The following is a 427794-nucleotide window of genomic DNA, read 5'->3' as shown; positions in this document are numbered from 1 at the left end:
AGACAGGGTTTCTCTGTGTCTCCTTGGCTATCCTGTAGACCAGGCTGGCCTGACACTCAGAACTCTGACTACCTCTGCCTCATGAGTTTTGAAGGTGTGCACCACCACTACCACCACCACCAGTAGCTACACTCGTCTTTCTATTCCTTTGCCAAGGTGTTCACTGTAGGGGGTTTGGGGAAAAGAAGGGAGGAAGGGAGGGGAGGGGGAGGGAGGGAGGGAGGGAGGGGAGGGAGGGAGAGAGGGGGGGAGAAAACTTTTTCATGTAATTTGTAGGTATCAATACTTTCCGTATTTTGTCTACTTTCTTGAAGTACATTATCCGGGTCCCAGATGAATGTTGTAATGTAGGAGATGGTTTGCCTGCAGGATCTAGGGCTGTTCATATACTAGCAGCAGATACCATACAAAGGCACAAGCACACTTGCCTTAAACCCAGGTGATACATAGATTAAACTCGTCATCAGTAGAATTATGGTTATTTCATTATTCGAGTCATAATCCATGAAAGATTGCTCATAAAATGAAACTCTTATAAATGGAAAAAGTTACTTTTATTTTTATGTGTATCTCTCTGTGTGTGGGAATATATGTCAAATGAATGCAGGTGCCCAAGGAAGTCAGAAGGGTCAGAAGAGGGCACCAGATATCCTGGAGCATGAGTCATAGGTTGTTGGGAGCTGGGAACAGAATTCTAGACTCCTGGAAGAGTGGGAATCTCTGAGCCACCTCTCCAGCCTAAAAATGAAAATTTAGTAACATTGAAATAGTCCTTTTGAATAAATCTGTGTAGAAATGCTCTGAAGTCAGTCACCAACTCCTAGCCTATCTGCCTGTAATTAGGTTTTCCTAATGCAAACAGCATAGCCAGGGTAAAGACAGGGACTACAATACTGCTTTCTCTGCCTGGGCGCTAGAACCCTAATAGTTTGGAGCATCACATTAGGAAGTCACATACAAACCTTGAGCGTGCATTTCAGACAGAGAAAGTAGAAGCGCATCCCAGTGCATAATCAAAGGGCTACAGGAGGAACTGATTTTTTTTTTTTTTTTTTTTTTTTTTTTTTTTTTTTTTAGTGCTCAAATCAAATCTAGGCTTTGTGTATGACAAGTGCTCTGCCACTGAATTATCACACCAGCCCAGGAATAAAGTTTTTATTTGAGATAGTAATTTGCTGATGGTGGTGACTGTGAAGGCTGATATTGGTTTAATGAGAAAAGTTGTAAAAGGAGTTATGTGTTCATGTGTACATATGCTTGTCTGTTTGTGTGCTGGTGTGTGTATGTGTGTGTGTGTGAGTGTGTGTGTGAATGTATATGTGCCTCTGTGTGCTAGTGCATGTGTGTGTGTTTGTGTGTGTGTAGGCCCAAGGACAACTTTGACTGTTGTTCATCCTCAGGTGTTGTTCACCTTGATTTTTGAGACTGTCTCTCAGTGGCCTGAGAAGCTCACCTAATTAGGCAAGGCTGGCTGGGCACTGAGCCCCTACAATGCCTGTGTCTCAGCACTACGATTGTAAGAACATGCCAACACACCTGGCTTTTTAATAGGGTCCTGAGGATTGAACTCAGGTCCTCATGTTTTAGAAGTAAGCACTTTAACACTTCACCAGCTGAGTTCATAGAAAAAAGCCATGTGTACTGCCATGTGCCAGAAATCATGGGTGGCCTGCATTGAGGGTGAACTTGAACTTATCATTTTGCCTCCATCTCCAGGTGCTTTGGTTACAGCCATACACACCAGGTCTTGTTTCTGTGATGCTGGGGAAGAAACCAAGGTTTCTAGTGCCAGACAAGCACTCTACCAGCTGAGTTACCTCACCAGTCTAAAAGTAGCTATTCTCCCTCTCTCCCTCCCTCCCTCCCTCCCTCCCTCCCTCTCTTTTCCTTTTTTCTTTTTCTTTTTTGATTTTTTGAAACAGGGCTTCTCTAGCTTTGGAGCCTATCGTAGAACTCATTCTGTAGACCAGGCTGGTCTCGAATTCACAGAGATCCACCTGTCTCTGCCTCCCTAGTGCTGGGATTAAAGGTGTGTGCCACCATTTCCGAGCAAAAGCAAATAAGGAACATGTTTACCCACACAGATGCTGCCTCTCCCTAAGCTCTGCCGCAGTCCCCAGCCCATGTACAGACTCCTCTGTTTACCCCTTCTTCCCACCTTTTGATCTCTTCCTGTCTCTCCAGTTAAGTGCCATTCAGTCTCTAGATGCAGTGGCTTCTAAATGGTGCCTTGCTAGCACACTGGAGAGGATGACAGAGGTGGCTATGACAGGTGAGGAACTGGCAAGCCATTATACTGACCAACAGCAAACCAAAGTTTGAAAGCTACAGTAAGTATACGACCGAAAAGGTAACTTTTTACAGGAAAATGGAATTGGTCACCTGGAAGGAAATAGTGTCAATGGATCATAAAGCATCTTTGTATACAGAACCTTAATGTTTTCTGCCTTTGCTGAAGTTAAAAATAAATTATTATGGGCTGTGAGGGGTTTAAGTTATATAGGGGAACATTTTTTTAAAATTTTTATTTTTAATTTTTGTGGATAGTTTTTTTTCTTTACACATGTCTGTGCATCATCTGTGTAAAGGGCCTGTTGATGCCAGAGAAAGGTGTCCAGATCCCCTGGAACTAAAGTTATAAGTGGCAGTGAGCTACTATGTGGATGCTGGGATTTAACTTGGGTCCTCTAGAACAACAAGTGCTGCAAGTGCTCTTAACCACTGAGCCATCTCTCCAGCCCTGAAAGATTTATTTTATTTTAATGTCTCTCTCTCTCTCTCTCCCTCCCCCCCCACCTCTGTGTGTGTGTGTGTAATTGTGTACATGAGTGCAAGTACCCTCAGAGGCCAGAGTTATCAAAGCTCCTGGAGCTGGAGTTAAAGGTAGTGGTAAGTCACTGGACCTGTATACTTGGAATTGAACTCAGGTCATCTGCAAAACAGTGTGTGCTCTCAACTGTTGTGCCATCTCTTCAGCCCCAGGGGAACAATTCTTCTTCCTTCCTTCCTTCCTTCCTTCCTTCCTTCCTTCCTTCCTTCCTTCTTTCTTTCTTTCTCTCTTTCTTCTTTCTTTCTTTCTTTTTTTTTTTTTTGAGACAGGGTTTCTCTGTATTGTTTTGGAGCCTGTCCTGGAACTAACTTTTGTAGACCAGGCTGGCCTTGAACTCACAGAGATCTGCCTGCCTCTGCCTCCCGAGTGTTAGGATTAAGGCATGTACCACCAATGCCCATCGGGGAACATTTCTTATGGTTAAAGTTTATATGGGATCGTTTGGAGTCATATTTAAAGAATTACCTGTACCTGTAGCTGGCTGTTTGGTTGAGGCAAGTGTGAACCTTCATGTGAAGGGATGATCTCTTCAGCCCTGCTACTCTAGTGTCTGCTGTCTCAGGGTTTCTGTTGCTGCCCCTATGGCAACTCTTACAAAGAAAACACAGTTGTGTGGCTTATAGTTTAGAGGTTTAGTCCATTATCATCATGGTGGGACATGGCAGTGTGGAGACGGACATGGCAGTGTGGAGACGGACATGGCAGTGTGGAGACGGACATGGCAGTGTGGAGACGGACATGGCAGTGTGGAGGAGGACATGGCCGTGTGGAGGAGGACATGGCAGTGTGGAGGAGGACATGGCAGTGTGGAGGAGGACATGGCAGTGTGGAGGAGGACATGGCCGTGTGGAGGAGGACATGGCAGTGTGGAGGAGGACATGGCAGTGTGGAGACGGACATGGCAGTGTGGAGACGGACATGGCAGTGTGGAGGAGGACAGTGTGGAGGAGGACATGGCCGTGTGGAGGAGGACATGGCCGTGTGGAGGAGGACATGGCAGTGTGGAGGAGGCCGTGTGGAGGAGGACATGGCCGTGTGGAGGAGGACATGGCAGTGTGGAGGAGGACATGGCCGTGTGGAGGAGGACATGGCAGTGTGGAGGAGGACATGGCAGTGTGGAGGAGGACATGGCCGTGTGGAGGAGGACATGGCAGTGTGGAGGAGGACATGGCAGTGTGGAGGAGGACATGGCAGTGTGGAGACGGACATGGCAGTGTGGAGACGGACATGGCAGTGTGGAGACGGACATGGCCGTGTGGAGGAGGACATGGCCGTGTGGAGGAGGACATGGCCGTGTGGAGGAGGACATGGCAGTGTGGAGGAGGACATGGCCGTGTGGAGGAGGACATGGCAGTGTGGAGGAGGACATGGCAGTGTGGAGGAGGACATGGCAGTGTGGAGGAGGACATGGCCGTGTGGAGGAGGACATGGCCGTGTGGAGGAGGACATGGCAGTGTGGAGGAGGACATGGCAGTGTGGAGGAGGACATGGCAGTGTGGAGACGGACATGGCAGTGTGGAGACGGACATGGCAGTGTGGAGACGGACATGGCCGTGTGGAGGAGGACATGGCCGTGTGGAGGAGGACATGGCCGTGTGGAGGAGGACATGGCAGTGTGGAGGAGGACATGGCCGTGTGGAGGAGGACATGGCAGTGTGGAGGAGGACATGGCAGTGTGGAGGAGGACATGGCAGTGTGGAGGAGGACATGGCCGTGTGGAGGAGGACATGGCCGTGTGGAGGCGGACATGGCAGTGTGGAGGAGGACATGGCAGTGTGGAGACGGACATGGCAGTGTGGAGACGGACATGGCAGTGTGGAGGAGGACATGGCAGTGTGGAGGCAGACATGGCAGTGTGGAGGCGGACATGGCAGTGTGGAGACGGACATGGCCATGTGGAGACGGACATGGCAGTGTGGAGGAGGACATGGCCGTGTGGAGGAGGACATGGCCGTGTGGAGGAGGACATGGCAGTGTGGAGGAGGACATGGCAGTGTGGAGGCGGACATGGCAGTGTGGAGGCAGAGGTGCTGGAGAAGGAGCTGAGAGGGGAGCAGAAGCTGCATCTTGATCCAGGAGTGACAGAAAGTGAACTGAGACACTGAGCATGATTTGAGCATATATGAGCCCTCAAAGCCCACCCACACAGTGACACACTTCCTCCCACAAGGCCACACCCACTCCAAAAAGCCACTCCTTGAGCATATGGAGGCCAATTATATTCAAACTGCCACATCTGATGACCCCGTGCACACGTGGCAGTGATGTGACACCTAACAGCATTCTCTAAAGAACTTAGGCCGGGCAGTGGTGGCACACACACTTGGGAGACAGAGGCAGGTGGATCTCTGTGAGTTCAAGGCCAGCCTGGTCTACAGGGTGAGTTCCAGGACAGGCTCCAAAGTGACACAGAGAAACCCTGTCTCAAAAAAACAAGATAAAAAAAAAAAAAAAAAAAAAAAAAAAATAGAACTTGGGCCTTGTTCTTTCACAGATGGAAGTTATCTGACCAGGCCTCTTGACCATCAGGGGGACTCTGTACATTTATGTAATACCAGTGTGGAGGTCAGGCTCCTTCAAAAGCCTCTTAGAGATGACTTGGGTACAAGCTGTTCATTAGGGAGTTTTCTTGGTGTCTGTGGAAGAGGAGGAAAGGAAACAGGATCAGACCAGAAAAGTTTAGCTCTGAAGCAGTTCCAACAAAGACTGAGGTTACAGAATGCTGAGCGGCCTCTCTGAGGTGTCTCCAGATGGCCATGGACTGGATCTTTATACTTCTGTGCCAATGGATAGGACTGCTACCAGAAGGCACGGCTTTGGGCAGGAATGCCTATGGCCAGAGTCTTTTGGAGTTTCTCCTCCCAAGTGAGGCAATGCGACCTTTGCTTATGAAAGGGATATTAGGGTAGGTCACAGATCCCACCACCCACTTGTGTTCACCCCTCACTCATCCAAGAATCATTCTACCTTCTCATTCCCATCAGCCTCTTACCACTCCAGGTTGTAGAATACACAGAATTAACTATTTTACTGGCTTCCCTCTTAGGCAGCTAAAAGCTTCATGTTAGCCAGCCTACATGGCAAGCTAAGTGCAAAGCCCATTTCCCTGCCCCTTTGGAGTTTTAACATTAAACATTGTTCTTGCAGGGCTATGTATTCTTCTGAAAATACCTCCTGGATGAGTTCTCAGAGCTATAGTTGCCGCTAGCAGGCTCTATATTGCAAGTCCTTCATCTGCTCTCTAAAACAGGGGAAGGAAAAACAAGAGATATCTATGACCCCCTTCTACCCAGTGCTTAAGAACCTCCTTTCCCAATTGCATGCAAGATTGGGATTAGTTGTGGTCTAATTTGGGGCCTTGGGTGGTGTAGGATCTCTAGGGCATTGGAAGACAGTCAGATCTGAGGTCTGCTCCCTCTTTTTTAGCTGCCCTGAGAACTTGCCTGATAGCTGAAGGCTCTCAAGTGAGGTTAAGCTGAATCCAATGAAGACAGGGCTCACACTGATTGGGAAAGTGTTGAGGGGAGCCTTCTTGTACTGCTGGCTTCATTCTGTCACCCTCCATGTCCCTTTTCTTTTGCAGTGCTGGGACAGAACCAGGGCCTTGGGCATACTAGACAAGAGCTCTGCCACTAAGTGACATCCAGCTCTTCCCTTTCATTGATCTAAAATGGATTTTAGTCAGCACTGCTATGTAGCACAAATAATAAAAACCCATAGACAGAGATTAGTGGGGAAAGCCAAAAGATCAGAGAAGCAAAGCAGCCAAGCCACTGGAGGGTTCTCATGTCTACCAAGGCTCAGACCAAAGCGGTGATCCTATGCTCAGCATGACTGCAGACTGGCTGACTCCTGTTTCCTCCTGTCTTATATTCCTCTCTAGTGCTGGGATTAAAGGTGTACACCACCACCACCTCCAGACCTCTATGGTTAACTAGTGTGGCTGCTGGGATTAAAGGTGTGTACCACCACTCCCTGGCCTCTATGGCTAACTAGTGTGGCTAGCTTTGCACTCTGATCTTCAGGTAAGCTTTATTTGTTAGACCATAAACTAAATGTCACTACACTGCTGATATTTCCTCGGTAGGCTTTTGTTCCCTTCTTCCCCTCTGTCCACCTCTGCTTCCTGGATGAGACTCAGCTCCCTTTGCCCTTGAAGGGTACTCACAGTCAGGGAGGTCAGGTCTTTTGTGTTCTGGGCTGCTGGTTTCATTCAGTAAGGGCGGGACAGAGGAAGAAGCTGCAGAAAGGTGGCTAGTGGGAAAGTGACCTTGTGCATTCAGAGAGCAGAGCTGTGTGCTTGTCTGTGTGTTCACTTCTCTAGGAAGCACACATCCTCCAAGGTGTGGCAAGTAGTCTAGGTGTGAGCCTGCTCCTGGCCCCAGCAGGCTCCTAGTCAGGAGCTTAGGGATCACCATCAGAGACCACCTCCCCACCCCACCCCATCCCTCCTCCACAGCTCCTCAGGGAACCTGAATCCCAAAGGTCTGTTTATTTGTGGAGGTCCTGAAGAGGAGACAGTGTTGCTTCCCCTGGTTTGTGCCAGGTCTTCAGTAAATAAGTATGGGATGAGGCCACGAAAGCCACTGCTGAGTGGTGTGCCAGAGAAGGCTGCAGTGGCCAGGAAATTGGAGGGTGAAAATGAAAGAGCGGGAGGGTCCCAGAGCTCCCATACTAGAGTCATTTCTTTAACACCAAAAGCTGAGGGCAGGAGCATCGTTTTGAGGAAGGGTCAACTAGAGATTACTGCTTGCAAAAATTCCTAACAGTCTTGTCATTCTTCCAAGGTAGTGAGTTTGGCTGGTCCCAAGCAAAACAAAACACACACACACACACACACACACAACTCTCCCCCCCCCCCCACTCCAAGACACTCAGTGGTGCCCTAGTTACACAGCCAAAAGAACAAAGAAGTGATTTAAGAGCCTTGAAATTGGAATAGCCACTGCCAAATGCAAGGGATCAGCAGAATCGTTACATTCCAGAAAATGCGGAGTCTCAGAGGCTTCTCTGTGCTCTTCCATCCTGATGTCAGATCTCTGGCAGCCCACGTTGAGTTGCTTTGTAAGAATGTGCTGCTGGGCCTCTGCCTCCAGAAGGATGGAAGGGGAGGAAGGGCAAGCTCCTTTTGCCTAGAATTTGAAAGCGTTGTACACTCTGGTCTCAGCTCCTAGTAACGACTGAGGGCGGGGCTGATCTTCTCAGCCAATTGGATGCAAACATATTTCCATTACCAAGAAAGGAAAGGACAGCCGAATGATGAGGAGCTGGAGGTCCTGAGGCATGTGAACTTGTCAGTTAGAGGCCAGACAGGAAACCAGAATTTGTCTCAAATGGTTAAAGAGTTAATAAAGGGATCATTATGAATGTATGTAGATGGTGTTAAAGGGGCGAATAAGGAATGCTGAGATGCCCAGAGACTTTCATCCATGGGAAGTCACTACCTTTTTGGGTTGAAAGGACAAAAGAGGGAAAGAGAACCTGACCCTGAGCTATTGAATGCTGTAGCCTATAGAAAGAGGAGACTGTGGAAGCTGTCATCACTCACGGACACGTGGCTGTGGGCTACTGTCAGAAACAGGCCACCAAAGCAGGGAGGGATTGGGAAGAAGTGCTCACCCCACTTTCCCTGCTGGGTACTTCGCCTTGGCAAAGTGACAGCTAGCAGGAAGCTCTGGGTGATACATTTCTCAAGGATCAGCTTGTGGGAGCTGAACCTGTGTAGACATGGGTTGAATGAAGAGTAACCAGTACTGGGTGCTAAGGAAATGGTACAGTGGTTAGGAGCTGCTCTTGCTACTCTTCCAGAGGACCCTAATTAGATTCTCAGCACCCATGTCAAGTGTCTCACAATGAACTGTCACTCTAGCACTGTAGAGTCCAGTGTCCTCTTCTGACCTTTGCAAGCATCTGCACACACACACACTCACTCATACATGCATGCACACTCACATATATACACACATATGCACACACATGTAAATAAACCTAACCAGTAGTATACTGACGAATTACATAATTATGTATTATTTACAGCAAACATTTCATAAGGCAGACCTGGTGGTAAAGGCTGAGAGAGGAAGATTAGAAATTCCAGACCATTCTGAGCTACAAAGCAAATTCAAGGTTATCCTGGTTAACTTACTGAAATCCTGTCTCAAAATTAAAAAGTGGTTTTAAAAGAATGGATGATTTAGCTCAGTAATGAGTACTTGCCTAGCACTCACAAGGTCCACAGTTCAAGCCTTAGTGCCAACAACAAACATCTTTTTGATAGGTTATCACATTCACTCTTCAGTAAAGCATTCTGTAAAGCAACAGATCCAGGGTTCCCTGGAATGCAAGAGGCTGGTGCACTCATATGATAACATGTCTGTAGTTTGAATTTTCTTTGAGCTGGCAACCAGCTCCCAACTAAAGACATGGAGACTTATTATTAATTGTGAATGCTCAGTTTTAGTTTACGCTTGTCCCACTAGCTCTTTTAACTTAATTTAGCCTGTTTCTCTTCATCTACATTTTGTCTCGGTGCTTTTTACCTTTCTTTCATTCTGTATGCCCTACTTTCTTACTTCTTCTGTGTCTGGCTGGCTGCCCCTAGCATCTCCCTGGAGTCTTTTTTTCTTCCCCTGAGCCTAAATTCCTCCTACTTATTCTTCCTGCCCGGAAGTCCCTTTCCTCCCTCATTATTGGCCAGTCAGCTTTTTATTAGACCAATCAGGTGCCTTAGTCAGGCAAGAAAAATAAAAAAGAGTAACACATCTTTACATAATTAAACAAATGCAACACATCTTTACATAGTTAAACAAATACTCCACAATACATGTCAAGCTGATGAGCTGAAAAAGAAAACTATGGAGAACTCATCAGTAGCTAACGGAGGCCAACCCTAATCCCTGAACACAGTAGAGCAGAAGCCCTTGGGACAGTCATGTGAACACTTCTCCTCTGGCCATCTTCTGGGAATTCCCCACATTTGCATTTTCTATCTTGTACACTGGAAATTGGCTTCTGCCCACAAAGTGATCTCATGAGAAGTCCTGTGGGACTATGTTGGTTAGTTTTTGTCACCTGGGAAAAGTGACCTATGGGGACATTTTCTTGATTAATGATTGACGTGAGAAGGCCCAGACACGTTGTGAGGTGCTACCCCTGGGCAGGTGGTCCCAGGTCTATAAGAAACAGGCTGAGAAAACTGCAGGAACAAGTCATTAAGTAGTATGTCTCCATGGTCTCTCCTTCAGTTCCTCTCTCCAGGTTCCTGCCTTGGCTTTCCTCCACAATGGACTGTAACCTGTAAACTAAAACCAACCAAACAAAACCCTTTTCTTCTCTAAGTTGCTTTTGGTTTTATCATAGCAACATAAATGTAACTAGGCCAGGGACCCTCAGAAGAGCATTGGAGCTATGTGGCTGAGTGCTATGTCTGCAACTCCTTGGAGCTATCAGTCTCCATTGGTTGTTTTCCTGACTCAGTGGTAGAGTAGCTCATATGCAAGCTGGAGTGAGTGACCCTGCAACTAGGTAGCAGGCAAGCAACACTGACATTAGTCTACTTTACTCTGAGGTAACCTAGGGAGTAGACACTTGATCCGAAATGCAAGGCCTGCCACCATATAAATACTTCATCACCCGAGTCCTCACTGAGCTGAGGCAGGGACAGGACTTTGGTATAGACTGAATCCTGTCTCCTCTCAGAAGTCCCATAACTCCATTCAGGGAAGAGGGGGAAAGAGACTGGTGGCTGAGTCCTCAGAGGAAGTGGGAGAGTGGTTAGGAGCCAGTCAGAGTCTCTCCTCATGACCACAATCTGCCTTCTAAGTGACTCAACTAAGTCACTTTTGTTTATTTTAATTTTGTCAACTGCAAAATAGAAATGACTTCCCAGCCCAACTCTAATGCCATTTTCTTGTTGCAGAGATCAAATAGGATGGGTGATATGTGAAGACAGAAAATGACACAGCAAGTGGAAGGCAGAAAGTGATGCTGACAGTGTACCAGTTAATGAGTAGTACTGTCTTTTTAGAAAATTCCCCCGAAGGGACCAGAGCCATATCTTCATCTGCTTTTATCTAATTATTTAGAAGGTGTTTCACGAGTACCTGCTATACAAGAAACTCATTTTATGCCTTATGGATTGGCAGGACTCTGTAATACTCCACTTACCAGGTTTGATCTTTGGAGGTTTTGTTTTAACTCCTGCTTTCTAAGGACAACAGAGGCTATAGAAGAATTTGATGCTTGTCAAAAAGTGATAGGCAATGCATTGACTGAAATGGGAGTCCCCCATTCATTACCTCAAGTTTTATTGGCATTTTGCCTTTTTTGCCTAAGGTGATGCAGACTGGGTCTGCTAGGGAGTAGGGACATTGCACGGCTCTGTAGGGTGTCATGGCAACCAAATGAGGCACACATGAACCAGGGAGTTCATGTCACGTTGCATTTTAAAGTTCATCAGCTGTGGCCTGGGTGGGAAAGAAATCTTTTCCCTTTCTGTGAGGAGGAGACAGGGGAAGCTGGTAGGCACCAGGCTATCAGCAGGGATTCATTCATCAGTGGGGACATTGTACTTCACTAAGTGGCACCTTTGCAGCCAGTTTGTTCAGAAGCCATGGTTTGGTTCGGGAGGAAAACAGCCACACATGCATGACACATTTATTAGATGCTGGGACTCCTCTTAGATATTAGACTCTGATGTAAATGGGTGTTTACGTCGGGACCATCAGCTCCCCAATAATGACACAGAAACTTCTTAGTAATTAAGGCTAATAGCTTAGACTTGTTCCTAACTAGTTCTTATAACTTAAATTAACCCATATCTTTTAATGTATGTTCTTTTATGTGGCTTGGTTATCTTTACTCTGTACTCCCCATACTTCTTCCAAGTGTCCTGTGCGTCTGAAAATCCTGCCTCACTATTGGCTATTCGGCTTCTTATTAAGTCAATCAGAGTGAGGCATCTTCACAGTGTACAAAAGAGGAAGACTCAAAGGAGCCAAGGGCTCTCCCTCCGTAGGGCAGTTCACGAAGGAGCTCTGTCCTGAGCCCATTGCCTCTTTGCAGGTAGCACGTCTTTGTTTCCTTTTTTAGGAATTCTTGTTGCAAGGTACCCACCAGGTACTTGTTTTATCTGATAAAAAGCAGCCTGATTCAGAAGAAAATTGCTTGTACACTTTTACCAAGTAAATATAAACTAGTGTTCTCTCTCACTGTAGTGGAGAAGGAAGAGATATGTGAGGCAGAGCCTTAGGAAGTCCGATGTCTCTTGGCTCTTTCAAAATGTGACCAAGGATCCAGGAAGAGGTGCTGGTGAAGAAACTCCACAGGGCTACCCTCCCACCATGTTCTTCCCTTTAGAAAGTCAAGGACTCGATGGCAATGCAAACACTTGGTAATCGTCCTTAATAATAAGTACCTGTGCTTCTCTCCACACTTGCCCTGCTTCCTGATTGTCCCCTCACAGCCTCCTTATCTGCTTCCCACACTGTGGACTAAGGGGCTGAGCAGATGTGTCTCAAGTCTGAGAGGGCAGTCATTGGATGATTCGGGATTACAAGAACTGGCTCCTCCTCCCTATCATTAGTTAATAGAGCCAAAATGAGGGCGATGCTGATTGACAGGCCTTCATGGGATTTGTCTTAATTTAGCTTCTTTTTGCAGAGGTACTTCAAGACTTTGTAGAGATGCTTATGTTTCTGCCAGTTTGTCTCTTATTGTTTCTCAGCCCCTGGACACTGTTTTGGTTCAGAGAGCTCTCTTACTAGTGCTGCAGAGGGTAGTGGCTGCCAGATTCTTGAAGAAGACCCATTGGTTGGCTATTTTCATAGGTGCTGTACCAGCTGCCCTATTAATATTGATCTGTAGATTGTCCTCTAATCATACTGCATTATGCTGCAGTGGCCCAGGGCCTTTGTGGAGATTTCAACTTAAAATGTTTGGTTTTGGAAACTGCTGATTCTGGCCCTCTTTCCTTTGGCTGCTCCCACTAAGTTGACTGGGGCACCTAACTTGTCATTGTTACTGTCTAAGCTGAAAGAGTCTGAGAAGGACATTCACATTTATAATTTGCTAGCACAGCAGTTGGCTTTGACTCTTAACATTGCTTCAGTCTTGGCGTGTGTGGTGTGAGGAGCTAACCGGAGGACACTTCTAATAGGAAGATAATATATTTGCATCAGAGACCAGAGTTGAAATACCTCCTTGAGAGGTGACCTACTGTATTCGGAAGTAGAAATACAGGTTAGCAGGCATGTTTTCCTTTGTGAAATTAGCACCATGTAGAAACGATTGGAAGCATTTGATGATTATGAAAGAAGTCAGGATCTTGAGAGACAGATCGTAAAAGTCTTAAGCATGAGCTGCATGTTTAGTAAATGCTATGTGAGTGCTTGATATATACTGCAGGATTGAGTATGCATGCCCATGACCGCAGCATGCAAGAGGCTATGCAGGAGGGTCATGATTTGAGGATAGACAGGGCTATATAGTGAGATCCTGTCTCAAAACACAAAAGTAAACAGATAGCAACATACACATTTCTCAGAACTGAGGGCCAGAAATGAGACCATAGGAAATAATGGGTAGAAATACATAATTGACATTGAGAAAGCTATATTTAGAATTTAGGGAAAGCTGGCACTGATGGTACAAAAAATATACAAGGGGTCTCAGACACATGAAAATCCATGAATTACTGCTGGGAAGAAGGGACAGTCCCTCTTACTTAAGTGCTCTTTTAGATGTGTTAAGTATTTCACTATGATGACGTGCAGTAGGTGCTGCTTTCATAATTTTGTAGAGGAGGGAAGTGTTGAGGGCTCACAGCTATTTAAGGGGCCGCTTCCTTCCTCAGGAAAGAGTAGTAGAGGAGGAATTGGAACCTATCTCCTTGGACACTTTGTTAGGGGAAGGGGTGCACCCCCATACATATACATCTGCCTTCCTCAGTGACCTCAGAGTCACACTGTAGGAACAGTCCCTGCCCAGTGTGGGTAGGAAGGGAGTCAGCATGGCGGCATTGGTTATGTACTAACCCAGAGCTGAGACTACCCCTTCCCTGTGCCCTAGAGCCTCTGAGGAGGAAGTCTGAAAGCAGTCCCTGAACCCCTCCCTCTTTTTCTACAGCGATGCACTGTTTGCATGTCCAGGTTCTGCAGATAGAAAACTGCCTTGTTCCCTGACATAGGGAGCCTTGTCACCTGCCTGTCTCTCCCTCACCAGTACATACCTCTCTTGACTAGACATAGTGCAGACATAGACTTAGCCAGTCTGGGACATTGCTGGCTGAGGATACCTTGGGAGCTCTGGAACTTGTTTTTTGTTTTGTTTTAATTTAACGATTTCTTTGTTGAGTCTTTGGGAATCACACATCATGCACCCCAATTCCACTCACCTCCAAGTCCCTCCATACCCTCCCCTCACCCCTGCAGTGCCCCCCACTCCCTCCTCCCTACCCCTGCAAGAAAATTTTAAGAAATCAAACCAAAGTAAAGCAAAACAAAACAAAATGAAACAAGCAAGCAAACAAACAAACAAAAACAAAACAAATGCAAAACCTCTTTGGGCCTCCATCTTTCCTGCCTCTCCAACACCTCTTCATTCGTCCTGGTGCTGCTGGAGCCTTGGTGCATTGTATGGTATACCCCTTTGTTCAATCAACTTTTCTTGCAAATGTTCATTATAATGAGTCACTGGTCTGGTTCAAGGCCTCTGGTTTCCGGTACACCATCATCACTGGCTCCTCAACGAAACTCCTCTTGGATATCCCACGCTGCCCTGAGTCATGGAGATTCTTTGGGTATCACAGGACCAGTCCCTTCCTGAGCTCCAGCAGGTCCTAGATGGGGTAGATGTTAGGGTGGGCGGACCACATGGCTTGGGTGGTTGTGGTGATAAATTATTTATGATTTATTAAAGCTTGCCTGAGGATTCAGAAAGCAAAGTCAGCCACAAGCTATAGAAGCCAGGCACACACCTTTAATCCCAGGATGCCAGGAGACAGGGGTAGATGGATCTGTGTTATTTCAAGGCCACACTGAGCTACACAAAATTGATCCAGTCCTAAAGAGAAACAGCTCACACAAAGATGATCTCAGCACCTGGGACCACATGCCTTTAATCCCAGTATTAGGGAGGTATATAAGACAGGAACAGGGTCTCAGAGCTGGCCTTCATTCTCCAGCCACACTGAGAATAGGAAGTCTTAGGATTCTTCAGCCATGCTGAGGAGAGCATAACAGTCTGGGATTTCAGTCTAAAGTTTGGTGGAGCCAGAATCCCCTTTTAGCCTGAGGTAGAGCTAAGAGCTAATACCCAGTTGCTTTGTTTTTCTGATCTTCAGCTTGAAGCTTGAGCCACAATATCAGTCTCTGGGTCTTTTATTTGTCGTGTTACAGGTGATAGCTGAGCTGGTCAGTCCAGGTCATGGGGGCTGCCCCCCTCAGGTGAGGGATGGAGTTAGTTCCCCTATACCCATGCCATCATGGTCAGCTCTTCCTGATGCATGGTAAGAGGTGAGGCCCTTTCTTCTGCCTGCAGGGGAGGGGGAGCAACTCTCTTGCTGCAGCAGCCAACAAAGGGCAGGCCTAGGGTCAGTGAAGGGCAGGGCTGGCTCACCATAGCCCTCTGATTTCGTCATGCTTGGTTCCCATGGTCCCCTGAGGAAACACAGGACACAGACATCACCACAAACCCCAGCTGCAACAGGACCACAGACCCAGAGGCGGCTCTCAGCAGCATTGTGGGCCTCTGACAACACCATGGCCCTGGGTTTGAAGCACAGGCCACCCAGATCAGGGTTGCTGCAGCAGCAGCATGGCTCTTGGACACCTAAATAGCCACCAATGGCATTTCAGACACTTGGCATTCTTATGGCCTTTGGTGGCAACATGGGCCATGGATGTCCACACAGACCCTGGCTGTGGTAGGACCACAGACCCAAACATGGCCCTTGGCAGTAGCCTGGGCCTGGACATCACCATGACCCCAGGTGGCAAGCAGGCCTTCTGCTTCAGCCTGTCCCTCACTGCCTCCACTTCTTCTGCTCTGTCTCTTTCCACAGCACATGAACCACTCTGCTTCTCTTTCTCTCCCGTTTCTCCACCATATATTTGCTCATCACAATGGAACATTAGATATGTCCAATCACCAGAAGACCCTGGGCAGGCCCTTGGATTTCTTCCCACTGGCCTGGGCTTCGAGGACCCCAGCTGGCCTGTGGGTGGCTTGCACCGACCTCAGCCCTGGATTTGTGACCAATGAACCTGGGGTAAAGTTGAATAATATGGTTGAGTTGGGGGTTGTATGGGAATCGTCTCTCAAATCCCAATGAGGCTCACTAATTACTCAGATAGGTTCCTTCCCTTTCTGTTGCTCCAGGAACCAGTTCAAGGCCAGGTTTGCCATTTTTCAGATCAGAAGGGCCCCTGGGCAAATCTTTCAAGACTGACTTCTCTCGTCCACTCAACAGTTGTGGTACTATGTTTCCAGCCTCCTCACTGAGCCATTTACCACGGAAGCCTCTCTGATCAGATGCAGGGTAAAACCTGTCCTATTTCTCAAGCTGGTATGAGATAGGTATCTCTCTGTCCTGAGATTATGCATATAGCATCAGGCTTGGAGCAGAAAGGCAAGCTTCAGCCAGCCTGCCTACCTAGCTAGCTGCTTCCGCAGCGAGGTCTAGGTTGACATTTCTCCTCTTAGCGCCTGTTTCCCTTCTTGCTGTCTTTATGAGCAGCCAGTGTGCTTCCTGCTTTTTACAGCTGCTGTTTGGGTTTTATGTGGCTGCTTTAATTCACTGTCCTAGCACATGGGTTTGCTTCTTGATTCCTACAGCCAGATGATCCGAAATTGGACTGCAACTAATGGAGCAGAATCTCTTGCCCTTTTATTTGGAGGTGTCTGGGTGTTGTTTTATTTCTTTTTCTTTTGTGTACCAGGCATCTAACTTAGGGACTCATGCATGCTAGGCACTGAGTTAGCTCCCTCCCTGGTTTATTTCATTTCTTAACCTTGCTTTATTTTCACTGTTCAGCACTCACTTGAAAAGAATAAAAATAAAACAGAACTCACCCAACAAGTTTAGTTTTCCATCTTTGCATGTGATAAGAGGGGCTGGCCTTAATGAGAACCGTGGTGACTTGGTAACTTGCCTTTCTCTTCTGTAATTTTGTCTTGAAAAGCAGTAAGGAGGAGCCAGTCGTGGTAGTTCAAATTTGTAATACCAGCACTTGGGAGTTGAGGCAGAAAGAGTGCCATAAATTCTAGGCCAGCCTGGGTTACAAAGTAAGAGCTGGTCTCAATAAATAAATAAATAAATAAATAAATAAATAAATAAATAAATAGGGCCAGTGAAATGGTTTAGTGAGTAAAGCCACTTGTCACTAATCCTGATAACCCGAATGCAGTCCCTGTGCTCCACAAGGTAGAAGGAAAGAACCTCCACAAGCTGTCTTCTGAATTGCTTCATTGCCACCTCTGTCCACAAGTATTTTTTTCTTAATAGAAATAAAATAGCAAGGAGGATAAGGGCTTGAACCATTTTCATAGGTAGGCTGGGCTTCTTCCATGTCTCTGTCTGAACTCTACAGTGCTGAGTTGGCAGGGTTTGCACAGGGTCATAAATACAGGCCCAGACCTTCTGCTACTGCTACTGGGAATCCTCTCTGGGCACAGTTGCCACCATCCCCTGCCCCCTCATTAGAATAGGCAGGGGCCCTGAAAGGCTTATGGGAGGAGACTGTTTCCTTCTTGGCATGACTGTCTTTGGAAAGTTTCATATTTTTACTGAGTGTAGAAAAGAAATTCAGCAAGAAACAAAAGACAAAGACAGAATGACTATGCCAACAGGCTCAACATGCATGCCTTATGCAAGGGCGTCACTCTTAGCTAAGCATCTCTATTGCAGCTTTTGTATATGGCCCCTTTTCTCTTGTGTTTGGTAGCAAGTCACGTAGATTACATGTCTCTCATTGATGAGTGTCAGACCTGGAAAGACCCTGCCCTCCCCTTAGTGGCCAGGTTTTGGTACCAGACCTCCTTTCTCACCACTTCCAACCTTCTGCTGTTGAGTTCCCCAAAACTGTTTTGACCTAGGTGAAGCCTCACAGAACTTTGGCATGGTAAAGGAGATAGATCTATACTTACACTAGTATGTTTTTATAGTATGTTAATTGTCAGGCAGCTTGGTTTGGGTCCTGAGGGTTTTGAATAAATGAAAAGGAGTAAATGCATTGTTTACAGGAAGCAAAGTTTCAGCAAGAGTCATGGACAAGAATGTGTCTAATGAATTCTTGGACAACGGGTAGCCAGTTTGCTAAAAATACTTACCAAGCACCTTCCATGTATAAGACACATGGCAGACACACTATCTGGTGCTCTTGTTCTCAGTACTGCTGTAGACCCAGACTGAAATGTCCCCAACACAACCAAAGGCCTGAACAGTCTAAGGCATGAAGCTGCAGGAAGGACAGGCTACAGGGGCTGTCAGCTTTCCCAGCACAGAACTCAGATGACATGATCTTAGTGAAGTTTCGGATTATGCTGAAAGCAAACATTTATATAGAGGATTGGCATGAGGAATGTGCAGAGAGTGAGCCCTTCCATGCTGCGGAGCTTCCAAATCGCTGCTGTAAGTTTAGCTAGCAAAATGGAAAGAGAAGAGCTCAGAGTCAAGCACAAACGTATTTTAATTAGCTTCCAGCCCTGGCTAATGCTGACGATGCTGGTGTGTTCCCATTGTCTTCATTGTCTTGCAAGCCCAAGGAATCTTCCAGGTTGGTAGATTCTTTGGCTTTTTGAACCTGTCCCAAAAATGTTGCTTTGGTTTTCTTCTCCCTGATTACAGAGGAATGGCTGTGGTCCCTCAAGTGAGGTAACAATGAACAGACTCTGTGTTTTATTTTTACATGAAGAAATTATTGATGAGACAGATATTTTGGTTCTGTGTTTCTTTACTGAGCATCGCTAGATTCTAGTGGCTTCCCTAAGGGAACTTAATTATATTTATAGAAAAGCTGGCAAATAATCACTTAGGATGGAAGGTGAAGGCTGACCAGAGATGATAGGTGGCACACAGCTTTCATCCCAGTACTTGGGAAGCAAAGGCAGAGTCAGGCAGAGGTCAGCCTGGTCTCCATAGAGATGTCCAGGCCAGCCCAAGCAACACAGTTATATATAAAAAAAAAGGTATAAGAACATAAAGTTCCAACAAGGAACATTCATTCCAATAACTTTGTCCTGTGCACAAATCCTTCTCTGCTAGCTGTGATTCATAAGCACTGCTCATGAGAGTCCTATCATGCATCAGTGCTCACCACAGGGACACTGCAGTTGAATTAGCCCAACATGACTGTTCTAATAGGAATGTGCTATGTCCTTGTGATGGACAGTCAGAGATGGGGGACTAATTCTTCAGCAGCTTCTGGCTGTCATTTGGCCATAGGCTTCAGCCTCACTCTCCCGAGAACTTCATGAGGATATCATGTGTGAATCCCAGGAGGCAGTAGACCAAGAGAAGTAGAATGATCTCTAGGGTGGGGGGATGAAATCCAATATTTTCCTGCAAGGGAATTAGATTGGCTTACCTCTGATAAAACTGCTCTTCTCTACAACCAAGAGGGGAACTCAGTCTGGTTTGACCCAGGCTCCAGTGACTTCATCTGATTAGCTGATTGGGTAGGAAGTATGTTCTCTAGAACTGGCATGGGTGATACAGGAAATAGGATTTGAGGGCTGGACGCCTGGAGTGGATACAGTCCTGTGAGGTTCAGGAGGCCCCACGGAAGGACATAGTCTGTGGGGTTTGGGTTTGTTGTGCTTCTTGTCCTGTGATAACCAGGTGCAGCCAGCAGAGGAGGGGCAGACACAGGGATTCCCAAGACTAGATCCAACTACAGCAAGTGTACTTCCAGATTACCAAAAACATAGGGTTGGCCACTGCAAGTGCCCAGACTCCCCTTCACACTGGGATTTCTACCAACGTGAATCCTTTGTTACAACAGTTCCAGGCCAGCAAGAGCAGACAGCATGTTGCCTCTCGATTTACTCTGGGAGGTGCCTCTGACTCACAGAAAGAGGCAGTTGGTCTTTTTTACCTCAGTTTCTCCTGCTCATGAAAACAAGAGGACACTTGCCTGTTGCAGATCACAAGCTGTGGGAACGTAACTTAATAAGAATAAAGACTATTTACTCACACTCTGAGCACAACAGTATTTGGGCCTGATCATTTACTATGGGAGAGTCCATGTGGCCTGACAAATCTTGCCAAGTGAAACCCAACTATTTTTCAGTCAATATCTTGTTTATTTCTGTTTCTAAATCATTTTGCTTAACAATTGCTTTTATAGGATGAGTTATTAGTGTAACACTATTTATTGAGCAACTTTTATGAGTAAGTCACTCTGTTAGATATTATTCTCTTGAATTCTGTTTTTTAGATTTATTTATTTTATTTTATTTTATTGACATGAATGTTTTGCCTGAATGTATGTATGTGTACCACATGCAATCCTGGTGCCTACAGAGGTCAGAAGAGGGTATTGGATCCCTTGGAACTGGAGTTATAGATGAAGTAAACCAGTAAACCACAATGTGGGAGCTTGGAACTAAACCTGTGCTCTCTAAGAGTAACAAAACTCTAACAGTGGAGCCATCTTTCCAGCCCCTGTCTTGAATTCTTAACTATCTAAGGTTGGTTTTCTTTTACACTCGTGGAAACCCAGGGTTGGGGTGTAGTCAACCTAATGAATGAGAGAGATGGGATTTATAAATTGGGTCTACCTGGCTCAAAACTTATCCCTTTTTACGTTGTCCTGTGGGCTCCTGGCTTCACTTCTGAAATCTCTGAGGGCAAATGAATGCATTTGACAGGACAGTCCTAGCAGAAAAGGCTCCAATAGAGTTCAGTGCTGAGCAGAGGTGAGTCTGGACTAACTCGTGAGTGAAGCCAGGTGTCACCTTTCTCTGCCTTTGGCTGAGGCATCTTCTGAAACTGACCCCCTTGTCTGTGTAGAAGACGACATGTTTCTAGTTTCCAGCCCTGAGGACAACAACAGAGCTCAGGAAATAAAAAGGTTTGTGTGAGACACGCTTGCCCCAACATGGATCCTTCTCCCTCTTACACTCCAGGGATGTGGTGAGTCCCTCCTACAATCCCATCTGACCACAATTCGAAGGGAAGGGGGAGTTTTTGGTTTCAGAGCGTGTGGGTTGCATTCCCACCCCCACTGGGTCCAGGAGGCTCAGTTTTCTGGTAATGTAACTTACCTAGAAGCTGTTAACTTTGCCCCTGTTCACCTTGTCACATGCATTCTCACCCTTTTTGTGATGTTTTCAGACAGTGGGTGTGGTGGCTGATGAGTTGGAACCTGTCTTAGCTATGCACTGAAGCTGGCTTTAGAATTGTTATTACTTGTTTAATGTAGCAGCTTGCAAAACAGTTTCCATGGCTCTCAGTATAGCCAGGCCTGAATTGCCCTACATCTGCTCCTGCTAAGGTTTGCCATTCAGAAATGCAAACATTTGGCTTTGGCAAATGCTGCCCCAACAGAATAACCTGATGCTCCCTAACTATCACGGGCAGGGTGATCCTAGATTCTGTCAAGTTGGTAATCCAGGCTAACTATCACACTTGCTAACTGGACTGAAATCATGGATTAAAGCTCCAGGAAAAGTCTCCAATCACTTAGGCAAAGGCATTACCAGGATCAGTATTGATCTGGGTGCTTCTTTAGTTGCTGAGCTTCTGGAAATCCCTTTAGTGATCATAGCCTCTGATAACTGGGGAGTAACTGCTGGTTTTATTGATGCCCGCTGGGACCAGAATGTCCCAGTGCCTATCATTAACTCTTTAGAAACATTTATCTATGCATCGAAATAGTTGTGAAATTCTGTGTCATGTGGTCACCAATAATACTGCATATGTAAGGACAGCCCCCATCCACTTGTTTCTGGCAATCACCACACTCATGGTTATATACTATAAACTTGTTCTTGGTGAGAGCAGTGTCTCGTGGTGCATCTTTAGCCACCACAGTGTCACAGGTTGTCTACTGGCTACCTTAGTTTCTCTGATAAAATACTCTGACAAGAGCAACGTAAAAGGAAGGGGTTTACTTTATCTCACAGGTCAAGGTGCTGTTGTCCCTCGTGATGGGAAGTCAAAGCTGCAGGAGTTTGGAGCAGCTGTTCAATGCGCCTACAGTTAAGACACAGACAGGAATGAATGCATGCAAGTCAATGCTCTGCTTGTTTTCTCCACTTCATACAGTTCATGATCCCCTGGCCAAGGAATGGTTTTACCACAATTAGGACTGGCCTTCCACATTATTAACAGTCAAGGAAATCCACCCCCAGGCATGGCCAGAGTGATTCTCCATCTGCCAGGCATGTCTAGATTCTGTCGAGTTGATAATTCACACTAACCCTCACACTTGTTCATTGTATTGAAATCATAAAGATTCTCCCATCAGTCTTGTGATGAACAATGCAGATTTCACCACACTGAAACCTTTATTCAGGTGCAAACATCTGTTTGAAGTCCGTCTCTACCCAGTGCATTCTCTTGCAGGGTGCTCTGACAAACCTTACATGAAGAGCCTTTCAAACTGAATTTGATAACTGTCCTCTAGTGCCATAGGTGAAAGGCCCTTTGAGACACTAAGTCTTAGTGAGAAGACACATGGTCCCCAGTTTCCTGAAGCTCACAATTGTTTGTGGAAGATGGGCATTGAATGAGGGGCTGCCGAACGATTCTGTGTCTAGCAGTCTGAGACTTAACTCCGAGGGATTCAACCTTTACAGTAGTATTGTCTCAGCATCTCTTTCCCACTCAAGATTCAGCAGGCTACCCCCTAGGTGGGGAGGCAGCAGAGACCCCAGAGGGAGTCTTGTAAGACTCAGGGAGGATGGAGTCAATCACACTGCATGAAGAACCAGGAATCAAAGACTTTCAGCTTTGCCCTTGTTTCCCCAAATGGATGTGTAGAAACAAGATCAGGTGGAGGACACACTATGGTCTTTGGGGATAGAATCACAGTGCAAGGGGTGGTGGCTAGGGAGCCCACACCGACACACAGGATATACAGACACACAGGTTACACAGGATGACAGCAAGGGGAGTAAACAGAGTTGTAGTGTTGAGTAAAGAGAGAATGTCATGTGTGAGCTGAGTATGACATTGACAAATCCCAGTGATTCAAATGGGGAAAGTCATCTTTCTTCTCTTTATGTGATTAATAGTGTCCCCCTCCCCCCAAACTGACTTATTTCTAGTTATATATCCATGACTTTGTATACCACATGCACGAGGGTGCCCAAGGAATCCAGAGGAGGACATTGGATACACAGGAACTAGAATTACAAGTGGTTGTAAGTTGCTTCCCAAGTGCCGATTAGATGAAAACCAGCTGTCCAAGGTAGGTGGTGTCATGACCTCTGCTCAGGACACACTTTCTTTTTTTTTTTATATTATGCTGCATCGTTTATTGAAACAGATAAAAACTTGTCTCATCTTTGCAAACTACATTATATCTGGGCTGTGATTAGGTAGGTGGTAATGGAAAGAAGAAACTCTAAAGTCAGTGTGCAAAAGGTTATTAGCAAAACCTTACCTATGGTATATTTAAATCTTAATTTTGCTCTTCTCAGGAAACGCTAAAAGCCTCAATTAGTTTAAGAACTTGTGAGCTGATTCTTAGTACATTCTTTGGAAAGAATGTTGCTGACAATCATTAGTTATAGTTAATAGGCAAGAGGAGGTTATTACCATTTGTCTCTGATGATACTAAAGATGATAAGATATAAAGTATACATTTTCTATTAAAACTGAACAAGCTATTAAAATTGCTTAAAGTGCCACACTCAACCTTTCCAGAACTCTTAAACAGGAATGCACTAAAAGCAGTTAGGTAGCAAAATTCTATCAGTAGGAGGGTAAGTAGCAGGACACTCTTTCAAGTAAAGCTTGATTTTTTATAGTTGTGTGGGATCACTGAGCATCATCTATGACGGAGGGCATATTAATAAGTGTGTACAACTTACCACCTCACCCATGTGATATTTCATCCTAGTGGCCAAATTCAGGACAAGAACTCAGGGCCTCCTACAAAGGCATCAACTATACAGTGCAGCCTAGAGATGATATTTTCCATCTAGACTAAGTTAAGGCTCTAGAAATTTTGCTGAGAGATACACACCACAGAGAGAAACAGACAGGGCCAGGAGAGATGGCTCAGTGGTTAAGAACACTTGCTGCTTTTCCGGAGGACCTGAGTTCAGTTCCTAGTTTCTTTTGTCTGAAATAATTTCCTCTTCCCGACCGACCCTGTACCTTTTTGCTCTCTTATTTGACAGAAGCCTTTGACTGCTTTAAATACTGGCATGCATGCTTCTGATGAAGGGTATTTTCAGGGTTAGATGCCTCTAGTTATTCACAAGCCCACAAATCACCCTAATAGAACCCTAGCAGCACTGCAGGGTTTCTTCAGGTGATAGTTTGCAAGCAGCCTACAATCAGCAATGGGTTAACTACCATTTGCACAATGTTTCCCTTTGGGGAGCCTCCGAAGGCAAGTGTTGTGATAGAAGGTTCAGTCCAGACCTGGTGGGAATACAGGATATAAAATCCAATACTACTGATGTGAGCAACAAACAGTAATGACAACCTATGTTTAAGTGTCATGAGCCCTCATAATTATCTCTTGTAGATCTTGCCCCCCAGGCTCAGTGCCACCCTGAGGATGAAAAGCACATTCTAATATTTTAAGTTCTGGAAATGTTCGTAGGCTCATAAACAGTGTATACAATGAATATACTGTTCTTCTTAAAAGTAATTTTAATTGTTTGATAACTTCATACAGATATATAGTATATTTTTGATAACACCCTCGATTCTCTTTTATTTCCTTCCTGTTCTGAAATGTCTCCTTTACTACTCTCATGACTTTAAAAAACAAAAACAAAAACAAAAACAAAAACAACCCTACTCTGTTTAACTATGGTTGTTAGCACATGTGTAGTAGGTGCTGGTGTTTAGTGGATCCCAGGCAGCTTACCAGGGGCTACACTCCTGAAGACAAATGCCTCCCAACAGTTTCTCAGCTAGGGGTGGGGAGTCCTTTGTTTCTCCCCCACCTAGCTCTGTCTTAATTATTAACCCAATTCTATTAATCTATGTATTTCCACATGATCTTGGCTTACCAGAGAACACCTGATGCTTCCTCTCTTCCTGGGCGCTAAATAACAACTCTGTCTGCCTACATTTCCCAGAATTCTCATCTCCTAGCCCTGCCTATACTTCCTGCCTGGCCAATCAGCCAATCAGTGTTTTACTCATCAACCAATAAGAGAAACATATACGGAAGCACATCCCCCATCATAAGATGCCACTGCTGCTAATGTAGAGTCCATGAAGTTAAGCTTGTCTGTGATAATGTCATAAGCAGGGGGAGATGGTTTCTGCCAGCAGCCAGTCCAGTAGCCCAAGTTCCAGGCCAGAAGTACCAATTCACATCCCAGGTTCCAGTGAGAATCTCCTGCTGCCTCGTTCCCCTAGAAACAAGGAAAGACTGTGCTGAATAAACCTCTTTTCTCAAATGACCCTGCCTGTACTATCGATTTACAGCAACAGAAAACAAACTAGCGCTGTCACTCTCCCGCAGATGCTACAGCTCCTGCTTGTTTATATTTGTGCTACCTGGAGCTCACATTCTCTGGTAAGGCTGCCCAGGCCTGTGTTCAGTTTGCATAGCCTAGCTAACCTGCCTAACGGGAAGCTCAGGCCTCACTTCTGTCTTGTTCAGAAAGCAGTATCACCTAGGTAGACCTTGGAGTTGTGGTCAGATTCTAATTGTAAAAAAACCGTGTTTGTCCCCTGGCAGGTTTGCTTCAGCCCCGCCACCAGCAAGCAGGCAGATCTCCTCCTCTGAGCTTGTCCATCAGAATTTATACAATTCCCAGATGGGCTCACTATTGTGTCAGGTATCACAGCAGCTTGGGAGTTCATGAGTTAATGGCCATATTGTGTTCTGAAGCGGGCATTTTACAGCTCCTCCTAGGTGTCTGAGCTTACATCATTTCTGTCTCCTCTGCCTCAGGGTGAGGGGTGATGCAGATGTCCTGTTTAGGGCTGAGCACTGGACACTGGTAAGTGCACAATGTTCTGTTCCCTCCTTCCAAATTCCATATGACAACATGACCACCTTCATTGTGAGGAATTGAAAGAGATTTGAAGTGAAAATCCTAACCTCACTTGGTCTCTACAATGGAATGATCAAAAAGGAGTCAATCAGTAAACTGCAGTATCTTCAAGGTGTTCCTCAAATCTGTCTGGAGCTCTTTGGAGTCAGAAGCCTATGTTTGCAGTTGTGTTGAACCCTGTACTATACAAATAAGTGATAATGAATGTCATCCTTGCTTCTTTGAAAAAGCTGTTATGAGGGTCAGTCCTCTTGTAAATGGCAAAGATAACATAAATGCCAATATATTAATATTAATTAATGGGACTAGAGATTGAACCAGGGTCTTGCCTGTACTAGGGAAACACTGTACCACTGAACTATATTCCCAGACCACTTTTCTTTTATTTGGAGCCAAGTCTCACTACATTGATCAGGTTGGTCTTGAAGTTGCAATTCTCTTCCCTCAGACACCTTCCCCAAGTAACCAGGATTATGGGCAGGCACAACCATATGAGACTCATGTTATGTCAGTCATCCCTTTCTTGCTGTCTACCCCAAGCCCAGAAACCACACTGTTTCATTTGAAAACCTGAAGGATGTTTCTCATAGCTATATTAAGATCTCCCAATTAATACTACATTGTGACCCTAGGTGTCTGGAGTCTGGTTTAAAATGGCAATCACTCTAGTTTTGGTGTTACTGCATTTGTTGAGCTAGGACAAAGAAGAGCTTGAGAAGAACACATGTGATTCAGGACACTGACCTTCCCAGTGTGGTCACTGGGCTGTTTTCGTGTTTCTAGAATCACAGGTTCTTTGAATTGGAGGAGACTACAGAGTTGAGCTAGTCTTCATTTTCAGGCTTTTTAGAAACCCAGCCCATAACATATCTGACAAATACCATATTCTTTGGACACATCTAGAGTTGCATGAGCTCATCATCTCAGTAGCTCATTCCATTGTTTTATATTTCTGATTGTTGCAACAGTCTATCAACTTTTGAGCCCAAACTGTCAATCTACTCTTCACTCTCAACTCTGCTTACTTGTTTTTTAATTCAAAATACTAATTTTTATTTAGGTGTATGTGTCTGCATGTGGCTATATGCACATGAATGCAGGTGCCCTTGGAGAACAGAGGTGTTGGATCCCCCTAGAGCTAGTTATAGGTGGTCATAAGTCACCCAACATGGGTTCGAGGAACTGAACTCAGGTCCTCTCCAAGAACAGTATTAGTAAGTGGTCTCTCTACCCAAAGGGAAGCTGTAGAAATAGGCACTCTTGATATGAATGCAGGGACCAAGCTTGTATCATTTAGAAGAGGCCAGAACCCTCCCTTGTTTTTACATTTAATAAATGTATGGGGAGAAAACAACATTCATTTTCTTTTGTCTTTCCCTCTTTTAGGCACCAACTCTTCCAATGACAACTGAGTATGACTGAAAGTATAAAGAAGGGGAAAGAAAGGAAGGCCTCCAGGCATGTGCAAGTGAGACACTTTGGGGAACCACCAAGAGCCAAGGTAGAGCATGGCTTGATTTGGATCTTTTGGTTTCCATAATTTATTAAGTGGCAGAAGACCACATTGGTGTTTATATGCAAGCATCTCAATTTGTTCTATTGATCAAAACATTGACTCACTTAGCAATAAAGAGGGGAAGTTTATTTATTTTTACATCCCAACTAAAGTTTACCCTGCCTCCTCTCTTCCCATTCCCTCATCTACCTCCCTCCACCAAGAGGAGAAGTTTTAATGGCCACCAAATGTCCCATTGCTGTAGTCTCAGTGAAGACCTCTCTGCCAATACATATATGTAACTATATATGCTATAGTTACTTTCATGTACCTGGTTTCATGTGCATCTCCCTAGAGCTATTGAGGAGACAAGGCTTACAGTGGAGGTGCAGAGCACATGGCTGGGTAGGCAAGAAAGAGCAGGAAATCCAGACACAGAGAGGAGTAAAGGATGGAAGACAAGTGTGAGGAGTATGGACAGGTGCCAGGATCTTCATGACGAGGAAGCAGGTGTGGGGTGCAGGGAGGCAGCTAGAGGAGAAAGGGTTTTTCACTTCAAGAGCTCCTTCAGAGGCAGGCAACGTATCTTCCCAGCAAAATGGTAAAAACAACCAGACCTGTGGATTGTGAAGAAAGGTTCCCACATGGAACCTGAACATTCAGCAAGAGGTAGGTTGTTATACTGGGTGTACTGCTCAGTACAATGGGGCTTTGTAGTAACGCACCAGATGGACAGTCATCTTCAGTACATCATGGAGGCTGCTTCTCTCATGTCCTCTGTGCCATTGCACTGCAGGTCTGCTGAGCCATTGGAGCCCCCTGATGCACAACAGCATTTGGGGAGTTGGTTCTCAGGCACTGGGCAACCTGGGCTTGTGGATGTGACCGTTGGCTTGTTAGCATCAAGAGGACCTGGTGCTTCTGCAGGGAGCCCGTTCTCAACAGATCTGACACACCACATTTGCTTTTTGATTTGCACACAGAAAATGAATCTCCTTCACTCTCCTTTCCCTCAGAGCCTCATCAATTAGAACTGCTTTGTTCTCTGCATCCTTTTGTTGAGCAGTTTGAGAATTAGTTAGCAGGGGAAAGAAAGAGAAGTTGTCTTTGTGGGCAGTGGCACTGGAGGGCTGGCTGCTAATGAAGGCTTCCTGAATGATGTGATTGTGCTGCTGTTTATATAGTTTTGATTTTAATTTGCATCTGTACCAGGCTCAGATCCCAAGAGTCATTCAGCCATATTTGGAGACAAATCTGCCAGCTCACTGGCCTGTAGGAAATGGAGGCAGGTCTCCCCTCCCTCCACTTTTATCATGTGCTGTTAATTGTTTATAGATCGAGGGAAGGAAGGAAGACTCCCAGAACCGGAGAAGGCTCTCCCCTCACGTGGCTGGATCACTTGATGGCTGGATCACGTGAGATGCAGCTTTCTGTTGAATAGTTTTCCAGAGAAAAGGGTCTGTGACTGAGGCTGTGGAGGGAGAAAGCCTCAAAGAGCCCAGATGAGTCTCCTGGAGGCAGAAGATAACCCTGCTATTTTACTTTCTCCTCTTAGGGATGCATATTCCCAAAACATGCCTGCAGACTTGGACTCATAACCAATCCTAGTCTACTGTTCTCTCTAGAAATTAATCTCATCTAGCACCTGAGGCCCCATAGAATGCCGATATTTGGTTCTTGCTGACTGTGGAGGCATTCTCAGTTTCCTGCCTAGTGTTTCCCAGCACTGTGAGCTGTTCCAGGATTCTTGCTCAGTCTAGGACTCCACCTGGAATGATCCCTCCTGCCTGTCCAGTGCCCATCTTCACATTTCTTCCTCTTGAATGCTCCAGCTCACATTGTCCTTAATATGTGCTCCTTAAAGTGGGATTCCACAAACAATCAGACACAGATTAATGAGCTAGTGCAATTTGTTTTGTTTTTCAAGACTGGGTCTCTCTGTGTAACAGCTTTGGATGTCCTGGAACTTGCTTTATAGACCAACCTGGCCTCGATTGAACACTTAGATCAACCTGCCTCTTCCTCCTGAGTGCTGGTGTGTGCTATCACCGACTGGTACAGCTAGTGCAATTCAATTCATGACGTATGCCACCATAGCCAAAGAAAGAAGCAAGATAACCAAGGAACAAAAACAAAGCTTTATTTTTTTTAAGCAAGGTCTAGAGGAAGAAAGTGATGGTGTCTGCTGCAAATGAGTTCAATACTGAAGGCTTGAACCTGAATTGCAGCTTGCAAAAGAACTGGTGCAAGAAGTATTGTCAGGCATGACACACATGGACTTTGCATCACACTGGCTGCTTAGATCCTCTGGTAAAGTCTCCTAAACAGACTGTGGCTGGTCATGGCAGAAGTGGGATTCTCCATCTAAGGAAGAAGCAAATGCAGCTTAATGGAGGACTAAAACAAAAAACAAACCCAAAACTCCAGGAGAGCAGGGAACAGAAAAATCTGAAGAAATAAGGGATTTTCTCTAGTGTGTTTTAAAGTTTGCAGCTTATGTGGTGGGAGATTAGATTCCTAATGTGTAATATAACTTACATAAGTATCTCAATGACATGAGTCCCAGGCCAGAAGCCACATTCAGGAACATAGGAAAATTGTAGAACTTGTATACTACTCTGGAACTACTGAGTCAAAGTGTGCATTTGAATAAAATTCCTGGTGAGTACAGTGAAGTTTGGGAAGCTATGTTCCAGATGATTGTCCCATTTGTCATCTGATCGCCTCCATCCACACACATCCCAGTGTGTGCCCTCACCTGGCTCTAGCTTCCCAGGTAAGTGTTAGCACTGCAGACAAGACACAGCCGCTGCGTCTCTCCTAGCTGACTAGACAGTTCACTGTGAGGACACAGTAAATACTTCGTTAATTTCATGCACATTTGCCCTTTACATTGCCTTCTTTGTTATTCCTTGCAAATATTTTGAAGCCTCTATGCTTGCTTACTCTGTCTTCATCTGAATTATTGATACAATAAGGGCAGAAATCTCCTGCTGTGTTCTTGCTTCCATGTGGCTTTCCCCCCTGTGACATAGTGTTCCTCGGGACTTTTAGAGTCTATCGAGAAAACTCATTTGACCTTCTCTCACCATGTGGCCAGAAGTCTTGGAGTGCCTAGGCCTTTGCCTGCAGGGCTGCTCATTCATCTACCAGTTTTGTGCTGTCACATTACTCAGATCCTTGCCTCTACCTCCTCCTGGAGTCATGGTTTCCTTGGCAGAAGGGATCTGGAAAGGGTGACTGGTGATGCTTGGTGTGTGCTGCATCTCAGGGGAAGGAGCCTGTGGGCTCAAGGCCTCCAAGAGAGCTCCCAGAGAAGAACCTCCCAGCCTGCTCTAGAAGAGAAGAGGTTTTGTGTTTAGATCTAGTTGGAGGAGCAGGATACGACACACAGGCTGAGGACATGGAGGTAGAGGGCGCATGTGCTGCTGCATGGCCTGTGTGTGTGCTAGAGGGGGGATCAACAGAGTTGCTGAAGTGTGCTGGGCTGGCAGGTCCTGGCTGCCAAGGCCTGCCGTGGGCCCCATTTACCAAGCTTCTGTGACCCTGTAAGGGAGGTAACATCTCATTGCACAGTGGGTGGAGACCCATCTGGGAAACTGAGTCTTCCTGTGCCAACAGTAGAGAGGGTAGTCTGACCTATTGGGGGCGGGCACTGTAGACAAGCAAGAAAGGAAAGAAAGGAAAGAATCTACCTAGAAGAAACAGCATCCCTGAGAGCCCCGGGGCTTCACTTCCACACCTCCCATCCATGAGTTATCTTTTTCTGCTCAGGCTGCTTTTGAACCCCGAGTCTGCAGCCCCTGTGTCCAATCCATTGTGTGGGGCATCCTCATTGCTCTTGTACTATGCTAGAGTACTGTTGTGATCTCCCTCTGTCCTGGTTCTGCAGGGTCACTATCTAGAGGATAATGTCCCCTCCTTTAGCATTGGATGTTTGATATTGCTAGTTTGATGTCAACTTGACATAAGCTAGAGTCATCAGAGAGAAAGGATCCTCAATTAAGAAAATGCCTCCATGGGATCCAGCTGTAGAGCGTTTTCTTGATTGTGGGTGGGGATATTCTTGGGTCCTGAGTTCTGTAAGAAAGCAGGCTGAGCAAGCCATGAGGAGCAAGCCTGTAAGCAGCACCCTCCATGGCCTCTGCATCAGCTCTTGCATCCAGGGCCCTGCCCTGTATTAGTTCCTACCCTTAGAGCTTTTGGTGATGAACTGTGTCTTAGTTCGGGTTTCTATTGCTGTGAAGAGACACCATGACCACAGAAACTCTTATAAAGAAAAAAAAAACATTTAATTGGGCCTGGCTTACAGTTTTAGAGGTTTAGTCCATTGTCATCATGGTAGACATGGTGGCGTGTAGGCAGATGTGGTGCTGCAGAAGTAGTAGAGTGTCCTACATCTTGGCTTGCAGGCAACAGGAAGTGGTCTGAGGCACTGGATGATATCTTGAGGATAGGAGACCTCAAAGCCTACCCTCACAGTGAAACACTTCCTCCAACAAAGCCACACCTACTCCAATAAACCCACACCTTCTAATAGTGCCATTCCCTTTGGGAGCCATTTTCTTTCAAATCACCACAAACTGTTATATGGAACTGTGAGTAAACCCTTTTCTCCCCACATTGCTTTTTGTCATGGTGTTTCATCACACCAATAATCCCAGCTAGGACAGTATGTCATGCCCTTTATTTTGTGAGGCTTTAGTCAACCCCTCTGCAGCCTGTACTACCACCATTCCATCTCATACCTGCCCCCCTGCAGTTCTAGACTGGAACTTGCTTGCTGCAGGTACCTCCAGCTCTTAGAAAGCCCTTCCTCCACTGGCTCAGTAATTCTCACCCTCCAGTCCAGCACAAGTTATATCTCTGGGGAGTGTTTTCCAGCTCCCCAGACACTAAGTGCCTCTTCCTCTGCATCTCCAGAGCCCTTTGCCATTCTCTGACTTCTCTTGGGTTTCAGGGACTGTTTACACAGTGGCCCCTACTGCCAGTTGTTATGGCTGTGCCTAGCAAAGGCTGGACTCTTGGGACAGCAATGAAGGCCATATTCAGTGTTTTCCCTCTCTGGGTCCTTCACCTTTGTAGCCACAGTCCCTAGCTATGTACTAGGTCCAGGGTCCCAGTTGAGTGAATAAAATCATGTTGGCAAGCAGCTGGACACAGAAAAGTGGCGACATAGTATGTGCTGGGTATGATAGCTCATACCTATAACCCTGCACTTGGAAGGTTAAGGCAGGAGGATTACTCCAAATTCAAGGTGAGACTCAGTTTCCAGAAAATAGGAACTATTAATACAACATAAGCCACATTTTAGATTTTCAAGTAGCCACTTTTAAAGAGGTAAATACATGTTCATGTGGATTTATAGTGGTCTCAAATTGGAGAAAAAAATCACCATTGTTTCCTGGGCAGTCAGTATTCACAGAACCTTCAGGGCACAAGAATAGAAGGGAACTAGCTTCCCAGATCTCTGCTGCCGAGGCCTCACTGGGCAGTGGCTCCGGAAATCAGGGAGGATGAAAGGGAGCCACCAGTGACCACACTCCCTTCTCTGCTGCCCTTTGTTCAGTGAGAAGGACTGAGCCTTCTGCAGTCAAGTCTTAGAATTACAAATCTGGGTCCTTTATACCCACAGCAACTAGGGATGCCCCAAAGGACTAGCAAGGGCCCCAGGGACAGGTGACACCTGTTCTTGTGCAAGTTTGTTCTGAGCCTGAGGTGAAGGCTAGGTAAGAACAAAAAGGAAACAGATCAAACAACTGAAGGATGAGGAAACAGGAAAGACACCTTAGCTTGCCTTCTAGGCTAGCCTGGCTAGCCAGTGAGCCCATGGGATCCTCCCGTTCCACCCCCCAGTTCTTGGGTTGCACTTGCACACTGTACCTGGCTTGTAAGAGCTGGGTCCTGGGGACGTTAACTCAGGACCTTGCGTTTCTGTGTCATGTACTTTACCCACTGAGCCATTCATCACCCCAGCCTGGATTGTGAGGTCTAAAGGGGGCAAAGCATGTAAGGGTCTTGGCATTAGGACCTGCCAGACAGCAAGCATTTGATAAAGGAATGACTTTTGGAGTACTATGTGATAGGGGATATCCTTCTGTATTCTGTGAATATATGTTTCTCTTATTGGTTGTTGAATAAAGCTGTTTCAGCCAATGGACAGGCAGGATGTAGCCAGGCAGGAAGTATAGATGGGGCTATCAGACTAGGAGAAGGCTGGGAGGAGGAGTTCAGAGAGTGAGTCTCAGGGGCATTCTCTGGTAAGCCAAGACCATGTGGAGATACATAGATCAATAGAAATGGGTTAATAATTAAGAGAGTGCTAGCTAATAAGAAGCTTGAGCCATCAGCCAAACAGTTTATAATTAATATAAGCCTTAGTGTGTTCATTTGGGACTAAACAGCTATAGAACTGGGTGGGACACAAACTTCCATCAACAACTATGCCCTTGGAATTCCTCCTTAATTTTGAAACCTTAAAGCTACTAGATTCACTCAGTCTTTTCTCTCAACCACTAAAATTTAGGATTGTCAGATAGAAATATTAGGTCTAAACAAGATTTGTATTAGTAAGAATTCTTCAGAAGCCTAGTGACCAGTTGAATCTAGATAGACTGACAGAGTGATCAAGCAACCATAGACAGATAAATACAGTGATAGAGTGCATGATAAGTGAGTGAACCTTGCTGTGGGAATTGGTTTATACCATCATGGGAACTCTGAAGTCTAGTGATCAGCTGTCCAGGTGACCCAGGAAAGTTAGTGTTGTAATTAAGTCTAAGGCCTTAGGACCAGGAGTTCATGTGTAAACCCCACCACCAATATTTTCCCATAAGTTTGAAGGTAGGCATGAAGCAAAAAGGTAAATTCTGGCTTCTTCTGCCTCTTTTATTCAGCGTGGGATCAGATAATGTTTGCTGGCACTGGGAAGGCTCTGCTTTACCTGCATTGGTTCAAATGCTAATTTCATCCAAAACACACTCACAAACATACCCGTATATGATGCTTAATCTAAGATTCCACCCTTAAGATAGAGTCTCTCTAGACTGACCCTGAGCTTATGGTCCACCTGCCTCAAGTGGGAGACAGGCATGCCCCACCATCACATGCAGGTTTTCTCAGAGTTCATGGGAGAAAAGTAGTTTCTCTCCTTCCTTTCTTCCTTCCTTCCTTCCTTCCTTTTTTCCTTCCTTCCTTCCTTTCTTTTGAAAAGTAGTTTCTTTGTGAAGAGAAATAACATAAAAATAAACATTTCCATTCTTGTAACCACTGGATCATTCTGGGCTCAGTATTCAGGATGATGAGACCCACTAGCCCTCTATGGAATGTGGGCCTAATGCAGGAGGCTAAATCAAACAGAATGACAGGACAAGAATGGAAAGCGCTCTTAGGCTTCCTTACACCACTGAGATGTTATCCCTGGCATAGAATTGGTGTTCTCCTCATTTCTACTTTTCAAGCAATGGACCTGGTTTACTGTAAACAGGTTCTTTATGGATAGGTAACTTAAAGCAGGACAGTTACCAATAAGAAGATTAACATACACAGAAGGACCTCCCCCATGAACAGAGTCTTACTACCTTGGTTTAGTAATCGCCAAGAGCATAAGAGAAATGGCCATAACCTGTGCTTTTGTTGCTGCTGTTGATGATGCTGTGGGAGGAAGGGTCTGGAGCCTTACTGACTGATTATCCTAAAGGCTAGAATCTGCTTGACCTTTGAACTTAGGAAAAAAGGTTGAGTCTGGTGACTCAATGTTCTGGGGGGCTTAGAATTCTATATTCTCTGAATTGCAGAAGGCAGAAACCCTCTGCAAAAGGAGACTCTGGTGTGAAGCCTGCCATTTCAGAGTTGGTGCCCTAATTGGGGGTGAGTAGAATGGACTCACAGTTTCCTTGTTGGGTTCTAACTCTGCCCTTTAGCAGCTGTGGAACTGTCAATGAGCTTTCCAAGCCTTCAGTCGCCTCTGTAAAATGGGAATTATCATGGCTTGATGGGCTACTGTGAGGACAGATGACATAATGGATGGAAATGTGGTTGTACATGCTCAGGTACCACCATTGTTCTTGCTGTTGGAAGGATACAGGAAGAAGAGGATGCGGTTTGTGTTCAAGGAGCTCTCAATAAACACACAGAAACAGAGAATGGCACAGGAAGCGATCCAGTCATCAAACTGTATGGTAGGACAATTGGAGAAGGATTTAGTGTAGGTGATGTGAATACAATTCTATATGCATTTTTATGAAAGTTGCTGGATGTATGTAATGAAGCTATCTAGTCTTGTTGCCCTGGCACTGTTTGCTTTGCTTTGTTTTGAAATCAGAGGATCATTACGTGGGGCAGCCTTGGTCCCCTAGTTCCCAGCTCTGACACTGTCTTCCCTTTGATTCATCCTCACATACATACAGGGTTTTTATTCATTGCTGAGATACTAACAACTTCGACACATTAGCCCTGGGCATCAGATCAGAAATTACCACACAGGATTCAGGCAGAGAAATGGCTGTTTGAGTCTCAACATGTCCTGTCCTGGGTCCATTCCTTGAGAGTTCAGTCTTTGTCAATGGTATGTTTCCAAAGGAATGCAGATATGGACAAAGGGCAGGGTCTAGAGTGATCTTCTCCACCAAGACTTCCTGCAGAGCCATCTTAGAAGGCAGGCAGCACCACTGAGGCCCGGGGTAGAAACTTCGAGGCTGGTTTCTATGGTGGTTTTGCCTTTGCTCAGCTGTGGATGGGTACAGTGAGTATGCCAAGTCCATTCCTGAATGGGCAATTTTACTAAGACCAGCTGCCTTGTGGATGCCTGGTCTTCTTTGCAAAGGGAAGGTGACAGCTGGGCCACCTCTGGAAAACAGTAGAGAGTGAGGGTGGCTACATAATTTTCAGGGCCCAGTGCAAAATGAAAATGGGCCATTGTTCAAAAATTAGGGAAGAAAACTTCAGTTAAAGGTATCATCTCCTCAAAAAATCTTATTTTAAAATGCAATAGGAATAATGTTATATGAGTAAAATATACTTAGAAAAGGGAAAACTCAGCCACATACTTGTAAGAATATGATGTCTTGATCATCATATTTTTCTGGCTTGATTTTTTTTTTTTGCAAATTCACTTATGTCATAATTTTTATTTTAACAGCTTCCTTTTCAATTGATGCAATTAAAAGTGATATTAGTAACTCCTGGCAGATACAAGATCTCAAATGACTTTTTGGCAGTTTTTTAGAAGGAGCTGACTATGGGTGCAGTCACAGTCATGGCTGGAGTTGTCAAGCATGTGTTATAGGCTAGGAGGTTGTTTGACTGAATTTCTGATAAATTATTTTAAAATAAAAATTTTAGTGCAAGCCAGGTGGTGGTGATGCACACCTTTAATCCCAGCACTCAGGATGCAGAGGCAGACAGATATCTGTGAGTTCGAAGCCAGCCTGGTCTACAAAGTGAGTTCCAGGACAGCTCAACAAAGAAACCCTGTCTCGAAAAACCAAAGGAAAAACAAATTAATTCACTTAGAGCTAATGATTAGGTACATGGAATTCTGAGTTTAATTTTAATTATAAATGTATGCTATGATGGTTTTTCTGGTATTTCTTTTAAGAAACACAGGAAAGTGGCTATCTGTGGTAGCTCCCACCTTTAAATTGTGAATGCAAATCCAGTGTGGGCTAGCTATAGAGTGAAACCATTGCATACTGAATTCATGTATGATGTTTTCAAAACAAGGCTTCATGATTTGTATCTAGCTAAAGAAGCCTTCTTGTGCATTATTGCTTTATCTTTCTATAACATAAAGTTAATCTTAGCTTTACTTTTAGGTAGGGAACCTTGAGCTCATGGTTCTCTTCCTGAGGCTGCCACTGCCCTGGCTTTTAGATTGTACTTCTTGTTAAATTTGTTCATGCTAGGATTCATATGGCAATAATGTTCTTTAACTTAACTTCTCTTTCTAAGCCTATGGATGTTATTATTATGGTGTTGTACCAGTATCCCAAGCCATAAAGTCGAAAGTCTCTGGAGGACTCTAGTAACCCATAGATTTATTACAATGTCTGTGCATGTTTTTATTTTGTAGTAATTAACCAATGGGAACTTACTGCCTCCCCCACAACACTGGCAGTTTCTATCCTGTGCCCACATCTCAGGAACCCTGTGAGTCATTATTTGTGTAAATGAGGCTAGGCTAGGCTCCCAAGAGGCATGCTGCTTCCTCTGCTGCCTGGAAACTTCCACATAAACTTTTCCCTTTCCTGGGGGTGGGGGAAGGAGATAGGGGAGGCGACTCTGGTTTGGTCCTAGCTCCATGTCACCATATTGTCCACTGTGCCCATGGACTGAGACCATGCCATCACACTGTCCCACTGTGCCCATGGACTGAGCCCAGGTTAGCACACTAGCTTGTCTCTAGTTCACACACTTGTCCCACCACTCATCAGACTTATAAAACACAAGTTCAAAGATAAAACTCCTAAGAATATAAAATAATGGCCATAGATCATTTGACCAAAGGTGGGTTTGTTCAGAGAGTTGAGTCTTGTTTGGCTATCAAGCTTGTAGGCCTGTGGAGCTAACTCTGACCCAGGACATGTTTTGCATGCCTTAGTGCAGCCTCTTTGAATTGTAACCTGGCGAACAGCCTCAGTCAGGTGACCCATAGAACTCTGGAGCATGTTCTAAAAACAGAAACTCTGCACATCCAATGTAGAAGGCAAGCACCATTCCGATAGACAGTTTGGAGGGCATATTCTTGAATTTGTTAAGAAACTTCTTTTCTCCATCTTCATTCCAAGATCTGGTGACTGTGGCCTAGTGAGAGGTCAACTGAGCGAGTGGAGTGACCACTGTCAGGCACACCAGGCTGGCTGGTCTCTCACTGATCATGATGTTCTAGTGTTCATACTGCCAGCCATGGATGGGGGCAGCGGCACTGTCTTCAGCACACCCAGCAGAGGAGATGAATGGATAATGGACAAAATGCAGATGTGTCTTTATGTCTCTGCGAGAAGATTGACATTTGTTTTGACTCTAAATATAGGCTTTCTTCAGACTTACGTTCAAGATCCCTGAAGATATAAGTGTGATTTGTCTCTTTCCAGGGTCTCAGAGACATGTTCAGCTGCTAGCCTGCAACCCGGGAAGATGCTATAATTTTGATCTATTTGCACCCTAACTATTAAATGAACAGCTTTCCTCTGTGTCCCACCATGATGCTCTTCCTCTCCACAGAGTTCCAAGACTGAGCCAAAATGAACCTCCCCTTTTATAAATTGATTCTCTTCTTACTTTGCTGTAGAAACAGAGACTAATGCACCTTACAGATGATACACCTACCAAACAAAAACAATCCTATCCTCTGGGTGTGCTTTACGGACAAGTGCACAGCAATGACGCGCAGAGCATAGCAACCACCCTGGGAGGGCCTATGGGTCATAACAACCAGTTGGCCAATCAACACAGGGCAAGCCCTCCAAGCCTGGAGACACATCAATCCTGAGCCTTTGCGTACCCCTAGACACTCCCCTTACACTGCCCTACAAAATCTGCAGCCGTTTCAAGCTGTCTTTGCTAGCCATCCGCCATGGCGGGTGGGTGAAAGACCAGAGCTAACATGGGGTTAGCTCGTTAAACAACAATAACGCCTCATGCAGTTTGCAGAAGAAAAAAAAAATCCTACCAACAGACAAGCCTCCCTGATAATCATATTAACATTGGCATGTGTTTCAGACCTTTTTTAAAGTTTTCTGTTTGTATCTTAGAAAACAAATAAGCACTCAAATACCCAATATCCTTTAATGATTAAATAATTCAACTTTATCCTATTTGCTTCAGATTATTTTGTATAAAAGAAGTAAAATATTACTGATAAAGTTCATGTTTTCTTGGTACCTTACCCAAATCCAGTTTCCTTCTTTCCAAAGAATAAATTCTATTTTCAAACTCAACGTCTCTCTTTTTCTCCTTCTCTCCCTCCCTCCCGCCCTCTCTGCCTTCCTGTCTCCCTCCCTCCCTCCGTTTCTCCCTCTCTTCCTCCCCTTCCCCTTTCTTGATTCCTCTCTCCAAAGTCATACAATATAGCCTTGGCTGGCCTGGAATTTACTATGTAGAACAGGCTGACCTCTAATTCACAAATATCCCCCTTTCTCTGCCTCCAGAGTGCTGGGATTAAAGACACCACCAACAGGGAGGAGAGGAGGGAGGGGAAACTGTGGTCCGTATGTAAAATAAATGAAAAAATGTTATGTAAATAAAATAAAAAATAAAGACATCAACATGCCTATCAAAAGTGCTGAGGACATAATAGTCACTGAGAAGACAAGGATTTTCTCTGCCCCCATCTCCCAAACATCATCTACTGTGTTTCATATGCTTATTTGATTTTGTTTGTTCTGAGACAGGTCTTACTCTGTAGTCAATGCTGACCTCAAATCTATGATCCTACGCTGGGATTTTGGTCATGTGTGACCACTCCCAGCTATCTGCACTTAATTTGGCCAGGTCTCCTGTGAGGTTAGGTGGCTTCTCCTAAGCTTACAGTAGAATGTACTTCTTCCCTACTGCTATTTATGTTTTATTATTGTGGGAAGCCTTTTGAAGGTGCATGGCAAGTGTATATTGTGTTGGATGTAGACACTTAGGAAGATGAGTACAGCCCAGGGAAGGAAAGGGTTCTGTATGGAGCATTGCTGTTGGGGATGTAACTGCTGCCACGGTGCATTGAGAGAGTGAGGGTGTGGGTGGATGGAGACAGAATGGGATCCTATGAGCACTCTGAGGAGGGAGAAGTCCCAGTGCACTGTAGGAGCTACAGTAAGCCAGGAGAGCCTAGAAGCAGAAGAAGTTAGAGAATTAGGAGCTGGCCCTTAGCCTCGTGTTAGCAGCTGTCCTTGTGAGAAGCTGTTTGGCTTCAGGTGGGAACATTGTGATCAGAATAAAAGTCATTGGACCTGCAGTCACTGTGATTGCCACACTGACCGAAAAGCTGGAAGAACACTTCAACATTCTATTAATTAAAAAAAAATGCATTTATCTGCTGGCATGGTGTGCACAACTTTAGTTCCAGTAGGCAGAACTCTGTGAGTTCAAGGCCAACCTGAATTGAAGGGCAGTCAAGGCTACATAGTGAGACCCTGTTTCAAAAACAATTACATTTATTTAGTGCATCTGTGTGCATGTACCATGGTGTGCATGTGGAGGTCAGATGACAACTTGCTGGAACCAGGTGTCTTCTACTATGTGGGCCCTGGGGATAAAACTCAGATTACCAGGCTAGGCAGCAAGCGCCTTTACTGCTGACCAGACTCATTTCAGTTTCTTCCTTCATTTCCTTCCTTCCTTCTTTCTCTTCTTTATCCTTTTCATTTATTTATTTTTGATGGCACAGTGCATTGAGTTGAGGGCAGGACAAGGTCTTACTAACGTTCTAGAACTTGCAATCTTCCTGCCTCAGCTTCCCAAGTATCTGGAATTGCAATCAGGCTTGTGCCACCAGGCCTAGCCCATCACTTATTCTACCCAGATGTTGTAGAATGATACCCACTAGGCATAACAGCCTGTGACTACTCACAGGAAACTGTCATTGGGTCTTGTCTGGGCATCCAGCCATTCCTACCTACACATCCTACAGGCTGAATGCAATTCTGCCCCCTCCACACATATTTTTGGAAGGAGCTACCTGAAGATCCCATCTATGTAGCTCTGGAGAAGTAGCCATCTATGCTGCGGGACTTTTCAGTAGTGTGGCTGCTCTGGGGATGGGGGTGTGGGGGTGAGAACCCCTTACCTGTGCTCTGTGAGTAAGCCAAATAAACTCACTGGCTTCCTGAGTTGAGCTTTGGAGAAACTGTACTTTGGCCCATACATCATTGGTGCCTTTTCTGACAGGGAAAGACATGCTTGAGTGTACTCAGGAAAAAGTTTATGAGACAGTAGGGGCTGAGAGTACCTAACCGAAACCTTGTTGATGTAACTGTCATAGAGGGCTGGACATAGAGGAGAGACTCCTGGTGAATGCCATTGTCAAGGGAAGAGTCAAATTAATGGTAGATAGCCAAAGTATAATTACAATGGCCTCAGGAAATGAAGGGGTCTACCACACTTCCCAAAGTATTCTGGGTATTTTGAAGGGTACTCTCTGATTATATTATTTTTTTTCTCAGACTTTTATGTTCCAGTGACTGAAAATGAAATAAAACATGAGCCAGAAAAGGCAGATGTTAACTAAAGATTTAATATGACCTTCACAGTATCTCTCAGTGGTAGTTCACTGTCAGGCAGCAAATTCCATCATTCTGTTTTTTTTTTGTTTTTTTTTTTGTTTTTTTTTTTGTCGTTGTTGTTGTTTGTTTTGTGTGTGTGTGTGTGTGTGGCTCCTGGAACTTTCCTAACAGTTGAGACATTGCAGTTAACTTTTCTGTAAACTCCATGAGAGCTGGGGTCAGGACTATTTTGGTGACTGCCTCATTTCTAGCCCCACACTAGGGGTTTTCAGGATATGTTTGGGAATGATTAAAGTGTTGAGCATGACGAGCACTTGTGTGGTATTCGCAGCTGGTCCTTGGTGCTTGGCTTCATCTGTTGGAGTGGACATTCTATGCTGTACTTTTATATTGGGAGTGTGTGATTGTCTGGCCCCCTGGGAAGTTGCCCAGCTGTCTGGAGGCCTCCTGTGTTTCCTTGTTGCTTACGTTATCCCTAAGTAAAGACTCTGCAGTTGGATGCAGTGTCTGGGCAGCAACCAGTCTGTAGCTAGCAGGGTGTGATCTGGAGGCCCTAGTCTGTCTTAATCTCCATCCCGGCTGCTGACAATAAACAAGCAGCTCTCCTGGCAGCTGTTGGCAGTTGCCTCCCACACGGCCCACCCGAGCCCTGCCCAGAGATGGCACGACTCCCTCTCTGTTGCTCTAATAATAACAGCACTATATTCTTAGCTGTGTTTGACTGTTTCATGCAGACACTTCCCCCTTGCCTTTGGAATGAGATTCAGAAAGCAGGACTGCACAAAATTTATTTGGACATTTATCTAGCCATGTCCACATCAGTCTGGTCAGGTTCAAGTTTCCCCAAATCCCTGCTGATTTTCTAGAGGACAAGGAGGAGAATGGGTGCCACTCAAGGCTGAGAAGGCTCCTTGGGAACCCCAGGCAGGAGGAGGCTAGCACAGTCAGAGTCCGGGCTCTCGTTTCTCTGGTGTCCAGCAAGGCTATCCCTACTCCAATTAGGTCACATCTCCAATAATGCCACTCCCTGAGTCTATGAGGCCATTTTTATTCAGACTTCGAAACCTAGCATGTTCAAAGTCCTGAATTCAATCCAGGACAGCTCCAGCACCACCAGAAAGAAGGTGTCAACTAGTCAGGGCCTGCACATCTTTAAATTATGGTTTGGCCACACAGTCAATTTGACTTTCTCAATAACTCTATGACTGGAGGAAGGGAGGAAGCAGCTGTTAAAACCACATGCTCTTGACCTTAGTGGTGCTCCACCTGTTTACCAACAAGACCACCCTGGAGACCCCTGGGCAGCTATTTACTTCTCTCACTAGTTTTTCAATGTTGGCCATCATTGTCTGTAATACTTGCTCAGTCATAATGAAACATAGGCACAGTTCCAACTTGGCCTGTTTACTCCACCCAGAGAGAACACAAGTTCTGTGAGGAAAAGTACCCTATAAATCCCAGGCATTATATATCCACTCCTTCTGTAAGGGTTTACACTCACATCCAGTAAACCTGAGGGATGGGGCCAGTCGGCTATCATGTGAGCTCCTTGAGCTCAAATAGGTTCAACATTTCTCAAAGATTTTCAGATGTGTTCATTTACAACTGCAGCTTGCCTTCCATTTGACTGTCACCATCAGCCAAGGGCTGTGTACAGGGACCAGGACTCGCTCTCTTGATGCTGAAAACCAAACTCTACCCTGGATAATTGTTAAGAAACATGTCTGCTTTTCACAAAGACTGTGTTGTGATGAATAAGGGTCAGGGAGCTTTTAAGGAACAAAAACCTCACATGATTCTCTCAAAGTATAAAACTGGCTACTCTACAGCTTGCCCCCATGGCCCCCTCCTCTTCACACACTGCGGGGACAGCTCTGAGCCGTTCCTTCCCCACCGAACTGTCTACCTTCTCCACACAAAGGAGCCTTGCCAGCACCATGGTTTCTAATTTTAGCTGTTGTTTTGCATTTTGTGTAGCATCTTGGGAAATACAAATGTAAAGTTTAGACTGCAGAGGAGCTAGGCTGTTTGCTTCTAGATAAGTTGTTGGGATAAATATCACCCACCAAATACATCAGGATCCCTGAGCTGGAACCTCTTCGTCCACTTCCCTCTGTGATGATGGCTGGTCACAAGGCTTCAGAAGCCACTAAACTTGACTTGGCAGAAATTCAACTTGATACAGATCAGTGGTTTCCAGCCTTCCTTACGCTTCAACCCTTTAGTACAGTTCCTCATGTTATAGTGACCTCCAACCATAAATTATTTTTGTTGCTACTTCATAACTTGGCTACTGTTATGAATCGGCATGTAAATATTTTTGGAGATAGAGGTTTGCCAAAGGGGTCACAACCCATAGACTGAGAACCACTGGTATGGATACTTGATAATGGTGTGTGTGTGTGTGTGTGTGTGTGTGTGTGTGTGTGTGTGTGTTGAGGGGTGGGGAGGACTCCATGTATAATCTTGAACTATATTCAATTATCTGCCCAAACTAGAAGTGGGGCAGAAGCCCATAGCCTAAATCACATGGAATGTCTTTTCAGGTGTCTCATAAGGCCAGAACAACATTGTGGGAACTGATTAGATCTGTGCTAGTCCAGGCATGGAAGCTTGTGAGAAATTTACTGAAACAAAACAAAATGATAGTAGCAGTACCTTTGTTCTTATGAACTAGAGCACACAGAAAAGTGCATAGATTACGTAAGAGGAATCTTCTAGAACCGAATGAGCTACAGTGAAAGGGACTGTCTTAGGGTTTCTGTTGCTGGGAAGAGACACCAGGACCACAGCAACTACTATAAAGGAAAACATTTCATTGGGGCTGGCTTACAGTTCAGAGGTTTAGTCCATTACTATCATGTTGAAGCATGGTAGCATGCAGCCAGACATGGTATTGGAGAAGGAGCCACATCTGGGTCCCCAAGCAGTGAGAGAGGGGGAGGGGAGGGGAGAAAGGAGAGAGTAAGTTAATAGTGGGCCTGGCTTGAGCTTCTGAAACCTCAAGCCCACCCCCAGTGACACACTCCTCCAACAAGGCCACACCTCCTAATAGTACTATTCTCTGTGAGTCTATGGGGACCATTTTCATTCAAACCACCATAGGAACCCTGTGCCATTTCCACCTAGGTCAAGGGATTGGAATATTGCCAACTCCCCAACCCCCAGGAAATCCCTTCCCAGTAGAATTTAACCCCTGTCTTCACCACAGAAGTAACTGACTTCTGCAGTAATCATTTTTTTTCTTTCAGTATTATCTAAAAATGCATTCCTACATAGATAGCATGTAGTTTTGCCGATTCTATTTAGGCAAATAGGTAATAGTCCTGGCTGTCCTGGAACTCACTGTGTAGACCAGGCTGGCCTCAAACTCATACAGATCCGCTTGCCTCTGCCTCCCTAGTGCTGGGATTGAAGGAGTGCTCCACCACCACCAGACAAGTTTTTGTCAGTATTTTGTCTGTGAGGTTTCATTAAGTTTCAACACAGCAACTCTTGCCTTTTGTAGACTTGTCTCATCTCCTCACTCTCTAGATATGCAGCCATACTTCAGAGAAGCATACTTTCCTCCTTTAAATTACAGCAAATGCAAGTGAACTTGGTTAGTGAAGATTTTGCAATGTTCCTTAAACCAGGATTCTCCCCACCCCACCCGGAAGTTTTTGTGTCAGGCCTGGGAACTGGGGTTACTGTTCTTGGCTCCAGCTGTGTTTTCTCTGCCCTCCTGTGAGGCCATGGGCCAGGGGGACCCTTCATAGATGTGTGTATGGTACTTGGTTGGAGGAAATGCTCAGAGCTATGAGCTCCCAGAGTCACAAAACTAATGGTCTTGGATGAGGCCTGGTAAAAGCCAGGACTCTTCCAACATGTGGTGGTTTGAAAGAAAATGGCCCCTATATAGGAGTTGTGGCTTTGTTGGAGTAGGTGTGGCCTTGTTGGAGGAAATGTGTCACTGTGGGGGTGAAATTTGAGGTTTTATATGCTCAAGTTATGCCCAGTGTGGCAGAGTTGCTTCTGCTGCCTGCGATCAAGATGCAGAACTCTCAGCTCCTTCTCCATCACCACGTCTGCTTGCGTGCCACAGTGAAGATAATGGACTAAATCTCTGAAACTGTAAGCCAGACCCAATTAAATGTTTCCTTTATAAGAATTGCCTGGTATGGTATCTCTTCACAGCAACAGAACTCCTAAGATAGAAGGTAATGTATATGTCTTGTGTTCATCTCATTGGGGTTTTCTGGTCCCTATTGTAGTGTAGGATGTTCGGTTTCATGCCAGTCTGTGGAAGAAACAGGGTCCCTCTTAGGATGAACTTTAATCTTTTCAGCCTTAAAGGAGTCAGCTCTAGTGAACTATAGCTTCAGGAGAGGCTTTTTTTGTTGTTATACAATGTATACCTCAGCAAGTCAGTTTCTGGATACAAAAGCTCTTATCTGAAGCTCCCCAAGAGACAAGCACCAAAGCAGTTCCCAGTCACAGGACATCCCAGTTTCCTGAATCCTCCCACAAACAAGTTTGCATAGGCTTTGAACCTTTAGGAAACTCTAGATAAGATTTATTTGCTTCAAACAAAAGGTAGCAAACCCAAAAGATAACACTACACCGAAGGCCAGGTGCTAACACTCCAGAATCAAGGCAGCCTCAATGTGCTGCAAGATCTCCCGTTACACTTTATACAAGCAAAAGCTATGCAAAGGCAGAGACTAGAAAGTGTAGATAAGACAGGACATTTATAAGCAATTATGATTGGTCTTTTACCAAGCTGCTTATTTCCCAGTATCCTAGCCAGAGTTTCTATTGCTTCAGTGAAACACCATGACCAAAGCAACTTGAGGAGGGAAGGGTTTATTTGGCTTACACTTCTGTATTTCTGTTCATCATTGAAGGAAGACAGGGCAGGAACACAAACAGGGCAGAAACCTGGAGGCAGGAGCTGATGCGGGGGCCATGGAGGGTGCTGCTTACTGGCTTGCTTCACATGGCTTATATAGCCTGCTTTCTTTTTTTTTAAATAAAATTTTATCTAAATTAAAAACAATCTTATTTTACATACCAATCCCAGTTCTCTCCCATCCTCTAATGCCCCCCACCAACCTCCCATCCCAACCCACATCCACTTCCCAGAAAGGGTGAGGCCTCCCATGAGGGATCATCAAAGTCTGACATTATTTGGGGCAGGGTATAGGCCCTCCCTGTGTATCTAGACTGAGAGAGTATCCCTCCATAGGGAATGGGCTCCCAAAGCTTATTCATGCATTAGAGATAAATACTGGTTCCACTGCCAGAGGCCCCATGGATTGCCCAGCCTCCCAACTGACACCTACATTCAGGGGGCCTGGTTTAGTCCTGTGTTGGTTCCCCAACTGTCAGACTGGGGTCTGTGAGCTTCCACTTGCTCAGATCAGCTGTTTCTGTGGGTTTCCCCAGCCTGGTCTTGACCCCTTTGTTCATCACTCCTCCCTCTCTACAACTGAATTCCAGGAGTTCAGCTCAGTGCTTGGCTGTGAATCTCTGCTTCTGCTTCCATGAGCTACTGGATGATGACATTTAAGTTAGTTATCAATCTCATTATAGGGGAAGAGCATTTAAGGTATCCTCTCCACTATTTTTTAGATTCTTAGTTGAGTCATCCTTGTGGATCCCTGGACATTTCCCTAGTGCCAGATTTCTCTTTAAACCTATAATGGCTCCCCCTATCTCTTTTCTTGTTCTCCTTCTCTATTCTTCCCCAACTCTATCTTCCTGATCCCTCATGTTCTCCTGTCCCTTCTCCCCTCCTCTTTCATCTACCTCCCTCCCCATTCCCCCATGCTCCCAATTTGCTCAGAAGATCTTGTCCCTTTCTCCTTCTCCGGGGGACCATGTATGTCTCTCTTAGGGTCCTACTTGTTTCCTAGCTTCTCTGGGGTTGTGGCTTGTAGGCTGGTTATCCTTTGCTCTATGTCTAATACCAACTTATGAATGAGTACATACCATGTTTGTCTTTCTGTGTCTGGGTTGCCTCACTCCGGATGGTTTCTTCTAGTTCTACCCATTTGCTTATGAATTGCAAGATTTCATTGTTTTTCCCCCATGGAGTAGTACTCCATTGTGTAAAAGTACCAGATTTTCTTTATCCATTCTTTGGTTGAGGGATATCTAGGTTGCTTTCAGGTTCTGGCTATTACAAAAAATGCTGCTATGAACATAGTTGAACAGATGTCCTTGTGGTATGAATGTGCATCCTTTGGGTATATGCCCAAGAGTGAAATTGCTGGATCTTGTGGTAGACTGATTCCCACTTTCCTGAGAAACGACCATACTGATTTCCAAAGTGGCTGTACGAGTATTTTTGCTTCAATGTTCATGAGGGAGATTGGTCTATAGTTCTTTTTCTTAGTATTTTTGTGTGGTTTGGGTACCAAGGTAATTGCAGCCTCATAAAAAGAGTTTGTCAGTGATCTTTCTGCTTTTGCTGTGTGGGACAATTTGAGGAGTGTTGCTATCAGGTCTTCTTTGACTTTTTAGTAGACTTCTGCACTGAAACCATCTGACCCTGGACTTATTTTGGTTGGGAGACTTTTGATGACTGCTTGTATCTCATTAGGGGTTATAGGTCCATTTAAATTGCTTATCTGTTCTTGATTTAATTTTGGTAATTGATATCTATCCAGAAAATTGTCAATTTCTTTTAAATTTTCCAATTTTGTGGAGTACAGGTTTTCAAAGTATGACCTGATGATTCTCTGGATTTCCTCAGTGTCCATTGTTATGTTCCCCTTTTCATTTCTGATTTTGTTAACTTGCATGTTCTCTCTCTGCCTTTTAGTTCATTTGGATAAAGGTTTGTCTATCTTGTTGATTTTCTCAAAGAACCAATTCTTTGTTTCATTGATTTTTTTGTATTATTTTCTTTGTTTCTACCTTATTGATTTTAGCTCTTAATTTGATTATTTCCTGGCATCTACTCCACCAGGGTGAGTTTGCTTCTTTTTGTTCTAGAGCTTTCAGGTGTGCTGTTAATTCTCTAGTGTGACTATTCTCTAGTTTCTTCATGTGGGCACTTAGTGCTATGAACTTTCCTCTTAGCACTGCTTTCAAAGTGTCCCATAAGTTTGAGTATGTTGTATCTTCATTTTCATTGAATTCTAGAAAGTCTTGAATTTCTTTTTTTTGTTTCTTCCTTGATCCAGGAATGGTGCAATTGCACATTGTTCGATTTCCATGAGCTTGTAGGGTTTCTGTAATTTGTGTTGTTATTGAATTCTAACTTTAAACTTTGGCAATCTGATAAGATACAGGGGGTTATTCCCATTTTTTGTATCTGTTGAGGTTTGCTTTATTGCCAAGTATGTGGTTGATTTTAGAGAAGGTTCCATGTGGTGCTGAGAAGAAGGTATATTCTTTTGTGTTTGAATGGAATGTTCTATAGGTGTCTGTTAATCCCAATTGGGTCATAACTTCTGTTAGATCTTTTGTTTCTTTGTTAAGTTTCTTCCTGGTGGTCCTGTCTAGTGGTAAGAGCAGGGTGTTGAAGTCTCCTACTATAAGTGTGTGAGGTTTTATGTATGATTTGAACTTCAGTAATGTTTCTTTTACAAATGTGGGTGCCTTTGTATTTGGGGCATAGATGTTCAGAATTGAGACCGCATCATGATGGATTCTTTTCCTGTGATGAAAATGAAATTACCTTCTTCATCTCTTTTGATTGGCTTTAGTTTGAAGTCTAATTTGTTAGATATTAGGATAGCTACAACAACTTGTTTCTTAGGTCCATTTGATTGGGAAATCTTTTCCCAACCCTTTACTCTGAGGGAACGTCTTGTCTTGGAAGTTGAGATGTGTGTCTTGTATGCAGCAGAAGGATGGATTCTATTTTCGTATCCATTCTGTTATCCTGTGTCTTTTTATAGGCGAGTTAAGACCATTGATATTGAGGGATATTAATGACCATTAATTGTTGATTCTTCTTTGGTTTGGATTTCTTTTTGGTGGTGGTATTATGTGTGGATTTCTCTCTGTCTCTCTCTCTGTCTCTCTGTCTCTATCTCTCTCTGTCTCTCTCTGTCTCTCTCTATCTCTCTCTGTCTCTCTCTCTCTCTTGGCTTTTGGTAATGTAGGATTATCTATTGCCTATGTTTTTGTGAGTGTAGTTAACTTCCTTGGGTTGGAGTTTTCCTTCCAGTACTTTCTTTAGGGCTGGATTTGTGGATATGTATTGTTTAAATCTGGTTTTGTCATGGGCTATCTTGTTTTCTCCATCTATAGTGACTGAAAGTTTTGCTGGGTATAGTAAGTAATCTTGTCTGGCATCTGTGGTCTCATAGTATTTGTAGAACATCTATCCAGGACATTCTGGCTTTCAGAGTTTCCACTGAGAAGTCAGGTATAATTCTGATAGGTCTGCCTTTATAGGTTCCTTGTCCTTTTTCCTTTGCTGCTCTTAATATTTTCTCTTTATTCTGTAGATTTGGTGTTTTGATTATTATGTGTGTGTGGGGGCTTCTTTTTGTGGTCCAGTCTATTTGATGTTCTGTGAGCTTCTTGTACTTTCATATGCATGTCCTTCTTTATGTTGGGAAAGTTTTCTTCTACGATTTTGTTGAATATGTTTTCTCCACCTTTGACCAGGCTTCTTTGCCTTCCTCTATACCTATTATTCTTAGGTTTGGTCTTTTCACAATGTCTCATATTTCCTGGATATTTTGTGTTAAGAATTTGTTGGACTTAAGATTTTCTTTGGTCTATGAATCTGTTTCCTCTAGTGTATCTTCAACACCTGAGATTCTCTCTTCTATCTCTTGTATTCTGTGGCTATGCTTGCATCTGTAGTTCCTAATTGTTTACCCAGATTTTCTATTTCCAGCATTCCCTCAGTTTGTTTTCTTTGTTGTCTCTATTTCATTTTTGAAGTCTTGAACTGTTTGAATTGTTTCCTTCACCTATCTGATTGGTTTTTTTTTTTTTTGGCTTTCCTTGCTTTCTTTAAAAGATTTGTTTATTTCTTGCATTTTTGTTTGTCTTTTCCTCCATTTTTTCCATTTTTTAATTTGTTTTTTTCCCCTCTATTTCTTTAAGGGATTTTCTCATTTCCTCTTTGAGGGCTTCTATCATCTTCATAAAGTTGTTTTTAAGGTCATTCTCTTCTGCTTCATGTGTGTTGGGATGTTCAGGTCTTGCTGGTGTAGAGTCCCTAGACTCTGGTGTTGTCATATTAGTCTTTCTGTTGTTGAATGTGTTCTTTTACTGTTGTCTTTCCCATCTCTTCTTCCAGTGAGTGCAGTGGGGCCTCTTCCTCTCCTGGTGATGCCAGTCCAAGGCTCGCTCCTGTCCTCTCCCGGTGGGTGTGGGTCCAAGACTCCAATGGCTGCAGATGCTGGATGGTTTGGTCTGCCCCCAGGTCTCTGGGGGATTCAGTGGGTGGGATAGGACTGTGGGCCTTGGATCAGGGGACTCCAATGGGGGTGGAGCAGGAGAAAGCCTGGCACTCCGCTCTCCCAATGGGTGTGGGTCCAAGACTCCAATATCGGCAGACCCTGGATGCAGCCTGCTTTCTCATAGAACCCAGGACCACCAGCCCAGGGTGGCACCACCCACAATGGGCTGAGCCTTCCCCTGTCAATTACTAATTAAGAAAATGCTCTATAGGCCTACAGCCCAATATTATGGAGGCATTTTCTCAATTGAGGCTCCCTCCCCTCTAATGACTCTAGCTTGTGTTAGGTTGACATAAACCCAGCCAGGACACCCACAGAGGTTAGAGTATGGCCTTCGAGTCAGAGCAGCCAGATTTCTAGGCTGCTTCTGTGACTTAATGTTAGATGACTATAAGTTCACTCCCATCTTAGAAACGGGAATCTCTATTCCATCCTACAGTTATCTGAATGGCTAAGATAAAAGTCACACGTGATAGCTCATGCTGGTGAGAATGTGGAGCAAGGGGAACACTCCTCCATTGCTGCAGGGGATGCAAACTTGTACAGACATGTTGGGGAATATTATTTTCAGGTGTGTGACTTTTGTTTATGTGGCATTTGTTTAACTCTGTGAAGCTGTGATTCTTTGCCTGTCAAAACATCTGATGGTCTAATAAAGAGCTGAAGGGCCAACAGTGAGGGATCTTCTTATTTTCTCTCCCATCCTTGATGTCTATATTCCAAGTACACAGAAGTCCATGTGTACATGCTACTGTGGGATAAAGAGTAGGGACGTTGTTAAGCATCCCTCTCTTTAGCCATCCTTTTTGCTAGCTGTCGGATGTCACCCTCTCCTGTCACTGGTCACTGGGATTGACAGGAGGAGGTGAGTGGGGACTGCTACTCTTCACACTCAGCCTTTGCCCCTATTCAGAGGAGACACACAGCATGGCTGATTTTAGGTTTGTTCGTAGGTAGCATACATGGGGGTGCTGCCTTCCTGTGGTTCCTTGATTGCCTCTGTCATGGACACCAATCTTTACCTGGACGTCAAAGCCTCCTGGTCTTCCTCCAGCTCTAGCTCTGCCTAGAAGAGTGGGTTTTCTCCACATACTGACTCACCCCCAAGTTTCAAGGTGAAGAAGCTGCATACTAATTTGTGGCACAGGCAATGTTCTTTCTGTCACCCCTGAATTATGCTTCCCTCACACCAACCCTGGTGCTTCACCAGCTTCCTTGGGTCACCGTGTGGCCGTGGCTTCCCACATGTTCAGTCACCAATTTCCTCTTTGTAAACACCAGACACCACAGCTTCTGCTTCTCCTTCTTGCTTAGAGCTATTTTATAACTTCAGTGAGGGTTAGCAGAAGAAATAAAACAGAGAAGCCAGAACCATGGTGAATTCTCTTGCAGAGAACTTTGCTTCTGTTATCAAATGAGAGTTGAGGATTGTGTTATTTTCATTATCTTTGCCATTCAACCACTAATTATTTGGTTATACGGGTGCAGACCTGAACCTTCAGGGTTTATCCATTTGAAAACTTGTTTTCATCAAGTTAACTCAAGTTGCAAGACTGGGCTAGGAACATGTGGCAGCCTGGCTGCAAGAATTATAGGGTCAGGCTTCAGAAGAGCTACTGAGAGTTGCTGTGGATGCAGATGAGGCAACCTGGCTCTGAGTTTGCAGGATGTGCAGTGTCTAGGAGAGCTGTTTTATATCAAGTGCAGAGGTCAGTCAGAGCTGTGCACCCCTTAGATTTGGAACAACACTAGCACAGGAAGTACAGCTTTCTGTAAAGTTAGGGCCCCTCACCCACAGCCTGGACTCACATCTTTGTTTGTTTGTTTGTTTTTTTAAGTCAACACAATTCTTTTATTGCTTCTTTGGTAATTTCACATCATGCACCCAATCCCACTAATTTCCCGGTCCTTCCATGCCTACCCTTGTAGCACTGCCCCCATCTTAGTTAGGGTTCTGTTGCTATGAAGAGACACCATGGCCACAGCAACTCTTATAAAGGAAAACATTTAGTTGGGTGTCGCTTGCAGTTCAGAGGTTCAGTCCATTGCCATCATAGTGGAACATGGCAGTGTGTAGGCAGACATGGTGCTGGAGATATAGTTGAGAGTCCTACATCTTTGATCCGAAGGCAACAGGACACTGGGTGTGGCTTGAGCAAATATGAGACTTCAGAGCCCCTAATAAGCTCCCTATGAGCTAGCTTATGGGGGGGATTACATTCAAACTACCATACCTCCCAAAAGAAAATAGAAAAATAGAAATAATTCAAAACAAAACATTCACTCCTCCATCTTTCCCATATCTCCACCACATATTCATTTATCATAGCAGCCTTGGGCCCTGCAGTGTGTCAAATAGTCTACCCTCTTGCCCAAACGGCTTTATTTGTAAATGCTCATTCTGGTTCAAGGCCTCTGGCCTCGGACACACCATCATCACTAGACCCTCACCCAAACTTCTCTAGTATATCCTGCTGTTGCCTGGAGTCATGGAGATCCTGTGGCTATAGTTCTACAGGACCAGTCCCTTCAGGAACTCCAGCAGGTCATAGATGGGGTACATGTTGGGGTCGGTCAACTCAAAGCCCTAGATGTGGGCCTGGGTGGTATCTGAGCTGGTCAGTCCAGGACCCCCTCAGGGGAGTGATGGGGCCACATGGGTGGTAACATGGGCCACCGAGGTACTGCTGTAAGGGACAGAAGAGTAGCACATACCAAGGGCTCAGCACCTAAGTCTTGAATCCATAACATCTTTTTTGGTAGTATTATTTGCTGTTATTGCTTTCATTGCCACAGTCCCATATTCACAGGCTGGAAAGTGGGCCTGAAACTAATTTTAAGCAAACTTACCCACAAAGGAGAGCCTCTGGGGCTGGGTATAGAGGACACACCTGTAGTTCCAGGACTTGGAAGGATGTGTCAGGAGGACTGTGAGTTCAAGGCCAGCCTGAAGCTCATTGTGAGAACACATCTTCAAAAACAAACTAAAAAGTGACACTGAGCTCTTTACGAGGCTATGGCATGCTCTGGGTGGGCTCCAGTAGCAGAAGGTTTTGACCTCCTGGTCACTCCTTTTGAATGTCAGTACTGCAGCAGACCCCCTAGAGACTCACTGCAATCAGCTGACTGTAGCAATCACAGCAGCTCTGCCAGCCTGCATGCCCACAAAGCTAGAGTCAAGCTGCAGAGTCATGCTGCAGCATCTGATGGCAAAGCCCATCACCGTGGCAGAAGGCAGGCAGCAGACAGCAGAACCCACAGCCTTAATGTGCAGAATATTTGCTGAAGGCATCTTGGTGAATACTGGCTCACTGTGTCAGGATTAAGGGGAGGAGGGTGGTGCTAATGTTTCCTAAGCACCAGTCATTGGCTTTGATTTTGTTAGATCCCTCTCAGACTTCTCAGGGGTGACTTCTTCCCTCACACTACAGACATCACAGCCCAAACTAAGTCTTTGAGATAGTTTTCTGGCTCTCAGTGGAAGGAGACAGGCATCTATGAGAAAACCTCCTATGTGGTTCTGGTTAGGAGAATGCTCTTCCCCCATCGTATCCCAAAACATTGTGAAATTATGGGACTATTTGTTTCCTCCAAGGTTGAGTGAGGTGTCATAAAAAGGAGCATAAGATAAGATCTGTTTTTCATATAGACTATGGACATCGCAGTGTTTCTGCTAATTCTTCTATTTGGGCATGGGACTGAGGGTCACTATATCCTGTGGATCTGAGGGTGCCCACACTCTGTGAGATCTGAGGGTGCCCATACCCCAAAGGCTTTATCATTGTCCCTGGAGAGTGCTGTAAGATCTTTGAAGAGTGAGTTAAAGTGGAGAAGTTCTTTATCATGAAAGTATTCTAAAATTCTCTCATAACTTAACTGGAAAAGAAGGTTTTAGAAAACAGAAAGTGAATTTGGAAAGTCCCCAAAATTAGGAGGCAAGTGGATTAAAAGAAGGAAGGTACATGATCTTAAGACCTGAGTCTTTACTGATCCAAGCTGCTTTTTGCATTTTTATTTCTGGAGTGAATGGCTTTGGCATCTATTTAAAGAATGCTAAGCGCATTTCAAAGGATCCAGTTAGATGAATAGCTTGCTGAGATAGGTTGACATCCTTCTGCATTATTGATAAGGAGTCAGGAAATGCTGCCCGGGAACACTGTTCTCATTGGAGAGGCTTTTTTGAGCTTTATTGACTAGTATTTCACAAGGGGGTCACTGATGGCTCTGGTTTGAACTTACTGTGACCCTGATTGAATGCCCACCATCATAAGAACACAGGAAGTGAGAAGGGACACAAGTCACCTGGAAAAGTCTATTTCTTGCACAAAACAGTTGTTTTTTGTATTGATGAGATGTTTGAGATGGAGACCTCAGGAATTTTTCTCTTGCCCCACTGTTTAGCATCTTTAACTGAGAACAGTTGCTCCTGAGGAAACCAACAATAACCCTCTACCAGCCCAAGACTTCCCACCTCCTCATTTCAGAGCTGTGGGCTCTGTGGACTCCCATGTACTTCATGGAAGTGGAAGGTGGGAAGTGACTTTGTCACTTTTATTGTGGGCTGCTTTTTCTTTTTTTCTGAATGATCCCTATAGGTCTGGCACAGTAATATGTTTTTGTTCCAAAGCACAAGCTTCAAAATAACCATCCTGTCCAAATGCTTCCTTGTCTAGATGTTTAAGTAGAGTGGTTGAGAAATAGCAGTGAATATTTTTAGTATTTTCAGAGGACAGAAATTCCATCAATGAACATTCTCATCACAACTGAGTTATACTTTTCCCACTGGAGACCCATCTAGCCCCTGACACTGAACTTGTCTGTTTCTCTGTAGAGTGTGAGGAATGGGAGACATTTGCTTTTGTAAGCACAGTTAATACCAGAGGTGACCAGTGCAATAAAACTGTGCTTGAGTCCCCTTCATAGTTTATTATGGTATTGAGATTTCCTTAACTTTTCGAAAGTTATTACCCTGCTTGAGCTGGGGCGGGGGACTTCGTGCTCTGCAGGCTTCCACTTGTTAAGGTTTTCATTATGGCTAGGATTTTGGATAACTAGAGTATTTAAAAAGGAATTAAGAATGCTTTTAATATATACCTTTTTAACTTTTTCATGGTTTCAGGACCTTGTAGTTTATCAATCTTTAAAGATTGTGGTTGGAACATTTGACAAGGGAGTTCAGTCCATAGATTTACCACAGACTTCCTCTAACTCAGAAATTTAAGTTGGCGCAATCGCTAGCTGAACTGGTGGTCACTGTCTGTCTGTGGTCCCTGTCCCTGAGGAAGTCCCAGCTGACCTTTTTGCCTTAGGGCTTTTGTTGGGAACAGGTGGTCAGAGTCTGCAGACCGTCAACTTGTACTATTTCTTGGGGCTTTAGTCGTTGGCATTGGTCTGCTGCTTCTTTGTGGTGGTTAGGGAGAGAAGGAGAAGTGCAAGACAAGTGTGGCCTGATTATTTCTAACTTCAGTTCCATCAGCTTTCATTAGCTCTTTCCCTGCCTTTCCCCCTGGAGCTGCTCATAGGCTTAACCCCTCAAAACGCTGTTAAAAGCTAAACTAAACTCAAAACTCTACTATGGCTAGCAAGGGATGTAACATCGGGCCAGTTGGTTCTCAATATATTGTTTACCTTTGGAAGAATTCTGGGCATGCTTCCATGATGGAGTCCCTTCCACTCTGTCCCTCACCTACCTGAAAGGAGACAGGCATCCAGGTTACTAAGTAAGGGCTCTCTAACTTAGGAGTTGAGGAAGTCACTGAAATGGACCAGTTGATAAACAAGCACTCTTCACATCTCCTGCAGTTGTATCTCTAGCAAACTAAATCTAACATTCTAGGAGAAGTGTACTTTCCATCTAAAGCTGGAAGTCACCAGCACAGTGGGGTCTCTCAGAATCCAATGTGCCTTTACCTCCAGCCACGCAGCCTTTCCTGGTCCTGCAGTATTTTAAAACATCTGGCTTTGTCATTGTAATTGACCAAAGGTGGGAAAATCTGTTGTCCTAAGAGTGGTGCTAACATTCCCAATGTTCACAGATGTGAAGGCTCTGGATGTCCAGGGGGGCCTTTATCTGCTCAGAGCCTAGTTGGCATCACTCTCACTTTTGTACCTGCTTAGCCTGAAGTGTATGATCTTGCTCTATAAGCACCAGCTTGTTCAAATACGAATCTTCTTGCGTTCCCTGTCATAAAGCCCCCAGATGTCCAAGGCAGACAGTCCCATCCACCAATGAAGTTTCATCTGATACTTCTTTGTGAGGTAAAGCCTGAAGCTGCAATCTCTTCCCTTTCTTTCCACAAGTGTGTGAAGCCTTGGATGAGAGCTTTGGACAAAAATAAAGAATAAGACCCAGTCACAGTTCCCAATGGAGAAGTCAGAAAGACAGCAAGAAACAAAACACAGGACAGACATGCCCCAGTGTGTATGATTAGTGCTGAGGTATTTAGAGAATCTTTACTTTTGATGTCTAGTTTACTACTACTTAAAAATAAAAATACACCCACAATAGAAAATATTAGTGGGTGTTTATGTGACCTTGAGATAGGGAGATAGGTTTTAACCCTGAATCCAGGTCTTACTGTATAATTTAGCTGGTCTGGAATTGGAGATATATCCTGTCTCAGAATCCTGAGTACTAGGATGACCTCTGCTCTAACGATGAATTACCAATAAGTAGCCAGGTGAAGATTAGGGTATATTTATTAGGGATATGCCTTACTTACAGAGCCTCCTAGCCAGCCAGCAGGAAATGTAGTAAGCAGTGCAAGCCGATGAAGCAGGGGAAAGGAAAAGGGCTCCGAGTGCCTACCCCTCATTCTTAAACCTCTCTCACGTCACCCTGCCCAGGCCCTAAGGGGCATGCATGGCCAGGTACACCTGTAGCCAGCCCCTGGAGGCGTGGTTAAGGTGTCCCCTACACTCTGCCCTCACTGTGAAGTTCATTTAAGTGTAAGAGAAAAGAAATAAAAAGAAAAGATTGCTTTTCACTACAATGAATACACAAGATAAAAAGAACAAGGTAAATGTTTGTGACTTAACAATGGACAAGGGATAGCATCAGTTAACACACAGAACTTGCATAAAACAAATTAGAAAATAAACATAATAGGAAGACAAAAGGCAATGAGCAATTCACCAAAAAATTATAAAAGTCTATGAAGATGAAAAGCATTTTCATCCAAAATATTGCTGAAAACAAAGGGGACATGGCAGTTTTGCTTTTTTCTTTTTATTTCCTTAAAAAAAAATGATCATTCCCCAATAGCCATCAAGAAAATATAAGGAGGAGGGACGGGCATCTCTTTTGCTTAGAGTTACCCTTTAAAACTATTTTTTTTTAAAAAAAAAAATATCTTGTAGACTTCTTTTTAAAATGTTCTTTACTGGGTGTGGTAGCACATACCTATAACCCCCCACATTCAGGAGGTGGAAAAGGAAGGGAATCCAGATTTCAAGGCTTTGAAGTCAGTTTCAGACCAGCCTGGGAGACACAGTGCAAACCTGTCTCAATAAAACAAAGCAACAAAAAAATGTTCTTTGTAATAGTAAGTTGGGGGGGGGGGCGGTAGGGGAGCACTGTGGGAGAAGGGAACTGGGATTGTCATGTAAAACAATCCTGTTTCTAATTCAAATAAAAAAAGTTGGAAAAAAATAGCAAGTTTTGACTTAATAAAGGATTATTTTCTTCTTTGTGGAAAACAATAGTATGATGTTTTGTTTTATAATTTCTTGGATCTCCTCCCCTACTCCTCTTCCCCCTAACCCCAGCACCTGCTGAATGGAAATGGCAGATTCTAAGCATAAAACATAGAAATGACCCAGCCACTGGCCTTGGGTCAAATTCAACCTGCCATCATATTGTTGTAAGGTTGGCCAGCCAATAATAAATTTGACGTTGTTCAATAATGGAAAAATTCAAAAGAAAAATATTTTGTAACATGGAAACTGCATAATTACCATTTTCAGTATGAACATAATTCAAATTTTATTGAAGTATAGTTATGTTCATTTGTTTTTGTATAGTCTATGGCTGCTTTTGCCCTATAACAACAGTGCTGAGTCATTTTGGCAGATTTTACAACCCACAAAGCCAAAAACAGTTTTAGCATCAGGCCCTTCCCAGCAAAAGACAAAGGTCTGCTGACTTGAAGCCTGGAGAACAGTGGATGGGACATGCTTGAGAATACCAGTCAGGCTGCGTTTCACTCAGGACTGATATCGATCTTCCCTGCCTTTCCCCCACATTGTCATGCTTCATGAAAGCACACATGTGATTTGGACTGAGGATTATGGAATAGAAAATTTTACCTTCAAAGAGGTTGCTGCTAATTATTTCAAAATGCTCACTTGTTAGCTTTGTAAGTCAGAGTAAGAATAGAGGGTTTGTAGGGCTTTACAACTCAGGCATCACCTCTACACTGGAATGCCAGCAGGAAACAAGGTTTCATTTGTATTCATTTTTACTTTAGAGATATCAAGACATAGGAACAAAATTCCTTCAGTGGTTTTGTTTAATTTGAATATGAGGATGAAATATATAATCTTTTCAAACATTTATCTCTTATCAATTGAAAAAAGCCAGAGGCAGGTGAATCTCTGTGAGTTCGAGATCAGCTTGGTCTGCAGAGTGAGTTCTAGGACAGCCAGGGCTACACAGTGAAACCCAGTCTCTACCACCACCAAAACAACAACAACAACAAAATTACCTTAGCAAGCTGGGTAGTGGTGGTGCACGCCTTTAATCCCAGCACTTGGGAGGCTGAGGCAGGTGGATCTCTGTGAGTTCGAGATCAGTCTGATCTACAGAATGAGTTCTAGGACAGACTCCAAAGCTACAGAGAAACCCTGTCTTGAAAACTCCCCTCACCTCCCCCCAAAAAATTAACTTAGCAATAAAAATTTTAATAGAAGAATAATTAATTTGCATATGACTTATTCTTGTAACATAATTCAGTAGTAAATTGTTAATGTTTTCCAGAACATTCTCAGTGCTAGTTTATAACATGAGAACAAAAACTGAGTTTATTCTTTTCATTGTTATTAAGCTAGTACTGCCATACTTAGCACATTGCTTGGTACATACAGTATAGCAAGGCGTATAATTAGGAAATGAAAGTGGTCTGCTGGTTGTTCTGCGATATCAGTTTTAAATTCCACTTGAATATATATATATATATATATATATATATATATATTATATGTATACTAAACTATTTTGGAGTCAACAAATACTAGGTATACAGTTTTCAAATACTTTATATTTTAATAATAACTCCTATTTTTCAATAGGAGCAATACAAATTGCTCAAGAAGGTACCATAAAAATCTTATTAAAATTGTCATTACAATATATAATCTGTGTTCAGAACAAGTTATAACAGTAATGATTTTCCAAAAACACTTTTGACTGAAAGTAATACATATTTAGAAATAATGTAGAGACTCTAGAAATACATGGGAAAGTAGTTTATGGCCATTTCATCTTCGGAGATGAAACGTCACAACTCTTCATATAGTCTAGCATGTATGGCAATTATTTTACTAAAATACAATCTTACTCTCCATAATGTTTTGAGTTTCTTCAGTAAAAAAAAAAAAAAAGGTTTTTTTTGTCAATGTACAAACTCTATTAGTTTTAGTAACTGAACAGTATCCATTATATGAATATACCCTCATTTGGATTACAATTACATTTTAAAGTGCTTTATATGCCAAGCAATCTTACTGACAACTACTTTATAAAGCACTGAGTGACGTCAAAAGTCAAAAAGTGAGAAAAGAGAAGTAGAAAGACTGAAGCAACCCAGTATATTCTGTTTAGGGAATGAGAGACCTCTGTGCTCCTGGGAGTTTCTAGGCAGCAAACTGCAGACAACTTGGCGCAGCTGATGCAATGACAGCACAATTACATGTCAGTGAGGCAAGAATGTGCAATTGCCAACAAATGCCTTTGTTACAAAGGCTCCGGGCACAGTCCCAGGGTTAGAGAACTACCTTGGGGCTTTCTTGAGACCTGATGGACCACATAAGCAAACACCCACAGGGCTGCTGCCTTCCTCTCACTGTCATTACCCTGGGGCACTCTGGGACAGCCACTTGGACATCTTTTAAGTCCTTAAACTTACAGAAATAATTGGTGGCAAAGGCTCCAGATTTCATAACATCAAAGGCTTCCAAACAGGGCTGGTGGTGGGGTTTGTGTGGAGATGTCTGCAGCTCTGCCTGTCTGATTTGAGAGAGAGACAGAGGGCTTGGAGCAGGTGACTCTTGTAGCTCTTGGTGTATATATAGCCAGAGAAGAACAGATAGATGTAGCTTGGCAAAGACTCCAGCTCAATATGAACCCTAACTGCTCCGTTAGTTCACTCCCTGCCCAGTTCTTGCCAATTTACCCCTTTGCAGACAAGTATAAAAAGCAGGAAATATCCTAGTGCTTGAGACATTCTAAATACTTGCAGTTTTTTAAAGCTTGGATCCCGTCACAGGAAATGTTCTAATATGGGTGTGTGTGTTGAGTCATTGTAGAGCAACATGTTATTAGGATAAATGCCATAGATAGAACTCTAGAATAGCTTTATTAAAATAAACCACTGTGTCACTGGGTATGAATAAAATGCAAGTCTTTGTTGTGTGTCAGATGACCCACAGTATGAGCAAGCACAGTGACAAGGCTGGAAAGAGACTAGTAATGAGAATAGTTCAGTCTGTATTATAGGGATAAGTGACAGGCCCTATTCTAAGTTCTTTGTGTTACCTTATTTAATCCTCACCAGAATCCTATAAGTTCAGTCACAAGTATCCACATCCATCTCACACAGAATAAAACTGTAGTACAGCTAAGTCAATAAACTGACACCATGTCATGTACATAACAGGTGGTAAGAGAAGTGTTTCAGACACTGTTGTCTTTTCCAGGAGCTCTGATATTAGCCACAAATGAGAAACCCCAGCTTCAAAGGCAATATCCAGCCAACACAGAAGCAGTGAGTACCCTTGGACTCTAGGTCAAAGTTTTCAGAAAAAAAATCTCCATCAAAAGGAGCCACACTACTTGATGAAATGTCAATTCACAGTCTGAAGCACAAGTGGACAAAAGGAACCAAGCATGGTGAGGAAGCCATCAGAGATGCTAGGGTTGTTGTTTCAAAGGACTCCAGAACCACCTCACAGAGGTCAAAGATGTGGTGATTTGAATATTAGTACAATGATAGAATGTAACATATCAAAGACATTTAAATCTGTGAGCTCACAATTCATGTTCAGAGGATGGTGGGTAAGCAATTCATTACTCCGTTGGAATGGGTAAATAAATGCTACCATTTTCTGCTGCCTGCCTTGTGTGGACTGTGTCCGTAAGTTACTATCAGTACATGAGATACGATAGAGTTGGAGTGTAGGCAGAGTATCTCTTGCTGAAATACTCTGAGATGTTATATGAGTCAAGTGTGGAATTTTCCATTTATATCATGTTGGTACTTGGAAAATTTAAGACGTTAAAGCATCCTGGATTTCTGATTAGGATGTTGAACCTGGACCATCTTTCTACAGGAACTGAAGGACTAGTGTCTCTAGGCTTTGAGAACTGATTGCTAACACAAGAAAACCACAGATGACCAAGCAATCCGTGCCTCCCAATGGCCATAAAAGAACATACCTTCAGTTATGAAGAATTGCCCAAAATAAGCAAATAACTTGAATAGCACAAAGCTTTTCACCCCAACTTCCAATTTCAGAAAATTTACAGGAATGAGGAACATCTCATCTAACACTGGTGGCATACAAACAGCAGACAACCAGACAGAGAAACACAGCAAGTGACCTGACTTTTTTAGTAAAGAATTCCCAACAAGGGAGATGTACAGATCAAACAAGATTTTAAAGACATACTAACCAACTGTAACAATAGAACATTTTAAAATCTTTTGTTTTGTTTTTTGAGACAGGGTTTCTCTGTGTAGCTTTGGAGCCTGTTCTGGAACTCAGTCTGCAGTCCAGGCTGGCCTCAAACTCACAGAGTTCCACCTGCCTCTGCTTCCTGAGTCCTGGGATCAAAGGTGTGTACCACCAACCAGCCAGCCCATTTCTGAATCTTAACTTTCTAGAACCATGAATGAAATTATAAAGAAAACTGCACTGCTTCGGGCCTCATAACGTGGTTATTGTTTTAAAAAATTACTTTTAAAAAATGTGTGTGTGTGTGTGTGTGTGTGTGTGTGTGTGTGTGTGTGTGTGTGTGTGTACACATATGCAGAGGCCAGAGGTTTCAGATTCCTTGGAGCTTTTGTTTCAAGTGGCTGTAAGCTAACTGACATGGGTGCTAGGAATCAAACTTGGGTCCTCTGCAAGAGTAGTGTGTACTCTTAGAAGCTGAGCCATGTCTCCAGACCAAACTGTGGTTGTTTTCAACAGCTTTTCCTTTACTGATGAAATTATTTTTGGAGGAGGCTATGTGGTAGGAGGCAGGCATGGGATTGATTGTCCCTGAGTTGATCATGACTGATGCTGGGTGATTAATGGTGCATGGAGATTGTCACTTTTCTTTCCACTATTGTGTTAGGTTGATGATTATCATGATACATTTTTAAATTAAATGCTGACATTTATTGTGTAAGAATACACTGATTCTGACCTAAGAATTCATGGGTAATTTGGTCCAAAATATTTAGAAAATGATTGATTATACAGTATCATGTTTCCTTCTTTCTGTTCTTATTTTTGCATTTTCCAGCAGGGTCTTACTCTGTAGCACTGGATGGTCTGGAACTTACTATCTAGAATAGGCTGACTTCAAACTGATAGCAGTATCTCTGCCTCTGCCTCCCAAGTACTAAGATCACAGACACCGCCACACCCAGCCTGTCACCCACTGTTGCTGGCGGGTTTTCTTTCCTGCCAAGTCCCACCGCCCTTCTCAGCCCCAAATAAATAAGCACACAGATGCTATATTAATTATTAAATTGTTGGCTGATGACTAGGACTTCTTACTTGGTAGATCTCTTAATTATTAACTCTTAACTATTAATCTATGTATTTCCACGTGGTCTTGGCTTACCGGAGAATGCCGGGATCTGTTACTCCTTCGCTGGCTACATGCATCTCTTTTACAGTGCCTCTCTCCCAGCCTTCTCCTAGCTCCGCCTATCTTTCTCCTTCTACTGGTTGTTGGCCAAACTGCTTTATTCATCAACCAATAAGAGAAACATATATACAGAAGGAAATCTCCCATTAACCTACAACATCATATTCTTTACAGTGACATGGAAAAGATAGCAGTAAGCAGCTATAAACTATTACACTCAATAAAAAAAATAAGAAAACAAAGTCAGATGGTACTATGTCATCTATGTCCTGAAATATCAGCAATAATTTATAATGGGTCATTAGATATTGTCTGTATAGATTCATTTGCACTTTAAACATTAGTAAGTACAATTTGGCAAATTCTTCTTAAATTTTTCGCTGGTGTCACAAGCAAGCATCTACTGGATGCCTATTCTGTGCTAAGTGTTAGGAGCCATGGCAGGAGACGCAATACAGGAAAAGACGAAGAGGGGCTAGGGCTCCATGCTAAGATTAATATGTCTAGGATGGTGAAGCTGAGGGTTGTCCTTTGACAAGATGTTGGGGGAAAAGATTAGAGGCAGGACCTCTCACAGAAGAAAAGAATGAAGCATAGGTGAGTGAGTGGAGGCACCAGTCAGATGTGGCCCATGTTGCTGGGAACTCCCATTTTCATGGTTGAACCTCCTGACAAGGGTTCAGAAATTACCCCTCTGGTCACTGTGTTCCAGAGTGAACCCAGATGTCCTTCTGCATTATGGATTGTGTTTCAAATTGAGCATGTCAAAACAAAACAAAACAAAACAAAACAAACAACAACAACAAAATCTCACTTGCCTTCCTCAAAGCCTATTCCATCTCTCCCATTCCCAACGGCCACAGAAATGTCCAAGGGCCAAATCCTCAAGGCCTGACTGCTGCTGTCTTGGCTCAAGCCTTGTCTAGAGAGAGCAGCAGTAACATTCTCTGTTCTTCCCACCTGTGACTTCTCATTCCTTATTTTCTCTCTTGCTGTCAGAGAACTAGGGCTCCTAAGCTCCCCCTAGACATGCTCTCAGTGTTCATCACAAATGCAAGTGACCAGGTATCCCTGGGAAATTCTGATTGTGTGAATTTTGGATGGGTGGGACCAGAGAATTTGTGCTTTAAAAAGGACCATGCTTTACTATCTATGGACAGTGTGAAAAGCACCGTTTTGAAATAAATGCCTGCTGCATGATCTTGCAGCACCAACTTGTAGCAGTGTGTTGTACAAGTTGTGGAAAGGTGATAAGTGATGAAAAGTATAATTTACAATGCAAATTCAGGCACACACACTTACATTGCAGTAAAAGAAACACAATGTCCACAAAAATTATATTTCTGAGCTGGGCAGTGGTGGTGCACATTTCTAATTCCAGCATTCGGGAGGCAGAGGCAGGTGGATCTCTCAGTTCAAGGCCAGCCTGGTCTACAGAGTGAATTCTGGACAGCCAGAGCTATGCAGAGAAGCTCTGTAAGGATAACTCTTACCGCCAGCTGCCAGAGGCCCACCGACACGCTACAGCCCCCAAACAACACACAGAGTCTTGTTATTTACAATGCTGCTGGCCAATGACTAGGATTTCTCATTTGCTAGCTCTGTTCTAAGTATCAACCATAACCATTAATCTATATATTTTATAAAGACTTATCTTACCAAGGATGCCGGCGGCATGCGTCCCTCTTGCCAGGATCACATGGGGACTGTTCTCTTTACTACATTTCCCAGAATCCTCCTTGACTTCTAGCCCCACCTATCTTGCTTCCCTATTGGCTAACAGTGCTTTATTTATCAACTAATAAGATAAACATATACATAGAAGGACTTCCTCCATCAAAGCTCTGTCTCAAAAAACTAAAATAAATAAATAATTTGTTTTATTTAAAATAATCACAGTTGGATTTCACTACTTTGAGTTCAAGTGCTGCAGATTGAAAACAGCTGTTCTTTGGGTCAAAATGCAAGCTTTCTTCCTGTTTTGCCTCAGTGTGGCTCTTAATCATCTTTGGAAAATCTTGCACACTGGCTGGGTTGTAGCTCAATAGTATTTCCTAGTATGTGGAAGGTTCTAGGTTTAATTTCCATAAATGTAAATGAAACAAAAAATTCCATGAGCTGGAAAGATGGCTCAACAGTGAAGAGACCCTGAGTTCAGTCCCCAGGCCTCACAGATACCCGTGACTCTTGATCCAGGAGATGCAATCCTCCTCCTGGACTTCTTATGTGCATGTACCACACACAGCCATACACACAAATAATAAAATCTTTCTAAATTCTACATAATGACTTGATTAGTAACTGCCTGATTCTTTGTGTGCTATGTCCTCTGCTGCTTAATGTCCTATTTAATATTTCTCTGGGTTTGTCCCCTAAGTACTGAGACCACAGTGGGTGTCTTGAGTTTAACTTCTCTGTCTGCAATGTGTATATGCCTGAGCTAATGCTTCATGCCTACCTCATAATCCTACACTTATCTATTTTCTATGCTTATCACTCCAACTACACATACTTGTTGAGAGTATGAAGGAAGCTCTTTCTTATTCTTTGCATTCTGTTACCTAGGAAGACAATGAAGGAAAGCTTGATAAAAATAACCACTACGTGATGATGGAATGAATGAGGGATATGAATAGGGAGTGCTACAACATACTCAGAGTTTAGGGCAGGGGAAGAAATGAGAAAATAGCTTATCTTCAGATTGAGAAAAAGAGCCAACAGCAACACAATAGAGCTCTGCCCTTACCTTCCAACTAAGACAATGCTTCTTTTCCCAAGTGGGGCTATTTGGCTAGATAGAGGATATGGCTATAGCTTTATTCTCAAAAGACAGCTTTTATACTGTGATGCGGACAGGACACTGAAGGGGGATACTGTGAATAGGAATGGAACTGGAGACAGTAGGTGAGACTTGATGTAGAATGCCATGGACAAGAGAAATTGATAAATGAGATGACCTTGGACCCTCTAACAAGAATGATTGGTTATGCTATTAGCATATATGGTGAGAGTCATATGGTAGACTCCCACATCTGAAGTCCAGTTATGATTCCAAAAGCATAGAAATTCCAATCAAAGGATGTACTGCAAAAGTCCTGACCCCACTGATTCAATAACCTCAAAACTGCAAAGGTTAGCAAAACAGGTGAGTTTTATGAACTCATACAGCCATGAGAAACTGAGGAAATATGACTGCAGGCAGTGTGGCTTTCTGGATGGAATCCTTAAAGAAAGGCGCATGAGTAAGCTGAATCAAATGTGAGTTTGTATTAATGCTCTGTCAGCACTGGCACATTAATTGTAATAAAATTACACTAATGTAAGATGTTAATTTTAAAAATGAACACAGTAAATTGCTGATGGGCTTCACTTAGTGATGTCACACAGATGTTGCATGGGTAGTGGATGCAGTACAAGGGGAGCCTTGCACGAAGGGTGGTCCTTCTGGAGCCATCATCATCTCATTGTTATTCGAAGCTGACTCCCTGAGTTGTCTTGCTCTCCAGCCCTTACATCCATATCTAGATGCTGATACTCAATCTATCTTGTACTTGCTTCATTCTTTACTGACATAACTCCGAGGTAGCTGTCTCACATCTTGCCTAGGTGATGGGAGATGTCCTTCTCTATGCTGTGAATATATGTTTCTCTTATTGGTTTAATAAAACACTGATTGGCCAGTAGTCAGGCAGGAAATATAGGTGGGCCTATCAGACTAGGAAAATTCTGGGAAAAGAAAGGCAGAGAGTGAGTTGCGGGCCAGACACCATATAGTTGCCTTAGAAGCAAGAGGCTTGGGCATCACTGCTAAGTCCACATGGAGATTCACTGGTTAATAGAAGCGGGTTTATAATTACAAAAGAGCTAGCCAATAAGAAGCCTGAGCCACTGGCCAAAGAGTTTATAATTAATAGAAGCTTCTGTGTGTTTATTTGAGACTGAAGGGTGTTGGGACCAGGCAGAACAGAAACTTCCACCAACACATAGGCACAATATTGATAGCCTACTTCCTAGTGCTTGAGTTGTTTTTCCAGTAGACTGTCTTCTTGCTTCTCCTTGCTGCTCGTCTCAAATGTTCCCTCTTCAGAGAGCATCCTTTGCTAGTGTTCGCTTGATCATTTGCTTGCTTACTTATGGTCTGTGGCAGATGTCCCCCAAGAGAATAAAAATCACATGTAAATCAAACTTCATCTGATTTATTGATGCTTTAACTACAACCCCAGAGAAGCATTTAGAGAGTGGCATGTGCCCAGGAAAACCTGGGTGGCTGGTCTGCAGCGCTCTCTCAGCTGTGCTGTTGGGATGGGCTGCTATAGCTTGGGTGGCTTCAGTAGACATTTATTCTGCAGTGTTCTGGAGGCTGAAAAGTTGAAGAACAAGATGCTGGAAGATTCTGTTCCTGGGGAGAGTTCTGCTCTTAGTTGGCAGACAGGCATCCTGCAACAATCTCACATGGTACAGGGAGGGGCTGTCTCTTGTTTTTCCTTATAGGGCACTAATCCCATCACGTGACCTCATCTAAACCTAATCATCTTCTAGAGGCTCCACCCCCTCTTAAGACGTTAGGGTGAATTTTCACCATATGAATTATGGGGGACACATAATTTAGTCGCAAATAAATACCACCATGGTCCTGCTCTACTGTCACCTGGACACATTAGTCTAGGGTGTTAGTGACAGGGAGCAAAAAGAATGATTTTTATATATCTACCTCCCTCCCATATTCTTTATAAAAAGAACAACAATAAGATGTTTTTTCAGCCGGGAGGTGGTGGCACACACCTTTAATCCCAGTACTTGGGAGGCAAAGGCAGGCGGATCTCTGTGAGTTCGAGACAAGCCTGGTCTACAAGAGCTAGTTCCAGGACAGCCTCCAAAGCCACAGAGAAACCCTGTCTTGGAAAAACCAAAACCAACCAAACAAACAAACAAAGATGTTTTTTCATTCCTTGGGTTTTTTTTTTTTTTTTCCTCCTAACAAGACTGAGGCATTCAGGAGCAGAAATGCAAGAGCATCAAAATATCAAAATGCACCACGCTGTTCTTGATAGATGCTGACAGGAGTTCATTAAATGGCTCTGAGACTACTTACTGTCCATTGTTACACAGACAGGAAAGGGAAGAATTGACACCATTTACCACCTTTTCTTCCCCTTTCTTCACCTCTCACTGTCCTTTAATTTGCCTGGCCTGATTAGGGGGAGATCAGTGAGATTGTTTACACTCCAAATTCTCAGGAGAACTGCAGGCAACTAATGGCTTTGGGCTTATTCCTAGAGAACTCTTTCCTATAAGCTGTGCTGGGAAGTCACTTAGAGGTTATCACAAGGAACCTCTTCAATACAGCAAACATCTTTCTGTACCATGAGGAATGTGGGGTACAGAGTCATTGTTGCTTACTTACTCAAGATTTGTGCTTAGAAGAGAGTGTACCTCAAGAGCTTCTGAATTTCTCAGATTTAGGAAATATTTAGCATCAGAAATGGCTAAGGCACTAGACAGTTGACAATGTTTGCTTAGCAGAATGTTTCTGTTCTTTCAACACTGCATTTTAAGTAGACAGAGAAACAGCTTTTTCTGCAGTTGACACAAGCATTTATGCAACTAATACAAGAAAGTGACAACACTGGCCAATGTAATGTGAGCAGAAAGCCATAGCAGTGAACAGGGAAAATTTGCATCTTTTTCTACGTTTCTCTAGTCTTGTGCTTTCAGGAATTTCTGCTTTTCACCAGACCCAAAAAGTTATTTTGCTTCTTCAATCCTCTTGCAAACAAATCTGAGTCCTCATCTGTGAAAAATGTATGTATAGGCCTGTGCATTGCTAGTGCTGATAAATTTGTGGGTGCCAGAGACAAGGCTCTGAAAGAAGGAGATGGCTATGAACACTAGGCTGCAGTTAGAACCTATCGATCTAGTTGCTAAAGCAGTGATCTTGTTGGGAGATGTGGCCCCACCCTCACCAGGGGAACCTGGCCAACTCTGCTTTTGTCTTTGTCACGTGTGAACACGACCAAGATTCCCATTTTCTTTTCTGAAAAATGAGGTATTTGGGTTAGATGATTTCTAAGTTACCTTTGATATCAGTTTCATGTTTGTCCATACCCTTAGTATGTGCTTGAAGGTTTTCGGTGAGTTTTCCTCTTTATAGAAAATGCTATAAAAGAGTGGGTACTGGCATGCCATTAGTCCAAGTTGAAAACTGAAGACATATTATCAAATCACCTAACAGTTAATCCAAAAGAACATATGTGTGGTTTGCATTTCAATAAATAAGCCTTACTTATGTTTCTAGATACATAAATGCTTGAATAGAAGAAGTGTGTGTGTTAATTCTTTCCTTTTCTTCCCTACATCCTTGAATACTTATTGAGTCCATGATGGCCTGGGCTCCAGAAATATAAAACTATTCATAGACACTGTCTCTTTCAATCCAGAAACCCATGTTCTAGCTGGGGAGAAGGTAACATAGGTAAGTACACATGAGCTAACTTCCCTACCAGTTATCACAACTACATACAAAGTACTCTGGGCACCTTCCCCTGCAGAGAGGCTCTAGACATTCCTGAGCATGGCCATTCAGGTTCTTGGGTCCTACTTAGATGAAGAACATCAAGATTACAGGAACACAGTCCTATGGAAACAGAGGTGAAACTGTTTTCCTGTTCATAAATTTAAGTATTTGGAAAACATTCATAATAGTTATTAAGAGTATTATATACTTTCCAGGTGATGGTGGCATACACATTTAACCCCAGCACTCGGGAGGCAGAGGCAGGCAAATCCCTATGAGTTTGAGGTCAGCCTCGTCTACAGAGTGAGTTCCAAGACAGCCAGGGCTACACAGAGAAACCCTGTCTCAAAAACAAACAAACAAACAATCAAAAACAAAACAAAAAACAGCATTACATATTCATCTGATTAACAGTAGGAAAACATAACTATACCAGTTGTTGGCAAGGCTCAGGAGTAACAGACATCCTCAGGGCCCATCTGTAGTAAAGGAAGTCAGTGCAGTCATGTCAGAAAGCAATTTTTGAGCAGTGTTTTTTGACACACACTATAATCCCACATATTCTGGAGGCTGAGGGGAAGGATCACAAATTTGAGGCAAGCCAGGGCAATATATAAAGACTCTTTTCCAACTCCACCCCAAAAGAAAACAATTTGAAGTTCTCTAATATAACTGAAGGTATACTATTTATATTACTGAGAAATTCTCACACATGGGCCAAAGAGTAGTTATAGTCATTGTCTATAATAGAGAAAAAATAGATGTCACCTCAATGATTATCAATAGGATTCAGATTTCAGACATTGGAATGTTGTATAGTGGTGAAAGACAAATTAAAACTATATATCTGAACAGTTATAAATCTCAAAAAATCTTCAGCATGGCAAAATTCCTATGAAGTTTTGAAAGCAGACTTTATAGTGTTGTAGATTGACTTATGTAAAGTATAACATTGCACAGAGACATTAACTAGAACAAAAGATCTCACCAATGACTGAGGTTGTGCAAATTGGTACAGTCATGTTTGGAAGCTATTTGGCAGTTTCCAGTAAAGCTGAATGTGTGCACATGTATGACCCAGTAGTTCATGTCTGGGCACTGAACAGGACACATGCATAGGAAAACCATAATATGTATGGGAGGTTGTTGGAAGCAACTCTCAGAACTCCCCAACTGGAAAACATTCAAATTGCTGACTGGATAATCAAATAAATAAACAGTGTTTAATTTATACTGTTGGCTGCTATACAACATAACAGAACTGAACAAACAAATAAATTAATCTCATAAATATAATCTGCCACTCAGGATGCCACATCCAAAAACCTACATGCAGGAGAATTTCATTTTTACAGAGTTGGGAAGATCTGAGTAGACTTCAGTTCACTTTATATGAAAGATGGTGACTAGGGTGTGGGCATTGGTGCAGGGGCTTCTGAGGTGACCATCATGTCCCTGTAGATGAAAGTTTCTGTTCTGCCTGGTCCCGCAGCCGATTAGCCCCAAATAAACTCACAAAGACTTGTATTAATTTATAAACTGTTTGGCTGATGCCTAGGGCTTCTTACTGGCTAGCTGTCTCTTATTTATTAACCCATTTCTATTAATCTGATTAATTTAATTTATTAATCTAATTAATTTCCATGTGCTCTTGACTTACCCAGTAATACCCTGGCATGTTACTCTTCTGTGTCTACATGGCGTCTCTCTGGTGGCTCCCATCTGCCTTCCTCTCCCTAGCCTTCTTCTGGTCTGGTAGCCCTGCCTATGCTTCCTGTCTGGCTACTGGCCAATCAGTGTTTTAGTCATCAACCAATAAGAGAAACATACATACAGAAGGACAACCCCCATCATGTCCCATATCTTCATGTTGGTAACAATTTTATGAAATTTTATGAAAATTCTCTGAGGTGTAAACTTAGTATTGAGTAAACAGTTTTGAAAAGCCCTAAACACTACTTGTGGACAGTGATTAATTCTGAACTTGCATGCAGGTGTAGATTGATTTAGAAATGACAAGACCTCTGCTGTCTTTGAGTACCTGGTACTTCTTGTCCTAGCCCTTGATGAGCAATGGCACTGAGGCAGGGGATCTGATCCTTCTTGATTATTACCTGTTAATGTGACAGTCTTAGCCTTGTTTCTGCTCAAATTTGTGCTACTAAAGTGACTTGTGAAGATTATACAAGATATACTCATGAACCATATTTTGCAGACCAGAAGGAACTACAAATCCAATTTCTTATGATCCAACAAATGTTGAGTGAGATGATATTCATGTCTTATGAAATCTAGTGTTAAGTGGGAGTTGAAGCCTTTAACAACATGTGTCAAAGCATGGAATGAGCCCAAATGAAAATCTGACATATAAATTCTTTGTTTTTCTGTGTGGATTGAGGAAGGGTTAATGATAGCTAATTTTGTGTCTGGTAGGCCATGTGCCTATTTATTTGGTCAAGCACACATAGATAGGGCTGTGAGGTATTTTTTAAAGGTGTGACTAGCATTGAAATCAGTAGATTTGGGGGAGATCAGGTTGCCCTTTGCTACGTGAGTGGGCACAAGCACTCGGAGGCATCTCAATAGAAAGTATGAGATGCTTTGAAGAGGAAGATGTCTTCCGGCTCGAGATGGCAGTATCTGCTCTTCCTCGTGTCTACAGATTGCCAGACTACCCTGAAGAGTTCATAATAAACATGATCCTGTGATGTGAGTGGTGCCCTGGAGTGCATCTCACAGGCTTAGCTCAGGCCCTGATGTTGCCACTTACTAGTGATGTAAAGAGCTTTACTGGTCTCTTTGCCTTTGTGTGAAAAAAAATTGTGTGCTATCTCTAAAGGTTTGTTTGTTTGTTTTTCAGTTCTTAACATCTCATAATTTTCAGGAGACAGAATCACTGAATGTCTTTAGAAATCCATCATTGTAAGCAGATATGTGAGATTCCCTCAAAATTGTATTTAAGTGATCCATACTGGATCCCTGAACCACCTGATACAGCATTGCAGCTTCATATAAATATAGTGTTGATGGGGGACGTCTTTCTGCATATGTCTCTTTTATTGGTTAATAAATAAAGTACTACTTGGCCTTTATTTGAGGAAGCAAGATAGGTGGGACTAGAAGTCAAGGAGGATTCTGGGAAATGTAGTAAAAGATCCAGGCAGGAAGTGACTCATAGCAGGGAGACTCATATATAAGCAAGGGCAAGAAAGAAGTCGTCCCTTCTCTCTTCCTTCTGGTCTCTGCTCTGGAGTCACAATATGATCCACTGGCAAGAGAGGGTGCCAGTGGAAGGCATCCTTTATAAGATAAGTCTTATAAAATCTATAGATTTGATAATTAAGACTGAGCTAGCAAATGAGAAATCCTAGTCATTGGCCAAGCAGCATTTGTACCTAATATGTGTGTTACTTGGGACCTTAATGTGGCGGTGGGCAGAACTCGGGCAGCCTGGCAGAAAGCACCCACGTGGTGACAGAGCTTGGTCGGATGAAATAAAGACTTATTGTTACGTAGTATATTAGCATCTCTGTCATAATTCCCCAAATTATTTCCAAATGACACTGGGCTGATCATTAGCCAGTCCCATGTGAAACCAACTTGCTGTCAAATTCCCCTTGATCTCTCTAATCTGAGCCCAACACATATCAGGTTGAACTGCTGCCGTTGCTGCATACAGTCGCCAGGCAGGGCTGTGCTGCTGCACACTCAGGGTTCTAACAGGCTATTTGTAGACTCTGTTGTAAATAGTAAGGTATGATGGGATGCACACTGAATAATGGAATTAATACTTCTAGTTGGTTGATATATTTGGGAAGAAATGAATAATGGGATTGAATTAAAGCTTATGTCTCACATAACAAAAAGGTCATTTGAGTTTATTCATTTAAGAAAAGTTTTAGTTATTTGTGTGTGTGTGTGTGTGTGTAAGAGAGAGAGGGGGCAGGAGAGAGAGAAAGGCCAGAGCAGCATGGGCATATGTAGGTCAGAAGACAACTTGCAGGAGTTGGTTTTCTTTTTCCACTATGTGGGTCCCAAGGATTGAACTCAGGTCCTCAGACTTGGCAGCAAGTGCTTTTACTTGCTTAGCCATCTTTGCAGCCAGAGTTTGTTAATAAAATTGTTTTTAATGGGAAACATAGATTCTGTATTATTGCTTTAAAGTATGTACAATAGTTTTAGGGTTGTTTGTTTCTTTTCTTTCTTTTTTTCTTCCTTTTCTTTCTTTCTTTCTTTTTTTTTTTTGAGACAGGGTTTCTCTGTGTAACCACTATGACTGTCCTGGATCTCACTCTGTAGACCAGACTATCCTCAAACTCACAGAGATCCGCCTGCCTCTGCCTCCCAAGTACTGGGATTAAAGGCATGTGCCACCACCACCTTGTTGCCACCACCACCTGGTTTTTCTTTTTTTGTTTCTTTTTACAATGCAGTTTTTACCTATAATTTACTTTAAAATATTTAAAACCCAGGACTGATGAGATGGTTCAGTGAATGAAAACACTTGCCACTGAGCCTGATAGCCTGAGTTGGATCTCCCAGACTCATATGTGGAAAGAGAGAACCTAGTTATCCTTCAGGCTGTCCTCTGACCTCCACACACACACCCAGACACACAACTAAATTGATAAGTCAAATTACAAACATAAAACCAAACCTACCTTTGTCACTAGCAAAGATGCAGAATATTTAATTTGGGGGGATGGCAACTAGAAGAGGCCTTTGAGTAAGGGGGAGTAGAGTAACTGGAAAAGCTTGTTCTGGGGAAGTTACAGAAAGAGCATTTTAACAACTGCTTTTGGGATTTCCAAGTACACTCAGTACATTTGAAGACAGATAGAGCACAAATGGCAATCCTGAGAGAGAAGACACAGAACCACTGTAATTATGACCCTTCTATTTAGAGATTCCACAAATTTAAGAGCATACAAACATTTCTTTGGAAATTTCAAAATTAGGATGTGTATCAGTTTCCATTAGGCATATGCTCAAGTGTTAAGTGGTAGCACACAGAATGTGCTTTGTAACTAAAGAGAAGCAGTTTCCAAAACGATGTTAAAAAAGCTTTAAAACACGTAAAGTTCTTAATCAGATGTCACAATCCAGATTATATTGGAATGAAATATTTACTTGTTTCATTTATTACTTTTATTTTTAACATATATTTATGGTGTGTGTGTGTGTGTGTGTGTGTGTGTGTGTGTGTGTGTGTGTGTGTGTGTGTGTGATATGAGTCCTGGTGTGCTCATTTGGAATGTATCCGAAGGTCAAAGGACAGCTTCTGGAAGTCTGTCTTCTTTGTCAACTGTGGGTTACAGGGATCAAACTCACAACAAGTGCTTTTATTTGCTGAGCCATCTTTCCAGCTACTACTTAAGAAAGAAAGAAAATCTAGAAATTAATCTTTATTTCTACCAATAAAATTATTCATAGAACCTGTGGCTCACTTGACTTTGATGATCTTAATAAACTGAGTTTTGATGTAAGTCATTTAGTACAGGAAGTAGGAAGAGAAAAATTAGCAACATTTTGACTTTCTCATGCCCTGGAAGATTTTCAAGTGACTGACATTTTATCTTGGCAATCTTGCAGTTTCCCTTTTCACTCTTCTCTCGTGTCTTGGCCTCTCATTCCATGGGGTCCTAAAATCCTAAAGCTAATTCAATTATTATAGCATCCACACTCACAGATAGTTTGGATTCATCTGTCCTAGGCTTTTCATCCATGGAGCCTCTGACAAGGCTCTCATTTGTTTCTGTTGACACCACCAAAGTCACTGCAGCCACATGGGCTAAGAAGCACATCAGAATGTCTGAAGCCTGTGGCTACAGGAAGCATCCTAGATGTCAGATCACATTTGTTCTCTGTTCAGCATTAGCAATTTGCTGGTGTTTTTTAGTGGGAAATAATCCCACTCCTACACTAGTAAGACAATCATCTGCAGTTAAAAATAAGAAAGCACATGGAGCACTTCAAAGTTGTCATTAATTTTATGATGTGATGCGCATGTGCAGTGGTAGGACAGTTTTGAGAAGTCCCTCCTTCCATGGTGATGGACAGGTGTCCATCTCAAGTCATCAGGCTTGGCAGCAAGCACCTTTCCCCACTGAATCATCCTGACACCTCTGTTAATGTGCTATGGGTGTTTTTGTTTTGTTGTTTTTCTGTTTATTTTTTTCCCCAGACAGTGGAGACTTGTTAGTGTTTTGTTTGGTGTCTATTAGAAGACTATCCTAGCTTTGTTCATCCTGTCCTCACAGGCAAATGTTTACAATGTGGGTGAGGTACAATTGCTCTCACTTGAAAAACAGTGAAACTGAGACATAAGGAGTTAATTGTAGGGTAGTAATAGAACCCAAGATGATGGCTCTGAATTCTGTCTTTCAGATCACAAGCAGGATCCCTCACCCCATGTAGCTAGTAAATTATTATTACTATAGCAGCCAGGCAGACTTTGAAATCATTCCAAGAACTCACTCAGCCTGGGGTTTTGAAGTTCAACTTAAAAGAAATCAGAGCAGCTGTTTGTCCTTGAAAGGAGCAGAGAATTTTATATGCAAAGATTAATACATCCAGACAGTAGTGTTTAACTGGGGCAGTTTCACTCCCCAACCTGACAATCTCAACTCTTGCTCCATAGAAATTTGGTAATATGTCGAGCCAGTTGTGGTTGCTAGGAAAGGTAGCAAATATTGCTGGCATTTGGTAGGCAGTAACCATTGGTCCTGGTAAGACTCTGACTCACAAACATAGAACTGATGTTAAAAAGCCAACCTCAGCCCCGTGTAGTAGTGTAGTCAGGAGGCAGAGGCAGGTGGATCGCTGAATTTGAGATCAGTACAACCAGGTCTACACAGAGAGACTCTGTCTTGAAAAAAAAAAAAAAACACCCAAACAAACAATCCCCTGTTATGATAAATCTTCCCGCCAAAAGCTGCCTGAACCCCACCGCCACATGTGAGCTTTACGCCAGCAGCCCGCCCGAGTTAGGCCCAAATGAATACACAGAAACTTGTATTAGGTTCAAAGCTGCTTGGCCAATGACTAGGATTCTCATCTGTTAGCTCAGTCTTAACTATCATAAACTATATATTTTATAAGACTTATCTTATTGGACGCCTTATTGGCTTTCCTCCATGCTGGTGGATCACATTGTGCTGCTGGAGCAGGAGCAGAAAAGAGGGCCCTTCCTGTTTCTCCTTCGCTTAACTATGAATCTCCTTGCTATGTCACTTCCTGTCTGCATCATCACTTCTCTACTACATTTCCCAGAATCCTCTTTGACTCCTAGTCCTGCCTAACTTGCTGTTTCATTGGCCAAACAGTATTTTATTTAACAATCAATAAGATAAACATACACAGTAGTACATTCCCCATCAATCCCCCTCCCCAAACCAAAACCAACTAACTAACCAAACAAGAGTCAACCTCAGACCTCTGTCTGCCTTGGGTAATGGTGACTGTCCTACTCCCCACTTGTCACGTGTGTATTTCTGCCTTACCCTGGGCCAGAGCCACAGTGAGAGAGAGAGGGCTTTGGTCTGACTCTAGGTTTCCCAATTCAATCATATCTTTATAATACTATTTTTACAGTAGGTCCAGAAGCCATTAGAAATTAACTAGTTTGTGGATAGTGCAAATATAAGCACATTTTGAGAATTGATTAAATTACTTTTGGATAAAGGCATTAAATTCAAATATACATCATCACATTGGGTTTGAGTTATGCAGTATATGGTGAACATATAGGTTATTTCAAATGTTGAATTAGTAATGAGTAAATTTTTATCTCAATTTCAACTATCAATATTATCTCAAATATTACAAATTGACAATTTCATATGACCAACCTAATACAGTGCTAAAATACAGAAAATATCAACAAAGCCTTATAAAATTAGATTAAGGGGCTGGAGAGATTGCTCAGGGGTTAAGAGCACTGGCTGCTCTTCCAGAGGACTCGGGTTCAATTCCCAGCACCCACACAGCAGCTCACAACTGTCTGTAATTCCAGTTCCACAGGACCTGACATCCAAGGCAATAACACCAAATCACATAAAATAAAGTTAAGTAAAAACATTTAAAAAGTAAATTAGGTTAAAAATTAGAGTATTAAAATATTATAAACTAAAAGTAAGATCCCTATATAAACCCTACACTCTAGTATATCCTTCCAAAAATTATCTAAGCATATATAACCATCTATATTATATATGTATGTGTGCATCATATGCATATATATTTTATGTATTGAATCCCAGCTTCTTAAATTCTGGGCTGCTCCTCACATTAAGTCATGTAACTGAATGTCAAAGTTGACCAAAAATTTGGCAACCGTGAAAGGCTTCTGAAGGCACAACCAAAAATTAACCCAAGATAAAAGGCATGACAGACCTGAGATGTCTCTGGTAGTAATTGTGATTTTGCATCTCACAACCTCACGGCATTCTTGGTTCTGAACATACGACATGTGCACTTTGCAGTGTGCAGACTGTCATGGCATGCAACACCATTGAGCACTGCCTGCTGAAACAGCGGCTGAGCAGTGAGACTTAGTAACGAGCCACAGTGTTCTTAGTGCCTGTGCTCAACTTTCTGTGCTTGTAGAGTCACACAGCTTAACTGTGGGAAAGAAAAAGTCTTCATATTCTCCTATTACCATCTCTCAGCAAGTAAGCATCCAATTAGTCTAGCTTTCTATTGTATTGTGTTAGAATGTTTGATTTTGAAAGTGGCTTCTTTTGAGTTTCTTAAAAAAAAAAAGTTCAATGAATTTTATCTTGAGATTAGGATGGGATTTCCAGTTCTTGAATGGTTCTAAACAACACACTTTTGTGTATTCATATGAAATGGCCTTTCTCAGCCTTAATGATTATAAAAACGAAATACTGGACAACACTGATAAAGTTGAAGATGCTCTATGTTTCTGCAGTAGCAAAAACTCAGCTAAAATTTAAATCTTCATGTAAAAATAAACAAGTATGCTCACCTCATTAGTATGTACAATTTAATTTCATCTTTAATAAATAAGATATGAAATATGAAAATAAATTGATGATTTAGTATCAATAAATGCTCAGTTTGTATACCTACTTGATATGTCTGTATACGTACAATGACAGAAAAGTTTCTTGGACGAAAAGAATTATGAGTGGAAACAGTATAAGGAACCCTGTATGAAAAGTGAGAGCATGCTCCCACACATACACACACACACACACACACACACACACACGATCACATTAACACAACTCTACAGATTTCCATTTTCACATAATTTTTTTTAGATATATTCCATCTTTTACATGAGGAGTCATAAAGAAATATCTTTCACTGTAGATAGACAGGGTTCTGCCACCAAAGAAAGAAATTCATTCACACCCAGCTTGGTGAACCACTTAATTTTATTTATTTATTTATTTATTTATTTATTTATTTATTTTCGAGACAGGGTTTCTCTGTTTAGCTTTGGAGCCTATCCTGGCACTCGCTCTGTAGACCAGGCTGGCCTCGAACTCACAGAGATCCGCCTGCCTCTGCCTCCTGAGTGCTGGGATTAAAGGCATGTGCCACCAATGCCTGGCTCTGAACCACTTAATTTACTGGATTATTTACAAGAGCCTGGATGACCCAAAGGTAGCTACATCACTGAGAGGTTCCCAGATGCTCTTTTGAACTAGAGTCCCACCTACTGTACGGACAATTCATGAAAAGTCACCCCACCGAAGAGTCCCCTGTTATACTGCCCTATTCGGTTGTTTGCCTCTGGTAAGAATCCTGTGAAGGCTGGTGAGCCCCCTTTCTCTCCATGAGGAAATGTGCATAGGCACATATGTATCTCCAGGGGCTGTGGCAGAGGATCTCTGCTGCTCCAATTCAAGGCCACAGTGGTCATGTGTAGCCTAGAGGAAATAGCTGCGCAGCAATACACAGAAGTAATTACCCTATATGCAACTGTTTTGTGTTCTGACTATTGAATTCCTGTAGAACACATTTTTAACAGGACATCTGACACTCACATTTGTAACCAAATATGGCTTTGTTTATTTGTTACTCAAAACCATCTTTATCAGTATACTAATAACAGTGTTAAGTTATTAAATGTACAGCTAAAAAGAAATAGGCATTCATAAAAAACCAAAATAATTACACATAGATTGCTTTTTCCTTAAGTAGAACAAAATGGCTTTGCCATGGAAGAGTCAGGTTGTCTTTATTTTACCCATTGCTGAAATATTCTGTCTCTTGATGCAACAGCAAATGAAGTTCAGAATACTAATGGTTCAATCCAGCCATAAACCTTTAATTTGAGTCTAAAACAAGGCCCTTCTCGATTTGATAGACTCAGATGATACCCTATGGAAGGCCTCACCATCCAGGGGGAGCAGAAAGCATATGTGATAGGAAGGGATTTAGTTAGAGAGGGAAGGAGGGGAGGAGGGGAGGAGGGGAGGGAGAAGGGAACTGGGATTGTCATGTAAAACAATCTTGTTTCTAATTCAAATTAAAAAAATCTGAAACAAACAAACAACAAACAGGCCCTTCTCAGTTTCCAACTTAATGTTAACATTATACAAAGGAAATATAAGCCGGGCGTTGGTGGTGCACGCCTTTAATTCCAGCACACAGGAGGCAGAGGCAGGTGGATCTCTGTGAGTTCTAGGCCAGTCTGGTCTACAGATCGAGTGCCAGCATAGGCTCCAAAGTTACACAGAGAAACCTTGTCTTGAAAAACCAAATAAATAAATAAATAATAAAATAAATAAAAATTTCTAGTGTAACATAGGATGTACTTCTGAAGATAGCTCATTCGGGGGCCCACAAGAAGTGTTCAGCTCACTGCATGCTGGGCTCGAAGCATGAGAACGATCACTGTGAACACTCTGCTCCCACCCTGGAGCTACTACAGAGCCTCCTACGGACTTCGTGTACATTTGTTAAAGTAATGAATAAATGAGGATAGGAAAGGAATGCAGGAATTACCCATGATTTCTACTGACATTAAAAGCCCAGCTAGTGTCAACTCATGAGACCTAAAAGCAAGTATACCTGGCACAGGATTAGAAAGCTAGGAAAGCTCTTAGAGGTGGTGTGTGGATTAAGTGCTTCTCTAGCTAGAGGCAACTGCAAAGACTGAAGTTGAAACCAATGTAAATGCTGGGTGGGCATGGTGCAGACTTGTAATTCTAGCTCTCTAGAGCAAGCTGGCCAGGTAGACTAGCCATGGTGGTAAGCTCTGGGTTCCTTTAGGAGACCCTGCCTTAATGAATAAAGTACAGAGAATCAAGGAAGACACCAATGTCAAATTTGTGGCTCTACACACAAGTGCACACATGTGTACCTACACACACATTCAAAGCACACACGTATGAAAAGGAAAAACTATGAAATTGCAAAAAGTAATATGGAAAAGAGAAATAATTGAAATTCTAAAATGATTCACAGAATAATGTTATATAATTGCTCCATAGTAATTCAAAATCCAGGGTGTTAAAACAGCTTTCTGTGGTAAAAGAAAAATAACTGAATATTAAAAAACTAAATTCTGGGTGTTCTTCCAGAGGTTTTTTTTAGTAGTATTAGATAACTCTGTTTTCTCCCTCTCCACCTTCTGTCTTTCTCCTTTGATTCTTTTAGTAAGATAGTAAGACATGTTTGCTGACTTGCTGGCCAGTGTGTTAGCCAAATAAATACAAAGTAGAGATTTTCTCTTGCACCTTTAATCAAAAGAATTAGTTAAATTTCTCCTATATATAATTAGTACATTAAAAAAACCCTGGATTGAATTTAAATTATAAATCTTGCCCTTGAAAAGACAACATCAACACAGAGAAAAGGAAAATAGTGCCGAAGGTGTGGCTCAGTTGGTACAGTGCTTGCCTAGCACTCAGGGAGCCCTGGTTCAAGTCCCAGCTCTGAATAAACCTGTGTTGCCTACATGTCTGCAATCCCAGCCTTCACTAAGTAGAGGCAACCAGATCAGAAGTTCAAGGCCATCCTTAGCTACATGGCAAGTTGGAGTTACAGCTTAGGCTACATGAGACTCTTTCACACACACACACACACACACACACACACACACACACACACACACACAATTTATTTTTAATTTAGAATAACCTCTACATCACCTTATTTTTTCTTATATTTAAACTCACAAAAGGGCTTTGGGAACAAAATTTTATTTACTCTTGAAATGAGATGTTACTGTAGGATGGGTTTAAGAAATTGAAAAGCCCAGGGATACAGATTAGGGGTAGAGCATTTTCCTAGCATTCTTAGGGACCAGAGTTTTATCTCAGCATTGAGAAGATAGACTTTTAAAACTTAAAAAACAAATACACACATATGAATGTCATAGGGCAACCTACAGGCATTAGTTCCCGCCATCTACCATGTGGGTCCCTGGGGGTTGAACTCTGGGTGTCAGCCTTGATAGCAAGTGCCTTTACCCACAATGCCACCCTGCCAGCCCTGTCACCACCCATTTTTAAACAGTGAGCTGGTACATGCTTATAATCTCAGAACTCAGGAAGGTCTGTGGAGTGCTAGCATCCATGTGATCACTGAGACAGAAAGAGCCTTCTATCAACCGCAAATCATGCTGAACATAGCATATTTGGGAAATGCTGCCAAACTTCCACTGGAATTCAACAGTTCAGAAACTGTGAATCGATAACCAGGTAAGTGACCCTCTGCTCTTGCCCAACTCCTGTCCAAAGCCCCATTCACCCCATCTCTCTGGGCCTGCGCCTGCTTGAGTAGACCCGCCCAGGCAGGGAGGAGCTCCCTGAGTCGAGAAACACCCCACTCTTCCTTCCCGTTCCACTGACCTGACCCCTACCGAGGCCTAACTCCTTCAGAGTGAGGAGACTACCAGGAGAGGCAAGACCATCCAGAGCTTCGGACATTGAATCCCTGGCCCACACATACCACTGGGTCACAAGAGGAGATAGAGAGACCCCACCTGTACCCACTGGAAGAAGATATGGGAAGAAGACAGAATAAGAACTCACTCAATAACAGAAAGACCAATATGACAACATCAGAATCTGGGGACTCCACACCAGCAAGATCTGAAAAGCTCGACACAGAAGATGAAGAACAGATGAACCTCAAAAATTATCTCGGCAAGATGATAGAGACCTTTAAAGAGGAAACAAGAAAATCCCTTAAAGAAATAGAAGAAAAAGCAAGCAAAAAATTATACGAAATGGAGGAAAAGACAAACCAAAAAATTCAAGAAATAAACAAATCTCTTAAAGAATCTAAAAAAAAAAAACAAGAAAAAACAACTAAACAAGTGAAGGAAGCACTCAAAACAGTTCAAGGCATGAAAGCTGAAATAGACAAAACAAAGAAATCACAGAATGAGGCGATGCTGGAAATGGAAATGCTGGATTCAATGATCAGGAACTAAAGATGTGAGTATAACTAATAGAATTCAAGAGATGGAAGAGAAAATCTCAGTTATTGAAGACTTGCTAGAGCATATACATTCATCGACCAAAGAAAATCTCAAGTCCAACAAATCCCTAACACAAAATATGGGACACCGTGAAAAGACCAAACCTAAGAATAATAGGTATAGAAGAAGGTGAAGAAACACTGCTCAAAGGTACAGAAAACATATTCAACAAAATCATAGAAGAAAACTTCCCCAACCTACAGAAGGATATGCCTATGAAAGTTCAAGAAGCTTACAGAACACCAAACAGACTGGACCACAAAAAGAAGTGCCCCCCACCACACACATAATAATCAAAACAACAAATCTACAGAATAAAGAGAAAATACTAAGAGCAGCAAAGGAAAAATGCCAAGTAACATATAAAGGCAAACCAATCAGAATTACACCTGACTTCTCAATGGAAACTCTGAAAGCCAGAAAGATATCCTACAAGCACTAAGGGAGCATGGATGTCAACCCAGACTACTGTACTTTCAATCACTATAGATGGAGAAAACAAGATATTCCATGACAAAACCAGATTTAAACAATACATATCCACAAATCCAGCACTACAGAAGGTTCTGGAAGGAAAACTCCAACCCAACGAACATAACTACACTCACAAAAACATAGGCAATAGATAATCCAATTCTACCAAACACAAAAAGAAACAGGAGGGCGAAATCCACACACAATGACACCAGCAACAATAAATCCAAAACAAACAAGAACCAACAATCAATGGACATTAATATGCCTCAATGTCAATGGTCTTAACCTGCCCATAAAAAGACACAGGCTACCCAAATGGATACGAAGACAGAATCCATCCTTCTGCTGTTTACAAGAAACACACCTCAACTTCAAAGACAGGCGTTACCTCAGAGTAAAAGAATGGGAAAAGATTTTTCAATCAAATGGGCCCAAGAAACAAGCTAGTGTAGCAATCCTAATATCTAACAAATTAGACTTCAAACTAAAATCAATCAAAAGAGATAAAGAAGGGCATTTCACACTCATCACAGAAAAAGTCCATCAAGATGAAGTCTCAATCCTGAACATCTATGTCCCAAATACGAAGGCAGCCACATTTGTAAAAGAAACATTGCTAAAGCACAAACCACACATAAAACCACAACACTTATAGTAAGAGACTTCAACACCCCCTTACACCACTAGACAGTACCGCCAGACAGAAACTTAACAAAGAAAGGTTCTGACAGAAGTTATGACCCAACTGGGTTTAACAGATATCTATAGAACATTCCATCCAAACACAAACGAATATACTTTCTTCTCAGCACCACATGGAACCTTCTCTAAAATTGACCACATAGTTGGCAGCAAAGCAAACCTCCAAAGTTACAAAAGAATTGAAATAACCCCTGTATCTTTTCAGGTCACCATGCTTTAAAGCTAGAATACAAATTGCAACAGCAATACAAATTGCAGAGAACCTACATATTCGTGGAAATTGAATAACACCCAATTGCACCATTCCTGGGTTGAGGAAGAAATAAAAAAAGAAATTAGAGACTTCCTGGAATTTAATGAGAATGTAGACACAACATACCCAAACTTATGGGACACTCTGAAAGCAGTGCTAAGAGGAAAGTTCATAGCACTAAGTGCCCACATAAAGAAACTGGAGAATAGTCACACTAGAGAATTGACAGAACAACTGAAATCTTTAGAGCAAAAAGAAGCAAACTTACCACGGAGGAGTAGACGCCAGCAAATAATCTAACCGAGGGCTGAAATCAATAAAGTAGAAACTAGGAAAACATTACAAAGAATCAATGAAAAAAAAGAGTTGGTTCTTTGAGAAGATCAACAAGATAGACAAACCTCTATCCAAACTAACCAAAAGGCAGAGAGAGATCATGCAAATTAATAAAATCAGAAATGAAAAGGGGGACATAACAATGGACACTGAGGAAATCCAGAGAATCTTCAGGTCATACTTTGAAAAACTGTACTCCACAAAATTCGAAAATCTAAAGTAAATGGACAGTTTTCTGGATAGATATCACTTACCAAAATTAAACCAAGAACAGATAAGCAGTTTAAATTGATCTATAACCCCCAATGAAATAGAAGCAGTCATCAAAAGCCTCCCAACCAAAAAAAGCCCAGGGCCAGATGGCTTCACTGCAGAATTCTACCAGAAATTCAAACAAGAGCTAATACCAGTACTCCTCAAACTGTTCTGCACAATAGAAGCAGATGAGACATTGCCAAGCTCTTTTTACGAGGCTACAATCACTTTGATACCCAAGCCACACAAAGATACGTCTAAGAAACAGAACTACAGACCAATATCCCCCATGAACATCGATGCTAAAATACTCAATAAAATATTGGTAAATCGAATCCAAGAGCACGTAAGAAAAATCATTCACCATGATCAAGTAGGCTTCATCCTAGGGATGTAAGGATGGTTCAACATGCGAAAATCCATCAATGTAATCCACCATATAAACAAACTGAAAAAGAAAAACCACATGATCATCTCACTAGATGCTGAAAAAGCCTTTGACAAAATCCAACATCCCTTCATGATAAAGATCTTGGAGAGAACAGGAATAACAGGAACATATCTAAACATGATAAACGCAATATACACCAAACCAATAGCCAACATCAAACTAAATGGAGAGAAACTCAAAGTGTTTCCTCTAAAATCAGGAACAAGACAAGGCTGTCCACTCTCTCCATATCTCTTCAATATTGTACTTGAAGTTCTGCTAGAGCAATAAGACAACAAAAGGAGATCAAAGGGATACAAACTGGAAAGGAAGAAGTCAAACTTTCACTATTTGCAGATAATATGATAGTCTACATTAGTGACCAGAAAAACTCTACCAGGGAACTCCTACAGCTGATAAACACCTTCAGCAAAGTAGCAGGATACAAAATTATCTAAAAAAAAATCAGTAGCCCTACTATATACAGATGATAAATCCAATGAGAAAGAAATCAGGGAAACATCACCTTTCACAATATCCACAAGCAACATAAAATATCTTGGCGTAACACAAACCAAAAAAGTGAAAGACCTGTACAGTAAGAATTTTGAGACTGTAAAGAAAGAAATTAAAGAAGATACCTGAAAATGGAAAGATCTCCCATGCTCTTGGATAGGTAGAATCAACATAATAAAATCGGCATTCTTGCCAAAAGCAATCTACAGATTCAATGCAATCCCCATCAAAATCCCAACACAGTTCTTCACAGACATTGAAAGAACAATACTCAACTTTATATGGAAAAATAAAAAACCCAGGATAACCAAAACAATTATTTACAATAAAGGATCTTCTGGAGGCATCGCCATCCCTGACTTCAAGCTCTATTATAGAGCCATAGTTCTGAAAACAGCTTGGTATTGGCACAAAAATAGACAGATAAACCAATGGAATCGAATTGAAAACCCTGATATTAACCCACACACCTACAAACACCTTATTTTTGACAAAGGTACTAAATCTATACAATGGAAAAAAGATAGCATCTTCAACAAATGGTGCTGGCACAATTGGATTCAGACGTGCAGAAGATTGCAGATAGATCCATACCTGTCACCATACACAAAACTTAAGTGCAAATGGATCAAAAATCTCACCATAAATCCAGCCACACTGAATCTTCTAGAAGAGAAAGTGGGAGTTTCCCTTGAACAAATTGCCACAGGAGACTGCTTCCTGAACATTATACCAGTAGCACAGACATTGAGGTCTGCAATTAATAAATGGGACCTCCTGAAACTGAGAAGCTTCTGCAAGGCAAAGGACACAGTCAGTAAGGCAAAACGACCACCCACAGAATGGGAAAAGATCTTCACCGACCCCACATCTGACAGAAGGCTGATTTCCAAAATATACAAGGATCTCAAGAAGCTAGCCACCAAAACACCAAACAATGAAATTAAAAAGTGGGGTGCAGAACTAAATAGAGAATTCTCAACAGAGGACTCTGAAATGGCTGAAAGATACTTAAGAAAGTGCTCAAAATCCTTGGCCATCAGAGAAATGCAACTCAAAACAACTCTGAGATACCACTTCACACCTGTCAGAATGGCTAAAATCAAAAATACCAATGACAATCTTTGCTGGAGAGGATTGGAGAAAAAGGAACACTACTCCATTGCTTGTGGGAGTGTGAACTTGTAAGACCACTCTGGAAATCAGTATGGTGGTTGCTCAGAAAAATGGGAATCAGTCTACCTCAAGATCCAGCAATTCCTCTCGGGTATAAACCCAAATAATGCTCGTCCATACAACAAGGACATATGTTCAATCATGTTCATAGCAGCATTGTTTGTAATAGCCAGAACCTGGAAACAACCTAGAAGCCCCTCAACTGAAGAATGGATAGAGAAAATGTGGTACATTTATAAAATGGAGTACCACTCAGCAGAAAAAGCAATGGAATCTTGAAATTCGCAGGCAAATGGATGGAACTAGAAGAAACCATCCTATCCTGAGTGAGGTAACCCAGTCACAAAAAGACAAACATGGTATGTACTCACTCATATATGAATTTTAGACATAGAGCAAAGGATTACCAGCCTATAATCCTCTTCACCAAAGAAACTAGGAAACATGAAGGACTCTAAGGGATAAATGAATGGACCCCAGGAATGGGAAGTGTCATGAACTCCTGAGCTAATTGGGAGCATGAGGGTAGGGTAGAGGGGGCTGCCACAATGAGAGCAGGAGAAGAGGAGTGGAGGAGAGGAAATGGAGGAGCAGAAATATTGAGTTGGGGGAAGAATAGAGGAGAGAGAGCAGGATGAGAGATACCATATCAGAGGGAGCCACTATAGGTCCAAGGAGAGATCTGGCACTAGGGTGATTTCCAGAGACCTACAAGGATGACACTATCTGACAATCCAGGCAATGGTGGAGAGGATAACCTAAACGCCCTTCCCCTAAAATGAGATTGATGACTACTTTTTATGCCATCCTAGAGCCCTCATCCAGTGGCTGATGGAAGCAGAGACAGACATCCACAGATATACACTGAGCTGAAATCTGGAATTTAGTTGAAGAGAGGGAGGAATGAAGATCGAAAGGGTTGGTACCAGGTTGGAGAAACCCACAGAAACAGCTGGCCTGAACAAGGGGGAGCACATCGACCCCAGATGCTGTCTGGGAGGCCAGTTCAGGACTGATCCAGACCCCTGAACATGGATGTCAATGAGGAGGCCTCTGCACTCCAGGGAGCCCCTGGTAGTGGATTAGCATTTTTCCCTGGTGTAAGAAGGGACTTTAAGAGCCCATCCCACGTAAAGGGATGCACTCTTGCCCTGGACACATGGGGAAGGGCCCAGGCCCAGCCCAGGAAGATTTGCTGGACTTTGCAGAGCCCCGTTGAGGGCCCTACCCTGCCTGGGGAGTGGAGGGTGGATGGGTTGGGGGGTAGTTTGGGGTAGGGAAGGAGGGATGGGGTGAAGGGAGGGAAAGGGAGAAGGGACTGACATGTGAAACAAGCTTGTTCCTAACTTGAACTAATAAAAAAAGAAAGAAAGAAAGAAACTGAAGCATAGGCCAGGCCATAAGTGGCTAGTGGCTGGCATGTATATCATGGAATTCTGTATGGGTAAAAAAACGGATCTGTGATTTTGTGTGGCACATTTATTGCCACCTACACGTTCAGTGTAAAGCTGTTCATGGCTGAAGAGAAACCCCCTTTTCCCGCCTACATCACATCTCAGCTTAGCTTTGGTGTGATCCGTAGGTGGTTTCCTCTCTTCCCAAAACAGATATGCTGACAGTGTGGTGATCACAGAATCCATACTAGAAAGAGTGGCTTAGTAGTATTTAATAAATAATAATAGATTTAACAGTACTTAATAGATAATAATAGATAATTTAATAGATAATAATGTGATGTACTCAACAATATTTATGATGCCTTCTTGATTCTTTGCCATCTGTACATCACCACTTCAACTCCTGTGTGTGTGTGTGTGTGTGTGTGTGTGTTGAACACATATGTGTGAAGTCAGAGGACAACTTGCTAGAGTTTGTTCTCTTCTTGCACCATGTGGCTCTTGGGGATTGATCGCAGGTTATAAGCTTGATAAATGATACCACTGAGCCTTTTACTAGCAATTTTTAAAGTAAGATTTTGTATGGCAATATGTAATTTAAGATTAAAATTGTATGAAAAGATGAAACAGAGGTGTATCACTCTCACCTGAGTTTATAGGCAATTATCAACTAAAAATATTTGAGCAAGATGTAGTAGCACATGCCTGCAGAACTTGAGAGGTCCAAGTGGGAAGACCACAAGCTCAATACCAACCTCAGATATAGAGTGAGACTGTCACTCAAAACACAAACAAAAAGAACAGTTGAACAACCTAGATATTATATGACAGCTGTTGCTTCATTAGTCAAGGTTCTTTTGGGTCAGGTAAGAGAAATTTATTTTAAAACAGCATAAAAAAAGAAACTTGTTTTTAAAATAATGTTCTAAGGAAAACAGAAAGTATTTGTTTTCATGAAAGATATGAACTAGGACTTGGGAAAGAACCCATTAAGAACACGAATACAGCCGGGCCTTAGTGGCGCATGCCTTTAATACCAGCACTCGGGAGGCAGAGCCAGGTGGATCTCTGTGAGTTCGAGGCCAGTCTGGTCTCCAGAGCGAGTGCCAGGATAGGCTCCAAAGCTACACAGAGAAACTCTGTCTCAAAAAACTAAAAAAAAAAAAAAAATGAACATGAATACAGATACCTGTTTTTGTCTTCTCTGCTCATCTGCCCACCACCCATTTTGCAGCTTAGATATGCACAGGAAAATACGTGGCTTTGTCCTTGCTGCTGAATCTACACAAACTCAGCTCAAATCCCTAGTAGACTCTTAAAGAAAAAGAGACTGCCCTGACCTGAGTTATGTATACATCCTTGCTTAATCAGCTCTGGACTATGTGCAAGGAATACTGGGTACCCAGGCTTTGGTCCTATGTAGAGAAGTTTTTGGATGAAAGCACTGTGGACCAACCCAATATCTTTCAAGATGACTACCTGAGTTGTGCTAACCATATCAATTGGCTGTTTATTTTATGGGTTATCTTCAGCCCAGATGGTTAGTTACTATTGATCCTGTGGACAGGACAAGGTTAGCAGAAGGGCAGCTGTTGTTGAATAGCCTACAGGACTCTGCATCCCGAAACTTTTTTTATTTTTAAAACTCTGTGTGTGTGTGTGTGTGTGTGTGTGTTTGTGTGTGTGTGTGTGTGTGTGTGTGTGTGTGTGTGTGTGTGTGTGTGTGTGATGTGAGTGGGGGTTTCCTGGGAGGCCAGAAGAGGACAGCAGATCTTTTGGAGCAGATGTTACAGGTGGTTGTGAGCCATCCAGTGTGGGTTCTTAGAACTGTATCCTCGTCCTCTAGAAAAGCAGTAAATGCTCTTAACCACTAAGGCATTTCTCGAGCCCCCAATTTTTAATAGTAGAATTTCTCGTTTGAATGTTTCTATCTTCCTAGGTTGTTAGTGGTGGATTGCAGCAGATTTCTGAAAGTAGAATTGATAAATAAGTTTGGATGAGACCTGACACTGAGGCAGAATATAATGGGATTCTGACTTTGGAGAGGTTTTTATCTGAATTGTGGCAATGATCACAGTATTTCTGTAAAGCTCGGAAGAGTTAGTGTAACATGATAAAGTTGACAGCAGGAGGGATGGCTCCAGGAATGCCATGCCAAAACCAAATTATAACCCTGCAGTGCCTGTGGTTCCCCCGAAAGGCTCCTAATATATACACAGCATGATTGACAGCCAGCACTAAGGATGCCCTTGAAATTACTAACTACCAGAAGAAAGGCAGAGTAGTTAAGTGTGTTTGCAAAGTTTCTATTACACTCTGTGCAATGCCTTCACGTATGTGGTCTTTACTGCAGAATTCTGGAATAGATTACTCCTATTAGGCTTATATTTTGGAGACTCAAACAGCTTTATACTGACAAGTGCTGTGGCCTGGCTACTTAGAAACAATTCTTAGGCAGGTATCCACTGAGTCCTTCCCCTCTAAGTTAGCTGTTTGCATTTCAAAGATGCCTTGTTTTTCCTTTGGGAAAAATCTTTTCTAGGAAACTATAGAGGATCAGGTGCTGGGGGAGGAAAAGGGAAAATAGAGGGAAAATAAAGTAATATACTATTAAAATATGTATGATGATGGAGTTTTTTCAAGTCACTTAGGCTTTTGTGGAATTTCTTCATTTTTTTTACATTGATTAAAGTTCTGCAGGAAATATTACTTATATTTTGATTAATATCTATGACCAAGTCACTGGTATTTTTCATGAAAATATTTGCAAATTTTCTCAGCTTTTCACACTTTGTCTGTTGCTTTGCTGCTTTGAGATGTGTAAAAGGGAATGTTTGCTTCTCAGAAGCCTCAGGAGGCTCACACAGAAGGGCTTCTGAGTCTGTGATAACCCTGCCAATACTGGGCTCTAGTTGGGAAAAGTGCTGAAGTTGCTCCAGGGTGAAGTACATTGCTAAGCTGTTTGTCTCTCTATCTGGTATTATTAGTACAAAGAGAAATTGGAGGTTAAAAATTGACTGGCTAAAATAATCTTGAAGATAAATCAGACCTAGGGCATTTAACTCCCTGGTCTCACAGGAGAAATACAGAACCCCAGAGGTACCAAGGTACAGCATAGCTGTAGCTACTTTTCCTCCGGCAACACACATCATCAGTGCTTCCATATCTCACTAAAAATCTGTTCAAATGATAAACACTGGTATTGGATCTCATACTTTAAATACATGGATTGTGTTGTATGTAAATTATATTGCAATAAAGTTGTTTTAAAAGAAGTGTTTCAGGGTTTCAGAAATATAGTAATAAAAGCACAACAGGCTTAGGACACACTCTAAATAATAGTTTCTGTATATTTTCATGATCAGGTTATATTTTTATTATACAGAGTATAGTCCCCTGTAAATAGAAACTTACTCCAGTTTCTAAAGTCTAGATAATGCTTAGGATAGACTTACATTTCATTACAGCACTATCAATTACAAAGAGACAGTGGCTGCTGTAGAGAAGAAAACTGGTCTAAGAAAGTCTTTAAACACTTTTAGACACAACATCCGTATGTGTTTATAGGGCTAAGTTATAATGTAAGCTCTAAGCTAGTGAATGTGCTGCCACGGAACGGAGCAACCTGATCAGATGGAAGCAGAATTCCTGGTGCTTTCATTGAATCTATTTGTTCTGAGGCTTCCTGCCCACAGATCTGGAGTATACCTCTCAGTGCTGCTGCTGTTGCTGCTGTTTTTAGATTGAGCTTATTATAGGAAATTAAAATGAGTTAAGTGCACAGTTCCATGAGTTTGACTGAGTATATAACCATGTAGCCATCACCACAATTAGATACAAACTGCTCTCATTTCTACAAGTTCCCTTCTTCCTTGCCAACACCTTCTGCAGGTTTGAGAATATCACATAAGCAGAACCATACAACAGCAGTCCCATGTGTCTGGCTGCTTTTACATAGTATATGCTAAAGTTTCTTCATGCTTTTGTGTGCATTGGTCACTCATTCCTTTTTGTTGCTGGTGAGGATCCCAGTGCTCCAGTATGTTTATTCATTTACCAGTTGATGGACACTGGGATTGTCTCCTGTTCTCATTTCTCTTGGATAAATATTTCTGTAGAAAATTTCTGGGTCGAATTTATGTATATGGGTGTTTTGGCTGCATGTATGTCTGTGCACCATGTGCATATAGTGGCCAAGGAGGCCAGAAAAAGACATTGGGTTTTCCTGGAACTGGTATTCAGACAGTTGTGAACCGCCATGTGGATGCTGGGAATCAAACCCAGGTCCCTGCAAGGGCAGCTAATGTTCCTAACTGATGAGCCATCTCTTCAGCCTATTGCTTAAATTTTAAGTAAAATGTGTGTGTGTGTGTGTGTGTGTGTGTGTGTGTGTGTGTGTGTGTGTGTGCATATATATTATAATATGTATTGTGTACATGTTTTAAAATATGTATACATTGTGGAATGGCTAAATTAAACAATATATGTCTCAGCTCATTTATGTTTTGTACGTGCGGAGAGCACTTACAGTCTGTTGTTTTCAGGAATGTAGCACATTATTACTATATGTGGCCACCATATCTCCTGACTTCTGTCTGGAATTTTGTCTTTCATCAAAATTGATTTTTTAAAGATTTATTTTCTTACCTATTTTATGTACATGAGTGCTCTGTCTTCATGCACACCAGAAGAGGGCATCAGATCTCATTATAGATGGTTGTTAGCCACCATGTGGTTGCTAGGAATTGAACTCAGGACCTCTGGAAGAGCAGCTACTGCACTTCACCACTGAACCATTTTTCCAGCCACCTCAAAATTGGTTTCTGAAAAACTTCTTCCCATTGTAAATGTTATAGCTCTAAAAGTAAAGGTATCCTGGTAGTCAGAAGCCGGGGGATACCTACAGCTCTGTAGGGAAAGGTAGCCCAACAGAAGTGTTATGGCTCTGTTCTGGTGGGAGACAGTTTCCCCAGCAAAATATTATAGTCCTTGCTCCAGAAAAGGTTTCCCTAATGCAAATGTAACAACTCTGCTTCAGTAGGGGAGGGTTTCCCTAGCAAGGTTGTTACAGCTCTGCTGCACTCTGTTCCAGAGAAATGTTACAGCTCTGCTCACCTTCCCCTGAGTGTAACAATTCTGCTTCAGCAAGGGAAACAGTTTCCTCAGCCAAAGTGTTACAGCTCTGCTCTGCTCACCCATTATATCTCTACTCTGCTGGGGTGAGGATTGTTACATCTCTACTCTGCTCCGCCAAAAGAAAGTCATTACAACAAACCTTCCTCAAGAGATTTATTGGGAGGGAGGAATCCAGGAGAGTGGCTACCTCTCCCAGGGTAGAAAAGGAGAGCCCCAAACTGAACAGGCACAGGCTTTATGAAGATGGCGGTTTCTGACCTGCCTGGTCCCACAGCCATTTAGCCCATAAACACATAGAGACATATTAATTATTAAACTGATTGGCTTAGGGCTTAGACTTCTTATTGGCTAGCTCTGTCTTAAATATTTAATCCATTTCTATTAATCTATGTATTTCCACAAGGCTGTGGCTTACCTGTAATCTGGCATGTTACTCCTTCGGCAGTATGGTGTCTCTCTCCGCCTTCCTCTCCCCAGCCTTCTCCTGGTCTGGTAGCCCTGCATGTGCTTCCTGCCTGGCTTACTGACCAATCAGTGTTTTATTCATCAACCAATAAGAGAAACATCTACAGAAGGACTTATATAGTGTTTCTTAGAGGCAGACCTTGCCAAGATGGAGATGTTCAGGGTGGGGATTGGTAAAATCTTAATTCCTGAGCTTGGGACAAGCTCAGAGATTGGTTGGATTTTGTGCTCAGGGATTGGTTGGTTTTCATGCTCTGGGGTTGGCTGGTTTGTGTGTGTGTGTGTGTGTGTGTGTGTGTGTGTGTGTGTGTGTGCGCGCGCGCGCGCTCAGGGATTGGTTGGTTTTCATGCTCTGGGGTTGGCTGTTTTTTTGTGCTCAGGGATTGGTTGGATTTCAATTCCTGAGTTGGTTAGGGTGAGGGTGTGTTTCCTTGGCTCTGGTTTACAACCAGGGTGTTCTTTCACTGGCCCTTTTTACCCTACATTCATTTTCACTTATTTGTTATGATATAACTTTTTGTTCTTTTAAAGAAAAATCCCTCTTGTGGGCAGTGGTGGCAGATGCCTTTAATCCCAGAACTTGGGAGGCAGAAGCAGGTAGATCTCTGTGAATTCAAGGCCAGCCTGGCCTACCTACAAAGCGAGTTCTAGGTCAGCCAGAACTTTTACACAGAGAAACCCTGAAAAAAAAAAAAAAAGAAGAAAGAAAAATACCCTTGGAGATTCTTCAACTTTATCTTCTAATCTTTTAATGTTTCTATTAATTAAACATATTGCAATTAAAAATTTAGTGTGGTATACTTACATGATATAAAATTTATCATTTTAGTACTTTTTTTCTCAGTGCTGGGGATCAAAACCAGGGCAAGGCTATGCAATACTCCACCACTGAGCTGCATTTCTGGTCCCTGTTTTCAACCATTCTTAAGAATACAGTGCAGGGGCTCTGGGTATATTCATAGTGTCATATATCCATTCCTTGTACAGCCACAGAATTTTTTCATCACCCATATTGAAACTAAACTCATTAAGACTCTCAATTTTGCCGGGCGTTGGTGGCGCACACCTTTAATCCCAGCACTCAGGAGGCAGAGGCAGGCAGATCTCTGTGAGTTTGAGACCAGCCTGGTCTACAAGAGCTAGTTCCAGGACAGCCTCCAAAGCCACAGAGAAACCCTGTCTAGAAAAACCAAAAAAAAAAAAAAAAAAAGACTCTCAATTTCTCCCTTCCACTAGCCTCTAGTGCTCATTATTCTTTCTGTCTCTATAAATTAAACTATCTTAAGTAGCTATATAGGTAGAATGTATAATTCCTGTCCTCTTGTGGCTTCTTTTGCTTAGCATAGTGTCTCTGAGGTTCATCTGTGTTGTAACATGTATGAACATTTCATTCTTTTTAAAGGCTGGTTACTAGAATATTGTACTTATATTCCATATTCTATTTTCCTAGCTATGTACTGATGAATATTTGGTGGTATGAGTCTTTTGTCTATTGAGAATGGTGTTGCTATGAACATACAATTGATTTTATTTTCTGAACTTGTCTCTGATTTTTAACTTTGTATTTGTTGCTTTTTTGTTTCATGCAAATGATATCTCAAATATTAATTGTAGGTTTTCCCCCCTTCTTTTGTCCATAAATTTCTTTGACAATTTATTTTAATTTCTAGCTTTCATTGAAAGCTTTTGTTAGATGTCTTGTGACATTTTTCATTTATTTCTTGTGTCAGAGTACAAACCTGAAAAAACAAAAAACAAAACAAAAACCACCAGACTGGACTCTGTGGAGAAGGGAGTAGAATGTTAGACGGAGCTGCAGCACTAGGCAGCCTTGACCTTCAAGCACCACAGATGCTACTCAACTGAAAACTTTCTCTGGAGCCAATTTTCTCCACATAGGAGTCATGTGGTCTCCCAGCTGGGAAGAATGGTGCTGTAGAGCAGAGATGTGTGACAGCCTCCCTTCAAGCTCCTGGGGGAGGGGGGGCCCGCGCTGGAGCGGGGAGGACAAAGACTGTTTTTCCCTTCTCTGTTGTTTTCTGCCCTGTCACTGCCAGAGCTGTGTTGTTTCTAGTTGCCATTGTCTCTTCAGAGATCATTTGAGCTGTGATTTCATCCACTCTGCCAAGTCAGTAATTCTCTTCCATCCACAGACTCACTGAACTATTTATTCATGGGAGTGATTTCCCCTTATTCTCTTTGTCTTTAGCCTACCATCTGTATTGCTTTAATGACATTGTGACAGTTTGGGTTGCAAAGAACGGAAATGCATGCTGCGCCATATTCAATTCATTAGAGTGATGAACATTTGCAATTCATAAGTGATTTACATTTTTCTTTTTTTTCACCCCATCTTTGGTTTTTTGAGACAGGATTTTTCTGTGTTACCTTGGTTGTCTTGGAACTTGCTCTGTAGACCAGACTGGCCTTGAACTCACATAGATCCACGTGCCTCTGCCTCTGGAGGGCTGGGATTAAAGACATGAACCACCATTGCTCAGTTTAAAAATATTTTTATTTAAATATAATTACATTGCTTTCCCTCTTCTTCTTTCCTAAGCCCTCCCAAGTCCCCTCACTCTTTCCATGCCTCCCCTCAAACTGAGACTCCTCTTCCTGATTATTGTTGTTACATATACATAATGTATGTATATCTATGCACACATACACACATGCAACCTGAGTCCATTTTTTTATTTTTTAATTTCATTTTACATTGCTGAGTTCATTTTTGTTCTTTATGTGTATATGATTTCAGGGCTCATCACTTTGTTGACAACGAGGCTCGTTTCTGGGAAAGGCTAACTCTCCGTCTCTCAGGAGTCATCAGTTGTCTGTAGTTTCTTGTCCAGGTGTGGGAAGGAGCCCATGAGACTTCCCCCATTTTGTGTTAGCATATCTATTGCTATTATACAAGTCTTGTTTGCAGGTGTTTCTAGGAGAGACTGTTTCGAAGCAGACTTCCTGGCATTCTGGCTCTACAATCTTTAAGCTCCCTCTTCCCTGATCCACAGATGCAGGAGCTGCCATATAGATTTATCCATTGGGGTTGGGCTCCCCATGATGCACTGATCTCTACATTGTGTGCTGTTGTGGTTTTCTATGGTGCCTCCATTTGCTGTAAAGAGAAGCTTCTTTGATGAGGGGTGGTAGTGTTAGACCCCCGAAAACTCAAGTATCCGGGGTCTCAGGCCAGGTTCGAGGTCACCCAAATCACCAGGCGGATTCGAGAGCTTGCTGCAAACTGCACGAGGTTTTATTGTAATTTAACGAGCTAACCCCATGTTAGCTCGGGTCTTTCACCCACCCGCCATGGCGGACGGCTAGAAAAGACGGCTCCTTGGGTCTCCCAAAAGATCTTATAGGGCAGCGTAAGGGGAGTGTCTAGGGGTACGCACAGGCTTACGATTGGTGTGCTTCCAGGCTTGGAGGGCTTGCCCTGTGTTGATTGGTCAACTGGTTGTTATGGCCCATAGGCCCTCCCAGGGTGGTTGCTATGCTCTCTACGTCATTGTCGTGCGCTTGTCCGTAAAGCACACCCAGGGTCGTAAAGCATAGCACCACCAGCTAACTTCTGATTGGTTCCTTGTCACAAGACAGGCATCTGACCTCTAAGTGACTAAGGTTCCTTGTCACGAGACAGGCATCTGACCTCTACGTGACCAAGGCAGGTTTATGGCAAGCACGTGTTCGGCTGTTATGGCTGCCAAAAGGAAGCTGGTTCCTTCAGTAGCTGCACATATCTGTGAGTGTGAGGATACAGTTTAGAATGTAGAATTGTGTGGGTCTAAGAAAGTGGCTGTAAGTGATTCTTCTCCAAGATCCATGACCTCACAAGCCTAGGGAAGTTGGCTAAATTTCCAGTATCAGGCATGTTTTTCCTCCTGTTGATTAATCCCAATGGTCAGAATAAGACTTGTTAAGAATAAAGCATATGGGGGACGTTGGCGGATTCCATGGCAGGCTAGGGACAAACACACCAGGCAGACACAGCTTAAGTGAAAAGTTTTATTAGAAAGGGAAGTGAGGGGGGAAGGAAAGAGAAAAGAGGTAAAGAGACACAGAGACACCGAGGACAGAAGAGGGAGAGAGCACTGTCTCCCCTTCAGGGGAACATTGGGAAAGAGAACAGAAGTGGGCTGGGGGGGGGTGTTCTTTTAAAGGGTCCTTTTCATCTGCGTTCAGACTACATAGCCATGGAATCCTGGGCTGACCAGGGTACTGCCTGAGTGCATTCTGTCAGTGGATAGGCCAGCATAATGCCTGAATCCTCAAATTGAACCAAATTTGAAGCAAGCTTGATTTGTACTGGGGTGCACCCAAAAGCTGACCAGCAACTGCCTCCTAAATCAGGTTAAAGAGAGCAGCCTCAAATCCATTTCTTGAACCCCCTTTAAGGAGTAAACTCACAGTAGCTTTTACAGAAGGGGCAATGATAATTTTTCAGAATGAGGCAATAAGGAAATACAAAAACCCTTTTTAAAAATCATGTGGTTGCCCATCATGTGAGTAGGGAGGGGTCAGGGAAAGTCAGGGAAGGTAAGGGTATTCTCAGAAACCAAGGTCATAGGTTGGGGAAGGTCAGGTTCCAGGAAACAGAGAGCACCTGAGCTCTTAGAGTAAGAGAACATATGTATAACAATACAGCACGCCTTTAATCCCAGCACTTGGGAGGCAGAGGCAGGCGGAGCTCTGTGAGTTTGAGAGTAGCCTGGTCTACCAGAGCTAGCTACAGGACAACCTCCAAAGCCACAGAGAAACCCTGTCTCGAAAAGCCAAAACAAAAAACAATAGAGCATAATGGCTCCTGCCTTCAAAATGGAGTCGGGCAGGTTTCTCACTGTTGAGTGGGCCTTAAATTCAATTAGATCTGTTAGTTGCTACCAACATGTGCATGCCTCTTTGAAAAATTATATAAAATTATAATGTATCATTTGTTTAGTTTTTAAATTTAATGGAGCTTTTCTATAAGATTCCTTTTTGTGGGTTATACTGCTGGGATGTGAATGCAGGGCTTCTGTATTCGATACTTCTCTGTTGCTGTGATAATACGCCATAGCCAAAGGAAGAAAAAGGTTATTATGGTTCTAGAGGGTGAGCCCATAAAGGCAGAGGAGGTCTAGCAACAGACCGCTGGAGAGGCAGCAGGGACGGCACATCTTTAACCCCAAATATGTAGCAGAGTCAGCAAACTAGAAGTCGGTGAGGTTCAGTGACCTGCTTCAGTAAAGTGCTTCCTCCACAAGGATGTACCTCCTATAACCTCCCCAAACAGTGCCACCAACTGTGGACCAAGTGTTCACAAGCCTGAGCCTAGGAGGACATCTCATTAAAGCCACCACATTCTACTCCATGCCCCCCATAGGCTCATGGACATATATCATCATGAAAACTCCAAATTTAAAAGTCCTGTCTTTCACAGTCTCAACACTGTTTAAAAGCCTAAAGTCTCTCTTGAGACTCAGTCTGCTAACTTTAATCCCCTGTAAAATAAAAAATCAAATTATGTATTTCCAACATACAGTGGCACACAGTAAACATCTTCATCTCCAAAGAGAGGAACCACAGAATAGTGAAGAAATATTTAGCTTTATAAAGCATGACTGAAACCCAGCAGGGCAAACTCCAAACCCTGCGTGCAGCTCCATCCCAGATCAAAGGGCTTAGATAGCCCCCTCCCCTTCAGAAATGCTGCCTGCAATTTTTATCTCTCCTATGGGCTGGTTCTACTCTCTGTTTGCAGCTCTCCTTGGCAAATGTCTTATGGTCTGGCATCTCTAACATCTTGTGGTCTTTACCACAACAGAGGCTTCATTTCACCGATTCATAAATGCCCTCTCAGGGCCCTCTTTTCACACTGACTCCAGTGGTGCCTGGAATCAATAGCTCTATGAATCTATGGAGGAAGAATCTAGGAACCCCCAAGTCTTGCATCTTTTCATGAGTCCAGTGCAGTATCACATGGATGACACTGCCCAGTTCAGCTGAGAGATAGAGAAGGGCTCTTGTCCCCTTGGATCTCACAGACAGCAGCTTTTGCTTTTTTTGTTTGTTTGTTTGTTTGTTTGTTTGTTTGTAATTGATTTCTAGGAGTTCTCCTTGGGTTCTCTTACCTGGGTAGGGTATTGCTTACCCTTGGACACCTTTCCCTTGTTCTAGTTCAGAGTAGAAGGCCTCTCCTGAACAACTTAACACTTATCTCCATAACAACTATAGCCTCTCTTTCAGTACATACTTTGGCTGTAACATTAACTTCCTGGTGCTCCTTTTTCTCCAACTGTATCTTTTGTATTTCTTTCTATCCCACTTGCTCTTTTTCATTGTAAATCTGCATAGGGGTTATTAATAACATACATACCCCAGACTTAATATTATCTTGAAATTTCCTCTGCCAAAAAATCCATTACTTTTTTATTTAGCGTTGGGCAAGTTCTTAAGACACAAGGAGAGGACAGGCAGATTCTTTGTCAAATTATGACAGGGATGGCCTCTAGCCCGGTTATTCTTAAAGCCTTTACTTCCCTCTGAAACCTTTGGACTGGGCCCCTATGGTCTGCATTGCTATCAGCACTACTGTCTTCCAGGCTCCTACTAGGATGGCCTGTGAAGCTCTGCTCATAGCATCCAACGATTTTTTTCTTGTCCAAATTCCAAAGTTGTCCATAGTCCTCCAATACACAATGTGGTCAGATTCTTCATCATTATAGCCCACTATTCTAGTTTGTTTTCTGTTGCTGTGATAAACACTGGCCACAACCAACTTTAGGAAAAAGATTTTTGATTTACATATTCCAAACAGTCTATCATTGGGGGAAGACAGAGCAGAATCTCAAACAGGCAGGAACTCAGAAGCAGGAAATAAAACAGAGATACTGGAAAATGCTACTTACTGGCTTATACTACCTTGAATCACCTGCCCAGGGGTAGCATGGCCACAGTGGGATAGACCCTCCACATAACTTAGCAATGGGACAGTGTGGTGAAAGTAATTCCTGAACTGAGGTTCACTTTTCCCAGTTGACTCTATCTTTGTCAAGTTAGCAAAAACTAACCAGTACAGCTAGACCAGCACTCTACTACTGAGATATATACCCCTAGTCCTTTCATCCATTTCTTTAGTGTTTCTAAGTGGATGCTTACAGAAAGAAGCAAAAATCCAGTAGGTTAACTCTACTTGTTGACCAAGATGTTGGAGCTTACTGTGGGTTTTTTGTTATTGGTGCCATCCCTATGCAGTAGAGTGTATTTGCTTCCCCCCCCCCTTTTTGGGGGGTCTGCCATCAGGCTCCAAAATAAATACATGGAGACTTATTCTTATGAATGGGCACCCAGCCTTAGCTTGGCTTGTTTCTAGCCGGTTTTTCTAACTTAAATTATCCTGTTTCTCTTTAACTCTGTTTTGCCTCTGGGCTTTTTCCTTTCTTTATTATATGTATCTTTCTTTCCTTCTTACTCCATGGCTGGTTGTGAAGCTGGGTGGCTAGCCCCTGGTGTCCTCCTCTCTTCTTCTCCCTCCTTACTCCTCTCTCCTAGATTTCTCTTCCAATTTATTCTCTCTGCCTGGCAGTCCCACCTATACCTTTCCTGCCTAGCTATTGGCTGTTCAGCTCTTTATTAGACCAAGCAGGTGTTTTAGGCAGGCAAAGTAACACAGCTTCACAGAGTTAAACAAATGCAATATAAAAGAATGCAACACATCTTTGCACCATTAAACAAATGTTCCACAGCATAAACAAACGTAACACATCTTAAATAATATTCTAAAACAGTAGAATACTTAGTGTTAAATACACTGAGTTTTGAGTTTTATATTTAAGGTAGAGAAACTATTTTTTACTGAACCTGGGGGAGGCTTTTTTTGTTTATTTTGCTCAGAAAAGTAAAGATTGAAGCAACATTATAAGAATACATCCTGAGGTAGTGCATGCTGATGTTTTTGGCTTGTTTTTTTGTTTTTGTTTTTTGTTTGTTTGTTTTTTTTGGTTTTTGGTTTTTGGTTTTTCGAGACAGGGTTTCTCTGTGTAGCTTTGGAGCCTATCCTGGCACCCGCTTTGTAGACCAGGCTGGCCTCGAACTCACAGAGATCCACCTGCTTCTGCCTCCTGAGTGCTGGGATTAAAGGCATGTGCCACCAACGCCCGGCGCATGTTGATGTTTTTGATGGCTCCATTCTTGTTTGTTTTCTCCTATGGGTAGCAGAAAGTATCTATTGACCTACTTTGGCATTCCTTCCCTAATCCAATATTTGCTTCCAAACTTTGATTCATGAAACCTAATCAACAAATTTAGGTACCTGCTTTCCAGAATAAACCCCTATACTAAATCTGCTCTACTTTTTTTCTGATCTATTTTTAAATTGCTTTCTGGCCCATCCTTTCTCCCTTTCCCCTACCCTGCCCCTTCCTTCTTTCTCTTCCGGTGTGTATACATGGTGTGTGCAGTGTATGCTTGTGTGCACATGTGCAGAGCCCTATGGAGCCTGTCAGGTGTCTTCCTCTATCACTTTCTCCTTATTCCCTTGAGATAGAACTGTTTTGGACTAGGCTAGAGGTCAGCAAGCCCCAGCAATCCTGTCTTCAACACTCCATTCCCATGCATTGCTGGGGATACAGGTATAAATGTGGCCATAACTATCTTTGTTCTTGAATGCTGGGGTTCTAACTCAGGTCTTCATCCATGAAGTTAGAAAGCAGAAAACATTCTCCCACTGAGCCACTGTTCTGTAGTGAATTCAAGTTGAATATATCTAAAGCTTAGATCATTGTATTCTCTTCAGCATGACTCATCTAAGCTGTACCACCTCGCCTGACTTGGGTAAAGGCAGCAGCAATGTATCTGGTTACCCAATCAGGATTTTTCTCTCAGACTCCATTCTATTAGTCACAAAATTCTGTGGATTCATCTTAATTGTTTTCCAAATTTATCTCCTCCCATTTTCTGTGTTATTAGGCTAGACTCTCATCAGCTTTTGCCTGAAGTATAGATGGTGATTATCTTCTATTTAAGCCACAGCATCCAATTTAAGTTATGGAACACTTATTCAAAATATTACAACTGAATCTTTAATATTCCCTTCTTTACTGGAGCACCCATAAGTCATCCTTTATCAGTATTATTTCTGTAAATTACCAATCAGGTTATTTTACCATTTTTTAAAAAGACCTTTGGTAGTTCTTTAAAAATAATTCACTCTTTGTTACGGCATCCGAGTCCATTCTTTGCCATCTAAATGATTTCCTAGTTTATCCTCAGCCACATCTGCCTCTCTCAGCTATGCTAGCTAGACATCTTCCTATGCCTTGAAGTTTGCTGTAGTTCTAGGCCTTCCTGCCACTGTAGTTAGTATTCCTTCCTCCTTATGTCTGTTTCCTTCTTTACCTTAAAGGTAGAATACCTTTTATGTGCCTCTCTTGAAATTCTGTTGTGTACACACACACACACACACACACACACACACACACACACACACACACACTGTAAACTATGTATTCCTTAACCTTAAGAAAGGTCTCATCAATTCATCATAAAACAGAGACTAGATGATAATTTTTGATGGGGGAAGTGTTCAGATAGATGTCTATGTAGCCCAGGCTGGCCTCGAACTCACTGTGTTGTCAAGCATCCTTGACTCCTAATCCTTCTGCCTCTATCTTCTAACTGCTGGTCTCACAAGTGTTCAACACCACACCTGGGTACCTAAGACATAAATAAATAAATGAATGTTTATCCTAAAGATGGTGAGAATTTGGCTCTATCTCTGCTGAGGAGGATAAAACAACTTCAGATGTCAGGTATCAGGTGGCCAGGTTATATTATTGAGTGGGTTAGTTATTTTTGTGGATTTGTTCTTCTCTTCCTCCCCCACTTATTCTTTTTTGCTTTGTTTTCTGAGACTACTTCTCCACTTTTTTTATCCTCCTGCCTCAGCCTCTCCTGTGCTAAGGCTAAGGTTATGGTAAGGTTACCATACACTGTTTCTTATGAAGACATTTTTATTTGTCTAAAGTGACAAATAGTTTGAATTTGTGTAGTTAGATGAAAATTAATTTTTTTGCAGGCTCAAACATAACTTTTTGCTAGATGAAAATACATTTCACAAGAGAAGTAATGCATATATTAACTGCCCAAGGAAATGCAATGATAATGCTGAGGAAGTCCCACGAAAATGAAAGGAAAAAGATTAAGTCCTCTCTTCTTTCTCCCTTCCATTCCCTTCCCTTCTTTTTCTTTGGTACAGGGTCTCTTGCCATCCGGGCTGGCCCTGAACTCCCATGTAGCAGAGAAGGACATTGAATTTGTGATTCTCCTGTCTTCATTTCCCCACTGCTGGGATTATAGGTGTGTACCACCACCCTTAGTTTGTGTAGTGCTAAGGCTAAGAACCCAGAGCTCTATGCAGATTGTTCCCCTCACCTCCTGTCAAATCCCAAGGTGGCTATCTATCTTGTCTATTTCACTCCCCTTCTCTATTCATATTATGTGTATTCTATTGTCATCACTTTCCCCACCTCCTTTAAGATCTCTTCCTCCCCTCATAATCACTTGCACTTTTATGACCAACAAATATGCCCCCAACATGCATATAACTTTGGACTTAGGTTCCACATTTGAAAGAGAACAGGCAATGTTTGTCTTCTGAGTCTGGTTTATTCCACTTAATAGAACTATGTCCAGTTCCATCCATTTCCCTGTAAATGTCATAATTTCATTTTCTTCTTAGCTACATAAATTCCTTTGTTTATATATATATCACATTTCCTTCCTTCCTTCTTTCCTTCCTTCCTTCCTTCCTTCCTTCCTTCCTTCCTTCCTTTCTTTCTTACACTAAACAAAGAAATACATTATGAAGAAATACATTTCCCAGGAAGGACAGAAAGCTTTAATTTTTTATATGCATTAGTGTTTTGCCATGGGTTTTGGGTCCCCTGGAACTGGAGTTACAGACAGTTGTGTGCTGCCATGAGGGTGTTTCGAGTTGAACTTGGGTCCTCTGGAAGAGCAATCAGTGCTCTTAACCATTGAGCCCTTGCTCCAGCCCCAGAAAGCTATTTAAATGACTTCCTGCACAGCTAGTTCCTGTGTGTATGAAGAGGATGCAGGAGAAGTGTGGAGAAGAGGAAAGGAGCCCTTAGGGTAAAAGAGAAAGAGGGGCTGGAGAAAGGAGAAAAGAAAGGAGTGAAAAAGGAAGTTTGGGGAGAAGGACGAATGAAAATCCAAGGGGGAGCAAAGCTGGCATCAGACCTGCACAGGGAGGGACCATTCCACATATCTGAGGGCCTCAACTGGTTCAGTTGAGTCTGCTTCAGGAGAAGCAGCTGGGTCTGGAGGCGGCAGGGGGGGGGGGGATGTCCCTGGGAGGAGGGTCACTGAGCCAGCAGTCTGACATGTAGAATCTTGGTGGTCAAGGGTGGGTACTGTGCTTGGCACAGCACGCATCACGCATGGTTCCCTGTGGCCTCCACAGGGGCATGGGAGAGACCCCACCTAGCAGTCTTCCAGAACATGGTCTGTGCCTCCTTCTCATCTTTAGCCTCTGAAAGCCTAACCCTATTCATATACTAGTGTGGCCACTGCATCCTCTTCTGGAATCTTTGGAGTAATGGCATTAGGAGAAGTTTGGAGAAGGTCTTTCTGACTGATTCTGGAGACCACCTAACTTTCCCCAGCCTGGTTGAACCCAAACAGGCTTTGTTTTGCTGCTTCTATACCTGGGTTTGATTAACTATAGGATTGGCTGTTCCATCACAAGTTCTTGTTCAAGAAGAAGGAAACAAGCTCAGGGTTAAAATGGGTGCCACCAGGGAGTAGTCAGAGCCCATTACTTCAGGAAGGTGATGAGGGCCTAGAAGGTGTCCATGCCCAAGCACACAGTCAAGCCAGTAGTTGTAGTTGGGATGCCTTTTACCACTGAGCAACAAACATCAGTGAAAGGTCCTTTTCTACTTTGATAGTAGCAGTGGTAACTATAGATAAAGGGCCCTGTGTGGGAATCAGACCCATACCCTGGGTTGCTTACCTCATAGTAGTCATTGGGATGGTGGGCTGTATTCAGGGTCCCCAGAATGACTACATGACCAGGAAGGCTTCTGCTCAGATCTACACATAGAAACATGCCTAGATCAGTTGCTTTGGCTTCCCAGATGCACACGGGGCAGTACATATGGATTAGGTTTGAGGTTGCCCTCCCTCACCGTTTGTGGATCCTGTACTGTCCAGAGCTGGGAGACCCTCTTTGCTGAACTCATCTGTGTTTCATAGCAACTGCCATCTATATTCTGGGTGGCAAGCAGACCACTCAGGCCTTCAGCAGCCACTGGAATTGTATTGTCTTTACAGCTGCTTGTGACACTGAAATAGGAGTTCCAGCCCTCAACAATAGCCAGGGTCACAGTCAGTACATCACTGGGCATTTTGGTCTGCTGTAGAAGACAACATCAGCATCCAGTTTGTTGAAAATGTGTCTCAGGGCCATGGAACAGTAGCTGTGTTCCTGGTTATCACACACAACACTGAGCACAGGGAAATAGCCATAGGGAAGTTTGCAAAGTGCCCACTTCCTTGTGTATCACAGCAGGCATTCTTCCATGTTTCCATTCATCTGTTGACAGACGTGAACTGATAGATCAGTTCAATTTTCTGGCTACTGTGAACAGTGGGATTCCTTTTCACGACTTAAAATTTTATTTTAGGTCCAACACTAATTTGCCAATGGGTTACTAACATGACTGAATAAATTGATCTCATCATTCTGTTTTTACTCTTATTAGTGAATGCAGTTTGAATCTACATTAGCCAGGATTACAAAACTGCATTTCATAAAATCCTGTATTACGTGGAACCTAAAACCAGTGAGATAGTAGGGCAAACCATGAAGCAAGTTAAAACTGTTAAAACTCCAACTTATGCCAAAATCATGCGTCAGTGGTTTATTTATTTATTTTTTTCAGTAGAGAGACTGGCTGTAACTCAGCAGTCACTTAAAAACAGCCAAGGCTTTTTCAGTGAAAAGGCAGACTTCTCTTGAAACAGTTTTGTATGGAATCCATCTCTCATATTTCTTCTAGTATGGGCAAACCCACTCTGAAGTTCAGATCTTCCAGTATGTCTGTTATTCTTATGCTTAAATTAGAAATTTGAGAGAGATGGACATGTACTATAGTGAGCACATTAACCAGTTTATTATTGGGTGGAAGAGTGAGAGGGGGAGAGAGAGAAATGGAAGAACAGAGCAGGGCACAGAGAGAGAGAGAGAGAGAGAGAGGGAGGGAGGGAGGGAGGGAGAGAGAGACAGAGAGAGAGAGAGAGAGAGAGGAGAGAGAGAGAGAGAGAGAGAGAGGAGAGAGAGAGAGAGAGACAGAGAGAGAGAGAAAGAGAGAGACAGAGAGAGAGAGAGAGAGAGAGAGAGAGAGAGAGAGAGAGAGAGAGGTCAACCACCGGGGAGAGAGAGGAGAATAATTCTGCGGGTTTATAAAGGGAAGGTCGCATGTGCACTGAGTCCCTACATAGCCCAGTAATGAGTGACATAGCCATGATGTGGCCACGAAACACAGGCCCTTTAAGCTGCCTAGATATCTGCCTGAACCTTTCAATGTCGACAGGAATACATCCATCCATCAAGGGGCATACAAGATACAAGGCAAATAGCCTTTCCACAAGGGGCATACAAGCTACAAGGCAAATAGCTTTTCCACAAAAGTTTAGGTATCAAACATCTTGCAACAGTATTTAATATTATAGAACTGGAATGGCCTATTTTCTGAGTAGTGACCTTTTAACTGGAATTACATCTGCTTTGTTTGGTGCTGATACAGAGTACACACCCAATGCATATTTTTGTAGGAATCAACAAAACAAAATAGAAACATAAAATGCATGTTTCAATTAATTTCTGTTGTGTAATGAATCACCTAAAAAAGGCAGTGGTTTAAAAAAAACAGTGATTCATTATTTTTTATTTATATTGGCTGTACATTCTGGGATGAACTCACATTTTTGAGAGAACAGCACCATGGCTGGAATAGTTAGGTGTCTTTTTCATGTGTCTCTCTTATTTTCCAGAATAAATACTGCCAGATGGTTTTAAAAGAACATTTCTTTAAAGATCTGTTTTATGTGTATGAGTGTTATGCTGTGTGCATGTATGTGTACCATGCAGGTGCCTTGCTCCTGAGGTCATAAGAGGGCTTTGGATAAGCTGGAACTGGAGTTATGGACAGTTGGGAATTACCATGTGTGTGTTGAAACTTGAACTCGGGCCCTCTGCAACAGCAATAAATGCTCTTAACTAGTCGTCTTTCTAGCTCCATTAAATTTTTATTATTGTTATTTTTTAAAGAGAGAGAGTGTGCGTGTCACGTGTACAGTTTCTGGAGAAGGCTATTAGAGGGTGAAGGAGCCCCTATAACTGAAGTTACAGTGATTATGAGCGGCTTGGGTGCTGGGAACAGAACTCAGATCCTGTGAAAAAGTTGAAGGTATTGCTGGGCCATTTCTCAAGTTCCTTCCTCCATCAATTATGTTTCAGTACTTAAATCTAGGGTAACCTTAATTTGTTGGGATTAAGAATTTGCTTAAAAAACCAACAATTTCTCCATGACAAACACATGTCTTAATCACTAGAATATGCATCTAAAGGTTCTACAAGCTGCTTCAAAAAGAATACAAGTGAATTTGATAATGGATTGCAGTATATTCAAGATATTATGAATGCCAACATAAAACCAATGTGAAGCAGAGATTACAACACTTCTTGTTATGAATTCTGGAGATGCAGTGTGTATTTTATTCACACAGCACACCTCATTTCGGTGCTCAGTACCTAAAGCAGCCAGTCATTAAAGTACACAGTGCACATGTAGATGGAACAATTGGAATACCGGCAATCCTCTCTCCAGGCCTCCAGAGTAGACATGCAGCCACTATTTTTGAAAGGTGTATCAGAAAGATAAAAGGACTCTCTGAACCTCTGGGTACTATTTCTTCTATGTTCTTCAACCATTTTCTCACTTGGGGTCGGGGGAAGTACATGGCGGGGGCGGGGATGGAGGAGGGGAATGGACAAGCTTTTCCAGCATGTCAAGCCACTGAGTGTAGTAGGGCTTCCTGACTCCCCGAAGCCTGACTCATCTGAGATGTTGACTCATCAGCCTAAGGTGACTGAAGAGCAGTCAACCAATTTTGCCTTCCATGGCATCTATTTCTACGTTCCTCCCGGTACCCCTTCTGGGTGACTCATTCTCCTAGCACTTTAAGAGTCCAGCAGAAAGCAAGCCCAAAAGCCCTCTTTGGAAGAGCATTCTAGCAGTGAGCCCCAGAGTCCCAGATAATCTTCCACAGCTGTTTTGCCTAGCTCATTCCAGGCCTGCAGTTTAGAAGGGGAGTGAACTTGAACTGTCAAAACAGTGTTTTTATATTTTTCCTTTCGAGGTGGTGGTAGTTATGATTTGGGAGCTTGTTTGAAAATAAACCTTTTATTTTAAAAATCTGTAGGGCCTACTTCAGTCTTATTAGTACCTTTCTCCACTGTCGTTTTCCTTTTCGGGGGCGGGGAGGACTTTCCACTCCTAGGTCCCCAGGATAACGCCCTTCAGCTGGTTTATTGGAAAACTCTCCAAATCCTGGGGCCGCGCCCATCCCCTTTCGCAGTACCCATAGACTAAAATCCAGCTGTAGGCAAGGCCAGGACCCCACCCCACTCCGCATCTACTAGAGGTAGGGGTGGAGCCTAGCTCCAAAACCCGCCCTCCGAACGTCGCCCGCAGGAGAGGAAGTGCGGCAGGCCCCGCCCGCTCCTTCTATTTCTATTGGACAGGCCTTCTGTCCATCTTCTCTATCCCGCAGCCCATTGGCTCTCTGTCTCCCGCGCCAGCCAGCCACCCCTCCCCGCCGGGAAGGTGAGTCACGCCAAACTGGGCGGGGAGTCTGCTGGCCTCTCTTCTTCGCTCGTCTGGGCGGCGGCGACTGCTGTAACTGGGGACGGGGCGGGTGGCGCATCTCGGGCGTGGAGGCAGGAGACGTCTCATTGTTCGGGGAGCCGTCGCCTCTGCAGGTTCCTCGCTCGTCCTGCCCGGCCCCTGTCAGTCCTGCCCAACCCCCACAACCGCCCGCGGCTGTGAGGAGAAGCGGCCCGGCAGCGGCAGTAGCTGCAGCATCATCTCGGACCGGCCCAGCCATGGAAGACCTAGACCAGTCGCCTCTGGTCTCCTCGACCGCGGACAGCCCGTCCCGGCCTCCTCCTCCTCCCGCCTTCAAGTACCAGTTCGTGACGGAGCCCGAGGACGAAGAGGACGAGGAGGAGGAGGAGGACGAGGAGGACGAGGACGAGGACCTGGAGGAGCTGGAGGTGCTGGAGAGGAAGCCGGCCGCCGGGCTGTCCGCCGCTCCGGTGCCACCCGCCGCCGCCGCGCCGTTGCTGGACTTGGGGAGCGACTCTGTGCCCCCGGCGCCCCGTGGGCCGCTGCTGGCCGCGCCCCCTGCTGCCCCTGAGCGGCAGCCGTCCTGGGAGCGGAGCCCCGCGGCTCCCGCGCAGTCCCTGCCTGCCGCTGCCGCAGTCCTGCCCTCCAAGCTCCCCGAGGACGACGAGCCTCCGGCGCGGCCTCCGCCTCCGCCCCCAGCCGGCGTGAGCCCCCTGGCTGAGCCCGCCGCGCCCCCTTCCACGCCGGCCGCGCCCAAGCGCAGGGGCTCGGGCTCAGTGGGTGAGTGTCGCGGCGCGCCAGCCCCCACGCCCCTCCCTCTTGGTATGTTGAGCCGGGGAGGGAAGGGGGGCGCGGGCAGGGCTGCCTCGGGACCCGAGGGGCTTTGTCTGCGAGCGGCAGGGCGATGGCGCCCCCGCAGGCGGGAGGAAGGCAGAAGGGTGGGGCGGCCGCGGAAGCCCGGGCGCCTTCATTGTCTGTCCGGGTTTCGGGGAGCACGTGCACCCCGCCAAGCCCCTAGTTCTTCCTTCTGGTCCCCATTCCATCGCTCTCCCGAAGGAGGCACAGCCACTATCGGCAGCTAGGTGTGTATCGAGGAACTAGGGTTGTGGATTCCTTGGGCTGGGCTGGCCTTGGATGTGGGAATGGGAAGGCTACGTACGGCGTCTAACCCTTTTATTTAAAGCAGGGGCCTTTGCCGACCGCCCTACAGTCTCTCCGAGGCTTGCCTTCCTGCCTGGCGTCGGGAGACCCTTGACACTGATCCCCTCCCCCTCTTACTGGTGGGGAATTGGTTGAGCTACTAACGTCTATACTGCGATCCAACTGCAGTGAAGGGAGAGCGCCTCCAGTGGCGTGGTTCCAGGAGAATTGGATAGCAGAGACTTTGGGTGAAGTTCTGCCCCCGCCCAGCTCATTTGGGTGTAATGTGGCAACTCCTCCATTGAGCCAGGGAAACGAGATCTGGGCATTGTGTTCCGATGGGGCGCAGTTCTCCAGGGCCTCTGTTGCACGGTAGAACAAATCTCCAAATGTTAATGTGCATCTCTCAGCCTTTAAATGTATCGCAATTGACTCTTAGAGAAAAGGCAAAATGGTTGACCATAAATAGGGGAAGCCTGTGGATTCCTGGTCAGGAATTGGTTTATTGAACTTGTGGTAGATTTTTCCTGACACATAATGAGATGTTTTGAAACAGTGTTTCAAATATTGGTTAGAAGTGCTAGTTTTTGGAAATACATGATTTAGATTGACAAAATACAGGTTTGTAGTTTTCCAGATATTGTATATTATGTTTTTAAATTTTTAAAAGGAACATTGTTTTAAAAATCTTACTGTTTTGGGACGTAGTGTTTTGCTAGCAGTAAGATCTTTCTTTGTAAGTTAATGTCAAAAATTAAGTGGTGTAACTGGGAAAATTTCACAACATTGCAAAATTTGGGAAGTGGTTCATTTCCTAGAAAAATACCATCCTGAGTGAGCTCACATTATTTTTTTTTCTTTCTTTTAATTGCAATTAACTCTCACAATGGGAAGAATGAACCAATAGGGATGTTTCTGGGTAATAATTCATTATGGGCATACTCCAAGGCACTATTCAAAAACAATATTTAGAAGGTAAAGACTACCATAGCTTGCCCATCTTTAACCTTTTTTTTTTTTTTTGAGGGAAACTAAAGTAGAAAAAATAAAGTACTGGAAGCATAATGATTGCCAAAACCACAAACCACAATTATCATCTTCTCTACCTGTATGGGAGCAAGAGAATAGCGCTATCCTGTGAACACTGAGGGAACTCAGGAAACGACAACATTTTTTTGAAATCTTGACTGCTAAAATATTAAGTTTAGAAGACAAAGGAGAGAATATTGCCTACTCAGGGATTTTGTACTAATTGTATTTATTTGGAAACTTCCATTTCTTTTATTGAACAGTGGATGTGGTCATTGATGGTTAATCATTTCAGTGCATCTAGATTTCTTACTGCACTGAAGAGATTGTTCATTGCCTGGTGCCATTACTGATCCCTACCATTGGTTACCAGGGACACTTTCTTAACCTTACTAAGCACTATTCTAGGCTGCTAAGATGTGGCAGTAAGCAAGACCCATGATTCCCTCATGGGAGGAATACACATAATAAACATAAAAAGGAGCTAAAAATGATAGTGTTATGATAACACTTTTAAGGAATGAGAATAACTGAAGCAGGGCTGTGGTGGTGCATGCCTTTAGTCCCAGCACTCAGGAGGCAGAGGCAGGCGGATCTCTGAGTTCGAGACTGGCCTGGTCTACAAGAGCTAGTTCCAGGATAGCCTCCAAAGCCACAGAAAAACCAAAGAGAGAGAGAGAGGGAGAGAGAGAAAGAGAGAGAGACACACACAGAGAGAGACAGACAGAGAGAGAGAATAACTGAAATATGTGAGGGCCTTTTAAAGTATGCTTGATGATAGGAAAAAGAACTGGAGGTTTGAGCAGCAGAGACAAATTGTGAATGAATTCTCAGGGCAAAGATTCCCCTAGGCAGGACTGAGCTTGTTTATCAAGTCCATTAGTGAGGAAACTGGTGGAGTGCAGAGGTGGTAACTGCACTCAGGTAATTCAGAGCCTCCCAGGCCGTGCTAAAATGTGTGGCTTTAAAAAATTGTTATTTTAGGAGTGCATTATGTTGTGATTTTGGAGCAAAAAAATGTTGTTTTGAAGGTTCAGAGGGAGAAAGTTAGTGAGAAAAAAGACAAGGATGTAAGAAATGTTGGCTACATGGTTAGAAATAAACTGGAAGAGGGGCTATAGATCTCTAGCACCTATGGGTTTAAGTTCGATGTTTACATTCATTTTTAGTTAATTCCGATTTCCTTTAGTTAAAATTTTTCTGATTGCTGTTGTGCAGAGTTATCTCTATTGTAACGTAGTGACTGATACTGAGACCTGCACCTTTCACTTGATGACCATTTGTCTTGGAGAAATATGAGACTTCCTGTTGGAAGAATGGTTCCTTTGTTCTAAGGAACCTTAGAGACTGATTTGAGAGAACAGCAAACATCAGTTAAGATGACTAAGCTGATCTCTAGACACATTGGTAATGGGAGTGACTGAAAGTGTGTGATAAATTGATTTGAATTCTGAAGGGTATTGAATGCAAAATAAAAGAATCTGGATTTTATTATCCTGCTTTAATATTCTGCCATTCAAAGCTGCTGCTATATCATGACACTAAAATTGTTCTTCAAAAAAAAGAATAGGGTGTGTCTGTGTACAGGTGTCAGGAATGAGGAGAGGGCATTTGTATTGAGTATAGTCTTTTGATGTTGGTACTCTGTGTTGTTTAGTTTCAAAAGAAAAGAGATTTGTTAAGCTTCTAGTTAAGGAGGTTTCAAGGCATGGCATTGCCATCAGCCTGGCTGTGGTAAAAACCTTATGGTAGGTGTTACCACGGTGGTGAGAGCCCATACTAGAGGCCCACAACTCCATGGTGGGACAGGAAATGTGGGAGGAGGCAGAAACCAGTCTAGGTCTTTTATGACCATCATTTTGTGAGAACTCAAGGTTACACTAGAACGACTTCCTTCATTCTTCCTGAATAGTCCTCCAAATCACAACCACTTCCTAGTAGGCTGGTCTCTTTTTTGACTCTGTGGCCCCATGTTCAATAGTGAAGCCAATACTGAGCCATCTCCAGCTTCCGCCACTTTTAATATTAATGTAAATTAATTTATTTTGTGACTTGGGATCCTTCTACCTCATCCTGGAATTACAGGGTTGGGCAGAAAGGCTTCTAGCTGTGATCCCCACTTCTTAAAAGTCCCATTATCTACTGACATAGCCACATGGGAGCCAAGCTTTCTACAGTATTTTTCTTTCAAAGAGCTGCTTTTATATGAATGAAATATGTATTTATGTGTACACATACAAAAAATTGTGAATAATGACAGAAAAATATCTTTTCCCCAGCCTTTCTTTGTTACTATTTTTTCCTTTGTTTTTCCCTTTGGAGTTGAGGGCTGAACCCAGGGTCCCTTCATCAGCTTTTCTAAGTTGGACTCTTGCAGATTGCACATATGTTAGAAGTTTCTTGGGTACCTGTCTAGAAGAATAGAGTTCTTCTGAGGAAAAGCATTCATACATGTGTATCTTTTTCACTTTGTACTAAAGCATCTACAGAGGTTTTGGTACACAGCTTAGTTGTAGAGCATTGCCTCAAGGATTCCAGGGCAGGGGGTTGATTTCCAGTATTGCAAAAAACAACAACAAAAAAATCAAACACACTACCACCCACACATCTCAAGTAATCAAACAAGACAATTAGCTGCAGAGGATTCCGTAAATATATGGCACAGTAATTCTCTCTGTCATCTCTCTGAATTCACTTTTCATGAGTTTAATGACTTGATGTCAAAAATAGTAAATGGAAAGATCTGATTAGGATGATAAAATCTTGTGCCATCCCCCAGGAATATAAATTATCTCTTTGCCCAGTGTACCCATGCTGTCTCCCAGTTTCTTTCTTAGATCCCTCCTTGGTTATGCTCATATGAGTTTTAAATACTGAGATTGGTAAAGTTATAAAATTGCTTCCCTTGAGGAAAATTTACCATAAGTGTACGTAGGAAAAATCAGTTTAGTTTATTACTGTCCTTTCAAGAGTCCACTGGTGATCTGGGCATATACCTCATGGTTGTTGGAGAATTTATAATATGTATATATTTTCCCCCCAAGCTAGGTGTAATGGTGCAGGCTTTTAATCCTAGCACTCAGGAGGCAGAGGCAGGCAGATCTCTGTAAGTTCAAGACTAGCCTCTGCTACATACTTAGTTCCAGGACAGGTAGAACTACATAGTGAGACCCTGTCTCAATTGTTTTTTTTTTTTTTCTCCATTTTTATCCCTAGAATGTGGAAATGAAGTTTGAGTTTTGTGTTATCTTTGTATCTGTCTTGCACCCTTGATAAGCTCACCATCTTTCTAGAATGTGTGCCCATTCTGAGTTGAGTTGTATATTTTGATTATTTTTGTGCCAGATTTTCTAGCATTATCTGACTTCGGATCTGTGGTCACCTGTCCCTTGTTGAGTTTTGTGTATGTGCAGTGTAGTCATCACAATAGTTTTTAAAAGGAACCCTGGGGCCTTTGCTGTGAAGTTTTCCTTTGTATGCTGGCCTGCCCTTTTATGTCCAGAGAACCTTCGTAGCCTCCCTAAGGTAGCAAGGATCTGATGTTCTTGTGTTCCTCTTCATGGTGAGCCAGGGAGTGTGTTTTAAGTGTCCCAAGATGGCCCTGTTGTCCAGTGTCTCAAAACAGTTGCCTCATATATTTTGCCATTATTAACTTTTGTTGTTGCAGTTACTCTCATAATTAGAGGTTGAAGCTATTTTATGATTTAAAATTACATAATTAGTCTTATAATTAGATAGAATGTAAAAAAATATATACCAGTTAGATTTTCAGTAGACAAATCTTTAAAATGAGCTTGTCAAAGAACACTCAGTATTTGAGTTGTGTGGACATTGGTGAGATTGTAGTAAAACATTTTTAAATTAGATAACAAATCATGGTAATACATTAAGCACCGACATTTTGTTTTTACTTTTTAAAGTAATGGACTTAGAAAGAGTAAATCTTATTAGTACACTTCCATCATGAAACTGATCTTGTGGATGTACATAGCATTCAGAATAAGTCATATGACTGGTGTTTATCTTCTACAATTCTGCCCATTTCACTGGGGGTAGAGGGAAATGATCGATGATTATAGTGACAAGGTAATTAGGATATTTGACCATATGACTTGAGGATCATGGATGCTGACATTCAGATACACTAGGGAGAGTTCAGTTCAACCAGCACAGATGATACTGGGTAAACTGGGATAAATTGGGACCATTGATTTTTTTTGGGGGGGGGGGCGGGTTTATTACAGAGGATCTTATTTGTCTTATCCAAGGGTTTGATAACAAACTGGACAATTGGGAGCTTTTAAATGTTTTTGAACAAGAGAATATATAACTTTTTTTTTTAGGAGTATTAATTTGATGGCAGTAGAATAGAAGGATTTACTGGAAAAGTTGTGGTTTTCTCTTTAGCATATTTTAAGATAACATTTTCATATAAATATAACTCTTTATGTATAATCAGATATTGATATGTACGTTGTGTTCACAGTAACACAAATGAAGTTCATGATATAAAATTTTATTTATTTATTTATTTATTTATTTATTTATTTATTTATTTGGATTTTTGAGACAGGGTTTCTCTGTGGCTTTGGAGGCTGTCCTGGAACTAGCTCTTGTAGACCAGGCTGGTCTCGAACTCACAGAGATCCGCCTGCCTCTGCCTCCCGAGTGCTATTTTTTTATATTTTTGAGATTAGAGCTTGCTCCTGTTCTCCTGGGAGTACAGATTTACACACCAATGGTTAGCTTTTGTTTCATTCAGTAAAGTTTGGCATTCTGAGTAGTTTTCTGAAAAGGAGTTTGTGTGCTCTTTTATAAGCTTAATTAGTGTACATGTAAACTTCCTCAGATATTCAGTGTTACATTTTTTTTAATTAATATACTTTCCCTAATTATAGTCATTCATTTGCAAAAATGAGGCTCTTTTACAGAAAATGACTAAGCTAACGCCAACAGCTGTTTTTCAAAAACAAGAAATACTCAGGTATTTTTAGATTAGAATTTCTTTCCCCTTCTACAGGGATTTGAGATAGAAACTAATATGTTGTTTTACAAGTGAGGGACTGATGAGGAAAGCTAGGAAATAATTTCCCAGGGCTATGCATGTTCATAGTAGACCTGAGATTCAAATACATTTCTATCCATGGTCCACCAATGCTCTAGTCAGAAACTGGCAGCCTGTTCTTGAAGGCCCAAATGACATCCCTTCCCACAGCATGTTTAAAAACACAAAACTTACTTTGTGATTAATCCTGGATGAATTCCCAGTTTGGACAATGAGGATTTTGTTTTCTTTTTTAAATTAATTATTTGAAATACCAACTTAAAAACCTTGGTTACTTGGCCAAATGCCAAGTTTTTCTTTGTTAAAGATTCTGGTACTAGATAAAAATAAGATGCATTTTAAGAAACCCTTGAAAAATTTGGCACCATTTTAAATTATTTGTTTTGTCTATAGTTTTATAGTAGTATATATTATCTCACTTTCTAACTAGAGTAGCTTCTGAGTCAGTGACATTCAACTGTATTGTGTAGAAGGCACCATTTAGTTAAAAAATTCTTTTTTGAAATTGTTCTGTCTAAATGAATTCTTTGGTCCTGCCCTTTGATCCCAAGTATGTTTTTTTTTAAACAGATATACTCATTTTATAAATACTTACCTATTATCATAATTTATCTATTATCACTGTGATGATATCTTTGTCACCTTGACATAACCCAGAGTCACCCAGGAAAAGAGCCTTAATGCAAGGCTGTCTATATTAGGTTGGTTTGTGGGTATGTCTGTACAGGACTGTCTTAGTTAATGGATGTGGGGAGACTTAATGTAGGTTGCACTGTTCCTAGGCAGGGGTCCCTGAAATACCTAAGAGTGAAGAAATGGAGCTGATTGCAAGCAAACATGTATACATTCATTTCTTTCTTGTTCTTGATTGGGTATGATGTGACTAGCAGTTTGAAGTTCCTGCTGTAACTTCCCTAGAGCTAAGGACTATAACTTGGAATTGTAAGATAAAATAAATTCCTTCTCTCCTAAGTTGCTTTCTTTCTTTCTTTCTTTTTTTTTTTTTCTTTCTGGTTTTTTTCGAGACAGGGTTTCTCTGTGTAGCTTTGGAGCCTATCCTGGCACTCACTCTGGAGACCAGGCTGGCCTCGAACTCACAGAGATCCGCCTGCTTCTGCCTCCCGAGTGCTGGGATTAAAGGCGTGCACCACCAACACCTGGCCTAAGTTGCTTTCTTTCAAGAATTTTTATCATATCTACAGAAATGAAACTAGGAGAGTCACATAGCAAGTCAGCTTTGTAAAATGTGTACCTGTTGTACACTGTAGACAATTGCTGTCTTTTTGGTTTGGGCTAGTGTTCTTTTCTTCTTTTTCATTGTTTTAGGTTATGGGAGACACTTACTTTTTACTGTTTTTCATGTTGTGACTATACTTTTTGTTTGTGACCTGTGTCTAGCTATGCTGTTGAAACTGGTCTTGAACTTGTGAACTCAAATGATTCCCCCATGTCAGGGTACCTGAATAAGTTGGGATTTCAGGCAGGCGTACATTGCCATGCCTGGCTTATGGAGACCTCTTAAGCCATATTTCATTTTTTTCCCCCCTCACCATCTATTTCATATAAGAATACTTTAAGTATGATATTGTGCCCTGTGGAGACTCAGTCACAGTTTATTTGACATTACAAAGTTAGCTATCAACTAGTCCCCGCTTATCAAGGGGACTTGGAAGACAAGTCCATATTCATGTTAGCTGTATGCATCTCTTTTACTTGTATTTGTTTTAATCAGCCTTGTCTCTTCTATTTCCTGGTAGAAGTGTCTTTCCAAATTCATTGGGTTCTCTTTGCAGAAGAAAAGCTTTCCCATTATGCCTTGAGTTGTTTCAAGTAGTCCTGTGCTAGAGTCCTTCCTAGTATAAAACCACAGGTACAAACTGATATCATATATACAAGGTTATCATTCTAATATATAGTGTATTGTCTGCGTGGTACAAAATGAAAATTAAGTAGCTTACACAACAGACATTTGTCACAATGTGTGACACTGAGAAGAATCAATTCAGTAGATTTTATTTTGAGGCAGCCTTTTTTTACTTAGTGGCTTCCACCTCCCCATGTGAATGCTCTCTGGTATCTCTTTGTAAAGGCAATAATCACATGGGACCAGAGCCTTACTTTTGAAAGGACCTCATTTAACTCTGGTAACCTCCCCAAAGCTCTGTGTGAACAATCTAATTTAGGAGTTAAAGATTCAACATAGGAATATGGGCAGGGCACAAACATTGCTATATTTCATGTGGGAAAGACTGGAGCTAAGCTATATATGGGTCTCATGCTAATTGTGCATACTTTAGTAAGTTTCTTTTTTGTTTAATTTTTATTTAAAAGGAACCTATTAACCACCATTATGACAATAGGGTGGAAAGTAGAGTGAATTCTAGGGTATAAAGTACTTAAAACAAATGAAAAGGTAACTAATGATAATAGGGGGTTGATGATTTCATTCCTGAGTGACAGTTGGACAATGGCTCATGCCTGATTTTAGCATTGTACAGTGACTGTACCATTGCTTTTATGAATGTAAGAGAAAACACATAATTCTCAGAAAGTGTTCTTTAAATGGAACATATGCTGGAAATAAATGATTAAATGAAATAGTTATTAATTTTATCATACATACCTTTTAAAGTTTTGATTGGAGTAGAACAAGACAATTTACCTAACTGCAAATGTAAATAAAAGCCTGGGATGCAGTATATTAAGTGATGTTACTGTGTGAAAAATAGGTTTGGTTAAAATTCAGTGTAAAAATGTTATATTGCCTCTTAAAAAATGACTAACATTTAGTCATATGTGAGAGTTAGCTTCTATTTCTAACTTCTTTTCTACTTTCCTTAGCCTTTTCTCTACAGATGTGGTTAACTCATTATGAACTGCCCCTTGCTTAGTTTCTTGCCTTCCCTCCTCCAGCCTGCTTGTATTTCTGCTGAGGTCGTCTTCTGTTTGTTTTTCAGATGAGACCCTTTTTGCTCTTCCTGCTGCATCTGAGCCTGTGATACCCTCTTCTGCAGGCAAGTTCTTTCTGCTAGCCTTTGTCTCTGTGTATTCTGTCACTCTAGTGTTAACTCAACAGAATACTTTGGATTTACTGAAAATTAACATTGGTCCAAGAATGTTGTTTTTACTGAAAAGAAAAAAAGAAACAAAACCTAAATTTGCATTTTATATGCTACATCTAAGGGAGGCATGAGTAGAGTTTGATTTATAATTGGAATGATGCAAGGGATTCTTGGATCCTTGATTTATATTTACATTATGATTCATTTTCTTCAAATAGTTTGCCTTTGTATAGCCACAGGCCTTTCTATAAAGGAATGCCTGTCTCTGGCCTTTGATAATCCAGTACCCAGTCTATACAGTTGGTTACTCATCAAACCTTATTTTTTCTTTAAACTACTTAAAAATGGCTTTTTCCAGTTAGTAACACCCAAGGTTTTTTTCAGATTTATGTCTCTGCATAGTAGGTAACTGCTTCTGAAACTGCATGTTATTTTTTTCTTTGGGTACTTTAATAACTATAGGGTACAGTGTGATAATTCAGTACATTCATTGTTGCATGGTCAGGTCAAGCTGATTAGTATATCCATCATCTTAGATGTTTTTAATTTCTTCGTAATGAGAGTATTTTGGAGTCCTCACTTGGCTATTGTGGTAGACAACGTATTTATTAAGTGTTGTTCAATAGCCATGTACTTTTTAAAATTGACTATAGTTTCATATTTTCAGTAATGATCCAAATCTGTGTATTTATTAACTAATTGCTATTAATACTTCACTTTAATAGTTTTTACTAACACTTTTATGAGTCTGTCATAAAACTTGCTTTTGCTCCGAGAACACAAGCATTCTCTAATTTCCCTTTCTGTCCATGGCCACAGAAAAAAGCATGGATTTGAAGGAGCAGCCAGGTGACACTGTTCCATCTGCTCAAGAGGATTTCCCATCTGTCCCGCTTGAGACTGCTGCCTCTCTTCCTTCTCTGTCTCCTCTTTCAACTGTTTCTTTTAAAGAACACGAATACCTTGGTAATTTATCAGCAGTGTCATCCACAGAAGGAACAATTGAAGAAACTTTAAATGAAGCTTCTAAAGAGTTGTCAGAGAGGGCAACAAATCCATTTGTAGATAGAGCTTTAACAGAGTTTTCAGAATTAGAATATTCAGAAATGGGATCGTCATTCACTGGCTCTCCAAAAGTAGAGTCAGCCATACTAGTAGAAAACCCCAAGGATGAAGGAACTGTAAGGAGTAGAGACAAAGAGGATTTAGTTAGCAGTGCAGCCCTTCATAATCCACTGGAGTCACCTATGACCCTTCCTAAAGTGGTTAAAGAAGACAGAGTTGTGTCTCCAGAAAAGACAAAGGACATTCTTAATGAAATGCAAGTGTCAGTGGTAGCACCTATGAGGGAAGAGTATGCAGACTTTAAGCCATTTGAGCAAGCATGGGAAGTGAAAGATACTTATGAGGGAACTAGGGATGTGCTGGCTGCTAGAGGTAATTTGGAAAATAGAATGGATAAGAAATCCTTTGAAGATAACCTGGAGCAAAAAAGTCATGGGAAAGACAGTGAAAGTAGTAATGATGACACTTCTTTCCCCAGTACACCAGAGCCTGTGAAGGATGGCTCCAGAGCATACATCACATGTGCTTCCTTTACCTCAGCATCTGATAGCACTGCAGCAAGCATTTTTCCATTGCTAGAAGATCATGCTTCAGAAAATAAAACGGATGAAAAAAAAATAGAAGAAAGGAAGGCACAAATTACAACAGATAAAACTAGCCCCCAAACATCAAACCCGTTTCTTGTAGGAACACAGGACTCTGAGGCAGATTATGTCACAACAGATAATTTATCAAAGGTGACCAAGGAAGAAGTGGCAAGTATGCCTGAAGGTCTAACCCCAGACTTAGTACAAGAAGCATGTGAAAGTGAACTGAACGAAGCTACAGGTACAAAAATGGCTTATGAAACGAAAATGGACTTGGTCCAAACATCAGAAGCTTTACAAGAATCACTTTATCCCACAGCACAGCTTTGCCCATCATTTGAAGAATCTGAAGCAACTCCTTCACCAGTTTTGCCTGATATCGTTATGGAAGCACCATTAAATTCTCTCCTTCCAAATGCTGGTGCTTCTGCAGCACAGCACAGCGTGTCCCCACTAGGAGCACCTGCATCAGCTAGTTACGACAGCTCAAAGCTTGAGCCTGAAAACCCCCCACCTTATGAAGAAGCCATGAATGTAGCACCAAAAGCTTTGGGAATAAAGGAAGAAATTAAAGAGCCTGAAAGTATTAATGCAGCTGTTCAGGAAACAGAGGCTCCTTATATATCCATTGCATGTGATTTAATTAAAGAAACAAAGCTCTCCACTGAACCAAGTCCAGATTTCTCTAATTATTCAGAAATAGCAAAATTTGAGAAATTGGTGCCTGATCACGTTGAGCTAGTGGAGGATTCCTCCCCCGATTCTGAACCAGTTGACTTATTTAGTGATGATTCAATTCCTGAAGTCCCACAAACACAAGAGGAGGCTGTGATGCTCATGAAGGAGAGTCTCGCTGAAGTGTCTGAGATGGTAACACAACACAAACACGAGGAGAGACTTAGTGCTTCACCCCAGGAGGTAGGAAAGCCATATTTAGAGGCTTTTCAGCCCAGTTTACATATTACAAAAGATGCTGCACCTAATGAAATTCCAGCATTGACCAAAAAGGAGAAAATTCCTCTGCAGATGGAAGAGCTTAATACTTCGATTTATTCAAATGATGGCTTGCTTACTTCTAAGGAAGACAAAATAAAAGAAAGTGAAACATTTTCAGATTCATCTCCAATTGAGATAATAGATGAATTTCCTGCTTTTATCAGTTCTAAAACCGATTCTTCTCCTAAATTAGCCAAGGAATACACTGACCTAGAAATATCCAACAAAAGTGAAATTGCTAATGTTCAGAGTAAGGCTGGGTCATTGCCGTGTTCAGAATTGCCTCATGACCTTTCTTTCAAGAATATACATCCTAAAGATGAAGTCCACGTTTCAGATGAATTCTCCAAAGATAGGTCCAGTGTATCTAAGGTGTCCTTATTGCCTTCAAGTATTTCTGCTTTGGAACCGCGAACAGAAATGGGCAGCTTAGTTAAACCCCAAGTGCTTATGAAAGAAGCAGAGAAAAAACTTCCTTCTGATACAGAGAGAGAGGACAGATCACTGTCAGCCTTATTTTCATCAGAGCTGAGTAAAATTTCAGGTAATCAATCTATGCACTATCTCACCATTTTTGGCTAACCATGGAACACAGATAACATTTTGTGACATGTTTATAGTGTCTGATATATCATGTTGATTAGAATCTTTCACTAGTTTAAAGTTTTAGTTTGTGGGGCTGGGAAGATGGCTCAGTAGTTAAGAGCACTTGCTGTTCTTTTGTACAAGATCAAGTTCACTTCCCCGCACCCACATGGTTGCTCACAACCTGCTGTACCTCCAGTTCTAGGGGATCTGATGCCTTCATTTGACCTCTGTGGACACCAGACATGTGATATACACAGGCATACATGCAGGTGGAACACTCAAAACACATTGAAAAATTAATAAAATTAAGAGAAGGAAATTATTAAGAAAAGCTTTAATTCTAGAAAAGTATGATGTTACAATACCCATAATCTAAACTGTACTCTGGAGGCTAAAGCAGGAGGATTATTGTGAATTTGTCTCAAAAAACAAGAATACAAAATAAGTTTTGAGTGTTATTTTTACCTACTTCCCTTCTGCTCAACACTTACCCTTGTTGTTATCTTTTCCATACTTAACATTATATCATGGATCCAGGAAAAAAATTAGTAAATTATCTTATGTGATGTATTTTTTTTTCTTCAGTGTTTTCCTGATAACATGACAAGGGAAATTGAAACAGTCTTTTCCAATGTGTTTATTATTAATCTTAGAAATTATTTCATATCAAATTTGTGAAGCATGACCATTTCTGTAGCATGTTTTAAATATTTTAATATGCATTATTTTTCTAGTGAGAGGTATGAGGCTAGACATATTAAGTATAGATTTTTTTTCAGGAAAATAATTATCGAAGCATGCTCTCTTAATTTATGAAAAGCTCAGATTATCCATTTATACGTTTGACTCAACATTTACCATGCTTGTTTTGCACACATTTTTTCTTTTTATTTATTCTCATATATTATATCCCTATCACAGTTTCCACTCCCTCTCTTCCCAGTTTCCTAGATCTATCCCTCCTCCTTTCCCTTCTAGAAAGGGCAGGCCTCCCAGGGATATTAACAAAATATGGCATATCATGTTTTACAATGAGACTAAACACACATCATATTAAGGCTAGATGAGGCAACCTGGCCTGAGGAATAGCGTCCCCAAAGCAGGCAAAAGAGTCAGAGACAGCCCTCGTTCCCATTCTTAGAAATCCCACAAGAACACTAAGCTATGCAACCATAATATATATGCAGTGGACCTAGGTCAGACCCCTACAGGCTCCTTTATTGTTAGTTCAGTCTTTGTGAGCCTCTATGAGTCCTGGTTAGTTGATTATGTGGGTTTTATTGTGGTGTCCTTGACCCCTCTGGCTCCTACAATCCTTCCTCTCCCTCTTCCACAGGATTCCCAGAGCTGCTCCTAATTTTTGGCTGTGGGTCTCTGCATCTGCTCCCATCAGTTGCTAGATAAAGCCTCTCTGATGACCATTATGTTAGGCTTTGGTCTATGAATATAGAAGAATATCATTAGAAGATGAGCTATGAGCATGAAATGACATGGATGAATCCCAGCAACATTTTCTTACTTAGCTTACACAGCTGTTAGTTATGTTTTCTATTTAAATATGTAGCACTTATGTTGTATTTACATATTAATTCTTGGTTACAAGAGGAGATTCTGAATATTCAGATAAGAAATTGAGCATGTAGATTTCCTGTAGCATTTATCTATTCTCTTTATCAATAAACACTTAGGAGTCAGATATGGGGCTAAGAATCTGAATGATCATAGAAGCAGAGGAGACACAACCAGTGACCTCCCCTCACTCTCCTTCCTCTGTCCAAAAAGGCCAAGACTCTAAACATTGCCCTACTACTTTCTGTGTTTGTCTGTCATCAGTCCTCCAAAAACCTCTTATTTTGGTCGGCTAGTAGCTAGCTCTCCCCTCTGATTCAGAGCAAACTATTGGCAGTCAAACTTTATTGGGAGCATCAGAATGTGATCAAAATATCCCACAATAATTTCTTGTTTGATGGATATAACATGAAAGATGGAGAGAAGTCAAAGACAGTGGTAGGATTCTGGGTTCGTGCCATGTGTGTATGAGTTAACAACATGAAAAATGGAGGTTGGGGACATGAGAAAATAAAATGGGCTTGGGAGATGATAAATTGAGGCAAAGAAATTACTGATACCATACTTAAAAAGATCTTTGAAAGAACTTGGCTGGCTATTGTATTATGTATATTTGCCGTGAATTCGAGCTAAAAACTAAAGCTACAGAGAGGAGCAAGGGAAAACCAAAAGGCAACAATAGATGGTTGACACATAAGAGTTAAGGACTGAAAAAGGTGGGAAGGTGCCTGATATATACGTGGGTGGACCAGAGCCCATACAGACTAAACGTGGATAATAGTTTGGGAACAAGAAGGAAAATGTTAGCTAGCAGGGGAATGGAGTATGGAATTGTCCCCATTCCCCTTTTAGGGTTGGAACAGTTGATCATAGATGCTGGGATGAACTCCAGAGTTTAGGTGAAGGGATTGGCTTTGTAGAAGAAAGAATACTGTTGTAGTGAGTAGGAAGGAATGTGTGGATGGTATTGATACTGCTAGGATTTTTTGTGTCTGAAACTGAAGGACTTGTTTGGTATTTGCTGAGGATGAGCTGAAACATACTTGACAAAGTAAGTACGAAATAATTCCAACTAGAGGCTGCAAGGGCAGTGTGTTAAGAACTTAATCATTGATTGGTATTCAGGGTCTTGTGCATGCTAGGCAAGTGCTTTATTATTGAGTTATACTCTCTGCCCAGTGACATTTAATGTACTCAGTAGCCTGGATATGGGATCAGAGAAGGCAAGTAGTTTTTTTTTTTTTTTTTTTTGAGATAGTGCTGTTTTGCCACATGGGCCAGTGGAAGGACAGTGAGCCAAGAGAGTTGAGAATAATAGGGATAAAAGTAGTTTGCAGTAGTTGAAATGATGGGCTGCCATCCAGGTTGGATAACTAGGAAGTTGACAGAAAGAGAGTAGTAGATCAAGTGAGTTCTAGGTGTAAATTAGGTCTAAGAACCAAAAGTGATAGGAATAAAAATGTGACTCTTAGAATGTTATAGGGAAAATATTAAGAAGTATGTGTTGGATATTGAGTTTAGAATTTTAGAGCAAAAGCAGTTCAGGTTGATTATAAGTGACCAAGGTTTAGCTATGAAGAAAGTTGCTGAGGCCAAGAGGTTGAAATGTATAGCATATGCAGTAAAGTTACTTAGGATAGTGACAGGACTTAGATAGAGATATGGTAAGGGACAGGGAATGGGGAGATGGCTCAGTGGATAAAGTACTTGATATAGGCATGTAGCCAGAGTTCAGATCCCTAGCATCCACATAAAAGCTTGCAGGCACACAGTGGCCCACCTGTTATCCCAGCACACTGGGGGCAGGAATCAGAATCCGAAGACAGGCAGGCTAGCTAGACTACCTGAGTGAGCAAGTTCAAGGTTCAGCAAGAGACCCTGTCTCAAGGAACAATCTGTGGTCTCTATGTAATGTACTTAAACAAATGAGCATGCATGTACCACCCCCTCCCCCCAAAAAAAACAGCAGCCCCCACCCCCCAAGAGTTTTTGGTAAAAGGCACTTGGGGTAACTGATAGGGAAACGTGACAGGAGCAGTAAGAAAAGATGAGCATGACCTAGCCAGGCTTCTGAAATGAGTCTGGATCTGGAAGCAGCATTAGTTAGCAGAAAGAGTACATGGCACTCCGTGTCTCCAATTGTGCAAAGTACAGGAGAGTAAGCAGCCTTGATTTAGAAGCACCACAGGGAAGTCAGATTTTAGTGAAAGAAGGAATGCTTAGTAAAGAAAGGGGGATTAGAAAAGATGGCTATGGTGCAATAGGAGGTTTCAAGCAGCACATTAAAATGGCTTTAGAGGGAACAATAGACCTGACAGTGAAGCACAGAGCAGCGTGATATACTATGGGCTAAAGGCAAGGAGGAGAAGGCATGTGAACAGTATTGAAGTATGTACCTATGAAATCACCTTCATGCTTCCTTCTAAAACTTAAGCTAGTTTTCATATGTTTCTGAGATTGGTTTCAGTAAACCTAGGGATCTGTAGCCCTAGTTTGGAATTAAAAGAATAAAGAGCACAGGGTTGTGGTGGCACATGGCTCTGGCTGTCCTGAAACTTGATCTGTATATCAGGCTGGCCTTGAACTCACAGAGATCTGCCTGCCTCTGCCTTCCAAGTGCTGGGATTAAAGGCTTACACATTTGTTACATATAAATTATGTTCTTTTCCCCAGTGAGTGAATATGATTGTTTAAAAACTACTGAACAAAATTTAATGTTTAAGGACAAGGAAATGCTAATTACCTTGATCATTGCACATTTATCAAACTACCACATTGTACCCTAAATATATCTATAATTTTGTCAGTTAAAAATGATTTCTTTTTAGAATCATCTAGTTTAAATTAAGAGTTTCTAAAAATGGGGCTGGAAAGATTGCTCAGAAGATTAAAGCACCTGCTACACAGGCTACATAGAGAAACCATGTCTGGAAAACAAACACAACAAAAAACCTAATTATGTATATTCCATAAAAGTCACAGGAAGTAAATAGAGTGTATAAACAATTTGGATGGTATGAATTCTTTTTCACAATCTCTAAATGTTGGCTTTTTTCTACAAAAAGAATGAGAATTAGATTTTTCAGCTTGATGATTTCTTTGATTATAGTATCTTATCTATTAAAAGTAGATACTTATAATTGCTTTGGCTTGGTGGTTTGAAGTACCATATTTCTTTGAGAGTGGGGAGCCAAAAATTCCTTTGTTCTCATTTAACTTAACTGGACCTTTTGTGGGTACGCACACGCACATACACAGAGACACACACACAGACACAGAGAGAGGGGCTGTGGTCCAAGTGGTCCAACAATGGTTATCTCTTGACAGAAAGTCCAAGGATATGTTCAGTCTACAAGACTAAGTCTCAGCCCTCCATATAATTCACTTGAGAGCTGCTGGTCTTCATTCTATGTTGGAACCTCATAGAAGTAGGTAGATTGCAACACCAGCTAAAGAATGCCTTAGTAACAGGACAGATGAACTTACCAGGAAGAGCGAGGTAAGTAGGCAAAAAATAAAAGCTTCCTTCTTGTCCTTGGATGGGGGCTGGTCCCGATTTTAAGGTGGGTCTTATACCCTGTAATGATCCAGATTTAAGGTGGTTAATGATTAAGATTTAAGATGATTTGATTATCTCAAATGATCAAATCAAACTCCCCCAAAGGTGTGCCCAGCTGCTTTGGATTTAGTTGATTCCAGGTGAGGTCAAGTTGACTACTATTAATTGCATAGGTCCGACCCTTGTCAACTTGACATAAAGTCACATCTTATGTCATGCTTAATTTCCAAATCACCAAGGTCATAATTCTGCCTTCCAGGTACTCTAAGTAGAGCTGCAATGAGTGATTTTCAGATTTCCTTTTGACAGATATTACAGTCAGAATATAAACCCTATCCTTTAATCCCAACACGAAGGAATGGGGGCAGGAGGATCACAATTTCAGGGTATTTTGACTACCATTCCTGTTTGAGATCGCCTCAAAAAGTTGTCTTTTTTTTGGGGGGGGTGGGTCTAGGCTGGCAGTCGTCCTCTTGTCACTACCCTTCACAGTTCTGAGGCTAAAAGGCACACACAAGACCATATCCAGATTCTCAGATGTGTGCTGGGATTTGAACCAAAGTCCTTGTAGTTGCTTTGCAAGTGCTCCTAACCACTTAGACATCTCTCCAGCCCAGTCTTAGAATGCTTTCTTTATATCACCGTAATCAGGTTGGCTTATGTAGCCAAGAGTGACCATTATGTGACTAGAGAGATGGCCTAGTGGTTAAGAGCACTTCAGAAAACTGAGATTTGGTTCCTAACACCATGTGGTAGCTCACAACCATTGTTAACTCCAGTTCAGAGGATTTGACAACCTCCGCACACAAGTAGTACACAAAATATATACACAGGCAAAACATTCATACAATAAAATAATACTTAAAGAGAAAAACCACCTACTTCTCGGTTTCCACCCTCCAAATACTCAGATTGCAGGCACTACTACTTTATGCGGTGCTAGTATTCAAGCCACGGTTTCATTCATGCTAAATAAGCACTAGTAACTGAGCTATTGTACATGATATAGTGTGTTAAGTAAGTACTTTAAATTGTCTTTTGTATGAGTATTTTGCCTATGTGTATGTGTATGTGGTATCTGTGGAGTTAAGGAGAGCTTCTGACCCTGGAAATGGAGTTACAGAAGGTTGGGAACTGCCATGTGGATGCTGGGAACTGAAACCTGATCCTCTGCAAGAGCAGCAAATGCTCTTAATGGCAGAGCCCCAAGCAAATACATTTCATACAAATGACCACATTCCCACCTCATTCCTTTACTTTTCCCTTTCTCCCTCCCCTCCTTTAGGACGTTTTAACATCTACTTTCATATCACATCCACATACACAATTATATGTGTGTAACTCTAGGAATCATGTACAACAGTCACAGTCTTTCTGGGGCTAACTTAATTCACTTAGTACAATTAACTTTAGTTGCACCCATATTTCTGCAAATAACATAGCTTTATTTATTTTTTTTTTTCCTTTTTTCTTTTTCTTGGTTTTTCGAGACAGGGTTTCTCTGTGTAGCTTTAGAGCCTATCCTGGCACTTGCTCTGGAGACCAGGCTGGCCTCGAACTCACAGAGATCTGCCTGCCTCTGCCTCTGCCTCCCGAGTGCTGGGATTAAAGGCGTGTGCCACCAACACCCGGCCATAGCTTCATTCTTTATGGCTGAAAAAATAGGTCATTGTGTGTATGCATCACATTTTCTTTCCATTCTTGGTTGTTGAACATCTAGGTGGGTTCCATGATAGCTACTGTGAATGGTGCTGCATTATACATTGATGTGCAAATCTTTGCAATACATTCACTAGCATTGAGTCCTCTGGGTAAATATATGCTCAGGAGTGCTACATCTGGCTCATGTGCTTACTGTTACTTTTAGTTTAGTTTTTTTTTTTTTTTTTAAAGATTTGTTTAGTTTTATCATATTTGTGTGAGTGTTTGCGTGCATTTATGTATGTGCTCTGTGTGCATGCCTGGTGCCTTTGGAAGCCAAAAGAGGGTGGCTGGAGATTGAGATGATTTTAAGTCATGTGGGTGCTCGGACCTGAACCTGGGTCCTCTGCAAGAATACCAAGTGCTTTTGACCACTGAGCCAGATCTCTGGCCCCTATCATTTTTAGTTTTTTTTTTTTTTTTTTTTTTTTTTTAGGAACTTTCATATTGAATTCCATCAGGATGGATTCATTTACATTTCTACCAGCAATGTAGTTAAGTCTAAAACCTTGCTAGCATTTGCTGTTAACTAATTAAAAAAAAAAAACCTTTATTACATGTATTTATTATTTTCTGTGTGTGCATGCTCATGCTTGTTCCTGCCATGGCTTCTGTGTGGAGATCACAGGACAACTGTGAGGAATCAGTTCTCTCTCTACCATGTTGGACTCTCTATCTCTGATGGCTAGTGAGGTTGAGCAGGTTTTTTTTTTTTTTTTTTTAATTTACCTTTATTTTACGTGCATTGGTATGAAGGTGTCATATCCCCTGGAACTGGAGTTATGGACAGCTGTGAGCTGCCTGTGGTTGCTGGGAATTGAACCTGGGACCTCTGGAAGAGCAGCTGGTGCTCTTAACCGCTGAGCCATCTTTCCAGCCCTGAGGTTGAACGGTTTTGCATATTTTTATTGGACATTGTATTTCATCTCTTGAGAATTTTCATCAGTCTATTTTTGAGTTCTTTGTTGACATTAATCTTGTCAGGTATAGATTTTTTTCTTCCATTCTGTAGTCTGTCTACTTTGCTATACTAAGCTTTTTAATATCTTGAGGTTTCTTTTATTATTCATTGGCTTTATTTCTTGAGCAATTGAAATCCTATTCAGAAAGTTGCCTATGCCTGTTTTGAAGTGTTTCCTAACAGTTTGAGAGTTTGGGGTATTACATTAAGATCTTTGATCCATTTGTAGTTGATTTTTGAATAGGTAAAGAGATAATCCAGATGTGGACATCCAGTTTTCTTAGTACCATTTGTTGAAGAGGTTGCCTTTTCTCCAGCATTTAATCAAGTGGCTGTAGTTGTATAGGTGTGTGTGTGTGTGTGTGTGTGTGTGTGTGTGTGTGTGTGTGTGTGTGTGTGTGTGTGTGTGTCCCAGACAGGGTTTCTCTGTTCCTTTGGAGGCTGTCCTGGAACTAGCTCTTGTAGTCCAGGCTGGTCTTGAACTCACAGAGATCCGCCTGCCTCTGCCTCCCGAGTGCTGGGAGTTGTATAGATTTTTATCTGGGCCTTTTGGATGTGCACTTGGTTTTGTGCCAGTACCATGTTACTTAGTTCTTGATCTGAAGTGTGACTTAATCTAATACAGTAATCTCTCCAGCGTTATTTCATTTTGCTCAGGATTGCTTTGGCTGTCTGACGTGGTTCTGGGTTTCTTTTTGAAAGTTAAGGTTGTTTTTTTCTTTTTCTGTGAAGAAGTCAGTACAATTTTGATGGAAATTGCATTAAATCTGTTGATAGTTATTTTTATAATATTAATTCTGCCTAGTCATGATCATGGGATTCCTTCTCTCCTTTAATTTTTTTTTCAGATTTATTTTATGTGTATGAGTATTTTGCCTGCATGTATGTATGTGCATCACATGAATATGCCTGGTGCCCAGGGAGGTCAGAGAGGGTGTTGAATCTTCTGGAACTGGAGCTGTCACAGATGGTTGTGAGTTACCATGTTCATTCTGGGAACATTACCGTGATCCAACAAGCCTTACCCATCCAGCCATCTCTCCAGCCACAGCCACATCTTCTTCAATTTTATTCTTTAATGTCTTAAATGGTTTTCATGGTAGAAGTCTTTAACTTCTTTGTTAGGTTAATTCCAAGTTTTTTTGTTTTGCTTTTTTTTTTTTTTTTTTTTTTTAATTTGGAACAGATTTCTCTATGCAGCTCTGGCTGGCCTAGAACCTGAAACTCCCTGTGTAGATCAGACTGACCTTGAGTTTAATTCAGCTCCTGCCTCTGCCTCCTGAGTGCTGGCATTAAATGCACTCCACCTCTCCTCACTCCACATTTGGGTTTTTTTGTTTTGTTTTGTTTTAGCTGTGAAAAGGATTGCTTCCCTGCTTTTTCAGTGTGCCCTTTGTTGTTACTGGTGTCTTTTTAAATGTTAACTTTGAATCCTAACCATTTTGTACAGAGTGTTTATCAGATTATGAGCCTTCTTGTGGAGTCTTTAGAGTCTCTGACGTATAGAATTGTAACATCTGAAAATGGGATTTTTGAAATTTTCCTGCTTTCTTATTTGTATCTCTGTTATTAACTAGCCTCTTGTATTTCACTGCCAAAACTAGGCCATTCCTGCTTTACTTTTTATGAATTGTTTGTCCAACCTTTGGTCACTTTAAATAAATAAAATAAAGTTCTATTTATGATTTTATATTCCTTATATGCAGGCTGCAAACTCTTCAGTTACAATTTTGACTCCATTTTCTAGAGATTTTTGTTCTACCTCACATTTCAGTGGACGGCTTGATGTTTCACAAAGGAAAACTTTTTTTAAATCACTTGTCATTTCATTCTTAATAGTTCTACTTATGATTGTCTGGATTTTAGCAGAGTAGTTTTCCCCATCATATTCTGATCTAGCTTCCTTGTGCCAGCCAACCATCCTACTGAAGTGCTGGAGGAGTGGCCTTTGCTAGCTTGCCAGTGATCAATTAGGCAGTCAAATGCAGACTGGGATGTTGGTGCCACCTAGCGTTCCTAATGGAAAACCAGTCCTGTGGAATTTTCAATAATTAACCATACTAAGTGGTCACACAAAATTTTATCGAGCAGTAAATTATCTGTTTCACACTTGCTAATGATTTTAAAAAATGAATTTATAAACAATTTTGAATTTTAACATTTTATACAGAATTAAATGTTTGAGTCATGCTATTACAAGCATTTTGAAATGACCTTGAAGATTCCCCAAACCTATTTCCTTAAAATGCTTACATTAAAGTAAAAGATATAATGACTTAACTTTTGAATTGTAAATTTAGAAATACTTTGGGCCTTTAGAAATAACTGTGTTTTCTCATGGAACAACATCATTTTCAGTTTCTTTGGATTTTAATATTTGCTTGTTGAAATTCCCGTTTTTTGCATTTTAAGTGTTCTTCATTTTCTAGATCACAAGCTTTTCTCCATTTGTGAAATTGAGTTCAGCAGTGTTGAAGTGCTGACTTTTAGTCCATAGAGGGCGTTAGATTACAGGATATGGTAGGGCTTGTAGTTGCCAATGCCTTTCCATAATAAAACATCAAGTTTTGTACCTTTGTGTAGCTCAGAATTCTGAAATTAATTTCAAGACTACTGTGTATCTTTCACTGTTTCATACTAGGAAAAGATCTGGTTTTCCATAGTTAGTAGAAATAAAAAGTATAGCTTCCCCAAACAGTATACAAGTGATGGCTTAATCGCATTTTCAAACAAATGGTTGGGTTTTTTTTCCTTATTTCCTTGTGCCTCTAAATATTGTATCTTAAAACAGACACGCAGAAAGTTTCAAAAGTAGAAGAAAGAAATGGGGAATGGAGTTTGAGAGCTGGTTTAATTGAGATGAGGTGGACAGCAGTGTGGTCTAACTGCTGTCTGTTCTTTTGTTTCTTTTGCTCTAGAGTCCTGGCTGTCCTTGAACTCAGAAAGCCACAGGGCTGATCTTTCACATGTGCTCTGAGGCAGTTTTATTTTTTATGAACAGGTCCAGAGGGTTTTTTTTTTTTTAATTAGGAACTTATTTAATAATATTTTTCCTAAGTGTGCAGAGTAACAGACTTAGTGCTCTGACTGAGCTATGGGGAGAGAGGCATTTTAGATTTAGATTTTAGAGCAGAGCTCTTCAGAAGTGAGGGTCTTTCGGGTTATTTTCAGCATTAAACAGTAGAGTGCTACCCCAAATCAAAGTTTCATTTGCAAGGCGGGTTGTGTGTGTATTATTTGAGAATCATACTTGAAATTCATTTTTTAAAAAAAGTTGGTATTTAAACTCCCTAAGATGAGGTTTGCTGTGAAAATATGACCCATAGATTGTGTATTCATAAATTTTGCCTTGATGGCTTTTCAGATTAAAGTATTATTATATACTTAGCTAACTTAAACAGCTGAAGTTTTAAAATTTTGAGAAAGAAGTGGGCAAAAATGTCAGTACCTATGAGCTAGCTAGTTTTCTCTGTACTCCTACATAGAATGTGGTTGAAATTAAAGAATTGAGTGTCATTCTGCAAGGTTGAATGCTTACTGAACTTAAGGCTTCCAGTTTGCCTTCTTAATATAAGCTTGTAGTTCTAAAAGTGCATTTAATAGTCATGAGTGTATTATTACACACATTCTTGACACTTAAAAATGAGTAAACAAGTGAAGTCCTACAAATGGATGAGTTGTATAGATAGATGGTGACTACCTTTACCTTAGTAACTATGTAACTCGAAGATACTGGGTGAGTGCTTCACTCTCCTAACTATTTATTGGTCTTCCGGTTCGTTGGAGCTCATGTTAGCACCCCAAGCCATGAGCCTGCTAGGCATACACTTTACCAGTTAGCTACATTCCTTTCCTTGTCTGTCAGCTTTATGTTTTGTTTTGTTTCTTGAGACAGAGTTTCTCTGTGTAATAGCCCTGGTTGTCCTGGAACTAACTCATTTTGTAGACGAGGTTGGCCTTGAACTCAGAGATCTGCCTGCTTCTGCCTCCTGAGTGTCGGGACTAAAGGTGTGTGCCACCACAGCCTGTTAAGGAAAACTGAGTTTTAAAGAGCTCACTTAAAATACCATCCTGGGAGTATTTTTGTATTTGTTGAATGGTTTTGTATGCTAGACTTTGGTGAAGAGGCCACACATTTTCATCCTTGATATGGTCTGGTGACAGTGTTCTCAAATAATTGCATTATGTAAGGGCTTAGCAAGTAGTGTAAATACTAGTTCTTGAGCTGAAAAACTTTTAAAATTTGTTTCAAATTTCTTTCTTTTATTTGTAATTGAGCAAGAGAGACAGATAAAGAAAAAATGAATCTTGGCATTCTGACCACTTAAGGATTTTGCAGTCCACACACTCAGAGCAAGTTTCAGAAAAATGCCCCCATTTCAGTTTAGTTATAGTCCCGAGATACATGTACATCTATGCATAGATTATATGCATTATATTTTGGCATGCCATATGTATTTAAAAATATTGTAGCTGGTTGAATTGCCACTCTTCATTTCCTTTTCTGCTTAGGTTAGCATCAGGTAAACTTTGAAAAATTAGAAATGCTGCAACTATTTTTTATGTCTATTAAATCATGCCATTTTCATAGGGTAAATGATATAATTAGCACATGACTATTTCTCCTCCAACCTAGGATTTATTAATATTGTCTGCAGTGGTAGGTAGTATTTATTAAAAGGTTGAATTGAAGTAGGTGATAATTCAATATATCTGGAAGAGTCTAGATTTCCAGAAATACAAAGTAAGAAAAAAAAAAAAAAAACCAAAAACCTTAGGTCACTGGAATTGAAAATTTCTCCACTGAAGTAATTTATTTAATAAATATAAATAACTAAATTGTTTTTCTGATCATACCTTCGAGGATGAGTGCTTTTTTAAGCCCCTGTAAACCCAGAAGAAAGGACAGTTCCCAGCCTTGAAATTGAAGTTAGTAGCCCATTTGGATTAGTCTATTTCTATCTCATGGGTTAACTGTTGATTTTAAAGTTTTAAGTGAAACAGACAAAAAAAAGCAGCACAATTGAGCTACCCCTCAAAAAGAAAAGAAGTCTGTGTGGGTGCAGACTCGGGTCTGTATCTGTGTCAGGTGTGTTTAGTGATTGTCTATGTTGGAAGAGTCTTTCCCCTTTCTTTGGCAGCTGCCCCTTCCCCTGCAAAGGCAGCTGCATTTGGTATGAGCAGCAAGCAAATGGCTTGGACACCAAACAGAAGGGAAGCATTAATGTCTGAGTATTAGTAGCCTAGTTACAGATTGTACTGCGTCAGCCTTCTCCACACCCCAAAGAAGTCAGGTGACTCCAGTCCTGCTGCAGCCGTGCAGCAGGGGAGACTGCAGGCTTAGGTTGAGGAAACGGGACTTCATGTCTCAGGGAGAATTCTGCAGTTCACAGCTTTTCTGTTGGTATGCATAATTTGTAATTGCTGCTCGAGGGCAGGTTGTGACAAGAAATGGACGGTCAGAAGAAACACTGGAAGGACAAGGGTATATCTTTTAATCATTCATTCTTTTTTTTTTTTTTTTATGTAACCAGTAAGATTTCCGTGGGTAAGCTTTGCAGTTTAGATATGCTTAGAATTGAAACTGAAGCCTGTGAGCGTGTAATGCTAAAGATTAAACAGCTGCCTTCTGTGTTTTCACAGTTGACCATGGACAGGAAAGATGTCATATTCTGTTTAGTGGTGTTTGATGTAGTCTTTTCAGTCTTGTTTGTCTGGTTTCTTTTCAAATCTTGCATGTTGAAATTGGTATGGGATTAACGTGTCATTTTTTGGTCACTTTGATGTTGAAAATGTATAAACATCTCTGTAGTCCATGATGATATTTCTGTGATGACTTTAAATAAATGCCATTTGGTGTGCCTGGAATCTATCCATAGGTTTGTAGATAGAAGAATTGCATTGCAAAAGACTTTTCTTTGAAGATCGAATGTGAACCTTTGAAGCTCTTATTTGAATGCTTTTTAATTCTCATGTATCTTGAAATTATTCAGATATATGCATACTTTTAAATGCATATCTAAATTTAAAGTGCTAACCTTTGTCCTTTTAATAACCAATCAGTAATCCTGATCCCCCTCCTCCCTCCTGAAAGCTCAGATCCTTTCAAATCTCAGTGGATCATTGTGTAAGAATTTAAGCCTACAAAGCAGTAAAAATGTTGACTTGAATATTTTAATAGCATTTTATTATGTAGATTGTCAGCTGCTGTTTAATGAGAAAGAGAAAGGGCTGTGTGTCTGAACACTTGGAATAAGTTGTCTTAAGTGGCTAAAATTAACATTTCACTCGAAGGTTTTTTGTTCTGTTTTTCTGGCTACTTTAAAGTTTTATAATTCTTTTAAAATGTTACTTGCTTCTAGAACAAAGTTATTAAGATAGGAACATGTTAAGCATTTTTTTACAGTCTAGTAACTACAATGCCCTGCTTAAAACAAAAACTGCTCAGTAAAAAAATGTAGAGGAAAGGTATGTTTAACATTGAAGTCACATGAGACTTTAAGGGTCTTTTACTTAAAGAGGGGGAAACAGCTGCAAGCTTTTCATGTATGTGCTTAAATAAAAAGGGTTTTCTTAATCTTAGCTATAAGTATTGAATATGAAAAGTAAATCAATATGCTAGTTTTTTGATAAACTAAAAATTATATCAATGATACTATAATAGGTGAAAAGCCACATTAGGGCCCATTTTGCTACTTTCAAGTATGAACAATTTAAATTGTGGACTATTTAATAAAATGTTAAGCTTTTACTTGTTAAGGTAATGTATGGATATAAAGACAAGTTAAGATGTAGTTGAATCCATCTTGCCAGAGATTTGTTATTTGTAAACTCAGATTCACTCTTGTTTGAGTACCTCTGCAGAGAGAGCCTTGTCGTATTTGTTATATGTAAGCCTGGTGCACTGGCACTTTTTTTGTGCCCCCCCCCCCCCCCCCCGCCTTTTGTTAGTGCTTGTTTGCGTCAGTCAGAGCAACTTAACTATGTTTTTTCCTTATCCAGGGGTTATCAACTAATGTTTTAGTGTTTTCTCTATCAGCTGCTAGTGTCACAGAATGTGGTGTAAAATTTAAATTGGAAATCACTGAGATGCAAGAGGTAAATGAGTTTTGCTCACAAGTGGGGAACCTAGAGCCAGGAACCTAGTCTGAGGAGTCTAGGGAGACTTAAATACAAATGCTGATGTCTGCTCCCTATTTTTGCACTCTTGTACTCCCAGATCCCCAAATCTGACAGCAGTAACTTACACATGCTCTGATTTCAGGGTGGGTTTTTTGTTTGTTTGTTTGTTTGGTTGGTTTTTTCTGTTTTTAGATTTTTTTGGTTAAGTTTTAAATGTGTTTGCTGTTTGGGTGATTTTGTTTTTTCTTATTAGATATTTAATCTTTTAGGCTAAGACCAGCATTATAATTGGTGTTGTTACTATAATTGGTATAGTTTTAACTATTTTCTGTTCATTAGCAGAATATATTAATAAATGAAGTCTATGTAATATTTGATTATTAGGATGCATGGAAAGCTTAGATTAAGATAAAGGAAGACTTGGGTGTCTAGTCAGTGGGATACAAGAATGACATAATAGCCAGCAGCAGAGAGCTCCATTGTAGCCCACCAACACCTGTGAGTTCTTTTTCTGATATCTCTAGTCAGGTAAAATTGGGCCCTTGACAACACCACAGGAAAGAATTTTAGGACAGTAGTAAGAAGAGTTGGTGCTTTATTAAGAGAAATTCTAACACAAAGACAAAAGTTAAGAGAAAGAGGTGCCCCAGAAGAAAATGAATTACCATGAGCACAAGTGTGGGCTTCTCAAAGAATTGGAATTAGCAGTAGACATATATGCATTTTGGTGGTGTTTAATGTACATCTGAAAGGATTCTAAGAAACTGTAGAATGTCTGATGGTTCCTTGGGTGGGATCAAAATCTGATAATATAAATAAAATCAGGAGCCACTAGGGTTGCACAAGGGAGTTAGGATATGTATTAGCAACCCCCCCTCCCCCCATGGGGGTGGGTAAGTGAGGCTTCTGATGAGATTCCTAGAAAACTGAAACGTTAATTATATTGAAATTCTTGATTCTTAGTAAAAGGCTTCACCAGAGTAAGGGGCCCCTTTGTCTTCCTATCCCCATATGTTTTTCCTGTCTCCCTAACCATACTGGCTTCATAATCACTAAAATGATATAATTGGGACAGTGACTAGAATTTTCTGCATAGAGTAGACTGTATAGGACAATAGCTGAAAGAGGTTGGTGGGATCAAAGGAGATACAAGGTTAGAAGATAAGGGGTCAGATTTCCCCAGACTTCTCTGTGGTTCATAAAAAAGATTTCCAGTGTTTCTAACCTATCAAAGCAGGTTCTACAGGGCCTGGAAATCTGGTATCATTCATTTTATAATTGGGCAGATTTGGAAAAACTGCAATCTAGGATTTCAAGCCTTGGTTCTAGTACATTTTGATTTTGTCCATGTGAGAAACTTCCTCTAAGATTTTAATTTATTATATTGTGTTATTTATAGGGTTCTGGTTTCAAAGTTCTTTGGTTTTATGACTAGATGTCCTAGAAGATATTTGGTTTGTAAGGAAATAAATAAATTTTTGATGTTTTAAAGTAGAGAGTAATAAGTGATAGCAAGTTCAGAAGGTTGGTTTGTGGTGTTGTGTAGGCTGGAGAAGAACCTAAAGGCCTGTTTTCCGTCCGTATAAAAGGCCAACTTCATCTGAAATGGGAATGAAAAGGAAGTAACAGATTTGAGGAAACTTAGTGAAGAAATACTTGACATTTGTCATAGATGTAGGACTGCATGAAGTCGCAATCAGAATGAGACAACTAAAAAAAAAAAAAAAAAAAAAAAAAGCCAAATTGAGTCCCAGACACTTTGAATTTGAAGTGATGGAAATGCCATGTTTGCAAGAGTAGTCAATGCTAAACTGAGTATAAGTGAATAAATTCAGTACTTATTCATGGTTATCCTTAAGTTGATATTTGTGCTTTAGATGCATGTTTGCAGCATTGCTTTTCCGGAAGATTGTATGAATTATTGGTTTGAGCAATGAGTGTGTATCTTGGAGCCATGGCTAAAATTAATTAGTATGTACATTTCTGATGGTTTTAACCTTAAGATATATATTTTGTCAGTTTTAAGTAAATTACAGAATCATGCTTGCATTTTTTCAAAAGAAAATGGATACATGTTTTCAGTGGTTATAGAAAAGTAGAATTTGAATTTTCAAGGTATATGTATTGGGACCAGTGGTGCAAATGTGTTCTCTTCCTGTCCTTACTTACCCAAATTTGAGGTGTTCCTCATTTTTTTTTTTAAACCAGGACTCCTCACTGATCTACTAAATTCCATATGGTGGCTGAGTTAAAATGAAGCTTCTTATTTATTTTTGTTTGTTTGTTTGCTTATTTATTTATTTATTTATTTATTTATTTATTTATTGGTTTTTCGAGACAGGGTTTCTCTGTGTAGCTTTGGAGCCTGTCCTGGCACTTGCTCTGGAAACCAGGCTGGCCTCGAACTCACAGAGATCCACCTGCCTCTGCCTCCCGAGTGCTGGGGTTAAAGGCGTGCACCACCAACACCTGGCTAAAATGAATCTTCTTAAAGAACAATGTCACTTAAAGGTTCCCACCCCCCTCTTTTCAAGTTAAACTAGTACTAACTATCCTGGATTAACTATAAGAGGCACTCTAGGCTTAGTCCCAGACTTCCTAACCTCACCACCAAAGCAGGCCACCCAAGGACTGTTCCCTCAACATGCCTGCTATTATATTATGCGTTTTCTTCAAATTTTTATTTTGAGCATGTATTTAAGATCCATTTTTCCCAGGTAGATGTGATTTCAGCCTTCTTTAAACTCATCTTTTGATTTGCATTTTGTGTCTTCTGTTACTATTATAAATGGGGTCTTTTCCATAAATTCCTTAAAAGCAAAAACATTGGTTTCTTCCGTAGACTTTATTGGCACTGAGCAACTTTCACAAGAGCTTTAACAGTTTACTCCTAGCCTTGAGAAAAATACTAAATTATCTTTGGGAGTTCAGGATTTCCCTTTTCCCTTTTCTTAAAGGAGTGATGAAACAACTAATAAATTAAGAATTTTAGGGGACCAGCAGTTACGAGAACTGGCTTCTCTTCTAGAGGACCCAGGTTCCATTCCCAGTATTCACACGACAGCTCACAACCATTTGTAACTCCAGTTCCAGGGGACCCGACATCTTCTTTTGCCCTCCAAAGGGTGCCAGGGACACATATGGTTCACAGAAATAAAAATTTATAGTATACCCACGGATAAGAAGCTCCCCTTTCCCCCCAAGATAGTGTTTCTCTGTTTAATAACCAACTCAAAGATGAAAAGCCACAAAGTGTTAACAGTCACACCTTGCATACCTATAGGTGAGAGGTGAACTTTGAAATGAATTTGGGGATGTCTCCCTTCTTCTGACTACAGACTTTGCAAAACTGTGATTTTTTTTTTTGTAAGAATGAACAATCAAAGCTATTGCCTATACTCTTTTTCTATGTATGCAATCTTTTATAACTAAAAATTATCAAGTTTTAGGCAAGTAAGGAGAATTTGGGTAGGATTAAATAGATACTACATATTAAAGAGAATATATTTAGCTTTAACTTAAAATGATATTAAATCTATGGATTTTCATATGGATGGGATTTTATAACATGGTTTGGAAAATCTAGAAATGTGAAGTTAGATGTATTTTCCACCATTTTGGTGTTAATTTAAAATATTGCTTATTTTGTGTGTATAAGTGTGTGGGCTCATCTGGACAGTGGTGGCGCATGCCTTTAATCCCAGCACTCGGGAGGCAGAGGCAGGCCTCTGATCTCACCGAGTTCAAGACCAGATAGGTCTACAAGAGCTAGTTCCAGGGCAGTCTCCAAAGCCACAATGAAACCCTGTCTCAAAAGAAAAAAGAAAAAGTGTATGGACTCCTTGTGCAGCAAAACTCCCTTGAGTTAGTTCTCTTCCTCTGTGAGTCCCAGGTGTCAGACTCATTGGCTTCATGGCAGGTGCCTTTACCCACCAAGTCATCTTGCCAGTCCTTTTTATATGGAAAGCTATACAAAGTAAATAAATAAGTAAATAAATAAATAGATTTAATTATTAGTGAGTCTAGTGAAACAGGGCTTTAAAATAGAAACCTGACTTCAGTCTAACTTCAATGTGAACTTCATTTAAGGCAAAATGTAATAGGATGACTTGTGCATGTAAGGCAGTTGGTCTAGCACTATTTTTAGTGATAGCAGATGACAGCCTGTGATTATCAAATGTATGGCAGCTCTTCTTACTTTGCCTTGAGCCAGTGAAAGTAAGACTAAGTTCCTTTAAATTTAAATTTTATTTGAAGTGCACAAATGCAAAATAATAAAGTTTTCTATTTTTTAATTTCTTTTAAAAATTTGAAAACAAAAATAAGACTGAAGGAAGTAAATCCTTTTTTCTAATTAAAGTGATTGGCATATGTGTTTTTCACTATTATGAGGGTGAAATGGCTGTTCAATTCATCTTGGATCGTTAAAGAGTTCCATGAACATGTAGGAATTTAAAAGTTTCCTTGTTTATTTTAAAGTCCTTTGTCTGGTACTTAATTTTTTCTGATACTTAGTTTTTATACTAATTTTATTCATGAGTGTATTGTCTGATGTATGTCTGTGCATCACACATGTACCTGGTGCCATAGAGGCCAGGAGAGGGGTTGGATTCCCTGGAACTTTAGTACAAACAATTGTGAATCTTGATGTTGGTGACAGGAATCAAACCTGGGTTCTCTGCTCTCCAGCATGCCCTTAGTCAGATATTTAGTTTGTATTTTTTCCTGTTTTGTGTATAGTCTTCTTCATTATGTCCTTTGAAACATAAAAGCTTTTATGTTTATTTACTTTTTTGTGTTAAACTTTTTAATATCATACCATAAAAAGTACTGCCTAATACAAAATCTTGAAGATTTGCACCTGCTTTATTCTTTTAAGAGAATTGTTTTTTGTTTGTTTGTTTTTTGTTTTTTGTTTGTTTTTGGTAATTCGAGACAGGGTTTCTCTGTGGCTTTGGAGGCTGTCCTGGAACTAGCTCTTGTAGACCATGCTGGTCTCGAACTCACAGAGATCCGCCTGCCTCTGCCGCCCGAGTGCTGGGATTAAAGGCGTGCGCCACCAACGCCCGGCTTGAGAATTGTTATTTTAAAGCTTCTTCCTCTCCATACTTGTAAGCATGTGTAGAAGTATGGGTGTCGGTGTGTGTGTGTGGGCGTGTGCGCTACAGAACATGTGTAGAGGTCAGAAGACATCTTGTAGAAGTTAGTTCTTGCCTTTTACCATGTGGGTCCAGGAGATTAAAAAAAAAAGCATCAAGCTTGGTACAGGTGCCTTTACCCTCTGAGCCATCTTGCCAGCCACCTAAAAAAATTTTATGGTTTAAAGTCCCATCTCCAGATTTTTATTTTTTTAGTTAATTTTTGGTTTTTTTGAGACAGGGTTTCTCTGTATAGCCTTGGCTATCCTGGAACTCGCTCTGTAGACCAGGCTGGCCCCGAATTTACAGAGATTCTTCTGCCTCTGCCTCCTGAGTACTGAGATTAAAGGCATGCACCACTACTGCCCGGCTACAGTTAATTTTTAAAATTTTTTTAAATTATTTTTAATGGTATGTGTATGCACACATGCTCACTAAAGATAGTTTAGACATCTTTCTTCCCTATAAATTGATATTTTATGTATATAAAGTAGGGAAATACTTGTCAAAGACACCTGAGCAGAAATATACATACGTGTTTGAGTTTTATTTCACTTATGTTCCTGTGTAGCCATCTACATGACTGTAGGGCCTGCACTGTTTTGTTTTATGACTTCCAGATTGCTATCCTTTTATTAAAAGCTTTGTAGGGAATATTGTAGTGGAGAAATATGAGCTTTCTAGCTGCATTGTTTTCCAAGATTGTTTTGGCTCTGCCTGTCTCTGCCCCCCCCCCCCCCCCCCCCCCGCACTAGGATTACCAGTGCATACCACCATGCCTGGCCTTCTTGTGTGTTTGCGATTGGACTCAGGTCCATGTGATCCCCAGCAATCACTATACCAGCTGAGTTGTTTCCCCAGTCCACAGTGTTCTCCTTACAGTAGGAAATCCTACTGGGAAAATACCATTCATGTTACTGTTTTGTTTTTTGTAATAATCCCAATAATAAAACAGTAAAAATGCTATTTAAATTTTTTTCAGACTTCATGGTTAGACAAGTATGTTTGTTTGTTTGTTTGTTTGTTTGTTTGTTTTGAGACAGGGTCTTGCTATATATGTCACCCAAACTGGTCTCAAATTCCAGGCTGGCCTTGTGCTCATGCTTCTTTTAATACTCTATTTTCAAGTACCATTACAGACTTTTCACTTTCTTTACAGTCTAGTGTTTCTTTAGATGTTCCCTAGTTTTAATCAAATTCAGACTGCTTTTAAAAGGCATTTTCAAAAACTTGGTAGGTCAGTGAGATGGCTCAGTGGATAAAAGTGCTTGGCTTCCTGAATTCCATCATGAAACCCATATGAAAGAACTGACTGCCATAGGCCATCCCCTGATTGCCACACATGCTGTGGTATGTGCATGCTTAGTTCATTCATAAGCACACAGAAAGTGAATGTTTAAAAATGTAATTATACTTTGCTGCTCTGAGAAGAACTTGACAATTGTATTTCAGTCAATTCTTAGCTGCCCCATTGGTAGTAAGTAGGTGTGTCTGCTGGCTGCTTTTATGACAGCTTGATACAAGTCAGAGTTATTTGAAAGGAAGCAACCTCATAAGATCATCTGTAGGGCATTTTGTTAGTGATTCATGAGGGAGCGAGCCCACTGTGGGTGGGCCATCCCTGGGCTGGTGGTCCTGGGTTCTATAAGAAAGCAGGCTGAGCAAGCTGTGAGAAGCAACACAGTAAACAGCAACTTCCATGGCCTCTGTATCAGCTTCAAACTCCAGATTCCTGCCCTACTTGAGTTCCTGTCCTTCTTCCCCAATTTGCTTTTGGTCATGGTGTTTTGCCATAGCAATAGAAACCCTAACTAGGACAGTCTCCCTTACCTTTTTAATTTCATGTGAGTGTTCTTTTGGGCCTTTGTGATTCATTTTACATGCAACAATTCTTTGCCTCTCTCCTGCTCACTCATCAAGCATGCAGATGTGCAACATTTTGAAAAACTTGAATATGTCGACCTTTCAGTTTGGTGCCATGCATAGAGTGCTCTAACAATAGGATGTCTCATTATATCCATGACCAGCCACTTCTAAAGTATTAAAAACTCTTTAAGTTTTTAGTTTTCTCATAATTACAATTGTGTAGTGTATAATTGCTTGAAAAGTAATAGGATTATGTACTTAATAGTCCATACAGCTGTTTGGCACATAATAAAATGTTTCTGGGAAGGTTCAAATAAAAATGTTTAAGCCTCCTACCCACAGAAGAGGGAGTATTTTAAAATTGCATAGGCACAGGCTAGAACCAATAGTAAAAATTAATTGATAAGGGTCCACTAATCGGAATTTGAGTGTAGGACTGATGTATTACTTTGTGCTAAATGTAAGTCATGTTAGCTTCTGAAGGGAAAAGAGGCTGGAGTCTAATCCAAAGTATACAGTTGCAAACCTAGTACTAGGAGGTGGGTCTCTGGAGCCCTGGCCTTGGCCTTTTCTTTCTACTATATTCATTAATATAGAAGACAGATTAATTATAAATCTTAACTAATCATTAAAACTCTTTGGGTATTCTTTGCTTGTTTCTCTGTCTCTCTGTCTCTCTGTCTCTCTGTCTCTCTCTCTCTCTCTCTCTCACACACACACACACACACACACCACACACACACACACACACGTCAGATGGATGTTCTTAGTAATAAAGCATAGTGAGTACACCTGCCAAAGATTAATAAATAAATGCCTTTGAGTGCTTTGAGAACCAGACATTTTTACAAAAGTTTTTATATGACTATAAAATGATTTGACATCAAATGAAAGAAAAATCTGATTGCTCTGTTCTCAGAGCAGAGAATTGGTTGGAATTATGCTTAATACTTTTTTTGTGTGTGTATGTATTTGGACATGTGGAGGAGGGTCAGTGGTCAACTTTGTGAAGTGTGCTCTACTTTTACTTGGTTTCTGGGGAATTATCAGCAAATACCTTATCCTTTTTTTTCCTGTGTGGTTTACAGTGTAGCATTGTAGTTCAGGTTAATAACTTAATCATAATGTTGAAAATTTCTTTTTCTCTTTATGTCTTTTACTATTTAAATACCTGGATAATGAAGGTAACGATTTTGTGGTAATATTAGTAACATAACAAATAACAATCCTGAGTTTGCTAGCATTATGCTTAGCCCTATATAAAGTGTTTTATATTAATCATCTTATTGGTGCAAAATCTTGATTCATTTTCTTCATTCAGTGAATCACATCTCAGTGAGACAATTCCTATTTTTATATACAGTCTAATGGTGAAACTTGTGTAGAGGGTTTAGTGACTTGCCTGAGGTAACATCGCTAGTAATTTAGTTCTGCTGTTGGAGTCTAGGTCACCCAGCTCTAGAGCTTTGAGTCTGTTCTTACATAAGACACTGTTATAGGACACAGGGGAGCCTCACAGGAATTGTACTGCCACTGCTGTCTGTGTAATGTCACTACCTTCCTTGCACTCTCATGGGGAGAAAATGACATTATTAGAGCTTTTGGAAGATGTTAAGTCCTGCACCTTTAAGTTTCCTGGCTTCTTAATGACAACTGGGTTCCTCTGTTTCAGAGTGTTTTTAAATTTCAGCTTCTTTGTCCCATTTTTGAGTTCCATTACAGTGTAATATTTACTTTAAAACTTTATTGAGTTGTTTCCAGTCAGGGTAGTCATAGGAAAGATATGCTTTAGCATTTTAGAACTGAAAAGAGCCTTAAAAATACATTCCTTATTTTCAAGCTTCCTATTCATGCACTAGGTTAGCTTTCTGGTTTTGAGTTATGATCTTGTATTCCTGGCTTGCCTGGCACTTGCTGTTTTTAGTCTGGTTAGCTTCAAACTTGCAACAAGCGTTTCTCTGCCTCCCAGGTGCTAGGATACCATCAACCAAGCCTAGATTGGATTTCAGTGTTTGCTCAATGGCAGAAAACTATTGACATTGCTGTGATCTCTTTATTGACTGTGACATTATTCATAGTGTCGTTTTGACCACACAGATTGGATGTTTCAAGGTCTGGTCAGTCTTTGCATACGTCAGAACTGACATAGGTATTATATGTGGAAGGCTTAAAATCATAGTCTGAAAATAAGCAACAAAAGGGGTGTGAGTATATATGGAATGGAGATCTGGCTCAGGACTGTGTACATGCTAGGCATACTCTCCTGGTAAGCTACACTTCAAGCCCCACTTACTCAATGCTTAAGATATATACGAAGGGATTAAGGGCTTTGTAATGATAATTAGCGTCTTATAGCTCACATACATATTTTCCCTTCTGAAGTACCTTTGATGATAAATAGCAGCCTTGCATATTTAGGAGTCCTGGGGATCAAAACCAAAGCAGCCCCTTAAAGTGTGACTTTTAAAAATGTAACATCCTCTATATACTTTATATACTCAGGTATATACATATTTGTTTTACTATATATGCTTAATTTCAGTAGCCCTTTTCGTGAGTATTATTTTCCTTGTAATTTAAATATGAATAGTATGAAGAAGAAATGCCTCAAGATGTCAAGTGACCTCCCAGGCCTGAGATGTTTAAGAGTAATATGTAGCCAGAATGATTTTGTCATGTTGGTAGGAGGTTGGCACGAAAGAAGGTATGTGATAAAAAGTACAAATGTAGCATTATACTGACAGGCAACTTAGGGGTTTAATGACTATTTAGGCTTGTGTCCTTTGTAGAGCAAATGTATATGTACTAGATCCAAATGGTTAAAACAGTGTTCTAATTTCAGACTGATTTGAATTTGTAGTTGTTGACCTTCTCTACTGGAGAGATATTAAGAAGACTGGAGTGGTGTTTGGTGCCAGCTTATTCCTGCTGCTGTCTCTGACGGTGTTCAGCATTGTGAGTGTAACGGCCTACATTGCCTTGGCCCTGCTCTCTGTGACTATCAGCTTTAGGATATATAAAGGTGTGATCCAAGCTATCCAGAAATCAGATGAAGGCCACCCATTCAGGTGAGATGTCTAAAAAAAACAACAATAGTGTGAATAGGCTTGGTAGAGACTTCAGTCTCCTGTCTATAGCATTATAGGCATGTGCTTTCTCTGTTGCTTAGAGATAATTAAATAAATAGCTCTATCAAGAGCATCAGCCTTTGAGATTTCTTATCATAAAAAAGATTGGAGTCCTCATTAATATTTATTAGTAGACACTGGTTTTCATAATGGATTTTAGGACTGGTGCAGTTCTGTTGTCTTTACTATTTACATTTTTTGTGCTCCCCCGATACCTTAAATACTATCTGATACTATACAACTTTTACCATTTCCCTCCACAGTATATGTTCTTACCTGCACTTTTCCTCAGTTTCTCAGGGTGTTATACGAAGAGGGGAAACATGGTTTTTAGTTAATTTCAAATTGGAGCTTCAAAATGACAAAGTCATATTCCACAAGCCATTAATAAGTATGCTTTTAAAGCAGTTTTAATGGAATGTGTGAAAATGTTATAAAGATATAACTTCTAAATTATCCACAGTATTAGTTTTATATATCATTTAGTTTAAAGATTTCTTTTTAAGGACTACACTTTCTTTTTTATGAAAAAGTTTCTCTTAAACATATCTTTTGCATAAACACATTTTATAGTCTTTTACAAATTCAGCTGACATGCCAGTTTAAGCTTGTTGAACAGTTTTCCAATTGCCTAGTAGCACTGGTGAAATTTTACAGTTCATTCACCCATGATAAGTGGAGACAGTGGTGAGCAGTGTATTACTGTCATACAAATGCCTGCCAGTGGCACAGATGCAGAATGCTCTTTGCAGTGGAGCCAGCAGCAGGACAAAGAACATTTCCTCAGCCCAGTCTTTATATTTCTAAGAATTATATAGACAGAGTTTGAGAGATGGATTTGTGGATAAGACTGCTTGTTGTGAAAACAGGTGGGCCCAAGTTCTGATCCCTAGCACCTACATAAAAACTGGTCACTGCTGTCGATACTAATAAGCCAAGTACAAGAAACAAGTGGATCCTGGGAGCTTGCTGACCAGCTCAGACAAATCGGAACTTCAGGTTCTGCCTCAAAATTTGATGAAGACACCAGATACCTGCTGACTGCCACATGTGCCCACATGAACACGTGCACATATACTGCACACACTTATATGGTATACCAGTATCTTATACTGTTGGACTAGTAAAGAAATATTCTTGATTCCAGATAGTCTCTGTTTAAATAAAAATATGGAAAAATATGATGTCTGTATTCAGAGCTGGATATAGTTGATAATAGTAGAAGAAAACATTGTTTTCAGATATAAAAGAGTGGTAAGTTACATTGGGGTCTTAGGGACTCATTTCTGGTAAGGCTTCCTGCCTGAGTGGAATCTGAGGTGAAGCTAGTCCATGGTACAAGTTGTTACCAGAGGCAAGAAGTGAACTTTGCTTTAGGAAAATAGTATGCTGACCAAGGCATATGGCTTTAAAAAGGTTTTTAAATGACTCATTTCTGGTTTTAACATGGGGAGCAGTGTGGGAAGGTTAGCAGAATCAGGTGGGCTCGCTGGAGGAAAAGTAGGAACTCTAGAGTATTATAATGCTTGAATTGGAAGTGTTTTGAAAACATCTCTTTATTTATATAGAGTTGGAAACTTGACCCAGAGAATTTAAATGCTTTCTTGCAAGAAAGTAGCCAGTCTTCTAATGCCCACCTGAGTTCAATACAGGGAGCTTAGATAAAGACTAACTAATATGTCATTGAATAATAGAATAGACTAAGCTAGAAAAAGATCAGAAACAGCTCTGCATACTGATAGAATATTTCAGTGTGCAAATAACAGATACTTAATAAGAGCCGACATATTTGGGGCATATTGTAAAGGTAGGAGGCAGGGTTGTCTCAGAGGACACACAAATAGGGAAATAGGATTAGTTTAGGTGTTGTACTTCAGATAGGAGAATAGTTTAGCTAAAATGTCATCTTTGAAATAATGACTACTCCCAAATTATTATCTTCATAAATTTAACACTTCTACCTGCTATAGCATACGTGTGAATATGAAAATAGAGAGTAAATATTATGTTTTATTGACGTTGCCACTGTACTTTTAGCAGCTACTTTACAGTCTAGTAATTTTAACACTTTTGACAGTAAATGAGTAGGATCTTTGATAGTAGAACCTAATGAGATAGTGTAATTTTCTGATGATTTGGAGGCCCAGCTGTGTTAAATACTTTTTAAATCCTCATGATAACCTCCATTTTAAATGAGGAAGCAGGTTTTAGAAGATTAAGTTTGCAATGTTAGATGACTAAGAAAGTGATAGCTTTAAGATTTAAACTCAGATCAGTCTGTCTTTAAAACAGGCTTCTATTTCTATTTCAGTTGATAGTGCGTACCATTAAAACTTCCCCTGACTTGAGAATTTGAATTTTGTTTATTTTGTTTGAGATAGGGTTTCATTCTGTAGCTTTGGTTGATCTTGAACTAGCAGTAATCCTCCTGTCTTCTTAGCATCTCAAGTGCTGGGGTTATAAGCATGAGCCCCCACAGCTAGCTTACTTGGGTTTTTTTTTTTTTTTTTTTTTTTTTTTTCTTCAGTAGGCCTTTATAGTAGATTGTTGTAGACTGTTAATCTCTTTTAAGAGATCTGTGTTTGGTGATTGACATTTGAGGATTGGTGGCAGTTATCGTCTTTTTTCTTTTGTAGGGCATATTTGGAATCTGAAGTTACTGTATCAGAGGAATTGGTTCAGAAATACAGTAATTCTGCTCTTGGCCATGTGAACAGCACAATAAAAGAACTCAGACGCCTCTTCTTAGTTGATGATTTAGTTGATTCCCTGAAGGTAAGTTTATTTACTTTTCACCTTAATATATATAGAATTTAATATCAGAAAGGCTACTAATGTAAAATTCTATTTTTCTGTACTCAAATTACGAAGATGTAATAAAATCAAATGAATGTAAATTTAGATTTTAAAATTCAGTGTCATATGTTTAGACTTGTATTAGAACTATAGTTTGCCACTTTTCTTCTTAAGGAAAAATTCTTTTAAAAAGAGAAATTGAGAATAAAATTTATTTGATTGTGGGCTTTACAAACCCAAAGCTCAAGAAAAGTGGGTTGGTGACTTCTTCAGATGGAAGTTCATTTAGGGTTCCATAAAATGATGAATGCTTCATCATTGTTAGAACACAAAGTGAACCTGGGTAGGTCTTAGAATCTGCTTAGGCACAAAAGAAAGACATGAAGTCTTTCATTTAGTTACACACTCTACAGGGAAGGGTCTTCTTGGGTGAACTGTGTGGTTCCACTTGAGAATTTGCTTTTTTGCATGTTACTGTATATGGGTAGCTCTGATATCCATCTGTTTATTTCCACTATGTAAGTAAGTATACTTTATTAGTTCAGGATATTTTCTTAAAATTTTTCTTACTTAAAAAAGAACTTGATTTAAAAAACAAAAACTTAAGACTCAAGTGGTTATGGGCCAGGCATGGTGACACATGACTTTGATCTCACTATGCAGAAGGCAGAGGCAGGGGACTCTCTGTGAGGTCAAAGGCTAACCTGATTATACATAAGAGAGTTCTAGGCTACCCAGGGCTACATAGTAAGTCTCTGCCATTGTCTTTTATTTTCAATTGAAGAGTCTGAGGTAGGATTAAGTTTTAGAGACAGTATTGCCTTTCTAAACAGAGTTCCTGTGTGTTAGCTTTATGTGTATGGTCCTGTTTGTTCATCATAGTTTGTCCATGGAAAAGCAAATGATTTTCTCCTGGAGTCCAACTCCAGGGGGGTTCAGGTCCCAAAGAGGAGGTGTGGAGTTGGTGAAGGGAAGGAGGAGACTGATAGGATCTGAGGGTGAATCAGGATGGCTGCCACTTTATTATATACTCTGAAATTACACAGTAGTTTAGCCACAAGCAAGATTGAGAGCAGACAATAATTCAGGGAGGAAAGCAGCCATCAACTTTGTCACATTTTTCCTGAGGCAACTATCTAGATGTCTGTTGTTCTTTAAGGTTTAGTAACTCCCCTGATTCCCTTTTCTTTCCCTCCTGAGCAGTCTCAGCCTTTGTGGTCAGGAGGTGTCAACCAGAATAGCAGTTCAGAGGGTGAGAAGTTTATTCCAGACTACCATGGCTGTCTCTGGGGAAAGCTAGGAGGACCTCTGGTGGGACCTGTGAGCAGAGATGGAGGGAGCCTGGAGGCTAACATTGACCATGACACTACAGTCATAGTCAGTGGAAGAGCCAGAAGTTCTCAGGGCAGAGATAAGGAGAATGGCTGCCTTTTCTAGCAAACAGGAACTTTCCTCAAGCCCCTGAGGAGATGGGGCTTGACTTTGGGGGAAAGGACCAGACACTCCACTATAATTTAATAGAAATTTTCTTTTCTCAAGAGGCTTGATGCAGCATTTGCACCATGTGACATAATAAACTGAGCTATTTACTAATTGCATTCTTTTGTGTGTTAGTCTTACTATATTGGCCTGTTCCCCTCATGCACTCCCAAAAGAGAAGGTCTTAATGTCATACTCTCTTTCCATTATACCTTACCATTCTGATTCCTCTACACTTTATTACTGAACTCTTGCCCTTAATGGCCTTAGGCTTTGGATCTGGGTCCATTGTTTCTCTCAACTGTCAGGTGTGCCCAGTTATTACATCTTTAACTTCTCTGTTCTTGGTATAATCAGGGAGGCATGATGGCAAAGACATATTTTGTTAGAGAGACTGCCATTGTATATATTTTCATTCTTCATCAAACCCACACAAAATTTCCTAAAGGAAGAGGCATAAGGGAACTCCCATAACACACAGTGAGAATTGTTAAAAATGAAAGTAGAAAGACGATGGAGAGCTGTGATTGAAAAGTCGAAATGCTGGAACTTGGTCAAGCAGCAGTGATCATGTGGAACATTTCCCTCTGGGAATGGACTCCTCATTTGAAATTTTTTTTTAAAGGGTGGTAGCTATCAGTTTTTGATTGGAATTTTTTAAAATTTATTTATTAGTTCTAGTTAGGGAACAAGCTTGTTTCACATGTGAGTCCCTTCTCCCTCTCCCTCCCCTCACCCTCATCCCTCCTTCCCCACCCCCAACCTACTCCCTACCCCATCTACCCACCACTCCCCAGGCAGGGTAGGGCCCTCAATGGGGCTCTGCAAAGTCCACCAAATTTTCCTGTGCTGGTCCTGGGCCATTGATTGGAATTATTTGATTTCTAGTTATTACAATGGAAACAATTTAATTTCAAGAAAGCAAATTGTCATTTTATAATAGACAAGCTATGTAGCTTTGAGAGAACAGCTTTTAAAGAAACATTTTAAAACAGTTTGTCTAATTCATTGTCTTCATAAAAGCAGGCTCTGTTTGATATCCTCAGTTTATAGAATATACATTTTTAGATTCTAGGTTACAATTAATTGCTTGTATTTGAAACCTTCTTCCAAAATTGAAAAATTTAGAGTTATTCTTGCAAACACATGACAGTACCCTACTCCATTTTCCTCTACCTTTCCTCCAGTATAAGGGAAGAGTTTATTTTAGCTGAAATAACATTTTAAGCTTTTTAATCCTAGATAATATTTCAGGTATCCACAAAATGATCAATAATCCATTTTCTGGTCAAAGAGGGTGGACCAAATCATTGTTAAAATACTTCTTAATCCATTCTAAATGTTGGTCAGACATACTGTAAACATTTTAAGCCATATTCATTTTTAAACATTTTCCCACACTGCAGCAGCAGTGCCCATGCTAGGCTAGCCCTGAGCTTCTGTTTCTGCTGCTAGAATCAGAGATGGGGCATACAGATGTGTATCCCGGTGGTGTTTCCTACCTAGTTAAGGTTTAGCTCAGTTTTTGTGATTAATCTGTGCAGAAATCTTTGGGGAGAGCTCTTGTTTTAAAAGGAGTTTTCAGTCATAGACACACTCTGGAGTCATGTGACAAGTATATTTTATATGTTTCACTCCAGAAGTTGTGGTTTAATTTCTCTGGGCACACTGAATGGAGGATAGCTATTTTAGAAAGTTATGCCACTAGCTATAAAACTCAGTCCCTACCTCTAGTTTTAAAAGAAGCATATCATACCTGCAGGTGTCATCTTTGGCATCCCTAGAGGGAAGCTTGAAGCTTTAATAGAAAGTTCCTATCTTGCATGTGTATCACTGTGAACATGTGCTTGTGGTCAAAGGACAGTCTCTGGTGTCAGTCCTTACCGTCTACTGTTAATCCCACCAGTTGAGAATAAGACCACTACCGTAGTTTAAAGCCAAATTTTAAGCAAGATTTAATTAAATTCTGGTTAGTTCCAGGCCCAGGTTCCCAGGAAATGACCCCAAGTCATGTTTTTGCAGGATCTTAAAAAGAAAGAACCCATAATTGATCACATTTCCCATGAGGTCCAATCAGGGACAAGGGTACATCCTGACATATTTCCTGTCCACGTACCTCCCATCCACACATGACCAAGCACATGCAATGCAGATGGGTTAAACAAACTTGTTAAGGGAGTGAAAACCTGTGGCTTGTTATCTCCCATAAACCCCAGCGTTTCCGGAATTCCTTTTTGTTTCATGGATCTCTTAGGCATAGTAATTAAAACTTAAAATGTAATTTTGGGTCTCACACTGCCTCATTTTATTTTATTGCTATTTGCTATATTTGTACTGAGTAGCTAGCTTCGAAGTTTCCAGGACTCTTGGGTAGTGAGAAGGATGAAGCCAGAGAACCACCTGACCAGACTGCACCACCATCTCCAAAATAAGGGAATCCTGCCCTTTGAAACAGCAAATCCAAGAAATTGTTATTTAATAGGGACTAAGAGCTGGCATTGTCAATGGGTTCTTACATGTTTCTGTAGCATGGCTTTGGGTAGTAAAGACTAGACTTTGTATGATAGTGGATCTGTGACTTTCAGTGGGAAAAATGGTTCTAGCTGCAGTTGCCTGGTGTATGTTTAAGGATATGATCTTAACTTTCCCAGTGCAGGGGTCCTGCACTCCAAGAGTAACTGATCCTAAAGAACATTAAAAAGCTCTTACGTGGCTGTGTCAACACATACATCTCAACAGTTTCCTCATATGTTTCTTTGCCTTGCAGAAAAAATTAGAAGGAAAATGTAGAAATAATCAAGGTCATTCAAGAAAATGGGTTAAATTGTTTTTAGAAAGGATAAATAATTTTCAGTGTTTTAAAAGATTTTTTTGTAACCGGGTGGTGGTGGCGCACGCCTGGAACTGCATCTCTACAGGGTTCATCCTTTTAGCCTCTGTGGGCACCTGCACACACGTGGCACACACTCACGGTACACAGACAAACATGGTTCACACATGAGTACACATCTACACAAATAAATTTTTAAATCTTAAAAAAAGAAAAATAGAAACGTTCTCAAGGAAAAAATAAAGCATGCCAAAGAACATATGCTGGCTTCTCAAGGGACAGTTACATCTCTAAAGGCTGCCAGCACAACACTCCCCAACCTTGTGTTTTTGTTATTCAGTCGTGTAGTGTGTGTGTGTGCACACGTGCACATGACCTTCCAAGGCTGACATGTGCTCTATTAGCTTTTGAACCACTGGGTTATCTCCCCATCCTCTCCCTCTTAAACATTGTGCTTCACAACAGTTAAAAGTCACAGAATTTTCTCTTGTAAACCAGGTGGCTTTGTGAGTAGGTTTGTTTAGGGAGTGCTAGAAATTGAAAGGTATATCGTTTTGGCTTCAGGTAAGCAGTAAGTGTATTTACCATCTTTGACATCTTTTGAAAAGAAAATGTACAGCCTCAGTGATGTCTGAAGTCTTCTGGATAGACAAATCAGACCTGGGATGAAGGGCCTTTATTTCCCATGTTTTCTTCCTTACTCAGTGCTCATTCTTACAGCATCTTTTTTTTGTTTTGTTTTGTTTTATTTTTTGAGACAAGGTTTCTCTGCAGCTTTGGAGGCTGTCCTGGAACTAGCTCTTGTAGACCAGTCTAGTCTCAAACTCACAGAGATCCATCCACCTGCCTCTGCCTCCTAAGTGCTGGGATTAAAGGTATGAGCCACCAACGCCTGTCTTTCTTTCTTTCTTTCTTTTTCTTTCATCTTTGTTTCCTTCCTCCCTGTTTCCTATTTATTATTTATTCATTCATTCATACATAAGTGTATTGATGTTTTTTTCTGTATTTGTGTCTGTATGAGAGTGTTGGATCCTGAAGTTATGGACTGTTGTGAGCTGCCATGTGGGTGCTGGGAATTGAACACAGGTCCTTTGAAATAGCTGCTTTTAACCCCTGAGCCATTTCTCCAGCCTGGCGTCTGACTCTTGATCATGTATTTTCTGGAAACGTCAGTGTTTTTGTTTGGTGATAATAACATTTAAAACTTCTATGATAGTACAAAACATATAAATTTGTTTTCCTCCTTAGAATAAGAAGATATGGTTGTATTGGCCTAGAATACATGAATGGCTGCAGTATGGGGGGCTGGGTTTTGAAGACTACCTCCCACCCACCCCCATAAGAAGGAGATGCTTGTGTCTGATTACCTCAGTCATTACTTGCCTTGTGTATGTTACTTTCCTGGCGTCAAAGATATTTGATGTTAATAAGCTTCTGTCTGTCAGAATAGTCTGTCTTTTAAGAATGTCCTTTGAGGCAAGTACCATTTGAACTTTTTGGACAGTGTGGAATCTTGAACTGCTCTCCTTTGTGCTTAGAGTACAGTCTTGTGAAGTGACTATAGGGCAGCTTAACGTGGGCAGCTGTGTGCATTCTGCCATGGTTAAGGGCATCTGTCACCAAAGCAGTGTTTTCTAAATGTGGAATGTTGACTCTTTCCCCGTAGACTTTTATTCAGTGATGACTGAAAATAGCTCTGTGGCTCTCCTATAACTTTTGCACATATTTAGTTTCTGGAAGCTATGAAACTCTGAAAGGGGAAAGATGTGCTAAGAGAGTCATCCTTCAAACCTTTGTACAGAGGTTCTGCAACAGTGGCTGAAAGTGGGAAGAATTTCAAGCTTGAATTTCAGTTATGAGTGGCCTGGCATTTTTTGACTTGGATATTAGAGTGTTGCTCTTTGTAGAATTAATGGTGGTTGTAGTCATTCAAAGATCTTTTAATCTGTAGTAAGTGTGCTTGTGAGAGTTTGGATGCCACTCATAGTTAGCATTCAGACATTTTGTTGAGTACATGGAAAAAGATAGTCTTTAGATCAAGAGTAGGGAACAAGTAGTGAAAGAGGCACAATGTGGTTTTCAGTTTGCCATGCCTACTAACATGTCTGACCCATGGAGGCTCAACAACGTGTTGAGGGGTAACCTGATGCTGTGCTGGCATCTGCTCTGCATGAAGCATGCTCTTAAGCACTGCGGCCTCCTGTGTAAGCAGAATTGTGCTTGGGATGTTGTCCACTGCCCCTTCCTTCATCAGCTCTGCCAACTTCTAGAGCTTGGAGGACACTTCTCTACAGTGAAGATGTCCCATTTACAGAGTTCTTGGCCCATTGATTCCCCCGTAGTGATGTCACCTAGAAGGGTTGGTTCTTGGACTCCTGACCACCTTCTCTGTGGCCTAGCCCTAGGCTGCTTCCACCCTGCCCTCAGCTGCTGTCCTAAATTTGCCTGAATGTGGTCTCTGGGCTCTCAGCCGAATGGAGGGAGGCCGGCTGTCTCATTGGGGTTCTGCTTCTGTTTCGACAAAGGGGAACTGCAGACTTCTTCCCTTTCACTCTCTCTCTCTGGCCACTGTTATGGAGACTGTTCTTGTTTCTAAGTGCATTTACTGGTTTTCTGTTGAAACCAGTTGCTAGAAAAATTTTCACAGCCTGGGATCCACGAGTAGTGGTGTCCATTTTTTAAAAGTTGCACACTAGCAAAAAACAAGATGGAGACCCTATGGGGCCCATAAACCCTAAAATGTTTATTGTGTGGAAAGTTGCTGATCCAGCTTTAGTTGATGGAGGGGCTTACTAGCTACTCTTCTCATCAGTACTGTTGTTACATATCTAAATAATCACCATAGGACTGGAGAGATGGCTCAGTGGTTAAGAACCCTGGCAGAGGACCCAAGTTCAAGTTCCAGCACCCCTGTGGCAGCTCACAACTGTCTATAACTCCAGTTACAGGGGATCCGACACCTGCCATGAGCAAAACACTCATACACATAAAATAAAAAATTTTAAAGTCACCATAGATCGTAGTATCATGGCAATATGTTTTTCATATCTTCAATCAGTCACAACAAGTTGCTGGGCACAGAAAAAAGTTTTGCATTAGGGCATTGTAGGGGTTTTCCTCTTTATGACTTAAACAAGTAGAGAGGGATTTATTACCTGCAGGAGTGGAGTCAAGGAAAGCAGGGAGTTACCTGGTTGGGAATGTCTCTGAGCATGTTCAGTTTGCACCATGAAGTGGAAGCTAAAGACAGAGGAAAGGATACATTCTTTCTTGTATCCTGTGTTATCATCAATGTATTAAAACAGAAATGTGCTCTTTAGAGAACCCACCTTTCTTTGTGGTTACCTAAGTGCTGATCATGAGTGTTGAATTTAGTTTTGTGCTTGTCTTGAACAACTGCTTTGAACATGTCAGTGAGCTGTTATATCACAAGTTTTAGAAATGAAAGAAAACATAATCTTTTTGAGCCATTCATAAGTGTGTGTGTGGTCTCAAAATGAAATTGTGTTTTAGAAGCAAAGACTTTACAGACTACTTCATTTGCTATTTTATTTTTTAAATCTCAAATGAGCCAGATTATTAAAGTATAGTTTATTATACTCTCTGGCCCCTGAAGGAAACAGTGAAACCTGTATTGCTGTAGTTGGACACAAAGCAACTTACTAACTTTTCTATGCTTCAGTGTCTGTGTTCTGAGGTGATAAAGTTAAGAAGGATAAATGAGTTTGTTGTGTCCAGCACTTTGTTTGGTAAGTAAAGGCAGTTAAAGAAATAGTGGTCAATAATATTAACTAATATGCACATTAATTACATTAGACAGTAGTGTAAAAGTTTGGGACCCCCCATTTTAATTTTGATCTTTAAACACCTGAAACTTAGCACACCATGCTCCATTACTTATCACATCTCTGCTATTTTTGCTACCTGAATTACTCAATTTGTGTATTTTCTCAAGCATCTTCAGCATGTCAGTAGTTAATTTTCATAGTGTTTTCTTGTTCCTCACTTTGAAAAGCTAGTCAGTGACTAGAGCTGCGGGGGTGGGGGTGGGAGTGGGGATGGGGTGTCCCTTTCCCGTGTTTTCTGGTCTTGAAAACAGTTTTACTCTATCAGGTATTCCAAGGAAAATGAATCAAATCCAAATTATGGTCTAATTAGGATTCTGAATTAAGACCGATAACAGTCTAAATGAATATTTATATGACTTTAAGGTCTATTCCCCGTCAGATTGGCATTTAGATAGATAATTTGGGGGGGGGGCTTACTTGAATTTTGCTTATCATGGGCTCTTGTTTGCTTACAGTTTGCAGTATTGATGTGGGTGTTTACTTATGTTGGTGCCTTGTTCAATGGTCTGACACTGCTGATTTTAGGTAAGTCTACAAAAAGATTGAAAAGCACTTAAGAGACATTTTGGTAGAGAATATCTTTATTGTAGGAAAAAAAGAAATCTTTAAGTAGCTGATACTGGTTTATTGAAATGCTATATTAGTTCCTGAGGACTGTTCCAGCTAACACTGACAGGCCCACCTCACCCAATGGTGCACTCCTGAGTTTAAGTGGGGCACATGTACTCTGTAAAATTTGTGTTATCTGATTTGAGTGCTCATAGCTCCTCAGCTGCTCCTGTCCTCCACATCTGCAGTGTAGTGTGAGCATTTACGCAGACCCTAGGGGCACTGCCTAGTTATCTTGATTACTGTTGGCTTGATAGTTTAATATTTACTCCCTGAATGAAGCGGGTCCTTTTTTTAAAAAGTTGTGTTATTTGCTTTTTCAGCTCTGATTTCACTCTTCAGTATTCCTGTTATTTATGAACGACACCAGGTAATTTCTTAACTGTCAACTGCAGAACATAAAGCTCACTGTTACTACTCTAAAGGACTCACAAAAGATCCAGTTTCCAGACCTGGTCTTAAGCCTTTAATTTGTTGGTATGGAGTAATAGTCTTTGTCAATGGTAACTTTGTAATGCTTTTATCCTCTTTCTTAGGTGCAGATAGATCATTATCTAGGACTTGCAAATAAGAGTGTTAAAGAGGCCATGGCTAAGTAAGTACACCCTGAAACTTCTTTACCAAGGGTAAGGGTGGCATTTTTTGCACACCCAAGTCACTTCGGCATTGGCAGAATGCTCCTAAGTGCCAGCATTACTTCTGTGTGTGCTCTCTCTCTCTCTCTCTCTCTCTCTCTCTCTCTCTCTCTCTCTCTCTCTCTCTCTCTCTCTCCCCCCCCTCCCTCCCTCCCTCCCTCCCTTTCTTTTTCTAAAGACAATGTTGACACCTATAATGTGAGACAAAGGTGGAAAAATTATAGTTGCATTTTGGTAGCTTTAGAATTCTCTCAATAATATACAGTGTAGCATGTTTTAAAGAAGCAGGGAACAAACAAAAATTGACATTTTTCTTTATTTGTAGAATCCAAGCAAAAATCCCTGGATTGAAGCGCAAAGCAGAATGAAAAAGCCCCAAACAGTAGGAGTTCATCTTTAAAGGGGACACTCATTTGATAACGGGGGTGGGAGGGTCAGGGGTGAGCCCTTGGCGGCGGTGCAGCTTCAGCTCTTCATTTTTAGCAGTGCACTATTTGAGGAAAAATTACCTGTCTTGACTTCCTGTGTTTATCATCTTAAGTATTGTAAGCTGCTGTGTATGGATTTAAATTGTAATCATACTTGTTTTTCCTGTATGAGGCACTGGTGAATTAAGTGAGCCGAGAAAGCAGTATATTTAATTGCAGGTAGTTTTGCTGTATTTGGGAAATTGCAAAAAGGTGAAGCTGAAAAAAAAAAAAAAAAAAAACTTTTCACAGTGTACTGTGTTTGGTTGGTGTAAATTGATGCAGACTTTTCTGAATGAAATGTTTAGACGAGATCATACTACTAAAGCAGGAATGAAAACGCTGTCTTTATGGTATGTTCTAGGTGTATTGTGAACTTACTGTTATATTGCCAATATAAGTAAATATAGACATAATCTATATATAGTGTTTCACAAAGCTTAGATCTTTACCTTCCAGCTTCCCCACAGTACTTGACCTCTGAGTCATTGATTATACAGTATAGTCTCTCAAGCACATAAGCTAGGAAGAGAATATATTTCTAGGAGCACTACCATCTGTCTTTAAGGAAACAACACAGAACTCCAGCATAAACATCATTGCAAAGACTTACTGTATAGTTAATTGTGTTACAGACTCTGATTCTATGGACTGAATTTAATACTTCCATATGTTTGCAGTTATCAAACATAGTTATGCAAGAAATCATAAAATGAAGACTTATGCCATTGTGGTTTAAGCTGTAATGAATTATCTGTGGAATGCATTGTGAACTGTAAAAGCAAAAGTTTCAATAAAGCTTATAGACTTAATGTATTTAATGTATGTGTTTAGTGTTTTTGTTTCATGAATGTACAGCAAAACAGTGATAGGCTGTCTAGAATGAATGAATGGTGATATGCTTTTAGAAAGGTTCATGAAACAGCTAAAGAACAAAGAACATATTTACATAGTGAAATTTATTTGACCCATAACAAAAGATTTTAAATTTTTATACTTTGACTGAAAATAAACTCATGCACCAATATTTTAACAGAATATAGTGCAAGATTTATGAATATACATAAAATACCACATAAACTTTACAAATGAGACTTTCAAAAGTCTTTATAACACACACTATTGCTCGTCAAATATACATGTACTTGTACATATACCACTGATTAATCAGGTGTCCATCCACATGGTTATTTAAATGCAAGATCTGGTCAGAATGAAAACACAGTAGTGCAAGATAGGCAGACATGGTCATCACTCAGCATCACCAGTTACAGGAAACAGAATTAGGACTGCATAGGGACTCTACTGGGGGTCCAACAACCTACTAGTGGATTAATGTAAGGCATTAATAAATTGGCATGTAAAGTAGCTTAATGAGTAGTCTAATCCTTTTAGAATGCTGAAGCACTTCTGTGGTAAATGTTAGAAATCTATTCTTCAACTGAAAATACTTCATTTTATCCTTTCTATAAATTGACAACTGCAGATAGCTAGGAACTCAAGGTACAGAATTTTAGTGCACAGACCGGAAGGACTCTGGCATGTGTACTCAGTGGCCTCATCCCTGCCAGCCTTCTTCCAGTGAGTGTCCTCTGTATAAGGGAACTGAGGAACTTTAAGGTAATATTGTCCAAGTCACATTCTGTCCTACAACTGACTGAAGAAATTCAAGTACATCTTTGAGAGATTTTTTTTAAATTTAGATTTAGCCTGCATTGATTATCTGAAACCAGTGGAGCCAAGCCAGCCCTACCCAAGGGTATAAACCAAACACAGCCTTTTAAGCAAGACAAATCAGCTCACTCATTTAGACATACTGTAGATTCCCCCCCTTTTACATCTTGTAGAAGTTGTTTTGTCTGAAGGATTTAGGTTAGGTTGTGGATTTGGCACTAACATAAAATCCATTGCTACTTCTCACAGAATTGGAGTTCCTCTGTTGCTCACCTTCCTCATAACCACTTTGTCTAAGCAGGTAACTGATGCCTTTAGAAACCCTAGACATACACACAGAACAAGTGATGGAGCCTGCTAATCCCATAGCCCTCCTCAGTTTTGAAGTTTTAGCACCATGTGTAGAAAGGAGACATTGTGGGAGGTGAGGCAACAGCCCACACAGCTGGGAACTTTCAAGGCACTTAATGGATATAAAACTGCAAATGAAACTTTAAAAAATTAAGTTTTTAAACTTGTTTATACATGGCTCATTTGGTTTTGAAAGCTAAATGTGGCAAACAGGCTGTCTATTTCTGTACTTCAGTGCTTCCAACTTACACTGTCATGTCCAGTGAACATTCTTGAAATATATAGAAAAAGAATAGCAAAACACCTTTGTAAAAGTCTTAATGCAAATTAAAAGCTACATATTGGTTAGAGTAACTGAGGCTGTAACTTTTGTCAGTGGGCTACATCATCAGGATTTTGTTGTTAGTGTTACTAATAAGTATAGGTTTTAGTCTCCAGAGGCAAACAGTCTTAATATTGTAGTACTTTATCTTCTTTCTTGGCATCACCGTCTTGCAAAGTTCATATTGTGGGACAGTCCTACAACCTCAATGGCATTCAGAGCTTGTGTGTCCCACAGTTAGTGTTGAGCAGGCACCTTTGCATTGCCTGGAAGTAGCTGGGGGAAAGCAGTGTAGTGCACGAGGTTCTGGTGTTTACAGACATCGCCACACAAATACACTGAAAAGCAGACCAGACCAGACATTTTTGTGTGGCCAGTTTCTAAAATTTTGCCAGGTATCCAAACACAGTCTTACCAAATGATCAAGATTTCAAAATGTAGTCTCCCTTCCTGGTTATCATTCTCTCTCTCTCTCTCTCTCTCTCTCTCTCTCTCTCTCTCTCTCTCTCTCTCTCTCTCTCTCTCTGGTTTAAGATTTGGTTTGGGTTTCACTATGTAGTCTGAGAATTACAGGTATGAGCCACCATGTCCAGCTTATGGCTCTTTTTTAGAGTTCTTTGTGTTTGCTTTCACTTCTTTTTGCTGCCTTGAGCATTTGTGCAGAATAAAGTCTCTGGGGACTTTTGGCAGCCTGACTTCACACTATCTGTCCTGTTAGTATTGAAGAGGTTTTGTCGGTGCCATTTAAATGAAGCCCTTTTTATTTGGTATACACCTGTATCTGAAAACCTACGTTTTTAGGTTACTGTAAGTCTTGTTTAGTAAACAAGTCACCTTGTATTTCCTGCACTGGGGTGCCTGGTTCAGTTAGGTCTCATAGTCCCAGCTTGTTCTATTTGGCTGGTATTGTTTTGAATGAGTGTTAATATTCCAAAAGAACTGGTGTCAGTCTATCCCAAGCATCGTACCTACAATAGATGTCATGGTGGCTAGACTCTGCAGGCAGGCCATCACAATGCACTGTGTTCTTTATAAGTGCCTCTCCTACAACTTAGACCACTAAAGGTGGCAACATTTATTTTCAGTGTTTTAAAATTAATTTAGTGCATGTGCAAGCACTATAGCATGTGTGTGGAAGTCAGGACAGTTTTCAGGGGTAGATTCTCTCCATTTGGATCACTTGGGATTGAACTCACTTCATCAGGCTTGGCAGCAAACACCTTTATCTTACCAGCCATGTTTTTCTTTGTCTCCTCCCCCTGAGTTTTTATTAAACAGAAACCATGTTTGTAATAAAGCCTTTCAATATATCAAAATTGAGTTATGATACAGTGACCTGGTCCTGTCCAGGAAATCCATGCCAGGAGACCCTATTCTACCTCAGAAATGAGAGGCTACAGACCTGTGGGTCAGATTGGAAGGGTTTCTTCCAAAACAGTGGCTTCTCAGCCATGCTTCATGCAGAATAACCTGCTCACTTCACCATGAGGTCAAAAGCTGCTTTGGCTGTCCCTGCAAACATCTAGTAAAGATGTGTTACTGACTAGCCCTAGACCCAACCATCTGCCGTTCCTCCTGTCAGCTTAGGGGGCAGCACCTGCCTCAGCTGTTTTTAGTTTCACAAGGCTTAGTATTAATATCTTTATGTCTCTTGGCTATTATGATACATCTAAAAGACACTAGCACAGACTAGTAATTCTAAAGGACACATGGATGGAGGTTGATTTTAAACTGATTATCCTCAGTGATTGTTTCTACTGTAGTTAGCCATTCTAGATTTCTTGCCATTTTGTCCCTCCCAGCAGTGTTCAGAATAGCTATCACATGACATGAGCTCAATAATCCCAGATCAACATTAATAGGGACACAGGTCTGTCAAAATTTGTTGAGAACCCCAACAACAGAATATAATGAGATCTTATTTTTCCCTAAGAACTCACGTGATTTCCTTTTTACTGTCTCACACCAGACCCTTCCTGGGCCCCAGCAAAGCCTGACCCACAGGATACCTGAACTAGACAGAGACAATCAGGCTTGAGCCAGCCAAAGTAATCGGGGTACCTGCAGTCGTCTCCTCCAGTGCTGACCACATACTTGTCATCATAAGAAAAGCGGATATTTGTCACATGAGCTGAGTGGCCAAAGTAACGTTTATGCTTGGCCTGTGAGGAAAAGCAAATGGAAGCAGCTGAGTGCCTGTTGTTTCCAGTAACTAGTCAAGTTATAGATCCACTAGCTGCCCTGCTCCCAGAAACTCCTGAGCTCTGTCTAGACAAGGAGTTGATGGGAAGGGTGCCTGCTGTGCCTTGCAGTCTCCCTCTTAGGGCTACAGACTGCTCTTCTGTCAACTGTAACCACACCACTTCTAGGGTACATCTGCCAACCAGCCTTTTGTGATTTCCCTGTCTCATTCTTGCCCTTGTGGCCATTTTGTCCACCCACCATCTATCTAGTTTCTAGGACTGTATCTCCAGAGGGACATGACACTACCCAAATCTCCAGGGCTGGTTCCATGACAACTCTGATGGTCGTATATATGTGCAGGTGTTTCAGACTACACAGGAAGGAGCAGGGCCTGGAGGCAGATCAGGGGCTACTTGGGAAGACTCACAAATTTTTCTGTGCATGGAAAATCAAAGAGCTTCACTAGCCCAAAATCATCTCCTGTGACAATGTTCAAGCCAGCATGGGTCACACATGCACAGTTGACATCAGCCTTGTCTGCATTTCGTGGCCAGATTCCAATGACTTCATCTCCTAGAACACTGTTTCAAGAGGGAAAGGTGTTAGGAAGATGTGACAGAATTTTCTAGAGTCATTGTCCCTTCTTGGGGTAAGAAGTAGCCAGGAATTCTACATGATTTGGTCATGTGGCAGCCATGACTGTCCCCTGCCCTGGGCACTTTCACCACCTTGCACTGTTCCTTCTGAAACCCCATTCCTTAGACTTCAGAAATAAAAGTTCATTTCCGTCTTTGCTTTTATTTTCTTTCCTGTATTCCTACTGATGTATGTTGGTAAGGGAGGGGTTTCCTGACTCTAATTGTCCCTTGCCTTGAATAAAGCAGGCATTGTTTCTTAGCCTGCTCAACAATAATTACTGGAAGCTTTGTTGTCAATGGGCTTGGTCAAAACATCGGAACTTGCTGAATGGGGGGCTTGGAGTTGGTATGAATGATTAGACAAAAAGGACTTGGTGCTTACAAAGCACCGATCAGATAAAGCCTAAGTCAGTGTCAAGCAGCCTTCCATGCTCATTCCTCCCCGCCCCCCCCCCTCCACTCCAAGAAAAGCCAGTTTCATCTCAGCTCTTTGTATTGTGTTATCACAAACCCAGAGGCAGAGAGGTGGGACCTCTTCCTCAAGTAGAGTTTGCTTCAGTCACCTTGTCCAGGAAGCCCAGGTGATCTTCTCAATGACCATGGCTTCAGTTACCTGCTTCCCCAGGGGAACCTCATGCACCTGGCGCTTATAGGCTCCTGTTGACACCTGCAAGCGGAGAGGAACCACGTTCATCTGCTTCCCCAGTCTCACAGACCCCCTTGGCTGTCTTCCCCAATATGTTCAGCCCCAACATCGAAACACAAACTCAGCTCTGGGCTACAAAGCCTGGACACGGCCCCTGCTAAATTCACAGAATGGGGTGTCTCCTAACCCCCAAAGCCTGGAGCCCATGCTGAAGTTGATAGGCTGGGGTCTCTTCTACCACTCTTCACTTCTGTTTCCTAAAGTTCTAACACATTGGCTCTCAAAATGTGACTGCACATCAGTAACTGGAAACTTGTTAGAAACATGAATTTTTGACTCAGCTTGTCAAATCAAACCCTCTCAGGGTTTAACAGCCTCCAGGTGATTCCAATACACATAAAAATCCCTGTTCTCAGAAAACAAAGACATGAAAGGCAAGTTTTATTGTAGGCAGTGTCTGATGGACCTGCTTCTCTAAAAGTCCCACAGAGGAAATTGGCCACTGTTTTCACATTAAAGGACATTTGCCAGCATCTTAATTTTAGGCCCCCTCTCTCCTCTCGAGCTTATGACGATGCCTCTACATAAGCTACCTAGGCTTTTCTTCTGTTCGTGGCATGAGCCTAAGTCTTACTCCAGGGTTTCAATGCAGATGGCTTGGAACAGAAATTCCATCCCCTTTGTAAGCTAACTCCTGCAAAACATACAGACTTGGTCTAAACAGCACTTGCTTAGAAGGGAGGCAGGTCTAAACTGACACCTCTAAAAGGGCAGCCGGCACCCTTTACTTGCCTCTTAAGCACACAAGTATGACATTGGTGATCTAATATTTGCCTTCTCCATGGAAGACATAATAAACATTGTATCCATCTAAAAGTTCACCTAGTCTAATGCTTTGTTTGAAAAGGGAGTATGTGCATTCCTCTCCTTTTGTATCCAACTCTATGCCTCCAAATGCTGGATACTGAAGGCACTTTTGTTTTTTAGTCATCAGTTCCAAAGGTAGGACTCCCTGATCTCGTCTTACTGGTCAGCTGTGCTGGACCCAGTGATGAGCTCTTCAGCTCAGCCTAGCGTGCCACAGCATAAACAATAACAAGTTCAGTGGAGCCCTAGAGAACTAGAAATTAGGTCCTTTTTAAAAAATATGTTTATGAGTCCATGTGTGCATGTGTGTACATATACACAAGTGCCTGCTATGGAGACCAGAGGACAAATTGTGGGAATCGGGTCTCTCCTTCTATCATGGGGGACGTGGGAGGGTTTGAACTTGGTTGTTGGGCTTAGCTGTAGGCACTGTTACATGCTGAGCCGTCTCCCCAGCCCCAGAAATTAGGAAATTCTGATGAAGGGCTAGTGAAAGTAGGTTGAAGATGACTAGAGATCTGTTCCCTGCTATGCAATTTTTTTTTGTTTTTGTTTCTTCCTAAAGAATGGCTACATATATGTAAGATATATGTAAATTATCCAAGCCTCTGCTCCACATTTATAAAATAGGGGGAAAGGAACAGCACTTGGAAGTTGCCTGTGATGGATAAATTAGTATGTCGCCCAGCACACAGTCAGCACTCTACTAATAGCACTGTTTTTGTTGCTCTTCTTGGTTGCCCCTGAGACAAGTTAACCACAAGCATACCTGAATGTATTTGCTATCTGCAGAAAAGTCCAGCTGAATGACAAAGCTTGGGATATCTTTGCAGTAGCCAATGCGGTTCAGACTTGTGCCCTGAGTGAGGTCATAGAAGTCAACTGTGTGCTCAGAAGAGCCCACAGCTAAGAATCTGTTGTCTGGGCTGACTCTAGGGAAAAACAAAGTCAAGAGCATGGTCCACGAGGAGGCACAAGGCAGATCTGGACACACAAAGATGGGCAGCTCTGTCCCAAGCCCAGAGATAGTCAGATGAGCCTCCCAACTCACATGTGGCTGGCTTCTCCCAGGTTCTGTGAAATTAAACACATTTTCTAAATCTAATCCCCAAGGTAGGGGAATGTTGGTATGCAGCCTTTTTGTAAAATTACAGGTACTTTTACCATCCATCTTATGTAAAAATGACTGTGTGAGGGATAGGTACCCTTGTATAGCAACCCTTTCAACTTCCTTCAATTCAGCTGTTGTTCCCCCCACCCCCCACCTTTTCTGGCTCAGACCTTATGTACCTGATGTCTTGGATGGCAGATTTGCGGTCTCTTTTTTTCCCCCAAACTTTCAGGCTGTTCACCAGCAAGATGACAAACTCTCCGTTCTTCATGCCAATGGCCACCATCTCCCCATCAGGGCTATAGGCTGCACACCTGGCCGCATGGCCTAGGTTCACCTTGTTCAGCAGTTTCTAAATGGATAGATACAGAGAGTCATCTGAACCCTCAAACGTGGGCTAGTCAGGACAGGGAAGGCAGGCTACTTCAGCTGCCACTGAAAACCACCGGTGTCTTCTCATAGACCACCTCCATGGGCATCATGATTAGAGCTGCTTGGGGGACATCTTTTAAGACAGGGTTTGGCAAACATGGCCTGTTATGTCGTCATAACTTTGCATTGACACTGTAGGACCTGTGTTCTAATTACTCGGCTTTGTCATGCCAATTGTGGACAGCAGATGATGAATGTGGCTTCACCTGTCGAAACGGGCCTTGGGCTTTGCCAGCCTCTTGCTCTTGAAATGGGCTCTCACTTTCTAGTTGGGTGCTTTTGTGCATTGCTGCCCATACAGAAGTGACACTGACAGCAGTCTGGGAAGACTTTTATAAGCGTTAACAATAGCATCCAGGAAGCATCCAGTATACAGTATACAGAATAGGGGTTTTCAGTATGTGAAAGCTGTTTTTAGTCACCTTAGTAGCTTAAAAACTAAAAGTATTATACATGCATGTGTTTGCATTTCTGTTCTTTGACCATTACACTGAAAATGTGACCAAACATTTCTTAGCCATTTTGAAACAGACTTTGGGTGTTTGTTCTGGACTGGATAAGGCTAAGTAACCTTTTTCTTGATATTTTACATTTTTTTTCACCCCATTTCCCAACCTTCCTGGGACCTGATGGGAACATTTGACATTCTCAAACATGTCTCTCCCTCTACCTCTCCCCTTGTCCTTTCATAAAAAGGTAGTAATTCTCAATTCAATTATTCCAGAATTATGAACATGTAGGGCTCAGCAGAGTGCTTTTCTAATATCCATGAAGCCTTGGCTTGTGCATAATAGTGCACACCTGCACTCCCAGCACTGGGGAAGTGGAGGAGGAGAATAGGGGGGTGAATGTCTTTCTTTAATACATTTTGAGTTCAAGGCCAGCCTAGGCTGTGAGACCCCATCTCAATACACGTATATCTCGACAGATGAACTGCTGAAGGGCAGATGGATGTGTGAGGGACTTTTATTAGTAGACTTCCTAACAGAGTTGATCCAGTGTACCCCCATCTCTGGCTTGACACAAGCCCTCTCCTCTCCAACTGCTATAGGCACATGGAGCCAGACAGAGTTGTGGAACACTGTGAAGATGTGTCTTTGCCAAGGCTCCTTCTTACTGGTTTAATAAAAAGCTAAACATTAGCTAGGCAGGAAGATATAGGTGGGACACCCAGACACATCGGACACTGGGAAGAAGAAAGGTGGGGTTGCCAGGAGACACAGAGGGGAAAGACACACTGGAAGACAGGTAAAGCCATGAGCCACTTGGCAATATGTAGAGAAATAGAAATAGGTTAAATTGTAAGAACTAGTTAGTAACAAGCCTAAGCTATGGCTGAGCTTTTATAATTAATAATAAATCAGTGTCATTCATTATTGGGGAGCCAGGAGTCCCAAGGAAGAACACTGACTATACAGAGTAGGCCCCCTTACCTTGTCAGCCAAGTCCCAGATCCTTGCTGTGCCATCATTGCTGGCTGAGATGAAGATGTCCTTAGAGGGATGTGTGGCTAGGCCCCAGATCTCCCCCTCCATATGTCCATCAATCAAGATGTTTGAAGCAGCATTTTTTTCACCGACTTCAATTATTTCACCATCTTTGGTTCCTACTAAAATTTTCCCCTGTTATAATAGAATACTATTAGAAAAAGAACTGTACCTCACTTATCTGAGGTACCCAAAGTGGTCAAATTCCTGGGACACAGAGGGGAGATGGTGTTTAATAGAAACTCAGTTTTAATAAGAAAATGTTTGAAGGCAACAGTATGTGTTTAATGTCTATGAGTTGTACAGAAATTGTTAAAATGGTTAAGTTTTTTGTGTTTTGCCACAGCTTAAAAATATAAGTTAAAGCCAGGTGGTGTGGCACACATCTTTAATCCCAGCACTTAGGAGGCAGAGGCAGGCAGATGAGTTCGAGGCCAGCCTGATCTACAGAGGGAGTTCCAGGACAGCCAGGACTGTTTCACAGAGAAACCCAGTCTTGAAAAACCACACACAAAACACTACTACTAATAATAGCAATAACTCACTCAAAAGCACTGTCAGTGGAACTCCACTATGTTGGTTTTAAAACTGCTCAACATAATGAGCAGTAACTAGTTAAGGACTAACCACCTGTTAGCTGCCTCCTCTCCCTTCTCACTTTGCCCCTTCCTTCCTTCCTTCCTTCCTTCCTTCCTTCCTTCCTTCCTTCCTTCCTTCCTTCCTTCCTTCCTTCCTTTCCCTCCCTCCCTCTCTTCTTCTTCTTCTTCTTCTTCTTCTTCTTCTTCTTCTTCTTCTTCTTCTTCTTCTTCTTCTTCTTCTTTTTTTTTTTTGAGACAGGGTTTCTCTGTGGTAGTCCTGGCTGTCCTGGAACTCACTCTCTAGACCAGGCTGGCTTTGAAACCATAGAGATCTGCCTGCCTCTGCCTCCAGAGTGCTGGGACTAAAGGTGGGCACCACCACCACCTGGCTATCACTTTGCCTTTTCTAGCAGCTACTTTGAGCAGTGTCCTTGTCAACCTCTGCTAGAACATCCCAGTGAGGCAACTAATACCAGTTCTTAGACAAACCCAACTTTTTTATTAATTAAATTTTTTTCATACAATATATTTTGGTCATATTCTTTCCTCTTCCTCTAACTCCTTCCAGATTCTCCAACTCCCTATCTACACAACTTTATTTCTCTCTCTTTAAAAAAAAAAAAAAAACTAAACCAAAACAAAAAAATACACACAAAAAAAACCAAAATACCAAAACCACAAAGCCTGTTTTGTGTTGGCCAATTCCTCCTGAGCATGCATCTATCGTCCTGCCCTGGGTGTAGATGACATGCCCAGTGTGTCTCCACTGAAGAAAGCCATTTTTCCCTCTCCCAGCAACTACCAAGGACACGTTCTTTTTTTCACTGGACAAACGTCCTGCCCACACCACACATAATCATGCTTCCAAATGATGGACACTCAACTTTTAAGAACATGTGGGATGCAGTCAGGGTTGCCTGCAGGGTTCATCTCTGGGAAGCAGCTTAGAGGTGAACATGGGAAATTAAGCAGTGAGAGAATCCTTTTCAAACATCCTCTCCAGGTGCAATTGTAAATCTATTAGAAAGGGAAAACTGGGTGTGGCATGCCTCCTGAGAGTCTCACTGTGTAGCTCCATCAGACGGTTTAGTGGCCCTGACTCCCTTCTGGTCTCAGAACCCTTATGTGGGTGATTTGGTGTCACTCAGCTTATGAGAACAGTGTTTGCAGTGACAGTGGATGACTTCCTGTCAGGCGGAGACAGAAAGGCATTCTCATCTACGAAATATGAAGCCCTCTTGACCAACCTGGGTGCTGGACACAGGTTCAGAGACACCCCTAGCCTTCCTGGACGAGTAGGTTCACCTGGCTCTGACTGCTGAACAGACTGTAATTTACACCTTGGGGTTTAAGGCTTGAACAAACATGGGAAGAAAGAAAATCTGCTGGGAGCCCATCTCCTATCTCAGCTCAGCCTGGAGGAGTGGCTCTCACAGGGCCAGCCATACTCACTTTGCCTCGGCACACAGAGCGCACACACTCCACCAGCTGCCCTGTCTCCAACTGGAAAGCCCGACAGCGCTTCATCTCCTGGTCCCACAATTTTACAGCCCCTCCTTCTTTAGTCCTAAAAAAGTCAAAAGAGGAATTCACCCATTCCTTCAAGACTTCTAATAGCCTGCTCTCTCACTATCATTCCTCTTCTTCCTCCCCTCCTCCAAGAGATGCTAGGGCAACATTTGCAGGAGCAAAGTCACAACAGCTTTTTAAGAGTTTTTAGCTGCTAATGGTCTCCTCTACTATCCTCTCAGGAAGATCTTGGGCCCTCTCTCAGGAAGACCTTGGTCTCTCGGGAAGACCTTAGGCTCTCTTGTAGAGATGGCAATCTAACACAGAAAAGATAGGAGCACCACAAAATGACAGATCCTTCTGTCATTTTGCCCCAAGATAATAGCAAACAAGTCCCCAAAAGGGACCTTTGCTTACGGCCGTTCTTTTCCACCAGTCACAATAAGCCCATCCCGGAGGGTGGTGTACATTGTGAAAACAGGGCCTGTGTGAGCCTTGGCCACCAGCCGGATGAGAAAGTGCTCCTTCCACACGTAGACATCTCCATTGATGGCACCGGTGAAAGTGAGGTTGTTCTGTAAACAAAGGGACACCTTGGAAACCAGGACCATGCTTTAGGGGTCCCTTCTCAGCATATTTTTAATTATGCATGTGTGTAGTGTCCATGCATATGAGCATAGGTCCTCACAGAGGCCAGAGGCATTGGATGCCGTGGAGCCAGAGTTACAGGCAGTCATAAGATACCTAAGTGGGGTGCTGGGAACTGAATTCAGGTCCTCTGGAAGAGCAGTGAATGCTCTTAGCACTGAACTATTTCCTCAGCCAGACTGGCTCCTTTGCTGAGATGACCAGCTGTGCATTGCCAGTCTGGTCTCCATTAAAGCCAAGCAGATTTGCAGAGAACCGGAAGAACATGAGAGGTCACCTGGCATTACAATTTACTTGCTAATTGGCTTGGCATTTTTGCACTCCTACTTCGTGTACCTCTGCAGCATCAGCACCAGACAGGCCATAGTAGGGGAAGGGTCATCCCAACCAGGGAGGAGACTTGCCTGGGGTTCACCCAGGAAGTGGACACATCACACTTGGAACACCTGGAGCTGCCTTACATGTACCAGAAGGAGTTTGCACTGGCTTGGGGATTTATGGAGCAAGAGGGCCAGGGAAAAAAGACCATTCTCTGAGAGTAGAAGTTATTCCCAACATTCTCAGGGGTTGCCCAAGCAGAGTGTCTGTATTCCTAGAAAGGACAACTGTGACACGAATAGTTGGATGTGGGTGGCACTACCCCATTTTCCGGGGTCTCAGACCGAATAAGAAGGAGAAAGCAAGCTGAGCAGCAGTGTCATCTGCCTCCCAACTGTGGCCACCGTGTAACTAGCTGCCTCAGCTCTGCCATCGTGTCTCTGCTGTCGCAATGATCTGATCTTAATCCACCAGCCAAAAGAAATGCTTCTTTGCTTAACTTGCTCTCCTCAGCTATTTTGTCGTAGCAATGAGAAAGTACTAATACGTTTTGATTCAACATTTGAGAACAAAGAATGAGTAAAAAAACTGTAGCCAGTTGGGGGATAAAGGAGATAGCTCAATCAGTAAGTACTTGCCTTGCAAGAATGAGGACCTGAGTTCAAGCCCCAGAACCTACATTTTAAAAAGCTTGGTGTGCTAGTATGTGCTTGTAATCTTGGTGCTGGGAAACTGGAGACAGGCAGACCCCTGAGGGGCACTGGCCAGCCAACCTAGCCTAATTAGCAAGCCTTAGGCTTAGTGACAGACTCAAAGGAGGTATCCACACATCTATAGCACACTGACACACATACACGCACACAGTGCAGTTAGTCCCCTATTGATGCCAAGGATGGGGGGCACTGATTACTAAGGAACCACTTAGTAAGGGACAGTGTAGAAGTGGCTTTGTTGTTGACTTTGGCTTCTTGGCCAAACCCTCCCCCAATGCCTCTCCTGAGGATTCAGGACGCTCTCTGAGAAAGCATCTGCTGGAACTTACAGCACCAAAAGCCACAGACAGCATCGTCTGCATCTTGGCAGCTTCCATGGACCCGATGACCCCTTTCTTGTACAGCAGAGCACTTCCAGCCAGGGTCCAGAACTTCATGTGTTTGACCCCAACAGATACAAATTGTGTGTCTGAGTCAGGGCGAAATTCTACCACAAATATACGCTCCAGGTGACCCCCTCGGCTGGCAACCTTGGTACCTGTATGGGCGACAGAGTCCAATGAGGCTAGTCCTTCTGCCATGTGTGAGCCAGAGCAGGAAGTAACAGCCCAGACTAGCTTTCCATCCACTCAGAACTCAGGTCAGAGTTCCTTTATTAACTGCATTCCTTTCAGAGGGCGCCATCCCAAGGAAGGCATATACCTGTGTCTGGGAATTTTCTAGAGAAGTGGGTACTATTAACAGAACCCTCCCATCCACCAACAAATCCATGACTAGAGCAGGAAATGACTGTGGCCAATGATGTGGAAGCTTCTGGATTCCAGAAAAGGGTAGAATTGATCTACCTTGCTACCACATCTTCCTACTCCCAAATCAGCATTCTTCACCCCAGGATGCCCCGCCCTTCCAGGGTCACTGGGAGATCAGATTCTTCAGACACCTTTTATTTTCTCATTTCTATACAAGATTCCTGCATACACTTTCTTTTACCCTAGTGCTCCTTTTCAGTTTGTGCATTTTATGTTTATTTTTCACTGTTTATACTTAGTTGCTAGTTTTTCTTACATCATATTCTGAATGTCTCATTAGCCTTCATCTTGAGTCTCAACTCCATTTGTAGAATCTGCTCCGCCCCTAGGTTCCTCGCTGTAATTGGTAAAACAATCGTTCTAGCTGCTAAGGTACTATGAGAAGGTGAAAACCTGATGCAGGTGGGAAGTGCTTGGCCAGAATGAGCATGCCATGCTGGGAACTAGTTTTGCCGTTCCTTTGGATCCTTTTAAAACCTCTGGGTTTCTATCCCTTTAGCCTGCATTTTAAGACTCTCTCTCTCTCTCTCTCTCTCTCTCTCTCTCTCTCTCTCTCTCTCTCTCTCTCTCTCTCTCTCCTCCTCCTTTTAAAGCCTTAAAGTTTAAATTTTCATTTTAAACTCGCTGCTTTTTCTTTAAGGCTCTTTCCACACCCTCTCGATGTTTTAGTTCCAATTTCTTCTCCCCCTTCCTTTATTATTTATCCTGATGTTTTTCTTCTCATATCTGTACATTTGCCCATTTGTTTTTCACTATGGTTCTACAGGAGAGGGGTGGTCAGTTGTTTTGGTGGTAAGTTTTTAATGAAGCTGGCCTTGTAGCTCCAGATACTCATCAAAGGAAGCCTTTTCCAGAGGAGGCTGTATCAGGAGAGCCTTTTACTCCACACACTGGCTAAACACTGTGTACCCGAAACCCTCACAGTAGTAACGGATCTCACTGCCTGGAGCTTTAAAGCCATGGACTCCAAGACCATAAACTATATCTGACAGCAGAGAACAGGTGGGAAGAAAAGTATCCTCAATTCTTGAAAGAGTCAGGGTGAAAAATGATCCATAAAGACCAACACTTCAGTTCGACAGGTGGATTATAAAAGCTGTAGTGTAAATGACCAATAAGAGATGCAAAAATCAACCTCACCAGCTTTGGAGGAAATACAAATATATAATGAGAGTCCTATTTAAGCCTTCTTAAGGCTTCTCCTCTTGTTTTAATCTCATGGGTATTTTTTACTGTGGAGACATTGAGTTGGCTTCTGGTCTGTTGATAACAAATTAGAAAGACATATTTAGGATCTGAAACATATATTGTATGCAATATGTTCACTCGAAATCCATCTTATTCATACACATGTGCTCCAAAATGTCTCACTAACAAGACAGGAATGCACAATATGCTCTTTAGTGATAACACAGGTGCATACAAACCAATTTGTGTTATTTATATGAAGGTAGGACTTGAAAAAAAAAAAAACAACACACTAGAGAAAGGAAGAGAAGCTGTGTCCAGTCAACCATGAAGAGGGCATCTTCTCAGAACCCTCTGGCAAACTGATTCCAACTAACAAAGGAGAGGACCCCTGCCCCCATGCTTCTCTCCTCCAGGGAGCTAGTTTAAAGAGGAGACTTGGGAGTTAGTGGAAAGGAGCGACTGTTCTAGTCCTTGCTGCCTTGGCAGGTCAGAAGAGCCCCAAATTAACAGGCTCTGCCTGGAGAGACAGGTGGGAGAGGTGAGGAGGGAGCATGCACTTGAAGACAGGAGACTGGGCAGGGGCCATGGGTTCACTCTTCTCTTGGGACTTGGGACTAGAGTCAACAGCCCGAGGAAAAAGTGTCTCTGGAACACAACTCTGCCCCATAAAGAGGAGACTTTATGAAGAAAGCTAACGTAGGTTGGGCTTCTCGGGAAGTGACGGGGCTGTGTCCCGGGAGATATCCATGCAGATGGAAGGAAGCCTGCCAGGAAAGCACAGGAGGAATCTGTGGGATAGACCTGGATGCCTGGAAGGTGTCCCTAGCCCTTCCAACTCTGGGATGCCTTGAGGCTGCAAGGTATAATGCTCCATTTCTCATCTGTACCATCTAGTTGATCCACTGACCACCTGGTATCATAAGCAACTGATTGCATCACAGAGAGATGGATTATGGGGACACTTGGACACAATGAACTGCAAACAAGATGACAGTGTGGTTTCCTAGAAATACCGTGGGTCTATCCGGCTCCCAGTGCAGTGTAAGGAGACTTATTCTTAACATTTGTTAGTCACTGGCCTCTCTTAACTGGGGCTCAGGAAAGACAGAAGCTTTTTTCAGAATGTACATTCCTCTTTAAAGCCCTTCTTCACACCCTTTCCATGAGAAGAGGAGGAGATAATGGGACTCCAGAGTCCTAGATTGGAGAAGTGCCATTTCTCTACTTGCCTGCTCAGTGTGTCCCAGATACCAGCTGCAGACAGATCTCATTAGTGCCCTTACTAATTGGATCTACTTTTGCCAAAGCTGACCTGAGCATATACTCAGAAAATTTCATATTTTAATTGTAATACAATTACAAATTTAGTAGCAGCTGGTGTGCATGCATGCGTGTGTGAGTGTGTGCATGCGTGTGTTAGGGACAGATAAGAAAGAAACTCATTAACTATAGTATAAACCAGTGATTCTCAACTTTTCTAATGCTGTAACCCTTTAGTGCAGTTTCTCATGTTGGGGTGACCCCCCTCCCCCAGCATACTCTAGTTGTTACTCCATAACTGTAATTTTGCTACTGTTATGAGTCACAATGTGAATATCTGTGCTCCCTGTGATAGCTTGAGAACTGCTGCTATAAACAGTGATTAATGTGAACCCTCATTTCAGAAGTGTTAAAGCATAAAAATACTGTGAACAACTGAAATTTGCTTTCAGTGGCCATGCTCACTCGAATTCTGATAACAAGGCGGTCAAGGTAAAACAGTTGGAGTAGAATCCAGAGGCCACCAAAAGGAGCACTGAGGACAGGGAGTTTGGGGAAGAAGGTGGTGATGATAGAGAGGGGATCAGCACTTTGCCAGCATACCCACAGGTCTGTCACTCGCCACCATGGTTCCTGAGCAGCCTCCAGCTGGCCATGGCACAGGGAATAGCCTGAGATCTGAGAGTGGCTTGCCTGGAAGCAATCTGGGGTTCCATCCCAGCATGCTTTATAGGGGAGCCCTGTAGAAGGAACATGAAGCCCAGCTTGTTACCTTCTTGCCATCGCCAGACAGTGATGGTGTGCTCTGGATCCACGCCCACAGAGACCAGGAGCTTCCCAGTTGCACTGAAGTTGACGTAGTTCACCCCCTTGGAGTGGAAGCACCGCAGCATGGAAAGCGTGTGTTTGGTCATGGCATCCCAGATATGAATTGAAGGTGTTGTCCCTGAGTATGGGAGAAACGACAGAGGTGGCAGTGCCTCAGGGCTTGTGATCCATTTAAGGCCCTTCCTTACACAAGTGTTTAGGGGTGTCACAGTCACTGGGCATAAGAGACATCTAGTCTGACGTGACCCAAGAAAGACATTAAGAAACTTGCTACAACAGACAGAGCATATGGATATTTATGCCTAGCACACTTGCAGAGGGTTTTATTCACAGGAACTGGTGAGGATGGATTTGTGTCTATAGCACAGCTGGATACAACCACCAAATGATACATTGACATGATCTTGCTGTGTAGATTTGAACTATTCACTGCCGGAAGAGCATTGCCTGTGTTTTGCATGGTGTTACCTGCAATGGTAGGCAATGGCAATGAGGAAGCCTCAGGAGAAACAATAGCAGTGAGTCATATTCCTAACCCCAGTAAAGCACACTCCAAAGGAAGCTTTAAAGTGGACATGGCTTCGATGGAGACAAGAAAGAGACTTTCAAAAAAGACAAATAAATATGCAGATGACTTTTCACAAACGTTCAGTTCACATCTGTTGCTGGTGGTTTCTTAGGGAACAGAAGAGCCAGGCACACATGCTACACAGCACTCTTGCCAAGCTCTCGTCAGGCTTTAAGATACAGGGCTTACTTACCCATGGGGGTCCAGTCCACAAGGAAGAGGACCATCTATTTATTTAACTATCAGGTCTTGCTCTGATTTTATGGTTCCTCAGAATCACTAGTCACTACATCACTACTAGTTACATAGACATAGCTTGAGACTCAAAAAAAAAAAAAAAAAAAAAAAGCCAACTGAGACATCAGCAAGAAAGGGTCTGGGTCACACCACTCTCCAGAGAGTGCCGGTACTGATAGGCCAGTGCCCTTGTACAGCCGCAAGAGCCAGTGGGGAGCCAGTAAATAGCCCTACCTATCTGGCTGGTAGCCACCACGTTTCTGTATTTTGGGTGCTGGTTCACTGTGAGGCAGAGGATGTCATCTGTATGTTCCAGGTAGAAGCTCTGACTGCCTAGGAGAGAGGAATCATGGAAGGTGAGTAGTGAGATCTCACAGATTCCACAGCTATCACAAAGCAGAATGGGGAATCTGGAAATGCCTTATAAAAGAGTTTGCTTTTAGAAAACCCAAATTATCATTTTTGGAATTGTCCTTGGGGATGTGGGGGACCTTTAAGAAAAGTTCCATGTTCTGATGTAGGTCTGAAAGGACAAAAACTGGTACCATTCCTAATATAACCACAGTCTACCAGAGCCTTTCCCACTGCCTGTGTGGGTCCAACATGTAGACCAAATACAAATGCTTTCAGAGACTAAAAAATGATAAAGTTCAAGTTTCCTTCTCCCCTTGGCACAAGATCAATGTTTCCTCAGTGTCCACCTATGACCTGAAAGAGAGGGTAGGGATACTGGAAATGAAGACTCTGAAGGTAATGCTGCAGTGGGCAAAGTGGCACTAGGGGGACTGCCCGGGGAGGCCCTTGAATAGGAACCTATCCACCTGGGTGCCTGGATGGCACAGGCCAAAGCTTTATCCCCAAGTCAGTGTATTTCATAGGAAGTGGAAGGAGGGGTAGGACATACTTTAGCACCCATTGCAGTAAATGGGCTTCCTGACTTTCCAAAGGGCCTTTTAAAACCCACTCAGATGCTCAAGAACAGACTGGGGAGTGGTAGCATTGATAAATATGGTTCTATAACATAGTGCTCTTAAAATGATGGCATGTACCTAAAAAAAAAAAAAAAAAAATTGAGAAAAGGTAAAAAATCTCAAAGCTGTCCTTCCTAAAAGGGAGAAAAATCAAAATAACCCAGTGGCTGTCCTCTTCAAATCTATACATGAACTGCAGGGGCCCAGCAGGGAGCATGCTATAGGAAGTGCTGATATATCTGATCTGGTAGTGAAGATATGGATGTCGGTCTGTCACACAGCTTTTGCTTGAAATGTTTCCTTTTAAAGCTTTATTTCCTGATGGAACTTGTGGCTAGAGAGCACTGAGTATCTCAGTTCACAACACACTCTTTGTAAATACTGCTCAAGTCAAAACAAGCTGGGCCCTGTGCTGCACACCTCAAATTCTAACAGTCAGGATACTGAAGCCGGAGGATCGCCATGTGCTTGAGAGCTGGAAACTGGTTCCCTTTGCTCTGCTCTTAATTTTGGTCTCTGCCTCGTTCCTCGTTTCCTTGCTGCCCTCCCTCTCTTCTCCCCAGCCTCTCTTCTCTCTCACCACGGAGGAGCTGACAGGAGCACAGGCAGCTCCCCTCCAGTGCCTACACTATGGCCAAACCAGGCTGAGGCCAGAGGGGCAGGAGGCCTGGACCCAAGAGCTGCGTGAGTACTTTGAGGACCGAGTGACTCTAGCCTGGAAGAGAGTAGACTGACTCCAAGGGAAGACACTGCGGGACATGGAGAGAGTGGGAGAACATGCAGACAGCTGTGCACTGTGGCTCCTCCCAAAGCTACCTGTGGAGAGGTTCTGCACAACGCCGGCAGCCGCAGTGTGGAAAATGATGTCGGCACCATCATTAAGGTAATGCAGGTTGTTTCGGCAGTCAAATCCCCTGTAGCCAAACACATGGTCCAGAGCCAGCTCCTGCACGCACACAAACAGATGAAGTCCACCCTTAGTGGCTACCAGCAGAGGGACAATGCCGCACTTGCACATGGCACGAATAGCCAAGCATGTCAGGGGAACATTGTGCAAGGCAGGTACCACTCACTGAAGCCTCTGGACTAGCTGAGGATGGAACACAGCCCTGTATTTAGTTCCCTGAAATGTTACGTGACAGTGACTTCTTCCCTAAGTAAGCCAAAGCGACTTCTTGGTTCTTTAGGTGAGTCACGATGTCACGGTGTCCAGACTGGATGGCCTCTAATGGTCACCTACAAGTGTCAAATCTATGCACTGGCAGATATTCACTCCCTAGTTCAGCTGAACAGTAGTAGCTCAGAGGCTGCCATGAAAAGGTCCCATAGGCAGCTGTGACTGGCTGAGGCTTCTGGGTGAGCCAAGGCCATGCTAATGTGTTGCCCCATGAAGTTCCTGTGCATTTGCATATCCCCAAGCAACTAGACACTACTCTGGATTCATGGTTTTATCCTTTGTCTTGTCCTCTATGAAAAAGAGCAGTGGTTGATTCAGATCAATTTGTGATTCCATTGAACACATTTGTACTGGGCAGAGTTAGCTCATGGAATATAAGGTTAATAGCTTGTGGGTCCCACTTCTCCACTTTCCCCAGTCCTGGCCCTTAACTGTTTCTGAAGCTTTCCAATTGCAAACATTAGATTAACTCTCCCAAATGGCACAATTTCTTAATGGAAAAGCATCTCTTGCCTTTACTGCCTCTAGGATAAAGCCCAAACTCCTTGAGATGGCACACAAGCCCAACCACCTTCTGAGCATCCTGGGTAAGCTGACTGACACTTAGCCCACCTACTGTAAGCTTTCCTAGTGTTATAACTTTGTTTTCTAATGTACCTCTCACCTGGAAAGCCTTTCAACTAAATGAATCTCTACTCATCCCTGATTCCCCCAAAGCGTTCCCCAGGGATGTATTTAATATGGGGCTGTTGTTTTAACTTTGGAACAGTGTCTGCACCTCAATCTACTGTTTCAGCCAGCAATTGCGACTCTGCAGTTGAGGACCTGCTTCTCTGGCAGTGGCCCTGCCACTCAGGCCGTACTCTGGAGGAAATTCTGTTCCCACAGTCATTGGCTCTGCCACTAAAAGGAGCTTTAACTAAATCTCTATCATTCTATTTATAAATAAAACTGGAGCCTGAAGGCTGGGGCTAAAACCTGCTCGCTCAGAGAAACTGACTAGCACCTAGCTATCCTTCTTCTCTCCTTGCTGGCAACCCCTCCAAAGCCTATCCGTCTCTCTACCAAAAAAACGAAAAGCCGTGCCACTCACAACCCCTCTCCACTACTTCCTGCATCTTTCTGTCTCTTCCAGCTGCCCTCTGATGCTCCATGACTACTTTCTGTCAACCAGTTGCTAACTCAGACTGTTGACCCAAGGTTGATTATATTTAATTAATGCAAATGCAAACTCGGGGTTTACAGTGTGATCAAATATCCCCCCTCATGGGACTTTGCCCTGAGTGGTCAGTTGACCCAAGTGTGGTCAATCAGACAGTCTTCTGGAAATTTAGGATAGACATTGATAGGCTCAGTAGTTTAACCACCTGAGGTGCTGTAAACTCGGGGGGAGGGGGCGCGCTAAGAAGCATTGATATTTTACTGTATTTAAGACAGTCGTTCAAGAAGTTTTTAGAGAAAAACAGGCCCCTGTGAGCCCCTGCTTGACAGAAGGTTGGCATGGCACCATCTGGCTTATGATGGCCCTTCTACTGTTGGATCCTGTCTTCCCTGAAACTAAGCTACATTTCATGACCTGAGCTATCCTCCAAAATAAATATCTCAAAAAAAGTTCCTTTTCTGAAAAAAAACAAAACAAAACAAAACTCTGACACCAGTGTGGGTTTAGGGTCTCACAGACAGGAGTGTGTGCTCCAAGGTCTGTGGAATATGGGTGTGGATGGAGGGGTCGTGATGAGGGCTATTATAAATGATGGTCCTATACAGATATCTGATTCTAGAGAAAGGCCTGAAGAACTACAGTGTGGGGAGCTAAGAGATACAGTCCAAGCTGAGGAATTGAAACACAGGACCTCAGCATCCAAGACCAGTTGAGAACATTAGGTGGTGAGTTTGGCATGGAGATTTGAGTTGCCAGGGAATCATAGGTCATGAGGTAGGAAGGTCTCTCTGGGTGAGGGTTTTCAAACTCTAAACATGACCCTTACAGGCAATGTGGGAATATTTTGGGTACTAAAGACAGCATAAGGCATGAAAAGTTTGAACTGTGCTGAGAGAACTCTGGAGTGGTGGGTCTGCAGTCTCCCTGGAGCTGATCCTCAAGTCTCAACTGTAAGCCAGCTCTTCCTCCCTCACTGGACTGGAGACCCTGGGAATGGGTCCTTATCATCCCTGAACCATAAAGCCCTCGTTTGCAAATGAAAGTAACAGTCTCCTTCCAGAAGAAGAAAAGTGAGGTGAGAGATTGTAATGACTTATATGTCACCCGTTTCCTTCTTGTTCATAAAAAAAAAAAAGTGCTGAAGTCCCAAATGGTAGAATGTACAGGGCCACAGGGCCACGTTTAAGGTACACAATGCATTTTGGAGTTAGTGATGATTGATAAGGCTTGATGACATGGCTGAGAGAGAAGGAATGTGACCTAGTAGATGTAATGCTAGTCCCAGAGATGGGGCCGGGGCAACAATGCCATACAGAATGGAGAGGGGGGTACAAGGGAGCCAACAGTCCCTTTTGGATTCGTTTGATGGGGTGTCTAGTTTGGGCAAATGAAGATGTCTACCTGACAGTGTCAGAGCATCAGTAATGAGGTAAAAGCTTGATCATGTGACCTCCTCACCTCAACCAGCTTCTTCTTTTTGGTGATGTTGTTCTTCTGGAGTTTCTCAGGCTGGGGAGCTGCCCGACTCACGGGTGGTCTGAAACAGAAGTCAGAGGAAACACAGAGTTGAATAAAAAGCTGCTTGTCTAGCAGCTAGCTAAAGCCAGAGCCAAGGAAGGTCCTCACTCCTCTCCCCTTCAGAAGACATGCCACCTGGGGCTGTTCTGGCTCTGGCTCTCCTCTCTCACCACATAGGAACAGTAAGTTGGAATCTGACCAGTCACAGTGCAGGTGTGGGATAGGCTCATGAGGCAGAGCTGGGTTTCTCTGTATTACAGCACCTTTGTAGCATCAGTTCCACTTCCCCAATACCCAACAACATCCTGGAATCCAAGAAGAACCCCTGACTAGAGGGACTCACATTACAACTAAGGATGAGCAAATGTATGAGAAAGGAAAGGCCGTGTTCTCTGACTTCACTGGCCATTTCTCAAACAGGGTTTGAGGAATGTGACAGGGTTACTCAGAATCATGTGGTCATGAGCCTGGCCTCTGTGCCTGGGGACTCAGAAACCAAGCTTGAGACAAGACCTGAGACTGTGTGAAAAGTACCAAGCTGCTCTGGTTGTAGACAAGGGCAAGAAGGGAGAAAGGACTAAGGAATTCATGCCTCCTACTCTTCCCCACACTCAGGGTTAGGGTCCACCTTAAGCTGCCATCATCACTACACCAAAGTTTGCTTCTCCACTCTCAGTGTTGGGGAGTGATACTCCCAAATTTAGCTAAGAAATTTTACTTGGAGGAAACCCTAAATGTTGGTGGCATTGGGGTCCTTTTAGTCAGACTGTTGCGATCTTAGGGAAAGTGGGGGGGGGGGTCCTGCCCCAAGTCCCACACTACCAGTCAGTGTTCTCAGGAAATGCAAAGAGAAAAAATTACCTTGATCCCCTTGGAAGCAGAAAACAAAGTAAAGTAAGAACTCAGTACAGGTTAGAGCAGTGTCATGAAGCACCTTACTCATGCACAAGCATTTCCCAAATGAACATTCCTGTGTGGCACAGACCATGCTTCCCCAGCATGCCAACCAAGAACTAAAACAGAAAGGAAAGAGTGCACCAGGCTACACGCTTAGAAAGTCCTACCCTGCGTCTCTGGCAGAGTACACTAAGCACCTCCAGGGTGGGGAGAGAAAAAGAAGTCTTGTCAATGCTGCCTGCATGCTCATGGCTTCATGCCCGGGGACTCTGCTTATTTTAGAGTGTGCTGGGGAAGATGCATTGTCAGAAAAACAACAGCATCATCTTGAATGTCTTGGGGAGTTGTGCACAATGGATTGCTTTGTTCCCAAATTAATTTGACTCATAATTTAGCCTAATAATTCTCAGGTTTTTGCAGTAGGTCAGCTTGCTGGCTGGAATAGCTAATGGATTTTTGTGCAGGGGAAACAAGGTAGCTTTATCTTCTCAGAAATTCTTCAATCAAAACATGTTATGTAACCATAAGTGATAATTGGACCAAATGGTATTAAAATGGGGAGAGGACATCTCTGTAAATGACACCCGCAGCTGACATTATTTCCATCAAACTGAGCAAAATCTGGGGAGGGGCATACCAGTTCCCACAATAGACACTTGCTGCACATTCATTATCATTTCCCAGGACATCTGCTCTTTCTTCTGTTTTAGTGGGACTTTCAGATAAAATCCATGGATTTCTTCTTTTACCTGAGAATGTTTAAGTGTATGACAAAAGCAAGCCAGGGGGCTGCAATGGGAGCAAGAATGTGCAAGAACTACTGCATGGCTTACAACGTCCGATTTAACACAGGGCTCAGTTCCAGGGTACACACAGGTTGTATAATATACAACATATTATACAGTATAGAGTATGCATACAAGCACAAACACTGTGTTTATATATACATGAGATTGTATATATACTCAGAAAGGCAATCTGATGCTTTTTGTCATCCTTATTTTCAGCTAAGAAATAAAAGACCCTAAAAACTTCAGTGGTAAAGCATTGTCAGAGCGTGTCTTTTTTAGTTCACAAACACAGTCTACAGCTGCTTCATTTCAAAACGGAAGGCAAGAGGAGCAATGGGGAGAAGCCCCAGTGGGCAGATGCAGCTGCCTTCAGCACCAACCCTTCGGGCCTGGGGCTCTAATGACACTGAGCACTAGGCGTTCACTGAACACCCGAGCTTTGTTCAGAGTGCTGTGGATACTTACTTGACAATTCCCTGCCTCCAAAGGAAAGCAAGTTAAAACACAATACAAGCATTAAAAGCTTCTTTCCAAGCATCTATAAACAGTGTTCAAAATATCAGGTGTGGGAGGAGCTGCTAAAACTTAAAGCACAGCTGAACGCTGGTGGGTTAGAATTTTTTCAGCACTTCTAAATCCTTCCAGATTTAGTTCCCACTCTAAGAAACTCTGCTAAGGTGGAAATGAACAGAGGACATGAGAACATTCACTGACTTTTTGGTCCAATATACTTTTTATAGTTGGTTGGTTGTTTTGGCCCAGGCTGGGAAAGCCAGGACATTGAGTGCTCCTGGGGCTTGGTAAGGGACCCAACAGATTTAAGAAAACTGCAGAAGTTATGAGGATGGCCAGAATGTGGGGGTAATGGGGGTAGGAGGAACCAAGACACAAAAGAAAGGACCTTGAAATGACTCTGAAAGGGAACTTCCATCACAGGAAAGCACTGAGGGAAGGAGTCCAGCAAGAAAGCCGGGCATTGGTGGTGCACGCCATTAATCCCAACAGGCAGAGGCAGGCGGATCTCTGTAGGTTTCAGGTCAGCCTGGTCTACAGAGTGAGTGCCAGGATAGGCTCCAAAGCTACACAGAGAAACCTGTCTTGAAAAAAAAAAAAAAAAAAAACAACAGAAAGTGGGGCAATACTGAGGATAGCTAACAGGAGAGCTGAGGAGAGGCTGTGTGTGACCTGTTGAGTTAATGCAGCAGCCTTATTCTTGGGCCCAGTAGTGGGGGTTGGGGTAGGCTGCTGAAGATCTATCTTACATTGTGGCACAATCTGTGGACAGGGAAGGACCACAGGAAGGTCAGCACAGTGCCAACTCTACTTTCCAGCAGTGTGGATGCTGAAGAAAAAGCTTAGACCCACTCAGTGTGTGGAGAGTTATCCTGACACACATGGTTACCCCACCAAGGATCCCAAAGGAGGCCAACAGGGTTTAGTGTTCTTTTCTATTTCCTTGCTCCCCACCCCCCCAAAATAGGTGGTCAGCTGAGAGATGGGGAAGGAGCAGAGCACACAATGACCTGGAGGGAAGCTCCTGTAGCCCTAAATGAGCCACTGTAAGATCTGAATGGAAAAGAAGGCTCTAAGAAACAAGAGGGCCATGGGGTAGGAAGTTCAGCTTCCCTTTGCTACAGAATGCAAGTTTGAAATTGTTTTCAGTTTTATTTATTTATTTATTAGTTCTTTTGAGACAGGGTTTCTCTGTGTGGTCCTGGCTGTCCAGGAACTGACCCTGTAGACCAGGCTGGCCCAGCGAGATCTGCCCACATCTGCTGGGACTAAAGGTGTGTGCAAGTACTGCCCATTGTGTTTTTAGTTTTTAGCTTGACAATGTTCAATGTTGAAAGTGTTCTTAGAGGAAATGTAAATTGGTTCAGAGTCGAAATTAGGTGATAAAATGCTCCAATAGTTTTCAAAACATCTTGGAAAATCCAGCTACTTTCATTGATTGTACCTGAAGCCCATTTTATTACTGATTTTTCACAAGATTACTCCATGAATAGGATTCTGGGATTTAGTGAACTCTAGGCACAAGACAGTGTTTATAAATGTGTGTGAAAGGAGACACATTGCAGAGAAGTGGGAGGGGGAGGGGGAAGAAGGGAGATATAGATAGATAGATAGATAGATAGATAGATAGATAGATAGATAATATATCTCTGCCATAGTCTCAGTGTTTCAAGGTTAACTCAGGTTTAGTGAAAGTCTCCAAAGCTGTGGGAACTATATGTTATTAAAATATTCCATTAGGTCTGTTCTTATGACTTCCAGAAGCATCTAGAACAGTGGTTCTCAACCTTCCTAATGCTGTGACCCTTTAATACAGGTCTACATGTAGTGGTAACTGCAACCCTAAAATTATTTTTGTTGCTACTTCATGACTACAATTTTGCTACTGTTATGAATCATAATGTAAATATCTTATATGTGGAATAGCCAGTATGTGACCCCTGTGAAAGGGTTATAACCCACACATTGAGAGCTGCTGATGTACAAGGTTGATCAGTGGTGAAGTGACAAAGTGATAAAGGGCAAATAATTAGGTAGAGAACCATGGGGTGTTCTGAAAAAGCCTGCCATCTTAAAAGGACTCTCACCTGAAGCCTGGGACAATGCACCTGCTCCCCAGAGTGTCATGTATTCAGATAAATGGCTGAAGGCCAAAAGGAGAGTGAAGAGGCCCAAATACTGACTAAGTACTAACTATGTACTAAGTAACACTGGGCAGATTACTAATGTAATCTGTACATTCGCCCCTGTACTAATGCAAGGGGCGAATGATGAAGACCTTGACTGGAGCAGTAACTGAGAAGGAAAAAAAATCAAAGTTGAAATAATGTGCCCAGGCTTCACTGAGCTCTGTAGATGAACAGCTTTCTGGAATGGGGATGAGATGTAACTACAGCAGGATTCTGAGCAGGAGTCAGCCTGTGGGGGATGACGTACCACCAGTGGAGGAAAGGATTTAAGTATTGGCAAGTTGAGCATTAAACAACTGCAGTTTTCCCCTAGCAATGGGAGTCAGAGCTGTGACTCTGGGAATCCCGGGCCATTGATGGGATGAGACCCACAAGATTAACCAGGGAGACAAGGCAGCCAAAGGTGATTGAGAACAAACAGTAGCTGAGGGAATGAGAAGGGAGGGCAAAGAAGGAAAGTTGTTTAAAATAAAAAAGAAAGCAAGTGGGAGGACTATGTCTAAAATTGTACTGCCTGTTATGGTGACTACTGCTCCAGGTGGTTACTGGGTACTTGAGCTGAGGCTACTCCTAATTAAGATGTGCTATAAGTGTAAAACACATCTCATGACTTCAAGACCCAGTAGAACAGGGTCTTTTTCTTCTGTTTGCATAGCCAAGGCTACTTTTGTATTCTAAATCTGTCTGCCTCTGTAGCCCAAATTCAGGGATTACAGGTGCACATTACCAAACTCAGATGTAAAATAATTTACAAAAGAATGTAAACTTACTGACACTGATTATAGTTTGAGGTGTTTTTCATATTAAATACTATTCATATGTGGTTTAAATAATATCTATTAATATATATATATATACATGTATATATATGTATATATATAAAATCTCAGAACCTTTTTAATATGGATTCTAGAGAAATCACATGTATGAAAATCAGTTGCATGTGGATCACACATTTCTGTCACCCAAGGCTACTCTGGAAGAAACGAGCCCTTCTTTTAAACAAAACAGATAGACATGGAGTTTTGGGGACCTAGAAAGGATGTCCTCATGTCAGAACAGCCAGGATAAAAGACAGATGAGAAAGGACACAGTAAAAGAATGAGTATGGGAAACCTGAATAGAAAGGAGAAAGGAAAGGGAGGTAGTAAAAGCTGTAAGACCAAAGGATCTGCTTTCCTCAGAGGGAGTTATATGTGGGCAGAAAAGGCTGGGATATCCTTGGTGACTGAAAATATGGCTCCAGCTATGGGGGAGCAGTGGAGAAGACAAAGGGAGAAGAAATAAGGAACACAGGTGGACAGGAATCCGGAGCCTAAGCTCCAAATGAAGGTCCAGCCTGAACAAGAAGAGGGACTCGCCTCCTCCGAGAAGAGAAGGAAGGTGGTGAGTGTTTCAGGCATGGAGGAAGGGAAGCATTATAGGGGAGAGAGAGAGGACAGTCAAGACAGAGCTGTACAAATGGCTTTTGTGCTGTCAGTGACAGAGCAGGGCAAAGCCACCTGCCAAGAAGACTGTGGGGCAGCAGGCTGACAGGCGGAGGACTGCAGAGTCCACCAGAGATACGATGAAAACATTCGAGCTGGCGATGTGATGTCTCAGGGCGAGCCAGTGCATTGACAGATTCTCAAGCCAGGGATGGCTAGTGGCCCAGAGCAGGAGTATTTGAGTAGAAAAGTCGGCTGGGAGAAGGACGGTAAGATGAGAGAGAGAGAGAGAGAGAGAGAGAGAGAGAGAGAGAGAGAGAGAGATGTCTAAGCACTGGACATGATCAGCTGTACTGTGATGAAGTATCTAGAGAACAGAGCTGGTGAAGCTGCGAAGGAAAAAGTTGCAGGTGATGATGTCACCATGGCATGACAGCAGTGCAGTTAGCCAGGTGACCATTGGCCGAACTCCTTAGACAGAGGTAGATGTCAGGACCAGGGGTGGGGAGGTGGGCTGGAGTGGGAACAGGTATGTTGGTACAAACTTCAAAGGAGTTGATGGGACAGAGAAGACCTTCATGCTGTAAACCCATTCACAGGAACACCCTGCCCCACACTGCACAGCCCATTCACGTTAGCAAAGATCTCCTCAGTCACCACATTTTGACCACACAGCAGAAGAGAGAGAAACTGTCCCTGATGTCACCCAATCCCTTCAAATGGGGTCTCGGGGATATTTTGAAAAAACCCAAACCAAATCCCACCACAGCCTTTGAAAGCTGCCCCCTTTGACAGAGGAGTGCTTGCTTAGTTTTAATGCTTTTATTTTTTCAATCTCCAGGAGTAAGTTTCTTTCAAGTAATTACATGGGAGGGTTTCCTGGGTACACTAATCATTAAAAACACACACCAGCACCTTACCTCTGGGTTTTTACAAATTATCAGTTATATATAGAAATCACTGCTTTACTTCAAACCAACATAAAAAAACACCAAGGGGTTTGCAGAAAGAAAACCATTTATGAAAATAGCATTAAATTCACTTAAAAGTCAACTGTTCGGTTTTTGGTTATCATCTACCTAAACTTAGGCTTTGGAAATGATGGATTCTAGCATATTTTAGTTTTAGTTTATTCCATCCACCTTTATAAAAAACAAGAATCTGGCTGCATTCTTCTTGCTCAGAATAGTTATGAGAGCAGATTTTTCAGATAATCTGGGGTAGATGGAGGAAGAACTGAGCCCACAGACAAAGTCCCTAGGAGTCAGGGGCCTGCTTGTGCACAGTCACTCTCCTAATAGGAGGGCTGGATTAGCTTTTATGCAAAACATAAGCAACTACAGGCCTCCATACTGCCTGCTCTTGCATACTCCCTCTTCACTGATGGAATGGGAATGCTGGATTAAAGAATCCTCCCTCCCAGTGGGGGCACAGCCAGAACTCAGTGCTCCCTGCTTACTGGACTCAGCCTCCAGCGATGATTTAGCAGTATTCAGGGGTCTTGCACAGCCCATTCTGTAGCACTTGTTTAGAAAGATTGTCAGTTCTTAGCAACAATACAAGCTTTCAGAGCAGCGCTGACCAAATGGGACAAAGGGCCTTTGTGAGGCCAGGGGAGCAGGAGGCTGTTCACTCACAGTTGACAGGATCATGGAAGAGAACCTTGTCCTGCTTCATCCCACCTCTGGCAAGCTTGAAATTCCCACACAGCTACTGATTAAAAGTAAAGCATTTTTTCAAAATTGGGGGCAGGTTTTCTCAGGAGATTTTCTTCTCCAAACATAGCATAAAAGGTTAGGGAAAAAAAAAAAAAAACCCTGAGATTGCCTATATATGGTAATTTATTTTAACTCAGGCAAATGTGTCAACTTTCCCATATTTTTAACACTGCCAATCATGAACATGTTCTAGCATGTTCTTTGTTCCATCAAAAACTGGCTGCCAGGGCACCTTTGTGTGTAAAACAGGTTGATGGCTATGGTAGCACACGTACGTTTATTTTCAGTTCCTTTTGCCTTTTGTGACACAGATTTAAACCAAACAAGCATTTAAATTTCTAATACGTAGATGATATGGATAAAAAATATCATTTAACCAAGCTATCCTCATGGTCAGTTGGAGCTTCCTCGATTCCACACAGGTCACCTATTTCCCACAACTACAGGTCAGGTCACAGGTGCTATTAAAAGTAGAAGTAGTCACTGACAAAGAGTGGATCTGTAGAGGCTTTAGAGGACAAACTCATTCACTTACTCAGTCAAGAAGCTTACTGACCATATGCAAGGCCCTATACCAGTTACTGCCTATGTGCAAGGCACTGTGCCAAATACCTACATGGTGGTTGTATGATCACTGACCTTCAGGAAGCCAAGAGTCCCACAGAAAAGTCTGTATCCAATATAACTGAAAAGGTCTCAATGTGGCAGGCGGATCTCTGTGAGTTCGAGGCCAGCCTGGTCTACAAAGCTACACAGAGAAACCCTGTCTCATAAAAACCATATCAAAGCACACCAAAACAAAATGTCTCAATATTACAGACCAACATTCTAAGGAATTACAGAGGCAATCAATTTGAGGCTGAAACAAGAAAACAAAACCAGGGCTTGAGAGAGACAGCTCGGTGGTTACTTGTGAGTTCTGCTGTTACAGAGTACTGGCTTGATTTCCAGCACCCATATCTGACAGCTCACACTGCCTGTAACTATAACTCCAGAGGGTCCAACACCTCTAGTCTTCAGGGGCAGCTGCACTCATATGTCATACTCATACACAGATGTGCATGATCCGAAATAAAAAAAATTTAACAAAATCCCCGTAACATTTCTTTACAGTGTACATAGTAGACAATTCCTTGAATAGATTTTTTCCCCCTTAGGTCCATAAGCATACTCAAAATTAAAAATAAAATATTAGATCATATCCATTTAACCATAAGCATTGTGGTGGTTTAAAAGAAAATGGCCTCCCAAAGGAGGTGGCATTATTAGGAGTTTGGCTTTGTTGGAATAGGAATGGCCTTGGAGGAAGTGTGTTATTGTAGGGGTGGGCTTTGAGGTCTCCTATGCTCAAGGCATGGTCAGTGTGGTAGACAGTTCACTTCCTGTTGCCTGCAGATCAAGATGTAGAACTCTCAGCTCCCTCTCTAGCACCATGTCTGCCTGCACACTGCCATATACCACCATGATGATAATGAACTGAACCTCTGAAACTGTAAGTGAGTCACCACAACTGGATGTTCTCCTTTATAAGAGTTGCTGTGGTCATGGTGTCTTTTCACAGCAATAGAAACCCTCTCTACAATAGGCATATTTTAAAAAGTTTGGAAAATAGTAATGCTACAGTGGAATTCTGAGGTTGTTTGCAGGTAGCAGCTGCAAGCAGCAAGTCATTATAAAAGCTCACAGCCAGGGCTGGTGAGATGACTCTGTGGGTGAAAGCACTTGCTGCTGAACCTGACAGCCTGTGTTTAACCTCCATACTCACACTGTGGAAGAGAACCAGCATATGTCCCATGATGAGCATGCCCAAATACATATAAATACACATAAACAAATGCAGAAAAAGTTTTCTGAGCTCAAAATCTGCTCTTTGTTTAGGGTTGGTAAAGGTTCTTTGGTTTCCTCAGGAATATATGCCTTAGGCTTAAGAGTGATTATGCATCTAAAATATTAATATAAGAGAATACTTACAATTCATATTTCATAATCCCCGATAAGGTCAATTCTTGCCCTGCTACCTCAGTGCTGTGGAAACCATTTTTAGATAAAGGCAGGCTAGGCTTAGAATAAGAATGATGTTGTCCCTCAGGGGGGACCAAAAGAACTACCCTTAAGCCCTATGTGAAGTCTGTTTTAGGCTGGCATGACACTGCTCCAGGAAATTCATACTTGGTGATCAGGCTCATCCCATGAGGAACTTGACTCCTAGACACTTGGTTTTTTCTAGGACAACAACTAACACTGTGAAACTTATTCCTCAAAAAGTAATGCTACGTCCACCTTACCACCCAGATATGAGCCCCACAGAGGCATTCCACCCAGTAAGACCTCAACAGTCAGGACACAGTAACACTTAAACACTGTCTGTCCACACAGAAACTGACCGCATAACAGCAGAGACCCTCTCTACTGTCTTACCCATTTCAGCTGTAACACATGCAGCCAGTAAACTACAAACATCTGCCCTTTTCTCTCTTGGAAATTCTTTTACTGCTCGTGTGTCACTGGCCTGTCACTTCTGCTCTGTTAGCAAGGATTTCCTCCTGGTGGCAGATGAGACTGATGAAGAGTGATCTGCTGCCATAGGGGCAGTTTGTGAAGTGACAACTTTTCCTCAGTCCCCACAGAGGAGAAGGGGAAAGAGCTCACTTGGAATATCCCCAAGTCTAGGGGTACCTAAACCACATGAAAACAAGGTTACTATGAACTGTTAGCCCCTCTTGTTGCTAGGGAAGGGTAAGGGAGAAATGGTGGAGCCCAGAGAGGGGCACTTTGGGGTGGGGAGAACAAGGATGATTGTTTAGGACCCTGACATGTCAGCAGGTCCACAGCTGGGACAAGGATGACTGTTTAGGACCCTGACTTGTCAACTTGTCGGTAGGTCCACAGCTGGGATTACTGAAAGATGAGAAACTGACATCTGAGAGCAACTCTATATGAGGATTGCAAGGGACTGGGCACTACTGTAGGCAATACCCATGATGCACAGGGAAAAGAGCTTGACAGAGAACAAGGAGTTGTCTGGTTCCCACTGTCCTCCCAAAAACCCACTGTCACACATTCCTCAACAACGGGAACAAAGGCAGTGCTCCTGAGATGCAGTCTGGAGGTGAGGGGCTTTTCACGTCAAGGATTATCTGCATCCGGACCTCAAAGAAGGAGCCTTTTCTTGTTCTTTACTCTATTGACTTTTGCTCTAACTGGAAAGTTCCTTCTGGCCACTGCTGATCCCTTTGCTGATAAGAATCTGCTTCAGTGAGTCTCCAACGGGTACTGAAGTTCAGTGACTCTCCAGTTAACCACCCAGGCCTTCAGCACCACCTTGCAAGTGCTGAGGCCCAGCCTCAGAGACAGTGTGAGGCAGCCATTGTTGGACTACTCTGACCGGATTGTGTAAACCAATCTAATAAGCTTCTTTTAAAATCCATTCTTCCAGTTCTGTTCCTCTATGGAACCCTCACTAATTCAGCTGCCTTTGTCAGGTGTTTGTCACACCAATGAGAAAAGTAATTAATATAAAAATCGTTTAAAAGTCATTTTAAGGTATTTTTAGGGATTTAGGTAGAGATTGATTCTCTCTCTCTCTCTCTCTACACACACACACACACACACACACACACACACACACACACACACACACACCAGCTGAGTAACTAGACCAAATATATCTGCTCAGAGCCAGTGAGATGGCTCAGCAGGGAAGCTGCCAAACCTGAAGACCTGAGCTCAACTTCCAGGACCCACATGACAGAAGGAAAGAATTGGCTCTTACAGGTTGTCCTTTGGCCTGCATGGTGGCACAAGTGCACCCTCCCCCTCCATGAAAATAAATGAAAAAATGTAAAAAACTAAATCTATCTGATACATTAGTGACTAAAATAAGTGCCATAATTTTAGTTCTTCACAATTACTAAGTAAAAGATCATTAAACTGGTGCTAATACAAGGAAGTTTGAGAATTAAAACACTTTGCTATGTCATTTATTTTTACAAGGAGAAATGCCTTTTTTTAGGGCAAAACAAAGTAAGAGAGGCTGGCAGCAACCCAAGACCTTTCTGAGCAAAGAACAACTGTGCCTCAGGTCAAGCGAGATTCTGATTTGTGGCCACAGCTTATGTAGCTTCTGGGATAAGATCGCAAAGGAAGTTGGGTTGAGCTCGTTTTAGTCACAGGGGAAAATGGAAGCACCAGATCCTTTCACTCACTAACAGCTGCAAGCCTCAGTGCTTAATGATCAAGGGCCTCCCAAACACTGCAGGCTTCCGATACACGTGCACAGAGAAAACTCCAACTTGTGTGAATGAATATCTGTGTGTCAATTTCCAAAAAAATAGCCCAGTTTGTGTTCATGCTGTGTCTTTTACCTTGAAGGTAGGTTTCTATCTGAATGCAGTTTCCAAGTGAATATACTAAATAAAAATCTCTATTAATACGATCCTTCACAATAGACTAGTTTAAAATTTTTAATATTATTTTTCAGTGTGTACAAGCATTTTGCCTGCATGTATATAAGTGCACTGCATGCGTGCCTGGTGCCTTCAGAGACTGGAAGAGGGTGTCAGAGCCCTTGGAACTTGAGTCACAGATGGTTGTGAGCTGCCATTTGGGTGCTGGAAATCAACGCTACGTCCTCTGCAAGAGCAGCACATGTTCTTAGTCACTGAACATCTCTCTAGTCTCCGTGCAGATGGTAAAGCATTAAACAGTAGGCACTTGAAAATAAATGGCTGGCTAAGGAGACGGCTCAGTGGGTAAAAGAGCTTGGTATGCAAGTATGAGGACCCAGGTGTGAATCTCCAGAACCCGAGTTAAAGCTGTCAACCTTCCGTCAGCAATTAAGGGGAATGTAGTCAGTATATTATGTGCCCCTTCCCTGTATCTCCAGCCCTTCTCCTCCTGCTAGCCTTATAGACAGCATCCACAGGTTTGTCCAGTCTGAGGCCTCAGCAAACTGGAGGAACCAGCAGAGCAGACTGTGGGAGGAGAAGCAACTGGGCAACTTCTAGCCATTCACCCCACATGGTTGTTGGGCAGCAGCTTTAACCAAGATTGGGGCTTGCTGAAGGTACCCAAGTGAAGCCATGTGGTAAGCTGGGGCAAAGCCAAAATGCGATGGGCACATTTCAAGTGTGCCAAGTATAGCTCAGGATTCTCTTCGGAGCAATAATTATTTTTCTCTCAATTTTCTCACTTCCCAAAATATTGGATCTGAAGGTCATATGACTTGTGAAGAATAAAAGTCACAATATGTCAGAAGTTGCACAAGAAGGCATGATATAGTCTCACAGCTATTTTAAATTCAATTATCTGAATCTATTTAGAAACAACCCATGGCTGTCTTCGGAATAAAAAACTCAGTTGCTTCCAAATGATTGACGCAAAACTGTGCAGTTGTCACCAGGCATTTCCTTCTCAGAGTGACAGCTGCTGCACTCTTCTCAGGGAGGGAGGTGGGAAGGGGTTTGGTTAGATGCAGAGGTGCCTGGAACACTGATAGACAAAGTGAAGGTCCTTGCGTGGAGCAGCTGCCCCAAGAGCACAGCTTGCCTCATCACTTTCTCGGGCATATGTCCTGGTCCAGGTATCTCCAGGCATTACCCACCATGGGGACAGGGAGAGATCAGCAGGGCTTAAAGGAGCCACAGGGAGGCACTGGCCTGAGCACACCCTGAGAGAAGCTGGGCACTGCCTGTGTCGTGTTCCTGATACAGGAGGCTCCACGTCATTATTCCTGTCTTCCCCAGGAGGCTAGCATCCACAAAGTCTGCTTCCTCTTCCATCTCAAGACCAAGCTGCAATGCATGATTTATTGCCAAGGGTCCTTATCCTTGCTCCCAGGGCTCAGTGCTATCCCACATTCTATCACTCGTTCTGGTTTCTCATTCTGTCTGCTCCTTCTCTCTTCTATGCTTAGAACTACCTAGTCTTAATTTTGAAGTCCAGAGTCCCCTAAAATCACTGACCAGGATGGGGGAGGCTGCTTGTCCTGGGCTCAGGTTCAGATTTTCTCTCTACATGCTAACTGGTTACCCTGGCTAGTGTGGGCACACTCTGCTCCCAGAATGCTATGCAGCTGCTATTGTCTCTGTGGTTAAAAGCCCTCTACAAACTGGGGCTGTCAAGGTCGTTTAAGTTACCAAGGAAATCTCTGTCTATAGAAAAGGCTTGATCCTTTCTCTGGACCCTGTACTTATTATCTTAAAATGGTTTTCTTTATTACATGCTTTCTTCACTGCATTCAAGGGTGAATTATTTTTTAAAGTGACGGTAGACAAATACTTGCTTATAATTCTACAAAGTAATTTTTCCTGTTTTTAAAAAATAAAGATTCAATTCAGTGTGCCCTAATTTATAACAACAACTCTTCAATCTGGAAAAATAAAGAAAATAATATGTGTTCACAAATTTTAATCTTAAAATGGAAAACTGTTAACCTCCTTATGTCCCATCTCATACTAAACTGGGTGCCTTTTTATAGAGCTGTACAAAGAGGTAATAAGACAAGGAGTGGTTGTATGATATGTGGGTCACACCTGAAATCCAACGTGGAACCAGAGAGTTGGGATGGTGGTGATGTGGCTGTATTTTTGTGATGGGTCTAAATTTCAATGTGATATACAACTGAGTTTTATATAAACCAACTTGAACACCCTTGGAATAATGGGTAAGCCAATTCCATTCATGATGGAATGTGAAATTGGAGAGGCTGAATACTTTATTTTTTAAAAAGATTTAACTCAGACCGAATGCCTCTCTTGGATAGATCAGTTAAGTGGCAGGCCTATTCATGCATTCCTATGTGTACGTTTCTTTGTTCAGCTCTTAGAATTAAGTCCTCTAACATTATTTTCTCTTTGTAGTTACTTTAAGAAAAAGAAACTATATTTTAAAAATAGTTTATTTTTATTTTATATGCATTGGTGTTTGTCTTCATGTATGTCTGTGTGAAGCTGTCAGATCCCCTGGAACTGGAATTACAGATAGTTGTGAGCTGCCATGTGGGTGCTGGGAATTGAACCCAGGTCCTGTAGAAGAGCAGCCAGTGCTCTTAACCACTGAGCCATCTCTCTAGTTCAAGAAACTGTATTTTTCAAATCATTACAGAAAAATCCATTTTTTAAGCAAAAGAAAACTTTCCCTTTGCACTATAACATGCAATAAGGACTCAAAGGGGGAGAATTAACATGTAACTTGTAATAAAGATTTAAGGGGAGGATTAGGGCTTTTCTGCTTCAGCATCCATTTCACCAATAACATGCCCACCCACCACTCAGCAAGCTAACCCAAAATCTCTCACTGAACCAAAGTGAGAAGTCGGACCTAACCCTGTGCCTAAGAGTCAGCAGGGAACATGTTTGTCACACAGTTTCATTAGGCAGAAGGCTCTATCAAAAGCAAAACCTTGAATCTCAGTATCAGTGTGGTGTCGAGGTAGCCTTGACCATCCAGCCTCCCTCAGGGAAAAGAGATCCCGAGAACTTTCTAAATATTCATCAGTCTGGGTCAGATCCTGGAGACTGTCTACAGAGTCTAGTTTTTATTCAATATTTATGCTTCCCAATTAGGGACATAGTCAATTATGAAATTATGAGCTTGCATTTTAAAATTATACAATGTTTGGCAATTTCTCTTGTCAGTACTTAAAACTGAAGGTCAGAAAGGTACAAAATAGCATTAGAAGTCTACTATATAAGTATAGCATTCCCAGGAACAAAATCAAATGGGTCAGGTCTACAAACGCTAGTCCCCTGCACAGAGCAGGGCAAGTGAGGTCACCGTAGGAGAAGGCGCATCAAGTGACAGAGTACCACAGAAAGACTGGTCGAATGGAAGGTGATTTCCACCACTCCACCAGTGTCCCTCAATCCACTTCAAAAGCCTGACCTCCAGCCCTGCTGATCAGCAAGCTGTCTTGTTAGTCACAAATTCAGGCGGCCTTGAGGCTCTCCTGCTCCCTCCCCTAGGTGAGGGAAACCCAGTTCAGCCAAATTTCTTTTTTTTTAAATTTGATTTTATTAACTTTTTTTCATTTATTGTACATACTGACCACAGTTTCTCTTCTCTCCTCTCTTCCTCTTTCCTCTGCTGAACTCCCATCTACCCTCTCCCTATCCACTCCTCCTCTAGTCTCCATTCAGAGAGGGGCAGGCCTCCCATGGGCTTGCACAAAGCATGCCACATCAAGTTGAGGCAGGACAGAGCTCCTCCCCGTGCATCAAGGCTGGGCAAGGTAATCTAGCATGGGGAACAGGTTTCCAAAAGCCACCAGCCAAATTTCTTACCTATCCAAGTCATATACCATAGCTAATCTGCACAACTGTGAATAGCCCGAGGCTTGTGCTAAGGGCATTGGGCAATTTCCTGAACCTAAGTCTGTGCATAGGTTAAAACTCCAGGCAGATAATTAAAGTCTCACTTTGGTATAAATTCAAGGGCAGAGAAATGTTCTCTGGTTCAAATAGGTTTGTTGTCAGGTACAACAAATGCAAACAGACCTTGCCAACGCCATACCTTTCTTCCATGGACACCTCTTTTAGCTGCTGGTGTGGTTTGGTACCCTCCATTTCCCTGATGCTCACAGCATAGATCTTGGTGGTATAGTCGATGGCCTTCTCTCTAGCGACGTCACTGTCATAGCCTCAAGCAACAGAAAGAGATTGGGGCATGAGCTGGTTTTCAGGTGTTGGGGGTGGGGAGGGACCAGAGAGAAAGGTGCCATCATCACGGAAGGGACGCAGCTGATTGGGGCTCACCTCCATCTTCCTCTGCATCTGTATCTGACTCCTCACTATCAACCAGCTTGCTTTCCTGGGTTCCCACAAATTCCCTGGTCCAGATCATCAAGGCTGTGTCGGCACCTCCTACCGTGAGCAACACAGAGTCATTGTGCAGCCACCTCACGTTGGTGACGTGTGCGCTGTGCCCCACATACTTCTTGAATCTTGCATGCTGTCCCTGAAAATAAAGCCAGAAGCTGGCAGTTACCAGTCAGCGGCCTACTACTCCTGTTACTTTTCCTGTTATCTAGGATGTACTAGAACAGCTCAAAGCAGCAATTTTTGCTAGTATCATGATAATGCATGCTCCATGCAGGCAGGGCTGGTATCCCTGAAAGACAGCTCTTGGCTTACAATAGGTCTTCAACACGTATTTTTGAGGTGAATTTGGGAATTAAGGACAGAAAGGAGCGAGGAACCTCAAGTGATGTCTAAAATGAATGTCACAGCAGTTCTCCCATGGACACTGGAAAGCAGAAACCACTTGAAGAACTCTTGTAAAGGCAAAGCAAACTCCTTTCCACTAGACAAATCTAAATAAAATAAAATCCAGTTTTCAGGTCATTACTGGAAGCTTTTTGGAGTGGGGTGCCCAGGCTGCACCACTATATCAGCAGGTGTTGTGGGATGGAGGGTGGGGTATGCCTGTGGCTGTCCCCAGGGTTGTCCTGACAAGTGCTGGGAAGCCAGCATTGGCACCAGGAAGAGCTTCCATTCTGGGGTCATGAAACACAGAAAGAGCTCCCATGGAAGCCACTTAAACAGTCAGTTTTTCCATCCTCTCAGAGGTTCCCAGGGATTCCCTTATGCAATGTGGTAAGCCACATGAACTCCTGGGTCAGGAGCCAGCCACTGATGTGCCAGAGAAAACGTTAGTACAAAACAAGGGCTCTGACTGATGTACTGGGAAGCCTGAAAAGGTAGACACATGGCAGGAAACAGGGACAGGTGCTTGGGACTTCAGTCCTACAGCTCTCTGGATCTGCTGCTCTCTCTGACCCTGTCCTGTCACTTGGAAACCACCTAGTTCTCAACAAAGCTCAAAGAGTAGTAATATCAGGGAAAGCCAATAGGGAGGCAGTATTTCTGAGCACTCCAGATCTCTGTGCGCCAAGATCTAATGCCCCTTTCTGGCCTCTGAAGGCACCTGCACTCCTGTACACATACCCACCCACTCACATCCATAATATACATCTTTTAAAAAATTAGTAAAAATAATTCTTGAAAAAAAGGAAGAGAAAGAAATTAAAGTTAAACAAAAGATCTGAACAGACATGTCTTCAAAGAAGGCTTGTAACTATAAAAGTGAATACAATAGGGGTATGTTTGCCAAGTGAAGAATAATGCCTGGAAAATGTGCTTAGTAACTAGGGAAAAAACAATGGGTAAAATGACCAAGAAGATAATTGAAGATATAGTAGCTAACAAATGAAGCTCGAATTTTAGACACAGGAAGAGTGTTGTGTGTGAGGAATAAAAGCTCTGTGCATCTCCTCTCTGAAACGGGGTTTCATTATATAGCCCAGGCTGACCTCACACTTAGGACATTTCATGCCAGCCTGTCAACTACTGGTACCACAGACATGTACCACTGCATATAAATTTGGTGTCTCATTTTATTTATTTATTTATTTATTTATTTATTTATTTATTTATTTATTGAGATAGGGTTTCTCTGTAACAGTCTTGGCTGTCCTGGAACTTGCAATGTAGACCAGGCTGGCCTTGAACTAAGAGATCCACCTGCCTCTGCCTCCTGAGTGTTTAAGGCGTGCACCACTAGGTGTGGTTCTGTTGTCTCTTTTTATAACTCACTAAGTCTGTCAGACCATTGCTGCACACTTATAAACTCATTCAGACTTACTTCTGTACAGCTCCTCTCTCCACACACACTCACAGGGGAGTTAGGGCTCTGCTGTGTTTGCAGGGAGGACACATTCAGTTAACAGTGCATTTGCTCAAGAGTATAGTTGGAGGAGCAACTACACTCATCTTCATAGTGTACACCAACTGGACAAGGGAAGTGAGCTAGAAAAGCTAGGTAAAAAAAAAAATTGGGGGAACTAGGTATGGTGGTAGAGACCTGCAATACCAAGACTTGGAAGGCAGAAGCAGGAGGAACACAGTAAATTCAAGGCCAGCCTGACATATGTGAGCAGTGGGAGTGAGGTTAAGAGAAGGCTTAAGAGTTAAAAGTGCCTCCTGCTCTTCCAGTGGACTGGAGTTTGATTCCTAGCACCCATGCTAGGCACTCAAACCACCTTTACTCCAGTTGCAGGGTATCTAAGGCCCCTTGTATTCCTATACACACATAAGTTTTAAAATAATAAAAACAAACACACAGACAAACACAGACAGACACACACACACACACACAACACACACACCACACACACACACACACACACACACACACACACACACACACACACACACACACACACACACACACGAGGACGACAAAGGAGCTGAACAGACATTTCTGTAAAAACAAAAATAAAACAAACAAAATACCGACATAGAAATGGGAAATGGGGGTATGAAAAGTCATCCAACCTCACTTACCAGGGGAATGCAAATTGAAACCATAACATGATATCACCACATATGTTAGGACAACTGGTACCCAGAAGACAAAAGAACAAGTGTTTGGGAGGGTGTGGAGGAAAAGGGACACTGATGTAAATGCTAAGATGCTGTTGGTGAGAATGCAAATTGGTACGGCATTATGGAAAACAGCATGAAGGTTCCTCAAAATTTTACAAATGTAAAAACCATTGGGTTCTGTTTGCTATTTCTCCGGCTCCAGTCTTTTAAGGTTGTGGAGACTGAATGCAGTACGTTAGAGGGTCAGGCAAGCACTGTACCACTGACTCACTACCTTAGATCCATGTCTGTTGAGCTGAGTTCCTGTGTGTTTTAGTTACTAACCCTTTAGCAGACACTGTGAATGTTCTTTCTCTTTGGTGGCTGATTTTTCGTTTTATTGATCATTTCCATTGTTGTACATAGTGGTTTTAGTTTAGTGTAGTCTCATTTGTTTATTTCTGCCCCCCCCTTTTGTTTTGTTTTGTTTTTGGTGTAATATCTAAGATCCTGCTCTGGAACTCTGTAAGCCTGAAGGGCATAGTTTCAAATGACTATCCAGGCATCCCACCTGGTCAGTTTGGAGAAATGGAACTTCCTAGAACAAGAGTAAAAACCAATAGTACTACAGGGTTTCAGCTAAGTATTTCCTAAGCCCCCCCTTTTTTTTCTAAAAAAAAAAGTCCTAAAAGCAATTTCATTTTAAAATGAATAAGAGTGGAGGGCCAAGGAGACGGCTTAGTTAATACAGTACCTTCCACTCAAGAGCGAGGACTTGAGTTTGGATCCCCAATGCCCATGTGAAAAACCTGGGCATGGTTATCTAGTCTGTAACCTTATTCCTGGAGTTTCCAAGTTAGGGAGCTAGACTGCCAGTAAGCTCTAGGCTTTCTGGAAAACTAAAGTGGAGGGCTAGAGAGATGACTCAGCAGTTAAGAACACTGGCTGCTCTTCCAGAGGACCCAGGTTTGATTCTCAGCTCCCACATGGTGGCTCACAATGTATATAACTCTAATTCCAGGGGACTGGGTACCCCTCTGGCTTCCAAGGACACTTATGGTACATAGACATATATGCAGTCAAAACACCCATGCACATAGGTTTTTTTTATTATTACATGTATATATGCACTCACATGTGTGACACATCCATTAAGAATTAAAAAGTAGAGGAATCAAGGAGAATGGCTACTGAGAACTGAACTCTGATCAAATAGGAGAGGCTGGCAGGTGACGGGGTAATGAATGGGCCACTGGGTGAAGACTAATGAATGTGGGGTGAACAGTGTCTACACTGCACATGTCATTAGAAAAGGCTCCTATCAGTGATGATGTGACCAGGTCTAACAAGAGAGAAGAAAAACAAAACAAAAATCCAAAAGAGCCGGAGTAGATACTGAGGGAGATGTGTGCTTGGTTTTTAAATGTGTTAGCTTTGCATGAACTGGAAAACTGAGAGAAAAACAAGAAAAGTAGAGGGAACTTAAAAAGACCTCTTAGGATAGATGGTATAATAACCCAGATGAAATTTACTTATTTCCTTTAGCAAAGAGAATGTCCCTCAAACCAGCCCATTTGCATGATTATATGAACCATCAAATGTGACCACAAAGAATGCTAGCAATTAGAAAGGTAGACACAGGAAGGCTGCTCCACCCAACAGGGCAAACAAGTAGACACTGGGAAATGTTGATGCATGAGCTGATGCAATCTCAACAGATGAGATGTTAGACAGGAGTTCAACAAGGGATTTGGAGTGGCAGGACCCATGAGTGTGAATCGATTTCTCCTCTTCTGTTGGGTGGGTCATTAGGAGAAACTGGGGATGACAGAGACACAGCAAACATGACTTTCAGCTATATATTAAAAATGTTTTTTATTGTATGTTTGCTTTGAGACATATAGTCCTGGCTGGTCTCAAACTTGCTATCTAACCAATGCTGGCTGTAAGCACCTCATCCTGTGCCTGCCTTCCAAGGGCAGAGTTACAACATGTGGTTCAGGCTGTCTGATTTCACCAAGTATTTTCATGATGTCTTGGAGAAGGCTGCAGTACGGTATAGCTAGAGAGTTTTAAATATCTGTTATCAGTTACAGAATTGGAACTAAACATAGATAGACATGTGGAATGAACACTGATGGGGCATCTGGCACTGGTGTTCAACTGTTATCTCTTTCCATGATTTAGAAATAAGGATGTAAGACCAAGATGGCATGGTGCTAGAATGGACTAAGCAGTCTTGAAGGCATTTGGAAGATGTGGCTGGGATAGAAAAGCTTAGCAAAATAAAAGTTATCTTGGTGTAGACATGAAACACTAAAACTAGAGTTCAGAAACTAGATTCTGCAAGTACAGGGTGGGAACATGAACACTTCTGAGAATGACAGCTACATGTATAGTTCAGCTATACATGATTACAACTCAACTGGTGACATTTTAATTTTAATCAATGAAACTGTAAAATCAAAACCAAGAAGCTAACAGTCTGGCTGTCCTGTGAGCTAGTCAGGTTCTATCTGAAACACTGGATCAGCTCTAGGAAGCTGGAGAAGGGACTGATAATGTTAGCATAGAGGGAGAGGCAGCTACAAATCATGGCACATGGGAAAAGGCTGAAGGAGCTGGGTACACCCAGATGGAGAGATGAGCTTACAGGGTACAACGTTCCTACATACAAGGGCTGTTAGAGAACTGGGAAGATGTCTCAATGATCAAGAGGCAGAGTGCAGGCTACAAACAGGAGCTCAGCCCAGGGTCAAGTAATGCCTGTTAACAACAGAAGCTGCTTAAAGACAATTGTCTGCTTTCAGAGACAGTGAGTTCCTGGTATCTGGACCTATGTCAGAACAAGTCAGAGAGGCGGAGTGAGGTATAAAGATGATGCCTGATTCGCAGTTCATACGAGTAGGGTTTGGGGGACCTCTGGGTCATGAGAATTTCACTTAAGTCATTTGCTTACAAACAGTACCAGGGAGGTTTCTACACAGCATTACAAAAGTAATAAATATCACTCCTGACTGCCCATGCATTCAAATAAAAAAAAAATACCCACTCAGGTGTAACTGATAGATTTAGGGTAATTAATGAAACAGATCAAATCTATAGCAAACATGCAATATTACCTTGACTGGATATGAAAAAAGCTTAACAAAACCAAAATCATCCCCAGTGGCTAAGAGGGAGCCGTCTTTAGTAAGACTGGCAGCATTGACATCTGTCACGTCGCTGTGTGCTGGCCAGATTCCTTCACAGGTGGGTCCCAGGACGCAAGTCCATGTGTCCCACTCTATCTTCTCAATCTGCAGGAGTACAAAAGAGTGTGACCATTTTGTATAGCCTTATTTTTTTTTGTTTTATTTAAGGGAAATGATTTTTCAAATGAGCAGTTGTAGATGGCAAGCTTTCCAATGGCAGACATTTGTGTTGGGTGCTGAGCTCCAATTTTTAGCTGCCATTATTGTTGTTCTTTTTTGTGAGACAGGGTTTCGGTCTGTAGGCCAAGCTGGCCTTGAACTCTCAGCCTCCCAAGTGCTAAGATTACTGGGCACAAGCATTGCATCCAGCAACTGAGTGGCATATTTATAGTAGTATTGCCATTGCTCAATAAGCCAATACTACAGTCAAATATACTCAAATATTTTTTCTAGACCAAAAGCATACTTTGGAATTTTGGAACCCTGACCACAATAAAGGTTTGTAAGATTCTAATTAGATTTTTAATCACTGTATAATCTATGAACTAGATCAGCTATTTTCAGCCCGGCACTGACACTGTATGCTGGATTGTTCTTTGTTGCGGATAACAGTCTGTGCAAGTAGCCCTATGTTATCAGCAATACTGGCCTTTACCCCTTGGATGCCAGTATTGCCCTTCTCCACAGACATGAATAAATAAATGTTCCTGGGGGCAAACTACTTCTGGCTAAGAATTACTGGGTTAGTAGATTTTTTAAAAAGGTGTTTTTTTTTTTTTTTTTTTTTTCATATATATATATATATATATATATGAGTTGGGGGTGGGGAGTCGGTACTCTCCTTCCACTCTGTGGTTACTGAGGCTTGAACTTGGATTGCCAGCCTTAGCAGCAGGTACCAGGTTCTAAGTTTTTCATAGGTTTGATCTCAATTATTAAAAAATTACATGTGGGGCAAAAGGCATGGGGAAAACATGGGGAAAAGAAAACAGTTTGACACTGGACTGGTTGGCCTTCTGTTTCAGAAAGTATCTTCCATTATCATTACTACAAATGAACACTGAGAAAATATATAAAATTACATTCATAAAAGACATTGCACAAAATGGCATGATGAATGGAAAAGGTGGCGTGTGCCATCCATCCAGTTTGTTAGCATATTCAGTATCCTCAGGAAACAAAACTGAGCACAGTGCCATCACAATGTCAGTGACACAGTTAGCCTTTGTCCTCAGAAATTAGGAAAACTGATTAATGATTTACAGTTAAGAAATTAAAAACCTAAAGGTAGACAGTGACCTGGGTTCATAATTCAGATTAATAGGCTAGATTAGAATGCATGTCTTCCAACCAATGCAAAATATCTTTAAAAAATATATAATTTATTTTTGTTTTATGCTCATTGGTGTTTTGCCTGCATGCATGTCTGTGTGAGGGTGTCAGAAACCCTGGAACTGGAGTTACAGACAGGTGTGAACTAACATGTGGGTGCTGGGAATTGAACCCAGGTCCTTTGTAAGAACAGTCAGTGCTCTTAATGGCTGATCCATCTCCCCAGACCTCAAATATCTTTAAAAAATCTTTATGTAGGACTGTTACCTCTGAGGGCCTTATTATATGTCTTCTGCCTCTTGGAGCTTCAAAGAAAAGTTGTTCTTTGGCACCTGAATTAACTTGCAACAATTTCCCTGTTGTGGTAGAAATAAGAGAGTGAATTAAACTATGCATTCATTATTTTGTTATAAAATGCTAAGCATGGTTGCCACAATTTTACTCATTTTCATTAGTCTCATAAGTTGCATTAAATGTATGTTACATTATTCCAAAAAAGCACATAAATATCAACGCACTACATGGGTTAATGCCCAAAGCTCTAATTTAAAAATATGGACCTCATAAAATTTGACTTTAAGTATCTGTCAAGTAACTCAAGGATTGAGGCTGGTCTTTTATTCAGCAGCACTAAAATGAGCTATGATTCCCCAAGCCCTGACAAAATAAAAATTTTTACTCCTTTTCCCCACTGCTGTCTACTGTGTTGATGAGGTAAAGGCAAAGTGTTCTGGCATTGAAAGTGAGATTCTTGTGAGAGTTGCATTTGCTTAGTTCTAATTCTAAATATGCCTTTAACGCTAGAGATAAGAAAGCAAACTACAAATACTGATCCTCCCAAACTTGTCTTAGCTGAAGACTTCAAAAGGAGAAAGAGTCGATCCTCAAACAAAATGTCAAGCGATTGGCTTTTTAGCCATCAGGATATACAACTATGGTCTCATTCACTATGACTGATGTTGAAAAAGATTCAACTTCTAAAACCTTCTCCTCCAAAAGCAGCAATCCTTCATGAATGGAAAGTTCATGTGTTGGAGTATGGTGTCTACTATTTTTTTGCAAAGGTTTAATTCTGGGAAATTTCAGTTGAGGTTGGACATGAGAAAACAGGTCCAGCTCCCACAGCCAGGAACTCAATTGACTCAGGGCCCTTTGTTGACTGCTTGGCATGCAGCAGGCATTTGATCTGTAAACAATTTACATAAATAGCTATTTCCCCTTTCCCCCACAACTGTGTTTCTAGGAGCTTTGAGGAAAAAACAATACCCAGTGATTTCTTTGTGCGCCACATGCTACTGTGACATTTATTACTTGGTCTGAAACCTAAAGAAGGTCTGGGTAGGTGTTTCCAAGTGATGCATTAAGAAACGAGGTTCTCCAGGCTCTTAATTGCTCATCTAATAGTTTCTAATTTGGTAAGGTATCACATGACTTGGGTGGGGCTGCCTAGGCACTGAGGACTGAAGGGATCTGAAAGAGGGATCTCTGAGATAGACATACTTTGCAGATTTTAGGGCTAAACATGTATAAATGGACAAAAGCAAAGAAAGAAATGAGGGTGATTTAGGTGATTGCTGGATGTTCCGAAGCAGGAAGTGAGCAATCATTACTTCTGTAATGAACTAAATATATCTGCAAAGAACGTATGTTATTAGGACTTTCAAAAGTGATTGTAAAATATGTGGGAAACAGTTGGAAAGTTTCAGGCAAGACATTTTCTGAATGCAGTTGTTCCTTGACAACTCTTGAATTATAAAGTACTAAAAACCTCAGAATTGTAAGTCTCACATCCTCACAACAACTCTCTTTACTAACTACAGTTTTAGAGATCACATTTTACAATTAAATATTGAGCTATCTAGGTGAGAAATGGACTGCAGGGGTGTTAGAGACTCAAGGGAGACAAACATAAGAAGTGCCACACAATACCAGACACTCATCTGACCTGTTCTTCCTGGAGAACCACCTCAACTGAAACAAGTTTAAATGTCGACAGAAGCTGACCCAAGAGGGCCCAGGCCCACACTGGGCTAGGTGACCAAACATTGTCTCTCCCAGAAAGCAGGCATTGAGTGGGTAGGTGCCCAGCTGAGATGAAATGAGGACTTTGGAGCTGAGAGTGACATTTGAGGGTAACTGAGACTGGATGGTGTACAATTGAGTTAGGAAAGGTTTGTGTTTACCAGGGTCGGGGTGGGTGGGGAGGTGGGGTGGGTGGGGGGGTGGGGCAAGTTACACACAAGACCCAGCAGGAAAGGAGAGAGTAACTGCTTGGTTCATTTCTCAGAAGTTCCCAGTTCATCATCCTCCCCTCCCTCCCTTCCTCCCTCCCTCCTCCTCCCCTCCCCCCTCTCCTCCCTCCCTCTCTCTCTCTCTCTCTCTCTCTCTCTCTCTCTCTCTCTGTCCCTCTGTCTGTCTGTCTTCCCCTCTCTCTTCGAGACAGGACCAAAAAAATTCCTGTGTAGCCTGGTTGTCCTGGAACTTACCCTGAGACCAGGCTGTCCTTGAACTCACAGAGATCTGCCTGCCTCTGCTTCTTGAGTGCTGGGATTAAAGGTGTGTGTCACAACACCTGGCTTACAGTACATTCTTTTTTTTTTAATTTTTTTTTTTACAGTACATTCTTAAAGCCAGGTCTTTAGGTATTGCTTCCTGCTGTTGGAGACTATGAAATATTCTAGACCTTTCCTAAGAAATCATCTTTCATCATTATTTTGAAATCTCAGCTAGTTTGAGTGGGTTTCTGTTCCTTGAAAGATAGACTGTGAACTAAAAACAACTATTTTTGTGTTTAAATAAGCCATAATTATGGGCATATGTTTTCTCCCTTTTAATTATTACATGGTAGAAATAGTTAGATCACCATCTTTTCTCTCCCTCTGTCCACTGTGCATTCTCTTTCTTTGCTTTCTCTTCCTATCCCTGCTCCCAAGTACATGCACACACACACACACATACACACACACACACACACACACACACACACACACACACACACTGAAATCTGAGGATATGGAGCAGAAACAAAAACAAAAACGTCTGTACCATCTATATATTATTGTCCCCAAATAATAGAAGGTGATTTCTTTCAGAATTCACATTCTTAATACTAAAAAGGCCTGCTCACACAGAAAAAGGACAAAAAACATAACCCCAAACAAACAACAACAACAACAACAACAACAAACAAAACAAAACAAAACAAAACAAAAAAAAAACCACAAAAAAAAAAAAGCCTGTCCTCACAACTAAGGAGAGATAGCTAATCATACACAGCAAAAGCCACCTGTGTTGGCCCAGTTGCCACACATCTTACAAGTCAGGGTGATTCCAGAATTGTACTACACGCATCAAACTTGTTAGGCCATTTGATGTAAAAATAGAAATGAAATGTCTTGTGAAGGCTCCAACTGTTGATTGGCTAAAGATCATATATATAGTCCTACTATTTTCAGAGATGAACTTTTACTGTCTACCACAAATAATGTGTTTTCCTGCTCCCTGTATATCCTTTTCTCTAGTATTCCATGCATAAACCTTCATTTGGGGAACTGAGTTCCTGCAAAAGCAAATGAGCCTGCCGTTGCCATGGTCACAAAGGCTGCTGAGGCTGAGGCACACCTGCCCCTACACCATCCCCACCCCTGCTGAGCCAGCTGGCTCTAGCAGATGCTTCCACTGTTTCTGACAAACAAACCCCTGCATCTAAATTTCTCTCTTTACCCCTTCCATGCTCTTAAGGCCTCTGCAGGGAAAAGCTACACTGGTCTTGAGGGAGCCTAGCACATTCCTGAGATGTAGCACTTTGGGACCCGGGGTATATGGATGACAGATAGTTGACAGCTAATGGGACTGTAGTTAAACTAAGCAAAAGGCATGGGTGCACCTGTTCCCATTCTCAAGCTGGTTTAGACTTTAAAAACACAAGCTTTTTCTTTTCTTTCTTTCTTTCTTTCTTTCTTTCTTTCTTTCTTTCTTTCTTTCTTTCTTTCTTTCTTTCTTTTTTGTTTGTTTTCTGTGCTCTCAAGCATAGGGACCACTGGGTCTGGCGCCTTCTCATGACTGAAGGTCCTTTTAGAAAGCACAGTCAGTTGGTTCTTCAAAAACCCTGGCCTCTACCTCCTCTTATTCCGAGTGCCTCCCCAGTCCTGGAGGCTGGCCTTGGGTAGAATAGAGGACAGTAAAGTATTGCCCCTCTCCTCACCAGGTGATGTCTCCACTCTGAGTCACTTTACACAGACTGAGCCCTCCCCTACTCCCTAGTAACAACCCTATCCTGGCTACAAAGATCTTGGGTTTTCTGCCCTGCCTTTTTCTTTTTCAGTCTCCAGCATTTGATGTAAGGCTTACACACTTGCAAAAACAAAATGAACCTAACTCTCCAAATGTGAATGCACATCACAGTGTGACATCACCTTGTGTCTGTTGAGACAGTTACTAGCCAAACAGAGAAAATTCAAGTATTAAGAAGGGTGTGAACGACGGGAGCCCTTGTACTGCTGCTGTTAAGAAGGCAAAGTGGTGCAGCTTCTATGAAGAATACTGCAAAGGTTTCTCAAAAATTGCCAACAGACCTAACTACCTCTACCCCTAGGCATATATACCCAGGCATTGATGACAGGGGCTTGGAAGGACACAGATTCACAACAGCCTTGTTCACAATAGCTAGTATGTGTACACCAAGCAACCAGGTGTGTATCAACAGGCAAGCAAAATGTGAGATAGACACATAGTCAGCTGTGTGTCTATCACCTGCCTTAGGAAGGGGATTCAGACGTAGGCCACAGCATGGGTAATCCCTGAGGGCAACATGTGGAGGGAAATGAGCTAGTAACAAAAACACAGCACTGGGATTTTACTAAATGAGGAGCATAGAGAAGCCAATTTCAAAAGGCAGAAACTTACAGGAGAGCTATCATTTGTTGGATAGTCCTGTTTTTTTTTTTCTTTTTTCTTTTTCAGGACAGGAGTTCTAAGTCCTACAAGATGAAGTGAATTCTGGAGGTGGATAATGATAATGGCCACACAACAATGAGAATATACTCTATACTTGACCTGGCATATTTAATAATGGTAAAATGTTTATATATTTTCCATTTAAAATCTCTTCAAAATCTTACAAATCAAAACTTCCTATATCGCATTTTTCTGTAGGCTCTTCACTTCCAAAATAAACCTATTGGTGGGTTTTATCCCCCTAACAGTAATGGCAGAGGCGAGATTTCACACCTTATGCCAAGTGCTGAGGCTGTGTGTGCGGTGGGCTCCAAATGCTCATCTAACCCTATCATACTTAGGGAAGAGGGACAATCATTGCCTTCTTGGGTTCTTAAAAGAGTAGAGCAGAGAACAAAAATAGTAGGTAGTGAGAGGCAGCTGTTCCCACTCACCCCTTGGCCTCACCAACTCCAGGTGACTAAAGTGGCAATGCTTGGGCCTGGCCACAAATTCCATCCCACGCCTTTGCCTCTCTGCCTGTCTGGCATGGCCCTGACCTGAACACCAGTGATTTATCTGATTTCCCTCTGCCCTCATTGGGACTGTACCTCTTACAATAAGTCACATGTTTTCCTTTCCATCTACTGTACAAAAACCTCTGAAGGCCACAAAGCTTAAATAAAGTTCAGATTACAGTATAGTAAATCCAGACACAGCTAAACAGCTGCCAGGCCCAGTCTACCACAATCTCAAAAAATACTTGAAACAAGGTATCCCAGATTCTCTGCAGGAACCTCTTCCAGGCTCAGATCTTGCCAGCTTTCTCCAACTCTTATTAGTTGCTTTGGGGAATGCCCCACTCAAAATTACCTAGAGCTCCCTGATGCCTCCAGAACAGAATTCTGTGTAAGCTAGCATGATGGAAGGTCCTGTTGGACTCTCCAGACTCCCTTCCTCCACTGCTCAGCCAAGCAGTACTCACCACTTCTTAGCCATCTCCCTGGCCCTTCCACCTTCTCTGCTCTGCACACTGTGTTCCTTTGGCTCAGGACACCCTCTCTTGCTTGCTGGTGACCCATGCCTATGATGGCGTCTTGGATGTCCCTTGGAGCTCTCTCAGACCACACACTGCACTTTTCTACCACAGCAGACTATAATTTCTTTGCAAATGAGGATCCTGCCCACTCCTAAATGCTTTCCAGGCTCTCATGAACCAAGTCTCCAGGATCAGTCTGTCCCAATACTGACATGGCCCGTCCTGAGCCTTCTCACTACTTCCTCTGGGACTCACAGCTTCTCACCCCACGTCTGCATCATCACGTATTCTTCCAGAACAAGTCCATCTTCCTCCCTAAACTATAACTTTCATGGAGAATAGGAGCCAGGCCTTACTTCTAGATCCACATTTTCTGTCTTAAGACTTTACAAATGGTAGATGCTAGGTGTATTAAATAGACAAATCTTCACGGTTTTATGGAAGTGACTTGGAGGAGGCAAGGGGGGGTAGGCACTTTGAGAGCAAAGACAAATTCAGGAGAGCTGAACATAGATTTCTGTGTCCACTGATGGATGAATATTGCTTGAGACTTTATGGGTCAAACTCTTAGAGATAGAGTCTTGGTCAGGAAGGCTGAATAGAAGAGGCAAGAACAGATTATACTAAACCCAACTCAGGGCGTCAAATGTTTCCTTCATCTTAAGCCCCAATGGCTTCAATTAATAACGACCTTGACAGAATAGGAAAACACTCAGAGCGTTAACAGCAGCTGCTCCTAGGTTGTTGGGTTAGCCTTATATGCTGCCATAGGCCCTCCTCTTCCTGCTCAAGTTCAGATTTATCTTAAAACCACAGCCTAATTTACCTCTAGAGTCCCAGTCAATGTGTGTGATGTAGCTGGAAGCTCCTTTACAGATGCCAACCCTCTTGCTTGTAAGTACGTTGTAAATATCCACGAAGTTATCATGGGATGCCACCGCAAGGTATTTTCCTGTGTCTATAGAGACAAGTTTACAGTAAATAGCAACACATTTGATGTAGGAATTCACCTCCAGGAACTTAAGATTTTGAAGTGGGAGAAAGGTCAAGGAAACTTTTAGAACAGTCCATTCTTACAAAAAAAAAAAAATGTTGTCTTGACATTGCTGTTTTTAAAGGTATCTATTACCATCTTCACCTTTTGAATTTTTTTTTTTCAAGACAGGGTTTCTCTGTGTAACATTACTGGTTGTCCTGGAGCTCACTCTGTAGAGCAGGCTGGCCTTGAACTCACAGAGATCTACCCGCCTCTCCCTCATGAGTGCTGGAATTAAATGCATGCACTATCACTGCCCGGCTCACCTTTTGAAAATTTAATGTCAGAGATCATTTCTTTTCTGTGATGGAAGGAGACCATGTCTTCCACAGTATCAGCATTTACCACCAAGAAACTTCCATCATTCAAGCCAACTGCTAAGGCTTTCCCGTCAGGGGAGAAGGCACAACATCTTCCTCCTACAAAAGGATCCAAGAAAATCTTAGTTGAGCACTTTGCTGTGGAACAAAGCAGATGGAAACATGGGAGAAACGTGGATGTGTGTGTCACATGTTTATGTGTGACTGGGCCTTTAGCACTACCCAGATGGGAATTCAAATTTCATCATTTGGGGATTAGTGAGATAGTTCTGTGGGTAAAAGCATTTTTATACATAAAAGCCTGATGACCTGAGTTTGAACCTGAGAACCCATGAGAGGAGAGCACAAACTCCCAAGAATTATCTCAAGTCTTCATGTGTATGTGTGTATATGTAACATAGTAAATGCATATTTTTAGATCTGTGAAAAATACCAAAATTTAAATCCCACATACTATCAAAATCATACTTTTAGAGCTGGAGAAATGACTCAGAGGTTGGGAGCACTCATTGCTCTTGCAGAGAACCTCAGTTTGGTTCCCAACCCCCACATCAGTTGGCTTCAGGGAGTCAGACACCTTCTTATGTGGGCACCTGCATGCAGATGGACATGCCCGCACACAGACACACAGATACACATAATTAAAAAGCTGATCTTAAAAATAAAATTTTAATTCCCATAGGGTTTATTTATTCATTTTTTTTTATCTTGGAGTATCTGGGCCTTTTAAGGTCGGTAGAGTGTATACAAGAGAAGGCTAGTGGATACCATTATCGTCTGAGAAAAGACAAAACATTCAAGAACACAAGTTCTCCAACACAATGTCTAGAAATCATTTTTGGGAAATCATGACTGAAATACACATTTGTTTTAGTTAGAAAACCCCTCATAATTTTAATTTCTCTGCTTTGTGGATCATACTGCACAATCAGGAGGTGGGAACTGCAGGTTGTTACAGCCCCATCCATGCTGCCTTGTGCTGAGGCAGCTCAGTCTAGCTTCTGTAGGGACCCATGCCTCTGCTGACCGATGTTAAAAGCTGTGTTCATGCTAGTAACTTTGGTTTTTATTTATTTATTTATTTAAAAATTCGAAACAAGCTTCTTTTACATGCCAATCCCAGTTCCTTCTGCCTCCCCTCTTCCCCTGCCCCCCACTGACCCCCTTATCCCATCCCCTTTCTGCTCCCCAGGGAGGGTGAGGCCTTCCATGGGGGGAATCTTTAAAGTCTGTCATATCATTTGGAGCAGGGCCTAGACCCTCCCCTGTGTGTCTAGGCTGGGAGAGTATCTCTCTATGTGGATTGCACTCCCAAAGTCCATTTCTGTACTAGGGATAAATACTGATCCACCACCAGAGGCCCCATAGATTAACCAGACCTCCAAACTGACGCCCACGATCAGGGTGTCTGGATCAGTCCTATGCTGGTTACCCAGTTATCAGTCTGGGGTCTATGAGCTCCCCCTTGTTCAGGTCAGCTGTTTCTGTGGGTTTCTCCAGCCTGGTCTTGACCCCTTTGCTCCTCCCTCTCTGCAACTGGATTCCAGAGTTCAGCTCAGTGTTTAGCTGTGGGTGTCTGCTTCTGCTTCCATCAGCTACTGGATGAAGGCTCTAAGATGGCATATAAGATAGTCATCAATCTCATTATGGGAGAAGGTCTTTTAAGGTAGCCTTTGGACTATTGCTTAGATTGTTAGTTGGGGTCAACCTTGTAGATCTCTGGACATTTCCCTAGTGCCAGATTTCTCTTTAAACCTATAATGGCTCCCTCTATTAGTACAAAGACTAGCTAGCCCTAGGGAACATCATCAGGGTGGGGTGAACCACAAATACTGTACAAACTGGGTGAAAGGAGAGATGTTAATAATTACACCAGGATAGCAAGGGAAACTGGGTTGAACTGTCATCTAAGGGCCATAGTTGCTCTTTTGAACTAATTTTTAACCTAGGGATTAAAGTCCATTGACTAGCTTCCACAATAATGTCCTAGTTTCATTTCACCAACGCAAGTTAGTGGGCAAGATGATTCAATTGTTCAAGAGCATGGCTTTGGACTTGGTTGAAATCCTTGCTCCACCATCTACCAACTTGTAGGTATCCAGGGAAAAGTGAGGCAATGGAGAGACAGTGACAACCAGGGCACGGGTTGTTCTGTGAGGCCATCATGCTGCAATGTGCATCCAGTTTCACTATTTATTAGTTAGATGACCTTCCTAACCTGGAAGTGATGAGAATGATAGATAGCCTGTTCACTGGGTCTCTGCTGAGTAAAAGAGATGAGCAGCATGGTCTCTGGCTCACAACTGTTACTACCAGCTCTATGCTTTCATTTTGCATGATTCCTTTAGACTTTTCTGCCTGCAGAATGACTCAGCACAAATGCTGAAGGGCCAGGGCCCAAGCTCAGACTTTCCTAACTCAAGAATTTTTGTGACTATGAGGTTCAGTTCCCTTGTTTTCTCCTATGAAGGCAGTCCAGGTGGTGGGTCTAAGCTGAGCTCCATGGTCCCCTGTTCCTGTGGGATAGCCATTCTACACTCCACCCATTTCCACATGTCTTCCTGAAGCTTCTCTGAGTGCATTGTGTCAGGAGCTCTCAGTCTCTTGGTGTCTGGGTGGGTTTGGCCAAGATGGAGCATGGCAAGACTAGAAGGTGGAAGACTAGGAGACTGGAGTTTTGCTCCTCCAGCCCCCTCTGCAAAGCCCATCTCACACGTTTCTCACTCCCCATTCCACCAACCACTTTGTCCTTTTGTCTTTTCAAGTCCAGGCCTGGCAATGGCACCTGCAGTTGCTAGTGGCATAGCACTGTACTATTCCTGGTCATTTTGACTCTACCCACCCCTTTATAAAGAGTCCTATTTTTAGATTCCTCTCAAATTACTCAAGTAAGCAGGCCAGCTGCTGCTGGGACTCCTTTCAAATCTTGTGTTCTCTGTGGGATCCTTAGGGCCTGACATATAGAGCCACTCAAGAAGCCTTTGCTGAACTGATCCCTCCTGCTGTTTACTGCGTGCATATGTCCAACGCACATTTACGATGTCAACTATTTTTGTCTATCAAACTGTTAGTCGAGATAAAAAGCAGTTTTCTTCATTTGTTTTATTTTATAAGTTGACGAATTTCAGCCAGTGCCTATGCTGTATAAGTGAATGGTGCTGGAGCAATCTGAGTTCCAAACAGCTTCTGGAAAATCTCTATGTGTTCTTAGTTTTAACTGAATGGTCAACTCTGAATTTCCTTGCCTAGGATATTTTTAGGGTGTGTAATAGGTGCCCTTATTCCACAGTAGTTGATGAATGAGTGAGTCCAACATAGTCTGTTGTCTGTAAACAGATGCCTTTGTATGTAACGAGATGTGTGTACCTTTTTTAAGTTTCCGTACTGCCAGCATCCGGTGCTGGGAGGATAGTTCCCAGATCCGAAGGGTTTTGTCATCGCTTACTGTTGCACAGATTGGCAGGAGAGGATGTGCTGCCAGCCCCCACACTTCTCCTTCTGTGTGTCCCTGTGGGAGAGGAAATAGGGCAAAGTAAACTCATGCTTTCTGGCAAGCCCTTCCTCAATTCATGCATCTTCAGGCTGAGTGTGCTTCAGACTGGGGAAGACATGAACTAATAATTTCCTCGAGCCAAGAGGACTGCACTAAGCCATCTCTTATGGGTGTTTATGATACAAATCACTCTTTCAGAAAGGAAAAAAATAGGTTTGTTTACAGTATGGAAGACATTTTTCTGTGTGGCAACACATATCTAGGTAAGTTGTAAAATTCCTACCCCTCCCCTTGTTTTGGGTGCATGTGCGTATTGCGTGATTATCTATCTACACAGTGTGTCTATAGTTTGGCCAGAGGTTAACGTTGGGTGTGTTCTTAATTGTTCTCCACTTTCACTTAAAAAAAAATAGGGTCCCTGTTAGATTTTTGAAGAAAAAGAGAAAAAGAGGCAGATGAGGCATATTCAGTTTATTATAAGGCCCGGCAGAGTAGGGAGACTAAGAGAGAAGAGGAACAGGGGTAATGGCTGACCGCCATGGCCGGTCGCCATGGAGAGAGAGAGAGGCAGAAGCAAACAGAGAGCAAAGAAGCAGCAGAGAGAGTAGAGAGTGAGTGCAGAGAGAGCAGCAGGGAAGTTGGAACTTTTAAAGGGAAGATTGCGCATGCACACTGAGGTTCCACGAATGCCCAGAGTCCTCACACATGCGTGGTGGGTGATGTGGTGATGACATAGCACGTTTTCCTGTGCATGCCCTGACTGTTGTCAGGGGATGGAGTCTGTCTCTTAAAGAGGTAGAGCCGATCAGCATTAAAGCCTGAACCTTTCAGTCCCTCAGTGATTTAGTCAGGCTACCTGACCTATGAGCACAGGTCTCGGCTCAGCCCTAGCCTTGGAGTTTTAGATACATGCCACTGCACTTTTTAAGCTTTATAAGTGGGCTCTGCAGATCCCAATTTAGGGCCTCATGCTTGCCTAGCAGACATTTACCCGCTGAGCATCTCCCTTGGTCTGTATCCTGCTTTAACAGCAGAAACACACTTGGTGAAACAACTTGCTCACAGCAACACCAACAATTGCCTTTGGTGAAAGCATACTCTAAGGTGTAGACATCTTCCATCTTTGTCATGGAACTAGACAGCAGCATGCTTGCTCATACAACTCTAGTCCTTCAAGTGCACTGGATCCCCCCTCCCCCCATTCTACCACTGAGCTGCAGGGTGAGTTTAGTCTGGATGAAAAGAAAAAAAGCTAAATTTTGACTCAGAGAGTCATAGGTGCAGCTCAGATTCAATATTTGTTCATAAACTGGTTTGCTTATGTGTCAACAGCACTCAACAGCAAGCTGAAAGGTACGTGACAACACACACAGAAGCAATTCCATAACCTGTATCTTATCACAAACAAACACGCTGACTGGCTTAGAAACCTTTGTTTGGGTGGTGGTGGTGGTGGCACATGCCTTTAATCACAAAACTCTGGAGGCAGAGGCAGGTGAATCTCTATGAGTTCAAGGCCAGCCTTGTCTACAGACTGAGTTCCAGGAACTATACAGAGAAACCCTGTCTCAAAACAAAACAAAACAACAAAAATAAAACAAAATCCCAGTATTTTAAATATCAACACTTAACATGAGGAAAAAAATAATTTATCTCTCAATAAAGCAGCATAAAGAAGAGATTGCCACCCAGTAATAAACAGACGGAGTTAACTAAGCTGATTCCAGATGGTCTGTTTAGAGCAGTAGTAAGCAGGCAGGCCACACAGCCCTGGGGGGCTTGTAGTTGGAATGTCTTGAGGGATCAGCACCTTTCCAAGGAGAAATTGGATGACAGTTTATCTGGGAAGCTGTCTGAGAAAGACAGTGATTTGGCAGCAGTTCCTGGATAGTCATGTATCTGGGGGAAATGTGGGGTTGAGTGGCACATGCTCTGTTCTTCATCTCTTGGGGCCATGATGCAAGGCACCCTCGTGCTGGGCTCTTTCAAAGTCTTTCACCTCAGAGTCACAAAAGATGGGTGGTAGGCCATCTCTGACCTCTCTTTGACTGGCTCTGCTGAGAGCTTACATGGCCGAGTCTCTTTGCACATGGGCTCTGTGATCCTTTTAAATCACTGTCTCAAACTGATTTCAAAACTATTATTTTTCTCAAGCTGATCATTTTAAATCCCGCATGGCACAGGGACAATGAGGCAGACCAGAAGGACCCTAGATGTCATAAGACACGGACCAAGAGCTGCCTTTACTCATTGCTCAGGAAACTGAGCACAGCAGTGTAATGGACAGCTGGCTATATTCCAGGTGTGCACAGTCGGGTTTTCAAAACCTGCTGCATGCTGCTGGCTGCTCCAGTTCCCAAACCAGTGCCTTTTCTTAAACAACACCCCTCATCCCAAGTGCATCAGAACTGCAGAAAGAGTTCTGGAACCTGCCCACAGTAGGATAGATGATGGTGTCTCATCACCTTTGGGGTTCCTGAACATTCTCCCAGCCTCAGCTTTCCCTCAACACGTGGCTATGGGTCCTAAGGGAGCAGTCAGCCCTTATTCCATGATACCTACCACAAAGCATAGGGAAGACCTTCTCAGGAACCTCAAGGGTTAACTGAACCCACACTGAGTTTACCAGGGAGGAACAACAAGTGAGAGGGGAACAGGAGGTGCCCAGAAGGAAAGGTCTGGAGGGTGTGAGGTCCTCAGGCTCACAGATGAGCACTGGAGAGAGCAGGAATGTTCAGCTCATGGGCTTGTCCTTCAACAAAAGGGATTTACACCCGTTTTCCACCCAGAAGGCTGGGAGAGGATGTAGCTAATAACCTCCTATTCTATAGAGCCAGGATTCACCCAAATCCCCCGGACTCCTGAGCACTGTTTCTTAATCGAGAGAACCCATTCTTTTGAAAGAGATCCCATGTACTATGCAAAAGAATCCACTATTATGCTTATCATAAATCCTTTCTCCCAACCCATTCCTACAGAAGAAACCACAGGTACTTAGCAAAGGAGTTTTGCCTTTGTTATGATAACTGTCACAAGGAAGCTTTTTTCCAAAGTGGTACTGTGCTTAAATATGTCAAAAATAAACCGCTTATGGTCAGACTCTAGAAGTTTGAACCAGCCCAGCTTACCAAGGGTCAAAATAGACTTCCTTGTTGCCTCTCACAGATCGTTTTTCTGTGGGCCGTAGCACTTGCAGGGACCCCCCACCCCCACCCCAGAAAGGGACAGATTGGCTTACGTGTTTCACAGGTCACTGCCAGTGTCCATGGGTGACACACACACACACACACACACACACACACACACGCATATGCTGGGATCTGTACGTGACAGAGAATATACAATCTTTGTTTTTCTGAGTCCAGTTTACCTCATTCATTATCCTTTCCAGTTTTATTCATTTTCCTGCAAATTTCATTTGTTAGATTTTTTTTACAGTTGAATAAAATTTTGAGTAAGTAACATTTTCTTTAACCACTCATCCACTAGTCTCAGGGGCTTCCATTTCTTTGCTCTTGTGAAAAAGAGCAGGATGAAACAGGATTGTGCAGGTGTCTCTATGGGAGGGTACCGTTCTTGGGAGTATAGCTGGGTTTATAGCTGGGTTATACGGAAGTTCTACTTGTCAGTTTTTGAGAACCCTTCATACTTCTGTCCTAAATGACTAAACTGGTTTACACTCCCAGAAGCAGTAAATAAGGGTTCCTCCTTTTTGTTTTTTAATGGTGGCATTTGAGATGGAATCTCAAAGTCATTTAATTTATATTTCTCTGATGGCTAAGGGTGTTCAACATTTTTAAGAATACTTATTGTCTATTTGTGTTTCTTCTATTGAAAACCATCTGTTTATTAGCCCATTTGTTGACTGGCAGGGTTTTCTTTTCATGTTTAACTTGTAATTAATAGCAATAGAAACCACAATGAGCACGTTTCTTCATTTTAGCTTCTCATGGCTCACTATGCCTCTTCACCTGCAAAGTCAGTGTGATGATAGAACAGGCAAGACTCCTGCCCACAGACATTTCCATGCTGTTTAAATCTGATTCTACATAAGTATGTATCCTGAGGAAAAGGGGGTCTAGGAGAACGTAATATATGTGTGAAGCAGGGCCTAAAGAAGTATGTGGAGAACAGCAAAATTATCAGGTTTTTAAAAATTTTGTTATCATCAGCTTTATGGACCGACAGATCAGAAGGAACTATATCTAAGGTTCATCATCCACCCTTGGGTCTGATTTGGATGATAAGATTCTGAACCTTGAACATGTATTATCAAGGGACTAGGCTCTTGAGACTATAGAAAAGGGTTTCATATGTGGCTGGGATATCTGTAACTGGTGGCCAGAGGAGAAGTACAACAGACAAACAAGCTCCTGGGGCAATACCTGCAAAGCCCGCTCATCTTCAAAGCCTATAATCATCTCCTCTTGAGTGGGGCATGATCTGAGGCTTGATTCTAACCAGTGGAATGTGGCAAAGGTGATGGAAAGTTCCAGGGAACGTGTGACATAATTAAGTTGCATAAGATTGTGGTGTCTTTTTTTTTTTTTTTTCCTTGCTTGCTCTGGAAAAAGCAAGTGGATGTATCCCAATGAACTCTGGGCTGATAGGTGACTTGACTGAGGGTTGCCTCTGGGCAACAGTTAGCAAGAAAATAAACACCAGTCCTACAGCCACAGGAAGTAAATTCTGCGATTAGCATAAGAGCCCAAAGAAGCTCCCCACTCTGCTAAGCCTCAGCCTTTAGCAACACATGTGGAAGAACCAGTTCAGCTGTACTCAGACTCCTAGCCCACACAGGTGGTGAGGTTAGAATGAGTGTTGTTGCTGGTCTGTGGCTGGAGCACCCCAGAAAGTTCTTTGTGACGCATGTACCCTTTGCCTCTCTTGTCCCACACCATTCTCAGCCTTGACATGAACATGGTTTGCAACATGTACAGATGAGGTACCTGAACAAGCAGTGTCATTGGGCCACTCTTATCAATTTCCAGAATCTCTCCATTTTTTGTCCCCACAAGAATGTGTCCATGGCCCAGAGTGATGGCACGAATTGAAGGGTTATCCTCCAAAAGCAGGCCTGAGAGGGGAAAACGGTCGAATTTAGTAAGCACCACGAAGGTGGGTTAGCACAGTGTTTTCTATTTCCAAAGTGCTAGCTCTAGCTAGTTATTAGGCAATCATCTTTGATATGCTTGCCAGGGACTGAGATTCTGATGGGATAAAAGAAATCTGATTGGCTAAGAACCACTCCTACAAGAAGTTGGCACCACTGCCCAATTCCCGTGAACAGAATGTTTCCAGTTGGGTATTCAGGGCGGTACCTTTAGAGCTAGTTGACAGTGCAGCCCTTTTGATGGCATAGGTCTTCAGGCATCTTTCAAACATGTCATCCCAGAGTTCCACAATCCCATCTTTTCCACCTGTTACAAAGCCCTGTGAATGTAAAAGGTTATGGGTACGCATCAACATGACCAATCACTTTCCTGGTCCCACCAGGAGTCCCCCTTAGGTGAGGCAGCTCCAGGTGTATCTTCTAAGTTAAAAAAAAAAATCCAGTGATAACAGTTTTTTAAATTGTTTCATTATTTTATGTGTGTGAGCATTTTGCCTGCATGTATATCTGTGCACCATGAGCATGAAGTGTCTGTGGAGTCTAGAAAAGGATCCCCAAGAACTAAAATTATAGATGACTGTGAGCTACCATATGAGTGCTAGGAGTCAAACCTGGGGCCTCTTAACCACTGAGCCAGTTCTCCAACCCATCACTTTTTTTTTTTTTAATTTAACACATTTCAATTAAGCTCACAGGAAACCATATTTTGAAGTTCATTATAATAAATACCCTTTTTTATTATAGATGATCTCTGCATCTTTGGATTCTGCGTTCACAGATTGAGACTATTAGGGAAGCAAAACATTGCATCTATATTGAACATGCACAGGCATTTTTCTTGTCCTTATTTTCCTAACACAGAACTACAATGGCTTGCATAGCATTAGCTGGTATAAGTAATCTAGATAGGATTCTAGGATTCAAAGTACACAGTGGGGTGTTCATAATTCTAAGTATTACACACACACACATACACACACACACACACACACACACACACACACACACTCACACAATACACCCCTAAGATACAGTCAAATACCATTCCATTTTTTATATGAGGAACCTGAGGACCTTTGGCTCTTGGTAGTCCCCTAGGGTTCTAGAGACAATTTCAGTGGATACTGAGAACAGCTGGCTAGAACAGGAGCAAGGAGAGTCACTCCTCAAATTAAATATAAACACAGTATATTGTATTGAACCATTCTTGTTTTTCAGCTTAATTTACTAAATAATAAAAAGCATTTGACTAGATTATACCACACTGACTTCTAGGACTCCACAAATTTTGCATTATGCTTTAATTTTTTCTAACATTTATAATATAGCCCAAATCAAATTTTCCAGCAAAAGAACAGCTCAACTACAAAAACTATCATTACAACTGCACTTCCAGCAAAGACATACTTTTGTTGTGGGCTCAACATATTTATTGATACATTTTAAAACTTGATATATTTTTAAAACTGTGTTGAGTAGCTTAAATTGAAGTGAACTAGTACTGCTGTAGAACCGAATAAAAAAGGTTGTCATTTTCAGGCATATTAATTGAGAGAAAAAGCTTTAAACACATTATTAAATAGTGTCTTTGTAAAGAACACTGTGAGGCAGAGGCAGATGGGTAGCTGGACAGACTAGGACAATGATTTGAAGTGGAAATACAGCCCATTGCATACTTCACTTGAACACTCCTGGCAACTGAACCTGTCTGTTCAGGAGCAAACCTTTTTTTTTTTTTTTTTTTTTTTTTTTTAAGATTTATATATTATGTGTACAGTGTTCTGTCTGCATGTATGCCTGCAGGCCAGAAGAGGGCACCAGATCTCACTACAGATCGTCATGAGCCACCATGTGGTTGCTGGAAATTGAACTCATGACCTCTGGAAGAACAAGCAGTGCTCTTAATCCCTGAGCCATCTCCCACACAGGAGCAAACCTTTTATGAACATAACCTTTGGTCATAACAAACCAACGTGTGAGACAATAAGGTAACCACTTGGTACTTCCAAGTCTTTGCATACTGTGTCACTGTAAAGGAAGACATCACTGAAATACACATGTGGTCTCTTCTGCTGTTGTGTGACAGCCAGCAAGTTCAGATATGAGAAAATAGAGAAACAGTACATGTTATATGAACAAAAGAAATGATAAAAACTATGTGTTCTCTACCTTATTGCCCTTTGGTTAGTCCTCTCGGACAACCACCTCCTAATTCAGATAGAATTAGTTTTTGATTCAAGCATCTTAGTGGTTCTTCCGAAGCCAAGGAAAAGGAGCCAGACAAACATACCATACCTTGTCCAGGGCATACATGGCAAACACGGGGCCATCATGAGCTTTCACTGTCTTCAGTAGTAGAACATCCTTCCAGATAAAAATGTCTCCAGTGGCTGCCCCTGAGAACACTAGATCTTCCATTCGCCCATAAGAAACACACATCATGGTTTCCAATTTTCCAGCACTTCCAAAGATTCCTCTTTTGGAGGTGAAGCCCCCACCTGGAGCAGAACAAGGCTATATATTACCCTAGAAAGTTGGAGCTTCCTCAGAGCACATAGAAGGATCATCTTGAGTGAAAAAAAAAAAAAAAACTGTCTACAGTATGTGTCAAAGTAACAAAACAACAAGGGTATTGTGAGGATGCTTAGCCACACTGTCAGGATCTACAGGATTCCCGTCTGTCAGATGTAGTGCTCAAAGCCAGCATATAATACAAGGACAGAGTTCCTGTTTTAAGGAACCCAGATCTGGTTAGATGGAGGATTTAATATGCCTTCTAATCCGACAAACACATAACCTAAGTGTAAGTTCTCCTTCCTGTGCCTGCTGAAGGACACAGTGACTCAGGGCTCAGGGAGCAAGGGAAGCCTCAATGAAACTGAATTAAAGAATGAAGCCAGACCGGTAGTATGTGTAAAATGTAATTGTGTATGTTCGGCCTCAATTTTTTTTTTCATGGTGATTCTGGGGTAAGAAGGAACTATTTGTTGTATAGTAGAGATAATATACAGGAACAAATCATTAGATTTGTGCCCTAGGTTTTCCCATTTCCTATACTCTCTGACTGCCACTGATAACCCAGCTCCATTGAAGACATTCACATCTAGCTGGCTTGTACCACTGTCCTTCCTTTAAAAGAGGAAAGCATCAGAGTAGCAGCCCCACACCCCCTCATTGTACTATTGGGCTCAGTACTAACAATTCAGATACAATTGTAACAGTGCCTACAAGTGAGGAGTCGGCTGTTTCCATGTTTATCCATGTTTATTCCTCGCTCTTGTCAACATATATTTTAACAAATACTTATTTTGACCACCTTCTATGTACAGAGTTATATGCCAAAATTGGCAATGTATTAATAAAAGAATCCTCAAAATATTGAAAACATTATTCACTCAACCAAAGTAATTGCTTCCTACTCAGCACTACAACATAATTACTGCTTTCAGTTCAGATGACTAAATATAAAAATCATTATTTTCACAGCAGAGTATTTTCAAAAGCTTTCTAGACACTGATGAATATGCATAGCATCATATAGGGTTTTAAGTTTCACATTTTATGCAATAATTAATCCAATGCAAAATTAGGAGAGAGTATTTATCAAGCAAATTTTAATTTCAGTTTGCAGAGAGACTGGCCACATAATGGCAATAGAACCCCTCATCCCAAGACAAGGGTACAGCTCTCAGCTACATAAAAGAGAAACCCAAATAACAATACCTGCTTGTTGCCAGAATTTGATATGCTTAATCCCAACTGTAACCAGCTTGTCAACATGGTGTGGATTACACTTTACCACAAATATTTTATCTTTATGTCCTCTGTAAGAGACAAACAAGGAAAAATAACCTCTAGTTTAGATGAAAGCACTGATTTTAAAAACATATTTGGCTTAGTTTTCACTAAGTGTATCTAACAGGATAAACAAACAACCAAGAAAATATTTAAAACACACAGGAGTCTACTATAAAATAATAGCATGGGGGTGAGTACATGTTTGGGCCTCCTCTCTTTCCTTACCCTAATATCCCCACCTTTGTCTACTTAAATGTATCCGAAAATCTCTATAAGATAAAATTAATGACACCACCATAGGGTTGCATGTAATTCTGAGATAGTGAGATCTTGGGCAGGAGAAACAGAAGGAATGACATTAATGAAAAGCTTCAAATGGACATTTTGGCTGGAAATATATTCACTATAAATTGAGTGCCCTGGATCACCAGCCATTGAGAGAGAAAGGATGTTATCTACTGATTCAGAACACTTAAGTTTATTTCCCGGCAAGATGTGTCCACTGGTGTAATAGTAGCATGGCTGTTATGGAGGTAACCAACCACTATATATGTAAGAATGACTCCACAGGAGGGAATGCATGCATGTTTTGTGCTGTAAACCTGGTCAAAAGCCTGTGGCTGGGGAGGCCTCAGGCCATAATGGGGAAGCTCCTGATGTTTTGCTAAATGGGCATGATGTATCCTGTCAAAATGTTTTTTGAATATTTTGTTTATGCTTATATTTTAGTGCTACTCTCAGCTTGGGTCAGAGAATTTTTGTAGTTGGTGGACGTGATTGCAGAGGTTCATAACTGGTCAAAATGCTGAGAAAAAGTGACTGTTGAATACAAGCCCTATCCGGAACATCTATATCACCCTCCCAAGGCTCAGGAAACACTGAAAGAGAAGGGTGGGAAACAGTGTATAAGAGCTGCAAGAAGGGGTGCTGTGCAACACTGTCTTTCAGGCGCTCCTGAATTCTCAGCATCTGTGACTACCTGCATGAGGCCTACAGAGGAAAGGGCCCATCGACATTCCATCATGGAGGTGGGGGTAGGTAAGAGGCCCTGGCCCTTTGTGCATTTATAGGCAGCTAATGATTGCTGGGAGAGAGAGAGACATCTTCAGTCTTGTAAATAATCCCTCATGTATGCTGCTGTGAGTTACCCTAATACACACACACACACACCATGAAATCAGAAGTTGACTAGTTGAGAGGAGAACAAGAGAGGATAACGGGGAATAAATAGAATCAAAACACATTATCTGCATGTATGGAAAGTTATATAAACCCATTATTATGTAAATTAATGTGCTACTACAATGCTTAAAAATAAAGTAGGTATACCAGTAATTTATTCTTTCTTTCTTTCTTTCTTTCTTTCTTTCTTTCTTTCTTTCTTTTTTTGGTTTTTCGAGACAGGGTTTCTCTGTGTAGCTTTGGAGCCTATCCTAGCACTCGCTCTGTAGACCTGGCTGGCCTCGAACTCACAGAGATCAGCCTGCCTCTGCCTCCAGAGTGCTAGGATTAAAGGCATGCACCACCATCGCCTGGCCCAGTAATTTATTTTTAAAATTAAAAGAAATTTAGTTTTGTAACCAGACAGACTAACATCCTCTAAAAATTCCATTTGTAAACAGGTGGCTGAAAGCATTCATGAAATTAGCAATGGTACAAATACATCCAAACAGAGAGGCTCAGATCTCAGTGGAGATCTTATGAAACCCCATTTGGTATTTTGAATGCCTCTATTTCCCTGGGCTGATAATGAGCAGATTCACATAAACACCTTAATAAATGAAGGACGATCCCAAGAGTGCAGTTTGGTGCCTGTGTTACATGTGGACGCTGGCTATCTCACCAATCCATTATACCCCATCCCCAAGGGGTCGTTCTCAAGCCAGTTAACCACAGTGCTGTAGGCTACTGTGCTGCCAGACAGGTTGCCACAAGCAGGATCATGGTTAGGCTCTGTTCAGAGCGAGGCTGGCAATGGCTGAGATTCCAGAGGGCAGAGTTAGGGGCACGGAGCCCCTCTGCAGGGATTCCGCAGAAGCTAAGAGGAGTATGGAAGTCAGGATGGGGCCACTTCATACATACAGCATGACTTCTGTCACCTGGCTTTAGATACTTATCTACCACAGCATCTCATTTTAAGGCCACACTACAGTTTTTCAAACTTAACTGGTTGGTTATTTACATATTTGTGCAAATAGCATTAATACTATGTAAATATTTACATTTATTCATTATTTTAAAAATATAGTATTCTCCCATAGAGTTTTACTGAAATCTGCCCTACTTGGGAAAAAGTATTGACTAATGCCATCATTACAAAAAAAATGCTATTAGAGGGCAATCCTTTCTACAGGTTTCCCATATTTAGAATGGGACATTGTATTGGGGAAAAATTATGAACAAAAAATGTGTTACTAATATGATGACATTAACTTGCTTTGTGATAATTAAACAGAAGTGATCCTACTCACAAGCCTGATATATATATATATATATATATATATATATATATATATATAACTAAGATGTACTCCTTCTATTTCTCATAGTGTCTCTGACACACAATTGTGAGTCCCCCACAGCTTCAGAGGGGATCCTTAAGTTTCAATGCTAACATAGACTTTTCTGGAGATAATGTGTAAATGCACAGAATACCTTATCAGGAATACTATATCAAAATTCGGTTTTTAGTCTGGGAGGAAAACAGCCTAGAGGGGAGTGGGGCTAGAGTGAGGGGCACCAGAAAGAAAGAGGAGAAAAGAAAGCATGCGTGCAGGTGGAGCTATGGGTGTCACTGCTGCCAAGAATTCCATTTTGACAGCCCCTGCAAAGCAACGTCTCTTCTTCTACGGTCAGCTGCAGCCCTCAAGGCTCCAGCTGCCGCAATCTGTAGCTCTTCATTTGTTACTATCAACTGCCAAAAGCTTTTGTTTCCATGTAACGCTGGAGTAGACAGTATTAATTTAAAAAGCAAATATTACAGTTCAAGGTCATTAACTTTGCTGTTGTGGCACAGACAGGATGTAATGTAGGTCATAACTAACGGAGAGGGTATGAAACTGTGCCTGGACAACAAGCTGCCTTCCTGGACTATGGCTGCCAAGTGTTGACCTCTAACCAGGCCATGCACATGGCTGGGTGGATGAGAGTAGACTGTCGTGTTCAGACTTAGTGCTGAGGAGGCAGAAAGAGAAGCTGGGGTGAGGGAGGACAGGTGGGCTATAAACAGCAGTTGGTCTTGAGAGTCTATTTATAGGGTGTGGAGATTAGGGAAACAATTTGCCTGCTTTGAAAGCAAGTGGCAGATGCACCCAATAGTGCCCCCTTTCCAACAGGCCATCACCTAGTGACAAATGGTGCTTCTGACTCCAATGACATTGACAATCTTTCCCAGCCACTAAGACAGAAAAACAAGACTCGAGGCACACACTTTTCTGCTGCTGGAAAAAGCTTTCTTAGAGATAATGGAAGTATTACAGAAAGGTTGTGGATGAAACGCTGTCTGGGGAGCATTCTAGAGTTTTCTTATTTCCCATCAGGCATTAATGCTGAACATCAGGCTTGGCACCATGAAAAGAATTGATATGTGTTCACTTAGGTATTAAGTTTCCATGGGAATTTCATCTGAGTTTGAAGATTGAGTGCCAAACAAAAACTGGAAATTGTTGAGCTTCACTGACGTGAGCTACCAGCCATGTGCCCTGTGATTCCTTACCTGGTCGTAGCTATCTTTTCTCCCTTTTTCCAGTCCCAAAACACAACACTGTGAAAATCATCTAAACCAACGGACACCAGGCATTTTCCATCAGCTGTATGAAAACAAAACAAATGTCAAACAAGCCATTTTTTTGTGAGAAACCGAAACAGTTCCTATACTGCAAAGAGGAGCAGGAAATTCAACAGTACTCTTTATGCTCAAATACATTTGAAACAGAGTAAAACGCATGACCAACAATAGTCCAGTTTCAAACAACAGGGCCTCTCAAGGAAGCAACATGAGCCTTGTTCATCCTGTGACAGACAACTCCTATGAAGGGCATCGTTTGGTTTTGTGATTCTGGGGCTATTTTCAACTCAAAAACATCAAGAAAGCCTAACCTTGGTCTAGCTGTCAAGTTAAAAACATTATAGCAATAAAATGTAGCTTCAAACATTCTTATAGAAGATGACCTTCCAATTAAAAGTTCTTGATTGCTTATTTTCCCAGTTCAAATGAAATGTGCTCATTATAAACATTTAGAAAATATGTGTGGAGAAAAGTTTAAGCTGGGGAAGTGGCTTGCCTGACAAGAGTGGCCCTGAGTTTGAGCCCAAGAATTATACACATACAAATTACTAACTGTACACACATATGCAAGCATACATACGCACATACACACCCCATTCTTTCAAATTTCATGTAGTCCTACCCCTGATGTAAGCCTACTTGTCTTTTTCAAAACATACATCTGTACTTGGAACTTTCTTTGGGCCGCCAACCAGCTCCCAAGTGAAAACATGGAGGAGGCAGGAAAGCAGGAGGGACAGTACGTAGATGAGGTAAAAGAGGCTCAGGGTAGCACACAGATTCATAGAAATGGGTTCATTTGCCAGGAGGTGGTGGCACACGCCTTTAATCCCAGCACTCAGGAGGCAGAGCAGCTGGGTCTCTGTGAATTTGAGGCCAGCCTGGTCTACAGATCGAGTTCCAGGACAGTCAGGGCTACATAGAGAAAGAAACCCTGTCTCGAAAAACAAAGACAAACAAACAAAAGAAATGGTTTCATTTAAGAAAAAAAAAAAAAAAAAGCTAGCTAGAAATGAGCCTAAGCGAAGGCTAAGCATTCATAATTAGTAAGTTTTCATGTCATGATTTGGGAGCTGTTGGTTCAAGAAAGCCTGCTACATGAATCTCTTTTGAAACAAAAGCAAGGTCACACTGACCAAGCCATCAGCTAATATTTTCTCACCTATTGTAATACACTATTTTTTATTAATAATACTATTGTAATAACTTTATTATAAAATATTTATACTATTATCAACTATTGCTACAATTTTGACAGTTAGGCTATTTTTTTAAAGTTCTAGTGAAGGTACAATTAAATTTGAAATGAATATAGTTAATGTGCATTTTCCCTTCAAGATGGAAGAGGAGGCATGATCAATAAGCACTTCCTTTAGTCTCCTGGCAAGGCTGGGTTCTAAGGAGCAGTGAGGCAGGGCCAGTGCCCCTTCCTCCCAGGATCTCCTGTCCTTCCACAAAGGGCCATCATTAAGGTAAAGAACCAGGATGTGAGAAACAGCTTCCTTGGGTTGACTCATCCATCCAAGCTGTCAACTCTTTACTTTCAAAGGCAGGCCAGGGATAGACCCCAAACTAGGGTAAAGTATAGGAAGCCTTATCAAACTGGAATTTCACAGAAGTAATGAAAAATTTTTTATTTGTCTCATGTAGTCTCTGAATGGGCACTGCATATTTATATTGATGTTACACAGAACTTATGTCAAATAAGTTCTTATTAGAAATTCAAATCTACTTGAACATCCTGCATTTTTACAGGCTAAATCTTTGGCTACCCAACTTCAAGTGCCAACCCATGTCCAAACTTTGAGTGGCCTCACTTGTGCGGAGACCCCCTAGCTAAAAGGAAATGATGGTCTCTGCCACTGTCCAGCGGAAGAAGAGGAAGGGAAACAGACTCTGGCTTAACAAAGCAGATCTTCCCAGTCCTCATCCACCAGGCCCTTGGGAGGCTATGATTTAAAGATTACCCGAACCTTCTCAAATTGGAAGTTGAGTTCATCACATGAAGGCATTAACAATGAGTTAAAAGAGTCAGTTGCCATTAAGTGAGCACAGTGAGTTTATGATTGGTGTCCTTATTCCTAAAGGACACCGAGTTAGATGGCCTCTCAGCATTGTGGAGTGGGAGCTCCATTACTTCTTCCTACTTAAATTTTGGTATGACCTGTCTGTATCTACACTGCTTAACTTCACTTGTTTGGTGATTTTTGGTGTTTTTTTTTCTCTTCCTTTAAGATCATACATTCTTTCAAGGCTTGTAATAAGCAGATTACATTTTAAAACCCTATACTGAGCTGTTTTGGGTACATGCTGGTAGTGCTGGTGATGAGGATGGGGATGACAAGGATGAGATGAGCCTATGGGTAGTACAAATGGCAAGGAACTGTGGTGTTATATGACTATTTTAAACAACATCATTCCTTTTGAAAACACTGCACAAGTAAGTATCTTCTTTCTGCATTAGCTCGTTCTAAGGCGCATGCTGTCTCCCGAATGCTGTCTTAACATGTCAATATGACCTTGGTGTGTGCGTGTCTGTCCATCTAAAATGTCAATTTTAAATTTTTCTGACTTCTGAAGCATCATATGTAAGCAGATTGATTTTTGTGGGGAAGTTCTGGGGTTTCTTTTTAGAATTTCTGTGAGGTTATCTACCATCTACCCCAACAAAAGCTTACTTTTCTGGGGTAGGGAGTTTTCTTGGGTTCTACAGGTATTAGCAATTTCTATGAAATGCACTATCTAGAAATAAAATTGGAGCCTTCTTATTATTTCCTAGCTTCCATTTTTCCCTGCAGAGTCTTGGCTTTACCTTTGAAAGTCTATTGTTTCCAACCATTGTGGATTTTCTTTTGTTGTTGTTGTTTTTATTTTTATAGTCTAGGTGATATTCTTTTCAGTCTTTCTAGGCACAGCATGTATTAGTTATGGATGGTTGTGACAGTCTAGAAATAGTTCCAAGGCAGTTAATGTCAACAGTGAAGGGCAAATTAGAAAAAGAAAAAATATTCAGACAATTACAAGTTGGTCATCCTATTCAGGTCTCCTCAGTGGGCAGGGATATCCAGCCAGCTTTATGTGCTCTAGAGTCAACATCATTGTATAGCGGCCTTTAAACACCATGCAGCTGACATTTAAGATAGAAAATATTTATGAAGCTGAACTTTTCCTAATTGGCTTTTTTTTTGGGGGGGGGGATTTTTCTCCCTGTAGCTTTGGAGCCTATCCTGGCACTCGCTCTGGAGACCAGGCTGGGCTCGAACTCACAGAGATCCGCCTGCCTCTGCCTCCCGAGTGCTGGGATTAAAGGCGTGTGCCACCAACGCCTGGCCCTAACTAGCTTTTCTATGCCATGTGGAAGTACTTTCATGACACTGCCACAAAACAAAAATGGTCCTCCATGCTCCCTAGAAGTGATAAGTAGCAGCTAAAGGGTTGGTGACAGGGCTCAGTCAGTAAAGGTGCTTGCCACCAAACCTGGCAACCCAAGTTTGATTCTGGGACCCCTACAGTGGAAGGAGAGAACTAACTCTTCAAGATTGTCCTTTGACTTCCACATATATGCCATGGCATAAACACACAGACACATATAAATAAATCTAATTTTAAAACTGCTGCCCAGTTGAATGAGAAAGTATAAATTCACTCATTGCCCATGTCTAAAGAATTATCTTTGTTTCCCTTTGAACAGTGGCGAGAACAGATTAATTCATTCCCCATTGTGTAACTGTATGAGCTGCCTTGTTTTCACACTGGCCTGCTTTATATGCCCAAGTGTGGTAGACTATATTAATTTTTTAAGGTGTGTTACTTTTGCTTATGCTGCATTTGTTTAATTATGTCAAGCTGTGTTACTGTGCCTGCCACGACACTTAAAGGTCTAATAAAGAGCCAATAGCAAGGAAGGAACAAGGATAGGCGGGACTGGCAGGCAGAGAGTACAAATAGAAACAAGGAGAAACAAGAAAGGGAAGAGCAAGAGAACAAGGAGAGGAGGACATCAGGGTCCAGCTACCCAGCCAGCCATGCAGTAAGACTGAAAGTAAGATATACAGAAATAGAGAAAGATAAAAGCCCAGAGGCAAAAGGTAGCTGGGATAATTTAAGATAAGAAAAGCTGGCAAGAAACAAGCCAAGCTAAGGCTGGGCATTCATAACTAAGAACACGCCTCTGTGTGTGATTTACTTGGGAGCTGCATAGCAGACACCTCAAAAAAGCCAAAAGAGAAAAAAAAAAATGTAAAAGAGTAAAAGAGTAAAAAAAAAAAAAAATCCACAAGGAGCTGAACCAGGTGACTGTTGGGGGTTCTGAGGCATATAGCTGGGGCCACAGCAAACACACAGGAAGCCACAGGGGGGCCCACCAGAGTCGCTGCACCAGCGAAAAGCAGGGCCAGGACTAAAGACAGAGAAGGGGCGAATTTCCAGATCTCTTGCCGGTTGGCACACTCAGACTGAGAACCGGGAGACCTGGGTTTTCGTGGACCTGCAACTACTGACCTCAACATTGCCTCAACAAAGTATCTCAGTTCTCCACCAAGGAAGTGGAACAGAGGGGTAGTCAACAGTTACATTGTTAAACCCTGTTGGATCCACAGAATTAAACCAAAAAGTACTCCCTATTTGGACCACAGGGGGCAATCAACTTCGATGAATCACTCATAATAGATCCAGGGAAGAAGGTTCCTGAACAGTCTTTAGGCGCTTTCTAAAACCATCAACTCCATTCCTTTCTAGCCACTTAAATACCAACACTATATTTTAATCTCACAGACAAAACACAATTTCCCAGGGTTCTTCCTTAGTGATTGTTATCTGGGAAATGGGGACTGTATTGTTAAACTAAAACTGCTCTTCACAAGCAGAACTACCTCACCCCAAGAACTCATAAAACAAGTTGTCTTGGAAACACAAAGCAGGCTAATGTGAAGACAAGAAAACATATGTGCAGTTATCCAAAAGGGGCTAAATTCATCTATTCTTGCCACTGTTCTAAAGGAAACAAAGACATCTCTTTAAACATGGGTAGGGGATGAAGATCATGGGTAGGAGACAGAATCATGCTCCCTACCCACTCCTAGGGTGGCTGATTTCCTCACCACATGATGGGACTTGGATGATTATTAAATTCCAGTTGTAATACTGTTTCCTTTCATATGCCAATACACATTACATACACTCGTAGAAATTGGTGATAGACATTATCTTTATTTTTATGTTCAATTTGCAGGATTAATAGTTCACATGGTTGATATTTTAAAGTATAGTTTTTTGAGCACTTCAAGATTTCTTGCTACAATTATTGAATCAATTTTCAATGTCACCAAAACCACAGATATATTGAATTCTCGTCATCCCACACACTTGTAGATTTTATTATTTTTATTTCACTATTTTAACAAGTGTCTTGCTAGTCCTCTAGAGCATAGTTATTTGTGTTTCCTCCTTGGCAATCAGTGTGGATGTTTCTCAAAAAGAAAAGCTAGAAGTAGATCTACCAGCTAGGCCCCTTCTTTGTACCCAAAGGGCTCTAAGTCATTCCATCGCAGAGATGCCTGCACATCGTGTTCCTGCAGCAATATGCACAGCAGCTCTGGGACCAGTCTAGGTGTCCACATGGGTAAGAAAACTGTAGTTTATAAATGCCTTGGGATTGTTTGCAGGAATAATGAAGAATGAAGTCATGTCTTCAGGAAAATGGATGCAACTGGAGATGATAATATTTAGCAAATTAAACCAGCCTCAAAAAGGTCCTCACCTGGTCCTCTCCTTTGAGGTTCTTAGGTTTTATAGACATATTCACGTATTTGCATATTGTTATATATAATATATACATACCCATGTATGTATGTATATATTAAATGGAAGCTGAAGTGAAATTTAGGGGAACAAAGAGGATAATGAGAGAGGGACCTAAAAGGGGAGGATGGGGAATGGGACTGGGAGTATATGTTCAACATATTATATATATAATACACACACACACACATACATATATATAGTATATGTATGTGTATATATGTATGTATATATATATGTGTGTGTGTATGTGAGAAAAATTTAAAATAGTGTCTTAAAATTATTACAAAGCAATATCAATATATGCTTATGTAGCTGTAGATAAAATAAATTTTAAGACAAAGGTGGTTCATCTTTTTAGTGGGCTATGGGTTAAAAACTAAAAATGAGATTCACTGGAGCCTTTGGGATAGTCATATAGGAACTAATGTTTTACTTTCTTTTAGATCTTGCTACTTAGTCAAGAACATAGGGTACACAATTTAAAACTGCATACAGCAAACTTCCTGAAGCCTAAGGCTTTGCATGTGCTGTGTATTGCGATGTAATCTTAGCAGACAGCTCGCAGGTACACTGTTGAGAACTCTCTCCCTCAGTATGCATGCCTCCTCCTGCCACTCAGGCCTACCAGCTTAAAAGAAAACTGTTGGCCCTTGTTCTCCTAACTCAGCAGCCACGGGAGCTAATGGAAAACTTTTAGTAATGTCATAGCAACTCACATTTGTATAGGTTGTGAGGATCTGAAAGTTTAATAAAAGAAAATACTACCTTATCTTACAATTGCTAAGAAAATAGACAATTATCTCCCAAACATGATTTGCAATGTTAAGTTGTAACAGTAACACTGAGAAGCAGGATAAAGACCATTAAGCAAAACTTCATGTGTTCATTCATCCATAATATTCTTTAAAGTAAATTCTCTGTCCACAGCACAATATGTATTATGGGAGCAGAGAGATGGGTGCTCCTGAACACCCTAGTTTACTGTTTGTGCAGGATACAGAGACGCAACAACACATGGCCCCTGACTGGTTCCGAAAAAGCTCTCAACAGTGAGCTGCAGGAAGCAGAAGAGGCTGTTTTTTTTTTTTTTTTTTTGCTTTATGGGATGGAGGAAAACACTCAGTCTTGCTCCTTAAGACTTGGGAACCCTGAACAGAGCACATGAACAGAAAGAAAAAGAAGCACACTGTAGCTAGAGGTGCAGAAAGCATGAAGGTACTAGTGGGTGAGATGCTGCCAAGAAAAGCTAATGTCATTAACTTCCATCCAAAGACACAGCCCTAAGTCAGTCCACCAAGAGGGATCCACAGTGAAGATGGTAACTATCTTCCAGAAGACTCTAGAAGTGAGTAAGATGGAATGAGGTCAGCATTAATGCATTTCCCCTTTACAAAAAAGCCCAGCAACCACTAACTGTCTAATCCAAGTCCACTCACTCTCATTCTTTCCCTTGCCCTCTTTCCTCCTTTATCTTCCACTTGATTTTTCTCTGTTTGTTGTGGTACTGATGCTGGCTCTGCTCTATCAGTGAGGTATAGCCCCAGCCGCATTAAAGTAGCATGCCCAGGTGAAAGGGAAAGGGAGGGGGAGAGACCACAGGAAGAGACTGTGGAGTCTTAGAATTTAGTTACCAATATTGCATATTTGAAATACCTGAATGCTATTTAGACAATTATACAATCAAATTTATTTCTAAAGGTTAGGATTTGTTTTTATATTGACCCAATTTCTACAATGAAATGTTTAAAAGTTTCTAGGTAGCAACATCTGTAATAGACTTTCTTTTAAAAATTATTTCTTTATTGTATATGTGTGCATGCTTGGCACCTGTGAAGGCCAAAAATGGGTGTTGGATCCTCTGGAACTGGAGTTTTAGACACTTGTGAGCTGCCATCCAGGTGCTGGGAATTGAACCTGGGTCCTCCTAAATAACAGCTAGTGTTCTTAACCACTGAGCCATCTCTCCAGCCCCTGTAACAGAATTCCACTATATAATTCTAGCTTCAAGTGAACTTACTCTAAAGACTGCAGCATCTACCAATAGGACTTTTATGGTGCTGAGTTCGTACTTTAATTTGGAAATTCTTCTTTCCAAATATAAAATTTTATAAAGTGGTCCCCTGTAGGTCTGTAGCTCTCTCTAGCTACTTAACTTAGAAGTAATATGGTACTATTTATTTGGAGATAAACCTGTGGAACTGATCTTTTGTTGTCTGAGACATGGTCCCATGCTGTATCCCAGGCTGGCCTGGAACTCGAGGTGTAGTGCACACTTGCCTCCAACTTCTGGCAAGCCTTTCCTGCCTCAGCCTCACAGTGGTTGTGATTACAAGAGTCACCCATATTGGATATTCTTCATCATCACTGGACAGGTGCAGCTAAGACTTTCCACAGCAGCAGCTGCTCTTGATTGCACTCACTCAAGCAGACTTAGAACAATGTGAACTCCAGGTGCTGGCCTGGAGAGAACTGAAAGCTACATGGAAGGATTCGTAATCTGTCTCTCAGTGAGGTACTCACATATGGTCTCCAGTCTCAGGATGGGAGGTGACTGCAAAGAACTTATCTTGTTACAATCAGAACTCAATCAAGTAAGAGGATTTTTTAAAAATTAGCCACAGACCCATATTCTGTGACACTAGTGAGAGCTTACCTGAAAAATCCAGTGCACACACTCCTCTCTGATGGTGCCCTTTCAATAGTGACAAACATTTTAGAGTTTGTGCATCCCACACATGGATAGCAGCATCTCTTCCAACCTGCATTGACAGGATAATGCTGTTAACTAGGCATTCATGGTAATAAGGACAGCCTGGCCTCTTAGGGTCAAGCACAGCTCAGAAATAAGGCAACATACATAATTTGTAAGTTAGGAAGACAACTGGAAACAATCTGGTCCAGTCCAGTCTTTTCCTGATGAAGAGACAGGCTTGAAGCTTCAAAGAAGCACACTGTGAGTTGGGTTTTGGCAGATTCTTGCCCAGCACATGGCTCCCTGTTAAGGGATTTTTGAGGCCAGCACTTTAAATGTGCACTTTGCTGTCTTTCTGTCATAACCTTTACCTCTGTGTCCCACCCCTGCCTCCTCAATGTTTTCAGACCCTTCAGTTTCATGCCTTATGTTTATTCCTACCAAATACATTGTTTCTAGTCTAGGTAAATTGGATTAGAAGTTAACTGCCCTTTCTCTTTTGCTAAGCTCTGGTCACACACACCTGTCCCGTGGCCACATAGTCCTTCACGGGATGGACGGTCAGGCTGAGGATGTCATCGTCGTGCCCCAGGTATAGCCTCTGAGAGTGCTGTTGCCTGTTGTACACCACCGCAACTGCAGCAATGTGGTACACCACTTCTCCTGCCTGTGTGTAGAACAGGTTGTTCCTACAGTCGTAGCCCCTGTAACTGAAGCGCAGTGGGTCGAAGAACAGCACACAAATGAAGCACGGGTTGTTGAGGCAAAGCAATTGTGTTGATGTGAACTGTGTATGAGGCACATGGAGACTGATTATTTTCACAGATCTGCTTCCAGACCTTCAACCAGTGTCTATGTTCTTTGCTAAAAGCAATTCTGTGTAGGGAGTAACAGTGCACAATTTCAGTTGGGAGGTAGATGTAGAAAAATCAGAAGGTTATCCCCATCTACATATAATAGGTTAAAGGCTAGCCTGGGCTACAAGAGACTCTGTTTCAAAACAGACCAACAAAGCAATCCAAGTCTTCTTCTGACAGGTCTAGACTAAGGCTCAGGCTTCCTTTCCCATCTTCCATCTAGTCCTTTGGGGGTACAATACCTTTTGGGGTGCCAAAGCAAGACAATTCCAAACACAACTGAATAATTTTAATTTCTTGATACAGAGTCTCACTGTGTAGTTCTGTTTGTCCTAACTCACTATATAGACCAGGCTGGCCTCAAATTTACAGAGATCTACCTGCCTCTGCCTCCTGAGTAAGTGCTGGGATGAAAGGTGTGCCCTACCACATCTGGTGAATAATTCTTAATTATTGGCTAATGCATAATTTTGTAAATCAAGTACTGATTTTTTGTTTAACAAAATTAAATAGACACCTTATTGAATAATAATAGACAAATTAGCACTTTTGTGATAACAAAATCAAAATGTTATTTTTAGCCTGACATACAGGAAGAGTTTAGAGAATTGAAAAATACTAATATTGTTGTCTTTCCTATTTATTTGTGAGAATTAACTCAATGCTTTCATCTTTTTAAAAAAAGCTGAAAAGTGGGCTTTGACTCATCCTAAACTCTGCCACATTCTATCCATAAATAACATATAGACAGCTGTCTGAAATGACAGCTGGGGGACTCGGTTCAGCCAATGTTTGCTGTCTAAGCATGTGTCCCTCAGTTTGGATTCCCAGCAGCCATGGAAGAATCAATGTTCCTTGGTCAGGGCTCACTGTTTGAACCCTAGCCCTGCACTACAGACAAGCAGATTCCTGGAAGCTATCGCCAGACAGAGTAGCCAGGAGGTAACCTTCAGGTTCAGGAAAAGACTGCCTCAAAAAATAACGTGGAGCAGCATTCTTAACCTGTGGATTTTCACCATTTTGGTAAACCTCTATCTCCAAAAATATTTACCTTACAATTCATAATTAGCAAAATTACAGTCATGAAATAGCAATGAAGTCATTTTATGGCTGGGGGTCACCATGACATGAGGAACTGTATAAAGGTTCCCAGCCTTAGGAAGGCTGAGAACTGCTGACATGGAGGGTGGCTGGAGAACACAACTGATGTTGATCTCTAATGCCCCATACACACACACACACACACACACACACACACACACACACACACACACACACACGAGCATGCACACACGCATTCATGAATGCTTGAGAGCATATGCACACACACATGAATGGATTCATGACAGCACACACAAACACACACATGCACACACTCACGCACACACACAAGTACACACATGCACATGAACATGTACACAAACATGCACACACACCTTGCACACACATGAACACACATGCATGAATGCATGAGAGCATGTGAACACACATGCATGGATTCATGAAAGCACACACACACACACACACATGCACGGGTGTACACACACAAATGCATGGGAGCACACAAACACACACACACACACACATACCACCAACTTATGAAAACAGTGTTCAAATAAAGTTTTCTGTGATAAACAATTAAATACATTAATATGTAGTATTAATATTGATTTGGTCAGTTTTTCCAGTAACTGAATTTTCAAAATGAACAGTACTATTATCTAACAGAAATATGTGAGCCAAATAGGTAACAACATTTTCTTGTTGCACAGTGTTCAGCTGGAATCCCTGCTTGACCCTGAACAAGCTGACAAGCCCTGTCTGACCTACTTCTACCAACCCCACATACACTGAGAAAATTCTGAACAAAGGAATGGTGCCAAAAGACCAGTTCCACATTTCTGGCAACTAGTGTAACCGCCTTTCTGTCGTGACCAGCTCACCCAGGTGCCTACCCAGAGGCTTAGCTTTTGACTATCCTTGGGCACAGTCCCAGCTCCTGGCTGGGCCATCATCACCCCTTGCCTAAGGTCTATAAAACCTCCCTGCCTTAACCTGGGTAGGGGACTTCTCTAGCCCCATTCTTTGGGACTGGTGAACCCACCCAAGAACAAAACCCAATAATCCTGCATTTATCTGTTTTTAATCAGGTCTGGCCTGGCCTTTTGTGTCCCCAGATGCATTTCACACAGCTAAGACAGGAGGATTCTACAAGTATGAGGCTAGCCTGGGCTACAGAGTAAAACTTTGTCTCTAAAAAAATCAACCTATTTTTAAGAACTTTTAACTCAACACATTTAAATCAGCATATCAACATATAAAAATATTTTAATAAGATAGTCTAAGCTTTTTTTCTGCTACTTCTTTAAAATTGAAGTTTATTTTACAGACTCAAAACATCTCATTTCAGATGCTGTCTTAGAATTTTCATTTTATAGCTTACTTAGTATTTGCACTCACAGGTGTGTGCACACATTTACATGAGTGTACTGTTAGCATGTATGTGTTCTACTGTGCACTAGTTTCCATGCTTAGACATCATTGCCTTATAGCTGTTACAATGCAGTGTCTGCAGACTCTCAAACATATACTAAGGTAAATTTTTCCCTCTACGGTACAATTTTATGATAGAATTATAATGGTTATAAAAGTTTACATAAAATGTGAATGGGGGAAAATTCATGATAGAAATAGTTGTTCTTGTATTTTAAAAGTTGACAATACAGGAATCAAGCTTGGCATTTGGGTTCTATTGGCTACATTTAAATGTCTGACACATTTATAATATACTAGATATGTTTATATTTTTCTCAACAGTTTAAGCTGACAATGCAAATAACTAGATGTCAATTTGATATATATATATATATATATATATATATATGTACATATATATGTATATATACATTATATGTATGTATACACACATATATAATTTTACAATGGGCATATGCACACAAATCTGAAGAAATCACTATCCTGGAGTGGATCTAGGAAAACAGAGCTGAGGATTGGAGGACTAGAGAATGCAGACAACAGTGGTGACACAGACACTGCTGCTATAGCGTGGACACACAGGAAGCATGCCAGGTCCAGAACTGTGAGGGCCACAGCACCAACCAGGAAAGCTGGACAGAATCAGCTGAGATGTCACTGCAGGGGGAGCACCCTGGAGAGGGGAGCATTTAAAACAGGGATCTCTCTGTCCTGGTAGTGAGAGTGACCGATGACAAGTTTGTCAGAGGCAGAGGAAGGCCACTACCATGTATGAACAACTCAGGGTCCCCAGGGCAGGCCACCTACCCATGTATAAACTGGAGTTTGAGGCTGTCCTCTGGTGCCTTCTCCCGCTTGAGGAAGAACACAGCATGGTTTTTCTCTTTGCTTTGTTGCTTTAGCTGAGGTAGATCTTCTTTGTAAACCTTTAAGCACAATAGGAAAGTTTAGCCAACATCCCCTCCTCAGGCTGCTAAACAGTGTCTTGGCATTGCAGAGAGACCACATATCACTTCAATGAAATGTGGGTTTCATGTAGCATAGGTTCAATATTCCTTTCCCTAATGGAACCAAATTACCAAAAAAAAAAAAAAAAAAATCTTTCAAATACTGAGATTTAAAAAATTTCCTCTCCTCCCTTGAATTGCTTTCTTAGGTAATTATATCCAGAAGATAAGTGAAGTTGATGTTCCAGTAAATAAGAAAGAAAAGGAATTATTAACTAAATATACTTTTCTTCCAGAAGGTAAGAAATCTCTGATGTTTGTAAGATTGGGGCTTCCTGAGCCGTTCTCCTGGAATTGTTCTTTGGGCCTCCGTCCTTCCTGGCCTCATGAATTTGGATGATCTGAGTCTGATATTCTATTGGTCCAATCCAAAACTCAAAGTCTGCTGCCGAAGAAATACTTGATACAGTTTAAATGTGCATAAAATTAATCTGTTATTTACCGTTTACATTTTATTCTCAAAAACCACTTCAACACATTTGGAAAAAAAAAACCACAATCTATTAGTAATTTCTCATATTCAGGAAAGAAAATTTTCATTTTGAAGTAGAATAAGATAAAAAAGACCAATTATTAGATACCCACTTATTTATTGACTGCCTATTTGTCAAGCAGGACTTTACTTGCTACCTAGAACAGAATGGCCTGGACGAATAGCTGAAGCCATTGGCCAATGCCTTTAACAGCCTGCTGACTACCACTCAAGTTTCTGTAAATTCTCACTGGCTTGCCCACCCTGGCGTGTGCTTTTAGGGTATAAATAAGAATACAAACTAGGCCCAATATCCGAGCCCATCAGGAGTTGTCCTGGTTCCCCTCCACTGGTGACATCTCCATTACTCCACTCTCACTAGTGTTGGTGTGCTTATTCCAGAAAGATTCCCATAACATTTTGATAAACTATATTACTAAAAGATCAGGAAATAAAGCTATAATGAAGTTTCTTTTTAGGACCTGGCCAAAGGCATCAGAAAAGAAGTCAGAAGGTTTTTTTGTTTGTTTGTTTGTTTTCTGTTTTAGATATATATAACACTTCTCAGTCTAGAGATAATTATTCATCTGAAACCACGATTCTTTTCTGGGGCATTTCGACTGCTTTGATGAACATATATTATAGCATCATGGGCCTCAATCTGTAGAACAGAATAAAAATCTCTACTCAGGAATAACTTGGGAATATTGTAAACCTATATATTTAGAGGCACTGAAAAATAAGTCACAGATAATAAGAAAGCTCAAGGCCTGGCTGTCAATGGTCATGCCTTGCCACTGCTTCCTAGCACCACAAAATAAAAGTTCCCCAACTAAACAAAATGACAGACTCTCCCAGATCTTTTTTGCTTAAGTTTCATTATCCCTGGGTGTATTGCTTAGTGTTATAGTTTCCTTCCAAATCCCTTTTAGTGCTTGTACTGCATAACACATTTGTCAGTACACAGTGAAAGTAATCTAATTATGAGGTTGATCTGAACTCTTGGCTGCACTGTCTTTGTAGTAAATTAAGAAGAAATGACTACAGGAAGAAGAGCAGTAAATCCAGTGCTTATATGGAGTTACATCAGAAGTCCATGGACAGAAGTCCAGGTCAGCATTATCTTAAAACAGTAGGTACATGGGAAGGGACAAGTCACTTAACCTGCCACATGAAGACAGCTGGTGTGTGGGAGCTGCCATAGGCTTGTCTGTTATGTTTCCCTGGATGACACTGACAGTTATGTATCTGGGATCTCATGTCTTATTCACTCCACATTCATATGCAGAATTTGCTTCACACACATATAAACATGTTACTTATACAAAGACAGGGGAGAAAATTGAACCTCTGAAGCTATCACTGTGACATGCTACTGAGTCAAGATTCCTTGTAAGCACTGCTTTAACTGTCCCTGCTCTCTACTAAAAAGCTGTTAACTTTTGTGGGGGAAAACTGGATGTGATTTGCCAACTTTTGTGCTAGAAGTATGTTCTTATTGGATAGAGAATACACATTGGAATTAGGTTTACTCTAAATAAACAGGTAATATCTATCAAATTGAGCAAGAAATGAGGATAACCACTCACACACAGGCTACCATTCTTGGAGGGTACCCATCCTAAAAATGTACAGTTTTATGATTTGCTAAGGAAATAAGAAAAACTTGTACTTTACATGTATTTTTCTTTGCAAAATAATCATGTAAGTTGTAGAATATTACTTTAAGATGTGTTTATGCTACTAAATATTTGTTTAATGATGCAACGATGTGTTGAATTCTTTTATGTTGCATTTGCTTAACTTTGGGAAGCTGTGTTACTTTGCCTGTCTAAAATACCTGATTGGTCTAAGAAAGAGCTGAACAGCCAATAGCTAGGTGGGAGAAAGGATAGGCAAGGTTGCTAGGCAGAGAGAATAAATAGGAGGAAAAAGCAGGGAGGAGAAAGACTGGAAGAGAGCCAGCCACCCAGCCACCCAGCCAGACATGGAATAAGAAGGAAAGAAAAGATATACAGAAATAAAGAAAGGTAAAAGCCTGGGGGCAAAAGGTAGACAGGACAATTTAAGTTAAGAAAATCTGGCAAAAAAACAAGCCAAGCTAAGGCTGGGCATTCATAAGAAAGAATAAGCCTCCATGTGATTTATTTGGGAGTTGGGTAGTGGGCCCCCCAAGAGCTTAAAAGTAAAAAAACAACCAACTACATGGAAATATGTATATAGTAAAGCTTTATATGATGGAAAAATCAAAAAGCTCAAATGCTCAGAATTGAGCTTGAAAACTTAGCAACTCCCTTCCATTTAATTAAAAAATTAATATGTAAAAGTGTTTTGCCAGCATGCGTCTGCACCACTTGCATGCCTGGTACCTGAAGAGGCTGGCAAAGGACACTGGATCACCTGGAACTGAAGTTACAGATGGCTGTGAGTCACTGTGTAAGTGCTGGGAATTGAACCTAGGTCCTGTGGAAGAGTAGCCAGTGCTCTAAGTACTGAGCATCTCTCTAGCCTCTCACTTAATATTTAATGGTATAAGTGCTTTATTTTTAACCTACATTTAAGGGCAAGATATGGACATTTTTCTTCTGCCTAAGCTCCATCAATTTTTCAGGGCAATGCTAAAATCAAAGTAGTTTCAGGCTTTTGTGCTCTGTATACTTACCTGACGATCATAATTGATCTGAGCTTCCTGCTCGATATCAGAGTCCAATTCTGGTACATCAGACAAATCCGAATCAGATTCTTCACTGTAGGAATCAGTGCCACCTTCTGTAGAGACAGAACCCATCAGAGGCAAGGAAAATGATGAGGTGCTAATGATGGGAAGGACATTTCAAGTAGCTTCCATCCCAGCAAAGTAAAGTAATGGCTCTGCCATAGATTTGACTTTAACACAGGCCTGGAGACCACTAAGCAGTCAGGGATGACCTTGAACTCCAGAGCCTAGCCCCACTGTTTAAGAGCTGGCATTGTAGGCATGTGTCATCATACCTGGTTCCCTTTTTTTCTTTTTAATTAGATAGTAGGAGTTCTAGATTTTTAAATCATACTTTGTAAAATAAAAAAGTGTAGGATTTACTAAAGAGAAAGGTGGGGCTAAAAAACTTTAAGCACTTACTACCATTCAGTTCTTCTTTAAGTTTTAAACATATCCACCAGGCATTAGAAACAGCCATGGTCATGTCCCTACAGAATCATACTATTAAACACATCGGCTTGCTTCACTATTTATTCTATTGCCTGCTTATCCATATGGATACCTCAAACAGATGTAAATAAAAGCCTATACACCCATTGGTGTAGATCATCTGGGCCCACATTGTAGAACATTGTCTCAATCCCTTCTTTGCACCCTAAAGTTGTCTATCCCCTCACACACACACTGAGCAGGCCCATTGCTTCAGGCTCCCCAAGATCTGACAAGCATGCTTTCATCTTGTCGTCAAAAGTCACTTTTTTAGTGTGAACCTCCAGGCACAGTTGAGCTTTGTATAAGCAAAACCCTTCAAAGAAGATCACTTACCAACCTATATTAATCTCCAAGGCTTTTCCTTTTTCTTTACATTTGTTTTATGTGATTGAGTGTTTTGCCTGTGTGTATGTATGTGAGCCACCATGTGGGTGCTGGGACCTGAATCCTGGTCCTCTGCAAGAACAAGTGCTTATACCCACTGAGCCAACTCTCTGTCCCCTCAGAAGGTTTTCTTTATATTAAAAACATGATTATATAAATTGATTTTTGAAAACCACCTTAGCTGTTCAGCTCCAGAATAGATATTAGGAATATTCCTTAAAATGATTACTGAAAAATAAAGACACTGGGAAGTTAGGACTGTTATTTACCCTGGGGTGTGGTTTCCAGCATGCCATTGCTGACAGTGTCTGGAATAAACCTCCACTGGAAGACCGAGTGATCTGCTCCTCCTGTGCTTAACACCCACTGGAAATCATGGGACCAGCGGACGTTCGTGACATGGGCAGAGTGTCCCACATACTTTCTAAACTTGGCTCCTGAAATAGAATTTTCAGATTATGTTTTTTAAAGAGTATTAATTAAAAAGTAATTACATTCCTATCCACATCAAGTAAAGTTTTTCAATATATCAGAAACATATTTTCAGTCTTACATATTACAACAATCAAATGCCACAAGTGAACTCAAATTATTCCATTATGCATTAATCTGAAGATGTGTCTTTCAAATTCAAGCTCTACAGCTAAAGGCTTAGTTAAGCCTGCTCTAACTAATGCTTACTACTTCAGGGCTTCTAAAAACAAATGCAAGTATTAACATCTTACCCATTCTTAACTTAAATGCAAGATAAAGCAGACAGCCTCTATAAATTAAATAAAATATCCCTCCTACATCTCTGTAGATCCTAAAATGGGGGGCTATCCTTTTCCATCCACAGAGGCCACTTAACCCATCTCTTCAGTACGTTATGAAGATGGCCAAGAATAAATAAAACAAATAAAAATTAATAGAACTCACCAGGCAGTGGTGGCACACACCTTGAGTCCTAGCACTTGGGAGGCAGAAACAAGTGGATCTCTGTGAGTTTGAGGCCAGCCTGGTCTACAAAGTGAGTTCCAGATGACCAGTACTGTTACATAGAGAAAACCTGTCTCAAAATTGGAACAAAACAAAACAACAACAAAAATCAAACAAACATTAGTAGATTCAAATACAAGTAGCAAAGTGAAAGTGTGCGACATCAGAGAAGAGGAAGAGGCCTTGGTGTCTTTCTTGAGCCATGCCATATCCTAAGGACACTCAAGCAGTCTTTGGAGGGTCTCCAGCTGACAGTCCCATCTGCAAGTCTCATCCTAGCCTCCAGATGACTGTAACTTACAAGGGAACTTGAATTAGAATCACTCAGTAGGGTGCTTATTAATTCCCTGCACTTGTATCTACCTGAACCTCATCCTCTGCCTCCACAAAAGCCTGTGAGATCATTTCCCATATAAGCTTCTAAATATGGAGGTGGAGCTACCCTGCAGGATTAGCAGTTTATACACCCTTAGGCTGGAACCGTCATCACTGACAATTAAGCCCCTCTCCTTACTGCTTTAACCCCATTTTCCACCCTCTGTCCCTTGCTTACTCTGCTTCAGACACACTGGACCCATTGCAGTTCTTTAAGCATGCCAAAGTGTTCTCTGCCTCCAACTCTTGTATTTGCTGTTGTTTCTTTGAATACTCTTTCTGGGATATCCGCATGCCTGGTCCTCTTTTCCTGCAGGTGTCTAGTCATGAAACCACAACAGGGGGCCCTCCTTTGCTCACATTAATAGAAACAATAACACTCTGATGCTATGCCCAACGTCTTCTCCCAAAGCTTTCCTCAGGATAGGCAGTGACTAGACGATATTTCCCTTTGGATATTTGTCCACAGGGTTTGGGCGATTAGCCCTCATCTCTTCTCTACTGACCTCTTCTCTAGCTTAAAAAATCTTTCCATGTGCCTGTGGGTACCATTGCTAACCTTGAGCACTCTCTGGAGGGACAATGTCATGTCTGTTTGGATGTCTAATGGGCACCTCAAAACTTGGATGAGTTACTGAAAGGCTCCCCTGCCACCCCCAAACCTTCCTCTGGACAACAAGCGCTTTTCCTTCTCTCATTTCCCATCTCTCAGAACACTGCCTCATTCTACCTCATTATTCAAGCCTGAAACCCAGGAGACATTCTCAATAGCTCTGTTTTTTTTTTTTGCTCCCCCTATTCCCATATCCAATTTAGCAACAAAACTTTCAGCTTTATCTAAATCAATTGTCTCTTTAGGGCCCTATTCTAGCCACAGCATCTTGCAGATGGATGCTTAAAATCCATCTTGATGGTATCAAAGTAATCTTTCAGAGACTTAAAGTGGTCATGTCACTTCCCAATTTATAATACTATGCCACTGCATATAACATGAAGCCCAAGTGTGGGGCAGTCACACACAGAATGCGATCTATATGGCACCAGAAGAAAAAATTGTCATTAGTGATTCCAAAGGATTTAAAAACTATCAAAATGAGAAACAAATTACTCAGGCTATGCAAAAATATCGATTCAGCACTTGTCTTTAACTGTAGGGTACTTCCATCTAATTTTTCCACAAAAGAATGTGTGTGTGTGTGTGTGTGTGTGTGTGTGTGTGTGTGTGTGCAATTCCAAGTGTGTCACATTAGCTTCATTGTGAGCTGTTTGCTCACAATAGAAAACTATAAAGCTTTCTCAGTCTCCCTCGCTATTTGCTTATAGTCATCAGTCTCCTCGTGCTTGTATTTCTTAGGCTCAACACTTAGAATCATTTGAAAATAGTTTCCTGGTTTATAAAAAGTAAAGTTTTATTAATTTTTATTCCTACCAAGATTCCCACATAGTTTCATTAACTTTTTTCTCCGAAGTAGCTTTGGCACAAAAACCTAAAGGTCATGGGCAAAATTGCAAGCTTTATAGACTGCATGTTGTGCAAGGTAGAATTGGGTTTGCTCTGGAGACTTTGACACTTCAGCAAATGGCTGAGGAGGAGGTCACTACTCCCATCATATGTCACTCTGCTGTCTACCTGTCCTCATTCATTCAGTTGCCCTCCTGTGCCTACCCACAGGGTTATTTTTCATACATGGGCATCTAATTTTAACAGCACTATTCATAACACCACCCTGGTTCTGATAATGGATCCTCACACCCATCTCTATTCTGAAGACCTGAGACCACTCATAAGGTCTGGAGATACATAGAGGACACCAACTTTCATGAAGTTCATGTTATTTGGATCCTGACACGAGGCCAATAAGTTTCCTCTGAGGTCATGTGTTATGATAAATCTTTCCGTCTAAGCCGCCGAGCTCCACCACCACGTGTACGCTTTATGCCAGCCGCCCACCCGAGTTAGGGCCCAAATTAATGCACAGAGAGACTTGTATTAGGTACAATGCTGCTTGGCCAATGACTAGGATTCTTGTCTGTTAGCTCAGTCTTAATTATCATAAATCTATATATTTTATAAGACTTATCTTATCGGACACCTTATTGACATCCCTCCTTGCCGGTGGATCACATTGCGCTGCTGGAGTGGGGAAAAGGGACCACTTCGTGTTTCTCCTTGCTAAATATGAGTCTCCTTGCTATGTCACTTCCGGCCTGGATCACCACTTCTCTACTACATTTTCCAGAATCCTCTTTGACTCCTAGTCCTGTCTAACTTGCTGTCTCATTGGCCAAACAGAACTTTATTAAATAATCAATAAGATAAACATACACAGAAGTACTTTCCCCATCATCTCCTCTTTTCTGTGTAAATAAAAAGAAAGATAACTTATCTTTTATAATAACTGAAGAAAACTATAACCATAACTATCTGTCTTCAACTCCATCAAAGACCAGAATGGTGTCAGTGAGTGGGATGACCCTATGCCCCAAGGTTCCCAGAGGAAGAGGGAAACCTGCCACTACAGCCTGCCCTTTTGGGCCACTGAGAGGCATGGGAGCAGCTTCCATATGCTCGCGCCATCCCAGCGCTCTTGGGGTTTCTCTCGGCACTCCTGAGATGATAAAGACAGACCTAGATAAAGAAAAACCTCTAAAGGTTTACACTACATTAAAAAATATATGTAGGCTTGTGAGAGAAAAAAATAACAGGAGGAAATAGAGTAGCTGGTTGTGGTGGCGCATGCCAGTAGGATTTGCTGAAGGAAACAGAGGCAGGCAGATTTCCACAGAGAAACCCTGTCTCGGGAAAAAAGAAACAAAAGAAAGTAAAAATAAAGTAATAAAAAAGCCACATAAAAATGGAAAATACACAAGGAATCTGGATACTATATGCCATATTGTTGTCTTTAAATTGTTTGATTGCCGAGGAAAGACTTACTGCTGCTAAAATACATTTGATTATAAATGCTGCTAAATTAATCCAACTTATACATTTTAAAAATGCTCTGACTTCAAAATTTAAGTCTAAGGACAGGCTACTTAGAAGTAAAGGTTTTGCTTGTATTTCCAAAGAAAATGAAAAGCTGTGGATTCCTTCCAGACTAATATGGTTTGATCAAGCAAGACTCCCTGAAGCTGAAACGATAGAGCCTTACAGACTACAAAAACAAGGACTTGGTCAGATTTCTATGTTTTATCATGATTCCAATGGTATGAACATTGTCCCCAATCGTCAGGAAGCAATTTAGAAAGAACGACGCCCAGATCCCCAAATATTGTTTATAAATGTTTGTTTTCATTTAAATGGGGTTGGTTATAAATGGTAATGAGTATAGTCAATCTCTTTTTAAGGAAAAAAAGGGGGAATAGGATATAGGAATGAATACTTTGCATTGCTATGGATTTTCATTTATTGATACAACTTTAAGGTCAATTTTGTGATATGTGTATGTCTCCTCTCGTTTAGGTATTGTGTTTATACAGATCTTTTAAAATGATATGCATAATTAAATACAGGTTATATAGTTACCTATAATAGTCAGAACTTATAATTAGGTTAGTTAGGTTTTCTAGATATACAGAGATGTATTTGAGATGGATAGGTATTCTTCAAACCTTTCGAAGACCTATAGAAATAATAGCATTTAAATGGTTTAGGATTTTTCTTGCCAGTGAGACACAACTGCTCCTGGCACACCAATTACATCAGAAAGGAGGATGGGCATCAAAGAAACTCGTTATGGAGTTTGCTTTCAACATGGCAAGATTAGCCATTTGGGCAAGAAACTGCTCTTGCCTGGACTGTTTGTTGCTGTATAAACTGGACATGCAGGACCCAAAAGAAAATGATTGCTGAACTTATAAAACAAGACAGTACTGAAGGGTTTCTGTTGAAATGGAGAAGTGTGCCAGACACACTATGGCCTATAGGCTAAAGATGGATGCTCCAACATTACAGAGAACTTTGGGTGACTGTCCAGGTAGCAAGATGTCCTGTCAATTCTAGAGTTTATATATTTTCTTTCTGTGGTCTTTGATAGAGTTGAAGACAGATAGTTATGGTTATAGTTTTCTTCAGTTATTATAAAAGATAAGTTATCTTTCTTTTTATTTACACAGAAAAGAGGAGATGATGGGGAAAGTACTTCTGTGTATGTTTATCTTATTGATTATTTAATAAAGTTCTGTTTGGCCAATGAGACAGCAAGTTAGACAGGACTAGGAGTCAAAGAGGATTCTGGGAAATGTAGTAAAGAAGTGGTGATTCAGGCCAGAAGTGACGTAGCAAGGAGACTTGTATTTGAGCAAGGAGAAACAGGAAGTGTCCCTTTTCCCCTTCCTCCTCCAGTGGCGCCATGTGAGCCACTGGCAAGAGAGGGTGCCAGCAAAAGGTATCCTCTATAAGATAAGTCTTATAAAATATATAGATTTATGATAATTAAGACTGAGCTAGCAGACGAGAATCCTAGTCATTGGCCAAGCAGCATTTGAACCTAATACAAGATTCTGTGTATTAATTTGGGCCATAACTCGGGCGGGCAGCTGGCGTAAAGCGCACATGTGGTGGTGGGGCTCGGTGGCTTAGGTGGAAAGATTTATCGTAACAGTCATGGGTGAATTTCCTGAATTCTGCATCCCTAGATACTTTCTAACGTAATCAACTTACTCTCAAATGAACATTAGTTTAAACAAATTGTGCCCTGTTACCCATGAAATTCATTAGGCAGGGTGGAGTGGATTTGAATTTGGCACATTGCAGTCTTTTTGTGCTTCAAGCACTTTGAGCTGACGACCATTGTGTTCTGTGCAAATCATGGTGGTTCTCTATGCATGCTATGTTCTACTCTGTCCTGTAATTGTCACTGTTTCAAATCTGCTGATACTGAAAATGACTTTGTGATTGCATGTTTCATTCTCTTCCCTATTTTATTTGAAAAATCATTCAAGTGAATGTTTGCAGGCAGCAATGCATCCCTGTGATTGCTCTCCTAAAATCCAGCTTTCGGGGCATAGTGGAGGAGTGAGAAGAGCCTGGAGAGGAGCTTTCTCTAAGTTTGCAAAGCAAGCACAGGATCATTACATGGTGACTCCAATCAGTCTTCTAAGTTTAAAATGGTCCCATAGAAGTGCAAAACCTGAGTATAAGGAAAGTTGTTTTCAGTCCTATTTCTCTCTAAAAAAAGTCTTGCAAAACTAGTTCTATGAAAAGGGGTCCATAGTTGTAGAACTGTCATCATTTTTATTTAATCATGTTTAAGAAGAATTGCTTTTCATGTATAAGTTCAAGTATGTGCTCACATGAAGAGTTAAAATATAGCCAGGTGATGGTGCATGCCTTTAATCCCAGAAACTCAGGAGGCAGCAGCTGGTGCATCTCTGTAATCTCAAGGCCAGCCTGGTCTACAGAGTAAATTCAAGGAAGCCCAGAGCTACACAGAGAACCCTGTCTTGAAAAACAAACAAACAAAGCAACAACAAATAAAAAGTTAAAATATAGTATTTTAAAGGAATAAAAAAAACAATATAAATGAGGAATATTTGTTCTCATAAACGTAAGTAACATAGGACTGTTCAGATATGTGGAACACAGGCTTAGAAGTCATATGATATTAACTCTTAACAAATTCTGACTTAAGTTTGCAAACTCACATAGGACAGCAAAAGTAGAAGAGTTCAACAGCACATTCAATGTAAAATGGGCGAAGAATAAATGTAGAGGAGAGGAAATGGAGTGTCTGGTGAGGAGGTAAGAAACCCGCCTAACTACACAGGATATAGAATCCAGAGAAAGTCTACCCAGAGAAGCATCTCTTCAGCCTTACCTTTTTTCAGACAAGGAAATTTGAACAATTTGACCAGTCCAAAGTCATCTCCAGACACCAACACTGAACTGTTGTAATTGGCGTCCACTGAGTTGATGTCGATAACCTCGGTGTATTTGGGCCAGATCCCAGTCACTTCAGGGCCCTTCACACACGTCCAGGAGGCCCAGGGAATGCCTTTGATTTCTTCCTTACTTGTTAAAGGCTTCCCCGCTGAAACAGTCAATATGATGTTATATTTGCATGTCAAGCATATTCTAAAGTAGTTTAAACATTTTTCTTTCCTTGCAGTGTCTAAAACTATCATTAAACATATAAATCGGAAGAACTGTAAGTTATAATTTCTTCACCCAGTTAGTTACTGTTTTGGTGGGGGAGGGAAGGATTTAAAGAAAACATCAGCTCAGAGTTCAGAAGTAAAGAGAATAGTAAATGACTAATATGTTAAATGTAATGTTTAAAACTATTCTTACTTCCTTGATCTTAATTACCAAGACACCTGCTATGACAGTGGATTTATATTCATATGATATATTTGAATTACAAACAAGATTGAATTACATGACGATCCCAGTTCCCTTCTCCCTCTCATATGACGTCTTTAAGTTATATGTTGTCAACACTGAGTCACCAACATTTTGCTTTTAAAACCTTGACTAAGTTTGTCTTGAACTTTATTTTTCATAGTTTTAGCATCATTACACATGCTCTTTTAATCAATTTATTTGAGATCTCAGCAGCCAGGGCCACCTCACCAGCCTACAAATGATGTTTGAATTTTTTTTTTCATTTTTTTAGATTTAAATTCTATGTACAATATATGTCTGTATGTGAGTATTTGCATGGAAATGCAGGCGTCGAAAGGAGCCAGAGGTATCAGATCTGGCCAAGCTGCATAAGGCTGTAAATTGCCTGACTATACTAGGAGCCAAGCCTTCTACCAGAGCAGCAAGCACACTTAACCACTGACCCACCTCTCCAGCCACACAGGGATTTCCATTTTAAACAAAAATTCAGGCTCTACAAATTTTAAAATGGATTTTATTATTTAATTTCTAGTCACTGAAGCCATAGAATTAAGGTGAACTGGGTATAATTGTTTGTGGGAAGTGGTCAGGACAGCTGCTGTGGGTCTGCTCCCAGACACAGGACTCAGTTTCCATGCCCACCAGCAGATTTTTGAGCTTCACATTTGCAAGCCACAAAAGCAAACACATGGGGAATATTCAACAGACACCATTTTAACATCCAAAATCAATAAAATTAAGCATATATCCTGATGCTTGCTCTATTAAAAGATGCATATATTTTCAAATAAAGAACTGAAGAGTAGACACCTTTTCAAAGTGGCACTCCAAAATTCTGGACTGTAACACTATTCTAAAAGAATGCATTTAAGTGACCACAGACTCAGAGAGGGTATACTTGGAGCATTGTCTGTGACCTGCTCCAGCTTGAGGGATTGCATCCCCAAAGTGACTCAGAAGAGGAAGCAAACAATCTCACAGTGGCAGTGGCATTTGGAGCTGCACCACCTGGACTAGTGCGCACACTGGAAATAAGATGAGAGCTTATAACAGAAGGACTTCGAGGCCTCAGCCCTTGTCTAAAGGCTCCTAACTGACCTAAGAGACTGTCTCTAATTGTCTGTGGCTGTTCTTCCTAAGGGTTCAACAGACCAACTCTTCCTTTGGATCTTGGCAGAAGTTGTTTGCCTAATGGTCACATACCTAAAGTATAGGATAGAAAGAGAGAAACTCTGTAGGAATGAAAAGTTTTAACTTTTGAAGAGGAATATAAAATACTTAAGATTTATAGCCAGTTTGCAGACATTAAAATAAACATGAGATACTTTGGGCTTTCAAAGGTTGCTGGGAGCCATGTGGCCTAGTTTCAGATCAGCATATGAGTGCTTGTCCAACAGGTCTCCATGAGGCAAGACCCATGGCCTCTCACTCAGCAAGGACCAGTGGATTTTGTGACAGCACAGAATACTGCCTTTTGAGAAATGTGTCAACCAACAATGCAAGTGGCAAAGCAGGAACGGGGAAGCAGGAGAGGCTCATGAAGCACAAGGCCTGACATGGAACTAAGCAGCCGAGGACGCCACACCCTTGGAAGCTCATGGTTATCTGTTTCATAAAGTGATGAAATATTTCAGTTATAGGGAACAAGTTCTTGTAGCACCAAGTTTCAATGAGTATTACTGGCCTTTATCGCAGAATTACAAAATCATTTGTTACTATTATTGTGGGGTCTGTGTGTATGTAGATCAGAGGACAATTGATGGACTCAATTCTCTCCTTCCACTCTCTGTGGGTCACCAGGCTTGCATAGCAAGAGCTTCTACCTGCTGAAAATAGAAAAGTGGGCTAAATGATCAGATGCAAACATAACCAACAGAATACAAGAGAGGGAAGAGAGAATCTCAGGCACTGGAGATATACTAGGAGAAATAGATTCATCAACCAAAGAAAATCTTAAGTCTAACAAATCCCTAAGACAAAATATCCAGGAAATATGGGACATCGTGAAAAGACCAAACCTAAGAATAATAGGAATAGAAGAAGGTGAAGAAACCCAACTCAAAGGCACAGAAAACATATTCAACAAAATCATAGAAGAAAACTTTCCCAATCTAAAGAAAGACATGCCAATAAAAGTACAAGAAACTTACAGAACATCAAATAGAGTATACCACAAAAAAGTCCCCTTGCCACATAATAATCAAAACCCCAAACATACAGAATAAAGAAAGAATATTAAGAGGAGCAAAGGAAAAAGGCCAAATAATATATAAAGGCAGACCTATCAGAATTACACCTGACTTCTCCATAGAAACTCTGAAAGCCAGTAGGTCCTGGATATATAGATATTCTACCTACACTAAGAGGCCACGGATGCCAGCCCAGACTACTATACCCAGAAAAGCTTTCAATCACTATAGATGGAGAAAACAAGATATTCCATGACAAAACAGATTTAAACAATACATATCTACTAGTCCAGCCCTACAGAAAGTTCTGGAAGGAAAACTCCAACCCGAGAAAGTTAATTACAACCAGAAAAACATAGGCAATAGATAATCTCAGTTTACCAACAGCTAAAAGAAAAAAATGGGGGGAGGGTGTGAAAATCCACACACAATACCACCACCACCAAGAAATCCAAAACAAACAAGAATGAACAATCTATGGTCATTAATATCCCTCAATATTAATGGTCTTAACCCACCTATAAAAAGACACAGTCTAACAGAATGGATACGAAGACAGAATCCATCCTTCTGCTGCATAGATTCTCTTCACAGCCATGACCACTTAGGAATTCTGCCACAGTTTTGTTTCCTACAGCAAACATTTCCATGCATGTTCTTAACAGCACTGTGCATCGTTTGTTCTCCTCTTTCACCATGTAATATTGGCAGGCTTTGCCAGACTAGATAATTAAAATGGACCTTGAGTGCTGCTCTCTGTATACTGTGCCCACAGTTATTTATGCCCACTGTAAGCTTCATCTTTAAAGCTTACTCATATTTTCCAAATGTTTTAACATTTTTAGTGTGACCCAACTTGTTGACCTTTTCTCTGAGGGACCATGACTTCGGGATCTTGTCTCAGGAAGCATTCTTTACCCTGAGGTCATAGGACATTCTCTTATATTTTTCCATGAGGTTCCAAGTTTGCTTCTCACAAGCATCTACATAAGCATAATCATCTACCTAGGACTCACATGGCATTTTGTAGAACAGTCTCTCCCCAGCGCCATCATTGGTTTGCAAGTATTTACTATCCAGAGACCAGTCGATGTGGGTGATGAAACTAAGGGACTTGTTGCATTCTCCTATTTTCTTATACCGCTGGGCAACAGCATAGACATCCACAGGGCCATCATTGGATCCTACCGCGAGGTAAGAACCATCTGGGGAAAATTTCATTTCATGAATGACTTCTTTTCTATCTTTGATATGGACCACTTCTGTCATATCTCTATAGGAATAAAACACAAAGGGACAATCAGAAAATCAAGAAACATAAAAACCCAAATCTCATTTAAAAGATGTGTGTCATAAAACAGAATGATCCCATATGGATTAAAAGATTTATTTTCATTGAAAAATATGATATATTTATAATTTATACCCTGCTTATAAAAATTAAAACAAACATTTAAAATAATATTTTGTGCCCTCGGGGTAAAAATAAAAACCTTTAACACAAAGAATATTTGCTTAAAGTTAAAAGTAACTTTAAAATATGCAACAGAGAAAGGCAAAACATGTTAAAATTAGTGTAAAAATAAGCCACCTGTTTATGTTTGAAATATAAATGAGAGCAGATGTGGTGGTACACGCCTTTAATCCCAGCCTTGGAAGACAAAGGCAGGTAGATCTCCAAGAGCTGAAGGCAATTTCATCTACAGACCAAGTTTCAGGCCAGACAGGGCTATTGAGTGAGATCCTGTCTCAAAAGAAGAAAAAAGAAAAGATAAACCAACTATTATGCTTATTGCTATTTAAAAGGAAGGAGTCTAAAAGAAGAAAATTACCACCTTTTAAATGTCAAAATGTTATACAATCACTTCATTCTCAGCATGAAAGGTCATAATGAACATGCTGAATCACTAGACATTTTGGACCTTTTTTGGTCAAATTCTTTTTTAAATTTAATTCTTTGAGAATTTCGTGCAATGTGTTTTGATCATATTCACCTTCTTCTCCCAAATCCAGACCCACCTCCTGACTTTGTCTCATCTTTTTTTTAAAACCCATCAAGTGCAATTTGTGCGACCATACATTCTTGGATGTTTGATTATCCACTTGAGCATGGAATTGCCAAGTTCTGTTAAGATTAATTTCTGTTTGCATCTGAGAGCTCACTGGGGTTGCTTTTCCCTTCTAACGAGGAGACAGGATTGTGACTCAGGAGCCCTGAGTGAGTGAAGATGGCTTCATCAACTCTAAAACAAACTGAATGAATCCAACAGCAGCATGCACTGGCTTGCACGTAACTCCCCTACACCTGCTATCATTTACCACAGCACTATGCTGTACTCTAACAACATAAAATAACTGTATATTTTTTCTTTTGTTTGCACTTGAGAATTCTATCAAAAAGGAAATTTGGTAATTACCTACCTTATTGTCAGTCAGTCAGCAGTGAATGGAAACATTGCCCACTAATTTGGTAATGAGTTATGTGTGGGTGATAATGCGAATTCAGAGTTACAAATTGTGCTAAGAGCATCCGACACTGTACAGTATTTTCTCCACATAAAACATGCATCATTCATTGACATCTATACTTCTTTGCTGTGATTATGAAATCATAGCAAATTCCACAGGAGAGTGGCAGTTCTTGTCCAATATAAACAGTACAGGATGTCAGCAAGCAGGCAGTGAATACTTCAATTCTGTACCAATTCTATGAATGAAATCTCTGATTCAAGTTTACTTATAAGAGTTTAGTGTTGTTGGGTGCTGCTTTATTATTTCTTCTTCTTTTCCTGGCTTATCTACAGAGCTCAAAGCTGACTGCCTCAAGCCCCTGGGATCAGAGATCCTCTGGTTCTCACTTGGATCTTACAAAGTTCTATAGCAACATGTTGAGGAACTCCTAAATGTACTGGCTGGGGAAGCACCCTCCACGAAAAACAGCAAATTATACAGCATGTTATTTCTATGAAGAGACTGAAGACTATAAGCAAACTCATATCAGGTCACTGGGTTAGGTTCTACATCTAAATAGTTAAACAAAGACATCTGAATTTTCAAAGTTTAGGATTTGAGAATCACAGGTAAAGAGTTTCCTAACAGTGTGACATATTTTATGACCAGGATACTCTTTAGTTTTTAACAAAGGAACATCTCAGAGTACCATTTTCAGTATTGAGTGTACCTGACTCGGAGAACAATGAAAGAGCCATCCTTCATGCCCAGGGCCAACTGAGATCCATCAGGACTGAAGGAGACACTACGGACTGCTTCCTCCATGTTGCACCGAGCAATCAAGGCATGGTCAGCCAGACTCCACAGCCTAAGGACCAAGAACGGGATAAAATAGAGACCAAACCAACCTCTCAGTCATCTGCCAGCCTAGGGTAGGAACCTGCTCTTCACACCGACAACAATAAAGAGCATAGTAACTTCACACCCACATACTTTACCATGGCTCCTCAGAAAATCTGCCAAAGTGTTTTGTCTGCCTTTGGGCCACTTGCATCATTAAAAAAAACCCAGCAAGTAATACGAGGTGAAATTATGTTTGCAGAGATTTTTAGATTCACAAACTGGAAAATATAGACACTATTTTGCCAGTTGTCTTTGGAAATTAGAAGTTGACCTTTATTTATGCCAATTGCTGTTAACCATGCTCCAATGGTAGGAATTGCTAGTGCTGTGTCTTAATTAGGGTTGGTATTGCTGTGATGACATACCATGACCAAACAAAATTGGGGAGGAAAGGGTTTATTTATTTCACTTCCACTTCTACAGAACTGTTCATTACTAAAGGTAGTCAGGACAAGAACTTGAACAGGGCAAGATCTTGGATGCAGAAGCTGATGCAGAGGACACGGAGAGATTCCTCTTACCAGCTTGCTTCTATGGCTTTGCTCAGCCTGCTTTCTTACAGAACCCAGGACCACCAACCAGCCCAGGGATAGTACCACATACCATGGGCTAGGCCCCCTCCATCAATCACTAATTAAGAAAATACCTTACAGATGGATCTTATAGAGGCATTTTCTCAATTGAGGTTCCTTTCTTTTTCAGATGACTCTAGCTTATGTCAAGTTGACAATAAAACTAGGACATGCTGTTACTGTTAGTTTCACTAAAAGCATTCATGAGCACTTTTCAAGTAGTTGGTACTTAAGCATTTGTAGATGGAAACACACATCTACAAATGTGTGTGTGTGTGTGTGTGTGTGTGTGTGTGTGTGTGTGTGTGTGTCGGGTGGGGGGTACCTTAGATAAGAGAATAAATGATATAGGATAAAGAGAATAAATTCTGTAGGGTAGCTCCAGAATTTACTCATGGTTATCACTGTTTCAGGCCTTTGCTGATGGGCCTTTGCCCACTATTGGCAGGGCAATGTTTTATGGTGCTAGTAACCAAAAAGCACAGCTTCTGGTGGAGAAATATGGACCAGGAGGCAAGCACAACTCACAGAGTTTTGGGCAAAACTAACTATAGGGTTCCTAGCTCCAGAATACTTAATCCAGAGTACCCCAAACTAAGTGAAACCAGAGAAAATAAGAGCTTCTGTGTTGTTTTGTGGTAGTTGACCTCTGTAAGGGATTTTCCTATGATGATGAGGATGAGGATGATGATGATGATGATGCTTGAGTGCATCTGTGGGAGTTGGTTCTTGTCTTCCACCATGTGAGTCCAAGGACTGAGCATGGGTGACAAGGACTGGCAGCAGACGCCTCTATCCGCTGAGTTGCTGAGCTAGCCCTATGAAGGCTTCTTCATACACAACAAATGTCTGCAAGAAGGACCAAGAACTTGCAGTTTTGAAGTAAGTGTAAGTCCCACGTGGCAGTTTTCTTTCTTTTTTCTTTTGTAATTTATTTATCATTATTTTATGTGCATTGGTGTCCTGCCTGTGTAGTGGTATCAGATCTTGGAATTACAGACAGTTGTTAGCTGCCTTGTGGGTGCTGGGAATTGAACCTGGGTCCTCTCAAACAACAGTCAGTGCTGTTAATCTCTGAACCATCTCTCCAGCCCATGTTTTCTTAAGTGCATCCAGCCATCAGGAGGGATGAGGAGCTGCACAGTGAACGCCTGACTGTTCCCTCAGGAAGTCCAAAGTCTTCAGCTGAAAGCTCAGAGTAGCTTCTCAATACCTCATCTATTTCTTGTGCCCCTTAGTCTGTTTTTAGCTGTGTACCATTTCTTTCTTTCTTTCTTTCTTTCTTTCTTTCTTTCTTTCTTTCTTCCTTTCTTTCTTTTTTAAAGCAATGTGAGTTTTCCTTTTTCAGAATGAAGACACCACCACTCCTTGGTCAGTTGTGCTATCCCCTAGGGCCACTAATCTCAAGAAAGCATAGCTTCTCACCTTCTTACTTCAAAGTTCTGCAAAAATACATTCAAATGTCTAGCCAAATGAATTTTTGAGGAAGGAACACAATAGGTTCTGCCAGCCAGAGCTCCTCAGCCATGTTTACACCTGTGAGACTCAACTCTAAAAATATAAAAATCAAGGACTTATTGAGCTCTTTCCTTTGGATGGACAGAAACCAGATCACAGGTATTTGGTTAAGTTTTGGGGGTCACAGGTATGTGGTTAACTTTTAGGGTCACAGGTATTTGGTTAACCTTTGGACAGTGTTTTGGGTGCTTTGACTGCTCTGCGAAGGGTAAAGAAAAAACATAAAAACAAAGTTGAGAGATACATATGGCAAATAAACAATTATGTTGCCTATGAAGACACTATAACTGTTTCCACAAAGTCTGAAATTAATGAGGTTTACACATTTTATAGAAACTAAAAAAGAAAATTGATCAGACTAAGCTTTGAGAGCTATATAAACCCACACAGTGGGTAGAAAAAATGAAGTGACCTTTAGCATAGTTTACAAGGTTCTATTTCAGCTTCTAAGGCTCAGAAGCAATAATCAGTCAATAGATGAACTCTTCCCATGGCCTCCCTTTGCTGAGCACTTTAAGCTCCTCAGACACAGTACAGTCTGAAGTGTGTGCAACAGTTGCCAGAATTCTGGTGGCAAGCACATTTTGATCACTTTATCCAGTTTTGTGCTCAAAACGAACAATAGATGAAGCCAGGCATGGTGGTACACGCCTTTAATCCCAGCACTCAGGAGGTGGAGGCAGGTGGTTTCTGAGTTTGAGGCTAGCCTGGTCTACATAGACAGTTCTAGGACAGCCAGGGCTCCACAGAGAAACCCTATCTCAAAAAACCAACCAACCAACCAAACAAACAAATAATGCAAGCCCTGACAAAATTACACATTGTCTCAGATTTTAGCATTCTTCTTTGTTTGATGACATCTAAATTTGCATTTCAGAATTTACAATAACAATAATAATAATAATTTTCTCATGTCCTGAAGATAACTTTAAAATCAGAGCTGAAGGACTCACGAGGAATGGGCGCCTCTAATTGAATCCTAAAATTGCTGTGCAATCTTCCTGCAGAGGAGCAAGCACATGGATGGGAAATCTTGTCTCACCAAAGAGAAGTGTGTTTGGCTCTTCTCTAGAACTAAAAAGACAGCTGGAAGACAGCCTAAGTCTTAGTCACACATTTTCACTTCTGAAAAGATTTTCATGATTTATGATGGATCCAAAAAAGACACAACAACACACCAAGAGGCCAGCTAGCAGAGCACTAAACATCCTCGCTTCCATTCAGAAAGTGTTCCTATGCGGTGGTTTGTCCTTAAACCAGAAACATATTTGGACAAAATAAATCTGTTATCCCAAGGAAGGTATGGAGTATGGTGCCTGCTGGAACCTCACCTGACAGAGCGGTCGTCACTGCCTGTCACAGCCAAAGGCTTCTTGGGGTGCAAAGCCAGAGCCCAGAGCTCGCCCTCGCAGTGGCCTTGAAGGATGAGCACTGGCTTATCCCGCTCGCGCACAATCACTTCAAATATCTCGCTGTCTTGGGTTCCAGCTAGAAGGCGGTCGGCTTTCCAGCACACGCTCCGGATAGAGAGGCCTGGCAAGAGAAAAAGCAGCGAGTGCTCCTTTACACTGTCCACACAAAACCAACACCTGAAATGACGACTGTTTCACCAGGCGAGCATCTGATGCACCCATTTCTAGGAGTTGGAGAATCAATCCATTCCGCTAGCACAATGGACTTGCTTCCCCCATACCTTGCTTAATAGAGTGGCCTGACTCAGGAAACCTATGTGCTTTTACAGAAGACATATTTTAAGTACTACATTTAAAAGAAATCAGACTTTATGAAAACCCAACCCTTCATGATCGCTAGCTTCTTTGGTCCATTCAGTTCCTTATGGAGTTTGTTATCTTACGCAGGGGGTTGTCTCACAGCAGAGTTAGTAATACACAAACGATTTCATTTTCCTAACTCTCCTGCAGCAGGGCTGCAGTATACTCTGGAGCCTGAGCTGCCTTGGCGTCTGTGCTGTACAGAGAGAGCCCCAGCAACTGCAGACACAGGGCCCACTCTCGCTTTATTCCTGGTTAGTCACACGCGCAGGAGAAATGTTTGGTCTCTGGGGATCAGAGGTATAGGCTATAATTATGAAGACTTTGTAATTTATCATCCAAATTTGAACCTCTTTGAAAGTAAAAATAAAAATGCAAAACAATCAAGTTTTCATATTTTAAAAATATGTATTGGTCAAAAGAATAATTTTTTTGTTGTTTTTTTTCGAGACAGGGTTTCTCTGTGGCTTTGGAGGCTGTTGTGGCACTCGCTCAGGAGATCAGGCTGGCCTCGAACTCACAGAGATCCCCTGCCTCTGCCTCCCGAGTGCTGGGTATAATTTTAATATCAAAAGTTTCACAAAAATTTATTGCAAAATTCTACTAACAGTATTATGAAATGGAAATTTTAGGATGAGGAATAAATGGATCATTAAATTGTTTCATATATGGCACTATGCATTTTTCAAAAACTATGGACTACACATTTCCAAGAGAGATCCCTCACATGAACCATCACTGTAGGTGGGGTGCTGTGTGAAGAGGGGGTGCACAGGAACTTTGTGCTTTCCTAAGCTGTCTAAAGCCAGCCCCTCACTGATAAGCATACCTTCAGCAGCACCTGCTCTTTACTTGCAACCGTATGTATGCTTATGATCCTTGGCAATCTTGTGACTTAATTGATAGATAAAAAATTAAAGGCTTTTTTTCCACTATGAATAAATACTATGCCAGGAACATTTTTTGTAGAGAATAAAATAAATTTCTTGATGTTCAATAATTTTTTTAAAACTATTTTTAAAAATCTGTAAGTAATGCCACATCAGATGGGATACTAGCAAAACAGATCGATGATTTAGGATTTCTTAAAAACCTAGCTGTAGTCTTGTTCTACAGTCTTCAAAAGGTGCAGGAGATATTTTGTTTATCTGTTTTCTGGTCTCCCTCCCTCCTTCTCTCTCTCCATCCCTCCCTCTCTCCATCCCTCCCTCTCTCCATCCCTCCCTCCCTCCCCCCTCACTCCATCCCTCTCTCCATCCCTCCCTCCTCCCTCCATCCCTTCCTCCCTCTCTCCTCCCTCCCTCCCTCCCTCCTTCCCTCCCTCTCTCCCTCCCTCCCTCCTTCCTTCCTTTGGCACAAAGCTATTTGTACATGAAATAACTCTCCTTGCCTGACTTTTGGCATTTTATCTGGTACAGTACGCAAACATTTGTTCTTCCTCCACTTCTATAACCTTGTCGGGGAGCGAAAGAGTTCAGAAAAGTACTGAGAAACCCATAGCCTTTGTCTTCTTTTTAAAGCAGCTCCAGAGGAGCTGAGAAATTATCAGCTGGCAATGCAGCTGCTGTGCAAGCATAAGGACCTGAGTTTGATTCCCAGCACCCTCGTAAAAAGCTGCACACAATGTCACATGTCTAGAGTCTCAACTCTGGGGAGCTGTAAAGGGTCCTGGGGCTTACTGATCAGCCTAGCAAAATCAGTGAGCACTGGGTTTAGTGAGAAACCCTGTATCAAAAATAAGCAGAGAGAAGACACCCAGCATCAACACTAGCACACACACAAATACACATATGTACATACACTTACACATACACACATGCACACGTAAATGTACCAGCATATGCACACACCAGCCCAGGGCTGTACACATGCACATGTACATACATGAACACACACACACACACACACACACACACACACACACACACACACACGTGCACGCACACGAAACCAAGATGAATTTTCCAACTCTGTCAAGACTGATGAGCCTGCCAAGTTACGTGGCACCCAGTCTTTTCAGACTGCATCCAGGGAATTCCTAGGAGGGGTTCCAGGGATCTGGCTGGGAGAGGACTTCAGAATGTACATTAAGACACAGGGAGCAGAGGCTCCTGCCTGCTTTCCAGTCTGTGTCTCACAATCTGTGTTTTTATGGATTCCCTGGGGAGCCTTCAGTGAAGAAACCAGTTTATCCAGGAAATTTAACACTTAGCAAAAGCAAGGCGGCTGCACTGACAAGGCGGTGTGTAGGTGAACCTGGTGGGAGAAGTGGAGAGGACATAGGAAAAAAGGAGGGGGAGGAGGAGAGATGTAAGTCGGGGGCAAGAGAGAAAAGGTGACAGTACACTTTTGTCACTTGTAACAAACATAGTGGGCATTTCCTCTCAGAGACCAACTCAGGCTCTCCACACACACATTTCTGTCCTTCAAACAGATAGGTCATCTTTGGTCATATCAGACTAGCCTACTCTAATGACACTGGGTCACTTTTCTGAGATAACCGTTTTAAACAGAAATTACTTCCCAAGGACACATCAGTGGGAGAGCCAGATTCCAGTTCTTAGTCATGTCCACTCGCTTCTTCTAAACCCACTGCAGTAATTGCCCCTGTGCCCAGTGGTCTGCAGAGCCTTGCTGCCTCCCTTGGGCCATTCTGAGAGGACATGCAGAGTTGACACACCCCTGACAAGATCGAGGGACTTCATTCTGCTGTCCACCCAGGCTTGGCTTCTCACTTCCCTGACACCAGCACAGAGAACAGGACTGTAATGACATCCTAGCTGGCAGGCCAAGGCAGACATCGCATCCAGGACTAATCAAGCTGTCTGTGCTTCTTGATCTTCTGCCTGGGAGTCAGGAAACAAGCTACTATTTAGAACAAGGTTAGAAACCCACTGGTAGCGAAATGAAAAGCAGGAAAACTGCTCTCCTATTCAAAGCCACAGAAACGGTCTTCTGCTTTGAGGTGCACACTGTGTTATTGACAGTGTGGTGAGATGGCCTTGCACTACACGGAGAAAGATTGAACTCTGGCCTGAACTTGGTACATGTGGACAGCAGATGGCACTAGAGAGCAGACTACCCATCCAAGCCTGAAAAATCTCCTAAAGGCAGAAACCAAATTCTTAATCACCCTTTGCCCTCATTTCATATCCCTTTAGAAACAGAGAACAAACATCCTTCCAGTGCTCTCTGCTATAGTCTCCAGGCTGGCTTGAGAGGTGCTGGCCTGTCAACAACGACACAGCCTCATGGTTAAAGGGCAATGCTTACTGTTCACTAGTTAATTGAATAGAAAGACTTACACTCCGGCCCTCTTAGCTAGGGACACCACGAGCTATTTTTCCTTTCAAATCTTCAGTTACCACAGCTCTAAGTGACGGGGACATATGCACTCGCACTTCACAGCACTGTGAGGCTTCAATACTAATCCTGGACCTAGTTGGAGCTTAACAGCTGAGAAATTAATTGATCATTGTATGTTATCATTCTAACAGCAGGTCTGTGTGCATTGTGGGGTCTTTTGTAAAGTTCATGTCTCAATCTAGAACAATTTTCTGTGTGTGGGTCAGGCTCTAGCCCCATGAGGAGTCATCCAGGGGCTCTGAGGATGCTGCCACCTGTCTGCCACCCCCAGGGGCAGCTCCTCCTCGCCTTTCAGAATTTTTTTTTTTTTTAATCATTCTTATGTACTAGCATTGCAAACCATCAGAAGGCAGAGTGGTGGTCTAACACAGAGGAAATTATCACTCCACTAAAATGGCCTTCCAGTTATTTGGCTGGAGGAAAGCAAGCTGGCAGCAGGAAGAACCGTGGTTTAAAGCCACAGTCTGAGGCCTGAAGGCATGCACAGAGCACAGGCAACCTTCCCAGATCTTCCCATGCATCAGAATCTTCATGAAGTATGTAAAACATACAGATACCTGGATCCCTCCCCTGCAATCCTCAGGTGGTGTGGAGTGGAGTGACATGGGTGGGGTGGGTGGGTCTGTCGTAGTTAAGTGTAGCTAAACCAAGGCTGGAAAACATTTCCTCCCATGCCTAGCTAGAGTGCTATCCATAGTGGTTCTTCAGCTGAGGTTGAAAACTCCACCATGGAACAGTAGAAAAGCCAAGGCCTCTTGAGTCAGGGCGAAATGCCCACACAACTTTTTGAAAAACCCAGCAAACAAGCACGGCAGGTGGGAAGTCAGGGTCTCCATAGACAACCGTGAGCCCAGGGACAATGGCGATTTAGGAGGAGATGTTATCAACTCTGGACCATGAAGGCTTCCAGAAAATCATCTGTGGACCCTGAGAGCACCACATAGAAACTTCACTGGCTCAGTGGACCAAAGGGCAAGGGCACCAAGTTCAGATTCCCAGAACCTACATGGGCATGGAGGCACACACACCTATAGTCCCAACATGGGAGAGGAGGATCCCAGGTCTCACTGACAAGCCAGGCTAGCTAATAGGTGACCTTCAGGTTCAGTGAGAAACCCTGTCTCAAAAAATGTGGGGGAAGAGTCATTGAACATGAAGAAATTGAATGTTCAACTAGAAGCGTCACCCCTGTTGACTAGCACTCATGGTGCTGGAGGAGCAAAGTAGCCATCAATATCAGCCAGCTACTCACCCGGTGGTCTGCCTGTAAGATTCACTGAGGTATCAGCCACATTTTGATTTTACTTAAGGCTCACTTCATGAGAGGGAACCCATATCTGATACTGATAAAGCAGCTAAGAACCTGAGACTAGGCAGGAATCTATGTGGAAGGACGGAGCAGACAGATTATAAGAAGCAGAGGTGGTGCTTGGCTCCAAGGAAACAGATCTAGACATAAGAGGACTGATGTGCATATATGATAGCGTCCCAGAGATTGTGACAGCATACACAAGCCCTGCACAGGCACAGATGAGACAAAATCAAAATCTCAGCACTGAGAGTGGGGAGTGAACACCAGGTACTACCCCTAACTAGAAAGCTGTTTGTAAATGATACCTGCTGGGAAAGGTCATTGGGTACAGCAAGCACACTTCAGTGCAGGCCCAATGCCCAGGAACAGTTGGCTAACACTAAACAGACTTCATGGGGGGGGGTGTTGTCTTATTTTGTTTGTTCAATTTTCATTTTGCTTTGATTTTGGGGGAGAGAAAGTGGGAGAATGAACATGAAGTTGGGTGGGTAGGGAGGTGGGTAGGATCTGAGAAGAGCTGGGGAGATGAAAATATTATCAAATGTACAAGTACCCAGAACAGGGAAGCAAGGAATGTATAAGATAGGGTGACTGCTGCCTCCTGGAAACCTGGCCTTGCTAAGGATACAATTCCAAGGCTTTCTGGGAGTGAAAGAGGTAAAAGGATTTCACTCATTATAGGAAGGGTTATCAGGACTTTGCATCTTATTTAAAAGAAACAGATTGGATCGTTTAGGGAATCCAGAGCTAGGCCCTGGATGCTCCTGACAAGACAGGTTTCCTGACGCCTTAAAGGCAACCCTGAGGACAAAGCTGAGAACCTTGATGAAACACAGGAAGGAAGATCAGCCTTCTCCATGGACTGTTGAGCACAGACAACCCAGGGACAAGACTGGCCTCATGAATTTTGGGATCCAATATAAAATGGGAGTGTAGGGTTCCTCAAATGATTAAGAAATACTAAGTAGCCAGGCTGTTGGGAGCCATGTGGCCTAGTTTTAGATCAGCATGAACCCTTGTCCAATGGGTCTCCACCAGGCAACACCCGTGGGGATGGCCTCTCACTCAGCAAGGACCAGTGGACCTTTGGAACTTATGAGTCCTTGAAGGCTTGTGCCACACTGAGAGAAGTAACCCGCACTCTGCATAGCCATTCTGCTTTGGGAAAGAACCCAGAGAATTTCCAGTGCTACAGTCAGAGGCTATCTTTAAAAAGAAGCTAACAGGTTAAAATTGGGACGCTATAGATATTCTATTACATTGGCTTGGGGGGTAGCTGCCTTACTAACCCAACTTAACCCAGCATGACAACTGTAGGACACAGGTGTCCCATCACAGAGAAAATTAAAGGATAGAACCCTTCAGAACCAGGTGCTTAGGGACATGCCTTCTGAGACCAAAGGCACACCCAGTTGCATGTGGACTTTTGCCAGTGCCAGGATGGAAAGCATGGGTGCAGTTTCTACCACATTTTAACCCTGCATGGAGATGCAGCGCCCTGTGGCTCACAGGTAACCAGGGATGATGGTAGTGCCCACTGCTGCCTCAGGCTTACGGAGACTTGAGCTCCAACTGCTACGAGTCTCTCTGAGCCAGAACTCAGAGATGGCAATGGGGAATATTGAGGCTCCTGCTAACACCAGCCCACATGGTTCCTGCCATTGCTTTACACCTGCATGTTATTGTCAAGACCAAATATATATATATATATATATATATATATATATATATATATATATACACACACCATGGAGAACATGCTACACCTTCTGTCACCGACTCTTCAAGTGTGCCACTGACTGGTCAGAGGGCAAAGACTTCAGATTCCTATCTGGTGCTGGGTCCACCAGTACCAGAAGCTTTTGCTTTTAGCAGAACTAGCATGGTAGTAAGAGAGGAAACCTCTAATGCCTGATTAGGGCCACCACTCCCATTGCAAGAGGAGTTACACAATGAGCTATGTATTCTAATTGCTGTGTACACCACGCCAACCTGAGCTGCTAATGTCCCCACACCTGTATGGCCTGCAGAAATGGTAGGTCACTGACTTGATTGTGAATACACCATGGGTAATAAAGCCAACCATTTATGGCAAACCAGCCTCCAAGACACAACTTCAGGGAAAGCTGTTTAATAAGATCATGACCTCCACAAGAGCAGTAAAATCAACTGGTAAAGACAGGAAAATCTCAATACAGAAGCATGAGAAATAGGAAAATAAGGCAATAAGTCTACAAAAGAACCCAGTCATCATTGCCTAGCATTCGGCAGACCCTAGGTTCAATGTCCAGACACAAAACAACTGTAAGGGAGTATTAGGGAGCAAGGAGAGGGAGAAAGAGATGACAGTGATGGCATTGGAGGAAGAGAAAAATGAGAAAAAAAATGGTGTCCCTGGTGACATTGTTAAACTGATCTCTGCATTTGTGAATATTCCAAGGGAGTGGGGGAAGCCCTCAGAAATGAAGCCCTGAGTGAATATGTATGGTTGATAAGGGCACAGCCATATTGAAGACTCCAAGGCCTTAGACCATGGGACAGCAGGTAAACCATTACCATATGACCCAGGCTCAAAAGAAATAACAGGGCTTTCCCAGAGTGCGAGTGTTTGAGTGCGAGTGTTTATGGAGGATTTACCAATGTGTGCAGCTGTTCCTCCCAGATGTTTCCAGCTGGAGACCACTGCTCATGGTGACGGGCTAGTCCCTTACCCTGTGCTGTACTGAATAAACATGCTGAGCTTCCCTGTTGCGATGGTGGCAGTAGCAAACCCCATGGGATCCTGGCTTTACTGTTTGTTTTTCATTCCCTTGTCAGGGTTCCAGGACCCAAGGCTAGCTAGATGCAGCAATAAGCAAGAGAGAAGAACTAAGTAAATAAAACCATAAATGATAAACTAGACATTGTAACTTATACTGTTATTAGATAATTCGGGGTCCCTTTGCGGGGTTCTTAGACTCTTTAATAAAAGGTTTAGAAACAGACTCATAAGGAAACTTGAGCATAATTTTATTAGAGGGGAGAGTAACAGAGCAGGCCAGCTAACCCTCACTGGCTTCTGGGAGGGAGGAGATGAAAAGAGAAACAGAGTCAGGCCTTTTGGATGAGGGTCCAAGAAAGGAAGAAGGTCCAGCAATGGAGGTTTGCTGAGCAGCTGCACGGCTGAAAGTGATGGGTCACTTCATGCAATGAGGGAGAAATCCCGGCATTTCTTGGGAAACACACTTAGGATTTTGGTCGGCATCCTTTAGAAAAAGTTAGGTTTTTCTGAGTGAGAATTCAGAAGTACATGGGCAAGCCACACACTGGAGGTCTTGTATGTGATTACATGGAAGAAGGCTTTCCGGGAAGAATAAATATATTATCTCATTAAGGGGATACTTATTCCCCCCCATCTCTTTAGCATGGCTTTGGTGATTCAGATTTCCCATGAGGTAGACTCCTATAGTTAATTGATAGGTCCAGTTGGCTTAACTCTTAAGAAAAAAGACAGCGGTGTGTAATGTTCTAATCTTTGGAGCAACGAGAATATCATGTTTCCAGCCAGGCCAGAGGCAGTCCATTCTTTTGAAAAGGAACAAAGAGAACAAAGCATAAAGCATCACACTATCTGATTTCAAGTCATACCAGAGAGCTACCGTGGCAATGCATTTGCATGAAAACTAGCAGACAAACGAAACCAAAAGGAGACCCCGGAAACAAACTAGCATAGTCAACTGATTCTCAAAGTAGGTACCAATCTCTGCAATAATGGTCTTGGAGAACTGAATATTCATTGTCAAGTACTGTGACTTGATTACTGTCTCTCATCTTAAAACAAAAATTGACTCAAAATGGGTCAAAATCTAAATATAAGATCTGAAACTACAAAAGAAAAGAAAACTCACAACCAGGGATGCACAAAATGAAATACCCTGTACAGCTAAGGGAAAAAAAAAACAAAAATTAAACAAACAAACAAAAAAAAACAACTCAGCAAAGAGACAAACAACGGAAACACAAGAAAGTCTTTGTCAACTATTTATCTGACAGAAGGTTAATATCCAGAATACGCAAGGAACTAAAAGACCAAAAAACTCAAGTAATCTAGTTTTAAAATGGGCAAATGATCTGAACAGACACTTTTAAAAAAAAATATAATAGCCAACGATGTATAAAAATGTTCAATATTATTAGGTACTAGGAAAATGCATTTTGAAATTACAATGATAAGCCTGCCTAGAACAGCTGTTACAGAAAATAAATAACAAATGTTCATGAGAAAAGGGAGCTGTTATTCATTATTGCCAGCAATGCAGCCGTTATGAGAAACATTGAAGAGTTTCTTTAAAAAACTAAAAGTAGATCTATCATATGATCTAGCTATCTTACTTCCAGAATATTCAAAGGGTATGAAATCAACAGACCACAGAAATATTGCATACCTATGTTTAATGCAGCATGATTTATATTTTCTATCACATGGAACTGGCGAGAGAATGACAAAAACCAAGGGGAGGGGAGGAGCCTGGGAGCCTGGGATGTGCTGGTTACATTTCTTCTGTAAACAGAGGTTCTCAGACTTGAGAGCTGGTCTTTGAATATCTAACTTGGACTTTTCCACTGCAATGTTTGGCTCCAGTTCTTTGCAGGCACTGTCCTGGCCAGTATAGTCATTTGGTAACATCCCTGACCTTTACCTACAACCGCCCTAAAACTTGTGAAGTTTTATAATCAGAAATGTCTCCAGACGATGCCAAATACCTTCTAGAAAATGCTGTACTATATGATTTTTGAGGCATTTTGAGGAATACACTAGTCAAAACTGAACAGCAGTGAAGAAGAGCCAGCCCCCACCTCCTCCTGTTCCACCCAACCCACTCTCTGCCTTGGGTAGGCAAAGTACTCCAAGTGGGTGTATTCTTTTGGATCAGATGTTCCCCATAGTCTTGGGCATTTGAACACTTTGTCTGAAGTTGGTGGCACTGTTCAGGGAGGCTTAGGAGGTGTGATTTTACTGGAGGAAGTATGGCACTGGGGGCAGGCTTTGAAAGTTCATCACGGTTCACACTATTTCCAGTTCGCACTTTGTTCCATGATTCAAGATATGAGTACTCAGCTTCCTGCTTCTGCCTCCAAGCCTTTGTTCCACTATCTTGTACTCTAACCCTTAGGAACTGTAAGCCTAAATAAACCCTTTCTTCTATAAGCTGCTTTGGCCACAGTGTTTTATCACAGCAATAGAAACGTAACTGATATAGTGGACAACTGAGGGAGATGGATAAGGAAGACCCACAATAGATAGGTCTTAAACACTCTTAAAATCTTCTAGTCACTGTTAGCGTTAGTGGTCAGTTCTTCAAATTCTCACTGCAATCAGTCTTGTTGTTCACTTTCCTGTAAATAAGAAAAGACACTAGGGAAAATTTCACTCACTAAGTGACAGCTATTGGAATCTCCCATTGCCCTGCCTGTCTTTCCCCCCCCTCCCCCCGCCTGTCTTAAACAAAACGACCATACTAATCAAAGGACAGCTGGCCTACCCATCCTCATACAGCATCAGCCACCTTAGACATAGTACAGATGCCCTGAGAAACTACACAGCCATCAGATGGTTGCCCAGGCTTCTAAAGATGCAGCTCTAGCCAATGGTGTCTGAAAAAGTATATCAGACTTGCAAGGTTATGACTGGTCGAAACATAAATCTCTGTGTCTATAAATAGTGCTGAAGAGGCAAAGCTGTGATTGGTCCAGACAATCCTACTTTCGTGAGAAAAGCCAACTGCTCAGGCTCATCAGCTGGGTGACATTCTCCTGTGCTTTCAACTCTGGTGCTGAAGCATTAGAGTCAACAAAGGTTCCTGCCAAGTAGTCTTTTCTTACTCTCAGTGTTTGAGCTGAACTGTGACACACGAAAGGAGCAGCGAAGACAGCAGAAGGGTGACAACAGCAGAGGCTTCAGAGCAGCAGCGGGAACAGCTCTGAGCTTTCTGAAGGCTGAGCTGCAGAAGTGTCAAGCAGTGAGCTGAAGACAAGTGAACAGCTCCAGAGCTGCCAGGAAAAGATGGGGAGGGATGGTGGGAGCAGAGAGACAGTAAGAGAGAGACTGAAATAAACAAAAAGGCTACAAAGATCCAGAGAAGATGAAGTGCGGGCTCTGGTCCTGGGAGATTTCAGGGAGCTGTCAAGTTTGTAGGGCCAAGGATCTCAAACCCCATGTTAAGTCCTTCATTGTTTCACCCAGGTCACCAATTTACTTTAAAAAATCAGATGCAACATGAGCTGTTACACTTTTTTGTTTTGTTTTGTTTTTTAGATTTATTTATTTATTATGTATACAGTGTTCTGTCTGTATGTATTCCTGCATGCCAGAAGAGGGCACCAGATTTCAGATGGTTGTGAGCCATGATGTGGTTGCTGGGAATTGAACTCAGGACCTCTGAAAGACCAGCCAGTGCGCTTAACCTCTGAGCCGTCTCTCCAGCTCGAGCTGTTACACTTAGAATGAGATGAGTTAGGGCCCTGTCTGTGATCGTCTTGCTGTTTGTTTTCAATCCTGTGCTTCTGTCTCCTTGTTCATTAAGATGTCAGAGTTGCTCTCACTAACATCTAATCTCTCTCCCATCTTGAAAACTCCAGAATTTATATTCCCTGAAACACATACCTCTGAAAGGTTTAGGATTTTGGATTCATGTGTCCAAAGGAATCTGAAGCAGCAATACCTTGAATAATATATTTCATTTTACCCCTTTCTCTTAAGACAAGGTCTTGACAAAGAACCCTGTCTGGCTTCAAAATCACAAGCTCCTCTCTCCACCTCCCAAGTGATGGGGTTTCAGATGTATAAAACCACGACCAGCTGAATAGAACATTTCTGTGTATTATTATTTACATTATGAGGACCATAAACAACTTTAAGCCAGTTTGTATCAGGTTTTGTTGCCAAACTAGTCATAAAAGCAACCTTTCAGTTCTAGTATGTTTGGTTTTCAAAACTGCAAATTAAAGATTTTGTGTGAATTCAGTTGCAGATTTATATAATCATGTTGCTAAAGAAAAGTTATTGAACTCCCAGTCAGCAGAAAAATCTGTTCATTCGTGTGGTGAGGGCACACACCTTTAATTACAGCACTCAGAGGATAGAGGCAGGAGGATCTCTGTGAGTTCAAGGTAGCCTTGTCTATAAAGCTAATTCCAGGACAGCCAGGGCTACACAAAGAAATCCTGTCTCGAAAAACAAAAAACAAAAACAATGACAACAACCAACCAACCAAACAAACAAACAAACAAAAAACCTGTTCACTAACAAAAATCATCGGAATTATTAGTATAACTAAAGGACTACAGTTCCTTTGACTGTGGATGGTGTCCCTCAGGGTGTGAGGTACCTCTTCTTGCACTAACCTGTGGGGAGGGCAGAGCCCTAAGAATTGGTCCTGGCCTTGGTGTTTCTCATTGATGTGAGTGTGACCCATCTGACAAGCTGGTCCATACTCAGGTTAAAGCAGAGTCACTTCTATTACTAGAAGTCAAACTCTTTAATTAGCTCAAAGCTTACTGTATCATTTTCCTAAATGTAGTTTTTATCTTAGTTTAAGAGTCTTTCTTCATGTCTGACAACTGAGTTATTAGAAGAGGCAAGTGTATGAAAATTTTGCATTAAAAATTTAGAAATCGCTGGATTCATTTAGTAGACCTAGAGGTCTATGGGGAGGGGTGTAACAATAAGGCTTTACTCCAAGCTGCCAGGCCGCCCGAGTTCGGCCCACCACCATGTTAAGGTCCCAATAACACACAGAGACTTATATTAGGTTACAAATGCTGCTTGGCCAAAGACTAGGATTTCTCATATGCTAGCTCAGTCTTAATTATCACAAACACAGAAGCACTTCCCCCATCAGAGGGGGAAATAGAAATCTACACAGGTTGCACACTAAGTAGGATCTTGGGATAAGGGTTTACAAATGCAAGTAAGTGGCAGTTCCTTAATTTTAACCAATTTTTAAATTACATTTATTGATTTGCTTATTTAGTTGTGTGTGTGCACACATGTGCATGCGTCACAGCATACATGTGAAAGGTCAGAAGACAGTTTACAGGAGTCTGTTTTTTCTTTCTATTATATGAGTTCCAGAGATGGAACTAAGGTCACCAGGGTTGGCATCAAGTGTCTGCCCCTAATTAATTATTTTAAAACTTAAGTAGCAAGTATGGTGTCATGGGATTAGAACATGACTATGAACATGCTTTTGCTGAATGTTTAGAAAGTCATCTTAGTAAAATGAAAAAAAAAAGCGCCACCCTCCACAAAGTTTCTATAGAAATGAAATCAACAGCCATTGTTACCCAACAGCAAAATGGTGGTGGAAAAATTCATTCATATCAAAAGTCCTGCAGAAGGTAATCCCCCATGTAGTTTTACATCCACTCCAAGAGCAAGAAGGTACCAATGCTGTTTTGCCTAAATCTGCTCCGCTCAAATGTACTTTACTTCTGTTTTGGAGGCAAGGAATAGGCAGAGCAGAAAGTTAAGATTTCTTTTTTTTTTTTTTTTTTTTTTTTTTTTTGGTTTTTCGAGACAGGGTTTCTCTGTAGCTTTGGAGCCTATCCTGGAACTAGCTCTTGTAGACCAGGCTGGTCTCGAACTCACAGAGATCCGCCTGCCTCTGCCTCCCGAGTGCTGGGATTAAAGGCGTGCGCCACCAACGCCCGGCCAGAAAGTTAAGATTTCTATGAGGGTGGGACAAGTGTAAGGATTGGTTGTCTTTGGCCTCCTTCTGACTGGTCTGCTCCTTTCCCACCTCCTTTCCATCCTTGCTTAACCCCGTACTCTGTGTTAGTTAGGGTTTCTATTGCTGTGAAGAGACACCATGACCATGGCAATTCCTTATAAAGGGAAACCTCTAGTTGTGGTAGCTTACAGTTCAGAGGTTTAGTTCATTATTGTCATGGCGGGGAGCATGGCACCATGAAGGCAGACATGGTGCTGGAGAAAGAGCTGAGAGCTCTTACAACTTGACGCATGGGCAATAGGAAGTGGTCTTGAGACACTGGGTGTGGCTTGAACATATATGAGACCTCAAGGTCTGCCTCCACAGTGACACACTTCTTCCAACGAAGCCACACCTCTAATGGTGATACTCCCTTTGGGGGCTCACAGGCTAGAGGCTGAAGATTTTTGCTTTTTTTATGTGGCTTTTGGAAAACTAACTTGCTTCTATATATCTGGTTTTTTTGTTTGTTTGTTTGTTTGTTTGGTTCAAGTTGATCCAAACCACATTCTGTTGCAGAGAATTTAAGGACCTTGACCCTGTCCAAATGATGGACTGAAGTGGAAACCAAATTCTACAGCTTCCCTTGAGGTCTGGTATTAGAAAGGCATCCACAGCTCCTACAAGAGGGTGCCAGTGCAATCTCCAGAAGGGCTGGGCTACACTTTTATAGTGAATGGCAAAAGAAAGAAGGTGGCCATGATACCACATGAGTCACAACATGTGGCTCACTTCTCAGTTGCTAAGTTTAAAAGTAAAGTTTGATAGAAAATAACACTGCTTGAGGAAGACAGCATGGACACACAGTCCCTGTTTTCTTCTCTCTGTTTTCTGATATCTACCAAACCAGAAAAGTGCTACCTGTGGCCACTGATATGTTTTCAGAGGCTGGAAATCTTTACATCTGGGGAAACACTCAGCAGCTTCACTGCAGGACTCTCTGCCTTTGCTACAGGACCACTGAATCTTTGTGCCAAGCAGAAGAAGAGATATCTACTCATTTTCAGCATTGGAGCTTGTATACATATATTTATGCAAACCCTTAAAGTCTTCATAGAATAAGGCAAATACAAACAAGTATAATATACAATTCACATTATATTTAATTCTTTTTAAAAACTTTTACTTATATGGGTGATATGCCTACATGCATACATCTACACCGTGTGTATGCCTATTACACACAGAGGCCGGAAGAAGGTGTGAGATCCCTAAAACTGGAGTTACAGACAGTTGTAAGCCCCCATGTGAGTGGTGTGAACTGTACCCAGGTTTTCTGCAAGAGCAGTAAATGCTCTTAACATCTGAACCACTCCTCCAACCCTTACATTTAATTCTCTTAAAAAGACACAAAACTTGACATTGTATGCAACACTCAAGTATGTGGTAAGTATTAACTCTTATGTTACCTTTATATCCTTGTTCTGTCTCCCTGAGGTCAATTTTGGTTATTGGTTTGAAATCAGTGTCCCATAATCGTATACAGCCGTCTCGCCCACCAGTAGCAAAGCCCTCTTCACAAGCATACATGCTAAAGATTCCAGCCTGTCAATTAGAAGAGGCAACACTCATTCCTGCAATTGCTATAAATGCCACCATTGCTGAATTTTGATTAAAAACAACAGAGCAAAACACAATAAAAGCAGATTCTGTATTTTTCTGTTGAAATCTGACAGCAGATCAACACACTTTACCTCAGCTAGATCACCGTAATTATAGCCACCGCCAGGAGGCAAAGTAATTCCATTAACACATCTAATTTGATAAGATTATTACCCCCGCTTCATAAAATGTTATTTATGAATACCTTGGTTAAAGCAGATTCAGAATCAGATTCCTATATATGACAACCAAGCCTTCCAAAACAAAGACATTACAAAGTTGCCGCACTTAAGTTCTAAACGAATCTAGTAAAGACCCAGATAGGGGCATGGGTGCCACACCTTTTACAAGCTTAGTGGTGCCTGAGATGCTACCTCAACTGCTCAGGAGGGTGCTTATGACAGACAGAAAACATGAATAGCACTGTGTCAGTGTATTGTGTGTACTATGGAATGACTTGCTTTTCATGTCTAAAATACTTTGATTCTTTAAGTTTGGAAACTATTATACTTGATTTATTCAAAACTGTTACTATTACATTATATCCAGTGTAAAGAGAAGTTGATTACTGAGGCAGCTCATTTAATGAATGAAAACAAATTCTGGTCTCTTCATTGTTTTAAGAGTTGTTTGGCAATGAACCAAGAAAAATGGTTTTCACCTTAGAAGAGAAGGAAGGCTCTAAGTATCCAAACTATTTTGCGGAGTTCTCTAAAGTTTCCTTCATAAAAGTCATGAGGTCTGAGCATTCAGATTAATGATAGAGGATTTGCCTAGTGTGTAAGGCTCTGGGCTCAGTCCACAGCACTAAAAAAAATGAAGTCATGGGGAATCAATTTGGAGGCACTGAGATAAAGTATTCTTTATTTTATTTCTATGATGCCAGGTGGGTGCTGGAAACTGCACCCGGGTTTGTGAGAGTAGTAGGTTCTCACAACCACTGAGTCATCTCTCTGGTCCTTATATTTAATTATCTTAAACAAAAATACAAAATGTGGCTTTGTATGAAATGCTTGCAGAGTACATGGTAAATATTGCTATCAGCATTTCCCTCTGACATCTGTTTTATATTTCCATTGTGTCATCTGTATACATCATTTTCCTTTGTGTCAAAAGATAGCAAAGAGCTAAGAAGCAACTTCTGCCATGTATTCACAGAGCATGGAGAAAAAGGTCACTAGTGGCATCTGTTTCTCTGAGGACTACAATACTGATAGAGTTGATGCTCCAACACTCCAACAGGGTGAGGACACTCTCCCTCACCACCTATCACAAAAACAGCAGCTGCTCACACCCCATCTATTCCAGCTACTGGTCACAAAGTGGAGGCAACGATGAGAATCAGTCTGGACCCAGTGAAGAAGGCTGTGAGGTTAACAAGATCCCAGGACACTTGCAGGCAGGCTGTAATTTAAGAAGTGATGACATGTTCGAGTCTTGTATCAACTATTACTGAAGAACAGTACTCATCAGCCAATTAATAGTTACGGAGAAGCCTGATTTCCTATGTTTTTCTTCAGGTAACAAAAGTAACTTGAGAAATCTTCATGAGTGTTTTCAACTGTTTGGTGATGTCTTCTAACTGTAAAGCAAAAGGCGGAAACATGGAGAAGTGTGGCCTTAACGTATTCAAAACGTCATCCCAACACCTCACATGGTAATACTCACACTATGTGCTCCTTGAACAGTTCGGATTAAGGTGAGCCCTTTCCAGACGTAGATGTCACCGTTTAAAGCACCAGAGTATGTGATGTCTTCTTTGGCACATGCAAGGCAAAGGATAGTCTGCAGATCTCCTGTTTTGCCAAATATCCCTCTTTTTGCTGTCAGGGCATTTCCACATAGTGTCCAAAACTAGGAAGTAATAGAAAAAATATATGCCAAAATAGAGTACACTATCCCATCATCTGTATTTTTCAGTAATTTCATAGAATATACTTGATCTGAACTAAGCATAAACGAATTGTTTCTCAGTGACAGTGGCCAACCACAAAACACGTCTGCATACCTCTAGAAGCATGAGAAACCCACAACTATATCTTTAAACTCTAAAAGCTCAAAAATGTCAAAACTTTAATGTTTAGTGACATGGTGGAAGATGACTCCAGTGTCCTCAGAATGGAATTAGGGGAGTCACACTTTTGTTTAATCTTTTGTCAAATGAGTACAGATTCAATGTAGAAATACAGGTAAGTATAAGAAGGAAGCCAAGTATGGCAGCACACGCCTGTAATCCCAGCACTTGGGAGGCAGAGGCAGGAGGACCATTGCATGCTGGAGGCTAGCCCAGTCTACGTAGCAACTTCTAGGCTAGACAGAGCTACATAACAAGACTCTGCCTCAAAAATGTAATGTATGTGTACATACATTAATACATTACATAAAGAAAAATTGAAATTAGGAATAACTTCATGTTAGCATAAAATATCATCTAGCCAATTTTCATTTGTTTGTTGAGACAGAGTTTCTCTGGGTAGCCCTGGCTATCCTGCAACTCACTCTGTAGACCAGGCTGGCCTCGAACTCACAGAGATCCAATCCAACTGCCACTGCCTCCCGATTAAAGGCTGGTAATACCACCGCCCAGCATCCATCCAGCCATTTTAATATATGTATGCATATTTTAAAAACTGCTTTGTAGGCTGCTTGATGGAGTTGGTTAGAACATGGTGGCAATAAAAATAATTGTTTTCTAACCAAAGTTTTCTAACCAATTTTTTTTTTTACTGTAGAATTGTTCATAAATACTTCTCAATACACGTGATATTTCCAAAAGTCAAATAATAACCCAGGCTTCTCCATTTTATTTGCACAGATGATGTGGAAGATGGCAAACATAACACTTGAATGATTTGGGTAATGCCCATGGCTACACAGAAATCCAGTATTTTTCTTTGATGCAGTTTCTAATGTATGAACCAGTATAACTTTGGTGCCACTACATAGCCCTCACAGTCTCCAAATGCTTTCCACGTTTGTTGTTTAATGTCATAACACACTTGAGCATAGGTTAGGACAGACTCATTACTGTTTCCATGTGGAAGTGAGGGAAGGCAGGCAGAAGTACTTTGCTAAAGACATGGATTCTGTCAAGTTTATACACGAGAAGCCACTGAAACCTTGACTGCTGTTTTGAGAACTCCACACTAAGAAAGAGGGCATGTGAAACAACAGGCAAGGATTTTGTGACAGCGTATTCAGATTATACTCAAGAGGCAGGGTCAATGTGAAGCTACAGGAACCAAATTGCATTACATGGATTGACCAAGAATAGGATTTGGATTCATGGAAGGCAAGAAATTGCATCTCACCCAGGAGAGCAAGATTAGATGACTCTAAGGGCTAGGAACCCATGAAGGAAAAATTCAGTGTCTACTCTATGATTTGGGGCCTGCAGGAGAGGAAAATTGGTGGTCCTCTCAGAGTACAGTAGCTAGGTACCGGTGGATACAAGTCTGGGTTGACTGAACTAATATGATGGTGGTGGGAATGGACTTGGGCAGAAAGACCATGGCAAAGATGAGAAAATGTGCTCAGCTATTTGAAATGCTCTCAGCTGAGCCAAGTGCGGTGTTTCTTTGGACAGTATTTTTGTAAAAAGGTATTGAAATAAGTACAAAAGGAATGAAGAAATTTTTGTGAAAAAAAGCTAATTAGATACAAGATTTGGAAAACACCAATGTCTTAAATGTGACCTCAGACGTGCCATTAGACACAAATGATCAACAGATGAAGAAGCATGCCAAAGAATTTCCATCTGTGGTGGCACTCAGGCAGATATTCACCTTCTTGTTGTAGTTTCTCATATGTGAAGATTGACTGGAAAGTAACTATTCTGTCTTTTGACTTGAGATATATACCACTGGCCTGAGTTAAATATTTTTACATGACAACTACCAAAAATATAGATCATTATCCTGAGACTGTGGTAACAAATGCTTTTCTGACAAAAAAATCACCCAATCATTTCAAGTCATCAAATGATTCTCTTAAAAGGCATATATAAATGCCAAAGAAAGTGGGAAATTTTTGTGGGGAAAGAAAGAGAATACTTAATATATTTTCCTTTCTTGAGAACCATTTCATCTAGCAAACAGCAGTATTTTGGACTAACCATGCACCATTAAATGACAAGACATTGCTTATCTTCTCCAGTTTCCATTGGCAGATTGTAATACAAACGTGGTTAGAACAAGCAAGTACTTTAGAGTTTACCTGGCCCTAGAGTGTCTCTCAGGTCTTTTCCTTCTATTATGAGAGACTGCAGGAGGTTGAACATTATTATCCACAGGTTTGTATGCTTATTGACTGTGTAACCAGTGGAGAAGACATCACTTAACTGTTGTTTGTGAGCACTCATTTCAGATGACTGTATTTGTCAACATGTCCAACAGTGAAACTTACAAAACCTGGCATGATTTGACCCTGGCCACAGAATTTTCACATCAAGGGTTTTCTTGAAATGCAGCCTTTTGCTCTCAACTTCTTTTTTTTTTCAGTTTTTAATTTTTTAGTTAAATAATTCAGTTTTTCCCAGAATAATCACACTTTCCCCTCCCTCCCTCTTCTCTTCCCTATCCTTATCCCCAACCACCCCTCACTACCCCCCTTCCACTCCTCTTCCTTTCTCTTCAGAAAAGGGCAGACCTCCCATGGATACCAACCAAATCAACCATAGATATCCTCCCATGGATATCAAGTTTCAGTAAGACTAGGCACCCCCTCTCCTATTAAGGCTGGGCAAGGCAACCCAGTAAGAGGAAAGGATCCCAAAAGCAGGCAACAGAGTCAGAGACAGCCCCTGCTCTCACTGTTTGGAGTACCACAAAAGACCAAGCTACACAACTGTAACATATGTGCAGAGGGCCTAGGTCAGTCCCATCCAAGCTCTCTGGCTGGAGGTTCAGTCTCTGTGAACCCATGTTAGTTGATTCTGTGAGTCTTGGCCCATCTGGCCCCCATAATCCTTCCTCCCTGTCTTCCACAGGACTCCATAAGGTCTGCCTAATGTTTGACTGTAGGTCTCTGTTTTAATTAGCTGCTGGATGAAGCTTCTCTGATGACAGTTGAGTAAGAACTCAAGAAACTAGACATCAACCAACCAAACAACCCAATTAGAAATAGGGTACAAATCTAAACAGAGAATTCTCAATATAGGAATCTCAAATGGCTAAGAGTCACTTAAGGAAATGTTCAACATCCTTAGCCATCAGGGAAATGCAAATCATTTTAAGAGATACCATCTTACTCCTGTCAGAATGGCTAAAATCAAAACCACCAATGACAGTTTATGCTGGAGAGGATGTGGAATAAGGGAAACACTCCTCCATTGCTAGTAGGAGTGCAAACTTGTACAACCACTTTGGAAATCAGTATGGTGGTTTCTCAGGAAAATGGGAATTGATCTACCTCAAGACCCAGCAATTCCACTCTTGGGCATATACCCAAAGGATGCACATTCATAACACAAGGACATCCATTCAACTATGTTCATAGCAACATATTATTTGTAATAGGCAGAACCTAGAAGCAACCTAGATGCCCCTCAACCGAAGAATAGATAAAGAAAATCTGGTACACTTACTGAAAAACTACTCAGTGGTAACAAAACAAAATAAAACAAAACACAATGACATCTTAAAATTTGCAGACAAATTGAAGGAACTAGAAGAAACCATGCTGAGTGAGGTAACCCAGACACAGAAATACAAACATGGTATATACTCATAAGTGGATATTAGACATAAAGCAAAGGATAACCAGCCTACATCCACAACTCCAGAGAAGCTAGGGAACAAAGAAGACTCCAAGAGAGACATGCGTGGACCCATCCTTCACCCCAGAAGGGGAATGGAACAAGATCTCCTGAGTAAATTGGGAACTCTGGGGGGAATGGGGAGGGAGGTAGAAGAAAGACAGGGGGAGAAAGGGATGGGGAAGATAACATGAGGGATCAGGAAGGTCCAGTTGGGGGAAGGACAGAGAAGGAGATCAAGGAAAGAGATAACTTGATAGAGGGAGCCATTATGGGGTTAACAAAAAACCTGGCACTAGAGAAATGTCCTAGGATCCACAAAGATGACCCCTACTAAGAATTTAAGTAATAGTGGAGAGGGTACCTGGAAGCAGAAGCAGAGATTCATAGCTAAGCACTGAGCAGAACTCCTGGAATTCAGTTGTAGAGAAGGAGGAGTGATGAGCAAAGGGGTCAAGACCATGTTGTAGAAACCCATAGAAACAGCTGACCTGAGCAAGCTCATGGACTCCAGACTGACATAAAACTGAACTATGCCACCCAAACGTGGGTGTCAGTTGAGGGGCTTGGGCAATCTATGGGGCCTTCTGGCAGTGTAAGCAGTATTTATCCCTAGTGCATGAACTGACTTTTTTGGAGCCCATTCCCTGTGGAGAGATATTTTCTCAGCCTAGACCCAGGCCCTCCCCCAAATGATGTGACAGACTTTGATGATCCCCCATGGGAGACCTCACTCTCTCTGAGGAGTGGATGGGGGGGGTGGGATGGAGAGATGATGGGAGTAGTGGGAAGACTGGAGGGAGAGGGAACTGGAATTGGTATGTAAAATAAGATTGTTTTTAATTTCAATAAAAAAATTAAAAAAAAACACACACACACAAGTGACAGCTCATTCTGGAGAGGATGTGGAGCAAGGGGAACACTCCTCCACCGCTGGTGGGAGTGCAAACTTGTACAGCTACTTTGGAAATCAATATGGTGGTTTCTCAGAAAAGTGGGAATCAATCTACCTCAAGACCAGCTATACCACTCTTGGGTATACACCCAAGGATGCTCTACTATACTACAAGGACACTTGCTCAACTATGTTCGTAGCAGCATCATTTGTAGTAGCCAGAAACCGGAAATGACCTACGTATCCCTCAACTGAAGAATGGATAAAGAAAATGTGGTACATTTACACAATGGATTATTACTCAATTGTTAAAAACAATGTTAAAAATTGTTAAAAACAATGACATCATGAAATTTGGCAGCTAGTAAATGCAACTAGAAAAAAAAATCATCCTGAGTGAGGTACCCCAGACCAGAAGACCAGAAAGACAAACATAGTATTTACTCACTTATAGGTGGCTATTAGCCATAAAGTAAAGTATAATCATGCTATAATCCACAGACCCAATGAAGCTAAGTAACAAGGAAGGTTCAAGGGGGACACACATAAATCTCACTATGAAGGGTAGCAGAATAGACATCACAGAGGGATGGGTGAGGGGGTCTGTATTGGGGGTGAGTGGGCATTGGAACATGGGGGATCAGGTAGGGGGAAGATGGAAGGAGAGAGTACTGGGAAAAACAACTGGAATCAGGGGCATCTCTGGGATGAGTTAGAAGCCTAGTCCAATGGAAACTCTCAGGAACCTATGAGGGTACCCCAGCTAAGACCCCTAGCAATGGGAGATATGGAGCCTGAACCAACCATCTTCTGTAACCAGGCAAGACTTCCAGTGGTGGGACTGAAACCTCAACCCAGCCACATAACCTTTGACCTACAATTGGTTCTACCTACAAGATGTGCTGGGGTAAAGGTGGTGCAGAAATTATGGGAGTGGCCAACCAATGACGTCGATTTTGCTTAGGGAGAAAATGCCTAAACCTACTAAACAAGTTTAACAGGGTAAGGAGAAACTTAGTGTTTCTCAACACACCTCTAGATTTTATTTGTGTCTTTGTGGAGCTGATTAAAAGTTAAACAAGCACAGAAGGAGACAGAGGGGACTCTGGAAAACATTTCCATTAAGCAGCTTGTCCAGTTAGAATCCCGGAAATGTGGGTTTTTGAGAAAAGTTAAGCCATAAGATAGACTCCTCAAGAGGTGGTCTACATAGAGAGCCGGAGGCTGTGTTAGAATCTTATGTCTGCCAGCATTTTGGCCATTTTAGCAAATGGAGCAAGAAGTAAACGTTATGATGACCTTACTGGTTCCATATACCCACCATTCAGTGTAACTCCATGAATTTTGGAAGAAGAAGCCTACATTGTTTGGGGGCAAGAGGAAGAAAGTTAGCCTGGAAGAGATTATACACCCACACACTAGATCATGTACACATACAAAAAAGAAAAAAAAAAAAGGAAGCAATACTTGTTATCTCAGAATAACTTATAGGTAAACTATAAAAGTTTAAAGTCATCCATTAACTCTACCCAGAGACAACAATTTAACATTTGGTGATATTTCCAAAACAAAAACAGAACTAAGGAATGCAGGGCAAAGGTGGGAGCACCACTACACCTTTTCAGAGTTGGTGACAGATAGGCTGTGATGGTCGTGATCTAGTATGCAGACATGAGTGATTAGCAAAAGGCAGCAAAGCTCATGAGTCTAAGGACACAAGAGTGGCCCCAGGTTTCTGCATGCTTCACTGCAGGACTCATGTTTAAACTGGAGGACAAGCAGGACTAGATGATACCATGAAGAGAGGCTCACAAGCTCTCTACTGCTACTGCTAAAGGTAAGGGTGCCTTTTAAATAACATCTGTCTTTGTGGGGGGGTAGGGATGGCAGGCAGCTCACTCATCTTAAGAGCTGTGGTGGAAGGTGCATTCCAATCTCAGAAAGACAAAGTCCATATTTTCTCTCATATGTGGAACCTAGATTTAAAATTTTGTATTTGTATATATGTGTACTGATGGGTTATGGAACTAGATAGGGGGTCACGAGAAGAGGAAATGGTCAGGGAGGGTGAGTAAATGAGTGTAATGGAACACGTGTGACATGAAGGCAGGAAAGGGAGTTTGGGGAGAAAGAAAGCTGGCAGGAGGCATGGCGGAGAAGGCATTGAGGGAGGGGAAGAGTTAAAACAAAGCATGTTTTATTTAACCACCAGGACAGTCTCAGGGTTTCTTCACCTTGGATTTGCTATTGGGAAGTTACTCAGCAATAAGTCAGTTCTTGATTCAAATTCCTCACAATTCACTTGGCAGCAACCCCAAGTTATGAAACTACTGGACAGAGAGGATCAACATCTTTAGAGCTATCAATAAATACTGCTAAACTTCTGGTCAGAAAGACTAAACTTATCCCTCCATAGTCAGGCTTAGGAGTAGCCCTTCAATGAATCCTTATATTTCATGAATGCACTAATATCAACTACGTTTGTCTTTTACACTTGCTAGTATATGGTTTTCCTCGGGAGAGAGGACATACAGAGTATATTTAAATATTTATATATCTCTACCATTTTATCAGTCTAGTTTCTTTCTTCACTTACACATAGAAGAGGACCTTTGCACAGAGAGCATTTCTTATAGGGAATGAGTCGTAGCTAAAGTAACACTATTTTATAGAAGATGACCATTTAGGTGTTCTGTGCAGTGAGGCTGGGTGCCACACTGCAGCAATCCAAAGGCATCTTTCCCACCATCATTGTCTTGCTTATATCTTTAAATTTTGTACTAAGGACAAAGATGGAATGTACCCAGTATGTAGCTGTTCTTTTGGCCTGGTTTTCTTCTGCCCCCTGGTGGGCTCTGCATGAAGTGTAACTCTATAAACTAAGAACTAGATGGTGTTTGTGTCTGCGTGGAGAGGAGACTTTGAAAGCCTGCAGCTGCTCTAGTCCATCAGCATACCCTGTCATAAGCTCCTCATCATCAAACTACACTTGTTTCAGCTGTTCTCTGGTCTGTGCCTCCCTGATTTGAAAACAGTCATTTCTTTTGCATCACCCGGGAAAATACCATGCTCCTCCAGTGGCTGTATAGTCCTCTTAAATACGTCACACTTCATTTGCTTAAAATTTACTTTGTGTGTAGTATGAAGTAATATTAAACTCCTCATTCAAATGGTTAGAGACACTACTATATTCAAAACTGCCATACAATTATTTCACTACTTTAATTTTCTAAATGCATATCATTGTAATTATAACTTCTAATATGCCTTATTAAATAGTGCATATTATTCCTCATTATTAGTTTTTAATTAGTTCATTTACTCTGAAGTTATTAGCTATTTTCAACGTCTTATTTATCCAGGTTAATTTAGACAAGACTGTGCTTCTGAATCTCAAAACAATGGTAGTCAAGTAAAGTGCCCAGCAGGCAGCGGGACAGGAAGCTGGGTTCATTCACGACTAATCTGAAGTTGCCTATTCTAAAATTCCATGTTTTAAAATACCTGTATTTCTGGATATGGTGGTGCACACCTTGAATCCCAGCACTCAGGAGGAAGAAGCAGGCTGATCTCTGAGTTCAAGACCAGATTGGTCTAGAGAGTTCCAGGTCAGCCAGGGCTACACAGAGAAACCCTGTCTCAAACACGAGTGCGTGCACGCATGCACACACACACACACACACACACACACACACACACACACACACACACACACATCCACACACACACAGACACACAGAGAGGGGCTGGAGAGATGGCTCAGCAGTTAAGAGTACTGGCTGGCTGCTCTTCCAGAGATCCTGAGTTCAGTTCCCAGCAACCACATGGCAACTTATGACTGCCTTTTCCAGGGAATCCAATATCCTTTCACAGACATATATGCAGGCAAAATTTCAATGCACATGAAATACAAACAAACAAAAATCACCTATATCAACACCTAAAATCTTTTTCATGCAAGATACCCAACTTAAACACACAAATAGAAAACTTACAGTACCTTTATATGCTTTACTCCACAGCTGACCATTCTGTTTGGCTGATATGGATCCCAGGAAATATCAAAAATCTGTCAAGAAATTAAATGCTCTTCAGAGATCAGTGCAATCACAAAGACTGTAATCTGCTGCTCATCTGGGCTGTGCAGATGAAAGTGGAGGCCCTAGCTCTGAGAAGCAGGGCTGGTGCTCCATCCCCTTATGGGTACTTACCTCCAGCCCAAGTAGACAAGTTATTAACCTTAGTCACTGAGTGCAACATTAGATTTTTTCCATTTGTGGAAAATAACTTTTGACAGGGCAATTTTTAAGATAAAATATTCTGGAATTCTTCATAATACTGACAAAAATCTTGGGTGATAGCTTTTCAATAAAAACTAGAAGAATCATAAAGCAGTACATTTTACTTCATGAAGTGTTTCATGGCTAGCTATAATCCAATAAGGGCGGCTGCCGAGTTATAACAGAAGGTGAGAAAGAAGTCATTTTCCTGGTGGCACTAGCTTATCCCAGTCCTTGAAACCATTCAGTGTACTCACAAGGACTCTTATATTTTCAATTCTCAAAAAAAACTAAAAATATACCAGCTAGCACCATTTTCCATTTTCTATGAAGAACTTTGAGACAGTTTGCATGGAGTTCTATTTCCATTTAGAAGACAGAAAATACCCACCCTCTGCCAACCTTAAAGGCTACTCACTACCTATTATGAGTGTTGAAAATAGGCACATGCAAGGCCCGTACAAGGTATGGGCATAGAATTTAAAAAGATTGCAGGATGCTCTGATGCAGGTGGCCTATGGGTCGCATTCTGTAAAGTGCTGATAGAAAGGAACAGGAAGCAAGTGCACTGTATTAAATTCCCAAATAATTAATAAAAACATTATGTTGGGGAGGGAAGATATCACTCACATAAAGCAATAGAATAAACATACACACAAGGAAAAGTGAAAGAAAGAAGGGAGGGGAGGGAGGGAAGGAAGGAAGGAAGGAAGGAAGGAAGGAAGGAAGGAAGGAAGGAAGGAAGGAAGGAAGGAAGAGCCAAAAGCTTGACCAGAGCACAGGCCGTCAGCTCCCTATCATTCAGGAGGAAGACAACACAGACTCCAGAGAGAGGTCTGAAGGGAAAGGATTCGATCTGTTATGTCCATTTAAGCATCTGAATTCAGTCGGGTTTCAGTATCTTTAGCCTTTATCTCATCTTCTCTAAAACTGGCAACACAGGCTTAGTTTCGTTATGAAGTCAATTAAAATAATGTGGATAAAATAATTTTGAAGATTATAAAGTATAGTAAACACATGTTAATAAGCCAATAAAATAATCTCTTGATGTTAACCAAAAGCAACCAATTATTCCTGCTGGTACCAAGGCATCAGTAATGAAGAATAAAACTATGTAATACAGATTAAGGGGTCTGGGTGAACAGTATATTCTGTCAGAACATTCTAGATTCATATTGAAATTGAGTCCTAAGAATTAGGATATGTTTTTGAAGATTGTCTTTTTTCATCTCCAGCTCCCTACAGAAATATCATGTTGGAGTCATGAGAGACAGTCATCCCCAAGGCCTGGCCCCTGCCATACACAAAGACTTATCTCCCTGCCCAGTGATACACAGAACTCCAGGCTTCTGGTCTGAGTTCTCTATAGTTGTAAGGTGGTCATCAGTCTCATTATAGGGGAAGGGCATTTAAGGTATCATCACCACTATTGCTTGGATTCTTAGTTGGGGACCACCTTGCAGATCTCTGGACATTTCCCTAGTGCCAGATTTCTCTTTAAACCTATAATGGCTCCCTCTATTATTACATCTCTTGTTTTGCTCTCCTCTGTTCTTCCCCTGACTCCATCTTCCTGCTCTCTCATGTCCTCCTTTCCCCTCCTCTTCTCCCCTTCTCTTTCTCCTAACTTCCTCTCCCCTCCCCACCTGCTCCCAATTTGCTCAGGAGATCTTGTCCCTTTCCCTTTCTCCAGGGGACCATGTGTGTCTCTCTTAGGGTCCTCCTTGTTTCCTAGCTTCTCTGGTGGTGTGAATTTCAGGCTGCTACTTCTTTGCTCTATGTCTAAAATCTATGTATGAGTGAGTACATACCATTTTTGTCTTTTTGTGATTGGGTTACCTCACTCAGCATGGTTTCTTCTAGTTCTATTCATTTGCCTGCGAATTTCAAGATTTCATTGTTTTTTTTTTTCTTTTTTTTTTCAGCTGAGTAGTACTCCATTGTGTAAATGTACCACATTTTCTCCATCCATTCTTCAGTTGAGGGACATCTAGGTTGCTTCCAGGTTCTGACTATTACAAATAGTGCTGCTATGAACATAGTTGAACATGTGTCCTTATTGTCTGAGTGTGCATTCTTTGGGTATATGCCCAAGAGGATTGCTGGATCTTGAGGTAGACTGATTCCCATTTTCCTGAGAAACCACAATACTGATTTCCAAAGTGCTTGTACAAGTTTGCACTCCCACCAGCAATTGAGGAGTGTTCCTCTTTCTCCACATCCTCTCCAGCATAGATTGTCATTGGTGTTATTGATTTTAGCCATTCTGACAGGAGTAAGATGGTATCTCTGAGTGGTTTTGAGTTGCATTTCTCTGATGGCTAAGTAAGGATGTTGAGCACCTTCTCAAGTGTCTTTCAGCCATTTTGTATTCCTCTGTTGAGAATTCTCTAGTTCTGCACTCCATCTTTAATTGCATTGTTTGGTGTTTTGGTGGCTAGCTTCTTCAGTTCATTGTATATTTTGGTGATCAGCCCTCTGTCAGATGTGGGGTTGGTGAATATCTTTTCCCATTCTTTGGGCTGGCGTTTTTTGTCTTGCTGACTGTGTCCTTTGCTTTACAGAAGCTTCTCAGTTTCAGGAGGTCCCATTTATTAATTGTCGATCTCAATGTTTGAGCTACTGGTGTAATGTTTAGAAAGTGGTGTCCTGTACCAATTTGTTCAAGGGTGCCACCTACCTTCTCTTCTAGGAGGTTCAATGTGGCTGAATTTATGTCTTTGATCCATTTGGATTTAAGTTTAGTGCATGGAGTTAGATATGGATCAATCTGCAATCTTCTACATGTCCCAATCCAGTTATGCCAGCACCATTTGTTGAAGATGCTTTCTTTTTTCCATTGTATAAATTTAGCTTCTTTGTCAAAAATCAGGTGTTCATAGGTGTGTGGGTTAATATCAGGGTTTTCAATTCGATTCCATTGGTCAACCTGTCTATTTTTGTGCAATAGCAAGCTGTTTTCAGGACTATGGCTCTATAATAGAGTTTGAAGTCAGGGATGGTGGTGCCTCCGGAAGTTTCTCTATTGTACAGGGTTGTTTTGGCGATCCTGGGTTTTTTGTTTTTCCATATGAAGTTGAGTACTGTTCTTTCAAGGTCTGTGAAGAATTGTGTTGGGATTTTGATGGGAATTGCATTGAATCTGTAGATTGCTTTTGGCAAGATTGCCATTTTTACTCCGTTGATTCTGCCTATCCAAGAGCATGAGAGATCTTTCCATTTTCTGGTATATTCTTTAATTTCTTTCTTTAATAACTCAAAGTTCTTACTATACAGGTCTTTCACTTTTTTGGTTAGTGTTACCCCAAGATATTTTATTTTGTTAGTTGCTATTGTAAAGGGTGATGTTTCTCTGATTTCTTTCTCAGCACATTTATCTTCTGTATATAGTAGGGCTATTGATTTTTTTTTTTTAGTTAATCTTGTGTTTAATTGAGCAGAAAAAAATTTTGCAAAGTGGGAAGCAGTCAGAAGCAGCAATTCTCTACTGCTTGTACAGGCAGGAACTAAAGTCCAAACTCAGTGCTAGTGCTTGGTGTGTGCCTTCTGTAGGTTTGGGTCTCTGCCTGTGATTGGCTATTGGTTACAAAAGTATGCTCTAAATTTAAGCTTTTGGTTTGTTTACCTTCCAAAGTACAATTACTTCTATATTCAGGGACTCAGGGTCTATAGTCTATATTCAGGAACTGAAGGCAGACTTAGGCAAATTTATTTTAATAGGAATTCCACAACCTCACAAAATACTTTACACAGAAGCCAGGGTAGTGTTATTTCTAACTAGATACCACCCATGAAGAATATTTTCAACTTTAATCTTCTATTTTCCCCCAAGGTAACAAGTCAACAAGCCTGACATACAACATATTAACTTAGGTTAGACCAGAAACAGAAATAATTACAGAATATCTTGGATGAAATACTGCCCTTTCAACAGAACCAAATGTGGCATCACAATTTCGTCTCAGGTTCACATCACTGGGAACTCATGTACCAATCTAACTCACCCTGCTTTCCAGGATACAGGTGATGGGACTACAGCGTGAGAAATAGATAGCAACCTAGAACTTGTAACCTAAGCATTGCACTAAGTACAATTACAGCTTGGGCACAGAGTGCCCTCCAAAGGCTCACATGTTGAGGCACCTGACCCCCATCAGGTACCACTACTGAAAGATAGCTGGCTCACAGGTGCTAACCTCATCTACTGATGATGTCACTGGAGCAGAGTTCACCAGGGGATAGAGCCTGGTTGGAGGAAGTGGGCCAGTGTGGGGAGGGTGCCTTTGAAGAGCATGTGTCTTCTAGTCTTTTTGTCCTGTCTGTTGCTATGAGATAAGAAGCTTTTCTCTGTCAAGCCCTTCTGTCAAAAATGTGCTGCCTCACGACAGCCCCCGAAGGCTGCAGCTGAGCAAGGCGGTACTGACATCACTGAGAGTATGAGGCAAAATAATTCCTTCCCTTTGATTTTCTTAGGTAGTTTGTCTCAGCAACAGAAAAACTGACTGACGCAAGTAGTATGCCTACTTAATCCCTTATCTTGCTACCTACTATTTCTGATCACACTAAATTCAGTATGAAGACAATCAGAGTAGCATTAAGGAATCCCAAATAAAATACAAACTCTTATAATAATATTTTTGTGAACATTTTCTAACAACCATTTCCATGAGTCAATGGATATATCTAAACAGAATTTCAAATTCTTTTCTATTTTGAGTTTATAAGAAGCCAAATTCCAGCACTGAAAATCTGCTTTGCTTGTGAAAAGCAATAACAACCATTAGCCACTAATCATAAGTAGATCATGTTTGTATGTTGAACATGTAGGAGAAAAAAATCTATATATGGCAGATTTACTTTTAAAGACATAAAATGACAATTATTTCACAGTTCTGAAATTTGCATTGTTTAATACCACCAAGGTCTTACCCGGTCAGAGTGGCCGGTAGCTGAGGCCAGAAGTTTTCCCTTTCTCCAGTCCCAAATGCAGACTGTGTTTTTGGCATCCAATCCCACAGAGGCTAAACGCTTAAGAAAAAAAGAAAGAATAATTTAATGCCTGAAAAAAAAACGTGAAAATGCCCTACTATTAATACCTACTTTCAACAAATAGTTACTGATTATCTATGAGGAACTACACATTGAACCAAAACTCACGCTAATCCCAAACTAAAGGTATCACTATCGATGGCTTCCAATAGATTACATAGACATTTCACCCCTACAAGATTACACCCGTTTGTTCATTTCACCACAGCATCCTAATGTGCAGTGTGTGAAGTTGCTGACAAGTCTGTTGAAGTCTTAAGAACACAGCTTGAAAGCAGGGATTAATAATCATGAACAATTTTACTGTAAAAGATTGGAATGATGACTCACACCTGTAATCTCTGCTCCAGTGAGGCAGGAGATATATTAATTCCACCACCAGCCTGGGATACTTAGTGAGTTGCAGGCCAGGATAGACTACAATGTGAAATCTTGTCTTAAAAAAAATTGACACAGGATCTCACTGTAGCTCAGGCTGACTCAGAACTCACTCTACAGACCAGGCTGGCTTCAGATGCATGGTGATCCTCCTGCCTTAGCCTTGTGAATGCTGAGATTACAGACATTCCTAAATTTTTTTTTTTTTTTTTTTTACTGTCAGATTTAGGGAGCTATGAATTACACAGTCTAAGTAGCTATATCACACTCTACAATTTGTAGAGTCTGACAAAGACACTGTGTTAGTTTCAATGTAATTGCCCCTATAAGCTTATAGGGAGTGGCACTATTAGGAGGGTGGCCTTGTTGAAGTAGCGATGACCTTGTTGGAGCAAGTGTGTCACTATGGGAGTAGACTTCGAGGTCTTCTACACTCAAGCTATGCCTAGTTCAGTTCACTTCCTGTTGCCTGTGGAAAAAGATGTAGAACTCTCAGCTACCTCTCCAGCACCATGTCTTCTTGCACACGGCCATGTCCTGCCATGATGATAATGGACTAAACCTCTGAACTGTAAGCCACCACCACAATTAAATGTTTTTCTTTATAGGAGTTGCCATGGTAATAGTGTACCTTCACAGCAACAGAAACCCTAACTAAGACACACAGAAAAAAAATCAAATAAATGAGCCTGATTTTGTTCTTCATTTTTATAATTGTACTAACATTTAAAGTGACTAAAGAGATACAATCTTAACAAAAGGAGTATGCTATATGCTACTGCACTCCTCTAAATCCTTTGAGTTCAAATCAGTTTCTTGTCCTCAAAGTCAACTTTTAATTATGAGCCAAATTAAAACTATTATATATAGCTATTTATAACACCAAAACCAGGGGTTCCTGCAGGATACCTCTTAGGAGACAGAATCGTATGTTACAGGCTTATTTGTTTTCTAATTAGCCGGATAGAAGACACTAGAAACTTAAAATAATTTTTATTAGTCTTTGAGAATTTTGTACATGTATTTTGATTATATCCACTTTTCCCTTCTCCATCCTCCCAAATCTGTGTCCTTTGAATTTTTCCACCAATCAAGACTAATCTGTGCTGCCTCAGAGTCTTGGAGGTGTGGTTATCTGCCAGAGTGTGGTTGACTTACCAGGGGCTACACTCTCAAAATGGATTCTTTTTCCCAGTAGCTAACAACCTCCAGCCACGTAGAAAGGGGTAGAATTTCATGCTCCATTCCCCTCTCCACATTAGGGTTTTTGCCTGGCTTAGGCTGGCCCATGTCTTGTATATGCTGGCATAACTGCTGTGAGCTCGTATGTGTAGCTGTCCTGCGGTGTCCGGAGGATACAATTCCCTTGTAGCCTTCCACAGTGTCTGACTCTTACGATCTTTCTGTCCCCCTTCCACAATGATGCTTAAGCCTGGGCTGTATTTAATATGTTCCATTTAGGGATGAGCAGGTTAGAGATGTATTAATGTGTGGGTATGATAATAAAATACCTTGGAAAAATTAATTAGCCTTCATAAATCTTAGTTTTCTCATTTGTGAAGTTAGTACAAAACTACTTTCTACTTTGTCAAACTTTATGAATTAAGTGAAGTAACAAATCGAATGATTTTGAATATGGCAATATGGAAGTATATGGGCTCACACATTCAGAGTACCCATGTTACTTGTCTTGTTGTTGTGATGCGATACCTGATTAAAGCAACTTCAGGAAGAGAGGGTTTGCTTGGGCTCACAGTTGCTGGGGACACAGCTCATCATGGCTGGGGAGGAAGAAGCAGGACAGGTGGCAGAGGGTCACAGTGCATCCAAAGTCAGGATGGTGCAGGATGTTTCTGCTGAACATCCATCAGCAGAAAGCATGGATGTTCGATCATAGCTCTCTCTCCTTTCTATTCAGACCACGGCACCGGCCCATGGGATGGTGCCACCCTGCAGTTAAGGAGAGCTAACCTGATCTAGTCTCTCCAAGGCACACCCAGAGGCCCATCTCCCAGCTGATTCACGCAAACAAACCATTTTTAAGTCATCATCACCTTCTCCCCACAGGCTAGTGGCTTTCTACACAAAACATATTCAATTTAACATCAAAAGTACCCACCAGTCTTTTACAGTCCCAACACTTTTAAAAGGTATAAAGGCCAAGTTTCCCAGAGAGTGGAGTAATCTTTTAACAGGGAACCCTTGCACATTTTTTTTTTCTTGCATACTTCTCACATCCAAAGGGAAGGAACAAAGCACAGCAAGGAAAGACTGAAATAAAGAAAACTAAAACCCAGCAGGGAAAAGACCATATTCAGAACCTCCACGTCTGACATCAGGGGGTTGTGTTGGGATTATTCTAAAAGGCCTGGGTGTCTCTACTCTCCAGCTTTGTGACCTGAAGCACACAAATTTGCCCTTTTGGGCTGGCTCTATTCTGTGCTTAAAGTTGTCTTCAATAGGTGTCCCAAAGTTGTGACTTCTTCAATATCCTGGGATATCCATAGTAACTGATGCCTCCACTTTATACAGTAGGCCTTTTCAGGACCTTCTTGCAGGAATGCATGACATAATCCTGAACTCAATGTTTCTCTTGAGGAAGACTTCATGACTGGCTGAAACTTACATTTTTCATGCTTGATAAAACAATGCCACACACAGGACATGGCTAAATCCTGTGCTGACTTGAGAGGGGTCCTGGCTTTGTTGGACCACAGTTACAGCAGTCTCTGTATTCTGACTTTGGAAAAACACTTGCCTAGGCATTTTCTTTCAAGGAACAGGAAACCCCTTCAGATGCCTTCAAGGTGAAGGCTCTACTGTTTCAAATGAATTTGCTTTTTCACAGTTGGAGTCTTCAATGGGTGGAGCCTTGTCCACAGATAGGGGCACATTCTCATTGTGCCCGTGCAGAGCAGGGGTCCTTGCTAACAGTTTCAGACTCTTTCTCAGCACACATCTTGGCAGCAGCTTTAAATTTGATTAAGGTCTTTTTCTCATCAAACTTCACATTTTTTATTCTTTCTATTCATTTGTTCCTCTTTTTTACTGAACCAGATAAAGGTAGTGAGCAATAATCATACCACAGCTTAGATGCAATCCTGCCTTGGAATCAGCTCCATCAGAGCAGTTGCTCATTACCCCAACATTCAGTTTCACTCAAGGTCAGGACACAGGTAGGTGCAGCCAGATTCACTGTTAGAGTGTCATACAAATAGTCCAGTTCCCAATAGAATGTTTCCCCTTCCTTCCTTCCTTCCTTCCTTCCTTCCTTCCTTCCTTCCTTCCTTCCTTCCTCTTTCTTTCTTTCTTTCTTTCTTTCTTTCTTTCTTTCTTTCTTTCTTTCTTTCTTCCTTCCCTCCCTCCCTCCCTCCTTTCTTGCTTCCTTCCTTTCTTTTTTTGTTTTGTTTTTCAAAGCATGGTTTCTCTGTGTAGCTTTAGAGCCTATCCTGGCACTGGCTCTGGAGACCAGGCAGGCCTCAAACTCACAGAGATCCACCTGCCTCTGCCTCCCAAGTGCTGGGATTAAAGGCGTGCACCATCAATGCCTGGCTCCCAATAGAATTTTTGTTCCTGGCCAGGTGGTAGTGCACGTCTTTAATTCCAGCAATCAGGAGGCAGAGGCAGGCGGATCTCTGAGTTTAAGGCCAGGCTGGTCTACAAAGCAAGTTCCAGGGCAGCCAGAGTCACACAGAGAAACCCTGTCTTGAAAAACCTAAAACAAAACAAAAACAAAAAAGAACTCTTGCTCCTGTCTGAAGCCATGTGAGCCAAAGCTCCACTGTCCATGCTTCTTTTAGCAGTTTTGTATCCCAAGCACAAACCATAAGGGTACACTAAGCTCTGCTTACAATACTCAGTGGTTTTTCCAGTACCAAGTTCCAAACTCTTCTATATTCCTTCCACAAACTAGTTCCAAAGACCTCCAAACCACTTGGTCAGGGCCATCACAGCAATCGCCTGACTTCTCAGCACTGGTTTTCAGTCTTGGTTGCTTGTCTCTTTCTCTTGACAAAGCACTTGACAAAAGCAACTTAGAGAAGGAAGCATCTGTCCTTTGGCAGGGAAGGATTCATCTCACCTTCTTCTTTCTTGTTCAGTCCAGGACTCCAGTCTATGGAATGGTGCCACCCATCGGTAAGGTAGGTCTTCCCATTCCAGTTAACCGGATCAACATAATCCCTCACAGGCATGCCCCAAGACTTGTCTCCTGGCTTCTTTTAGATCCTGCCAAGATGGCAATACTAACCACTTTAGACAGCATGTGCCTGCCTAAGTATGTACTCATATGGTGTGTATGGAAGAACAGAGAGCCTCATATGGCTAAATGTACATGTGTTGTTATAACAGGTTTTCTTCAGGTGTCTTTACTAAAGATGTTTCCATAGGAATATTCTATATAAAAGAATGGTTGGAGGTTTTAGAATCTTCCTTACTAAAGATCTTTGCCATAATTTTCATTGAGAGTTGTAGCAACAGAAATTATAAGACAGGGCTAGAGAGATGGTTAAAAGCACTAGCTACTCTGCCAGACAATCCAGGTTCAATTCCCAGCTGCTCACAACTGTCAGTAACTCCAGTTCCAGGGGAGCCAACATCCTCACACAGACACATATGCAGGCAAAATACCAATGTGCATAAAATAAAAATGAGTTAATTTTAAAAAATTATAAAACATAATTTGAGAAATTAAAAAACCATTTTATCAATATAAGAAAATTAGAATGGGTAAATTTTATTCAGTTTATTCAGTTTATTTTTTAATGGAAAATTAGTTAACAAACACTAGCAGTGAAACTCCTGAGTTTTTCCTGAGTTTAAAAAAAGCCAAAAGAAGTCTATTTTCTTCATTTACAGTAACATGCCCACAGCTACCTAAAAAGAATTTCTATTGCCTTTGTCAATTATAGGTAATGAGGAATTTGTCATTTTCTTATTATTATTGGATTTCAGTGAACTCTGCCCAGAGAATTCATCAGACATGAAGGAAAAAGCATCAGCAAGCTATGAAACCCATTAGGGCAGATAGGTTACTTTTCTCAATTGACCGTTAAAAAACACACAGTCCATCCAGCCCCCACCTGTCAAAACAGAACCTCAAGAAAAATAGCCAGGACTCCAAAAGGAAATGGATGAATAAAATGAAAAAAGGGTAAGTAAAATGGGTAAGGAACTCACAGTTAAAGCTGGGTTTCTCTATTGCATAGCATTTTTGTGGTGATTTGGTGTAGATATTTGCTTAGATATAGAAAAAACGAGAGAATATCCATATGAGAGTACACATCAGCCTACATCTATGTTTATACAGCCATATGCATTCTAACCCCTTTATTTAGCCATTCATATCAATTTTAGTTCTAGGAAGAAAAATGACTAATGACCAATGCTCTCATAACAGTGGAAGATACCACAACATTAATTACTATAAAATGATTCAAAGCAGTTCGACTCATCTTCTCTTAGTTTGGTTGAATGTCTATGAGTGATTTCACTGGTTTTCCTATGACATTAACTTACAAAATTAACACTGAAATCAGCCAAACACTTATTGAACAAATTAATGGATATACAAAGAGATGGCAGAAGGGACACCTTGTAGAGACATGGTGAAGGCTGGAGAGAAAAGCTGCAACTTTAGCAAAAAGTGAATGCAGCTGGAGCCCTGAACAAGCCATATGTACTTCCAGTCACTTTTTAAAGCTATAGTAATCTTTTTCTGTCATGTGTTGGTGCATGTTCAAGGAAGGAGAGCTAACTTGTGGGTACTGGCTTCATACCCTTATGATGTCTCTCTATAAGGAGGCAAACAAGCAGTGAACTTCAGGTGAGGTGCAGAGCATGACACAGGGCATTTCAAAGGCACAGTATCAGGTAGACAAATTATGCCACCCTGTCTATCCTGACTACATGGGCGGGGTGGGGGGTGGGGTGGATAGAAGACTTTGTTAACGGAAAATGCCCACCTACAATGTTTGGACTTTCAATGCTACTTTAAACTTCAGCTGCTGAAATGAATTACTAAGAAACTGTAAAGATGAAGTTGGAGAGATATCTCGGTAGCTCAGGGTACTTATTGCTCTTGCAGAGAATCTAGGTTTGTTTTCCAGCACCCATGTCATGTAATGGTTCACAACTATCTGTAACTCTAGTTCCAGGGGATCTGATGCTCTCTTCTGAATCTCAGACATGAATGTGATATACAAACACACATGCAGACAAAACAGCAATATACATTCAATAAACATGAATTATGAATATATTAGTTAAGACAATGTTTAAATTATATTACATATGGTTATGACTTGGAATTTAAAGGGATGTGCCTGTAAATGGAGGAGGGGTGGGACTGGTGTTGGTGTTATTATAAAGAAAAGAAGCAACACACAGGAATTGGTGACTGCTTGAATTAGAAGGGAGCTGGGGGGGGGGGGCGGAAGAAGGATGAATAAGAAGTGATGTCAAGATAGAATCAAAAAGAATCTTTCAAAAGGATCATTAGGAGGTAAAGTGAAGACCTGAAAGCAAAAGGCACAGTATTTGTGTAAGGTTTGAGCTCTGTGCAAATGGCTTGGTGTAGTCCTTATCCCAAATAGGATGCTAATAATGGGACAAAATAGGGTTACTGAGCCCCAGTGGACCTAATCTTATGAGTTCCCTTACAGAGCCTTTTCACCAATAGTAGAGTGGGAATAGGAAAACAAAAACTGGAGCCTATTGAGAGGGTGTACCAATACCACTAGAAGGGGCCAAGCGGTGAGGAATCCTACGATGCTGCCAAGGGGAAACAGCAAAGGCTAGTAGCTATTTATATTATAATTTTAGGTAAATTTAAGGACTCATTAAAGAAAACATAAATGGAGAAAGGTACGCACCTGCCCATCCGAGTCGAAAGCCAGGCATGCAACTCCATGTGTATGGACATCTTTGAGAATAGACACAGTCTGGACACTATAGGAATCCCAGATGCATATATATGGCTCCTTCCCAACTTGGCCAGTTGCAATCAGAGTTTTATCTGGGTGTAAGGCAAGGCTGAAAAAGAAAAAGGCCTCTTTTCATATTTTTTAACTGAACAAAAGTTAATATATACTGATCATCCTTTACCCCAATTTGTTTCTTATTTTAAATCGTTAAACCAGATGATCTCAGAAGAAAGAGTCTGTCAGTTCCCAAAGGAAACAGTTGCCTGAATTATTATAAATTGAAATGCTCAGTTTTGGCAAAGAGTAGTAAAACTTGATGGGAATTTTATCTACTTCGTTACCCTGAAACTCAACATTATGGCCATAACTCTATAATAACACATTTTATATGGTCCTATCACTGGGTTAAGTAACATTTACTTACTGATTTTCAAAATATTATTAGGAATTCAACCTAGATTTTGACTTTAATTTAAAAATGTTGTTGCTAAGAGAAAGTTCACTTTTCCATTGATTAGCAGGTTTGCAGATGTACAAGACAGATCCCACCCTCGTTAGGATTCCAAAGCACAGAAAAGTCCCAAGGTCAATGCGGTCTATGCGTCTGTTGTCATAGAGTGTACATTTGAAGTGAAACCTATTTTACATAAGGTGTGGTGACTCCAAGGGAACTGCGGATCATTAACCCTGTGACATGTAGAACACTTTTCCTCTGTAGATCTAGCAAAATAAGATTTCATCAAATACCAAGTTGCATTTCAAGGAATCTGCAACAGTCAAGAGAAGAAGCCAAAAGAGTCAAGATGGAAAAGTAACCATGTTCAACACAATGTGTAAAGATGTATACCTTCCCAAACATGTTCAACACAATGTGTAAAGATGTATACCTTCCCAAAGACAGGTGTTGGGAATCTAAAAAAATGACAAAACCAAAACATGGCACTTTGCCAATCTGGAAAAGTAGCTTGTTCAGCCAGCACTGGGTAGAGTCAGGCAGATCCCTGGGGACAAGATGGAGGAGGGCTTGAGGAAGACATTCTTCCACAGGTGCTCCCGCCAAGCCCTGAGGAGTGGAAACACACAGATTCTCACATACACAAAAGTAAAGCTGACTTAAAAGTGAGTTTGACATGTAGCAAGTACTTTCTTTAAAACATATCTTCAGGGGCTGCTAAGATGGCTCTGAGGGTAAAGGTGCGTGCCTCCAACACTGAAAACCTGCGTTCAATTTTAGAAGCCATCACACAGTGAAAGGAAATAAATGATTCCCACAGGGTCTCCTCTGACCTCCACACATGCACCATGGCATGTGTGTACCCACATATATACATTAACAAGTGAATGAATGAATGGATGAATGAATAATAAATATGGATATAAATATAAAATAATGCTATTTAAAAATATATATCCACAAGACTCTTTATAATGAGGCAATGAAAAGACAACTTATGTGAAAGGGAATCTCCTAATGTGAGTGTTCAGGCCTTGAAACCCTTCTAAGGTTGCAGAACACTTTAGCTTTCCAAGTTAGTTGAGAGATGATTTTGATCAGTATAAAGGGAACCTTCCAACGACAGTTTTGTTAGAATGAATCTGTATCTGATATTTAATAGTATGTACATATGTTCATTGGCTTTCTGTTACCACAGATAACTAAGATCATCAAATTATAAAAAGAAATGATGCACTTGGCCTCAGCTTTATTACTTATTGTTTTTGAGCAGTTGGCCTTGCATCATGGTGGAAGCAAAACAGCTCATGTTACAGCTGGGAAGGGGAAGTAAAGGAAGGAGTTAGGGTCACCTTAGTTCCATCAAGGCCTTTGCTCCAGTAGCCTCAAGACTTCCCTCCAGATTCCACTCCTTAAAAAGCTCCAGCACCACACAAATTGGAGAATAGGCCTTTACCTACAGACCGTTGGAGACACTGAAGACTGAAGCTGTAGTGATAGATACCCTAGAAAACTGCCAAAAGATTATGCAGTTTCATATTTGTTCCATAAATGAAGTGAATGGAAGCAGTCTGTGAAACTTCCACCTATGACTCAGTGATATATATATATACACACATATATATGTATGTATGCACACACACATGGAGAGATATATAGATATATATCAAGTAATTCATTCACTGAAACTTTAGGGATTTGATATGTCCAGTACAGAGCAACAGACACATGAGAGAAAGGAAGAAAAAAAGAAAGAGAGAAAGAAAGGAGAAAGGGAGGGAGGGAGAAGGAGGAGGAGAAGATGACAGCTAAAAAAGTGTTGTGTTTCAAGGAGCCGCTAAAGAGGAGTGACAGCCAGTATACACAGTGACTACCTGACTTCATATAAGAGGTAAGGTGTAAATGGACTTTTGTTGTGAAAAGACAGTTTTCAAAGTCTGATTGACAGGACAGGAAATGATACAGGTCCAGAAGGCAGGGGCAGCTCAGAAAAGGTTGTGATGAGGCCAGGAAGTTCGGTTACAGCAGGACATAACATGAATGCTTTCACCGTGATGGAGCGCAAGTGGCAGCTGAGAAGTTTTTATGAAGAGAGAAATGTTTTAACTCTTCCTAGGTTTTAGTGGCAAACTTCACAGGATAGCACCCTGGTGGAGACTGACCAGTTATGAAGAAACTAATTTGGCCAGATGGTTCATGACGAGGGTTTCTTCATGGTTCTCAACTGTTTCTTGGCTATCATCTAGCAGAGCAAACATTACAGAGTACTTGCTCAACAGGCTGATTGATGATGCCAACAATCCTGCTGCCACAATGTCTCTCCTCTCTCCCAGGGTCACCGTGTTCTACTTAGAGACTACAAAAGAGAGAGGAAGGGCATTCTTCTCCTGGATGTACAGAGACACCCCAAGAGACATGACTTACTTTCTGTGGCCATGGCCTCTTTTAAATGACAGAGATAGCTGCAGATACCTGGGATGGGGTAGGATCCTTGAGTTTCTCAGAGGGCTGGGTGAATGAGGAAGGTTGTTGGAAGAAAAGGATATGAACAAACCTTTAAAGAGGCTATTAGGGTTAGATGTGAATATTCCCATGTGTGTTGAATGGCTGGTTCCCAATACCGCAGGATCTTGGAAGGTGCGTTGTAAGACTTTGACTTAATGGGTGAAACCACTGATGAGTTCAGAGTTAGAGAGCACTATTGGGAAGTGGCTCCAGGAACCAGGGAGTGTGGGCAACTGGAGGAAGTAGATTACTGAGGCGTGTCTTCTCTCTGGCCTTTCCCTCTGTTCCTGGCCACCACAAAACGTACAGTTTTACTCCACAATACCCTTTTGTTCTAACAGCCTCCTTCACCATAAGCCCAGACTGATGGGACCTAATAAGCTTGGACTGAAATCTTTGAAACTGTAAGTCAAAATAAATCCTTCCCTTTTGTTTCTTCAGCTCATTTGTTTCAGTGACAAAATTAAATAGAGACTTTTTTGTAAGAATATCCATCTAAATTATTCAGTGTCACTACCAAACACCCCCCATTTGACTGTATTGTATCTTTACTCCAGGGTTCACTATCTTGGATGATTCTGTTATACCCACACATTTACTACATTGATTCAAAAGCTCTCATTGGAGTTACTTTTCTTATCAAAGCTCTTTTATGCTTTTCATGAAACTAACTTCGAAGCCCATGATAATCATTTCTTCAGTTTCCTTCTTTACCACTTGACTACAGCAACAAAGTTAGCTATTTCTTCTTTTCTAAGCTCTGGTCTCTGGCCTCCTTCACCAGCTTGCATGCGACATGCTCCTCTTAGACTTAGAATGGGGGCTGGGGCTGTACCTCAATGGTAGAGTGATTGCCTAGCATGCACAAGTCCCAGGGTTCAATCCCCAGCACTAAAAACAAACAAAGAAACAAACAGAAGAGAGAGAAGATGCATCTCCATGGTAGAGCACTTGCCTAACATGCTATGAGATCCTAGATCCAATCCCTCAGTACCAAAAAGAAAAGTAGGGGCAACCTACATTTACTCCATTATTTGGTACTTCCTCACTGGCCCCAAAGCTTTACTTCTCTTACCTGAGTAACAAATTGACAACATCCATGTATCCCCTAGGGAATGGGCAAGTTGTATTTACATTTATCTCAAATTTGTCAATATTCATTCAATAATACTTGGAAATCTCCATAAGGTTAACAAACCCTCATGACTGGTTTGCCAAGGACATCACCTGCTACAGCAGTGTGCTGCTTAGGTTTAAGCTTACACAGGTGTCTAGTCCCCCTTTCCTCACACCTCTGCATTTATGAATTCAAGAACTCCAAGAAGTATCATTTCCAAGGACTGTGGGAAACCCAGACCCAATGAGTACATCTACGACACAATTCTTGCACCTAAGGCTCAGAGAACATCTCAGGAGAGGGGGCAGAAAGGTTGTAAGAACCAGAGGACCAGGAAGTCTGCTCTGAGACTGTGTGTGTCTCCTAGAAACGGCTGCTGAAACAAGACGTGAACAGTAGCAATATCAGCAGATATACTAAGGCAGAAGGGGGAATGGGGTCCAACCCCTTAACAAAGAACAGCAGGTAACTAATGACTGCTGAGGGAGGATCAGCTTTCTCAAGTATGAGCTCACTAATTGCTTATCCAACACAAAAAGTCAACCATAAAACCATACACATAAATTACAAAAATGCGTTCAGCAGGTTATATTTATATGTATTTGTGTGTGTGTGTGTGTGTGTGTGTGTGTGTGTGTGTGTGTGTATAAAACAATAATAAAATTTAAAAAGTCCACAAATTAAGAGGAATTTGGATGCAGAACGTGAGAGGGACTGGCTGGAGGGAGAGGAAATAGGAGGGATTAGATGTAGGAAAGGAAACAGGGAAAGTGATGTAATACAATTTAATTAAAATATTATTTAAAAATATACTATAGAACTATATTTTAAAATAAACAATAAACATAGTTTTAAAGCCATTATCAACAGGATCTTCCTTCCGAATCCCAAAGTATCTTGATGTCAGTCCAGAAGCAATTTGAACAATGGGTGTTTATTTCTGAGTGGATTTTCTCATATAAAATCAAGCCTCGCCCTTTAAACATCATCATGGCTCTTTGTTTCTTCTATAGTACACTCCATGCCTTAGCAGCCACCCCACAGTAATGCCTCACAACCAAGCAGCAGAAAAGAAGACACAGATCTCAGCATCCAGTGTAATGACTGACTGGTGGAAGGTACTGCCTCCTGCACTTCCCCATGTGGGATAAGACTTCATGTGGTAAAGCCAAGGTCTGTGTCTTCCCATGAGAAAGGGTCCCAGCAGAAAATGTTTCAAGCAGGGTTTTCTTCTCACTTGCCAAGGCACTGCTGGGATTCACCCTGTATTTCAAGCACTTTCCTGTTCTGAACTACATTTCCAGTCTCTCTGACAGCTCAGTGTCCATAAATCTAACTCTTTGCTGTCCTAAGAAAACTTAGACTTCTTCACCAATCTTGAAAAATGTAACAATGGCCATGTCATAATATTGGAATATTTTAAATGGACTCCTGTCACCAGAAGTGTTCATCAAATACAAGTGTCATTCCACACCCACACAAAACAGTTTGGTGTCATTGCATTTTTCCTTTCCAGCTTGGTTTATTGTTTCTTGCAACAAGAAATGAATCAAGCTTTGAGAGACTGGTTTTCTCCATGTGTATATAAATTGAGTTCCCCTGGGAAATCCCATCTTCTGTTACCATAGCAACAGAAAGCACTGCAGAGCAGGACTTCCACAAACCTAACCAGGAGGAGAAATTGATTTTCTGTAGCAGGCCAAGAGGGCAGAAGCCTGTCTTCGTGATGTCAGGTAGCCACTAACAATTTCCAAATATGTTGAGGAGGGAAATGAGAATTAACAGGATCATGGAAAGAGAAGTCTTGCTTATGAGGTTGGACAAAGCCCCCTCACTAGTGCTAACCATTCTTGATCCGTTGGTGTAAAAAAAAGTGACAATTATTTAAAAATAAATAGTTTGAGTACTTGTTCTAAATGCAGCAATTAAAAATGTTCTTGATTCTAATGTACTTCTAAAACCTCATTTCACTGTTTACCCAGGTTGCTTGGTGCTTTTGTTTCCTAATGGTCTCACCAGGAAAGCAGGACAGGCATCGCCCTCCATCCCTGAACATAAGCCTGAGCAAGGCTTTCCAATGGGCTGTCAGGCAGATCAAGGTCACTGGGCTGGAACAAGGACAGAGGTGAGACTGCTGCTGTGTGGGCTCAATGGTGAGTCACCCAGACCCAGTGGAGGTGTACACTATGACCCCAAATTAGTGGAGCCTCACACAGGAGAGGGTGTGCTTTAATTTCAGTTCCCAGGTATGTGTATGACATTAGGGTACAATGCCACCACCAGGACAGTGATCTCTTATACCATGGAGAGGGTCTAGATGGGCAACTGGGAGTGGCAATCACTCTGACAGATTATGAGAATCCATTCCATTTTCCTGACCTAATCCACATGTCTGAGAAGCGCTACATCTAATGAGAACATATTAAAAAGAAATATAACACACACTGAGCATTGCCATCCCTGTATGCATACCCATATTGGCACGGAGATTATTATATACTACAATAAGGAGCAATTAAGACTATGGTGTCTTGGTGCCCTGGAGTCAGAGCATCCAGATTGGACAGGCTAGCACAGTGATTCTCAACTTGTGCGTTGCAACCCTGTGGAGGGTCAAACAACCCTTTCACAGTGGTTGCCCAAGACCATCAGAAAACACAGATATTTATATTATGATTCATAACAGAGACAAAATTACAGTTATGAAGTAGCATAATTTTATGGTTTGTGGGGGTCACTACAACATGAGGCACTGTATTAAAGGGTCACAGAAAAGGAAGACTGAGAACCACTGAGCTAGCAGAAACTGGCAGTTAAGTTTTAACAACTTTGATAAACTAGTTGTTGAACAGCAACTGTTAAAATGCTCCTGTAAACATAATTAAATAAACAATATTAAAACAAAGGTAATATGCTAAAAACTTTCAAATGTCTGAGGTCACTAGTTGCCGTCCTGACTGAATGGCAGAAATACCATGAGCACATCTCTTCCCAGGTCCACTCTACTATCACATTGGTGGCTTACCCTCAGAAACAGCAGGAGGGTTTGCATTACAGAAATAAATAAACACTGTAGCCCATGCCTCTGTGTATTGGTAATTGTTTCTACCAAAGAAGTTAAAGTGATGCTGGGTATCGGTGGTGCACGCCTTTAATTCAACCATTCAGGAGGCAGAGTAGGTGGATCTCTATGACTTTAAGGCCATCCTTGTCTACAAAGCTAGTGTCAGGACAGCCAGGGCTGATACACAGAGAAACCCTTCTAAAAGGATAAGGACTGTGGAAGCACCGCTATAGTTCATCAAAAAGATAGCTTATATCATTAGCAAATGACTAATGTTCTCAGATACATCTTGTTTCATCAATAATTCATGAACTAGAAACTAACATTCATATTAGAACTACATTTGTCAACAATGTGTGTGTGAGAGTTGTGAGTGTGAATGTGTGTGTGTGTGAGAGAGAGAGAGAGGGGTGAGGGGGAGAGAGAGAGGGAAGGAGTGAGAGAGAGAGAGAGAAAGAGGGAGAGAGAGGGGGTGAGGGGGAGAGAGAGGGAAGGAGTGAGAGAGAGAGGGAGTGAGAGAGAGAGAGGGAGGGAGAGAGAGAGAGGGTGAGGGGGAGAGAGAGAGGGGAGGGAGAGAGAGAGAGGGGGTGAGGGGGAGAGAGAGAGAGGGAGTGAGAGAGAGAGAGAGTAACCATGATAGAACCAGGACTTTGTATATGCTGAGCAAGCATAGGGCCACTGAACTACAAGTCCAGTCCAAGACTTTTCTGAATCTACAATAATAAAGTATCGATTCCTTATCTGATTTTGATAAATCATGGTTCAATGGCAATCCCAGGTTGTCCACAATGACACAAGTTCAGCAGCAGTCAATTAAGAGCTTTCTATGAGGACTGATTTGCTATACTGAATTTATAATAGACTGTTACATATTTTAATATGTATAATGTGAATGCCATATATCAAAAATACATACATCAGTAGTGCTTATGTGAACTCATAAATAGTGTAAGCAGACTTGCTTAATCGGAGAGCTGGCTTCCAACAGTAGCCACTGTGCACAGCACATTCCTACACACTTAGGTAATTACTTTTCCATGCATGTCCCTGGCCTTTTCTTCAAGAGGATTTCCTGAATATGGGGGTGCACAGAAATTTGATTTGTAGTTAAACTGACAGAGATAAAGCTCTAAAGTGGGGTATAAAGTCAAAGTCCTTTATCTTCTTTACAAAATCAGCATAGCTTTCATCTTGCAGCTTTTGAACAACAGTAACTTTTGTAAATATGATACTCATGCAGAACTCAGTAGGCTCTGCTGCAAGGTCTCTGTTGTTTTGTTTGCTTATTTTTTAAATTAAATATTTCAAGCTCTGGATATGCCAAGCTTCAGAGAGAGAATCTTATCTTCAATTATATCAGTATTTTTATATAACCCAAGTTATGAAAGATTTAAAGAGAAAGACAGTAAGCAGTGCATTGCTGAAGCATGAACTGATCCCTGTACTTACTGGAGGAAAGGTTCTTCATAAACCATCTATGAATTACTCAATCTCCACTCTGTGCCTCGATTCCCTTTCTATAACATGGGAATAACAGTATCTACTTTGAAGAATGAATTACAAATCCTAAAGCAATAAAAAAAAAACCCAGTGCCTAAATCAACACAACAGATTTGGTATTATTGACTGGCCACCATGCAGTAGACATACTTGCAACCTACCAATCACCCCACCTCCCCGATTTGACATTCTAAGCCAGGGTAACTTGTGTACATGGGAAGCTTCAGTGAACCAGCCTCACAAATCTAGTAACAATACCATCTTCTCGGAATTAAACTGGTAAAAAATTGGAAAAAGGAACATTCAGGATGCAACTATGTCACACTAAGGAGAAAGCATAAAAACCAAAAGACAGGGAAAGATGGAGCTTAGCAATATCATGCAAAAAAAAGTGTCCCAACTACTGAAATCAATAAAGCTACTAATGAGCAATAAAGTATCAATAAAATATTGATCAACATAAAAGTTAGGCCGAAAGCCTTTACAGAAAGCGTCAGAATTAGCAGAGGATTGGTATAAGGAGAGATGATGATTTAATCTGGTGCCACACTCAGTGGTCAAGGGGCAGTTTGCAACCAACAGTACTGAAACTAAATAGCACACAGTGTATTTACACATTAGACATGTGGTAAAACAAGCACGAGGCCCTGGGTCCATCCTTGGGGAGGAAAGAAGGCTCTAAGTGTGGTGGAACGTGACTGTAGTTCCAGCACTCTAGAGGCTACGCTAGGACAGCTGTCTTTAAAAAGTCCTATTAGGGCCAACCAGGGGGCTCTGCAAGTAAAGGCACCTGCTACCAAGCCTGATGACCTGAATTTTATCCCCAGAAGCCATGTGATGGAAGGAGAAAACTGACTCCCCAGATTATTCTCTGACCTCAGAATGTACCCAATGGTTCATGCACACACACACACAAATAATTAATAATAATAATAAATGTAATAAGAATGTAACTACATGTTATCCCTATTAATATGCACATTTATGCTTTGTGTACTTGCTAATAATTAAAAGATAAATGAATTGTGTTTTAACAAACGAATATTCATAAAAGAGCCCAGCATAGGAACAGCTGACCTGAACAAGGGGGAGCTCATGGACCCCAGACTGATGGCTGAGAGGCCAGCATGGGACTGATCCAGACCCCCTGAACGTTTGTCAGTGAGGAGGCCTCGGCACTCTATGGGGCCTCGGGTAGTAAGTAGATCAGTATTTATCCCTGGCTTACAAATGGATTTGGGGAGCCCACACTCATGGAGGGATACTCTCTCAGCCTGGGCACATTGGGGAGGACCTAGGCCCTGCCCTGGATGATATGACAGAATTTGGATAGTCCCCCACAGAGGGCCTCACCCTCCCTTGGGAGCAGAGGATGGGGGTTTGGGGGATGGTGAGGGCGGGGGAGGAGGGTAGGGAGAGGGAGCTGGGATTGACATGTGACGCAAGCTTGTTTCTAATTTAAATAAAATATGTAAAAAAACAGCCCAGCAACCTCAACTCTCAACTCAGCTCTCCCATACACAATAGTAAGAAGTATAGTATTCATATTAAAACAAAAAGAAAAGACCTAGGAGAAACACTTTGCAACCTTTGAAAGATAACTGGCTTCTAACAAGAAATAATCATGAACCATAAGGAAAAAATGGAAAACTGTGCTTCAAAATAAAAACTTCTCATTGACATGCACTATTATAACAGAGGACACCAACTGGGAGAAAAAATCATGAAGGACTCATTCCCACAACATATAAAGAATATCTAAAAATCAATAGTATGAAAGCAATCCAATTTAAAATATGGGCATGTGATCAGTGTCCAGAACAATAAAATTAAGAAGACTATGTGTGAAAACGAGAGACAACTGGAATGTGTCTGTATTGTTAATGGGAAGATTTATTACAGATCATTTTGGAAGCAGTTTGGCATTTTGTTATAAACATACTCTCACTTATGTAAGATCATTTCACTCCCACATATTTAGACAAAAGAAATAAAAGGGAATGACTAAACAAATACTTGTCTAAATAATTTTTGTTTTATTCATAATATCTAGAAATTGGAAATGAATACCTATCAACAGCAAATAAATAACTAAATTATTATATATTCACACAATGGACTTGTTTGCAATAGAAGGAAATGACATACACAACAAGGATTAATCTCAAAGAAGCTATACTGATCAAAAGACCACCAAAGCATTCCAGAGCATTCTCAAGTCACTGCTGTATAAACTGGGAAGCTAATATTGTCTCTAGTTAATTAATCTCAAAATAAAGGTTAAAAGGGTAAGAGACTTTTAGATAAAATTGCCTACAAGAAGTTGCCTCTGTGTGCTCTGCATGACCCAATAAAGAAGGGACAGGAAAAGAAATATATGGGTTCTATCTATTCCAATGAGAGGAGAGAAAGCTTCAGAAATTCACAAACGGAGTGACAGAATGGCTAAAGGCATGGAAAAACAGGTGACAAGCCATAAAGAAGCAAACCCTGTGGAGCACAGGTGCAGGGCTCCCTGGGTGCGGAAGGAAAAGCAAAGCCTCATTCCAAAGCATTCTCTCTCCTCCTCTCTGAGTTGTACTGGGGAGGCACTCTCAACAGTAGGCTGCTCGTTTTAAGCAGTTCAAGGGCTATCTAAACTGTGAGAACGAATTTCCACTGTCAACTTGTGTAGTTGGATTTTTCTTTGGGCCACAAGCTGACAAAAAACAACATGGAGACTTACTATTTATTATGAAAGGTTTGTCTCACTAGCTCTTATAACTTAACTCATTTACATCAATCTACATTTTGCTTTCCAGCTCTTTACCTCTCTTCCATCTTGTACCTTCTGTTTCTTCTCCATGTCCCCTGACATCACTCCCTACAGCACCTAAACTCATCTCCTCTCTCTTTGCCTGACATCCCCCCTCATCTCTTCCTGCCTGCCATTGGCCATTCAGCTCTTTAGTAAACCAATCAGAAGGTGCCTTGGCAAAGATGGTACACATCTTCACACTGTACAGAAAGATTATTCCATAAAAAACTTGACTAGATTTGAGGTCACCATGAGATACTCCTTGGAGCACATCTGTGATTTAATTGAGGAGGGAAATATTAAGTGGCACCACTCTGTGAAGTACAGCTCTAGGTTGAATGAAAGAGGGAGAATTGGAGATCAGTCAATGCTTGCCCACAGCACGACAGCCTAAGTTTAATTCCCAGAATCCACAGTTAAAGGTAGGAACAGTAGTGTTGCTTGCAACCCCAGAGCTGAGAAAGCAGAGACAGGGTCCTTTGGGCTCATTGGCCACCAGCCTGCTCATAAATCATGGTGAGCTCCAGGCTAACATTTATTTATCTAAGCAAATAAATAAATAAAAATAAGGTAGGAATCTAGAGAGATGTCTCAGTGGTTAAGAGTGCTTACTGCATAACCATGAGGATTGGAGTTCAGATCCCATCACTCACATTACACTCTAGGAATTGTACACACAGGCATGCACGTCTATGTGTGCACACATAGATGCAATTAATAAATAAGTAAATGTGATATGAAAAAGGGGAGAAGGAAGACAAGGATAAATCAAAGTAGAACGCCCTTAAGGAACAATACCGGAAGTTGACCTCACACACATGCACACATGTGAGCACCTGTGCTCATCTCTCTGCTTCCTAATCATAGACAGAGTGTATCCAATCACCCATGCTCCACCACTGTGTCTCCTGTGCCTTCATGGACTGTATCCCCTCAAACCATAAGCCTTCTCCTCTTTAGGTCACTTTCTGTTAGGTATTTACTATGGTAATAAGAAAAGTAATGACTACACAAAGTAACAGAGGCACAGATTATAGCCAATACAGGAAACTTGAAAACATAAGCAACATGGCTCTTCCAAAAGACTCTCACTCCTCAACCAGCAAATTAAAAAAAATACTGAAATGAGTAAAACTTTAGATAAAGAGCCAAAAAATTTTATAGTATAGGTAACGAATGATGTCAAAGAGAATATAAACAAGGAGATGAATGAAGTAAGGAAATCAATCCACTGCCTGGACAGGAGATGGTGTCAGCCAAATGGATTAGAAAGTCAACAATATGGGTAAAAAGCCAACAATATAGAAGAAAAATTCAACAAGAAAATTGAGATTCTTCAGGAGGAGAAGCCACAAGCATAAATAATGCTGAGGACTATATCTATGTTGGGTAGCCCACACAACCACCTGTAACTCCATTTCCAGGAAATCTGACATGTGGTCTCTGTGGGCACTGTACTTATGTTAACAACCCCAGTGGCATTATATCTGTATATATATATAATATATATATATATATATATATATATATATATAGAGAGAGAGAGAGAGAGAGAGAGAGAGAGAGAACGATAAAGGGATAGATATAGATAGATAAAATAAAAATATTTTTAAAATAAATGTTGGAAATTTAAAAACTCAATAAATCAAAACCATAGAAACCAACACCAACAGGTTCAAAAAACCAGGAGAAGGAAAAATTAGGATAGACAACAGGGAAATATCATCATCCAAAACATGTGAGCTTGACCAAAGTTTGCAAAACTGGGCTATGATCAAGAGACAAAACCTAAGAATCCATGAATTAGAAAAGGAATCTGAGATAAGAACTTCAGGCAAGAGATTTATCCAATGAAATGATACCAGAAACTTCCCCAAATCTAGAGAAATAAATCTCCAACATTCAAATACAAGCACCATTTAGAATTCCAAATAGACATGACAACAGAAGAACTTCTCCATGATCTATTATGGTCAATATGTCAAAAATACAAAGTAGGGCTGGTGAGAGGCTCAGCAAGTAAAGGCACTGACCACCAACCCTAAGTCTGATTGCTAGGACCTATTATAGTGGAGGGTGAGAACTGCAAATTTTCCTCCGACTTCCACTTATGTACACACACACACACACACACACACACACACACACACTTTTTAAAAATACAAAGCAAAGCAAATAGGAAAAGCTGGACACAGGCATATCTAACTGTCATCTACAAAGCTTACTTTTGAGAACCTTATAACTGTGTTACAAAAAATTGCAAAAATATATCATAATGCTTTAAGTACTTTTAAGTCTTTGTGTTGAATTGCATTCATAGCTAATCCCTGACTGCAAGTGGCCCTTGAGTCACAGGTTGGGCAGACCTGTTCCTGGGGAAAAAAAAAACCAAAACTTACCTAAAGGACATCAGAATAATGTCAAATCTCTCATCAGCATCCCAGAGCCAGGAAAGTGTGGAGTGATATATCTGAATCCTTAAAAGTAAGTGTATTGGTTACTTTTCAATTGCTATTATAAAACACCATGACCAAAGCAACTAATACATATTTTTAAAAAACATATTTAATTGGCTTATATTTTTAAGGGTTAGAGTCCATCATCGTAGAGTAAAGGCATGGTGGCAAGAACCCGTATAAGCTCACATCTCAAACAACAAGCAGAAAGCAGAGAGCACCAATGGGCATGGCATGTGGCTTTTGAAACTTCAAAGCCTACCCCTTGCCCAGTGATTCTTTCAAAAAGGTCACAAGTTCTAATCCTTCCCAAATAGTTTCACCACCTGGGACCAAGTAGTCAAACATATGAGTATACAGGACCATTCTCATTCAAACTACAACAATAAGGAACTGCAAACATGATTGCTGTATCTAGCAACACTCAATTTTATGGAGAAATAGGAACATTTCAAGCCAGGCACAAAGCAAGACTTCATGACTACTAAGCCAGCACTGCAGAACATTCTTAAAGGGATATTCACAAAGACGGAAGGAATGTCTCAATCAGAACACAGCAAAAGAATAGATTCCATGAATGGAACAGATGAACAAAGAAGATATTGAAAGGAAGCTGTCATTTATAATGCAGAAAACCAACAAACTCTTAATACTAGCAGGGAAGAAAGAAAAGAATAAGCAATCAATCTAACCAACCAGAAAAACAACTTACAAAATAATAAGAATTCACTAACTTCTCTCAACAATAAATCTTAAATGCAAATATCCTCAACTCATCAATGAAAATATGCAAGCTAGCATTTAAAAAATATAAAACTACATTTTCTCTCTAGGACATAATTATTACTTATAAAGATGTCTGCAGACTAAGAATCAAAGAATGCTTCCAACTCCAACTAATGCTATAAAAGATGAAAGATCTGTCATGTTCCTATACAGTAATGGTAATAGTGGGTGACTTTAATATCTCATTCTTGTTTTTAAATATTTTGGTAAATTTTATTATTATTACATGTATATATGATGTGTGAATACAGGCGTACATATGTATGCTATGTATAAATGCAGAGTTGGTTCTCCCCTTCTACCTTAATGTGGGTTCTAGGTCATCAGGCTTGCATGGCAAATACTCTCACTCACTGGATCATCTCCTCAGTCCTATTCTTATCTGCACATAGGACATTAAAACTAAAAACCAATAAAGAAACTGCAGAATTAAACTACACCATAGATCAGGTGGACATATTGGTATCTACAGAATCCTCAATCAAACACAGAATACAAATTCTTGTCACCAGACACATTCTAGGCTACCAAACAATATAAAATAATTGAAACAATCTCATGTATCTTATCAGAACACAATGGAACAAAGCTAGAAATAAATAACAAGAGAAAACATAAAAACTATTCAAATACACAGAGCCTGAACACCATGCTCTTGAGGCCATTAGGGGAAAAAAAACTTTAATTTCTAGTATCAAGTGAAAATGTAAGCCCAGCTTATCAAAACCCTTGGGTAGGAGCAAAAGGCAGTTCGAAGAGGAAAGCTTGGAGTTATGAGTGCTTACATATAGAAAAGGTCAAAGGGCCCAGCACTTGTCACCAAGTCTAATGACCTGAGTTCCACCTCTGTTGGAAGGAGAGAATTCAGTTATCCTCTGACCTCCACATGCATACTGGGGCACATGTGTGCACATAACCGAAATAAAAATCCAGATCTTACACAGCTCAAATAAATGACATAATGATGCATCTCAAGATCTTAGAAAAACAGAAACAGGACAAACCCAAACCAGAAGATGACAAGAAGAAATAAAAGAGGGGCTGGAGAAACGGCTCAGCAGTTACGAGCTGTAGAGGATCCACGTTTAGTTCCCAGCATCCAAATCATGTGGCTTACAGCAGTCTCTAAACACACACACACACACACACACACACACACACACACACACACACACACACACACACACTCTCTCTCTCTCTCTCTCTCTCTCTCTCTCTCTCTCTCTTTCTCTCTCTCTCTCCAGCACACACCTATATGGGTAATTAAAAATAAAATATTTTTAAATTTAAATTAGAAACAAGATTGTTTTAAATGTCAATCCCCATTCCCTCTCCCTCCCTCCTCCCCTGCCCCCCACTAACACCCTACCTATCCAATATCATTTTTGCTCCCCAGGGAGAGTGAAGCCTTCCATGGGGGTGGTCTTCAGAGGCTGTCATATCCTTTGGGATAGGGCCTAGGCCCTCCCCCTTGTGTCTAGGCTGAGGGAGTATCCCTCTATGTGAAATGGGCTCCCAAAGTCCATTCCTATGCTAGGGATAAGTTCTGATCTACTACAAGAGGCCCCATAGATTTCTGAGGCCTCCTCACTGACACCCGCATTCATGGGGTTTGGATCAGTTCCATACTGGTTTCCCAGTGATCAGTCTGGGGGCCAAGAGCTCCCACTTGTTCAGGTCAGCTGTTTCTGTGGGTTTCTCCAGAGTGGTCTTGACCCCTTTGCTCATCACTCCTCTTTCTCTGCAACTGGATTCCAGTTCTGTTCAGTTTTTTTGCTGTGGGTATCTGCTTCTACTTCCATCAGCTGCTAGATGAAAGGTCTAGGATGGTATATAAGTTACTCATCAATCTCATTGTCAGGGGAGGGAATTTAAGTTAGCCTCTCCACTGTCACTTAGATAGTTAGTTGGTGTCATCCTTGTAGATCTCTGGACATTTCCCTAGTGCCTGATTTCTCTTTAAACCTATATGGATCCCTCTTTGATGGTATCTCTTATTTTTCTCTCCTCTATTCTTCCCCTTACACAACCTTCCTGCTCCCTTATGTCTTCCTCACCCCCCCTTCTCCCCTTCTCATTCTCCTAGCTCCCTCTCCCCTCCCTCTATGCTCCCAATTTTCTCAGGAGATCTTGTCCCTTTCCCTTCTCTGGGGGACCATGTATGTCTCTCTTAGAGTCCTCCTTGTTTCCTAGCTTCTCTGGTGGTGTGGATTATAGGCTGGTAATCCTGTGTTCTATGTGTAAAAACCGTATATGAGTGAGTGCATACCATGTTTGTCTTTCTGTGACTGGGTTACCTCGCTCAGAATGGTTTCTTCTAGTTCCATCCATTTGCCGGTGAATTTCAATATTCCATTGTTTTTTCCCCACCAAGTAGCACTCCACTGTGTAAATGAACCACATTTTCTCTATCCATTCTTCAGTTGAGGGGCATCTAGGTTGCTTCCAGGTTCTGGCTATTACAAATAATGCTGCTATGAACATAGTTGAACAGATGTCCTTGTAAAAATAAGATATTTTGAAAAATGGAAAGGGAAGGAACATTATCAAATTCATTCTACCAAGGCAGAATTACTCAAAGAAGAGAAAGGAGGGAGGGAGAGATAGACAAATTTCCTTGAAAGCATAGGTGTAAAAATTCTTAATAAGCCTTGCAAATTGAATTCAAGAACTCAGTAAGAAGATCTTCTATCATGACCTAGTTTGTTTTATTCCAGAGACACAAAGATAGCTTGATATAACATGTGATACAGCATATAAACTTAAAGACAGAAGCCACATGGTCACATCAATCAATATAGAAAAGGCCTTTAACAAGAAAGTGAGAGGCCAGAATCCCAGCCTGGAACCAGCATCAGAGAAAAGCCAGAGGTTCAGGCCCAGAGCAGCGTCAAAGGAGCCACCATATAAACAAACTGCAAAAGAAAAATCACATAATCATTTCATTAGATGCTGAAAAAGCCTTTGACAAAATCCAGCACCCCTTCATGATAAAGGTCTTGGAGAGAATAGAGATACAAGGAACACACCTAAACATAATAAAGGCAATATACAGTAACCCAACAGCCAACATCAAACTAAATGGAGAGAAACTCAAAGCAATCCCACTGAAATCAGGAACAAGACAAGGCTCTCCACTCTCTCCATATCTATTCAACATAGTACTTCAAGTTCTAGCTATAGCAATAAGACAACAAAAGGAGATCAAAAGGATAAAAATTGGAAAAGAAGGACTCTTGCTATTTGCTGATGATATGATTGTTTATATAAGTGACCCCAAAAATTCTACCAGAGAACTCCTACAACTGATAAACAACTTCAGTAAAGTAGCAGGATACAAGATTAACTCAAGAAAAAAAAATCAGTAGCTCTCCTGTATACAGATGACAAACTCTCTGAGAAGAAAATCAGAGATACATCATCCTTTACAATAGCCACAAATAACATAAAATATCTTGAGGTAACTCTAACCAAACAAGTGAAAGACCTGTATGACAAGAACTTCATGTCTTTAATGAAAGAAATAAAAGAAGATATCAGAAAATGGAAAGATCTCCCATGCCCTTGGATAGGTAGGATCTACATAGTAAAAATGGCAATCCTACCAAATGTAATCTACAGATTCAGTGCAATCCCCATCAAAATCCCAGCACAATTCTTCACTGACCTTGAAAGAACAATACTCAACTTCATATGGAAAAACAAAAAACCCAGGATAGTCAAAACTATCTGGTACAATAAAGAATCATCTGGAGGCATCACCATCCCTGACTTCAAGCTCTACTATAGAGCTATAGTTCTGAAAACAGCTTGGTATTGGCATAAAACAGACAGGTGAACCAATGGGATTGAATCAAAGACTCCTATATCAGTCCACACACCTATGAACACCTAATTTTTGACAAAAAAGCTAAAAATATAAAATAGAAAAAAAGAAAACATATTCAACAAATGGTGCTGGTGTAAATGGCTATCAACATGTAGAAGAATGCAAATAGATCCACATCTATTACCATGCACAAAACTCAAATCCAAATGGATCAAAGACCTCAATATAAATCCATCCTCGCTGAACCTCATAGAAACTAGGAAATACATTTGAATGCATAGGCACAGGAGACCACTTCCTAAATAAAACACCAGTAGCACAAACACTGTAAGCAACAGTTAATAAATGGGACCTCCTGAAACTGAGAAGCTTCTGTAAAGCAAAGAACATGGTCAACAAGACAAAACGGCTCTCTACAGAATACAAAAAGATCTTCACCAACCCAACATATGACAAAGGTCTTTTCTCCAAAGTATACAAAGTACTCAAGAAACTAGACATCAAACTACTAAGTAATCAAATTTAAAAATGGAGTACAGAGCTAAACAGAGAATTCTCAACAGAACAATCTCAAATGGTGGAAAGACACTTAAGGAAATGCTCAACATCCTTAGTCATCAGGGAAATGCAGATCAAAACCATTCTAAGATTCCATCTTACACCAATCAGAATGGCTAAGATCAAAAACACTGATGACAGCTTATGCTGAAGAGGATGTGGAAAAAGGGGAACACTTGTCCATTGCTGGTGGGAATGCTGTGGAAATCAGTGTGGTGATTTCTCAGAAAAGCAGGGATCAACCTACCTCAAGACCCTGCAATACTACTTTTGGGCCTATACCCAAAGGAGGTATATTCATACAACAAGGACATTTGTTCAACTATGTTCATAGCAACATTATTTGTAATAGCCAGATCTTGGAAACAGCCTAGATGCCCCTCAACTGAAGAATGAATAAAGAAAATGTGGTATATTTACACAATGGAGTACTACTCAGAGGTAAGAAACAATGACATCCTAAAATTTATAGGCAAATGGGCAGAACTAGAAAAAAAAAAGACATCCTGAGTGAGGTAACCCAAAACCAGAAAGACAAATATAGTATGTACTCACTCATAAATGGATACCAGAAATAAAGCAAAAGATACCCAGCCTACAATCCATAACCCCAGAGAAGCTTGAACCCTTTTCCAGAAACAGATGGGAACAGATGCAGAAATCCACAACTAACCAATGGCTTTTAGCACAATCTTACTATGGATACAAAGCAATCCCCATCTGTGTTCCAGCAGCATTCTTCTCAGAAGTAGGAAAAGCCATCCAAACTTACATGGAAGGACAGGATTCCAAATAGCCAAACCAGTCCTCAGCAGAAGGCCTGGATCTCAAGCTTTGCTACAGAGTCTCAGGACAAAAGACAGTATGCTACTGTCACCAAGGAAGCCATGAAGACCAATCAAACAGAATAGAGAGATAAGCCCACACAGCCACACCACGGCCACCTACCTTTGATACAAGTGTCAAAAATGTATGCTAGAAGGAAGCCTCTTCAACCAACGGTGCAGGGATGCGTTGATACCCACATTTAAAGAGTGGAAGTAAGTCAGCATCTCTTATTCTGCACACAGAAAAATCAATTCAAAATGGAACAAAAACCTTGAAACTCTGAAACTAACAGACAACTAGAAGCACTTCGAGATATAGGCACAGGCAAGGACTTAGGAGACAGAATCCAGCTGCTCAGGAAATAATCTCAAGCTCCGCAAGTGGGGTTGCATGAAATTAAAAGGGAAGCCATTAGCACAGTGAAGAAATAGCCCACAGAAGGGGAAACTCTCAGCCAGCTACACATCCTACAGAGGATTACTATCTAGCATTTATAAAGAAAAAATTAAATAGCACACAAAAAAAAACCTCCAAACCCAAATTATTCAGTCAGCAAACAGGCTAAATATTTGAAAAGACAGCTCTCATATAAAGGAAATACAAATGGCCAACAAATATCTGAAAACCATTCAACATCCTTAGGGACATGCAAATTAAAACAATTTTGAGATTGTCTCACACAACTCAGAATGGGTAGCATTGAGGAAACAGCAGCAAACGCTGGCAGGGATGAGGGAAGAGCAACCTGTGTGCCGTGCTGGTGGGGACATGAGCTGTACAGTCACTATAGAAGTCAGCTTGGAGGTTCCTCAGAAACTGGAGAACAGGAATCCGGGCATGTTTAAGTGGTGAGAAGCTACACTAAGTGGGTGGTTTGGAGGTAAGCACTACAGAGAACATCAATAACGAGTCTCTTAAGAATAGTGGATTGGTGGTGGGAAAGGAGGCGTGGGGTTTCTCTAACATTTTAATTATGCACCTATACTATTTGATACAAATAAGCATTAAATAACTAGAAATGAGGAACAAGACCCAACATACATATGTCAAAGGAAGGCCATCTGTTGGTTTAGAAATCATCCACAAAGGCAGTAATCAGGAAAGAGTGCTGATGACCAAGCTCCAGATGTTCATTGGGATAACTGTTATTGATAAAATGGATGTGATTGATGGGGGAAGTACTTCTATGTATGTTTATCTTATTGATTGTTGAGGAAAGTTCTGTTTGGCCAATGAGGCAGCAAGTTAGATGGGACTAGGAGTCAAAGAGGATTCTGGGAAATGTAGTAGAGAAGTGGTGATCCAGGCAGGAAGTGACATAACAAGGAGACTCATATTTAAGCAAGGAGAAACAGGAAGTGTCCCTTGTTCCCCTCCACTCTTCCTCCAGCAGCAGAATGTAATCCACCAGCAAGGAGGGACACCAATGGAAGGTTCCGATAAGATGTCTTATAAAATATATAGATTTATGATAATTAAGACTGAGCTAGCAGACGAGAATCCTAGTCATTGGCCAAGCAGCATTTGAACCTAATACAAGTTTCTGTGTATTAATTTGGGCCCTAACTCGGGTGGGTGGCTGGCATAAAGCACATATGTGGCAGTGGACTCGGTGGCTTTTGGAGGAAAGATTTATCGAAGGCCATCTGTTTGTTTAGAAGTCATCCGCAAAGGCAGGAAGCAGGAAAGAGTGCTGATGACCAAGCTCCAGATGTTCATCAGGATAATTGTTATTGATAAAATGAATGTGATCAACACGGCGAGTCTTACAGTGCACTCTTCGAGAAAGGAAGAATACTGTCAAAGACTGCAACACACAATTTACTAATGAGAAGTTTCCCTAATGAGGGGTCTATGCAAACCCCAGCTTCCTGGCGCTATTCATCTTTCTCCCCTCTTTAAGCGCAAGCGTGACTCAAGCACTGAGGGCATATCTGGCAGAGTTCCTGTTAACTTAGGATAATTAAATATGCCAGTCGTGTTTTTCAGTAAGGTCTGATTAAATACTTTAGAGAAGTCATTAATGAATCCATCTGGGCCAGCAGCTTTGCCAGATGGCAGAACGTTATACCTCTCTCTGTTCTGTTCTATTCTGTTCTGTTCTGGAATAATCTACCTCACTGGTAGTATGACACACTGTTATTTTCAGGCTTATCTGCTTGTTTACAGCGTGTAAGGGTAGGCAAAGTAGAAGGCAAGCTGAACAACTGCATTCTACACACCCACGGAGCCACTAGATCACGAATGGCCTGTCAGTCCAGCAATCCAAAGGGATCTCATCAATTCTGTCTCTGAGAAACCTTCTGCCACATGTCACTATCGCAGAGATAGTTGACCACTGATACCTGCATATGAGAGTGTAAGACTCCTAGATGAGGAGAGGCCTGGAAGAATTTTCCTCCTTGTAGGTAGTCACTTAAATGCAACAGTGGCAGGTTTTTTTTTTTTTTTTTCTTTTTCTTTTTTTCTGTAATCACATAGTAGCATAGCCTGTGGAGGCTCATAAAAATGACAAAAACATTTGTTTCAGTTAACTTTTGACTTATCAGTTCCCTAATTAGCTAGTGAATACGCAGGATACTCTCCAAAGTGAGCACACTGGTGACTTTAGTGTGATTGGTTGGCACATCAAGGGGTACCTAAGTTAAATGCTGATGGGCAGGAGATAACTGTGAAGATTCTGGAGTCCAGGGTGGCTTTGCCATGGTATGTGACAAAAATTATGCTTTGGCAGGACTCAGCAGTGTATTGCTCCATCCCTTGAACTACCTTGAATTTTCCAGCTAAGAATAAGGTTAAATTGCAGCCCTGCTCTTTTCTAGTCAGACTTGGGTTAACTAGCGAACTGGCTGGTTCACTTGACTGTGATCAGACAATTCCCGGGTAGGGAGCTCGCTTCCTGACCCAGGAACTAAGAACACCATGTCGAGGCCACCTGCACCTCAGCTTTGTGGGTTTTGATGGGTTTTGTGCAGCCTTTGTTGTTTTTGTTTTGTTTGTCTCTGTGTTTTGTTTTTTCTTTTGTTACCAGCAGACCAGGATCTCCCTCTCTCTCCTGGTTTCCTTCTTCATGATTCTTTTCATTTGTGCCCAGAAGTCCCATGGATCTGGAGAGTAAAGAAGGTGTAAAGATGTGCTATGTCACACTGCTCCTAGGTTTCCAACTGCAAGTCTATGCTTGACCCAGCCACCGCCCAGATTTTCAAAGGACTAAGTTCAGCCACAGTTGATCTCACACTGTGACCTTGACAATCCTGGTGTGTGAGACAGAATGTGTCCCACTGCAGAGAGACGCAGTTGCAGTGTTCTACGATACAGGGTCTGATGCAGAGGGTAAGCATACAGTGAATATTAGCTACATAAGATCTTTCATCAAAACAACTGAAATCATTGATAGACAGGTGAAAAGAACTCAAAAGTTTAGAAGTACAAATGAGGTGCCTATTATTTCTAGACATGGAAAATGGAATCTGCAACATCTTCTACCCACCTTTACCCTAATGGAGGCATTCTTTCTAACCCTGCCAATATCAGTAGGTCTTTAAATGCTGGATGGTTAGAATTTTAGTCTCTTCCGTGACACCTGGAGCATTATAGTGAGTGACATCAAATAAAACTCCTAAAATACATGTTGAAAGAGTAAACAAGCAAACACACAGCTCTGGATACTGAGTGAGAAAAACATGTGAAATCATAATGAATAATACAAACCTCATCGTGCACAGAATTCTTGTCAGGAATTCCACAGGCAAACAAGATTTTTGAAAATATCATTTGTGCTTGGTATTAATAATTCCCTGACATTTTTGAAATTATCCATAAGATCAAAATCCAATTTTTAAAGGGCTGTTCAGAGAAGTAAAAGTGTAACACTTTAATTCATGGGGTCTCATACTTCTCTAACTAATTTAGATCCAAAACAAGGAATAACTAGGTTTGAAACATTAGATTTGGAAACTTGAATATTAGATTCCTTATAATGATTTGTTTGAAAAAAAAATGTTACATGTAAATGAACTCTTTGAAAGCCGAACACACTACAAACAAGAGTAATTCAAGGTCACTGATTTTGTTTTGAATTTGGTTCAGCACAAGTGGTTTCTTGAGGAAACAGAAAGCCACTGATATTTAAAGATAAGCATGCCCTCTTCAGAGCTGGGGCACACTGTGCCTCTACAGTCCCTGATACACAAAAAGGCAAGGGCCTCAAGAGGTGTCTAAAAGATGTTTGGTTTGTCTATATCAAACTTGAAGGCCAACCCTTATAAAGCACAGTTGTGATTATGAATATGAATAAACTGAGGCCCAGATCACAGTACAGGAGAGTAGGTGGCTTCAGTTGAAATCATACACTATTTTCACTTAAGCATATTACCAATGCATGATTCAATATGTGTATACTTTTGATTAGTTGTTTTTTGAGGCAGAATCTCACTAGCTCAACTTGTCTTCAAATTCCCTATATGGCCATGAACTCCTGTAGCTCCTGCCTCCACCTCCCCACTGTCAGATTTCCTAGGGCACTGGGCTCTCAGCCCACACTTGCTCACATGGAGGCACTAGGCTCTACAGCATGTCCCTCCTTAATCTAGGAAGGTGAAGCTGTTATCAAACAACATTTTTTTTTTTTTACTCCAACAATTTGCATGCATGGATTGACCAAGCCTCACCAATTAATTCAGTATTACCTGAATATTACAAGTTTGTGCTTGCTGAAATGGTGGCTTTGAAAACACTAGCACATTAAGTGTTAACACTTGGACTACATATATTTTTCCTCTATTTTTTTACATTCCAATCCCAGTTCCCCCTCCCTTCTCTCTTCCAGCTCTCCCCACTTCCCTCCTCCCATCTGCTCCCTGGAGAGAAGAGTAAGGCCTCCCCTAGGAAGTTTACTAAGTCTGTCCCATCATCTTGTTGAGGCAGGACCAAGGCACCTCTCCACCCCCACATCCCAGTGTCTAGGCTGAGTAAGGTATCTCTCCATATAGAATGGGCTCCACTAAGTCAGTTTGTGCATTAGTGTTAGAACATGGACCCACTGCTGGTGGCCTCATATATTGTCCCAGCTGCACCATGGTTAGTTGTGGATTTCTGCATCTGCTCCCATCTGTTTCTGGAAGTGAGTTCAAGCTTCTCTGGGGATGTGGATTGTAGGCTGGGTATCTTTTGCTTTATTTCTGGTATCCATTTATGAGTGAGTACATACTATATTTGTCTTTCTGGTTTTGGGATACCTCACTCAGGATGTTTTTTTTTTTTTTTTTTTTTTCTAGTTCTGTCCATTTGTCTGTGAATTTTAGGATGTTGTTGTTTCTTGCCACTGAGTAGTACTCCATTGTGTAAATGTACCACGTTTCTTTATTCATTCTTCAGTTGGGGGGGGGGATCTAGGTTGTTTCCAAGATCTGGCTCTTACAAATAATGTTGCTAAGAACATAGCTGAGCAAATAACTTGGACTATATTTTAACAAAAACTCTATAAAATAACTTATTAAAAAGCATTTACCTAGTACAAATCCTTGAGAGAGTTCTATCTGCCTTATTAAAAAACTAGAATAAACTAAATTTATTCAGTTTCTCTGCGAGGTACAGATATCAGGTACTTATATCCATAAATATATTCAGATTTAATTCAAACATGCATGGTAAGATTACACAGAATCAGTATAATACTTTTAAATATTGACATATTTTAATTCCAAGAGTACTGTTAAATTTCAAAATCCTAAAGTTAAACCAACAGTTTGCAATAATCATTTCTAAGGATGCGGCTAAGCACTGGCATTTTCCTAAAGTGAAGAAAAGCTGCAGGTAAGTGCCGGGCAGCCAGGAGCTGGACAGACACTGCAGGGGCTCACAGTGGGCACCAGACAAGCAGGCAAGAGAAGGCTTGGGTTCTCTGTGAACTGCCATCTGGCAGGTGGGGAAGCCGATGCACAATGGTCAGGAATGCTGCCCAGCATCAAGGCACATAGACAGGGCTGAAGACAAGAAAGACACTCCCCTTTTCAAGACCCCAGACACCTAATGACCCCAGGAGCAAAGCCCTGTGAGATACAGTGGCCAAACAGAGCATGGGGAGCTCCAGTTATCCAGAAACCTTAAGAGAACTTCCAAATCAACCACACTAAGTCACATGCCTACAGGAGCGGACAAAGGCAAGAGCCTACAAGTGCAGGGCTGAGGTCTGGAGAAAGAGCTAGATCCCAGAAAATCTAGCATGACCTGTGAGGTAGCTAGATAGTAGACTTGAAGATCACCACCACAGGAGTGAACCTCATAATTACTAGCCTGTAAAGCCAAGAACAGTCCAAAGAATGAAATCGGAATTCTATCTCTAGCTTGGGTAGACACATGACTACTGTTCCCTTCCTAAGAGTGGAAATGGGCCTGACTGTCAATCACTCAGACAGGAAAACATTCTTCAGGTAAACTGTATGTTTCAGAGACTTGTGAAAATAGTACAAGTCAACCTTCACACTTGGGTTAGCACAATGATTCACATGCCACTGTCCACTCTTACTCCTTGAGATTATGCCCTACACAATGCTCTCCCTGGCCGTGGTCCACTGTCACCCCTTGAAGTATTTTCTTCTACAATGTTCCCTATGGTCACTTGCTACTCTTCTCTTTGGAAATGTCTAGTGTTATGCTGTAACATACTGGTATGCTATGCTGGTTTGTCTCACTTGAATTTACTGGATGGGGATAATAAGGACCAGGTAGCCAAGGAGAGGTGAGAGTAAGATGTCACTAACATCTTTACCCGAGTGGCCTGGGGACCTGAACCAGAACACAGTCTGCAAGTAGAAGATACAAAAGACTTAAAAACTAGGTCTGTGATGTGTATCACAGAGGCTAGGAAAAGAAAGGCTGCCATGAACTCACAGAAAACCATCATTCTGTAATCCCAGCACTTATGAGATTGAGTTCAAGGCCAACCTTGGCTGTACAGAATACCACATTCCAGGCCAGTCTGGGCTTCAGAGTAAGGTCCTATGTCAACAAAACAAAATAAAACAAACAAGGAAAAATAATCAAGTGTATGAGTGCATAATATGTCCAATTTTTATTATTATACAAACCTTTTAAAATAATGAATTCTCCAAGTATATTTAGCATGCATTAAATTTACCATAAGCACCCAGCAAAACAAAACAAAACCCCTACATTCACTCAGTGTTCTTCAAAAAGACAAAAATCACATAAATATGAAGTGAGAATATTCCATTTTTCTTTGAGAAATAGGTCTTCAAAGAATTAGGTCATTTGCTCCATTATGCCCCTGTTGTGTTATTTTGGGTGTGATGGGTAAAGAATGAATAGAAAAAGGAAACACAGGAGAACACTTTCTCATCAGTCAGTTTTAGAAACTATTAACTAGACTGATTCCCTTAGTGATTTCTTCTGGTTAAAATTAGAAATGTAGACAGGAAGCTGTCATATATGGATATGGTAGCCCCAGGTTTTGTTTATATAGTAGAAAGGGTTAAATCTTCCTTACCTTTCATTTCCTTTTGAAATCCTTTGAAATCGTTGTCTCAAATATTTTCATATAGAAAGATTATAGGTTCATTCACTTGCATAGTTTTATCTAGTACTCAGTATTTTTAATAAATGTGGGTTTACTGTAACCCTGGCAAGTATGCTCATGAGCTCAAGCATGGTTTACAGAAACAGCTTCTTCTAGAGACAGATGAGAATCAGTCACCTTAGTTCTCAAGGCACACCTGCCCAAGATACATCTCTATATACATCTCTACATATATCACTACACCAAGTTCAGATACTCACATGCACCCAACTATCAAGTGTTAAATGTCAGGGAGCAGCATAGCATACCAGGGACAAGAGTCTAAATTCATGTATAGCCAGGTCCTCAGCTTACCCTCAGGCACAGCATGGTACATATGGTTTGTACATGAATATGGATAGAACTAAGACCCATTGAGGAAATCAGACATTCTTCTGGAATGTGTTTGCAGGAATGGAAGAATGCACAACCATGTTTTTTTTTAACTGGTCATGCTCTGTCTCTCTCTTAGATTCATGAAGTAGAGGTGTGTTTAATGACACTATATATACTTCTTTTGTACCTCAAGAAATTTATGCTCTGTTCAAGAAAGAAAACCAGTCTGGGGGAAAAAACTGACAATACTACTTCCTAGTAGAACCTGTTGTGATAGACAATGAGAGAGCAGCTACCTGTGAGGAAGAGAGGGGGCCAACGCCAGCTAGTACAGTTGAAGGAGAACTTGCCATTGACTTCTGCCAAAATCAACATCCTGAGAATATTTAGTTGTTATGCTACAGAAGAAGCTCAATCTTGGCTCCCCAGTACACTGAAGCTGCCAGTCTCCCTCCCCTCTTCAGCGCCTTCCGCATTTACAAAACATGATTATACCTGCATAAGAAGCTTAGCATTACTCTTTTTCTTTCTTTCTTTCTTTCTTTCTTTCTTTCTTTCTTTCTTTCTTTCTTTCTTTCTTTCTTTCTTTCTTTTTTCGAGACAGGGTTTCTCTGTGTAGCTTTGGAGCCTATCCTGGCACTTGCTCTGGAGACCAGGCTGGCCTCGAACTCACAAAGATCCGCCTGTCTCTGCCTCCCGAGTGCTGGGATTAAAGGCATGTGCCACCAACACCCGGCTAGCTTTACTTTTCTATTAGAAGCAATCACTGAGTTCAGTTCAAATTTACAAGTTACCTAGAGGAAAGGGGCATTTTCCAGGAGCTTCTAGACAAGATCCTAGAAGAAGTGTCAGAGCCAGGCAGTTCCAGGCTGTATATAGTGGGTATATACACAGGGGTATATAGTGGGAGGAGTCTGAGTCATGGGGACTAGGATCAGTCTTGCCCTCCTCCTACCCACCCAAATATTCAACAGACTTCAGTATTTGTGTGTTCCACATCCGTGGAATTAGTGCAGCACAGAAAAAAAATATGGTGTCTATACTGAGCATTATTCCCTAAACAAAATGTTGTAGTTACACAGCATGCACATTGTATCGGGCATGACAAATGATGTACAAATAGTTTAAGGCACTTAGAAAGATATAAAAAGTGCCAAGTATTGTCACTGTATGTAAGGAGCTTGAACATCAGCAGATCCTGGTAACCTTGGGGGGATAAAACCAATCCTCTGTTGCATACTGAGGATGACTGAACATACTCTAGATGTTTCTGTCCAAGAAGGACTAAAACTGATATTTCAACAATGAAATTGCATGGTTAACTAGTCAAATTAAGCTACGTGCTATGAAAAATGTGTGGTAATGGAAAGTAATATTCAAGAATAGATAGAAGGATGATGGCTAGGAGTCCATGATGTGGAATTTGTAGTAACAAGGTTTTGGATAAGAATGAATGGGCAGCACAATGCAAAGTACAATCCAAACCAAAGGCTTCACTTAGCTTCTTTGTGTGACCTAGCACCATGGTCTATCCTAGCCTGGTCATGCCTTTATCTGTTACGTGCAGGTAGAGAGCACTTCATGGAGACAAGAGGTGTCTATGAGGGCATGGGGAGGACTTAGTGAGGTGTCTATGATTAAGTGCACAGATATGCTTGCATAATGGCATGCTTTTTGAGATGGGGATTGTCAAAAATAGCTACATACTGGGACCAAAAATCAAATCTAAATATTTACCTGTGTCTCCTCAGGAAAACAAGATTGTTTTATCACTTAACTTTCCTCCCTTCTTCTGCCCCAAATGTTGGAAGATTTTCTGTATATATATGTAGCAGACTGTGTGTGGATCAAACTTGGAACCTCATACACAACAGGCAAGCACCCTACCCCTGAGAAACATACCCAGCCCCAAACCAGTATTTTATTTCCAAACCAGTGTCTTAGGGGTTACTGTTGCTGTGATGAAACACCATGACCAAAAGCAATCTGAGGAGAATGGGTTTATTTTACTCACTGTTCCATATAACAATTCATCATCCAAAGCAGTAAGGACAGGAATTCAAACCCGGCAGGAACCGGGAAGCAGGAGCTGATGCAGAGACCATGGAGGGGTGCTGCTTACTGGCTTGCTCAGCCTGCTTTCTTATAGAACCCAGGACCACCAGCCCGGGGATGGTCCCACCCACAAGGGACTGGACCCTCTTCATATTAATCACTAATGAAGAAAATGTCCTATAGGCTTGCCTGCAGCCCTATCTTATGGAGGCATTTTCTCAACTGAGGCTTCCTCCTCTCAGATGACTATAGTTTGTGTCAACTTGACATAAAAATTGCCAGCTCACCCAAATACTATAACAAATTGTTTGCACGGTTTTTCCTTTTTATCACTTTTATATTTACTTCAATTTTCTAATATAAGATATGGTTGCCTCTGAGGATCTGTATGTTCTAGTAACATATCTTTTTATTTGGCATTTGTTTGAGGGTTTTGTTCATTTGTTTTGCTTTTGAGGTAGGAACCTGCCTCACTATGTAGCTCTGACTGGTCTAAAACTTGCTATGTAGACCAGGCTGGCCTCAAACTCACTGAGAGATCTGCCTGCCTCTGACTCCCAAGTGCTGGAATTAAAGACATGTACCACCAAGCCCAGCTATTGTGTCCTTTTAAAAATCTTAAATGTCATGATTGACATAGAATAATACTCTTGCAGAGGACATATATTTGGTTCCTAGCACTCATATGGGATCCTAACAGCTACCAGTGAATTCTGGTACAGGGAATTCAATGACCTTTCCTGGCCTCTGTGGGCACTGCCCTCATGTGCACAAACCCACACTCAGATACAACATATATAAATAATTGGAAAGTTAAGAGGAAAAGTTTATTTGCCTGGGAGTTTTAGAGGTCTTAGCCTATAACCATTTAGACCTGAGCTTGTATTGAGGCAGAAAATCATGGTAGGAGCTCATGGTGAACTCGCCTTGTGGTTAGGACCTCAAAGAGAGAAGAAGGGACTGGGGCTCCACTGTCCCCTTAAGGACTGAAAGCTGTCCCTGTAGGCTCTCTATCCTAAATTTCTATCACTTTCAACAGCGTCACGTTAAGGGCAATGGAGCTTTTGTCATATGGACCTTTCACTGATGCTAAAGATGCAAACCATAGCATAACAATTTTTTAGAAGTAATGTCATTTACATACTGGAAAACAGACTCTCCGGAGTGTCCAGTCTTCTGAATTTTGACAAACTTCTATAATCATGTGACCACAACTATAATCCTCCTCAAAAAGTTCCTCCATACCCTTTGTAGTTATTAATTACAAACATAGCTGCTATAAGATTTGTGTACAAGTGTCTGTATAAATATAAGTGTTTCTAATTCACCAGGGTAAATATCTGAGAGTATGACTGCTAGGTCCCCGGGTGCATATTCACAGTTCCAATCAAGAGTTAGCTTCACTATCTCAGTTTTATTAAGATCTTAGCAATCATCCCCAGAGATCTTCATGATGACCTACTAAAAAGAGAAACCAGCACCAATACTACAGGGGCGCTACAAGGGGCACTAACAAAGTAGGCTAAAACTGAAGATGAAATCCATCAAGATCCATTCTTCATCCTGCCTAACATGACAGAAAAAGGAAACAGGTATTCAAAAGGGATAAAGAGGGACAGAGGGATGGGGAGAGTAAATAGAAACAAGTGATTTATTTACACAGGAACGCCATTGTGAAATCTGTTAATTTTATATGCTAAAAAAATAAAATACATAAGGGACAAGGAAATATAACTTCCAGATGAATGTTTGCTACTTCCTGCCATAACTTACACTCACTTCTGAATTTTTGAAGATTACTCTGGGGGACAGTGGTGGCTTTAGATGTTCTTTACATTCCAGTGTCTGGATATATAAAAGTTTCAAAGGAAAATGGCTGTAACTGAAGGAACCAGCTCCCCATTTCAGCAGTCATAATAGCCTAGCACATGCTTGTCTGACCTTGCCTTGGTCACTAGGAGGTCAGATGCCTGCCTCCTGGCAAGGAACCAATCAGAAGTTAGATGGTGGTGCTATGATTTACGGCTCTGGGTGTGCTTTAAGGACAAGTACACAGCAATGATGTGCAGAGCATAGCAATCACCCTGGGAGGGCCTATGGGCCATAACAACCAGTTGACCAATCAACACAGGGCAGGCCCTTCAAGCCTGGTGGCACACCAATCCTGAGCCTGTGCATACCCCTAGACACTCCCCTTACGCTGCCTTATAAGATCTCTATGCAGTGGCTTCTTGCCATCTTTCCTAGCCATCTGCCATGGTGGATGGATGAAAGGCCCGAGCTAACATGGGGTTAGCTCGTAAAAAACTGCAATAAAGCCTCATGCTGTTTGCTTCAAGCTTTCGATTCTGCCTGGTGATTGGGGTCGTCGTGGTCCTGGATTGAGATCCTGGGGGCCTGAGCCTCTGGGGGTCTTTCATAACGAATGCTACAAGAAAGCTTAAGATATCTGGTGGGATGTTTTGAGTCAAATAAGACATGTTACTCCTTCACTGAAATCAACAAAAAACAATCTTTAATGTAATTTCATCTTACACTCTCAGCTAACCGATTTAAAGAAAACCAAAACCAGAGCCAAAAACTGCTCTAAGACATGTTCAGGGCAAGACCCTGATGTCAGGACCCAACAAAAGGAGTCCATTCCATCTTGCCACAAGCTCAAATCTGACTTATTATCCATAAGACATTAATTTGGTGGCTACAGGAAGTTTCAGCTCAGGCAGTAGATGCTACTTATCTAAATAACAATAGGTTTGGGCCCAGGTGTGTTGACTCTTGGCCCTGAAGGCTGGATGGCAGGTGTGGCTACCAAATACCTGGAGGATTAAGGGAAGTAAATCTCTTTGCCCCTTATACATGATAATAGAAGTTTTCTTCCATTTTGTCCTCACTGTTGGTTGAACACATAAGATGGGGTAGGAATAAACTAAGGGCACATTCAGTATGGATTGAATCTGCCCGCCTGTATCCTGTGTCTTTGCTTTTAATCCCTTTTTAGCTAGCCTTTCCCTCATCCACACTCCCCCACTCAGGTACGAACCTGGGGTTGCTCAGCTGGCTCCGATTGTAGCCCTACAAAGACAGCTTCTGACAGCCTGAGTGGACATTACTGAATTTTCAGTGTAGGGCTCCTGTGTAAAACTTCAGCTCTCAATGGCCACAGCACACTATTAGCCAGAGATGTGGAGGGAAAAACAGGAACTCTTCATCATTTTGCTTAATGCCAAGAAGCTGTTTGGTTTTTTGTTGTTGTTGTTGTTTTTGTTTTTGTTTTGTTTTTAAATCTCAGTACCTCATAAGTTCTTCCTTCTAATCATGGAATATGCTCACTGAGATCTGCACGGTTTGTACTGGTGAGCTCCCATCAAGCATAACATATCTATCACAAGTATGGGGGGGGGCAGCACTACTAGATGCATTTTCTTTGAGAAGGTTATAAAGTTGCAGTAGAAATTAGGATTCATTCCCATCATTCATGGTCATCACCTCTTCAGTACATTACCTCAAAGGGGGAATAAAACAATGACCAACTTGCATTGAGCATACCGAGTGGACTTCTCTTTGTTGTTATCCTGATATGTATTAATTCTTATACCAGCTGTGCTCCCAGGCACAACGCAGGGGTAGCAGGAATCACCTGCTATTCTCAATTCACCTCTATACCTATGTTGTTTTTGTAATTTTCCCCTTTTATTGAAAATAGTTTTTTTTCCTCACATAATATGTCCTGATTATGGTTTCTCCTTCTTCTACTCTGTCAGAAGCCAGCCTTTCTTGGGCAAATGATGCCGTTGATCAAGCTACCCAGATAATTACCTTGGCTCAAATGGGCCCCCCTCTTTCTGACCCCATATCCTTAGCCCAACAAGCCCATGCCACCCATCATCTCAATGCCCATACCCTACGCCTTCAGTTTGGCATTACCAGAGAACAAGCTGGAGAGATAGTCCGCTCTTGCAAAGGCTGTTTTTCCCTCCTGCCGGAGCCCCACCTTGGGGTTAATCCCCGAGGTCTACTCCCCGGACAACTTTGGCAAATGGATGTCACCTACTTCTCCCAGTTTGGGAAATTAAAATATATACATGTGACTATTGACACTTACAGCGGTATCATTTATGCCACGCTCCAGGCGGGCGAGGCCACCAAAAATGTCATAAGTCATGTTCTTTCCTGCCTAACGGCCCTACCCCAACCCAAGACTATTAAAACAGATAACGGCCCTGGATATACCAGTTTAGCCTTCAAGCAATTTTGTTCTCATTTAAATATCAGTCACATTACTGGTATTCCCTACAACCCCCAGGGCCAGGGGATTGTTGAAAGAGCTCACCAAACACTTAAAAACATGCTATTTAAACTATATTCGGGAGGAGGAATTCTATACCCCACTAAAGGCAATCATAAGAACCTACTCAATCATGCATTGTTTGTGCTAAATTTTCTCACATATGATGCTACAGGAAAATCAGCCGCGGATCGCCTCTGGCATCCATCAACGGCTCAAAATTATGCTCAAGCCTTATGGAAAGATCCCCTAACTCACAGATGGCATGGACCAGATCCGGTCCTCATTTGGGGAAAAGGACATGCATGTATTTTTGATACTCAGGCCAATAATGCTAGGTGGTTGCCTGAACGCCTTTTAAAATTATATAATCCACCCAGGGAAGCCCCTGAGAAGTCTTCTAATTCTGTTTAATTTTAGATAAAAAATGCTGTTCTTCTGGCTACTTGTGTGTTTCCCACCTTCGATTGCCGCCGCAGCAAGCCCTTATCAGATCTACAACTACACCTGGGTGATCATCAATCAAGCCGGTGACGTTGCCAATGCCTCTACATACATTGGACCCCAGCCCTCTTATTCCCCCCTGATAGTAGATCTTTGTGCCTTGGCTATGGGAGCCGATCCTCTCTGGGGAACTCCCTCCCATTTCATGCCACAACCTAGACCTGTTAATACCTCCCCGAGGTACGCAACCACCCCTAATTGCTATAATCTGTTCACTAGAACTTATCTTTCAAAGGCACCTATATACGTCTGCCCTGGGTCTCACAGAGATCGCTCTCTAGAGGCTCGCTGTGGATTTGAGAATGATTACTTCTGTGCCTCTTGGGGGTGTGAGACCACCGGGGATACATACTGGAAACCCTCTTCCAGCTGGGACCTTATTACAGTTAAGAAACTAGACCCCCCATTCCAACAACTTAATTCAGGGCCAGCCCACTTTAACTCCCGCTGTGGATTTCGTTGGTGTAACCCCATTCAAATTACTTTTACTGATAAGGGGAAAGCATCCTCCCTTTGGCAAGGGAGAGGTGCCCAATGGGGACTTCGCCTCTATATTTCAGGCCGTGACATTGGCCTTACTTTTAAGATCCAATTGCTAAAAAACCCTCCTTTCACCGAGAAGGTAGCCATTGGACCCAACCCAGAGTTACATCCCAATAAGGGCACTAAGGGCAAACTTCCTCCACAGATACCTCCTGCCACTAGCTCCGTAGCCCATTCCCCTATTATGTTTCAGTCGACCATCCCCCCCCGGGCCCTCCCTCCTCTGCTGACCTTATACTCTCACTAGTTAATTCTACGGTTCAGGCCATCCACCAGGCCAACCAGTCCCTCATAGAGGACTGTTGGGTCTGCTACTCTTCCTCCCCTCCCTTTTATGAGGGCATTGCAGGTTTTTGGGATCTACACCCCACTAACGATACCTCTTCCCTACGCTGGAATCCAACTGACGGCCAAGGACTAACACTTGGGCAGGTGTCAGGTTTGGGTCTATGCCTTCTTGGGCCAGATATGCTTCCCCCAACCCCACTTTCTCAAACTTGCAATCAAACCCTTATAGTTAATTCCTCTTTTCTTTACATCTCAACTTTTAATAATTCTTATCTCGCCTGCTCCTCAGGATTAACCACCTACATTGTTACCTCGGTATTTTTGTCTAAAAGAGATTATTGTGTCCTGGTTCAACTATTGCCCCGCCTGACCATCCATGATCCAGACACCTTTTTGAATTTCTGGGATCGAGGTGCTGCCCTCCAGTCCAGACCCAAAAGGGAGCCCATTACTGCTATCACCTTGGCGGTTATCTTAGGTCTGGGAGCCACAGGAGCAGGAACAGGCATAGCCTCATTAGTCACCTCCAATAAACAATATGCACAATTAAGCACAGCTATAAATAAAGACATACAGGAACTACAGAGAGGATTAAAAAATCTCAAAGATTCTGTTGTCTCCCTCTCTGAAGTTGTATTACAAAACAGGAGAGGCCTCGACCTCCTTTTCCTACAGCAGGGGGGCCAATGCGCTGCTCTTAAGGAAGAATGCTGCTTCTACTCAGATAAGACAGGCCTAGTCAAAGATAGCCTAAAAAAAGTTCAGGATAGCATAGAAGAACGTAAGAGACTAAGAGAACAAGCTGAATCTTGGTACCAAAATTGGTTCTCCACCTCTCCATGGCTTTCCACCCTGCTACCTTCTATCCTTGGGCCTATGATTGGGTTTTTCATTCTAATCTCCTTTGGGCCCTGGGCTTTTCAGAAACTAACCAGATTCATTAAGCACCAGATTGACACCATCCTCGAAAAACCGGTTTTGGTTCACTACCATCGCCTAGCGGCATTAGATTCTGAGCTGCCTGACGATAATAACCCTCCCCCCAGTCCTAAAGGACTGGATTTTTCAGGCCTTGAACATCGAACCTCCCGATTTCATTGGCCTTGGAGCCGTCCATGACGGGAAATATCGTGGTGCCGCAAGCCAGATGCCGACCCTTCCCAATGGCTGTAGCGTCCTCCATGACGGGTTTAGCGTGAGACTGACCCCCAGATGCCCACTCCAAAGCACTCCCGAGCTGCTAGCCTTATGAAGGGTCATCGGAGTGCTAGGGACAGGTACATCTCACGTAGCCTAAGACAGAGGCACTACCCCTCACTGTCATATAAATGACAATATCATAAAACATAGGGTCCTGGATGCGGGTGCCCATCACGTAGCCTAAGCCAGACGCTCCATTTTATTATACTTAGTAGGGGGAGATGTCAGAAGCCAGCCTTGGCGACCCCATACCTAGTTAGACGCCTAGAAAGTCTAGCTTACCACAGGAGATTCCGGATATCTCCCTGAGAAGCAACTAACACCTACCCCCTCCCCCATTTCCTTAGTTAGTGCCTGAGATAAACACAGGAGATTCAGAATACCTGCCTGAGAACAATTAACTCATCCCTCCCCCCACTTCCTTTTTCTCTGCTTCCTCCTTTCTCTATAAAAATCCCTTGGATAAATCAATAAACGGGCCTTGACAATGGAATCTGCTTGGTCCGGCTCTTTCTTTCCCGCCCATTATTTACAGGCGTGATCCATCTCGGACCCACGAATTACCGGAGCCATGCGGGCCGGGGCACTACTCCTCCAAGTTCTCCTTCCCCCGAGTACGGATCCACTTCATTTCTATCTCTCATAAGAAAACAGACTTATAATAAAATATAGTAAGATAAAACAAAAATTAACACACTGGAATTGGATAAAACAAACAAAAAAAAAAAAAAAAAAAAAAAAGGAGCCCAAGAGAAGGCAGAAGAACCAGAGATCCATTAATTACACACACAGGAATCTCACAAAAAAACGCTAAAAACTGGAAGACATAATTGTTAGATTTCTGCTTAAATTAGAAAAAAGGAGGGATGAGATATGAGACCATAGAGACACATTAACAATAGTTTATTATATCACTGGAGATTGAGCGAGAGAGAAATAGAAGAACAGAGCAGGACAGAGAATAAGAGAGAAGAGAGACAGAGTTAATGGTCGGTTGCTAGAGAGAGAGAGAGTGCGTAAGAGAGACAGGTATGAACTTTAAAGGGAAAGTCGAGCATGCGCACTGAGGCTTCACGCATGCACAGTGTCCCCACTTATTGTAATAAAAAAAAAATAAAGAATACTCTGGGCAGGTAGTCTTTCCAGGAGCTGATTTGTCTTGAGGAAGTGAGGAAGCATCTTCGTTGTGAACATACTCTGAAATGCAGGATAAATGAGGAAACACAGGGAGTATCGTGTGGTGTATGTTCTTGTAACAGGCTTTCTCTTTGGCCACTAACGAGCTCCCAAATCACGTCATGGAGACTTATTAGTTAGGAATATTCAACCTTAACTTATGCTTTTTTTTATTACAATGCTGCTGGCCAATGACTAGGATTTCTTATCTGCTATCTCTGTCTTAATTATCAACCATAATTATTAATCTATATATTTTATAAAGACTTATCTTAAAGGAAACCGGCGGCAAGCAACCTGTCTTCCCAGGCTCACATTGCAACTCCACAGAGAAGAGAGGAAGAGGAAGAGCAGAGCCAGAATATTCTTAATGAGCTCAGTAATACGCCACTGAAGCAAGTACAAGATTAAATATGAAAAGCAGATAAATTGCCATTGTGCCCACAGAAAATCACTCAGTTTGTTTTCATAGCTCAGAGTTAACTATCCATTATTTAATCTTCATAAGTAGTTAATGTTATTTAAGGTATATCAATTAAATCATCTATAAATTAATATGTAAATTAGTATCTATTAAATATCTAGAATCTATAAATATTGTCATTTTTATATCTTTAGAAGACACACATTTGTTGAATATTATTCAGATCCTTTTCAAATCAGGCATTATAATATACAAGTTGCTTTTACATTTTTCAACATTTAAAAATTCAAATGTAGGCCAATGAGATAGAGGTGCTTGCTGTGAAAGCTTGATGGCCTGAGTTCAGTCTCTAGAACCATCATGCCCTCCTCTCTGTTTCTTTCTCTCCTAGCCCCACTCAGAAGAGGGGCTATCACCCCCCTCCCCCATAAAACTCTTGCATGAGGCCTGTTGCATGGTGTGTTCTCTATGGCATTCTTTGGCCTGATTCACCAAGGTACTCTTCCACCTCAAAACCCTAACAAGTATGCTATGCTGAAAGAGTAGAAATTAGCCAAATAACTGGTTTCTTTGATGAAAATTATAGTTCCCATTATTTTACTAAGCATTCATGCTGTTGTGTTTTCTATTGCACTCTCTCTGGGCAGTTGCTGTCAAGTCTAGCCCTTCCCTGCCTCAAGAGGTAGACACACAGATATTCACCTGTGCCTTTCACAGGATACTTCTTCATCCTGTGACACCCTAGTGGACACCCTGACATGTGGTCAGGTGACCCTCCAGGAACACAGGTAAACACCTGCTAACTCCTAGGCCATGTACCCCAAGCCATTAGCAGGGAATGAGAAAGAGCTAGGATCCTGAGTCTTTGCTAAGGCCTTGGATGAAGAGTCTCTGGGCTTTCCTGTGACATTGTGGGCTGGCTAGTTTGAGCACATCACATTCACGGAAGAGTCTTACTTTACTTGACTCTGGTGTTGACCATTGAGTCATCATGGCCAACAGATAGATATGCTGTGTGTTGAATTTGGTGGGGATAAGAATGAGTGTGTAGGACGCCATTACATGAACCAAACTCAAACCAAACAACATTTTAATACATACATTTACACTCAGGCTACCTTGAGTAAAGCAAATCTTCTATAAAATCTGATTTGAGAGAACTTAAGAAAACTCCAGGCCCAGAAAGTATCTTTATACCGTGACTTTCCATTAGTAAGCCACTCGCTTTATTATTAACTTCCATAAACATTCATTAATGCTTGGATGACTGCCAGCTTCTACTTACAGATGCATTGCTATGTGCTACTTTACACGTAATCTCAACTCTTAAGGGCAATCCATTGGGATAAGCACATTTCTCATGACAGGAAAGGCACAGAGGCTCAGAGAGACTAAGTGCTGTGGAAGCCACAAAGCCAGGATTCAGGTACAGGTGTATGACTCCATAGTCTTAGCACAATTCTTCCTTCCTCTGGATACTTTTCAAATACACTTTTAAACAAAGTTTCCTTGTTTATCCCATCCCCGGTGACTCCTACTCTCAGTGCAGAAGAGTGATGGGGATGTCCTTCCCTATGCTGTGAATGTATGTTTCTCTTATTGGTTGATGAATAAAGCTGTTTTGGCCAATGGGCAGGCAGGGTGTAGCCAGGCAGGAAGTATAGGCAGGGCTACCAGACTAGGAGAAGTCTGGGAAGAGGAAGGCTGAGAAGAAGTCAAGAGGAGATGCCATGTAGTTACCGAGGGAGTAAGATCCGGGCATTCTCCAGTAAGCCAAGACTACGTGGAGATACACAGACTAATAGAAATGAGTTAATAATTAAGAGATAGCTTGCCAGTAAGAAGCCTGAGCCATTGGACAGTTTATAATTAACATAAGCCTCAATGTATTTATTTGGGACTGAACAGATGTGGGACACGGCAGGACAGAAACTTTAGTCTGCAGAAGAGAGTCAAGTTTTTACATGAAAATTAAGATACATACTAGAAAGTGAAAGCATTTGGTCATCTGAGGGTAGGTCATCATTCAGCCTTAAGTGACCAACTCCTGCCTCTCGATGCAATGCACATGGTTTCGCTCCTTGGAACCCAGCATGTGGAGTCTACCTCTTTGGAGGTGTGGCAGGCTCACCTGGGGCTCATCTTTAAAGGGTAAGCTAAGACTCCTCCTGCCAACCTCTACCTCCTTTCTTTCCAGATCCAAAATCAGAGTCAGATCGCTGCTGAACTAGGACTCAAATAAGTGGGGTCAGAGAAAAAAAAAAAAAGAATGGGACTATTTTGCAAATTTATAGAGTCAATTTTAGCAAGTTTCACTCAGTCAGTGTAAATTTGGAAGAAGTTGTATGGGGAGGGATCCCAAGGGAGGGAAAGGTGGGATGTTAACCTGGGCTTTAGAGAACATATCTTAAGGAGCTTAGGTTCAGTGCAGAAACTCAAGAACTGGGAAGAATTCCAATTATTTCTTCACTGGAATCTGAATCCAATGGCATCCTACAGAAATTGTACAAAACTCCTTAGTGTAATGGAGAGGGGTGTGTGTGTGTGTGTGTGTGTGTGTGTGTGTGTGTGTGTGTGTTCTATCATGTGTGAACCATTCACCTACCTTCTGACCATGCTTCCTAAGAAAGGTCCAACTACTTTCTTCACCACAGCACACTGGGAAGAGGTAAGAAGGGAACACACATGGCAACACCTGAGGATGGTCTAGAGTCTAGTGTGGCTACACACTGTTTCTGGCTCTCCTACAGATCTGCATCTTTGAAAAGTTTCTTTTGTGTTTATGCTGCCCAAAACAAACTGGTCAAGAACTATGAGACATCACTCCAAGACATCCCCAGCTACCCTAGGGTGCTAGACACAAGGGTAGCTATGACAGGCTAGAACCAGAGTCTAAAGGGAGGGACGGTTTTCCCTGGTGATGGAGCAGAGAGAAATCCAAGGAATGGAGTCTATCCAGAGGTAAACAAAGATTACCAAATCCAGCCATTTTGTCATTCTCTTCATTGTCATATTTCGACCCCAAACCAGTTAAAGCCAGGAAGTTAGAAATCTCCTAACAAATCTCAGTGAACTCCTTAAACACGACACTCCAGATGGTCATTCCACCTCCTCCTTGTCATAACCATACCCTAAACAGCAGGAAAATAACTAATAGTAACTCGCAGGGGCTGAGATGGCTAACTGGGTAAAGCCCTTGTCACACAAGCCTAACAACTTCAGTTGGATCACCATGGAAATGTGAGAAAAATAATCAAATCCACAAAGTTGTCCTCTGCCCTCCACACACATGCCATTTTACTATTGGTACAACAGTAAAATATTCCAACACTTGGAAAATATGGCAGTACACAGAAAGAGCTGTATTAGTAGTTATGCTGTTTTTTAAAACCTGATAATTATACTCACATACGTATCCAAATTCAGTGAAAGAGTTAAGTGCAATAAAGTTCAAGTTTGGTAACTTATTTTAAGATTCACAGCTGCATAAAGATCTCACTTTATAGAAACATTTGATAGATTGTGGACTATGAACATGATACCATTGTTTCGAATATTTTAAATAAATGTTCTGTTATGTGGCTTTACTTTACTAATATTATATACAATAGCAACCAAAATAGCATGTGTAATTTCAACACAGCTATATTGTAGCACATCCCTCTACATACTGTATTGGTCAAGAGGAAGGTCAACTTTTAGGTTTATAAAACATGAGTTATTTTAATCCCATTCCTAAAAGTCTTTTATTTTTTAAATCAAGCCCCACCAAGTGGATAGGTTTTGTCTATTTTAGTTGATTTGTTTGAGACAGAGTCTCATTATATAGCCTAGTGTCTTAGAGTTTCTATGGCTATGAAGAGATCATGACCATGGCCACTTTTATAAAGAAAAAACATTTAATTGTGGTAGTTTACAATTTCAGAGGTTTAGTCCATTATCATCATGGCAGGACATGGCAGCATGCAGGCAGACATGGTGCTGGAAGAGGAGCTTAGACTTCTACATCTTAATCCACAGGCAATAGGAAGTGAACTGAGTCAATCTGTATATAGCTTGAGCATAGGAGATCTTAAATCCTACCCCCACAGTGACACACTTCTTTCAACAAGGCCACACCTACTCTAACAAAGCCAATAGTGCTACTCCCTTTGGGAGTCATTTTTTTTCAAACTACCATACCTAGGATGGCTCTTAATGTGTTAAGACCCCCTTCCCCACAGCTCATAAGCATAGAGATTACAGGCTTTGAGCTATGGCTGACCTCAACGTTTTTCAGTGGACACAGATGTCATAGCTAAGTCAAACTAGCCTTCAATTATGTATAAACTGGGGATGCCTATATATGTGGAGATGTTTCTTTCTGTGCAACACATCTATCCACTCTTGACTACTATATTTTAAAAGTTGAAAAAACCTATAGCCTCTTTTTAGCTCCTTATCCAGTAAGATGAGCTCCTAAAACTAAATATGATTTTGTTCTAATATGCAAAAGGCTTTAAAGGCAATCTACAAATTAATTATATAGTAGTACTATTAGTAATGCTATTAGGATTATTTGAAACATTAACTAAAGGGGAGATTTGGAAACAGAAATTAAAATTCTACACTTATACATAAGACAAAGGATAACTAGTCTACAGTCCACAACTCCAGAGAAGCTAGGTAGCAAGAGAGACATACATGGATCCCCCTGGATCCATGGAAGGGGAAATAGACAAGGTCTCCTGAGTAAATTAGGAGCATGGGGGTGAGGAGGCAAGGAATGGGGAGGAGAATATGAGGGAACAGAATGGTTGAGTTGGGGCAAGGACAGAGAGGGAGAGCAAGGAAAGAGATATCTTGATAGAGGGAGCCATTATGGGGTTATCAAGAAACCCGGCACTAGGGAAATTCCCAGGAATCCACAAGGATGAGCCCAGCTAAGAATCTAAGCAATACTAGAAAGGGTGCCTGAACTGGCCTTCCCCTGTAATCAGATTGATGACTACTTTAAATAAAGGTCATCATAGAACCTTTATCCAGCAACTGATGGAAACAGATGTAGAAATCCACAGCTAAGCAATGGGTCGACCTCCCAGAGTCCAGTGGAAGTGAGGGAGGAGTGATAATATGAGCAAAAGAGTCAAGACTATGTTGGGGGGTACCCACAGAAACATCTGATCCAAGCTAGTGGGAGCTCTTTGACTCCAGACTGACAGCCGGGGAACCTGCATAGGACCGAACTAGCCACTCTGAATATGTGGCATAGGCCGTTTATGGGGCCTCTGGCAGCGGGACTAGAATTTATCCCTAGTGCATGATCTAGTTTTTTGGAGCCCATTCTCTGTGGAGGGACACCTTGCTCAGCCTAGATATAGCGGGGAGGACCTTGATCCTGCCTCAAGTGGTGTGACAGACTTTGTTGACTCCCCATGGGAGGCCTCACCCTCTCTGAGAAGTAGATGGGGGTGGGGAGAGGTGAGGGAGTGGGAGGGGGGACTGGGATTGGTATGTAAAATTAAAAAAAGATTGTTTTTTTTTTTTGTTTTTTTTTTAAATCTACACTTAGGCCAGGTGGTGGTGGCACAAACCTTTAATCCCAGCAGAGGTAGAGGCAGGCAGATCTCTGTGAGTTTGAGGCCAGAAAGCTACACAGAGAAACCCCGTCTGGAAAAACAAACAAACAAAATCTACACTTAAGCACAGTTTTTGCTTACAATAACACAGGATTTTATTACATATGTATATAGCATCTGTAACAATAGAACAGAAATAAACATGTACCTTAATTGCCATGGCATATGTCTCATTTATAAGATGAGTATCAATGAGGGGCATCTCCAAGATATTGTAATAAAGCTTTTTCCAAGTGACATAGTATGTTATGACTTTTATTCATTATTATTTACTAATTGACATGGTGCATGCATACATATATTAACCTTCATACCACTCAGTAATTACAGTGACAAAGCTAATGGTCACTGACAGCAATAAAAAACTCTAATTTACTCTGTTCTTGCTATGCTCTGGGCAGGACACTGAGCCCTTTACACAGATTGTTTCATTAAATTTAGTCATCCCAACAGGCCTAATTGAGATGTCAGACCCATCATGTGTTTACTAATTTGACACCTGGGGCGCCCCATAAGTTATGTGATGACAGGCTGTGATGTAGGTCTAAAACCCAATATTCTTATTAGTGGGAGTAATAGTCTTTAGTCAAGAATCAAGAGAGCTACAAGTGGACAAGCAGTTGATGATGGGTAGGGATACTGAAGCATCTTGTGGAACAAGGAAGTTAGAACTCTACAAAAAAGAAAAACTCCAGTTGATCCTGGAGAGCTCCTTACAACCCCTAAGATTCCCTAGATAATGTATCCACACTGCCTGAGCACCAATCACATTTATAATGTATCCACACTGCCTGAGTGCCAATCATATTTATAATGTATCCATACTGTCTGGGTACCAATTGCATTTATAAGGTATCCACACTGGGTACCAATCACATTTATAACGTATCCACACTGTTTGGGCACCAACTGTACTTATAATGTATCCATACTGTCTGGGCACCAATCATATTTATAATGTATCTTCACTGTCTGGGTACCAATATTTTTTATAATGTATCCATACTGTCTGGGTACCCATCATATTTTAAAGTTCTCAGTCATGAAAAGGGGTTGCTGTAGCATGATAAATAAAAAACCCAGAGACAGATATTGGGGTTCAAGTTTCAAGCTGAAGATCAGAGAAGCAAAGCAACTAAGCCAGTAGATCTTAACTCTACCCAGCTGAAAAAGCAATCCTGTCCCCACAAATCCTCAGAGGCAAAAGGCTCTGAATTCCTGTCTCCTCCTCCTTATATTCCTTACTTTGCACAACCATATCCTCCTGTCTCCACCTCCCTAGTGCTAGGATTAAAGGTGTGATCCCACGTACTGAGATCACCTTTGTGTGAGCTGTTTCTTTTAGGACTGGATCAATTTCATGTAGACAGTGTGGCCTTGAACTAACAGATCATCTACCTCTGAATCCTGAGTCCTGGGTTTAAGGGTGTGTACTACCACCACCTAGCTCGATGGCTGCTGGGATTAAAGGTGTATATCACCACTGCCTTATCTTTATAGCTTGAGGCTGGCTTTACTTTCTGAATCCTCAGGCAAGTTTTAATAAATCATAAGTATTATATCACTGAGACTGCCATAATTTGGGCACAGAAATAAAGATACATTTTCTTACCTAAACTATTTTTTTTTCAAAATATGCTATTCCTGGGCCACAAAAGAGTTTAAATGACAATGAGAATGACTGACTGGCCCAGTGGAAATCTGTCACCATTGCTGAAGAAATCTCACTACACCTGTACCAGGTTTGATACTCATTAGCTACACTCATTGTAGGACCCTTTCTTTTCTTTGTGCATAAAGTGTGTGGTTGGGTGTGGTTTGAGCATGTTTCTATAAGATTTATGTGTTGAAAATTAGTCATCGTTTTGAGTTTTAAGAGAATAGACAAGGATAGAAAAATGATTTAGCTATGGTATTTAGAGGTAATCAGGTTCTTAGAGACGCCAAGATTGAATTAATAGTGGCCTTATTTTTTTTGGCGGTTAATTTCTTTATTTTTTACATTCCAATCCCAGTTTCCCCTACCTCCTCCCCTCCCACTCCTTCTACTCCCCCCTCCTCCCATCTGCTCCACGGAGAGGGTAAGGCCTCCCATAAGGAATCTACTAAGTCTGTCCAATCATCTAGTTGAGGAAGGACAAAAGGCACCTCTCTAACCCCACACCCCTATGTCTATGCTGGGCAAGGTATCTCTCCATATAGAATGGGCTCCACCAAGTCAGTTTGTACATTAATGTTAGGTCTTGGACCCACTGCCAGTGGCCTCATATATTGTCCCCAGCCACAGCATTGTCATCTATATTAAGGGAATCTAGTTCCGTCATATGCATATTCACCATTTATCAGACCTGAGTCAGTGATCTCTCACTAGCTCAGGTGAGCTGTTTCTGTGGGTTTCCCCATCATGGTCTTGACTCCTTTGTTCATATTATCGCTCCTCCCTCACTTTGATTGTACTCCAGAAGCTTGGTCCATTGGATAGTTGTGATTTCGGAACCTGCTTCCATCTGTTTCTGGAAAAGGGTTCAAGCTTCTCTGGGGTTGTGGATTGTAGGCTGGGTATCTTTTGTTTTATTTCTAGTAACCATTTATGAGTGTGTACATACTATATTTGTCTTTCTGGTTTTCGGTTCCTCATTCAGGATGGTTTTTCCTAGTTCTGTCCATTTGCCTGCAAATTTTAGGATGTCTTTGTTTCTTACCACTGAGTAGTACTCCATTGTGTAAATGTACCACATTTTCTTTATCCATTCTTCAGTTGAGGGACATCTAGGCTGTTTCCAAGATCTGGCTATTACAAATAATGTTGCTATGAACATAGTTGAGCAAATGTCCCTGTGGTGTGAATGTGCCTCCTTTGGCTTTATGCCCAACAGTGGTATTGCAGGGTCTTGATCCCTAATTTTCTGAGAAATTGCCATACTGATTTCCACAGTGGCTGTACAAGTTTGCACTCCCACCAGCAGTGGAGGAGTGTTCCCCTTTCTCCACACCCTCTCCAGCATAAGCTGTCATTGGTGTTTTTGATCTTAGCCATTCTGATTGGTGAATGATGGAATCTCAGTGTGATTTTGATTTGCATTTCCCTGATGACTAAAGATGTTGAGCATTTTCTTAAGTATCTTTCTGCCATTTGAGATTGTTCTTTTGAGAATTCTCTATTTAGATCTGTACCCAATTTTTTACTGGATTTGGTAGTTTGATTTCTAGTTTCTTGAGCTCTTTGTATATTTTGGAGATCAGCCCTCTGTCAGATGTGGGGTTGATGAAGATCTTTTCCCATTCTGTAGGGAGCTATTCTGGCTTGTTGACCATGTTTTTTTTTTTCTTTATAGAAGCTTCTTAGTTTCAGAGGGTCCCATTTATTAACTGTTGCTCACAGTATCTGTGCTACTAATGTTCTGTTTAGGAAGTGTTTCCTGTGCCTATGTGTTCAAGTCTATTACCCACTTTCCCTTCTATGAGATTCAGTGTGGATGGATTTATATTGAGGTCTTTGATCCATTTGGACTTGAGTTTTGTGCATGGCAATAGATAAGGATCTATTTACATTCTTCTACATGTTGAGAGCCAAGTCATACCAGCACCATTTGTTGAATATATTTTCTTTTTCCATTTTATATTTTTAGCTTCTTCATCCAAAATTAGGTGTTCATAGGTGTATGGGTTGATATTGGGGTCTTCGATTCAATTCCATTGGTTCACCTCTCTGTTTTTATGCTAATATCAAGCTGTTTTTATTACTATACCTCTATAGTCGAGCTTGAAGTCTGGGATGGTGATGCCTACAGATGATCCTTTATTGTACAGGGATGTTTTGACTATCCTGAGTTTTTTATTTTTCCATATGAAGTTGAGAATTGTTCTTTCAAGGTCTGTGAAGAATTGTTCTAGTATTTTGATGGGGATTGCATTGAATCTGTAGATTGCTTTTGGCAAGATTGCCATTTTTATTATGTGGATCTTACCTATCCAAGAGCATGGGAGATCTTTCCATTTTCTGATATCGTCTTTAATTTCTTTCATTAAGTACTTGAAGTTCTTGTAATACAGGTGTTTTGTTTGTTTGGTTAGAGTTATAATAGTGGCTTTATAAGAAGAGGGAGAGAGTACAAGGTACACACAGGCACACATTGGGTGGTTCCTGCCTCTTGCAATATTGTGCCTTATGCCATACCAGCATTTTTTTTCCAGCAAGAGAGTCATCAGATGTGTCCCTTGTACCATAGACCTACAGAACACACATCAAAGTAAAAACCTTTTCCTTTTAAAGTAGTCTGTCTCCGGTATCTCATTATAATATCACAAAGTGGATTAATGCCATGGGAACAATAATAGATCCCTACATGGTTGGGATGTAGGGTTGTCTGTGTTGAGAATTTAGAGCAGTACAGGCACAGTAGGCATGGAGAAAGGCAAATGTTCTATAGTTTAGTGGTGCACTTTTATGTATGGACTAGAATCACCCTTTTAAACCTTACATACACTCCCATACTGTAGAGTTAACAACCCTTTCCTACTGTCCACATCTCAGAAGTAATTGATGTCTGCCCAGTGTGATGATATTTGAATGACGTAATCACTGTGTACTCACTTTTTAACCTTGACTGCCCTTTCTTAATTACTGGGGGAAATAGAGAATAGAGGAAGAAATAGAAATGTTATAACCAGTCACCTAGCATTCCTCTTTAGAAAGCACAAGACAGAAGATCTCCCCACAGAAGGCCAGTTATTTTCCTGGATGGTCAATCATCTATCCATGCAAGTCTCAAGTGACAGATGTTCTTTTACCAGTGCATTCTAAAACCGAGGCATAGGAGGCCGCTCTGGTTTTCAACTTCAATTTTGTTCTGTTATTTACTATGTAACTTCAGCCTAAAACTTGGTATTATAGACCAGGCTAGCCATAAGCTTATAGTCATCCACCTGCCTTTGCTCTCTGGGTGCTGTCCCTCTACCTTTTTTTTTTTTTTAATTTTAACCACCCAAACCAACAAATTCTTCAGGCTTATGTATGAGTACTGACAATAATTTTAACCATATTTAATTATTCATTTTAAATTATATTTAAAAATAGTTAAATCATATCATAACATATTACACTATTTGTGTAAAGAGGCATTTAGTTGTATCATTATTTTTAACAATGAAATATTACAAAATACTAAATTAAATGCTTACATGTTAGCATCAATGCAGATTAGTGTTTGTAAAGATAACACCAAACTGTGAATAGTAGTGACCTCTGGAAAGTAGAACTAATTCAATCAGGGGGTCTCATCCCACATTGCACATTCCTGTATTAGTTAAAGTTTTAAACCACCTTGCTCTGCTTTTTAAGCTTTTGTAAAGATTCACTTTCTCTTCCCCATCCCACACAAAGAAAAAACTAGTATCATGCCATACAAGGTAAAAAATTAAGATGTCAAAAATATTATATTTTTTCTCTACTACTCACAAATACTTTCTTGGAGTTCATTAATACATATTTGGAGAAATTAAATTCCCATACACACAAGTAAATACATGAATATAATTTTGGGGTTCACTGGTTAAGAGCACTGACGTTCTTCTAGAACACCCAAGTCCAGTTCCAGCACTCATATCAGATGGCTCACACTGCTGTAATCCAGCCCCTCTTTTGATCTCCATAAACACCCTCTCTCTTACACATAGCATAGACACAGACACAGAGACAGCCCCCCCCCCCTCTCTCTCTCTCTCTCTCTCTCTCTCTCTCTCTCTCACACACACACACACACACACACACACACACCAAATCTTTTAAAATTAAAAGTGGTGAGAATCCACCAAGTTGTTTCAGTGGGTCAGTGCCACTAAGTTTGACAACTTGGACTTAGTCACCAAGACCCACATGGTGGAAAGAGAAAGCCAACTCTCAAAAGTTGTCCTCTGTGATGTGGTAGACTTTGGGGAGCCCCTTTTGAGGGCCTTACCCTGCCTGGGGAGTGGAGGGGGGATGGCTAGGGGCAGGTGGGATGTTGGGGGGTGGGGAGGGAGAGGGAGAAGGGATTGACATCTGAAGCAAGCTTGTTCCTAATTTGAACTAATAAAAGAATAAAATAAAAAATAAATAAAGATGGGATACAAAAAATAAATTTGAAAGTTGAAAAAGGCCAAAAAAAAAAAAAGTTGTCTTCTGACCACAAATACATGCACATACCCACAAAGAAATAAATACAAAGTAAACCATTCAAATTTAGAACCTCTGTCATTTCTTAAATAAAAATACATAGCATTAATTTTTACTCTCATAATTTATATATTTAAAATACAATGTTTATTTTTTCTAGAAATACTCATAGAATTATACTTTAGATCTTTTTCTTCCACAATAAAAAAGAAGTATGTGAGACTAGACCTAAGTGCATTTTCAGCATCTCTCATGGAGAATAGCAGATTATGACCACATTCACCATTTAGAAGTGTAGCCAACTTTAAAACAGAATTGTACTTCAGCCCCAAAGCACAAAGAAGCATTGAAAGACCTTTCTTACCTCAGAGGGGAATTCAATTCTCAGACAGATAGACAGATAGACAGATAGATATTTTTAAAGCTTTCCTTAGTAATAAATTTTGAAACATTAATAAGATTTGCTACAATCTTATATGACTCCTTAATCTGTCGTCTCAAGCTGGTTTGCATACTCTTGACATAATCCCAAGAAACCTGAACACTGTCCCATTCACAGATGATATATATGGGAAAGAACACCTCTCCCCAACAGCTATGCCAAGGCTTTGTTTTATGATAATACTGGGACTTGAACCATTAGACAATCCTTGTCCATTGACCAGTTAGTCCTAAATCTTTTTTTTTTTACTAGGTTTCCCAGGGTAGCCTTGAACTCACTGTAGTCCGGGCAAACCTTAAGTTTTACCCTCCTCTCTGACCTCCCAAATAGCTGGAATTATAGGTCTGTGCCATTGGGCCTGGCAAGCCAATGAATTAACATCATTACTGCAGGGTTGGTTAGTTATCATCAGAAAGCCCATGTTATGAACATACATTTGTCTCCCACTTGCTCTCTTGGCTTTATCCTCTCTTGCTTTCTGCTGTCCTCTAGGAAGGGATGCAGCAGAAATGTCCTCACAGAGGTTCACAACTGATAACAACTTGCCAGCCTCTCTCCAGAGCTGTAAAATAAAATAACAAAGACATAAATTTTACCTAATTACTTGGGCTCAGCGATCCTGTTTAGAACAGCAGAAAATACACTAAAAAAAAAAAAAAAAAAAAAGAAGAAAGAAGGAGGAGGAGGAGGAAGAGAAAGAGGAAGAGAAGTGGGTTGAAGGGAAGGAGAAGGGAGAAGGAGGAAGAAGAGGTGGAGGAGGGGAAGAAAGAGGAAGCAAAGGAGGAGAAGAAAGGGGTGGAAGGAGGAGGAGGAGGGGGAGGAGAGGGAGGAAGAGAAGGAAGAAGAAAAGGAGGAGAAGGAAGTCTATCAAGCTGATGTTTCCACCCTTTGAATGTTTAGGAGCTGTGAAGCTTTGGATGTGGAATGTCCTCCGAAGGCTTGTCTGTTGAAGGTTTACTCTCCAGCTGGTGGCTCTATAGGGAGGTGGTGAAACTCCAGGAGGAAGCATGTTGCTAGAGGAAGTAGGTCCCGGGTGGCATGGCTTTCCTGGGACCCCAGCCCCTCCCTCTGTGTCTTCTGTTATCTGGCCATTAGGAGGCAAATGGTTTCCACAGCCCATGCTCCTGGTTCCCTGAGGTGCTGCCTCATCAAAGTCATAAGAACAATGGAGCCTGCCACAGATCTAAATCTCCAAAGAGCCAGAATAAACATTCCCTCCCATTGAATTCATCAGTATTTTGTCATGATTACAAATTGAACTCATACAGCTGATGAGCACCTGGGTTGCGTTATAAGTTAAACATTCTTGTTTATCTTTTTTTTTCTTGAGATGGTTTAGATCTGAAGATGGAACTACTGGAATTTGTTCACATGTTATTATTTCCCAGTGTCATTAAATTCATTTTGGAAAGTCTATTTGGAAGCAACAGAAATATGCTTTAAATAAATCATATTTTAAAATAGTTTACTTCATCAATTTTAGGATAGGGTATTTACCAAAGAAATGTGTACTTTCAAGTAACCTCTCATAAATGTAGTAATCAATGCCAATTTGAACTACCCAGACATGAAAAAGGCTCTTCCTATTCAGTGATCTTGAAGATGAAGGCAGATGGTCACTCTGGATTAGGAAAATGTTCCAGTCTGGACAGAACACACATCTCCCAAATGGCCCATTACAACTGAGGCCCTACAAGGACATACAGAGGTAATAATGAGCCTTCTGGTTTCTGAACTTTTCCCAACACTATCAATATACTAGGTCTTTCTTTACTAAAAAAAAAAATCAATACTCAGGAATGGTGTTAAGAGCAGATCCCAAATTTAAAAGTTATCTCCAAGACAGAAAGCAAAGCTTTTAAATTTATCTGAGACCCAAAGCAAAAATCCTGCAAGAAAACAGGAACCCCACAATGGGCTGGGAAGAGGGCTCAGTGGATAACATGTTAGCTTCAGGCCTAAGGATTTGAGTTTGAGTCCAAGCACTAACATAAAAGCAGGTTCAGTGATACAAGCCTATCACCCAGCACTGGTTCGGAGGCAGAGATGGATAGATCCTGGGGCTCACTGACCAGCCAATCTAGCCAAAATAATGAGTTCCAGATTCAATGAGAGACCCAGGCTCACACAATTAGGGAGAGAGCAGCTGAGGACAGCATCTGGCCTCTGTTGTATGTCATGATTGAGTCCACCATACACACACATGTGCATGCATATCCATACATCCCAATATATACATACATAAATATTTAAATGAGCCCAGAATCCCAGCTCAGAAGTGAGAATGAGAAGCAGAAATCTGGGAATAGTGATCCATGCCAATATTCCTTGCAGGTGAGAGGATAGCAAGCGGGTTACACAGGGAGGCCCAAATGGGGTGGGGCAGGAGTTAAAGCATCAGGATCCCTGATGTGGCTCCCTGGAGAAGAGCTGGGCCACTATTAGTACCTCTCCATCACCCCACTGTCCTTCCATACCCATCCCACAGAAAACCGCACACGAGCCTGTAAAGAAACCTTAAAATCTGCACCAAATGAGGAATCCAGAGCTGGGAAACGCCCCATCTCTAGGCATGAACTTTTCTGAAGTGCTGGGATTGAACATGTTGAGTTACTCCCTTAACTCCTGAGGGATTTTCTACGACAGAATATTCAAAGAGAAACTTCTGCAACCTTCACCAGCTGTACTGCTAGAATGGTGCATCTTGAGAGGAGGGCTTCAGGCAGTGGGGAGAACACACACACACACACACACACACACACACACACACACACACACACGCACATGCCCTCACTAGACACTCCCTGGTTGGCCTGAGAAACTGCAGAGGCCAGGGCGGCTAGAGCAGAATGACTGGGGCAGAAATGAGGTCACAGGAGTGGCGAAGGGCCAGAGCACGCAGGGCCTGGCAAGGAATGCCAGGACTTATTCTGTCCTCCTTGGAGTTTCCTGGACTAGGGACTGCACACAGGTGAACCTTCCCCCGTCCCCCCACCGACCCAGCAGGCTAAATAATCCAGAGCCTACCCACATTGCAGTGCTAGTCCTGCTTCTACCCACCGGGAGAGGGAGTGTCTCAGACCCCCCTGCTCCCACCAGGAGAAGACCTGCCAGCACCCAACTGAAGAGAACCTTGGACCCCTTTCCACCAGGAGAGGAAGAGACCCTATCTCCACCTACTGAAAGAAGGGATGGGAAGACAACAGTATAAGAACACATTCAACAACAGAAAGGCCTATATGATGCCACCAGGGTCTAGGGACTCTACACTAGCAAGACCTGAGCATCACAACACAGATGAAGCAGAAGAGAATGACCTTAAAAACAACTTTATGAAGATGACAGAGACCCTCAAAGAGGAAATTAGGAAATTCCTTAAAGAAATGGAAGAAAAAACAAACAAAAAATGCAAGAAATGGAGGAAAAGACAAACCAAAAAATGCAAGAAATAAACAAATCGCTTAAAGAAAGCAAGGAAAGTCAAGAAAAACAAACCAAACAAGTGAAGGAAACAATTCAAACAGTTCAAGCCTTGAAAGATGAAATAGAGACAATAAAACAAAACAAACAACAACAACAACAAAAACAGTCTGGGGGAAATTCTGGAAATAGAAAAGCTGGGCAAATGATCAGGAGCTACAGATGCATCAAGAAGCTAGTCACCAAAACACCAAATAATCCAGTTAAAAAGTGGGGTACAGAACTAAATAGACAATTCTCAATAGAGGGATCTAAAATTGCTGAAAGACACTTAAGAAAGTGCTCAACATCCTTAGCCATCAGGGAAATGCAAACCAAAACAACTCTGAGATACCATCTTATTCCTGTCAGAATGGCTAAAACTAAAAACACCAATGACAGTTCATGCTGGAGAGGATGTGGATAAAGGGGATCACCCCTCCACTGCTGATGGGAGTGCCAACTCTTACAGCCACTTTGGAAATCAGTATGGCGAGTCCTCAGGAAAATGAGAATCAATCTACAAAAAGATCCAGCAATTCCACTATTAGGCATATACCCCAAAGATGCACCTTCATACAACAAGGACATCTGTTCAATCATGTTCACAGCAGCATTATTTGTAATAACTACAACCTGGAAGTAACCTAGATGCCCCTCAACTGAAGAATGGATGGAAAAAATTTACACAGTTTTTACACAATGGAGCACTACTCAGCAGAAAAAAAAAATCTTGAAATTTGCAGGCAAATGGATAGAACTAAAAGAAACTATCCTGAATGAGGTAATCCAGTCACAAAAAAGACAAACATGGTATATACTCACTTATATATGGATTTTAGACATAGAGCAAAGAAGTAGCAGCCTACAATCCACACCACCAGAGAACCTAGGGAACAAGGAGAACCCTAAAAGAGACATACATGGTAAAGGGGAAAGGGACAAGATCTCCTAAGCTAATGAGGAGCATGGGGCGAGGGGAGAAGGAATTAGAAGAAAGAGAAGGGGAGAAGAGGAGGGGAGAGGAGGACATGAGGGAATAGGAAGAATAGAGGAGAGCAAGAAAAGAGGCACCATCATAGAGGGAGCCATTATAGGTTTAAAGAAAATTCTGGCACTAGGGAAATATCCAGAGATCTACACGGTTGACCCCAACTAACAATCTAAACAATAGTCAAGAGGCTACCTTAAATGTCCTTCCCCAATAATGAGATTGATGACTACTTTATATGCCATCCTAGAGTCTTCATCAAGTAGCTGATGGAAGCAGAAGCAGAGACCTACAGCTAGGCACTGAGCCATACTCCTGGAATCCAGATGCAGAGAGGGAGGAGTGATGAGCAAAGGGGTCAAGACCAGGCTGGAGAAACCCACAGAAACATCTGAACTGAACAAGGAGGAGCTCATGGACCTCAGACTGATAGCTGGGAAACCAGCATAGGACCAAAGCAGGCACCCTGAATGTGGGTGTCAGTTAGGAGACCTGGGCAGTCTATGGGGCCTCTGGTAGTGCAACAGTATTTATCCCTAGTGTACGAAGGGACTTTGGGAGCCCATTACCCATAGAGGGATACTCTCTCAGCCTAGACACGTAGCAGAGGGCCTAGACCCTGCACCAAATGATGTGACAGACTTTGATGATCCTCCATGGAAGTCCTCACCCTCCCTAGAGAGCAGAAGAGGGATGGGATGGGGGGGGGGCAGTGAGGGATATGGGAGGATAGGAGGGAGAGGGAACTTGGATTGATATGTAAAATAAAATTGTTTCTAATTTAGATAAAAAGAAAAAACCACACTGAGCAGCTGTTGGAAGCTGAGAGGAGAAGAAACAACACTGAGTTAAATATTTCAATGGCTCATTCCTGCTGCACAGTGCTCAGAAGTGAAACCCAGAGAACCTATAAGGGATTGCACAGGCCACAAAGGCTGACTTTCATTGGACAGGAGAGAAATGCCTGCAGAGGGTGCTCATTAACCATTTGTTTAATGACTGCACTTTTCATTTCACTGTTATTTTCGGGAAATTTCTATGTGACACATAGAAGTACTGAATATCATACAAATTCTATGTGTAGAAGGCTCTTTCATATTTCTACCTCATAGAAAGGCTAAAGCATTATCAACTCTCTTTTCTAATATAAATTATTAGCGGTTTAAATTATGTTTACTCATATACATAAAATTTAAAATTTTGTAGTACCATATTTCCTAAATTTGGTCATTAGACCAGAGTGGCTAATTCTTCTAGTTCCTGTTCTGGTAGAGAAATATCCTTCCAAAGCTAAATTTGCAATAGATTGGCTGTGTACTTGTCATATGCCGGGTCCTCTTACAAAGCCCTCCATGTTTGAGTCTCATGACCACCCTCTGCAGTGAGGCAGTGATGCTAGCTTGCTCGTTCTGCCTATAATATCTGCTAAGATGCTCCACCCAGAACCACTTCCATCAAGTGTCTGTCTGCTGACCCACCTGCCCATAGTGTGAGGGTACACAACCCTAGCTGTCAGGATCTACACATTTCAAGAGATGTCCTATTCCAGGCCATGTTCCTTCTCTGTCCAATGATGGACTGACTTAGGGGGGGGGTGAAGCCTAGTCGTCTTAGCAACCCTGGTGTGGGGCATTGAGGCTATTGTGGGGCCTGCATCATAGCTCAACTGCTCTTCTATCACAAATTCAATATTCTCCACACTAAGTTCTGTGTCAGATGCTGTCTCTGGGGACCAAAACTATAATAAATATTCTCCTTCTTTCTCTTAACTGGAACATCCCAGTGGTACATGAATAAATGTCAAGAATTAGGACTATGTTTGCTTTTCCTGGAGATCATTGGATGTGGCATTCAAACGCTGGTCCATGGAATGAAAATGGAAATCATGTATACAACTTCCACATAGAGGAAAAGTGCTCCTCTCTGTCCTATTTCTTCTTCCTGCAGCTGAAATGCAGACAACAATACTAGTGTGGAAGCAGCCATCCTACCCACTACTGACAAGCAACAAGAGAAGAGAGGCACTTTGTTCTTGGGCCAATGGACTAGGTCAAATTGACTCGAAGTTGGTGTGTTTGTTCACCGATGGGTGAGGACAGAACTAGATCCAGACTTGACTCCCAAGCCCATGCTCTTATAACACTCAGAGAGCCCTGGGAGGAAAATTCAGCAGTACCTCAGAAAGAGAGCCACAGCCTCTAGGCAGCCAGCTCACATGAGTCATCACTCAGGTGGTGATTAACCACTGCTGGGGTAGCTCATTAGGAAATCAAGACCCGTTGCTCTCTGGATCATCCGTTAACTCTAACACTGGAGAGCAGCAAATGCCAGTGTTACCCTGTCTCAGGCCTAACCAAAACTAAGTTCTCAAATCACAGAGCCAGGGGGAAAATATCTAGCTCCAAGACTTGTCCAAACATCATCTGGTTTGATTAATATAGAACAGAATAGCATACATGGACTCCACCCAATGTCATCACCTTTGTAGCGTAGCAGTCTCCATCAAAGCAGCCTTGGATGAAAGTGGTTGCATTCTGGGTGGGGAAATGCATGGCCTCTGAAGTCCAAAAGACTTTGGATGCAAAGCCCAGCTCTGCTATTTGCTAGTCACACAGGCATGTGCGGGTCTTGACCTGGATCACCGAAGTCCTATAGGTATTAATCATGCCAGGGTACTGCTTTTGAAAGTAGGAAAAGGCACTCAAGACAGGCATCCAGCACACAGGAGCTGTTACATAAATGTTTGCCATTCTTACAGACAGAAAGCTAGACTCGGCTTGATAGAAACTTTATCTTGGAACGAAATTATCAAATCTCCTCAAAAGCAAACCATAGTAAAAAAGGGAATTAGTTCTGGAGTATTTAACTTTATATGAAATGTTTTCTAATTACTATGGCCCTGGATAAGTGCCCCAGAAAATCTTACCAAAGTCCACTGCTCATGGTTCCTGCATCCTACTCACACACACCAGCCAGATGGAATGGTGCCCTCCAAATCCATACTTCCATAGCCAGGAGGATACTGTTGTTTCGTTGGTTTTGTTTGAGACAGAGTCTTGTGTAGCTTACACTGGCCTCAAATTTGCTAGTAACCAAGCCTGACCTTGACTTTTTGATTCTCCAGCCTCCACTTTCCAAGGGCTGTAATTTCAGGCCTACACCACCGTACTCAGTTTCCATGGTGTTAAGATCAAACCCAGGGCTTCATGAATGGTCAACAGGCATTCTACCAAGTAAAATTCTTAGCTCTCCCACAGATCTTTCCTCAGGTCCCCAGCCAAGTCATTGAGCTACTTGGATAGCTACTTCCCTCCTCAGGTCAAAAGCTGCTGGATGACAATATTCATGTTACTCTTGCCTCATCCTAAACACCTAGTATACATCTGGCATACAGTAGATGCTCTGGAGGTATTTGGTAAAACTGAACCAGTTTAATAAACACTATGACGCTGTAACTCCTGCCATGAGTTTCATGAAAACTGCTCTCAGTTCCTTGATTGTGGTGGCACAGTGACTCATAGGGCATAAAGAATTCCAGAGACATTTAATATCAGTACATCTCAACAGAGAGACTGTCAATCTAGTCTGTATAGTCCTAGTCAATATTGAGTTAGAGTGATCTCATTGTTATTACAAATCTGAAATTCATTCCATTTTAGGCTTTGCATCAGAGAAGACTAAACTGTAGTTTTGATAATAGTTAATGAATGTCCCAAAGATACTCTATCAACTCTATGTTAACCAGCAGACACTTGAACAACTGTCAAACAACTATACATACACTCTCACAAGTACACACATGAGAGAGAGCTACCACTCTGGTGAAGGCATTTGAAGACTACATCCTGAAAATGACACCAGCAGAACTAAATCTTTGCAGATGGCATCCCACAACCAGAATTTCCTACCTCTGCCTAGTTTATGCAATTATTGACAGAAACGCAGCTGGCAACAGTGGATAAAAATCAGTTGTGACAGAAAAGCCATATATTTTAACTCTGGGTTTTGAATAACTTCAAACATGGTACATGATACATATATAAATCTATCTTGGTATGAGTGAGGGCCAGTTGCCTGGGGCATTCAGGTGACATGGTGACTCAGTGAATGAACACAATGAGAAAGTGTTGTCACTTGGAATACCAAGTGACACAATCTATCTAGTATGGTTAAAGGTTTTAGTATTAAAACTAAACTAAACATCACAGCAAAAGTCTGTATCATGCATCGAAATTAACTACACATAACTTACATGGGTTGGATGACAGGACTTCTCAGTCCTAATTCTTCCTTGGAGCCCAGACATGAACATCTAAGTGCTCACTTGACATCTTCATCTGGGAACATAACACACATCTTAAACCCAAACAGAGCCTTTACTATTCCCCATCTGCAAATCACCTTTTAGAAAATTATGATATTTATTTGTGATAGGGGCATACGTGCCATGGTGCACCTGTGAAGGTCAGAAGGCAATTAATTCTGCAGGAGCCAGTTCTTTCCTTCCACCTCGGGAGTCTGAGGGATCGAACTTACATCATCAAGCTTGGTATCGAGCACCTTTACCTACTGAACTATCTAGTCAGCCCTGCATTCTGCATTAAACCTGATTCCTTTCCAGGCTTTCCATATCAGTACAGAGTGCCACTACTTGCCAACTAAGGAAAGGTAGGGTAAAATTCAACACTGAGGGTCTGACAGAGAAGTATCCAGTGAAGGCCATTAAGAGGGCAACACTGGAAGGGGTTGGGAGTCACAGAAATAAGAGAAAGAGCATGTTTTAAAAGAGGTGAAATTAACAATTGTATCCAGCAAGAACAGTGATGCTATTAATTCTAGATTTGTATACATGGAGTTCGTTAATGGTATTAGAAAGAGGAGTTCTGGTAGAGTGGTGTCAAGAGGAGCCCAGCTGAAGATGGCTAAATAGAGAATAGGGGAAGTGAGCACAGAGGGAGACATGGTAGACAACTGCAGAGTTGAGGGACTGAGTACCAAGTTCCCCTAAGAATCATACGTAAAACCTACTAGAGAAACCAAAGGGTGAGGAAAGCCACTAACCATGGATTAACGGAGGTCCAGTGTCCAGATCATAACAAGGAACCAGGAGCCGTGGAGCAGAACAGGAGAACAAGTGGTCCTAAGTGGACTGATGTCAAGCTTTTGAGGGGCCATTGATCTAAACAAGCCCAAGCTTATGCCAAAACATTTACTAAGGCTCTCAATGTGTCACACTGGATGGTGATCATATTATTTTATGATTACCCTCTTTATGGTTCACCAGCTCCTATTCAACACTAGATAAGCACTGTATCATTTTGAAGAACCCAAGACAGCTATTTAAACTAGAAAACTGCCAAGACCAGTCCAAGGCAGATAAGTATTGGGAGCCCTTTGTTTTACATAGAAAATATCCTGTATAGTTTCACAGAACACAAAACTGTCTCTATTCTGCCAAATACTGAATGCCAAATTACAAGTAACATAAAACTATGGTACATCAAACACTGTCTTCTATGGCCAATAAAATGAAGTCAATGACATTTTTGGAGGTTTCTTGTCTCCTTATGATTTGTCTGGGCATTATTTTCCTTTCTCTCTTTCCTTTCTTACAGGTGTTTTGCATATATATTATGGTTTCTAGGGTTGTGGTTTGGGGGGATTTCTGGGTTTGTGTTGTGTTTGTGTTAGTCCATCATCTGCTGCTATAACACAATACCACATAGTAAAGGAAGAGAACTAAGTTGTCCCCTGACCAAAGACAGCATGGCATGTGGCATGTGTGTGCCCTACACACATAGCAACAATAGATGGTCTGGTTCACAAGGAGGCTGGGAGGTCCAAGAGCACACATCAGGCTTCTATTAGGCCCATCTTGCTGTGACATAGCATGGCAAGAGGACAGGTTTTATTGTTTTAGTCAGGAACTTACCCAATTACTAACTCAAGCCATAAATAATGGCCTTAGTCCACTTATAAAATTAGCACCTAATCACCTTTTCAAAGTTCTACTGTCAATACCGTTACAACAGAAACTAAATATTCACATATCCACTTGTACTTTGGAGGGGACATTCAGACTACAGCAGTGTTATCATAGCAATACATTTAGAAAGCAAGAAGAGACTTTGGAGGTGGCATGTGTTTGTGACACTCACTTGGTGATAAGTATGTTTGTGAAGCCTATCTATAAATTCATTGAGTTATCTATTTTAAATATGTACAGGTTTTGTGTGCCAGCCATATTTCAACAAAGTGTTATGCTTAGAGCCTGTGAGAAAAAATGGGAAAAAGTACTTGGTGCCTGAGTTCCAACCCTAGGAGAGAATCAACTCTTATGAGTTATCTTCTGATCTCTACATGGGCATTGCAGTGCTCTCTCTCTCTCTCTCTCTCTCTCTCTCTCTCTCTCTCTCTCTCTCTCTCTCTCCCTCTCTCTCTCTCTCTCTCTCAATCAATCAAAATGTGTTTGCAGTATCTCCCCTTGGAGAGTGAGAGTTTGGGTGAATGGGGTAGGTGTTAGTTTCTACACTGAATATACTTTTTCAATGAATTTAGAGTGGTCATGTAATAATTTTGTACTATAATTTTAAAATATGTTAAATATTTTATTCACTTTTAAAAAGCAAGAATTCATTGTAGATTAGATGTATGGCATTAAAATCCTTTCTCCAGTAGAAGAAACACTGTAGTGTCCTATGTTTTGGGATCTGACAGATAGTGAAGCCAGCTGTTCTTTGCAGTGATCCTCTCCCACTGTTCAAGCCCAGAATTACGGTGAAGGCTTCTGATGTCACTACTAACTCATCAAAGCGCCCCCCCAACAACCCAGAAGGTGAAAGCTGCTATCATATGCTCACATGACTCTTGGCTGCTTTAATGAAAAGTCCATTAGACTCCTGTATCTGACCTAGGTTACCTGTGCATTGTATTTTAATTAATTAAAGTAAGACATTTTCCAGCTTCTTACATAGCATTGTTCCTTATTGCCCTGTTTTCAGTTAAAAGCTGAAACCCATAGTCAAAATCTTTTATTTTAAGATGAATTTCCTTTTTATTCAAATGATTTATTTTTATTTTATGTACATTGGTGTTTTGTCTGTATGTATTTCTGTGTGAGAGTGTCAGATCTCCTGAAACTGGGGTTACAGACAGTTGTGAGCTGCCATGTGGGTTCTGGGAATTGAACCATGTTCCTATGGAAGAGCAGTCAGTGCTCTTATCTGCTTAGTCATCTCTCTAACCCCCATTGTCAAAATCATACACAAATCTTTAATATCCACAATTACCATTACATACATAGGTATGAGCATGAGTGAAACTAATAAACCACATTTTTCTATATTTTTAAAAGTTCCATTTATTTTCCAACAAAGATAATTATATGGAGAACCTCTCTCTCTTGCTCTCCCCTCTCACTCCTCCTTCCTCCCCTCCTCTCTCTCTCTCTCTCTCTCTCTCTCTCTCTCTCTCTCTCTCTCTCTGTGTGTGTGTGTGTTTTCAGGTTGTAAGGATCCTTAGTGGGGTGTAATCTATTAATTTCACAAATGAGGATGAGCAGTGGAAATAGTGGCTTGCCCAAGGTCATGCTGAAGTTGCTCGTACATCTTGTACTAGTATCTGGCCCTTGGCTGTCAGCATCTCCACCATGCTGCTCCACAGCACAATAAGTTACCCTGTACATTCTAAACAAGGAGATGTGTAAATTAGGTACTCAATGATAAACAATAGTGTGGAGTACAAACAGCTGTTTATAGCTGTTTTGGTTGCTGTGTCACTAGCAACCCTGAAAAATGCCCCAAGAGTCCATTCAAAACCTCACTCTGTATAGGGAATGGGCTCTCAAAGTCCATTTGTGCTCTAGGGATAAAGACTGGCTCCACTGTTAGAGATCCCATAGACGACTCAGGCCTCCCGGCTGGCACCCACATTCAGAGGGCTTGGTTTGGTCCAATGCTGGTCTTCCCCCAGTGGATGGCCTCACTATCCTTGGGGAGTGGGTGGGGAGTGGGTTGGGGGGTCAGTGGGAAGCATGGAAGGATGGGAGAGAGAGGGAATGGGAGGATTGGTATGTAAAATAAGATAGTTTCTGAAGTCAGACGTGCTATCGTTGCGCCACGAGGCCTCCGTATAAGATAGTTTCTAAAATAAAAAATTATATATAAAAAAACCTCACTTCTGACTCTGGGAACTGAAATAGTGAGGACAATCTAGGGAAAGGCCTTGCACACAATGCAACTCTTGAGATGTTTCATCTGCCTGTAGGTTCTAGCACAAAGGCACCGGAGCACTGCTGAGTCTGTTCAATCCCTAGCAGTTGCCGAACCCCCTTAATTAAGAAATAGATGCATAAATGAGCAGCACTTCTGAGGTCAGCTAAGGCTGAAACAAATGTTTTCCATGTTCTTAAAGGTCAATAAATCATAAAAATGGAGAGGGATCTCTAATGTGATGAGAACTAAAACAAAATTACCAGTTACACAGTGACCTTGGAGTATGTCCTCACCCAAATGCCGCATTTCTGAGTGCACACTGAGCCCAGTACAAACACTTTCACCTAGGTAGCAATGGTGCAGCCTCTACAGAGCCTAAGGTCTATTACTTGGAATTCAATTTCCCGCAGTCATTGGTAAATAAAATTTCACATTAAATTAAAGGTATTTCCAATAGCATTTTCCAAAGTTAAAGCTACTGTAGTCACATTTCAAATATATAACATGTACATATAGACACAATAGTTTATGCATTACCTAATTACTATACAAGCCCTGGCTGCCTATACAGAACTGAATTGAAATGGACACAGCAGATAAAGACCTGTGTAAAAGGAGTGTTTAAATGTTTTAATGAAGCAAAGATGGAAAGTGGATACTCTACAAAACCTACCTTGATCACCTCAGTCAGTGGGAATAACTTTGATAAAAAGTACTTTTATAACAGATGTTATGGGATTTCCCCTAAGATGATGTTTAAGTGGGCTATTCTACCAGTGGTAATTAATATATTTAGTGCTATTTTTAGTTTCAATAGCAAATAAATAGCAGCAAATGATCCTACTGTCATAAAAGCATTGATAAAGTTATTTGTGAGAAATAAATGCTGTTTGTTGCACAAATTGAATAAAGCATGATTTGATTCATGGAGAGAATTCTAAAGCCCTATAAAAAGCATTCAAATTTTTAAAAATCTAGGCATTATCACAGTGACAGTCTAGTAGTAAGTCATGAGACATCAGCTGATGCTAACACTCACTAGGAATATACACGCACATTCTCAAACCATCTTTCTACTGATACTCAACAAGTTACTAAGTTAAAAACAGTAACTTTACAATACTGAAAAGTGGCATGCACCTAAACAGGACAACTTTACATTGGGTGTCTCCTAATATATTCTGAGAAGAAAACATCACATCTATGACATGCCTGACAAAACTCTGTAATACAAAGCATGAGGAAACATTAATGAAATTGAGAATTATTCTACCAAATAACTGGCCTCTTTAGAACTGTCAAGGCCATGAAAGGCATGCAGATGGTTACATGGATATATAGAAATGAGGGTTGGTAAGTGAATAGCTAGATAGATAGAAGGGCAGACAGGAAGATGAAGAAAGGACAAAGAAAAGGAAGGAGAAAAAGACAAACAGGGAAAAGTAGGAAAGGGGTAAAGAGAAGAAAACATTAGTGCAAATATGAAAATACAAATATCCATATGAAAATATGAATTTGAAAGTGTGTATGAACAAATTTAAATACGCAAATTGTTGACATCTGGACAAAGCTGGATGGAAGGCATATGGGAATTCTTTGCTTTCTTTGAACTTTTTCATAAAACTAAAGTTATTTCAAAGTAAGAAAATTAAGAAGCAAAATGTGTAGACATAAAGAATAGTTAAAACATTTGTTAAATTTTTTTTAAAATAACCAAGAATGGTAGCATATAGCTTTAAACACAGCATGCACATGGCTGGAGCAAAAGAATCACAAGTTCAAGGCTAACTGGGTTACATAGCAAGTTTGAGGACAGCCTGGGATTTATAGTGAGCATAGTCTCATTACAAAGTAATAATCAACTTAGTGTTTCTGTGATGCTGGTGATGCTAGACACCCTAAGAACTAAACTGTGATGGATGTTTGAAAAGTTCTTTACTCAAATTTGTAGGGAAAGAATTAACATAGTAAAACAATCAGAACCAATTTGAAAGAGAAGATATGGAATTAGATACTAAAATAGTAAGTACACAGCACATAGCAACTTTGAGCTGCTCTCTAGAAAGTTAAAATAATGAAAACCATACCAGAAGTATAAGCTGTTCCGGCATTTCTATTCTCCTAAAGCAGAATTTTTAAATAATAAATAATTTCTGAAAATGTTTATGAGTTCACATAATTATGCTAAGAATGAAGAGATAGAATATAGAAATATTTGCTGCTTCTAAAAATCACAAAAATCACTTGGATTTAAAATGTGATCATTGTTTCCATACCAAGTAAGATATACAGAAAATATGTTTTGATAAGAAAAGTAAGTAGGGCACTGGAGAGATGGCTCGGCAGTTAAGAGCACTGACCGCTCTTCCAGAGGACCTGAGTTCAATTCCCAGCACCACATGGTGGCTCACAACCAGCTATAGTGGGATCTGATGCTCTCTCTGACATGCTGGCTTATATGCAGGTGGAGTACTCATACATATAAGTAATTTTTTTAAAAGGGTGGTTAGAAAAAAATTTAATAAAGGCAAGATATTAAAAAATGAAAAAAACACCTAAAGCAAAAATCATTAGCCATTGATATGTGTGTCTAATCCAACGTAAACAACCCAGACACAGGAAAACTGCTAACCGCTGTTATGAAAGCACTCAAGTCTCAAGTTTAGCAGAATTTGTGAATGTGGAAGGTCACTCTTATTCTGAGCAGAAAGGAAGCTGACAAAACCGTCTTGGCTTTTGGTACACCGCCTCTCCAAATGGGCTTGCTTTTGCTCGGGTGAGATATCATTGAATTGGTCACTGAACTATTAAGATAGATAATATCCTTGAAGCACAAATATATAACCCACCCATCCTTGCATGCTCACTGAGGAAGGCACAATTTAATTTCTCCACTCAAAAGTTAACACTGGAGGACTAAACTGTAGCCACTGAATAAAAAATGTGAACAAGCCAGCAAGAGCAGACTGGTGTGATTTCAAGTTAATTTACCTCAAATTCTTTACACAGTGGAATGCCCTCAAGGATTAGTGAGCAACAGGGATAATGAATTTATTTATGACTACTTGGGAATCCGATGCTAATTATCACTTCAGCTTTTTCCCGTGGCCTCAGCACATTAATTTCATATTTACTTTAAATGGCTCTCATTTGGGGTTCTCTGATTCCATAATGTGTGGCTAACCATATTCCCACCCTCTACTTGAGGCTCATTTGTTTTGTATTCAGAAATTATTTGCATTTTATCTTCTCCTACAAGCATACCCATGTTTGTTTATTATCATTTTAAAGCAGAATATGAAAACAATTATACAGAGTGGATTAAGGGCATCACAACCTTGGACAGGTTACTTAACTGAACCATTCTTGACAACCTAAACAAAAAAGAGGAAGAGGAAGAAGAAGAAGAAGAAGAAGAAGAAGAAGAAGAAGAAGAAGAAGAAGAAGAAGAAGAAGAAGAAGAAGAAGAAGAAGAAAGAAGACAGGAAAATCAAATGGAGAGAACACCATGGCATCTCTCAATGTCTACACCACTCCTGGCTGGAAACCCTCCATGATGGGACAGAGCACCAAAATAATTTCCGGGAGTCCTTTGAGACTGGGGATCATGAACTTCACTTCCTAACCTCAGCCTGGCAGAAACAGGATGACACGCCATCTGAGCCAGTGCACCCCCAGTGTCACACAGAGAAAATGCCATGGCTTTTCCAAGAACATGGCTCTTGAGCCTGCTGAAGCCTTTTCTAATTAAATTAAGGCTATACTCAGTCTACACCTTTAACATTTGGATTGCGTTCACCCTTAGGCCCCTGGTGGAGGAGTAAAGATTATTTAATTTTTCATTTCTATATTGTATTTTCTATATATTGGTTAGAAGATAATATTCTCTAACCACCCACTCACACAACGAAGAGGTGCCCAGCCAGCCATGTGCTGTTTGATTTTAAATTTTTGAAAGCATACTACCTCACACTGTGACAGCATGTGCCTGCAATCCCCTTGTCAAGCTGAAGAAGAACTCTGAGTTCAAAACTAGCCAAGGATACAAAATGAAACCATCTCAACAAAAACAGATCATTAAGTTTTAAAAACAATACTTTCCTACCTTAAATATATGTCATTTCTCCTTTCATAGTCTTGAATATCTGAACTATGTCACTATTCTGCACACAATCAAAATGCACAAGCCTGAAAGATGTCTGAGTAGGTAAAAGCACTTGCCACCAAGCATGCTGGCCTGAGTTCAATCCCCTGAACACTTGGAATGAGATCCAACACCTGCAAGACACTCTCTGACCTCCACGTGCTCACTATGGTGTTCACACACACTAAATAATAGATAAACCTAACCAGGATGAGGAGGACTCTAAAGCTGAATTCAAACCAAAATAGGTCAAACAAAACCACCATACTTGATTTAAAAAAACAAAAAAAAAACAGTGGTTCCAAATGAATTTGTTGTTTGTTGTTGCTGCTAGAACAGAGTCTGGCTATCTAGCCCAGGCTAGATTTGAACCCTTAATTCTCTATCTCATCACATCCAACTTCCCAACAAATTAGTGTGTGTGTGTGTGTGTGTGTGTGTGTGTGTGTGTGTGTGTGTGTTCATGGGGAGTGTACAAGTGTGTGCTTGTGTGTGTGGACAACAGAGGCCAACCTTAGGTGTCATCTTCAGGGGGTGCCATCTTACCTCCTTTGAGACAGGGTCTCTCAATGGCCTACCGTGCATCAATTAGGTTAGACTGGATGACTTCTGATCCCCAGAATCCTCTTGTCTCTGCCTCACCAGTGCTGGGATTACAAATCCATGCCAGCATTCCTGGCATTGTCACATGGCTTCTAAGGATTGAACTCAGGTCCTCATGCTTACGAGGTAAGTGCTGCCCTTTACTGAAAGAGCTATCCCCCACAAAACAACTGCCCTTTAGGCTTTGAATGCCTTAAAAGATCGAGTCAGAGCCATTTTTTTAGATGGAAGAAGCTGATCCTACCTTGTGTATTTCAAGATTACCAAATCAGAACATGTATTGATTTGTTTCTGAAACTCAGGTTTCTCATTATAGAAAAGCAGAAATACCAACAGGAAAGAAGGAAAAACAAGGAACAATCTGGAGTTGGGAGTTGGCTGGAATGACAACAAAGTACATTATGTGCTCTAGGCAAAGCCTACACAGAAAACAAGCATCTACAGGTGACTCTTGGTACTGTGACTTAATTAGAGCACAGACTAGAAGACAGTATTATGTCAAGACTAAACTTCCAATTCAGCACACTGTAATTAATGGGGAGAATATTCTTCTTGTGCTTTAGAATTAAGGGCTTACAGGGAATGTTTGCAACCCACTTTGGAATGATTTTGGACAAAGTAATAGTAAATGTTATCTGTAAAGAATAAGGCAAACGTATCCAAGTACTAAAATGATTGAAATCTGTGAGCTACTTTTCTTTGTTTAAGGTTATTTTAAGGCCAGGTGGTGGTACATACATTTAATCCCAGTGCTCGGGAAGCAGAGGCAGTTGGATCTCTGTGAGTTCCAGGCAAGCCTGGTCTACAGAGTGAGTTCCAGGACAAGCTCCAAAGCTACAGAGAAACCCTGTCTCAAAAACAAACAAACAAACAAACAAACAAAAATACCCAACAACAAAAAAGAAGTTATTCTAAAAATGAAAGCAACTCCAATTAAAATTTTAATTTAAAAGTCAAGTACTAAGAACTAGACTGTGTTTACTTTCTTTTTAAAATTCTTATAGAAGTTCATACAATGTATTTTGATTATATTGACACTCCCAATCAAGTGACAATCTTTCCCAGAGACAGCCCATACCCTCCACCACTCAAGTCTGTAATCACATTTTCTTTAAATCCATGGAGTCCAATTTGTACTGCCCTTATAGTCTTGAGTGGGTGGCCATCCTTGCCCTAATGGTAAGTGGCCCTTATAGAAAACAGACTCTCCTCTCCTAGCAGCTATCAGTAGATAATGACTCCTCTGCTAGGGATAGGACTTAGTGCTCACCTCTTCTCTCTATACTATGACTTCTCTGGCCTGAGCTTGTGCAGGTGTAATGCATGCTATCATTACCACTATACCACTGTGCAACTGTGTAGAGGGAGACTTTCTCCATCTTTTCCAGTCCCACTGGACCTGTTTTTCTCTGCCTACTGAGTCCCCTCAGACAATTATGAAGTAACTGTTCTGAGGCTTAATATCAGTTTGGTCAATGGCTTAGGCTTATCACTGGCTAGCTCTCTCTCTCTCATAAAGTAAGCCATTTCTATTAATCTGTGCATTACCACGGGGTTGTGGCTTACCAGTGATGCCCTTACTTTTTGCTTCCCGGGTGACTACATGGCATTTCCTCAACCCACCTTCCTTCTCTCTGTGTCTTTGTTTGGAATTCCTGCCTAGGTATATTCTGCCTGGCCATTTGATTAAAACAGCTGTATTCATCAGCCAATCAGAGGAGCACATAGTCACAGCATGCAGAAGGACATGATGGGATTTGTCTGGCTTGAGCTTGTGCAGGTGTAATGCATGCTGCCATTACCACTGTACCACTGTGCAACTCTCCTGCTGTGTTCAGAAAAGAGTTTCCTTGCAGTCATCTACTGTCTGGTTCTTACAATATTTCCATCAGTCTTCTACAATTTTGTTATTGGGCAGGTTTTTTCTTTGCTTTTTTTTAATCATTTTAAAAGTTTTTATATTATAATCTAGGCAAAATCAGTCAGCCTAACATCCACAAAGTTAATGATTTGTGTTAGTGAATGAAGTACTTTCAATCAGATTCATTGGGATTTATAAATGCCTAATTTTCTACCTTTATGATTAAAAAAATGGTATTTGGTACTTTTAGTCAATACATTCATTTATTAAAGCATACTTTGGATTAAACTAGTAATTACTTTGAAGATGAGTAGCTTAACTTTTTAATTTTCTTGTTAGTAATTATATATATGAAAACAGCAAGACTTGTTTAATCCCTGATATATCTCCATGATTATTAAAAACAGGTATTTATCTTCATTTATATATTTTTCAATCAAGCAGTCATAAAAAATAAAGTATATGGAAGCTAGGAAGATGTCTCAATGGTAGCAAAGATGTCACCCCGCATGACAGCCTGGGTTTGACCACTGCCAGGGCCCAATGGTCGAAGAGGACTGACTCCCACAAGTTGTCCTATGGCTTCCACACATGTACCTTGGCGCTTGAGTGCCTAAGTCTGTACACACAAATAACAATAGATGTAAAAAAAATTAACAAAAAACCTACAAGATATACCATGCACTATTGAGTTTTTCAGTTTGCAAAATCTATGTTTATAATATTGAACAGGTCTATTGTGCAAACTTGGGAGAACTGTCACATTCAGAATCCATTTAAATGCATATTCTGAGATAAAGTGACCATATGAGCAGTAATTTCTCATCAGTGCTCAGTCTGGGCATTCAGCCGAAATCCTACTAAGACTAATGCAGGAATTAAATCATAAAGCTCAGGATTTAAAACCTCCTTTCTAAAATGCCTCAGGATTAACTTCACTGGCATGAACCTTGAATCCACTGACTACCAAACTCAGCATTTCTGGTTGCTATCCACTTCAGCCTCTGTATTCAGGAAGTTTGTATTTCCAGATGCAGAGGGTTACCTCCATGCATTTCATTTGTCCCAGATTCTTTTTCTCATAAAACTATACTCCAGTCATTTCTCAGCAGAGGGGAGAGAATGGATCTCACAAATAACCCCACCACCTTGGAAATCTTCTAAGTCGAAGGGCAACAGCAGCACTTACCTACCAAAGTGTTGCTGATGTAGGGAAAGGACAGAACACTCATAGACTTACTTTCCTGTGTAAGGAAGGAAACTCACAGAGAACTGCATTTGGCAAAAATGGTGAAGACCAGAGTGGTAGACTGTCAGGGGTGTGGTGAAATGAGTGATCTTCAAGCCTCTTGGTAGTGCAGTTTCTACCATACCCATTAAAGTAGACCTGGGAATGACCCTTCAAGCATCCACCAGAAAACCAAGGATCCTTGCCACAACATCCCCAAAGCAATGGGGATTATGTCCAAGAGTATCACCACAGGTAAACATGTTAATGTAAAGGTCTCAAGGAATATTCACCAAGCATGTATAGCAGCAGTGGTAACCAGGGAGTTGAGGGAGGGGAGAACACAAAAATTTATGTGGGACTCTTTCAAGCTTTAACCCATTTTCTTTACAAGTCTCTAAAATAATTTTATATTAATTTTCAAAGATTAAAAAAGAACTGGGTCAAAATAAACACTAGGTAAAATAGCCACATGATGGGGGCCTAGCACACAAGAGTCCTAGGTTCAATCCCCAGCATTGCATAGAATGGTACATTTCTGTCATCCCAACACCAGGAGGTAGAGGCAAGGGGATCAGAAGTTCAAGGTCACCTTTGACTACCTAGCAAATATGAGGCTAGCCCAGGCTGCTTGACACTTCCCCTTCCAAAAAAAAAAGCTATGAAAGGTCAATTTTACTGTAAATAAGTGGGAAGTGAATATCAGTAGATAATTAGGCCAAACTTGAATTATTAATGTTTTTTATACATCAGATTAAAGGCTGAGAGTCAGAGTGTAAGGCTTGACCCTGTAATAAATAAGGAGCCTTACTAATATCTGCAGAGAAAACACTGCTTTTATCAAAAATGTTTTAAGGAAGGGGTGACTTAGTGAGATAGCTCCTCAGGTAAGACATTGCTTTTCACCTCAGACAACCTCAATTGATCCCCAGAGCCCACATAAAAGTGGAAGGAGAGAACCTGGCTCCACAAAGTTGTCCTTTGACCTCCATATGCACGCCATGGCACAGACACCCACATAGACATCATACGCACACAAATAATAATGATGATAATACATAATTTAATCAAAGAGTAAGTTTCCCTGGGTCTTATGGCTGGTTTTGTTTGTCTGACTTCCATGTGGGTGTGTTGTATTCTGTGATTTGTTCTCGCTGCCACCACTAAACCATAAACAAGATTATGGACCAATTTTTAGAGATGGTGAGAAAAGTACCCATAGGAAAATCTTGGATTTCTGACAACACAAAACAGAAAAAGGAGAAAGAGACACACTCTCCTGAGCACACCAGACTTTAGACATGGAAACAAGTCTTTCTCACAGGGTATGGAAACAATTCGAATGTAGTAGAATACACTTAGGACATGTAGAAAGTTAGCAAGATGGAATGCATTTCTTTTTAATGGTATGTGCTAACAGAAAACAAATATATTAATTTTCCTCTTGCTCAGAGCCTAACTAGTAAAGCTTATGGCAGCATTCCCTCACGATGGATGCATCAACTCCTTAAATGCGACAGTAGTGCTAAGCATGCACAAGAGAGTTAGCTCCATTGACAGTTTCTGTCTTCTACAAAGAATGAGAGGCTTATTATTGCATTTATCTTATAAATTGGCATGTAAATTCTTGGTCCAGTCATTCAACATACATCCTTGACCTTGTAGTAGCTTATGATGACACACATTTTTATCCTCTTACATTTTACCTCATTTGGTCCCTAAGCCCTTTGAATTAGAATGCTATTATCATTGTCACAGATTTTAAATTGCACCTTTAAGCTTACCAAGATGTAACTGTTGATTAAGACAGTCGATGCTCATTGATCCATGTGTTTAGCACTCGACACCTTACGCTTTGACGTCCTTCTGCTGCAGGGGGACCCTAAGCACACTGGCAGGAAATCCTCTGAGGTCTTTCACTGTGGTAGCATCTTCATTTCTCCCTCTGCCCTTCCACTGTTCCCATGGAGAAGTCAGTTACGGAGCTGCCCCTCTGTGAAGGTAATGAATCTTCTAACAGTTTTCGATGACAGATTTTTCTTATCTTCTCTATCTCTGATTATCTGCAGGTGTACTGTTATATGTCTAGATGTGAATTTCCTGGTATGTATCCTGGTTGGAATTCTTTGATTTTCTCAACTGTGAGGGTCGATGTTTTCCATCAATTCAGAAAAGTTTTCAGACATTGTATCTTCAAACTTGTTGAACTCCATTTCTCTCATTCTTCCTCTTCTGGATCATTGAAAGATACTTGCTACACATCTCTGTTGATTTTCACCCTTTTGTTTTGTCTGTTCACACACCTACTCATCTCTGGTCATAACTGGACATCACATTTGAAAAGGTTTTGTAGAAATACTTGAAATGTGAATGCTATTATTATTCTCTACAAAGGATTTTTGTTTGGTTCTCCCAGGGTCCTGAGATCCTAAACACCCTATCCAAGTTCCATACCTATGGTTCCCTGGACCTAATTTTACAATTTCACTGGGCCATTGGAAACCCAGATAACAAGGTATTATGCCTGGAGTACCTAAAGGTATTTGCAAAAGGAATTAGCATTTGAATTGGTCAACTGAGTAAAGCAGGTGTCTTCCCCAGTATGGGTGGACGTCATTCAATCCACTGAGGGCCTGATTAGAATGAAAAGTGGAGAAGTTCAAGCTGGACCCAGACCTCCTATACTCCATTCTCTTCATTCTCTGGCCTTGAATAAAGGACTGTAATTGATGCCATGAGCTCTCCAGGTTTCATTACTTCTAACTATATCACTGGCTTCTCTGGTTCTCTAGATTATAGAATATAAGGTTTCCCATCTCACATAACCACACAGGTCAACAATACCTTTTAATAAACCTCTAGCTAGATATATAGAATAGAGGCATAGATACATAATTCAGATATTAATACATAGATAAGCAGAAGTATTTTTGAAGCTTTTTCAATTTACATTTAATTCAGCCTTTTTGTTTTTTCTTAACTGGAAGAACTGCCTTGAATTTCCTAATCTGTCTTTAATAGGTATTGCCAGAAACTAAAGAGTAAATTTGCTCAAAAACAAAGAACTATGACAACAGTTAGCCTTGCAACATGTTATATGTATGAATTTTAATCATATTCCATTTGAACAGACTCTTAACTCTCCTGAGCTCCATGTAATAGCTTACTTATGACAATTTAACTAATATTAAGTCAAAATTTCTTTAACAATCTAAGCAATCGTTGAGAGGCTACCTTAAATGCCCTTCTCTGATAATGAGATTGATGACTACCTTATATGCAATCCTAGAGCCTTCATCCAGTAGCTGCTGGAAGCAGAAACAGACACCCACAGCTAAACACTGAGCTGAATTCTGGAAACCAGTCACTGAAGATATTATTTGACAGGTAATCATTACACTCTCAATATAATTTGTTATTTTTTATCACCTGTATGAAGAGTGGATTGCCACACAGCTCTTTCACTGTCACAACACTTCACCAGTGACAAACAAAACAGAGGCAATCCCATAATGGAAGCTGTCTTACTCAAACAAGACAAGCCCCAGCAAGAAAGCACCATGTGTGGGATGCCAGTCCCATCATGATGCTACAGCTGAATGTGAGTGATCCATTTACCAATCTTATAAGGAAAGGAGGAAAAGGGGGAATCCAAGTCAGGTTCCACTGGATAGTTTCCTGAAGGACAGGTCACTGCATAGATGGCTTCAGCACAGGACTCCAGGAGACAGAATTAATGGCTAGGTCTTGACCACTTACATAGGTCTTTAGTAAATTTTCAAAAAACTTTAAATTTTATTTTATTTTATACTATTCATTTTCTGTGTATGAGTATTTTGCCTACATGTATATCTGTGCACCATATGAATGTCTAGTGCCCAGAGGCAAGAAAATGGTGTTGGATCTCCTGGAACTGGAGTTACAGACAGTTGTGAGCTGCCCAAGTGGGGCACTAGAGCCAAACCTGGGTCCTTTGTAATAGCAGCCAGTATTCTTAACTGTCATCTACAGTGATTACCTTTTGAGAGTCCAGCTCTTAAAGGAAAAAAAAAAGACAGCAAAGTCTACCAAACATTGGATAAAAGTTATGAACCTAAAAACCAAAGATCAATACAAATATTTAGAAACAATCAGGAACTACAGACATAAGTATAACCAACAGAATACAAGAGATGGAAGAGAGAATCTTAGGAGTTGAAGACACACTTGAAGAAATAGATTCATCAACCAAAGAAAATCTTAAGTCCAACAAATCCCTAACACGAAATATCCAGGAAATATGGGATACCATGGAAAGACCAAACCTAAGAATAATAGGTATAGAAGAAGGTGAAGAAATCCAACTCAAAGGCGCAGAAAACATATTCAACAAAATCATAGAAGAAAACTTTCCCAACCTAAAGAAAGACATGCCAATGAAAATACAAGAAGCCTACAGAACACCAAATAGATTGAACCCCCCCCAAAAAAAATCAAAACGCCAAACATACAGAATAAAGAGAAAATATTAAGAGCAGCAAAAGAAAAAGGTCAAGTAACATATAAAGGCAAACCTAACACAATTACACCTGACTTTTCCATGGAAACTCTGAAAGCCAGAAGGTCCCGGATAGATATTCTACGTATACTAAGAGACCAAGGATGCCAGCCCAGACTACTATACCCAGCAAAGCTTTCAATCAATATAGATGGAGAAAACAAAATATTCTATGGCAAAACCAGATTCAAATAATACATATCCACCAATCCAGCCCTACAGAAAGTTCTGGAAGGAAAACAGATAACTGCAACCCAAGGAAGTTAACTACAACCAGAAAAATATAGGCAATAGATAATCCCACTTTACCAACAGCCAAAAGAAAAAAGGGATAGAATCCCACACATAATTTTGCCACCATCACCAAATCAAAAACAAACAAGGATGAACAATCAATGGTCATTAATATCCCTCAGCATTAATGGTCTTAACTCGACTATAAAGAGACACAGATTAGCAGAATGGATAAGACAGAATCCATCCTTCTGCTGTATACAAGAAACACACCTCAACTTCAAAGACAGACAGTACCTAAAGGGAAAAGATTTTCCAATCAAATGGATCCAAGAAACAAGAGGGGGTAGCAATCCTAATATCCAACAAATTGGACTTTAAACTAAAATCAATCAAAAGAGATGAAGGAGATCACTTCCTACTCATCACAGGAGAAATCCATCAGGATGAAGTCTCAATTCTGAACATTTATGCCCCAAATACAAAGACATCCACGTTTGTAAAAAGAAACATTACTAAAACTCAAATCACACATAAAACTGCACACACTTATAGTGGGAAACTTCAACACTCCACTCTCACAACTGGACAGGAACACCAGACAGAAACTTAGCAAGGAAACAAAAGAACTAATAGAAGTTACGGAGCAAGATATCTATAGAACATTCCATCCAACTACAAAACAATTACCTTGTTCTCAGCGCCACATGGAACCTTCTCTAAAATCGACCACATACTTGGCAACATAGCAAACCTCAACAGGTACAAAAAAAATTGAAATAACCCACTGTATCTTATCAGACCACCATGCTTTAAAGTTAAAATTCAACAACAACACGAATTACAGAAAACCTACAAATTCATGGAAATTAAGTAACACCCAATTGCACAATTCATGGGTCCAGGAAGAAATAAAAAATAGAAATTAAAGATTTCCTAGAATTCAATGAGAATGTGGACACAACATACCCAAACCTATGAGACACTTTGAAAGCAGTACTAAGGGGAAAGTTCATAGTGCTAAGTGCCCACATGAAGAAACAGGAGAATAATCACACTAGAGAATTAACAGCACAACTGAAAGCTTTAGAATACAAAGAAGCCAATACACCCCCGGAGGAGCAGATGCTAGGAAATTGAGGGCTGAGATCAATAATATGGAAACTAGGAGAACAATACAAAGAACCAATATAATGAAGAGTTGGTTCTTAGAGAAAATCAACAAGATAGACAAACCTTTATCCAAACTTACCAAACAGCAGAGAGTGAATATGCAAATTAATAAAATCAGGAATGAAAAGGGGGACATAACAACAGACACAGAGGAAATCCAGACAATCATCAGGTCATACTTCAAAAACCTATATTCCTGAAAATTCAAAAATCTAAAGGAAATGGACAATTTTCTGGACAGATTTCACTTACCAAAATTAAAACAAGAACAGATAAGCAACTTAAATAGACCTATAACCCCTAATGAAATAGAAGCAGTCATCAGAAGTTTCAGTGCAGGCTTCAGTGCAGAATTCTACCAGAAATTCAAGGAACAGCTAATACCAATTCTCCTCAAAGTATTCCACACAGTAGAAGCACAAGGGTCATTGCCAAACTCTTTTTATGAGGCTTCAATAACCTTGATACCCAAGCCACACAAAGACACAACTAAGAAAGAGAACTACTACTATCCCTCATGAACATTGATGCAAAAATTCTCAATAAAATACTGGCAAATCGAATCCAAGAACACATCAGAAAAATCATCCATCATTATCAAGTAGGCTTCATCTCAGGGATGCAAGGATGGTTCAACAACATACAAAAATCCATCAATGTAATCCACCACATAAACAGACTGATGAAAATAAACCACATGATCATCTCACTAGATGCAGAAAAAGCCTTTGACAAAATCCAACACCCCTTCATGATAAAGGTCTTGGAGAAATCAGGGATAACAGGAACATAACTCAACATAAGAAAAGTAATGTACAGCAAGCCGACAGCCAATATCAAATTAAATGGAGAGAAACACAATGCAATTCCTCTAACATTGGGAGCAAGACAAGGCTGTCCACTCTCTCCATACCTCTCCAATACTGTCATTGAAGTTCTAGCTAGAGCAATAAGACAACCAAAGGAGATCAAGGGAATACATATCGGAAAGGAAGAAGTCAAAGTCTCACTATTTGCAGATGATATGATGGTCTACATAAGTGACCCGAAAAACTCTACAAGGGAACTCCTACAGCTGATAAACACCTTCAGCAAAGTGACAGGATATAAGATTAACTCAGAAAAATCTGTAGCCCTACTATATACCAATGACACATTAGTGGAGAAAGAAATCAGAGAAACATCACCCTCTACAATTGCCACAAACAACATAAAATACCTTGGGGTAACACTAACCAAAAAAGTGAAATATCTGTACTATAAGAATTTTGAGTCTCTAAAGAAAGAAATTGAAGACACCAGAAAATGGAAAGATCTCCCATGCTCTTGGATAGGTAGGATCAACATAGCAAAAATGGCAATCTTGCCAAAAGCAATCTACAGATTCAACACAATCCACATCAAAATCTCAACACAATTCTTCAGAGACCTTGAAAGAACAATTCTCAACTTTATATGGAGAAACAAAAGACCCAGGATAGCCAAAACAACCCTGTACAAAAAAGGAACTTCTGGAGGCATCACCATCCTTGACTTCAAGCTCTATTACAGAGCTATAGTCCTGAAAACAGTTTGGTATTGGCACAAAAATAGACAGGTAGACCAATGGAATCAATTGAAAACTCTGATATTACTCCACACACCTATGAACACCTGATTTTTGACAAACAATCCAAATTTATATGATGGAACAAAGAGAACATCTTCAACAAATGGTGCTGGCATAACTGGATGCGGACATGTAGAAGACTGCAGTTAGACCCAAGCCTATTGCCATGCACAAAACTTAAGTCAAAATGGATCAAAGACCTCAACATAAATCCAGCCACAGTGAACCTATTAGAAGATAAAGTGGGAAATACCCTTGAATTAATTGGTACAGAAGATGCTTCCTGAACATTACACCAGTAGCACAGACACTGAGGTCAACAATTGATAAATGGGACCTCCTGAAACTGAGAGCTTCTGTAAGGCAAAGGACACAGTCAGCAAGACAAAATGGCAGCCCACAGACTGGGATAAGATATTCACCAACCCCACATCTGACAGAGGGCTGATCTCCAAAATATACAAAGAACTCAAGAAGCTAGTCTCCAAAACACCAAACAATCCAATTAAAAAGTGGGGTACAGAACTAAATAGACAGTTCTCAATAGAGGAATCTAAAATGGCTGAAAGACACATAAGAAAGTGTTCAACATCCTTAGTCATCAGGGAAATGCAAATCAAAACAACTCTTGAGATATCATCATACTCTTGTCAGGCCAAATGAATGGCCAAAATCAAAAACACCAATGACAGTTTATGCTGGAGAGGATGTGGAGAAAGGGAAACACTTCTCCACGGCTGGTGGGAATGCCAACTTGTACAGCCACTTTGGAAATCAGTATGGCAACTCCTCAAGAAAATGGGAATCAGCCTACCACAAGATCCAGCAATTCCACTCTTAGGCATATACCCAAAAGAAGCACATTCATACAACAAGGACATCTGTTCAATGATGTTCATAGCAGCACTATTTGTAATAGCCAGAAACTGGAAGCAGCCTAGATGCCCCTCAACTGAAGAATGGATAGAGAAAATGTGGTACATTTACACAGTGGAGTACTACTCAGCAGAAAAAAACAATGGAATCTTGAAATTTGCAGGCAAATGGATGGAACTAGAAGAAACCATTCTGAGCGAGGTAACCCAATCACAAAAAGACAAACATGGTATGTACTCACTCATATGTGGATTTTAGACATAGAGTAAAGGATTACCAGCCTACAATCCACACTGCCAGAGAAGCTAGTAAACAAGGAGGACACTAAGAGAGATATACATGGTCCCCTAGAGAAGAGGAAAGGGTCAAGATCCCCTGAACAAATTGGGAGCATGGGAAGAGGGGGGGAGGGAGCTAGGAGAATGAGAAGGGGAGAAGAGGAGGAATGCAGAGGACATGAGGGAGTAGAAAGTTAGAGTCAGGCAAAGAATAGAAGAATGGAGATACCATAATAGAGGGAGACATTTTAGGTTTACAGAGAGATAAGGCACTAGGTAAATGTCTGGAGATCTACAAAGATGACACCAGCTAACAATCTATGCAACAGAGGAGAGGCTACCTTAAATGCCCTCCCCTGATAATGAGATTGATGATTGACTTATATGCCACCCCATAGCCCTCATCCAGCAGCTGGTGGAAGTAGAAGCAGACAGGCACAACTAATCACTGAACTGAACTGGAATCCAGATGCAGAGAAGGATGATTGAAGAGCAAAGAGGTCCAGACCAGGCTGGTGAAACCCACAGAAACAGCTGACCTGAACATCGGGGAACTCTTGCTCCCCATACTGATAGCTGGGATACCAGCATGGGACTGATCCAGACCCCAGGAGCATAGGTATCAGTGAGGAAACCTCTGAAATCCACGGGACCTCTTGTAGTAGTTCAGTACTTATCCCTAGCATAGGTGTGGACTTTGGGAGCACATTCCACATAGAGGGGGTGGGCCTAGGCCTTATCCCAAAGGATACAATAGACTCTGATGACACCCTATGGAAAGCCTCACCATCCAGGGGGAGCAGAAAGGATATGTGATAGGGTTTTATAGTTGGGGAGGTGGTAGGGGAAGACCGGAGGGAGAAGGGAACTGGGATTGTCATGTAAAACAATCTTGTTTCTAATTCAAATAAAAATTCTGCAAAAATACAAATATTTAGGAGAAGAAAGGAATGCAAAGAAAATAGAATTAGGAAGAAAACCAATGGGAAAAAATAATAAATAACTTCAGATGAATTAGAGCTAATACAGACATGGCTACAGAGAGAGAGAGAGAGAGAGAGAGAGAGAGAGAGAGAGAGAGAGAGAGAGAGATTCTATGTATTTTAAAGAACTTTTTCAAAATACAAAATTTGTTAGTAGAAACAAAAATTCAATAGGTTTGGATGATAAAAATGAAAAATATATAAGAAAATAGATAATGATGATACATGAAGCAGGATTTTAATTACTGACCCAGGAAGTCCCAAAAAAGACTTTCAAACAGAGAGAATAGAAAGGAAGACCTCACTACCACAGCAGTGCAAGAGAATCTTCCAGAAATGAGACTCATGGTTTATAGGCTGAAATATCTAAAACTTTGATAGGAAAAGACCCAAAGATATATTGTGGTTACATTTCAGCATGTAAAGAATAAAGAGAAATTCCTAAAAATTTACAGAAAGCAACAACAAAAACAAATTAGACATTCTGCTTTTTAATAACCTCAAATCCAGAAATGGCTTTCATTAAAAATTTCTTTTGAGGGCTAGAGAGATAACTCTGGGTTTGAAATGTTTCTGTGTGTCTTTGATAGAGTTTCTATTCCTGTGAAGAGACGCCATGACCATAACACTGATAAAGGAAAACATTTCATTGGGGTGGCTTATAATTTCAAAGGTTTAGTCCACTATCATCACGGTGAGACATGGCAGTGTACAGGAAGACATGGTGCTAGAGAAGGAGCTAATAATTCTACATTTTGATCCACAAGGAACAGGAACTCTGTCACTGGGCATAGCTTGAGCATAGGGGACCTCAAAGCCTACTCTCACAGTGACACACTTGTTCCAACAAAGCCACACATCATAACAGTGTTATCCCTGATAGGAGCCATTTTCTTTCAAGCCACCACATTCTACTCTCTGACTTTCATAGAATTAAAGCTGTATCAAAATGCAAAAATGCATTCAGTCCAACTTCAAAAGTCTCCACAGTATATAACAGTCTCAAACTTATTTAAAAGTCTAAAGTTCAAAGTCTCTTCTGAGATTTATGCAATCTCTTAACTGTAATCCCCTATAAAATCAAAATCAAAAAGCAGATCAAATACTTCCAACACACAATGGCACATATTATACATTACCATTCCAAAATTGAGGAAAGGGAAGATAGTGAGAAATACTGAACCAAAGCAAGACCAAAAACCAGCTATGCAAACTCCAAACTCTGTATCTCCATGTCTGATGTCAAAACATGTGATGAGAATGGAGCTTGCCAGACCCCTATGGTTAGCTAGTGGCAAGCTCCATTCTCTGACCTTCAGACAGGCTTTATTTGTACAAGTAAGATATCACCACAAAATACTCTTCAGATCTCTAAGTCTGTTCAGCTTTGTTGAATGCAAGTTACTTCTTTCTCTTGGGCTGGTTCCACTTCCTGTTAGCAGCTCTCCTCAGCGGCTATCCCATGGCTATAGCATCTCTAACATCTTGGGGGTCTCCAAGGCAATCCAGACTTCAGCCTCACAGCTTCATAAAATGACCTCTCTAGGCCTCCATTCAAGGACAACCCTGACACATGCCTGGCTTCAGTGGCTTTCCTTAGGTGTGGAGGCAAATTCCATAATCTGTTTCTCCTATCCCTTTAACTCTAAAGCCAGAACCACATGGCTGAAGTTGCCAAGTTCTGCTGCTTGATGGGGTTAAACATGGCCCCTTGTTCAATTACATCTTCACCAGCTTTCTGTTTTTGATCTTCATTACCTAAGCTTGGCTGTCCTGAAACTAGACCTGTAGACCAGGCTGACCTCAGACTGCATTAAAGACAAGCACCACCATATTTGGCTTTAAGCTGTTCTTTAATTCCTTCTCACAAGGTGAAAACTTAGCTGGGTGGGATCTTGCCCTGAAGTCACTGCTCCTTTTATTCCATTTCTTAATGTGTTTCTCCTTGAACATAGGATTTAGCTTCATTCTACCTCCTTGTGCTCCTTTTCTCTCCAAATTGTACATTCTGTATTTTTCCTTGTTCAGCTTTTTCCTTTTCATTATATATTTTCATTAGAGTTAACTAACACTAGTAACCAAAGACAAAGTCTATACTAGGCTGTTTTGAGATTTCTTCTGTCAATGGAATTAATCCAAATCTCTTTACTTTAGTCTCAGGCAGAGTCTTTAGACAAGGGCAAAAAGCAGCCACATTCTTTACCAAAATATCACAAGAATAATCTCTAGGCAACATACTAAAATTCTTCTCCTCTGAAAACTCTTAGCCCCCACAGTTCAAATCTTCTAAGTTCCTACTTATATGGCCCAAATAAGCAGAGCTTAAAGCATTCCACTGCTTTCCTAACCAAAGTCCAGATTTCTCCAAACAAAAACATGGTCAGGCTTATCACCATAATACCCCAGTCTCTGGTTCCAACTTCTGTCTTAGTTAGGGTTTCTGTTGCTGTGAAGAGACATCATGGCTACAGAAACTCTTATAAAGGAAAACATTTAACTCGGGTAGCTTATAATTTCAGATGTTTAGTTCATTATCATCATGGTGGGACATGATGGCATGTAGGTAGACATGGTGCTAGAGAAGGAGCTCAGAGTTGTACATCTTGATCCACAGGCAACAGGAACTGTGTCACTGGATGTATCTTGAGCATAGGAGACTTCAAAGCCCACCCCCACAATGATAACACTTCCTCCTACAAGACCACACCTACTCTAACAATTCCATACCTCCTAACAGGGCCATTCTCTATGTAGGCCATTTTCTTTCAAACCACCACACTGTGCACATGGAAGACCTGAGTTCAGATCCACTGCACCCATGTACCTGATTTCATGCACTGCAGCACTGGAAAGAAGGGGCAGAGGCAGGCAGAATCTTCAATATTGCTGGCCAGCTAGCCTAACCCAAATGCCAAGCTCTGGATTCAGTGAAACTGTCTCAAAAGTTTAGGTGGAGAATCACAGAAGACGACACCTCTGATCTCTGGACCCCACCAACTTTACGATACACATTACCATAAGAAAAGGACAGACAACATAGTATTGCCGGGGTCAGAGGATATCTAGGATGGACCTCATGATTTATTTTGGATTCCAGGTCACATTTTCCTGCTAAGATGGGAAAGACAAAAATCACAATTTTCCCTTCCTTAAGATTTAAAACACCATGAAAATATGTAGTTATTGGGGCTGTGCTGAGGTCCATTAGGAAAAAAGCCCAACACACTCCCATCTCCCATCAAAAAGAATAAAATCTGAGCTCTAGTGCTGGGCCTGGGTGGAGACAAGGCATTCTGATCTGCTTCAAAGATTAGGACATTACTTCCAGCTGGGCCTGTCAATCACCTAGCCAGAGACCAACCCTCCAGAAAGTTGGTTCACATGAAGACATGCTGAGCAGATGGAGGAATTGGAGTAGCGAAGCCCCCTAAGTCCTTACAGAGCTTCTCTCACAACAGCACTGCAAGCCTGCCTGCTTTTCTAGCTCAAAAAGCTCAACGTTTTCCTTTTCATTCTCTTTTTTGAAATCCTGGCCCAAAGCTTAAGTGTGTTTTCCTGATACATTGAGGCTTTCTACCCGTTCTCCGAATCCCTCCCACCCTGCCGAGTCTCCATTGCTGAACATGCCAGCTTTTTCTCTTCTCCAGCCCTTCCTCCAGGAAGCTGCCAGGATTTCCACCTTTCCTACCCTGTTGTTTTCTCAAAACTCTCTTCAATTATCTTCAATTTTTCCATCTACGTCTGTTTCTAAATTCAACTAAGAATCCATAACAGGGACCTCTACTTTCCATGGTAAAGTTTAATCAGGGTTCCCCTCCAACAAAAATAGCATATACTGTGTGATTAAATAAAGTCCAACAATAGGCAAAACTTAGAAGGAGCCAGAAGAGTGGTGATTGACAAGGGGAATTAATGACAAAGGAGGACAGAGGCTCTGAGACACAGCAATGCTGTGCTTCTTGCTGGAGAAGGCAATATATGGATATATTTACTTTGCTAAATCTCATCAAGGTGAACACTGACAATTTGTGTGCTTCTTATGCATATGTTATACTTATTATTAAGTTGTTATACAATTTGAAAGTCTACAAATTTTTAAACAGATATTTGGGTATCAGTTATGTATATATTTTTCTTTCAAGTCTTGTTTTCAAATTTTGGTTTAATGAAAAAGCATAGGTATGATAATGGAAGGGGAAAAGCCATCTAAAAAAAGACTGTGAGTTTCCCAACAAACCTGAGCACAGTGTGTAATTTAGGCATAGTGTAATGAAAAACACTGGGTTGCTAGACACACTGAAAACAATGACCTGGAGTGAACTCGTCTTTAAGGCTAAGAAAGAAGACCATTCTGGAAGTTACAAATAGAGGATGATAAAGTATACCTTCAGAATGGTTACAAATGCAAGCCTTTTTTATATATGGAAAATAATTTTTATTATGCTTGGGGAAAATCAACAGGATTTCAAGTACAGTTGCTAACAGGAAAAAGAGTAGTGTAAGTTTATAGTTACAGATAAATTATTAAAGCACCTTTGGTATCTACAGATTACCCTCATCATTCAACATCTGTCTTTAAAGTTATTGTTTCACATTAAGCTTAAGTATCATGTTACTATGTAATCCAGAGTTACCTCTTAATGTTTGGAAATGTCCCATTACAGTTTCAATCTTTGTGAATTGAAACATTTCCTTCTTCATCCATGGATTTGTGGATTCATTCCCTTGTCATGACAATGATTTCTTCCATCTTCAAGTGTCTTCAAGTGCAGGTGTCTTCATTCATAATAGAGTGTGTTGATAGATTTTCTACCACCAGTGTCCACAAATCATGTCATTGCTGAAAGGTTGAGTGCTTTTGACATAATGCAGAACTTTACATTGTCTCCAGTAGGAATGAGGATGGCTGTTCCTGTTCTTTAGACCCATCACATCCCTGGATAACTTGGTTCCTAATTACGTGCCAAGATTTAAGAATTTGCCCCCTGGAGATCATCTGGAAAAGTGACTTTATTCTGAGCAGTGCTGTTGATACCTCTCCTGTAGTAGAGATGTCAATGGCATCCTTGGTGCACAGTCTTGGAGGTAAACATGATTTCAATCATCACACTGCATATCTTTGCAGATTTTTAGGTTTCTGATGCAGGACCCAATTATTATCAACTGGAGTGACTCTTGTTCACAATTCTACACGCTATTCATCTCTGTTCTGAATGGCAGGACAGCACTATTCTTTAGGCCTTTAGCTTATGATACATGTGCATGAGGCTTCCCTTTCATAGAGATGCCTTATCTCATCTTGAAGTATTGTTCACTCCCGTTGAAATGTCTCATTTAGTAGTTGAGCCTGTGCCTGAAGTTTGTGTTCATTTTAGGAATTATCACATAGCCCGAAGGCCCACTGCCTTCATTTGTTGAGGCTGGACTCCCAAATCTCATCCTGTTCCTACTTTTTTTTTTCAGAAACTCCACTGTTTGGTTGTGGGATATTCACCAGAGAAGACTACTTGGACATGAGTTTAAGCCAATAGAAAACCTTTATTAGGCAGCCTACAGCTACACTGAATGTTTGGGATCCCAGTATAGCCCCAGGATTTTCTCAGGGTGAGCTTTTAAGCACAAAAATCATGACCTGGGTTGACATACTTCAGTTAACAAGAACTGTTGTTTAGAAGCAGAGCTACAGAAGCCAAAAAGGAAGGTTAGTATAGTGACTTTCCCAGAACTATGGACTTTGATAAATTAGGTCTCTGTTTTTGTCTTGGCAGGTGGTGTCATGACTAGGTTCGGAGTTTTATGGCCTAAATGGTACTTTCACCATGGAGTCAGTTGTGATAAGGTCTGAGGGCCTACTAAGGTTGTGTTTTGTGTAAAAGAATTGTAACTTGTAACCATTCTTCATGGAAGTCAAGAAACTCTCCTGCTCTGAATCTTGCATTGATCCGTGCTGTCATTAGAGACTTTAGGGTAAGACTAAGCATGGAACTAAGCTTCAAAACAGCAACCTTCATGTCATACATGGAACACATACATGCTGTACTATTCTGCCTTTTGCTCAAGTAAATCATTTTTGTCAGTGTAATGTAGCTCAGGGAGCACTCTTGCCATTAAGGAATAATAATTGTTAAGAGATAACCTATTTAATCCATTTGAATATTTAATCTGACTTAAATGTTATATGACATATATATATATATATATATATATATATATCAAAACATTGTACTTCAAAAAAAGTAGGTGTACACTTTTATACATCAGTTTAATATAACTTTTTAGAAAGCCATTGGCAAGGGCTAGGGAGATGGCTCAGCTGGTAAGAGCTTGATGCACAAGCATGAGAACTGAGTTCCAACCCCAAAAACCAATGTAAAAATCCAGGTATGGCTGCTGTAACCCAGCACAGTCAGACAGACAGACAGGAAGACAGGCAGATATGGGGCTTTCTGGCCAGCTAGTCTGGGCAAAACAGCAAGCTCTGGGTTCAGTGAGACATCCTTTGTCAAAAAAAAAAAAAAAATGAGGTAGAGAAGATGACATCCAGGGTCACCCTGACATCACAGATGCCAGAAATGAGTCAGAACACCACATACTGCCCCACACAAATAAATTAGTTAATTGATTAACAAAGAGTGTCAGAGAAAGTGATCATTCCTGTCATAGGAGTAATAAACTCAGATCTGTTGCCCCTGAAGTTTTCCATTCTCTAAATGATACTTCAAACTCCTAATGTCATTTCCTGGGCTTCCTGGCAACAACCACTTTGAAATAAATACAGGTTGCTTTAAAACAGACATCACTTCCCCCTACTGGTAATACCTCTTCTCCCTCTTTTAGAAACAAACAATTCCCCAACACATGGCTTGATAGAACCATCTACCATAGTTCCCTGAAGGATGGTCACATAGTCACACAGTGCTAATCAGAGCTTTCTTTCTATAAATTGGTGCCAGGGAAAACAAACAAAAAACTCTCAGTTCTCATGAGTCCTCCAGTTGAGAGGACAGGAACCAAAAGCTATCCATGCATGGCCACCCCCCGCAGTCTGAAAGGAATCTGCCAGAAGAAAGAAGCCAGAGGAAAGCAGACTCAAGAGATGGAAAAGACAACCTAAGTACTACTGACACTGTACTCTCAAGACAATGGTGTGAGCACTAATCTGGACTTTTCCAGTGACATAAACCACTCAATTCCTTTCCTTTCTTGGGGTTCTGTAACTGTCCTAGTTTGATATCTGTTGTTGTGATTAAACACCATGACCAAAAGCAACTTGGGGAGGATAGGGTTTGTTTGGATTACAGTCCATCAAGGGAAGTCAAGGCTTGAATTTGGAGCCAGGAACTGAAGCAGATACTATGCAGGAACACTGCTTACTGGCTTGTTTCCAAACTTAAGCTCAGCCTTCTGAATATAGCCCAGGATGCTTGTCTAGGGATGGTACTGCCCACAGTAAGCTGAGCCCTCCTACATCATTTAGAAATCGAGAAAATGCCCACAGATGTACCAATAGCACCAATAACCCCCTGCCTCCCTCAACTCCTTAGCCCTGTCTTCTCAGAGGGCAGCAGGTGGGTAGATATCTAAGAAGCCATAGTGCTGTCCAAATGGCAGATATCCAGGTCAGACATTTTGAGTATAAAAATTGAGCCCAGTTCTAGATTTAAAGATTATCAATCTATATCTTCACCTGAGCTCTTCGTGGGACACATCCAAAAGCCAGACATGGTCTCGGGCTGGTCCATCAGGCGGATCTTATGCTCCTATAGCAAGATTCTGTTCAGCACTGAAGCACACAATATTTCTGCCATAACTTACATCTTTTCCATGTAAAGTAACTCATCTTCTTGCTCAAGAAATAGTAGATAGGTGAGGCTAGGGATTTGGCTCAGGGGTAGAGTGCTAGGTTAGCATGGACCAAGACTTGGGTTGATCCTCAGAACTGGGAGGGGAAAGAAAAAAATAACAATGTGCTGGGAACTGTTGTCTTTGTTTTCAGCAAATACACCACAGAAAAACTTTGACTGGTACTTAACACCAGGTAGAATGTTTTAGAACATATCTAGCTTCTTTTTTTCCCATTGGGAGAGCCACATACGTTAGACTAGCATATTTTTTCTTTGTGGAGTACCCCTTATTCTCACCATCAGATGACAATAACTGTGTGATAAAAACAGACCAGACAATCAAGTAAACTAGACAAAGGTGGGGTCTAGGGTAAAACATAGCCAGTTTGAAATCACAGCTTGGCAGTTTTTAGCCACTTATCTTGGACAAGGACATTCCTTAGACTTTGGTTTCTACCTTACTAAAAGGGGATCTATGATAAAGCCATTTTGTGAAAACTAAACTAGATAACACACAAAATGCTCAGCAAACTGCTTAGCACATGATAATATTAATAAAATAGACTTATAAAATGTTGATTTATCTTCTCTGTGTATCAACATTATATATTAGTGGAACCAACACATAGAACATTTCATAAAACAAATCCTTGTTGATATTGTGATAACAATTACATCATCATGTGTGTAGTCATCAAATCAATGAGCTTCCAATTTAATACTTGAACAGAACTATTTCTGTGAGTCTTCACTTGTACAACGAATAAAGCAGAAGAAACTCTCTTCACCTTCCTGATGGAGGACCATCACTCTCATCTACATACATATCTCTTCCAGAAGGCTAGCTGTCAGTGCCTATACACAGAGTGCTCAAAATACACACATGATCTGGTCCTGGCTATTCTATTTCCAGAAATATCTGCTACCGAAACATACAAATATCCTAAAGAGCATGCAAGGAGATATAGTATGGTATTGTCTTTAACAGCCAATAATTCAAATGTCCATCAACAGCAACACTTAGACACAGAACAGATATTGAACTGACATGCTGCAAGTCCAGGCAACATACATGAATGATGACCTCTGACCTAGTGCAAGACAATAAAAATGTGCTGCATGTCTTCCCTATACCAAACTTCTAGTGATGGCAGTGCCCAAGAGAGCCTCAGGCCTTTAGCCAGAAGAAAAACCAAAACTACTTTCCTATTCTCTCAATCCAGGTGAGTTCTTGAAAGATTCCCTCCAATACTTATAGCTTATGACTTCAGCTAAGACTCTTACAGAATCCATGCCCACCATAAGCACTGAGCATGTGCAAATGGAATAAGGCTTCATTGAATCTTTCTGAAACCATGTAATCATAGTTTTGTTAATTCTCTCTGCTAGCTTACTGCTTATTTCTTCTGAGTTTTCTGTCAGGTAGCTATAATTTCTTTTTTATGGAATGCTAAAAAGTCAATGAGTGATTTTAACCTTTGTAATTTTTGCAATAAGCTACATTGAAATGAACCCATTTTCTTCAAAATACTAGAACACCTTGTACATATGAAGATTAAAAACTTAACAAACCTGTAAGTTATTTTAAAATTTTAACAAGGTAAAAAAAATGAACAAGAAATAGGGTTAAGTGATAACTCAATTCTGTGACCTAGGTATTAATACAAATCGGTAACTCTAGCTAAATCTCTATATGAAAGTGAAACGGTTTACTCGCATCCATCTCATGGTTTTGTTTTTCATAACTCCCATATCCTAAAGGATAAATAACATGTCATAAAGTCAACTATGTTAATTAATAGTAATTTTTGCTTAGGATTCAATCATGACATGACAAAGCCCTGAAATAAGTTGACTTGTTTAATGTCCTAATTCCCCTTACTCCATTACTATTTCTATTGTAGTGGTGAGACTGAAGGTCAGGCATGGGTAGGCTTCAAACACAAGCACTATTATCTTGAGCCTACTCAGAGGTGACGCTTGCAGCAGAACTTGAAGACCTGGTTATCTGACTGGTTTAGTTCCTGAATCGGGGGTTTTGGAGTCCTCAGACATCACAAACAAAAAAAGCCTCCAAATTAGGTCCAGGACCTCATTATTGGCTTCTGTCACTCAGGATTTCTTAGATCTTGTTTGTTCTATCTATCCAGTGTATCTGGCTCCTGTTGTCATCATGGGAACATTTGTGTCACAGATTAGTTACCTTATTATCCAGCAATCACAGAGGGCATGAAGAGGAAGATCTGCTTTTTTGCGTGGCTGAAAAGACCAAGGTCCTGCTCTGAAACCACCAAGACTTCGGACTAAAACCCACAGTCAAGGCTATCCTTACAAAAGCAACTGAAGCATTCTGCCCACCAGCCCACAATGGCCACATTGAAATCCTGTGTTTAGCTATTATATTTTATATATACTTGCCAAAATACTATGCATCCCCCTGATATTTAATAAAAATCACTTTTTTTGAGCCCTTAGTTAAAATTCTATGAAGTCTGAAGAGAAAAGGTCAAATGAAGACCTGTGCTCACTTCTAATTAATCTAGGCACAGAAAATTATAGCACCTAGTCTCTTGGAGTGTATTGTATGCATCTGGGGAGGGCAGCCTGGATGTCCCATAACCGAAAGCTAGTAACACCTCATGATGTTACCAAGTGACTGCTTCCTTAATGTGACACCTCCAGATGACCACTTGTGTCATGGTGATTGATAACCAATATTTTCATTGCTATATAGAAAGTTGATTTCCTCTGTTTTATGGAACATACACACACACACACACACACACACACACACACACACACACACACTGACTCAGTTAGCAGATGAAACTAGGACGTGGATGAAATTAAATATTCCTATAAACAGATCAATCATTTTCTATTTAGAAAACAAAAAAAGCATCACAAAGAAAGCAGCTGCTCATACTCAGAGAGAAAAAAATGAAGCCATGAATTCTGTGAAATTTGAACCAAAAACTCAGTCTTTGTAGTGTGAGAAAATATAGTAATTTTTTAAAAAATTGTTTTCTTCTTCACTTTGTTTTGCTAAAGCATTTAAATAGAGTGTGTTGAACTATGATTATAAAGCCAGACATAATCACAAGCCTGTGCCCTAAGGAAACAATAAACAGACATGTAAATCTCTGCTTAGTGATACATTCAAGCAAATTTCCCCTTTGGTGAAGATCATTTAGGGAAGGGGACAAACACTTTGATGGCCAACCTGCATGCACCTCACTAAGGACTCACTAGCAAAACACATGGCTTCTCGGGGTTGCTGAATTCCCCAGAATAGGGAGTTATGAGCAAGAAGATTCTTAGAGCTTCCAGACACCAAGAAACACCTTGCCGTACATGGGAACGCAGCTCTAATAAGGCTTCTCATTGCTCTTGCCTCCACATTTCCCTTACTCATTGTTCTAGAAGTCGGCATTCTGGGCTACACGGCCAGGATGAAATCACTCGTCCCTTGACCTTGTTCCAGTCCAGAGCCTGATTTATCTTTTTTCAGAGCTCCACAGTGGACCCTCTGTCACCAGCACCTCCAAAGCACAGCATACACCTGTTCCTTCCTTGGCTTCCAAGCCCTGAACAGCCCTAACTCCTCCTTTTTCCACTCCTCGAGCCCCCTGGAGCTCCTTTTCCTCTCCGTGGTCTTTACAATAAGGGTATTTCCCAGTGTTCTAGCTTAAGCCCTCATTCCTTTTCACCTCGAGTGCTCTCTTTTTAACTGACATATTTGGGGCCAACAGGAAGTTGTGTCTCTGGGCAGGCATTCAACTCATGTTTGTGAGATGACTCCCTTCATCTGATCACTGCTACTACAGCAACTGTTCTGCCCTGACTGTCACCACTATCTTCTAGAGAAGGTGAGACTGGACAGAGAACAATACATAAGTACTTCTAGGGCACAGAGGTCAGTGGTCTGATGGGTGGAGAGAGGAGACACAGAGTGAAACTGTAGAATAATATGAGATGTATTCTAAGAGAAAGTCAGAGAAAAGGCTGTGGGCATAAAGGAAACAGACATTTACTCTGCTTCAAGAAATCCGATGGGACTTCATAGAGATGGTGGAACTGGATTTAGGTTCCATGAATCTGCCCCACGGAGAACATTCGAAGCAGCAGGGATGTAGCTGTAACATGGGGAATGGGGCTCATGGATTAAAAGCTGAGGAGGACACAGGAAAAGTCCTGTGGAGACAGCGACAAACAGTAGGGTGGGGCCCAGTCTGGCAACCCTGGAGCCAGCCAGGAGGAGTCTTCCACCAAGGCAAGGACAGGTTAGGGCTAGCAGAGAACAGGGACTCCAGAACCTAAAGTCATTTGGGGAAACTTTCTTAAAGAATTGATTTTCCCCCCACTATTGTGAATTAAATTTAGTTAAGATAGCACAGACTTTTCTTCAATGGATTATAAACTCCGCTTCAATTATCCAGATGTGGCCAGTGGACATCCATTCAAGCAGATTATTGTGGCATTTTAATGTCCTTCTTTTCCTTGAATACGCTTTCTAGCACATGAAGGTGCTCTGAAGCCATCTTGTATTTTCCTTGCCCCGGGTTCTGAATCAGTTTCAATCTTCTTATGGGGAATGGTATTTAGAAAGTTATGCATGTTAGGTGTGTCACTGCTACCAACACATCTTTGTTTCCTGATCCTCTCAATTAAGTACCTGTGATTATGTATGTGTATACATTCACATACATCTTGATATTTCTGTGGGGATTTCTTCCAAAGTACACATTTCTGAGTCTTACAGCTCTCTTTAATCACAATCTTTATGAGGGGGGTAATAAATTTTGTTTTTTGTTTTTATTTTCATTTATCTAGGTTTTGAGCAGGGACTAAGGGTGGAAGGAAGGACAGCATCAGGAGGCTACCGAGACTGCACAGACAAAAGCTAATGGTATTTGAACTAGGACCGTAGGACAGGACAAGATCGTCTACACTGAGGGCTAGTAGGACAATGGAAGCCAAAGAGGGGGTGGGGAAGCAAGCACCCACACGTTTCCCACTGGGAGTGCCACTGCTGTAGCTCACACATGGCCGTTCACACCATAAGCACTAAACAATGTTTAAGAGAATTACCTTCTCACTTGTCTCCTATAAACCATATAATTTATAGAAAATTATTGTAAGGTCTGGAGAGAAGGCTCAACAGCACTTGCTGTTCTCCCAGAGGACCCAAGTTCATTTCCTAATACCCACATTGTAACTACACTTGTAACTTCCCGTAAAAGGGAACCAACACTCTTCTGGCTTCTGTACGTACCACACACATGTGGCATGCTCACATAAATCCACATATACACATAAATAAAAATAGAAAACTAAAGTAATTATAGGAAAACATTCTAGAATGTATATGTCCTTCGTGCTATTTTTATTATATATGGTCTACAGACAGACTTTCAGTATAAGCAAGGAAGACTTAGGAATTCATTGTGAGCAGGTCAAGTTCTTACATAAACATAGCGCACATTGAGGGGCTGAATTCTACCACCCAGCAGAACAGGCTCGCAAGGCTTTTCACCAAGAAGCGCTACCTGCCACAGAATCTCTTATTTCCAGAAGAGCATTGCTGGGGAAAGAAGCCATTAAGCTGGATCCTGCTCATCACTGCTCATCACCACTGTGGCATGAAATCCACTGGAGCATGAGAAGCATGTATTAAGAAAATGCAAAATGAAATGTAAAGTTAAAAGGAAATACCCTTTGGACATTCTAGCTGCGATAATGGAATGTTTAAAAGTCAGATGCAAGGGGAGGGAGAGGGAGAAGGGACTTACATGTGAAACAAGCTTGTTCCCTAACTAGAACTAATAAATAAATTTAAAAAAAAGTCAGATGCAGATACAACCCAGAGGGAAAATTTCCCCACTGGTATAGTAAAAGCAAGTCTCTACTCACCTCTCCATCATTAACTCCCTGGGCAGTGTTCCAGGCTTCCACCATCCTACTCCACTCAAACAGTGGAGCATCTCCTTGATATCCTCACTCTTGGTTTCCAGGACATGCCACACCCCTCATTTTTCCCCTACCCTGTGACTATCTTTTATCTCCCACTCTTGGTTTCCAGAACATACCACACCCCTCATTTATCTCCTAGCCTGTGACCATCTTTTATAAGCACTTCTTTTCCTGATGGTCTCTTAAGTTGATCTTTCTTGAACACCTGACTCTGACCTCCTCTGTTTTCTCCCTACACTCTGAGTTATCTCATCCATTCCTATACACTGCAACTGCTCTCTCCCTCATCTAAATGTATCTGTAGGATATATCAGAGACATCTCAACATAAACGTAGTCATGCTTCACTCTAGGACACATTCTGAGAGCTACATTGTCATGCAATTTCATCAATAGGTGGCTGCCAGAGTGTACAGACTAGGAGGGTATAAGTCAATGCCTCAACAAGGTCTCTTAATGCAATCGGGATGGCATGCTGCTTCATGGTAAGCATTTTAAAATATAAGTATATTCTAAAACAACAAATGTGCGAAATACATATGTAAGTCAATAACAGCCTCTTATTTATCAAGTAGCTATATGCTGTACATAGGTGTATGTGCTATACACAACCGGATGCATAGTAGCTTTGTTTGTGGCATCACCACAAACATGAGCGGTATGCTACACTACAATGTCAAGAGTTCCATTGCAGAGACAGCTATGACATCAGTAGGTAAGAGGTATTTTTCAAATCCTACATAATCTTATTGGGATCACCAATCCATATAATCCATCACCAAACATCACTATCCACAGCATGACCATATGTGCATAGCTGAACTCCTCTTTCCCTGACCTTGAATCTCCCCTTGTTCTGTTTTAATGATAACTACATCCAACCAAGGCTATATCAGAATCTTTCTTCATTCTGTCCTTCCCATCTACTCACCAGAGATTGGGATATACTCATTGTTATCTTTGCAGAGCACCTTGATTATTTTATTTTATACCAGCACAGCACTTTTTTTTTCAAACCAGAGTTTCCCTGTGTATCCTTGGCTGTCCTAGAACTCACTATGTAGACCAGGCTGGCCTTGAACTCACAGAGATCTGCCTGCCTCTGCCTCCCAAGTGCTGAGACTAAAGGTCTGTGCCACCAATGCATAGAACCAGCACTAAATAGTCTCTGGACCATCTCATCCAGATACTTCAGCCAGAGAAACTACCTTGGAACCTAAATCAAATGATGCTTTCTCCAAAGAGTCTTCTCTGGCAACTTCCCTCAGTCTTTAATGGGTTAGATACACACTCTGAGGCTCCCAAAGGCTTTTGGCCACAGTGTAGACACCCAGCTGTTCATGTATGCTGAAAATTTCCTTATGATTTTTTGAGAGGAGGCAGATATTATTCAGTTTTGGATCCTCAGCACATCGTGGAGTATACAGAACATGGTAAACACTCAGGAAAACTTTATTGTAAGGCTTTTTCATTCCACTAAAACAAGGGTTCTTTTTAAATTTTTTTAAATGCTATTTATTGAGGGTTGGATTGCACATGCATGGCATGGAAGTGGATGTCAAAGACAGTTTGCAGAAGATGGTCTTCTCCTTCCACCGCATGGGCTCCAGGGATCAAATTCAGGTCATGAGGTTTGGTGGCACATGCCTTTAAGCACCGAGCAATCTGGATGCCCTCCTTTTTAAGCAACAACCACTCTCCACCCCAACCCAAGACCATACATTGCAGTCAATAGAGTATCTTTTCATCCTTTGCAAATCTGAACACTGGACTTGTTTTTGTCTTTTAGGAAAACGAAATTCTTTTTCCAAGAACAGATCAGATGTGTTGTAAAATGTTCCTTAATTTCCCTTGGTCTATTTTCTCATGGTTAGCTTGAGGCCATGAAGTTTTAGCAGGAGAATCTGATAAATGATATTGGGGAGTCACTGTATGGAAGAATGGACCAATGGATGACAGTCAGAGACAGCCAGGGGTTCTTAAATAACTGGGAAAAAGAAGCAATGTGCTTGGTAGAAGTGATGGTCACTCCACCAAACACTACAGAGTTAAACAGGATCCAATTCTACTCAGCACCAGACGGCCTTGGAGCAATTCCAGAGTAATTCCTGTGGCTGATAGAACTAGAAACCCATTCAGTATGTTGAAGAATACATAAAAATAAGGAAATGGAGTTGTAAATGATGACAACCAAGAATCTCAGCATCTTCATCAAAAGGGATTTTAGAAGTCATAGACCCAGAAAAGTCACAGGCTTGATGACAGATGGAACTAGTGCAGAAGTCAGTGTTGTATGCACCAATCCCCATTAACAATGCCATGCTACCTCTCTCTATATATCTATCTATATCTATATCTATATCTATATCTATATCTATATCTATATATATTGCTCTGTCTCCCTCTCTCGGGAAGTTTAATATTAGATGAATAAATAATCATAAGAAATCCTGAAGAAAAGGCCAACAAAGTCAAAATTCTTCAATGATCATCCTAAAATGTAAACTGGCAAACTGGCCTTGTCTACCCTGATAAGTCTCACTGATCATCAACATTTATGGAATGAGCTGTGAATCCTTTGGTGATTCCTCCAGTCCTCCTCCCTAACTTCATCTTCCACTTGCTCTCATCCTGCACCACAGCAATACTGACCTACCTTCTCCAAGGCCCTTCTCTTGTAAGTCCCAGTCCTCTGCACAAGCTGTTTCTTCCCTGTTGTCCCTCCTTCCCTCCTATCTTTATCCTGCCTGTGAAACAGCCCATTATCCTTCAAAGGTCACACTCTTCAACCACTTAAACCAGTGGTTCTCAAACTTCCTAATGCTGTGACATTTTAGTGTAGTTCTCATGTTCTGCTAACCTCTGTCCATAAAATTATTATTATTTTTTTTTTTGGTTTTTCAAAACAGGGTTTCTTTGTGTAGCTTTGGAGCCTATCCTGGCACTCGCTCTGGAGACCACCAGGCTGGCCTCCAACTCACAGAGATCTGCCTGCCTCTGCCTCCCGAGTGCTGGGATTAAAGACATGCGCCACCAATGCCCGGCTCCATAAAATTATTTTTGTTGCTACTTCATAACTGTAATTTTGGTACTATTATGGATCACAATGAAAATGTCTTGTTTTCAGGTGGTCTTAGGCAACCACTGCGAAAGTGTCATCTGACTCCCAGTGGTTGAGATCCACTGCCTCACACAGAACTTCCAACTTTGAGTCACCACTTCTGGATCTTTGGATCAAACTCTCCTGTGCCAGGAAAAGCAACTTCAGTTAGAGGTGGCAGGTACTACCTTACAATCTATGCACACATCTGGACTTCATTTCCCTCTTGTAAACATTTGATTGTATTCTCAAAAGTTATTTAAAGACTATGTATTTCCTAAGTCAGAGAAGTATGTAAGCCAAAATTTTCCTTATAATGCAGTCAAGAAGAAAGAAAAAAAGGAGGAAGGAATGAAGGAACAAAGGATAGAGGAAAGAGAAAGAGAAAGGAAGGAAGGAAGGAAGGAAGGAAGGAAGGAAGGAAGGAAGACTTAAACACAAATCATCAGAAAGAATGATTCATTCATTATGCATTGGTAGCTTTTTTCGTTGCTATGACTAAACACTTGACAAGAAGTATCACAAGAGAAAAAAAGATTTGTTTTAGCTGATAGACAAGCTCCTGTCCACGTGGTGGAAAGCAAAGATCCTGGAATCCAGTGACATTCTTCCTTTCCCTTTTACTCACTCCAGGATACCAGCTTATGGGACAGTGCCAGCTGCTCTCAGGGCAGCTCATTGCCCCAGTTAACCCTCTCCTGGAACATGCTCACAGGCACACCAAGGTGCTCCAGTGGCACTCACTAACCCAGCTAGTTCCTCTGTGTTACTTAATTCAATCAAGTTTCAAAAACCAGTCAGTGTACATTGTAAGGTTCCAGCCTATATCTCAGTAGAGAGCATGGTGTTCTTAATGGCCACATTCTCTCTCCAGACCAACAGAGCAGTAGAAGAAGAAAACAAAGGAAATTCTGTGTCAGATTTTAAAGCATTACAATAACGATCGTTGTCATTATTAAAATTTTTCTTTCCTTTTCTCTTTTAAGTCAGAGTCTCCCTATATGGCACAGGTTGACCTCTAACTGATGATCCTCCTGCTTCTGCTTCTCATAAATATTAAAAGTATAGATGAACGCTTCCACACTCAGCACCCCCCCAAAAAATTAAAACTCTGAATTCTTCCTATCAATCCCAGCTGAGAATATTTTCGAGATTTTTCTCCTCACAAAGTACATATAAAACAATTTTGATGGAAATCATCATCCATCATTAATGCCAACTAATTGGAAAGGAAATCAAAGAGCAAATAAAATATATCAGACATTTACTGTGTCCCAGTGAAGCTGCTAGGCATAGGGACACACATGGAACTGAAGCCAGGTGGAGAGAGAGGGCAATAAAAGCAACATGATAATGTACCGTGACACAATGGTCCTACAAGGAAAGCATGTGTACCGTGGTCTGAGCTTGTGGCGAAAAGGAGGCTTAAAATAGCTGGAGCCGTCGGCAGGGCTTCAAGGAAAAAGTGGCACTTTCTTTAAGACTGAAGGAAGGGAAAGGCTGTATTAGCAGAGAAGACAGAGGTCATATCAAGCAGCTGGGAGACATGTTTAGGGATGGGCCAGCACTCGAGGCACTGTGGCCTGCCCTCTTACGGGAACTGAAAATCCCAAGAACTATCCCTTGTATTCTGAATTTAGATTCTGTTTAACGTTCCTTCTGGTCCTTGTCTTGGTATTTCTCATCACTCAGTTCTTCTTCTTCCCTGCCTGTTTTCTCTGGTGAAGCTAGTGTACATTCTTCTTCAGTGCAGGGCCCTTTATTAGAGGACCTTCCTGTAGCAAAAGCCCTTTGAAAGGTAGTTTCACCCTCTAGAATACACCTTGTTGGACTAGGTCAATCTCAACCCATACTAAGTCAATTAGATTCTCTTTCCTGGGAATTTGGAATTAAGACTCAAAAGAAAAAGTTTCAGTTGCTTTTTTAGGACCAGGGACTGAGAAAGACTAGGCAACAGCCATGTTCAAAACAAATCATTAAGTTAAACAGTCATTCTAGAGCCAGGAAAATTAAAAAAGCAAAGATGTCAATCTCTGTGGTGGACAGGAAGACCTGCAAGGAAATGAAATAGTAGAAGTCTAGCTGTCTGGCATCTGTGCAGTGCCTGAGAGGCAACGGCATGCCCTGAACAAGGTCCAAAAGACTTCCTTGTCATGTGATAAGGCCCCCCTTGACGGTTCTCACAGGTGTTGTTTTAGTCTTACCTATAAAATTAACTAACACTGAGCATAGTGTAATGTTTTAATGGCATTATTCAATAGCAATTAAGCCCCCCACTCCAAAGAGAAAGCTCTTGTCTTAAAATAAATAATTTTATGATAGAGCACTTGCCTGGCATGTAAAGCCCAGGGTGGCATCCAGATTCAAACAAAACAGAACAAGTCTATGTGTGTACAGTGAGAGAGAGCGCCTTTCACCTCCAGAAGTAGATCACGTGCTCCCAGGGGATGAGAAAGGGAGTGGCAGAGAACCAAAGGCAAATCCCAGAATCCTTGAGTTTCTGGGTTGAGATCATCACCCTGCCTCCCTTTGAGTGAAGACAGGAAAGATCCAAAAAAGAGATAGATATCAGCGGAACTGGGTGTGATAGCACATGTTTGCAATCCCAGTACTTGGGGGACAAAGGCAGGAAAATCAGGAGTTTTGGGTCCTCCTCAACTACATGGTGAGGGGAGGCTAGTCTAAACTACACGAGACAGTGTCTCAAAAAAAAAAAGCTTTGGAAGAAGAGGTAAAACCTAAAGTCACCTTCTATAACTGCCTTTACATTCTCAATAGACTCACCTCCCACAGCAAGGCTGGAATCTGCAAATTCATTTTTTTAAAAAAACTACTTTGTGAGTAAACAAATCTATTGTCTTGACTGCAGCTTGCTCTAAACCAGTTTCTCCAAATGTAAATGGCTCCATTCTACAAATGAATAAAATCTTCAGATTCTTTAGAATATGATGTCTTTGACCAATATCGAACAGCATCCAAAGCCGCTGACTTCTATCACTTCTAGGTTAATCTTTTTAAAGATTTATTTCTTTTTAAGTATGTGTATGTGTGTCTTTGTGTAGGTATGTGCATGGGTGTGCAGGTGTCTGTAGAAGCCAGAGATCTTGGATCCCATCAGAACCAGAGTGGTTGTGAGCCACCTGGTGTGGATGCTTGGCATAGGAATCAGGTCTTCCGGGGGAGCAGTGTGTGCTCCTAACTATAGAGCCATTTCTCCAGCTTGTAGGCTAAACTTTTTAATGGTTATTACTGTGCCCCACTTCAGTATCTTCTATGGAAGGAATGGGCCCCCAGAAAAATTCAGTGATGTGGGAATCCAGTGTAATTTCACAGGGAAAATTTAATCTCAACATATAGAAGGAGCACAACTGGATACCTGCATGCAGAACCCTGGATCTGGACTCCTACCTTACACTATGTTGTAACCTGAAATGAGCCATCAAACTAATCTAAGAGTTGGATACTAAAACCACAAAACTATTAGAATAAAACAGGAAGAAATTTTTAATGATCTTCGATTGGATGAAGGTTTATTAAATAGAATATCAAAAGAACAAGAAAACAAAAAATAAACTGATATCACCAAATTTTAAAGCCTTCACACATCAAGGGACACCATCAAAAAAGTGAAGACAACTCAATGAAAGGGAATATTTGTAAGTTATACACTGAAGGCCTACATTCAGAATATAGAAATAACTCTTACAACTCATTAATAAAAAGATAAATGTGATTGGGAAAGGATTTGAATAGATGTTTTCCCCAAAGACAATACCTGTTGTATAATAGGTAACAATCAGTATATGAAAATGTGAATGATATTAGTTATTAGGGAAATACAAATAAGACACCATTTCATACTGAGTATGATGGCTAAAATCAAGAGTTTAGCAAGCCTGTGGTCCTACAGACCTGAAAAATAGAGTGATATATTGGAAAACAGCTTGGCAGTACTTCAAATAGTTAAGCAAAGGAGCTAGGTATGGTGGCCACCCCTTTAGTCCCAGCACTCCTGGAGAGAGAGGCAGGTAGATTCCTGTGAATTTGAGGCCAGCCTGGTCTACCTAGTGAACCCCCATCCCCCCAAGCCCCCATTCCCGGCAAAAAAAAAAAACCTGTAAGAAATGAAGTTAAACATAGACTTACCATATGACCCAGCTATTCTACTCCTAGTTATCCAAAAGACTAGCAAGCATGTCCACACAAAGACTGTGGAGTGAGTCTTAACGTCACCAACAAGGGGAAATCTTCTGATATCTCTTTAACTTGTTTTAATCAGTAACTACTTGGTTCTTTTGGGGAGTGGACAAATGCTGAACTCAATATAAATGCAACTGGAAAGGGGGACTATTGATATAAAATTGTGGTAAATATTCATTTCATATATAGATATATAGTTGATTAAAATTCTGATAGCTTGCAATATCTTTCCAGCTGAAAAACACTTGTGTGCTGAGTTCTGAAGCATACCAGTAATTCCTTTAAAGCTGACTTCTGAGGTGTCCTCTGTGGGCAAACAGCACCAGCATCAGCTAGGAGCTGGGAAGATCTCAGCACGTGGCCCTCACAGACCTGCTGGCACAATCTTGATCTCACCAAGTAACCCCCATGCACAATATCTGGAAGCTGTTTGTTCTCAAAACTTTAGTTAGACTTAAAACCAATCCATATTTGACAAACTCAAATACACCTACAAGCCTGACTGCTGAAAGTATATAATCCATGGACTAAAGAGTAGCTTCTCAAATAGCATCATTGGGGAACCAAGTCAGCAAGTCAGCTTTCCTGTAGCTTCCCTTCCATTGTGACCAAGTCACTACCATTACAGGGAGGTTCAGATCCTTGGGGAAAGGAGAATCCTCCAGCACAGCCCACTTACAGAACCTACCATGTTCAAGTTTTGCTTTGCCATAGTGAACTCTGCCTGTATGACCACCGGCATTGCTTGGTTGATTTCACTCTGCATATGACAGGAAAGTTCAGTGCGAAGTTTGCAAGGAGTTATAAGATTGTAATCACATTTTCAAGTAAAAAAAAGTGTTCATATTTCTGAATTTAAAATTGACACTGATAGCTAATAAGAAAAACTGTATTCATGACAATAATGGAATGACTGTCCTGGGAAATCTAGGACATATGGTACCAAAACCCATGAGGCATTAGTGACCTGGTTGAGAACTGAGATGTCCTTGGTCTTTCTCTGGGTCTCTAACACCAGATTTCTGGGTACCAAGTTCTTTCCCACTCTGATGTATTTGCACATCCCTTCCTCTGCCACCACATTTGCAGTATTTGGTCCCTTCAGACCCCAACTTTAAATGCCATCTCCCTGGATAGATATGCTAGAAACATTCTCTGAAGTCACTCCCATTTAGCATGAATAATAAAAGACCCAAAGACTGATATCGGGGTTCAAGCTTCAAGCTGAAGATCAGAAAAGCAAAGGAGCCAGCCACTAGCTCTTACCTCTACCTCAGGCTGAAATAACTGTCCTCTCCTCAGTGTGGCTGGAGAATAAATCTCTCATGTGACCCTTTGGCTCTTCCTTTTATACCTCCCTAGTGCTGGGATTAAAGGAATGTGATCCAAAGTGCTGAGCTCACCATTGTGTAAGCTGTTTCTCTTTAAGACTGGATCAATTTCATGTAGCTCAGTGTGGCCTTGAACTAACAGAGATCCATCTGCATGTCTCTTGAGTCCTGGGATTAAAGGTGTGTATCACCATTGCCTGGCTCTATGGCTTGTGGCTAGCTTTGCTTTCTGTACCCTAAGACAAGCTTAAATAAATCATAAATAATATATGACCACACTCCCATATACCCACTCAACCCAGCTCCTCTTTGTCTGCCCCTTAGCACTTACAACCATCCACATCCACCATGTTGTCTGCACTCTCTGTCTGCCCCTTAGCACTTACAACCATCCATATCCACCATGTTATCTGCACTCACTGACAGCCTCCACACCAGAAGTACCCAGGGATTCTCTGGCACACTCTTGCACCAGGAACATTTAGACACAATATGAGTTTCTGATGAATAAAAAATGAAAAAAATTAAAATTAGAGAATAAATAAATCCTAGTAAAAATCATCAAATAGTCTGTAGTTCATTAATAACAACAATAGGACACTTATCAACAGCACATTAAGTGTAGGAGCACACACCTGTAATCACAGCATCCAGAAGACCATGGCAGGAGGGTCTCAAAGTGAAGGCAGTTTGAGCTAGATAGCAAGTTTCAGGTCAGACTACACTATAAAGAAAGACAATGTCTAAAATAAACAAATAAACCTTTTGTTTCATGATCTTGCTAATACACAAAAGAGTGGGATCCAAGCTAAATGTTTTAAATCTATATCCTTCCTGGAGACAACCTGCAAACTGAAGTTACCACCAAGAAAGTGATGCCATACACATAATTGCCTCATACAGTGGCAAGGAGCACTGACTTCAATCAGATAAAGGTTTAATTCATATTCTCTCCACTGCTACCCTCCTTCTCTGCACCTCTTTCTTCTCCTATTCCTATCTCCTTTTTGTGGTCCAAGGATTTAAACCAGAGCCTTGTACACACTAGAGCTGTATCACTGAGCTTCATTCCCAACCCACGATTTAGTTCTTTATAGGTATCTCTAGGTTTCCCTTACTCAAAATACAAAGTTACATACCCGGACCTACATGGGAACCCACTTACCAGACAGTTGAGGCTCAGCCATGGCCATTAAACTGCTCACTTCAAACTCAACAACTTCAGTTATTGTTGCAACATTAGATTACTTTAGCCTGGCACAGTTTAGACTTCTAAACTTTTTTTAATTAAGCATTTTCACCAGATGATCATTGTTTCAAGGCTGGTGCTGCTGCTAAAGTGAACTTGAACATTCTCTGGCTAGACTGAGATCTCAAGGGCTCTTAAACATAAGCCCAGAATTTATAGGCCAACTGATGATGACTGGAGCTACAAAGAGAACAAGTTTATTGGGCCCCTATAAGCAACCAGCACAATGATAGGAACCACAGCGACCAAGAACAACAGCCTAGAATAACAGCTTTGGGTTTTGGAATCAGACCACCTTGACTCCAATTCCCAATCTAGAGCCAGCTTGCTGCTCACCATGTACAAAACCTTTAACACCTCTGTACTTTATCTATCTTGTCAGTAAGTGGGGGTCAGCAACCCTCTGGGAATGTTAACTCTCAGCATCGAGGAGCTATTTCCTCTACAGGTTTGGAATAACACAGTGGTACCAGATATCCCTGCAAAGCCTGAAGAGTACATGGTATTCTCTGTCTGAGTAAGGTGAAAGGTCTCATGGTTAAAGGTTATACTGAAGCAGATGGGACTGCCCAGAGTATGGATACAAGCATAGTCCCTGTGATGACTCATATACTGTGGGGACCTTCTATGCACCCTCAACAACACTACAAATAACTCTAAATCCCATTTTATAAATTAAAAGCTGTTTTACTGATGACACTGATGCCTACTAAGGGTGACCTCCCCAATAATTCACATACATTATTTCTAATCATCCCAACAATGCTGAAATTTGGGTGTAGACAGCTCCATTCACAAAGAAGGCCAAGAGAGGTCACAAACTCCTTGGATGCTTCTAGTAGACTGTAGTGGGGTTCTTCCCACTTGTTTCTGATGTAAAAAAGTCAGTGTCCTTTTCCCTAAGATAGCACTGCAGCTGAACCTCCCCTGCAACAGGAAGTCAAATGAATAAATAAGAATATAAAATGGAGGATAGGAATTATCTAGAAGAAATATAAGAATGCAGAGGGTGGAGACAAATGTCACTGTGAACAGGAAAAGGAAGGTTATGAATGTACAGATAACTTTTCTTCTATCTATTCACTCTCTGTCTCAAGTTTCTCTGCCAGATCAGGAAAGCAAAGCAGTAATTATCCCAGTCAGCATCACTCACCACCTCCTTGCCTTCAAATCCAAATTGAGTCTCATCAGCCCAACAGAAAATACCAGTTTAGGTATTTACTTGTCTCATCACAGTGTTATCAAGACTAAAAGATGGCATCATTCTCTCATCTATTATCTGCACTGAAAGGCATTCAAGAGAATGAAACTAAGCCTCCTTATCCAGCAAATCACATTATGCCTCGCATAGCAACACTTCTAAAAATCTGCCTTAAAATATGCATCCTGTCAAAGCAAAAGGACACATGCTGAGCCCTAATGAGCTCTGCCAAACCCTACATATACAGTATTATAAAATGGAGTATGTTGTCAATATATGATAGGCTGCTTTGTAGCTAATATTCCAGGCAAAGCTGCATTTTTTAAAAAAAGTATCAAATTTATGAGTATGTACATTCCCTTCAGCTCGGGGACCAAGTGGACAGTAATTGCACTACCTTATTTGCTGACATCAAGAGTTTTAATATTCGAGTAATGATTTAAAAAGACAAAGTATTTTTTTGCACCCAAACCTTGGCTACTACAGCCAACCCCATTCAATGACAAACTTCAATATTTTAAGTGGAAAAACAGGGGTATACTATGGTATACAGAGATGAATTGAAATGCATGAAGATAAAAGATTGTACATTGTGGTTTGTGCACCACCTTTCCCAGAAACAGAGATGTTTACATGTGTAAGATAAAATGACAGCATACACATTCCAATTTACAGCCCTAATTACATAAAGATCTGTGGGTTTTGTTTTTAATCCACTAGACTTAGTTTTATTTCAAATGCAAAGATATATGTCAATGCTCTCTGCTCACCTGCACAAACACAGAACCAGCCAATTTAAAGGCCTTTCTATGAAGTCATACCAGGCTTCAGCCTAAGAGATAACTACCTCAAGAAATGGAGCAGAAAATAAACCATCCCTTTTGCCTCCTCATCAATTAAGTCTACCTGTAAGGCAGCTGTAATTTCATTGCCTTTTCTTCAAACCTGAATGTTTCTTTAACCATCCAGCCAGATGTCCTCACAGCCCTTGTAGGCCAGCTGCTCATCATCACAATGGTTTACTGAAACTACACCCTTTTTCCACCTTCAATTTCAATGGTGTATTTACATTTTTTCCTTTAAGAACCCCCCCCCCAAGTAGTTCAATGAACTGTCGTGTTAATATCATTTAACCCCAGGGAATCTTCTGTTTAATTGCTACTCTTTCCCAACCCCCAGAGGACCATTTCTTATTTGATGTTGCAATGGAAAGCACTGCATGAAGACTGACAGAGCAAATACACAATGGGTTTAAATTTTTAAACATCCAACCTTTTCATGAGTCACCGTTAATCATTTGCACCTGTGCCTTTAATAATCAGTCACGAAATTAGTGAAGCAAAATCTGTGGGATGGAACTCAGTAAGGATTCCCTAATCACAACCTGTCCCAAACCAGGGAGGAAAGGAAAGGGGGCTTTTGTCTTATGTGACCTGAAGAAAGTTTTACATGCCAGTTCCACCAAATCTAGAGGACATTCAGAGCTCCCAGTACTCAAAATCTAACGGTAGAGATCAAGCTGGGTGTGGTGGCTCACCCTTGTAATTTCAGCACTCTGAGATAGAAGGATTGCCATTCATTTGTGACCAGCCTGGACTCCATATTGAGTTGCAGGCCAACCTGGGCTCAAGCATGAGGTCCTGTCTTAAAAAATAAGGGGGGAGGGCAGATCTCAAGTGTGTGTGTGTGTGTGTGTGTGTGTGTGTGTGTGTGTGTGTCCTCCTATACTTCCAAGGATTAAGTTTTTTGCCTTCAGTAACCATATTCAATTAAAAACATCATATTGGATATAAGTACAACACAAATTGAGAGAGCAAATCTTTTAAGTTCACACTGAGAAGGTAGAACATTGACATTACATTACTTCATCAATTATCCCATGTGTAAGGCACATTTAGAGCAACAGGAACAATACCCCGAAAAAGCAGATGCTGCTCTGCACCAATGAAACACACCCATCTGGAAAGTACAAATACTGTCTCTGTTCCTTATCATCAATCTTCAGCAATCACTGTCTCTGTGAGTGGAGGTGCCCATACCATGCAAAGTCCTCAACTGCCTTAGGCAGAAAGGGATTCCCTATGAGCAGCATCTGAACCACACCTTATTGACCATAGGAGATGTTGACAAAAGCTGCAGAGAACTATGTCTAGTCCAGAGGAGGGAATAGCACAAAGAATCAAATATGCCCCCCTTTAATTAGACAAGAGGGCCCTAAAAATAATGTTTTGTGCAATGGAGTACTCCTAGACCATCCACTACCAAATGGTACCCATTCTGTTGGATAGATAGTGAGATTTATATTGTCCAGTAGCCGTTGCCTTTCTTTTAAACTCTAAAGGTATTGTAGAAAGCATCCATTTAGTGTGTAAGCATGTTTTTTGGCACTAAAACACTGCTGTAATACCAGAAAACAGTCCCCACCCACTACAGAAATGCCCCCAGTCCAACGCTTAGGGGATGAAGATTCCAAACTGCCTGTACCAATCTTTCTTTCTTTCTTTTTTTTTTTTTTTTTTTTTTTGGATCCACTTGCTTGCTGGGGAACCTACTGAGGAGCCCTCCAAAAATGCTACCCATAGTTCATCTATTGGTCCTATTCCTATTTACCTAGCTAGAGAAGATTGATGAGTGTTAGGTAGGTATCCAGTCTTTCCACTTGTAGCAGGAATGAACAAAACAGCAACACACACTTAGCAGAGCTTTAAAGCCTTCTGAAGGGACAGAGATATCTCCCTCCCATCTACACCTTCCTCCCTTTTTCTTCCCTAGCTCTAGCATCTGCAGCCCTTCTCTAGCGGCCCCTAGGGCAATCATTTTTTCTATAGGGCTCTCAGACATGACCCCAGTTATTCCCACCGCCTCAGTCCACCCCCTTACCTGATAATGTCGTCGTTGTGTCCCAGGAAGAATTTTTGGCTGTGCTCTCGGGTGTTGTACACCACCCCTACCCCAGCTACAAAGTAAACCACCTCTTTGCCAGCGGTGTAGTACAGGTTGTTGCGGCACTGGTGACCCCGGTACCCGTACACCCACTCCAGGCGGAGCTGGCAACTGGGAGCTGTCCGATCCGCCATGATAAGCCGACCCCGCGCGACCCCCGGTGCCCCGCGCGTCGGCTCTGTCCTCTTCAAGGCTCGGGCTGCGGCGGACCTGCAAGGGTTCAGGGTACAGCGCGGGGCGCAGATTTCCGCGGCGACGCACAGGCACAGCCCAGCACGCCGGCCACCATCATCCGCTGCTGCGGGAGAAGAGCCGCCGCCGGTGCGCAGCAGCAAGACCCCCCCGCCCGCTGGACGCCCCGACTCCTTCTCCCGGGGCTCGGCAGCTTCGGGGGCGCCAGCACCCGCGCGCACGCCTCACTGCACCTGCGGGCTTCGGCCCGCGGGAGAGGTTCTCCCCGGGGTCACCCCGCCTTTAAAATCAGAGATCTGCATATCCAGACACGGATTACCCAGTTCGCCAAGTTTGAAGCGCGCAGGGGCTTCGCAGCAGGCGGCGGGATTTATTCTGTGACAGGTCTGATCTGATAGGCAGCGGGAGTAAGCTTTGCCATCACCGTCCTTGGATCCGAAATTGACAGTCTATATCTAGGATACGAGAGCGAGGGAGAGAGAGAATTTTTGGCATGTCACCTACTACAAGAAAATGATCACCAAACTAAAACCAAGTTGTGGGTTGTGTTTTGGAGTTTTTTTTTTTTTTAATTGTCTACCTTTTCTCCTTCCGTATCATCTCCTTAATTATAGGAAATACGCCCTAAATGTTACTGGCAGGCTGTTGCTGATCTAATTGAAATAATACTTGCTTTTTCCTCTATAAAGCCAGGGCGAATATGAAATGGTCATTTTTTTAGATGCTCCAATTAGCTGTCATGCATATGTTTAAAACCCATACCCTCTATGAGCCTTCTCTTCACAAAGAAACCAATAAAGAACTTAGCGGCTCTCCCTAATCAGCAACTCCAATTGCAAGCGTCTTTTTAAAAAAAAAAAAAAAAATCTGAATCAGAGGAAATGGGCACCAGGGCAACTAAAGAAGAGTGCTACCTAAAACGCTCCCGGTCCGGGGGGACGGGGACGGGAGGGCGGGGGGGGGGGAAGAAAAGAAAAGAAAAAGAAAAAATTAACAAGTGGCATAATAATAATAATAATAATAATAATAATAATAATAATAATAATTACAATATAATGATGATGATGATAGTACCCTGTCCCCAAGAAGATCTGAGGTAGCTAAGAGACCCTGCAGGCTCCCGGGTTCCTGCCTATAGCTTGTCGGGGGGCAAGGGGGGCGAGGTCTCCCGTGGGGCCCCCAGGACAGCGACACCCCATGCTCAGCCAGGAGCCTTCCGCGGCGGTTCCGAGGGATGCCAGTCGCAGGGATGATTCCCTGGCTCGCACTCCGCCGTCCCAGCGGGGTCCTACACTCCCACCCGGGCCAGCCTCTCTCGGAGCATCCCTGCTTTCTGCGCCTCTAACCTCTGCTGCCCGCCATGCGTCCGGGATCCCGAACCAGCCAGCAAAATCCTCTGCCTGCCCTCCCTCCCCGCCCCGAGCACCGGGGGATAGGCTTCGTCACTGGGGCGCCCGGGGACCAGCTCTTCCTGCAGCTAGGGCTCCGGAGGCGGGGCCAGCGCGGGGACGGGTTACTAGGCGAAATCGCGGCGCTAGGAAACGCAGACGCCCGCGAGGGCTGAAACCGCCCCTCTCTCTGCCAGCTTCTTCTGTGTGCATCCTGGGAATCGTAGTCCTCTGTAACCAACTTGTGCGAAGAGCGGGTGGAGTGTACTACAAGTCCCAGGATTCCATGTGACCATAGGGCCTTGGATGCCACGGGAGCCCGCGTTTCTCTCATAGGAGCTAGCCGCTCACCCATACTGCAGTTGGTGCTCTGTAGTGACCTAGCCCAGAGGACTGCGCGTGTGTACTGAGAGCAGAGAAGATGCAGGGGAGAAAATTCACTTTCTCCTGTGTCAGTCCCTAAGGATTGCTGTAGCTCACGTCTGCCCGAATTGCAGCACTTGACTCACGCTGTTTCCTACTTCAATTTTTTCTGTTATTCCAAAGGATTCTAATTTATTCAAGTGCATTGTTAACGGAGTTTAAGAAAAATGCAAGGCATGTGGTCACTCTGTCATGTATAGGGGAATGAGCGCCTTCCTATGACCTGCCTTGTGCCCATGCAATGAACAACTAATTTTGGCCTTCAAATATAGAAGCCAGTGGCCATCCTAAAACTACCTGGGGTAAACTAATCTGTTAGTTCTGATTTTCAGGTTATGGCCACAGTCAACATTTGGGGAATGATTTTTAAATCCACTTGGCTAAGGTTGTGAAGGGTCCAGGTCCTCACCCTGGCTTTGGCAGCCATGGCAGACTGCAGAAAAGATCCAGCAAGATGTAGGCCCCTGACTCAGCAGGATGTGCTGAGCCCCACCCCCACCCCATTTTGCCCTAGTCACTAGGAAGCCAGATACTTTCCATGTGGTAAGGAACCAATCAGAAGTTAGTTGGTGGGCTCTGGGTGTACTTTACTGATAACAGTGGAATGCTGAGTGCTTTGGAAGGGCCTCTAGGCATAGCAACCTTCCTGAAGCTGCAGTTGACCAAGGACAGGCTGCCTAAGCCCTGAGGTGCACCAATCCTGAGACTTGTTGCTGTGCAATTAGCGGACCCCAGACACTCCCCTTGCTTTACCCCAATATATGCCCTGCCCCACTGCTGCTTGAGGTCCTTCCTGCCCCATCCGCTGTGTCAGACGGATGGAAGACCCGAGTTAACCCCAGTTAACTTGCTAATTATTAGGATTCTTTGCTTTTGCATTGGATCTGGTCTCATGGTGGTTTTGAGGCTTCAGAATCTGGGCACAACAGTTGATCGTTTTGATTCTTTTATAGATCTGTTTCTTTATCTACGTGGAGCTTTAACAGAATGCTCTGCCCTGGTAGGAAAGGGAATGCTGTAGGTTTGAAGTGCCAAAGTTTGGATGAGCCTGCAACGATGAAGAGAATGTAAATTCACTTCATATTTTCTAAGAAAACAGAATCTACAAATAAGAGACATCTTTTTTAAGGTAGTGAGGACACTACCAAAAATTAAAACATGGCTTATAGGGATTTGAAATTGTCTTAACTTGCTTCCTATTCCTATAATCATGTATGCAAGACATTGATTGATTGGATTGGATTGGATTGGATTGGATTGGATTGGATTGGATTGGATTAGTTCTTGATTTTTGTGGCAGGGAAGACCAAGAACATGTAGCTCAATATCTGGTGTTGAAACTTATTACATCCTATCCTGGCAAAGGGCATCACATGGCAAGACAGAGTAAGAATGCTAACTCATGTCTCTTTTTATAAAGCCCACTAATTTCTTGGTGAACCCAACCTCATTAATTTATCTAATGCTGGATAACTCCTGGAAGCCTTACCTCCAAATACCAGTAACATATGAATCATAAAATTGAATTTTTAATTCATGAACTTTGTGGCATATTATCAAACCATAAGAGAGACATCAACAAAAATCTAGATCATGAATAGCATCTTGTCATTGAATGAATTTCATAGATAAATAAATTACATATAAGAAGAGGAAAACATCTTCCAGACATAATAAAGAAAACCTTCATGGAAGAAACATGAAATATAGATACAATTGTGATAAGTAAAGAAAATTGAAAGCGCATTCTACCTGTTCCTATGGAATAAAAAAAGGCTTACAAAAATATATCTAAATCTATTTAAAGAATAGATTGAAAATGGAGCTGAACAGAGAGAGGTTTGTACTACTTAAAATAATGAAGAATCTTTCATTCACTTGTGAGAAGAAGAATAACAATAAAAATAATAGTAATTGGTGGGATGCAATGGTACATGCCTCTAATCCCAACACTTGGAAGGCAGAGGCAGGGGATCTCTGTGAATTCAATGCCAACCTGATCCTACATAGAGATTTTTCAGGGCCACATAGACAGACACTGTCTCAAAAAGAAGTAATCAAAACATGCATTATCTAGAGGTCTGAGACAGAGCTTGAAATGCTTCTTTAGAGACAGTGGCAATCGCCCAGAAAAGAGTGGACATAGTCCATAGAAAAGTTGGGAGTGATGGTGGTCTCTATTGTAGACCAGTCTGGCCTGGAACTCAGAGATCCACATCCTCTGCCTCACCAAATACTGAAATTAAAGTCATGTGCCATCAGGACCAGCTGGTCATGGTGTTTTATAATCACAATAGAAGCCCTAAGACAGCAATTGGTACCAGGACATGGGATAATGCTATGACAGACCTGACCACATGTTTGAAGGAGAATCATGGAAGGACATTGGAACTTTGGCCTTGAAAAGCCATTGAATGTTTAAAGCTTAATGAGCTGTTATGGGACCCTTGAAGATAAGGCAGAAGCAGTGCAGATGATGGCGGCCTGGCTCGTGAAATTCCCTCCTAGACTTATTCTCATCAGTGTGATATTTTGAATTAAAAACCACCAAAGAACATTTGATTTGCTGTGATTAACAAGAGATCAGCAAGAGGCAAAATCTACTGAGAAATGTTTCCTCAAGTTCAGCACACAGAAGCTGTGATCCACAGGGGTGATAGGCTAAACCTTGTGCCAGTAGTCAATATTAGTAAAGTGTAAAACTCTGCAAGGTTTTGGTTTTGACAGCATGAAGTGGCCATGGAGAGCAGATGAGGCTTGGTACTGTGAAAGTCCATGACAGGCTATTGTGTTTTGCTAAATTGTTCTATTACCAATAAAAGCTCAAGAGTCAGATATTGGGGTGAAAATCATACAGATCAAGGAAGCAGAGGAAGAGCACCCAGATGGCCTTTCCTTTTTCTACTAGAGACCCACACAGTGCCTCTTGTACCCACAAGTCCCAGATCAAAGAGAGCACACGAATTCCAAGTCCCTCCCATTTTCCTGTCCATATTTCTGGCTTCTCTATGGCTAATCCTGGTCAGCTAGTCTCTGGCTCCACTCCATGATTCAAGGGTAACTTTATTAACACTGTCTAGAAGTGTCACAGTGCAATCAAATATACCACAGCATTCCCACTTTTTGTCTAAATAAAAATAAAGGTTTTAACTCTAACATAGTAAAACTATATATAATAAGAACCATTATCTGGCATTGTCTAAATAGAAAGGAAAGGTTTCAATTCTAGCGTAGTAAAACTACAAACAATAAGAACAATTATCCGGTAAGAATTGTACTCACAATATTCAGTCCATTTGTACTGGCAAACTTGGAGAAAATAATCTATCCTATCTTGGTGAGTCCAAAGTTTTATACCTAAACCATTTTCTATCTTGTATTACCAACCTAAAAATATCTTTTTAGACCTAAAAACATTTTCTTATATAAATTAAGATTTTTGTGTCTCTAGACCTTTATAAACTTTACATCTCTTTTATAAATTTCATTTCTGAATTTGGTAACAAAGAAGATGATGTAACTATCTCATCTTCAACCCCATCAGAGACATAAGAAGGATAAAATATTACCTGAGGAAACATGAAGGGCAAAGCAAACAACTTGCAAAACTAAATGACAGAAACAGCTGGCTGTAGGGGACACCCTCTACAGGCATTTCTGACCTCACCAATGAAAGTCAGCCTTTGTGGCCTGTGCAATCCTTTATGGGTTCTCTGGGTTTTACTTCTGAGCACTGTGCAGCCAGAATGAGCCATTGAAATGTTTAACTCAGTGTTGTTTCTTCTCCTCTCAGGCTTCCAACAACTTCTCAGTGTTTTTTTTTCTTTTTATCTAAATTAGAAACAATTTTATTTTACATATCAATCCCAGTTCCCTCTCCCTCCTATCCTCCCATGTCCCCCACTGACCCCCCCATCCCATCCCTCTTCTGCTCCCCAGGGAGGGTGAGGACTTTCATGGGGGATCACCAAAGTTTATCACATCATTTGGGGCAGGGTCTAGGCCCTCCCCTGTGTGTCTAGGCTGAGAGAGTATCCCTCTATTGATAATGGGCTCCCAAAGTCCATTCCTACACTAGGGATAAATACTGTTCCACTACCAGAGGTCCCATTGACTTCCGAGGCCTCCTAACTGACACCTACATTCAGGGGGTCTGCTTTGGTCCTATGCTGGTTCCCCAGCTGTCAGTCTGGGGTCCATGAGCTCCTCCTTGTTCAGGTCAGCTGTTTCTGTGGGTTTCTACAGCCTGGTCTTGACCCCTTTGCTCATCACTCCTCCCTCTGCAACTGGATTCCAGGAGTTTGCCTCAGTGCTTAGCTGTGGGTGTCTGCTTCTGCTTCCATCAGCTACTGGATGAATGCTCTAGGGTGGCATATAATGTAGTCATCAATCTCATTATCAGAGAAGGGCATTTAAGGTAGCCTCTCAACTATTGCTTAGGTTGTTGGTTGGGGTCAACCTTGTAGATCTCTGGTCATTGTAATAATTTTTAAGGATTAGAACTTTACATTACATTGTTAAATGAGCTACATAGGTACATTAAACAAGAGTAGAAATATATATATGCAGAATTTTATAACAAAAATAACCTTAAATTTGTATCAATATAGGAAAACTGGTGCAAATGTAAAATATCTGAGACCAGTAGTTGCTTTTTAGCTGAAAGGTAGATTCAATAATCTACCCTTATATCCTATCATTTCTATACCATGTGTTGTAACAAACATAACCTCAAATTTTATCAATATGCAAAAATCCATACCAATGTAAATATTTGAAACTAGTAGTTGCTTTGTTAGTTTAAAAGCAGATTCAATAATCTACTCTTTTATCCTATCATTCCTATATTACCCCTTTTTCTTTTCAGAAAGAGATCCCTGAGTTGAACATCCTTTGCTTAGTTTCTTCCCTTACCATAACCAGTAACAGTTTACAGCCAACCCCCCCCCAAATGATAGCAAACATCCATAAACCATCAAGCAAACAAAAACCGTTCACCATTCTTGGGAATGTGTTCTTGGCATTGTGTTCTTAAAATTACTTCTTATTGCCTGGGGTTTATGGCATCTTTAGGAAACCCTGTGAAAATTTGAGATAATAGTCAAGTTCTGGGAAAGCTAACTGTATCATTTGTTGTCCAGTCTCTGTGTGAAGGGAAAGTGCAGGGATTATCTGAAGTCCTAGTTGGAGTCTATGTGTCTAGACCATCTTAGCTAACTGCTTTGAAATTGTCCTGAGCAGTTTGTAGTCTGAAGCTGATCTTTGGGTGGTGTTTGTCAGCTTAATGGCATTATCACAGTACAAGTGGATTTGTCATTGTAGGACCCTATCATCCTTTTGGAGAAGTCAAAAGTCACTCTTACTGAAGAAAAACTTAAACATTTAAAACATCATATATAGCAGATCTCCTAGAGGTTAAAGACCACAGTCTGATAAATGCAACCATGGTACACAAACACAAATAGGAAGCTAGATGCAGCTTGTTTCTAAAATTAGTCAGTACTCTATATGATCATTAATATTACAACAGAAAGTTTATACACATATATACATACATATATAATAATCGTATAAATTTTGAGATAATATTTATGCCTTAAGAAAAGTTTTAAAGACAACTAAAATAAAACAAAAGGATTATGAGATTAGTGACAATAGAATAGTCCCTTAATCTTGGTTTTCTTCTGTTCCATACCAGGTGGCTTTTCTGACATGAGACAGAGATTTTGGATTTTCCTTTAACAACATGCTTGGGCTTAGAGAAGGAGAGAGCCACACTCCAACTCCAATGCCAGATTTAATTTTTAATTGAATTGGGACTACAAAAAGACCATTTGAATTATATGTCTGTAGAGAACATCAGTAACAAACATTGAAAGATTTATGAAACTCTACTCTGTTGGGGAGGTATGCCGTATCATTAGGCAACTTTTCTATTTTTCTTGGGATATTTCCTTTTGATTACTTGTCCTTATTCTTCTGATGTCTCATTTGTCTAATAGTCTTCAAATTCCTTAGTTGGATGTTCTTATTCTCCTGGAAAGACAAAAGCAAAACCCTAACCCAACCTTACCTTCGAGGAGTTCCTTTTTTGATAGGTTATATCTTTTTCAAGGTGAATTTTTTTTAGCATCAGAAAAAGTATTATCTTTTCATGATAATATATTTATATTATCTCTATATATAATATATATACTTTAATATATATATATATATATATATATATATATATATATATATATATAACCTGTCAAATGAAAGGCATTTGTTAGTTTGGATAGGATGGCCATGGTGTTTGATAAACTATTGCCTCTCCTAATCAAGAGGTCTCTCTTGTTCGAATCTAATCTTTATCAATCTTCATGGTATCTACAGCTTTTCTTCTCTGTGGAAACAAAAGCAAAGCCTCTTCCTCACATAACACATATCCTGGTTTCCATTCTAAGGTTAACACATCCTTAAAATATATAGGATCATTTAATTCAGCAGTTTTTTTTCTATTATCCAATGTCTCTTCACAGCTGTCATACCTTTCTCATTAGTGTTTTAAAATTTTAAAGTTAATAAGACACTGTATAATCTATCTCTTGGAGTCTTTATTAAGCCAGTTTGCTTATTAAGCATATCTTTTAAAGTGCGATTAGGTCTTTCTATACCTGCTTGTCCTGTAGGATTGTGTAATCCTGTAATATGCTTTATGTTGCAATATGCAAAAAACTGTTCAATTTTACTAGAGACATAATGGAGCATTGTCAGTCTTAATTTGTACAGGTAGTTTTACAATGACCATAACTTCTAATAAATGTGTAATTACAGGATCAGCCTTTTCAGGGACTGGAGAGATGACTTAGTGGTTAAGAGCACTGTTGCTCTTCTAAAGGACCTGGGTTCAATTCCCAGCATCCACATTGGCAGTTCCCAATTGTCTGTAACTCCAATTTCAGGGCATCTGACACCCTCATACAGACATACATGCAGGTAAAACCTCAATGTAAAATAAATAAATAAATCTTTTTAAAAAATCCTTTTCAGAACTCAAAGCATTTGCCTATTGAAATCCTGAACATGGATCTATGGTATGGTGTACATACTTTAATTTTACAAGCTCTGCAAAATGAACATATCCTTTGCCAAATTTCATTTCCTTCAGTACCTTCTGGGTTACTTCCTGAAGGTAGTAGAGTTTGGTTATACAAAGAACAATTAAGATATTTCCTTTTAATTTCCTTGACTTGCTGCCAAGTAACAGAAAAATCTCTCTTCAAACCCTTGCTGTTAACATGGTGTTTCTTATGAAATCCCAAGGCCTCTAGCACATTTCCTACCAATAGATGATCAATTTCATCATTACCTTGTGTTAGAGGGCCTGGTAGACCCATATGGGATTTGATATGTGTTTTATATAATGGATGATTTCTATTTCTAATTACTTGTTGTAGTTGCATTGAAAGACCCCCGAAGAGGTACTTTCATAGAAGGAGATCCGCACCCAGGAATCAGTGAGACCACGAACTTGGATGCAAACTGCAAGAGGCTTTATTGGAGATACGGGTACCTGGGCGACTTAGCTTCTGTGAGGCCAAGCGCGCCGAGCCAAGGGAAAGGGGTCCTTATATAGGGAAAAAGGCGCAAGCTAGAAGCAGGGATTCTATTGGATAATTCTAATGAGGCATTGTACAGAGCTATTCCCATTGGTCAATGTAAATGAGGCGCTATACAGGGTTATTCAAATGAGGCGAAATACAGAGTTATTCAAATGAGGTGAAACACAGAGTCTTTCAAATGAGGCGAAATACAGAATCATTTCTATTGGATGGTTTAAATGAGACACAGTGCCATTCCAGATCAGCATATTCTCAAGGTCTGGTGTCTGGTGTCTAGTACAACAGACTCAATTCCCCCCTCTGCGTCCTGATGGCTGACCTTGGGGGCGGAGACCTTGGGACGGAGTGTTTCTCATCGGGCGGGGGCTCAGGGGCAGGGTTCCAGGCCGGCTCACTTGGTGTTCCTTCTCGTGCCGGCCCACCTGGTGCTCGTTCTCGGGCCGGGCGGGCTAAGGGGCAGGGGTCTTTCAGCATAAATAATAAAATTAATTCTGAATCATCTGGAATAAATTCAGTGGTTTCAATATGTAAAACAACTCTTTCTGCATATTGAGAGTCAGTAACTATATTGAGAGGTTCTGGAAAAATCTAATAATACTATGAGAATAGCATATAAGCACTTTTATCAGGGGCCAGCAGAGTCCAGCTCTACTGACTCTGCCAAGGTTTAGGTCAGTTACCTCAGCACAGCGAAAGGACTTAGGAAATTTCTAGTTTAAGAAGTATGGAACGTGTTTACACATATGCTGTTCAGACCATGTTCTTTACTCTTCTTGTTGTAAAGTTTCCAGCTTATATACACAGATTAGCACTTCCCCAAATCTGCTGTGAGTGAATTTGGGACATGAAATCTCCTTATCAGGAAAGACTATGAGTCAAACAAGCTCATATGTGCCATCCCTATCTTGAAGGTAGGGAATGTGATCCATATGAAGGACTCCTCTCTTGACCAAGTGTCCTGCCAAATAGAAGATAATTCTAAGTTTATCTCAGGGATTGTGAAGTGGAGATCAGACTGTGGGGACTAAAGTTATTGACTTCATTACTAAATTTCTCGCCAGAGGTCTCACAGAGTCAGGGGAAGTGACCCGATAAGCAAAAGAACAAGTTAGGTTTTTCAGGGTTCACAGTTCTTGTGGAACAAATAGATCCAGTTATGAAACATGTTCCAGTATATATTCTATATATCAGAACTATATAGTTAAATGAAAAGTCATCTACGTGACCACAGATATATGTGCCCATAAGATTAAGATGCAATCATGGATTACATATACACATCTCGTGAGATTACACACAATAATGCAGGTATTCAGGAGACACCAAGCTGCTTTAAAAAAAGTGAACAACAGTTTTCAGAGTAGATGGTCCAGCAGACCTTGTCTAGACAGGATTAACCTCCATCAGAGAGTCCTTCCTCTGGTAGGTTGACATCCGAACACTAGTTGTGACCTGCTATAACTCCCTTGGCCCCTAACAGGCTGTGAGACACTTATTTTTCCTGCTTAAAGCCTGCCTTTTCTGGCTTACTTGCATCAGTATAAAATGTGGGGGCTCCATAAATTGGACTTATGCTTTAATTTTCCTACTTGTCTTTCTGGCCGTATACACTCAACCAATCTTGTACTTTATTTTACATGAGATAAAGTTCCAGTCCCTAGAAGCTTAATATTTACCTCCTAAAGAGACCAATTTGGATGCCAAAACTTTGGTTAAATGATAGTTACATCTGTGCCTGTGTCAACCAAGCCTTTAATTACAATGCCATTTATTTTTATTTTTACCTTTGGTCTTTGATCATTTATAGAAGTTTGGTAAAATACTTGTTGTATGGTCTCTCTTGAACTTTTTGTTTTATCTACTGACGCTGTTCTTTCATCCACAGTAGGCTGGTTTTTCATATCAGGCATTTAGTCTTTTAATTGCTCTGTGAATGAGTTTCCCCAATGCTGACAGGGAATAAATGAACCATATTTGATATCAGGACCTGTAGGAGGCACCCTAAGGTATTTCCCAATGGCAAAGAATTACTTTGTCTCTTATTGACCTGCATTCATTAATCCAATGCTGTCTTTTGCCACATCTTCTGTATACTCCAGAAAGTTGGAGCCTTCTGTTTGGATTATCTCTAGAAAAAAAAAGTTGTTTATAGAAATGCCTTGCCTACAATTTCTTTTCAGATGAGCTTGTCTACCACAATTAAAACATCTGACATTTTGATTTTTCTTAAAAATTTAGAAATAACCTCTCATATCAAAGAAGTGTCAGATCCGATATCAGCTGTATTTCTAATCCATTCATCTATTAGTGCTGATCTTGCCTTTTGCATTCTGAATTGTCATTTTCAAAAACCAATAATTAAATTATTATTTGTCTGACTTCTGGATCTGATATTATTCTATTTACAGCTAAAGTCACTCTTGTAAAAGAATCAGTTAAGGCTTCTTTGGGGACTTGTATAATTTTAGTAAAAGACTCAGACCTCTTTCCTGATTCTTCAACCTTGCCCCAAGCATTCCAAGCTGCTAGATGACATAAAGCCAAGGTGTGGTCATCCAATTCCCACTATCTTCACAATTCAGCACATTGGCCTTCACCCAGAAACTGATCTTGGAAAATATAAATAGCTCTAGCCTTATTTCTTTGTTCAATGGCCCTAGCTTCCTCTACACCATGTTCTCCATTGTAACTGAGGACCAACATCCAATATTGCTGTAGCTAAATCTTTGCAGTCTTGGGGATAATTCAGTTTTGAGTTGTCCAGGAATTTAACACTTCACATAAGGTGAATGAATACCATATGAAACTATTGTTTCCTTAAATCTCAAGCATAACATTTCTACAGGAGCTCATTTAACTTCTGTATAACTTTAGAGTCCCTGTTGTCTATTTGTCATTCTTGTACAGTAACTAGATAAACTAAGGTTGGTTTTCTAATAACTTTTGGATGGCCCTCTTCAGTTTCATCATGCAGTAGTATGGTAGGTTCTTGTCTAAATTCCACGGTCTGTGCCTAAGTATTTTTCTTATTTACATTAGTAGATCTTTCTAAGGCTTGTATCTTATCATTAGTAAGTCTTTCTAAAGCTTGTATCTTATCAGTTAATTTTTCATATTTGGCATAGTTATCAAACCCCTTTTTGAGGATAAAATATAAATTACCAAACTGATAGTATTTATAATTAACATTATGTCAATCCCAGGTAAGTTGGTTATCCTTTCATTTATTTTTTACCATTTTAAGCCACCCTTATATCACTATACAGAGTCCTCACTCCTTTCATTGTGATATTCCACACTCTTAAGGTAGGAACACTTTTATTTTTAATATAACCTAATTCTCTCCATGATAATCTCCTGATCACCAGATCTGCCAGCTTTTTAGTTTGTTCACAACAGCAGCAGCTGCAACATCTGTGTCCAGGGTGTGCAGTGGCAGCAGCAACAGCAGAACCCAAGTCAGGGTGAGCACGCGTTGAGGCCAATGGGCTAGTGAAACATGGGTGTGGGGAGTGGGATCAAGGGGACACTAGCAAGGGGTGCAGCAGGTCCTAGCAAGGAGCCCAGGAGAGGCTATTGGTGAAGGCTCAGCCCAGGTTCAGTGGAAATTGAAGCATTTTGGAGATGCCAATATCCTGGGACCACCAGCAAAGGCAGCAGCATCTGTGGAGTGGAGCCAGCCTGAGCTTAGAAGACAAGCTGTGTATGCAGTACATGGCTACTTTTGGAACCCAGAAGTCTAAGGACTGAGCTTCACACTGTTGGACTTTGGTTTTGCTTTGCTTTGATCATGACTGTTCCTGACTCTTCCTTCTTGGAGTAAGAAAGTATTTAATTTACTTTTTAAAAAATTTTACAGTAGTCCACAGTTAACAGAGTCTTTGGATTTTGACAGAGATTTTGGAATTTTAGAGACTATGGATATCTTAGAGACCTTTGGATATTTTAAAGAAACTTTGAACTTTGAAAGAGACTTCAGATGTTTTAAAAAGATGAAATTTTTTTAAAGGAAAACCATTTAATTGGGGTGACTAATTTACAGTTCAGAGGTTCAGTCAATTTTCATCATGGTGGAAAGCATGGTGACTTGCAGACAGACATGACGCTGGTGAAGTAGCCCAGAGTCCTATATCTTGTAGGCAACAGAAAATGGTCTGTGACACTGGGCAATATCCTGAGCATAGGAGACCTCAAAGCCTGCTCCTGCCCCCCAGTGACACACTTTTTCCAACAAGGCCACAGCTCCTAATAATGCCAATCTCTTTGGGGGCCATTTTCTTTCAAAGTGCAACATTCCACTAGCTGATCCCCAAAAGCTTGTAGCCATAACATAATGTAAAAATGCATTCAGTCCAACTTCAAAAGTCCCCATGATCTACAACAGTCTCAAATTTGTTTCAAAGTCCAAAGTCTCTTCTGAGGCTTATCTCAATCTCTTAACTTTAGTCCTCTCTTCTTCCAACTGGTGTGGGCTGTACCTCAAGACTGAACTTTTAAAGTGTTTGAAATTTTAAAGACTGTAGGACTTTTAAATGTTGAAATATATTAAATTATGGTATTAATATTAATAAAAAGATCTTTAGGATGGACCAAAAAAGCAAAGTTTATGGTTTATGTGTCAAGTTGACAAGGGATCACTTGTGTTGGCTAGTTTTATGTCAACTTCACACAATATAGAGTCATTTGGGAAAAGGGAAC

The 427794-nt window shown here is 41.5% G+C and overlaps 2 protein-coding genes and 1 long non-coding RNA gene across 13 annotated transcripts; 1 reads left to right on the top strand and 2 right to left on the bottom strand.

The window, feature by feature from the left end:
• Positions 1–68128: 68128 nt before the first annotated feature.
• On the bottom strand, positions 68129–77614 carry LOC107979055. 3 transcript variants are annotated; one of them, XR_003479644.2, is made up of 3 exons: positions 75404–77614; positions 71176–71221; positions 68129–68588 (listed from the first exon to the last, which is right to left on the bottom strand). It is a non-coding gene; the product is annotated as an uncharacterized LOC107979055 (long non-coding RNA). The 3 variants fall into 3 exon arrangements; XR_003479642.2 differs by lacking the exon at positions 75404–77614 and having other exon boundaries at positions 70304–73918; XR_003479643.2 differs by lacking the exon at positions 75404–77614 and having other exon boundaries at positions 71176–73918.
• Positions 77615–111274: 33660 nt separating this feature from the next.
• Rtn4 (reticulon 4) lies at positions 111275–163323 on the top strand. 6 transcript variants are annotated; one of them, XM_027387944.2, is made up of 9 exons: positions 111275–112047; positions 121459–121515; positions 122383–124755; positions 149576–149783; positions 152480–152618; positions 161252–161321; positions 161729–161775; positions 161942–162000; positions 162366–163323. In XM_027387944.2, the coding sequence occupies exons 1-9, from the start codon at positions 111525–111527 to the stop codon at positions 162406–162408; spliced, it is 3519 nt and encodes a 1172-aa protein (XP_027243745.1). In that variant the 5' UTR covers positions 111275–111524; the 3' UTR covers positions 162409–163323. The 6 variants fall into 6 exon arrangements, with proteins under 6 accessions (XP_027243745.1, XP_027243744.1, XP_027243746.1 ...); XM_027387943.2 differs by having other exon boundaries at positions 111275–112089; XM_027387945.2 differs by lacking the exon at positions 122383–124755 and having other exon boundaries at positions 111287–112089.
• Positions 162702–415184, bottom strand: Eml6 (EMAP like 6). 4 transcript variants are annotated; one of them, XM_035452554.1, is made up of 44 exons: positions 414731–414989; positions 413427–414136; positions 318802–318879; positions 304915–305074; positions 297545–297643; positions 292336–292404; positions 283354–283539; positions 281493–281628; positions 266215–266416; positions 262621–262758; positions 261031–261183; positions 260456–260712; positions 256724–256936; positions 249821–249988; positions 248640–248746; positions 245306–245424; positions 241669–241855; positions 241107–241212; positions 232580–232673; positions 228790–228890; positions 227362–227564; positions 225275–225386; positions 224903–225030; positions 219827–219968; positions 216407–216559; positions 215931–216062; positions 209398–209486; positions 207727–207903; positions 201995–202196; positions 201753–201879; positions 185647–185725; positions 182666–182795; positions 181113–181211; positions 180018–180191; positions 176315–176523; positions 174724–174881; positions 174250–174364; positions 172166–172354; positions 170480–170652; positions 169959–170121; positions 168240–168343; positions 167466–167619; positions 166916–167016; positions 162702–165192 (listed from the first exon to the last, which is right to left on the bottom strand). In XM_035452554.1, exons 2-44 carry the CDS (start codon positions 413621–413623, stop codon positions 165168–165170), a joined length of 6108 nt encoding a protein of 2035 aa, XP_035308445.1. In that variant the 5' UTR covers positions 413624–414136; positions 414731–414989; the 3' UTR covers positions 162702–165167. The 4 variants fall into 4 exon arrangements, with proteins under 4 accessions (XP_035308445.1, XP_035308447.1, XP_035308446.1 ...); XM_035452556.1 differs by lacking the exons at positions 261031–261183; positions 414731–414989 and adding an exon at positions 415028–415184; XM_035452555.1 differs by lacking the exons at positions 318802–318879; positions 414731–414989 and adding an exon at positions 415028–415184.
• Positions 415185–427794: the final 12610 nt, after the last annotated feature.

Source organism: Cricetulus griseus, assembly GCF_003668045.3.
Source record: "Cricetulus griseus strain 17A/GY chromosome 1 unlocalized genomic scaffold, alternate assembly CriGri-PICRH-1.0 chr1_1, whole genome shotgun sequence".
Taxonomy (NCBI): Eukaryota; Metazoa; Chordata; class Mammalia; order Rodentia; family Cricetidae; genus Cricetulus; species Cricetulus griseus.
This window is presented reverse-complemented; position numbering and strand designations above follow the sequence as displayed.

Coding starts and splice junctions, on each gene's coding strand:
- Rtn4 (XM_027387943.2), top strand. CDS start 111,525: ATGGAAGACCTAGACCAGTCGCCTCTGGTCTCCTCGACCGCGGACAGC. Junction 121,516..122,382: donor TGTGATACCCTCTTCTGCAG/GCAAGTTCTTTC, acceptor CCATGGCCACAG/AAAAAAGCATGGATTTGAAG. Junction 152,619..161,251: donor ATTTAGTTGATTCCCTGAAG/GTAAGTTTATTT, acceptor GTTTGCTTACAG/TTTGCAGTATTGATGTGGGT.
- Eml6 (XM_035452554.1), bottom strand. CDS start 413,623: ATGGCGGATCGGACAGCTCCCAGTTGCCAGCTCCGCCTGGAGTGGGTG. Junction 318,880..413,426: donor CACAACGACGACATTATCAG/GTAAGGGGGTGG, acceptor CTTACTTTTAAG/GATTCAGATATATCACTCCA. Junction 216,560..219,826: donor AGTACGGAAACTTAAAAAAG/GTACACACATCT, acceptor ATCCTTTTGTAG/GAGGAAGATGTTGTGCCTTC.